This window comes from Pinus tabuliformis, chromosome 2_2 (assembly GCF_031772625.1).
Source record: "Pinus tabuliformis cultivar Carrire ecotype Pingquan chromosome 2_2, CPIR1, whole genome shotgun sequence".
Taxonomy (NCBI): Eukaryota; Viridiplantae; Streptophyta; class Pinopsida; order Pinales; family Pinaceae; genus Pinus; species Pinus tabuliformis.
Window position 1 is genome coordinate 248345141 of NC_142300.1, and position 576716 is coordinate 248921856.

The following is a 576716-nucleotide window of genomic DNA, read 5'->3' on the forward strand; positions in this document are numbered from 1 at the left end:
TAGCAACGCCACTCCATGCCATAACAGAAAGTGGCAAGAGTTTCTAGTGGGAAAAGGGTCATCAAAGTGCCTTTGAGGAGCTAAAGAAGAAGATTATTAAAGCACTAGTTTTGACACTACCAAACTTCCAACAACCCTTCGAAGTGGCGACATATTGATCTGAAATTAAAAATTGAAGGTTTCCTGAAAATGTTTGCAATTTAGTTTATGTCTTATGGCCAATGGATCGAAATTGCAAAAGCACATAAACTTATTAAAATTAGTTAAGTTTTGCAGAATTGAATAGAGAAAAATAAACAACAAACAACATCACAAGAATGCTGGAAATTGCATCGGCAACTTCATCCAAAGAAGGGCAAGCAAGACATGTAAGCACCTGAAGAGGAAGCGGCAAAGGAAAAAGTGGTGCAAGTTGTGACCATCCATGAAGCGACTCAAGAATAAGAACAAGTTCAAGTAGAGGGTTCATTCACTTGGTTGGGTAATAAATGGATGGACTACTTGTCCAGTTGAATATTATAAATATCTGTGTAAAGCACATGTCATTTTCCTCACAATTGGGAATTTTGAAAAGTGATGCATGTATAAATCACTATTTTGCAACATATTGTTTCTTTTGATTGTAGATAAATCAAATAAAGTTTGGGGAATTTCTATAATGAGTCTGAATTCTGTCTATAAGACTTTTGGAGACCAAAAGTCCTTTTTGTGGGGAGGTGTGATCCAAATGGATCCCAAAAGGCTCAAAATTAAAAGTTGTCGGATCGGTGTGGAACTTGAACGACCGAGTAGTGCACGTTTTCCTGAATTCGGCACAACTCGTTTCGCGTGAAACAAACTTCGTATGCTCCCATAAACGCGTTCTGTCCATTTCTCAAACAAGCAAATTTTGCAAAAAAAAATGTAGCATTTCACAGTTAGTAGTCTGAAATTCTGATGTGGCGTGCTAACTGGGCATGGTTGACTTCGTTGACTAGTTTGACGAACCAATCGGGTTGTGCCACTTGGAAGGATTTTATTGGTTTGGTTGTTGTTGACATGGCAAAGTTTTATTAGTGGCATGGTGGCCACCCACGGCCCATCCGGAGGCTGCCACGTGGCAGCATGGGAGGCCACCAAAAATATGTCTAAGGGCTGAGCGAATTGGGTGGGGGTTGAACACCAAACCTTCGTCCAACAAGCACCACTGCATACTACTACACCAACGAGTTTCTCATTAAACCATTGTTCAAATGTCATATTTAAAGATTATATGGTACTCATTTGGTGAAAAGGGGGGCTAGGGCTAGCAAACGACCCCGGTGACCACGCCCAAATGGACGAGGGGCAGGACCAGGCATTGGGCTAGCCCCGACACCCCTTAAACTATAACCATAATATTTTATGCCCAACGGTGAACATGTGAACAGTACAACAGTGGCCCGTTAGTTAACCACGCGGGTAATGGTTTGGGTGCAAAGTGTAAAGCCATGTCCCCATGGGCATATGGTGAGCATAGGACCGCAAGAAGCGGAGTGGGGGCCTGGTCGACGGGGGTGGGCAGTTAGCCTTACTCCCGGGCACGTGGCTTCTACATGACCCAAAAATTTCAAAGTTAAGGCCTTAGTGGCCAAATTGGAACGCCCACTAAATGCATCGATGATCCGCCAAAATGGCGCTCGGTTAGCACAATTTTGGGAGAAATTGTAGGACCAGTGTCGGATTTTGGGGAATTTACAGAACGAATAGCAACCAAGCTAGTGAAACTCATAACTTGTTGAGTTTGTGGTCTTTTCAGGAGCAAGAAGTCGCTAAACAAGCATTTTCCGGTCTTCTGAAGCTATTGGAACAGGTTTTACAACCACTGGAGCACTTCTCAAGAGTCTTTTGCATGTTTGATTTTATGGGTGCTAGGATCAGTCAGTGGGTTGAATCATTTTTTGAGGGATTTTGAAAATGGAGAGCACCTTATAAGGGTTTTCTAGCCTTCATATGTTTTCTGCAACAGCTGTGACATCTATGGTGTAGCTCATGTTTCTCTTTTCTCGTTATCTCTTGTTGAGGAATTTTCTCTTTTAGTACTTCAAGTGAATTGTTGTACTTGTTATGCTCATAGTCAGATGGAGTATGGGGTCTTGATTTGAGAGCCCTTTTCTTGTTGATTGTCTCATGACTAACTGTAGGTTGTCTTGTTTTTAGAGTGAGAGTTCTTTGCAAGAGAATGTTTCCTTGAAGGGGAAACTAGCCACTCTTTATGTCAGCACACTACTCTTTATCATTGAACTCTTTTGAGCATAATGAGATTGGGTCAATCCATTGGAAGTTGGACCAAGGAGACGTAGCCCAAGAGGGGTGAAGTCCTTCATCATGTGTTGTTGTATTATTGTTTATGGTGATGTTTTGTCTGTTGTTCAGTGTTTTAATTCATGTTTTAAGCTAATGAATTACATATAAAGACATAAAATTCCATGGTTAACTTGTAATTTACCTCATAATCCTCAAGCACTTTGTTTATATTCTGAATTGGAATTTAGCACAACCAACACTAACTTTTCGATTCAGATCTGAAATCCACATGGAGACCCTGAGGTTGGAGGGAGAACCTTTAGTGAATAAGTGGAAGGACTTCAAAACCCTCATAAAGTCAAAATTTTACCCTATCGGGTATGTAGAGGAGCAGTGGATCCAGTGGCACTACTTCAGGCAAAAGCAAGGGTAGAGCTTACAAGAGTACACAACAAAGTTCAAACATGGCCATAATGTTGCGTATCTCCCCAAATAACCCAGATGTAGTCCTCAAATAAATGAGGGTATACACAACCATATATGAAAGCAAGTGATCAAGTTTAATCTTACATTAGTGGATGAGGCTTGTGTATAAGCACAATACCTAGAGAACATAGGCCTGAATAAAGGGAAATCAAGTGGATCCAAGCAGAATGAGCAACAAGATGCTTCTAAGGAGGGGAAGAAGAAGTGGAAAAGGGGAAAAGATAAAAGGACGTAAAATATCTCAACAACCGCTGCAACATTGGCAACCATATAGAGGAGACGTGTTGGAAGTTGCATCGAGAGCTTAACCTAATGAAAATAAAGAAAAACAATAAAAAGAAGAACCTCATGGCCATTGATTGGAGCATACAATTTGAAAACACCTCAAACGTGGATAAGAATATTTTCTATACGTTAGTGTAGAAGGAGGTGAATTTTAGTAGCCTTTGGTGACAAGAAGATAAGGTAATGACCAAACTCTTACACATAAAGAGACATGTCAAGAAGACAAAGATTGATACTCTCTTTGACTCAAGATCATAGGGGAATCTCATTGTAGCAGAGCTAGACGATAAATTGGGATCAGAAGTTCATGATAATCCAATCCCATATCCATTGGGATGGGTAAATAAGGAAGCATAGTTAAAGGTAACAAAATAATGCAAAATTATATTCGATATTAGTGTTGATTTTATTGATGAAGTAGAACTAGATGTGGTTCCCCTTCATTTATTTGGAGTGGTGTTTCAAAGTCCCTACATGTACATATGAGATGCAAAATTCATGTCAAGAGCCAACCAATATTGACTGGTCAAGGATGGAAAACCATTTACCATCAACATGGACAAAGGTAAGTCAAAATTTTCACTCATAAGTGCCAACCAAGCCAATAAATTGATTAGTTCCAACAAGAAGCATGTTTTATTGTTTTTAAGAGAAATTCAATCTATAGAAGAGTATGCAAGAGGTAAGGCATCCCTGGAATTATAAGATAGAAACAACAATTGGAAGAGTTGATATAATTGTATTGGTATGTGCTCTAGGAGCTTAAAGGGTTGCTACCAAAGAGGGAATTGGAGCACGATATCTAGCTATTGTGAGACTCCCCATTGCCAAATATTGGGATGTACAATAAGTCTATTAATAAATCAAGTGCGGTGAATAAATAGTTATAGCAGCTATTGGAACATGGTGTCATTTGACCAAGTACATCACCATATGGGTCATCCATCATCATTGTGCAAAAAAAGGATGGGACTTGTCATATGTGTATGGATTGCAGGGCATTGAATAAAATCACGCTCAAGAACAGGTACCCCCTACCTATGATAGATGATCTATTGGATTAGTTGCAGTGAATGAATTACTTCACCAAGTTTGACTTCTGGATATCACCAGGTTCAAGTCAAAGAAGAAGATAGCTGGAAAAACACCTTCAAAACCAGGCAAGGTTTGTAGGAGTGGTTAGTCGTGTCATTCAAACTATACAATGCACCAACTACATTTATGAGGTTAATGAATGATATATTGCACCCTTTTATATATTCATTTGTTATTATCTATTTGGATGATATATTGGTATACAATGCTACCTGGGAGGAGCACATCTCACATTTGACGCAAGTGTTGGAGACATTAAAAAAGCACCAACTATTAGCAAATGTCAAGAAGCTAGAGTTTACATAGTAGTATTTGGTATATCTAGGGTATGTGATAGGTGGAGGAGAGTTGAAGATAGATCTTGTCAAGATGGAGGCCATTATTAAATCATCGATCGCTACTAATATTTTAGGGTTAGGAGTTTTGTATGGGAAACATAGTGCTTGAGGAAGTTCATAGCCTCATTTTAAGTGGTAGCAACGCCACTCCATGCCATAATAGAAAGTGGCAAGAGTTTCAATTTGGAAAAGGGTCAGCAAAGTGCCTTTGAGGAGCTAAAGAAGAAGATTAGTAAACACTAGTTATGACACTACCAAACTTGCAACAATCCTTCGAAGTGGCAACATATTGATCTGAAATTAAAAATTGAAGGTTTCCTGAAAACATTTCCAAGCTAGTTTATGTCTTATGGGCAATGGATCGAAATCACAAAAGCACATAAACTTATTAAACTTAGTTAAGTTTTGCATAATTGAACAGAGAAAAATAGGCAACAAACAACATCACAAGAAGTGCTGGAAATTGCATTGGCAACTTCATCCTAAGAAGGGCAAGCAAGACATGCAAGCACCTGAAGTGGAAGCGACAAAGGAAAAAGTGGCACAAGTTACGACCATCCATGAAGCGACTCAAGAATAAGAACAAGTTCAAGTATAGGGTTCATTCACCTAGTTGGGTAATAAATGGACTAACAGCTTGTCCAATTGAATATTATAAATATCTTTGTAAAGCACATGTCATTTTCCCCATAGTTGGGCATTTTGCAAGGTGATGCATGTATAAATCACTATTTTGCAACATATTGTTTCTTTTGACTTTAGATAAGTCAAATAAAGTTTGAGGAATTTCTGTAATGAGTCTAAATTCTATCTATAACACTTTGGAGACCAAAAGTCCTTTTTGTGTGGAGGTGTGATCCAAATGGATCTTAAAAGGCTCAAAATTAAAATTTGTCGAATCGGTGTGGAACCTCAACGACCACGTAGTGCTCGTCGTCCTGAATTCGGCGCAACTTGTTTCATGTGAAACCAACTCTGTATGCTCCCATAAACACGTTCTATCCATTTTCTCAAATAGGCAAATTTGGTGAAAAAAACACAACAGTGCACAGTTAGTAGTCCATACTACTAATGTGGCCTACTAACTAGGCATGGTTGACTGGTTTGACGAACCAATCCGGTCATGCCACTTGGCAGGATTTTATTAGTTTGTTTAGTGCTGACGTGGCAGTGTTTTATTGGTGGCATGGTGGCCAACCACATGCTGCCACGTGGCCCAATCGAAGGTTGCCACGTAGTAGCACGAGAGACCACCAAAAATTTGTGGAAGGGTCGAGTGAACTAAACGGGGGTCGAACACCAAACCTTCGTCCAACAGGCACCTCCGTATACTACTACACCAACGAGTTTCTCATTAAACCATTTTTCGAATGTCATATTTAAAGATTATATGGCAGTGATTTGGTGAAAAGGGGGTCTAGGGCTAGCCGCAGGCCCCTGTCACCACGCCCAAATGGACAAGGGGCTGGATCAGTGTTCGAGCAAGCCTTGACACCCCCCCAACCATAACCATAATATGTTACCCCCAACGGCAGACATGTGAACACTTCGATGATGAGCCGTTAGTTAACTACGCGAGTAATGGTTTGGGTAAGAAGTGTAAAGCCCTGGCCCCGTGGGCGTATGGCAAGCATGGGACCGCAAGAAGCGAAGTGGGGGAATGGTTGAAGGGGGCGGCCGTTGGCCTTAGCCCCGAGCACGTGGCTTCCACATGACTCAAAAATTTCAGAGTTAAGGCCTTAGTGGCCAAATTAGCGCTCCCACTAAATGCACCGACAATCCTTCAAAATGGCGCTCAGTAGCACAATTTGGGGGAAATTGTAGGACCGGTGAGAGATTTTAGGAAATTTGTAGAGCGAATAGCAACCAAGCTAGGGAAACTCATAACTTGTTGAGTTTTTGGTCTTTTCAGGAGCAAAAATAGGCTAAACAGACATTTTTGGGTCTTCAGAAGGTAATGTACATGTTTTACAGCCACTGGAGCACTTTTGAAGAGACTTTTGAAGTTTTGGGTCTATGGGTGCTAGGATCAATCAATGGGTTGAAACAGTTTTTGAAGGCTTTTGAAAATGGAGAGGACCTTATAGGGGTTTTCTAGACTTCATATGTTTTCTGTAATAGCTGTGACATCTATGGTGTAGCTCATGTTTCTCTTTTCTCATTATGTCTTGTTGAGGAAATTTATCTTTTAGTACTTCAAGTGAATTGTTGTACTTGTTATGCTCATAATCAGATGGAGTATGGGGTCTTGATTTGAGAGCCCTTTTCTTGTTGATTGTTTCATGACTATTTGTATGTTGTCATGTTTTTAGAGTGAGAGTTATTTGCAGGAGAATGTTTCCTTGAAGGGGAAATTATCCACTCTTTATGTTAACACACTTCATGTACCCTTTGTCACTGGAGTATTTTGAGCATAATGAGATTAGGTTAAGCCATTAGAAGCTGGGCCAAGGAGACGTATCCCAGGAAGGGTGAACTCCTTCATCATGTGTTGTTGTATTACTGTTTATGGTGATGTTTTGTCTGTTGTTATGTTGTTTTTCAGTGTTTTAATTCATGTTTTAAGCTCATGAATTACATAGAAAGACATAGAAATCCATCTTTAACTTGCAATTTACCTCATAATCCTAAACCACTTTGTTTATATTCTGAATTTGAATTTAGCACAACAAACACTAACTTTTCGATTCAGATCAGAAAGCCACACGGAGACCCTGAGGTTGGAGAGAGAACCTTTAGTGAATAAGTGGAAGGACTTCAAAACCCTCATAAAGTCAAAAATTTACCCTATTGGGTTTGTAGAGGAGCAATGGATCCAGTGGCACTAATTCAAGCAAAAGAAAGGGTAGAGCATACATGACTACACCACAAAGTTCAAACATGGCCATAATACTGGGTATCTCCCCAAATAACCTAGATGTACTCCTGAAATATATGAAGGTATACACAACCATATATGAAAGAAGGTGATGAAGTTTAAGCTTAAATTAGTGGATGAGGCTTGTGTATAAGCACAAAACCTAGAGAACATAAGCCTAAAGAAAGGCAAATCAAGTGGATCCAAGCTGAAGGAGCAACAAGACGATTCTAAGGAGGGGAGGAAGAAGTGGAAAGGGGGAAAAGATAAAAGGACAGAAAATATCTTAACAACCACTGCAACATTGACAACCATATGGACGAGAAGTGTTGGAAGTTGCATCTAGAGTTTAACCTAATGAAAAGAAAGAAAGACAATATAAAGAAGAACCTCATGGCCATCGATTCGAACAACCAAGTTGAAAACACCTCAGACGTGGATAAGAAGATTTTCTATACTTTAGTGTAGAAGGAGGTGAATTTGAGTAGCCTTTGGCAACAAGAAGATAAAGAATTGACCAAACTCTTACACATAAAGATACATGTCAATAAGACAAAGATTGATACTCTCTTTGACTCAAGATCATAGGGGAATATCATTGTAGCAGAGTTGAACAATAAATTGGGATTTGAAGTTCGTGATCATCCAACCCCATATCCATTGGGATGGGTAAATGAGGATGTAGAGTTAAAGGTAACAAAACAATGCAAAATTAGATTTGGTATAAGTGTTGATTTTATTGATGAAGTAGAACTAGATGTGGTTCCCCTTAATTTATGGGGAGTGATGTTTCGAAGTCCCTACATGTACATGTGAGATGCAATATTCATGCGAAGAACCAACCAATATCGACTGGTCAAGGATGGAAAACCGTTAACCATCAACATGCACAAAGGTAAGTTAAATTTTTCACTTCTAAGTGCCAAACAAGCCAATAAATTGATCGATTCCAACAAGAAGCATGTTTTATTGTTTTGTTGTAGCGGCTATAACCACCCTCCAAAATTTTTCCTTAGCTTCATTCTGGAGCTTCCGTACCAAGTTTTCGCAGGAGCTTGTCTTGCTTCGTCAAGTTCACAAGCTTCAGTGTTTTTCTTGCACAAAGGCAGCCTATCGATCACAGCTCCATGTATTCCCCCCACAGGCTGATCACCGGGACTTGGTCTAGCTGCAGGTTGAGAAGCTCCCCCAAGAAATTGCACAATTCTAGAGGGCAACCAATCTTCCCTCTAGAAATTGTGCAATCGTGACTGGCAGCCTGCTGGGCTCTAGAATTGCGCAATTCTAGAAGTCAACACTCACAGTGAAAATTGCGCAATTTTCCCCAGCAGGGCTGCTCAGCCCAAAATTTGCACAAATCTGGGTAGCAGAAACTTGCTATGCCTAGAAATTGCATGAATCCCCTAGGCAGCCAGCCCAGCTCCCAGCTAGAAATGTGCATTTCCTCCTAGTAGTTCAGCAACCTCTTGCATGTGCAATTGAGTTGACCGGTTCCTTCCAGGATCGAGCAAAACTAACTTGCGTGCATGAGATGCTTCTCCCAAAGCAGCATGCAAAGGGATCCCTTGACTCAAGGATCTATTTTTGGCAATTGGAGGTTACATGCAAAGATCATTTCAGAAACCTCTCACCAAGTGTCGCTTCCCCTAGATTTGTGGCATGCGCGTCACAACCTTGATGTTATCAAAACTCATCAACCGGACGCTGTAGAGCTCATTCCTCACATCAACCTTGCATCTCTGACATCCCACATCACATCTAGGAGCTGTCGGCACATTCATCTCAACTGTTTTGGGGTAAGCCCGCTTTCCATGCCTTATGTTGCATTTCTGTCGCTTTTTGTGCTTTCACTTGTATGAGTATTGTTTGCTTGATTTCTTTGAACGCTTGATGTCGTTTACATGTATACTAGCTTGTCCTAGAACTATTTTATTTTTGTTGACATCTCACTACTGTCACATGCATCAAAATGTTTGATCCAGGTGGATATTGGTGGCCACCTGCCAGGTCCACCTGGACCCCCACCATTGTCTTTCTCAGCATTTTCAGTTTCCTTAATTGTAGCACAGTTTACTATTTTTAGCAGTTTTTTTCGGGTCCTGAACTTCCGGAGCCGTTTTGAGGCCCTAAACGACGTTTTTTTTGGAATTCTGGGGCGACCGAGCCATATGTTGCCCCCCAAAGTGGTAGTACTCGGATAGATCTTTCTAACGAGCTATCGTACGCGTCAAACGGAGATCGTATGCCAAAGTTACGACCCCGGGAAATTGATGTACCAATTTACCCAAACGGGGCCCACAATTTGGCGTTTCATCTTCTAGGGTTAGGTTTCGGTATGTGAAGGGTTTTCCATTGTTTCTCAACAATAAATAGGCCTTCAAGCCTCATTGTAATACAGTTCGGAACAGTTCAGAGGCATGTAGCCGCCACATCTCTTCTCAAAGATAAGCTACCATCGCCCTAGCTGGTTTCTTTCCATTTCTGTTTGTAAGCATATTTCAATATTTTACAGTAATGAAATGAAGTATTATTTCCGCTGCATCTCTATTTTTATGGTTATCGCATCTCTGTATTTATGGTTATCTCTGTAATTTGTTGCGTTCCTGTTTAAAATCCGGATCAATGTTTTTCACGAACGGTCGTTGATTCGGCGACTCGCCTCACCCATAGGCATGTTGTTCTATTTTCTGAATATGTCATTCACCATTTTCCTGCATGATCATTCACTTATGCTTACACTCAGTATCACCATGCATTCGCACTCACATTCGCGTTCAGTTTCCTGTCGATGAGTTTGGGCAACCTTGGCCCGGACTCTGTCTTTACTAAGACATCATTACGCAATCCGGGGAAGGAAGACTTAGTCTTTCTCTCCATAAATGTGCATCTCTACCCAGTGACTGTCCTTTAGGACAATTTTGTGCATTTATGAGGGACAATGACTGTTGCCCCAGAAAATTGCGCGATGCAGTCACTGAGCCTACAGCCATTGCCAGCTGAGAATGCACATTACGCAATTCCAGCCTCCAACAGCGAGACTGGATTGTGCATTGCATAGTTCCAGCAGTCAGTCAGTCTCCCAGTAGCCCAGACTGTGCCTTGTGCATTCTTGGCAGTCAATCTCCTGACCTCCCGGTCGAAATTGTGCAACCTTCATGATCAGTCACACATGTATGTTGCAAGTTAGTTCTCAAGTTAATTTTGGTTTTCGACTGGCAGATTGCTTGCCATGAGTGTTTTCATGTCTCCAAGTATAGCAGGTGTCCATCTGCCCCTCAGTAGTGTAGGTATAATGGTTTCCAAGAGGGCGGAGTCGATGACACTGTTCAGAGCACACCTGGAGATGCAGTTGATCAAATGTCTATGAGCTTGCCTACTCACGAAGATATCAAGTTGTTCGTAGACGAGGACATCAAGATATGACAGCAACAACATCACAACGAGTAGCATCATGAACAACAGCTGAAGGCAGCATACCGAATGCAACGAATGCAAGAGGAAGGTTGTTGACAACACAGAGGCAGAACAAAGTTGCAAGCTCAAGCAGATCAATAGATGATGAAAACAACTTTGGACAATAAGGCTATGAGGTGACGACGCGACATGAAGATTGCGCAAAGATAGAGAATGGAACAAAGAAGGAGTTGCATGTCCTGAAGCAACAACTCAAGGAAGAACATGAAGCTGCACAAATAAACGAATGAGTTGCAGCATGAACATGAACAACAGTGGGCGCAACATGCACTCTCAGATGAAACTACGCCCGTACAAGTTATATATCTAGCCCAGCAACTGGCATGCAACAGGCATGGTGAGCAGTGTTGTTGAGCACATGTAAGGGATTCATGGCATTGTGCGCACGCATGCGATCCAACCCATTCAACGCACTCACAAAGGCGAAGACAAGAAGCAAGTCCAACTGGAGATGAACATGTACTTCAGCAAGTTGATGCGCATGACCATCAACGCACACTTGAAGATCAGCACGAACACTATGCATCAGCGTGTTGCTGGTTTAGCCGCACCAAAGAAGACCATGCGCATGCTGGCAGACGATTTGGATGAAGGAGTCGAATCAATGCACTAGTTGCAATGGAGGTGAGAGTTTGCTTTAGCAAGATGTCATCATGGGGTGCATGCACACCATCACGGACGACCAAGCTTGGCATCAGCTCACCACCTTCGCCATCACAAGCATGTCAAAGAGTTGGTCTCATCACAAAGGACCGAGTGTCAGTGATTTCTTGCATGGCTTGCTCAAACCGTGTTGTCTCACATAAGTACATGTGCATTGTAATGTAACGTCATGTCAAGTGTAAGTCAAGTGTCAATAGTTGGATTTAACAGTCATAGAGTAGGTGAAGAGTCATGAGGGTAGTTGAACTGTCATAAAGGGGAATGTCAAGGGTCTCCCCACCCTTTGCTATAAATAGTCCCTCACAAGTCATTGTAGAGGCTTTTGGTCAGCCAAGCTTTCGATAAGACTATCTTGGAGAGAGATTGGACAGTATTGTAACGCAACTTGGCTTGTCCACTGCACGGAGCTAGTACATCTCTTTGGAGGAGCAGGTGGCTGTAACGTTCCACTATTGGGGTTAGCGGGTTTACATGGGTGGATTGTATGACTGGAACTTACACTTCTTTATATAATAAGAGCCAACACGTTTTCATGCATATGTTGTTATTGTAGTTTGACTATTCTGGTTGTTGTAGCAATGTATGTTGTTTAACTTATGTAGTTGTGTATGAACTGTTTTGTATGCAATTATATGAATCTTGTTGCAAATGTGTTGTTGGTTTAAACATCTCTCTGGATTGTCAGTTGACTTTCTTTCCAGCTTGTGATGCATTTCCGCTCGTGTGTTCCCTTCCCATCTGAGTACTGTTATAGGTTGCCAAGGGGCACACTCATCTCAACCCACTCGTGTTAGAACCTCTCATGCACCTTCCTTGACTCATTGCAGTGGTAACACCCTTTCTAATTGATCTTATAATCACCCTATGAGTGAACTCAGTTAAGAATTATTAAATGGAGGTATTGCAAACTCATGTGTTGGTGTGTCTCTAGGTTATTTAAGCAACGGATCGATCAGATTGCAAATACATAGACACTTGAAATGGAAGACAACAGAGTAACACAGTAAGCAAATATAAGAACACAAGAAATTAATAAGGAGTTCACCCTATCCTCCAGGGCTACATCTCCGGTCCGGCTCTCAGTGGTGGCCTTCTTTATTTGTGTCTTAAAGCAAAGATTTACAAAGGAGGAGCTCAATATGAGTCTCCTGTCACAGGATAGCTTGGCAGGGTGGCTCTTGGATTTCCCAAGCCACTAGAGTACACAGACTCTTGGCCTTACCAGTTTTTTGACCTCTCAGGTCTACAATGGAAGGAGTCCAATATGGTGCTCCGTCCCGACAAATCCCCTTCACAGATGGCTCAAATTTCTCAAGCCCTCTGGTGCTCGACACTGCCTTTGGTCAACTTCGCCCTCTGTCTTTTTACTGCTTATTGCTCTCTTTGTCTGCTTTCTCTGTTCTTCTGTGTGTATGTGCGTGGGTGTCCCTTCTGCTGGTCTGTGCATGGCTTTAAAGCCACTCGAGCTCATGGTTGTTCGATTCCTCTTCCAACTCCATCAGATCACCTGCTACAGCTTCGCTTGGAGTTCCCTGTCTCGGCGTCATCATCAGACTTACAGGGAGTGGCCACTTGTCCTCCTACGACCTTGCGCCAGCTTGCTTCGTCGGTTCGATTCTTCAGTTACGTCGTGGAATGAGTCATCTGCCACCTTGGCGGTCATAGCGGACCTCAAATTCTTTTAAATAACGGCTTAATCCCTCATTACATCCGGTCTTACCATCAGGCGCGATATCGACCATTAGATCTGGATCCCCCAGATCCAACTCCATCCACTCATTTCGCGCGGTTGACTTGCTCGACCATTAGCGCGCGATGAGCAACGGTTTTCTCTCTCCTCCGCTTGCCACGCGTCAGGCGCTGAGTGGAATCACTCCGTTTTCACCAAATATGCTTACCACCCAGGGGTGCCCCCGATGAATATCACCGGTTTTTGGAGCGCAGGTCCCACCTTAGCCTTTAGCCTTTTTCCCCACGGTTTTCTTGGCTCTCATGCGACCAAGCACTCGAGGCCCCTCCATTTCGAGTGTTTTTTCCCAGCGATGCGCGATTACCGCTAATCGTGCATCAAAAACTCCCTCCGTTTCCAAATCCGGGCTCGCCAAGGGCTAGTTTGTCCTCCTGCGCAGTCTCCATGGGCCTCGGTTAGTGTGCTTTGACCGAGGTCCTCGTCGTTCCACGCTGGCTGCCAACTACCACTATTTCAGAGGTGTTTTTGATCGCTACTCTCAATTATTTGAAGTCTGTACCGACTTGGTATAGCCATGGTTCTTCCATTATCCTTTATGGATCCAATTCGGATCATAGCCTTCCCACTGAAAGATTTTGGACCACCAAAAGTTGGTTTTCCAAGAATCGACTAAGTGAGGGTACTGTTATCTCACTTGCCCAATCTCAATCCACTTTGCACTGCTCGGCTTCGAACCTTTGAGTCCAATTCTGAGGTACTCAACATCTCCTCTGCACATTGTCCTCACCTTCCTATCCAAGACTGTGTCTTCCTGCAATTCATTCAGATATTCAGGTAGCAGGTCATCAATAGAAGGCAATTGACTTTGCTTTTCAGGATCCTCAATCATTGAAGGTTCAAACAATCTCAAGCAATCTGCATTTATGACTGAGTATATGTGCATGTAAGCTGGTAGATCAAGGCGACAAGCATTCTCACTGATCCCCTCAAGTATCTTGAAGGGTCCATACCTGATAGGCTTTAGCTTTTTACCTTCACCTTGCATCCTATCCTTGCTGATATACAGCCAGATCTGGTCACCAACTTGGAAACTATGCTCCACCTGATGCTTGTCATGCCTTGCCTTGTATTTGGCTTGGATCCTTTCCAACTATTCCTGTACTGCCTGGTGGATCTCCTGGATCTGTTCAATGAACTTAGTTGCCTTATACAAGTCACTGTGTCCATCAACGGTGGTATCTTTACCAAAGACAAAATCCAAAGGAGACCTTGGTGTGAAACCAAAACAGGTTTCAAAAGGAGATCTTTGTGGAGAAGAATGTTTTGCTCTGTTGTAAGCATGCTGCACATAACACAAGTGTTCATCGCAAAGCTTATGATGTTTGCTGCAATATCCTCTGTGTAGCTGGATCACTGTCTTGTTAACTACTTCTGTCTGGCCATCGGTTTGTGGATGAAAAGTTGTGCTTTTCTTCAGTTGAGTGTCCATCAGCTCCCACAGACTTGACTAAAACTTCCCCACAAATCGGGTGTCTCGATCAGATACAATAGAAGTGGGTAACCCAAAATGAACCCATACATGTTCAAAGAATAGTTTTGCAGTTTGTTCAGCTGTAATCTGCTTATTACAAGGTATCAAAATGCACATTTTTCTAAAACTATCCACAACCACATACAGATAATCATGACCTTTCCTGGACTTAGGTAGTCCCACAACAAAATCCATGGAAACACTTTCCCAAGGGTGAGAAGGAACTGGTAATGGAGTGTACAAACCTAATTTTCTATTGTTGGGCTTGCTTTTGGCATACATAGTACACCCTCTCACATATCTAGAAATTGTCTCATTCTTTTTTGGCCAATAACAAAATCTTTGCAACGTGCAACTGTTTTACTTACCCCAAAGTGACCTGATATCAGAGAAGTGTGTGCCTCTCTGATTATCTTTACCCTCTCTGTTTGTGGAATGCAGAGTTTCCCACAATGATATAAGAGTCAGTCCTTCACATGATAATCCAATTCTTCCACCCTTTTGCCTTGACTCAAAGTTGCATATACATCTTTAAAGTCTATATCTTGAGCATATTGTTCAATGTAGCTTTCATGTAGTATAGAATTATGCTTAAGTATAGTACATGCATTTATAATAGGTCTAGATAACATGTCTGCAACTTTGTTATGTATGCCCTTTTTATATCTGATGACTAAACGAAACTGTTGTAGAAAACCCATCCACCTGTAATGTCTTGATTGTTGCAACTTAGTTTGGGAGTGTAGATATTGAAGTGGTTGACGATCAGTATGTATTATTGTCTCTTTGCCCATTAAGTAATGTTTCCACTTTTTCACACTCTGAACTAATGCATACAATTCTTTATCATATGTAGGATAGTTAACTACTGCAGGATTAAAAGTCTCAGAATGATAACATATGGGTTTACCGTGCTATGTCAACACTGCTTCCATGGCATATTCACTGGCATCTATTTGGATCTCAAATGGTCTTTGTAGATCAGGTTGTGCTAGTACAGGTGCTATACTAATGTTTTGTTTCAAGGTGTCGAAGGCTTTCTGATGTTTGCCTCCCCACTGAAACACCTTGTTCAATCCTGTCAATGCATGTAAGGGAGCTATAATTGAGGAAAAGTTAGAGATGAACTTCCTCCAATATTGTGTTTCTCTTAAGAAGCTTCTAACTTCTGTAGCAGACTTGGGTTTAGGCCAGTTTACAATGACTGCCACTTTAGAGGGATCTATTTTCAATTCACCACCCCTACTATATGACCTAAATAATTTAGAGATGTTTTTCCAAATTCACATTTGGAGAGTTTAACATAAATTTTTTCTCTTTTCAAAACATCTAAGGTCTGCTTAACATTCCTTAAGTGTTCCTCCCACATTTCACTAAAAATCAGAATGTCATCCAGATATACAATAACAAAATCCTCAAGAAAAGGTTTGAGTACATCATTCATTAATCTCATGAAAGTAGCAGGGGCATTGGTCAACCCAAAAGGCATAACCAGCCACTCATACAATCCCTGCTTTGTTTTGAAAGAAGTCTTCCATGCATCTTGCTCTGCAACTCTGACCTGATGGTATCCACTGTGTAAGTCCAGCTTGGTGAAATAAACAACTTCCTTCAATTGATCTAAAAGATCATCTATGCGAGGAAGGGGATAACGATTTTTGATTGTTATCTTATTCAGTGCTCGGTAGTCAATGCACATTCTCCACGAGCCATCTTTCTTTCTCACCAAAACGATTGGTGACCCACATGGTGATGTGTTAGGCCTGGTGAACCCCTTCTCGAGCAAATCCTGCACCTGCTTCTTGATTTCAGCATTCTCTAAAGCAGACAACCTGTACATTCCAATGTTAGGCAATGGAACATCTTGCTGCAAAATAATATCATGTACTATTTCCTTTTTGGGTAGCAGACCTTTAGGTTCTTGAAACAGGACATCATACTTTGAAACAATCTTTTCTATATCAGCTAGCTGCTTAGCATTGCAACCCTCAAATACATTGGTTTTATCAGGTTTATTTTCCTTTACAACCATTAGTAATAATTGTTTGCACGAATTTATCATTCTTTTCATCTCCGTTGAGTTTATGAGAGTATAATTATTCTTGAGCTTATGAGCTCCTACAAAGTATTTGATTCCATCTTTAACAAGCAGATACTTGTTCTCAGCTCTATAGAAAGTGGCTTTTCTATCATACAAGTAAAGACTCCCTAAAACAATTCCACATATATCCAAAGGAATTATGTCTAACTCAACCTCATCTACAAATGTTGATCCAAAAGAAAACTTGAGTTTACACTGTCTAGTCACTTGTAGTTGTGCTTTATCATTCAACCATCCTAATGGGTATGGTTTCTTGTGAGGTGTAGTTGCTAATCCCAATTTCTTTACAATTGCTTCAGAAATCAAATTTACTTGTGAGCCACTATCAAACAAAGTATCAATCTTTTGATGTTTGGAAACAACTCGAATATGGAAAAGCTCATGTCCTTTTTCTCATGTTCTTCATCAATAATAGATTGAGCAGAATTACTAGTAGATGCTTTAGAACTCTTACCTTTTATACCTGTGGCTGCAATGATTGTTTCATCTCCCGAGATCTTTCTAAATAGCTGCAGCAGTCTTCTTCTTCTTGCCCTCGGACTTCTTAGTTCTTAGCTCTGGATGCAGAATCCAACAGTGCTCATCATCATGCCCATCCTTTTTACAATGAGTGCATGAAGCTTTGCCTTTCTGTGCAGTGTTAGCCTTCCTTGCTTTTCACTTCTGCTTTCTTTTCTCCTTGCTCTTGCTTACAGTGGGTTGGGATGGTCCCCCAACTTCTGGATTTCCATTCTTTCCTCTAGCCTCTAGATGAGTAGCTTGTATAGATACCTCATCTATACTAGTGGGATTAAACATGAGGATGGTATGCCTCATGTAGCTATGTAGACCACCAATGTACTTCTAAATATTATCTGGTGAGTCTAATGAGATCCCTAGAATCAATGCTCTCTTTCTAAATTCTTGAGTGTACCCTTGCACACTTTGCCCTTTCAACTGCCGAAGAGTTTGCTAACTCATCATGGCTTGTTGCATGTAGGCCAATGGATAGAATTGCTTTTTGATGGCAAAAACAAATTCACTCCAGACAGAGATAGTCTTACCATGTCTTTTCATGTCAGCTTGGGTTCTGCCTTCCCACCAAACCAAGGCAGTGCCTCCTAGGCGTAGGCTTGCCAGCTGAATTTTTCTCTTGTCTGAGTCGATGTTCTGCACTCTGCAATACACATCAATTTGTCTAATCCAATTGTCCAACTTTTCAGCATTTAGCTCTCCATCATATATAGGCAAGTCAAATTTAACATCTAGCTTGATCAAAGATGCTTTCTTATTATGCACAGGGCTATTAGGAGGTGTGAGAAAGTTTTCCTCTTTCCCTTTTCCTTTTGAGTGGTCATGGGAATGAGATTCATCTTCTTCTTTATCTTGTTTAGAGCCTGATGAATCTTCATCCTTATGCTTTCTAAAGTCCCTATACATTTCTTCTACCATAGACTTTATAGCTAGGAAACTCTCTATGAATTGAGGGTCTGGCCCCACAGAACCTTCCTCTGACATGGTCTTCCGAGGATAGACTCTCCCAATCTCAGGATTAGTTTCGACCAACTCTCCTTCTCCTAATTTGAGCTTTGATATAGTGAGCATTCAACAGCTAAACAACCATAAGCTTGTCTAACCTTACAGCCTAAAGCTCTGATACCACTTGATCTGATAATCACCCTATGAGTGATCTCAGTTAAGAATTATTGAACGGGGGTATTACAAACTCATGTGCTGGTGTGTGTCTAGGTTATTAAGCAACGGATCGATCAGATTGCAAATACATAGACACTTGAAATGGAAGACAACAGAGTAACACAGTAAGCAAATATAAGAACACAAGAAATTAATAAGGAGTTCACCCTATCCTCCAGGGCTACATCTCCGATCTAGCTCTCAGTGGTGGCCTTCTTTATTTGTGTCTTAAAGTAGAGATTTACAAAGGAGGAGCTTAATATGAGTCTCCTGTCACAGGATAGCTTGGCAGGGTGGCTCTTGGATTTCCCAAGCCACTAGAGTACACAGACTCTTGGCCTTACCAGTTTTTTGACCTCTCGGGTTTACAATGGAAGGAGCCCAATATGGTGCTCAGTATCGACAGATCCCCTTCAGAGATGGCTCAAATTTCTCAAGCGCTCTGGTGTTCGACACTGCCTTTGGTCAACTCGGCCCTCTGTCTTCTTACTGCTTTTTGCTCTCTCTGTCTGCTTTCTCTGTTCTTCCGTGCGTATGTGCATGGGTGTCCCTTCTGCTGGTTTGTGCATGGCTTTAAAGCCACTCGAGCTCATGGCTGTTCGATTCCTCTTCCAACTCCGTCAGATCGCCTGCTACAGCTTCGCTTGGAGTTCCCTGTCTCGGCGTCATCATCAGACTCACAGGGAGTAGCCACTTGTCCTCCTGCGAACTGTGCCAGCTTGCTTCGTCGGTTCGGTTCTTCAGTTACGTCGTGGAATGAGTCATCTGCCACCTTGGCAGTCAAAGCAGACCTCAAATTCTTTTAAATCACGGCTTAATCCCTCGTTACATCCGGTCTTACCGTCGGGCGCGATATCAATCGTTAGATCTGGATCCCCCAGATCCAACGCCATCCGCTCATTTCGCGCGGTTGACTTGCTCGACCATTAGCGCACGATGAGCGGTGGTTTTCTCTCTCCTCCGCTTGCCACGCGTCGGGCGCTAAGTGGAATCCCTTCGTTTTCACCAAATCTGCTTACCACCCAAGGGTGCCCCCGATGAATACCGCCAGTTTTTAGAGCGCGGGTCCCGCCTTAGCCTTTAGCCTTTTTCCCCACGGTTTTCCCGGCTCCCATGCGACCAAGCGCTTGGGGCCCCTCCATTTCGAGGTTTTTTGCCCAGCAATCAAAAACTCCCTTCGTTTCCTGATCCGAGCTCCCCCGGGGCTAGTTTGTCCTCCTACGCAGTGTCCATGGGCCTTGGTCAACGTGCTTTAACTGAGGTCCTCGTCGTTCCACGCTGGCTGCCAACTGCCATTGTTTCAGAGATGTTTTCGATCATTGCTCTCAATTCTTTGAAGTCTGTCCCGACCTGGTACAGCCATGATTCTTTTGATTATTCTTTATGGATCTAATTCAGATCACTAACAACAGAGTTATCTTACTTGCATCTATGCGAAATTGTGGTCAAGGCATTACCATATGACCCACTACTGGGACTGCACCAAACGGTCTAAGGTCTATTTGGGACTTCTTACCTAGGAGATCCCCTTGACATGTTGGCGGGTCCAACACTGTCAACATTTTTGGCACTAGAAGGAGGGCGTGATGACAAGCAATGTCCTCTCATCCAGTTTTGAACCTTTGCATACCTTTCATGGATTCGTGCACTCTTCTCCCTCCACGATGTTTCTCAAATCGTGAAGATGTCTCCATGACGGGGGAGTTTTTCGATCTCTTGTCCACTTACAAATATGATGGTGAAGGGCAAAGTGGCCTAGCCTGAGTACTTACATGACTTTATTTCCATGCTTCATGAGGAAGATGGTTGTTCTGACCAACAGACGAACTTGCTGCTTGCACACACACTTCATGAATCTCCACGTTGATGGTTGCTCAGCCTACTATCTGACAATGTGCACTCACTTGAGCACTTTTGTGATCTTATTGAAGACACTTTCTATCATTTTGATCCAGACTATCTTGACAAAAAACTGTTACAACAACGGAAGGCTCCGCATGAATCGGTTATGGATTTTTGGCAATGCTTCCGTGACTTGCAGTTTCAAGCTCTGAGAAGCCAGATGAAATTTGCCTATATTTGGAACCGTTTGAGTATTGCCTTAAGAAATCTTCCCGTCCCTAGAAGAAGCTTGAGATCAAGCCTCGCTCAACATTATTTAGTGAGGGAGCTACGCAGTCTCATGTGGATGCGCTCACTGTCTCGACTGACTATCTGCCTTCCCCTCATTCAATATCTCCACCACTTCCAAGTGATGTTGAGGATCATGCTCACACACTTGTTCAACTTTCACATCCTCCCAACATCAATTCACTCAATTTTTGCGTAGATTTGGTTGTGAGTCCTTCGAGTTCTCATATGCATTTTGTTCTATGACCTCTGTCTTCGCACTTAGCTGTTCCTCCGGATGATATTGTCTTGCGTTCGTCCATTCCAAACTCTTCACTTGTTGTGAACGAGGAACAAGTCACTGACAGATTTGGTGTTGCACAACCAACATGTGTTATTATTCACGAAGAGTATGAGTGGGAGCTTGAGCATAAACACTCCGCGAAGGATGACTTCCTTCAGTTCGAGCCCCCTCTGTTCTTTCCTAACATCGTTGGTGAACCTGTCATCCATGATTTTGCATGTGTGTCTTCATTCACGGATGCACCCATTGTTGATCACTTGCAAGACTCACCGGATGTTGGTCCATCATTCAATAACAGAGAGGATAAGTTATTCATTGAAAATTCACTTGATCTTTCATCTGTCTTTTCCGGAAATGCAGAGGATGAGTTTGTTCGCTTTTCATCTACCCCTTTGTTTGATTCATCTAATCATGAGGATGGCGATGAAATCATTGATTTTCTGATCATGGCGGTCGTGATCCATTCATTCCCATATTTGATCACAATCATGGCTTTATCACAATTGATCTTTTGAGGCCACCGGTTTATGATGATCTATCTGATGAAGAAGTTGAAACACCCAAGACTATCGAGGTACTTCAACCCAAGCTAATGGTTATGTCAAGCCCTCGCTCTCTTGGGGTTAGCCTCACTTCCGATCATGAAACTATCCAATCACCTCAGGCTCCTCATCACTCATCGATATGCATTGAAGATCAATCTCACGCACAGATCATAATTCCTCCACTCAAACTGCACGATCCCATCGCCCATGCATTGGAGGAATCTTACATTGCAAGCACACGTGTATGATGTAAGTTATATTTGTTTCTTTCATTTTCTTGCATGTCTCAGTCAAGAGTATGCTTATGCTTCAAAGTTGCAAGTAGTGTCACACACCACTATGACAAGTCCACGGACTGCTCGTTATGTACTTGCACCGACTTATGTCCTGTGGGCACTGTCAAACACGAAGTGTGGTTGTCTTCATTGTTATATATTTCTTGCTTGTTGGTTCGCACAATTGGGTTGCTCGCGGACCTAGCCTTCAACAACGTGGATCAACCAATGCACCAGTGTCTGCACTGGAAATATCACTTCACGTGATCAAGTGCATGCACCGTTAGTGTAGGAGTAGGACTAGTGTTTTCTTTTAGTTAGTTTTCTTACTCGCTTTGATTGTTTGTTTGAATGCTTGCTTGTTTGCTTACTTTCTTTACTTTCACTTTTTCTTCTGCTCTTGCTTTGCTTTGTTGTTAGCTAGTTCGCTTGTTTCGTTCGTAGGTTAGTTTCGCATGAAACCATATATGACTCTTGAAACGAGATGGGTGAAGTACAAGAGGGCTTGTACATCTGTCACTACTTGGTTATCTATCATCTTGCCTCCATATGAAGAACTTGTTACTTTTAGTTTGTGATACGTCAAAGGAAAATACGTATTGTTCAAAGTGAACTTTGGTGAAAACACAATGCTTGTGCGCTAATGAGGTCATCTTCTCTAGTCGGTTGTTTTTGGGTCAACCCTTGTCAGCTCAGTCAAGTAGAGTAAGGTGAGGGGGAAAACCTTAACATGCACGTCAGACATATAATAAACTACTTCTTTGGTGGAACAACTTCTTTTTCTCTCAATAATTCAGGATCCCCCTTCCGCCTCTGAAATGAATAAGTGTTATGCACAGTTGAAAAAAAAAAATAATGAAAAAATGAAAAGTCAAAAAATTCAAAATGAAAAATGAATAAGGCGAAAGAAGAGAAAGGCTTCCTGCGCAGGGAGGTGATGCAAGTAACTCCACCAGGGTATTGACTAGGGTTGCTGGCAGCGGAGCCATGCTTGTGTTCCTATGTGACTCTGTTGGGGTACTGTCCAGGCCTGCTGGTAGCGGAGCAACACCAGAGATGAAATTAAGACTCTGACGACTATACTGCTTGTGCAACAATATACCCCTCAACCCCAATCGAAACAACTGTGGTTGTTTGGCTTGGAATATGTGTCAATCGACCAAGACTTTGGCAGATGCTACATCCTACAATCAAGCTAGTGTGAAACCAAGATGAGATGAGAACTGAACAATACTTCCGGAGGTGTTAGACTTGCTTTTCACAAACAAGGTCCATTCAAAGAGTTGGAGTTCTACCAGTGTTTCGCTAAGTGTTGTAGTGGCTACAACCACCCTCCAAAATTTTTCCTTAGCTTCATTTTGGAGCCTCCTACCAACTTTTCGCAGCAGCTTGTCTTGCTTCGTCAAGTTCACAAGCTTCAGTGTTTTGCTTGCACAAAGGCAGCTTACCAATCACAACTCGATGCATTCCCCTCACAGGCTGATCACTCAGACTTGGTCCAGCTGCAGGCTGAGCAACTCCCCCAAGAAATTATGCAATTCTAGAGGGCAACCAGCCTTCCCTCCAAAAATTACGCAATCCTGACTGGAAGTTTGCTAGGCTCCAAAATTGCGCAATTTTCCCCAACAGGGTTGCTCAGCCCAAAATTTGCGCAAATTTGGGCAGCAGACAGCTTCTCTGCCTAGAAATTGTGCAAATCACCTGGAAGCCAACCCAGCTCCCAGCCAGAAATGCACCATCTACTCCCAATAGTTCAGCAACCTCTTGCATGTGCAGTTGAGTTGACCGGTTCCTTCCAGAACCGAGCAAAACTAACTTGCATGCATGAGATGCTTCTCCCTAGGCAGCATGCAAAGGCATCCCTTGACTCAGGGATCTATTTTTGGCTATTGGAGGTTACATGCAAGGATCATTTTAGAAACCTCCCACCAAGTGTCGCTTCCCCTAAATTTGTGGCATGCGCGTCACAACCTTGATGTTATCAAAACTCATCAATCGGACGCTGCAGAGCTCATTCCTCACATCAACCTTGCAGCTCTAACATCCCACATCACATCTAGGAGCCGTCGACACATTCATTTCAGCTATTTTGGAGCAAGTCCACTTTCCATGCCTTCTGTTGCATTTCTGTCGCTTTTTGTGTTTTCGCTTGTATGAGTACAATTTTCTTGATTTCTTTGAATGCTTGTTGTCATTTACATGCATACTATCTTGTCCTATCATTGTTTTAGTTTTCGTTGACATCTCACTATTGTCACATGCATGAAATTGTTTTTCACGAATGGTAGTCGATTCGATGACTCGCCTCACCCACATGCATGTTGTTTCGTTTTTTGAATCTGTCATTCACCGTTTGCATGCATGATCATTCGCTTATGCTTACACTCAGTATCACCATGCATTCGCACTCACATTCGCGTTCAGTTTCCTGTCGACGATTCTGGGAAAGATTAGCCTGGACTCTGCCTTCACTAAGACAACATTGCGCAATCCGGGGAAGGAAGAATCAGTGTTCCTCTCCAGAAATGCACATTTCTACCCAGTGACTGTCCTCCATGACTGTTTTTCGCATTTCTCAGGGACAGTGACTGTTGGCCTAGAAAATTTCGCAATGCAGTCACTGAGCCTACAGCCATTTCCAGCTGAGATTACGCATTGCATAATTCCAGCAGTCAACAGCTAGACTGGACTGTGCATTGCGAAATTCTAGCAGTCGACAGCCAGACTGGACTATGCATTGTGTAGTTCCAATAATCAGTCAGTCTCCCAGCAGCCTAGACTATGCCTTGCACAGTCTTGGAAGTCAGTCTCTCGACCTCCCGGCCAAAACTGTGCAACCTTCATGATCAGTCACACTGATATGTTGTAATTCAGTTCTCAAATTCATTTTGGTTTTCGATTGACAAATTGCTTGCCATGAGTGTTTCCATGTCTCCAGGTATAGTAGGTGTTCATCTGCCTCTCATCAGTGCAGGTACAATGGTTTCTAAGAGAGAAAATTCGAAGACACCATTCAAAGCACACCTGGAGATGAGTCGATCAAATGTCTATGAGCTTGCCTACTCACAAAGATATCAAGTTGTTCGTAGACGAGGACATCAAGATATGACAACAACAACATCACAGTGAGTAGCACCATGAACAATAGCTCAAGGCAGCTTACCGAATGCAACGAATGCAAGAGGAAGGTTGTTGACAACACAGAGGCAGAACAAAGTTGCGAGCTCAAGCAGATCCACAGAGGATGAAAGCAACTTTGGAGACTCAGGCTATGAGGTGATGGCGCGACATGAAGATCACGCGAAGACAGAGAATGGAACAAAGAAGGAGCTGCATGTCTTGAAGCAACAACTCAAGGAATAACATGAAGCTACACAGACAGACGAATGTGTTACAGCAAGAACAAGAACAACAGTGGGCACAACATGCACTCACGGATGAAACTGCGCTTGTACAAGTTATAGATCTATCCCAACAACTAGCATGCAACAGACATAGTCAGCAGTGTTGTTGATTGCATGCAAGGGATTCATGTCATTGTGTGCACGCATTCAATCCAACCCATTCAACAGACTCACCAAGGCGAAGACATGAAGCAAGTCCAATTGGAGCTCAACATGTACTTTGGCAAGTTGATGCGCATGACCACCAGAACACACTTGAAGATCAATACAAACACTATGCATCAGTGTGTTGTTGGTTCAGCGCATACTAGCAGATGAGTTGGATGAAGGGGCCAAATCAATGCACCGGTTGCAACGGAGGCGAGATTTTGCTTCAGCAAGATGTCACCATGAGGTGCATGCACACCATCACGGACAACCAAGCTTGGCATCCCCTCACAACCTTCGCCATCACAAGCATGTCAAAGAGTTGGTCTCATCACAACAGAATGAGTGTTAGTGATGTCTTGCATGGCTTGCTCAAGTCATGTTGTCTCACATGAGTACATGTGCATTGTAATGTAACGTCATGTCAAGTGTAAGTCAAGTGTCAATAGCTGGATGTAACAGTCATAGAGTAGGTGAAGAGTCATGAGGGTAGTTGAACTATCACAAAGGGGAATGTCAAGGGTCACCCTTTGCTATAAATAGTCCCTCACAACTCATTGTAGATGATTTTGGTCAAACAAGCTTCCGATAAGACTCTCTTGGAGAGATCTTGGACAGTATTGTAACGCGCCTTGGCTTCTCGACTGCACGGAGCTAGTACATCTCTTTGGAGGAGCAAGTGGACGTGGCTGTAATGTTCCACTGTTGGGGATAGCGGGTTTACATGGATGTATTGTATGACTGGAACTTACACTTCTTTATATAATAAGAGCCAACACATTTTCATGCATATGTTGTTATTGTAGTTGGACTATTCTGGTTGCTGTAGTAATGTATGTTGTTTACCTTACATAGTTGTGTATGAACTGTATTGTATGCAATTATATGAATCTTGTTGCAGATGTGTTGTTGGTTTAACCATCACTTTGGATTGTTGGCTGACTTGTTTTCCGGCTTGTGATGCATTTTTGCTCGTGTGTTCCCTTCCCATCCAAGTACTATTATAGATTGCAAGGGGGCGCACTAATCTCAACCCACCGGTGTTAGAACCTCTCATGCACGTTCCTTGACTCATTGTAGCGGTCACACCCTTGCTACCAACAGAGTTATCTTACTTGACTTTGTGCGAAATCGCAGTCAAGGCATTACCATATGACCCAATGCTAGGACTCCTACACCAAATGGTCTGAAGTCTAATTAGGACTTCTTACCGGGGAGATCCCCTTGACATGTTGGCAGGTCCAGCACCGTCAATATGTTTTTAAGAGAAATTCAATCTATAGAATAGTATGTAAGAGGTAAGGCATCCCTGGAATTTATAAAATAGAAACAACAATTGGAAGAGTTGATATAATTGTATAGGTATGCACTCTAGGAGCTTAAAGGGTTGCCACCCAAGAGGGAAGTGAAGCACGATATCTAGTTATTATCAGACTCCCCATTGCCAAATATTGGGTTGTACAATAAGTCTATTAAAAAATCAAGTGAGGTGAAGAAACAGTTGTAGCAACTACCGGAACATGGTGTCATTTGACCATGTACATCACCATATGGGTCATCCATCATCCTTGTGCCAAAAAAGGATGGGACTTGGCATATGTGTATGGATTATAGGGAATTGAATAAAATCACGCTCAAGAACAGGTACCCCCTGCCTATGATAAATGATCTATTGGATCAGTTGCAGTGAATGAATTACTTCACCAAGTTGGACTTCTGCATATCACCAGGTTCAAGTCAAAGAAGAATATATCTGGAAAAACACCTTCAAAACTAGGCAAGGTTTGTAGGAGTGGTTAATCGTGTCATTCAAACTATGCAATGCACCAACTACATTTATGAGGTTAATGAATGATATATTGCACCCTTTTATAGATTCATTTGTTATTGTCTATTTGGATGATATATTAGTATACAATGCTACATGGGAGGAGCACATCTCACATTTGATGCAAGTGTTGGAGACATTAAAGAAGCACCAACAACTAGTAAATCTCAAGAAGATAGAGTTTACATAATAGTATATGGTATATCTAGGATATGTGATAGGTGGAGGAGAGTTGAACATAGATCTTGTCAAGATGGAGGCCATTATGAAATGGTCGATGCCTACTAATGTTTTAGGGTTAGGAGTTTTGTAGGGGAAACATAGTTCTTGAGGTAGTTCATAGCCTCATTTTAAGTGGTAGCAACGCCACTCCATGCCATACCAGAAAGTGACAAGAGTTTCTAGTGAGAAAAGGGCCAGCAAAGTGCCTTTGAGGAGTTAAAGAAGAAGATTAGTAAAGCTCTAGTTCTGACACTACCAAACTTGCAACAACCCTTCAAAGTGGCGACATATTGATCTTAAATTAAAAATTGAAGGTTTCCTTAAAACGTTTGCAAGCTAGATTATGTCTTATGGGCAATGGATTGAAATTGCAAAAGCACATAAACTTATTAAACTTAGTTAAGTTTTGCAAAATTGAACAGAGAAAAATATACAACAAACAACATCACAAGAAGTGCTAGAAATTGCATAGGCAACTTCATCCTAAGAAGGGAAAGCAAGACATGCAAGCACTTGAAGAGGAAGCGACAAAGGAAAAAGTGGCGCAAGTTGCAACCATCCATGAAGCGACTCAAGAAGAAGAACAAGTACAAGTAGAGGGTTCATTCACCTGGTTGGGTAATAAATGAACGGACTACTCGTCCAGTTGAATATTATAAATATCTTTGTAAAGCACATGCCAGTTTCCCCATAGTTGGGCATTTTGCAAAGTGATGCATGTATAAATCACTATTTTGCAACATATTGTTTCTTTTTACTATAGATAAGTCAAATAAAGTTTGGCAAATTTCTCTAATGAGTTTGAATTCTATCTATAAGACTTTTGGAGACCAAAAGTCCTTTCTGTGGGGAGGCGTGATCTAAATGGATCCTAAAAGGCTCAAAATTAAAAGTTGTTGGATTGGTGTGGAACCTGAACGACCGCGTAGTGCTCGTCGTCCTGAATTTGGCGCAAATCATTTCATGTGAAACAAACTCCGTATGCTCCCATAAACGTGTTCTGACCATTTTCTCAACCAAGCAAATTTGGCGAAGAAAATACAGCACTGCATAGTTAGCAGTCCATACTACTAATGTGGTGTGCTAACTAGACATGGTTGACTTGGTTGACTGGTTTGATGAACCAATCGGGTCGTGCCACTTGGCAGGATTTTATTGGTTTGGTTGGTGATGACGTGGTAGTGTTTTATTAGTGGCATGGTGGCCAACCACATGCTACCATGTGGCCCAACCGGAGGCTGCCACGTGGCAGCACAGGAGGCCACCAAAAATTTGTGTAAGGGCGAAGCGAACTGGGCGAGGGTCGAACACCAAACCTCCATCCAACAAGCACCACCGTATACTACTAAACCAAGGAGTTTATCATTAAACCATTGTTCGAATGTCATATTTAAATATTTTATGGCTGTCATTTGGTGAAAAGGGGGGCTAGGGATAGCCCCAGGCCCCGATCACCAGGCCCAAATGGACAAGGGGCAGGACCAGGGGTCAGGCTAGCCCCGACACCCCCCAAACCATAACCATAATATGTTACCCCCGACGACAGACATGTGAACAATCTGATAGTGGCCCGTTAGTTAATCACGCAGATAATGGTTTGGGTGTGAAGTGTAAAGCCCCGGCCCCGTGGGTGTATGGCAGGTATGGTACCATGAGAAATGGAGTGGGGACTTGGTTGATGGGGGTAGGCCGTTGGCCATAGCCCCGAGCACGTGGCTTCCACATGACCCAAAAAATTCGGAGTTAACACCTTATTGGAAAAATTAGCGCACCCACTAAATGCACCAGCAATCTGCCAAAATGGTGCTCGGTAGGCACAATTTGGGGCGAAATTGTAGGACTAGTGCCAAATTTTGGGGAATTTGTAGAGCGAATAGCAACCAAGCTAGGGAAAGTCATAACTTGTTGAGTTTTTGGTCTTTTTAGGAGTAGGAAGAGGCTAAACAGGCATTTTTGGGTCTTCTAAAGCTAATGGAACAAAGTTTATAGCCACTGGAAAACTTCTGAAGAGACTTTTTGCAAGTTTGAGTCTATGGGTGCTAGGATCAATTAGTGGGTTGAATCTGTTTTTGAAGGCCTTTGAAAATGGAGAGGACCTTATAGGGAATTTCTAGCCTTCACATGTTTTCTACAACATATGTGACATCTATGGTGTACCTCATGTTTCTCTTTTCTCATTATGTCTTGTTGAGGAAATTTCTCTTTTAGTACTTCAAGTGAATTGTTGTACTTGTTATGCTCATAGTCAGATGGAGTATGGGATCTTGATTTGGGAGCCCTTTTCTTGTTGATTATTTCATGACTAATTGTAGGTTATCATGCTTTTAGAGTGAGAGTTCTTTGCAAGAGAATGTTTCCTTGAAGGGAAAACTAGCCACTCTTTATGTCAACACACTTTATGTACTCTTTATCACTGAAGTATTTTCAGCATAATGAGATTGGGTCAAGCCATTAGACGCTGGACCAAGTAGATGCAGCCTAAGAGGGGTGAAGTCCTTCATCATGTGTTGTTGTATTACTATTTATGGTGATGTTTTGTCTGTTGTTCTGTTGTTCAACGTTTTAATTCATGTTTTAAGCTCATGAATTACATATAAAGAAATAAAAAATCCATGGTTAACTTCCAATTTACCTCATAATCCTCAAGCACTTTGTTTATATTCTGAATTGAAATTTAGCACAACAAACACTAACTTTTCCATTCAGATCAAAAGTTACACGAAGACCCTGAGGTTGGAGGGAGAACCTTTAGTGAATAAGTGGAAGGACTTCAAAACCCTCATAAATTCAATTTTTAACCCTATTGGGTATGTAGAGGAGCAGTGGATCCAATGGCACTACTTTAGGCAAAAGCAAGGGTATAGCATACATGAGTACACCACAAAGTTCAAACATGGCCATAATGTTGGGTATCTCCCCAAATAACCCAGATGTACTCCTCAAATATATGAGGGTATACACAACCATATACAAAAGCAAGTGATGAAGTTTAAGCTTAGATTAGTGGATAAGGCTTGTGTATAAGCACGATACTTAGAGAACACATGCATGAAGAAAGGGAAATCAAGTCGATCAAAGCAGAAGGAGCAACAAGACACTTCTAAGGAGGGGAAGAAGAAGTGGAAAGGGGGAAAATATAAAAGAAAGGAAAACATCTCAACAACCACTGCAACGTTGACAACCATATAGAGGAGAAGTGTTGGAAGTTGCATCCAGAGCCTAACCTAATGAAAATAAAGAAAGACAATAATTCGAGCAACCAAGTTGAAAACACCTCAGACGTGGATAAGAAGATTTTCTATACATTAGTGTAGAAGGAGGTGAATTTGAGTAGCCTTTGGCAACAAGAAGATAATGAATTAACCAAACTCTTACACATAAAGAGACATGTCAAGAAGACAAAGATTGACACTCTCTTTGACTTAGGATCATAGGGGAATATCATTGTAGCAGAGCTAGACAATAAATTGGGATTGGAAGTTCGTGATCATCCAACCCCATATCCATTGGGATGGGTAAATAAGGATGCAGAGTTAAAGGGAACAAAACAATGCAAAATTAGATTTGATATTAGTGTTGATTTTATTGATGAAGTAGAACTAGATGTGGTTCCCCTTAATTTATGGGGAGTGGTGTTTCACAGTCCCTACATGTAGATGTGAGATACAATATTCATGCGAGGAGCCAACCAATATCAACTGGTCAAGGATGGAAAACCATTTACCATCAACATGCACCAAGCTAAGTCAAAATTTTCACTCGTAAGTGCCAACCAAGTCAATAAATTGATGAGTTCCAATAATAAGTATGTTTTATTGTTTTTAAGATAAATTCAATCTATAAAAGAGTATGTAAGAGGTAAGGCATCCCTGGAATTATAAAATAGAAACAAAAATTAGAAGAGTTGATATAAGTTTATAGGTATGTGCTCTAAGAGCTTAAAGGAATGCCACCCAAGAGGGAAGTGGAGCACGATATCTAGCAATTTTCAGACTCCCCATTGCCAAATATTGGGTTGTACAGTAAGTGTATTGAAAAATCAAGCGAGGTCAAGAAATAGTTGTAGTAGCTACTGGAATATGTTGTCATTTGACCAAGTACATCACCATATGGGTCATCCATCATCATTGTGCCAAAAAAGGATGGGACTTGGCATATGTGTATGGATTACTGGGCATTGAAAATCACACTCAAGAACATGTACCCCCTGCCCATGATAGATGATCTATTGATCATTTGCAGTGAATGAATTACTTCACCAAGTTGGACTTCTAGATATCACTAGGTTCAAGTCAAAGAAGAAGATAGCTGGAAAAACACTTTCAAAACCAGGCAAGGTTTGTAGGAGTGGTTAGTCGTGTCATTCGAACTATGCAATGCACCAACTACATTTATGAGGTTAATGAATGATATTTTGCACCCTTTTATAGATTCATTTGGTATTGTCTATTTTGATGATATATTGGTATACAATGCTACATGGGAGGAGCACATCTCACATTTGACGCAAGTGTTGGAGATATTAAAGAAGCATCAACTGCTAGAAATCTCAAGAAGCTAGAGTTTACATAGTAGTATTTGGTATATCTAGGGTATGTGATAGGTGGAGGAGAGTTCAAGATAGATCTTGTCAAGATGGAGGCCATTATGAAATGGTCGATGCCTACTAATGTTTTAGGGTTAGGATTTTTGTAGGGGAAACATAGTGCTTGAGGAAGTTCATAGCCTCATTTTAAGTGGTAGCAATGCCACTCCATGCCATAACAGAAAGTGGCAAGAGTTTCTAGTGGGAAAAGGGTCAGCGAAGTGCCTTTGAGGAGCTAAAGAAGAAGATTAGTAAAGCACTAGTTCTGAAACTACCAAACTTGCAACAACCCTTCGAAGTGGCGACATATTGATCTGAAATTATAAATTGAAGGTTTCCTCGAAACATTTGAAAGCTAATTTATGTCTTATGGGCAATGGATCAAAATTGAAAAAGCACATAAACTTATTTAAGTTTTGCAGAATTGAACAAAGAAAAATAGACAACAAACAACATCACAAGAAGTGCTAGAAATTGCATCCGCAACTTCATCGTAAGAAGGGTAAGTAAGACATGTAAGCACCTGAAGAGGAAGCAACAAAGGAAAAAGTGGCGCAAGTTGCAACCATCCTTGAAGCGACTCAAGAAGAAGAACAAGTTCAAGTAGAGGGTTCTTTCACCTGGTTGGGTAATAAATGGACAGACTACTTGTCCAGTTGAATATTATAAATATCTTTGTAAATCACATGTCATTTTCCCCACAGTTGGGAATTTTGCAAAGTGATGCATGTATAAATCACTATTTTGCAACATATTGTTTCTTTTGAATGTAGATAAGTCAAATAAAGTTTGGGGAATTTCTGTAATGAGTCTGAATTATGTCTATAAGACTTTTGGAGACCAAAAGTCCTTTTTGTCGGGAGGCGTGATCCAAATGGATCCTAAAAGGCTCAAAATTAAAAGTTGTCGGATATGTGTGGAACTTGAACGACTACGTAATGCTCGTCGTCTTGAATTTGGCACAACTCGTTTCGTGTGAAACAAACTCCATATGCTCCCATAAACATGTTTTGTCCATTTTCTCAAATAGGAAAATTTGGCAAAAAAATGAAGCATTGCACATTTAGCATTCCATACTACTAATGTGGCCTGCTAACTGGGCATGGTTGACTTGGTTGGCTGGTTTGACAAACCAATCGGGTCATGCCACTTGGAAAGATTTTATTGGTTTGGTTGGTGCTGACGTGACAGTGTTTTATTGGTGTCATAGTGGCCAACCACATGCTGCCACATGGCCCAACCAGAGGCTGCCATGTGGCAGCACGGAAGGCCACCAAAAATTTGTGTAAGGGCTGACCGAACCGGGTGGTGGTCAAACACCAGACCTTCGTTCAACAAGCACCATTTTATACTACTACACCAACGAGTTTCTCATTAAACCATTGATTGAATGCCATATTTAAAGATTATATTCAGTGATTTGGTGAAAAGGGGGGCTAGGGCTAGCCCAAGCCCCAGTCACCACACACAAACAGACGAGGGGAGAGACCAGGGGTCGAGCTAGCCCTGACACTCCCCCAACCATACCCATAATATGTTACCCCCGACGGCAGACATGTGAACACTCCGACGGTGGCCCATTAGTTAACCTCGCGGGTAATGGTTTGGGTGCGAAGTGTAAAGCCCCAGCCCTGTGGGCGTATGGCGAGCATGGGACCACGGGAAGTGGAGTGGGGGCCTGGTCGACGGGGGCGGGCTGTTGGCCTTAGCCCTGGGCATGTGGCTTCCACAGGACCCAAAAATTTCGGAGTTAAGGCCTCAATGGCCAAATTAGTGTGCCCACTAAATGCACCTGCCATCCGCCAAAATGGCACTCAGTTAGCACAATTTGGGGCAAAAATTGTAGGACTGGTGCCAGATTTTGGGGAATTTGTAGAGCGAATAGCAAACAAGCTAGAGAAACTCACAACTTGTTGAGTTTTTGGTCTTTTCAGGAGTAGAAAGAGGCTAAACAGGGATTTTTGGGTCTTATGAAGCTAATGGAATAGGTTTTATAGCCACTGGAGCGCTTATGAAGAGACTTTTTGCAGGTTTGAGTCTATGGGTGCTAGGATCAATTAGTGGGTTGAATCAGTTTTTGAAGGCTTTTGAAAATGGAGAGGACCTTATAGGGGTTTTCTAGCCTTCATATGTTTTCTGCAACAGGCGTGACATCTATGGTGTAGCTCATGTTTTTCTTTTCTCATTATGTCTTGTTGAGGAAATTTCTCTTTTAGTACTTCAAGCGAATTGTTGTACTTGTTATGCTCATAGTTAGATGGAGTATGGGGTCTCGATTTGAGAGCCCTTTTCTTGTTGATTGTTTCATGACTAACTGTAGGTTTTCATGTTTTTAGAGTGAGAGTTATTTGCAAGAGAATGTTTCCTTGAAGGGGAAACTAGCCACTCTTTATGTCAGCACACTTTATGTACTATTTATCACTAAAGTCTTTTGAGCATAATGAGATTGGGTCAAGCCATTAGAAGCTAGACCAATTAGACATAGCCCTAGAGGGGTGAACTTCTTCATCATGTGTTGTTGTATTACTGTTTATGGTGATGTTTTGTCTGTTGTTACGCTGATGTTTAGTGTTTTAATTCATGTTTTAAGCTCGTGAATTACATATAAAGACATAAAAATCCATGGTTAACTTGCAATTTACCTCATAATCCTCAAGCACTTTGTTTATATTTGGAATTGGAATTTAGCACAACAAACACTAACTTTCCCATTCAGAGCAGAAAGCCACAGGGAGACCCTGAGATTGGAGGGATAACCTTTAGTGAATAAGTGGAAGTACTTCAAAACCCTCATAAAGTCAAAATTTTACCCTATTGGGTATGTAGAGGAGAAGTGGATCCAGTGGCACTACTTCATGCAAAAGGAAGGGTAGAGCTAACATGAGTACACCACAAAGTTCAAACATGGCCATAATGCTAGGTATCTCCCCAAATAACCTAGATGTACTCCTCAAATATATGAGGGATGTACTCCTCAAATATATGAGGGTATACATAACCATATACGAAAGCAAGTGATGAAGTTTAAGCTTGGATTAGTGGATGAGCCTTGTGTATAAGCACAATACCTAGAGAACATAGGCTTGAAGAAAGGGAAATCAAGTGGATCCAAGCAAAAGGAGCAACAAGACGCTTCTAAGGAGGGGAAGAAGAAGTGGAAATGGGGAAAATATAAAAGGACAAAAAATATCTCAACAACCACTGCAACATTGACAACCATATAGAGGAGAAGTGTTGGAAGTTCCATCCAGAGCTTAACCTAATGAAAAGAAAGAAAGACAATAAAAAGAAGAACCTCATGGCCATCGATTTGAGCAACCATGTTGAAAACACCTCATACGTGGATAAGAATATTTTCTATACGTTAGTGTAGAAGGAGGTGAATTTGAGTAGCCTTTGGAAACAAGAAGATAAAGAATTGACCAAACTCTCACACATAAAGATACATGTCAAGAAGACAAAGATTGATAACTCTTTGACTCAGGATCATAGGGGAATCTCATTGTAGCAGAGCTGGACAATAAATTGGGATTGGAAGTTCGTGATCATCCAACCCCATATCCATTGGGATGGGTAAATAAGGATGCAGAGTTAAAGGTAACAAAACTATGCAAAATTAGATTTGATATTAGTGTTGATTTTATTGATGAAGTAGAGCTAGATGTGGTTCCCCTTAATTTATGGGGAGTGGTGTTTCGAAGTCCCTACATGTACATGTGAGATGCAATATTCATGCGAAGAGCCAACTAATATCCACTGGTCAAGGATGGAAAATCGTTTACCATCAACATGCACAAAGGTAAGTCAAAAATTTCACTCGTAAGTGCCAACCAAGCCAATAAATTGATCAGTTCCATCAAGAAGTATGTTTTATTGATTTTAAGAGAAATTCAATCTATAGAAGAGTATGTAAGAGGTAAGGCATCCCTGGAATTATAAAATAGAAACAACAATTGGAAGAGTTGATATAAGTGTATAGGTATGTGCTCTAGGAGCTTAAAGGGTTTCCACCCCAGAGGGAAGTGGAGCACGATATCTAGCTATCGTTAGACTCCCCATTGACAAATATTGGGTTGCATAATCAGTCTATTAAAAAATCAAGTGAGGTGAAGAAATAGTTGTAATAGCTACTGGAACATGGTGTCATTCGACCAAGTACATCACCATATGGGTCATCCATCATCATTGTGCCAAAAAAGGATGGGACTTGGCATATGTGTATGGATTACAGGGCATTGAATAAAATCACGCTCAAGAACAGGTACCCACTGTCTATGATAGATGATCTATTGGATCAGTTGCAATGAATGAATTACTTCACCAAGTTGGACTTTTGTATATCACCAGGTTCAAGTCAAAGAAGAAGATATCTGGAAAAACACCTTCAAAACCAAGCAAGGTTTGTAGGAGTGGTTAGTAGTTTCATACGAACTATGTAATGCACCAACTACATTTATGAGGTTAATGAATGATATATTGCACCCTTTTATAGATTTGTTTGTTATTGTCTATTTGGATGATATATTAGTATACAATGCTACATGGGAGGAGCACATCTCACATTTGATGCAAGTGTTGGAGACATTAAAGAAGCACCATCTGTTATCAAATCTCAAGAAGCTAGAGTTTACATAGTAGTATTTGGTATATCTAGGGTATGTGATAGGTGGAGGAGAGTTGAAGATAGATCTTGTCAAGATGGAGGTCATTATGAAATGTTCGATGCCTACTAATGTTTTAGGGTTAGGAGTTTTGTAGGGGAAACATAGTGCTTGAGGTAGTTCATAGCCTCATTTTAAGTGGTAGCAACGCCACTCCATGCCATACCAGAAAGTGGAAAGAGTTTATAGTGGGAAAAGGGTCAACAAAGTGCCTTTGAGGAGCTAAAGAAGAAGATTAGTAAAGCACTAGTTCTGACACTACTTGCAACAACCCTTCAAAGTGGTGACATATTGATATGAAATTATAAATTGAAGGTTTCCTGAAAACGTTTGCAAGCTAGTTTATGTCTTATGAGCAATGGATCGAAATTGCAAAAGCACGTAAACTTATTAAACTTAGTTAAGTTTTGCAGAATTGAACTGAGAAAAATAGACAACAAACAACATCACAAGAAGTGTTGTAAATTGCATCTACAACTTCATCCTAAGAAGGGCAAGCAAGACATGCAAGCACCTGAAGAGGAAGCGACAAAGGAAAAAGTGGCGCACATTGCGACCATCCATGAAGCGACTCAAGAAGAAGAACAAGTTCAAGTAGAGGGTTCATTCACTTGGTTGGGTAATAAATGGATGGACTACTTTTCCAGTTGAATATTATAAATATCTTTGTAAAGCACATGTCATTTTCCCCATAGTTGGGCATTTTGCAAAGTGATGCATGTATAAATCATTATTTTGCAACATATTGTTTCTTTTGACTGTAGATAAGTCAAATAAAGTTTGGGAAATTTATGTAATGAGTCTGAATTCTGTCTACGAGACTTTTGGAGACCAAAAGTCCTTTTTGTCGGGAGGCGTGATCCAAATGGATCCTAAAGGGCTCAAAATTAAAAGTTGCAGGACCGGTGTGGAATCTGAATGACTGCGTAGTGCTCTTTGTCCTGAATTCAACACAACTCGTTTCGTGTGAAACACACTCCGTATGCTCCCATAAACACGTTCTGTCCATTTTCTCAAACATTCAAATTTGACAAAAAAGACGCAGCACTCCACAGTTAGCAGTCTGTACTACTGATGTGGCCTGTTCACTGGACATGGTTGACTTGGCTGACTGGTTTCACAAACCAATCGGGTCGCGTCACTTGGCAGCATTTAATTGGTTTGGTTGGTGTTGACGTGGCATTTTTTTTTTATTGGTGGCATGGCGGCCAACCACATGTGGCCCATCCAGAGGCTGCCACGTGGCAGCACGAGAGTCCATCGAAAATTTGTTTAAGGGCTGAGCGAACCGGGCAGGGATCGAACACCAAACCTCCGTCCAACAAGCATCACCGTATACTACTACACCAACGAGTTTCTCATTAAACCATTGTTCAAATGTCACATTTAAATATTATATGACAACCATTTGGTGAAATGGGGGGCTATGGCTAGCCCCAGGCCCCAGTCGCCGCACCTAAACGAACGAGGGGGTGACCAGCAGTCAGGCTAGCCCCGAAACCCCCCCAACCATAACCATAATATGTTACGCTGACGGCAGACATGTGAACACTTCGACAGTGGCCTGTTAGTTAACTGCGCGGGTAATGGTTTGGGTGCTAAGTGTAAAGTGCCGACCCTGTGGGCGTATGGCAAGCATGGGACTGCGAGAAGCGGAGTGGGGGCCTAGTCAACGGGGGAGGGCCATTGGCCTTAGGCCCGAGCATGTGGCTTCCACATGACCCAAAAGTTTTGAAGTTAAGGCCTTAGTGGCCAAATTAGCGTGCCCATGAAATGCAGCGGCAAGTCGCCAAAATGGCATTGGGTTAGCACAATTTGTGGCGAAATTGTAGGATTGGTGCCGAATTTTGGGGAATTTATGGAGTGAATAGCAACCAAGCTAGGGAAACTCATAACTTGTTGAGATTTTGGTCTTTTTAGGAGTAGGAAAGGCTAAACAAACATTTTTGGGTCTTCTGAAGCTAATGGAACAGGTTTTACAGCCACTGGAGCACTTCTGAAGAGACTTTTTGCAGGTTTGAGTCTGTGGGTGCTATGACCAATCAGTGGGCTGAATCAATTTTTGAAAGCTTTTGAAAATGGAGAGGACCTTATAGGGGTTTTTTAGCGTTTATATGTTTTCTACAACAACTGTGACATCTATGGTGTAGCTCATGTTTCTCTTTTCTCTTTATGTCTTGTTGAGGAAAGTTCTCTTTTATTAGTTCAAGTGAATTGTTGTACTTGTTATGCTCATACTCAGATGGAGTATGGGGTCTTGATTTGAGAGCCCTTTTCTTGATGATTGTTTCATGACTGACTGTAGGTTGTCATGTTTTTAGAGTGAGAGTTCTTTGCAGGAGAATGTTTCCTTGAAGGGGAAACAAACCGCTCTTTATGTCAGCACACTTTATGCACTCTTTATCACTGAAGTCTTTTGAGCATAATGAGATTGGGTCAAGCCATTGAAAGCTGGAACAAGGAGATGTAGCCCAGGAGGGGTGAACTCCTTGTTCATTTGTTGTTGTATTACTGTATATGGTGATGTTTTGTCTGTTGTTATGCTGCTGTTCAGTGTTTTAATTCATGTTTTAAGCTCATGAATTACATATAAAGACATAAAAATCCATGGTTAACTTGGAATTTTCCTCATAATCCTCAAGCACTTTGTTTATATTCTAAATTGGAATTTAGCACAACGAACACTAACTTTCCCGTTCAGGTCAGAGAAAGCCACACGGAGACCCTGAGGTTGGAGGGAGAACCTTTAGTGAATAAGTGGAAGGACTTCAAAACCCTCATAAAGTCAAAATTTTACCCTATTGGGTATGTAGAGGAGCAGTGGATCTAGTGGCACTACTTCAGGCAAAAGCAAGGGTAGAGCATACATGAGTACACAACAAAGTTCAAACATGGCCATAATGCTGGGTATCTCCCCAAATATCCCAGATGTACTCCAATATATGAGGGTATACACAACCATATATGAAAGCAAGTGATGAAGTTTAAGCTTAGATTAGTGGATGAGGCTTGAGTATAAGCACAATACCTAGAGAACACATGCCTAAAGAAAGGGAAATCAAGTGGATCCAAGTAGAAGGAGCAACAAGACGCTTCTAAAGAGGGGAAGAAGAAGTGGAAAGGGGGAAAAGATAAGAAGATGGAAAATATCTCAACAACCACTGCAACATTGAAAACCATATAGAGGAGAAGTGTTGGAAGTTGCATCCAAAGCTTAACCTAAAGAAAAGAAAGAAAGACAATAAAAAGAAGAACCTCATGGCCATCGATTCGAGCAACCAAGTTGAAAGCACCTCAGATGTGGATAAGAAGATTTTCTATATGTTAGTGTAGAAGGAGGCGAATTTGAGTAGCCTTTGGCAACAAGAAGATAAAGAATTGACCAAACTCTTACACATAAAGATACATGTCAAGGAGACAAAGATTGATACTCTCTTTGACTCAGGATCATAGGCGAATCTCATTGTAGCAGAGTTGGACAATAAGTTGGGATTGGAAGTTCGTGATCATCCAACCCCATATTCGTTGGGATGGGTAACTAAGGATGCAGAGTTAAAGGTAGCAAAACAATGCAAAATTAGATTTGATATTAGTGTTGATTTTATTGATGAAGTAGAACTAGATGTTGTTCCCCCTAATTTATGGGGAGTGGTGTTTTGAAGTCCCTACATGTACATGTGAGATGCAATATTGATGCGAAGAGCCAACCAATATCGACTGGTCAAGGATGGAAAATCGTTTACCATCAACATGCACAAATGTAAGTAAATTTTTTCACTCGTAAGTGCCAACCAAGCCAAAAAATTGATCAATTCCAACAAGAAGTATGTTTTATTGATTTTAAGAGAAATTCAATCTATAGAAGAGTATGTAAGAGGTAAGGCATCCTTGGAATTATAAAATAGAAACAACAATTGAAAGAGTTGATAGAATTGTATAGGTATGTGCTCTAGGAGCTTAAAGGGTTGCCAACCAAGAGGGAAGTGGAGCATGATATCTAGCTATTGTCAGACTCCCCATTGCCAAATATTGGGTTGTATAGTAAGTCTATTAAAAAATCAAGTGAGGTGAAGAAATAGTTGTAGCAACTATTGGAACATGGTGTCATTTGACCAAGTACATCACCATATGGCGACATTGCTTTTCTAATTATTATTATTATTTTTTTTTAGGTGACATTGCGTTTCTATTTAGAATTTTTTTTTTTTTTTTTTTAAGAGGGGTGGACATACTTACATATCGCCTTCACATTGGGCTGTAAAATGAGCCTCTGGGCTCATTAAAAAAGGTAATGAATACTTATTTATGTTAATGAGTTATTAATGAAATTATAAAATGATTGTTTTTTATTAGTTAATAAAAAATAAAAAAAGTATTAAACTCTATTAGTACTTGATTGCATTGAAAGGTGCTTTACAGTTTAGTATGAGGGAAATGTTGTCATCAATCACAACAAGAAGACAAATAAATATATACATATAAACATGAATATAGATTTATCTTAAACACTGATATATATCAAACATCTAGGGGGATCAAACTTCATCATGTGTAATTTTTTTTATCATTTAACATGAAGAGATTAATATATGACATGAAATTACACCTTATGAAATTTGATCCTGGGTTGGAAGTTGGGTTGATTATGTGCCCTTGTGGACAAGTTGAATTAACCTTTTCATGGAGTCTTGGGCAAGGCAACAACAACTAAGCATAGACTTATGCTCTATTTTCGGGGTTCGCTCCAATCCATCTCACTCAATCTCTGTAATTTGATAATACCAAGGGACTCCAAGATTATAATTTGACGCCTTCATCTCGGTTTCTCTCCTACAAATTTCAAGCTCAACATCCTACTTCAAAGTATTTGATTATGTTTGAAAATTTTAATAAGTTCATAGTGGTCCATGTTTCAAAAAGGGGATATTCCCCTGGGAAGAAGCATTATATTACATCATAGATTACATCATCCTTACAAACGTTGTGTCAACCGACAATAACCCATCATGTATAATCGTGATTCGAACCTGGGTGGGGAGGGCATTTGTGCACTGTCCAAACCACCCGGGATAACATCCACCCGGAATAAGTTCATAGTGGTCCATGTTATGCATCATAACGAGTCTATAGTGAATCTACTAGCAAACAATATGACATCATTAAAAATTGAGACCCTTTATGTATACAAGAGGGTGAGTCACTTGCTAATTTCATAATATTATGACACGTGCAAGCGAGTGTTGGAGTTGGCACGCTATTGAGGAAATGACATTTGTATATATGTGGACAATTCCTTCAACAAAGCCAATAAATCTCCCAATAGAACAATACCAAAATACTTAGACTTAACACTATATAAAAATTAAATTTATTTAATATCAAAATCTTATTGGAGAATTTACACTAATGAAATTTATGATATCAAAATCTTTTTGATACATCTTTTTAAATAATTAAATAGCTGAACTTTTACTTTCTATATCTTAATATAATGTCGAGCTTCCAAAATATTTCATTTGCCATAATTTTTTTTATCCCTTTAAATGCAACTTTTGTTTAAATCTAATTTAAACTATTTTAAATACATTTTTAAAACATAATTGTATGATGTAAAAATAAAAATATTAATATTTACTACTCCTATTTTTATTTTCATATTTAATTATTATGAAACTGGATTATTTTTTATTTTATTTTTAATTAAAATTCAATTTCATAAAATATAAGAAAGAAATTATTAAATTAAGATAACAACTGAATTACTATTTAAAAAAGGAAATATGTAATATTCTTCATAAATTCAACACGTGAGTTAGATATTAAAAGGAAAATAGGCTCAAATCTTTTGAAATAACTTGCAGATGACAGTCCCATTCATTCACGCGATCAAGAGTTAAGTTATAATAGATTTAACAACCTTTAAAAAGAATAAAAAGGAAATTAGGCTCATATCTTTTGAAATAACTTGCAGGTGACAAGCAGATTCATTCTTAATGCAAGCATATCCATTAAGAATGCGTTGTCCATGACGGCTGAGCCATTTTGATATCTTCCTCAGCTTATAATTTGCAGCAAGGAGGCCATCCCATAATTATTAATCCAAGCACTGGTATTTGCTCTCTGTTGCCCATGTCCCCTGTTTCTCTGCCCTCCTAACTGCAATTGAAATTGAAATTCAATCAGAAGTGAGAGATGGAGAGCCACTCGGGGATTTTGGGATTCGGGCAGGGCTTCTCCAGGAGCTCTCAGTCTCCAAACCCTTCACCTTCACCGTCGCACTCTGCTTCGGCCTCAGTGACGAGCTCGGGCCACAAGCGCAAGCGCAACGAAGGTGTGCACGCAGGGTTGGCTTCTAATTCCATGGGAATGTTAGGAGTGCCCCCTTCCCACCTGTATTCCCACCTGCATCCCATGCCTATGTCGATGCCCATGCAAATCTCGCACCCATCCTCGCTCTCCGAAAGTCGAGACGGTGCGCTCACCTCCAACGAGGACGACGACAACCTCACTGGGGGTAACCAGTCACAGCTGGACAGCATGAGCGCCGGCAACACCGACGGCAGAGAGGATTTCGACGATGACGACGACGACGACGATGAAGAAGACGACGACGAAGTAGAAGGAGACGAAGAGGATCAAGACCACGACCCTGATGCCGACGACGACTCGGACGATGGCCACGATTCCATGCACACCTTCACTGCCGCTCGCTTGGACAACGGCGCTGCTAATTCCCGCAATCTTAAACCCAAGGTTGATGCTGCTGGAGCTGCACTTGCCACCACTGTTAAAACTGAACCGATTCTTGACACAGTTAAAGAAGAGAAGATTAGCTGTAACAACAACAACAGTAATGTCTCAGCCAACAATGCTCAAGTTGCTCCTTCCGGTTCTGCTCTTTTACCCAGTTCCGTGAAAGAGGAAGCTAATAAGCTTACTTCCACTGATAACATTCAAACCAGTGGAGCCTATTGTTCTAGAGAAGAATCCCTCAAGAGAGAGGTGAGTCAAATTTTTACAATTGGGGGTTTTATTAAGCGTTATATTAAAACCATCCAAATTACTTGACTTTTGTGCTCATTGATAATGAAGTATTAGCTTCTGTTCTATATTCATTCATAGATGAAATTTTCGGGTCTGATTGCCAAATTTTGTATCTTTATATTTCACATTGATATCTTTAGAGGTACTAAAACGGTACATTGTACCCGGGTAGACAATCACTTGTATAGAGTTTGTCATCTCTAAAAACAGAACCCTTATGATTGCCAAATTTTGTATCTATATATTTCACATTGATATCTTTAGAGGTATTAAAAAGATACATTGTACCCGGGTAGACAATCACTTGTATCAAGTTATCATCTCTAAAAACAGACCCTTTTTTGGTCAAAGGGGAAGTGGTTTATTGCTGAGATTGATGGAGTATTAAGCCAACGAGGTTCCAAAGAATACTAGTGTCAAGAGGGCGGGGGAAGTGGTTTACTGCAGAGATTGATGGAGTATTAATCCATTCACCAGGTTCCAGCGAATACTAAGTTCAAGAGGGTTGGTGCAAGTCTTGGGTAATTTTGGTTGCAATTTGATACCCCTCAGACCTGGCACTTAGGCAAATGAAGTCCGCACTATGTGGTCCAACCCCCTGTAGTGTGTTTGTGAAACACCTAAAAGGAAGTAAAAAACAAAAAAGATGACACTTTGTCTTCTTGAATATCATGCCAAAATTCTTAAAAGCTTTTCCACTTGGAATATGTGCTTTTGCACTCAACTCTTTGGTGTATATAAACAACCTACACTAGATGATCATGCTACAGTGATGTTTCCAGGGCTGGTCATACTTGAGTGGGTGCAGTTGCTCCTTATGCATGTATTTTAAACTGAAACTGGAATGGATGATGTCACATGGCCTTGTTAAGGCTTTGAAAGGGCTGCGGGCTGCGGTGTTGTGTTCTAGCTTTGAATGGCTGCATGCCAAGTCAACCCTCCATCTCCTTATCTCCTTGGGAATTTTGAACAGAGCAAAGTCAACCTTCCATCTCCTTATTAACCCCTAGGTAATGAAGAGATATCACTTTGACGTCAAGCCTCCATCTCCTTACTATCCTTTAGCTAACAAAGCAAAGAAGTCAACGATCCATCTCCTTATGAAACCCTTACTCAACAAAGCGAAGAAGTCAACCCTCCATCTCAGCGACAGACTGTACTATACCAGTCAAGTGGCACTTGATATTGTGACAATGGACTAGATGATGAACTAAACTCATGTTTGCTCCCTGAGATAGAGAAATAGGGTGAGCTTGTGGACATGCAATTGATGGTTAAGTCTCATAACTATCTTGGTTGAAGATGTCAATGCTATTTCTAGACTATATCCTTTCCACCACCTTAAATGGTGCTACAGCTAGGTCTGTGGGAAGATTAATGACCAGACTTGGAAGAACAATGCAGAGTATCTGTAATCTGTGAATTGAGATTAGCTTTGGTGTAGGCTGTGAAATCTCTGAGCTAGTCCTCCCAACAGGCTTTTGGTGTCATGTATGTTATCACATAGTGATAGAGCACCCCACTGCAAAATACTGTGGCAACAAATGGTTGGACCATATGCAATAACAAAACCCAATGTTGTTGTACTTTATCATTGTCTTTTAATTATTGGGCATGGATTATCAGCAATTTTCATAACCCGTTCTGTTACAAGTTAAAAATTGACGTTTTAATTGGACTTTTACTAAGCCTCCTTGAAAAGTTTGGACTCAGGATACGCAAGTATTAGGTACAGCTGTATAATTCTTTTGCGCATTTGACCTATTTTTATGCGAATAATTTTTTAGTACATCTTCAATTAAACTGTTTGCCAAGGAGATAACCCATTGGTCACACTAGCAATTTCAGTATTGATAACCAACCAGTTATAGAATTCTTAGAGGAAACATGCTTTCTCTGTTATTCTTCATTGGCCATTTGATTTCTTTTGTGATGAATATCCTTAGAGAGATAATGAAACAGTATCTGTCAACATATTCTGGCATCTATGCAGGCTAATGATTTTGGAAAGAACATTGGAAGTTAAGCCAACCCTTAATTGTGATTTAGTATACTTATTTCATACCAAAACAATTGTTCAAATTCCATAGTTTGTTCCTTTGGACATTTCTAAAGCAGAAAATTTAGGCCATGTTCTGGATTTGAGTATCTTATAAGTTATAATATTGATCATGCTGTGAAAAGCTCCCTTCTGTTCCGTACTTGTTTTTAGCCTTTATAATTGTTCCACAGCTTGTTCAGATCTGTCCTTATTGTCTAAGTGCTCAGTTTGCTAGGAACTGCATTATATGCTTGACTATGATTGAGCATCTCCTAACTAGTTTGTAACTCTGAGTTATGACATCCTAACTCACAACTTGTAAACTTTCTTTTGGTTCGCTGATATCAATCTATCTTCATTACAGCCTGTAATTTGTGAGCTTTTCTTTACCAACGGGCTGAAAGAACTGGACCTTTTTTGGTTGTATAGGAAGTCTATTAAAGGGCAACATGGGAGGGTGTTAAATTTGGCAATGAGGGGCAAACTCCACCATGGACAGCTCATATGATGGAGATGATATTTTTATTGGATTCCTCTTTCCGAGAGGTGTAGGATTGATCTACAGATCATCTCATTCTGACATGTATAAATGGAATTATGAATTTATTTCTTCTATGGACAAATTGTCAAGGTCGGCTAGCAATCTAATGTAGGCTCAGAAGCCCCAAAGTCATGTCTCTTCGCCCTCAATGTTGCATATAAATAGAAGGAGCATCTACCTCATTTGGACAATCATCATCTCACACATATTTCTCTCTCTCTTCATCTGATTGGGTTGTACGCATTTCAGGGCAACCTTTTTCTTCTCCACAAGTGTGAAAGTTTGACTGGGTTTTCTGATGTCTGCGTCGACCAAGTTGCAGCCAGCTTTGACCAGCGTTGACTGGGCAGGTTTGACTTTGTTTGACTGCGATTTTTGTGGGAATATCTCTGTTTGGGCAGGCCGCATATTTGGGCACAGAAACTGAGATTTTCTGGGCTGTTTGACCAGCGTTGACTGCAACAAGTTTGACTGAAGATTTGACTGTGCGCTGACCAAGTTTGACCTATTTCTTCAGAATTGTTTTGGGCTGATTTGGACTATTTTTGGAGGCCGAGTTGATTGGGTTTGACTGAGCTGATTTGGAGGAGTAATTCTGCTGATTTGACCAATGTTGACTTTCTGGTTAGGGCATCCTGTTGACTGCAGTTTGACTGGACAGATTTGACTGTGTTTGGGCAAGTGAATTTTGTATATTGTACTCTCTCTCTCTGCTGAACTTTTGAAGAATAATAAGAAGACTTGATCAAAGGGTTTCCCCACATTGGGGTTTTTCCCTGGCATCCGCCAAATATTGTGTTCTCTTGTCTTGGCTTGTTTTCTGTTTATTATTTATGTTCTATCTGCTTTTACTATTATGTTAATGTGATTGCTATTCTGGAAATTGATATTGGGCTAATAAGAAAAATTGAAGTAAATTGCTCTTAAGCATAGAGCATACCATTGTTATATAAAATTAACATGGTATCAGAGATGAGGTGAAGACAAAGCCCAAGCAAGAGTGAAAAATAGCAATCACTGAGAAGAGTTGGACAAGTACAAGATTCAATGGCCTCCGCATCTTACTTCAAACCTGATGACAAGCTCATTGATAAGTCTGATTGTCATGCATGGAAGATGTCTCTTGATTTGACTTTGGAAGCGCAGGACATTATGGACTATGTGCAGGGAAGGACCATTGAACCTCCTTCAAATGCACTGGTTGCTGCTAAGACAAAGTACAAGAAAGGTGAAGTCAAAGCTAAGAAGATCATTAGGGATTCTATTAACAAGCATTTGGTTGCATACATCTCTGATTTGAACACATCTAAGGAGATGTATGACAGGTTGGTTGGCATGTTCAAAGTTAGCAACTCAAACCAAGTCCTCTTTTTCAAAAACAAGTTGAAGGACATAAAGAAAGGAAGAGGTGAAGATATCCAATCCTACTTCATGAGGATTACCGAGATAAAAATGGTCTTCTTTCAATTGGAGAAGTTATTGCTGATAGGGATCTCACTCTTATTGCCCTTGGAGTTCTCCCTCGTGAATGGCATGTGTTCAACACTACTATCCTCAACAATGACAGGATTCCAGGTTTTGATGAATTGTTGACTAGATGTACTCAAAAAGAAACAAAATGGAGAGAGACATGCCTTCAAATATGAATGATCCTACTGCATTCTCTTCTCATGCTAAAAAGAAGAACAATGCAGGTTCAAAGAAGCAATGTCAAGGAAGACTGGGATTCAAAGATGGAAGGAAGGGAAGATGCTTCATTTGTAATAGGTTTGGCCACTATGCCAGAGAGTGTCCTAATAGAAGGGATACACCTCAGGATGATGACAACAACAACCACAACAATTTCAGGGGCAACAACAATCAAAGGAATGGCAGATTCAACAACAAAAGAAAAAGGAATGCTCTCGCTACTCAACATGGAAATGGTCAACCTCCCAAAAGATCAAGAAACTCCAGGTATGATGAATTTAATGTTGTAGATAACAAGCAGAAATAATTTTATCTTATATCTACCCTCTACACTGCCTCTCCTCCGGATACCTTGGGAAATTAGTTGATTGATAGTGGTGCCTCAAGGCATTTCACTGGGTATAAGGAAGCTCTTTCAAATCTGATAGAAAATGATACAAATTTGGAAATCATTCTTGGAGACAATGCCACCTATTCCGTGAAAGGAGTTGGGAGTGTTACTCTTCAATTGAATCAAGGTAACACCATTCATCTATAAGAAGTACTTTATGTACCCAATCTAAAGAAGAACCTGGTATCTATCTCAGTGATGGAGGACAAAGGATTCAAGGTGGCATTCATCGATGGAAAGGTATGTGTTTGGAAAAGAAATTTCAAAGAAGCATTTAATCTTGGATTCAGGGTTGATAGCCTATATCAAGTTGGAGGAAGCCCATTGGGAGTTATGTCTTGCGACACATCTCTTCAATCCAAATTATGGCATCAGAGGTTTGCTCATCTACATTATAAGGCTCTACCTGATGCAAGGAAGATGGTGACAGGTATGCCCGAATTTAAAGTAGAACATGAAGGTGTTCATCAAGGATGTGCAGAAGGAAAACATACAAGGGGACCATTCCCCTCTAGTGATAGCAAGATTACCGATATTTTGCAATTGGTTCATTCTGATCTATCTGGTATATTGCCCGTGACATCTTTGGGAGGATGTTTATATTATGCTATCTTTGTGGATGACTTCTACCGCAAAACTTGGATTTATTTCTTGAAGAAGAAGGACGAAGTGTTCACATGGTTATGCTCTTTCAAAGCGTTGGTTGAAAATGAAACAGTGAAGAAGATCAAAATATTGAGGACCGATAATGGAACCGAATATGAATCAAGTGAGTTCGAGGACTATTGTAGAGAAGCTGGCATTAAGAGGGAGACTACTACCGCATATACTCCTGAGCAAAATGGTGTTGCTGAAAGGAAGAATCGTTCTATTATAGAAGCCACTCGTGCCATGCTTCATGATCAAAGCCTTCCGAAGTTCCTATGGGCAGAAGCTGCCAACACTGCCGTGTATGTTCAAAATAGATGCCCTCATCAAGCATTGGACTCCAAAACTCTCGAAGAAGTTTTCACCGGTAAGAAACCTGATGTTTCTCACTTTAGAATTTTTGGTAGCCCTGTGTATTTTCATGTGCCGAAAGAAAAGAGAAGCAAATTGGATGCATTTGGGAAGAAAGGAACATTTGTGGGCTACAGTGAAACTTCTAAGGCATATAGAATTTATATGCTTGGTCAAAGAGAAGTGGAGATAAGTCATGATGTCACCATCGATGAAGATGTTGTCCTTGGAAAGATTAGTAACCTTCCTATTCATAGGAAGGACAAAGAAGCAGATATAGGAAAGTAGGGAGAATCGCAGGATGAGCCGATGCCCGATGTTGAAGGACCAATGGATCGCATTGATCCACCTCCTCATGAGCCCTCCTAAAAAAGGAGACCCTCATGGCTTGGGGAAACTCTCAAAGATGTCGAGAATCATATTGCTCCAAGGGGAACTTTTTGTGAAAGTAAGAAGTCGAATAGGTATCAAGGGTACTTAGCTGCCATGAGCACCATTTTTCAATCTGAGCCTTGCACATTCGAAGAAGCTGTGAAGCACCAAGTTTGGAAGGATGTTATGAACGAAGAGTATGAGTCAATTATGAAGAATGATGTCTAGGATGTGGTCCCTAGACCCAAGGACAATTCCGTTGTCACCTCGAAATGGCTCTACAAGATCAAACATGGAGCTAATGGAAGTGCTGAAAAGTTTAGGGCCATGTTTGTTGCTCGAGGCTTCTCTCAAAAGGAAGGTGTGGACTATGATGAGATATTTGCACTAGTTGCTTGATATACCACCATTCGTTTGATTATAGGCTATAGCCCTTGCTGCCTCGCAAGGATGGAACCTACACCAGATGGATGTCAAAACCGCCTTCTTGCATGGTTCAATTAAGGAGGAAGTTTATGTAGAACAACTTGAGGGGTTCGAAGTTCAAGATCGTAAGACACATGTATGCAGGTTGAAGAAAACTCTCTATGGGTTGAAACAAGCTCCCTGGGCTTGGTATGAGAGGATTGACAACTATTTGATGAAGCTGGGTTTTACAAGAAGTGAAGTTGATCCGAGCCTTTACTTTAAGGTTGGGAATGATAGACCTCTCCTCTTTGGTAATTTATGTGGACGATCTCTTTCTGACAGGTGCAGACCCTCTCATTCATCAATGCAAGAGGGAGTTGGCTTTCAAATTCGAGATGAAGGACCAGGATTGGTGCATTATTTCCATGGCTTGGAGGTCTGGCAAAAGCCAGGTGAGATTTTCCTTTCTCAAGGAAAATACATTGTGAAGCTACTTGAAAGATTTGGGATGGTGGATTGTAAGTCCGTGACTACTTCGATGGAACTTAATTTCAAGAAGTTATGCGAAAGTGCTGCTGGGCCTGAATTGGGAAATCCTTCTGAGTATCATCAACTCGTGGGGGCCTTGATGTTCTTAGTGAACTCCTGTCCGGACATATGCTTTGCAGTGAATACATTGAGTCAATTTATGGTCGAGCCTCATCACACATATTGGATTGCTGCTAAGAATCCTTTGAGATATCTTCAGGGCACAATCACCTATGGATTGAGATACATTGTCGGGAATGTGAGGCTCCATGGTTATTTTGATGCTGACTGGGTTGGCAGTGTGGTGGATCGTAAGAGCACATCGAGATGTTGCTTCTCATTAGGTTCTGCTTCGATATGTTAGATGAGCAGGGAGCAGAAATCAGTTGCTTTAACCACCGCTGAGGTTGAATATATTGCTGCTAGTATGGCCTCTTGTGAAGTTGTTTGGTTGAGGAAGCTCTTTAGAGATCTGTTTGTACATGTGCTAGATACCACCGTGATCTTCTGCGACAACCAAAGTGGGATTCATCTTTTTGGGAATCTCGTGTTTCATGACTGCTCCAAGCATATTGATATTAGGTACCACTTTATCTGGGATATGGTACAACGGGGAGCAATAAGGCTCCGTCACACTAGGATTGATGATTAGGTCGTAGATATTCTTACGAAGCCCCTGGGCAAGGTCAAATTCTTAACCTTTTGTGAACGACTTGGAATCATGGAGAGACCCTCTTGTGAGGGTCCTGCTTGAGTTGGATATTGAGCTTTCAGAGCTCCGAGGGGCTTGGGGTACTTCTTGGAGCGACAATAGGGTGAGTGGTTCACCTTCCCCTAGTGGTGTGTTGTGTATAGGGGGAGTGGTTCACCTTCCCCTGTGATACCCCATGGTGGTTAAGATATGCATAGGATGAGTGGTTCACCTTCTCCCATGGCATATGAGCAAGATGAGTGGTTTACCTTCTCCTGCCGATACATCTTACCCATGTAGTGGGGGACTCATGGGCAGTACCTCTCATCTAGCCAATGAATAGGGAAATGAGGATAGGGACCATAGTACTACCGATGGACGCATCGTGTACTACCGTATTCCCTATCCTAAGATATTTGATATTGATCTGGGATCAATGGACACTGACTTCAGGTCAGTGGAGAGTGATATGATACACTCTCGATCATTTCTTCTTCATTATTTCTTCATAGTTTAATAGAGCAGAGCAGAGATGACAGGGATGGTACAGATTGTCAGGTGGTTTGGCAGGTGGAGTTCTCCCTAGTTGAGAGGGAGTGTTAAATTTGGCAACTAGGGGCAAACTCCACCTTGGACAACTCATATGATGGAGATGATATTTTTATTGGATTCATCTTTCCGAGAGGTGTAGGATTGATCTAAAGATCATCTCATTCTAACATGTATAAATGGAATTATGAATTTATTTCTTCTATGGACAAATTGTCAAGGTCGCCAGCAATCTAATGTAGGCCCAGAAGCCCAAAAGTCATGTCTCTTCACCCTCAACGTTGCATATAAATAGGATCATCTACCTCATTTGGACAATCATCATCTCACACATATCTCTCTCTCTTCATCTGATTGGGTCGTACGAATTTCAGGGCAGCCTTCTTCTCCTCCACACGTGCGAAAGTTTGACTGGGTATTCTGATTTCTGCGTTGACCAAGTTGCATCCAACTTTGACTAGCGTTGGTTGGGTAGTGTTTGACTGCAATTTTTGTGGGAATACCTCTGTTTGGGCAGGCCGCATATTTGGGCACAGAAACTGAGTTTTTCTGGGCTGTTTGACCAATGTTGATTGCAACAAGTTTGATCGTAGATTTGACTGTGCGTTGACCAAGTTTGACTGATTTCTTCAAGGCTGTTTTAGGCTGATTTAGACTGTTTTTGGTGGCCGAGTTGACTGGGTTTGACCGAGCTGATTTGGAGGAGTAATTCTGTTGATTTGACCAACATTGACTTTCTAGTTAGGGCATCCTGTTGACTGCAGTTTGACTGGACAGATTTGACTGTGTTTGGGCAAGTGAATTTTGTGTATTGTACTCTATCTCTGCTGAACTTTTTAAGAATAATAAGAAGACTTGATCAAAGGGTTTCCCCACATTGGGGTTTTTCCCTGGCATCCGCCAAATATTGTGTCCTCTTGTCTTGGCTTGTCTTCTGTTTATTATTTATGTTCTATCTGCATTTACTATAATGTTAATGTGATTGCTAATCTGGGAATTGATATTGGGCTAATAAGAAAAATTGAAGTAAATTGCTCTTAAGCATAGAACATACCATTGTTATCTAAAATTAATAGAGGGTCAAATGCAAACTTTGCCCAAAGGTTTTATCCAGAGAGATTTACTGTGTTAAATTCCCTGTGGCAAGACTCTTTGGGAGAGATACTGAGCCTTGACCAAATGTCACCCAAGACATTTGGGCATAAGCTAATGTTGCTGTTGAAGTACTTTACATTAAGGGAATTTTGAGGTAAAAGATGGACCTAAAAATGAAAAATGGATTAACAAAATCAACTTTAAAATAACCAATAGCATTCAAGATGATGATGTCATCCCCAAGGGGTAAATATTTTTGGAGGGAAAAGAAGAAAGTTACTTTTCTTTTTTAATATTATTTTCGACTTATCTCTTTACAAGTTTACACAAATTTGAAATGTGCACACTAGTTGGTTTGGAAAAGTGTTACTAGGTTCGGTCTTCATAATGACATGTGTAATTATGATTTTATGTAATTGATGTGAAGAAGAAAATAAAATTATCTTTGTAATGCTTGAATCATCAAGTCATAGAGTCTAGAAAGTCAATGTCATGTATTAAAGACATGTTACATATTGTGAAAGGCATTTTTGATTGTGTAAATAACCCTCCAAGACCTTGTCACAAACTACTTCTCAATCGGCCTAAGGAGTATTCTAGAAAGGCATGTCGGCCTTGTCACAAGGAGAAGTTGGCTTACCTATATATATATATGGCAACTCGGGTTCACTATATATAGGGCAGTTCAGCCTCACCTTAGAATAAAATTTGAATCAAGCAATCTTGTTAAAATTGGCAACTAGGGCCAAATTCTACTTTGGTCTGCTTCTTTGAGGAAGATTATTGTGGCATAGAATTCCTCTTTTCAAGAGGTCCAAAATCGACCTAAAGATCACTAAATTTGGATAAGGAAAGATATTTATTCATTCAAAAGAAATTTCATAAGGCATGACCTTATGAAGGCGGGAAAAATTGAAAATCGAAAATTTAAATTTGCCTCCTATAGAGACCAAGTTGGCCTACCCATGAAGGATATAAATAGTCTATTCAAAGCACATCGATATATGATTCTTCTCCTCTCTAAAGTAGCTGCTGAAGAAGAAGATCTCCAATGAAGGAGATGAGGGCAAGGTTGGCCTCATTCTAGTCCATCTTCAAGGGCTGAGCTCCACAGGCTGGAGGCCGAGATTGGTCTGGGCACATTTGTGAATTGTTTTGGGCACTTTTATCTTCATCACAGGTCCAAGTTTGAGCAGAGAGGAGTCGCACCTGTTAAGGGTTGTTTTGATGATGGTTTGGGACTGTTTGAGGTGGAGTCCTTCTCCTAGAAGCAGGCCGCATTATTCAGGAACACTTCCAGGAGGGCCGCAGGCCTTATCTTCCTTCTGCTTTGAGGCCGTAAGGAATATTGGAGGGCTGGAAATATCCCTGGACAGTAGAGGAATGAGGACAATCTAGTTTGAAGGGAGGCCGCAACCAAAGAATCCAAGTGTTGTGGAAAAGGGTTGTACCTGCTTATCATCAAACTCTAACTAGATAATCAGAAAGCAGAAGCTTCTACAACAGTATGACACGAACCCTGGAGGGTACTATTTGTATACTCCAGATTTGCAGCCATCTATTTATCTAAGAAGCAGTGATATTGATCTTCAAAATTGGCAAGTCAAATTTTGACCTTGAATTATTGTACTCTCTCTCTGCTGAGCATTTGATATTAATAATAAGAAGAATTGATCAAGGGTTTCCCCATCTTGGGGTTTTTCCCTGGCTTGTGCCATATCCTCGTGTTCTCTTGTCTTGGCTTGCCTTCTTCATTTATCATTTGTGTTCTTTCTTCAGTTACTGTCAATATGATGATGATTTATGTGATTGTCAATAAAATAAATTGATAAATGGGCTATATGAAATGTTGAAGTAACTATCCTAAGCAAAGAGCATGTTAACCAAAATTTAACATGGTATCAGAGCTAGGTAAGGACAAGCCCAAGCAAGAGAAGGAATGCAATCACAAGGAAAGTTATCAAGTTTCCATCAAGCAAGGGACTGTTAGAATTCAAGTTTGGGAATATGTCAGAGCTGGGCTCAATAGCTCATGAGGGCCACAAATCAAATTTGAAAATGCAAACCATGATTGCAAAGTCCTCCTTCAGCATTTAATGGAAGCAGCCAGCAAGGAGGCTTGGAGAGCTAATTCAAGACTGTTTAGGGCAGCATCTCACTTGCTAGATCAGGCCACAGGTCAAGAGGTAAGTATTGATGGTTTTTCTGTGCTATTTTGTGGAGGGTTTGTCTCTGTTTACAAGGCTGCAGGAAGGTGCTGCTACAGCTGTATGAGGAGGAGGATTTGAGAGGGCCTAGAAGGGACCTCCTGCCCTAGCCGCAGTCATCTCAAGAAACAACGCAGGTAAACAGGGGTGGTTCCTTGTCCTAGAAGGAGATTCTCATTCTGCTCTGGGCCACAGAGAAGGGTTGTTTCTACAACAGCTTGGGAGGTCTGTTTTGAGGGTATAAAGGCCTAGTTTAGGTCCTCTACCCAGGCCACAGTCATCCTGAGGAACAGTGCAGTTAGAACGAAGTATATTTTTGTGTATATGAAGACCTAGAACTTGCTGTAGCAAAATCGTGAATTGTAGGAGGCTTGAGGAGGAGCCTTAAGCCCTACCAGCAGTGCTTTGAGTGCCTAGTAGAACACCATAGGTGGAAGCATAGTTGGACATGAGATCACAGTGATTTGAAGTAGGGTAAGGGCAGCAAACTACATCAGCAAGAATTGCAGACTTTACAATGAACTCTCTCAGATCTACTCTCACACAGTGTATTGATACTGCACCTCTGGAATAATTGGACGTTCATTATATGGCCATGCTCTTGCTCCTGGTATGATTTACCTATAATGTCATACGATCATTGGCATATGCTTCAGTATGATTCTTTGCATTATGACGTTTATTCATGACATCAATTCAATATCGACATGTCACTTGCTTCAGTCATAGATATGTTATCGTTTCTCATATAGTTCAACATTGGTATGACTTCCCAATATTGGAAATGATGGGTATCAACCTATACGCACAAACTTCTTCATTCTTATATGCACTAAGCATTATGTATGTATGTCAATGCACAAATAGCTCCAGTATGGTATTGCTATGTTCTAATTACAGCAGTATATGCATGACGTCGATCAATCTCACACAAATATGTATGGCACAATATATGAATATATAGAAGTGCATCCATCAGTTCAGTAGATATATGTATGGCTTCTCTGCTTTATATGTATGGTACCTCTGCACTGTTTTTCAATGTATATTCATTGAGTTGGCATTGTATTCAGAGTGGTAAGATCCCCTAAGACTGTATATTCAGGCTACGAAGCCCAACTTATATGGTATCAAGAATCCTATACAAGAATGATGTCACAGTGATGTAGCTGCAGTATCCTCCATCTAAGATATCAATGCTTTTGCTATTATTGATCACTGTATTGTATGGGCAGTATTGATTTTGTTCACAATCATGTTCCTTCAACAGTGTTAGCACATATATAGAGACACAGTTTGAACTTCTTAGTTAAACCGACCTATGAAATTTTACAAGCATCAAGCAGTATCAATCCTTATTCAGTTTTGAGAAGAATCAGTCATTTACCTTGAAGACCTATAGTAGCATCATTAAAAGAAGCAATTCTGAAGGTGTATAAATCTGAAGATCAGACCTCCTTTGTGACAGAAATCACTACACACATTATATATCCGATAATCTTAAGAAGTCAGGTTGGACCCTCCATTAGCCTGCAAAATAAGTCAAGGATGCAACAAGTATTCACAGTCTTTAATGACAAGCATCAGAACCTGGAGGGCAGAAGTCAGTTCTTCTTCAACAGTTTAAAGTGCATTAACTATTTGCCACATTCTTTTGCAATAATACTGAACCTTGGAAGAAATTCAGTACATCAGATAAAGTATTTGTGGCTGAGAAGTAACTTGGCATAATTTGGAATTTCCTTGGTCTATCTAGAAGATGTTAAGATCAGGCTAGAAGCCTGGATCCATGGCATAATCAGACTTGGAAATCATTCCAAGGCTAAATTCAGAGTAATTCCCTTGGTATCTTTATAATGTCAGTCATTCTTATAATATCAGTAATAAGGTTCTATTGATATACTGCTATTGAGATCTGTCAGTTGAACAGGCAGAGCATGTGAGAGAGTTCACCTATGTATTGCTGAGGTTTCGTATGCTAACGTATCATCTTAAAGATAAGGACCAGATTGATAAAAGGCTGAAGCAAGAATTCAGAGGGAGCTATATGGATGACTTTGGCACATGGACCAAAGGAATAATGACAGGAAAAGTAGCAGGTTGCAGATAGCTCTATGACTATGATTTTGGCAAGGTCACTTTCCTTATATTTAGAGGGAGTTATGGACAAGCCATGATGATTGGATTGTAAGGATGCAGCTATTGACGATATCTGATTGATGACACTCTCGTTTATCAACGTAAGAGGGAGTTGACTTTTGAAGACAAGATGGAAAACCTAGCCTTGATGCATTATTCCCTACACTTAAGGATTGATGGAAAAGCTGATGGTCTGCATATGTATATATTGTGGGATCCTTGGTGTTCTTGATCAACACTCTATCAGTCATATGTCTCGCTATGAAAACTCTGAAGTCGATTTATGGATGAGCCTCATATATTGGACAACTGCTTATTGAGATATCTCAGTGATTCTATTATCTATAATTTGAGGTACACTGCTGGAATCTAAGATTCCATGAATATTTTGATGATAACTCGGTTGACAGTGTGATGGATGGAAAGAGCACATCTAGTGCTATATCTCTTGATTCGGTTGTTCTGGAAGCACTATTGAGGCTGAATGTATATAGCAGCAAGTATGGCTTATTATGAAGCAAATTGCTCAATGAGCCATTTGAGCATGTGCTGGTAACACCGTTGTATATTGCGATATTGTTTGAGTGGACAGATCTCATGATGAGCATGTTGTCTGATGGACACTGTGCACTTTGGAAAAACAAGTTTAAGTTGTGGTCTCCCTGAGTAAGAGGGAGCAGTTAAATATTATCTTCATCAAAATATGCAAGAAACAAAGAATTGTTAAGTGTTGTCGAGATCTTTTGCTGTAAATCAATATGTTTACTATGTATACATCTATATGCTGCTAAATGAAGCTATGAGGCTTCCCTTGATCTAGTCTTGACTTTCAGAAAGCAACTTGGCACTATTCCCTACATGAAGAGATCCTTGATTAAAATTGAACATTGAGCTCTAGGAGCTCCTGGGGGCTTGGGGCAATCATTGAGCTATGAGCGACCATAGGGTGAGTGGTTCACCTTCCCCTGTTGGTGCGCTGTGTATAGGGTGAGTGGTTCACTTTCCCCTATTGGTGCACTGTGTACAAGGTGAGTGGTTCACCTTTCCCTATTGGTGCACCGTGTATAGGGTGAGTGGTTCACCTTCCCTTGTCATACCCCATGGTGGTTGACATGTGTGTAGGGTTAGTGGTTCACCTTCCCCTACGATTGCAGACACATGTATGTAGGGTGAGTGGTTCACCTTCCCCTACTTATGACATATGCATAGGATGAGTGGTTCACCTTCTCCCGTGGATACCCCAGTGAGAGATGCATATAGGCATCTGTTGACATGATAGTGGGACGCTGTTCATCCTTTCCCCACATGTAGGATGCTCATTCCCTACGATTATTGGTTGACATGCCGGTAGGATGCGGTTCATCCTTTCCCCACGATTGATTGTTGTGCCTTGTGCTTGTAGGATGTGGTTCATCCTTTCCCTACTGTCGGTGATTTGCATATGTAGGATGTGGTTTGTCCTTTCCCTACGTGTGATTGTGATGTGTGATTGTAAGATGTGGTTCGTCCTTTCCCTATGTATGGTTGTGAGCAGGATATGATACATTCTTTCCCCGCTATTGATTCAGTATCATCCTACCCATGTAGTCCGGGACACATGGGAAGTACCTCTCATCTGGCCAATGAGTTGGGAAAAATGGTTAGGGACCATAGCACTACCGATGGACACATCGGGTACCGACATACTCCCTATGACTAGGATGCATGGTGTTCTTCAACTTGATTTGGGATCAAGTCTGATTGGGGTTTTACCTTTGGATTGAATTTTGTCAGTAGAAAGTGGTAAAGTCTTGTAGTCCTCACTCTCGATCAATTCTTCTTCATTATTACATCAGTGTTCAGCAGAGCAGAGTAGAGACGAGATTCAAAGATGGTTCATGGTGACTGAGGCTGATGGTTTGACAAGTGGAATTCTCCCTAGTTGAGAGGGAGTGTTAAAATTGGCAACTAGGGCCAAATTCCACTTTGGTCTGCTTCTTTGAGGAAGATTATTGTGGCATTGAATTCCTCTTTTCGAGAGGTCCAAAATCGACCTAAAGATCACTAAATTTGGATAAGGAAAAATATTTATTCATTCAAAAGAAATTTCATAAGGCATGACCTTATCAAGGTGGGAAAAATTGAAAATTGAAAATTTAAATTTCCCTCCTAAAGTGACCAAGTCGGCCTACCCATGAAGGATATAAATAGTCTATTCAAAGCACATCGATATATCATTCTTCTCCTCTCTGAAGTAGCCGCAAAGAAGAAGATCTCCAACGAAGGAGATGAGGGCAAGGTTGGCTTCATTCTAGTCATCTTCAAGGGCCGAGTTCCACAGGTTGGAGGCCGAGATTGGTCTGGGCACATTTGTGAATTGTTTTGGGCACTTTTATCTTCATCACAGGTCCAAGTTTGAGCAGAGAGGAGTCGCACCTGTTGAGGGTTGTTTTGATGATGGTTTGGGACTGTTTGAGGTGGAGTCTTTCTCCTAGAAGCAGGCCGCATTATTCAGGAGCACTTCCAGGAGGGTTGCAGGCCTTATCTTCCTTCTGCTTTGAGGCCGTAAGGAATATTGGAGGGCTGGAAATAGCCCTGGACAATAGAGGAATGAGGATAGTCTAGCTTGAAGGGAGGCCGCAACCAAAGAAGGAATCCAAGTGTTGTGGAAAAGGGTTGTAGTAGCTTATCATCAAGTCCTAACCAGATAATCATAAAGCATAAGCCTCTACAACAGTATGACACGAACCTTGGAGGGTACTATTTGTATACTCTAGATTTGCAACCATCTATTTATCTAAGAAGCAGTGATATTAATCTTCAAAATTGGCAAGTCAATTTTTGACCTTGAATTATTGTACTCTCTCTCTCTACTGAGCATTTGATATTAATAATAAAAAGAATTGATCAAGGGTTTCCCCATCTTGGGGTTTTTCCCTGGCTTGTGCCATATCCTCATGTTCTCTTGTCTTGGCTTATCTTCTTCATTTATCGTTTGTGTTTTTTCTTCAGTTACTATCAATATGATGACGATTTATGTGATTGTCAATAAAATAAATTGATAAATGGGCTATATGAAATGTTGAAGTAACTATCCTAAGCAAAGAGCATGTTAACCAAAATTTAACAAATCTGAATTAAGAAAAGAAGTTCGAGAATCACATTAGAAGAGCCTCTCTCCAAGCAAAGAAGGAAGGACTAGAAGAGGAGTTGTTTTGGGCTGTTTTAGGGCTAATATCTAACACACGTGCGTGGAGTATCATCTGTTGCAGGAGAAGCCGAGATTATTTCAGTCCGAATCAAGGGTGAAGACAAGTCAAGAATGCAAGCCGAGTTGAAGTAAAAGAAGTATACATCCTAAGCGAAGGGAACAAGGGCACAAAATTGGTGGAGATACTTCCCATGTACTACAACTAGGGTTTTTGAAGAGGCTGAGAATTACAGGTCTAAAACAAGAAGCCGAAAATCTGAAGGATAACCAAGATCCAAAGGAGAGCAAGCAGTTTGAGTAGTGTTGACTTGGTCAAGAAGAAGAAGTTGGAAAGAAGGGTTTGTGACTTGGTCTTGGAGAGGTTGTGTCAAGGGTCTTGGTCTTGGTATTCGTCAATTGAAGTCTCTATAAGAAGAAGAATTCGTTTGGGTTTTCCTCTCAAGTTGGAGAGGTTTTGGCCCTGGCTGATCGCCTATATTCTCTGTCTCTTGTCTCTTTATTGTTTAGGCTTTGGTAGCTGTTTGATGAAAAAGAACACTATAATAATCTAAGTAAAGAGAAGATTTTAATCTAAAGAAGTAAAGAACATTAGCAAACAGTTAACATTAGAAGAGAAATTACCTAATTACTATGTCCAAGATTTCTCAACAGTTGGTTACACATCCAATGAGTAGACACTCTACATATTTCTAGTAGATCCATACTGAGAAAAAATGAAAATGCATGAAAAAACATTTTTCTTTCAAGTATTTTCAATTTTTCCCAGTGTGGGTCTACACAAAAGTGTGCAGAGTGGGTACTTGTTGGATAGGGAATTTAATTCTGCATCGAACTCTTGAAATTTGAGTAAACATACAAGGAGATAAGTTGAAAATATGATAAAAAAAAGTTTTCGTTTTTTCTTTTAAAAATTCATAATTCTTATTTTATCATTTTTACTATTATTTTATTGTTTTCTTTAGGGACCCATTTTAAGCTTCAAAATTCCCCTGATGGAAGAAAAAGAAAAACAAGCCCTGTTGGCTCAACTTGTAGTAGGTGTAATAGTAAGGAAATGTTGAAATTGTAACTAGTGTTGGTCTTTATAATGTATTGTAATTTTATCATCAAAAATATTTATTATATTCATTATTATTATTATTTTATTTTTGGTCAAAGCATGCTCTTCATGCTTATATAGTCAAAATAAATTATTTTGTGTCAAAGAAAATGTAATTGAGTTATGTCCCATTTGGACATTTGTAAGAAAAAGAATTTTGAATTTTATATTGAGTCAAAGTCCACCAAAATTGTCAATTCTGTTGATTTTTGAGTAGATTGGGAGGTACTCCAAGCCCTAGGGTTCAGGGTTTTGAGAGCGAAGCGCCATAAGAGTCACTTGTGGGCTTGGAACCCAAGGTTGAGGTTTTGCATCCGTCGTGATTTGGACCAAAACGATGGACACATTTTGACATGTGATGGATGAGGATGATAGTACTCGTCGAGATGAATTTGACGCATCGAAAATCATCCGATTCTGAGTTGTAGAAATGGAGTTATGAATTTTTGAAGTATATGGGTGGGCATGATGGCACAAGGTCAAGGTCGACTTGATGATAATAAGCCTTTTGACAGGTTGACTAACCCTATGATGATGTTTGAGGAGCCCTTGTATGTGGTATAAATACAAGGTGAGTGTGAGATCATTTCACACATCCAAAAGTGCAACACAAGCACAAGAGAACAACTCGTTGAAGGAGGAGATGATTTCTGTCTAGGCTGCAGGCAAGAGGAGAGAGACCAACGTGGAGGAGAAGACTGTTTTGGCTTCTGTTGGTGACCAAATTGCTATGCAGGAGGGCTGAGGGAGTAGAGCTGAGTTCTAGGTCTACGTTGAGGATGTTTGTGGGTGGATAACCCTTGGAATATGCAACCGCAGCCTTGAGAAGGCTACTGTGGGTTGGCCGCAGTCCTTACCAACCTATTATAGAGTTGTATAGGGCAGTTTGAGGGCTGGTTTATGCCCAAAACAACAGTGTAGGAGGTGAGGAGACATCCAAGGGAAGGCCGCAACAACGGAAGGAACTGCGTGGGTATTTTGTTAGGGTTGTTGCAGCATGCTTGGTGCCCTAACCAGGTATAGTCAGGGACAACAATGACATAACAGACTTGGAGCAAAATTTGTCTTGTGTTGGGTCATAGTATTGATCAGTTTTGGATTGGTTTTATGAAAAACCTATAAGTGCCATGTGTTGAGGTTGATTGGGCAGTTGGAACCTCAACTAGGAGTAGAACTTATAATGAAGAGTTGGGAGCCATTGGACTGGTGGAGGGCAGCATGTTGGCTACCCAAAGTAGCCTGTGACTAGCAGTCCTAAAGGAGGTGTGACAATTGAAGTGAGGGTGAAGTTTGGAGCCTAATGTGTAGCACTTTGATGGACAAAAGTGATTGATAGATTGGCAGATTGGAGCTCAAGTATTGGCCAGCCTAGAGCAGATTGGATCAACCCGTGTTCATTGCAGCAGAAGCAACTTGCAGCAGTGTTAGGTGGCAACCCTCCTAGAGACTCTATGTGTTGCCCTTTGATGGAGTAAGGGGCAGCTAGAGAGTAGAACGAGAGCGAAGGACTGACAAGACAAGATACGACATAACGGTTGCAGCGAGATTGTCGTTGTATCTTGTATTCCATAGGCTGTTGTATTATTCAGATTGGTTTAATATAACAAAGGTTGGGTTGTACATTATTGTACAATATTTGGTTAAAAATTGTGTATACTTGTGCATATGTGATTTACTGCTTTATATTTTCCGCTGTGTAAAGTAGTTCTTCTTGAGATTCTTGGTTTGGTAGCGTCAGAGATTCTAAGATTCTATCCTAGACCCAAGATCGTGGAAATTCAACAAAGTCGACACTCCTTGGGAACAAGTCGGCCTAGGCGTCCAAGAGCCACCCATTCGACCTCTTGGACAAATCATTCTAGCACAATTCAAGTAGTATATTTTTGAACTAGCGAAAGGAGAAAGGTAACCAAATTGAAGGAGTAATAGACCAAGAAGAAGGAGCTCGCACACGTGGAATAATTTCAGTAAGAGAAGGCCGGATTTACGAGCTTGTTGCAGGCCGAAATTTCAGGAGCAAGATTTCAAGAAAGTGACTAGTTTGACCTATGTTGACATTGCATGTGGAGGTGACTTGGAGGAGGGCTGGACATTATGTTTGGTTGCAGTTCTGGTCTTGGTCTTGGTCTCGGATATCTCATTTTGACCTGATTCTGTAAGAGAAGGATTGCTGTTGGGTTTTCCCCTTTCTAGGGTTTTTCCTTGGCTTGGAGTCTAATTTCTAGTGTTTCTTGTCTTTTTATGATCTTTATGTTTTGAACATTTGTATAATTGCTTGATGAAGAACACTTAAGAAGTAATAAGAAGACATTAATCATTCACAAGTAATTATCAAGACAGAGAAATCAAAGCTAATTCTACTTCACTTGATTTCTCAACATGGTATCATAGCTATGGTGAAGGCAGGAGCACCTTTGAAGAAGCCCTAATCACGATCAATTCTAGTGTGCAAAGAAGACCAAAGGACATCCAAATTTATTGTGATTTTATACTTCTGCAACTTGTGACCAAAATTATGTGACACCATTTCAAAATTTTGTGGCTTGATCTAGGTACAAGACACAAATCTGAATCCTTTGATGACTTGAATGAAGTTCTGTGGCATTGATCGAAATTTGCAGCACATATCCAAGCTCAGTAACCTGTGACATTTTGCTTGATCATTTTATTGGACCAAAGACCATGGATGGGACCAAATTAAGGTGGATCATCTATGTAATGAAAAGGCCAAGACCTTGTAGCTGATCTTTGTAGAATTGGTGATGAATTTAGGTACTGTAATATGGAAAAATATCGAGCATAATATCTGTAATAAAACTATATCATTTCAAGGATTAAACAAAGCTTGGAAAAGAGGCTCTCTCATAATCTCTCCAAGATACAAGTTGAGCAATCCGAGTTCTCTCTGAAACTTGGCATCTGAATTAAAGTTGTGACATATCTATCATATCTTTGTGTTACCCGAGCTCACTATGGCAACATATCTTTGTAATATCCATGACATTCGAACACTACATATCAAAGGCATCCTATGCAAAGAAGTATATCTTCGAAAAAGTATCTGAACCTTTTATGGAGGCATCCAAACATTCTATTACTAAAGACATCCGAGCCATCTATGACACCATACTACTGAGATATACAATTCGTCATTGGCAACATTCTCTGTGGCATAAAAGTGAACAAATAGCTCAAGGACATGTTGAGAAATCAAAGTTCATGCAGATTAGGGTTGATTTCTCTGTCATGATAATTACTTGTGAATTTGTTGGCTTCTTTATTAGCTTTTTATGTTTTTCTTCTTTCATCAAGCAATTACCAAGAGTATAAAAACATGAAGATCACAAGAGACAACACAAAGATATAGGCTCCAAGCCAAGGGAAAAAACCCCACAGGGGGAAAACCCAAAAAAATCCTCTTCTTATAGAATCAGATCAAAGTGAGATATCTAAGACCCATGACCATGCTAAGACTCTAACCCTCAAAATTCCAAGTCAAGCCCTTCTTCCACATGGCAACAAATTCATCAACAACAACAAGACCAACGACATGTACAACAATAGGAACAAACTTTCAACAAGAGATGTGTCATGGCAAAACTACCATATTTGCGAGCTCAAGAAAAACCTTTCTTTACATGTGCAAACTTCATATTTCGGCATCCCTTGCTTTCCTTGATTTTTGCTCTCCTTCACTCTATTTCAGAAGAATGATGATAAGATGTGAAATTCTTGTCTACAAATGAGTTCAACTCGTCCTCTATTTATGTTGTCTAGAGGGTTCGAATAGATGTCTCTTCCTGGGCAGGGCTGATTTGTCTTCTTGAGGTGACTTTGAAAATTCTTTTTCTAGGCTATGAATAAGCCTTTGACTTTGACCAATACAAATAATAATGAGCATGAAGAACATGCTTGAAATAAAATAATAATTTGGCTTGAGCATGAAACCCATCCTTAAAAAATAAATAAATCCTAGCATGAATAAAGCATGCTAACAAAATAATCATTTTAGTAACCGACACTAGTTACATTTTCAACACTCCCTCTTAACTAGGGATGTATTCATAATGACACAACAAGATACTATGATACTATCAAATTGAAATATTCTCATAAGAAGAGTTTAGATTGATAAGCATTATGAAGCATTATCATCATAACTAGCATTGCCATTTACAAGATAGCAAGGCCTTGATTAACAAGCTCTAGCACTCCACTAGATTAGAGTACAATGCTGGGAGGCATACATTTGGACACCACCACCACCGCCTCTCAGGGCACATACCCCATTCAAATGTTCACTAGGTATGTCCTTACAGGACTATTCTTATCTTGGATTCCCAATCCTTAAAGAATATTCATAATGACACAACAAGATACTAGGAGACTCTCAAATTGAAATATTCTCATAAGAAGAGTTCAAATTGATAAGCATCATCAAGATTCATCATAATTAGCATTGCCAATTACAAGATAGCAAGGCCTTGACTAACAAGCTCTAACTTTCCACTAGATTAGAGCACAATGCTGGGAGGCATACATTTGGACACACCACCATCACCTCTCAGGGCACATACCCCATTCGGATGTTCACCAGGTGTGTCCTTATAGGAATATTCTTATCTTGGATTCTGTTAATGGTGCTGGACCCACCAACATGTCAGGGGATCTCCCCGATAAGAAGTCCCAACTAGACCTCAGACTGTTTGGAGAGGTAAGTAGGATGTCCTTGTTGGAAGCAAGGGTGTGACCTTGCAACACGTCAAGGATGGTGTATGAAAGGCTCTAACACACGGAAGGGTGGAAGAGTGTGCCCCTTAGAAGCCTGCGATAGCATGCAACTTGGAAGGGAACACACGAGTTGAAAGACATCACGAGATGGAAAGCAGGATAGCTGACGATCCAAAGTGATGGATTATACCAACAACACGCTTCGATAAAATTCATACAAACACATACGGAATAGTCCGTACATACATGCGTAAATTACAGCGATATACATCATTAGAGTAACTAGGATAACCGAACTACAATAACAATATATGCATGAAAAGTGCCGACTCTGTTATATTAAAAGAGTAAAAGATCTAATCATACATACAACCATGACAACCACTAGCCCCGATAGCGGAACATTACAGTCACTGCCGCCTGCTCCTCCAAAGAGATGTACTAGCTCTGCACTGTGGAGAAGCCAAGGCTCGTTACAATACACTCCAAGCTTTCTCTAAGTTATACCTATCAGAAGCTTGGCCCCCAAAAGGCTGTACAATGAGTTATGAGGTTCTATAAATAGCAAAGGGTGGGGTGACACTTGATATTGCCCTTTGTGACTCTTCAACTACCCTCATGACTCTTCAACTGTTACATTCTACTATTGAAACTTGGTCTTTCACTTTACAACAAGTTTACAATACAATCTGCACATGTACCCACGTGAGACAAAATAAGCTTGAGTAAGCCATGCAAGACATCACTAAGACTCGGACCGCTGTGGGAAGACTAACTCTTCGACATCCTCTCGGTGGTCGATGGTGGAAAACTGATGCCAAGTTTGGTAGTCTGTTATGATGTTCGCGTACTCTGTGGTGACATCCTTCTGAAAGTGAACTCTTCCCTATGTTGCATTCAGGTACACTGATTTGGCACCTCTGTCCAACTCGTCGGATAACATGCACATCATGGTCTTGACTGCAGCCGGACTGACGACTTACTGATGTATAGAGTATGCGCTCATTTGCAAGTCTGCGTTAGTGGCTATGCGCATCAATTGATCAAAGTACATGTCTAGCTCCAGTCGGAGTTGGTTCTTTGCTTTTGCCTCGGTGAGTGTGCCAATGGATGGGATTGCATGCGTGCGCACAATGACATCCATTCTCCTGAACACTCGTGTATGTGAAGCCTGTAAGCTGGTGATGAGCTGGGGGAGTTCCTCATAGTTCCGAATCTGACTCCAGATGCGTGCCTTCAACTCCATTGTCTTTGGCTTCATCATCTTTGGCAAGTGTAACAGGGCTCCCTTGTATCTCATTGTCCATATCTGCATGTGATCGACAACAGTGTGTATGTCTGACAAGATGCGTGCTCTCCTAGCACAACGTTGCTGCCAACTGTTAAGATGGACAACTGACTTATGCACGGTGACAAACCTGAAGTACAGCTTCCGCATGACTGTCTCGAGAGACGATACTTCATCAAGTATCGCTTTCTTCAACTCTGCTCTGGCGGATGCTGTAGCTTGCTCTTCTCCCTGCTTGGACACTTGTAGCTCCTTAGCCATGCGCTCGTTCTCAACTATCAAGAATCTAACACTTGAGCTAGTGGCTTCGACATATGCCTTTGTAGAAGGGTGTGAAACTAACCTACGGATGTAAACAAAGAAACAAGCAAAGAGCAAAAGCAAATGCGAAAGCAAAGCAAGTAAAGCAAGCAGGCAGACAAACAAACAAACAAAGCAAGCAAACAAGACATAAAGCAAACACTACTCATACTCCTAAGCTAACGGTGCATGGGTTTGCTCACATGAAGTGATACTTTCAATGCAGCCACCGACACATTGGTTGACCTATGTTGGTGAAGGCATGGTTCAGGAAAAACACACTCAAGCAAACCAACAAACATGAAAGATATAACAATGAAAACAAACACACTCCGAGTTTAAATGCGTCCACATAAAAGAAAAGAGTAAAAGCACACGACAAGCTCTTTGTGGACTTACCATGGTGCTGTGATACACTGCGTGCAGATGATAAGCATATGCACTCTCTTGATTGTGACAGACAAGCAAACATGAGAAAAAGAGACAATTTCCATCTTGCAAGTGTGCTTGCTGTGTAAGCTTCCCCCAATGCATGAGCGATGGGATCATGTGATTTAGGTGGAGGAAGCGCAATCTGTGTGTTGGATTGATCTTCAATGCATACAGATGAGTGATGAGGAGCCTTGGGTAGTTCAACAATTTCCTGATTGGAAGTAAAACTAACCTCAGGCCAGTGAGGGTCTGACATAACCATTAGCTCGGGTTGAAGTGCCTCGGCATCCTACGGGGTTTCGACTTCATTGATAGATAGATCATCATAAACAGGTGCCTTTGAAAGATCAACAATGATAGAATCAACATCGTGATCAAATATGGGAGTAAATAGATCACGACAATTGCGATCAGAAAAATCAATGAGTTCATCGACATCCTCATGGTCTGATGAATCATACAGAGGGGTATATGAGAAGCAAGAATGTTCACCCTTTGCGTTTCCAGAAAAAGTAGATGAAAATTCAAGTGGATTTTCAATGAAGAATTTGTCCTCTTCGCTGTCAAATGATGGACTGACATTAGATTTGTTCCGCGAATGATCGGAAGTAGATGCATCAGTGGATGAAGTTACACAAGGAAAATCAGAGATAGCAGAATCACCAAAGATGTCAGGAAAAAGCGGAGGAGGCGGGGACAGAAGTGAGTCATCCTTCACCGAGGGTTGATGCTCAAGTTCCCAGTCATACTCATCGTAAATGACAGCGCATGTTGGTTGTGCAACATCAACTCTGTCAATAACTTGATCCTTGTTCACAACAGGTGTAGAGTTCGGAATGAAAGAACACAAGACAGTGCAATCTGGAGGATCAACAGAATACGAAGATGGAGGTTGAGGTAACAAGTGCATATGACAACCCATGGGCTTCCCAACCAAATCTGCACAGAAATTAAGAGTAGTGAGGGTGGAAGCATGTACCTGCTGAATAAATGTGTGTGCATGCTTTCCCACATCACTCTGTGGGAGTGGAGTTGTTTGATGAGGGGAAGGCGGACAGTCACTTGTGACCATGACTATGTCCGCTTGTGATTGCGCAACTCCATCACCGAAGTATGCTGAGTGGGGTTTGAGCTTTTTCTTCACTTTGGGATAGATTGATTTGTGATAGACATATTCAAATCTGTCCATGAGATATTGGAATTTCATCTGAATTTTCAAAGCTTCAAACATGAGTAGACGGAAGCGTTTCCAAAAATCTGTAGGCGATTCATGCTGGGCCTTCCGTTGTTTCAACATTTTCTTGTCAAGAGCTTCAGGATCAAAATGGTGAAAAGCAGATTCAATTAGATCACTGAATTGCTTAAATGAGTACACACAATTAGGAGGCAGTTCGCGGCTCCATAGTTCCGGGAACTCGTGAAGTGTGTATGCAAGCACCATGCTGACCTCTACTTCATTGAAACCTTCCTCATTTTCCAAGAATGCAAGGAAGTCATGTAAGTGCTCAAGCCAGGCCACTTCGCCTTCACCATCATACATGAGTTCAGACAAGTGATCAAAGAACTCCCTCATGACTTCAAAGGGATGTGCATTAGACAAACATCACGGAGGGTTAACTACAACAATATCCATGATAGATTTGCGAAGATTCAGAATAGGATGTGAGGACTTAGGTTGTCATCTTGCCCTCCTTTTAGCGCCAGAAATGTTGACGGTGCTAGACTTGCCAACATGTCAGGGGATCTCCACGATAAGAAGTCCCAACTAGACCTCAGACCATTTGGAGTAGGAGTCCCAACAGTGGGTAGTACAGTATCACCTTGACTGCGGTTGCGCGCAGAGGTAAGTAAGATGTCCTTGTTGGAAGCAAGGGTGTGACCTTGCAGCAAGTCAAGGAAGGTGTATGAAAGACTCTAACACATGGAAGGGGGGAATAGTGCGCCCCTTAGAAGCTTGTGATAGCATACAGCTTGAAAGGGAACACACGAGCTGAAAGACATCACGAGATGGAAAGCAGGATAGCTGACGATCCAAAGTGATGGATTATACCAACAACACGCTTCGATAAGATTCATACAAACACATACGGAATAGTCCATACATACATGCGTAAATTACAGCTACATACATCATTAGAGTAACCAGGATAGCCAAACTACAATAACAATATATGCATGAAACATGCTGGCTTTGTTATATTAAAAGAGTGAAAGATCCAATCATACATACAACCATGACAACCACTAGCCCCGATAGCGGAACATTATAGTCACTGTCGCCTGCTCCTCCAAAGAGATGTACTAGCTCTGCACTGTGGAGAAGCCAAGGCTCATTATAATACACTCCAAACTTTCTCTAAGTTATACCTATCAGAAGCTTAGCCCCCAAAAGGCCGTACAATGAGTTATGAGGTTCTATAAATAACAAAGGGTGGGGTGACCCTTGACAGTCTTCTTTGTGACTCTTCAACTACCCTCATGACTCTTCAACTTACACATGGCTGTTACATTCTACTATTGAAACTTGGTCTTTCACTTTACAACAAGTTTACAATACAATTTGCACATGTACCGATGTGAGACAAAATAGGCTTGAGTAAGCCATGCAAGACATCACTAAGACTCGGACAGCTGTGGGAAGGCTAACTCTTCGACATCCTCTCGATGATCGACAGTGGCAAACTGATGCCAAGCTTGGTAGTCTGTTATGGTGTCTGCGTACTCTGTGGTGACATCATTCTGAAAGTGAACTCTTTCCTATGTTGCATCCAGGTACATTGATTTGGCACCTCTGTCCAACTTGTCGAATATCATGCGCATCATGGTCTTGAGTGCAGCCGGACCAACGACATACTGATGTATAGTTCTGCGCTCATCTGCAAGTTTGGGTTGGTGGCTATGTGCATCAATTGATCAAAGTACATGTCCAACTCTAGTTGGACTTGGTTCTTTGCTTTTGCCTCAGTGAGCGTGCCAATGGATGGGATCGCATGCATGCGCACAATGACATCCATGCTCCTGAACACTCGTGCATGTGAAGCCTGTAAGTTGGTGATGAGCTGGGGAGTTCCTCATAGTTCCGGATCTGACTTTGTATGCGTGCCTTCAATTCCACTGCCTTTGGCTTCATCATCTTTGGCAAGTGCAACGGGGCTCCCTTGTATCTAATTGTCCATATCTGCATGTGATCGACAACAGTGTATGCCTGACAAGATGCGTGCTCTCCTAGTACAACACTGCTGCCAACCGTTAAGATGGACAACTGACTTATGCACGGTGACGAACCTGAAGTACAACTTCCGCATGATTGTCTCGAGAGATGATACTTCATCAAGTATTGCTTTCTTCAACTCTGCTTTGGCGGATGCTGTAGCTTGCTCTTCTCCTTGCTTGTAACTCCTTATCCATGTGCTTGTTCTCAACTATTAAGAATCTAACACTTGAGCTGGTGGCTTCGGCATATGCCCTTGTAGCATCGGCTAATGTAGCTAGATGTCTGCGCACATCGGACATGATCACTCCTTCAAACTGCGCAGGAGATACATGAACATCCGGAGTAGGCACTTTGTGCGAATGCATAACTTTGTGTTGTGACTCATCGAAAGATATGTTGTGCACGTTTGCTTCTAGATTGTCCTCAAGGATTTCAGTGTCTCCTTGATCACTTGGGACTTGCTTTGCTTCCGGATTTGGTGAAGTCAGCGGGGTGACCTCTTGGTTCTTAGGCATGAGGTCAATGTCCTGATCTAGCTCGGGCTGAACCATATTCGTGTCCATCTGTTCCAACATTTGTTCAATCTCTTGAGTGAAGTCCTGTTCCTGCGACTGCTCACCCTGTTTGCTATCTGTCAGCTGCTTGGATGAATCGATAACCTGTATCGACGCAATTTCATCAATGTGTGCATGCTACGCCTCCTGTCGTTCATGATCCTGTTGCGCTTCCTTCTCTCTTTTGCGCAACTCTTTTCTTCCCATAACTATTGCTTTAACTCCTGCAACTCCTTTTTTGCCTCTTCCAACTTCTACTTCTCCCTCTGCCTTTGTGCAATCCTTCTGTCGCACTGTTGCCTCTTTGCCTCAATCTCTAAAGCTGCTCTTAACACAAGTGGATCTGCTTTGAACTTGCAGCTTTGCTTCGCCTCTGCGTTGTTGGCAACCTTCCTCTTGCCTTTGTCAAGCGTAGGTCTGCTGCCCTCTGCTGGTGCTGATGTTGCTGCTCTCTGAGATGCTGTTGCCTTCTGCGCTAACCACTCTACAGCCATTCTGACCAGTTCATTGAGCCTTGAGAAGTTATAACAGTATCTCCATGGGTCTTCCTCAGGCCAATGACACGCCCCGTGGATCCAAGGATGATACACTCTCACACAACAGTCTTCTACTAAGCGATGCGGGTCATATGGATTGAAACTTCTAATGCCGAAGATGAATCTCTTGAATTCTTCCATCTTGGCCTCAACATGCTTGAGATTCTGGATCTCATACAACCCGATCCACAGAGGAAGAGCAGGCCAAGATGCCTTCTTCTTCTTGTGCAGTCTTACTGACAACCCTGTCGAGATGTGGTATGCAACCTCTTGCATGACCAACTTGTGTTAAGTTTTGGTATGTTCTATGCTTAGCGCAATTTACTTCAATTTTTCCGTATTAGCCAATGACAATATTCAAATTAGCAATCACATCAGCATGATAGTAAAGTGCAGATAGAACATGAACATAAATCGCAGAAAACAAGCCAAGACAAGAGGACACAAGATGTGGCGCCAGCCAGGGACAAATCCCAATGTGGGGAAACCCTTGATCAATTCTTCTTATATTCTTCAATAGTTCAACAGAGAGATAGTACATATACATCAGGAGTCAACACTGTGACTTGACAAAATAAGAGCAAAGATCTTCACCATGAAGATGACATAATGAGGTTACAAATGCGAGGACATGGACTGTAGTTCTGGACTTGGATGAAGGCAAACATTCTTCCAAGGTGATTCCATCACCATGCTGCATCCAACATCATGCTACATCTCATCATGCTGCATTCTTCATCACGCTGCATCTCATCATGCTACATCCTTCATCATGCTGCATCAAGCTGTTAGGTAACTAAGCCCTTCAAGGGCTGCAAACCACCTAGGAGAGCCCCTCCTAATCCATGCTGCCACCTACACTCAATGCATATTGCAATACTACCTTGGAACAACCTTAGCTACTTGCTATGGCTTGCAGCCTAGCAAAGCAGCTGGCTGTAGTAGCAGACTCCTTCGTCATATCGAAACAAGATCCTAGATAGCAGCTTAGCTCTCTGTCTTCTAATATAGTGACTACTGCTCCCAGATGTACCTCATCCATGCCTTAGAACAACAATATTAACATGATGTTACAGGGGTTTCGATGCTGCTCCTTTACGTTGATATATGTCTCCTTTATGCTGCGGCTAGGCTTCCTTTGCAACGTATAGAGGCTCCCTTAAATAGCTGTGAGTGAGTGCCTTCTTGCTGGATATACAATCCTCTTTGACTATGACCAGAATGTGTCTAGATGTTCCTCCCTTCAACTGTGTCTAGGGTACTCTCCCTGATTGTAATTTAGGGCTCTCCATGGCAGTGTATAAGAAGCCTTCTCTTGCTGCATAGATCCCTCATTGACTGCGGATTGTATCAACTTGGAGGACTGTGGTTGGGGCAACATAGAGTCCTTCTTTTGCTGCGGAATGAGGCCAACATTTAGGGTGCATTGTGACTGTGACTAGGGCACACACAGAACTGTGACTAGGTCTCTTTTGAACAACGTGTAGACCTCTCCTTAGGACAACAGATTGAGGACCCTTTGAACAACGTATTGAGGACCCTTTGAACAACGGATTGAGTAACCTTTGCACAACGTATAAGAGCCAACTCTTATGACTGCGGTTAGGGCTTGTACTGATTGCAATTAGGGCACATAAAACCCTTCTTAAACTATAGCCTAGTCTCTTCAAAGATTGTAGATAGAAGACTGCGTCTAGGGCCAGGACAACTATCATATTTCAGTGGTTAAGACACTTCCTTACTGTGGCTAGGATATTGATAGATCCTCCTTTTAGGACAACATATGGGAGCCTTTCTAGAACAACAAATAGGTCTCTTCTAGACCAACATTGAGGCTTCTCCTTGCTGTGTGGTGGAAGCCTCCTTCATGAAAACATTAAGATCTAGGGCATTTCCTCTAGGGAAACGTATCCTCTTTAGATCTCTCCTCCCACCAAAACCCAAAGACAAGTGGAGAGAGATCACGAGAGATGATTCCAAATGACTAGAAGGCCACCTCCATTTACACTAAAACGTAGAGGAGAAGTGGGGGCAATTTGGTCGCTGGCCGACCTTGACGAATTGACCCATAACACAAATAAATTCATATATTCATAAATACATGTCGGAATTGGATGATCTTTAGATCAATCCTACACCTTTCGATGAGAGGAATCCAAGAAAAATATCAGCCGCCATAAATAAGTAGACCCACATGGAGTTTGGCTCTAGTTGCCAATTTTAACACTCCCTCTCAACTAAGGAGAACTCCATCTGCTAATACATCTGCCAGTCCGTACTATCTCTGCTATTAGTGCCTTGCACTGCACTGCTTTGTTCTGCTGTACTATGAAGAAGAAGTAATCGAGAATGTATCATACCATTCTTTACTGACCCGAAGTTAGTGCCATAAAGAGAGTGTCTCATACCACTCTTATAGGCCCGAAGTCAGTTCCAATAAAGAGAGTGTGTCATACCACTTTTACTGATCTAAAATTAGTTCCAATAAAGAGAGTGTGTCATACCACTCTCACTGATCCGAAATCAGTTCCAATAAAGAGAGTACGTCAAACTACTCTTACTGATCCGAAATTAGTTCCAATAAAGAGTGTGTCAAAACACTCTTACTGACCTGAAGTCAGTTCCAGTTGATCCCAAATCAATATCATCCTAGCATAGGGAGTACAGTAGTACACGATGCATCCATCGGTACTACTATGGTCCCTATCCTCATTTCCCTACTCATTGGCCAGATGAGAGGTACTTCCCATGAGTCCCAGACTATATGGGTAGGATGTCTCAGCAGGAGAAGGATGAACCACTCTTCCTGCCTACATGTCGCCACGGGGTATCATAGGGGAAGGCTGAATCATTTACCCTGTACATAGCGCACCACTAGAGGAGGGTGAGTCACCCTATGGTCGCTCGTCGCTCCAAGAAGTACCCCAAGCCCTCCAGAGCTCCCAGAGCTCAATGTATGTATCATACAGGACCCTTAGGAGAGGGTCTCTCCATGACTCCTAGTCGTTCTCGGAAAGTCAAGAATTTGACCTTTCCCAGGGGCTTCATCTGAGTATTGGCGACCTGCACATCAGTGCCAGAGTGATGGAGCCTTCTTGCTCCTCGTTGTACCATATCCTAGATAAAGTGGTACCTGATGTCTATATGCTTGGAGCGATCATAGAACATGGGATTCTTCAACAATCGAATCCCCCTCTGGTTGTCACAGAAGATCACGATGGTATCTAGCACGTGTCCAAACAACTCACAGAAGAGCTTCCACAACCAGACAACTTCACAGGAGGCCATACTCACAGCTATGTATTCGGCCTCATCGGTGCTCAAAACAATCGACTTCTACTTCCTGCTCATCCAGGATATCGAAGCAGAACCCAAAGAGAACCAACACCCATAAGTGCTCTTGCGATCCTCCACATTCCCTGCCCAATCAACATCAGGATAATCATGTAGCTTCACATTTCCGATAGTGTATCTCAATTCATTAGAGATTGTGCCCCAAAGATATCTCAAATGATTCTTTGCACCAATCCAGTGAGGCTCAACCACATATGAGCTCAACATGCTAACTGCAAAACATATATCCGGACGAGAGTTCACCAAGAACATCAATGCTAGTATGAGTTTATGAAACTCAAAGGCATTTCCCAAATCAGGTCCGACATCACTACTGCATAACTTCTTAAAGTTAGGCTTCATCGAGGTAGTCATGGGCTTGCAGTTCACTATTCCAAATCCGGAATCCAACTCCCTCTTACTTTTGCAAATGAGAGGGTCTGCACCTGTCAGAAAGAGGTTGTCCTCATAAGGTACTAGTATGAGAGGTCTATCATCCACAACCTTAAAGCAATGGTTTGGATTGGCTTCACTCCTAGTGAATCTCAGCTTCATCAGATAGCTATCAATCCTCTCTTACCAAACCTGGGGTGCTTGCTTCAAGCCATAGAGAGCTTTCTTCACCTTGCATACATGAGATTCCCGAACATGAAGCTCAAAACCCCTTGGGTTGTTTCATATTAGTGGTCTTGCTATTATATGAGGGGAATGGTCCCCTTGTAATATTTCCTTCGGTACATCTCAGACATGTACCTTCATGCTCTTCCTTGAATTCAGGCATCCCTGTCACCATCCGACTCACATCGGAAGGGCCTTACAATGAAGATGGGCAAACCTATGGTGCCATAGAAGTCACATGACATGGTCCCCAATGGACTTCCTGCAACTTGATACAAATTGTCAACCCTGAACCCATGAGTAAAAGAATCTTGAAAATTCCTTTTTCAAACACGTACCTTTCCATCGATGAATGCCACCTTGAAGCCTTTGACTTCCATTGCCAAAATGGACACCAGGTTCTTCTTGAGATCGTGTTACCTTTATTCACTTAAAGGGTAGCATTCCCTACACCCTTTCCAGGATAGGTGACATCGTCTCCAAGAATAATCTCCACGATTGTCTCCTTCTCTATCAAATTAGAGAGCGCTTCCCTGTATTCGATGAAGTGCCTTGAAGCACTACTATCAATAAGCCAGATTCCAAAAAAACAATTCGGAGGAGAAGTAGTGGAGAGGGCCGATATAAGTTAATGCTCCTTTTTCTTATCAGAAACAATATTTGATTCTTCATACCAGGAGTTCCTTGCTTTCTTTGAAGAGTCGACCATTTCCTTGATAACCTGCATTCCCTTTTCCTTTGCCATTGTACCTTCATTCCTTCAATCATTGAAGATGCCCCTGGATTGATTGTTATCATCATCAAGTGATGTGTCCCTTCTATTCGGACACTCCTTCGCATAATGGCCAAACTCATTGCAAGCAAGGCATCACCCTTAGTGTACTTGTTCTTTGTAGTAGCTGGTGCATTTGATGTAGTCTTAGGGATTTTACCCTTCACGTAATCCAGCACTTCTTGCTCTTCCAATGTTAGATTCAGAGACATCTTCCATCCTGTGAAGAGAGATGAGGAACCCATTGAGCCTTTGCCCTTTCCAACTGTCTTTGGTGATTGCTTTTTCACTCTTGCTTGGGCTTTGTCTTCACCTCAGCTTCGATACCATGTTAAGTTTTGGTATGTTCTATTCTTAGCGCAATTTACTTCAATTTTTCCATGTTAGCGCAATGACATTATTCGGATTAGCAATCACATCAACATGATAGTAAAGTGCAGATAGAACATAAACATAAATTGCAGAAAACAATCCAAGACAAGAGGACACAAGATGTGGCGCCAGCTAGGGACAAACCCCAGTGTGGGGAAACCATTGATCAATTCTTCTTATATTCTTCAATAGTTCAGCAGAGAGAGATAGTACATATACATTAGAAGTCAACACTTTGACTTGACAAAATAAGAGCGGAGATCTTCACCATGAAGACGACATAATGAGGTTACAGATCTGAGGACATGGATTGTAGTTTTGAGCTCAGATGAAGGCAAACATTCTTCCAAGGTGATTCCATCACCATGCTGCATCCAACATCATGCTGCATCCTTCATCATGTTGCATCAAGCTGTTTGGTAACCAAGCTCTTCAAGGGCTACAAATCACCTAGGAGAGTCCCTCCTAATCCATGCTGCCAGCTACACTCGATGTATACTGCAATACTACCTTGGAACATCCTTAACTTCTTGCAGCCTAGCAAAGCAGCTAGCTGTAGTAGTAGACTCCTTCATCAGATCCAAACAAGATCCTAGATAGTAGCTTAGCTCTTTGTCATCTAATCTAGTGACTGCTGCTCCCAAACGTACCTCATCCATGCCTTAGAACAACAGTATTTAACATGCTGTTACAGGGGTTTCCATGCTGCTCCTTTATGCTGATATATGTCTCCTTTATGCTGCGGCTAGGCTTCCTTTGCAATGTATAAAGGCTCCCTTAGATAGCTGTGAGTGAGTGCCTTCTTGCTGCATATACAATCCTCTTTGACTGTGACCAGAATGTGTATAGATGTTCCTCCCTTAACTGTGTCTAGGGTACTCTCCGTGACTGTAATTTAGGGCTCCCCATAGCAGCGTATAAGAAGCCTTCTCTTGCTGCATAGAACCCTCATTGACTACGGATTATATCACCTTTGAGGACTGTGGTTGGGGCAACATAGAGTCCTTCTTTTGCTACGGAATGAGGCCAACATTTAGGGTGCATTGTGACTGTGACTAGGGCACACACAAAACTGCGACTAGGTTTTTTTTGAACAGCGTGTAGACCTCTCCTTAGGACAACGAATTGAGGACCCTTTGAACATCGTATTGAGGACCCTTTGAACAACGAATTGAGGACCCTTTGGACAGCGTATAAGAGCCAACTCTTGTGACTGCAGTTAGGGCACATAAAAGCTCTCCTTAAACTGTGGCCTAGTCTCTTCAAAGATTGTGGATAGAAGATTGCGTCTAGGGCCAGGAGTCAGGACAGCGGCTAGATTTCAGTGGTTAAGACACTTCTTTACTGCGGCTAGGGTAAGGATAGATCCTCCTTTTAGGACTGCGTATGAGAGCCTTTCTAGAACATCGAATAGGTCTCTTCTAGACCAACGTTGAGGCTTCTCCTTGTTGCATGGTGGAAGCCTCCTTCATGACAACGTTAAGATCTAGGGCAACGTATCCTCTTTAGATCTCTCCTCCCACCAAAGCCCAAAGACAAGTGGAGAGAGATCACGAGAGATGATTCCAAATGACTAGAAGGCCACCTCTGCACTAAAATGTAGAGCACAAGTGGGGACAATTTGGTTGTTGGCCGACCTTGACGAATTGACCCATAACACAAATAAATTCATATCTTCATAAATACATGTCGGAATCGGATGATCTTTGGATCAATCCTACACCTCTCAATAGAGGAATCCAAGAAAAGTATCAGCTGCCATAAATGATTAGACCCACATGGAGTGTGGCCCTAGTTGCCAATTTTAACAACTTGTCCATGACAAATTTTGGTAAAACATGCGGAGACTTCTCCGCGCTGTACATCCAGATGAAGGTGCCAAGGGGTGAGGCATACCAATCTGCTATGTTAACCAATGCCTCCATCGTTGCCTGCGACATGCAAGGCGGATCCTGTTCAAAGATCATCCTGTACACCTGGGTGAGAAATTGGTCTGATAGCTGTATTATAACTCCACGGAAACTGCACTTGGAGAACAAATTGCAATAGGTGTGCATAGAGGTTTCTGAAGGTGTCCATGCCCAACCCAAGCCAGGGAACTGTTGATGGGCACAAATTGCGTCAAGTATGTACGCGGACATGAAAAGCTTTTCTTCTTGACCCTCGGGAGGATGTCGGGCATCTTTTACTTGTCCCTTCAGCTGGAAACCCAACATGTCAGAACAAATGAAAGGTCTTCCTTCGTTCACCAGCTGATCCAACACAATCACCCAACTCTGCGGGAATGTTTCTGTACTCTCTTGGTTGTATAAGCGGCATGCGAAGATGACCAAGAGCTGATAAGCCTTCCGCAATATCTTTGTCTTGTAAACTTGGTTGGGTGTTGTCCTGAACTTAGATGGCTCTTTCACCCAGCTCTTCAAGATGTCTCTTGAGTTTGCACTACTGCTGGGCCTAGTGAAGGGTGCATCCATTGTGACCACCGGCTGCGGCAAGTGATACATCGCCTGAAAGTCCTTTGCCCTGAAGGTAGCAAGTTCTGTTCCAATAACATTGCTCAACACCATTGTTTCTAGATCAATATGCGAGACAATCCAGTGGATCATGTCTGCGTATGGAAACGCGGGATACCTGCATGCAATCCAGTACAAGCCAGACTTGTGTATGTTGACATAGACTCTGTGGTCCTCCATATTCTCCTCAAAGGTGCCTGAAAAGATGTCATTGATGTCCTGCCATTTGATATTGATCTCCTTGTCTATGAACAACTTAGTGTCTTCATAGATGGGCAAGCTCATAGACACTTGCTCGACCACATCTCCAGTTGCACTCTCAATGGTGTCCTTTGATCTTGCTCTCTTAGAAGCCATTGTACTTGTACTGCTGAGAGACTGATGAACACTTGTGATACCTGGAGACAAAGCAACACTCATGGCAAGCAAACTGTCAGTTGAAAACCAAAAGCAACTTGAGGACTGACATGCAACACACCTAGGTGACTCACTGGAAGATTTGCGTAATTTTCACTGGGAGGCTGGGAGACTGACTGCGAGAACTGCACAGAGCATAGTCCGGACTGTCGGTGAGCTGACTCACTAACGGGGCACTGCCTCTCAGAATTGTGCAGAGCAAGCTTGGGATGCCAGTGTGAGGCAAGCTCTGTGCAATTCTTGGGAGGAAGGCAAGGCCTTCCATCCCAAAAATGCGTAGTGCACGCCGGGCAAGGCAAGGTTCGGGCCAAGGCAGCTTAGACCCATCGACGGGCGACTGAAAACAGTAAGGACTAAATGCATGTGCGAAAATGGGTGCAGACATGAGTGAATGAACATGCATGCAATCAGTGAGTGCAGGATTCAGTAAAACGGGAAAAGCAACTAAGTGTGTGAAGTGAGTCGCCACAACGACGACCGTCAATGCAGAAACAATGTCATGCATGCGACAACAAGGAGATGCAATGGAAAACTTGAAATTATGCTTCTACAAGCTAACATGCATTAAAACGACAACAAGCGTTCAACAAAACCAAGCAAACAACACTCACACAAACCGAAATACAAAAAGCGACAGAAAAGCAGCAAAAGACATGAAAAGCGGACTTACACGGAAAAGCTGAGTTGAGTGTGCCGAAGGCTCCTAGATGCGGTGGGGAAAGCTTGAGCACTAAGATCGATGTGAAGAATGAGCTTTGAAGCGTTGAATAAATAGTTTTGACAAGATTGAGGCTTATGACGCGCATGCCACAACTCTAGGAAAAAGTGACACTTGGCGGGAGGCTTCTAAAACGACTTTTGCATGTAACCTCCAATTGCTAAAACTAGATCCCTAAAATCTAGGGATGCTTTTTTGATTTTTCGGGAAACACTGCCCATGCATGCAAAGCAAGATTGCTTAGTCCTGGAGGGGACCGTCAACTTGGGAGTACATGCCACAAACTGCAAGCCCTGGAGTGACTTCTGCACAGTTTCTGGGCTGAGTGGCTCTCTCTGCCCCTCAAGCTCTGCGCAATTTCTGGACTGAAGCCAAGGCTGTCAGAGAGATCTGTGCAAATTTTGAGAGCAAGCCCAGTGATGGGTTGCTTTGCGCAATTTTTAGGGGGAAGGCAGTCTACTTGCTTTGCGCATTTCTGGAGAGCAACAGGCTGCCTTGATGCTCTGCGCAATTCTGGAGAGCAACAGGCTGCCTTGATGCTCTGCGCAATTCTGGAGAGCAAGGTTGGTTGCCCTCCAATTCTGCACAATTCTGCAAGTGAGCACAAGAGCCAATTAAAAACCAAGTCTCGGGATGTCAGCTTGCGGGTGCATGACAAACAAGTTAGCAAACACAAGTTGATAAGCCAAAGAAACTCAACTGAAACTTGAAAGCATATGTACCTAGGCAGTGCAAGACACGCTGCTAAGGATGGTTGGTAGGGAGGCTCCAAAACAAAGCTAAGGAAAAATTTTGGAGGATGGTTGTAACCGCTACAATAGATTCCCAATCCTCAAAGAATGTCGGTCCTCCTTAGGAATACTCTTATCTTGGATACCTTATCCTATCCTCAAAGAGTATTGGTCTTCGGGACTACTCCTATCTTGGATTCCCAATCCTCAAGTAGTATTGGTCCCAGATGCTTATCCAATCCTCCATTCTCCCTACTAGTGCCTTCATTAGACTTACGACTGTTGGTCATGGCCTAGTGAATGACACATGGAGAATATGGTGTCCACCATCTCTCCCTCTCGAACAAGGAGGAGATCCTTTCTCCCTCTCATACTAGGGAGATATAACAACAAGCATCAACTTGTCTCATTCATCAGCTACTTGTTCTTCTATTGGAGATCGAGTTGTAGCTGCAAGGCTCCTATATTGATCACAACATATCGAGCTTCGACCGTCCTAGATGTTAATCTTCACATAACTCTTAACAAGTCATCAGGTCAAACATATTATGGAACCAAACTCTTTCACAATCTATTTTCATGACAGGGTTTTTGCCTTCACCCTTTTAAGAGATTATATCACTTTTCACTAACTATCAGTAGTATCTCTATCAACAATAGTATCTGTCAAACCAATCAATGTAGAGCCAATTATAGCTCCCTCTATCCATTTGAGGAAAATGAACTTCTTCTAGATCCGTATCAAATCCATCATACCATTAAGTTATCAACAAACTATCTCATGACTTCTTGTATTAATTTGCTCTCTTTCCTGCATTTATAGTGTACACACTTCAACTATATATTCTTCTTGGAAGTTGTGAGATATCCCAAACTTCTTTCCTCATCATCAAAATTGCCAAAACAAGTGATGCTACTTCAAATTTCAAATTGCAAGATCCTTCAATCCACTTCGTGCTTATAGCTCCCTTTGAGTTTGTCATTACTCTCTTCCTTATGTTCTTCAAGAGACCATATTTAATGTTGATCAGCATGTGTTCTGCCTATTACGCACCATTTTGTGGGTAATACCGCTAGGAGATTTTTTTTTCTCCAAGATGGTCCTTAGTCGACAGCCATTAGCCCCTTGCAGCCACCAACTAGCTCATTGTGCCATTTCTCTACCACTTGAGCCAGCTATGTGGTCCCTCGCCCATCTGCCATAATCGTATGTTTGAATGTGGGCCTCCCAAACCTAGAGGTATGCCTTGTCATTTGGAAATTGATTATTGTAGTTTTCTTATCATGAACACTTATGGGCATGGATTAATGGGGGGATTCGACGGAATGAATGGGCTAGGTTTGTGCTTTTGTCCCCTAGACCCTTTTTAGGCATTAACCTTGGGTTCTAGTCCCGTGGGATATCTTTTACTGACCATTTGGCTCTAGGGATGGTATTTCATGAGAAACCCCGATTTTGGTTGTGTGGTCCTTCCCTTATTCGTTTATGTTACCCTCTTTCCATTCATTATTACCCCATTCATCATTTCTCCCACTTGGGTCCACATTCCTCCACTGGGTCCACATAGGGTTAGCATGCCCCTTCCCCTTGCCCACATCTTGGGTCATGGCCTGGAATGAAGCCCAAAGGTTGATGCAGCTAAAAAGAAAGATAAAAGCATATATGGCCACATTCAACAGGGAAATGTACCACAAAATGGAAAAGATGGCCGAGGCAAACACATTTAGCATGTGGGCAAAAGCCAATACATGAGCTCTACCCCATCATCATGGCCATCACTCTGGTTCCTACAGGTTCTATGAACCTCCTTCATCATATAGGAACCCGTGATTGTCCCAACCTCTGGTGGGCAATGAACCGCCCCACCTTAAAAGGGGGTATTCGCTGCTATATCTTATACATCATGCTCTTACCCCTTGAGCCTCGAGTAGTTAATCAAAGAAAATCATAAAAAGACACAAGGCATATAAAGAAGGGTGGAAAAATCAAGGTCGGGGCACCACATCTACCACGATTGCTCCCTCTTATACATTATAAACCCAAAGTGTGGGCTTCCCTTTTATTAGCTACCCTTGTACCCCAACATGTGGCCTAGGGGTGCCCCTTTTCATCCCATACTTCATTCACCTATTTGTCACATGCCACCACCTTTTGAAGGATGTACCTTGAATATATTATCCCCTTTAGAAGTAGAAACCACCTAATATGATACTTGGTTAACCCCATTTGGAGTTTAGGAGACATTGGCACATCCCGAAGCCCATTATGGAAGGGTAGAATATTATGAAGTCCCCACCTGTGTTCCATGATTGGTAGGCTCATTTACTCGATTTATCTAATGGCTTGTTGTACTGGAAGGCTAGGGGACACATTGGATCTTATGCAGGATTGCAGATGGTCTCCTTTTTGGGTTTGGTCTTCCTATACGGGGTCTTAATCCTCCAGAGGGCTACATTGGCACATGTAGGGTGTGTGTCGAGAGCCATGGGCCTCCACAACAGTAGACAACATTCCATGGATCCTCGAGGATGGTCAGAGATGCTCGAGATACTCTTATTGGACGAGGAAGATGCACCTGGTTCACCTTTGCTCAACCGACCCCACAAATGTACCATGCACTTGGCAGCTGACCCAGGACTTGTAGGATGATGTGACATCCCCTACACCATCATTAGAGCCCTTGCAGACGATCTACAAGCATCTTCGACTCATTTGGAGACCCATGAGGTTATTATTGTGCCCCCACACCCATTGGGAGCACCACAGGTTTATTGTTTGGAGAACAGGGGGCCAACCCCTTGTCCATCACTTGTGAGGGTCCTACTCTTCATTATGGCACCCATTGACCTCATCAGATCTTTTGAAGGGCCCTACAATATGTATTATTCATCATCTGATCTCTTAAGAGGCTTATTCTTTCATTTGTGAGCTAGTTTGGTGGGCTTGTCACCAAAAGTTAGAATATTAACACATTTTATTTTTGGGGCTTATGTAGGCCAAGGAGTCTAATTCGAATTCCTAATTTGTGTATAAATATAAGTGAAATGAGTTCATTTTCTCATCATCACTTTGGTTTGGATCTCTTCTCTCTCTTGAGATTTTCACCCTTGGATGAATTGGAGCTTTATGGATGAGTTCTGATGTGTGGATATTGGTCTATCTTCTCTTGGAGCTTCTCTTTTGTCAATTGTAAATGGTTGGATATACTCTGTTACATGTAAGTACATGCTTTTTAATGTTTTCTTGTTTACTTTTGTCATATACATTGGACTGGGATTTTTGCTGTTCTAAGGCTAATTGCTGCATGTATTTATTGCTTAAAATTGTGGAATTTGTCTTTATTATAGCATCTCTCAATGTATGGGCGATGTAGTATGAACGAAATCTCCTAGGGGTAATTCTATCAAAGAATTTGACCTCGATAAGCCATTTCCTTTGCACATCGAAGTATAAAAGCTACAAGGTTGCTTCTTCTTGACCTAGAGGGATAGCCAAGTGATCAAGGTCTCTTTGACTGGGAACCAAGAAATCCTACTGATATTCATCATAGACTCCATTCTCCCAAAGATTAAGGCACTGATCTACCAAGGGTGGTCACTAAAAATCATAATTCTTTCACCTCCTTCCAGGTCTATCCAGGTTGGGGTACCTAGGGCATCAATTGCCCAACAAGCTAACCCTCCAAAAAATTCCATCTCCTAGAGTCTCTTGCGCTAGCCTTTCCTCAAGCTCTCCCCCAATTTTGAAGCCATTCCGATGGTAGAGTTGGGAGTGTTGACCATTACGTGTCAACGACCCATAGCAGTACACCCTCTTTTTTTGCAAAAAGGATAGCCCCTGATCGGTTTGTTCATGCCGTACAACTATCATTATCAATTTCACCTTCAAGATGTTATGTAAACCCTTTCATAATGTAAATAATTTCAACAGATCCATGTCGTGTATGTAATTGCCTAGGTAAACCTACTTTTCTGGTGACTATTTACATTCTGGGATGTTTTTTGTTTCACCGATCCATTCTCGGATGTTTTTTGTTTCACCGATCCATTTTCAGATGGTCAACAGAGTTTTCCTTTAGTCTTACCCAGAGCCGGAATGGATTTTGTCACTGGGATCTTAGGCAAGTCTTAGTGTTCTAGATCGAGTCTAATGTAAAAGTGATTTGGGAATAATCCTAACTATTTGGTTAGGCTTTTTTATTATAAATTGCTTGGTCTGCTGGATTATATTTGTGTCGCATAAATGGGTAGTCTGTGAGGGTCTTTTACAAATGGGTTTTTCCCCTTGAGATGTAAAAAGTATGAAAATCATGAAAGAAAGTGTTTAGTCTGTGAGGGTCTTTTACAAATGGGTTTTTCCCCTTGAGATATTAAAAGTATGAAAATCATGAAGAAAAGTGTTTTGAGGGTTGGAAAAATAATTTATCCACTCAGGTTAATTAATTAAATTTTCTGGCAAAAAATCAATTAAAATCCTAAGCCAGAAATTTAATTAATTCTAGGTCCTAGGTAAATTTAAATTCTCTAAAGGCAAAATTCGTCAGTCTTAAAAAATTAAATTTTAAGAGGTCTAGGGACTAAGGTAAATTAAATATTTTGATAAATTTTAAGTCTTTGATCCCTGGGGTTAAGTCAAAGTCAAAATTTTGAGGAAATTAATTCAAAAATTTAATTTTTGAATTAATTAAAATACATTTAATTCAAAAATTCGAATTTTCTCAAGAATTTAAAGTTTCGACGGATGAGATTAAAAGAAATTTTGATCCTCATTAGTGGTCGAGATTGCTTTGATGAGGATCACTCGAACTAGCCATTGGAGGATTTATCTTTAAATAAGAAGTCATTCGTCAGTCAATTATTTAACCTTTGAGTCATGTGCTAAGCGAAAAGCTCGTGTAATTTTTTCGAATAATAAAGAAAGACTTTGGGATTAATTTTTGGCGGTGTTACTCTTCATAGAAATACTGTAAGATGTGTCATTTTCATGCGTAATTTTTTTTAGCCATTGATGATAGCGCCTGAAGAGTGATTTGAGTATAGGGACCTTGCTTAGTCGCTGGAGTTTAAGTGATAATTTAAATTTTGAATGTAATAGCAGGTATCTCTATTTATCTGAATTTTATTATCATTTTCTCACTCTATTTTGATGGCTGGATTGAGTTTTGCAGGAAAATCTTGATTTTTAGATCATCGGGCGTTCGGGGAAGTTTTCAGTTGGACCAGCCAACTCCCGATCCATGTTTTCTGAAGAGCCCAACTTAATTTGATCCCGGGCTTATCATAAGATTTTTTTATTGGTGATGCATGAAGGGTTTTGAGCTAAGCACCTCCTTTAAAATTTAAAAATTTAATTTTTTATGTGCGAAATTGATGAATCTCGCTGTTGAGAGCCTTAGATTATCAGATCTGGGAGCGGAGTTGGACTCACACTCCTCAAATCTGATAGATCTACCATTCTTGTACATAGATCTGTAAATTATTTTTGGTTTTCTGACTTGGGTTTTTCTGGGTTTTAGTTTTATCATTGTATATATCGTTTGGGTGTTTTTTGTTGTCTTGCAACTACAGATCTGAGGAAGAAATCTGTGTAGAGTCCAGATCTAGGCCCTGGAGGGTAAGATCTGGATCTCTGGGGTTCATCAACATCATTTTGTAGGAATATTATTCAAATTAATTTTGCAGTCTAAGGGTTTAAAGAGTTTTAAATATGGAAAATTTTATAACGGTTCCAAAATTCTTAGATCTGGAAAATTTCATGAGGGTTTTAGGGTTAGATCTGAAGCAAGTGGATTCAACATTTTAATTAAGATTTCCGGAAAGTTTTCAAAGGGTTTCTGGGCTACCATTTTGCTGATTGGTTTGCTGCCTAGGTTTTTGGGTTCACTGTGCAATTTTGAAATTTTTGTTTTAAAACCCTTGCTGCCATATATCAAATCTGCATTTTCCTCCTTCAAACTGTCGTTGCTAAACCTGTGTCTTAGCCTCAAACGCGTCCCTCTTCTGCTTACAGCCCTCGATTCTCCCTCATTCCATCTACCTATCCCCTTGCAGCTCCATCTTCTGCATCTCAACGGAGCTCCATCTTCTGCATCTCATCGCTGCTCGGATCCTTTCCGCCCACTCTCCTCATCGCTGCTAACCCACAACTGCAGCTCATCCACTCATACCCATCTCGCTCTGTCTGCGGCTCCAAGCTTGCAACCCTTCGAAGCTCCTTGCTGCTCCGTCCATCTCACGGTCCCAAACCTGTATCCACCATCCGCCCCACTCCTCGACCTGTGTCGAACCTCGTTGCCTGCCATTGAACCTGCGGCTCTATGTCCGCCATTGAGTAGAGCTCCTCTCCATGCACTGTCTACCGCCGTCTTGCAAAAACAAAACAAACGATTTCTTCCCTTTTTTTTGTTTGATTTCTTATGCATTGACTTTTTAGGGTTAGCGTAGTTTTTCCTTTTATTTTGAAATTTGGGTTTGATTCTTATTTAGTTTAGTTAGTTTCTGTATTTTATGATTTTGATTGTGATTCAAAAATATAAAAATTTCTAAAATCTAAAAAATCCTAAAAATAAAAAAATCTATTTTTTTAAAATTCTGGTGGCTAAGGAATTAAATTAAAAAAGGATTTGCACTTTCACATTAAAATTTTTAATGTGGCTTATGGCCCATTAAAATTTGAATTTATTAATCCTTTTGATTTACTTTGTCATATTACAAATTTAATTTCGTCATTCACCACATTAAATTAATGCTCTAAGGAACAATTGAATTGATTACATAAATTTCCTTGGTGTCATTTTGTGGTAATATTTCTCTATTGTCAAGTGCGATTAATGTTTCAAAAAATTATATTGGCGATAGGAGGAAGTTAATTAATTCTAGATCTGGGTCATTAATGAAAATTATTTTAAATCTAGAATCTCTTGCATATTGCAGTTTTGGGCGTTTACATTGATCATTCATGATTGTCACTATTCGTCACATATTGGAAAATTGTTCTGGATAACTTGTTTTTACTTAATCTACGGTTAATTGAACATAAAGGCACTGGTCTATAATCATTTCTATCTTGTGGTCGTGTCTTGGTTACATTAGCGTTTAATCTATTCATCTGAGTTAATCAAGACTCATTTACATTCGTCAAGTTGTCCATCTTTAAGTCTCCTAGAGCCTGTGTTCCACAGGCTTTTCTCATTCATTCACCTTAGGGACTACCCCCCTTGACTTGTCTAGGAGAGAGTCTAAACAGAGTGAGTAAGGATTAGAGTGACAACCCTTACTCTGAGCGTTGTTGCGGTGCCTAGACACTTTTGCGACAACATTTTTTGGCGCTATTGCCAGGGATATTTTATTCTTGGCGTTTCATCGACATTTCCTCATCATTCTTCTCATTTCTCATCTCTCATTTGAGCTGGCAATGACAACACTTCTTGGCATTGCCACCAAGGACCAATTTATTGGGCCTTGGCTCTATGAAATTCATCTTTCATCTTTCAATCATTCATTTTAGCCGGCAACGCCAACATTTTTTGGTGCCATTGACGGGGATAGAGTTTTTTTGTCCTTGGTCCTCACGATAATTTTCTAATCATCTACTCTTTCATCATTTCTTATCCCATCCGCACAACATTTCTTGGCGTCATTTGATCTTTTCATCGCCTTATCTTTCGTCATCTTATTAATCGTTTCATCTGCACTTTTAGCACCTGGACATTTCGGTTCGTTTCTTGTTTGGGTGGCGACTCCAACTCTTTCATCCATTATTTCTCAAACAATAAGCCCTTCCTTATATCCAACTGTTTTTTCCTTTTGGATCTTAGAGTTAGATTCGTGTTCAAGTGGCGACTCCTCTTTCATTTCTTACAAGAATTTCTACTAGAAGCTCGCTTCTTGTGGATCTCTTGATTTTCTTGAGCAGGGGTCTCTCTCTAGCATCCATTTGGTCCCTCCTTATCCCTTTAAGCAAGTCATCATGGATGACTTGTTTGCCCCGTGTCATTTTACTAACTTTCTCCATGATATGCCGGAAGAGGCCATTCATAAATTACCTTTGTTCTCGGGTGGTGATTCAACCGTTGCTAGAAAACATCTATCCAGGGTTACTCATATAATAATCAGATATTGTAGTTCTTCCCAATATAAACATGAAGATGTCAAGATGCGTCTATTTGCCTTTTCTTTAGAGGGTGATGCTTTGAATTGGTTTCATAATTGTCCTGGAGATTCTTTCCCTTCTTTACAAGACATCATCAATACTTTTGAAGATAGATATGGAGATCAAGGTGGGTCGCCTTGTGCCCCTAAATACTATGCAATAGGATGAAAGTGATCTTGTAAAGGATCCAACTGTCAATGAAAGATTTCAAGACAATTCTCCATATCAGAATGTGCCATCCACTTGTATCGTTGCAAGACGAATCCATGATAGTGGAAAAACATGAACAAGTTGTCAAATCAGTGTTGACAATGAAAGGGAAAATGATAAGCATCTTATAGAAGAACTAAACTCCTTCCTCTTTCTTAATCTTCATGCCTTCTCATGTTTTCTTAATTCTTTCATTTGCTGATCAAGCTCAGATAGATCACTGTTACATACTCAGAGCATTATCATATCAGTCTCCTAGTGTGAGTTATCTTTGGAAAAGGACAAGCAAGTGAGCCTCAATTTCTATTTGAGGCAGGATGAGTTACATGAGTCAGTTAGGCTCAGTTAACTTAGCAATCACAAGTTCGAGTTCCCAAAATAAACTTGCTAGATTTAGCTAATGCGAATTGCTTATAAGGAGGATGAAGGCACATAATTGGATCATTGTTTTTGTGAGCACAAGGTTGTGAGACAAGACAATAGTTAGCACGAGTTTTGTGTGTGAGCTAAGGGGGTGCACTGGGATTAGAAGGGATAATGTCAGGGAAAAATACATATGGTGATCAACCTTACAAGGCTTTATTGATGCAAGTGCTCTCTTAAACCATGATTCCTAGCAATACCTATTCCGTGATACCCGCACACCATCCTAGGGTATAAGAATATCCATCAAGGCAGGGAGTTACTGCCCACCAGGGAGAAGTCAACAATGCCATAGAGGTAGTCATATCATGAAACAAACAAATAGCCATAGCCGTCCACACCAGTGGGGATCTAAGAGTCACTTTCACAAGATAACACACACCCACATGGCTTTACAGGGTTATAAGACACATTCTTTGGGCTTATATGGCATGGCCAAAAAGTTATGGAGTACCCCTGCTGAAAGAGGGGTAACAGGTAACATGGTTGTTAATTGTTAGTGTTTAGGTTATATACAATATTGAAAACTATTACAGTTATAAAGTTAGATCTTACTCTTGAAGGTCAGAAGTTATGAACCTTGTTCGATTCATTGTTCTATGTAACTATATAATGTACTTTGACAACAAACTTGAAAACTCCTTGAGAGTGTAGTGCTCCTTTGATGTGAGGGGTGGAGTAATGAAAAAATTATATAGCTATAAACTTAAACTAATGTGTGATCTTTGGGGTTTGGGAAAAACTCAAATTTCTACCATGCGGGCATATGTCCCAGTTGAGTAGAGGATTGTTGATGAATGGCAAAGAGTAGTTTTAGGTGGTTTGGGGCTGATTCTGGACTTTGACATCAATCTATATGCTAGGAAAAATAATGTGATCTTCATAGAATCAAAACATAGAATTTGTTATGGTAATTGATCTATAGTCTATGGTGACAAAATTTTCTATTTGGATTCAAGATTCCATAGAGTCCTGATGTAACTGTGATTTTGTATAATAAGTCAAGATCTCTATTGAAATCAATTAATGTTGCAATTGGTAAGGTTTGGTAACTCCATTTAATTTTTAAAATTGTCAGCTCAGAGATGAATTTCTCGTAGAAGAAATCATATCTTTCAGTTCTGTTTGAACCACCTATAATTTTCATTTCTGACAATTCTGATATGACTTTCCAAAAATAGTAAGTCATGTCTCAATTTGGAAGCGACTTTCCAAAAATAGAAAGTCATGTCTAAATGATCAAAGATGATCTCGACATATGTAATCCACATTAGAATCAAATCAATCATGATTATACAAGTCAAGAATTAATATTTTTATCGTTACTAGTATTTTTTTTTTTTTTTTTTCCACAGAAAAATTCCAACCTTTTATTGATAAAAAGGGTTACATAGAGTATGTAAGTATGACGCCCAGCCTGAAACCGCCAACAAAATAGGCGAGACTCAGCAATCAAAAACGCTCTCTGACAGAGATCCCGTCACAGGAGGGAAGAACCTCCCAGGCCACTCAAAACAATTGAGCACCGTCCTATCGCCCCGCAGCAAAATCGTGAAGAGCCACCGCAAGGGGATAGAACCTAACCACCAGCAAAGATGAATACGCTGATCCACAACAAAAACCATCCACAGTATTTTGGAGGAAAAGGAAAACCGGTATGAGAAAATTGGAACCACTGCCCGGGCATCCACAGATAGGGAAGACAACCCAAGAAAAAGGCAGAGGAGAAAAATGAGAGAAGGAGACATGGAAAAAAGAAACGAAAACACACACAAGTATATACAGGGACAGAGGAAGCGAGAAGAGAGATTAAGCGAAAATGGGTTGTTCAATAGGCCGAACAGACCCATTATCAACCTCCGAGACAGTCCACGACCCCATCTCACGAGCTACTCCTTCTTTAGAAAGACGATCCGCTTCAGAATTCCTTTCTCGGTATATATGACTTAGAGAAATCTCCGTAAAACAATTTTTGAGCCGAGAAACTTCTTTAAACAGAGGAAGCAGAGTAAGATTATGGCAGCGATGAGCCCCGTTGAACCATTGAACCACATTCATGGAATCCCCAAAAAGCTGAACTTCTCGCACATCACGGAGGATAAGCCAGCAGAGGAGTAGATGAAGGGCTTTCAATTCGGCAAAATTATTTGAACCCTGTCCCAGACCTACTGAGGCTTTAAGAATCTTCATTTCTGAAAGATGTATGATCAAGCCAGCCCCACACCGACCATTAATATCCGACGGCCCATCAAAATAAGCCCACGGCCTAGATTGTCTAATGACTTCTTGACAAACAGCTCTGGAGGAAATAGGAGCTTGAGGAATAGGAATGCTTTCATATATTCGTTACTAGTATTATTGTTATTATGATACTATTATTTATAAAATAGTCTAAAGTCATTCACCTTTAATAGGTTAATGAAAACAATTTTTCTCATGGAATAAGTAAATTGAGAATCTCTTACTTGGAAAATCAAACCTTTCTCTTGGAATAAATAGTAACTCCACACTTAAAGAATGTAACTCTCCCTCACTAATTCAATGTGTGGCAAAAGGGTAACTCCTCCTTATTAAATGCACTTGTAACTCCCTCATTCAATTCGATTTGTAACTCTCACCAAATATCCTCTCATGTCTAAGTGTAACTCTCTCTCTCCCTAATTCGAATTGTAACTCCTCAAGACAAGCGTACCCACTCTTTATTCTTAAGATGAGTTACACTTCTCCTCAAGTAACTCCTCCCTCATGGAATTCAATTCTCCTATTATTGGCTCAAGGCATGAATTCATTTTGTAACTCTTCCTTTCTCATCTATTTAAGCAAGAGCAAGTGAGAGTTGAGAGTAACATGTTCATTGTGAAGGAGAGCTAGTGTTGAGAGTGTGCAAGAGAAGTGTGAGAGCAAGTGAAGAGAAAGGGCAAGGAAAGAGCTGGAGCAAGGGAAGATGACAAGATCTCATCAAGAGAAGGAGGAGATCTTCAAGCAAAAAGCAAGAACACTTCAGCTGCAAGTTGATCAGACATTTGTGACTTTATTCATTCTCATTCTCTCTCTCTCTCTCTCTCTGTACTCTGCTGAACAATTGAAGAAATCTAATAGAAGAAGAATCATTTGGGTTTCCCCTTGTGGGTTTTGCCCTGGTTATTGGACTTAACTCTCAGTGTCTCATATTTGTGCTTGGCTGTCTTCATATGATCCTTAAGTTTATTTTCTATCTACAACTGCTGATCTGAAAAGTTGTGAAGAAGAAATCTGCATTCTAAGTAATTGTAACAACATAAAATATTCAATTTTCTGCAAAGTACATTCAACTTTCTGCAAAGTACATTCAGTTCCATTCAATTTTCTACAAAGCACATTCAATTTTATGCAAGTACATTCAGTTTTCTGCATAGAACTTTCAAGTTTTTGCAAATATTTTTTAAATTTTTGCATAGAACTTTCAGATTTTTAACATTAATTAGTGCACTTGCATTGAATCCGCTAAAGTGTATTTGTAAAAGTGAGAATAGATTATTCTTTATGGTAGCAATGGTCTGCTAATATTGCTGAAACTATGGCTTTCTTTGCAGGAAGATGCAGGCCGTCTTCAATTCGTGTGTTTTAGTAATGATGGAATTGATCAACATATGATCTGGTTTTCCCTTAACCCACTTCAAAATTTTCAAGTGCTGTGGATTTTCTAAATTTGGATCTCTTACCACTTTCTGTGATATGATGATTTATTTTCTGATACAAACATAAAACTGATGGATTGCATTAATGGTAATAACACGATTCAGTTGTTTCTTTGAAAATGTCTTGTGTGCTATCTAAGAAACTGTCTTGTAAATTATACAGGCTTATTGGATTAAAGAATATATTTGCAAGGCAACTTCCCAATATGCCAAAGGCGTACATTGTTAGACTTGTAATGGACAGGTATTCTCTCTTGATACTTTCTGAGATTCAACTGAAATATTGTTAAATTGGTGAGGTATTGTGAAAGTGTATCAGACTTTTGTCTATCTACCATTTTTTCAACTATCTGATATAATTAGGCAGTTTTAACAATTAGAAATACAAAAAATCTCTCTTTGTAATTCCCAAAATATCTGATGAATGATATTATCGAAAGCATGATTACATCCCTGTTTACGGGCAATCTAGACATGAAAGATTTAACTTGGCCATTGTGAAAATGTGAGTGTTTCTGTTTATTACTAAAACTAAGCACAAGGGGGAAGTGAATAATGATTGTCTTCTTACTGATTTTGCTATGTCTCACTACAGTGGTGGTCTAGAAGGTACAGCTCATGTACTTTCATAGTTTTGGTCAGTTTGGATTTGCTTGTTTGCTGTTTATCAGTTATACCTTGATATGGATTAAGTTTAACAGTCTAAGGCCATAGATGCCTAGAAGAAGGCTGCCTTGTATAGGCCAGTCCTGTTTTGATCTCTGTCTCGTACTCATTCCTAAGATTGCATTCTTTTATAGAATATAGTTCAGTTCCTGCAAGTGTGGTGGTTGGTTTGTGAATATAGACAACAGGAGTCTAAAATCAAATATTTTGGAATTGATAAATGACAGATCTCTTCTTATCATTGCATTTGACATATTTCTTCCTACGAACTTAGTGTTGGCATTCAGTCATAATGAATCCTAATGTCACTACAACAGCTTTGGATATTTTGGAACATGTATGCTTAAGTTTATATATATATATATACATCTGAATGTTGAATCAGATTGAATGGACCCCAAATATAAATATAGCCTAAGGAAGTGCCTTTGTGCCTTTTTAATGATTGGTTGTGTCTTTTTACTTATTTATTATTATGTTATTTATTTATTTCTATTAATTGCTTATTGATATTTATTATTATATTTATCTATTAGCTAACTTTATTTTATGTATATAACTTTCCCTATAGGCCTTAGAGAGAACAATTTTACATGCAATAATGAAGCAAAATTTCAGTAATGATGAAGCATTTAGTCATGGCATAATATAAACCCTACTTTAAACATAAAGCATGCAAAATATCAATAATAAGACAATAAACTTACAGAGTCCTCCATAAAATCACTTCTTTCAATCCCAAAACAATGTCTCCATGCAAAAGTCACATGCACAAGAAAGTTGCATCCATAAAGATCACATCTTGCCCATTGTAGTGAAAAAGACTAGTTGGCACTCTCTTGAAGAGGAAAAGTATGTAATGTGTTATGATGAATAAATGAAATGAGGGGAGGCTCTATTTATATGAGATTTATCCCACTCATTTTTACGATAATACAACTAAGTAGCCCTATTGATAAGTTTACTTTAAGTGTTCCACAACATAGAGGCTACAAGCCAACCTTATAGTTCAAAAACATACATAACTAAAATGCCATAAATGCCCACACGCGTGGGAGAAAATCCTCGTCAAGCATGACCTCATCCTCCAAATGAGCTCTAAGTGCCACAAATAGGTGTCATATGTGCTAATGTGTTTTCCATACTCCAAGATGAATCTCCTAGATCACGTGCAAGCCTCCAAAGTGACTTTATGCCAACACATCATCTCCATGGTGCCCAATGTCACCCTCCAAAGGGCAAGAGGGGTGACATGGCACTCTCTGACTCAAGTCTTGAGTTTCAAAAGTGCAAGCCCTCCCTTGTCATCATAGGGATGGCCATCATCATCCGAGCTCCAGAACAAGTGATGCCCATCAAAGAGTGTTAGGGCCAACTTGGTGGCATCATGTTCGAAATATTGAGGGGGGGGGGGTGAATCAGTATTTCTTTACAATTGTTAAATTATGCCAGATAAGATCATTAATTAAATCAGAACACAAGATGTACAATAAGAAAAATATTTTTTTAATGAAAAACAATGAGAACTACGATACTCTTATACAAAACAAGCTCCAACTTGTACAACAAATTCTTTTGCTTCTCCAAGGCTCCAACCTTGGGCGAGGACTCCAATCCTTACTTCAAATCCAAGGTCCACCTAAGGACTCCAATTCCTTAATCTCAATCTAGGCTCCAATCTGGGTATTCACAAGGCTCCAACCCTGTGTGAGGACTCCAATCCTCTAGGGCTCCAACCCTCTCTGCTTGCTTCAATCCTTTAAGGTAATTTCAATGTAGCTTCAAGTCTTCCAAAGGTTGCTACAATAAGACTTGAAAGAACTCTTAAACAATACTTCAACGATTTTTCAAGGGTGCCTGCTCCAACAATGCTTCACATACACCTCCAAGATCTCGTCAATGACTGTTCAACATCATGCTTCAAATTCAGCTACACAAGATCTTCAATGGTCGGCTTAGAAAGTATCTCCAAGGCTCTTCATGTCTGCACAGGGATACTTCACATGTCTTCAATGATTGCTACAGTATCAGCTCCTAGTATAGACAAGGATGTCAGCTCAACAAGTTCTTCAACCAGACTCTAGTAGCGCACTCCAATAATGCCTTAAAGATGCTCCAATTATAGTTTCCAAGATTGTCTTCAAATTTAACTCAAGAACGAATCCCAAACTCTATTATAGCTGCAATAAGATTCACAAAAATCTGCTTCAACCAATCTTCCAAACAACCCTAATATCTTCCTTGGAAATCGGCTTCAGGAGGTGACAAGATCCGCTTTCAAAAAAAATGCTTATCAATGCGTCAAGGAACTATATCCAACCTCTGCTTGTAGAAGACCCTCAAATCAAATCTGATCTGCTTCACAATTCTAAGTCTCCACTTCTATTCTCCACAGGTCTGAATCATTTCACATGCCCCAAGTCTAAGCTGTCAAACAAGCCAAAGGTCTGACCTGTCTTCAAACCACAGGTCCGAGCTTCCACAAGCAAAACACAGGTCCAAGCTTCCACAACAAATCACAGGCCCGAGCTTCCACAGGCAGATCACAGGTCGGAGGTTCTAGGTGCAACGAAAATCACAAATTTTTTGTCCTTTTTAGAACATAGATAGACCTCTGATTTTTGCACTTTTCAACAGAGAAATGAGCTTAGACTTTAGCAAAGTTTCTTGGAGAGACAAACCTCAGATTTGTGCTTTAAATTGGTGAACCTTCATTGTATATCACAAAGCGATTATGTTACTGACAGATGTCCAGGTCTTGACCTCCTTTTAGTTCTAGAGCGAGGGAGTATTTCTTCTTTTGTTTTCATTGTAACCCCTTCTTCCTTCGCACTCCTGTTCAGGTTCTAATCCTTGTTTTTCACTGAGTTCAGTGTCGAATAGGCAGAAGAATGTGACACACGCACACACACATGCACTAATTTGGGTCTTGTTTTGAACTGACATGTCCTTGTTGGGGGTCGACATGATTAGGCTGACTTAATTATTTTTAATTGTAGAGCGGTCTTGTGGCGTTAAAAATAAACAAACTTCTGGCAAAAAATAAACAATCTTTGCAAAATATTAGATCAACATTGAAATGAGATTGAATAGGATCCAGAATGGGTCTTTGACAACCTTGAAGTTAGCGATACTCATGCCAAAGCATCCTCAGATTGAGTTTCCAAAATATTTTAGCTTCCCAATCAATTCCTCTTTAATATTTTCACATTTCTCTGCAGCCAATGCCTCTAACCGAATGATAGTCCTCCCTATTTGCTTATTAGAAGGCTCCAAGTCGAGTACCCTATTCATATTTGCAATAGTTTCCTCAAACTGTTCAAGTCTTTCATGGGCCTTTGCCCTTTTAATTAATGTCTTTATGTATGCTGGGTTTACCTCAAGTGCTTTTGTATTCTCTTTCACTGTTTCATCATATTTTCTCAGTTTGTAGCAGCAAACAACACGATTGGCAAAACACATTGAACATATTTCATTCGCCAGAATCCATTATTTAATATTGTATCAGTGAACTCTTATTCCAAGAGATCATGGTATTCACTTAAATAGAGATCATGTGTTAAATTCTTAATGCTATCAACACATATGCAAAATCCTTTGTACTGAGACCTAACACGATGATGAGATATAGGGTTGCATTTATAATAAACAAAATCTCATATCCATCTTCCTTCTAAGACATCGTTGCAACAGTCCTTTAATGGGAGACACCTTTTGCTTGAGCCATCAGTGACAATAATGACGACATCTCAACACATCCTGGGTCCACTGCGCACGTCATCAATATCTCCAACACCATGCTTCATGGGATCAACATTTTGGAATTTGGGGTTACCTTGAAGTGCCAAACATCATGTGAGATCATCAAGTAGCCCAAAGCTTTGCTCTGGATTGGCAATGTTGCATCAATAAGGTCATACTCTTGCTTTGAGATGGGTAAAACAGCCTCTCCTTTGCCGCTGATAAAGCGGGGCAATCATCTCAAGAGACATCTGCTGCTGTGATGAAAACCATCTGACAAGTGAAAATCAACAATCATTAGGTACAATAACCATAGATTCATCATAGTGGAACATACCTAATGTTGGGAGCACAATAATACTTCACACAAAGATCACCTTCAAATATCTAACTAGATTGAGTCCCGTAAACGAGTTACTTGCTTATGTTAGGGATGGTTAGATGGATAACCCTATTGGGTGTTTCCAACCCCCAAGAGGAAATAACAGGTCCCAAGTTAGCCCATCAATCCATAGGTGTGTGTGAAGATGGTGGCATTGTAGTGGGAATGGCTTTAGGGCAGGGTGTGATAGCCAAGTGACTAGCTAATGGTGGAGGCAATCATGGAGGCATGTGTTACCCCTTTCCTCAGCCTACTTTTTCCACCCCTCTAGTGAGTTGTGCGTTGTTTACACATAAAATAAGGTAAATGCATCACCACTATGTTAGAGGAAACTCATGGTCTAACCATGCAACACAAAATGAAAGTGACTAGGGTGTGATTGTGTGATCACCATGATGAAGAAACGATCATGTGTATTTACGGCACATGAGGAGGATAATTGACACTCAGATTTTACCTTTGCATGAGCTAGAAAATGGAGGAAGATGACATGTGGCACTACACTCATCAAAAACATTGTATTTAGTAGTTTTATGGGCCTTTTTTACATAATTTGCACACTTATGTTGTTATTGAAAAGATTTCAGTATTTTGAGAGCCTCATGAGGAAAATAATATTTTAATGTAGAGGAATTGGAGCCCAAACCTCTATAAGGGTTTTCTTTCTCCATTTGCAGTTTGGGAATTATTGAATGGAAGAAGTTGTGAGCAAGCTAGCTCCAAGCATTGGAGTAAGGTAACATTGTTGTTTAAGTCATGGTTTCTATTGTTTGTAATATCTAAATTTGTGGCATGTGTTCTAGGTGCACCTTTGGTAGGCTTGTTATTGTAGGTTAGACTATCAAAGCTAAAGCTAGGTGCACCTTGTCTTAAGGAGAAGAATCAAAGCACTAGATCTCCTATTGTGACAACATGCTTATGCCATGTCCAAGAGAGAAGGGGTTTTAATCCCTAAACCTCCTAAGTTGAGTGTGCTTAACCGCTCCTATGTTTGGTTTGTTTGTCGAGCTCCTATTGTGAGTCCCTTCCATTATATAATTTGTTGTCTCTTGCTTACTAATCCTTAGTAGAATTCCCTCTTAGATTGCATCGATGGCTCCATAACACAAGTAATAAGGCACTGGATCCCTTTCATCCATCATCCTCAATCATTAAAAGGGAAATCAACCCTCCATATGAGAAAATCCACATTCTCTTTATCAATGGTGGCTTCACTCATTGCGAGGTTGAGCATGATATGTATATTCGTCATCAAGATGGATAATCTACAATTATTGTGCTATATATGTATGATCTCTTCCTAATTGGTTACTCCACATCTATGATAAATGATTTTAAGCAACAACTGAAGGATTCCTTTCAGATGACTAATTTAGGGTCATTTGATTGCTTTTTGGGTCTTTAAATTTTTTAGAGTTTTAGGATTTCCTTTCTCAGCCTTAGTACGCCTTAGATCTCTTGCAACACTTTGGTATGATTACTTCTAACTTTCGGGATGAAGTTTTAGGTTTAGTGTTCTTCATCCTTATTTGATGTGATTATTTCCCTCTTTTGCAATCAGTGTGTGCTCTTGCTACATCCAGGAATTGTTACCTCTCATGTCTTCAAGGTTACACATTTTTGTAGCACATTTCACATTGTTGTAGGCCTAAGGTCACAAGTTAAAGTCTTGTAGCAACCATGTGAGGCCTTGTATTAGGTGTCCTAGACCTTGTTTTTGGTTGAACCATGGTTGATCCCTTTAGGTTCATCTTTGGCTTCTTTTGTCCTGGATAGGATGGAGGGACTTGGATGGGCATACTTGAGGACTCATGGGTTTAGAGGAGCTTACTTTTGTAGGGTTGATCACTAGTGTATGGGCCAGTCCAACCCATGTCAAGGTGCACCTATCTCGTACCACATGGTTATGAGTCTATTGAGTCTATAGGTGGCCTTGGCTTTGGTGTAGTATCCCTTAGATGGTTCTCAACATGGAAGTCTCACAGTTATCAACTTTTCATGCTTCCTAAGGTAGTTCACTCTTCTCAATGCAAGTGGTCTAGAAGAAAAAAAGTCAAATTGGTTCCAACTGATGCAGTTTGATGAGAGGATGACATGCCACATGGAATTTTTCCAATCAGTTAAGGCACGATCAAGTTATGGTTAGTCAAAGTTGGTCAATAGGTATTACAGGTTTTCATGTCGCAACATTGGTCAATTTTTGACTTGCATTACATAAAAAACGGTCTATAGGAGAGGGAGAAAAAAGCCCATGTTTTAGATTTCACAAATCCTGAAGGGCATTAGAGATCCACTGTTTGGGCGTGATAAGGTGGCATTGACTAGGGTAATTGTTAATTCTAGGCAACAACAGTATGTTCTATGCTTTAGAGCAATTTTACTTCAATTTCTTTATGAGCCCAATATCAATTTGAGTTCAGCAATCACATAAACATGTAAGTAAAATGATGATAGAACATAAACATAAACAATAGAAGACAAGCCAAGACAAGAGGACACAAGATGTGGCACCAGCGAGGGACAAACCCCAACGTGAGGAAACCCTTGATCAAATCTTCTTTTAGTCTTCAATTGTTCAGCAAAGAGAGATGGTACAATTTACAAATTTTGATAATTTATAACAACAACAAAAGAGCCCTAACTAGAAAAGTCAATGCTGGTCAACAGGGCAGATCTGACCCTCAAAGATTCGGTCAACTTCAGTCAACTTTGGCCTCCAAATAGCAGGATGAAACAACCCTCAAAATAGTCGAATTCTTCCCAGTCAAATTTTGGTCAAACAATCAACCTGCGGTCAGCCCTAACCACGGGCAACATTGGTCAAAACTCCTTGATTTTCGTGCCCAGAATTGCGGCTTGCTTATATAGAGATTCCTCACCCAAACTGAAGTCAAACAGGTCAACGCAGTCAAACAGCCTCCCAACAACTCGGTCAACATTGGTCAACGCAAGAAACAGAAACCCTAGTTCACACGTGTGGAGAGAGAGAAGACTGCCTCAGATAGTGTGCCTAATCACAAGAGGAGAGAGAGATATGTGTGATGAGCTAAGTCACTTGACATGGGGATTCGGGATTCGTAGGATACGGGGATTCGAGTGTCGGATTCAGACACGTTGACCCCCTGGAACAGGACACGTAGGATTCGTTATCTATATATATATATATTAAAAATTAGATATTTCTTACACAAATTCTCATTAATGATACAAATTCATTGATTTCAAACATAGATCTTCATCTAGATGTTAGTTTTATTGTTTACAAAGTAAGTTAGTAACATTATAGCATGCATAGTACATACAAAATTCAAATATCTGCATAAACCCTCACAAACCTCATAAACCCTCATAAACCTCATAAACGCTCATAAACCCTCACAAACCCTCACAAACCTCATAAACCCTCCCTCATAAACCCTCACAAACCTCATAAACCCTCATAAACCGTCCCTCATAAACCCTCACAAACCTCATAAACCCTCATAAACCCTCCCTCATAAACCTCATAAACCCTCACTTTTTTGGGATTCGAATCCCAAAATCGGGACACGATGTGTCCTAACGGGACACGACCAGGATTCGATGGTGTCCCGTTAGGACACGTGGTGTCCTATTTTTGGATTCGAATTCCCATCGAATTGTGTTGGATTCGTGGGATTCGGACACGTGGCTTGTTTTGGACGAATCTGGTTTCATAGGTGATGAGATGATGGTCAAAATGACTTGAGGTCTCCTTCTTTTTATATGCTACGTTGAGGATGAATTGGGGGCTTGTGTTCCTGTTTTGCTTGCTGGCCGACGTTGAAAATTTGTCCATAATATAAACAAATTCATATCTTCATTTGTACATGTCAGAATCGGATGATCTTTAGATCAATCCTACACCTCTCCGAGAGAGGAATCTAATAAAAATATCAGCTATCATAAATAAGATGACCCATGTGGATTTTGGCCCTACTTGCCAATTTTAACACTCCCTCTCAACTAGGGAGAACTCCACCTGCTAATCTATCTGCCAATCTGTACCATCTCTGCCATCCATGCACTGCTCTGCACTGCTCTGCTTTGCTGAACTATGAAGAAGAAGAAGTGATCGAAAATGTATCATACCATTCTCTACTGACTCGAAGTCAGTCCCAATTAAATGAGAGTGTCTCATACCACTCTTACGAACCCGAAGTCAGTTCCCATTGGTCCCAGATCAATATCAGACATCCTAGCATAGGGAGTACACGATGCGTCCATCGGTAGTACTATGGTCCCTATCCTCATTTCCCTACTCATTGGCCAGATGAGAGGTACTTCCCATGAGTCCCAGACTGCATGGGTAGGATGTCTTGGCAGGGGAAGGATGAACTACTCGTCCTACTCACATGTCGCCAAGGTGTATCAAAGGGGAAGGATGAACCTCTTACCCTGTACACAACAGACCACTGGGGGAAGGCTGAACCACTCACACTATGGTTGCTCATTGCTCCAAGAAGTACCCCAAGCCCCCAAGAACTCCCAGAGCTCAATGTCCATCTCATATAGGACCCTCATAAGAGGGTCTCTCCACGACTCCAAGTCGTTCTCGGAAGGCCAAGAATTTGGCCTTCCCCACGAGCTTTGTCAGAATATCGACGACCTGCTCATCAGTCCCAATGTGATGGAGCCTTATTGCTCCTCGTTGTACCATATCCCAATTAAAGTGGTACTTGATATCTATATACTTGGAGTGATCATGAAACACAAGATTCTCTGATAATTAGATCCCACTCTAGTTGTCATAGAAGATCACAGTGGTATCCAACACATGTCCAAACAGCGCACTGAAGAGCTTCCTCAACCAGACAACTTCACAGGAGGCCATACTAGCAGCTATGGATTCAACCTCAGTGGTGCTCAAGGCAACTGATTTCTGCTTCCTTCTCATCCAGGATATCAAAGCAGAACGCAAAGAAAAACAACATCCAAATTTGCTCTTGCGATCCACCACCCTGCCAACCCAATCAACATTAGAATAACCACGCAACCTCACATTGCCGACAGTGTATCTCAGTCCATGAGTGATTGTGCCCCGAAGGTATCTCAGAAGATTCTTGGTAGCAATCCAATGTATATGATGAGGCTCAACCATGTATTGGTTCAATGTGTTAACTACAAAACATATGTGTGGATGGGAGTTCACCAAGAACATCAGTTATCCTATGAGTTGACGATACTTAGAAGCATTTCCCAATTCAGGTGCAGCAACACTACCACATAACTTTTTAAAGTTAAGTTCCATCGGAGTAGTCACAGGCTTGCAGTCCACCATCCCAAATCTTTCCAATATCTTCACAACATATTTTCCCGAGGGGAAAATTTCACCTAGCTTTTTGCCAGACCTCCAACCCTCGGAAATAGTGCATTGGGCCTAGGTCCTTCATCTCAAATCCAGAAGCCAACTCCCGCTTACATTTGTGAATGAGAGGGTCTACACCTGTCAGAAAGAGGTCGTCCACATAAAGTACCAGAATGAGAGGTTTATCATTTTCAACCTTAAAGTAAAGGTTCAGATCGGCTTCACTTCTAGTGAATCCAAGCTTCATCAGATAGCTATCGATCCTCTCATACCAAGCCCAGGGTTCTTGCTTCAATCTATGGAGAGCTTTCTTCAACTTGCATACATGAGATTCCCTATCATGAACTTAAAACCCCTTGGGTTGTTCCACATACACTTCCTCTCTGAGTGAACCATGCAAGAAAGTGGCCTTGACATCCATCTGATGTAGGTTCCATCCTTGCAAGGCAGGAAGGGCTATGATCGAGCGGATGGTGGTGTATCGGGCAACAGGTGCAAATAACTCATTATAATCTAGACCTTCCTTTTGGGAGAAGCCTCAAGCAACAAAGCGAGCCTTGAACTTTTCTGCACTTCCATCAACTCCATGCTTGATTTTGTAGAGCCACTTAGAAGTGACAACTGATTTGTTCTGGGGTCTAGGGACCACATCCTAGATATCATTCTTCATAATTGACTCGTATTCTTCATTCATAGCATCCTTCCATACTTGTTGCTTCACGACTTCTTCGAATGATGAAGGCTCATTTTGAATGATAGTGCTCATGGCGGTCAAATATCCTTGGTACCTGTTCGGCTTCTTGCTTTCACGGAAAGTCCCCCTTGGTGCAATGTGCCTCTTAACATCTTTGAGAGTCTCCCTAAGCCATGAGGGTCTCCTCTTGGAGGAGTAAGGCTCATGAGGGAGTGGATCAATAGGATCCATAGGTTCATCAGTATCAGGAATCGTTTCGTCCTCTTTTCACCTTGATTTCCTGTGTCAGCTTCTTTGTCCTTCCTTAGGATAGGAAGGTTGTTGATCTTCCTGAGGGCCATATCTTCGTCGAAGGTGACATCATGACTTATCTCAACTTCCTTTTGACTAGCCACATAAATTCTATATCCCTTAGAATTTTCACTATAGCCCATAAAGATTCCTTTCTTCCCAGATGCACCCAATTTGCTTCTTTTCTCTTTCGGCACATGAAAATATATGGGGCTTCCAAAAATTCTAAAATGAGAGACATCGGGTTTCTTACCAGTGAACATTTCTTCGGGAGTCTTGGAGTCGAGTGCTTGATGAGGGCATTGGTTTTGAACTTACACAGTGGTATTTACATTTTCACCCCATAGAAAACTTCGGAAGGCCTTGATATGAAGCATGATCAACTTCTACAATAGAGCGATTCTTCCTTTCAACCACACCATTCTGCTTGGGAGTGTATGGCGTTGTAGTCTCCCTCTTAATGCCAACTTCTCTGCAATAATCTTGGAATTCATTGGATTCATACTCGGTCCCATTGTCAGTCCTCAATATCTTGATTTTCTTCTCGGATTGGTTTTCGATCAAGGCTTTGAAATGTCGGAACCAGGTGAACACTTCATCCATCTTCTTCAAGAAGTAGATCTAGGTCTTACGAGAATAATCATCCACAAAGGTGAGATAATCCCAAGGAGTTTATGGGCATCATGTTAGAGTGGATCAATTGCAATATGTATGTGGTCTTGCTATTACTTGAGGGGAATGGTGCCCTTGTAAGTTTTCTTTCGGCACATCCCGGACATACACCTTCATGCTCTACTTTGAACTCGGGCATACCTGTCACCATTTGTCTCACATCAGGTAGGGCCTTATAATGAACATGGGTGACCCTCTTGTGCCATAGTTCAGATTGTAGAGATGTGTCACAAGACATGGCTCCCAATGGACTTCCTACAACTTGATACAAACCTTGAACCCAAGAGTAAAAGCATCCTTGAAATTTCTTTTCCAAACACGTACCTTTTCATCGATAAAAGCTACCTTGAATCCTTTATCTTCCATTGCTGAAATAGACACCAGGTTCTTCTTGAGATCGAGTAAATATAGTACTTCTTGCAAATGAATAGTGTTACCTTGATTCAATTGAAGGGTAACATTCCCTACTCCCTTCACGGGATAGGTGGCATTGTCTCCAAGGATGATCTCCAAGTTTGTCTCCTTTTCTATCACATTAGAGAGGGCTTCCTTGTATCTGATGAAGTGCCTTGAGGCACCACTATCAATCAGCCAGTTTCCCAAAGTGTTCGGAGGAGAGGCAGTAGAGAGGGCCTATATAAGATAATACTCTTTTTTCTTATTGTTAACAACATTGGATTCATCATACCTGGAGTTCCTTGATTTTTTGGAGGTTTGGCCATTTCCTTGATGTCCTGCATTCCTTTTACCTTTGCCATTGGACCTACCATTCCTTTGATCATTGTTGTTGTTGTTGAAGTTGCCCCTGGAGTTGTTATGATAGTGGCTAAACTTATTGCAAACAAAGCACCTGCCCTTCCTTCCTTAGATCCAGGCTTTCCATGGAAATGACCTTTAGTCCTTGCATTATTCCTCCTTTAGGCATGAGCGGCGAATGCAGTGGGGTTGCTTCTTTTAGAAGGCATTTCTTGCTCCACCATTCTTGTTTCTTCTTGAATGCATCTCGACATCAATTCTTCAAACACTGAAATTCGATCATTGTTGAGTATAGTGGTTCTAAATTCATACCACTTAGGTGGGAGTCCTCCAAGGGTGGTGAGAGTAAGTTCCTTGTCAGGAATGACTTCTCCAATCGAGAGTAGATCATTCTTGATCTTAGTAATCCTCAAGAAATAGGATTGAATGTCCTCGTCCTTGCCCTTCTTAATATCCTTCAACTTATTCTTGAGAAAGAGAATTTGATTAGCGCTATGTTGCAGGAAACGTAGGGCAAGGGGGTGTTTCTGTATGGAAAAAGTATGAAACGCTGAAACGCATGTGGTACAGCCCTGAAACGCGTTTCAGGCCGTATTGCCATGTTTCACGAAACTGAAACGTGGCCAGTACGTTTCAGGGCCGTACGACTCACGTTTCAGCTTTTTACTTGTGTTTTTTAAATTTTTTTTTTTTGGGTTTGTTTTCTAATTTATTTTTAGGTTATCCTAGTGACTCCTAGTTGCTTCTAGATGCCTATCTAATGTTATGAAAGTGAACTTTTGCCCTAGTTTTGATATGCAGTTCATGGTAATGTTAAATTCTTAAAGTAAAAGTGATATTCTCCTTTATTTTTCATTTTCATCCTTTTACTTAAATTTTTAACATTACCATGAAATGACTCAGGATATTTGAAAGTGGTTTCGCCCTCATTGGATTTCATATGGAGAAAGTAGAATTTTAAATCTCACTCAAAATCCAACAGACTTATCTGTTTTTCAGGATTTCAGGATTGGGGGGATTGCAATATTTCCATTGGATTTTATCATGTACTAGGGTATGGAACTTGTATTTAATCAAGAGAATCAAGCCCTCTATGCAGGGGAGACTCCCAATAATGAAGAGCATGTAGGGTACTAGGGTATGAAACTTGTATTTAATCAAGAGCACTAAGGTCGTTCGACTATGTAGGAGGAGACTCCCAATCAAGCACGAGACAAGAAATTAGAAATTTCTCGTGCCTGATTTTGGATATTTCAATTTTCATTATGTGATCATTCATGAGTAAATGTGATGTAAATTTAGAGACTTATAGTTTATGCATTGACAATTGACAATTTTATCATAATGTAATAAATTAGAATGTATCATATATGCTTTATGATTGCACATATTTCTTAAATGTCCTAATATATATATATATATTCGCGTTTCCCCGTTTCCAAAATTTGGGGAGGTCGCGTTTCGTATCGGTTCCCGTTTCGGAAACTCGTACCCGTTTCCCTGTTTCGTGCAACCTAGGATTAGCGTTACTAACCTTGAACATGCCGACCAACTTGTCATATATCTCCTTTGGAGGTCTTCAATTCAGAGATATAGGCCACTAGATGCTTGTCAATGGAATCCCTGATAATCTTCTTCGCTTTGACTTCACCCTTATTGTACTTGGTTTTCGCAGCAGCCGGTGCATTTGAAGGAGGCTCATGGATTTTACCCTGCACATAATCCATCACTTCCTTCTCTTCCAAGGTCAAGCCAAGAGACATCTTCCATCCATGATATTTAGATTTATCATGGAGCTTGTCTTCAGCTGGGAAGCAGGACGAGGAACTCATTGAGTCTTTTGTCCTTTTCCAACTGTCTTTGGTGATTGCTCTTTCACTCTTGCTTGGGCTTTGTCTTCACCTCAACTTCGATACCATGTTAATTTTAGGCAACAGTGGTATGTTCTATGCTTTAGAGCAATTTTACTTCAATTTATTTATGAGCCCAATATCAATTTCAGTTTAGTAATCACATAAACATGTAAGTAAAATGTTGACAGAACATAAACATAAACAATAGAAGACAAGCCAAGACGAGGACACAAGATGTGGCACCAGCCAGGGACAAACCCCAATGTGGGGAAACCCTTGATCAAATCTTCTTTTAATCTTCAATAGTTCAGCAGAGAGAGATAGTACAATTTACAAATTATGATAATTTATAACAGCAGCAAAAGAGCCCTAACTAGAAAAGTCAACGCTGGTCAACAGTGCAGATTTTACCCTCAAAGATTCGGTCAACTTTTGCCTCCAAGTAGCAAGATGAAACAACCCTCCAAACAGTCGAAGTTTTCCCAGTCAAAGTCTGGTCAAACAGTCAACTTTCGGTCAGCCCTAACCACAGGCAACATTAGTCAAATCTCCTCGATTTTCATGCCTAGAATTGCAGCCTGCTTAGACAGAGATTCCTCACCCTAACCGAAGGCAAAACAGGTCAACACAGTCAAACAACCTTGCAGCAGCTTGGTCAACGCAACAAACAAAAACCCTAGTTCACACGTGTGGAGAGAGAAGCTTGCCTCGGATAGTGTGCCCAATCACAAGGGGAGAGAGAGATATGTGTGATGAGATGATGGTGAAAATGACTTGAGGTCTCCTTTTTATATGCAATGTTGAGGATGAATTGGGGGCTTGTGTGTTTGTTTTGCTTGTTGGCCGACCTTGACAATTTGTCCATAATATAAATAAATTCATATCTTCATTTGTACACGTTAGAATCAGATGATCTTTAGATCAATCCTACACCTCTCTAAGAGAGGAATCTAATAAAAATATCAGTTGTCATAAATAAGATGACCCATGTGGAGTTTGGCCCTGGTTGCCAATTTTAACAGTAATGTTGCAACACAATGGACTTTTGAGTTGACATGGCTTATCACAGGTGACAACAAGGCAAATAGTAACCAAAATAGGTGGAATGTTTGGCCTAGTCATCGTGGCGTTGGAGCTAGAAGGAAAAGGTGGCAATTTGAGTTACTATTCAATGTTGCAGTTTTTTCAAATCCTTAAGGGCATTAGAGATCTACTGCTTGGGCGTGATGAGGTGGCATTGACTAAGTTAATGTGGTAGCACAATGGACTTTTTTAGCCGACCAAGCTTATTACAAGTGACAATAAGGCAAATAATATCCAAAATAGGTGGAACGTTTGGTCTAGTCATCATGGCGTTGGAGCTAGAAGAAAGAGTTGGCAATTCGAGTTACTATTCATGAGAAAGTTAAGTCAAGTCGCTGTTAAATGGATAAGGTATCCGTTTGAAGGGTCAAATCTTGGACCAAGGAGTAAATTATGGACAAATTTATAGCTGTTATAAGTCAAAGTTAGGTCATCTTCAAATAAGTTAAGTTCCAAGAGGACCAAGTTGAATTCTAAGGACCTGTTCGAATTGTGAAGTGGAACATTGGGGTAGTAAAGGATCAAGAGCTAGTGAAATGTTGAACAACTTAGGTAGTGGTGAAGTTAAGTTAATACCTTCATTGGGAAAATACCATGTAAAGAATTATTTTTATACAAGTTGACTTAGTCTCCAACTTGTATATGACAAGTCTAGAAATAATATTTTAATGGAAGGAGGAATCTATCCATTAACAGATAAAGTTATAAATTACTAGCTCCTCCTATTTGAGGTTGTTGATTGTTAGATCATTTTATGCCATTCAGTAAAGAAACCATTTTGCAAACTCTACTATTATTGTGTTGATTCTTCTATGCCTTCTTTTCTTAGCTTTAGCCTATAATTTGTGTTTAATGGAAAAATTTGTAGGTATTGTTTGGTCACTACAAGGCTACTATAACGATCCATTGAGGGACAAACGATCACGTGGGAGGGGAAATCAAGGCCTGAAGCCTTCACCTCACCCTTAGCTACCATCATGAAGACACAATCGAGTGTTGGACAAACCCTCTAAGGGGAATCTTCAACAAGAGTGTGAGGTATTGTTGTCACTGTCGAGCGTCTACCTTTTGAGAATCTATATTCTATAAATTATAAACAAAATTACAAAATTTTGAGCCATATAATAGACAATAGACCATTAACTTATGGAATGAAATAGGTTGTCTAGCAACTGTCAACAATAACATGACCAAATAGTTATGTTTACAAAAGTGGTCATCTAAACAACAAATTACGAAGTGTGAAAGGTCCAAAACGATAAACTGAGTTAGTTGCTAAACACCTCTCTACAGAATAAGTGTTCATCAATTGTGAAAGCACCCATGTTGCCAAATGTTGTAGATGAGGGGTAGCATCACAATGCATGTTACACCACCACTTGAAAAGCAATGTTCCACCGTTGCTTATATCAAGATCCCCATCATCCTTCATTCGTTTCCTCTTGTTTAGCCTTTGCCTCTACCGTGATCCTCTAAGGACATCAATTGACACCACTGAATTTTGATGAAATTGCTTGATTCCAGCTTTAAAATATGGTAGTAAAAGCATAACATGCATGATGAATGATTTCGGTTTGAGTGAAGGGTACATTTTTGCCAAGGCCATGACAAAGGAGTTCAACTATCAAGACCACCAACATTGGGGTACATGTAGGGCTTGGTGCTCTTGATTAAATGCTAAACACATACCCTCATATGTGATTCAATCCAATGAAAATGCTGCAAACCAATGATCCTAAAATCTTGAAAACTGTTAAGTATGTAGAATTTTGAATGGGATATGAAATTTTGTTTTCTCCATATGAAGTCCGATGTGTTAGAAAATCAGAAAGGCAGAAAAATTCTCTTATGTTGATAATTACTTGTCGTATTCTTGTAGTCTTATTAACTTTCTTTATGTTCTTCTTTTATCTTCTTTTAATCATGTTGAGAAATCTAGGGGCAACAGATTAGATGATTTCTCTTACTTTGATAACTGCTTGTGATGTATTTTTACTTAACTTGATTAGCTTCTTCTATCACTTGATTGAGCCGAGAGGCTCATTCTACAACCCAGTGTGATGTGTAACTCTCTCAGTCCGTCATCAAAGTTGAAATTTTGCTATGTTGGCCCAAATATAAATTTAAAAAAATAAAAAAATCTAAATAGATATTCAAAATATTTAAATAATGTCGGTTCATAAAAAAATTTGCACGTGAAGAAATTGGATCCCTCTCGGCTCATGTTAGATCCGTATTTAAGATGGATCTATGTTGGTTATAATTAGTGTTCTTATCATCAACAACTACCAAACAATAAAGAATAATGAGACAAGTGTTGGAAATAGTACCAAGGAGAGGTTTTACTAGGCATTTATCCCTTTTAGCATAGTAGACACATTAATGACTTTTGTCTTTGTCACATTTATGTGTTATATTATGTCATGGGTGAAAGAAGTACTTAAAAGTGTTGTACCATGTACTTTTCTAATATTAAAGTCACTTGTACTTTATAAAACGACTTTATGTGTAAAGTACTAAGTGTATTTTTCTAATATTAAAGTGAGTTGAAAAATCACTTTATGAGAAAAATATAAAAATGTACACAACTTGAAAAAGGTACTAGGAGGCTTTTAAGTAATGGGGCCAATGTATGAGGGGGTCAATTGTGAGAGTTAATCACAACCATACATATTGGGATTTGGAGATTAAATCTCATCCATTGGATCCTAGGGTTAGTGATTCAATCTTTTCTAAGAGACAAAAGGAGAAAAGAGAGGCTCATTCTTCACTTCACACTCGAGAGAGCATGAGGAGAAGAGGAGAGGAGAAACTTAAAGGAGAGAAGGAGAGTTTGCTAAGGAGAATTTGCAGCTAAGATTAGAGGCCCGAATTCCTAGGAGTAGCATCTTCAACACGATTTTCAAGGAGAGTGAGGCTCGAAAATTGAGGAGAAAAGTTACACGAATTTTGAGGGACAACAACACAGAAATCAAGGAGCTGGGCACATTTTTCGAGGAGGGTTTGAGCACGAAAATCAAGGAGGAAGGAGTTCAGATCTGGCCCAAAATTTGAGGCATGAATTTCAAGATAATCACTCAATGTCAGTGCATTTTTTGAGGCTGCAGGCAGGCACAAAAGTCGAGGCAGTCTGCCTCACCTTTAGCACAGATTTCGAGGCTGCTTCAAAGGCTGCTTCAACATGAATTTCGAGGCTGATTTATGGGCACAGAAATCGAGGAACTGAGCTCTGGGAAAGTGCAGAAAATTTCTGGGCATGAAAAATTTGTAAATCTGAAAATTATCAGTGGGCACAAATTTCCAGAAATTGCATTTAATGCTTCAGCTGAAGGGAGATAAGTACTGTGTTTAATTTTATGTACTTAGACTAATTTCTCAAGCAATAAAATCCTCCTTTGAAGACTAGTTTTCCCCAAGAGGCTGTGGGGTTTTTCGGGGTCACCTTGACCAAAAACTAGTGTCTCACATGCTTGAATGCTTGCCTAAATTTTGTATTAATTTCAACTGATAGGAAAAGTGAAAAATAGTAGAAGTACTCTTTGAATGTTTACAATTAATGCATTCTGAAATTTATATCAGCATGACAAAAGATGTGGGTTGGGCCAAATAAACACATGTAAACTTGTAAAATGGGGTAAAGGGTGCAAATCATTTATTTTCTACATGGTATCAGAGCATAGTCCAGCCAAGTTGAGGCTTAAATCTTCATTTTCAGTCAGCTGATAAAGAGGGAAACAAGCTACCAAAGTCTTCAAATAATGAACCATACCTTTGAAACTTTGCCAGAAACCCAAGGACTTTAGCGGTTCAAAGGGAGGTTGGTTCTAGCTTCCAAATTTGCTTCATTTTGTTGGTTGTGGGGTCATGGCTACTGGGTTGAGAGTAGAGAATAGATTGATGGAGGCTGAAAACTTTGGCCCATTGAAGGAGAGGATCATGCTTTTACTGGAGGAGGTGGAAGTGTGGGTTGTTGTTGAAGCAACTGTGCAAGCACCCATTGATCCAACGTATTCAACAAGAAGAATGCGAAGGCAAAGAGGATCCTTCTAGATGCCATCAAGGACCATTTGTTCCCTCATGTTTCAGGGATGAGATATGAATATCAGATGTGGGAGTCCTTGGTCTCTTTGCACCAGAGTTCTAATAAGAACAGGAAGATGGTGTTGAGACAAAAACTACGATGTCACTTCTTTCCTCACCAGAGTCTCACAGGTGAGGGATGGGTTAGTTGCTATTGGAGAGACTATTCTAGAGGAGCAGTTGGTTCGAATTGCTTTTGAGGGGTTCACCGAGAAATGGGATAGTTTTATCTACAAATTGGTGGCTAGAGAGCACTTTCTTGGTTGGAGGAGGATGTGGAACGATTTCCTCTAGGAGGAGATCAGGAGGAGTATGAAAAGTGGCAACAAGAGTGGTGGGGGAGGTGAAGAGGAGAATGTTGCTCTTGCGGCAAAGGGCAAGAAGGGCAAGAAGATCAAGAAGGGGTCTTCTAGTGGAGCAAAGCAGGATAAGGGGAAGCAAAAGGCTAAGGAGAAGGACATGAGCAAAGTGAAATGCTTTGCTTGTGGGAAGATGGGTCACTATGCTGTTCAATGTCCCAACAAGAAGGGTAAGAAGAAACAGGGAGTTGCAGCTTCAGCAGATGTGGATGATTTTGCGGCTATGTTTGATTCAGAGTGTGCTTTGGTGGTGAGTTTAGCCACTCATGTCACTTCCTGTGCATGGTTCATAGACAGTGGAGAATCTTGCCATATGACCAGAGTTAGAGAGCACTTCACAAACCTTTTGGAGGATGACATTGACTTGGAGGTTGTGCTTAGCGACAACTCCAAAGTCAAGGCGGCAGGTATGGGGACAATTTCATTTCAGAGGGAGTCATCACCTCCTTTGAAGGTGAAAAATGTTCTTTATGTTCCAGGGTTGAAGAAGAGTTTGATATTAGTTTCTAGCTTGGAGGATAGGGGGTATGAGGTACTATTGTGGAAGGGACAAGTGTTGATTTATTCTAGAGGATCCAATATCGAGTCTGCTTGTGTGATTGGATCTTGCAGTGGGAGATTATACAAAGTCATGTTTCAACCTCTTCGATGTTGATTTACGGTAGCATCGGATGTGCTCTAGGCCTCAAATATTGCAGGGAGGCTTGGGTACATGTATTCCAAAGAACCCAGAAAGCGTTTTGGGAATTTCAACCCATAAACAATGTTATTAAAATAATTAATATTTTTTAATGGGCCCCTAAGTCTAAATTTAGGAAATTAAAAATATTAATGGTTATTAATCTAATTGTGGGTGTAACTTTTAGAAGAAGACGAGGATCAAGCTAAAATGATCTTAGCCATTAATTAGCTTTTAATCCGGGCCATTGAATATCAACGAAAATATTATTTAAGGAAGCTTGAGGGTCATTTGGAAAACACACGAAGAGATCAAGAGATCAAAATTTTGAAGTGAGAAGTTCGCAAGAGGAAATTTTGATAGAGTAGATTTCTTGCAGTTTAGGGGCAGAGATAACATCCACAGAGAGAGATTTTCTCAGCTAGAGAATCATCAACATAGAGAGGCAGAGAGTGATCCAGCAGCTCTCACGCAGAGGCTGGAGCAAGGCCACACAGAGGTAGCATAAAGGGTGAGAGAGAGTCTGAGATTTTGCAGCAGAGTCAGTGTCAGAAGCCGGGAGCGGAGGTGCGAGACCGGGAGGCTGAGAGCAGTGACTTCGGGTAGTAAATCGATTAGTTGGCTGGGTGACGCAGTGTCTAGAGGGGCTGATGCAAGGACTGCGTAGAGGCAGCGCAGGGCCTGCAAGAGGCACCTCATCCAGTGACCGGATCAGCTGGGATTTTTCTCAGTGATTATGTGAGGTAATCTCACAAATATTTTTGCTAGTATTTCTCTCTCTGTAACTGAATAACCCTTGAGGTATTCAGAGATGTATTTAGAATTTGCTATTGCTTAAAAATAATAAACCCTCAGATCTGCTGCACCGGTTTCCCGCATTGGGTTTTTCCAGGGACATTTGTCCAAAAATAACGATGTTATTGTGTTGTATTTTCTTTCTTGCTCAGTCTTTTGTTTTCTCATATAAATTAATTAAGTGAAGGTTGCAGTGTATGTATTTCAATATTTGTCGTAGGAAACTACAAATAACTTGTTCTTGTAAATCTAACAAGTAGGAGAAATATCATCAGTTGTTGCAGTAGGGATTCCGGTTTAGGAATTTTCACATGGTATCAAAGCTGCAGGTGGAACAAGAAGAGCAATGCTAGAGAACCTAGCGCTGAGTAGAAGAGGGAGATCGAAAAACTGCAGGAGGCAGTAGTTCAAAGCCCCAGAGGGTTTGCGCAGTTCTTAGCTGGAGGGTTGAAATTTCGCGACAGTCTCTCTCCAAGTGAGTCGACGGAGAGAAGGGCTTCCAGATCGAGTTTTTGCTGGGGTAGAGGGAGCAGCGCAAAAGCCTCAGTGTGAGGAGAGTTGGTGGGACACAGATTTTTCTGCAGGAAGTTTGCTAGGCAAAAAATCATCAGAAGATGGAGAGAAGCACGGTTGAGGGAATTTCTTCCTTAGAGAATTCCTAGCCAAGGATTTCAAATTCTCTAGAATTGAGCAGCAGCAAGGGGCAACAATTTTACTAGATCCAGCAGGGATTGCGTAAGCTAGCCCAACAACAACATAGAGGAGAGAGGATATTTTTGACATTTGTGGTAGAAATGGCAACCAGTGTGTTAATTTTAGGTATGTTCTATGCTAGAGCAATTTATTTCAATTTCTTTTCCAGATTAGCAATCACATCAGCATAAAGTAAATTGCAGATAGAACATAAATATAAATCGCAGAAGACAAGCCAAGACAAGAGGACACAAGATGTGGCTCCAGCCAGGGACAAACCCCAATGTGGGGAAACTCTTGATCAATTCTTCTTTTATGTTCTTCAAGGTTCAACAGAGAAAGTGAGAGAGATAGTACATTTACAAAAGAAGTCAATATTTTGACTTTTGATATCGCATGAGATCAGTTGAAGACATATTGCTTCAACTGATTCTCTAAGGTGACTCCTTCACCTATCAGAGTGTTGCCTTTCGTCCATTTGCTGCACATAACCGTGTGACACCATGCTGTACCATCATAGTGCTGGTCCTAGATGACTGAGCTGCTCTCATCTGTTCTTATCATCATGTTGCATCATACATCATCATGCTGCTCATTAAGCTGCATCTTCTATCATCATGCAGCTCATTATGCTACATCTTCTATCATCATGCAGCCCTATTCATCATCATGTTGCTCCTTATTGGGATTGCTACAGAGATGGTCTCTACATATTCTTTAAGCCTTGCATTTGCACCTGTTATAGATTCTGTAACATCATGATATTAGACCGTTCATTCTTGCCATCCTTTATTATGACTGAGATCACTATGCCGTGCATTTCTGTGGGATCACTGGAATCCTTCTCATCATAATTATGACGGGACTATGACTGTAGGCCGAGACAAAGAGTGTCACTTCAAGACTCTTGTCTTCACAAGTATGCCTGAGACTGTTATGTCTCCATGACAGCGTATGGATGTCTCCATGACTGTGTATAAGGTGTCTCCATGACAGTGTATAGATGTCTCCATGACCTGCATCGTATAGAGCCTCTATTGACTGCATATAACTGTCTCCATGAATGAGTCTTCATGACTGCGTATAAATATCTCTAAGGAGTCTCTATGCCCTGATCTACGCTGCCAGATCCACTCTACACGGTTTAATCTACGTAGCCTGATCTACGCTGCCAGATCCGAGAACATTACAGGATGCTGAGAGTGTCTCAACATGATTGCACCTAAAACCATGGTGCAGTCAATACCCTACTGCGGATTTTCTCTGCGGCTACCCTTTATGACTGCGGCTTCCTTCATATCAGTGCGGCTTCCTTCATATCACTGCGGCTACCCTTTATGACTGCGTTTAGGGCTGTTTGGACAGCGTATAAGTACCTGCGTTTAGGGCTGCATATGGCTGTAGTTCATCACGGCGTTTTAGAGCTTCACGTGGCTGGGAGCCTCTCCCTTCATCTGCATCTTGATGTTTCCTCCATGACTGGAATTTAGGGCATCACTTGAAGACCAACATATCACTCTTGGTGTCTCTCTCCTTCACCAAAAACCCAGACGTGGAGAGGAGGAGACTACACATGAAGAGGTGTGTATTCCAAATGATTTCAAGTCCTCTATATTTATACTAAAAATGTAGATGATGAATAGACACGACTATTGGGCTTTTGAGCCTACTCAAGTTGCTGGCCGACTTGACAATTTGTCTTATAACATAAATAAATTCATAACTCCATGAATACTTATCGGAATCGGATGATCTTTAGATCAATCCTACACCTCTCGATGAGAGGGATCCAATAAAAATATCACTTACCATAAATAAGATGACCCACATGGAGTTTGGCCCTAGTTGCCAATTTTAACACAATGGCTTGAGGGATCAGGACAAGTTGGATGGGGCATTCAACAAGAATGTCATTCCTTCTAGATGAGCATGTTCTCAAGACACGCGTCGACAACGTGGTGGCTGTCCCTGCAGATGCAGATCCGTTGAAGAAATACAAGGCTGAGATGGCGAAGGCGAAAAGAATGATCCTCGATGGAGTGAAGGATCATGTGGTCTCTCACATCGCTAGCAGAGGGATTGTTAAGGAGATGTGCGACGCCTTATGTACGATATATCAGGGATCTTCCGAGCAGCGGAAGATGTACCTTGAGCAGAAAATGAGATCTGCTCAGATGCAGAAAGGGCAGCATGTGGATCCATTCCTCACGAAGCTTTAGGAGACCCTGTGGGGCATACACCTGAAGATTCAGAGTTGGTTAGACTGGCCCTCAATTCTGTCTCAGATGAGTGCAAGTCTTTGTCCAGAGTATCCTGGGGACAGCAACTTTGCCGAATTGGGATGAGATGTGGGCAACTCTAAAACAAGAGGAGCTGAGGAGAGACTTCGTCAAGGTTAAACTTGACGGAAGCAGCAGCTGTGGGTTGAAGCCCAAGGAGGAGGAGGAGAATGCAGCACTCGCATCAAAGGGACAGCAGGAGCAGCGGAGACGTAAGAAGGACATCTCGAAGATCAAGTATGGTGAGATGGGTCACTACGCTACTTGGTGTCCCCTCAGGAAGAAGGACAAAGATGAGAAACACGATCCGAAGGCTGTGCTCGCAAAGATCGAGGAAGAGGAGTTCGCCATGAAAACCGAGATACCTCCAGGAGGGAGGTGGGCTGATTTAGAGCTGTAGTTCGAAAGAGCTACAGATGGGCAGGATCCTTGAGGAGCCCACCTCTTGGATCAATTCCTTGCTACGGGAGCCTAGATCAGTGGTAGCAGGATGGACTAGTGTCGAATGGTGCCGAGGAGTGTCGGAGAGACAGTTGCAGTGGCTAAGAGCGTTAGAGACTCAACAACGCAGAGCAGAGTTGGCAGCAGTGAAAATTTCACAGAGCAGAAGTCAGCGCAGAGAATAGCAACAGTGAGGTTCCAACATTCACATGGTATCATACTGAACATAGTTAGTTCAGTAATTTGGGATGTTTTCCCGTTGCTGATGGAGTAGTAGCAACAATTTGTAGTGCAGAGGAAGTTGGTAGTGGTAGTGCCAGCAACAACAAAAATGCAAAATTTTAGAGGGAGTTGCAGTACGGATGTAGCATTGACAGTGTGAAAATTCCTACATCTAACAATCTCAGGAATCCTACTGCAACCAACTGAATCTACTTCACCTAGATTGTAAATTACATTACAAGCTTATTTCAAATTTCTTCATGAAACATTGAAGTAAATTATTTAAGCAGCCTATACGAAATTAATAATGATTTTGAAACATAGAAACTGAGCAATGAAAATAGAAACACATAGGACACTATTATTTTTGGATAAAAGTCCCTAGAAAAACCCAATGCGGGAAAACCGATGCAGCAGCTCTGAGGGTTTATTATTATTAAGCAGTAGAAAATTCTGAATACATCACTGAATACCTCACAGGGTTATTCAGTTACAGAGAGAAATACTTGCAGAAGCTTTGTGAGTTTTACCTCACATAATTACTGAGAAATACTTGCTGATCCAACCCCAAACTGACTGACCCCCGACTTTTCTGGCTACCTTTGCGTTGCCTTTGCACAGTGTTTGTTTCAGCCCAACATCAAACTCTCTGGGTGCTGCATCACTTCTCTGGCTAGTCTATCTCTTGCCCAGGAGATTCGATTTCTGCGTCTTGGTCTCACAGCCTTGCTTCCGGCTTCTGAAAATCGAATTCCTCTACAGATTTTAGACTCCTCTCTCTCCCTCTGTGCTGCTTCTGCGTGGCCCTGCATCAGCCTCTGTGTCAAGGCTTCTAGATCACTCATTGCCTCTCTCTGTTGATGTATCTCCGACTGAGAATCTCTCTCTCCGGAAGCTGCAATCCCTGCCCCCCAACTACAAGAGATTTCTTCAATCGATTTTTCCTCCCGAGAACTTCTCGCTTCAGAAAATCGATTTCCTCAATCTCTCTGTGTGCTTTCCAAATGACCCTCAAGCTTCCTTGAATAATCTTCTCGTTGACATTCAACGACCTAGATTAAAAGCTAATCAATAACTAAGTTCATTTTTGCTTGATACTCGTCTTCTTATAGAAGTTACACCCACAATTAGATTAATACCCATTAATATTTTTAATTTCCTAAGTTTAGACTTAGGGTCCTATTAAAAAATATTAATTATTTTAATAAAATCGTCTATGGGTGGAAGTTCCCAAAATGTTTTCTGGGTTCTTTGGAATACATGTGCCCAAGCTTCCCTGCAAAATTTGAGGCCTAGAGCACATCCGATGCTACCCCAAATCAACACTCCCTCTTAGTGAGGAATGTGTTCTAGCAATATATGTTGCTGCATATTGCTTTGACTCTAAAGCATCGTCCTCTGCACTTACCGATGTTTGACATGCTGTCCACTAGCTATTGCGCTGCTGCTGCCATTGTCACTGTCAACACTCTGCATCTGTACTACAACTCCTTCTCAAGTGCTGCTGCTAGCACTGCCACTGCACTGCAGACTGTTGCTGCTACTCTATCAACAACGGAAAAAATCCAAAATGACTGAACTAACTGTGTTCAGTATGATACAACGTGAATGCTAAAGCCTGACTGCTACTGGTCTCTGCACTGACCCTCTGAACCCACTGCGTTGCTGCTGACCTTTGCTCTGTGCCATCTGCACTGCTGCCAACTCTGCGCTGTTCAGTCTCTAGCGCTCCTAGCCACTGCAATTGTCTCCCCGACACTCCTCGACACCATCCGACATTAGTCCATCTTGCTACTCCTGATTTGGGCTCCCATAGCAAGGTATTGATCCGAGAGGTGGACTCCTCAAGGATCCTGCCCATCTGTAGCTCTTTCGAACTACAACTCCAAATTAGCCCACCTCCCTCCTGGAGGTATCTTGGCTGTCATGGCAAACTCCTCCTCCTGCTTGATCTTTGCAGCTGCAACCTTAGGATCATGCTTCTCATCCTTGTCCTTTTTCTTCAAAGAACACTGCGATGCATAGTGGCCCATCTCGCCACATCTGAAGCACTTCACCTTGGAGATGTCCTTCTTTCGTCTCTATTGCCTCAACGGCCCTTTTGATGCAAGGGTTGCGTTATTCTCCTCCTCTACTTCGGGCTTTGACCCGTTGTTGCTACTGCTTTCGTCAAGTTTGACCTTGAGCAGGTCTCTTCTCACTCTTCTTGTTTCAGAGTTGCCCACATCTTGTCCCAATTTGGCAATGCTGCTCTGCCTAGGTTATCGGGACAAAGGTTTGCCACTCATCCGAGACGGAATTTAGTGCCAGTCTCACTAACTCTGAATGTTGAGTTGTATGGGCCGCAGCTGACAGCTCATCACGGGTCTCCTTTAGTTTCGTGAGGAATGAATCCACATGTTCTTCCTTCTGCATCTGAGTAGATCTCAATTTCTGCTCTAAGTACATCTTCTACTGCTTGGAAGATCCTTGATACAATGTGGCCAAGGCATCCCACATCTCTTTAACAGTCCCTTTGCTAGCAACGTGGCACACCATGTGATCCTTGACTCCATCCAGATCATCCTTTTCACCTTAGCCATCTCAACTCTTTAGTTCTTTAGTGGATCTGCATCCATCGGGATAGCTACCACATTATCAGCATACATCTTGAGGGCATGCTCATCTAGAAGGAAAGTCATTCTAGCCTTCCAGATGGCATAGTTGGAAGCCCCATCCAACTTGTCCTTATCCCTCAAGCCACCGATTGCCCTATCTTCCGAAAAATGTTGAACAACTCCCTCTTTCTCCCTATTGCATAGCTCCTAGGTTGCCTTACGCACTCCCTGATGAAGCTAGTAAGCTGCTGCTCTTCCTCTGCTGCTCAACAAATGGGAAATACTGATTTCGTCGACCAAAAATCACTGAGGAAGTATTCCCTCAGTATGCAATCTGCTTCTTCCTTTTGACGACTTTTCTGCCCAGCACTGTGTAGCTCCCTCTGCCTTGGCAAGTTTTCGATCTGGCAGTCTTACCTCTCTGTCGGCTCACTCAGAGAGAGACAACCTTGAAAATATAGCCCTCCTGGCTAGAACTGTGGAATCCTTCAGGGGATTCGAACTGCTGCTTGCTACAGCAAGTTGGCCCTTGCGTCAGTTCTAGATCTGCTCTTCCCTATTTCACATCAAACGCTCCAAAACCATGTGAAAATTCCTAGATCTAACAATGTCAGGAATCCTACTGCCACCTAGATTGTAAATTACATAGCTTATTTCAGATTTCTTCATGAAACATTGAAGTAAATTACTGAAGCAACCTACACCAAATTAATTATGATTATGAAACATAGACATTGAGCAAGGAAAATAGAAACACATAGGACAGTTATTTTTGGACAAAAGTCCCCAGAAAAACCCAATGCAAGAAAACCAGTGCAGCAGCTCTGAGGGTTTATTATTATTAAGCAGTAGCAAATTTTGAATATATCACTGAATACCTCACAGGGTTATTTAGTTACAGAGAGAAATACTAGCAGAAGTTTTGTGAGTTTTACCTCACACAATCACTGAGAAATCCTGGCTGATCCAACCCCAAACTGACTGCCCCTCAGCTTTTGTGGCTGTCTCTATGCAGTGTCTGTGTTAGCCTAGTGTCAAGCTCTCTGGGTGCTATGTCACTTCTCTGGTTGGTCTATCTGCTGCCTAGGAGATTCGATTTCTGCCTCCCGGTCTCATAGCCCAGCTTCTGGCTTCTTAAAATCGAATTCCTCTGCAGATTTCGGACTCCTCTCTATCCCTCTGCGCTGCTTCTGCGTGGCCCTTCTGGCCCTGTGTCTGCCTCTGTGTCAAGGCTTTGGATCACTGACTGACTCTCTATGCTGATGTATCATCAGCTGAGAATCTCTCTCTCCGGAAGTTGTTATGCTTTCCCCTCAACTGCAAGAGATTTCTTCAATTGATTTTTCTTCCTGACAACTTCTCACTTCAAAAAATCTCTGTGTGTTTTCCAAATGATCCTTAAGCTTCCTTAAATAATCTTCTCGTTGACATTCAACGACCCAGATTAAAAGCCAATCAATCGCTAATATCATTTTAGCTTGATCCTCTTCTTCTTCTAGAAGTTACACCCACAATTCGATTACCCATTAATATTTTTAATTTCCTAAGTTTAGACTTAGGATCCCATTAAAAAAATTAATTATTTTAATAAAATCGTCTCTAGGTGGAAGTTTCCAAAATGCTTTCTAGGTTCTTTGGAATACATGTGCCCAAGCCTCCCTGCAAAATTTGAGGCCTAGTGCACATCCGATGCTACCCCAAATCAACAAACAGTGGCAGTGTCAGCAACAGTACAGATGTATCATTTGCACAGTAGTTGGTGGACAACATGTCAGACATCAACAACGCAGAGGACGATGCTTTAGAGTCAGAGCAGTATGCAGCAATGTATATTGCTAGAGAACATTACTCGCTAAGAAGGAGTGTTGATTTGGGGTAGAATCAGATATGCTCTAGGCCTCAAATTTTGCAGGGAGGCTTGGGCACATGTATTCCAAAGAACCCATAAAGCTTTTGGGAAATTCCACCCAGAAACAATATTATTAAAATAATTAATATTTTTAATGGGCCCCTAAGTCTAAACTTAGGAAATTAAAAATATTAATGGGTATTAATCTAATTGTGGGTGTAACTTCTAGAAGAAGACGAGGATCAAGCTAAAATGATCTTAGCCATTTATTAGCTTTTAATCTGGGCCATTGAATGTCAACGAGAAGATTATTTAAGGAAGTTTGAGGGTCATTTGGAAAACATACCGGGAAATCAAGAGATCGAATTTCTGAAGTGAGAAGTTTGCAGGAGGAAATTCTGATCGAGTAGATTTCTTGTAGTTGAGGGGCAGAGATAGCATCCGGAGAGAGAGATTTTCTCAGCCGGAGAATCATCAACAGTGAGAGGCACAGAGTGATCTAACAGCTCTCATGCAGAGGCAGACACAAGGCTACACAGAGGCAGCGCAGAGGGTGAGAGAGAGTCTGAAATTTTGCAGCAGAGTCAGTTTCAGAAGCCGAGAGCCGGGGTGTGAGATCGGGAGGCTGAGAGCAGTGACTCCGGGCAACAAATTGATCAGCTGGCTGGGTGATGCAGTGTTTAGAGGGGCTGACGCAGGGGCTGCGCATGGAAGAGAAGCTTGGCAGGACAAAGCCGGTGGTTAGGCAGACGCCCCATTGTTCGGGGTGTTGCTATGAATCTGGTGGATCATCCCCATGGAGGAGGTGAAGGACGCACGAAAGGAGGTAGACCTTCGGTGTTACCTTGGGGAAAGCCCACCAAAGCTGGATTTCGAACAGTAGTGGGTGAGGACTGGGCAGGGCCTGCCAGAGGCACCTCATCCAGTGACTAGATCAACTGGGATTTTTCTCAGTGTTTGTATGAGGTAATCTCACAAATCTTTCTGCCAATATTTCTCTCTCTATAATTGAATAACCCTTGATGTATTCAGAATTTGTTACTGCTTAATAATAATAAACCCTCTGATCTGCTGCACTGGTTTACCGCATTGGGTTTTTCTGGGGACATCTGTCCAAAAATAACGATGTTATTATGTTGTATTTTCTTTCTTGCCCAGTCTCTTGTTTCCGCATATAAATTAATTAAGTGAAGGATGTAGTGTATGTATTTCAATATTTGTCGTAGAAAACTACAAATAACTTGTTCATGTAAATTTAACAAGTAGGAGAAATATCATCAGTTTATGCATTAGGGATTCCGGGTTTAGGAATTTTCACATTCGATCTATGCTAGCGCAGACCAGTAGCAGTGATTTATGCGAGCTGTGGCACAGGAGGATGGCCCACTTGCATTATGGGGCTTTCAGGATGTTGAGGGAGATGGTTACTGGGTTGCCAGATTTCATCACTGAGCATGATGATGTGTGCAGGGGGTGTGTTTTTGGAAAGTACCAATACACCTTTCTAGAGTAGTGACAATAGAGTTGCAAGTATTCTTGATTTGATTCATTCTTATGTATGTGGTCCTATGTCCCATGTCTCATTGAGTGGATATGAGTACTATGTGACATTCATTGATGACCACTCTAGGAGGACCTAGATTTACTTCTTGAAGACCAAGGATGAGGTCTTCCAGCGATTCCAAGAGTTTAAGGCTCTTGTGGAGAACCAGACAAGGAGGAAGATCAGGTTGTTGAGATCAGACAATGGGGGTGAGTACACTTTGGCAAAGATGAGAGATTTTTGTGGGAGTGTTGGCATCAAGAGGGAGCTCATTGTGCCTTATAACCCTCAGTAGAATGGGGTGGCAGAGAGGAAGAACATGACCATTGTGGGTGCAACTAGAGCGATGTTGCATGATCAGAGTTTACCTTTCTTCTTGTGGGTTGAGGCGTGTAACACTGCTGTATATTTGCAGAACATGAGCCCACACAGAGTCTTGGGGAGCAAGACTCCTGAGGAGGTATATACCGACAAGAAGCCGAAAGTTGGGCACATCAGGATATTTGGGTGCCTTACATATTCACACGTCCCTGAGGAGAAGAGGACGAAGTTGGAACCCACAACAGAGAGGGGTATCCTAATGGGTTACAGTGAGACCAGCAGAGCCTACCGCATATATCTTCCTGCATAGAGGAAGATTGTCCTAAGGAGGGATGTGACATTTGAGGAGGAGAGGGCTTTGAGGAGGTCTCGGGAGGTTGATCAAGTAGAGCAACAGGCTCCTTAGCAGGGGGCCACACCACAGGTTTCAGGTGCATCAGGTGGTACATTAGGATCAAGAGGTTCACCTTCTTCAGGGGTGACAGGTTCATAGGGTACAGTTTCGCCTAGCATAGGCTCACCTAGTGCAGGTTCATCAGGCACAATATCTCAGAGTTTAGGATCTCCTTTGGTTATTTCAGAGCCTTCCTTGCTAGGAGGAGAGGCACCAGTTGAGGATTTTCCCATACCACCACAGGAGACTACTACAGGGAGGAGGAAGCCAAGATGGCTTCGGGAGACTCCGAAGGAGGCTCAAGAGATAGTGGGGAGACCCAATTGGTCAGTGAGGGAGAGTAGACTGCTAGAGAGTTTGGGTGGTTTTGTGGCAGATGTTGTGGAGACAGAGCCAACTAGTTTTGAGGAGGCCGCTAGACAACAAATCTGGAGGGATGCCATGGTGGAGTATGTCTCTATCATGAAAAATGATGTCTGGGTGGTAGTGCCACGATCAGATGGGAATTCAGTTATGAATTCCAGGGGGCTCTACAAGGTCAAACATGCTGTAGATGGCAGTGTTGAGAAGTTCAAAGCTCGGTTTGTGGCACGGGGGTTCTCACAGGTAGAGGGAGTTGCCTATGAGGAGACCTTTGCACCAATTGCTCATTATACTTCCATTAGAGCAGTGATATCTATAACAATTGAGATGGGATGGAGGATTCACTAGATGGATGTGAAGATCACCTTTCTCAATGGGGTTATACAAGATGAGTCATACATTGAGTAGCCTGAGGGCTTTGAGTTGCATGGGAGGGAGTCTCATGTGTGTAGGCTGAAGAAAGCCTTGTATGGGCTGAAGCAAGCACCAAGGGCATGGTACGAGAGGATAAATGCCTACTTGCTTCAGACGGGTTTCCAGAAGAGTGATGCAGATCTTAATCTATACTGTCTTGGTAGGTGACCATTCACTCATTTTGGTACTGTACGTGGATGACTTGTTTATCACAGGGGAGGACAGTCTCATCCAACACTGCAAGAGAGATCTTGCTTTAGAGTTTGATATCACTGATATGGGGCTGATGCATTACTTTTTAGGGTTGGAGGTTTGGTGGGAGGATGGGCATATCTTTGTGGGCCAGGGCAAGTATGCAAGAGATATCTAGATGATATTTTGTATGGATGGTTGCAGGTCTATGGATAATCATATGATCGCCAACTGGAAGACGCTGCATGATGCTGATTCCGAGTTGGTGGATCCCACCTTGTATCGTCAATTGATTGGGTCCTATGTTGCGGGGGAGCCACCCCCCCCCCCCCCCCCCGAACCCGCTCCCGAATCGCGCTCCGGGCCGAATCGCGCTCCCAAAATCGCTCTTGGACGGGAGCGATTTTCGGGAGCGCGCTCCCTCAAAAAAATTTGCGCTCCCTGGTCTGTTCAGAATCGACTTAGGGAGCGATCGCTCCGGCGCTCCCGGAGCGATTTTTAACGCCCGGGAGTGATCGGGGAGTGATCGCTCCCCGATCGCTCCCGGGCATTAAAAATCGCTCCGGGAGCGGGTCGGCGGAAAAAAATTCCGCGGACCCAAAAAAAATTAAATTTTTAAATTTTTTTTTTTTGGTTTTAAAAGGCCAATGGGCCAAAAAAATATTCATTGTTACTTCATTGAGCTTGAGTTTGGAGCTGGAGCAAGAGCAAAGGAGCGAGGAGCAAGTGCTGAGGAGCGAGGAGCAAGCCTGCAGAGGTAAGTAACTTAGTAATTTAGTTAGTTTAGCTGGTTAGGTAGTAATTTAGTTAATTTAATTTAGCTTATTGAGTTTAAAAATCATGTATTTAAATTAAATTAATAAATTAAATTAATTAATCCCAATAAATTAAATTAATTTGCAGATTCAAGAATCAAAACCCTACAAACATCAAACACCATGGACCTGGCTATATTTCTTGGCATTTTCCTCTTCCTGGTCCCTTTTATGGTTATTATGGTGCTGGAGAGTAGGAAACGGAGGGGCCAGCCTCAAACTGAAGAGGGGGATGAAGAAGCCGGAGAAAGTCAAATGGGTGAAAACCCCGGTGAGGAGGAGCTGGAGGAGGGTGAACATGACCCTCAAAAAACTAAACAAGACCAAACTCCATTGTGGAAATATGTTAACAGGGCTGAAACAGGGAGAGAGAGCCAAATACATAAGGGAAGAGGAGGAAGCCCAATACAGAACAAAAAAATCAAGGGGTTTCTTTGAACCAAGCTCACAATCACAAAGAACTCCTTCAGCATCCTCCCAAGGCAGTGGATATGGACATGGAGGCACAGGGTCATCATCTTTAAGGCGTAGAACCATATCAGATTTCCTTGATGAGGGGTGTAGGAATGATGTGGATTCAAAAGTTTACAGGTTTCTCTATGCATGTGGGATACCATTCAATGTTCTTCGCTCACCTTATTGGCACGAAATGGTTTCTGCCATAAATGATGCCCCTAAAGGATACAAGAGCCCTGGGTATGACAAGGTAAGAACCATTGGCCTTGATCATGAAAAAGCAAAAATATTACATTCTTTGAATAAAATGACAAGTTCTTGGACTGACCATGGGGTGTCCATTGTATCTGATGGATGGACAAATGTAAAAGGCAAGCCATTGATAAGTGTTCTTGCTGTGTCTGTTAGTGGTCCCATCTTTCTAGCTGCACATGATTACTCAGACAAGTTCAAGACCGCCATCAACATTGCAGAAGCATTACTTGAAACAATTGAGCGTATTGGCCCATACAATGTCATCCAAGTCATCACTGATAATGCTCCTAATTGTAAGGCAGCGGGAGCAATTATTGAGGATAAATACCCCAACATATTTTGGTCTGGATGTTTGGTTCACACATTGAACCTTCTGTTGCATGATATTGTCAAAAACAAAAATGAACAATACCAATGGATTGGTAATTTGTACAAGAAAGGCAAACAAATGATAAAATTTATTACAAATCATAGCAATACCCATGGCCTTTTCCGCAGTCACTCGAGATTGGAGTTGCTGAAGATTGCGAAGACTAGATTTGGTAGCTATTACCTCACCTTCAGGTGCCTTTTGAAGGTAAGAGAGGCATTAGCTAGCATGGTATCAAGTCCACATTGGCAGGTGTTAAAGGAAAGGGCTACAAATGTAGCTGACATGGCAGGTTTTGAAATGGTGGAGGAGGCCGCTCTTGATGGGCAGTTTTGGACAAGTGTGAGGCAGGTATTAGATTTCACCAAGCCAATTTATCACATGATTCGGTTTGCAGATACAGACAAACCAGTGATTGGCGAGGTGTATGAGCAAATGGATACCATGTTGGGGGAAATAAAAGACATTGTTCATAATAGAGATCCCAACTTGTACAAACTGATTCATGATTGTGTGTGTGAATGGTGGAATAGGCTTAACCTTCCACTACATTGCTTGGCGTATATCCTTACGCCAAAATACTACTCTACATCTTGGTTGGGCCAACCTGCAACAGGGGGTGGGGTTAGGACCAAACCCCATTTAGATCCAGAGGTAACTAAAGGATATTTGGAAGCATTAGAAAAGTCGGTACCTGACAGGGAGGAATGTGCAGCTGTGCGCCTTGAAATAGGCAGATACTTCAGTGGCATTGGTTTGTATGGTAACTTCCATGCAATGGACGACAAAGATAAATTTGAATCTCTCACATGGTGGGAAACATATGGCGACCACGGACTTTTGCCAAAATTGGCAAAAATGGTTCTTTCACAGGTTGTAAATTCTTCTTCTGCAGAGAGGTGTTGGAGCACCTACAGCTATATACATAATGTGAAAAGAAACAGACTCAATGAAAACCGAGCAGAAAGCTTGGTTTATTTGCACTACAACTTGAGGTTGTTGAGTCATTACTGTGATCGGGCTAATGAGGATCCCACATATAAAACTTGGGACAATCACCCAGAGGATGACAATTTGGAGGATGGCATTGTACATATTGAAGAACTAGAAGAGGAACTTGTAAGGGATGAAAATGAAGCAGTTGCAGCAGACATGCCACCTCCACCTCCACCTCCACCATCCAGTAGCAGTGCTCGAGGTCCGAGTCTTGTTCCTTTGCTGTCGCCACCTCCATCTACACCCTTGCGTGGAGGTTCTAGTTCTGGTCGTCGGTCTATGCGGGAGACTCCTAGAAGACCACCACGACCTGCTTATACTCCTGGAGACTCTCGTGGCAAGGGCCACATGTAGATTTACAATTTACTTGTCGTTTTTAGTTTCTATTAGACTTTAGTTTTCATAACTGTTGAGTTTTGAGTCCTTGACTCTTGACTCTTGACTCTTTCATATCATAATGATATTTTTTGTAGACATTATATCACTGTGACAATGAAAATTTGAAGTTTGAAGTTGGGCCTTGGCAATTATAACTCATTGGTAATGATTGTGAATTATGAATATGATGCTTTGTGAAAGACTAAAGTTGTTTCATTTCATCTCATTATTCATGTTTCATTTTATAATTTTTTAACATTTCATATCATGTTAACAGTGAGAAGTTAGGACTTAGAAATATCTTCGATATTACTTCATGTAAGGGTTAAACTTAGCTTACAAGTACAACTTTGGTGATCAATGATGATAAATGTTATTGAATTTTCAATTCTGAAAGCTTGAAGTTGAAACTTTAAGATTGAATTTGATGAATCATGATTTATAAGACTCAATATGTTGCAGTTGTAATATGTATTTTACTAACTTGTGGACATGGTTGATGATGATTATAATTTCTAGATGATTGATGTGATATGGTTCAATGATCAATCTATGTTTTTTTTATGTTTTTTATGTCTAATTCATCATTCTACATGTTTTTGTTGACATATATGTATCAAAAATTAAAAAATATAAAATATATATATATTTTTAAAAAATTGCTTCCGGATTCGCTCCCAAACCGGGAGCTTCTGAAAATGGTCGCTCCCGCTCCCGCTCCCAAGTAACATTGATTGGGTCATTGATGTATCTGGTCAACACTAGACCGGATATTTGTTTTATAGTCAACTCATTGAGTACACTGGGTGGCTACAAAACATGTATTGAGGTACTTATAGGGCACAATGGATTATGGGTTGCACTATGTCAGATGTGATGGGGTCAGATTGATTGGTTACACACACTTAGATTGGGCTAGCAGCGTCAGTGACTAGAAGAGCACTTCTGGATGTTGTTTCTCATTGGGCTCGATAGTTGTGTCATGGTTCAGCAGGAAACAAAAGTCAATGGCATTGAGCAGCGCAGCGGCATAATACATGGCAGCTAGTCAGGCAGGGTGTGAGGCATCTTGCGAAGCCAATATTAAACTCTAGATACTTCATGGATACTTGCGAAGCCATAATGCCCCTAGCGAGGAATGTGATCTAGCAATATACGCAAGATGCTTCATGGATACTTGTATTAAACTCTCGGAGAATCTAGTATTTCATGATCGGTCAAAGCATATAGAGATCAAATACCACTTCGTCAGAGGCTAGGTTCAGCTAGGGGCAGTGAAGCTTGAGTATATATCCACTGATGAGCAGGTAGCAGACATTCTCATGAAGTCTTTGCCAAGAGGCAAGCATGTTTTCTTCAGACACAGGATGGAGTGGTGAGCAAACACCTTCCTCGGTAAGAGGGAGTGTTGGAAATAGTACCAAGGAGAGGTGTTATTAGGCATTTATCCCTTTTAGCCTAGTATACACATTAATGAATTTTGTCTCGGTGACATTTATGTGTTATATTAATGTCATGGGTGGAAAAGGTACTTAAAATTTGTTGTACCATGTACTTTTCTAATATTAAAGTCACTTGTACTTTATAAAGTGACTTTATGTGTAAAGTACTAAGTGTACTTTTCTAATATTAAAGTGAGTTGAAAAATCACTTTATGAAAAAAATAGAAAAAGGTACACAACTTGAAAAAGGTACTAGGAGGCTTTTAAGTAATGGGGCCAATGTGTGAGGGAGGTCAATTGGGAGAATTAATCTCAACCACACATTTTGAGATTTGGAGATTAAATCTCATCCATTGGATCTTAGGTTTAGGGATTCAATCTTTTCTAAGAGACAAAAGGAGAAAAGGGAGGCTCATTCTTCACTTCACACTTGAGAGAGCATGAGGAGAAAAGGAGAGGAGAAACTTCAAGGAGAGTAGGAGAGTTTGCTACGGAGAATTTGCAGCTGAGATTGGAGGCTTGAATTCCTAGGAGGAGCAATGTCTTCAGCGCGATTTTCAAGGAGAGTGAGGTTCGAAAATCGAGGAAAGATGCATGAATTTCAAGGGACAACAACACATAAATCGAGCAGCTATGCACATTTTTTGAGGAAGGTTTGAACACGAAAATCGAGGAAGGAGTTCAGATCTGGCCTAAAATTTGAGGCACGAATTTTGGGACAATCACTCACTACCATCGCTTTTTTCGAGGCTGCTTCATCATGAATTTCAAGGCTGATTTATGGGCACAGAAATCGAGGAACTGAGCTCTGGGAAAATGCAAAGAATTTCTGGGCTTGAAAAAATTGTAAATCTGAAATTTATCAGTGGGCACAGATTTCCAGAAATTGCATTTAATGCTCTAGCTGAAGGGAGATAAGTATTGTGTTTAATTTTATGTACTTACACTAATTTCTCAAGCAATAAAATCCTCCTTTGAAGACCGGTTTTCCCCAAGAGGTTGTGGGGTTTTTCCGATGTCACATTGACCAAAAATTAGTGTCTCACATGCTTGAATGCTTGCCTAAATTTTGTATTAATTTCAACTAATATGAAAAATGAAAAATAGTAGAGGTACTCTTTGAATGTTTACAATTAATACATTATGAAATTTACATCAGCATGACAAAACATGTGGGTTGGGCCAAATAAACACATGCAAACTTGTAAACTGGGGTAAGGGTGCAAATCATTAATTTTCTACAACAAGAACACAAAATATAAGTGATATGCTAGGGCCAAAACCTCTCCACTTGAGGGGAAAACCCATAAGAACTCTTCTCTTCTTATAGAATTTCAAATGATGAATTCCAAGACCTATGACCCTTGACCAAAAACCCCTCCGAGACCAAGTCAAATCACTCCTTTGATAAACTCTTCTTTCACAAAGTCAACAATGGCCATACTTGCTGCAACACTTTAGATTTCGGCTTCTCTTCAAGAATTCGACTTCTTTCACAAGCCTTCAATTCTTGGCCTGCCTAGAATCTTTGCGGTTTCACACGTGTGGACAATTTGGAGTAGATTTGAAAGCCTCTCTTCTTTGCTTGGATAGGATCTTACTTCTTGGGAACTCGACTTGCAAAGAGAGTCTTCTTAGCACCCAAAATTCAGCTTCTTTTGCAATTCGCTCATACTGCAATAAAAGTGATGCCCAAGATCTCACACGTGTGAAGAGATTCAGCCCAAAACAGATCATAAATACTTCGATTTATTTCTTCCCTTAGATCTCCTTTTCTTCGCTCTTCTTTAGGTGTTGTTCTTGCTCTTGATCGAACTGATTGTGAGTTGCTTGGATGTTCTTTGCAAATGAGGTCGAGTCCTTTATATAGGCTTCTTGTCACATCTTGTGGGCCGAATTGTCACTGTCCTTAGGCTGACTTGTCACTTGATAAGGCCGAGTTGTTGTTTGCACATTTTACAAGGCCTTGGAAGGTCTTTGACTCTATTTTCGACTCAACTAAATTTTCCTTTACAATATGTAACATGCCCAAGAGGGTCTTCCATACATGACAATGACTCAATTGACTTTTAGACTCAATGACAAGCCTTAAAAGCACTCAATGGGTGCTTGACCTATAAAATTAAATTTCCCTTGAGCATGAAACCCATGCCTCAAGAATGGCAATAGTAAATTTATTATTATTTTTACAAAAAATACATAAAATCATGATTACATATGTCATTATGAAGATTAATCCTAGTTACATATTTCAACATTCCCTCTTAACTATGGGGGTATTCATAATCCATACAAGGTCCCTGGACATTCTCAAACTGAAGAATTCTCATAAGAAGAGTTGGATTGGTAATCCAGATTCCATCTGATAAACTACTTAGCTTATGGCAGAGCATATTATCATACCAGGCAACATTGTCACATAGCAAGGCCTTGACTAACAACTCTATCTCTCCACATGATCAGAGCATAATGCTAGCGAGACCAATGACTAATAGACACCATCATCATTGTCTCTCAAGGCACATACCCCACCCGGGTGTTCACAGGGTATGTCCTTTTAGGACAATTCCTATCTTGGAATAACACATCCTGAATAAATTTCCTCTTCGACTACTCTTGCCTATTGGATGCCCTACCACATCCTCAAAGAGTATCAAAATCAATTTCAGATGCTTACACAATCCTCCATTCTTTCTTCACAATATGAAGACAAGAATGATGTGTCTATATCTCCCTCTCAACTAGAGAAGATATACTCATTCCTATAAAAGTAATATACCTAATCTCCCTCTTATCCAGGGACTTGTCCAAGCTCCCTCTTAACTAGGGACTTGTTTCCAGCAACAACTCTTTGCTACTAGAAAACTTGATCCGAGATCCTTCAGCTACCAGAATTATCCAAGATCTTTTACTTCTGTGATGTTAATAGAATTGCATTTAAAAGAGCATAAAAGAACCACATGTGCATGCTTAAACAAGAGGAAACATGACAACGATCAACAAATCAAGAACACGATACATTTGATAATGGAGTTCACCTAGTGTGGGCTACATCTTCGGGCCCGGTGTCAAGATGGTGGAGGTCGCTTCATATAATGTTGGAAATGATGATGATGTACATGGACTATTCTTTGTCATAACAAGGTCATATGCCCTCAACAAGAGTGGCTTGTCTCTCCACGAGACGTTCTCCCTACAGGAATTCTCACTCAAAATGGGCTTCCTTCAGCATGACAAACTAACAAGATCTCACATAATGTGGCAACGAGTATCCCCTCAACATAGTTACACAGGGATCTCAACAACAATACATAACATGAAAAGCTAATGAAATCTCACATAATGTGGCAATAATGATCCCTCGACATAGTATCAAACAGGGATCTCAAGAATAATACATCATCTCAACAATAATGAAAGGAAACATAACATGACTGCTTCATGTACCTTCACTTCTGAAGTTGGCCAAAAAATGAAAGGCTTAGCTGCAAAAACTGATTGCACCACTGAATTTTTGGCATCGAGTAGTGTAAAATCAACTATCCATTTGTCAAATTCTAACACTGTCAAAATCTGGGCCTTCGGGAATCTTTTAGATTCCCCATGATTCTCCAAAGATTCTGCTCCATGGGCTGACTGGAGATTTTCTCCTCAAATGGCAAATCTGATCTCACCATTGTGATCCTTGTGGAATTTTGAGACTTTTGAGTATAAAGTTGGCTGCATTCTGACTCTGGCGAATTTCAGCCTCCAAGGGAATCTAAAGATTCCTCAAGATTCTTTAGAGATTCTCAGCTACTGGGCACCTGCAATTCTGCTGCTCAGATGGTGAATCTGGATTCACCATCGTGCTCCCTGCGAAAATCTGAGAAAAATGACTATAAACTTGATAACATTCTAACACTGTAAAATTTTACCCCCCAAGAATCTTTTCAGCATCAAAGAATATTCCTAGTCGTCTCGAAAAGCGTGCTGACATAGTTCCGCTCCGCTCTACAAATCATGGTTCCACCATCAATTTCGTCGCTCAACGTTCTGCGCCCCGAACTTGGCCTCCAATCTGCCTCCGTTTTGCTCATGGCTCCATTGGTCAAACGTTGAGCAATTGAACTGGGTTTATATAAAACATGTTTGGCAGCGCTTTCAACATTGTGCTCGTTAGCATGTTGGTGGCAAGACCAAATGAGGCCCTGGTGGTTACAGGGTCAAACCTTGTAGCACCCCAGAATTGGCGCATTATAGTTTTAGCATAATATTTTTGACACTGCCCTTTAAACAATTTTGGTTATAACAAAACGTTAATGCAGTTAATGTTGATTTGTTATGATAATATATTGTTTGTTGGTTTTATGTGAGATCGTCCGGTGGGGGCCGACCACATGGGTCGGGCGGGTTGAGCGCCACTAGTCTCGGCCCTTTGTCTATGCTGAGTAGTTATATGGTACCTTCAACGACTTGTAGAGCTCCTCCTTTCGATGTCATGAATTTCATTATTATGGAGCCTTCATCTTTTAGGTTTTTCTTTATAGGGCATCGACTGTCCATCACTTTCCTTCACGAACCATGCCAGTCATGTCATCCTTCTTTTCATTTGAAAGTGATCTTCTAGTCCGTGCCTGGATTTTCTTCATCCAACTATCTTTTCCAAGTTATGTTACTTTCAGGATCTTCCATCCATTCTTGGTTGTAGGTGATATCTACAACTTTCTTTTGTTAGCCTTGTTTTAACCCAGATGTTATTCAAAAATCAAAATGAACATCAAATCAAAGTTATTTTAAGACGGCCTTTCATCATGACATCTGATTGCTTGCAACGTCAACATCCTGCACATTCATAAACACATCTCCAAGACATTTAATGTCAAGGGTCTCCTTCCTTTACAGATTTTATCAGAGTCTTCATACCTTCTCCATGGAGATGTCTTAGCCAATTCTTTTAGTCATCGGATGTTGATCACTTATCTTATGTGACCATAGTTGCATTTTTCACAAACTCTTCTTCCTTTCTTCAGATATTGCTTCCCAGGAACTTCTAGACATAGTTCCTTCATCTTTGTCAACCACCTCATATTCCATATGAGGACATATTATGTTGATTTCATCTTGTAAATATGTGGACTGGCTTAAGACATATGCCTTCATGCATCTTACCAAAGGAAGAGATCCTTCTTCTTAGAGCATTAACCTACGCTATCAACAACTATATGATGACATGACTTAATCTATCAAATATATACATGCCTCTTTTCTCCTTTTGGTCATCTAGACTTCCTTCGGTAGCTTCCTTTCCTTTCTTGAAAGTTCTTCAACCATTTTGACATGCTGCACTCCTTTGTCACCATACCATCATTCTTCTAAACAATGGATCCCACACAAGGTGGAATGATCAGCGAGACACTTCTTCCAAGTAGAGGTGAACCTTGAAGATTCTAATGAAGGATCTTGGTTATCCTCATCCTGTAAATGCTCCTTTCTAATGATGATGATGTATTATGAATTCATTTTGTCTTCAATCATGCTAGATGACTTTCTTTCAACCATATATACTACCTACGCTTTCAATGAGGTTACCAAGAGCTACTTCCTTTCTATGACTGCTTCATCCTTGTAAACTTCTACTTCAACTATCCTTTCAAGCTTCTATAATGATGTCATGAGCTCTTGCTTCAATCGTATTCTTCTAATATGATCCATCTCCTAATATGATGCATCCTATCATACTTACAATGCTTTCTACCATGATAGCTATCTTTCACAAAAACTGAAAAGAACCAAGTGAAGGAGATTATCTCAGTCATAGTAGAGATCTTTCACTTCCTCCTCCTTTGATTTCTTCTTCTCAGGTTCTTCCACTTCTTTGTTGACATGGGTTTCGTTCCTTTCTTTCCTTTTCTTGTTGCCCTTCTTGAGTTTTGGACATTTCAAGACAATCTCTCTTGAAATGCCCATATTCTTGATAGCCATAGCATTGGATCTTTGACATATCGATGTTCTTCTTTTTCTGAGGACCAAACTTTCCTTTTCTCCTAGCCATGGCAACAAATGCTTGAACTTGTTCGCTTGGTCCTACATCATTTTTTGCCTTAAACCTGGTTTCTTCAATCTTACACAATGACCAGAGTTCACTGAATGGGGTGGCTTCCTTCTTTCGATATATGATTAATACAAAGTTGCCCCATTCATTAGGTGGTGCATTGAGTACCACGGTGGTCATCTCTTTGTTGAACATTATTTTCCCCAACTCTTGCAGTTGGTCTCGTATTTGTGACACCTTCATAAGATATGAGGTTATCCTTTCTTCCTTCGATACCTTTATCTCATATAGCTCGGTTCTCAAAGATATTACAGAGAATAATTCTACCAATTTGTCATAGATGTCTTTTGAATTCTCCAATTTTGCTACACAAGGGATGAGAGAATCCTTGATTGATTCAAAAATCATGAGAAATTAGTCAGTTACGACTACCTCTCATGGAAATGGTCATACGTTAATGACTTACTTAACGCAGTTGAATCCCAAAAACGATATCTAATATAATGCACTGCGTAAACCCCTAATACTTAAATCCTTGATTGATTCGATAAGGATTCTTTGAGCCCTTATTTCCCCCTTCATATATTTTGTTAGAGTTTGAGTTTCTTCTTTTGGTGGTTCGACAATTGAACCCTTAACATGTGCAATGAATTCATTTTCTATGAGGATCGAATCTTTCCTCTTCTTCCATGCAAGGAAATTTGATGACCCAACCAACTTATTGCTCTCCTTGTAGAATGAAGTCATTTTGATAGTAGATTCAGCTATAGATATAAGGATACTTGTCAAGTGAAGATGTTCCTTTGATGGTGATATCTTCAACTTGATGCCTTATTGATTTTGATGATGATGTTTGCTTCCTTGAAGATGACATTGCTTCTTCTAGAAATGTCCTTCTTCGAATATGCTTGTGATGTGATCCTTTCTTTAGAGAAAGAGAGATGACCTTGATTGATGATGATGGCAATGCTTCTTCTTTGATGTAGATACTAGAGACTTCAAGATGCTTTAATGTGTAGTCGTTCTTTCATTGAGTGGAAGTGGGGTCCTTGAGATCTTCTTCTCCTCGAGATGATGATTGTAAAATGTGTGAGCTTCCCAAGAACGCTTCAAGTGTGGAACCCTTCTTTTGATGAGCTAGGGTTTTGAGGTCTTCTATGATATTCCTTAGTTCCTTCCTTGATACTCCTTAGATTGCTTGACCCTTATGAAGCCCTCCTTGATGGGTCGATATCCTCTTTAATGCCTTGACCTCTCTTGATATTCCTTTTGATGGTCAAAGATCCATATTTCACCATGTTGAGAAATCTAGGGGCAACAGATTAGATGATTTCTCTTACTTTGATAACTGCTTATGATGTATTTTTACTTAATTTGATTAGCTTCTTCCGTCAATTGATTATAATTAGTGTTCTTATCATCAAGCTACCAAACAATAAAGAACAATGAGACAAGAGGACACAAGATATAATTGATCAGCCATGGCCAAAACCTCTCCACTTGAGAGGAAAATCCACAAGAACTCTTCTCTTCTTACAGAACTTCAAATGACGAATTCCAATACCTATGACCCTTGACCAAAAGCCCCTCGAAGACCAAGTCAATCACTCCTTTGATTAGCTCTTCTTTCACAAAGTCAACGATGATCAAACTTGTTGGAAAAAGTAACTATGTTTGGTCTTCAATAATGTACTTGAGTCATTAGAACATCGATATGTCAAATATCCATATTTCACCATGTTGAGAAATCTAGGGGCAACAGATTAGATGATTTCTCTTATTTTGATAACTGCTTATGATGTATTTTTACTTAATTTGATTAGCTTCTTCCGTCACTTGATTATAATTAGTGTTCTTATCATCAAGCTACCAAACAATAAAGAACAATGAGACAAGAGGACACAAGATATAAGTGATCAACCATGGCCAAAACCTCTCCACTTGAGAGGAAAACCCACAAGAACTCTTCTCTTCTTATAGAACTTCAAATGACGAATTCCAAGACCTATGACCCTTGACCAAAAACCCCTCAAAGACCAAGTCAATCACTCCTTTGATTAGCTCTCTTTTCACAAAGTCAACGATGGTCAAACTTGTTGGAAAAAGTAACTATGTTTGGTCTTCAATAATGTACTTGAGTCATTATCTAATGTACTTTTCAAAAGAATAAAGAAAGTAATTTATTATTATTATTATTGTGACTTATTAAAGCATGGGTTTCATGCTTGGGTCACCATGTTTTAGGTCAAAGTCCCCATTGAGGACTTCTAGGATTTATTCTGAGTCTATAGAATTATTGTACATTTAAAGAGACCCTTCATGGGCTTTTGAATCATGTAAAAAGGTGTAGTATTGAGTCAAATATGAATTATGGAACCTCGACACCATGTCGGCCTAAGAGAAGATCAAGTCGGCCTAAGGATCCATTCGACCCCACAAGAAGCCTATAAAAGGAAGGACATCGAATTCATTTGGAGCATCACATCTCATCTTCTCTCTACTGGGCAAAAGTGCGAAAATTGTGTTGCTGCGTAGAAGTGCGAAGTGGATAGAGTGGAAAATTTGTTTTCGAGAAGCCGAAGTGAATGCGAGTTTGGGTGAGTCTAAGGAGTCAAGGAAAATTGAAATTTTGGTGGTGGTCTCTCTCTGTTTCATGCTTTGGATTGGGAGATCGAAGTCTTCCAAGTTGGGTTGCTGTTGGAAGTTGCTGCATAGTCGAAGTTGCTGGGATGAGTTCAATCTTTTGGAGGCTGACTTGGTGTGGAAGGAAGGTCTGGTCTTGGTCTAGGGTGAAGAGTCTCAAAGAATACTATTGAAAGGAAGAATTACTTTGACTGGGTTTTCCCCTCGAGGGGGGTTTTGCCCTGGCATGTGCCTACATCTTGTGTCCATTGTTTTATGTACTGTTGCTTTTGGTAATTGCTTGATGAACTAAAGAAAGAAGATATAAAGAATCGTAATAATAAGAAACATCACAAGTAATTATCAAGATCGAGAAAATCTTTACTGCCTTTTTGATTTTCCAACATGGTATCAGAGCTTTGGTGAAGAAAGAAGAAAAAGGCAGATCCATTCATAGGCACTATCTCAGGGAAGGAGTCTATCATATTCAAGGAAGATGTCTAACTCTATCAAGGGGGAGAACAAGCTTGAAGGAGCATCTAACTTTAGATCCTGGAAGAAGAGGATTGACCTAATCCTTGAGAAGAACAAGGTGCTAGACTTGGTTAAAGGAAATGTAAAGAAGCCAGTGATACCGACGAAGAAAAATTCAGGGATTTAGAATTGGTGGCTATGACTCTGATGGTAGAAGGGATAAAAGACAATCTTGTCCCATTCATAGCTAACATCGATCATTCTCAGGAGATGTATGAAGCCTTGTTGAAGTTGTTCACTATTAAGAACATTGGTCAAGTAGCAAGTTTGAAGAATGAGCCGAGAACTACGAAGATGACTAAAGAAGATATTGTGGCAACCTTCTTTGTGAAGATATCTACACTCAGGGACGATCTCTTGGCCATCGATGAGATTGTTCTGGACAAAGAACTGGTGATCACCGCTCTATTAGGATTGCCACCTTCTTGGGGTGCATTCGCTGCAAGTGCTAACAATTAGAAGTTTGTAGGTTTCCCTCAAGCTTTGGAGGGAGCTCCAACTACTCTCAAAGATAAGTATTTCATGTCTTTTCTTTTTTAGGTTCATGTACTCATTCAATTTTGATTATATTGAATACTAATCACTTTTCTCTCTCTATTGTTTTCATTAGGGAAAACATCCACAAGAAGAAGGATCTCTCAAGACAAGGTTAGTCAAGAAACAAAGGTATGCTTTGAATACATTGATTGAAAGGATTATTTATTTGATGATCTGTTACTAACCTTGTTATGACTAGCTATATTGAATCTTTGTGATTCTTGTTTGGGTGATTCATCTCTTGATAAATCTACCCACCCCGCTCTTATTCTTGGCTGACTATATAGAACCCTAGATAGGTTCTGGAAAACCCTAACCGAAGGGTATGCTAATGTGAATGTCTGAAATCCTAAGTTGCTTAGGGTGATTGTGAAATGCTAGTTGAAGTTTTTATTGATGATGTCTTGTTTGGGATTTTGGCGTGATCTGGAAATCCTAACTTGTTAGGGTTGATCAATGAGGTCTAAAATCTTGAACCTTTGAAGTTTTGGTAATATAGGTTTTTGTTGTGTTTCCACATTGGAACCCTAGCTCATTAGGGTTTGGTGGAATAGGTGAGTAAGACCCTTATATTGTCTTAGAAATGTTTCCTTTGGTATGTGTATGTTTGTTTGATCAAAACTTAAGTGTAATCAAGATGATTGTGTGTCTAACTCTTATTGTTATTTGTGAAGTAGGGTTTGACTAACACATGATATGAAATGTATTTAAAAGGTGATGAAATCTTAGGCATATATAGATATGTCCATTTGGTTGAAGTCCTAGGTTGGTCTAGGTCAAATGTATTCATGTTATTGGACATATGATATGTTGATGTATGGTTGTGAATTCCTAGATATGTGTGTTGACCTAGTTATAGATGGTCATAAGTCTTGGGACTTAATGGAAGTCCTTGTTTTAAGATTTAATGGAAGTCCTTGTTTGAGATTCTAGTTTGATGATATTTGGAACTCTACGGTTGTTGTGGCTAAAACCTTAGAGAAGTTAAAATATCTAGTATGTGTGATATAACAATCTAAAATCTATGATTGTTGAAAATGGAAATCTAGGGTTTTGCAGTTAAATCCTAGCATGCTAAGTAACTAGATTCGTCCAAATGGCCTAGCGAACCCGAATCTGGCGTGTCGGGTTCGATTCGGTCAAAAAACGAATCCTAAAATCAGATTCGTCGAATTCTATTAGGATTCTTCAAATCCTAAACGAATCCCGATTTTTGCCAGTGTGTCCCAATTTCCAGGATTCGTGTCGCAGAAAAGGGACTCCCGCGGGTTAAAAAAGGCCGCATTTCTTCATTTCATTCATGCTGTTTGTCATTTGGGTCTGCATTGTTTGAGTTGTTTGCAAAGAGAGAGCTGGCATTTTCTTCAGGTGATCAATCTACTGTTTTCATGAAGATAAGTATTGCACAAATGGTGTGAATTTTATGTGTTGATGCTTTTAAACCTTTAGATTTAAAGTTACGTAAACTGATTTTACATTCTCTGGTTTCATCCATTATGCTGTGTTAAAGAAAGAATTTAGAGTTTAATTCTGTCGCTGGGCTTTAGCATAGGAAATCAAATCTACATCCGTTACTCAAGGAAGGTTAACAGATGGCTGGGTCACATGGTTTGAAGATTGAACCTTGTGACTTTCCATATTGACACACTTAGTTGCATGAAAACTTGATGTCTAACACTGAACAATGTATGATAAAAAATATTATGACAGAAAGTGCCTCTGCACATCATTTGGAAAAAAATTCATGCATTCTGTGGGTTTTGAATGATAACTAATAATGTTACCAAGTTAATGGACATGGCTGGTGTCATGTCAAACAGTAATTCTTCATAGGGAAGAACAAACAATCCATGTTTGGAATGCCAATATCTTCTGACAGGGACTCCCAAACTGGTCATATTCGCATTTTGATTTGATGACTTAATGAGAAAACTACAGTTGTCAGTGTGTTTATCTTACTATCTTGTAGTTGTAAGTTGTCTTTCATTTATGAATTATGAATCATGATTTATGTGACCACTGACATGTATTTGAATTTTGTATGTACTATGCATGCTATAGATCTATGTTTGAAATCAATAAATTTGTATCATTAATTAAAATTTGTGTAAGAAATATCTAATTTTTAATATGTATATATATATATATATAGTTAAATATATATATATATATATATATTTTTAATAAAATAATATATAACGAATCCTACGTGTTCTGTTCCGGGCGGGTCAACGTGTCCGAATCCGATACTACGAATCCCGAATCCTCGTGTCAGGTGACTTAGCTAGCGTGTGGCATTGTCTTGTGTTAAATATAACAATCTTAAGATCTATGCATGTAATGATTGTTGAGATTGTTGAAATTGGAATTTTGGGGTTTTGGAGTTAAACCTTAGTTGAAGTAGAAATCTCTGATGAATATTGAATGTATAATAAATTTTCGATTTGTGAAGAGATTTTAATTTTTTGGTTGAGTCTGATGATTGGTTGGAAATCTAGGGTTACTAACCCTAGTGATCGTTGGTCATGACAGTGATTGAAAAATCTAGGGGTTTGGCACTAACCCTAGTGGAAGCTGGTCATGTTAATGACTACGCTGCAATTGACTTTGATTAATTCTTTTGTATGAAATCTAGGATTTGTATGAATCCCTAGTGAGAAGTCTAACATATATGTTTTGAAAGGCTGTTAGATACTTTGAAGATCTATATTTGTATGAATGGTGTCTAGGGTTTGCTATATGTTGTAGTAAGGTATGTCATACCTTTGGAAGACATATTGAATCCCTAGATGGAATGGATGTTGTTATGAAGTAGTCTAGGGTGTATAAAGTCCCTAGCAAGATGTCGAAGAGTATATGTCTCTGTTTATAATTGAGTCTGGGTATCTGAAATGTATAAGTTGAAATGCTTCTGTGGTTTTGATATGGCTAACATCATGCTTCTATAGATTTGTTTGTACTTGCTATCTAAGCTATGCAGGTACACAATCTTCAACTTGGTGAAGATGCTCGATGGGACAAGCATGATGAGGTTGATGATAACTCTGATGAAATTGTTGGAAGCCACGAAAATATTCTCCTATGTCGAAAAAGAAGAAGCTGATCTCCCAGAGGAAGCATGAATAAGAGAGATCTCCCTAAGACTAAGAGGGAGTCTGGATATGCTTTCTGGTTGAGAGGGAGTGACTGATATGGTTATTTGCTTCATGTGTCATGCACTAGACCAGGACTAACAGTCGTAAGTCTGAGTGAAGGCCATGAACAAGAAAAGGAAATTGGAGAATGTATTTTGAAGTGCTGTTGGAAAATAGGATCCAATTGAAGAATATGTTGCTGCATATGAAGTAGGAAGAAAAATGTATGATTGAGGAATCTTCTGTCAAAGATTTGGTTGATAGTCCTACTATGGAAAGTTGAGAAGCAACATCTGTTGCCTGGAAGACCCCAGAGGTTTGTATTTGATTATGTACATGTGAAAGTATATTTTTTTATTGGGGTTGTGTTTGTATAGGTGAATCTCTCGAAGGATTTGATAGCACGCTGGTTACCAATCAGTTTGATTGGGAGAGATTCATTATTCTTGATCTACTGGATCAAGGGGTGTTGAGGCTTTGTGAGTGAAGCATTGTCTCGGAGGACATCTGGCTGACACATTGTGTTGATGTCTAGAAGTTGGAAAGGTGGTGTTGATCAAAGAGCTCTGTTTTGGATACACACCTGTATGTTTGGGTTGGTGGTTAGCAAGTAAGCCTGATGGTACCTAGAGGGGCTGAAAGCTTGAGTCCATCTTAGTCCCACTTGGATAGATTGCCTTGGTCAAGAATCTAGTCCATGGCATTGCGGTGCCTAAATTGTTGAGTGACTGGTTGGATAGATTGCCCTGGTCAGGAATCTAGTCCATGGCATTGCGGTGCCTAAACTGTTGAGTGACTAGTTGGATAGATTGCCCTGGTCAGGAATCTAGTCCATGGCATTGTGATGCCTAAAGTTCTTCATGGTTCATATAGTTTGAGATCTTCCATTGTATATGTACATTATGAATACCTCCCTAGTTAAGAGGGAGCATTGGAAAAAGTAACTATGTTCGGTCTTCAATAATGTACTTGAGTCATTATGTAATGTACTTGTCAAAAGAATTTAAAAAGAATTATTATTATTATTATTGTGACTTATTAAAGCATGGGTTTCATGCTTGGGTCACCATGGTTTAGGTCAAAGTACCCATTGAGGACTTCTAGGATTTATTTTGAGTATATAGAATTATTGTACATTTAAAGAGACCCTTCTTGGGCTTTTGAATCATGTAAAAAGCTTTAGTATTGAGTTAAATATGAATTATGGAACCTCCACATCATGTCGGCCTAAGAGACCCATTCGACCCCACAAGAAGCCTATAAAAGGAAGGACATCTAATTCATTTGGAGCATCACATATCATCTTCTCTCTACTGGGTAGAAGTGCGAAAACCCTGTTGCTGGGAAAAAGTGCGAAGTGGATAGTTGGGAAAGTCTGTTGTCGGGAAGCCAAAGTGAATGCAAGTTTGGGTGAGTCTAAGGAGTCAAGGAAAATTGAAATTTTGGTGGTGGTCTCTCTCTGTTTCATGCTCTGGATTGGGAGATCGAAGTCTTCCAAGTTGGACTGTTGTCAGAAACTGTTAGCTGCTGCATGGTCGAAGTTGTTGGGAAGAGGTCAATCTTCTGGAGGCTGACTTGGTGTGGAGGGAAGGTCTGGTCTTGGTCTAGGGTGAAGAGTCTCAAAGAATACTATTGAAAGGAAGAATTACTTTGACTTGGTTTTCCCCTCGAGGGGGGTTTTTCCCTGGCATGTGCCTACATCTTGTGTCCATTGTTTTATGTACTGTTGCTTTTGGTAATTGCTTGATGAACCAAAGAAAGAACTTTGAACAAAAGGCCCTCAGGTCATTTCCATACACCCCTGCTGAATGGAAAAGGTTTGTAGACGACATATTTGCCAAGTGGAGTCATGGAAAAGAAATACTTGACCTATTCCTCAATCATCTAAATAGCCTATCTGACCATATAAAATTCACTATTGAAATTGAAAATAACAACCAGCTTCCCTTTCTTGATATCCTTCTAACTAAAAGAGATGGGTCTCTTGGTTTCCAAGTCTATAGAAAGAAAACCCATATAGAAAAATATCTTCATGCAAATTCCCATCACCACCCTAAACAGAAGATTGGCATCATTAGAACCCTAACTACCAGGGCGACTAGAATATGTGATCATGACCATTTAAATGATGAACTCAACCATCTACAAAAAGTGTTTGAACTAAATGGCTACAATAGAAATACCATTAAGAAATTCATGCACCTATCTCTAAACAAGAATAAGGACATGAAAAATCAAAATTTATCAACCCCTAAGGTCTCCCTTCCATACATAAAAGGCACCACTGATAAAATTACTAAAATTCTAAATAAACATAACATCAATGTAACATTCACCCCTCCTAACACCATCAGACAATTATTCAACTCAGTCAAAGATCCCATTAACCCTAAACTTCAAAAAGGTGTTTATGTGATTCCTTGCTCATGCGGTAAGGAATATATAGGTGAAACAGGTAGGTCTCTTAATACTAGAATTAAAGAACACACTGCTGACTTAAGAAGAGATAGGACCTCTAAATCGGCCTTAGCAGAACATGTTCACTCTTCCTCTCATTACATCTGCATGGAAGATGTCAAACTGATTAGAAAAGAAGACCACTGTCTCAAAAGGAAAATTAAAGAAGCCATAGAAATAGAAAAAAGGAAGAACAATTTGAACCGGGATGATGGATTAAAACTAAGCAACACATGGAAACCTTTACTTGAAACTCTTAAAAATCAATAATTAGCCCTTATCCCTTAAATTAACCTATTCCCTTCTCTCTTAAAAGCATCATTATAATAATTAACTAAAACATCATTCATATAACATCCTCCTTAAACATTCAACATCATAATCATAAATTAGTAAGTGTTTACTTCACACAATCAGTTGATAACATTAAACAAATTAAATTATTTCTAGGATTGATAGATAACATTATAAGAAATCTATAAGGATTTATTAATCAATTAAAAATTGAATAAATTAATCAATTAATTAAAATTAATAAATAATTAAACATAAAATAAAAACAAAAATAAAATTAAAAATTAATTATAGACATATTAACAAATAATAAATAATAAATTAATAAATTTAATTTAATTAATTTATCAATATTCTTTTAATTAATTAATTAAACCAATTAATTTATAATAAGTAATAAATCAATCAAAAATAAAAAATAAAAAATAAAAATAAAAATAAAAAATTAATTAAAACATTAAAGCAAATTTAATAAACATAATTAGGAATTATATAAATAATAAAATTAATTAAGTTATCCCTTTAACCTATTAATCAATTAATTTATCCTTTAAATAATAATAATAATAATTAATTAATAATGATAATAATAATTATATTAATTAATTAATTAATTAATTAAATAAAGTAGAAACCAGTAAAATAATAGCGACCTATTTTATTACATATTTTCTTTAATATGCTATATATATAACCTAAGTTCTAGCTCTTGGATACATCATTAAGATCTGAAAATATCTATTGACACATCCCCTGATGATGGACTCACTTGGTAGTCCGAAATGTTGGGTTCACAAAACTCTATAACAGGTCATTCCTCCTCTACTAAAGAAAGAAGATATAAAGAATCATAATAATAAGAAACATCATAAGTAGTTATCAAGATTGATAAAATCTTTACTGCCTTTTTGATTTTCCAACAAAACTTACTACAACACTTCAAATTTTGGCTTCTTTCACAAGTCTGCAATTCTCGGCCTACCTGAAATCTCTGCAGTTTTACATGTGTGGATAGTTTGGAGTAGATTTGAAAGCCTTCTCCTCTTTGCTTGGATAGGATCTTCCTTCTTGGGAACTCGGCTTATAAAGAGAGTCTTCTTAGCACCAAAAATTCAGCTTCTTCTGCAATTCATTTGTACTGCAACAAAAGTAATGCCCTAGATCTCGCACGTGTGAGGAGATTCAACCCAAAAAAGATTAGAAATACTTTGATTTATTTCTTCCTTTAGATCTCCTTTTCTTCGCTCTTCTTTAGGTCTTCTTCTTGCTCTTGATCAAACTGATTGTGAATTGCTTGGATGATCTTTGCAAATGAGGTAGAGTCCTTTATATAGGCTTCTTGTCACATCTTGTAGGCCGACTTGTCACTGTCCCTAGGTTGACTTGTCACTTGATAAGGCCGACTTATTGTTTGTACGTTTGACAAGGTCTTGGAGGGTCTTTGACTCTATTTTAGACTCAATTAAATTTTCCTTTACAATATGTAACATGCCCAAGAGGGTATTCCATACATGACAATGACTTTGTTGAATTGTAGACTCAATGACAAGCCCTAGAAGCACTCAATGGGTGCTTAACCTATAAAAATAAATTTCCCTTGAGCATGAAACCCATGCCTCAAGAATGACAATAATAAATTTATTTTTCTTTTTACAGTAAATACATAAAATCATGATTACATATGTCAATATGAAGACCGAACCTAGTTACATATTTCAACACATCAAGCAATCATCAAATCAAAACATGAAGATCAACGACAAAAAATGTAGGCACCCAACAAGGGATAAAACCCCTCTATAGGGGAAAATCCAGTCAAACTCTTCCTCTAATAGATTCAATTCAAATTGAGACAAACCAAGACCTTAGACCTGACCAAAAGACCTTCCCCCTCCACCAAGTCAGCCTTCCAAGATGATTTTGCAAACTTCAGTAGTCTCTTGTTGCCTCCCAGCTTCAACCCAACAACACAGAATTTTTGGCCCCCAACTTCTAGAATTTCGGCCGTAATGTAGATCTGAAATTTTGGCCTTCCCAATAGCTTCATAATTTCACATGTGTGATTCAGAGAGAGAAAAACAACTTCTTCTTGCTTGACACATTTCTCCTTCTCCTTTGCTAGGGTTTTCTCCTTCTTCAAAATTTCGCTCTTCTTTTCTGCTTCCAGCTACTGTAGATCAAACTTCTTGGTTGGTGCTTCAAATGAGGTTGAATAGCTGCCAATATATATTGACTCTGTCAGGTTGAATTCCCTTGATGAGGCCAAATTGTCCTTCTTTGAGGCCGACTTAGTGGAGGAGGCCTAAATGAAATATTTGACACAAAAACAAATTTCTTTCTTGACTTAAGAAGCCCAAGAAGGATCTATTACAAGATGACAAGGACAAGAACTCTTGACGTAAACCCTAGAAGCATACAATGGAGGCTTTGACCTATTAATCATTGACCCAAGTGTGAAACCCATGCTTTAATGAGTCAATTTCTTTTACAATAAAATTTGTTTTTCTGTCTTTTGACAAATACATTACATTATGACTCAAATACAAATATGAAGGCCGACACTAGTTACATTCTTCAACACGATGAGGTTGGAACCACTCTCAAACATCCTGAAATAATTAGTGGTAATGTTAACAATTTAAGTAAAAGTCTACATTTCTTTTATCTTTTCTTTTTATCCGTAAAAAGTAAAGATAGATGAAATGTAAATTTTTACTTTAAGAAGTTAACATTACCTTCAACAAGTGCTCAGGGAATGTCCAAGGAGTGCCTTCACTTCCGACACCCTACTTTTCTCAAGTTGAAACAAAATTGGTCCAACTCCTTTTACTACATACTTGACATCATTACCAACCTCCACATTTACTCCAGAGTCTTGCTCCGTTAGACTGGTAAACAACTCTTGTGCTGATGTCATATGGTGAGATGCACGACTATCCATGTACCATGCACTCTTAGAAACTATGCTTGTAGAAAGGCAGGAAACCAATGATAAATTCTTCTCAATTTCAAAATAGACCCTCTCATATGAGTTTCTGCTAAGGCTGCTACCTTTTGCTCCTACGTCTTCCCTTCGCTCTTCTTCTCTGGACATTGTGATGCATAATGACCATGCTTATGTCACAAAAAACACTTGATTTTATTGAATTTCTTCTTCCGTGGCTGTGAGGTTAACTCCTCACCTTTATTCTTAATGGAACCCTTTCCTTTTCCCTTCCTTATCTGATTGCAAGGGCCAGTTCTCATCACTTTCTTGCCTGCTTGCTTTAGACTCCTCCCAAGTCTCTTCCTTGACACAATCATCTTAAAGGCTCTCAAAAGTGGGAAGGTTTCCTGTGCACAAATACCCTTGGAAAATGGTTCCTGTTACCGCAACTTCTAACACCCGAGTGCTAGGCCTTAGTGGATCCCCAACAATAATGGGATCCACCACAACTTCGACTTTAGTAACAAATTTACTTGCTATTTTGTGGGCATATGTTATCCATGTTGCCACAAAATCTAGCAGGTCCAGTGAGAGGAATCATTGGGCAATGGCTAGAGCTTATGGCAACAATGAGAAAGGGTTGCCACTGTCACCTCAACAACCTTCCCCTTGTTGTTTAGTGGGATTTCAACCACAAGGAGGCTTCCCTATGCCACTGACAAGGTATTCTAATGCTATGGTTCAAGGTGACTTGTTTTGGAGGTCTAAAGATAGGAAAGAGGGCTTGGCAAGGCCTAAGATGACCAAGCTATTCAAGGCTAGGGTTCAAGCTCTCTAAGGATAGACCTACGACAATGTTGCTATAAGTTAGGGTTTGATTGATTTTCAATGCTGGGGCATGCAATGGCATATATTAGCCTTAAAAAAACCCTTTAAATGATGTTCATCAAGAAGGGAAACAAGGGTTTCCATTAAGGGAATTTTGAGTTCTAAAATGGGCCTCTTAAGAAAAATAATAAAATATAAGTTATGATATTTTAAGGAAAAAAAGGGAAACTACTTTTTTTATTTATTGTATTTTCAGCTTATCTTCTCACATCTTTACTCAAATGCCGAGTGTAGAAACTCATTGGATGCGGAATTAAATTCCACATCCAACAAGCATTCACTTGGCATAATTTTGAGTAGACCCACATTGAAAAAAATCGAAAATACATGAAAAAAGCGTGTTGAATACAATATTTTCATGTATTTTCATTTTTTTCAATGTGGGTTTACTCAAAAGTATGCAAAGTGGGTACTTGTTGGATGTGGAATTTAATTAGACATCGAACGAGTGTCAACACTCCTCATTTGAATCAACCAATAAGGAGATAAGCCAAAAATGCAATTAGAAAAAGTAGTTTTATTCTTTTCCATCCAAAATATTTTCGGTTGGGGATGACATCATCATGTTAAATCCTGTTCATTTTTTTAAAGTTAATTTTGTTAGTCCATTTTTTGTTTGGAGGCCCATTTTTGACCTAAAAATTTCCCTAGTGCAGTAGAGACTAGGGCTAATGCAAGCAAGAGGGTTTTAGGGCTGTTAGATATGTCAACAATAATAAATAGAGATAACATTAACCCTTTTAGGGCATTCAATACAATTAATGATGCTAGATTTTGCTTTTATATTGTTTGTGTGAATTATCCTACAATTAAGAGGCACTTTCATGCAATAAAATTACACTTTACACAGAAATCTGCCTTTAAAACCCTAGCGGCTACCCTAGCCATCTAGAAGAGATAGGTTTAAGGGAAACTTTATTTGACTTTAAGATGATCAACATGCTTATAGACCAGTGGCTTAAACTACAATGGGAAAATGGAGCCTTAAAGGAATTAAATGCTAAGGAAAGACCTTGATCGAGTAAGGGGGAATGCACTAGGGCATCCACTTGTAAAACCCTAGTTACTATTCTTGTGAGGGGAGAAATTAATTATAAGGTCTGCACACTAGGAGTTCCCTTATAGGCTATGAAGAAGACAACTCTACATGCAATAATGAAGCAAAGTTTCACCAATAACAAGCATTTAGACATGAAGCAATGCAAGCCCTACTTAAAACATTTAAAGCATGCAAAATATTAAAAATCAACAATAAACTTACAAAATATTCCATAAAAGCTCTTCTTTCAATCCCCAAATAGTGTTTCCAAGCCAAAAATCACATCCAATAATTGGATCCATGAAAGATCACATTATGCTCATGTTGTGAATAAGGAATCAAGTCACACTCTTTCTAGAGAGGCTCTATTTATATGGGCCTTCCTCCACTCACTTCACAAATAAAATGATCTAAAAGCCCTAAAGACAAGTTCACTTTTGAGTGTTCTACAAGAAAGAGGTTACAACCAACCTCACAGCGCAAAAACAAGACAAAAATGCCATAAAAGCCCACACTTGTGGGATTGAATGCTCCAATCAGCCTCCAAATGAGCTGAATAAGTCCTCAAAATGTGAGGCAATGTCTAAAAGGTGCTCCATACTTCAAGAAGCACTAACGGATCATGTACAAACCATCAAAAGTATCTCAATGCCAAGTTGTCATGCCCAAAAGTGCCCTTCATCACCCCCAATAGAGAAGAAGGGGTGACATGGCATCAAATATCTCAAGCATTGGGGTTCCATGGTGATGTGCAAGCCTTCCCTTTGTCATATTGGGGATGACCATTGTCATCTAGGCTTTGGATCGAGTGATGCCCATCAAATAGTGTCAAGGTCAGCTTGGGGGCGTCCTGGGTCTATTGGATGTTGAATTTTGTAGCTATGGTCAGTGTTCATAATCTTATTTTTGCACTCCAAATATATGAAAAATGGTAAATACAAATTGAATTTCAAGTTGCCTTCAAAATGAGGGAAAAATAATTTTTTGGCTCCACAAGTTTAAGTTGGCCTGCCTTAAAGGCCCACCTATTCGGCTCATTTGGTAAATATATAAACTTTAAAAGCAACTTGTCTCACTCATTTGTACAATAATTTGGAGCATACAACATATATTCTTCTGTGCGAAGAAGAGAAAGACTAAGGAGGATAAGTTGACCATATCAAGCTATCTCATCTCTATTTTATCTTAGTTTGACTTCGCACATGTGGCAAACATATCTAGTCTCTGAGGTAGAAGGCCAAATCTCTGTGGCAAAGCTATTCTCTGAGCCATAATGCCAAATCTTTGAGACAAAAGGCCAAATCTTTGGGAAAACTGCTGAAGTTCTGGGCAGCAAGTCGAATCTCTGGGCAACAACAAGAGCCCGAAATTCAGCTTATTCCTTGGCAGATTGACCACAAATGACTAGGGCTATTTGCAAGTAGTTTGACTAGGTTTGACCTGGGTTTTATTGCTGGATAGTTTGACTTTACTTTGACTGAAAGAATCAGATTGTATCTCTTGTTGAATTGAATTAGTTCTCTAAGAAAAGGTTGTTGGGGTTTTCCCTAAAAGAGGGTTTTCCTAGGGTAAAACTTGTGTCTTTGTGCATCATTATTCTATTGTGATCTACTGTCCTACTACTTTTATGGTTGAATTTATGAAGTATAATTGCTTAATGATAAGCTAGAAGTGCTCAAGATAATATCATTATCATTAGAAGTAATTATTAACTTTAGGAATTTATGCTCATGTTTATTACACTTGAAAAATCAACATGGTATTAGAGCGTGGGTGAAAAAGCAACCTTGAAGAAAGTCATTTTGTTTCAAGTTCTGCCATGAAGCCTTAGAGGGACCGAGACCTTGTTCTATGGAGAGTCGAAGCATCTAAGATCTGTATGTCAATGTATCTGTTGTGTCATAGGAAGCCGAAGCTCACAATATGTCAACGAAGTTCTAGATTATAAGAAGAAGGCCGAAAAGGCCTTAGTTTGTCTCTTGTAGGTCGAAAGCCTCAGGACTAGGCTGCAACCTGTCTGAGGAAGATTGTAGGAAGAAGGAGATTGAGAAGACCTGTGGGGTTGATTAAAAGAAGCCGAGAGGCCTCAGAAATTAGGCCCGAGATTTCTTAAGCCAATGTAGAGGCCAACGAAGTTGTCATCTGTGTAAGAAGTCTATGACAATTTGCAAAGGAGGTTTTAAATATGCATGATTTGATAATTCCTTGAATTATAATCCTTAGAATGTGAAGTACATACCATTGTTCAATTCATAGTGATTTTATTTGGGATCAAAATTCTTGTGACAACATTATTGTTGATTCAAGATGCTCACTTGCCAACATTCATATTGTCAATGCAGGGATAAAATTGTGAGTTGAGTTGCAGGACCATGTATAAGACTAGTTGAAAGGCATGTATCAAAGTTTTCTTTAAATTTGTTGCTAATCCCTTGTAAGGAAGTGATCTCAGGATGTAAATTCAGTATCTAAGTATTTGAAAATTCTTGCAAGATGTATCCTAGAAGATTGCACAAGATTGTGAACTGCTCCTTAGTTAGCTGAATTGCACATCAAGTTTGGACTTGGTTGAAAGGATTGTGTCAAAAATTCAAGAATTGTTACCTTACAAGAAGTAGAAAGTGTGGACTGTAGGAGTCCTTGAAGAAACCCTTGAATAAGCATTGAAGAACAATTATGAAACTAAATAGTATGGGATGTTGGGAATTGCTCCCTTCAAACTAAGCACCCAGATTTAGCAAAAATCAATAAAAGGCAGAAGGCATATGAAGAAGGGTGGAAAAAAAAGGCCGAAGTAACTCATGTGCCATGATTGCTCCCTCCTACATCTATACATCGAAGTAACTCATGTACCACGATTGCTCCCTCCTACATCTATACACCGAAGTAACTCATATACCACGATTGCTTCCTCCTACATCTATACATCCAATGTGTGGGCTTCCCTCATTATAACTACCCTTGTACCATGGCATGTGGCTTGGAGCCTTCCCTGTTGCCCCATTCCGTTCCAACATCATTTCACATGACACCTGCCATTTGACAGATGTAGCATGGACCTGTTGTTCCCTTAGAAGTTGAAACCACCTATTAGGGTCCTTTATTAACCTTTCTTGTTGAGCTTGGTGACACCTATACACTCTAAAGCCTATTTGGGAGGGCATGCCACTATGGAGTGTCCACTTTTGCCCCTGACTAGCAAGCATATTTACTCAATTGCACTAATGGATTGTTGTACTCGAAGGTGAGGAGACGCATCTTATACAAGATTGTAGGTGGGTCTCCATTTCGACTTGGTCTCCCTATACGAGGTCTAATGCCGCAAAAGGTGAATAAGGATATGAAATCCCTTGCTTTGGAAACTCAATTTTCGCTGGATGTCTTATGAGACTGGATACAGAAGAGGAAATGGTGTAAGGCATCTGGGAAAGGGGCTCACTAAAAAGAGTAGTGGCTTTGTATGAGTTTGTAGAAGGTTTCTTTTTGAGTGAATCAACAGAATTAGAAACATTCAAGACTTGTCTCTTGATTATATCAAGACTAGAATTAACCTTAACAATTTCCCTTCCATGCACAATCGTTACATCCTGAATTTTCTTTTCTGTGGATAACTTAAGTTTATCCAAATTTTCAGCTATGTGTTTGTCATTTTCTGCAAGAGTTTTAACATTCTCATTCAAACACACAATAGCATAGTCTTGTTTTTGAAGCATTCTAATCATCATTTCTTTCAGAATGCTATTCATTTCTTCAATAGACTTATGCTGTGATCTCAAAAATCTTTCTAAACTGGAAAGAGCAAGATTTGTCCAGTTTGTAGCTAGAACAGATTCTTTGGTAGAATCTTCTGTCTGGATTGGAAAAAGTTTATAAATTTTTCCATCTTGTTGTCTGATAACAAAATTTTTCCATGGGGAAAAATCATTATCTGTTTGATAGATCTGTCCATCAAAAAGTTCCCATTTATGTTTTGGAGGGGACTCAGATCTTATCATATTTACCTGCAGACCGTTGCAGATTTCTTTTACCAATTTTTCTCCTTTTATCCTTATAACCTGCAGATTTTTGGACAGGTTAGGTTTAGACAACATTTTCTGTATTTTTGGAGAAAAATCAGGGATTACTAAGGGAGATGGAATGATGACAGTATTAGATTCCATCTTTTCTTCAATAAAATTGTCAACATCAAGAATCCTTTTCTGTCTTGCCTGATTCTTGAACTATTTTCTCAAGGATTCTTCAATCTGATTTGAGGAAGGGTAATACCACTCATAAAAAGAAATCCATTGATTATTGGATTTCATCCAATTTTTCCATTCCTCATTCTTTTGGTTGTTGAAGCTTTTCTTCTCAGATTTGGGAATAAGCTTTAGCTCTTCAACATACCTGTTTTCTAACTTGTGTGTGAAAATGTCCCAATTAAACATTTTCTTCTTCCATATGTCTTCTGGATCATATGGACTAATTCCTTTGAAGATTTTCAGGAAAGCAATGATCTCACTGTCCGAAGGAATTTCCACATTTTTTGGAATCTTATTCTTAGGATTTCTTCTGTATGATGGAATTTCAGATCCATCATTAAATCCTAGACCTTTATGAGTGTTCTGCTGTGTTGATTGTATGATTATCTCTTCATGAATATTGAAGAGACGAGTTTTGGTATAATCCTCTTCTGACTTACTTTTATCAGGTATAAAAGTAATCATATTTATTCTATTTCTGTCATCCTGATTATCACCATGTGGGGTAGGTGGTTGTGAAGAAAACTGACAGTAAGTTTTGGAACAATGAGGATGATCACAAACAACAGCTAAAGGGTTGTTGGAGGAAGCAACATGATTGATAAACAAATTTTTAAATGTTTCTAAAAATGTAGGGTCTACTGAGTAGGTAGGAGGAGAAGTATTCACAGAGGTAGAAATAGATATAGAAGGTCCACCACGCTCAGCTCGTGACTCTGGAAAGATGGTATGAACATTTCCATCTTTGGAAGTAAAAATAGTGGAGGAATTGACAGGTGATGGCCTTATAGGTTTTCTGATAGATTCCCATTTAGTAACCCATTCTGCAGGGGGTTTTAGTTCTGCTCTAGGGATCATTTGAGGTGCTATAAGGTTCATTCCATAATCATGGGTGATCAGTGTAGTAAATTCAGACTGTGATGAAACTGATTTAACTACTGAGGGAGTAGTTTTCTTGTAAAATTTTACTACAGAGGACCACCAGATAGCAATATTTTTGCTATCGTCATCAAAGTCATCGTATCCATGTGTCTGTAATCCAAGCATTAAAGAATTTATTGCATTAGGATCTGTTAGAGCTATAGAAAAGTCAGGGACACAAGACCATGATGCAGGGCCATAGGCAAGAGTGCCTTGGCAACCACCGATGAGAGCTTTGGGAAAATCTCTCCATCTTCTATCAAATATACAAGAGAAAAATGCAACATCTTGTCCTTTCCTGTGTAGGGGCTGAATGCCTACTTGGACATGTTCAAAAGGTCATAATGGCTAGGGACTAAATTAGGCTAATATTGATTAGGGGCTAAATTAGGCTAATTAGACCAAATTGAACGTCTAAAGGCTCATATAAATAGAAGGAGAGTCTCGTTTGTAACTCATCATCACTTGGATTTGGGATTTTTCTCTCCAAAGAATTTAGGCTTGCAATTGTGGAATGATTTGGGTTAATAAATGCATTTTAATGTGTGGAAGAATTTTGCTATCTCCCTTGGAGCTTCTTGTTGGCAAAATTTTGGATGGATATACTCCTCTTTGTCTTGTAAGTGCAATGTAATGCTATATTTATGTCTTAATGGATGTCTAATGCATGGAGTTATTTTCTCATGGTGAAATAATGTACCTAATTAATTCAAATTAGTGGAACCATTTGAAAATATTGGAGATTTTTGCATGTGTTACTCATTGGACAAAGAATGAATGAATGTTCCTAGGGGATAATTTGCATTTCCATTCTTGAAACTCAATAATAGCCATCGAATTGTAAAAAACTGAGGTTTTCATGTAGTTGCTTCCATAGATAGTGAAGCTGCATCTTTAGGCCTCCTTGAAGAGCGAAGTTCCCAAATCTTGATCATTTTGACTTCAATCTTCCCAATAGCCAGGCACTGGTTCTAGATCTTTGGTGATCACATTAACTCAATGAAATATAATTCTTTCACCTCTTTTCTTTGTCCCTCTAAGGATAAGGAGATTTTCTAGGGCTTGGTGCGAAATTTTAGGGAGGAGGAATTTTGGGATTCTGTCCTGATAAATTTCTTCATTTGTGTCTCCTCTAGGCATCCTCCAGTTTTGAACGAATTCTGATGGTGGAATTTTAAATAAATTGATGCCCTAGCTATCACACCAAGTGGGAACCCTTGAAGCTGCGTTGACTTGGGGATTTCTTGAAGGTTTGCAAGTTATAGCCTATCATTCAAAACCTTTTCTCTTGACTATATTGACCTTGGATGAACTTCTATCCCATCACATATTTCAACCCTAGGTCTAATATAGTCCTCCTCCCAAGGGGTTTTTTGTGGAAAACCATTCATAGCTTCTCCCAAAGCTCATGCCTCAATTGAGCCTTTCCATTGAATGAGCCATCCTTGCCTCACTTAAAACCTATCCTAGGAACACCTATCACAATTGGGAGATATTGGGACTCTGCTCTTCAGTGAAAATCCGAGAAGAGAAGGGGACATAGGCTGTGATGACAGTGGGCCTCTGTCCCTTTTGTTGCTGTGCCCTAGTAGTTGTCCTTTTAGGTCCCCCCTTCTAGGACCCTTGCTAGTTTGTGCAATAACAGTATCGACACCGCTTTTCAGATGGCTTCGAGCTTGTCTACAGTCTACATCGATGGCTTTTGTTGCCTCTTGGCTTCGCAATCTTATAGACGCTGTTGTGGGCCCTTCGGTGGGCTTTTCCGACAACTTACTGAGTGGTTGTGGCTGAATTTTATTGTGGCCCTATGACTCATTTTGGGTCTAATCGCAACCTTGCAACTCCTTTTTCCCCCTCTGTGCCGCTGAATTTTCTGGGTGACTCCCTTTGCGTGTATTCTTTGCACATGCATCTCGCGAATTATGTATTGGTCTGTTGCCCGAATTGTTTGTTACCCACTATCCCTGTGACTATGCCATTCACATCGTGGCCTTATTCTCTTGAAGTCCCCCTAAGCTCGAATATTTTTGTGCGATCTTCTCCTGACCAAACCCCTTGACTCGTGTCTCAATCCTATGTTTGCTATGACTTGTTCTTGCATTCTTGTTGCTGCCATTAGACCCTATTACCCAACCCCTGTGGGTAGTGTATATAGGAGAATTTTTTTCTCCTAGATGGTCCTCAGCCGACAACCAACAACCCCTTGCAACCACCAGATAGCTCGATGTGCCATTATCTCCACCACCTGAGCCAACCATGTGGTCCCTCGCCCACTTGTTATGATTGTATGTTTGAAGGTGGGCCTCCCAACCCCGAAGGTATGGCTTTTCATTGGTATAGTTGAGTAATTTTTCTTACTTGTCATGGGCACTTTTGGGCATGGATTGGTGGGTATTTAGCGGAAAGAGTGGGCTAGGTTTGTACTCTTGTCTTTATTGCTCTATTTTGTGGTTAGCCTTGTGTCCTGGTCCCGTGGGATCTCTTTCACTGGCCATTAGCTTTAGGGTTGACACTACATTGGAAATCCCGATTTTGGTTGTGTGGTCCCGCCTTCTCGACACCATATACATCACTCCCTTTCACTTATTTTAGCCCTATTCATCTCTTTTCCCATTCGGTTCCACATGTTTCCACTAGTTTTGTTACCGCTCAAAATAGCTGGGGACCTAAAGGGCAAATGCTAGGCCAAGGGAAACAATTGGAGACTTAGCCCACTGTCACCTCAGTTAAGGCTCCCTTCAATTTATGGACTTTCACCGATGGGAGGAGACCTGGTATATTATGGAGTCACTGATGAAGGATAAGTCAATGAAATGATATGGAGTGACCCAAACAATCTCTTTCCTGGAAGAGTGAGAAGGATAAGGCTTGCTTGCTTCCTGAGCAAAGTAAAAAGTCTTCTAGGGAAAGGAAAGGAGGATTCAAGGGTTAGGTTTATGGGATATGACTTATGATGGAACTTCCCAATCCCTAAAATCCTTATTGTAATTAATATCCCGGATGGTTTTTGAAGAATTGTCCTTTCAAAGAAAGGGACCACATGGGACCAAGTGGGCCCGGCCTAGGATAGGGGGAATGAATATAGAAACCAAAGATATTTTTACCCTAGACAAGGTGGGGAAAGGATCAAGGAAATAATTTTCACTTGAAGGTGTTGATTTGATCTTATGAGCTACTAGCCTTGGGGATGTTAAAGCAAAGTTTGATCCCGAAGCTAAGGCTTGGCTTTTCTCCCAACTCCATTGTTGGAATGCCTTCAAAACTGGAGGAGACCTTGAGGAAACACCGGCGCAGGAGAGCCTAGGAGATCAAAATTTTTGGACGGCTAGCTTGTCGGGAAATTGATGCCCTAGGTGCCCGAACTTAGACCTGAAAGAAGGTTAAAGAATGTGATTTTTGGTGACCACCTTTGGTAAACTAGTGCCTTAGTCTTTGGGAGAATGGAGTCTATGATGAATATGAGTAGGATTTCTTGGTTCCCAGTCAAGGAGGCCTCAAGACCACTTTGCTAGCCTTCTAGGTCAAGGAGAAGCAATCTTGCAACTTTTATACTTCGATGCACAAAGAGAATGGCTTATCAAGGTCAAATTCTTTGATAGAATTACCCCTAGGAGATTTCGTTCATATTACATGGCCCATACATTGAGAGATGCTATAATAGAGACAAAATTCCACAATTTTAAGCAGTAAATGCATGCAACAATTAGCCCTAGAACAGCGAAAATCCCAGTCCAATGTATATGACAAAGTAAAACAAGAATAACATTAAAAGCATGTACTTACATGTAACAAAGGATATCCAACCATTCACAATTGACAAGAGAGAAGCTCCAAGAGAAGCTAGACCAATATCCGCACATCAAAATTCATCCATAAAACTCCAATTCATCCTCTAGAAAAAGTGCAAAAATCTCAAGAGAGAGAAAAGATCCAATCGAAAGTGATGATGCACAAATGAGTTCATCTCACTTGTATTTATACACAACTTAGGAGTTCGAATTAGCCTCCTTGGCCTACATAAGCCCAAAAAGTAAAATAATGTTCTAATAATTCAATTTTTTGTGACAAGCCCACCAAACTAGCTCATAAATGAAAAAGTAAGCCTCTCAAGAAGTCAAATAATAATCTATGTATGTCGTAGGGCCCTCTGAGAGGCCTAATGAGGTCCATGGGTGCCACAACTAAAAATATGACGCTAAAAAACAGTGGACAAGGGGTTGGCCCCTTCTAATACTCTGTGGTGCTCCAAATGACATGTGGGGGCACACGCGTGTCCTCATGGGTCTTCAAACAATTCGAAGATGCCTGTAGATCGCCTGCAAGGGCTAAGATGATGGTGTGCGTGATGCCACATCATCGTGCAAGTCTTGGATCATCTACCAAGTGTATGGTGTAGATCTGGGGCCAACCATGATGGATCAAGTGCTTCTTCCTTGTCCAATAAGTGAACCACGATCAATCTCTGAATGGTTGTGGGGATCCATGGAGTGTTTCTTATTGTTGTGGAGGCCAATGGCTCTCAACGCAAACCCTACAAGTGCCAATGTAGCCCTCTTAAGGATTAAGACTCTGTAGAGGGAGACCAAACCCAAAATGGAGACCAGATGCGATCCTGCATTGTGTCCCCTAGCCTTCCAACACAACAAGTTGTTAGAGAAATTCAGTAAATGAGCTTACCAAATCATGGACCATAGATGGGGACTTCATAATGGTCTGCCCTTCCATAATGGGCTTCGGGATGTGCCAATGTCTCCTAAACTCCAAATGGGGTTAACCAATAATCCTATTACGTGGTTTCTACTTCTAAAGGGGATAATATAGTTAAGTACATCCTTCAAAAGGTGGTGGCATGTCACAGATAGGTGAATGAAGTAGAGAATGAGAAGGGGCAGCCTTGAGTCACATGCTGGGGTACAAGGGTAGCTAATAAGAGGGAAGCCCACACTTGGGTTTATAATGTACAAGAGGGAGCAATCGTGGTACATGAGGTGTCGTGACTAAATGTGTTTGTCTCGGCCATCTTTTGCATTTTGTGGTACATTTTCCTGTTAAATGTGACCATATATGCTTTTATCTTTCTTTTTAGTTGCATCAACCTCCAGGCTTCATTCCTGGCCATGACCCAAGGTGTGGGCAAGGGGAAGGGGCATGCTAACCCTATGTGGACCCAGGTGGGAGAAATGATGAATGGGGTAATAATGAATGGAAAGAGGGTAATGTAAGCAGATAAGGGAGCGAGACCACTCAACCAAAAAATCGGGGTTTCCCATGAAATACCATCCCTAGAGCCAAATGGTCAGTAAAAGAGATCCCACAGCATTAGAATCCAAGGTAAATAACTAAAAGGGGTCTAGGGGACAAGGGTACAAACTTAGCCCATTCTTTCTGCCGAATCCCCCCATTAATCCATGCCCAGAAGTGTCCATGATAAGCAAACTACAATTCTCAATTACCAAATGACAAGGCATACTATTATGTTCGGGAGGCCCACCTTCAAACATACGATCATGGAAGATGGGCGAGGGACCACATGGCTGGCTCAGGTGGCGGAGAAATAACACAATGAGCTAGCTGGTAGCTGCTGGTTGCCGACTGAGGACCATCTTGGAGAATTTGGAGAATCTTCACCCACAAAATGGTGGGTAACATCTCGCTTCAACTTGGACGTGATCTCTCGAAGAAGTGGATGAAGCTACTCGAACGGGAGGTCACGAGAACTCCAACAATCTCTCTGTTACTGTAGACATGTCACATACACATATAATAGATGGAAAAACACGGGGCAACATGCTTTCGCGGCGTCTCATGATTGCACATGCTATATGTCGGGCCATAAAATCAACAGAAAATAAAATATGCAAATATGCATCTATCTCCCATGAGGAAATATCATATGAAGTTAGTTCTAATGCAGAAATGAGCATGCAATGCATCCTACTCCAACGTGCATATAATAAGGCTAATACTGAGTGTAATCATAATGCCAGTGCAACCTGTTATCCTGTACAATGTCTGAGGCTGAGGAGGAGATCGAAAGAGGTAAGACCTCAAACCTCTTGCAATTCAGCAGCTAGCCGTGCTAAACTAGAGAGGGATCTCTCTAAGGATTTCATAGTCAATCACTGGAAGAAAAATGGATTTTAGGTTAGATATAATAGTTTTAGATGAGTTTTTGGAAATTTAGAGTTTTTTGGATTGCTGGATTAGGGATGAGAAAGAGCAGCTAGGTCAAGGCCTCAAAGGGTTGCAGTGGCAGGCATAAGGAGGAGCAAGATAACAATGTCTTGTGATGGATTTGAGAGTTTGGTCAATGTAGTGTAGGGTCTGAGAAGTTTAGAAGGTCATAATGAGCATGTGTGCCATGAATTCATTAATCTAGAAGAAGGAAACATAGAAATGATTTTCCACATAAACAAAGCTTTAAATATAAAGAATTTTGCCTACATAACTGTAAGGAAAATCACTCAGGAAAGTAAAACATGTTAAGAAAGATGGATTCATTCATAAGAAACTGGCATAGAAAGAAAACAACACCACAAACTCACTGCACATGAATTTCTGAAAAATAGTTGTAACTGCTCCTTTGATTAGCTGAGTGAAAGCATAAGATACACATTCTCTCCTCTGAAGTCCAACCCTTCTCTCTAAATGTGAAAAGATACATATAGACTAAGATAAACAGTTTCCCCACCTTCAGGGGTCGAATCCCTAAGTGGTGGAACAGTTTGCAAGAATATCTCAACCAACAAGTGAGAGTGAGAAGGTCGAAAACAAACTCTTCTCATGGACTCTGATTTGGGTTTTGCTTCATTTATGAGGCCTATCATGCTAATTTATTTCATGATTACATCATCAAGACTTCAAAATACTAAAATTACATCATCAAACAAAGCTCTGGCGAAGACATGTCGAGAAACACTGTTACAGGCAAAAGCGCAGCGCACTCAGGCATTTCCGCAGCGCCATCTTGCAAGAGGATATTGGAGGCCTTCCCGTGCTCCAAATTGAGAACTTGATAGCTCGTTGGAAAGCTATGAGTGTCTAGTTGTCATTTGACTACTCAAGCAAATGATTTGGACACTCTAGCTAGGAGAAAAACTGTTTTTCCCAAGACTACTCCTATTTGCGCAGCGCTTGCTTCAAAATAGTGGCAGAAAGTGATTTTTTGACCTATTTTTGAGCATTTTCTCCCAATCTGTCCGCTGATGAACTCGCAAAAGTAGATAGTTGACATGTAGGAATGATTATCTATCAAAATTTTGGCATTTGGATGGTTGTAGAGAAAGTGCAGGCAAATCGCTGCCACTGTGCTTTTAAAATAGGCCAAAAGCCATCAAAATTTTCAAAATGACAAAAATTTCTCAAAATCTTCTCAAAATTGCCAAGTGAAGCTATAATATGATATGTTATGCCATGAGGGAGGCCTCAGCAAGTAGATCAAGCTTTTCTTTGTCCTTTTGGCTTGTTAGGGTTTCCTTGAGCTTCTTCTTCAAATGTTTGATTCTGACTTGGGATACCTTGTTTCTTGTGTAGTAATGCATAGCCATATGCCTTTGCAAGTTATTGTCCCTACTTGCCTTCTTGAGGAGCTTCTCCAGGTGTCCATTGACCTTATCAAGCCAATATACTCTGTCTTCATTGATTTCTCTAGTGATTAGGTCATCTACAGTGATCAGACCTCTAGGTGGAGAAACTTCCCTTTGTAGCTCAAGGGCTCTCTTGGAGGCTCTTGTTCTTGGTCTCCCTGATGTGCTTTGCTTTCCTTTGCCTTTTGACACTTTCAACTGAGCCACTACTTTTCCCTTTACATCTTCTTTCTTTGAATAGGCTGCTTGTTGGTCTTGGATCATTTGGTTTACTTTCAATTGCATATTCTCTTGTTGTAAGCATGCTATTAAAGCCTTTGCCTCTATCAACTTGTCTTCCAACCTTTTGATCTCAGCCTCCTTATCCCTTATGATTTGATTTTCAACTCTGTCCTCATGGCCTTTCTCTGACACATTTGTACCTGGATGAGTGAATTCCTCATGCTGTGAGGATGCTCTCCGTTCACTTGCTACAGGCTTGGCCCTTTCAACAATCTTTGGAGAAAACACAAGCCTATCACCTCTGGAGTATGTCTTAATCACTTTTGCCATGTATTTCCTCTTGGTAGGTTTGCTTGAAGAAGCAACCTCTTGCTGCATTGGTGAGTTTGGAGGTGTTGATTCATCACTAGACATAGTTGGAGAAGATGGAGGAAAAGCTGAACTTGAAAAGTCATCCCAAGACAAATTTACCTATGCTAATTGATGACAAACTAGCACTTTCACCAAACCATGATGAAATAGACTATTATGGTGATTTTCTCCCAGCCTTTGTACCTTTTCTGTCATTTTAATCAGACTTTTGTACAGATAGTGAGACAAATTGAGTTGCTGAACACTGGTGAAATGCATCAAAAGCTTCATGTGGTACTTATACAACCTTGAATACCTGCCCTCACATGTGAAGTACTTCATGATCAATTTCATGAGAGGGGTATATCTTTCCAGCAAATGTCTGAATGGAAAAACATGTTTTGGAGCTGCCTTATATGGTGCTTTTAGGTACATTTTTAAATTCTGAATGTCAATGTCTTCTTTCTTGAACCAAATTTCTCCAGTGTTTGGAATCCCTATGGCTGTGGAGATAAGTTGCCTTGAAACAATGAATTCAACTCCTGCTATGGTCACTTTCTCCTTTCTTAGTTTGGTGGCAAAAGCACTGGTCAATTGATCATGAAACTTCAGTTGCTCAATTTCCTAGCAAAAGGTAAGACATTCTGCATCTTCAAATGATTTTCTGATGAAGGGAGATGACAAGATCTCAGGAGTTGAGGTGGGTTCATATCTGATGATCTGTCCTCCTCTATGCCTCTTTTGTTTAGAGGTTTCAGATTCCATGACAATGCCTAGCTCTTAGGATAGAAACTAGGGTTTTGCTTGTAGGAAAAACAGGGGATTTTTGATAGTTGCGAGGAAATCTAGGGAAATGAGGGGGGTAGAGAAATGGAAAAATTCTAGGAAAATTTGGAGGGATAGGGAGGTTAGGGAGCTAGGGAAAGTGGAAATTTAGAATTTGGGTGAGGGGAAGGGTTTCAAACAAGAGAAATACGGTCCTATGGTTTAGAAGGTGTGCTCTGTCTAGGGTTTAGGTGAAAATGATGAAATTTGAGGGTGGGTTTGATGGAGGGTATTTAGGAAGGTGTGGTTAGGATAGATGAAGGTGTATAAACAGTTGGATACAAGTTTTAACAACAATTCAACATGGAAATCATGAAATCTTTGAAGACTATTTTCAAAACCCTAGGAGAGGGAAATGAAGCATAGCAATCACATTTAAGAGTACTAAGAGATAATTGAGCTTCATGATAGACCACCAACCTGTATTTGCTGCAACACACTCTGAAAATGGTGGAAGAAATCACTGTAAGAAGCTTACAACCTTGGAATGAAAATGGAGTAGTTGTTAGGCATTTGCGTAGCACAACAGAGGTATTTGCGCAACACAAAAGAAGAACTTGACTTTAGCATGCAGAAACCTATTCTTGCCTGACAATTTTGACCTGATTGGATGGAGTGGAGTGTTGGAAAATGGAATGGGCAAATAGAGAGTCAACGAAAGTCTTTTATAACTTGAGGAAATTGTTTTTTCTTTACAAGTGGTAATGGACGCACCATAACATTTGTAACTTGATTTTGACACTTTGTATCTTTATGACCTTTATGAAATTATTTCGTTTAAGAAAATGAAATAAAAGCATGATTTAAAACCTTGATTGCCAACTTAACCTCTACTATTCCTTATAAAATGGATTTTAATGGTAAAAAGACCAGTTTTCAGAAATTAACCTATTGACCTAGTGGTGACCTAGCATGGGCTTATTAGGTGAATTATGACCATAATGACTATGGGACTCTTCTAACAATGATTTGACTTGACCTAGATGGTGTTCTTTGACCATGGAACTGAAAGGAATAGTAGAGATTGACCTTCCTAATCGGTGACCAATTTTTTTAATGAAAATTTCTTTTAAACTATAAAAATTTGACCTGAAACCCTAATAAAAAAAACTATGTAAGAGCACATTTGATCGCCGGTGACTGACATGACTGACAGGCACTAACACAACCAACATATCATCACATCAATATACATATGCCTCCCAGTATGCTTACTCATGTAGCAATTCCGAAATCGAATGTGGACATAGTCACATGGCATATGAAGTGGGTGGGAGCCGGGGAAATATGATCTCGATCTGAGGTAAAGGGAAGTCCTAGGAAAAAGAAAATAGGTCAATCTAGAGGCCCAGGGCTTTCCTTCTAGGTACACAATGGTGGAATTAATGATCATTTTCAAGAACTCCTTATCACAATCATTGCCTATAATATCATGCCTTGTAGATGCCACAAGGTTGTGATGAGAGGGGAACAAAAGGTTAGGGAGAAAAGGAGTGCAACAAATGGGTCTCTCAAGGTGATGGACACATTGGGGAGGGGAGGTTGCGAAGTGATCACAACCCCGAGGATGAGTCAAAGGTGGAATAAAGTATATTCAATGAAGGATTCTTCCTTGACACGATATTCAGAAAGGGGAAAAGGGGCATTGTCACTTGAGGTTATATCAAAATGGGCAAGGGAATTACTTGACAAAGACTCAAAGTGATGAACAAGAGGAAAAGGCAAATGGGGGCGAAGTATCATATTCAACAATTTTTCCTTCCCCACAATCTAAAGGCTCAAGTGATTTGAATACATAGTCATAAGGTGGGCAGGTGGGAGCCTCATTGCTTTCCTCATTATAAGCATCAAAGATTGGGCTTTCATTAAAAAGAGAATCAATCAATTCCAACTGTCCTTCTTCATGCAAGGGAAAATAATAATTCTCCTTCCCAAAGGTATCGATGGTTATGTCATCACAAGTAATGCCCGGGATAAAGGAAAAACCAATATCAATATCATCTTCCTTGTTAGTATCATAAATGGGAGCATAATCAAATTGGGGCCCAACAATCTCCCGTTTCTCCTTTTCAATGCGGAAATAATCTCCTATGTCATTTTCCAAGGAGCTCAGGGGAACACCTTCCTTAAGGTTTTCAAAAGGAGAGTCATCGGGAGTGACTCTCCTTGAGAAAGGTAAGGTCAGTCTCGACCTTACTTTCCATAACTTCATTCTCCTCGACACATGTGCTCTCAAAATCATCCTTTCAGTCTTGCAGCCCCAACAAGGACTCATCTTTCTGATCATCACCGAGATCCACAAGGTCATCTTCATCTTGGTTGGTTGACAAGCGGGACCTCTCTTCTTCTCTCTTCTCTTGAAGAACAATGGCCATCGTATTTGCTATATGATTCTGGTAGTATGCTTCTACGAGGAGAGCATTAGTAGGGTTCTCTTTATATTCACATTTCATCTTATGAAGCTTCACCTCTTCATCAGATAAACAGGAGAAAACTTCATTAGAATTATATTCCCTTGCTACCTCCCTGCATGGCCTACTATATTCGTCCATTTTTTCTTGTGTGATTTGGAGGCTCGCAGGATCCAACTCTTCATCATCCACAGAGGAGGTATTCCCTTTCCCATTGTTATTGATAAGATTATCCAGAATATTCACATCACAAGTTATGTGAGCAAGGTCAAGGAGACTACTAGGATCCTTTTCATAAGCACACCTTACTATGTCGAGTTGTACTTCTTGCGACCTATAAAACCTGAGCATGAATTCCATATCCATGCCCTCCAACATATTTTGAAAATATTTTGCATATTCCATCGTTTCCTTTTGCACTTCTCGAATCTCTTGGTTATTAAGTTTTTCAAATATAGGACCAAGAGAAATGTCCATTTTCTGTGATTTTGCATATTAAGATTATAATGGAGTTGCCAGGGTGAATTAAAGTGCCTTGATAGATGCTTGCTTCACCCTACAAGCATTAACTTTAAAGCTTAGTGAAGAATTAGGGCTTTGTTCTTCTAGTGGAGTTGACAATAATGATATGTTGATATGTCCCCAACAACGATGCCAAAATGTTACCGCTCAAACTAGCAGGGGACCTAAGGGGTGATCCCTAAGGGGAAAATGTTAGGCCAAGGGCAACAATTGGAGACTTAGCCCACTGTCCTTAGCTAAGGCTCCCTTCTATTTACGGACTTTCACCGATGGGAGGAGACCCGATATATTTTGGAGTCACCAATGAAGGATAAGTCAATGAAATGATATGGAGTGACCTAAACAATCTCTTTCCCGGAAGAGTGAGAAGCATAAGGCTTGCTTGCTTCCTAAGCAAAGTACAAAGTTTTTCTAGGGAAAGGAAAGGAGGATTCACGGGTTAGGTTTAGGGGATGTCTTATGAAGGAAATTTCCAATCCCTAAAATCCTTTTTGTAATTGGTATCCTGGATGGTTCTTGAAGAATTGTCCTTTTGAAGGAACGAGACCACACGGGATCAAGTGGACCTGGTCTAGGATAGGGGGAATGAGTATAACAACCAATGATATTCTTACCCTAGACAAGGTGGGGAAAGGATCAAAAAAAGAATTTTCACTTGAAGGTGTTGATTTGATCCTATGAGGTACTAGCCTTGGGGATGCTAAGGCAAAGTTTGATCCCGGAGCTAGGGCTTGGCTTTTCTCCCAACTCCACCGTCGGAATGGCTTCAAAACTAAAGGAGACCTTAAGGAAACACCAACACAGGAGAACCTAGGAGATCAAACTTTTTGGAGGGCTAGCTTGTCGGGAAATTGATGCCCTAGGTGCCCCAACTTGGCTAGACATGGAAGAAGGTGAAAGAATGTGATTTTTGGTGAACACCTTTGGTAAACCAGTGCCTTAGTCTTTGGGAGAATGGAGTCTATGATGAATATGAGTAGGATTTCTTGGTTCCTAGTCACTCAAGACCACTTCGCTAGCCTTCTGGGTCAAGGAGAAGCAATCTTGCAACTTTTATACTTCGATGCACAAAGGGAATGACTTATCAAGGTCAAATTCTTTGATAGAATTACCCCTAGGAGATTTTGTTCATATTACATGGCCCATACATTGAGAGATGCTATAATAGAGACAAAAATTCACAATTTTAAGCAGTAAATGCATGCAACAATTAACCCTAGAACAACGAAAATCCTAGTCCAATGTATATGACAAAGTAAAACAAGGGTAAAATTAAAAGCATGTACTTATATGTAACAAAATATATGAAATTATTCACAATTGACAAGAGAGAAACTCCAAGAGATCATAGACCAATATCCACACATCAAAATTCATCCATAAAGCTCCAATTCATCTTCTACAAAAAGTACGAAAATTTCAAGAGAGAAAAGATCCAATCCAAAGTGATGATTAGCAAATTAGTTCATCTCACTTGTATTTATACACAACTTGGGAGTTTGAATTAGCCTCCTCTACAGAAGCCCCAAAAATAAAATAATGTTCTAATAATTCAACTTTTCGTGACAAGGCCACCAAACTAGCTCATAAATGAAAAAATAAACCTCTCAAGACGTCAAATAATAATCTATGCATGTTGTAGGGCCCTCTAAGAAGCCTAATGAGGTCCATGGGTGCCACAATGAAAAATATGACCCTCAAAAATAGTGGGCAAGGGGTTGGCCCCTTGTAATAACCTGTGGTGCTCCAAATGACATGTGGGGGCACACAAGTGTCCTCATGGGTCTCCAAACAAATCGAAGATGCTTGTAGATAGCCTGCAAGGGCTAGGATGATGGTGTAGGTGATGCCACATCATCATGCAAGGTTTGGATCATCTGCTAAGTCTATGGTGTAGATCTGGGGCCAGCTGGGCATGATGGATCAAGTGCATCTTCCTTGCCCAATAAGTGAACCACGAGTAATCTCTGAATGGCTGTGGGGATCCCTGGAGTGCTGCCTAGTCCTGTGGAGGCTCATGGCTCTCAATGCACACCATACAAATGCCAATGTAGCCCTCTGAAGGATTAGGACCATGTATAGGGAGACTGAACCCAAAATGGAGACCATCTGCGATCCTGCATAAGATCCAATGCGTCCCCTAACCTTCCAGTACAACAATTCATTAGAGAAATTGAGTAGATGAGCTTACCAAATCATGGACCATCGGTGGGGACTTCCTAATGGCATGCCCCTCCATAATGGGCTTTGGGATGTACCAATGTCTCCTAAACTCCAAATGGGGTTAACCAATAATCTTATTAGGGGGTTTCTACTTCTTAAGGGGATAATATAGTGAAGGTACATCCCTTCAAAAGGTGGTGGCATGTGGCATATGGGTGAATGAAGTAGGGAATGAGAAGGGGCAACCCTGGGTCACATGCTAGGGTACAAGGGTAGTTAATAAGAGGGAAGCCTACACTTGGGTTTATAATGTATGGGAGGGAGCAATCGTGGTACATGAGGTGTCCTGACCTTGATTTTTTCACTGTTCTTTATATGCCTTTAGCCTTTTTATGATTTTATTTGATTAATTGCTTGGGGCTTAGGGGGAAAGAGCATGATGCATAAGATATAGCCGTGAATAGCCCCCTTTAAGGTGGGGCAATTAATTGCGCACCAAAGGTTGGGACAATCATGGGTTCCTGTATGATGAAGGAGGTTCATAGAACTTGTAGGAACCAGGGTGATGGCCATGATGATGGGGTAAAGATCATGTATTGGCTTTTGTCCATGTGCTAAATGTGTTTGTCCCGACTGTCTTTTGCATTTTATGGTACATTTTCCTGTTGAATGTGGCCATATATGCTTTTATCTTTTTTTTTAGCTGCATCAACCTCTGGGTTTCATTCCAGGCCATGAACCAAGGTGTGGGCAAGGGGAAGGGTCATGCTAACCTTATGTGGACCCAGGTGGGAGAAATGATGAATGGGGTAACAATGAATGGAAAGAGGGTAATGTAAGTGGATAAGGGTGCGGGACCACGCAACCACAATCAGTTTCCCATGAAATACCATCCCTAAAATGGTCAGTAAAAGAGATCCCATGAGACTAGAATCCAAGGTTAATACCTAAAAGGGGTTTAGGGAACAAGGGCACAGACCTAGCCTATTCTTTCCGCCAAATCCCCCCATTAATGCATGCCTAGAAGTGTCTATGATAAGCAAACTACAATACTCAATTACTAAATGACAAGGCATTCCTTTAGGTTTGGGAGGCCCACCTTCAAACATACGATCATGGTAGATGGGCGAGGTACCACATGGTTGGCTCAGGTGGCGGATAAATAACACAATGAGCTAGCTAGTGGCTACAAGGGGCTGTCGGCTGAGGACCATCTTGGAGAAAAAAGTTTCTCCTAGTGATATCACCCACAAAATGTTGGGTAACAAGGTCTACATAAGGTCAACCTCCCCTTCCCCTTGTCCACACCTTGGTTCAGGCTTGGAATGATGCCCAAAGGTTGATGCAACTAAAAAGAAAAGAAAAAGCATAATTTGGCCACTCTCAACAGGGAATGTACCACAAAATGCAAAAGATGGCTAGGACATACAAATTTAGCACGTGGGTAAAAGCCAAAGCGCTTATCCATGGCGATCATCCTGGTTCCTATGGGCCCTAGATGATCCCCCTCCATCGTTAAGGAACCCATGATTGTCCCAACCCCTGATGGGCGATGAATTGCCCGATCTTAAAGAGGTATCCACTGCTATATATTACACAACATGCTCTCATTCCCTGGAGACCCAAGCATTTATGAAGAAAAATCAATGAAAGGTAAAGGGGATATGAAGAAGGGTTGAAAAACAAAGACTGAGGTAACTCATTTACCACTATTTTCTCCCTCCTACACTCATATACCCAGCTGTGGGCTTCCCTTATTATAGCCACCCTTGTACGATGACATGTTGTCTGGATGATTCCCCTGATCCCCACTCTGTTCCATTTCTTTATCGTTTGCCACCTACCACTGGAGGGATGTACCATGGTCATGTCACCCCCTTTAAAGGTTGAAATCACTTAATAGGGTCCTTGATTAACCCCCTTTTGAGCTTGGGGACACTTGTACATGCCAAGGCCCATTACGGAAGGGCATGCTACAATGAAGTGCCCCATTGGTTCCATGACTTGTAAGCTCTTTTACTTGATTATTCTGATGATTTGTTGTATTGGAGGGCAAGGGGACGCATTAGATCTTATGCAGAATTGCAGGTGGGTCTCCATTTGGGGCTTGGTCTCCCTGTATGGGGTCTTGGCCCTGCAGAGGGCCACATTGGCTCTTGTAGTGTGAGTGTTGAGAGCCATGGGGCTCCACCATAGCAGAGAGCACTTCATGGATCCCCAACATCACTCATTGATTACTCGTGTTCCACCTTTTGGATGAGGATGATGCACTTGGTTCCCCATGCCTAACCGACTCCACACATGCACCATACACTTGACAGATGATCCAGGGTCCAGATGAGGGATTATGTCATCATCCTAGCCCTTAGAGATGGTTTACAGGCGTTTTCGATCCACTTGGAGACCCATGAGGATGTCTTTGTGCCGCTCACACCCACTTGGGGGCACCAGGTGAAGATTTTGAAGCCCCAAATTTCTACTGCAACAACTAATTAAGTTCCTTCTATCTGTTAATTATTGACAAATTATTTATTGTTCCCTACAATAAACATCGAAACTAATACACTGCAGCCTTCGCCATTTAAATAAAATGCGGAAACAAGAAACTGAACAAGAAAGAAATGCACAACACATCTACACTGTTATTTTTGGACAAATGTCCTCTGAAAAACCCAATGCAGGGAAACCGATGTAGCAACTGAGGGTTTTATTATCATGCAATGGTAATTTCAGAATACAATCTTTGGATGCCTTTCTGGCTATCCAGTATAGAGAATATCACTGACAAAGAGATAAGTGAGATTACGTCACACTATCACTGGAGATCTGATTGATCTAGCCACAAAATGACTTGCCCCTTGCTGCCTCTGCACTGCTTCTGTGCATTCACTGTGTCAGCCCAATGTCATAGCGTCACTCCCTCTGCTGATCGATTTGCCTCCCAGGAACTTTGATTTTCACCTCTCGCTCTCACACCCCGGCTTCTGGCTTCTGATATTGATTCCTCTAGCAAATTTTCGGACGTCCTCAAGGCTTCTGTGCTGCGTCTGCGTTAGCCTACGCTGGCCAACTTAGCCACTGCGCTGCCTCTCCCAGATCTCTCCTTGCCTTCTCTGCTGAGTATTCCCTGATTAGGAGAAATCTCCAACCAGAACTATCCCTGCCCCTCATTGCAAAAGATCACGTCGAAATTCTTTCCGGTAGCTGCTCTGCTTTAGAAAATTGATCTTCTAATCTTCACTCGATGTGTTCTCCATGTGCCCATCGATGTCCTTATAATCCTCCAGTTCAGAACCAACGGCCCAGATTCGATTCTAATCATTGGCTTAGATCATTTGAACTCGTTCTCCGTCTTCTTCTAGAAGTTTCACCCACAGTTAGATTAATACCCTTTAAAACTTAATTAATTATTTTAATAAAACTGTCTCCGGGTGGAATTTCACAAAACGATTTTTGGTATTGGAGAATGCATGTGTCTAAGCCTCCTTGCAAATTTTGAGACTTAGAGCACATCCAATGATACCAAAAATAAATACCCCCTCTTAGCGAGGAATGTGCTCTAGTAATGCAACCTGCTGAAGCATTACTCTAACTTTGAAACATCTCCCTTTGCGCTGCTGATGTCTGACATCGTTGCCCATCAACTACTGCGGAAATGTTGCATTTGTACTACTGTTGGCCCTGCCATTGCCAACGCTGAATCTGTACTACAACTCCCTCTTAAATTCTACATTTGTGTTGCTGCTAGCACTGCCACTGCCAACACTGCATCTGCACTGCAACCTTCTCCAACTGCTGCTACTACTGCACCAGCAATGGAAAAGCATCCCAAAATACTGAACAAGTGTTCAGTATGATGCATCTCGTTGCTGGAGTATATAGATCTCAAGTAGCTGCTCTCATGCCCTAATGCCATGTGAAGTTGTTTGAAGACCTCCATGATTGGGTAAACCTCTCCCAAACCATAAATTCTCCATGACTCCATCTCCCTAGAGGTTAAGGCACTAGTCCTTCCATAGGTGGTCACCTTTAACGAATATTTCTCTCATCTCTCCTTGTCTTTCTAGGCCTAACCTCCATAGGTCACCTAGGGCTAATTTTTCTCTCATTGCAACCATAAAAAAGTTCAATCTCTTGCCCATAATTGCGCTAGGGTTTTCTCTAGAGGCCCTCCAAATTTTAGGAAATTCTTACAGTGGGATCTTAAGATAAAGCAAGCCCTAGCTCAAGGATCATTCCTTGCCCTAGGTTTACATTTGCTAGTGTCCTCATTTGATCATTGTATTCTATTTCTAAGAATATTTGTCCTTTGATCCTCTTCCCTTCCACAATTAGATCAACTCCACTTCCTTGATCTAATTTTGGGTCTACTTGGTCCTGTGTGGTCCCACAACTTTACTACCCCAACTCCACAAAGATCACATAAAGAACAATTCTCCATAAGGATTTCTTGGCCTATGAATCATCTTTACAAGATATATTCCCAAACCCTAGCCTCAAGAATCCTATTAGCCCTTCCTAGAGAGCCTATCACTTTGCTTTCCATGCAAGAAAGCCATATAACTGAGTCTCTCTCGTGAATAGGCCTTCGACATTATCCTTCATCTTTTCATTGACATATTCATTGTGATTCCTCTTAAACCGGGTCTCCTCCAATTGGTGAAAGTCTGGAAAGATCAGGGAGCCTTAGCTAAGGTGACAATGGGCTATCGCTCCATTGTTGCCCTTGACCTAGTAGTTGTTATATAGGATCCCCTCCTAGGACCCCTGCTAGTTTGAGCGGTAACAGACCCCACAACGTTGTGACTACATCCTTTAACAATCCCTTCTGTGCTACTGGCCCATTGCATTATTCTCTCATCGGCTCCCTTACACCTAATTCGACTCCCACGTGTGCTGCCATTCACCTGAATTATGTCGACCGATCAATTGTCCACTCTTGCAACGACTGGGTGGCTGACAAGCCTATTGGCCAACCACTCAACCTGTCCCATTTTTTTATTTTTTATTTAACCTTTAAATTCAACTGTCAACCATATATTATTTTCAGGAAGGGATTTTTTTTCTTTTTGCCGTCGTACATCATATGACCTTTTGATTCTTGGCCTGAAAATTTTTAAATGTGCATCTCGTACAATCATTATTGAAGATGGTGTTGACGATATTTATATGAACTTGGCACCCAAAAGATTCTTGAGACTAGTTTCTCAAAGTTTACCATGTTAAATCTTGATCCTAGCACATGACAATTAGTTCCTACTAGTTTATTATTGATTTTCTGAATAAAAGGACAACTAGATTCTTAACACAATTATTCAGTGGAAGCAAAGATATTAACCAGTCTCAATCACATGTGACATACAAACTCCAATCAACAATTCTTCATTAACTTCATACTCTGAACCTACTCGGGCTTCTCTCTTCGGATAATGGCCCAATTGAAGAAAATACATTTACAACATACCTTAGATCTAATCTAGCTGATTAGGCCCTAGATCTATCGTTGATCCATTTGGCTAATCGGGATCTCCAATGTTGTACCCTTGCACTTTCTTCAGATCCGACACACTTGAGGATCTCACTCCTTAGTTGAGAAAATCTCTCTCTCCATGGCTTGTGCCATTGTATTGTTTGTCTTTCTCCTCTCCATAGCCTTGCTTTTATAATTTTTTGTTGAACTAAATCGCTAGCCCTAATCTCCAGAGTGATGGGTGGCTAAGATTAGATCTCATCTCATTTGAGATTAAAACATAATCATTAAAGTAAATACTTTACTTTTCCTAAGTTTCTTTAGCTCAATAGGCAACATAATTAATTATGTGCTTTTCCTAAATTAACTTAGGCTAAGTTACAATAGCGACTTACTCAATACTTGAGCAAGTGTCCTAAGGAGATTTTGGGCATCTTTTGCACATGTAGACACTCTTAGGCCTGAGTAGAAGTTCCTGCCCGAGCTGCAAACATCAACATGCCTAAGGGCACCTACAAAGAATTTGCTCCTTTTGTTTTGATTTTTGCTATTGGTTATAGTTGATCTAATAGTCGAGATTAAAACATAATCATTAAAATAAATACTTGACTTTTCCTAAGTTTCTTTAGTTCAATAGTTGACATAATTAATTATGTGCTTTTCCTAAATTAACTTAGGCTAAGTTACAATAGCAACTTACTCAATACTTGAGCAAGTGTCCTAAGGAGACTTTGGGTAACTTTTGTACACGTAGACACTTAGGCCTGAGTAGAAGTTCTTGCCTAAGCTACAAACATCAACATGCCTAAGGGCACCGACAAAGAATTTGCTCCTTTTGTTTTGATTTTTGCTATTGGTTATGGTTGATCTAACTTGGTGAATTTATGGTATGTGAGCATCTTGTTTATCATTTTAAGTGCTGCTATAAAACTACAACTTTCTTTATTTGAATTAAGGTTTGGTAAAGAGATCAACATAGATCTACCTCTTATGACATCAACATGAGGGACATCCTAAAGACTTTTGGGAGGGATGCCTCGTTCCCCTAATGAAAGTTGCATAAAGATGACCATAAATTCATTTTCCCAATTTTTTTTATAATTCATTTCTTTCTTGGTGACTCCCAGGCTTGATTCAACTGCACAAATAGGGTTTTCAAATCCTGAACTCCTCTATTGCATCTTTTTGGATCGACAGACACAATATTGTATTTATAATTTTATTGTTTTTAATTGGCAAGTCCTAGGGATTTGTTATTTGTATTCCCAACTCTATGTTTATGTGAGCTTCAAAGATCTAAAATGTTAAGATTTGTATTTATTTTTAGAATATATTTCTATGGTGCCATCCCTTGTGCTGTATTTGGGGGTATGTCTAACCGACTATGAAACTCATTCCCCATTCCAATTCCAATACTAGTGTGAATATATCCTATTTCAGATCCAAGTTGCTAGAATTATGTTGAAATTGTCATGCAGAACCAGCTTGGTTGGTTGGTTCCAACACAATTGTGTTGATTTCCTTGGTAGTGCATTGATTGCCAAATAGGCGTTGAGGAAAAGTAATTTCTCTAAATGCATATGTCATGTGTGATATTGTTTCTTATTTTTGTGTACAAATCTCGTCTCTTTAAATTTCAAATTTGGAGTTGTTTTAGTTGATGATGGACAATTGACATAAAATTGATTATGGGATCATGGATGTTTCAATGTACAAGTGAATCATATTGAATTTCTATTATTTGATGGATGGTCTGTTCTATAAGCCATAAATTAAAATAAATTTCATCATTCATTGTTTTCTATTTTTTCTATCCAATTTATTGCGTGTTTCTTGAAATTTGAAAAAGATACTACTTTGTGTACTTCATGTAACTTAATTTTGGTTTCTAAGTTGATTTAAAGTGATCTTTACTAATATTGTAGGAGCCACAAGTCAATGATGATCATCAAGCAAAATCAAGTTGTTGGGGGCATTTCTTATCGCCCTTATCCTAGGTATGACGTGTTTTTCTCCCTAATTTATCTCAATCGTGTAGTGGTTTTCTCATATGAACTAATAATTTGCCTATACAAGGAGCTATTTCGTGACATATAAAGATATTTGTTCACAGGCTAGTGGCCATTAGCGTGCAGGTAGTTAATCACATTTGAGATTTATCACCTGTGGTTTGATTGCTAACTATGATTATGCGATGAGACCCAATAAGCCATATGATTGTGTGATGGTGGTGAGGTTGTTGGAACAAGAGTTACATTGGTATAATCCTAGTTTGAATTTTGATCATTACGGAAGCAAAACACGCAAAACAACACAACAAACATTGATTATGCTAAAAGGAAGCGGATCGCCCATGTACAATAATGATGATGAGTTGGGCAACAACTCCAAAGAAATGGGCAAGTATAGATATAATAAATATATTATTATTTTTTAATTGTATAAATATATAATATATAAGTTCTTCATCATCATATATATGAAGACACACAATTGTTTTTATGTAATAAGCAGTAGCACACAACGAATTCTTTTAGACGATGCTAGTACCTCTTGTTATCTCATATTCTCCCTAGAGAAAAAGTCCCAACCTCACAAGGGGGAGAACCTAAGGATACAAACAGGCAAAGCCACCCATTGTCACCTGGACGGCCTTGCTTCTCACTTCTAGGTTTCAGATGTGCAATTTTCCTAGCCTAAGGTGGGGTTTCCCTACGTTTGATTCCAATTCCAATTCTAAGTTTGTTGTTGTGTATGAATGATGACGTGACTTAGATTAGATGTGATGCTTTCTTAAAATGATAACTTGTTCAATGATTTATTTCAGCAAAACATTAATCAGATATATCAATCAATTGCAATAATATACTTTCATTCAACTCCATGATTTTAAGCAAGTGCTTCAAACAGCCCAGAAATATGATTATGCCTTAATAGTGTGATTGCTTGAATTAGATCAATTTAATGATGAGTGCTCAGGCATGGATATTATATTACAACATCAAAATGCTAGCAAAAAATTGTCCAATTAATCATTTATACCATCTCAACAATAGAGGTATGCACCTTTCCCAAAATTTGTTTAAACCATATTTGAACGGTGTAAATTTAGGAACCATCCCATAAATTCATGCACTAGGTTATTGACCGTGTGGAGCATCCTTGTTCAAGCCTATTCGACCATGTAAGATTATTTTATCATTGCACTGCAATTCATTCACTTCCTTTAAAGATAAACAATATTTGCCGAATAGCCATACACTAGTGTGAGACTGTAGTTCATGATAGAAGGATAAAATATCCTCATAGTTTATCAAACATTTGTTTTATCACATCTCACAGAGTTATTGAATTCCCATACTTGGCAAAAATTAAGTATCAACCAGTCATAATATTAGATGGGATAATTGTCATGAATGCATTTTCAATGCATTAAAATTTGCAGTGTAAGAAACAATTTGATGATATCACATTTGAAAAGCTGATAGATTTAATCCTTGCAAGAGCATAACATATGCGAGTGTGGAATCCATATATCAGAAAATTATGTACAATGTGTAGAAACCATAATGAAACATGAAACATGAGCAAATGCGTAAACTGGTGATCTTAAATCAACCTCATATAATTAAATTTATGTCCAAGCATGGGTTTGTGTTTGCGTTGTATAGTTAGGGTTAGTATCCTTTTTAGGAGTAATCTGCTCTTTGTTTGTACATTGAATTTTCAGTGGCAATTGCATTGGAAGAATTTCAGGTTTCCCGTCTGAGCGGGATATTGCAGAGTCTGCGATTTAATTAGGGAAAACCACGGAGCCAAGCATATCAATGTCAGATAAATTCAGGGTTTGATAAAAAATTCGATTAACCACGCCCATACCACATATTTTTTAATTCACTTATCTTACGCAGCAACAGCTAAAAAAAAAAAATCGGACTTGAAGAATCAAGTGGAACAAAGAACAGGCTGACGGGAAATACTATTTTCGAAAGGTGTCCATTCAAAGCCGTCATCCAATACTTCGGCTTAACTTTCCCTGTGTTCTTTGCAGAGTAAACAAAAATACGGTGAGCTCCAAACTTAGCATGGGCAGGGACGAAAAGTGTAAAAAATCTGCAAAGACTGCTTGAGTCGGGTTGCTGCATGAGCAAGGCTTAGTTTCTGCTTATGGCTGGCTATATCACCAAATGAAAATTGACCCTAAAAAAAATTGCAGGTTGCCTGAGTCGAGGATTGGCTGCGGGTTGTGGTGCTGTGGGGCAACTCTGACAAAGTCGAATTCGTTTCGTGGCTGTGTGGAGGTGAGGCCTGGCAGCGAATGAGGAATGTCGCCGGTGCGCTGGAGCATGGGCGTGGAGAGCCAAATAACCACGAGATCGAAAGCTTGTGATTGCACTCGTGGGGTTTCGGCTTTGATAGCAGAAATGGCCATGTGGAGGTGGATCAGTCAGACTGCGTGGAGGTATCACTCGGAAGGAGCTGGCCGAGAGAGGTTCAGCGCTAAGGCTGGAGTGCATGGCCGTGGAGTTTAGATGGTCTGAGGATCTGACGTCGACGGGTGGTTCGATGGCCCATTTTCCATTGTTTTCCATTTTTTTGTGCTTTATTTTTAAAATTTTTAACCTAAATAAATTTAAACCTAACTTTTAATTATTATTATTATAATTTTTTTATTAATTCAAATTTAAGTCAATCCTAATTTAAACTATAAAAAATTAAGTCTGTTTATTTATCTATTAATTTTTTTTTTTTCCTTAATTTCTCAATTTTAGATTAATGTCCCATGAAAAGAACTGTAATTAAATTAAAATGAATAAAATAAAGCTTTAAAACGAAATCCTAACTATGGAATTGCGGAAATGAAAATACTCTTGAAAAAATATAAATAACTCGAATATAAATTTGATTTTTCTATTTAATTTTATTTAAATAGAAAAATACCGAAATCCTACAACATATAAAAATGAGAGATTTGCATACCACATTCAGGAGATTTAATCGAAATTGTTTACTGGAATCACTATTTATGCCTTTGCACTCTGCTAATGATGGAGCTGCGAATTCCTTCCACTCGAAGTATAGAAGAAAAATCATGTACCCCTGCAAAACATGACAAAACCACTACCTTTTAAGGGGTTAAATCTATAACAAGTATTTAACTAGATCAGAAATAAACACATATATGTGAAAACAAATAACATGAAAAAATTTCAAAAATGATTCCTCTTAGATATTTTGTATGATGTAACAAAAAATATCACCTGCAAAATGTTTATAATGACCACAACGCTTGAAAAATAAGTTGCCCTATAGTATCTTGATAAATATATATAAAAAAAGGTCTAAGGGAAAATTGTAATCACTGGCGGATTTTTTTTACTCGTCTCCAAATATCTTCTTTATTCGCAAAGCCTTGTGAGAGGGAACTTTGCTACTTCAGCCTACACACACTTCCACTTTATTTTTTATTTTTATTTTCATTTGGTTTTTTCTAGGTCCTCTTTCTTTGGATAGGCATTCTACTCTTGAGTTTCTTTGTGAGGAGCGCGTGGGGGGGGGGGGGGCTGTGGTGTGTGGGTATGATGAAATAGTTTCTTTTCTTGAGTTTATTTTGCTCTTCACCTTTTTAGCCCTTTTTTTGGCTGGATTTGACTTTTTTGAGGCTGTTTTTTTCTTATGATCCTTTTTAGATGATCTTTTGTGAGTTAGCCATAGGTTAGGGGGATTTTGTCTCTTATGGATGGGATGGAAAATGAAAAATGTTTAATGAAATGTGTTTATGCTACCCAACATGATTCCCTTGTAGTACCTAGTGGTCTAGCTTAATGGCACACTTATCCAAAATTAATTATGTCCTAGTGGTTAGAAATAGTAACATGATAACATATTTCCTAAGTTAAAAGTGATAAAGAATCCATCTGCTGAAATATATACAATAAGGCGAAACCTTAACATCATTTTTAGATGAGGAGGTTAAGCAATGAAACCATACCAACCACTAATGAAAGCAACATGAAATATCATCTAGCACATTTGAGATCAGGGGCATGGGGAAATGATACACCATTGTGAATCACTGATGAGCACAAAAATGTAATTGATGAGCGGAGAATAGTCGATCCAGGCTCAGTGGAAAATCTCATCCAACTAAGTGTGTCTCTATTTCAGGCAACACCTCTCTTTCCCTTGGGTCTATCGAGATGAACTTTTGAAAACTTTATAAAGGCTTCTTCTTTGTTCTATTGTTGAACTTGACGAATTCATCTTACAATGCACTCTACATATGGGTCCTTCCTCTCCATTTATCGACAACTGCAAAATCAAGAGAATATGATCATTTGGTCAAAACGATGGGTTATAAAAGCAATAGAGGATGGTTTTAAAGTTGTTGCCTTAGGTAATTGTGATGCAAGACATGCTTCTCAATCTCAAGTTGTTTCATAGTGACATCTATGGGCCTCCCACAACTCAATTTTTTAGGGGAGCTAAGCACTTCCTCACCTTATTTGACGAAATTCCTACACATGCCACCATAGTATCCTTTTCACTGTTTCTCACAGATGATTCTCTTACAAGTCATTCTCAACATGTTTTAGTAGATCTATCTCTTTCTCGTCGTGATGTTGATGACAAAGACCTTAATGATGACTCATTCAGATTCTATCCTTCAAAAGTATTTTCTTCTATGCCTATGCTAGAGACCATTTTCATTAGCTTATGGAATTCAACTAATAAGGGGGATGTGGTGTTCAAGGGGGGATATAATGTCATGTCCTCTCTATGTAGCTCCTATTTGACATTAAGGGGGGTTGTGAATCTTGTGATGTAATGCTTCTCTGTTAAGGGGAATGATGAAAATAAGGGTGTAATTGGTATTATATTGAGCCATAATTGACATTATATTGAGTTAGGTATATATACCTACTCTCATTCGTATTTTGACCACAATCGACCTTATGTTGAGTTGGGTATCTATACATCTAATCTCATATGTATATCGGCCAAGATAGACTTTATATTGAGTTGGGTATCCATATAATCATACAATCACTCTCATATTTATTTTAACCATGACCAACTTTATATTGAGTTGGGTATCCATATAATCACTCTCATATTTATTTTAACCATGACCAACTTTATATTGAGTTGGGTATTTACCCGATTTCATTTGTATTTCGGCCACGATTGTGCATATTGAATTGGGTATCTATTAATGTTATTGGAACCAGATTGGAACTAGTGGAATTGGCTTGTTTGATTGGTTTGGAGGCAAAACGGATCTGATCGATTGCCTTGAATAGGTTGGTCCTATACGAAATTGGCTGGTTTCTTACGACTTTGCATGACATGTCTAAGGACCCAGAAAACTCAAATTTGTTTAAAAAGAACAATAATTTATGAGTGGGTAGCCTAATACTCATCCCTAGGGCCTTGTTACCCATCAAAATGGGTAACCCTATAGGAGAAAACTTTATCCCATTCTTCATATCCAACCGGCCAACCATCCAACCCTTTGCAACAACCACTAGCTGATGACGTGCCATTATATCTCCGCCACCTGCATCAACTATATGCTTCTCACCCATCTGGCAAGAGCACATGGACGAAGGTGGGCTTTCAATCAAAAGGTACTTTATTCATTTTGTAATTGGGTGCTTATGCTTGTTTGTATTTGAGCATTTGATATGGATTATGGGGTGACCTGGAAGAAAGAGGGGTTTTGAATGTGATCTTGTTCCCTCACCTTAAATGGGGGGTGAATCTTTGATTCTAGTATAGTCGGACCTCCCCTAATGGCCCAATGGGTATAGGAGGGGCACTACTTGGGAAGCCTTGATTGAGATAGCGTAGTTCCATCTATCCTTATTCCATACTTACCACTTTCCATCATACATTACAAGCCCATATCTCACATCCATTTTTGGGGTTCAATTGACCATTGGTTCTCTAGGATTTGGCATCCATACATCCTCATACCTGGGTAGGACCCGAAACTTTGCCCTAGGAAGTTGATGCAGCTAAAAGAAAAGAAAAGAGCATATCATGGCTAGAAAAATAAAATAAAAAGAATATCAAAATGCAAAAGATGGTTGGGATATACATGTTAACACGTAGGCAAAATCCTAGCACAAGCTCTACTTCACTCATTGTGCCCATCCCTCAGTTGTTGAGCACATGTTGCTCTATTACATCATAAAAGGAACCCTTGCATGTCCCAACCTCGATGAGCAATGAAATGACTCATCTTTAAGGGGTAATGCAACTACTATACATCATTCAAAGCAAGCTCTAACCCTTTGAGCTATGAGCAATAATACAAAGAAAAATCAAGCAAAAGTAAAAGGCACACAAGAGGGGTGGAAAAGAAAAGGCTGACTTGATAACTCTTGCATCCACGATTGCTCCCTCCTCACATCTATACACTCAGGATGTGGATCCCCATGATGCTGGTACCTTTAACCATGTAACTTGGCCGTGGAGTCTTCTCCCCTCCGTACCATCATTATTCACTAACACGTTTCAATTGAAGGATGTGTTACTGCTCAAACTAGCAAGGGTCATAGGAGAGATCCTATGGAGCAACTACTAGGTTAAGGAGCAACAATGGAGCGATAGCCCACTGTCACCTCAGCTAAGGTTCCTTGCTCTTTATGGACTTTCACCGATGGGAGTATACTCGGTAGGAGGAACCACAATGATGAATATGTCACTAGAAAGGTAAAAAGGTGATTTGTAAGGCCCATTCACAAGATAGGCTCAAATTTATAACTTTCTTGCTTGAAAAGCAAGGTGATGGGCTCTCTAGGAAGTGCTAAGAGGGATTTTGAGGTTAGGGTTTGAGAATATGTCTTACCAAGGAAGCCCATAGACTCAAAATGCCTTGTGAATGCTTGGCTTCTAAGTGATCTTTGTGGAATTGGAGCCGACAGGTTGCAGGACCACAAAGGGCCAAGTGGACCCAAAATTAGGTCAACGATATGGAGTTAATCAACCAAGGATGTACTTGACCTATTTAGGAAGGTAAGAGGATCAAAGAAAAAATATTCTTTTGATGATTTGATGCTATGATCCTAATGAGGTCACTAGCCAATGGGAAACCAAGGGTAAGAGTTGATCTTTGAGCTAGGGCTTGGAATATCTCAAGATCCCACCGTCAGAATTTCGTGAAATTTGGAGGGCTTCTAGAGGACACACCAGCACAGTTGTGGGCAAGAGATCAAATTCTTTTGATGGCTAAATCATGAGAAAAGTGATTCCCTAGGTGAACTATGGAGGCTAGGCCTAGAAAAAGAGGGGAAGGTGAGAGAAATAAGCTTTGAAAGTGATCACCTATGGAGGATTAGTGCCTTGTCCTTTGGGAGAGATGGAGTCAAGGAGAATTTATGGTTTGGAAAGAGTTTACCCAATCAAGGAGGCCTTCAAACAACTTCGCATGGCATTAGGGCATGAGAGCAGCTGCTTCAAGGTCTTTATACTTCGATTTGCAATAAATGATGACTTTTCGAGATGCATTTAACATAAATTATCTCTAGGAACATTCACCCATTCATACATGGCCCATGACATGATGCAACGCTATAAAAGATCACAATTTCCACCAATTCGTATAGAAAAAAAGTAAATTTCAGACTTGTATAGCGAAAATCCCAACAACATTCATGTGGAAAAAGTAAATAACAAGAATAAGCATGAAAATAACACTTACATGTAAAAAAGAGTACATCCAACCATCATATTATGCAAATAATGAAGCTCCAACATAAGAGAGAGAAATCCAAACATGAAAATTCATCCATATCATCCAAACTCATCCTCCAAAAGGGGTAGCGAAAATCTCGCAAGAGCTAATAACCCAATCCAAGTGATGATGATGAAAATGAATCATCTCACTTCTATTTATACAATCCTCTAAGGGATTCAAATGGCTTAATTTGGACTAATAATGTCCCTAAAATAAAATAATGTGACAAGCCCACCAAAATAGCTCAATTATACAAGAATAAGCCTCTCAAGAGGATAGAATGATCAATATAATGAGTCGTTGGGCCTTTGAGGAGGCCTAGTCAAATCCAAGGGGTGCCATGATGCAGAACTGGGCTCCAAACATAGTGGACATGGGGTTGGCCCCTTGTTTTCCAAACAAGAACTTGTGGTGCTCCCTAGTGGTTGTGGGTGCACAAGGACATCCTCATGGGTCTCCAAGTGGATCGAAAATGCCTCTAGACCATCTGTAGGGCTAGGATGATGACATAAGCCCTCCCTCTACAATGGGAGACATTCTCTCGACCCTGGAACATTTGCCAAGTGTATGTTGCATGTGTGGAGCCGGTTGGGAATGGTGAACCAGCGACATCATCCTCATCCAAAAGGTGGAACATGAGTAATCAACGAGTGGTGTTGGGGATCCATGAAGTACTCTCTATTATGGTGGAGGCCCATGGCTCTCAACATTCACCCAACAAGTATCAATGTGGCCCTCTGGAGGGCTAGGACCCCGTATAGGGAGACCAAGCCCCAAATGGAGACCCACCTACAATCCTGCATAAGATCGAATTCATCCCCTTGCCCTCCAATAGAACAAATCATCAGAATAATCAAGTAAAAGAGCTTACAAGTCATGGAACCAATAGGGCATTTCATGGTGGCATGCCCTTCCATAGTGGGCGTTGGCACGTACAAATGTCTTAAAGCTCAATAGGGGGTTAATCAAGGACCCTATTAGGTTGTTTCGACCTTTAAAGGGGGTGACATGTCCATGTGTTGTAGCAGCTACAACCACCCTCCAAAATTTTGGCTCGCATGCAAATTTCGGAGCCTACCTTGGATCTTGCGATTGATTATCCTTGGTTGCTTGTTGGTATGTTGATGATTTCAAGCCCCCCCCCCCCCCCCCCCCTTGATCTTAAGAGTTTTCCGTGTTCTCATCTTCATGCAGCATGTGTCATATTTGGGCATAGGGGTTGTTGTTTGTCATACAAAGGGAATGTTGTCTTGCTTCAAGGGAATTGTATGTGTATGAGAGGTTGTCATTACATATACATGTTTCATACTCACCTCACGCATTCACGTCGCGGAGGTTGTTGCATTAAGCAAAGGATGTCTTATGTATTCTATATGGTCTACGTTGTGTCACAAAGTGTCCATGTGTGATCATAGTCGATTCCTACCAATGTTTGCATATGTTTCACTGATCTCACACTTAGCCATTTTCCCAAGCAACCTAGCCTCATCCAGCTTCCCGAAACTGTGCACTTTGCTTTTGCAACCATCAAGCTTCCTCCCTTGCTTGCTGAAACTCCGTAGTGCACAAAGATACCAACCTCCCTTGCATGCTGAAACCTCGTAGCCCACAGAGGCCCCAGCTAGCACTGCTCTCCAGAAATGCGCAAAGCAGTCCAATTGCACTGCACTCAGAAATTGTGCAGAGGTGTCTTCCCAGGATCCCCGTCTCGCAGCAGTGCTTTGAGCCTTAAAATTGTGCAGTGGTGTCCAAGTTGTCTGGTCGGTCTTGCAGGCAAAAACTGCGTAGACAGGCCTCTCGGGGCCTCATTCCGGTAGCAGTCACTGTCCGCTGAAATTGCGCGGATCTACCTCTCAATGACTACAAGAAAAGGTGACACGCTGAAATTGCTTCCAAGGAGTTGAGGAGAAGGACCAAGGAATCGAGTAATGGAAAAGATCAGGACCGCATGCAAACTCTGTCGGATGCATGATCATCTTGAGGGTAAGTATGGTAAGTAAAGAACATCTTCCGAAGTACACCTCTTAGTTGAGTTTGCAGGACTACTTGTCATTTTCATATCATCCAGTCCTCAGTAACATGCATGTGCGCAAACACGAAAAGTCATCTCATGTGTTTCTTCTACATGTCTTGCTTCTTTTTCACTTGTTCGACCAACTGTCATCTTCCACATGTTGATTGCTATGTCATGCTTGCGACCTCGTTCTAGTGATGTTGAAGGTTGTGTTTGAGTTGTGTTCGCCATGTACACATCTATCGCACTCACACACAATGTTGTATGCACTGTTGTGCAAGTGTCGTCGCGGTCGTTCAACGATCTATCACAAGCGTCGCGCTTGTCGCTTGCACCGTTGGTCAGTCATGTTGAATATATGTTGTCTTGGTGGTCTAAGGCGTCTTGTCGTCGAGTTATGTTGAGTGCGTGTTTGCAAGGTCGCATATGCACAAATTCACTCACTCACACACTTAGTCATTTTGCTGAAGTTGTGACGGCCGGTTCACCCTTTAACAGTCGGACCTCCATCCTAGAATCGACTCGATCGATTGTCATCCAGAACTACGCAGAAGTGTCCAACAAGCCATTTAAATCTACATTGCCCGCACGCTGATCAACTAACCCTCTTGTTGGTCAACCAGAGAGTTTGCCCGGGCAGTGACCCTGAGACTCGTTCCCCTCAAAAATTGCGTAGAAGCTGCAGACCTTGCACGCTCCGCTGACTGAGGAAACTGCGTAGACATGCCGGACAGACACCAAGTGCCAGTCCCTGTTTCCCTCCAGGAATTGCGCAGTTTTTCTAGCTAGCTACCCAGTCAGCCGACCCGCTGCTCAACTAGAAAACTGCGCAAATTTTTGAGCAAGCCCCTCAGTGGCCCAACATCCCGCTCATCTCAAAAACTGCACAAAGGTGTTCAACAGGTCAATCTCCTAGTAGTTGCACAGTTTTTGTCTCCAGGAACCTCGCTGCCAGCTCCCTTCAGGAATTGTGCAGTTTTTGCTGCCAAGCCATCCCGTAGCTCTCTGCTAGCTCCCTCCAGGAATTGCGCAGTTTTTGCTGCCAAGCCTCTTGAAGCCCGCAACCAGCTCCCTCCAGAAATTGCGTAGATCTGCCCTCCAATGGAGCCAGATCCCACGGACAATCATTGCTGATCTAGATTGCCCATGTTAGTCTCCAAGTGAGCTCTGCACAATTTTCACTAGCAGTGCCGGGAGCTCGCATCCAACCTTGAAACTCGCCTCGTTCAGTTTCACAGCCTTGTCCTCTCTCTAAATCACCTGCATCCGAAAAACGAACGATCATGCATCATGGTATATTAGGAGGTTTATGGATTTGATGTCATCTCATTATGAGTGATTGCAAATATAGGTAAATGATAGACATGACGCGACAATGGATGACATGAATAAGGAGAGTACATGCAAAATGATGTGTTCGTGAATGGACGAACAAACGATGCATGCAAAGAGATGTGTTCGTGAATGGATGATCATGGAAATATGTGTTCACGAACGAACGAATGGATGAACATGCGAAGAGTTATTTTAGCGAATGGACAGACATGTCAAGCATGCCAAAGTACAAGCAAGGAACAACGCGCACATGCAACATCAAGCGAACCCAATGACCATCGAGGACTCTACACGCCTTCCCATACAGAGATGATGCTATGATACACCAAGAGCACATCCATCACTTAGCAGCACTACAACTCAGCATGGACACCAGCAACAACATGAACATACTAGCATTGTCGTGTAAAGTCGTATAATGAGTCATCTCCGCCACATCACTACTGTGAGCCATACTGATGTAATCAATGTAATGTAACGTGGAAGTCCAAGAGACCCACATGTAAAGTTGAAGAGTCATGTAAGTCAAACAGTCATGAGGGAAGTTGAACAGTGACAAGGGTCAGCTTCACCCTTGCCTATAAATACCCCTCATTTGTACATGCAAAGGACTTTTTCACCTTGGCTCCTTCCACATAGCCTTGAGAGTCTGTAATCTTTTCTTTGAGGAGCGAGCAGTGGCTCCAACGCCCACCTACAGGGTTAGTGATGTATGGTGTACCGATGTGTCTCAGAACTTTCGCTTAATTCAGAAGCCTGTTAACAGGCCAACACGTTTTCACACGTGTTGTAATTGTTTGTAAGATTCACCTTGAACACTTGTAATACATGTTGCTTTAACATGTGTTAAACAATTGAACTCATTCAGCTAATCTAATACATATATTTATGAAAATGTGTTGTATAAGTTGTTAACGCTGTCTTCCCGTGTTGGTTACCTCCCCAGACATCAGACATAACCTTTCACGTAAGCTTGTTATAATGACCGTTGCACTCGCGCGGACTGTCCCGTTGGGTGTTGTACGTGCTATCTTCCCTTATGTGTTGTGACTGCCGCATCTGTGTGGACTGCTCCTCTGGACACTGTGCATGTCCTGTTGTGTTGTGTGTCTCTGAAAGAGTTGGGACTTCCTCCCTTTCGACTGGAGACTCACTTCCACCCTCTCTTTGCGGTGAAAGAACCTCGACACAAGTAACACTAGCCCTCACCAGGCACGCGAACCTCACTGTTCTTAGACAAAGCAAACCACTCTCATGAGCTGACAAGCAATTGCTAAGGCATATCTTTAAGATAATGGCAACCGGGCCATCGTACCGAATGGGACTCCTACACCAAACGGTGTGAGGTCTAGTTGGGACTTCATACTAGGGAGATCCCCTGAATGTTGGCGAGGCCAGCACCGTCAACATTTTGGCTCTAGGAGGGCCAGATGACAATATGAGTCCTCACAATCTGGGTTGAATCTTCGTACATCTGTCATGGAGTTTGTTACAGTTCACCCTTCGAAATGTTTGTCCAACGGACATATCTTTCATGTCGAGAGGGAGTTCTGGGATGACTTGTCACAAATCACATATGACGATGAAGGCGAAGTGGCTTGGCCTAAGCACTTAGATGACTTCCATGCACTCAATCGAGAACGTGGAAGGTTTTAATGAAACAGAGGTCTATTCATTGCTCACGCACACACTCACGACCACCCATTGCAATGGTGTAGCATACTGCCTCATAACTCCGTGCACTCATTCAAGCAATTTAGTGATCTAATTGAATATGTTTTTCACCATTTTGATCCTGAACCACTTGATAAAAAATTGTTAAAACCATGGAAGGCCCCACATGAATCGCCTATGGATTTTTCACGACGCTTCCGTTTATTCATGGTTGAAGCTCTGAAAAGTCAAATGAAATTCCAATATCTCATGGATAGATTTGAATATTGCTTTACCAAATCACTCTGTCCCAAGATGAAGTTGAACTTCAAACCCTGCTCGGCATACTTCGGTGATGGAGCTGCGCAATTACAAGTGGACACAATCACTGTCACAAGTCACTGTTTGCCTTCCCCTCATCAAACAGCTCCACCACCGCAAAATGATGTGGGAGAACATGTGCACACGCCTGTTCAACTGTCACATCCTCCCACCCTCACTATTCTCAATATCTGCTCAGATTTGGTTGGGAAGCCCATGGGTTGTCATACACACTTGTTACCTCAACCTCCGTCTCCGCGTTCTACTGATCCTCCGAATTGCATTGTCTTGTGTTTTTCTGTTCCAGATTCTACACCTGTTGTGAATGAGGATCAAGCCATCAATGGAGTTGATGTTGCACAACCAACTTGCGTTGTCATTGACAGAGAGTATGACCGAGCATCTGAGCACGAACCCGCGATGAAGGATGACCTCCTTCTGTCCGTGCCTCCTCCGCTTTTTCCTGACATCGTTGGTGATTTTGTTATCTCTAATTGTCCTTGTGTTAATCTATGCACAGATGCATCTACTTCTGATCATTCGCAGAACGCATCGGATGTCAGTACATCATTTGACAGCGGAAAGGACAAATTCTTCATTAAAAATCCACTTGATCTTTCATCTGCTTTTTTCGGAAATGCAGAGGGTGAACATTCTTGCTTCTCATCTACCCCTCTGTATGATTCATCAAATCATGAGGATGCCGACAAACATCCTGGATTTTCTGATCATGGTTGTCGTGATCTCTGTACTTCTTCATCTAATCAGGATGTTGATTCACTAGTTGTTACTCTGTCTAAGGCATTGGTCTCTGATGATTTATCTATTGACGAAGTGGAAACCCCCTAGGTTGTCGAGGCACTTCAGCCTGAGCTGATGGTTATGTTCTCTTGGCTGTCCTGAGGTTAGTTCCACTTCTGATCAGAAAATTTGCGAAACACCCGAGGCTCCTCATCACTCATCTGTATGCATTGAAGATCAATCCAACACAGATTTTGCTTCCTCCACCGGAATCACATGATCCCATCGCTTGCGCACTGGAGGAATCATTATCAACAAGCACACTTGAAAGGCATAAGTTGTCTATTTTTCTCATGTTTGCTTGTTTGTCACAGTGAAGAGAGTGCATATGTGTTGGAAATACTGACCGGGGGGGGGGGGGTGAATCAATATTCCTTTTCAATTGTTACTTTTACCAGTGAAATCAATTATATTTAGAACACAAAATGAGCAATAGGAATAAATGCTTTTATTAATATAATCTTTATGATGAATCAAGTACAATATATATAGGGCTCCAACCCTTGATGAAGACACTGATCTTCAATCTCCCAGGCTCCAACTTGTTTCCAAGCACCAACTTGGTCTTTTGTGAGGCTCCAACCTCTAGGGCACTGACCCTATCTTCTTAAGGCAACGATCTTGTGTTTAGAGGCTCCAACCCCTAGGGCACCAACCCTTCTCTGGTACAGACTCCGACCTGGTTTCTTGAGGACACTGATCCTTTAGGGCTCCAACCCCTAGGGCACCAACCCTTCTCTGGTACAGGCTCCGACTTGCTTTCTTGAGGACACTGATCCTTTAGGGCTCCAACCCTATCCTTCAAGGCACCCACCTTGTTTGTTTGAGGCTCCAACCTTCAGGGCACCAACCCTCTGGGCTTCATCCCACTGCTATACTTTGTCTAGATATGTTTATAGTAATTCATGGCTCCAAAAATCTACAGCTTCACTTTTGTCTCTATGCTACATTATCAATGACAACCTGTCTTCATATGAAGGAGTCTTCACAATTCTTCATATTGCCCAATAGGGTCTGCAAAGTTTACCTCATGATGATTTCAACAATGCATCATGATCTTCAATAAAGTCTCCAAGATCTGCTGATGCTTATCAACAAGATATATGCGGCAGGCCTCAATGTCTTTACAAAACAAGTCTCTGTTTCAACCCTTTGTTCTTATTGTCGCGGTAACTGCTTCAGGAGTGGCGCTTCAGGAGTAATTCCTTCAGAGGAGTGATTATTGCGGCTATAGGTTGTGTATTCAATTAAAACGACCCTGTCTATGCAGTCTTCTTAACAGATTGCGGGCTACGCTTCTATGGATTCATTCTAGGTCCGATCCTTTCAATGAATAACCCAGTCCATAGAATGCTCGACCTTTTGCTTCCTTCTTCTACTGCTGGACCTTCGGCTTCCTTCTGCGCTTGCTCGATCTTTGGCTTCCTCTTTCACTCACTCAACCTTTTTGTGTTCCTTCATGTTCACGAGTTGTGAACTGTCCTTCTGCTATTTGTTCGATGCTCAAGATTCAATTTCCAGAAATGAGGCGTCTTAACTTGTATTTATATGAGTTTCACCAATGACTGAAAAGACACATTTATTGGAGGGAGGCCGACTTGTATATTAAAATATATCGAAGAGTCTTCCATCCAATTATATCATAGACTTGATTATTCACGGAAACCACATAAAGAAGAGGCTATACCCACAGAGAGGTCCCACATGCCACGTCACTGCTTAAATCCCGCAATCACAACTTTATGAAAATCCTGCAATCGCAACCCTTTTGGCTTCACGATATAACATAGCCGATGCCCCTATTTTCGACGGAGCGGATGCGATGTGATATTAAACAGTTGTTAATAAATCCGTCGGGTCCACAACTTTATCGCAATCGGCAGTCCGCAATAATATCGCAATCAACGGTTTTAAGTGACATCCCTTTTAAGACTTGCGGTACATGACTTCCGACGAGGCGGACGCGATATTACATTAGGGCGTGTTCTATTGGAACAGTCGGGTCTGCATTATTATCACAATCAGAGGTTTTTAAGTGACAAGCCTATATAACTTGCGACGCGAAGGTTCTGGTATGGCGGATGCGATATTGATTAGGGCGTATTGTGATGGAACTATCAGGTCCACAATACTCATGTCGCAATCGGGGAATTCGAGTGGTAACGCATAATAAAGCCGCTGATATATTAACTCTGATGCGCTGTGGAATTTTGTTAAAAAGGTTTTATTACATGCATTGTGAACTTTAAAGAGTTTCCATGGTTTAATATTTGGATGTTTCTTAACTCCTCCGATATGTTAACTTCTCTGATATGTTAACTCCTCCGATTATGTTAACTCCTCTGATATGTTAACTCCTCTGATATTACTTCGATATTTCATGCGATATCTCTGATATGGCTCTTATTCTTGGTACTTGCGATATTTCAATAAAAACAGATTGTAATAGACTCTTACTCTTGGCTTGGCTTTCTTGTGGCTTCTCTGTGATTTCCGATGGCTACTCTTTGATGGCTTCCAATAAACTCTTTCGATAGCTCTTCTTTGATAGCTCTTGTTCTTGTCTTCCAATGGCTTCCCTGATGGCTTTCCTCCTTGGCTTCTTGCTCCTGTTACTTCACAGATCTGCTCTGCTTCTCCTTGGCTTCATATCATCATTTAGTATCCTAGAATATTGCCATATTGACATCAATGACAATCTAGATCAACAATATGTTTATCATCTGTATGTAGTGTGTCACAGCACCATTTTAAGTCCGCAGAATGTCTGTCTTGTGTATTCACTCTTTTCTTTTCTATGGATGTTTTAGAACTCGAAGCGTGTTGGTGTTCATTGTTATATGTTTTGTGTTCACTGGTTCGCTTGACTGTGCTTCTCGCGAACCATGCCTTCAACACCATGGGCCAGCCAATGCATTGGTGGTTGCATTGGAAATATCACTTCACGTGCATATGCCCATACACTGTTTAGCATAGGAGTAGGTGTAGTCTTTGCTTCTTGCTTTGCTTTGCCTTCTGGTTCACATGTTTGTTTGCTTGCTTGCTTGGATTGGTTTTCTTGCTTGCTTGCTTTGCTTGTTTTGCTTTCGCTTTACTTCTGCTTTTTGCTTTCTTTGTTTGCTTGTACTCGTAGGTCAGACTCTTGTGAAACCGTGTTTTGCTCTCGAGACAAGCCAGGCGAATCTAAGAGGATTTGTACAACTATCAACATCTGGTTATCTATTGTCCTCTCTCTTTATGACAAATTTGTTGTCTTCAGTTGATGATGCCTTGATGGAAAATACGTTATGGTCAGAGTGAGTCTTGGTGAAAACACAACGCTTGCGCTCTAACTAGCACCACCTACTCTTGTCGGTTGTTTTGGGTTAACCCTTGTCGGCTCAGTCAAGTAGAGTAAGGGGAGGGGGAAAACCTTAACAAGTATGGCAAAGGTATACATAACATACTTCTCTGAAGGAACAACCTCTTTTGCTCTAAATAAGTCGAGATCCCTCTTCTGCCTCTGAAATAAATAAGTGTCTACGCACAGTGCTTAAAAAAGAAAAATAAAAAATGAATAAAGAGAAAGAAGAGAAAGGCTTCCTGCGCAGAGAGGTGATGCAAGTAACTTCGCTGGGGTACTGACCAGGCTCGCTGGCAGCAGAGCGATGCTTGTGTTCCTGCGTGACTCTGTCGAGGTACTGTCCAGGCCTACTGGCAGCGGAACAATACCAGAGATGAAACTTAAACTCTGACTGTCATATTACTTGTGCACCAATATACCCCTCATCCCCAATCAAAACAACTAAGTTGACTTGGCTTGGAATGTGTGCTGACCGATCAAGAGAATGGTAGGGACTACATCTTTCAATCAAGCTAGTGTGGAAACCACGATGATCAAAGAATCGAACAATACTTCCGGAAGGGTTAGACTCGCTTTTCACGAACCAAGGTCCATACAGAGAGCTGGAGCTCTACCAGTGTGTCACCAAGTGTTGTAGCGGCTACAACCACCCTCCTGTTGACATGGCTAATGTGCACTATGCCAACAAGGGGAACCAACCCGATCGCAAGCCCCAATTAGACCTGTTTTCGTTTGGATTGGCTAGCTCCGACGGGTTTTAAGGGACCCCGTAAACCGCTTGAACATGTCGAAAGATTGCTTCCGGGAGGAAGACTTCAATTAAATCAACAAAATGAAACAACTAACCTCTATGTATTAAATCCTATCTATACTACTTCTAACTACTCTAATCTAGTCCTAGCTACTCTAATCTATCCTGCAAGAGCATGATATAGAGGTTTAAACATCATATATATGTTCAGCAGGAGCGTGATAAAGAAGGTTAAACATCATGCATAGGTTCAAATCCAAATGAATCAATCACTAAATTCACAGCTGGACAAGACTGTATTAAAGTTAAATTGCAATCCAATCACTCATATAGGAATCCACATTCTTCTATGGAATTAAAATTGCAATTGATGTTTAATTTAGTTTCAAATCAGAGACCATTCACAAGTTAACAATGAAACTGAATCACATTCAATTTAACAAGACTAATAGTGAACTGTAAGTCATCAATATGCATAAATGTAAATCACATTTATATTCATGCCAGTAACAACACACTGATCCAAAACAATACAACGAGTTTGAAACTAATGGCTCCTTCTTCCCTAAAAAATAGTCCTCCTCATTCACAATAAAGCAACACTGTTCTCGAAAATCAAAAGCCATTTTTCCTCTTCAGAGGCAATATTTATGCAAAAGCTCTTGACTCTAGGTCTACCCCGCCTCTTCATCTTCCCTACTTCTTTTGATATGCAGATCGAGTATACAGAGATAAAACCGTCAGCGTAACTGCTGCCGCGTAGGAAGCATATTTGCTGGAGCGATTAGTTTCATGAAGAAGTGAACAGATGCGGGCAAAAGGGGTGGCTGTGTGTCGCTTCCTCATGATGAAAACCGGGCCAGCTTTGCTCTCGCACTGTACAACCAACGCGTAGGGCTCCAACTCGGAATGCGGGCAAAAGGGGTGGCTGTGTGTCGCTTCCTCATGATGAAAACCGGGCCAGCTTTGCTCTCGGACTGTACAACCAATGCGTGGGGCTCCGACTCGGAACGCTTGAGACCAGACCTTCAAACCCAACGCTTCTACACATATGGCTCTTCGAATCCACTCCTGCGTCTTTTGCTTCTCACCTGCGGAGATAGCCATCATTAGCTTCATGATTATGAACAATATAACAAAAATATTCATATAAAGCACAAGCGTTGCCTTCTACATTGAAAACCCAATCCCTTTGTTATTTCGAAAAATTTGGAAAACACTGGAAAACAAGGAAAACCCCGCCCTGATCACTCAAACTGGACCTCAAATGTTATATATCGACGCTTATAAATATCGTTGGGTCCGGCATATCGCATATCACAATATGCATGAGCCTGAGGCTCCGTCGATATGCGATATGGCCGCAGACCCAAAAACATATATATATATATATACATTAATACTGCTGGCGGGTCCGCAATATAGGCTTGCCTTTGAAAACTGAGATTTCAATATTTTTGAGAAACAAAGGAATATACGGGGAAAACCATGTCCAGCCATAATGCCAGACTTGAAATGTTATATGCTCAAGTTCATAGAAATCGGCAGATCCGCCACATCGCCGCGCACACTGTGTATAAGGCCCATGCTCTGCTGATATGTGATATGCGATGCGGCCCCGGACTCGACAATGTATATAATGCGGTTAATAATGTCATCGGGTCCGAGGGCCAGTGGCGCGCCATATATATATGCATAAACCTTGGACTTAGGCCGATTGCGATGTGCGACGGGGCTTTCAGACCTGAAAATATATATATATATATATATATATATATATATATATATATATATATATAGATATATCATATTTGATAGGTCGGCGGGTCCTCTATGTCGCTGCACGTAATATGTATAAGGGCCGGGGCTCCGCTGATATGTGATATGTGATATGCGATGGGCTCCGGACCCGAAATGCATACATTTGAGTTAATAAAACCCGTCGGGTCCAGAAGCCATGAATGCCTTGTGTTATTGCGATAGGCCCCGAAAAGGGTTTATGCATGCTTTGTGAAGGATTTCTGCTATAAGGCATTGTGGTGGGAATAATAATGCGATGAGGGTTTTGAGGGGTTAAACAAATCCCGATAAACATAGGAATGAAGGGCTTAAGCGAGGGATTGGTCAAAGGGCTTTACCCATTTGTGAATGGAAGATTGGGCCCTCCATAGAGTTAAAATTACTGGGATGAAAAGGATCATTCAGAGAGATGATATATCAGACTTATAGGGGGCCCATTTAAAATTTGCTATCAGGGCATGTTTTAATAGGGTGGTAGTTGTGGCCACAACACCTCCAAAATTTTGACTCACATGCAAATTTCGGAGCTTACCTCGGATCCTGCGATCAATTATCCTTGGTCACTTGCTAGTAAGCTGATCATTTCAAGTCCCCCTCCTTGATCTTAAGAGTTGTCCGTATTCTCATCTTCATGCAGCATGTGTCATATTTGGGCATCAGGGGTTGTTGTTTGTCATACAAAGGGAATTATATGCGTATGAGAGGTTGTCATCACATAGAAATGTTTCACACTTAACTCACGCACTCACGTCACGAAGGTTGTTGCATCAAGCAAAGGATGTCTTATGTATTCTGGATGGTCTATGTTGTGTCACAAAGTGTCTGTGTGCATCTTGTCGTCAAGTTATGTTGAGTGTGTGTTTGCAAGGTTGCGTATGCACAAATTCACTCGTTCACACACTTAGCTGTTTTGCTGAAGTTCTAACGACTGGATCACTCTCTAACAGTTGGACCTCCACCCTAGAATAGACTTGACCAAATGTCACCCAGAACATTGCAGAAGTGTCCAACAAGCCATTTCAATTTGTGCTACCTGCAAGCTGATCAACGAACCCTCCTGCTGGTCAACCGGAGAGGTTGACCGGGCAGTGACCCCGGGACACACTCCCCTCGAAAATTGCGTAGACTCTGCAGACCTTGCCCGCTTCGCTGACTGAGGAAACTGCGCAAACAGGCCGGATAGACACCAAGTGCCCGTCCTTGTCTCCCTCTAGGAATTGCGCAGGTTTTCCAGCCAGCCACCCAGTGAGCCAGCCGACTGCTCACCCAGAAAATTGCGTAGATTTTTGAGCAAGCCCCTTAGCAGCCCAACATCCTGCTTTGCTCAGAAATTGCGAAGATGTGTTCAGCAGGTCAGCTTCTCAGCAATTGCGCAGTTTTTGTCTCCAGCAACCCCGCAACCCGCTGCCAGCTCCCTCCAGGAATTGCATAGTTTTTGCTGCCAAGCCATCCCGCAGCCCGTTGCCAGCTCCCTCTAGCAATTGCCTAGTTTTTGTTGCCAAGCCTCCTAAAGTCTGCAACCAGCTCTCTCCATAAATTGCGCAGATCTACCCTCCAGCTGAGCCAGATCCCGCGGACAGTCATTGCTGATCGAGATTGTCCATGTCAGTCTCCAAGTGACCTCTGCGCAATTTTCACCAGCAGTGCCCGAAGCTCGCATCCCAACTTGAAACTCGCCCTGTGCAGTTTCACAACCTTGTCCTCTCTCCTAGTGATCCTCATCTGAAAAATGAACGATCATGCGTCATGGTAGGCTAGGAGGTTTATGGATTTGATGTCGTCTCGTCATGAGTGATTGCAGATACAGGTACATGAATAGACATGATGTGATGACGGATGGGATGAACAAGGAGAGTACATGCAAAAAGATGTGTTCGTGAACAGACAAACAAATGATGCATGTGAGGAGATGTGTTCGCAAACAAACGGACATATCAAGCATGCGAAAGTACAAGCAAGGTACAATGCGCACATGTAGCATCAAGCGAACCCAATGACCATCGAGGACTCTGCACACTTTCACATATGGAGACGAAGCTGTGATACACCAAGAGCACATCCATCAGTGAGCAACATTGCAGCTCGACATGGACACCACTAGCAGCGTGAACATACCAGCATTGTTGTGTCAAGTCGTATCATGAGTCATCTCGGCCACATCACTACTGTGGGCCATACTATTGTAATTAATGTAATGTAACATGGAACTCCAAGAGACCCACATCTAAAGTTGAAAAGTCATGTAAGTCAAACAATCATGAGGGAAGTTGAACAGTCACAAAGGTCAGTTTCACCCTTGGCTATAAATACCCCTTATTTGTACATACAAAGGACTTTTTCACCTTGGCTCCTCCCACATAGCCTTGAGAGTTTGTAATCTTTTCTTTGAGGAGCGAGCAGTGGCTCCAACGCCCCACCTACGCGGTTGGTGATGTATGGTGTACAAATGTGTCTTGGAACTTTCGCTTAATTCAAAAGCCTGATAACAGGCCATCACGTTTTCACACGTGTTGTAAGTGTTTGTAAGATTCATCTTGAACACTTGTAATACATGTTGCTTTAACTTGTGTTAAACAATTGAACTCATTCAACTGTTCTAATACATATATTTATGAAAATGTGTTGTATAAGTTGTTAACGCTGTCCTGCCTGTGTTGGTTACCTCCCCGGACATTAGACATAACCTTTCATGTAAACTTGTTATAATGACTGCCACACTCGCGGGGACTGTCCCGCTGGGTGTTGTACGTGCTATCTTCCCTTGTGTGTTGTGACTGTCGCATCCGTGTGGACTGCTCCTTTGGAAGCTGTGCATGTCCTGTTGTGTTGTGTGTCTCTGACAGAGTTGGGACTTCCTCCCTTTCGACTGGAGACTCACTTCCACCCTCTCTCTCTGCAGTGAAATAACCTCGACACAAGTAATATTAGCACTCACCAGGCACGCGAACCTCACTGTTCTTAGACAAAGCAGACCACTCTCATGTGCTGATAAGCAAGAGCTAAGGCATATCTTTAAGATAATGGCAACTGGGCCATCGTACCGGATGGGACTCCTACACCAAATGATGTGAGGTCTAGTTGGGACTTCATACCGGGGAGATCCCCTGAATGTTGGCGGGTCCAACATCGTCAACACCATGGTACATCCCTTAAGTGGCAGGTGGCAAATGATATAATAATGGAACGGAGTGGGGATCGGGGGAATCATCTAGACCACATGTCATTGTACAACGATAGCTATAATAATGAAAGCGAACACTTGGGTATATGATTGTAGGAGGGAGCAAATCATGGTACATGAGTTACCTTGGCCTTTGTTTTTCCACCCTTCTTCATATGCCTTTTGTCTTTGATTGATTTTTCTTCATAATTGCTCGGGGCTCCAGGGGATGAGAGCATGATGTGTAGTATATAGAAGTGGATACCCCCTTAAGGTGGGGTGGCTTATTGCCCACTAGGGGTTGGGACAATCATGGATTCCTTAATGATGGGGGGGGCTCATCTAAGGGCCCATAGGAACCTGGGTGATGGCCATGGATAAGGGGTAGAGCTCATGTTTGGCTTTTGCTCACGTGCTAAATTTGTATGTCCCGGCCATATTTTGCATTTTGTGATACATTTCTTGTTCAGAGTGGCCAAATTATGTTTTTTCTTTTGGTTTTAGCTGCACCAACCTCTGGGGCATCATTCTAGGTTCGACCTAAGGTGTGGACAAGGGGGGTGGGAAGGATAACCCTATGTGAAACCAGTCGACACATGTGGACCCGGATGGGAAAAGAGATGGACGGGGATAAAATGAGTGGAAGGGAGTGATGGATATGGTGTCGGGAAGCGGAACCATGCAACCAAAATCGGGATTTCCCATGTAGTGCCAACCCTAAAGTTAATGGTCAGTAAAAGAGATCCCATGGCACTAGGGTACAAGGGTAACCACGAAATCGGGCAATGGAGACAAGAATACGGACCTAGCCCACTGTTTCTGCTGAATCACCCCACCAATCCATGCCCAAAAGTGCCCATGACAAGTAACGAAATTTACTCAACTATACCAATGAAAAGCCATACCTTTGGGGTTGGGAGGCCCACCTTCAAACATTCAATCATAACAAGTGGGCGAGGGACCACATGGTTGGCTCAAGTGGCGTAGAAAATGACACATCGAGCTATCTGGTGGCTGCAAGGGGTTGCTGGCTGCCCGCTGAGGACCATCTAGGAGAAATTTTTTCTCCTATATACACTACCTGTAGGTGGTGGGTAACATGTCCAATAATTCAAGTTATCCTTTAGAACACTTAGATAAGAATGCAAACAGTGAATGCTTATACAAAAGTGCAATGGATGCAAGAGATGGCAACCAAGAAATGATCACAAGTTACAACACACCCTTCTAAAGAAAAGATATACCAAGAAAACAAAATAGCCCAACAATGCAAATGCCTTATTAATGAGATGGGATGATGGTTGATTAATTTTTTCACCACTGTTATGCTTATGATCAGACCTTATGATGCATATGACAGTCCTTCAAAAATGCAAAAGAAGCTAAGAAATGCAAGCCCAACCAATGCAAAATATTTATCAATGATGAAATATGAATGCAAGTTAATTGTTATGCCACTGTCATGAATTTTTGCCACTGCTGTAGGTGACTTTTGGTGGTTGTAGGTGATTATATCAGACTTGAATTTTGACTACAGTCTTCCACAATTTCACTTATATGGAACCAATGAACCACAAGATCAATGTTTGTAGCCTTAAATGAAATGTTAATGAGTTTAGGACTATTTGAGATGTGTTTATGTCATTAACATACCACTGTCATAACATGCTTCAGAATTATATATGAAAACAATGATGAGAATGAGGGATAGAGAGGCAAACCAAGTGGCCAAATGGCCTTGTAGATGAGTGACTAGGCTTCGAATGAGAATGCCTTCTTGCAAACACAAATTTAGCTCCCCCAAAATACTTGAAACACCTGCAAAACCAATTATTAGAAACAAATACCAATGCCAACAAAGAGATGACAAATATGAGGGCTAGAGAAGGGCTAATAAGGCCAACGATGAGGCTTGAAGGGTAGGAAAGGGGAATGCTAAGGCTAGAAAGGAAAGTGATGGAGGGAAAGAATGTAGATTAGGGTCACGCCTAGGGCTTCAAGGCCTAAAGAGGCTGCGAATAGGCAAAAGAGAGCCCAAGAAGGGTTGTCATCAAGGGATAGAGGCCCTAAAAGGGCTGCCGAGAGGGAAAGGAGACCTTTTAAGGCCACGGCAAGGAGAGTGTTGACAACTAATAATTGGGATTGGGTGAATATATGTAAAATAGTGTAAATAGAAAATAAGGAGAATAAGAATATGAAGAGACACTGGGAGATGAAGCCCAAGAGTCTCTCCCTCCATGATCAACCTTAATGGAAAACAACTCTACCAATTTGTCATATATTGCTTTTGAAGTGTCTAATTTTGATTCATATGGGATGAGAGAGTCTTTCATGGATTCTATGAGAATCCTATGGGTCCTCACTTCCCCTTTCATGAATTTAGCAAGTGCTTGAGTATCTTCTTTTGGAGGTTTAGTTATTGACCCCTTGATGTGATCCATGACTTCATTCTCAATAAGGTTTAGGTCGGTTCTTTTCTTCCATGCAAGAAAATTTGAAGCTCCAACTAATTTGTTGCTTTCCTTGCAAAAAGACATTTTGATAGATTCAGATGAAGTCATATACTTACTTGAGTAGATGATGCTTTCTCCACTTATTTCCTCCTTAATCTTGACAGTGATGTAGATAGTAGAAGATTACTCGTTGACAGATTCTTTGCTTGCTTTACATACCCTTTTTGAGATGATGACAATGTTCTTTGATCTAGCCTTCCTTAGTCTTTGAAAAGCTTCCACTCCTTGGATGATGGATGCATGATGATCTCAAAAATTCTTCTAGGGTTTTGATATTTCTTTGTGCTTGTTCTTTGATGATGATTCTTGCTGAAGCAGATTTCTTCGATCTAGGGTTTCGGTATGACGAAGATCTTGATCTCTTTCTTGGTATCCTTTGTCTAGCTTTGATCCCTTCTTTGAAACTCGATCCTTGTGTGTCTCCTTGATTAGATGCCCTTTCTTGACTTTAACACCTTAGCTCTGAAACCATGTTGAGAAATCTAGGGCATCAATTGATATTTGATTTCTCTGCTTAAGATAATTGCTTGTGATAGTCTTTTACTTGTTAATTACGATCTTCTCTTCTTTAGTTATTATTATGTTCCTTTCATCAAGACAATTACCAAATCATGAACAATAAGGAGACAATAGACACAGTATATAGGCTTGTCAGCCAGGGCCAAAACCTCTCACTCTTTGAGAGGAAAACCCAAACGAAATGCTTCTTATAGTTCTTCAATTGACGAATACCAAGACCATGACAAAGACCCTTGACATTAGATTCCTCCCAAGACCAAGTCACTAGCCTCCTCTTCAATGCTGCTCTTCCTTTGTTCCTTCTTGACTTCCTCGGAGTTTTAGCCTCTCCTTGTGTTTTGCATTTCCTTTTCTTGACAATAGAAACCCTAGATCAGATTTGTCCCTTGAATAGTCTCTTCAAGAGGGAGACTCCTTCTCTATCTTACACGGCTTGCTTCAACGAAGATTTCTACCCAACAAGAATACTTCTAGGTGATTGCAATCTTCGTTCTTCCCTTACCTGCTCCAGACCTGCAACCTTCGCACATGTGGGGATACTCTATGCTCAAAACAGTGCTTAATGATGCCTCTTTCCTTCGCTAGGCTTCCTTCGTTTTTCGTTGGCTTGGAGGCTTCTTCTAAGATGTATTGTGCACTTCTTTATGGAGACTTGCTTCACCGAATTGCTTTCCTCCAAATGAGGCCGAGCACTGCTATATATACTTGTTTGCCCATGTCCTTTAGGCCGACATGATCTCAGGAGTAGGCCGACTTTACCTTTCTAAAATTCTCCCTTCGTTGTAGGCTGACTAGATGAGGGCTAGTGACAAGGTCTTGGAGGATGACTTTACATACACAAGTATGAGTCTTTACAATGTGTAACATGTCTTCATTACATGACAATGACTCTTTTAGACTTTTATGACTAGATGACAATATCCCTAACGGCTCTCAATGGGAGCCTTTACTAAAATAAAATCACTTGCTCATGAAACCCATGATGCAAGTATTACATTAAATTCTTTTTTTCTTCTTTACACCTCTTTACATAAAATCACAATTACATGTCATTATGAAGACCGAACCTAGTTACACTTTTCAACATATATCACATGCCACCTACTTGTTGATGGATGTACCATGGACATGTCACCCCCTTTAGAGGTAGAAACCACTTAATGGGGTCCTTGGTTAACACCCTTATTGAGCTTGGAGACACCTGTACATGCTAGAGCCCACTATGGAAGGGCATGCCACTATGAAGTGTCCATTTGATTCCATGATTTGTAAGCTCTTTTACTCGATTACTCTAATGATTGTTTGTATTGGAAGGCAAGTGGACGCATTGAATCTTATGCAGGATTGCAGGTGGATCTCCCTTTGGGGTGTGGTGTCGTTGTATGGGGTCCAAGCCCTCTAGAGGGCCATATTAACACTTGTAAGGTGAACGTTGAGAGCCATGGGCCTCCACCGTAGTAGAGAGCAGATTGCCACTTCATGGATCCATCAACACCATTAGTTGATTGCTCGTGTTCCACCTTCTGGATGAGGATGATGCACCTAGACCACAATACTCAACCGACTTCACACTTGCAGCTTGGCAAATGTTCCAGGGACTAGATGAGGAGGATGTATCTCACCATGGGAGAGAGGGGGAGGGCTTATGTCATCATTGTAGCCCTTACAGATGGTATACATGTGTTATTAATCCACTTGGAGACCCATGAGAATGTCATTGTGCCCCCACACCCATTTGGGGACACCACATTAGATTTGCTTGAATATGAAGGGGCCACCCGCTTGATCACTATGTTTGGAGCCTATTCTCTCACATTGGCACACTTTGGACTCCACTTGGCCTTCTCAATGGCCCAACGACTCATTATAGCTATTATTTTGCCCTTTTGAGAGGCTTATTTTCGTATCATGGAGCTATCTTGTTGGGCTTGTCACCAATGTTTGTTATTCTTGCACATTATTTTATTATTGGGCATTATTAGACTAATAAGCTATTCGAACCCCCTTATGGATTGTATAAATTGATGAGAGGCTCATTCATTTCTCTCATCACATTTTTGGATTGGACTATCTCTTCTTGAGAATTTCGGCTAGCCTCTTTGATGGATGAATTGGAGATCTAATGCATTTCGATGTTTGGAAAAGCTTAATTTCTTGTCTTGGAGCTTCGATTTCTTTGCATCTTGATGATTGGAATAATTTCGCTATACTTGTGAGTACCTTTTCATGCTTATTTGTAATTTTTGTCTCATAAAATTGTCTATGGAATATTTTTGTTCATGAAGCTAGTGTAGTTGCTCTTATGTGAAGTTGTTGGGCTTGTCTTTGTGAGGGATTTTTCATATGATCATTTGAAGTATGGTGAATTATTGTCCTAGAGGTACATGAATGTTCATGAATTGCCTTGATAAGTCATCATTTGCAATATAAAGAAGTATAAATTTCCCTTTGTAACCTAGTTGCTACTTGGGCGATACGAAGTTGCTCAGTAACTCTCTGGTTGGAATTAAGCCTATCTAAACGTTGATTTCATTTGATTGCATTCTCCCAATTTGCTAGGCACTGGTCTAGTCCTAAGGTGATCATGAAAGAATACTCTTCTCACTTTCTCTTCCTCTTTCTAGGCCCCAACTTAGTAGGTTTCCTACGACATCATCTTAAAATCAATTTAAACCATTGAAAATATGTGAAAATTGGTCCACCACTGTGTTGGGGTTTTCTTGAGAGGTCCTCCAAATTTGAGGTTGATCCCATAGTGGAATCTCAAGATATTCCAAGCCCTAGCTTGAAGACCATTCTCTCCCCTAATTTCCTTTGGTTGGTGGCTTCGTTAGGATCATTGCACTCAAATTCCAAGAGAAATTCAATTTCTTTGATCCTATTCTCCTCCCTAACTTGATCAAGATCATCTATTGGTTTCTTCATTCCAAATCGTTGACCTTGTCTGGGCCCACTTGGTGTTCTTTGTGGTCCCACTACCCTATAACTTCAATTTCACAAAGATCACCTAGAAACCCTATTCTTCAAGATTGCTTGATCTTGGGCACCTCGTTTCAAGTAATACTCTCCAACCCTAGGTCTTGGTAATCCCTTAGCCCTCCTAAGACAACCATTCATCTTGCTTCTATAGCAAGTAAGCCCATTATCTGAGCCTCTCTTGTGAGTAGGCTTTAGGAATCACCTCATATCCTATTATTGGATCATCTATTCTAGTGATTCCTCTCCTACCGGGACTCCTCCCATCTATGAAAGTCCGTAAAGAGCGGGGAGCTTTAGCTGAGGTGACAGTGGGCTATTACTCTTGCAACTTGAACTAGTAGTTGCTATGTAGGATCCCCTCCTAGGACCCTTGCTAGTTTGAGCGGTAATAGGGTTTCCACCTAAAAATTTTTGGTCTACCGTCTTGATGTCACCTCAGAATTGTTGCACCAGTTTTCTCACATTGGGTTTTTCTGAGGACGAGTTGTCCAAAAATAACAATTTCACTTGTGTGTTTGTTTTCTTTCCGCTGTTGATCTGCAAATGTTGAGACTGTATTGTGTTTATTTCGTTATTTATATGTTTTAAATAACTTGTTCGAAATTAACGAGTAGAAGAAATAAACCAGAAAAATACAGATTAAATTTCTAACGAATAGACTTAGAAATTTCAACACTAACCACCTCGCCATGTAATCCAAAATTTGGGGACATTATAACTCGTGTCCTTGTAATGGTTCTCACCAGACTCTAGCAAGGATCCATTGGCCCAGGCAGAGTCATGTACTCATTTGCTGCTCCAGAACTAGACTTCCTTGCTGTCGTAGGGTTTAGTTTCAGTTTGCTTTTATGCCTTAGGATACCCACAAGAATGGCCTTCACTGCTTAGAACAGATATTTGTTGGCCAAGTAAACAACAAAAAATGGCCTTTGCTTCCTTGTGTAAGTGCTTCTTTGGCCTCCGTTAGACTTTGGTGCCTCAGAGAGGACCTCCCGTACCACAAGAAACCATAGAGTACCTTGCTGCCTCAGAATCTCTTCAATCAAACTTTTGAGTCTAGACATTCCACAGAAAAGACCTCTGCTGCCCTTGAAACAAGACATATTGACCAAGAAAATAACCACAGAGAATTGGTTCCTTGCTTGCCAAAACAGACCCAAGATGCTCCAATAAAAGCTGTAACAGGACAGAGGAAAGAGGAGACTAGCTAGGGTGGGATCATCTCCACCAAAACTAATCAAGGGAAAAAGGGTCTTAAAACCATGAAAGCCTCAGCTAAAAAAAAACGGAGATATTCCAATCTTAATGATGTTAAAACAATTCTATCTCTCTTATTTATAGATTCCTTATGGGGGCTTTTGTCCTTATTTTATTGTGGGGGGTTACAAGTTTAGCCCTAGTTTTGGCTTTTTGTCCCAGATACACCAAATTTTCCCATGTTTCCCCAAAACATTGGATAGTGGGTTTCCCCCTAAGTTGCACGAAATGGGGAAATGGGTTTGAGTTTCCGAAACGGGCACGGGTACAAAATGTGACCCCCCAAATTTTGGAAACAGGGAAACACAATAATATATATATATATAGATATTAGGACATTTAAGAAATATGTGCAATCATAAAGCATACATGATACATTCTAATTTATTACATTATGATTAAATTGTCAATTGTCAATGCATAAACTATAAGTCTCTAAATTTACATCACATTTACTCATGAATGATCACATAATGAAAATAGCAATATCCAAAATCAGCCACAAGAAATTTCTAATTTCTTGTCTCGTGCTTGATTTGGAGTCTCCTCGTACATAGTCGAACGACTTTAGTGCTCTTGATTAAGTACAAGTTCCATACCCTAGTACCCTACATGCTCTTGGTTATTGGGAGTCTCCCCTGCATAGAGGGCTTGGTTCTCTTGATTAAATACAAGTTCCATACCCTAGTAGTAGTACATGACAAAATCCAATGGAAACATTGCAATCCCTCCAATCCTGAAATCCTGAAAAACAGATAAGTCTGTTGGATTTTGAGTGAGATCTAAAATTCTACTTTCTCCATATGAAATCCAATGAGGGCGAAACCACTCTCAAACATCCTGAGTCATTTCATGGTAATGTTAAAAATTTAAGTAAAAGGATGAAAATGAAAAACCCTGACTTTACTTGTCCTCAAGCAATTACAAGTTCGGGTGCTGCAAAATTTTTCCTCCTATTTTCAAAAATTAGAGCCTCCCTTCAATCCTTGCAGTTTCCTTTGCAACTTCCAAAGCAAGAGCACCAACACCTGTCTTCATTTCTTGCAACCCATTAGCCATAATGCTGGTTTCTGATGCTGAAGATGCCATCATGCAGTAATCACTGTTTTCATTCACCAGATCATAAGGTCAATTGAGTCAAGAGTACAAATATGTGCTACTGCCGAAGCAATTTCTGCTTTCAGCCATGCATTCCCAACCTTCATTTTTCTTGTTCCAACAATTTTATCACTATCACATCCTTCATCAATTATCTGGTGTTCATATTCTTTACTAGCATTTATAGAATCCCCTTTATTTGGGACTGAATTTTAGTGACTGTGATTATGATCCTCATTAGGCAGTGGCCATATTAAAACCCCCTGTAGCCAAGCACTTCAGATCTCCAACATCAATGTCAGTCAAGTTGGTGTCGAATGGTACTATATGTGCAACACATTGAATTGGTTTGTCGGAGAACCGCATGGCTGCTAGGACATCCTGAGGAATATATGCAAGCAGATGTTTTAAAAGCTGTTCTGGGCTGATTATTTCAGTCTCTCTTATTCTAGCCACCTTTTCTGCCCCCTGGCCTGCCTGTCTTATATGCAGTTTCTTCAAAGACCTCCTCCTAACCAGTTCTGTAAGGCAGTTGTGATATGCTGCACCAATTCTACGAGCCAATTCAGCAAATATCGCATCCTCCTGGCTTTTTGGAGCCTTGAATGCTTCTTGCCAAAGAGAATCTGCATCAATCCATTGACCTTGTAATTGCCTTAAACCAAAGTTCAAGGTACCAAATTCCTTTTCAATGGCCTGCACATTTCTTTCTGCTTGAAGGATCTGCTTTTTCAGGGAATCCAACACTTGATCCATAAATTTACTATGTTCTTGAATTCTATCGATATGGCCAAATGACTCTTTCATAACACGCAGAAATTGTCTTTCTTCCTGTAAACTCATACCCTCGTGCTCAATTCTACTTTGTGTCTGGGAAATCTTCCCATCAATTTCTTCTAATCTTCGTCTTTGTCCAACATTACTCACTGGGGTAGCAGTATCGCTCTTGGACTGTATGGACAAGTTGGATGAATTTTTCTTGTCTCCCCATCCAATCTCTCTAAGAGTATTTTTGTTTTCATCTAAAGATTTGCCTGGAGCCTAGGATGTAGGCACTGTTTTTGGTGATCCACTAGATGTTCTATCATTCAGATGCAGGGTAGAACTTCCTTCAGGTTCCTTCTCAGAGGGCTTGGGTTCCAAACAGCGTCCTTCGCTTGATCTGATGCTTTCATCTGATTGTCCAAGATCAGAATTCGGTGCTGCAGTCATTTCCAAATTCATGGTTATGCTAGCTATAGGGTTTGGAGAGCTTGAATTGCATCAGTACTGTGATAAAGCTGTGGTATGTACTTTTACTTTATTTCATGTATATATGTGTGTGTGTGTGTGTGTGTATCCAATAATTGTGTACTTGCAGATTTGATTTTTAGCTTGTGTTATCTTCTTGATTGTGTAATTGTCAGTGTTTGCTGTTCATACTGAGTTGACATGACATATGGCTGAAATTGTTAAATGATTCAATATATATCTTGAAGATAAGGGGGCAGATTCACTGCTGTAAATTGCACTGAAAAAAAATTATTTCAAATCTGTTATATGCATGAAAAAGTGTGCCCTAAGCGCTATAACTTCTTGGATTGAAGTGCACTTGTTTGGCATACTTTCTCTTGAACTTCCTAGTGATTTGTACTGAAGTATTTCATGTTGTTCATTGCTGTAAGATTTTATTTCAGATCAGCCCTAAGGCTGAAAGCTCATAGGGATTAGATCCAGGAAACTTCTAGTGAGAGGTGAAATTACAGTTTTGTATTAATTGCTTTATATCTAAAATTTCTACAATTATGATTTTTTCCTTTCTGCTGCAATCTCAACCTGTACAACATACTGCAATAATCTGTTTGCACCCAATAAGACCCCACTCATAGTCATTGTAGAATCAGTCTAGTAAATGGTTGTCTAGAATAGGTTCATGATTTGGTTGTAAATTCTCTCTTTGTTGGTGTTGATTTGTTGGAGACTCTTCTTCTAGTTGATTGATGTGGACTTTAGATTGAATGTGAACTGCAAAAGCTATGCAATCATAGATTTTTGTTATGTTATAACAGAAATGAAAGAAATATAGAAAATAAATAATGTCCTTAATTGGCCAAATATTCCAATTAGTCAATGGATCAGAAGTTACAACAAAAAACAGAAGTCCGAAGTATCTGGAAGTGGTCATAAAAGCTAAAAGAATGTCTAGAATAAAATAGGTTTGGGCGTTGAGAGGTGTATTTCTCTTACCACACTACTAAAGATAAATTGGAATTGATATAATTTTGTGGAGCTACTTTGCATTGGTTTAAGCTGATTTGAAGGAGTTGATTTGAAATACTTGCTATGCTGTCACATATTCAATTGTTCATCTTTTCCACAAAATATCTGTTTTATTGTAATGGTTGATGGTTTCCTTTCAAAATACTAGGCCTATGGATAGATGCTAAAATCATGAAATGGTCTTCTAATTCACACGTTAATTATATATTTAGATAAAGTTCTTCAGTAAAATCTAATTCCAGGTAGCAAAGCGTTTTTTATTCATTAATTGGAACTGTTGGTTCACTGACCATACCAGCATTGGAAAATTGCTACATTCCAGAAGATACCAGTGATATCTCTTGAAAGTAGTTGTTTCCTTTACATGCTCATTGTGATTATTTTATGCTTTCTTTCTGTATGTGACTTGATGGAACAGTCAGAGATTTGGAGAAATAGCTTTCTGTGCTATTACTGCGGATGAACAAGTAAAAGGCTATGGGACAAGGCTCATGAATCATTTGAAGCAACATGCTCGTGATGTGGATGGGCTAACACACTTTCTAACATATGCTGACAATCACGCGGTTGGCTACTTCATTAAACAGGTACTGTATATAGTATGTCGTTTTATCTGTGGTTATGTCTGATGCCTATTTTTTTAAAGCTGCTAATGTTGTAGGATCCAGTAATGAAACCTATCTGAAGGAAGAAAGTCATTGCAGTCTGTGATTATTGATGCAAGTTAGGGATCCTAGTCTAAAGGTGACTACCTAGTTTATTAAAGTCTTGTGGTTTGGGTTAATGCAAAATATTCATTGACATGGGTCTATCGACTGAAGGTTATATGTTGGATATTACCAACCAGTTACTCTAGTGTGATTGAATACTAGGATATTGCCAGTATCACATTGTCTCTATGTGTCCTAACATGTCTTCATAAGTATTAGGTTGTTGAAGGCTCTGCTGATGAAAGGAAGTATTGTAGTGTGACAACATAATTGAGATACAACCCTTACCCCAACCTTGGCTGAATTTAACCATCCTTCTTTAGTGGGAGTTTTGTCTTATATGCATTGTAACGTGCCACCCCACATTTATCCACATTTACAAGCTTGCCAAGGTAAACATGAGACGAATGTCACTATGATATGACTTGACCTCCAAGTTCTAGTTATGGAAGTGGGGCCGACAAACCGACGACAAACGGACATCCCTCAGAGACCACAAACCACTCAGGAGGCTGCAAACCACCCTAGGTGGTTAATCCTTGAGTTGGAACTTTGTTTCATTAGTGACTAGGGAAACCCCCCAACTGCATGCCTAACATAGCATCAATGCGGTTATGAGGTCCCAACCGCACGCATAGGCCTGCCTCCATGTGGTTATGACCGAAATTATTGAGTTCAGTGAAAACAATTCCGAGATTTAAGCCACTTTTCAGGTTAGCCTCTAGACCACTGCCCAAAACTGCCTGTAACTTTCCAGAATGCAATCAAAGGTAATGACAATGTTAATCAATGAAAACTCAAGCAAGAGCTTGACCTATGTTGATTTCTAGTAGCATCGGATGTACTCTAAGTCTCAAATTTTGCAAGGAGGCTTGGGCACATGTATTCCAAAGAACCCAGAAAGCGTTTTGGGAAATTCCACTCGGAGACAATTTTATTAAAATAATTAATTATTTTTAATGGGTCCCTAAGTCTAAACTTAAGAAATTAAAATAATTAATAGGTATTAATCTAACTGTGGGTATAACTTCTAGAAGAAGATGAGGATCAAGCATAAATGATCTTAACCATTGATTAACTTCTAATCTGGGCTGTTGAATGTCAACGAGAAGATTATTTAAGAAGGCTTGAGGGTCATTTGGAAGACACACAGAGAGTTCAGAGAATCGATTTTCTGAAGCAGAGCAGAGGAGCTGTCGGGAGAATTTTGATAGTGAGTTGTTGCAGTGAGGGGCAGGGATAGTTGGGTTGGAGTATCTTCTCCAGGACCCAGGATAAGCAGCAAAGAGAGGCAGAGAGACACCAAAAGGGTTGACGTTGGGCTAGAAGGGCCCATGCAGAGCTTGACGCTGAGCCAGAAGGGCTCACGCAGAGACAACACAATCATCCAGAGCAGAAGTCCGAGTTTTGCAGAGGAGCTGACATTTTTGAGTCGGGAGGGCTGGAAACTGCTCCAGAAGGCAAGACGTTTCCCAGTTGAGCTGACGCAGAGCCTTTTGAGGCTGACGTAGGGCCTACGCATAGGCAATGCAGAGATAGTTGGGGGCAGTTGGTTCAGCTGTCGGAATAGCCGGGAATTGCCAAGTAGAGTGAGGTAATCTCACTATGTTTTTCTGCCACTTTATTTTCCCTGTAATTGGATTGCCAGAAGGGTATCCCGAGTTGTATCCAAAAACTACTGCTTAATAATATAAAGTTATAAACCCCTCAGAGCTGTTGCACTGGTTTTCCCGCATTGGGTTTTTTTGGGGACATTTGTCCAAAAAATACTGTCACTTGTGTGGATTTTTCTCTATTGTTCTGTTCTTGTTTTGGGAAAATTAATTAATTAAGTGAAGGCTGCAGTTGTATTAGTTTCGATATTTGTTGTAGGAAGTAGATAATTTGTTTCGGTAATTAACAACGAGGAGAAGTTTAATTAGTTGCTGCAGTAGTTGATTCGGGTGGGATTCTCGAATTTTCACATGGTATTGGAGTAGTGTAGGTTGTGAAAATTCCTGAATCTAACACATCAGAAACCCCTATTGCAATTACTGGTTTACAATCTCATACTTGTTCTTTACATTAACAAGTTATTTAATTGCATAAACATTGAAGTAAACACTATTGTAGCCTTCAGAGATATACAGATCATGCACTGAAGTAAACAGAAACAATAACACAAGGGACACCATTATTTTTGGACAATTGTGCCCAGAAAAACCCAATTTCGGAAAACTGGTGAAACATATAGAGGGTTTGTATTATTAAGCAGATTTCGTGAATACAACTAGGGTGCTAGAGATGGCTCACGCAACAGAGAATTTCCTCGGCAGTAGTACCTCTATCTGGAGACAAATATTCTGGCAAATAAGCAATCAGATGATCAAACCCCACAAAGACTCCATCTGTTCCCTATGCTAGATAGCAAAAGCTGCTCCAAGCACTGCTCAGGAACTGCGTCACTTCTCCAAGAGTTGAGTCACCCTATCCCGGCTTAGAATCTGCTGATCTGTTCCCAGTCTACCCCACAATTTCCTAATGTTGCCTCTGAAGCCCTTTATGACTTTTGTGTCAGCCTCTACGAGCCTCTGCGTCCTCTGGGTTAGCTCTTACAGTCTCTGCGTCAACCTTTTTAGGGCCTGCGCTGTCTCTCCCAACACTTCACTACCTCTCTGCTATGTATTCTTCAACCTTGGATGGAAATCCCTTGCTGAACTGCCCCTCACTGCAACTCTGATTACTAACTCGATTTCCTTAGCAAACCTGGCCCCAAAAAATCGAATTCTTGATCTCTCTTGGTGTATCTCCAACTGACCCTCAAGCCTCCTCTTATACTTTTCCTGTTGACGCATCAATGGTTGAGATTAAGTCCCTAATCAATGGCTAAGATTAGAATTAGCTTGATCCTTGTCACTTAGAACTTGCTCACCCATATTTTATTAATATACATAAATTTTTTATTTTCCTAAGTTTAGACTTAGGAACCCATTAAAAATATTAATTATTTTAATAACTCCTCATCCAGGTGGAGTTTCTCCAAACGATTTCTGGGTCTTGGAGACCTCATGTGCCTTAGCCTCTCCACCAAATTCATGGCTAGAGCACATCCGATGCTACCAGAAATCGACACTCTCTCTTAGCGAGGAATGTGCTCTAGCAATGCTTCACCATAGAAGCATCACATTGATCCTCCGCATCATTCCTCTGTGCTGATGCTTGGCCTGCTGCCTCACATCCACTGCACTGCTACTTCCTGTACTGTTGCCCATGATACTGCCACTGCCACTGCTACATCTTTGCTGCAACTCCCTCTCAAGATGCTGCATCATGCTGCCCATAGCACTGTCACTGCTAACTGTTGCACTGCAACCTAGTTACCGAGAAGTAAGTAACTGACTTCACCCAGACAGTGAAATCCTGGTCAGTCTGGAAGCCTCGTGATGCTGAAGCTACCTTTGCTGCTATCCTATGCTCCCTCTGCTGCCACTGCGCTGCTGCATCCTGCACTGCGGCAACCTCCACTGCGTTGCTAGAGATTTTTGCACTCTAGCATTGCCTTGTTGTTCCATCACACCTTGCTCCACCCGACACCTATCAGCATGCTACTATCGTTAAGGGCTCTCGTAGCCGGATGTGATCCAAGAGTTTGGGCACCTCAAGGATCCTGCCCCTGCTTCTGTAGTCTCCCCACCTCTTCTCTAGAGGCGCATGAGCACTCATGGCACAATTGTCATCAGTCTTGACATCCCTCCGCCTTTACTGGAGCAACCTTTGAGTCAGAAGCTTCCCCCTTGCCTTTCTTCCTGGGGCACTGAGAGGCATAATGTCCCAGCTCCCCACATTTGCAGCACTTGACCTTGGAGATGTCTTTCTTCTTCCTCTTTTGTACTTACTACTGTCCCGCTAATGCGAGAGATGCATCCTCCTCCTCCTCTTTCTTGATTCGAACTCCCTTACCGCTACTCCCTGCCTTGGTCAATCTCTTGATCTCTTCCTGTCGAAGAGCTGCCCACATCTCCTCCCAACTAGGGAGAGTCGCTCTGCCCAAAATGCTTTAGACAAATGTCTCCCATTCCTCGGAGACTGCATTTAGGGCAGTCCTGACCATGAACTCTGGATCCGGTGTAGACCCCACGGAAGTAAGCTAGTTGCGAATCCCTTGCAATCTGAGAAGGAACGAATCTATCTCCTCTCCTTTCTGCATCTGATATGACCTCCGCTGATTCTCCACTAACATCTTCTGCTGCGAAGAGCCTTGGTATAAGGTGGTGCTGCTCATTTACCACATCTCCCTTGCTGTGTTCTTTTCAGCAATATGTGGTATGACATGATCCTTGACCCTGTCTAGAATCATGTATTTCGCCTTCCCCTCGGCCTCCTCAGACTTCTCATTTGCATTAGGGTCAACTGGGACAACTACTATTTTCAAGGCATAGTCCTTGATGCGATTTTATCTAGGATTGCCAAGATCCTGGCCTTCCAGATGACAAAATTGGAAGCCCTGTCCAATCTGTCCTAATCCCTTAATCCGTTCACTGCCATCTCTGCTCTTCTTCTCTAGACTCCCTCTAAGTCTTGATTTCCCTCTCGGAAATCCCCCGGCCAACTGTCGAATCACTCCTCTCCAATCCTCCTTTGTCGTTGCAACCCGAATCTAGATATCTTGGCTAGAAATTTGTCGAGGTAGTGCTTCCCTCTACCTTGGTTCAGTCTCCTTAGACACTGTTCTGCACTCATAAAAACAACATCCCACCAGCTCCATAAATCAAAATTTGCACAGCTCCCTTAGCCTCGGCAACTCGAAGAATCTGAGCCCTTCAGGCTTTGTGCAATCTTTGCGTGGGCTCAATCTGCTCTTCCCGGCCAACTACGTCAATCTTTCCTGGCTTAGAAAGATAACTTGGCTCTGCGTGAGCCTGATCTGCCCTCCTCTGCCTCTGCGCTAGCCCTGATGGTTGACGCAGCTACTGCGTGAGCTCCTCCCAGCTACTGCGCTTCCTCTCCGGGCTCAGAATGCTGATGCAGGGACTGCGTGAGCCTTTGCATCACACTTTATGCACTGTGTCACTCCTCTTGCCTCTTCAGCTCTGGAACGACGCTGTCTCTCGGGACAACTGCTTCTTTGCTGCAAATTGTCAGATTTTCTCGGCTGGTGTCATCAGTCACCTCCGATCTGCAATCGCTTTGATAACATGTGAAAATTCTTGAATCTGACACATCAGAAACCCCTACTGCCATTACTGGCTTACAATCTCTTGCTTGTTCTTTACATTAACAAATTATTTAATTGCATAAACATCGAAGTAAACACTATTACAGCCTTCAGAGATATAAAGATCATGCACTGGAGTAAACAGAAACAATAACACAAGGGACACTGTTATTTTTGGACAATCGTCCCTGGAAAAACTCAATTCGGGAAAACCGATGCAACATATAGAGGGTTTGTATTATTAAGAAGATTTCATGAATACAACTAGGGTGCCAGAAATGGCTCACCCAACAAAGAATTTTCTCGGCAGTAGTACCTCTATCTAGAGACAGATATTCCGGCAAATCAGTAACTAGATGATCAAACCCCACAACGACTTCGATTGTTCCCTATGCTAGACAGGGAAAGCTGCTCCAAGCACTGCTCAGGAACTGCATCACTCCTTCAGGAGCTATGTCATCCTATCCCGGCTCAGAATTTGTTGATCTGCTCCCAGTCTGCCCCATAGAATCTCCCAGTGCTGCCTCTGAAGCCCTCTACGACTTCGGCGTCAGCCTCTACGGCTTCTACGTCAGCCTCAACAACCCTCTGCATCCTTTGCGTCAACTCCTACAACCTCTGCGTCAGCCCTTCGAGGGCCCGCGCTGTCTCTCTCGGCACTTCACTGCCTCTTGCTATGTATTCTTCAGCCTTGGATGGAAATCCCTTGCTGAACTGCCCCTCACTACAACTCTGATCACTAACTCGATTTCCTTAGCAAACCTCGCCCCAGAAAATCGAATTCTTGATCTCTCTTGGTGTATCTCCAACTGACCCTTAAGCCGCCTCTTATAGTTTTTCTGTTGACGAATCAACGACCGAGATTAAGTCCCTAATCAACGGACTAGCTTGATCCTCGTCACTTAGAACTTTCTCACCCATATTTTATTAATACATTAATATTTTTATTTTCCTAAGTTTAGACTTAGGAACCCATTAAAAATATTAATTATTTTAATAACTCCTCATCCGGGTGGAATTTCTTCAAAGGATTTCTGGGTCTTGGAGATCTCATTTACCTTAGCCTCTCCACCAAATTTCATGGCTAGAGCACATCTTATGCTACCAAAAATCAGCACAGGTGAGACAAGAACAGTGCCAGAGAACCCATCATTGAGTAGAGAAGGAGGTCGAATAGCTGCGTTAACTCCTACGGCCTCTACGTGAGCCCTTCTAGGGCTTGCGCTGTCTCTCTCGACACTTCACTGCCTCTCTGCTATGTATTCTTTAGCCTTGGATGGAAATCCCTTGCTGAACTGCCCCTCACTGCAACTCTGATCACTAACTCGATTTCCTCAGCAGACCCTGCCCCAAAAAATCGAATTCTTGATCTCTCTTAGTGTATCTCTAACTGACCTTTAAGCCTCCTCTTATACTTTTCCTGTTGACGAATCAACGACCGAGATTAGAACTCGCTTGATCCTCGTCACTTAGAACTTTCTCACCCATATTTTATTAATACATTAATATTTTTATTTTCCTAAGTTTAGACTTAGGAACCCATTAAAAATATTAATTATTTTAATAACTCCTCATTCAGGTGGAATTTCTCCAAAGGATTTTTGGGTCTTGGAGATCTCATGTGCCTTACTCTCTCCAGCAAATTTCATGGCTAGAGCACATCCAATGCTACCAGTACTCAACACAGGTGAGACAAGAAGAACAATGCCAGAGAACCCATCGTTGAGCAGAGAAGGAGGTCGAATAGCTACAGGAGGCAACAGTTCGAATCCCTAGAGGGATTGCACAGTCCAAGCCACACGGATGAATTTTGGAGGAAAGTCTCTCTTTGAGTGAGTCGACAGAGAGGAAGGGCTTCCAGATCCAAATCTTGTGAAGCCAGAGGAAGTAGCGCAGAGCCTCAGCATGAAGAAAGAGCTGGTGGGACATAGTTTTCAACAGGCAGATTACTGAGCTGAAAGATGTTAGAAAAGAGAGAAGAAGCACAACGAGGGAATTTTTCCTCAGTAGACTTCCCATCAAGAAGTCCGTTTTCTTATTGTCTGAGCAGCAACAGTAAGAGACAGAGAGGAGTAGTTCGACATTTTCGTGGCAAAGATGGCAACTAGCGGGTTGAGAGATTATGATAGGCTGGATGGGGCATCCAACTATGTGATCTGGAAGGCAAGGATGTCGTGCCTTCTAGATGAGCATTTTCTCAAGGCCTATGTTGATAGCGTGGTGGCTATGCCTGCAGATGCAGATCTGTTGAAGAAGTATAGGGGAGAAATGACGAAGGCCAAGAGGATGATCCTTGATGGAGTAAAGGATCACGTGGTATGTCACATCACTAGTAGAGGGACTGCTAAGGAGATGCGGGATGCCTTGGCAACGGTGTATCAAGGATCTTTCGAGCAACAAAAGATGTACTTAGTGTAGAACTGAGGTTTGCATAGATGTTGAAGGTGGAGAGCATTGATCCGTTCTTCACGAAGTTTCAGGAGACCCTGGACGAGTTAGCAGTTGTGGGGTCTACATCTCAAGGTTCCGAGATAGTGAGACTGGCCCTAAACTTAGTCTCAGAAGAGTAGCAAGTCTTTGTCCAGAGCATCCTGGGCAGGGCATCTTTGCTAGACTGGGATAGTATGTGGGCAACTCTCAAGCAGGAAGAGTTGAGGAGAGATCTAGTCAAGTGTAAGCTTGATGGAAAAACCAGCATTGGGTCGAAGCCCAAGGAGGACGAAGAGAATTCAGCCCTTGCATCTAAGGGGCAGTAGGAGCAGCAGAGGCGGCAAAAGGACGTCTCGAAGATCAAATGCTTGAGGTGTGGTGAAATGGGTCACTACGCAACACAGTGTCCTCTCAAGAAGAAGGACAAAGATGGGAAGCACGATCCGAAGGCTGCACCTGCAAAGATCGAGGAGGAGTTTGCCATGACAGCCGAGATACCTCCAAGAGAGAGGTGGGCTGATTTAGAGCTGTAGTTCAGAAAGAGCTACAGATGGGCAGGATCCTTGAGGAGCCCACCTCTCGGATCGATTCCTTGCTATGGGAGCCAAGATTAGAAGTAGCAGGGTGGACCAGTGTCAGTTAGTGCAGAGGAGTGTTGGAGCGACAGATGCAGTGCCTAGAACGCCAAAAGTCTGAGCAGCGTGGTGCAGAGTTGCAGCATTGTAGGGAGGCACAATGGAGTAGCAACAACAACACAATGGCTTCAGAAGGATAGCCTGGGACTAGTAGTAGTCAGATCTTGAGCATCGAGATGCATCTATGTTGAACACTTGTTTAGATTTTGGGATGTTTTTCAGTTGAAGTGCAGATGAAGTGTTAGCAGTGGCAGTGCTATCAGCAACACAGATGCAACACTTGAGAGGGAGTTGTTGTACGAATGCAGTGTTGAGATTGGCAATGTCAGCAACAGTACAGTTGCAGCAATAGCGCAGTAGTTGATGGACAACATGTCAAACATCAACAACGCAGAGGATGATGTTATGAAGTTAGGGTGATGCAGTGGGAGGCATTGCTAGAGCACATTCTTCGCTAAGAGGGAGTGTTGATTTCTGGTAGCATCAGATGTGTTCTAAGTCTCAAATTTTGCAAGGAGGCTTGGGCACATGTATTCCAAAGAACCCAGAAAGCGTTTTGGGAAATTCCACTTGGAGATAGTTTTAATAAAATAATTAATTATTTTTAATGGGTCTCTAAGTCTAAACTTAGGAACTTAAAATAATTAATGGGTATTAATCTCACTGTGGGTGTAACTTTTAGAAGAAGACGAGGATCAAGCAGAAATGATCTTAGCCATTGATTAGCTTCTAATCTGGGCGTTGAATGTCAACGAGAAGATTATTTAAGGAGGCTTGAGGGTCATTTGGAAGACACACAGAGAGTTGAGAGAATCGATTTTCTGAAGCAGAGGAGAGGAACTACTGGGAGAATTTCGATAGTGAGCTGTTGCTGTGAGGGGCAGGGATAGTTGGGTTGGAGTATCTTCTCCAACACCCAGGATAAGCAGCAAAGAGAGGCAAAGAGACACCAAATGGGTTGACGTTGGGCCAGAAGGACCCACACAGAGCTTGATGCTGAGCCAGAAGGTCTCACGTAGAGACAACACAGTCATCTAGAGTAAAAGTCTGAGTTTTGTAGAGGAGTTGACATTTTTGAGCCAGGAGGGATGGAAACTGTTCCAGAAGGCAAGACGTTTCCCATTTGAGTTGATGTAGGGCCAACGCAGAGATAACCGAGGACAGTTGGTTTAGCTGCTGGAATAGCTGGGAATTGCCGGGTAGAGTTAGGGTATCTCACTAAGTTTTTCTACCAGTTTATTTTCTCTGTAAGTGGATTGCCGGAAGGGCATCCAAAGTTGTATTCAAAAACCACTGCTTAATAATATAAAACCCTCAGAGGTGCTACACTGGTTTTCCCGCATTGAGTTTTTCCAGGGACATTTGTCCAAAAAATACTAGGTCACTTGTGTGGATTTTTCTCTATTGTTATGTTCTTATTTTGGGCAAATTAATTAATTAAGTGAATGCTGCAGTTGTATAAGATTCGATATTTGCCGTAGGAAGCAGTAGATAATTTGTTTCGGTAATTAACAAATGGGAGAAGTTTAATCAATTGTTGCAGTGGTTGATTTGGGTGGGATTCTTGAATTTTCACAACCTAGACATGCTTGATCCATGGTAGACATTTCGTCAAACATATGGTAAACATATAAGCTACAAGTCATCAATTCATATTTGCTCATAAACTAATAATCTTCATTTGAGAGTCACCAAGAAAGATCCAAGTCCTCTCTAACTAGCTGCAACAATAATTGTTAGTCCATGCATTCATCAACCATTCAATAACTTATCAAAACATGTCAAGAGCCATAAATAGAATACATCATATAACCAGAATGGAAACCATGGAAAGTCAGTCATAAAATCACCAACATAATCACTACAAATGCTCATAGATCACGATAGGAATATATCTCATATTAACATATGAAAATATTAACGTAGTCAGGGACATCCACATACCACTCGACCATAGATTGGGCATATTGTCACTCAGTTTGTACAGGCACTGCGACAACGACTCAGGTCAGGGGCTGTCACCCTGATACCCGAACTCTCCGTTCTAGCTATCTCCCAACAATAGAGTAGGGGTGTAGTCCCTATGGAAATGAGAAGATAAAGGACAAGTTGGCAACCAACGAGTCAGGGAGACACGATTGAGTGGCCTAGCTACTTGGTTAATTTAAGAAAGATATAAAGATTAGATTAGATTCAATATTGAGACTAGTGCCTTATGGAGTCAATTTCTCACTTATTTACAAATTAGATGCCAAGTAACCGGATGGACAATCGTTGCTTGAAATGATCAACTAACTTATATGCTATGCAAATCCTAAGACCTGGGTGTGATGCAAGGATCTAGGTTACTTTTAATTAAATGCCTAATCTAAGTAAAACCTTCCTCTTAACTGTTTTGGAACAAGTCTTTAGAGTAGGTTGTGGGATGGAAGCCAATGGGAAACAAGCAGAGGCTTGATTAACGATACCTCTCACTTTGTTCCAACCACTTGGTGCCTCCGACGTTGCAGAGATCGTGGCTCTGACGACTACAAGGTCACCGTGTTATCCACTAGAAGGGTGATGAATTCCTTAAGCTAAATTAAGCAAGGGTGGCCCTGACAGTCTGTCAACCAAGCTTTTGCTTGGAGGTAAATTGTTAATGCAATGAGACCTAGAATGCTTATGCAAGATAGATGAGTGATTCTTGGTTTAAGATTTGTTTTAAGTACTTAAGTTATGATTAGTCTTTAACTATGCCAATGAGTACTTAGAAATGAAAAGACAATCTTATTACCAAGAACGTGCCAATTTTAAGTGCCAATGCTAAACAATAGACCAATCCACAAGATGCTTAACCAATGATAGCAAATGAATCCAATTTTGACAATGATAATTACTTGAGACGGTTAAATGATAAAATTATGCCAATGACCAAGAGATAGCTAGTGAAACTCAAGATGTTAAATGATAAAATTATCCGATCTTCTCAAGATTATGAAACAATTTCTTAACTATGCTGAACACAATTATGGCTATCACAATTACTCAAGATATTCCAATGATGATTTTACAACATGATTATCAATGATCTTATGCCAATATTATTAAATGTCAACCAGATCAAGATGCCTCAAGAAACTTGAAATATTCAATACCATGTGATTTGAGATTAGAGTGCTTTAGTGAGTGTTATTATTAGATGTGAACTTGCGAATTCTTAGTCAACTCATAACAACCAACATGTTAGTGCACTTGAAACATTTAGAAACCACTTTGCTATAAAACCATGAAACAAATTATGATCTATAGAGCATGAGCAAAGAGAGATCTTATGTTGCTTATATCCCAATTACACTTAAATGGGCAAGTATTAAACCTTTACGACAGCAGCAAGAAAATCACTTAGGATCAAGCAATGACAAGCGTGTAAGAACCCAATATTATCATTGAGACACCCGATGACTTGTCTAATGAAAATTTGAGCCAATCAACCTTCTTATGATGAATTATTCAAAGATATATCAAACTTGGAAACACTTATAACAGCAGTAAGAAAAATGTGCAATCAGTGAGCTACCAATGTGAAAGTGTGTGCCAAATTGTGCCCAACAATTGCCAAGTGCTAGAACAAATTTTCCAAATTAAAAAATTAGATTTTTATGCACTTTAAGATATGATCTTCAGATTTATGTCAGATCTGATCAGACCCTTATGCAGAGATATTTCAGTCACCAAATAAGTTAGATCTATGCTCAAAAATCAATTTCCCAATTTACCAAACAACTAGTAAAATTTTACCATAAAACTTTTTGTGTGTTTAGGCAATTTATGAGTGAATTTTAGAGCATTTAAACATGAATTTTGCCACTGTTATGAATGGTTCAGAGAGCTGTAGCAAACAATGATGAAGATGGAGGGTTTAGATATCAAACCCCTATGCCCAAGGCCTTGTAGACTACTTGCCCAAGTTGCCAATATTTTTCCAATAGGCTTGTGTTAAATTTGGCAACTAGGGCCAAATTCCACCTTGGCACAACTCATTTGATGGAGATGATGATTACATTGGATTCCTCTTTCCGAGATGTCCAAGATTGATATAAAGATCATCTCATTCGGACAAGCAGAAGTGTGATTTTGAATTTATAACTTCATGTGCAAATTGTTCAGGTCGGCCTCAGCCTAATGTAGGCTCAAGAAGCCCAATGGATGTGTCTCTTCACCCACAACGAAGTGTATAAATAGAAGAGACCTCACACCTCATTTGGACATGTTCACTCCCACATTCTTCTCTCTCTTCATCAGATTGGTTCGTACAGCTTGGGCATCTTCTCTCTCTCTCTCACATGTGCAGCTAGAAGGACAAAATTTCTGGGCTAAAACAGAACCGAATTTCAGACTGTTTGACCAGCGTTGACGGAGGCTGTTTGACCTGCGTTGACCGCAAGCTTGTTTGACCATAGGGCTGACTGCTGTTTGACCAAGTTTGACTAGAGTTATTGGGACTGTTTTGGGTTGACTTTGACCTTTGCTGGAGGCTGACTTGGACAGTCTCTGACCGAGCTTCAAAGGAGGTGTTTTGCTGTTGTTTTGATCAGTGTTGACTTTCTGGTTAGGGTTGAAGTTTCACTGCGGAATTTGACAAGGCTGATTTGACTTTGTATTGGGCTAGTCTATTAGACTTTTGTACTCCCTCTCTCTGCTGAACTATTGAATAATAGTAAGATTTGATCAAAAGGTTTTCCCCACATTGGGGTTTTTCCCTGGCCGCTGCTAAATTTGGTGTCCTCTTGTCTTGGCTTGTCTTTTGCATTTGGTTTTATGTTTTATCTGCATTTTCCGTCAATGTGATTAATGGTTGATGTGTTTGCTGCTAGAAATAATTGGATTTTGCTATTGGGCTACTAAAGAACATTGAAATAAATTGTGCTAAGCATAGAACATCCCGTTGTTAACTAAAATTAACATGGTATCAGAGTTCAAGTGAAGACAAATCCCAAGCAAGAGTGAGAAGAGAAATCACTAAGGAATGCTGTTGGACAAGAATTTGAAGCTAGCCTCAATGATGACTACATCATACTTCAAATCCGAGGACAAGCTTAAGGACAATTCCAACTATCATGCATGGAAGATGTCTCTAGATTTGACTTTGGAAGAGAATGATGCTATGGACTATGTCAAAGGAAAAATGGTGGAGCCTCCTTCAAATGCACCTGCTGCTACCAAAACAAAGTACAGAAAAGGTGAGGTCAAAGCTAAGAAAATTATTGTTGATTCCATTCACAAGCCTTTGGTTGCCTATATTTATGATTTGTAAACATCTAAGAAGATGTATGACAAGCTGATTGGGATGTTCAAAGTAAACAATGCAAATCAAGTTTTTTTTCTCAAGAAGAAGTTGAAAGACATCAAGATGGATGGAGGAGAGTCCATTCGATCCTACTTCACGAGGATTACCGAAATCAAGAATGACCTCCTATCTATTGGAGAAGTTGTTGGTGATAGGGAGCTCACCCTTATTGCACTTGGAGGCCTTACAAGAGAATGTAATTTGTTTAACACTACCATCCTCAACAATGACATGATTCTGGGATTTGATGAATTATTGGCTAGATGCACTTAGGAAGAAATAAGGATGATGGAAAGAGATAAGCCCTCAAATGGAAATAATCCTACTGCTTTCTCTGCTCATGCTAAAGGAAGAACAATGTTGGTCCAAGAAGGCAAGGTCAAGGGTTTAAGTTGGATTCAAAGATGGAAGAAAATGAAGATGCTTCAAGTGCAACAAGTTTGGCCACTTTGCTGGAGAGTGTCACTCACAAGAAGGATACTCCAAGGGATGATGACAATAACAACCACAACAATTACAAAGGCAATGACAATCAAACAAAGGAAAGAGGAATGCTCCCGCTGCTCGATATGGAAATGGTCGTCTTTCCAAAAGGTCAAGAAACTTCGGTATGAGGAAACTAGTGTTGTAGATAAGCAGAAAGAATTTTATCTTATTTCTGCTCTCACCATTGCCTCTCCTCCAGATACATTGGATCATTGGTTGATTGATAGTGGTACCTCAAGTCATTTCACTAGGTACAAGGAGGCCCTCTCAAACTTGCTTGAAAAAAAGACAAATTTGGAGATCATACTTGGAGACAATGCCACCTACCCCGTGAAAGGGATTGGGACTGTCACTCTTCACTTAAATCAAGGTCAAACCCTTTATCTATAAGAAGTATTACATGTACCAAATGTGAAAAAGATCCTAGTGTCTATTTTTGCAATGGAAGATAGAGGTTTCAAGGTGACATTCGTTGATGGGAAGGTACGTGTTTGGAAAAGGAACCCGAAAGATGCATTTACACTTGGATTTAGGGTTGAAGGTCTCTATCAAGTTGGAGGAAGTCCTTTGGGAGCTATGACTTGTGATACTTCTCTTCAATCCGAATTATGGCATCGAAGATTTGCTCACCTTCATTACAAAGCCTTCCTTGATGTAAGGAAGATGGTCACAGGTATGCCCGAATTCAACATAGATCATGAAGGAGTTTGTCAAGGTTGTGCAGTTGGAAAACATACAAGGGGACCATTCCCTTAGAGTGAAAGTCAAACTACTGACATTCTTCAATTCGTCCATTCTAATCTATTAGGTATGTTGCCCGTAACATCTTTAGGAGGATACTTGTACTATGCAATTTTTGTGGATGACTTCTCTGCAAAACATAAATCTAATTTTTGAAGAAAAAGGATGAAGTATTCAAATGGTTCCTCTCTTTCAAAGCCTTGGTCAAGAATCAAACAGGGAAGAAGATCAAAATATTGAGGACCAATAATGGAACGAATATGAGTTGAAGGAATTCAATGACTATTGTAGAGAAGATGACATTAAGAGGGAGACCACTATTGCATATACTCTTGAGCAAAATGGAGTTACCGAAAGGAAGAATCAAACAATCATAGAAGCTATCCATGCTATGCTTCCTGACTAAGGCCTACTGAAGTTCTTATGGGGAGAAGTGGCCAACACCGTGGTATATATTGAAAATAGATCCCTGCATCAAGCATTGGACTGCAAGACACCTAAAGGAGTTTTCACCAGTAAGAAACCTAATGTTTCTTATTTTAGAATTTTTGGTTGTCCTGTATATTTTCATGTGCCGAAAGAGAAAATAAACAAGCTAGATGCATCTGGGAAGAAAGGAACTTTTGTGGCCTACAATGAAACCTCAAAGGCATATAGAATCTATGTCCCTGGTCAAAGAGAAGTGGAAATAAGCCATGATGTCACCTTCGATGAAGATTCTGCCCTCGGAAAAGTCAGAGATCTTCCTATCCCTTGGAAGGACAATGATGATGATGCAAGAAAGAAGGGTGAATCTTCGACTGATGAGTCGGTGCTCGATGTTGAAGGACCGATGGATCCCATTGATCCACCTCCTAATGACCCCTCTACCTCTAGAAAAAGACCACCTTGGCTTAAAGATACTCTTGAAGATGCCGAAAGACATGTTGCACCAAGGGGGACAGTTCGTGAAAGCAAGAAACCGAATAGGTACCAAGGGTACTTAGCTGCTATGAGTACCATTGTTCAATCTAAGCCATGTATGTTCGAAGAAGCCGAGAAGCACCAAGTTTTGAAGGATGCAATGAATGAGGAATATGAATCGGTCATGAAGAATGATGTTCGGGATGTGGTTCCTAGACCCAAGGACAAGTCAGTGGTAACTTCAAAATGGCTTTACAAAATCAAACATGGAGTTGATGGGAGTGCTGAAAAGTTCAAGGCCAGGTTCGCTGCTTGAGGCTTCTCTCAAAAGGAAGGAGTGTACTATGGTGAGATATTTGTACCGGTTGCTCGATATACCTCTATTCGTTTGATTATAGCTCTTGCTGCCTCTCAAGGATGGAGCCTACACCAAATGGATGTCAAAACTGCTTTCTTGCATGGCTCGCTTAAGGAGGAAGTATATGTAGAACAACCAGAGGGGTTCGAAGTTCAAAATTGTAAGACAAACGTATGCAGGTTAAAAAAAGTCCTCTATGGGTTGAAGCAAGCCCCTAGTGCTTGGTATGAGAGGATAGACAACTATCTTATGAAGCTGGGCTTTACAAGGAGTGAAGCTGGCCCGAACCTATACTTCAAGGTTGAAAAGTACAGGCCTGTCATTTTGGTCGTTTATGTGGATGATCTCTTTCTGACCGGTAATGACCCTCTCATTTATCAATGCAAGAGGGAGTTGGCTTCCAAATTCGAGATGAAGGACCTAGGATAGAGGCACTACTTCCTAGGGCTGGAGGTCTGGTAAAAGCCAGGTGTGATTTTCCTTTCTCAAGGAAAATACATTGTGAAGCTACTTGATAGATGTGGGATGGTGTATTGCAAGTCCGTGTCTATTCCGATGGAACTCAACATCAAGAAGCTCTGTGGAAGTGCTGCTAGGCTTGCATTGGCGATTCCTTCCGAGTATCGAAAACTTGTGGGGACCATGATGTTCTTGGTAAACTCCTGTCCTGACATATTCTTTGTTGTGAATATGTTGAGTCAATTTATGGTCGAGCCTCATCACATTCATTGGATTGCTGCTAAGAATCTCTTGAGATATCTCGGGGGCACAATCCACTATGACTTGAAATACACTGCCGAGAATTTGAGGCTACATGGATATTCTAATGGGAATTGGGTTGGTAGTGTGGTGGATTGTAAGAGCATGTTTGGGTGTTGCTTCTCTTTGGGGTCTGCTTCAATATCTTTAATCCAAAAATGGATCCTGGATAAACCTCTAAGTCTAAAAGACTGCATGTAAGAGGTAAAAGGTGCCAAATGACACAAATCCTTTGTAAATTAGAGGAAAATCAAAATTGCAGGCTGCTTTCAGAAATAGTCTCATTTCAGAGATCTCTTCATTCTGAATGCAACGCAATTTGAATGGGCGAAAACAGACTCCGGATGGAGTTATTGTAAAATGAAAATTGACCAATTTCCTTAGAAAAGGAGGCAATTTCATTTTTTGAACTATATTGAAAATTTTGATTTTTAGTATAGGCTCACGGGCCAATCCACAGCTGACACATGGCAGGCCGGGATTGAGCCACGTGGCCCTGTTTGATTGGTCAAAGAAGAAATATAACATCGCAAATGTGCCAAAGGGAAGGACTTAACCACAAGCATGAGGACTTGCAATATGCGATTGCACTTTATCGCAACGCTTAAATCCAAAGGAAAAGGACCAAGACCCGTGACGAGGTGACTTGCCGATGTGCGATGGGCCGATCAAGCAGAGATCGCAATCGGCGTGGGCATAGACCCTATTATGTGAAGAGGCCTCAGACTTGTGCGATATGTGATTGTGACTTGTCGCATCGCAATATCGTGTCAGCAGAACACATTGAAGTGGGGCCACATATGTTATATATATGCGATGCAATGGCCGGACCCGACAGGGCTCTAGGCGGTAATCGATATATTTTGAAGTCCGTCCGAAGGCAGTTTTACATGCATTTTTGCCATTTCAAAGTATTTTAAAATACAGAGGGAAAACCATTGAGCAGGCCAATTGCGATATGCGATAGCGATCCCCAGGCGAACCCGATGGCGCTATAAAGCGGGATTATGAATATTTGAAGTCCGGGAACTGTGTTTTCTGTGGACTTTCCCATGTTTTCACAACGTTCTCTGTGTAAACAAAGAACGACTGTTATTAAGGATTCCAAGCGCCAATTGCCCCTTACGTTATAGAAATGGTGGCCAACTCCCCTTTTGGCGTTAAGCAATGATTGTATAACGCCTGGAAGAGGGATTCGAAGCGGACAGAGGCTGGGGAGACCGAGAGACAAGAATCTGAAATGAACAGACAATGCAGCTTTGGCTTTAAAGCCACAGAACAACAGAACGAGAAGATGGTTGGTTGCTGTTGAATTGTTGGTGGCCAAGTTGTTGTTGAAGATTGCTGTTGGGGTTTTGCTGTGAAGCAGAAGCCAAAGAGGCAGCGCTGAGACAACAACGCAGAAGTAAAAGAGCAGCCTACGGGGTCACTTGGAAGCCAAGTGAAAGGCCAAGAGCACTGTTTTTCTGATAGAAGGTAGAAAGAAGCTAGAGCGAAGAGCGAAGAGCCGAGAGCTAGAGCCAAAGAGCCAGAGTCAGAGCCAAGAGGTAGAACCAAGCGCCAAAGAGCCAAAGCCAAGAGCTAGAGCTAGGAGCCAGAGCTTTAAGAGCCAAAGCCAAGAGCCAGAGCCAGGAGCCAGAGCTTCAAGAGCCAAAGGGGATTAAATGGTGTCTGAACCCGCTGTTTTTGTGCAAAACAGCAGGAGTTGGGCCAAGAGCTTGTAAAAAAGACTTACACCATAATCCTAGAGAGCCTAGTTGAGTTGACTAGAGCTCACGGAGATGTAGCCCAAGAGTTGTGGGTGAACTCCAAATTAATATTGTTGTTCATGTGTCTGTTTTACTGGTGCATTGTCTCTGTTGCTTTATTTATTGTTATATGCATTTATATATCAGTTTCAACACATTAATTTACAACACATAATCAGTTTAAAAGAAATACAAGCATACACCTATATTTTCAAGCATTTCTTAATTCCGCATTGGTTAATCGTTAAGACTTGGGAAAATTTAAAGCTTTGGAAGTGGGAGAGGTTCTTGTAGATTAGACAAGAAGCCTAAGAGCCCCATTTTCAGATCAGGTGGTATCAGAGCTTAAGATTGATTAACCACACCTTCAAGGAAGGATTATATCAGAATGCTTGATTGACAGAGCAAACACTGCTTGTCTGAAAGGTATTTGAATAGCAAGAGGCTAATTGTATGCTTGTTTTGCAAACTGACTATTTTCTGAGTTTGCAGAGGTGAAGGGAAAGCTATTGATAGCTCAGTCCAAGAAGGACAAATAGGAAGAAGGGCTGAGGCATTCTTCTATCCCAAGGACCTCAAGGCAAGAGGTTGCCTAAATAAACTCTTTATTTATCTTGTTGAAGTTTTTTTGTTCATTTGCATAATGACAACTTCTACAAGTGGGTCTTCAAATTCTGCGTTCTCCACAAGATTCCTTGATGAAGACATGAAGCAAGAATTGTCCACCATGATGGATATGGTGAGAGAAATGTATGAGGATGGAAAGAAGAGCAACATGCTTAGAAAGCAGCTGAATTCCATGAAGGAAGAGAAGCAGTTGCTTGCTGACAAATTGCAGGAAATGGAGAGGCAACTTCATATTGCAAATATGAACCTAAAGAGGATGCATGAGTTGGAAACACAACTCTTTATTGCCCAAGAAGCCTTAGTCAAGTACCAGCTTGAAGAAGAGGTAAGCCATCCCAGTTTGTCTTCAAATTTTTCTGAGAATGCTTGTATTGGTTCTTTTGAGAAACATACTAAAGGCATAGGTTCCAAGCTAATGTCCAAGATGGGCTTTGAAGGAAAGGGCTTGGGAAAGCATGCACAAGGTATTGTTGAACCAATAATGGTTGAGGAAAGGCCTAAATATTTGGGTCTTGGCTTATGGACAGTCTTATGGAGAGAATTCCAAAGCTGCCATGAAAGCCCTTGAAACAGTCCCAAGAAGGAGTTTCATTTCATGTCCTCTACCTTAGAAGTGTGAAGGTTGTATCCAAGAGGAATACAATTGCTTGAAACATCAATTGCAGGATGCAGGTGTTCAGAAGCACACACTTGAACCAAAGAGTTGGGGAGACTCTAACAGCCTTGAAGAGTTTGATGGTGTTCCAAAGGGAGCCACTTCTTCATTTGCTTCACCTCCTCATGAAGGCAATAAAGGTGAAAGAGGCAGGTATAAATCTGGTCCTAAACATTTTCCTTTTGACTTTGCAAAGCATGATGAATTTCCACATATGTAAAGGAAAAGAATTGCATGTTCCTTTTGTGGTTTGGATAACCATGATGTTTCTAGATGTTGGAAGAGAATGGCCACATACAGGAAGCAGAAGAAGGAAAAGAAGCAAGAACCCAAAGGTCCATTGGACAAGGCAAATCATGCTATCAAGAGGATGTACATGCAGTGCACTTACTGCCATAAGCAAGGACATCTTGCTACAAAGTGTTGGACATTGAATCCAAAAATGCTTCCACCAAAGCTGAAGAAAGTGGAAAGAGAAGATGGCAGAAATGGAAGTGAAGATTGCATGAATGATGTGTCTCAAAATGATTCACATGTTGACGTTGATGTGCAAGCAAGGGTAGTACCTTTGAAAGGGATTGGTAAGGAATAGTTAAAGTTCTTATCCGATTGATATTGCATGTCTATTGATGCATCTATATTATATTTCATTACAACTTCGAAAGTACAGTGTGCTTAAGTGAAAGTTGAAGGATGAAATGCATGCATGAGCATGAGATGCATGAGCACAGGGATGTTGATGATTTCCTTGTTTTTGAACATGTATGTGTAATTAACTTGCAGGGTTGAGTGCTTTGACATGCATGTGATGCCATGTTGGCTTGAAAGAAGTTAACTTGGTCTCCAAATGGAGATAATGATGAAGTGTTTCATCTTTTGAAAAGAGTTCTAATGGCCTTTTCTACATGCTTGACTTGAAGAGTCATTTGGTTTAAAGGCATGTTTTGTGGGCTTGTTATCTAGTCCATCATTTGTATGCAGATGAAAGACATGGAGGTGTTCACAAGATGTGAAATCTGTTTCTTTTGTTGAAGCAGGAGTTAGTCCATCCAGTTGTTTTCTGTATGCATGTTGTTGTTAACAGTTGTTGTTGGCAGTTTGTCAAACAGGTACAAATGAAACTTTTTGGAGTAGATGTACTTCACATTTGTTGAGCCACCTTGGGTCAATGATCAAGGCAAAGAAGCTCAAACTACCTTCTATGACCATTTCAGAAGAAGTTCTGCAGGAAGGCAAGGAGGAAGACAGTTCTTCCCAAGAAGACCAACCCATCCAGAGAAGGGAAGTGGTCAGAAACTCTGGTTCAGAGGCACTATGCAAAGGGAAGTGTAGCGAGGCTGAAAGAAGAGGGTGATTCACTCTCATTTATTGTTCAGATCAGTATATCAGTCTTTTGGAGACCAAAAGTTCTTTTAGTGGGAAGGCGTGATCCAAAAATGGATCTTGGATAAACCTCTAAGTTTAAAAGACTTCATGCAAGAGGTAAAAGGTGCCAAATGGCACAAATCCTTTGTAAATCAGAGGAAAATCAAAATTGCAGGCTGCTCTCAGAAATAGTCTCATTTCAGAGATCTCTTCATTCTGAATCCAACGCAATTTGAATGGGCGAAAATGGACTCCGGATGAAGGAGTTATTGTAAAATGAAAATTGCCCAATGTCCTTAGAAAAGGAGGCAATTTCATTAAATTTTGAACTATATTGAAAATTTTGATTTTTAGTATAGGCTCACGGGCCAATCCACAGTTGTCAGATGGCAGGCCGGGATTGAGCCATGTGGCCCTGTTTGATTGGTCAAAGAGGAAATATCGCATTGCAAATGTGCCAAAGGGAAGGACTTAACCACAGGCATGAGGACTTGCGATATGCGATTGCGCTTTATCGCATCGCTTAAATCCAAAGGAAAAGGACCAAGACCCATGACCAGGTGACTTGCCGATGTGCGATGGGCCGATCAAGCGGAGATCGCAATCGGCACGAGCATAGACCCTATTATATGAAGAGGCCTCAGACTTGTGCGATTTGCGATTGCGACTTGTCACATCGCAGTATCGCGTCGGCACAACACAATGGAGCGGGGCCACATATGTTATATATGCGATGCAATGGCCAGACCTGACAGGGCTCTAGGCGGTAATCGATATATTTTGAAGTCCGTCTGAAGGCAGTTTTACATGCATTTTTGCCGTTTCAAAGTATTTTAAAATACAAAGGGAAAACCATGGAGTAGGCCAATTGCGATATGCGATAGCGATCCCCAGGCGGACCCGATGGCGCTATAAAGCGGGATTATGAATATTTGAATTTCGGGAACTGTGTTTTCTGCGGACTTTCCCGTATTTTCACAACATTCTCTGTGTAAACAGAGAACGACTGTTACTAAGCATTCCAAGTGCCAATTGCACCTTACGTTACAGAAATGGTGGCCAACTCCCCTTTTGGTGTTAAGCAATGATTGTATAACGCCTGGAAGAGGGATTCGAAGTGGACGGAGGTCGGGGAGACCGAGAGACGAGAATCTGAAATGAACAGATAATGCAGATTTGGCTTTAAAGCCACAGAACAACAGAACAAGAAGATGGTTGGTTGCTGTTGATTGTTGGTGGCCGAGTTGCTGTTGAAGATTGCTGTTGGGGTTTTGCTGTGAAGCAGTAGCCAAAGAGGCAGCGTAGAAGCCAAGGAGGCAGCGTTGAGACAGCAGCGCATAAGTAAAATAGTAGCCTACGGGGTCACTTGGAAGCCAAGTGAAAAGCCAAGAGGACTGTTTTTCTGATAGAAGGCAAAAAGAAGCCAGAGCGAAGAGCCGAGAGCCAGAGTCGTAGAGCTAGAGTCAGAGCCAAGAGCCAGAACCAAGAGCCAAAGAGCCAGAGCCAAGAGCCAGAGCTAGGAGCCGGAGCTTCAAGAGCCAGAGGGGATTAAATGGTGTCTGAACCCGCTGTTTTTGTGCAAAACAATAGGAGTTGGGCCAATAGCTTATAAAAAAGACTTACACCATAATCCCAGAGAGCCTAGTTGAGTTGACTAGAGCTCACGGAGATGTAACCAAAGAGTTGTGGGTGAAATCCAAATTAATATTGTTGTTCATGTGTTTGTTTTACTGTTGCATTGTCTCTGCTGCTTTATTGTTAAGTTATGGTATGTTCTATGCTTATAACAGTTTACTTCTTTTTCTTATTATATTCCACCGATTAGCAATCACATGTACATAAAGTAAAGTGCAGATAGAACATTAAATGATCGACAGAAAACAAGCCAAGACAAGAGACACAAGATGTGGCGGCTAGCCAGGGACAAACCCCACAATGTGTGGGGAAACCCTTTGATCAAATCTTCTTTTATCTTCAATAATTCAGCAGAGAGAAATAGTACAATAAATCTGATTCATATCAGCAGTAGCAAATCCTAGATCAGTAGCATCAGCATTAACAGCTTCATTTTCAAACTAGGGCAGACCATATCTCACAAACCGACAGTCGGATTGACTTCATTCCACCACCAAAAGTTTCGGCTTCCAGAGGAGGTTCAGATGAACCTACAACGTAGTTCAGATGAGGAGATCTTCTAGGCCACGCAAGTCAATCTTTACTTCTGCAGTTGCAGCTTCAGTTTCAGCAGTTTCCGGCTTCAAACTAGGGCAGTCGATATTTTGCAAACCGTTCGTCGGATTGACTTCATTCCACCACCAAAAGTTGCGGCTTTCAAAGGAGGTTCAGATGAACCTACAACACAGTTCCAAAGAGGAGATCTTCTAGGCCACGCAAGTCAATCTTTACTTCTGCAGTTGCAGCTTCAGTTTCAGCAGTTTCCGGCTTCAAACTAGGGCAGTCGATATCTTGCAAACCGTTCGTCGGATTGATTTCATTCCACCACCAAAAGTTGCGGCTTTCAAAGGAGGTTCAGATGAACCTACAGCGCAGTTCCAAAGAGGAGATGTTCTAGGCCACGCAAGTCAATCTTTACTTCTGCAGTTGCAGCTTCAGATTCAACAGCTTCCGGCTTCACATGTGTGAGAGAGAGAGACCCATTTCAGCGCAGTAGAGAAGAGACTCATATCTGCGTCGTAGAGAGAGAGAGATGTGATGAGATGAGTGAGTCTAAATGAGGAAAAGTCCTCTTATATTTATACACAACGTTGGTGGGTGAATAGATGCGACTGTTGGGCTTCTGAGCCTACATGAGTTGTAGGTCGGCTTGATAATAATTCCATAATCAAAATAAATTCATATCTCCATGAATACTTATCGGAATTGGATGATCTTTATATCAATCCTACACCTTTCGACGAGAGGAATCTAATAAAAATATTATTAGCCATGAATAAGATGACCCACATGAAGTTTTTTCCTGGTTGCCAATTTTAACACTCCCTCTCAACCATGGAGAACTTCATCTGCAATCTGTCTATCGGTCGTTACTATTCATCCATCAAATGCACTGCCTTGTACAGCCTGACCCTTGCCCTGCTCTGCTCTATTTTGCTTGTTCTGCTTTGTCTTGTTCTGCCCTGCACTGATCTGTACTGTTTTGTTTTGTTCTGCTCTGCTCTTGCATTGTTCTGTTCTACTCTGCTTTTGTCCGAATTATGAAGAAGAAGAAATGATCGAGGATGTATCATACTGACTCAAAGTCAGTCTCAGAGTATGTACCACTGGTCCCAGACCAGTCTCAACCAACCCAAAGTCAGCGTCATAGTGAGTACAACTCCAATGGTCCCAGACCAATATCATCCTCCACTGACTCAAAGTCAGTCTCAGAGTATGTACCACTGATCCCAGACCAGTCTCAACCGACCCGAAGTCAGCGTCATAGTATGTGTTAGCGCTTGAATTTGGCCTCAGGCTGAAAAAGACAAAATCCAAGGCAACATCAAACCACTTAGCCTCGTAGCTAGCCCTACGGGGCAGGAGAGGGCTCTCTCTGGTCTATCTCGGCAAAAGGTCGTCAAAGGGCGAAGATGACCAATAAAGAACACTGATTTTAGGCTAGTAAACTGATAGGAAAAGTTTGATTTTAAATTTTTAGAGTTTTGGTGGGAAACTGAGCACAACAATTTTGGGTGCGGGGATGAGACACAATGTTTGCAGAGGTCTTTTTGGGGCAAGGTAGGAGATTGTCTTGATGCCTTTGAATTAAGTGAATGGATAGAAATGACTGGTGAGGAGCTAAAGAGAGCAAGAAACTTTCGAGAATTCTCTTTAGACAGAGGAAAACATAGATATTAAGCAAACTTAAAGGCAGAGCATATAAATTATGAATTCTACCTTAACACTTCATTTACTTAATGTGCAGAAAAGAGAAGTAGGAAAATGATACACATAACACACTTACAAGTACATGAGAGAAGCACACCATCAACACAAATAACCACAGGAATCCCAAATAGTGCTGCAAAACCTTGGTCTTTCCTTTGCCAAAATTGCAGAGATACAAAGTATAAAATAGTCTAAGCTTATCCCTCAAGAGTCCAACCATGAAAATGACTAAGAAAATACATAATATAGGCAAGCTAACACACTTCCTTGCCTCTAGGGGTCGAGCTCATCATCCTAGGAGCTGTTTCAACCAATTCTAAACTGAGCACTACAATCTAGGCAATCAAAACAACTTGCCTCTATAAGTTAGGAAATCAATTCATTCATTAATTTTTTGCCATTTTATGCATGAATCTTGTAGAATAGGTAAAAAGTGTCATGTCAATCATGAAATTACATCAAATACATCAAGGGGGATGAAAAATCCAACCAAAAAGTCAAAACTAGTCACTGTTGCGTTTTCCTGTGCTGAAGATGCAAAACTGGCCAATTTCCCCAACGCGTAGCGCGCCATTTCCCAACGCGTAGCGCGCCTTTCAGGCCACTTTTGAGGCACTTCCCGGCATCCAAATGAGGCACAAGTGGGCTTGTTGGAAAGGTTTGGATGTCTACTCTCCAGCCCAAGTGGAATTTCTCAATTTGGTGGCCATTTGCCCCTCCAAAATTGCAATCTCCCAAGACTGCTTCCTGTGTGTCCAAAAAGTGGCAGAAGGTCATTTTTTGCTTGTTTTTTGACCTTTTAGGGGCTCAAATCTTCATGAAACTTCTTGGCAGTGGCTGAGCAAGTGTATTTTTTCATGACAAATCCAAAAATGCTGAGTTTTCCTGAAATGGACCTCCCCAACTTAAGGGTAGCGCGCGGCGCGCTACGCGTTGAGGGCAAAAACCTGTGTTTGGCACAAAAAAGTCAAAATTGACCAAAATTGCTCAAAATTTTCTGAAATTTAAGCTGGAGGTGTGTCATTGAGCACAATGCTCCCTCAAGGTGGCTTCAGCCAAAATTTGAAGCGGATCGGATCGTTTCCTCCGTTTTAGTGCCTTGGCCATGCGTGCTTTAAGTACCTTCATTTTTGCTTTGCATACATGCATGCGGGCCCAATAATGGTTCTTCATGTGGCGGAGCATGTCTTTGTCCCTGTTTGCCTTTGCTATCAACCTCTCTAAATGTGTGTTCACTTGAATGAGCATAGAGCTTTGCTCCTTAGGTGTCAAATCACCGGGTCTCTTGCGAGCCAAGTTCCGGTCTTCTCGGATCCTCCGCAACTCATCAAGAGAGTGTTCATCCTCTAATTGCTTGTTGCGCTGCTCTAAATATGTAATTGTCCAGTTTGCCATCTCCAACTTTTGCTGCAACAAGTCATTTTCAGCCCTTAGTTGCTGGATGATCTCCTTTGACTCTAGGCTAGGAGAAATGATATCAAGGTCAACAACATCTATGCCTGGAACACCTGATGGCCCCTCATCAATCTTGGGCTGCTTGCCTCTCTCTTGTACCTGTGCTGCTGTCGAAAGCGAGGCCCCTTCCACCTGATGTGGAGATAACACTCGCTGTGCTGATGAAGAAGGCGAGACCCCTTCCACCTGATGTGGAGATAATACTCGCCGTGCAGATGCAAATAAGGCCCTGTGGCCTCTCTGATATGTAACATAAGGAGGAGTGCTGACATGCTCTGGCTCAGGAACATCAAACTGCTGTGAAGGCCCTCCCTCATCATGGACAACCTCGGGAGGTGGCTGTGGCACCGTGAAGAAGTCGCGAGAAATGAAATCCTCCCAAGCAATACCCTGCTGTGCCAACTGATGCATCACTATGATCTCGATCAGTGCATAATGATATATACTTTTGAGCTGCTGTGCGGGAATCTTCTTTTGCACCACGGGCACCATCTTCTCTATATTTCGGCACATGAAAAAATAGAATGTTCATCATTCGTACCCGGGTGAAATGCATCAACAAACGGATATGGTACGAATATAAACGTGAAAATTTGCCCTCACAAGTGAAATAACGCATGATGAGCCTCATCAAGGGTGCATACTCATCCCTTAAGAATCTGAAAGGAAAAACAACAGTAAGGTGCCTCAAGCATCCGGGTTTGATGTATGGTTGATAATGAAATTTGTCTAGTAGCTTGCGCTTGGTCCACTCTTCCCCAACATTTGGTATCCCGGTGGCTTGAGTAACCATTTCAGGTGATAAGGTGAAATCTACTCCTGCAAGGTTCACATGGCCATTGTGCAAATGTAGGACAAACAGGCGGACCAACTCTCTATGGTGCTGAATTTGTGAGATCCTCTCACAATACCCAAAGCATGACTGATATCGAAAACATGACATTGCAAGTGGACAAGCTTGCAAATGAGCCAATGAAGTGGGCTCCTCTCTGACATGCCGACCACCCTTACCACCCTTATGATGCCTCCTTGGCACTTCTACCTCTGGTGATGAATCACTGTCATAGCTCTGCTCATAATCTGACTCTGTTTCTGACATGGTTATGAAGGCAAGATGACTGAAATATATTGCTGACTTGGCACCCAATTAACTGCTCTTTGACTTTTCAAATGCTGTCACCAAGGGGACATAAATACAAGGGAACTTGTTAGGGATAGGGGAACATGTGGGAATTAGGGAGAATAAACACAAAGGAGGAATTTAGGGAAAACAAACATGGGAAATTGCCAAATTATGGGATTTTAAAGTGAAGTAGGGTTTTAGGAATTAAATATGCTTTTAGGAATTTTAAAGAGGAGAATGATGAAATTACAAGGGAAAATTTGAGGGAGAAAAGTGATGAAAATGAGGGAAAAAGGAATTTACAAAGGGCAACCTTGGACAACAAGAGAAATTCAAAACCATAGTGCCATTGAAACTTTAAATTTTCCATAACAAGAGAGGGTTTTGATTTGTCATTTACATAGCATTTGAACACATTAATTCTCTTTTTCATTGTGCAAAACCAAATTTAGGCATAGAGGAGAAGCCTACCTGCACTTTGCCTAAGAGAAAAGTCGTTTTGATGACTTGCTGGCAGGTTTTTGAGTTGAATCCCCAACGCGTAGCGCGCCTCCTACGCGTAGCGCACTTGTAAATTAACACTGGAAAAGTCTGCCTGACGCGTAGCGCGCCTCTCCTGACGCGTAGCGCGCCCCTGAAACTGCTCGACTTGCTCAAGAACTCCTAAAATCGCCTTTGCAAGATTACACTTAGCTTGTGAGAGGCAAATGAGTTTGCAAATGAGGAGTGACATGCTTTTATAGGCTTCCTTTTAATTTTTACTTGCCCAAAACCCACTTTGTAATGTTTTGAATGTTGACACTTTTTTGATTTAATTGGCTCTGACCTTTAATTTCATTTCTTTGAAAAATTGGTTGAAATGATGCTTTCTTCTGAAAATTTTTGCAGGGATAGCTTCTGGGATGCTCTGGCAAAGGAGACCAAGGCTACACTTCGACATTTGAAGAATTTGAAATTTTGAGAATTTTTACAAAAATGAGATAATGACCTTTGTTTTCAAAAACAGAGTTTTTGAGAACAAAGTGAAAATTTAGCTGTACAATGATGGGAATCTTTGAAAAAATATTTAAGGAAGAACATCCCTCTGGCCTGCTGGTCCTTTATGACCTCTCAAGACAAAAATGGACTCAACCCTAGACCTAAGACCTTAAAACTTAAAGCAAGATGAATGACCCTTTAAGGACTTTATTTACTTGAACAAACCTGAGCCAGCAGTACCAAACAAGAGGGGAATAAAGACACAAACCCCCTCCACCAGGATTATGGCATGCCTAACGGAATGCAACATGATCACACTGATGGGACACCTAATCATGAAATGCAAAGAGCTTTGATCTCTGGAGGAAGGCTACTAGACCGACTCTAACAGTATGGTACAACTCCTACCACTGGTCCCAGACCAGTATCATTGATCCCAGATCAATGGAGGTCATCCTAGCGTAGGGAGTACGGTAGTTACAACGATGTGTCCATCGGTACTACTATGGTCCCTAACTTCATTTCCCTGCTCATTGATCAGATGGGAGGTACTTCCCATGAGTTCCAGACTGCATGGGTAGGATGCCTCGACAGGAGAACTAATCAATCCTGTCCTCACAGGAGAACACATCAATCCTGCTACAATTGCCATGGAGAACACATCAATCCAGGCCGCCATGGAGAACACGTTAATCCAGGCTTCACAGGAGAACACATCAATCCTGCTACAATCGCCATGGAGAACACATCAATCCAGGCCTCAAAGGAGAACACATCAATCCAGGCCTCAAAGGAGAACACATCAATCCTGCTACAATCGCCATGGAGAACACATCAATCCAGGCCTCACAGGAGAACACATCAATCCTGCTACAATCGCCATGGAGAACACATCAATCCAGGCCTCACAGGAGAACTAGTCATCCTGCTACACAGGAGAGCGAATCATCCTGTTCCACAAGAGAGGGAATCATCTTGTCCCACAAGAGAGCGCATCATCTTGTTCCAGTGTGCATCACCAGGGGAGGGTGAGTCACCCTGTGGTCGTATGTTGCTCCAGTAATAACCGCAAGCCCTCAGAGCTCCCAGAGCTCAATGTATGCAACATGCAGGACCCTTGTACAAGGGTTTCTTACCGACTCCAATTCGTTTGGGAAAATCACAGATTAGATCTTTCCTCGGGGCTTTGACAAGGTGTATCAACCTGTACATCATCTTAATGCGATGGAGCCTCCTTGCTCATCAACTTACCATATCCAAGATGATGTCTATCTGCTGGAGCAATCGACGAATACAGGATTCCTCAATAATCGAATCCCACCTCTGGTTGTTATAGAGAATCACAGTGGTATCCAATGTAAATCCAAATAGCTCACTGAAGAGCTTTCGCAACTAGACTACCTCACACGAGGTTATGCTAGCAACCATATATCCTGCTTCGGCGGTGCTCAAAGCCACCGACTTCTGCTTCCTGCTCGTCCAGGATATCGAAGCAGATCCCAAGGTGAAACAGCACCCGGAAGTGCTCTTACGGTCCACCACACTGCCTGCCCAATCAACATCAGTATATCCAAGTAGTCTCACATCTTCGGCAGTGTATCTTAATCCATGAGAGATTGTGTCCTGAAGACATCTCAGAAGATTCTTGGCATCAATCCAGTGAGGCTCAACCAAATATGAGCTCACAATGCTAACTGCAAAAAATATGTTTGGACGGAGGTTCACCAAGAACATCAATGCGAATGAGTTATGAAACTCAGAGGCATTTCCCAAATCTGGTCCGACATCACTACCATATAACTTCTAAAAGTTAAGATCCTCGAGGTAGTCACAGGCTTGCAGTCCATCATACCAAATCTTTCCAATATCTTTACCACATATTTCCCTTGAGATAAAAAAATTTCCCTTGGCTTCTGCCATACTTCAAGTCCTAGGAAGTAGTGGATCAGTCCTAGGTCTTTCATTTCAAATTCAGAGGCCAGCTCCCTCTTACATTTGTGAATGAGAGGGTCTGCACCTGTTAGAAAGAGGTCATCCACATACAATACCAGTATGAGAGGCTTGTCATCTTCAACCTTAAAGTAAAGGTTAGGATCGGCTTCACTCCTAGTGAATCCCAGCTTCATCAAGTAGCTATCGATCCTCTGATACCATGCTCGGGGTGCTTGCTTCAGCCCATAGAGAGCTTTCTTCAACTTGCATACATGAGATTTTCGATCATAAATCTCAAATCCTTCGGGTTGCTCCACGTAGACCTCTTCTTTGATCGAGCCATTCAAGAACGCAGTCTTGACATCCATCTGATGTAGGTTCCATCCTTGTGAAGCGGCAAGGGCTATGATCGAGCGGATGGTCGTATATCTGGCAACAGGTGCAAATATCTCATCATAGTCTATACCTTCCTTTTGGGAGAAACCTCGAGCAACAAAACGAGCCTTATACTTTTCCGTGCTTCCATCTGCTGCATGCTTTATCTTGTAAAGCCATTTTGAAGTAACAATTGTCTTGTCCAGGGTCTGGGAACTACTTCCCAGACATCATTCTCCATAATAGACTCATATTCTACGGTCATAGCATCCTTCCATACTTGATGCTTGACGACATCTGAGAATGACGAAGGCTCATTTTGTATGATCGTGCTCATGATGGTCAGGTATCCTTGATACCTATTAAGTTTCTTACTTTGACGGAAGGTTCCTCAGGGTGCAGCATGTCCTTTAGCATCATCAAGTATCCCCCGAAGCCATGAAGGCCTCTTCCTAGAAGAGGAAGGCTCATGTGGATGAGAATCTATCAGATCCATGGGTTCTTCTACATCACGCATTGATTCATCATCCTTTTCTTTCGGTTCCCTGGTGTTGGCTTCTTGAGAGCTCCTCAAAGTCGAAAGATTGTTCACCTTGCGGTGAACTTTTCTTTAGGAGTCTTGGAACCCAATGCTTGATGAGGGCATCAATTTTGTACATATACGATGGTGATTGTAGTTTCAGCCCATAGAAACATCAGAAGCCTTTGATCATGTAGCATGACCCAGACAGCTTCCATCATCGTGCGGTGTTTCAGCCCATAGAAACATCAGAAGCCTTTGATCATGTAGCATGACCCAGACAGCTTCCATCATCGTGGTGTAGTAGTCTCCCTCTTAATGCCAACCTCAGGTATGCCTGAGTGAACCAATTGTAATATATCAGAGGTCTTGCTTTGGCTTGAGGGGAATGGTCCCCTTTTTGAGCTTTCCTTCAGCACATCCTGGACATACACCTTCATTCTCTATTCAGAATTCGGGCATCCCTATCACCATTTGTCTTACACCGAGTATAGCTTTATAATGAAGGGGGGAAAACCTCTAATGCCAAAGTTCGGACTGAAGAGATGTGTCATAAGACATGACACCTAGCAGACTTCCATCGACTTGATATAATGAATCACTAAACCCAAGAGTAAAGGCATCTTTAACATTATTTTTCCATATACATACTTTGCCATCGCTGAAGGTTACCTTGTAGCCTTTGTCTTTCGTTCCCGAGATGGACACTAGGTTCTTTTTGAGGTCAGGTGCATTTAATACATCCTGGAATTTCTGGCCTTCTTGAATGCTTGTCCTCTTCCTTGATTCCCAGCTCTCCTCTTACCTTTGCTGTTGAATTTGTCATTCCTTTGATTGCCATCAGAGGGATTTTGATCATCGTCCTAGAGTGAGTCCTTTCTATCAGGGCACTCCCTTGCATAGTGACTTGCTTTATCGCAAATGTAACATCGTCATTTTCTTCTAGCCTTAGGTCCAGCCTTTCCTTTTGATTTAGTCCCGGAATTATTTCTTTTCTTTGTATGAAAAGAAAAGGCAGCAGGAGGACCTTTAGGCATGGGCATTTCTTACACTTCTTCCCTTGTTTCTTCTTGAAGGCATCTAGCCATTAATTCCTCGAAACGAGGAATTACATTATAGTTCAGAAGAGTAGTCCTGAACACATACCATTCAGATGGTAATCCTTCAAGAGTTGTGAGTGCCATTTCTCTGTCAGTAATAGTTTCCCCAATTGATAGGAGATCGTTCTTGATCTCGGTGATTCTTAAGAAGTATGCTTGCATACTTTCATCTTTACCCTTCTTAATTTCCCTCAGTTTATTTCTAAGAAACAAAACTTGATTTGCATCATTAACTTTAAATAAACTCACCAGTCTATCGTAGATTTCCTTGGAGGTGTCTAGATCAGAGATGTAGGCCACCAAGCGCTTGTCGATAGAGTCCTGGATGATCTTCTTTGTTTTGACTTCTCCATTTTTCCATTTGTTCCAGGCAGCAGCAGATGCATTTGATGAAGGCTCAATAATATTGCCTCTTACATGGTCCAGCACTCCTTGATCTTCAAGGGTTAGATCGATAGACATCTTTCATCTGTGATAGTTAGCTTTCTCACGGAGCTTGTCTTCGGCAGGAAAGAGTGTTGAGGACCCCATAGTTCTTTTAGGATAGCCTTGCCAATCTTCTCTTCAATGATTGCTCTTGCTATTGCTCGGGCTTTGTCTTCACCTCAGCTCTGATACCATGTTAAGTTATGGTATGTTCTATGCTTATAACAGTTTACTTCTTTTTCTTATTATATTCCACCGATTAGCAATCACATGTACATAAAGTAAAGCGCAGATAGAACATTAAATGATCGACAGAAAACAAGCCAAGACAAGAGACACAAGATGTGGCGGCTAGCCAGGGACAAACCCCACAATGTGTGGGGAAACCCTTTGATCAAATCTTCTTTTATCTTCAATAATTCAGCAGAGAGAAATAGTACAATAAATCTGATTCATATCAGCAGTAGCAAACCCTAGATCAGTAGCATCAGCATTAGCGGCTTCATTATCAAACTAGGGCAGACCATATCTCACAAACCGACAGTCGGATTGACTTCATTCCACCACCAAAAGTTTCGGCTTCCAGAGGAGGTTCAGATGAACCTACAGCGCAGTTCAGATGAGAAGATCTTCTAGGCCACGCAAGTCAATCTTTACTTCTGCAGTTGCAGCTTCAGTTTCAGCAGTTTCCGGCTTCAAACTAGGGCAGTTGATATCTTGCAAACCGTTCGTCGGATTGACTTCATTCCACCACCAAAAGTTGCAGCTTTCAAAGGAGGTTCAGATGAACCTACAGCGCAGTTCCAAAGAGGAGATCTTCTAGGCCACACAAGTCAATCTTTACTTCTGCAGTTACAACAGTTTCCGGCTTCAAACTAGGGCAGTCGATATCTTGCAAACCGTTCGTCGGATTGATTTCATTCCACCACCAAAAGTTGCGGCTTTCAAAGGAGGTTCAGATGAACCTACAACGCAGTTCCAAAGAGGAGATGTTCTAGGCCACGCAAGTCAATCTCTACTTCTGCAGTTGCAACTTCAGATTCAACAGCTTCCGGCTTCACATGTGTGAGAGAGAGAGACCCATTTCAGCGCAGTAGAGAAGAGACTCATATCTGCGCCGTAGAGAGAGAGAGATGTGATGAGATGAGTGAGTTTAAATGAGGAAAAGTCCTCTTATATTTATACACAACGTTGGTGGGTGAATAGATGCGACTGTTGGGCTTCTGAGCCTACATGAGTTGTAGGTCGGCTTGATAATAATTCCATAATCAAAATAAATTCATATCTCCATGAATACTTATCGGAATTGGATGATCTTTATATCAATCCTACACCTTTCGACGAGAGGAATCTAATAAAAATATTATTAGCCATGAATAAGATGACCCACATGAAGTTTTGCCCTGGTTGCCAATTTTAACATTTATTTACTGTTATATGCATTTATATATCAGTTTCAACACATTAATTTACAACACATAATTAGTTTAAAACAAATACAAGCATACACCCATATTTTCAAGCATTTCTTAATTCCGCATTGGTTAATCATTAAGACTTGTGAAAATTTAAAGCTTAGGAAGTGGGAGAGGTTCTTGTAGATTAGACAAGAGGCCTAAGAGCCCCATTTTCAGATCAATCTTGGATGAGCAGGAAGCAGAAATCGATTGCTTTAAGCACTACCAAGTCTGAATACATTGCTCCGAGTATGGCCTGTTCTGAATCTGTTTGGTTGAGGAAGGTCTTCAGTGAGCTATTTGAACACGTGCTGGATACCACTGTGATCTTCTGCAACAATCAAAGTGTGGGATTCACCTTTCAGAGAATCCTGTGTTCCACGACTGCTCCAAGCACATTGAGATTAGGTACCACTTTATCCGGGATATGGTTGAATGGGGAGCAATAAGGTTCCATCACATCAGGATGGATGAGCAGGTCACAGATATTCTCACGAAGCCCTTGAGCAAGGTCAAATTCTTAACCTTCTGAGAGACTTGAAGTCGTGGAAAGACCCTCCTATGAGGGTCCTGCATGAGTTGGACACTAAGCTCTGGGGGCTTGGGGTACTTCTTGGAGCTATGAGCGACCATAGGGTGAGTGGTTCACCTTCCCCTATGTGGTGCGCTATCTACAGTGTCCATGGTTCACCTTCCTAGTGATACCCCATGGTGACTTGTGTGTAGGGTGAGTGGTTCACCTTCCCCTACTAGACACGTGTGTAGGGTGAGTTGTTCACTTTCCCCTACGATTGACATATGCATAGGATGAGTGGTTCAACTTTTCCTATGGCATATAAGCAGTATGAGTGGTTCACCTTCTCTTGTTGATGCCCTAACGTAGATCCTACCCATCTAGTCCGGGACTCATTGGAAGTATCTCTCATCTGGCCAATGAGTTGGTAAATGTGGATAGGGACCATAGCACTACCGATCAATGTTTTAAAACTTCGACTTCGACACCGACACCGACTCGGACAAGGGTCGACTCTGACTCCGACTCCGACTCGGTATCGACTTGGTCGGCTCGATTTCAATGACTTGGTCGTTGTAAAAAATACATTAAATATTTTTTTTCTATAAAAAAACATAATTTTAATGATTTTCATTCATGTTTCCAAACACACAGCATTAGAATATAGATGGAAGACAACATATGATCAAAGTAGGCTCATGAATATATCCATTATATCAAAATGGCACGCAGTGCACTGTCCAATACATACATGATCAAAACAAAAGCACATAACCAAGGAGGCTAGAAATGGCCTCTACAACAAAAGTAAACTATGATTAGTACTACTGGCTAGTAGCTACTACCAGAGGAGCCAAGATCATGTGGATCAATCTCTGGATCATCATCAGAGTCAGATAGGGGCCCCCATGGCTCCTCCTCATGATCATCTGCAACTGCAACTGTAGAAGTGGTAGCACTAGCAGGCTGTGCAACAGATGCAAGCTGAGATAGACGAGATATGTGGCTGTGCTTCTGTCATGGCTGAGCAGAGGAAGCGCTTGCAACTGGAGGACTTGTTGGCTGTGAGGCTGAGGCTAGTACAAGTGGATTAGGATCTGCATTCAACTAAACATCATGTTCGAGTGATGCTATCGACTGTAATTCAGAATCCATATCCTCATCGGAAGCAAACTCTGTTGGATGACTCTCCACTACCCAATCTGATGTTGGATCAATGTCTTCCAACACAATGGGATCTGAATCAGGTCTTTTGTTCAACAATTGGTTGCGTCTGAGCCGGAGGTTGTATTGGACATAGACTAGATCATTTAACCGTTTTTGATCCAAACGGTTTCTCTTCTTTGTGTGAATCCTCTCAAAGACAGACCAATTGTGCTCACACCCAGTAGCACTGCAAGTTTGACTCAAAATACGAATTGCAAACTTCTGCAATTCAGGACAATGGCTACCAAAAGCCTCCCACCATTGTGCTGCAAAAAACATAGGAGTGTAATGAGTTAGCTCAATAAAATTACAAATTATATCCAACTTTCAAATTATAAATGATTTAACAAAAAAACTATTAAGAATTTGAAAATTGAAATTTTTGTTTACCTGGCTCATCTGCTTCTCTTGCAATCTTTGCTAGGTTCTTCCCAAAGGTACTCGGGGCATTGGTGAAGGTTGTGACCTGTCAGTGTATCTCCAGCTGATTAGACTCCAATGGGATCATGTGATCAATGCAGTCAATCAGTCATCTCTAACCTCCCCCCTCAAAGCTCCTGCCTCCTTAGCTTTATAATGATACCGTGGGTTCAAAAAATACCCAGCTGCATGTATAGGGCGGTGGAGTTGATTGTTCCATCTTTCATCAATGATTGCCCAAATGGGCCCATACTTAGCCACTTTATCCTTGTATGCCCTCTTATTTGCTCCTTTGCTTGATCCATAGCCTCATAAATGAAGCCCATAGCCAATCTTTCCCCATCCACCAACTGCAACACCTTAACCAGTACCTCAGCAAGCTTCACAATCTCTGCTGCCTTTCTCCAAAATATTTCTTCATTAACTTTCTTTTTCAATTCTTTGCCTTCCAGTTTGTGAGACCATTGGCTTAGATTCCATTCTTCACTAGAAAACATCTTTTGCAAGTTTCTATGTTGTGAAAGCATAGAATGCAATGTCAAAAAATGAGTAGCAAATCTAGTGATGGTAGGCCTAATAATATCCCTGCCCCTAGTGTGTTTCCTCATGAGGCTCAAAATCCATGAATGATTGTAGATAAATTTTGTGATGCTTTTGGCATGATCTATAGTGTTTTTGACCCAATCTAATTTTCCAATATCCTCAAGCATGAGGTCTACGCAATGTGCAGCACATGGGGTCCAAAAGATGGTCTTGTGTTTTTCCTTTAACAGTTTACCAGCAAGAACATAGTTAGAGGCATTCTCTGTGATGACTTGAACAACATTAGCCACCCCCACCTCCTCAACAACCTCATCCAATAGCTGAAACAACAATTGCCCATCTTTTACCTTATCAGATACATCAACTGATTTTAAAAACATGGTTCCTCGTGGGTAGAAGATAAGAAAGTTTATGATGGTACAGTTTCTTTGATCAGTCCATCCATCTGACTGATGGTACATCTTGTTCTTGCCCATGAGTCCTTGAAATCTTTCAAATAGTCACTAATGGATGAAATTTCTTTCTGCAAACGATACCCCCTTGGCTCATGCATAGTAGGGCCTTTGAAGCCTTTTCCAGCAGCATGTATGGCATCAAACATAGGCTCATAATATGGTGAACGGGAAGCATTGAAGGGGATATCAGCGTCATACCACCATCTAGCTATGTAATCACAAGTAGTCTCCCTCAATTTTTTTTCCAATGGTCATCTAAAGTGGGCTGCATTTGACTTCTACTAGCTTGAGGATCATGTGTATCTGATGGAGAGGAGGGAGTGAAATAAATTTTGATATTCATATCACACTTTTTCATTCTACCCTTTCCCTTTTCTTGAATAGACTCAAAAGAGGGAGGAACATATCGGAAGGGGTTGGATGCATCAGTACAAGGGATAGAGGAAGAACCCTCAAATTCAAAATGGGGGTTGGTAGCCATCATTTTTTGTACATTCCTCTTCCTCCCAATTTCAACCTCTAACTCTTTTTGCCTAGCCTTATCTTCTTTAAACTTCTCAAAGCTGGCTAACAATTCCTTCCTAATCTCCCTAATTTCTGGTGAGGTACATGGAGTAATTTGGCCTCTAATCCACGCCAAGTGTTGTTTCAGCCTATTAATGTCCCCAGGACCTTAATTTTCCTATGGCAAAATTTGCAATGCATTTGACTTTCAACCATTTCAACATATGCGCAAGTAGCATCTTTCACTCTAGGTGCCACTTTTTGACTTGGAAATGAAAGCAAACAATCTGCAAAAAAAGAAAAAGAAAAAAGAAAAAAGAAACATTGATTCAATGTTCATTTCTTTCACAAAAAACACTCTTTAGGATTTCTAGATTTGCACATAAAATTTAATAAGCAAAAACAGATTTGTACAAGTGAAAGAAAATACCTCCAAGCACAAACTGCCTCCTCAAGCTTGCCCGAAGAAACCAACTCCTCAATGCTGTTCCAAATGGCTGCCCAAGAAGCTCCTCACTCCAGCTACAATGCTTGCCCAAGACTCCTCACTGCTTCTCCAAAAACCAACTCAACAACTCCTCACAAATTCTCACTGAAATTTTCACTCAAATGCATGAGATGGCTGTGAGAGAATGAGAGGGGTTGAGTGGGTTAAATAGGGTTTGGAAGAGGGGAATGGACCCCAAAGACCAACAAAACAAAAACTAAATTGCTTTGGAGTCCCCCACACTCAGCAAATAATAAAAAAATTTAAAAATCCACATTTTTTTAAGTGACTGGGCTGCTGTACATAACTCGACCGGGTTGATACGGACTCGGCCGAGCCAACCGAGTTGTGTACAACTTGGTCGGCTAGTATTAACCCGGTCGGCCGAACTAGTTACTTGGCCGGGTTGATTTTTCCAACCGCTTTTTAAAACGTTGCTACCGGTGGACACATCGTGTACTTTCGTACTCCGTATGTCTAGGATGCAAGGTGTTCAACGACTTGATTTGGGATCATTTGAGGTTCTACCTTTTGACTGAATTTTGTCAGTGAAGAGTGGTAAGGTCTTGTGACTCACTCTCGATCACTTCTTCTTCATTATTACTTCATGGTTCAACAGAGCAGAGTAAAGATGAAAAAGATGGTACATGATGACAGGATTGCATAATGATGATAGATGGATTGGTAGGTGGAATTGTCCCTAGTTGAGAGGGAGTGTTAAAATTGGCAACTAGGTTCAAATTCCACCTTGGGACAACTCATTTGATGGAGATGATGATTGCATTGGATTCCTCTTTTCTAGAGGTCCAAGATTGATATAAAGATCATCTCATTCAGACAAGCAGAAGTGTGATTTTGAATTTATTCCCTCACATTTGCAAATTGTTTTGGTTAGACTCAACCTAATGTTGGCTCAAGAAGCCCAATGGATGTCTCTTCATCCACAATAAAGTGTATAAATAATAGAGACCTCACACCTCATTTGGACATCATTCATTCAAAGTTCAAACATATTTCTCTCTCTTCATCAGATTGGTTCGTACAACTTGGGCATCTTCACTCTCTCACACATGCGGCTAGGAGGACAAAATTTCTAGGCTGAAACAAAACCGAATTTCAAACTTTTTGACAAGCGTTGACTGAGGCTGTTTTGACCGAATTTGACTATGGTTTTGAGGGAAAAATTTCAGTTTCTCTAGGCTGCATTTTCTTGCATAAAAATCGAGGATTTTGGGGCTGTTTGACCTGTGTAGACCGCAAGCTTGTTTGACCACAGGGTTGTCTGCTGTTTGACTGAGTTTGACCAGAGTTGTTGGGACTGTTTTGGGTTTAATTTGACCTTTGCTGGAGGCCGAATTGCAATGCCTTTGATCGAGATTCAAAGGAGGTGTTTTGTTGTTGTTTTGACCAGTGTTGACTTTCTGGTTAGGGTTGAAGTTTGATTGCGGAATTTGACAGGACTGATTTGAATTTGTATTGGGCTAGTCTATTTGAATTTTGTACTCTTTCTCTCTGCTGAACTATTGAATAATAATAAAAAGATTTGATCAAAGGGTTTTCCCCCCACATTTGGGTTTTACCCTGACATCCACCGAATCTGGTGTCCTCTTGTCTTGGCTTGTATTCTGCATTTTTTTCTATGTTGTATCTGCATTTACTATCAATGTGATTAATGGTTGATGTGATTGCTGATAGAAATAATTGGATTTTGTTATTGGGCTACTAAAGAACATTGAAGTAAATTGTGCTAAGCAATATAACATACCACTGTTAACTAAAATTAGCAACTTGGCATCTGAAAACACCAAACTTGAACTAATTTTTCCCCGTAAAACCCACCAATATTCAGTCCAAAAGATCATTTATGTATAGAGGTAAAACTAGGGCTAATAAAAGGGCTAGAGGGTCAAGGAAGAGGCAAAGGCACACAAGGGAGGCCTAATAGGGCTGATACAAGGGGCATAAGAGGAGGACGAAGGAGGGAGGAGGCCGAAATGGTCTGCGACCAGGTCTTAGAGGCCTTAACGACCCACAAAAAACCCCAAGGGGTTGCCATCTAGGGCTTGGAAGGAGGACCGAAGCCTTTAAGGCTTGTGGCCAGGCCAAAATTGGTGCTAAAAGCCAATGGTAAGGGTTGGGAAGAAGGCTGAGGCCCTCTAGGGCTTATGACAAGCTTCAAAGAGGCTAAAGCGGATGACGCAGGGCCATAGAAGGTTGACGCAAGAGGGAAGGAGGCTAACGCTGGGCTTGGAGGAGGACGTTGTGCCTAGAAGCCCTGAAAACTTTATAAGCCTTCGCTTGAAAAAATTATTTTGCTCCAGATCTTCAATTCTTGCAAAATTTCTTGAATAGTTGGCCCTACAAAATATTTGGAGACTAGATCTTGCCCTCAAGGACCTAGATCTAGCTCTAATCCAACTATTTGCCTTTGATTTCGCTTGCACAAATGAATTTACAATAGCCCAAAACCCCAATCTATATATATATATAATAATTCAAAACCTCGAAAACCCCAACTGCAAAACCAAGATTAGAAATTTAAAATAATTTACAAGTATATTGTACAAATTGATTTTACAAAATATACATGTGAAATGCGTGAAGGAATTTGGATAGATTAAATTTTTATATATCTTTGATAATGGCTAAATGTATTTTGAAAGATAAATCTAGAAATTACAACCTTAATGAATTTAGAGAACCATAAAAATTAATTAGGACCCAAACAAAGTCAGCCTCTATCCACAGTTTGTGATTTGGAATCCAAGGGCTGGGGAACCTGCAAACACTATATATTTTTCAAAAAATAACTGTTAGAACACACAGTGAATCAAATTACCTAGGATAAGCCCACAACTTACCAATAGAATGTTCTTATCACCTACAATGAAATAACGATTAATAACAATTACAAAGCACAATATAGAAATGCTCGTTCCCAACACATACCACAAATCAATAGATCAAAGACACCATGAACTGCACCGAAAAGTCTTTATTATGATTATTCCAACGTTCCCAGCAGAACAATTATTGACATCAACTTTTCAGAGTTACATTAGCCAAACATCAGATGGCTTGAGACACAAATGACTCCTAATTTATAGAGAAATCCTCCAAGTGGAAAATAACATCTAGTTGGCTTGATCCCAATCAAAATGATCGCCGCTGTTGTTAAAAATTTGATGATCTTTTAATCTTTGCCATTGAAATAAAAATTTTTGAGGAATTTTCGAATTTCTCATTTAACCCATTTTTTATTAGTTCAAAAATAGTTATTTTGAGCTAATTTCCTCAAAAAATTGACTTTGACTTAACCACCAAGGCCACCAAAAATTAATTCCTTTAAGACCTACAAATTTTTCCACTTGGAGAATTTAATTTGTCTAGGACTCTAAATTTGACTCTAATTAATTAATTTTCTGGCTTAGGATTAATTTTAGTTCCAGAAAAATTAATTAATCGACACTTTAGGGGATTAAATATTTTTTCCACCCTTTAATATTTTAGTCATGGTGTCCAAGTATGAGAGACTATGCACTCAAATATTTTTTACATAAGATATTACATTTACAACCCTCAAAGGGGGAACACCTATTTGTTATAGACCCTCAAATAACTTACCCAATTATGCGACACAATATGATCTAGTAGACCAAATGATTTGTAATAAAATAATTTAGCTAATTAGGGAGCTCTTCAAATTTATTTATCTTTCAAGTTAAGGAAAAATACATTTGCAGATAAAACAAAACAACAAAATACAACTTATCTCTTCAACTCAAAACTCCTTGAAAACAGTGCCCACTTTGCCTCGATTTCCATGCCCACTTGAAGTTGAAAAGATGTATTGTACGGATACGACTGTACAAACTGTACAGTTTTCCATACTGTTGTATAGACTCTATGTTTTTTTTTCAATTTCTTATTTTTTTATTTATATTTATATTTTGTTTATTTTTATAAACTTTTCTTGAACGACGTGCAACTCACAACATTCAATTATGTTCGTACTGTACCTTTTGCTGTCTTCTAAACCTTGATTTCCATGCCCACCTTTGCCCAGATATCACTCCTTCAATTTGCTGCAACAAATTTCTCCTTCAAAACTTTTCTTCGGCATTCAGCCTCCTTTCTCCAATCTCCTCATGTGCATTTAATTTTCACTTTTTATTTTTTAACTCACCCATTAAATAAAGTACCCACATTGTACTTTATGGCTAAAGTCACTTTTCACTTTATAATTTAACATTGACTTCAACACTTATAAAGTCACTTTCACTTTATAAAGTCACACTTAGTAAAACAATTATTTTGGACACTTTTCCCTAGGTAGAGTCTAACCCATGGGAAACCACTTGTCCAAGGTACATTAAAAATCAACAAGTGAAATTTAGACCAACCTTACCTTTCTCAAGGATATTACTCCCGATGAATTTTCTTTTGATAACCTTGAGAAAGATGATCCCATTAGCCCCTTGGAAGATGAAATTGAAGATTATTTCCACATTGAAAAGGAGACATGGGAAATTGCTGGTCCTCAATTTGATTGTGCTCCCATTTACGACACCGATAAGGAGGATGAGGATGAGATTGGTCTTCCCTCCCCCTCGGGCATTATTTATGATGACATAACCCATTGATAGCCTTGGGAAAGTGAATCTTCATTTTCCTTTGCAAGAAGAGTGGCAGTTGGAAGTGATCAATTTTCCCTTTAGGTCAGGTCCAATCTTTGATACTAAGGAGATTGATAAGGCTCCCACTTCTCTTGAGTATGATTCTATGTTCAAATCACTTGAGCCTTTAGATTATGATTTTGGGAAAGCACAACCCGTTGAATACAATACTTCATTTTCCCTTTTTCCAATTGCTCATCATCTTGAGTATTCATCAAGTAATTCCCTCACCCCTGGTCATATGATCTCAAGTAACTATGAGCCCTTCCCTGCTCCCGAGTATAGTGTCAAGGAGAAGCCCTTCATTGATTATACTTTTCCTCCTTGGATGCACCCTCAGGGTTTTGATCACTCCATGGTCTTCCCTCTCCAGTGTAATCATCATGTGCAACCTACTTATGTTTCTCCATCTTGTCGGCCTCCCTTTCCTACTAATCATAACCCAATGAAGGCCATAAGCCATGACGTAAATAATAAGGACAATGGTGGAAGTGATATGCCAGAGGTTGCCATCCATCAACAGTTTATGAGCTTGGTTGTTGACATCTCTATATTTTGGTTGCAAGAGAAGATCTCATGGACTAGATTACATACTTTTCTTACATCTTCTCACATAATCATCCATGTGAGGGCATCATATTTTCCCACCTCCTGCCCAAAACATCCTCCATGTGTTTGGGTTTGCATTCGATTTGGGATTTGTTGCATGAGTAATCATATAGGCATGCATATTTATATTGACTTGGTGATATGTTGGTTGCACTGGATTTATGATTACACTTAATAATAGCTTCGTCATATGCATGTTAGGGTAGGATGCATTGCATGATGAGTTTTGCATTAGAATCAACATGATATGATATTTCTCATGATAGATAGATGCATATTTTCATTTTTTATTTTTTGTTGATTTTATGACCTAACAATAGCATGTGCGATCATGAGACGCCACGAAAACATGTTGCCCTGTGTTTTTTTCATCTATTATATGTGTAGATGATAGGTCTACAGTAACCGAGGGATTGTTGGAGTTCTCTTGGATCCTGTAGTTTCTCCCACTTCTTTGAGAGATCACGTCCTAGTTGGAGCTAGATGTTACCCACCATTTTGTGGGTGATATTGCTAGAAATATTTTTTTTTCTCTCCAAGATGGTCCTTAACTGACAACCAACAACCCCTTGCAGCCACATGCTAGCTCATTATGCCATTTCTCCACCACTTGAGCCAACCATATGGTCCCTCGCCCATCTGCCATGATCGTATGTTTGAAGGTGGGCCTCCTGAACCTAAAGGTATGCCTTGTCATTTGCCATTTGAGTATTGTAGTTTGCTTGTCATGGACACTTCTGGTCATAGATTAATGGGGGGATTCGACAGAAAGAATGGGTTAGGTCTATGCCCTTGTTCCCTAGACCCCTTTTGGAAATTAACCTTGCATTCTAGTCCCATTGGATCTCTTTTATTGACCATTTGGCCATATTCAATAGGAAAATGTATCACAAAATGCAGAAGATGGCCAGGACAAACACATTTAGCACGTGGGAAAAATCCAATACATGAGCTCTACCCCATCATCATGGCCATCACTCTGGTTCCTACAGATTCTATGAACCTCCTTCATCATATAGGAACCCATGATTATCCCAATCCTTGGTGGGCAATGAACCACCCTACGTTTAAAGGGGGTATTTACTGCTATATCTTATACATCATGCTCATACCCCTTGAGCCTCGAGCAGTTAATCAAAGAAAATCATAAAAGGGAAAAAGGAATATAAAGAAGGGTGGAAAATCAAGGCCGGGGCACTTCATTTACCACGGTTACTCCCTCTTATACATTATAAACCCAAATGTGTGCTTCCCTTTTATTAGCCACCCTTATACCCCAACGTATGACCTAAGGCTGCATCTTCTCATCCCCTACTTCATTCACCTTTCTATCACATGCCACCACCTTTTAGAAGTAGAAACCACCTAATAGGATTCTTGGTTAACCCCTCTTGGAGTTTAGGAGACATTAGCACATCCCTTAGCCCATTACGGAAGGGCAGGCCATTATGAAGTCCCCACTTGTGGTCCATGATTGGTAAGTTCATTTACTCGATTTTTCTAATATTTGTTGTGCTAGAAGGCTAGGGGACGCATTGGATCTTATGCAGGATTGCTTATGGTCTCTGTCTTGGGTTTGGTCTCTCTATACACGGTCCTAACCCTCCAAAGGTCTACATTTGCACATGTAGGGTGTGTGTTGAGAGCCATGGGCCTCTACATCAGCAAACAACATTCCATGGATTCCCACAGCCATTCAGAGATTGCTCGTGCTTCAATTATTGGACGAGAAAGATGCACCTGGTCCATCATGTACAACTGACCCCATATGTGCACCATACACTTCCAGGACTTGCAGGATGATGTGGCATCACCTACACCATCATCCTAGCCCTTACAGGTGATCTACAACTATCTTCGATTTGTTTGGAGACCCATGAGGAGACTTGTGTGCCCCCTCACATGTCATTTGAAGCACTACATATTATTACAAGGGGCCAACCCCTTGTCCATCACTTTTGAGGGACCTATTCTTCATTATGGCACCTATGGACCTCATTAGGCCTCTTAGAGGGCCTTACGATATGCATAGATTATTATATGACCTTTTAAGAGACTTATTCTTTTATTTATGAGCTAGTTTGGTGGGATTGTCACCAAAAGTTGAATTATTAGAACATTATTTTATTTTCGGGGCTTATGTAGGCCAAGGAGACTAATTGGAACTCCTTATTACTGTATAGATACAAGTGAGATGAGTTCATTTGCTCATCATCACTTTGGATTGGATCTTTTCTCTCTCTTGAGAATTTCACACATTTTCTAGAGGATGAATTTGAGCTTTATGGATGAATATTGGTGTGTGGATATTGGTGTATCTTATCTTGGAGCTTCTCTTTTGTCAATTGTGGATGGTTGGATATATTCTGTTACATGTAAGTACATGCTTTTAATGTTATTCTTGCTTTACTTTGTCATATACATTGGACTGGGATTTTCGCTATTTTTAGGGCTAATTGCTGAATGTATTTACTGCTTTAAATTGTGGAATTGTCTCTATTATAGCATCTTTCAATATATGAGCCATGTAATATGAACGAAATCTCCTTCTTGACCAAGAACCAAATGTCCTCACTCATGTTCATCATAGACTCAATTCTCCCAAGATTAAGGCACTAATCTACCAAGATGTGGTCACCTAAAATCACTTCTTTTTCACTCTTTCCCAGGTCTAGCCACGTTGGGTCACCTAGGGTATCATTTTCCTGAAAAACTATCCCTCCAAAAAGTTCAATAGGGTATCCTGCGCGGGTTTCCCCTCAAGGCCTTCTTCAATTTTTAAACCATTCCGACGGTGGAGTTGGGAGAAAAGCCACACTTTAACTCCGAGATCAAACTTTTCCCTAGCATCCCCAAGGCTAGTACCTCATAGGATCAATTCAACACCTTCAATTGAAAATCCTTCTTTGATCCTTTCCTCCACCTTGTCTAGGGTAAGAACATCATTAGTTGCCATACTCTTTCCCCAAACCTAGACTGGGTTTGCTTGGCCCCATGCGGTCCCGTTCCTTTGAAAAGACAATTTTTTAAGAACCATCTGGGATACCAATTTCAACAAGGATTTTAGGGATTGAGAAACTCATTCATAAGTCATATCCCCTAAACCTAAACCCTCAAATCCTCCCTTCCTTTCCCTAGAATACATTGTACCTTGCTCAGAAAGCAAGCAAGCTCCATCCTTCAAGCTCTTCTAGGAAAGGGATTATTTGGGCCACTCATATCCATTCATTGATTTATCCTTTGTCGGTTACTCCATAACACACGAGTATCCTTTGAAGCAACTTATACCAACCACAAGATCAAAGAATTAGAGCTTATGTGCAGGAGTACTTTTAGTGCAAAATTTAGAATTTTTTTTTAAAACTTAGAAATGAGACAAGTGTTAGATCTCAATAATCAAATCAGCAGTAACTTAAGAAAATTTAAGCACTTTATTAGAGTTATGACAACAACAAGAAAGTGACTTTAGATTCCCCAACCTATGAACCATAAAATATTCTAATGACTAGAAAATTTGAATTTACGTGTTTAGCCCACTTTATGATGATGTATTCCGTGATATATTATATCTGAAACAAGTTATTACAACAGTGAATAAACTAACAGATCAACAAGCTAATGATGCCACAACCAATGCCCTAAATGCCCAATAATAGGAAAAAATTGCCAAAGTTGAAAAATTCAACTTTTGAGGCCCTCTTTATATGTGTGATTCAGAAAATTGCAGATTTGATTCAGTAATTTATGTAGTAATTTCAGCAAACAGAAAATCAGATTTACGCTGGATTTACGTTGCCCAAGTGGCCAAAATTCATGAAAACTTAGATTTTGCAATTTAGGGTGATTTTGACCTAGTTATATGTGATTTTAGGGCCTAATTATCACTGTTGTCACTACTGTAATAAAAAAGAGACAAAATAAGGATTTAGAGATCAAACGCTAGGCCCAAGGCATTGAAGATCAACTTGCCCAAGTAGCCCAAAATTTATCCAATGATCTTGCATCTAAAAAAACACAAGTCTTTTCAGCAACTTTCTTGTGCAAATCTACCAAAGAATTAGTCTTGAAAATTTTAAATATGGATCTAGGGAAAACTAGGGTAAAATGGCCAAAGAAAGTCAACATTACACCTGCCAAGGCCAACGTTGGAGGGAGAGAGGCTCAAAAGGCTAGACACTTGGGGAGAAGAGGTAAACGGCTAGGGTTCAGGGGCTAAAGAGCCCATGACTTTCCCTAAGGAAACTGTCTAGGGTCTCAGAGGGAGGTCGAGGCTCCTCAAGCCTACGACGAGGCCACTTAAGGCCTTAAACCTTCTGTGTAGGGGCTAGGAAGGGAGGCCGAGGCCTTTAGGGCTTATGACCTACCCAAAAAGGGCCGAAAAGGGTGACGTTGGCTCTCTGGAGGCTAACACAGGTCAAGGGGGGAAGATGGTGGCCCTAGGAGGGGTGGATCTAGGTCTAGAAGGTTTGAAAAGTGAAACCTTTGTCTCAAAAAATTATTTCTCTTCCAGATCTGAATTTTGCTGCTAAACCTTCAGTGGATAGCCCTGCAAAATTTTCTAGAGACTTGATCTTACCTTGAAGGGCTTAGATGTAACTCTACTTTAGCTTGATCTCTTGATTCAACCTACAATAATGAAAATAAAACACCCAAACCCCAAATATATATAAAAATTCTTAAAAGCTCAAAACCCAAGTTAGAAAAAATAATTTGCAAATTATATTTACAAAATTACAAAATATACAAGTGTTTTGAAAAGTTAAAGTTTTGAGAAAAATATTTTTATGCCTTTTTTTTCTTTCCTTGATAAATTGCTGAGAATGCTTTAGAAACCCCATGCATTGTATAGTCTTAGCGAAGATTTAATCCACCATGTAAATACTTAGGATCTAAGCAAAATGATCCTTGCCCATAGTTTGTGAACTTAGAGATCAAGAACTGAAGTACCTGCAAACACTATGTGTTTATGTCAAAATAATCATTTATAAGCACAACATAGGAAGCCTATAGTCAGTGCATACCACAAATCAGCGAACAAGTACACCTCGAGTTGCACTCCAAAGTCTTTATAATGATAGAAAAAATAGTACCCAGGGGGACAATAGTTTACACAAATGCTTCAACAACAATTGCTTAACCAAAATTCAGATGGCTAGAGACTTAAATGACTCTAATTTATAGATAAATCCTCCAAGTGGAAAAATAACAATTAATTTGTTTGATCCTTGTCAAAATAATCTCGGCTGTTGAAAAATACTTTATCATCTTTTAATCTTTGCCATTGAATTTTTTTCTTTTGAGGAATTTTAGAATTTATCATTTAATTCCATTTTTATTATCTCAAAATTAATTATTTTGAGCTAATTTATTCAAAAATTTGACTTTGACTTAACCACCAAGGTCCAATGGTCCAATTTTTCTTGGAATATCCAATATTCCCTTGGTGGAAGACCTCCAAAAATTAATTCTTTTAAGACCCACGAATTTTTCCACTTACATAATTTAATTTTTCTAGACATTTGATTTTGACATTAATTAATTAAATTTGTTGCTTGGGATTTTAATTTAATTTTTCCAGAAAATTTAATTAATTGACACATGAGGGGATTAATTATTTTTCCACCCTCTAATATTTTAACCAGTGTCTAGGTATGAGGGACCATGCATTAAAATATTTTTTACATAATATTTACAATTTCAATCCTCAAAGGGGGAATACCTGTTCGGCTTAGACCCTGAAATTACATACCTAATCTGCGGCACAATATGATCTAGTAGACCAAGTAATTTGTAATAAAATAATTTAGCCAATTAGGTTAAATTATTCTCAAATCATTTTTACATAAGACTCGACTAAAACACTAGGACTCACCTAAGACTTTGACGAAGAATTACACCCTAGCTTTGGGGTGAGGTTAGAGGGAAAAACTATGCGAACCATCTGTGTTTAGAAACACAAATGAATCAGTGAGACCAAAAACCTTTTAGGATGAAACTCTCGCCAAAATAATAGGCTTACCTAGGTTGTTACATAAATTCACGGTCTTACTAGTATCATTTACATTACATAACTTGTAGAATGGGTTTACGCACGTAGACTACTGATAGATGATCCGATTTTGTTGAAAAAATTTGGCACTTCCGTTTCCTTGAAACTTTGACAAATCGAGTGCAACAGGGCTTATAAAGGTTTGCGGCAAGGGGAAACAAGGGCAACGACTCACACAAATGAGGAAAAGGGTTTCGGCTAGGGTTTATAGGCCCCTAAAACACTTCAAATATATGCAACTCCAAAAAAATTAACCAAAAGTGCCAAAAATCATGACAAAATGCCAAAATTCATGTCTTTAAGGCCAACATCTTCCTTTCTTGCTTGAGCGTTGAGGTTGGAGGGCTAGATGCTAGATCTTGCCTTCCTAGGCCTAGATTTACTTCAATAAAACCAACGATTTTCGTCAAAGAGGTTGGATGTCTTGTTGGGAAGTGAAAACCACAAAAAATTCGATTCTCTTTGGTGGCTTAAGGATTCACTTTTTTTTTCAGAGAGAAATCCTCATATGGCCGAAGCCTACAGATATTTTTTACAATCAATATGGCCGAAGCCAGCAGAATTTACGGCCAAAGCCAGCAGAATTAATGGCCGAAGCCAGCAGAATACGGCTTAGCCGTTACAAATCGCCCAGCGAGGGGCCGCCGCAGGACTCGAACACGGCTGGGGGGTGCGAAAGCCAACTGCCCCAGCCGTCGTATCATGCACGTAATGTGCAGGCTTAAGGATTCACTTGCACAAATGAATAGAAAGAATTCCCAAAACCCCAATATATACAAAAAATCCAAAAAATCCCAAAACCCCAAGTGCTACAAAATTAAAACAAGGGTTAGATTAATTTATAAATATTTACAATATTTACAAAATTTGATATTAGCGCTCATTAGCAAACTAAACCTTTGTAGCCTAGGATCAAATAAATTTTTTGAGAAATTTTTAAATAAATTCCCTAGCCAAAACCCTGCTGCAAAATAACTCGTCACAATGAAAGCCTAAAGCTCAAACAAGGTCGACCCTTCTCCACAATCTCTGAACTTGGAGCCCAAGGGCTAGTGTACCTGTAAATCTCTATTCAATTTTAAAGAAAACTGTTAGATCATATAGTGAATCAGATCACCTAAGATAACTTGTACCAATAGAATGTTCTTATCGCTGACAAATGAAATAACTGTTGTAATATTTAGCACAATATAGAGTATAAACAAATAAACTAGCACATACCACAAATCAATAGATAGAAGAACACCATGAATTGAAACCCCAAAGTCTTTCTATAATGAGAAAAAGAATTCCAGTATAGACTTAACTCATAATATAAATAGAACATTACTTCACCCAAGATCAGATGATCCAATAGAAGCATGATAGCTTCTTTATATAGAGAAAACCCCTCCAAGTGGAAAATAACATCTAGTTGGCTTGATCCTTGTGAAAATAATCTTGACCGTCGAAAATAATTTGATCTTTTAATTTCCACTGGCAAGTTTTTATTTTTGAGGAAAAATTCGAATTTCTCTCAAAAACCAGTTTTTATTAATCCAAAAATTAATATTGTGGATTAATTTCCTCAAAAAATTGACTTTGACTTGACCATCAAGGTCGAAGGGCTCAAATATTCTTAAAATATCCATTTTTCTCTTAGTGGAGGACTTCCAAAAATTGATTCCTTTTTGACCCACGAATTCTTGATTATTTTCCTATGTTGCATGAATTTCTGGAACGTGAGAACGTTGGGAACTTGGGTACGGGTTTCTAGAACGGCTAGAGGTTTCCCCAAAATTTACAGGAAACGGCTAATCGGGAGCGGTAATATTATATAATAAAAAAATTAAAAATTAAAATATTTTTTTAATTATATAATTTATATAATAATCAAAATTAATATTGATTCAAAATACTCAAATATTAAAATCAATTTAAATATATAAATAATAAATATATAATCTCTCTTATATATAAATATATTCTCTGGGTGCCTCTCTCCCAGAGTCTCTCCCTTTTATATATATAAAATGTCAAGTTCATTATCAGTTCTCTGACATGTTTCTCTAGTTATTCTTACAAGAAAAAACAACTCTAATGTTTAAGCATTGATTGCCACATACAATATGCACACACAATCTTCTGTGATATATATACATAAACAACAAAAGAAATACTCATCAGCTTGACATCCTAGATATCGCCCTTACATTGAGGTGCCACACGCTTCCTTAACCCATCAAGAGATTGCTCCATTTTCTCAATTAACGATATTGGTGTTAAACATGTCTTTGGCCTTTCTTCCTGCGAAGGTTTCAACATAGGCTCATGTTTTGTAGGCAGTTCAACATATTTCTCTACAGGCTTTGTATTCCTCGACCCTAGGGAACGCCATAACTCCAAAAAAAACAGTTTTCAAAGCTCTCGGAACTTCCCCGCTGAAAAGGTAACGTTCCCATACAGTTCCAAAGCTCCCGGGAGTGCGGGAACCATTAGAACGGGTTTCCCACCTCTCGAGAGTGGTTCCCGTGTAACAGAGTTATTTTCCATTAGGAGAGATTTTGATTTCTCTATAATTTTTTTTCTTGACTCAAAATTAATTAATTTTTTGGCTTAGGATTTTTATTTAACTTTGCCAGAAAAATTAATTAATTGGCTCTATAGGGGATTACTTATTTTTCCCACTCTCAAATATTTTAGCCATGGTGTCTAACTATGAGCGACCATGCACTAAAATATTTTTACATCAAGATATTACAATTTAATTCAACCATTAGAAGCGGAAATACACAGTTAGACTAGACTCTCAAGACATTACCCAATTCTGCGACACTGTGTGATTTAGTATGAAACCAAGTGTGCTTATAATAAAATAATTTAGCCATGGTGTTCTAATTATGAGGGACTATGTCCTAAAATTATTCCTAAACACACTTTTACATCGACTCGATAAACACTAGGACTCACTTAAGACCTTGTCAACGAATTCCACCCTAGCTTTGGGGTTTAAGCTGGAAGAAAAACTCTGTCGATTATCCGTGTTTACAAACACACATAATTCGGAGAGGTTAAAAACTTCCTAGGATAAAATCCTTTGACAAAATCATAGGCTTACCTAGGTGCAATTACATGATTCAATGGTCATACTAGCATCATTTACAATAAACTTTGCAGAAATTGGGTTTACAATGATATAACTGGAAGCTGAATGATGACATTGATTGATCTGCTGCTTTGTACTCTGATTCTTGAACTGTTGACTAATTGTGGTCAACAGACCCAATCTACAGTGGGCAAGTGTACTAAATTGTTTGCATCAAAACGAATTTTGGCTTGCATAAGAAATCGAAATTGTTCAACAAAGCAATTTACAACTTGAGGTTGAAATGAGTGAGATAAACACACCTGTTTATCACTGAACTTGCAAATTCTCTGCAAATATATGGAAGGTATATATATTATAGAGTAATAAATGATTGATAAGAATGATGGGTTACAGTGGGCTTTGTGACAGTCTACTTAGATGCATTGACTGATCAGAAGGTGAAGGGGGATGCGCCCTTTGAATTTTCAATAAACTAATTAAATTGTTATCATTTATTATATATTTTTTGATTATTATGTTTATGACAGACGATCTCACCAAGTGTGAGTAAAAGATTGGATTGAACTGACCTCATGGGAGTGCAAGTTTGCTTGAACTTGCTGGACATACGTTCAAGTGCTGTTAATAAATTATTTGGGGATAGGTTCAGTGGGTATATTGCCATTAAGAATGTTCAAATGATCTAATTAGTGATCTTGATTAGACCTTTATATATATGAAATCACTTTGCTGGCTTTCTACATTAGTTAATAACTTAATAAGCATTTTACATTTTCTTAGACTATATTTTTCTTCAGGTAGTGTAATGCTCTGTTCATATTCTTGCCAAGCCAAAAATCTAAATCTTGAATTAAAAATTAAGGCCTAAAACAGGTTAGATACCATTGAAATTTTTTCTGTTCTGGATCTCATATCTTCTCCTGATTTGAAGCATAATGATCAAAGTGATAACATCCATATCTTTTTATGTAAGTGCAGGGTTTTACAAAGGAGATCGATTTGGAGAAAGAGAGATGGCATGGGTATTCTGCTTATCTAACTTGAAGTTTTCTTAATTAATTATGATGAATAGGCAACAGAAAAGTATTCAAGTGACACTATGGCTTATCTATATAGATGTTTATTATAATACCAGCATTCATCAGGGATGTTAAGTATGATTTTGAACTTTGAAGCATGCAAAGATGACTTTCTGGACTCGAAGAATATGTTGGTTCTATAAAATGGAATCACAAATAGTATTATTCTTTATCACAAAAGGTGGATAGAAGCCCCTCATTCTAGTATATGGTTAGAGTAGGGTCCACTAAAACTTTACCTTATGTATTTTCAGTTTGTTCGAAGGCATGTCTTAGACTGGTTTTCTTTTGTCAGTTTACATTACTTATTAGAGTTGTAACACATGTTATGGATATGCTCCAGGTACATTAAGGACTATGATGGAGTAATCCTCATGGAATGCAAAATTGACACTAAGTTGCCTTACACAGATCTACCAGCTATGATCCGGCAGCAGCGGCAGGTGAAACCCATAGTTATTTTTATTGCAACAGTTGGTTGTAGCTGAAAGTTTTGGGCCTTGATTCTAAAACTTACATGGTAATTTTTTTGATATTTACAAACAGAATCCATTCTAGCTCAGCGATGGGCAATAAAGAACTTACTTTTTGGTCCATCTAGGTATTGGGTTAATTTGGAATTATTTTTAGTGCTTTCTGAGCATATAACCAATTTTTTTTGTCAAGCAGGATATATAGTGTGAAATCGGGTGTACTATGGATCTAAAGGTCCTAGCAGCGGTTGTTCATAAATACAAGTTTAAGAAGGAAAATGGAAACCAATGTGCATACATGGCTGCAACAGCATGAAATAAAGACCATGATGCATTGTGTTTTCCAACTTTCAAAGGAGATGCTATCGTCAAAATTACAGTTGATGACTGTGTGATACAATTATATTCAACTTGAGGTTGGGCTTGTTATTGTTCAATCTAGCAAGGGTCCTAGGAGGGGTTCCAAAGGGACTACTAGACCAAGTGACAACAATGGGACAAGGACCCACTGTCACTTCAATCAATGTCCCCTGCGCTTTATGGACTTTCACTAATGGGAGGAGTCCCGGTATGGAGGAAATCAATTGAATGATAGGATCAATGGCAAGGTCTAACATGATTTCCTAGGCCCATTCAAAGGAGAGGCCCAATTAATGGTTCAAATACTTAAAGAATAGCTGAAAGGCTCCCCAAGAAAGACCTATGAAGGATGTTGTCAGGCTTAGGAATATTAAAAAATGATGAACGCTGAAGATCAAAACTTCCAAAATCCCTCACTTGTGATTGATGTGTTTATTCAATGGAAAGATTCAATTAAAGTGTGAGCTTTGGGAGAAGCTAGGGTGACTTTCCACAAAAAGCCCCTTGAGAGAAATATTATAAGAGACCAAGGGTTGAGAGATATACCACGGTAAAGGGTCATCCAATGATCACCTATAGTTAAGAGAAAAGGTTTTGAATGATGAACTATAAAGTGCAAACCTTCAAGAAATCCCAAAGTCAAAGCAACTTCAAGGGTTCCCTCTTGGTGTGATAGGTAGGGCATCAATTTATTTGAAATTCCATCGTCGAAATTCGTTCAAAACTGGAGGATGCCTAGAGGAGACATAAATGAAAAAACTTGTTAGGACAGAATCCTAAAATTCCTCCTCCCTAAAATTTCGCACCAAGCCCTAGAAAATCTCCTTATCCTTAGGGGATGACGAAAAGCAGAAAAAAGGTGAAAGAATGATATTTTGTTAAGTTAATGTGATCACCAAGGATCTAGGGCCAGTGCTTGGCTATTGGGATGTTTGGAGTCAAAATGATCAAGATTTAGGAACTTTGCTCTTCAAGGAGGCCTAAAGAAGCAGCTATGCTCTCTGTGTATGCAACTTCACAACAACTTTAGACTTTTATACTGCAATATGCAAGATTTGATGGAGTTTCAGGGTAAAAGGTGCACAACCTACCCCTAGGAAAATTCCTTCTTCTTGCCAATAAGAATAACATATGCAGCGAGCCAGCCAAGATTACAAGTGTTTCATAAATTCACATTAGTTTTTTGGGTACAAGTAAAGTCATGACATAACATTCCATACATTAGACATGAAACATTATGAAATTTGCATGAAAAGAGCACTTACATGACAAAAAGAGTATATCCATGCATAAACTTGCCAAATAGAAGCTCCAAGAGAGATAACAAAATATTCCACACATCAAAATGCATTTAATCATTCAAATCATTGCACAAATTGTAGGTCCAAAATCTTTAGAAAGATATATCCCAAATCCAAGTGATGATGAGAGGTCAAATGAACCTCTCTCATATTTATATGATCCTCCAAGGGATTCAAATGGCCTAATTATGCCTAATAATTCCCCTACAATAAAAATGTGCAAAATAACATCCTTTTGGTGAAAAGCCCACCAAATAGCTCCATAATAAGAATGATTAGCCTCTCAAGAGGGACGAAATGATAGATAAGTAGCTAAGAGGGTTGTTGGAAGGTCAAATGAAGTCCAAGATGTGCCAAAATGAGTAGAAGGGCTCCAAAAATAGTGATGAAGGGGGTGGCCCCTTGATCTCCAGAAAATGACCTATGGTGCCCCTAAGTGGCTGTGGGCGAACAAAATCATCCTCGTGGGTCTCCAACTGAATCGAAAAAGCATGTATCCCATCTGCAAGGGATAGAACAATGATGCTATCCCTCGCTTTGTCTTCCATGGTGAGACACAACCCCATCTGGGCCCTGGATCAACTGCCAAGTGTGTGGTGCAAGAGTGTAACTGGCTGGGCAAGGTGTCTTGGTGCATCATCATCATGAAATATGTGGGTCAGGAGCGAGCAATGGATGGTGTTGAAGGATCCCATGGCATGGCTATCTTCTCTTTGCTATAGTGGAGGCCCATGGCTTTCAACACACACCCTATAAATGCCAATATGACCCTCTAGAGGGCTTGGACCCTGTATAGGGAGACCAAACCCCACGATACAAACCCACTTGCAATCTTGCCTCACCTTCTAATACAACAAATCATTAGTGTAATTGAACAAATGAACTTACAAGTCACGAAACCAAGTGGACAGTTCATAGTGGCATGCCCTTCCATAATGGGGTTTAGAGTGTATAGGTGTCTCCAAGTTCAAGAAGGAGGTTAATCAAGGACCTTATTAGGTGGTTTCAACTTCTAAGGGAGTGACAGGTCCATGGTACATCCGTCAAATGACAAGTGTCGTGAAATAATGGAGCAGGCTGGGGTAACAGGGGAGGCCCCAAGCCACATGCCATGGTACAAGGGTAGGTATAACGAGGGACGCCCACACTTGGGTGTATAAATGTAGAAGTGAGCAATCGTCGTACATGAGTTACCCCGACCTTTGTTTTTCCACCCTTTTTCATATGTCTTTTGCCTTGTATTGATTTTTCTTTGCATAACTACTCACGGCTCCAAGAATGAAAGCATGATGTGAATGATATAGCAGTGAATACCCACTTAAGGTTGGGTAGTTCATTGCCCACCCTGGTTTGGGACATCATGGTTTCTTAATTGTGAAAATTTTATTTATTGTAGCAACTGGAATGTATTGTCCTAACTGTAAATTTAATTGTATAGTTTATTTGCTAAGACAAACAATGAATAAAATCACAACTGCAATTTTCACCATAAAAATGTTGTGGAAAATAACATGCTGGAAACTGAGATTTTCTAGCGCACAAATTTTGGAACCATTATTTTTAGACAATTTTCCCCAGAAAAACCCAATATGGGAAAACCGGTGCAACATAGGTTTTATTATTATTCTTAAGCAGCGAATCTGAGTACAATAATTTAATGCCAAACTGGCAATCCAATCTATAAGAGAATCACTGGCAAAATTATTGTGAGGATTTTTCCTCACCCCACCACTCATTTTAGTTCCTGAAATTGCCCCCCAGCAATTCACACTTCCTTTTGTGTCAACTTTAGCGCAGTGCTTGCACATGCTTTGTTGCTGCTGCCTCTGGAATCTCCTGAAATCTACAACTCTGCTTCTCTCTCGATTTGGAATTGATTCACCGGTCCTCCTGATCAAAATCTCGACCACCAACTACTGAATTGACTGCTCCTCCAGCTAGATCGAACTCCTTTGCTGTTGCTGCGTGTGTAGTCCCTCTGGGCAAACTCGTACTCCCTCAATCTGACTCTTTCGACACTGGAAACCTCCACCCGAATACTGTCTTTCTCCTTTGCCACCTGTTACTCGATTGTTGGGTTGTGTTATATTCTTTCCACGTAGTTAACAAGGGGTTTGAGGGGTACCCGTAACCCCACTTTATGGGGTCCAAAATTTTGATTTTATTGGACCCTATGTTAGGTTGGGCGGACCCACCTATGGTTTTGTGCATGATTTTTGCACATGTTTTTTGGACGCGATGGTTTTTCTGTCCATGGTATTGGACACGATGGTTTTCGGTCCATGGTGTTGGATGTGATGGCTTTCGGTCCATGGTATTGGATGCTTCGGCATGTTTAAATATGTATTATAACATTGAAAGGAACATAATGAAAAATCAAGCTGGTAGTCCCGGTTTTGGGATCCAGTGGGAAAATCTCTGTGTATATGTGTTTTATGTGTTATGCTCTCGCATTGTTTATTTTTCTATGTTTTAGAATTCGTATGCAGGTAATTTCTCTACGGGGTTAAAACCTACATTTGGTATCAGAGCCAAGTTTGGCTTCAAGGGGACGCCTTTGTTGCTGAGGGGTTTCACTCGGCCCTGTAGTAAAGCTTGTTCAGCAGGAGATCTGTGAGATCGATTCTGGCGGTGAAAGAAGATGGCGAGCAGTTAGAGTTTTGAGTTGTGGAAACTCAAGATCGGAGGATCTGTTGGTGGATAAAGATCAGTGGATCGCGGTAGATCCAGGTACTAAACCAACGGGAGTGACCGATGAAGAATGGAAGAAGTTGGATCGGAAGGCAAAGAGCACAATACGATTGTGTGTCTCAGATTCAGTATTGCTGAATGTATTAGGGGAAGCTACGACAAAGGCTTTGTGGGTAAAGTTAGGGACTTTGTACCAATCCAAGTTTCTGGTGAACAAACTATTCCTACAGAAAAAGCTGTATAACTTGAGGATGAAAGATGGAGACTCGGTGATAGAGCATCTGAATGCATTTAATACCGTGGTAAGTCAGTTAGCATCTGTTGATATTAAAATTTCAGATGAAGATAAGTGCATCAATTTGTTGTGTTCTCTACAAGATTCGTGGGATAGTCTGGTTATTGCAATAGGTAGCAATGCAAACAAGGGTCCCAATTCTGCCAGCGGCTAGAGGAGCTAGTGGAAATAGGGTTGAATTTTTGAAGTCAAGCATTGGCCGAATCCTTTGTGGGTTATTCTAGGTATTTGGTGGAGAGGCTGGGATTAATTTCCCAGAATTTCCTGAGTACCAGAGAGGACCCTAGCAGCAGATCCATTCAGCGAGCAATGTATTTCTGGGCATTTTCACCACAGAGCTTGACCAACATAGCAACATTTTGGTGGAGGGTGTCTTATTTGTCATTTTGGGGGTTTGCTAGCTTGTCTTGAGCAAGCCCAGGTGCATTCTTTCCAGCACCTCATTGTGCCCTCTTCTTATCGTAATAAAATGGGTCAGCAACACAGATTTTGATGGACTGATTCATGTGTTTGATTTTCGTGGTTTTATGTCCATGTTTGCTTTGTTTATCATTTTGTATATTTCTATTAGGAATATTACCGTGGTATTAGAGCCATAATCTTGGCTCAGCCTGTGGGAAAGATTAGAATCAAGCAACATGGCGGTAACCTTGAATGAGGTGATTAGTATGCAACAAATGATGATTGATGTGGGGGAGAAGTTGATTCATTCTACAATTGGGAATCCGGACATGATTACTGTTGGAAATAATACTGAGAGGGGGGGTGAATCAGTATTATCAAGTCAATTATTTCCTTTTTTCAAATCCAGATCATATACGCTACTTCAGTTAGTGAAAACCGCGTATATATCCAACTACGTATAAGGAAACCTACGTATACCATGCAAACTTATAATTTACTTTATCTTACAGATGTTGATCATCAATCTGTGTATCAGAATCAAATAAACAATAACCAGAAACAGTGAAACAGAGCAGAAGACAATCACACACAAGAACACAAGATATAAGGTGGAAACCCAATGTGGGTGAAAACCACTTGCTGCAATTCGTCTCTATCTTCTTCTAATTAGAAACTTCTTTTTACAATGATTTTGTACTGGTGCAGTCCTTTACCAGTACGTAGGCTGCAATCTGCAGAGAGCTACAACCCTCTCTCGTTCTCCAGCTTCTCTTGGAAGGGAGCTACAACCCCCTTAGCTCTTGCACTAGCCAAGATACTAGTATGTAGGTGCTGGCCTAGAAGGCTACAACCTTCTCTTTCTTCCAGGGACCACGTTTCATAAATTTTCAGACTGGATCCATGAATATCAATCAATCATCAAGAATTTTTGCATCAATCAATCTCCTTTTCACCAGTTAGAACTGAATCAAGTAGACACTTCTCTGATAGCTGTACCCAAAACACTGTAACAATAACCACACACCAAATTCTGAACCCAGAACACTGCAGCAATAAACAGAAGCAGCTAGAACACAACTCAAGAGATGTACGCTACTTCAATAACCAGACACCTGCGTGCATACGCTTCTGTGTTTGGACCAACCTGCGTATACGCTGTTTTTACTCACAGAAGCAACGTGTATACGCACATTTGCTTCACTGAACCTGCGTACAGATCTGTAAAGGATAATTCACTCTTTCAAATATTCAGTCATTAATTAACCCAGATTACCAGATTTATAGATCAAGCATGCGCCACATATAACGGATCAAAATCATACAAAGATACTATTATTCAAGCCTTGAGATTATGACCCATCAATAGAACTTATCCTTCTCTTTGCGCTCAGGTTCCTCCTTCATTCAGATCTAGATCTGTACCATAACCCAATCACCAATATTCCAACACTTTTTCAGATATTCTATTAATTCAGATGATCCTTTGCCAAATGATCTCCTTCCTCTTTTATAGTCTTAGGCCTTTCACAATACCACGGTCCAAAACCATAATAAAACAATACCATGGACCCAATACTTGGGATCAACACTTCTGACGAGATACCATGGCCCAAAACCATAGGTTCAATTACCAAGGACTAAATACCACAGACCAAAAGTAAGTTCTCCAACATGTACGCGCTTTTCCTTGCGTGAAAGTGCGTGTATACGCATACGCGCTTTTGTAACGTATAACCCGCGTGTATACGCGTCTTCGTCTAGGTGAACCTGCGTATATATCTTTTCCTTCATTCTGAAAGCCTGAACTGAGATCTGTCACCAGAGTGAGTTGCCATCAAGGACAACACCTGTGCCATAGCTCCAAACTTGTGCCATAATGCCAACAATTACAATTGATATGGAGTTATTGGGAGCAAACTGGAGGGCATACCAATCATTGGGTCATGGCATTCAGGCATTCCTCTCTTTTTGGGAATTCCGTGAACTAAGAGGCATGCATGAACCAATGGAGGTTCAGTGGAATTTTGCAGCCGATGATGAGGAGGATTAAGGAAGAAGACGAGAGAGTAGATCAAGGAGCCATGGTTGGCAAGGAGACTGTTGAACATATGCCTGTTGATGAGATGCCATTCGTTGTTGAGGGATCCATTGATGAGGTGTCGGGAGACATCTCCACTGTTGATGAGGAGCTAATAGGTATAGGGGCATCTAAATTTATGACAGAGTTGTCGGATGATAGTCACCTACAGCTGACTGGTGAGCATGTCTTGCATGTTGGGTTGTCTATGGAGGAGCAATTGGAGGCTCATGTCGAGCCCATGATGGAGGAGGATGTGTAACCATCCTTTGGGCTAGACATTGATGAGGGGCAACATAGAGACCACACGTTGGGATTTCGGCACAGTTTGCTTCAGAGGCGCACTGATAGGATCCACAACATTATCGACCCACCCCTACGCATTGGATTGAGAGAGGCAGAGTTGTTTAGGCATACCAGAGGGGATGACTAGGTTAGCAGCACTGTTGGGTCACCTTTGCCCATTGGAGAGATAGAGATAGAGCTACCTAGTCAGATCTCATGTGTTGACTACCTAGTCAGATCTCATGTGTTGACCTGGGTAATGGGATGAGATGATCGAAGTTGCATAGGGTGCAACATCCGTATGTTGGGGTTGTTCTATGTGCAGGAGTTTGTGCATTCTATCCCTCTCTTGGGGTTGGATGGCGAGAGATTCTAAGTTGGTACCCTGTGGAGTGGGCTATGGAAATGATGGTGGACTTGGGTGTAGCTTAACAGGAACATCCAAGCGCTGGGGATACCGGCAACACTGACTGGCATTGGGTTTTGGGTGGGACTGCCTATCATTTCCTAGGTATGCCGGTTGGCTACGACATGTATGGTACAGTTGACCTATCAGTTGAGCGTGCACATTCGCTAGGGGAGTTTCAGGCAGCACCAGTGGCCAACCAATACACACTCCTTTGGTTGTCTGGTATGACGTCTGTACTCTAGGGTGATCAACATACTTTGGTAGGAGTTTGTCAAAGGAGGTGGCATTAGTAGGCCATCGGACGGTGCCTTGTATGGAGCTGGGGACTCTTCACTTTTGTGTTGGGCACAGAGGACACAGAGGAGCAGCACAGTGGTAGCATCACCACTGACACATAGGGAGATTCCCTTCTCGGATCCCTCAAGGGATTTATGGATTGAAGATCCATTCATTGACGAGTATAGTGATGCAATGGTGGAGGTGATGATACCGATCAGGTGTGGCCCGACACGTAGAGACACAACTCTAGGCCATCACATCCAGGGATGTGTGGGAGCATCTAGCATTGAGCATTGGACTACTGGTGGACATGGAGGTGCATGGTGGAGTACCGTAGTGTCTTGGATTGCATTGTGGGGTAGAAGTGTCTCACATCACATTGAGTACATGTAGGGAGTGACTGGTGCCTTGACACAGATAAGGAACGGGACGGTACAGGGTGGTATAGCAGTAGTCGGGGATATCCTGTGGTTTACAAAGACAGGGCTTCACCTGGTTTAATAGTACCCCAATAGATTCTTGATCCTACCCTTGGGAACCTCCCCAACCATGATTCTCTAGTTGAGACGTTTGGTGGAGGCACGGGCTGACGGATGCAGGCTTAGGTACGACTTTGTTTATTGCCAAGGTAGCATAGGTTCCACTCCTGGGCTCACACAGGGGGAGTCAATTGTGAGGGAATTGCATGATGCACTTTGGGCGAGACAATCTGAGGTGTCACAGGAGCATGAGGGACGTTGGATGGTAGACTTCGTCTACGGGAGGGCACCCATACTTCGAGCAGTATCCACATGTATAGTTAGGAGTTGGGATAGTGGACTACACTGCGTGGGTTGGCAGGAACATACATACAACGATTACAGATGAGGGCTAGATGGTTTCTATAGGTAGTAGCACTATGCAGCCATATTCCGCGACGAGTGGGAGTTATGAGATCCCAGTATGGTTGGGGGATGTAGGGATCTGGTTGGTGGGTGGATCACTCCCCTTGGTGATGAGCAAGGTCATGACAGAGGGTGATCTGATTCACCTTGGGCTTGACACCTGGGGGATCACTGAAACCTCCACTAAATGGCAAGGCAAACTTATCTTGTTGTTGTTCAGGGTCGAGATTGGCAATAGAGGCGTAGATATTGACATCATGGAGATGCTTAGACAGGATGAGCTTGGCTCTCACAATTTTTTCGCCACTAGGCCTCAGGAGAGGAAGATACAGTCCTCACACAGTGGGCAGTATGAGCACGTTGCATTGTTGTTTTGACTAGAGAGCCGCAACGTCAGCATCGCAGTTTTCTTTTACGATCAACACGGGATCTCAGCGTCTCAAGGTTTGGAAGTTCAGCCACATTCATGGATGTGCTGGTTTCTCTAGGGGATGATCGTACAGGTCTTCCATTGGGTTTCGGTTGCACGATGAGTAGTTTGCCCCCAAGAGATTCATTGATGCCTTGGGGCACTACGCTAGCATGGCAGGATGATTGGCTCGTATGGGTTTTGGCGGTCATTGGCACTAATCAATGGTAGCCACTACGAATTGGGAGCGATGGGCCTTCAATCTGGTTGTAGTATCCAGGGATCCATTGGGTTAGAGGACTACTTTGTTTTGGGAGGATCATGGGGATGACAGAGATAGGATTGCATCGTCCTCCAGATGATAGGTCAGAGTCCATCAGGATAATCACTATGCAGCGAGGAAGGCCATTCTCACTATTATTTCGAAAGGAGTCTGGGCATGCAACGGTGGATGGTAACCTTGGCAGGATAGACCTGCGCGCAGTGGAGTTTTCCCATATTGGGTGTGTAGCGAAGGTTTACCAGAATGGATGACTTTGCAGGAGCACGAGTGGGTTGTAGTTATGACCAGGACGGGGCCTCATCCACTTGACAGACTCACTTTGAGATTACTTTGGGACCCAAGAGCTATAGGGTTGAGTAGTTGGGTTACAGCTTAGGGAGAGTGGGTTCCCACAGGGGGAGGTCACCCATATTTGCCATTGGGACTCCTTTATGACAGGTCAACACAGGGATCGAGAGTGGCTTAGTGGCATAATTGGGACCCCAGTATTGCTCGCAGTGGTAATTGGGTCAGCATGGAGAGAGTGCTTGTTCAGCAGTTGCTTGAGGACAAGCAATGTTTTGGCGGGGAGGACTGTGATATTCCCGCTTAGCAATATTGCGAAGGGAAATATCAATCTTGACCAATTTTGTTTTATTTCATGTTTGCACTTAGGCGATGTGGGTTTAGACTCTAGAGGTCCCACATGAATTTTGGGATTAAGTGGGGGCCCAAACATTTGGGAGGAAGGGAAATATTGCGGCTCTAGTGGAGCGTGGGGGCCACCCCATGGAGAATTACGGCCCACATATGCAGTACGTTCTCGTTGGAGCGAAGATGGTGGGGGAAAGTCGAGCTGGGGCCACATGGGCATCTTGGAGGCTCTTTGTAAATAGAGCAAGAGACACTCATTTTGGTCATTCATTCATCTATTCAGAAATCTTGCCTTTGACATAACATGCTTGAGCTGAAGCCAAGTTTGCAAGTGTTGTTTAGCACACGAGTATCTTCGAGTAGTGATCTCAACCCTCACTTTGGTGGACTTCGAGTGCCAGCCCAAGGAGGGAGTTCCATCCAGTTTCGATTGTTCCTGCAGTGGGAGTGCAAGTTTGTGGGGAGGAGACACTAGCAGCGACACAGGGACTGCGCAGTGCTAGGAGGAGGCACACTTGGGAGTTGAGGAGTGAAGGGAGTTTGGGCTTGAGATTTGAGGAGTTTGGGAGAGCCCTCGCTTGGAGTTTGTAACTATTTTGGGGAATTTTCTAGCGCTTGGAGGAGCAGCAAACACAAAATCTGTTGCAGGTTACGTCTTTTGCTTGTGGAGGAGGGGCCCAACATTTGGGGTCAATTTTGGAGCGTCAAAACTAGGACAAACACTTTCTGTGTTTTTCTGGGTTTTTGACAAGGACCTCAAAAATAATTTGGCATAATTTTTTGGGCAGATTTGAGGGGTCAAACAGGGGTCCCAATTCAACCAGCTGCTAGAGGAGCTAGGGGAAATAGGGTTGAATTTCTGAAGTCAAGCATTGGCCAAATCCTTTGTGGGTTATTCTGGTTATTTGGTGGAGAGGACGAGATTAATTTCCCAGAATTTTCTGAGCACCGGAGAGGGCCCTAACAATAGATCCATTCAATGAGCAACGTATTTCTGGGCATCTTCAACGCAGAGCTTGAGCAGCATTTTGGTGGAGGGTGTCTTATTTGTCATTTGGGGCTTTGCTAGCTTGCCTTGGGCAAGCCTAGGTGCACTCTTTCCAACACCTCATTGTACCCTCTTCTTATCATAATAAAATGGCTCAACAACGCAGATTTTGGTGAAATTTCATGGACTGATTCTTGTGTTTGATTTTTGTGTTTTTATGTCTATGTTTGCTTTGGTTATCATTGTATATTTCCATTAGGAATATTACATTCAGGAACAAATCTGAGTACAATAATTTGGATGCCAAACTAGCAATCCAATATGAGAGAATCACTAGCAAAATTATTGTGAGGATTTTTCCTCGCCCCACGGTTGATTTCATCTCTTGAAGTTGGCCTTTCAGCAATTCACACTTCCTTCTGCGTCAGGACTCAGGCTCAATGCAGTGCTTGCACAAACTTTGCTACTACTGCCTCTGGAAACTCTTGAAATCTGCAGCTCTGCTTCTCTCTGGATCTGGAACTGATTCATTGGTCCTCCTGATCAAAATCCTGACCACCAGCTACTGAATCGACTGCTCCTCCAGCTAGATCGAACTGCTCTGCTGTTGCTGCCTGTGCAGTCCTTGCGTAGTCCCTCTAGGCAAACTCAAACTCCCTCAGTTTGACTCTTCCGGCACTGGAAGCCTCCACTGGAATACTACTACTCTCCTCTGCCACCTGCTACTCGATCTCTGGCTTGAATCCTCTTGTTGAATCACTCTGCTACTGGAAAATCGATTTGCCTCGATCATTGAGAGTCTGCACTGGTGTGTTCTCCATCTACCCATCGACCTTGTCTTATAATCTCTCGCTGGGACTCCAATGGCCAAGATTAAAACATAATCGATGGCTAAGATTATTTCTGGATCAATCCGTGTGAGTTTCTAACTTTCTAGATGATTCTCCCCTTTCTCAATTAATATTGATTAATTAACCACTTTTCATAAGTTTAGGCTTAGGAAATACTTAAAAATAGGCTAATAATCTAATTGAGACACTTCTAGCTGGAATTTCCAAAAACAATTTCTATATTGTGGAGAACTCCTGTGTTTTAGCCTCTCCATAAAGTTTCGAGACTATAACACCTTCGATGATACAAAAACTAACATTAAGATATAGGGGGCTCTTGTAGGGGCCTTAGGAACCAGGGTGATGGCCATGATAAGGGGTAGAGCTCAGGTTTGGCCTTTTCCCGCGTGCTAAATTTTTATGGCGTGGTCATCTTTTGCATTTTATGGTACATTTCCTGTTGTAAGGGGCCAAATTATGCTTTTAACTTGCTTTTAGCTTCATCAACCTTCGGGGCATTGTTCCAGGCCCAACTGAAAGTGTTGACAAGGGGAGGGGAAGGCTAACTCCTTGTGGACCCAATGGACAAATGTGGACCCAGATGGGAAATATGTGAAAAGGGGTTATAATGAGTGGAGGAGAGTGATGTACGTGATCTCGGGAAGTGGTACCATGCAACCAAAATCGGGGTTTCCAATCTAGTGCCACTCCTAAAGCTAGTATCCAATAGAGGGGATCCCACAAGACTAGAATACAAGGTTAACCACCAAGTCAGACAACGAGACAAGAGTACAGACCAAGCCCATCGTTTTTGCTGAATCCCCCCACTAATCCATGCCCAAAAGTGTCCATGATAAGTAAGCAAATATACCCAAATACATAATGAAAGTCATACTTTCGAGGTTGGAAGGACCACCTTCAAACATATGATCATGATAGATGAACAAGGGTGCATAATGGTTGACTCAGGTGGCAGAGATGATGGCACATTGAGCTATCTGGTGGCTGCAAGGGGTTGTTCGCTGTCGGCTAAAGATAATCTAGGAGAAAAAATTCTCCTATGGGTGTCACCCATGAGTGGTGGGTAACATCTAGCTCTAATTGGGATATCATCTCTCAGTAGAGTGCACAAACATACTCGAACGGGGAGGTCATGAGAACACCAACAATCTCTTGGGATCGCAAACCTATTATGTACACATCAAAGACTAAGCACATGGGGCAACATGTTTTTGCGATGTCTTATGATTGCCCATGCTTATATTAGGCCATAAAAATCAACAAGAGATCAAATTTAATCTTAATTGCAATGCTAATCTAAATGCACCTAATATAGCACGATAAAGAATATGATATTAGTTCTAATGCGAAAATCAACATGCAATGCATCCTACTCTAATATGCATATTACATCACACAAATACCAAGTTTAATCATAGACCCAATGCAACGAACCTATCATCTAGTCAATATGAAAAGAATTGCCTCTATACTTATGCAATAGATCCAAAGGTAAGGGCAGGAATGGCTATATGGAAGGTCACAAGGGCGGGAGGTGGGAAAATAGAATGACCACACATGGAGTATCACGAGGGAAGAGGGAAGAAAGGGATGCAATCTACTACACAAGATCCTCTCTTCCAACCAAAAGATAGAGATATCAACAATCAAGTTGATAAACCTTTGATGGATGGCAACCTCAGGCATATCATCTCCATCATGGTCCTCCTTATTCATATCGCGCTTTATGGCCACCCTAGGGTCATGATTCGACGGAAAGGGAGACTGATGACATGGAGTGACACAACAAATGGGTTGCTCATGATGATCATATTCAGGCGAGAGAAAGGATTCTTTATTACAAGAGGGGTTGAGAAGAGGTTCTACATGCAATACAACTACAACCCTAGGATTGCGAAGAGAGACAAGGGTCCTATTGGTATTCTCATCATCAGTGTCATAGATAGGCACCTTGTCAAAACGATTCCCATGAACCTCCCGTTCCCCTTCTTCTATATACAAGTGATCTTTGATATCAATGTCTGAAGGGGTTATAGGATCACCTTCTCCAAGGTCTTTAGAGAGGGTATTATCAAAAATAGTGTCTTCGGGAAAGGTAGGGCTAATCTCAACTTCACTATCCATAGACTCATCCTCCCTATCACACATGTTCTGAAAATCACCTTTTTCATCATGTGGACACCCTCCTTGCTCATCATCTAGATTCCCAAGGTCATCATGATGCTTAATGAAGGCTTCCTCTTGAATGTTTAGTTCAGGGCGTACTTGAAAATGTAAGGCATCAAAGAATTCCTCAATAGATGAGACACTCCTAGGTTTGTGATTATGCAACCATGAATTATGACCATGGAGGGATCTCATGAACAATAGTATAAGGACATCTTGGTGGGCCACTTTCATCTTTGAAGTATGCACAGTAAATCTTTCCACATGATTAGTTGCAGAGTGGATCACCATCAAACATGGGCACCCCACGTACCATCCTCCCTGTGACATGATTAGCGTGCCCAAGGATGCTGGTGATGTCAAAAGCGGGAAAACGATCAAAGAAAGACATCTTATAGAGATATACATGTAAATTATGTAGGAGTCGTAGGGTGAATTTAGTGATGCCTAGAGAAATGCTTGCTCCACCCTACGAGCATTGACCTTAAAGTTTAATGAGGAACTAGGGCTTAGTTCTTCCAATGGAGTCGCCAAGAGTGATATATCAATGATGTTGTAAGGGAAACAAGACACACATCTCATGTCCCCGACAATGACGACAAAATTGTTATCGCTCAATCTAGCAGGGGTCCTAGGAGGGATTCCAAAGGGACTACTACTAGACCAAGTGACAACAATGGGACAATGACCCACTATCACGTCAGTTGATGTCCCCTGCTCTTTACGAACTTTCATTGATGGGAGGAGTCCTGGTATGGAGGAAATCACTTGAATGATAGGATCAATGGCAAGGTATAACATGATTTCCTAGGCCCATTCAAAGGAGAGGCTCAATTAATGGTTCAAATACTTAAAGAAAAGCTGAAAGGATCCCCAAGAAAGACCTATGAAGGATGACCTCAGGCTTAGGAATATTCAAAAATGATGAATGCCTAAGATCAAAACTTCCAAATCCCTCACTTGTGATTGATGTGTTTATACTAGGGTTCTATGTGAGGCAAGGATGGATCTTTCAATGGAAAGATTCAATTAAAGTGTGAGCTTTGGGAGAAGCTAGGGTGACTTTCCATGAAAATCCCCCTGCGAGAAATACTATAAGAGACCAAGGGTTGAGAGTTATACCACGGTAAAGGCTCATCCAATGATGACCTATAGTTAAGAGAAAAGGTTTTGAATGATGAACTACATAGTCTAAACCGTCAATAAATCCCCAAGTCAAAGCAGCTTCAAGTGTTCCCTCTTGGTGTGATAGCTAGGGCATCAATTTATTTGAAATTCCATTGTTGGAATTCGTTCAAAATAGGAGGATAGCTAGAGGAGACATAAATGAAGAAACTTGTTCGGACGAAATCCTAAAATTCCTCCTTCCTAAAATTTCGTACCAAGCCCTAGAAAATCTCCTTATCCTTGGGGGACGAAGAAAAGAGGAAAAAAATGGTGAAAGAACGATATTTCGTTTAGTTAATGTGATCACCAAGGATCTAGGACTAGTGCCTGACTATTGGGAATATTGGAGTCAAAATGATCAAGATTTAGGAACTTCGCTCTTCAAGGAGGCCTAAAGAAGCAACTACATTCTCTATGTATGCAATTTTACAACAACTTTAGACTCTTATACTTTGATATGCAATATTTGATGGAGTTTCAGGGTAAAAGGTGGACAACCTATCCCCAGGAAAATTCATTGCTCTTGCCAATAAGAATAACATATACAACGAGCCAAGATTACAAGTGTTTCATAAATTCACATTAGCTTTTAGGGCACAAGTAAAGTCATGACATAGCATTCCATACATTAGACATGAAACATTATGAAATTTGGATTAAAAGAGCACTTGCATGACAAAAGAGTATATCCATCCATAAACTTGCCAAATAGAAGCTCCAAGAGAGATAGAGAAAATATTCCACACATCAAAATGCATTCAATCATCCAAGTCATTCCACAAATTGCAAGTTCGAAATCTTTAGAAAGATATATCCCAAATCCAAGTGATGATGAGAGATCAAATGAACCTCTCTCATATTTATATGATCCTCCAAGGGATTCAATGGCCTAATTATGCCTAATAATGCCCCTACAATAAAAATAATGTGCAAAATAACATCCTTTTGGTGAAAAGCCCACCAAAGAGCTCCATAATAAGAATAATTACCCTCTCAAGAGGGTCGAGATGATAGATTAGTAGCTAAGAGGGCTCTTGGAAGGCCAAATGAAGTCCTAGATGTGCCAAAATGAGTAGAAGGGCTCCAAAAATAGTGATGAAGGGGGTGGCCACTTGCTCTCCAAGCAAATGACATGTTTTGCCCCTAAGTGGCTGTGGGGGCACAAAATCATCCTCATGGGTCTCTAACTGAATCAAACAAGCATGTATCCCATCTGCAAAGGCTGGAATAATGATGCAAGCCCTTGCTTTGGCTCCCATGTTGAGACATAGCCCCATCTGGGCCCTAGATCAACTGCCAAGTGTGTGGTGCAAGAGTGTAGCCGGCTAGGCAAGGTGTCCAGGTGCATCATCATCATCAAATAAGTGGGATATGAGCGAACAATGAATGGTGTTGAAGGATCCCATGGTATGCCTATCTGCTCTTAGCTATAGTGGAGGTCCATGGCTCTCAACACACACCCTGTAAATGCCAATATGAACCTTTGGAGGGCTTGGACCTCATATAGCGAGACCAAACTCCGAGATGAAGATCCACCTGCAATCCTGCATAGGATCCAATGCATCTCCTCACCTTCTAGTACAACAAATCATTATTGTAATTGAGCAAATGAGCTTACAAGTCATGGAACCAAGTGGGCACTTCATGGTGGCATGCCCTTCAGACTTCCATAATGGGCTTTAGAGTGTACAGGTGTTTCCAAGTTCAAGAAGGATGTTAATAAAGGACCCTATTAGGTGGTTTCAACTTCTAAGGGAGTGACAATTCCATCAAATGGCAAGTGTAATGTGAAATAATGGTGGAGTGGAGCGAGGTAACAGGGGAGGCTCCAAGCCACATGCCATTGTACAAAGGTAGCTATAATGAGGGAAGCCCACACTTGGGTTTATAGATGTAGGAAGGAGCAATTGTGGTATGTTAGCTACCCGACCTTTGTTTTTCCACCTTTCTTCATGTGCCTTTTGACTTCTGTTGATTTTTCATTTTACAACTGCTCGGGGCTTTAGAGAATGAGAGCATGATGCGAATGATATAGCAGTGAATACCTCGTTAAGGTTGGGTAGTTCATCGCCCACCATGGTTTGCGACAATCGTGGGTTCCTTAATGATGTAGGGGGGCTCATATAAGGGCCCCAGGAACTAGGGTGATGGCCATGATAAGGGGCAAAGCTCATGTTTGGCTTTTGCCCACATGGTAAATTTTTATGTCTCGACCATCTTTTGTATTTTATGGTACATTTCCTGTTGTAAGTTGCGAAATTATGCTTTCAACTTTCTTTTTAGCTGCATCAACCTCTAGGGCATCATTCCAAGCCCGACCCAGGGTGTGGACAAGAGGAGGGGGAGGTTAACTCCTTGTGGACCCAATGGACAAATGTGGACCCAGATGGGAAATATGTGGAAAAGGGTTATAATAAGTGGAGGGGAGTGATGTATGTGATGTCGGGAAGTGGGACCATGCAACCAAAATCGGGGTTTCCCATCTAGTGCCACTCCTAAAGCTAGTAGCCAATAGAGGGGATCCCACGAGACTAGGATATAAGGTTAACAACCAAGTCGGACAAGGGAACAAGAGCATAGACCAAGCCTATTCTTTTCGCTGAATTCGCCCACTAATCCATGCTTAGAAATGTCCTTGATAAGTAAGCAAAAATACCCAACTACATAATGAAAGCCATACCTTCGGGGTTGGAAGGAGCACGTTCAAACATACGATCATGATAGATGAACAAGGTTGCATAATGGCTGACTTGGGTGGTGGAGATGATGGCACATCGAGCTATCTGGTGGCTGCTATCTGTCGGTTGAGATAATCCAGGAGAATGTTTTTTCTTATGTGTCACCTACAGGTGGTGGGCACCAAGGCTTTTATCAATCTAAGGGTTAGGGAAGCCTCTTTTAATATTGATTCTTGAGAGAATGAAAAATATTTGTTAACCAACATAATATTGTAGGATAAAACAAAGGCTTTGCAAAAATTGCATGGGGGAGGAGGGTAGAGGATGTTGAAGAACAAAACGAAACAAATGCTGGAGATTGTTGAAACATGAAACTATCTTTGGGATCTTTTTGTTTGGTAACTTTCAGGGGCCTCATTTGTCATCACAACTTCCCATGATATTTCACATACATGTCCTTTTCATAATTTTATTTTGATTTCACGTATCCCATCGATGTTGGTTACGTTCCACAAAGTCTAGTTAACTTTATTTCTTGACACAAACATGCTTAGCTTTATGAACTTTGTTAGATTTTGTTACTTTCTAGCACACATCAATTAGTATGACAGCGTTGCAATCAGAGCTTTCGAAATTTTGAAGTTCTTGATCTACCTTGGAATTTCCTTCCAAATTTTGCCTTGGGTTACCATCTCTAGTTCCTCCAGGGTTGCTTCTTAATTCTCATCCAGAGTTTCAACATTGAATTATTTTCTGATTGCTCAAGTGTTTCGTGGTTGTTAGTGCATTCCCCACTGTCTTTGCTCGTTGGTGGTGAGCTCTGCTGTTTCATTGCTTTCATTTTGCCCATGTTTTGTGAAAAATTTCACTAGTGTGGATCTTTTCAAGCAATATTGGTTCCCCTACATTTCTATTAACTTTTCTCATGATTTTGCGATATTTCCACAGATTTTGCTATTATTTGCTGTGGTTGCAAAACATCTGTTAGTGACACTTATTTTATAACTCGTGTATCATCTTTGCAAGCCAAAACATCTTGTTTGCAATCTTCATTATTGTTGGAAATGAAACTAGTTTCAGCCTTCATAATTGTTATTGTACTCATTTCAATATGTATCTTATGTAACAAACAAAAGAATAAAAGAAAAAGTTATTATTTTAAAGCATGGGTTTCATGGTCCTCATTGGTGGTCTTCTAGGTAAAAGCATGTTCTTCATGCTTCTAGGGTTTGTTAGGTCATAGGATATATTGTCATGAGTCCAAAGTACAAGTCGGTCCTGGCAGCTACAAGTCGGCCTAAAGGAGGGAATTCGACCCCTTGGAAAGGCTATATAAAGAAGGAAATTCGATGCCTTGGAAAGGCTATATAAAGAAGCAAATTCGACCTCATTTGGCACTCACTCACTCACAAGCTTGATCTATCAAGAAGAAGTTCTATTTGTCGCTAGGAAGCAAGAAGAAAAGCAAAGCGAAGGTCTAGAAGGAAAGAAGAAGCAAGAAGATATGCTTTTTGGCTCTATCTCTCTCACAGAGTGTTCCACGGGGACGCGCCTGTGAAAATTCAGAATCACGAATCACTACTACAACAACTGATTACGTTTCTCCTATTTGTTTATCACTGAACCAAATTATTATTGTTTCTTACAGTGAACACTGAAACGAATACACTGCAGCCTACACCATTTAAATTTATAAGCGGAAACAAGAAACTGAACAAGAAAGAAATACAACACATCTACACAATTATTTTTGGACAAATGTCCTCGGAAAACCCAATGCGGGAAAACCAATGCAGCAACTTTGAGGGTTTTATTATTATGCAGTAGTAATTTCTGAATACGATCTCTGGATGCCTTCTAGGCAATCCTGTTACAGAGAATATCACTGACAAAAAGATAAGTGAGATTACCTCACACTATCACTGGAGATCTTGGCTGATCCAACCACGGAGTGAGCTGCCCCTGGCTGCCTCTGCATTTCCTCTGCGCAGTGACTGCGTTAGCCCAGTGTCTCACCCTTTGGGTACAACGTCACCCCTTCAGCTGATCAATTTTCCTCTGTGATTTTGACTTCTGCTCTCCCGGTCTCACACCCTGACTTCTAGCTACAGAAATTGATCTCCCCAGTAAATTTTCGAACTTCCTCAAGGCTTTGCGTTGCCTCCACGTCAGCCTACACTGCCTCTGCGTGGCCCTGTGTCAGCGTCTTTTGGCACTGCACTACCTCTTCTAGATCTCTCCCTGCCTCCTCTGCTAAATATTCTCCGACCGAGAAGGATTTCCCTTTAGGTACTATCCCTGTCCCTCACTGCAAAAGATCACTATCGAAAATCTCTTTGGCAGCTGCTTTGCTTCAGAAAATCGAACTTCTGATCTCCCCTCTTTGTGTTCTCCAAGTGCCCCTCATGCCTCTTCTTATATCTTTTTGTTGGACAACCAATGACCCAAATTAACTTATACTCGATGGCTTAAATCATTTTGACTTGATCCTCATCTTCTTCTAAAAGTTACACCCACAGTTTAGATTAATACCCATTAATTATTTTAATTTCCTAAGTTTAGACTTAGGGTCCCATTGAAAATAATTAATTATTTTAATAAAACCATCTCTGGGTGGAATTTCCCAAAACGATTTTCGGGTATTGGAGAATGCATGTGTCTAAGCCTCCCTGCAAATTTTGAGACTTAGAGCACATCCGATGCTACCAGAAATGAGCACTCCCTCTTAGCGAGGAATGCGCTCTAGCAATGCATCCTATTGAAGCATCACCCTGTTCTGTAACATCTCCTTCTGTGCAGTTGATGTCTGACATCCTATCCACCAACTACTGTGCAAATGTTGCATTTGTATTGCTGCTGACCGTGCCACTGTCAACACTGCATCCGTACTGGAACTCCCACTTAATTCTGCATCAATGCTGCTATTGACCTTGCCACTGCCAACTTTGCATCTGCACTGCGACCTTCTCCAACTGTTGCTGCTACTCCATCAACAACATAAAAGCATCCCAAATTACTAAATTGGTGTTCAATATGATGCATCTCGTTGTTGGAGTCTGACTGCTGCTAGTCTCTACGCTGACCCTCTGAAGCCTTTGTGCTATTGCTGACCTCTGCTCTGTGCCATCTGCACTGCTGCCAACTCTGCTCTGTGCTGCTCAGTCTCTGATGCTTTTAGTCGCTGCAACTATCACTCTAACATTCCTCTGCACCAACTAACATTGGTCCATCCTACTACTACTAATCTGGGCTCCAGTAGCAAGGAATTGATCCGAGAGGTGGGCTCCTCAAGCATCTTGCCCATCTGCAGTCGTTTCAAACTACAACTCTAAATCACCCCACCTCCCTCTTGAAGATGCCTCTTTGTTTTGCCGAACTCCTCCTCGATCTTCGCCGCTGCAACCTTCAGATCATGCTTGTCATCTTTGTCCTTCTTCCTGAGAGGAAATTGTGTTGCACAGTGACCAAATTCACCACGCCTGAAGCATTTGATCTTCGAAATATCTTTCTTCTTCTTTCGTTGCTCCCGCTGCCCCTTGGATGCGAGCGCTGTATTCTCTTCCTCCTCCTTGGGCTTCGACCCACTATTGCTGCTGCCGTCAAGTTTACACTTGACCAAGTCTCTCCTCAGCTCCTCTTGCTTAAGTGTTGCCGACATTCCATCCTAGTCTGGCAAAGTGGCCTTGCCCTGGATGCTCTGGACAAAAACATGCCGCTCCTCAGATAGTGAATCTAGGGCTAGTCTTACCATCTCGAAGCCTTGAGGTGTTGACCCCACAACTGTTAGCTCATCTCGGGTCTCCTGAAGCTTAGTGAGGAACGGATCAATGCGTTCCCCCTTCTACATCTGTAAAGAATCTAAATCTCATCTTTTGCTCCAAGTACATCTTCCATTGCTCGGAAGATCCTTGATACAACGTCAACAATGCATCCCATATCTCCTTGGCAGTCCATTTGCCAACAATGTGACAGACTGCATGATCCTTCACTCTGTCGAGGATCATTCTCTTCATCTTTGCCATATCTCCCTTGCACTTTTTGAGCAGATTTGGATCCGCGAGTACAACTACCACGCTGTCGACGTATGTCTTGAGAAAATGCTCATCCAAAAGGCACGACATCCTTGCCTTCTAGATCACATAATTGGATGCCCCATCCAACATATCCTGATCTCTCAATCCACTGGCTGCCATCAGTGTCAAACAAAAATGTCAAATAGCCTCCTCTCTCATTTGGGTAGCACTAGAATGGCCTATGCACTCCCTGTTGGATTTTGTAGATCTTCCCCTCTCCACTGTTGCTTAGCAAGTGAGAATTTGGATTCCTTGGCTGCAATTCCTTCGAGGAAGAATTCCCTCAACCATGTCTCTTTCTTCCTTCTGACGTCTTTCTGCCCAACAACTACTTGCAGAAAACTGCATTCCATTAGAAACTGCCTCTTCGCTGAGGCTGTTGCGCTGCTCCCTCTGACACTAGCAAAATCTCGATCTGGAAATCGTTCTCTTTGTCGATTCACTTAGAGAGAGATTTTCCCTCGAAAATTTTGCTCTCTTGGCCTGAACTGCGCAAACCCTTTGGGGATTTGAATCGTTGCGTCTGCAGGAATTTCGAACTCCCTTCTTCCTTCAGTGCTGGGCTCTTCTGGTACTATTCTCTTGTTTCACCTACACCTCTGATACCATGTGAAAATTTGGAATCCCGAATAACTACTGCAGTGACTGATTACGTTTCTCCTATTTTTTTAATTACTGAACCACGTTATTTACTGTTTCGTATAGTAAACACTGCATCCTACACCATTTAAATTTATAATAGGAAACAAGAAACTGAACAAGAAAGAAATACAACACATCTACACAGTTATTTTTTGACAAATGTCCCCGAAGGAACCCAATGGGGAAAACCAGTGCAATAACTTTGTGGGTTTTATTATTATGCAGTAGTAATTTTTTAATACAATCTCCCGATGCCTTCTCGATAATCCAGTTACAAAGAATATCATTGACAGAAAGATAAGTGAGGTTACCTCACACTATCACTAGAAATCCTGGGTGATCCAGCCGCTAAATGAGCTGCCCTTGGTTACCTCTGCATTGTCTCTGTGCAGTCACTTTGTCAGCCTACTGTCTCACCCTCTAGGTACAACATCACCCCTTCAACTGATCAATTTGCCTCTAAGATTCTGACTTTTGCTCTCTTGGTCTCACACCTCAGCTTCCAGCTACAGAAATTGATCTCCCCAACAAATTTTCAGACTTCCTCAAGGCTTAGTGCTGCCTCTACGTCAGCCTACGCTGCCTTTGCGTGGCCTTGCGTCAGCCTCTTCTGGCTCTGTGCTGCCTCTCCCAGATCTCTCTCTGCCTCCTGCACTGAGTATTCTCCGACCGAGAAAGATTTCCCTTCGGATACTTCCCTGCCCCTCACTGTAAAAGATCACTATCGAAAATCTCTCTGGTAGTTGTTTTGCTTTAGAAAATCGAACTTTTGATCTCCCCTCTTTGTGTTTGCAAGTGCCCCTCAAGCCTCTTCTTATATCTATTGATTTTTGGTAGCTCGGATGTGCTCTAGCCATGAAAATTGGTGGAGAGGCTAAGGCACATGAGATCTCCAAGACCAAGAAATTGTGTGGGGAAATTCCCCCTGGATGGAGAGATATATGAATAATTAATATTTTTAATGAGATCGTAAGTCTTAACTTAGGAAAATTAAAATATTAATGCGTATTAATATAATATGGGTGAGAATGTTCTAAAGAACGAGGATCCAGCCAGATCTAATCTTAGCCATTGATTAGGGATTTAATCTCGGCCATTGAATCGTCAACAGGAAAAGTATAAAGGAGGCCTGAGGGTCAGTGGGAGACACACTAAGTTGATCAAGAATTCAATTTTCTGGGGCAGTGTTTGCTGAGAAGTCGAGTTAGTGATCTGTTGCAGTGAGGGGCAATTTGACGGAAGGTTGAGAATACATAGCAGAGAGGTAGAGATAGTGTCAGAAAGACAGTGTAGTGGCAGCGTGGGTTGATGCAGAGGCAGCTTGGGCTGACGCAGAGGCAGCCAGAGCTAGCGCAGAGGCTTGGAGGGCCAACGCTGAGGACGCAGGAGGCCGAGAAGCTGATGCAAAGTTGACGCAGGCAGATGCAGAGGCTAGCAGAGCTGATGCTGGGCAGAAAGCTTTGCGCTGTGGTGTTTTCGTGGGGCAAACTGAGAGCTGAGAGGCAGACACAGAGCCGTAGAGGGTGATGTAGTCCCTAGAGGGTGACGTAGTTCCGAAAGGAACCCTGGAGCAGCTTTCGCTGTCCAGCTAAGGAACAGTGGAAGTCACTATGGGGCTCATCATCTGGTTGCTAATCAGCCAGAATATTTGTCTCCGAAGCAAGGTACTTATGCCAAGGAAAATCTCTGAAGGGTGAGCCATGTTTGGCACCCTAGTTGTATTAAGAAAACTGCATAATAATAAAACCCTCATATCTGCTGCACTGGTTTTCCCGCATTGGGTTTTTCCGGGGCCAGTTGTCCAAAAATAACGGTGTCCCTTGTGTTATCTCAGTTATTTCAGTTGTTGATTTGTATATGTGTGAAGGCTGTATTTGTGTTTATTTTGGTATTTATATTGATAAATAACTTGTTAATTGAAAGAACAAGTAGGAGATAATAAACCAGATAATGCAATAGGGATTTATGATGTGTTAGATTCAAAAATTTTCACATGGTATCAGAGCGATTGTAGATCACATGAGGATTGAAGACAACAATAGAAATCTGAAAATTTGCAGCAGAAGCAGCTGTCTCGAGAGACAACGTTGTTCCAGAGTAGAAGCAGTAAGAGAAGAAGTGACGCAGAGCCTGCGTCATCATTTCAAACCAAGGGAAGGGCTAGTGCAGAGGCAAAGAGAGGCAAAAGAGGCTCACGAAGAGCCATGTCATCCTACTTAGCCAGGTAGGATTGACGCAGTTGGCCAGAGGAGATTCAGCCTTTGCCGGGATTGCGCAGACCCTAAAAGGCTCAGTTTCTTTAGTTGCCGGGGCTTGGGGAGTTGTGGGCAGATTGTGATTTGAGGAGCTGGTGGGACACTATTTCTGTCGATACAGAACAATGGCTAAGGAGATGGAACCAAGGTAGAGGGAATCACTACCTCAACAGATTTCTAGCCAAGGAATCCAAATCCGAGTTGCAGTTGCAAGGAGGATTGGAGAGGAGCGGTTCGACAGCTGGCCAGAGGATTTCCAGGAGGGAAATCAGGACTTAGAGGGAGATTTCCAAGAGGGGATTCGAGACTCAGAGGGAGTCCAGAAGAGGAGCTAAAATGGCAGTGAACAGACCGAGAGATTGGGATAGGTTGGACTGGGCTTTCAACTTTGTCATTTGGAAGGCCAGGATCCTGGCTTTCCTGGATCGACATCGCTTCAAGGACTTTGCCTTGAAAGTAGTGGCTATCCCAGTTGACCCAGCTGAGAATGAGAAGTATGGGGAGGCAACGACGAGGGCGAAGTGCATGATCCTAGACGAGGTCAAAGATCATGTCATACCAGATATTGCTGAGAAGAACACAACAAAGGAGATGTGGGACACCTTGACCACCTTATACCAGGGCTCTTCCATGCAGCAGAAGATGCTATTGGAGAATCAACTGAGGTCATATCAGATGCATAAGGGAGAGCAGATAGATCCATTCCTTCTCAGGTTGCAGGAGATTCGTGACTAGCTTACTTCCGTGGGGTCCACACCGGATCTAGAATTTATGGTCAAGATTGCCTGAATGTAGTCTCTGAGGAGTGGGAGACATTTTTCCAAAGTATTTTGGGCAGGGCTACTCTTCCTGGTTGGGAGGAGATGTGGGCAACTCTTCGACAAGAAGAGATCAGGAAGATAACTAAAGTGAGGAGTAGTGGTAAGGGAGTTCGAGTCAAGAAAGAGGAGGAGAAGGATGCGGCTCTAGCATTTGTAGGACAACAAGGGAAGTGGAAGGAGGATATCTCCAAGGTCAAGTGCTTCAATTGTGGGGAGCTGGGTCATTATGCATCCCAGTGTCCCAGGAAGAAAGGGAAAGGAGAAGCTTCCGATTCAAAGGCAGCTCCAGCTAAGGCGGAGAAAGAGGTCGAGACTGATGATGATTGTGCCATGAGTTCTCATGCAACTCTAGAGAAGAGGTGGGGAGACATCGAGTTGTAGTCAAGAGGACTTCATGCTAGGGCAGGATCCTTGAGGTGCCCAAACTCTTGGATCACATCCAGTTACGGGAGCCCTTAACGATAGTAGCATGATGACAAGTGTCGGGTGAAGCAAGGTGTGGTGGAGCAGCAATGCAGTGCTAGGTCTGTAGCAGCGTAATAGAGGTTGCAGCAGTGCGAAAGGCACAGAAGAGGTTGTAGTAGCGTAGTGGTAGCAGAGGGAGCACGGGTTAGCAATAAAGGCAGCTTTAGCATCATAAGGCTTCCAGATTGACTGGGATGTCAGTGTTTGGGGAAGTCAGTGACCTACTTCTCGGTAACTGGGTTGCAGTGCAATAATTAGTAGTGGCAATGCTAGGGGCAGCATGTTGAGAGGGAGCTGTAGTACAGATGTAGCAGTGGCAGTGGCAGTGTCATGGGCAGCAGTACAAAATGCAGCAGTGCAGGGGATGTGAGGCAGCAGGCCAAGCATCAACGCAAGTACCAGTGCGGAGGGTCAATGTAATGTTTCTATGATGAAGCATTACTAGAGCACATTCCTCGCTAAGAGGGAGTGTTGATTTTTGGTAGCATCAAATGTGCTCTAGCCATGAAAATTGGTGGAGAGGCTAGGGCACATGAGATCTCCAAGACCCAGAAATCGTTTGGAGAATTTCCACCTGGATGGAGAGATATTAAAATAATTAATATTTTTAATGAGACCCTAGGTCTAAAGTTAGGAAAATTAAAATACTAATGTGTATTAATATAATATGGGTGAGAAAGTTCTAAATAACGAGGATCAAGCCAAATCTAATCTTAGTCGTTGATTAGGGACTTAGTCTTGGCCGTTGAATCATCAGGAAATGTATAAGAGGAGGCTTGAGTGTCAGTTGGAGACACACCAAGTTGATCAAGAATTCGATTCTCTGGGGCGGGGTTTGCTGAGAAATTGTGTTAGTGATCTGTTGCAGCAAGGGGCAGTTCTGCAGAAGGCCGAGAATACATATCAAAGAGGCAGAGATAGTGCTAGAAAGACAGCGCAGTGGCAACCTGGGTTGACGCAGAGACAACCAAAGTTGACGCCGAGGCTTGGAGGGCTAGCGCTGAGGATGCAAGAGGCTAAGACGCTGACGCGGAGGCTAGCAGAGATGACGTTGGGCAGAAAGAGTTGGGCTGTGGTGTTTTTGTGGGGCAAACTGAGAGCTGAGAGGCAAATGCAGAGCCGTAGAGGGTGACGTAGTTCCGGAAGGAAGCTTGGAGCAACTTTCACTGTCCAACTAAGGAATAGTCGAAGTCACTGTGGGGCTCATCGTCCGGTTGCTGATGAATGAGAATATTTGTCTCCAGAGCAAGGTACTTCTGCCAAGGAAAATCTCTGAAGGGTGAGCCATTTCTGGCACCCTAGTTGTATTCAGAAAACTTCATGATAATAAAACCCTCATATTTGCTACACCGGTTTCCCCGCATTGGGGCTTTTTGGGGACGATTGTCCAAAAATAACGGTGTCCATTATGTTGTCTCAGTTATTTTAGTTGTTGATCTGTATATGTGTGAAGGATGCATTTGTGTTTATTTTGGTATTTATATTGATAAATAACTTGTTAATTGAAAGACAAGTAGGAGATAATAAACCAGATAATGCAGTAGGGATTTCTGATGTGTCTTAGATTCAGAAATTTTCACAATATCTTTCTATTGGACAACCAACGACCTAGATTAACTTTTAGTCAATGGCTTAGATCATTTTGGCTTGATCCTCGTCTTCTTCCAGAAGTTCACCCACAATTTAGATTAATACCCATTAATTATTTTAATTTCCTAACTTTAGACTTAGGGTCCCATTAAAAATAATTAATTATTTTAATAAAACTAAATAATTAATTATTTTAATAAAACTATCTCTGAGTGGAATTTCCCATAATGATTTCTGGGTATTGGAGAATGCATGTGTCTAAGCTAATGTTTTAAAACTCCGACTCTGACACCAACTCGGCCAAGGGTCGACTTTGACTCCGACTCGGTATCGACTTGGTCGGCTCGATTTCAATGACTCAGTTGTTGTAAAAAATACATTATATATATATATATATATATATATATATATTTTAATAAAAAAAACATAATTTTAAAGATTTTCATTCATGTTTCCAAACACATAGCATTAGAATATAGATGGAAGACAACATATGATCAAAGGAGGCTTATGAATATATCCATTATATCAAAATGGCACCCAGCGCACTGTCCAACACATACATGATCAAAACAAAAACACATAACCAAGGAGGCTAGAAATGGCCTCTACAACAAAAGTAAAATGTGACCAGTACTACTAGCTAGTAGCTACTGCCAGAGGAGCCAAGATCATGTGGATCATTTTTTGGATCATCATCAGAGTCAGACAGGGGGCCCAATGGCTCCTCCTCATCATCATCTCTAACTGCAACTATAGAAGTGATAGCACTAGCAGGGTATGCAACAGATGCAAGCTAAGATAGACGAGATATGCGACTGCGCTTTTGTCGTGGCTAAGCAGAGAAAGCGCCTGCAACAGAAGGACTTGCTGGCTGTGAGGCTGAGGCTGGTACAAGTGGATCAGGATTTGCGTTCAACTGAACATTATGTTCGAGTGATGCTATCGTCTGTAATTCAAAATCCATATCCTCATCAGGAGCAAACTCTGTTGTATGACTCTCCACTACCCAATCTGATGTTGGATCAATGTCTTCCAACACAATGGGATCTGAATTAGGTATTTTGTTCAGCAATTGGTTGCATCTGAGACGGAGGTTGTATTGGACATAGACTAGATCATTTAATCGTTTTTGATCCAAACGGTTTCTCTTCTTTGTGTGAATCCTCTCAAAGACGGACCAATTGCGCTCACACCCAGTAGCACCGCAAGTTTGACTCAAAATATGAATTGCAAACTTCTGCAATTCAGGACAATGGCTACCAAAAGCCTCCCACGATTGTGTTGCAAAAAACATAGGAGTGTAATGAGTTAGCTCAATAAAATTACAAATTATATCCAACTTTCAAATTATAAATGATTTAACAAAAAAACTATTAAGAATTTGAAAATTGAAATTTTTGTTTACCTGGCTCATCTGCTTCTCTTGCAATCTTTGCTAGGTTCTTCCCAAAGGTACCTGAGGCATTGGTGAAGGTCGTGATTTGTTGGTGTATCTCTAGCTGATCACACTCCAGTGGGATCATGCGATCAATGCAGTCAATCAGTTCGTCTCTATCCTCCCCCTTCAAAGCTCCTATCTCCTTAGCTTTGTAATGATACCGCGGGTTCAAAAAATACCCAGTTGCACATATAGGGCGATGGAGTTGATTGTTCCATCTTTCATCAATGATTTCCCAAATGGGCCCATACTTAGCCACTTTATCCTTGTATGCCCTCTTTATTTGCTCCTTTGCTTGATCCATAGCCTCATAAATGAAGCCCATAGTCAATCTTTCCCCATCCACCAATTGCAACGCCTTAACCAGTGGCTCAGCAAGCTTCACAATCTCTGTTGCCTTTCTCCAAAATATTTCTTCATTAACTTTCTTTTTCAATTCTTTGCCTTCCAGTTTGTGAGACCACTGGCTTTGATTCCATTCTACATTGGAAAACATCTTTTGCAAGTTTCGATGTTGTGAAAGCATAGATTGCAATGTCAAAAAATGAGTAGCAAATCTAGTGATGGCAGGGCTAATAATATCTTTGCCCCCAGTGTGTTTCCTCATGAGGCTCAAAATCCATGAATGATTGTAGATAAATTTTGTTATGCTTTTGGCATGATCTACAGTGTTTTTGATCCATTCTAATTTTCCAATATCCTCAAGCATGAGGTCTATGCAATGTGCAACACATGGGGTCCAAAAGATGCTCTTGTGTTTTTCCTCCAACAGTTTACCAACAAGAGCATAGTTAGAGGCATTATCTGTGATGACTTGAACAACATCAGCCACCGAACAACATCAGCCACCCCGACCTCCTCAACAACCTCATCCAATAGCTGAAACAACAATTGCCCATCTTTTACCTTATCAGATGCATCCAATGATTTTAAAAACATGGTTCCCCGTGGGTAGAAGATAAGAAAGTTTATGATGGTATGGTTTCTTTGATCAGTCCATCCATCTGACATGATGGTACAACCCATTCTTGCCCTTGAGTCCTTGAAATCTTTCAAATAGTCATTAGTGGATAAAATTTCTTTCTGCAAACGATACCCCCTTAGCTCATGCATAGTAGGGCCTTTGAAGCCTTTTCCAACAGCATGTATGGCATCAAACATAGGCTCATAATATGGTAAACGGGAAGCATTGAAGGGGATATCAGCATCATACCACCATCTAGCTATGTCATCGCAAGCAGTCTCCCTCAATTTTTTTTTTCAATGGTCATCTAAAGTGGGTTGCATTTGACTTCTACTAGCTTGAGGACCATGTGCATCTCTGATGGAGAGGAGGGAGTGAAATAACTTTTGATATTCATATCACCCTTTTTCATTCTACCCTTTCCCTTTTCTTGAATAGACTCAAAAGAGGGAGGAACATATCGGAAGGGGTTGAATGCATCAATACAAGGGATAGAGGAAGAACCCCCAAAATCAAAATGGGGGTTGGTAGCCATCATTTTTTGTATATTCCTCTTCCTCCCAATTTCAGTCTAACTCTTTTTGTCTAGCGTTATCTTCTTTAAACTTCTCAAATTTGGCTAAGAATTCCTTCCTAATCTCCCCAATTTTGGTGAGGTACATGGAGTAATTTGGCCTCTAATCCCCACCAAGTGTTGTTTCAGCCTATTAATGACCCCAGGACCTTCCTTAATTTTCTATGGCAAAATTTGCAATGCATTTGACTTTCAACCATTTCAACATATGCCCAAGCAGCATCTTTCACTCTAGGTGCCATTTTTTGACTTGGAAATGAAAGCAAACAATCTGAAAATGAAAAAAAAAACATTGATTCAATGTTCATTTCTTTCACAAAAAACATTCTTTAGGATTTCTAGATTTGCACATAAAATTTAATAAGCAAAAACAGATTTGTACAAGTGAACAAAGATACCTCTAGGCACAAACTGCCTCCTCAAGCTTGCTCCAAGAAATCAACTCTTCAATGCTGCTCCGAATGGCTGCCCAAGAAGCTCCTCACTCCAGCTACACTGCTTGCCCAAGACTCTTCACTGCTGCTCCAAAAACAAACTGAACAACTCCTCACAAACTCTCATTGAAATTCTCACTCAAATGCATGAGATGACTGTGAGAGAATGAGAGAGGTTGAGTGGGTTAAATAGGGTTTGGGAGAGGGGAATGGACCCCAAAAACCAACTAAACAAAAACTAAAGTGCTTTGGAGTCCCCCACACTAAGAATTAATAAAAGAAATTTAAAAATCGTTGTTTTTTTATGCGTCTGGGCCGCTGTACGTAACCCAGCCAGGTTAATATGGACTCGGCCGAACCAGCTCCGTATTAACTCGGCTAGTTGAACTGAATACTTGGCCGAGTCAAATTTTTGAGGCCTGTTTCGGACGAACTTTGCCAAGTCGGTTCCGTGTCGACCATTTTTTAAAACACTAGTCTAAGCCTCCCTGCAAATTTTGAGATTTAGAGCACATCTGATGCTACTAGAAATCAATAATACCCCTAGGGTGGGGATGCGCTTCCTCGCTCCCCCACGCTCCTGAGACAGGGAAACTCTTTGGGAAACGTTTCTCCATGCCCCCATTTTTGGGGAAACTCGGGGAAACTCCTAGTGGACTTTTTTCTAGTGACGAAAAACGCCCCCCAAATTTTTTTGCTAATAACAATTAAAAACATAAAAAATTAGAAATTTTAATGTAGTTAAAAAAATGAAAATAAAAACTAAAGGATAAATTAAATGTTTGAAACATAATCATTCACATTTCTCATTCATTTCTCATTAACTCTACAATTTTACCTTGTTGCCTGACATTTTCCTTCTATTGCTGCCCTATATTTTCTTTCTACTGCCACTCGACATTTTGCATTTGTAATTTGCTGTGATTCATATTTACCGTTGACCAGGGGGCCTGAGACATTTGGAGCTGCAATTTTGATTTTGTGACTTGGAGTTGTGATTTTCATGTTGTGACTCAGAGCCACCAGATTGGAGCTGTGATTTATTATTTAGTATTTTTGGAGAAATTTACTAGTGTTTCACTGCCTTCTATGTTTAATTTTAGTTTAGTATTCTATGGCCATTTTCGACTTCAACATAATGTCATTGTGATATGATGAATTTACTTTTGATGTGCATTGTGTAATTTCAATTGTCAAATGGTTAATTTAATTTAGATGTACCTCGCATAATATTAATGCCCATTGCCAAATGATGAATTTAGATGGAACATTGCATAATTTCAAATGATGGATTCAATTTAGTAATTTACTTTCAGATTTACAATTTTCCATTGATGATTGCAAAAATGTCAAATGATAATTTTGATTCATAATAGTATAATAAAAAATGATTATCATATTTAGATGTAGATTTCATAATTATTAAGATTTACTATTTACTAACTTATTGACATATCGTTGCAATTTTAATTTTAATTTTTATATATTACATTTTTATTAATTTTATAATTTTTATGACTTTGACGTCCCTCGTTTCCCTAAGTTTTGGGGTTGCTTATATATGTCCCCCTTGTGCGTATTCTTGCTCCCACGTTTCCCCATCCCAGAAACTCGGTGGAACATTGCTCTCACATTTGTGGAGAATTTGGGTTTCTACAGCGTCCATGAAGGGCGAAATTATTGCAGGTCTGAATTGCAGGAGAGCGAGTTGCAGTATCAAGTTGCTAGAAAGGCATATACTCTGTGTTGACCTTGGGAGGATCTCTTTTGCTCAAAGAAGGATCTCTTGAAAATATGGATTAGGGTTTCTGTAGCAGCTGAAGTTGCAGGGTCGAAGTTGTAGGTAGAAGCTAGTTGAAGCAGGATCAAGCCTTGTTGACCTAATCTACTTGAAATGGTTTCTTGACCGACTGACTTCGTACTTGGTCTAGGTTTTGGGTCTTTGTTGTCTCATTTGAAGCAAATTCTATAAGAAGTGATGAGTTTTTCTGGGTTTTCCCCTTGGAGGGGTTTTGCCTTGGCTTGGAGCCTAAATCTATGTCCATTGTCTTTACTATTTTGATCTTGATATTTGCTTGATGAAAAGATCTAATAAGTATACTGTACATTGATCTTAACTGTCTTCTACTATACATTGCATTTATTGTTGTTAAGTTATGGTATATTCTATGCTTATAACAATTTACTTCTTTTTCTTATTATATTCCACAGATTAACAATCACATGTACATAAAGTAAACTATAGATAGAACATTAAACGGTTGACAGAAAACAAGCCAAGACAAGAGACACAAGATATGGCGGCTAGCCAGGGACAAACCCCACAATGTGTGGGGAAACCCTTTGATCAAATCTTCTTTTATGTTCAATAATTCAACAGAGAGAAATAGTACAATAAATCCGATTTATATCAGCAGTAGCCAACCCTAGATCAACAGCATCAGCATTAGCGGCTTCATCGTCATACTAGGGCAGTGGATATCTCACAAACCATCCGTCGGATCAGCTTGATTCCACAACCAAAAGTTGCAGCCTTCAGAGGAGGTTCAGATGAACGTACAATGCAGTTCAGATGAGGAGATCTTTTGGTCCACGCAGGTCAAACTTCACTTCTGCAGTTGCAGCTTCAGTTTCAGCAGCTTCATTCAAACTAGGGCAGTGGATATGTTGCAAACCGTCTGTCGGATTGACTTGATTCCACCACCAAAAGTTGCGGCTTTCAGAGGAGGTTCAGATGAACCTACAACGCAATTCATATGAGGAGATCTTCTGGTCCACGCAGGTCAAACTTTACTTCTGCAGTTGCAGCTTTAGTTTCAGCAGCTTCCTTCAAACTAGGGCAGTCGATATCTTGCAAACCGTTTGTCGGATTGACTTGATTCCACCACCAAAAGTTGCAGTGTTCAGAGGAGGTTCAGATGCACCTATAGCGCAGATCAGAAGAGGAGATCTTCTGGTCCACGCAGGTCAAACTTTACTTCTGCAGTTGTAGCTTCAGTTTCAACAGCTTCTAGCTTCACATGTGTGAGAGAGAGACTCTTTTCTGTGCAGTAGAGAAGAGACTCTTTTCTGCGCAGTAGAGAGAGAGATGTGATGAGATGAGTGAATGCAAATGAGGAAAAGTCCTCTTGTATTTATACACAAATGATGATGTTTGAATAGATGCGACTGTTGGGCTTCTGAGCCTACATGAGTTGTAGGTCGGCTTGATAATAATTCTCTCCATGAATACTTATCGAAATCGTATGATCTTTGTATCAATCTTACACCTCTCGACAACAGGAATCTAATAAAAATATTATCAGCCATGAATAAGATGACCCACATGAAGTTTGGCCCTAGTTGCCAATTTTAACAATTGTTCTATTTACAATTGCTATGAATCATTGGAAGATTGAATTGTTTTTGAAAGATTGATAATAGAAGATAAGAATTGGGCTAAAGTGATTGTAATAACATAGAACAATGGAAAATTAATGTTCGTAGGGTAGTAATGATACATATGGCACGACTCTTATGATACAATGACAGTGTTATCTTGATACATGATTATGATAATAATCTTGTTGCAAAACAATGATCTTGGTTTAAAAATGATACTATAAGGCAGTGACCATGATATATGATGGCAATGATCCTACATGGCAATAACTAGGGTATGACAATGACTTTGATGACAGTAACTATGATACATGATGGCAGTGACCCTATTTGTTATGACAATGATTACATGATGGATGAAAGATGTGATATTGTAGCAACTCTCTTGAACTTGTACGATTCAGTTCACAAACGAAGTTGTGAATTGACTTGGGTTGGCCCTGGGAGGCACGATGTGATTTTTATATCTCATTCTCATTGTACTTTGTATCTTAGCTGAGCATTTGATGAATATCTAATAGAAGAAAAATCTGGTTGGGTTTTCTCCTTTTTGGGGTTTTGCCCTGGTCTTTGACCTAAATTCTGGTGTCTCTGTTGCATACAATTTTCTTTTGTTATACTTTACTGTTCCGCTGCATTGTTGATGTTATTGTTCTCTCTACATAATTGCTAATGATGATGGGGTGAATGTTACATGTATATGATGAAAAGGTTTGAAATTGCAATTATCTTCAACAGAGAACAATTCAGCCCTAAAAATTAACATCTTTTTGTGACATTCTGAAACGCAACGCCAGCAAATTGAATATTCACTCAATAATGTAGATGTTCCAGACATGTTATAATCATAACTAAGTGAGAAATGTACTTTCTTGTATGTAAATTGAATTCGGGGCAACAAGAAGGTGTAGTTATTTAAGACAAGTACGTTCTATTGATCCTTTTGAGCGTTGGAGCATGTGGTATGCTCTGTAAGTCAAAAACTCACTCTTCAGTAAAGATCGATGCAATAATAAGTTTAATGACATAATTGGTGATCGTAACGCCACTTAATCTCCTTACCGCTAGAGGGTTTTAGATATTGTTTTCATTACATAGATGTGACAACGTTTTTAATTCCCCATTCCATGTATATATATTGCATCACTGTTTTATCGTAGTAATTCATCTTGATGCAGATATATGTTGATCACAAATATTGCGTAGTGTCTATACACTTTAACACAAAAAAAATAGAAGCCCTGTAATTGTTTTTATCATTGTTTTTGGTCAGATTATTGAATACATGTGCGCTGCTATCAGGTTATAGACTGAGTGAGTATTGAGTTAGAGCACTTACTAGAGTATGTGCTGTTGCATGTATGAGTCTACTGCTTATGTAAGTGATGTATGTATGTTGTTGAGTGAGAATATGACAATAGAGCTTGATTTATGTTGTTGAGAATGTTGAGCAGAGCTGTTGAGGTTGTACAAGTACAAGCAAAGGATGAAGAGTCATGTTGTGGCTTGTTGCTACTAGGGATTGATAGAGATATATATGTCTTGGGCAACACTGTTGAGATAGGTTTTGTATTTGGTAGTTGTTGAGCTAGAGTTTGAACTTTTGAGCAACTCAGTGCAAAGATGCTAGGGTTCTCTCATTGATATAGAGTTGTTGTGGGATTGTTGAGGACTATTGGATCGATCAACTAGAGTTTGTTCCTTGTGCAACGAGAGTTGGTGTTCTTGCGAACATCCTTATGTCAATACTGCATATTAACAAAGGTAGCATGTTGTTTTGTGTGCGGTTTATATTGAATAGAAGTGGATCTAGTTTGAAAATTGTGAAACGTGGCCCGCTGTGGTGAATTGAAGGTCAGAGTCTTCAGGGCAAGTGGTGGCTAGATTAGCAGGGTGCTAGGGTGGTGCAAGGCGGAGAGTGGAGTCTCCTTTAGATTGGAGCTTGAGTGAACTTCAGGGTGGTAGATTGGTGCTAGGGTATGTTGGAGCCTGTGCAGGGTGTTGGAGGGTCCTTCCTATTTGAGCTAGTGAATCAGGGTGTTGGACCATCCTTTCAGTTGGATATGATAAATCAAGGTGTTGGAGCCACCTTTCAGTTGTTGCCCGAGAACCTTGGAAGTTGGAGCTTCCCATTGATGTGATATTGAAAAGACCTATACTAAGAAGCATTTAGTGGTTTTTGTCCTAGAAGGGTTTCTACCTAAAAATGTCGTGTATTGTCTTTGATGTTGTGCATTGTTGAATGGTGTTAGTGATTTATGTTTTTGATCCTATGGTGAAGAAAATTAATGCTCTCTGAAGTTAAAATTGACTAATTGAAGGATAATACTGATTCAGCCCCCTCTCAATATTTCCAACACGAATCAGGATGGTCAGATGATGTTATAGTTCGACAATTCTGCTCAGTGCTTAGAAGTTCATATTGTATAGTATCATCAACTATGACAACTTCAAGATCATGTAAAGACATTACAAGCGAAATTATGGATATAAACGTCTTTTCATCAATATGCTTTGAGGATAAAGCATTTCTAAAGGGGAGGGAAATATTATGAACATAAATATGAATAAAATATATATAAATAATGATGATAATAATAATAATGATTAATACAATATAATTAATAATTATGATAGGACATGTCCTAAAGGACATGACTCTTTATGAATGGGAACTCCCACTTAGGTATATATACGGAACCCTAATTGTACTCTCATCATCATAATTTCTATTATCAATTACTATTTATATATTGTCCACATGGATTTCTTTATATTCCAGACATTTTGAATATTTTGTGTGATAACAAAATTTGTTTGTATCATTTGGAAGCTAGGCGAAAGAAATAATATCACACAAGTCAAAGACTGTCGAAACCTCGCCAACATGTGCTATTGGCAATTGATGCCATAATAACACTTGCTAAGGACCAATCCCCTCCAAATGGAAAAGTGACCATTAGTTGTGTCGATACTCCCTTGGATGACCACATCAATCATTGTTATTCCTTTCCAATCCTTTAGCTTGAGACACATGTCCCAGTGGGCCTTTGGAAGACTTCGCTCTCCACCCTCCTTCGTCCATAAGTAGTATTGCAAGTTTTGGTTCAAATTATGAAACTGAGCTTGACTTTGCAACCAAGGAGGGACATAGTAGATGTGAGAGGCTTGAATTTTCCTCCTAACCACCACTAGTTTCCCAACAAATGCAAGGTCTTTACATTGCTAGATATGAAGCTTAGTTTGAAGCCATAAAGACCTCAATCCCACTGTAGGCGAAAGCCCCACTCCAAAAAGTATGCCATGACAACACACAATCACCCCTAGCATAACATCGGTGTAAGTTACAAGAAGCCATCTAGGTGTGATATCCAAATTGACCAATAAAAAATTATCTTATGCTGACTAGCCACTGCACTTGATGCTAAACATAATAGATCTAGACATGATCAAGTAGCATCTACAAAGTTCTTTTCTTCTTGAATAGAAATGAGAGATTCATCTGCAAAGTGATTGTTAACCATCTTTGGCACATTAGGAAGCAAGATGCCATGCACTTCCCTTGAAAAGATAACCCAACGATTCAATTGTCAAGACATATAAGTAAGGAGCACCCTTGTCGAATGGAATGATGAAACAAAGTCCTAATAGATAGAGAATTACTAACCAAAACACCTTTTGCATCAAAGAAGAGAGTATTCATGATGGCCACACAGCATGTTTGAAAGCCCAAACAAGTCAACATCTATGTGATAAAGGACTTGTTTCCATGTGGAGCTTTTGATGCACACATATAGAGAATGACCTTGTTTGTATGAGCTAACCCTAGGGGATAGTGCTCTCATTTGTTGGTTCACTTGTGCATGGCTAGAGGTTTTTCAGTTGTTGGTTTGCTTGTGCACATATCATAGCTATGTATTTTCTTTGACTGTAATAATTTACATTTATGAAGTTTGTATAAGAAAGTTTTGAGTTTTCGTTTCAATACTTTTCTTTGTTATCATAGAAGATAGTGATAGTTGCTGAAGTTTTGAGCCCCATTTGGCAGTGTTTCAACATTGTTTACAAAATGAATTTTTGACATAATAATATCGCATGTAATTATATTTACTTTTTTATTTATATGATGGCAGACATTAGACGAAAAGATAAGGGAGCTTTCTAATTGCCATATTGTCTATTCAGGCATTGACATTCCAAAGGTACCTGGGTATTTCTTTGACTTGTTAACTTGCTTTTGAATGTGTTTCATATGTTTAGATTTACTAGATCATTTTCATGGGATATGGTTGAACTATGTATGTAGTATAAGATGGATGATTCATGTCAATGGTAATGCAAAAGCTTTAGATATGTTTATGTGCAAGCATGATAAGGTTGTGTACTATAAGATGGAGGATTCATACTGATGGTAATTTTAAAGAATTACATTTGTACTAAACTTGTCATGTGATGATAATTAAAGTACAAATATGTTTATATGCAAACAAGATATGAATGACAATGAAATTATAGATTAATGTTAGTAGCATCGTGAATTCCTGAAATGTGTATAGACAATATGTTGAATATTAGTTTACTATACAAATGGTCAAACTCTATCCTTGAAAGAGTGAATTGAAATCTTTGTTATTGTCCACTAGATACCAAACTAGGCCAAAGGGATTAGAGATTACATTTAGCACTAGAAGGCCAGCCAAAAATAGGGGGTACAAGGGAGCCCCAAAACGTGAAATTAAGTTAATATTAAGTCAATAACAAGTGGTATGGGTAATTTATGCATGCTCATGCTTAGTCATTAAATCATATAGTTGAAACTATATGCCTAAAAGATTGAATGAGTCAATTGAGCATGTTGGTTTTTTAGTCGTCGAGTCACATTTTTAGTGTAGTCTATTTTGTCTTTAATAGCATGTTCAATGAAGTGTTGTTGTGAAGTTGTACAGGCATTATGTAATATTAAGTCAATAACAAGTGGTATGGGTAATTTATGCATGCTCATGCTTAGTCATTAAATCATATAGTCGAAACTATATGCCTAAAAGATTGAATGAGTCAATTAAGCATGTTGGTTTTTTAGTCGTAGAGTCACATTTTTAGTGTAGTCTATTTTGTCTTTAATAGCATGTTCAATGAAGTGTTGTTGTGAAGTTGTACATGCATTATGTAATGACGTAGTATGCAAACCTTCCATCTCCTCGCCATGAAGATCAAAGTTGCCTTTGTAGGAAAATGCGGGGTTGAGGAAAAGTGTTGTTTGCATGAATGGGTTGATGGAGCATCCCAGTCGATTGATGATCAATCAAATCTCGCAATATCATCTGTTTATCAAACCCAATGGTACGCTTGTCCACATAATAATATTTGATAGTTTCTTTGGCCTTATCCATGGCCTCACATAGATAGCCAATTGTAGGCTTGTTGCCATCAACAATTCTCATACTTTTACTAAAGGTTCACTAATGAAGCACACTTCTTCCATTCCTTCCTAGAAGAAGTCAATGTAAACCAATTTAGCAATGGATCTACCATTATCTTTCCTACTATATGTACATGTATGCCACTCATCACAAATAAACATTTGCTTCAACTCAAACTAACCTTGAAGCAAAGACTGAAGAGTAACAAAGTTGGTTGCAAAGCGTGTGATTGCAGGATGTCACAACTCCCTGTTTCTGGTGCATTTCCTCATGAGGCTAAGAACGATAGCATGCTTATATATGAACTTGGGGATGCTCCTAGCCTGATCAATCACCTCATTCATGAAGGAAGGTTTCACTATATCCTCAAGCATCAAATCTATACAATGTGCAGCTCATGGAGTCCAAAATATTGAACGATGTCTATCCACAAGCATCCTGCTAGTAGCCTCATAATTTTTTTTAATATCTAGAGGAATTGACAATTAGGCTAGTCTCATACTTGCTTGACATAGGGTCGATTCCAGCTGCTATCATTATAACCTCTAGGTTCCTATGTATGCCCCTTTCGTAGGCACCGACGAATCATATGGATTTGAACATCGAACCTCCTCACACATAACACTTCATTTTCACAGTCATCGCCAATTGAGCTACCGCTCGAGGACTACGAGTAGCCACATAATTAACTAAATCATTAGTTATGGTTTGCACCATATTGGGCAATTCGATCTCCTAGAGAAACCCATCCATAACTCACATAGTAATGTTACATTTTTTACATGTGCTGTTGTATCCACTGATTTGATAAACATAGTATCCTTGGGACAATGTACCAAGAAATTTAGAAGGGTCCTACCGTTCCTATCCATCTAGCTATCAAACATGACTATGCATCCAATGACCTCCCATGACTGCTTCAACTCCGCCAATCCAGAGTTGATGTCCTTTTCTGCTTGAAGAATTGCCCCCCCACAAGTCATCATATGTAGCACTTCTATACGTTGGGCCAACAACAACAATGACCTCACACATCGAGTACAAAAATGGATTGTTTTTTTGTAATGCTGAGAGGTGTCTTCACTCTAGAAAAGACGCCTGTCCATAACCCTGTCTGCTTCTTGCTTCTTGCTTTTTTTATCATTGATTTGATGGAAGGTTGTGCTCCAACTCCAGTTCGTGGAACAAAATAAGATGAGCGCCTCTTGACAGGTGTAGCCGTGGAGCCCCTCCCACTACCCTCAGTGCTAGATAGCCCTGAAGCTTAGCTTCTTGTTTGGCCTTATTTGCAGCTGACTCTACTTTCTTTATTTCATTTGCATTAATTTTATCATGCGCAACTCTCATAATCTCTGGGCTAGATTCTTTACAAATCCCAACTTCTCTGCCAGGGATTTTAGCTAGATGGAATTTCAACTTGAAAAGCCCTCCTGTCATGTATTGGCCATGTAATTCTCAATACAGTTTTTGTTGGCTGTCACGTACAGGTTCCCCATACTTCCAAATGTTGATTTTTCAAAATCTTCTTTGTTGGTGATTACTTCGTATGATTTGTTATGTTAATCTTTTCTTGTATTCACATTCATTATAAAGCAATTACATAGAAGATCTCAACAGTAGAAACAAAAATGCCAGTAGGATCTTAAATAGACAGCTAAACAAGAGACACAAGAATTTTACCCTGGGAAAACCCACTTGGGGGAAATACCCAACAACCCTTTTTTTTGAGAAATTATTCAGTTCATCAAGAAATACATCTAATTCTTGTTGTCAAAGCAAGGTCAAGCTGACCGGTAATATTCCCAAGTCCAACTTGGTCAATCTGTCCATAAGATGAGATAAGATGATGCTTGCAGATTCAGTCAAGACTCAAGACCAGTCAAGCAGGCTGAAATTCGGACTTGCTCCTTCCACAGAAAAAGTCAAACTGTTACCAGTGAAGATGCCCAAAAAATCTAAACCTGTTTTGTCACACGTGTGAGGTCAAATGGTGAGAGAGAGAGAGCTCGGTCTTTTTCTAGTCAACTTCTGCCTTCTTTTCCCTTGTCCCCTTTGCATGGATGAGCAGAAGATGCTTTGTTGTGTCTGTGATCCAAACTGGCCATGAGGAGGAAGTCAAATGTTATATATATAGTGATCCTGGGTGGCTGAATTGGTGTGACGCTTCACTAGGGCCGACTCGAGGCTGACCTTACATTTGGAGGCAAAAATTCTATATTTGAAAATTCAAAATTCCCTCTTTTTGAAGCCAACATGAAAAAATGTCTTGAATTTATTATTACATATATTTGGAGGGCTAAAATATAAGTTATGAATACGGACCATAGCTACAAAAGTTCAACACCAAAATGGGTCCAAAGCCTTTGGCATATTTGCAATGGAAGTGCATAACTTTAAAATTCAGTCCTCCTGCACAACAAAGTTACAAACGCAAGAAAATAACATTAAACCCCTACTAGAAGAAAAATAGCAGCCTGCTGATTTAATAAATCAATTAGCAAAGATTTTACAAAATTATATTATATCACTAGCAAATAAAAATGACAATAGGAATATGGAAACAAATTGATTCAAAAGATAGCTATCCCATTTCTAAAAAAGTTTTAAAACCTTTACATTGTTTTATGGGCATGAAAATCATGGCAAAATGTTAAGAAATAGAGGCAAAATGTAGCATGCAAATACGCGAGCAAACAAAAATCTATGAAAAAAAGGAGCATTAAGATACTGGGGTTTAGATACAGACCTGTCAATGGAAACTTCACGATAGTGTTGGCAAATGAGGCTTACCCCTTGCAAAAAATCTTGATGGTGGGTTGCTGATGGCTGCTTAGATTCTTCCACAAGTAACAAAGATGCCCACACACCTTTCTCCTCCCTTCTCCAACAGCTTAGAAAAAAATGAGTGAAGAAAAAGACAAGTCGGTCAGGGTTGAAGAGATCTTTTAACTGTCATTAACAGAATTTTGTTGATTAAGGGTGCCATGCTGTTAGACTATGACACTATTCTGATTTCATAGCTGTTACTAGTTGCCTTAAGGAAGAGGATGTAATTTTAATTGTATATACCCTTCCACTTTCCCTTTTATTTTCTTGCTAATGAAGATATTTTTCTGTGAATATAAGAAATATCTTTTGCAATAAAAAAAAAATTCCCTTGAATCCCAAAATGTAACTGATTTTCTACCTAGCAAGTTCACATTATGGCTCTAAATCAATTATACTCTAAATATAATCTTTCTTCTCCACCTCTCATCTGTTATTATAACTCATCAACTCATTCCTCAGCTATGATTTACATATGAAAGAAGGTGCATTCACCATATTTTATCTATTACAACAATATGTTAAATATGTCCCTTTCATACATTTTCAGAAATTTGTGTTACTGTAGTCATTGAAGCACATGCCCGCACCCCACTATCGACCCACTCCCCTCCCACTTTTTGTGATGACCTTTCACGAAGTGTTTACGTTTATGTATGTGTTTTTGCCATGCTTATCATTCTGTTTGTAAAGTGTAAATTGTAATGTGTGCATTAGGGTTAATCTGTTTGCATTGATACTTTAGCTCCTTATTTATGTGCACTTTTATTTCTACTTGTGTTGAAGAAAGAAGCAGGCGTTCCTAGGAAACCCATCAAGGTTGAGGACATTCCTGGTCTGAGTAAGTTTTCTATTATTAGTTTTGTAATTTTCTGTTTTAATTATTTCTTTGAGACATTCGTATTTATATACACGTATGCAAGAAATTGCTCACAATGGTTCATTTGGTTAGAAAATGAGTTTAGGATCGAGTCTTGACAATACATAGTTAAGGATGTTTGGCAATACCTAACATAATGATGAATATTCAAGATATTATTTCCTTTTTATTTAAACTCATGGTGTATAGTCATGTGTGTTGGAAAATCAATAGAGGTGGCAGTTAAAATGATTTTCCCTTATTATGACATTAAGTTGTGATGTTTTCATTATCAAGATTAATGCCAAACAACAAAAGAAGAGAACACGAGATATAGGCACGCTGCCATGGCAAAACCCCACTTGAGGGGAAAACCTAGTCATAAATTCTTCCTTCAATAGATTCAAAGATGACACGACCAAGACCATTACATTCAAGACTACCTCCATCAAGTCACCCTTCTTCCTTTCACTGTGTTACCATCAAATACATCATCACTGCAATATCTCTGAGGTGATAGGATTTAATTTTGTGGTGGCACCGAGCCCACCATGCTGTAGTTACACCAAGGCACCGAATTGTGGTAGATTGAACAATCCACATCCCTTAATTGTGACAACAACGAGGATATGTCTCACTGAGACCCGAACTCCTCACTGTAATCAACACCAAAACTCCCTCTGAGATATCACCGAAACTCCAACAATCTGCACCCCTTAACTGTGACAACAACGAGGATATGTATCACTAATAGCCGAACTCCTCGCTGTTATCAACACCGAAACTCCCTCTGAGATATCATTGAAACTCCAATTGAGATATACCGAAAAAACCCTCTCTGTGATCACCAAAATTTCTATGTGATTTCGAGCTTTGAAATTGGTGAAATGCGAAGATCCTACATGGGTATATATAGTGGTTTGTCTGTCCTAAAATGAGCTGACATGTAATATGAAGAGATGTGCCCTTTAATTGAGCCGACATGAATTCTTTTGATTATAATTCTCTTGAGGACATTGAAGAGGTCGAGAAAAATACTCTGCTGAAGGGGATGAATTGATGGAGGAGTCAAACAATAAATGACTTTGAAAAATAACCTAAAGCCTACAATGGAGGCTTGAGCTAATACAAATGACCCAAGCATGAAACCCATGCTTTAATAAGTCAATTTCAATAATAATAATAAAATTCCCTGTGACAAATATATTACGTTTTGACTCAAGTACATTATTGAAGATCAAACACAGCTACATTTTCCAACACTCCCTTTACGGAGGCATTCATAATGTAAAAATACAATGGAAGATCTCAAACTATATGAACAATGAAGAACTTTAGGCACACAACAATGCTATGGACTAGATTCCTAACCAGGGCAATCTATCCAATCAATCACTCAACAATTTAGGCACCGCAATGCCATGAACTAGATTCTTAACCAAGGTAATCTATCTAGATAGGACTAAGATGGACTCAAGCTTTCAACCCCTTTAGGTACCTTTAGGCTCACTTGCTAACCATCAACCCAAAAATCCAGGTGTGTATCCAAAATAGAGCTCAATAACGAACATCTTTCCAACTTCAGGTCTCAGACATCAACACAAAGTGTCAGCGAGATGTCTCCCCAGGCAATGCTTCACTCGCAAAGACTTAACACCCCTTGACCCAACAGATCAAGAGTGTTCAATCTCTCCCAATCAAATTTATTGGTGACCAACATGCTGTTGATTTCGGGTAGCATCGGATGTGCTCTAGGCCACAAATTTTGCAGGGAGGCTTGGGCACATGTATTCCAAAGAACCCAGAAAGCGTTTTGGAAAATTCCACACAGAAACAATTTTATTAAAATAATTAATATTTTTTAATGGGACCCTAAGTCTAAATTTAGGAAATTAAAAATATTAATGGCTATTAATATAACTGTGGATGTAGCTTCTAGAAGAAGACGAGGATCAAGCTAAAATGATCTTTGCCATTGATTAGCTTTTAATCTGGGCCGTTGAATGTCAATGAGAAGATTATTTAAGGGAGCTTCAGGGTCATTTGGAAGACACACTGAGAGATCAAGACATCAAATTTCTGAAGTGAGAAGTTCTCAGGAGGAAATTCTGAACGAGGTGATTTCTTGTAGTTGAGGGCAAGGATAGCATCTGGAGAGAGAGAGATTTTCTTAGCCGGAGTATCATCAACAAAGAGAGGTAGAAAGTGATCCAACAACTTTCACGCGAAGGCTGACGCAGGGCCATGAAAGGCCACGTAGAGGCAGCATAGAGGGTGAGAGAGAGTCTAAGATTTTGCTGGATAGAGTCAGTTTCAGAAGCCGGGAGCCAGGGTGTAAGATTGGGAGGCTGAGATCAGTGAATCTGGGCAGTAAATCGATCAGTAGGCTGGGTGACAGAGTGCCTAGAGGCATCACAGGGCGTACTAGAGGCACCTCATGTAGTGACCGGATTAGTGGGATTTTTCTCAGTGATTGTGTGAGGTAATCTCAAAAATATTTCTGCCAATATTCCTCTCTGTAATTGAATAACCCATGAGGTATTCAAAATTTGCTACTACTTTATAATATAAAACCCTTAGAGTTGATGCACCAATTTTCCCTCATTGGGTTTTCTGGGGACATTTGTCCGAAAATAACGGTGTCATTTGTGTTGTATTTTCTTTCTTGCTTAGTCTCTTGTTTCTACATATAAATTAATTAAGTGAAGGCTGTAGTGTATGTATTACGACATTTGCTGTAGGAAACTACTAGTAATTTGTTTAAAGGAATTTAACAAATAGGAGTAATATCATCACTTGCTGCAGTAGGGATTTCGGTTTAGGAATTTTCACATGGTATCAGGGGGTGCAGGTGAAGCAAGAAGAGTAGAGCCGATAGATCCAGCATTGAGCAAGAGAGGGAGTTCGAAAAAGCTATAGGAGGCAGCAGTTCGAAACCCTAGAGGGTTTGCGCAGTTCCTAGCCGGAGGGCTGATTTTCGAGGCAGTCTCTCTTTTGAGTGTGTCGACAGAGAGGAAGGAATCCTAGTTCAAAAGTTTGCCGGGGCAGAGGGAGCAACGTTGAAGCCTCAGTGTGAGGAGAGCTGGTGGGACACAGATTTTCTTACAGGCAGTTTGCTGAGCAGAAAATTGACAAAAGGAAGAGAAGAAGCACGACTGAGGGAATTTATTCCTCAGCGAATTCCTAGCCAAGGAATTCAAATTCTCTAGAGTTGAGCAACAACAAGGGGCAACAGTTTTACTAGCTCTAGCAGGGAGTGCGTAGGCTAGGCCAACAACAACACAGAGAAGAGAGGAGGTCATTCGACTTTCTATTTTTTGGCACAAATGGCATCCAGTGGCTTGAGGGATCAGGATAGGTTGGACAGAGCATCCAACTATGTCTTCTGGAAGGCAAGGATGTCATCGTTCTAGATGAGCATGCTCTCAAGACATACGTCGACAGCGTGGTGGCTGTCCCTGCAGATCCAGATTTGCTGTAGAAATACCGAGCTGAGATGGCGAAGGCCAAGACGATGATCCTGGATGGAGTCAAGGATCACGTCGTGTGTCACGTTGCTAGCAGAGGGATTGCTAAGGAGATGTGGGATGCCTTGGCCTCGTTATATTAGGGATCTTCTGAGCAACGTAAGCTATACTTGGAGCAGAAGCTGAGATTTGGTTAGATGCAAAAGGGGGAGCATGTGGATCCATTCCTCACAAAGCTAAAGGAAACTTGTGATGAGTTGTCTGCTACGAGGCATACACCTCAAGATTCAAAATTGGTTAGACTAGCCCTCAATTCTTTCTCAGATGAGTGGCAAGTCTTTGTCCAGAGTATCTTGGGCAGAGCAGCATTGCCAAATTGGAATGAGATGTGGGCAACTCTAAAACAAGAGGAGTTGAGGAGAGACTTATTCAAGGTCAAACTTGACAAAAGTAGCAACAACAGTGGGTTGAAGCCCAAGGAGGAGGAGGATAATGCAACCCTTGCATCGAAGGGACAACAGGAGCAGCGGAGACATAAGAAACACGTCTCAAAGATCAAGTGTTTTAGGTGTGGTGAGATGGGTCACTATGCTAGTTAGTGTCCTCTTAGGAAGAAGGACAAGGATGAGAAACACGATTCGAAGGTTGCACTCGCGAAGATCGAAGAAGAGGAGTTCATCATGACAGCGGAGATACCTCTAGGAGGGAGGTGGGCTGATTTGGAGCTGTAGTTCGAACGAGCTACAGATGGGCAGGACCCTTGAGGAGTCCATCTCATGGATCAATACCTTGCTACGGGAGCCCTGTTTTTTTAGTAGCAGGATGGACTAGTGTCGGATGGTGCCGAGGAGTGCCAGGGAAATAATTGCAGTAGGTAGGAGCACCAGAGACTAAACAACGCAGAGCAAAATTGGCAGTAGTGCAGATGGCATAGAGTAGAGGTCAGCATCAACGTAGTAGATTTAGAGGGTTAGTGCAGAGACTAGCAACAGTCAGGCTCTAACATTCAAGTGGTATCATACTAAACATAGTTAGTTTAGTAATTTTGGATGTTTTTCCGTTGCTAGCAGCAATAGTTTGCAGTGCAGTGGCAGTTGGCAGTGGCAATGCAAGCAACAACACATATGCAACACTTGAGAGGGAGCTGTAGTACTGATGCAATGTTGACAGCGGCAGTGTTAGCGCAGTACAGTTACAACTTACAACAACAATGCAGTAGTTGGTGGACAACATGTCAGACATCAATAGTGTAGAGGATGATGCTTCAGAGTCAAAGTACTATGCAACAACTTATATTGCTAGAGCACATTCCTTGCTAAGAGGGAGTGTTGATTTGGGGTAGCATCAGATGTGCTCTAGGCCTCAAATTTTGCAGGGAGGCTTGGGTACATGTATTCCAAAAAAACCCGAAAGAATTTTGGGAAATTCCACCCAGAAACAATTTTATTAAAATAATTAATATTTTTTGATGGGACCCTAAGTCTAAACTTAGGAAATTAAAAATATTAATGGGTATTAATCTAATTGTGGGTGTAACTTCTAGAAGAAGACGAGGATCAAGCTAAAATGATCTTAGTCATTGATTAGCTTTTAATCTGGCCCGTTGAATGTCAACGAGAAGATTATTTAAGGGAGCTTGATGGCCATTTGGAAGACACACCGAGAGCTCAAGAGATCGAATTTTTGAAGTGAGAAGTTCTTAGGAGGAAATTCTGATCGAGGGGATTTCTTGCAGTTGAGGGACAAGGATAGCATTCGGAGAGAGAGAGAGAGATTTTCTTAGCCGAAGAATCATCAGTAGAGAGAGGCAGAGAGTGATCCAGCAACTCTCACGCAGAGGCTGATGCAAGGCCACAAAGGGCCACACAGAGGCAGCATAGAGGGTGAGAGAGAGTCCGAGAGTTCACTGGACAGAGTCCATTTCAGAAGCTGGGAGCCGAGGTGTGAGACCAGGAGGCTAAGAGCAGTGACTCCTGGCAGCAAATCGATCAGTAGGATGGGTGACGCAGTGCTTAGAGGGATTGATGCAAGGATTGCGTGAGTACTGCGCAAAGGCAGTGTAGGGCCTACCAAAGGCACCTCATCCAGTGATCGGATCAGCAGAGATTTTTCTCAGTGATTGTGTGAGGTAATCTCACAAATCTTTCTGCCAGGATTTCTCTCTGTAACTGTATAACCTATGAGGTATTCATAGATGTATTCAAAATTTGCTAATGCTTAATAATATAAAACCGTCAGAGCCACTGCATCGGTTTTCCCGCATTAGGTTTTTCCGGAGACATTTGTCCAAAAATAACGGTGGCATTTGTGTTGTATTTTGTTTCTTGTTCAGTCTCTTGTTTCCGCATATAAATTAATTAAGTGAAGGCTGCAGTGTATGTATTACAATATTTGTTGTAGGAAACTGCAAGTCATTTGTTGAAAGGAATTTAACAAATAGGAGTAATATCATCAATTGCTGCAGTAGGGATCTGGTTTAGGAATTTTCACACATGCCATCAAAACCTTCGAGAGATTCACATGTACGAACACAACCCCAATCAATAATATACATTCATATGTACATAGTCAAATACCTTCTGGGGTCTTTCAGACAAGTTGATGTTACTTCTCATGTTTTCATAGTAGGACTATCAACCGAATCTTTGACAGAAGATTCCTCAATTATACACTCATCCTACTTCCCATGTAGCAACATATCCTCCGAAATTCATTTTTCAATTTAACATCAAGCTATGCCCAACCTCTCAACCATAAAGCTTCTCTTCATCTTGACTCCCTCTTAATCTTAGGGAGATCTCTTCTATTCAAGCTTCCTCCTAATTCAAGGAGATCAACTTCTTTTTTTCGTCATCGGAGAATCATCAGAGTTGTCATTGTTCCCATCATGCTTGTCACATCAATGAGCATCTTCACCATATTGAAGATTGTGTACCTGCACAACTTAAATAGCAAGTACAACCAAATCTATAGAAACATTAAGTTAGCCATATCAGAATCACGAAATCATTTCAACTTTATACATATTAGATACCCAAACTCAATTACAAATAAGAGACATATACTCTTCATCATCTAGTTAGGGACTTTATCATAAACCCTAGACTACTTCATAACACTTTTCATTCCATCTAGGGTTTCAATGCTTCATCCAAGGGTATGACATACCTTTCATATAGCAAACCCTATAAACAATTCACACAAATATAGATCTACAAGGCATCTTAACAACCTTTCAAAATTCATATATTAGAATTCTCACTAGGGACTCATACAAATCCTAGATTTCACACAACATAATCAATCGAGGTCAATCACAGCTTAGTCATTAACCTAACCAGCTTTTACAAGGGTTAGTTCCATCCCCTAGATTTTCAATCAACCATCAATTAGTCACTAACATGACTAGCTACCACTAGGGTTAGTTGCAAACCCTAGATATCTGATCAATCATCAATCCATCCAAAACTCAAATTTCAACAATCCCAAATTATCATATAGTCATCACACATCATAGATTTCTACTTCGACTAAGGTTCAACTCCAAAACCCTAGAATTCCATTTTCAAAATTTCAACAATCTTACACAAATCTCAAATTATCATATTTCAGAGATTTTACTTTGACTAAGTTTCAACTCCAAAAACCTTGAATTCCATATTCATAGACTCAACAATCATTAAATACATAGATCTCAGATTGTTATGTTACACATACTAGACAACTTAACTTCACTAGGGTTTAGCTACAAAACCCTAGATTTTCAAATATCATCATCCTAGAATCTCAGACAAGGACTTCCATTAAATCCTAAAACTTATGACCATCAATGACTAGGTAAACACACATATCTAGGAATTCATAATCAAACATAAGCATATCATATGTCCAACCACATTAATACAATTTGACCTAGACCAAGCTAGGGTTTCAATCAAAAGGACATATCTATATATGCCTATATTTCATCATCATGCAAATACATTTCATATCATGTGTTAGTCAAACCCATCTTCACAATAATATCAAATAAGAGTTAGACACACAACAATCTTGATTGCACTAGGGTTTGATCAGACAAACACACACATACCAAGGAAAACATTTCTAAGATAATATAAGGTTATTTCTTACACATTCCACCAAACCCTAATGGACTAGGGTTTCAATGTAGAAACATATCAAAGCCAACAATCACCAAGACTGCAAAGGTTCGGGATTTTAGACCTCTTCACTCAACCCTACCAAGTTAGGTTTTTCTGTTCATACCAAAATCACAAACATGACATAATCAATAAGAACTTCAAATTGCTTTTCACAATCACCCTAAGTAGTTTAGGGATTTCAGATATTCAAATTAGTGTACCCTTCGGTTAGGGTTTTTCCAGAACCCGTTTAAGGCTCTACATAGTCATTCAAGAATATGAGACAGGTGGGTAGATTTATCAAGAGATGAATCTCTCGAAACAAGAATCACTATGATTCAATATAGCTAAACAAAACAAGGTTAGTAATAAATCATCAAATGAATAATCCTTTCAATCATTGTATTTAAAGCGTACCTTTGTTTCTTGACAAACCTTGTCGCAAGTGTATCTTGTAGAATATGGAGTACTTGTTTTTCTTACGCTGGTACGTTGTGTTCTTCAAACTGAATACTTCTTGTAGGCACCTCATATCATAGGCAGATAATTTGAGACATCTTTCCTTCAATGACTTGTAGATCAAATGAACTACTTCACTGTATATATCACTGCTTCTATATTATCGTGTTTCAATCATAATGAGCTTGAATTCTTCTTCATGATTGCGACTTTACTCTATCTCTGAAGCTGTTTTGTCACCGAGTACTTTGTGGAAGCACCAAACTTTTTTGTTGAGGTGTATCACTGAGATCTTCTCATGATTTTATCACTGAAAAGATTCTGAGATCACTGAAGTTATGCCGAGACCTGTGATAATAATAGTATCAAAAATTTGACTGACATATCACCGAGACTATGGCATTGTGGTGATCCTTCATCACTGAAATAAGATAGCAGCGAGATTGTGATGGCATCGAAGACAATAGCTTGTATATTTTGTCACTATAAAGATATCGAAAATAAGTGTCTCTGAAAACTTTATCCGAACTATTTTGAGGTCACCAAAATGTTCGACAGAGACCACCGAAATTGTCTTTGTTGTTTTTCAATGTTACTTATAAACAATTTATAGTGAAGTCACTTCTTTGATATATTGAGTATTCTCAGAAATGATCCGACTTCTTTCTCTTTCATTCTTTAATATGCTCATTGTAATTTTATTAGCCCAGAAGTACCCTTCTTCAAACTGCCTTGACCATGACCATAGCTCTGATACCATGTTGGAAAATCAATAGAGGTGGCAGTTAAAATGATTTTCCCTTATTATGACATTAACTTGTGATGTTTTCATTATTAGTATTAGATTTCTTAATTATCCTTTCTTATCATCGAGATTAATGCCAAACAACAAAGAAGAGAACACGAGATATAGGCACGTTGCCAAGGCAAAACCCCCCTTGAGGGGAAAACCCTGTCATAAGTTCTTCCTTTAGTAGATTCGAAGATGAGACGACCAAGACCCTTACATTCGAGACTACCTCCATCAAGAAACCCTTCTTCCTTTCATTGTGTTACCATCAAATACATCATCACTGCAATATCTCTGAGGTGATTGGCTTTAATTCTGTGGTGGCATCGAGCCCACCATGCTATAGTTACACAAAGGCACCGAATTGTGGTAGACTGAACTATCCACATCCCTTAACTGTGACAATGAGGATATGTCTCACTGAGACCCGGACTCCTCATTGTAATCAACACTGAAACTCCCTCTGAGATATCACCGAAACTCCAACAATCCACATCCCTTAACTGTGACAACAACGAGGATTTGTCTCACAGAGACCCGAACTCCTCACTGTAATAAGCACCGAAACTCCCTCTGAGATATCACCGAAACTCCAATTGAGATATACCGAAAAAATCGTCTCTATGATCACATAAATTTCTTTGTGATTGCGAGCTCTGAAATCGGTGAAATGCGAAGATTCTACACAGGTATTATATAATTTTTTGTCTATCCTAAAATGAGCTGACATGTAATATGAAGAGATGCGTCCTTTAATTGAGTTGGCATGAATTGTTTTGATTATAATTCTCTTGAGGCTGACATGAAGACTTTGATGAAGACTTTCTTGAGGACATTGAAGAGGTTGAGAAGAATACTTCGCTGAAGGAGATGACTTGATGGAGGAGTCAAACAAGAAATGACTTTGACAATTAACCTAAAGCCTATTGAGGCTTGAGGTAATACAAATGACCCAAGCATGAAACCCATGCTTTAATAAGTCAATTTCAATAATAATAATAAAATTCCTTTTGACAAATATATTACATTTTGACTCAAGTACATTATTGAAGACTGAACATGGTTACATTTTCCAACAAAATATGTTCTCTTCAATTTCTCGACACATTATCAACTTTGGAAATGGTGAACATCATGTCTTATTTTATTACAAAACGGACAAAAGAATTAAAGTATCTCTTCTTGCATATCAATAAAAAATTGATGAAATGTCTCTGCTGAGGTAATTTTCTTGCTATTCTGTTAAATAAAATTATTGTTGAGACTAACAACTCACATTTAAGATGAGAGAATTTTATCAATCTCTAAACTTGATCTAATGATCAAATATTTTTTTAGAGTATATGTTTCTTTTTGAAATAGATTTTTCATTTTAACACTTGCCAATCTTTGAGCCTATATATCTACATGATACTTTCCCAGCGATTTTAAAAGTATTACAATAAACTTGAATAGATGCAAGAAATCACAGTATGGCAACGTTACCCATCACTATGTGGGTAACCCCATAGGAGATTTTTTTTCTCCTTCTTCGAACAGCTAGCGAACCGATAACCCTACTTTGCTCAGTTATGATATTATACCATGATCATCCACCATTTGCATAGGTCACGAACCTCTTACCATCCAACATTCCTCTTGAAGGAAGGTGAGTCATCATTTGACAAGTACTTTGAACATCTTGCAATCACATGCTTTGACGCAATGTTTTGGGCATTCTAATATGGATTAAGGGTTGATTTGGATGATTGACAGATCTTGACTATAAGCTTGTTCTCTCACTTCAACAGGGAGGTTAGTTTTTGACCTAGTCTAGTGGGACCTCCTCTGAGGCCCTAGGGTAGAGGAGGTGTTAATTTTCCAGTGTTCTATGCTAGCACAATCATCTAGCCCAATTCTTTCTTCAATTAGCAATCAATTTAAAAAAAATTGAATCTTACAATGACAATGAGCAATTGTATATAGAACAATAAATCCAATACACAATAGAAGACAACCAAGAGCAATAACAAGCAGCACAAGATTTGGTCAAGGACCAGGGAAAATCCCCACAAGGGGGAAAACCCTTTCGAATTCTTCTTCTATTAGGTTGTCATCAAATGTTTAGTAGAGAGATACAATGTCCCAATTTCATCAACAAAAGAGTCAAAGTCAATCCTTTGACTATCCAAGAGACCAATCAATCAATATACAAAAGATGAGCTTCAAGTCATATCTAGTCAAGAAGTCAAATCTGTAAATTCTGTCAAAGTCAACAACAACAAATGATACCCTAACCAGTGCACAAGTCAATGATCATGCTTCCTCCAAAAGAGTTTGGTCAACAATCAAACAATTCAACCTTCTTTGTTGATCAAACTTCAGTGTAAACAGTCCCAAAAAACTTGGTCAAAAGGAGAGAGAAACCTTGTGGTCAAAATTCAGAATTATGCAGTGGAACTTCAGTCAACAGGCCTATGGTCAACCCAAGTCAACCTGCCTAGAAAAGTTTGGTTCCTTCACCAAGAAATTCGGCCTCCAAAAATCAGATTTTTGTAAGTGAAACCAAGTCAAAATGGCAAGTCAAAACTAATCAATGGCTAGTCAAACTATCCAACCAAAAAAGTCAATGCAAAAATCAGAATTAGCCTCCTTCCTTTCGCATGTGTGAGCTTGAACTTCCAAATTACAGACCTGAATGATCCAATCAAGATAGGAGAGAGAAGAAGAGATGTGTGATCATGATGTCCAAATGAGGTGACCTTGATGTGTAGTTATATGTGGTTTTGGAGACCCAATTTTGACTTTAGGCCGACTTGTACTTTTATGTACTTGTGGGTTTTCCGTTGGCCGAATTAAATTCTTCCAAGGGCAAAGAGGGGCTTGTGTGGATGAGGAAGGTTGTCCAAAGGAGGGAATTTCTCCTTGAGCTGCCAAATTAATATTTGGGGTACTATTTGGGAGGCATGGTTTCAAGTAGCATGGTGATGATGTTCCATACTTGCCACTTTCCATCATTTCCTAGATTTAATCTCTATTGTTTGGGCTTATTATCATTGGTTCATTGGGATTGACATCCTCTTATCCTCATCCTTTAGTTTTCATTGAAAGCTTTGCCCTGGAGGTTGATGCAGCCAAAAGAATGTTAAAAGCATAAAATGGCAAGAATGAAAGAAAAAGAAATGATAAAATGCCAAAGATGGCCAGCAGATTAATTAGCGCGTGGGAAAATACCTAGAATGAGTGCTGCTCCCCATTATCTCTCACCTCGTGGCTTGACCACTTGATGCTCCATCACGTAATAAATGAAATCTTGCATGTCCCTTTATCCTTTACCTCCCTCTTTTCCTATTTTCGGCCTTTCAAGGCAAGATGCTAAGGAAAGGGCCAAATTCAACTAGGGCTTTCTATAAGATAGTGTTGGAGCTAATTTGGCTGATATCGACATTGCTTGACCTTTCTGACTCAAAATCTAGCCTCTTCCTTAGTGGAAATCGCCTAATTAGGGTTGATGTCATCAACCATAGGCAATTTAGGTCTCTTTTAAACCCTAATTCTAGCAAAAGGCTTCAACTTAGGGCTTGTTGTCGCTCAATTGTACAGTGATGGGGTGAGAACGACTCAGGGCGGGGGCTATCACTCTGATCCCAGCTCCCTCCATTCTAGCTGTCTCCCAATAGCAGGCGATGGGGGGTAGTTCCTATGGGAATATGAAGATAAAGGACAAGTTGACAACCAACAAATTCGGGAGACACGATTGAGTGACCTAGCTGCTTGGTTAATTTTAGCAAGATTAATAGATTAAATTAGATTGAATTGTGAGACCAGTGCCTTATGGAGTCAACTTCTTGCTTATTATCAATTAAAAGCCAAGTAACCAGATGGATAATCACTGCTTGAATGAATAACTATCCTATATGAGGTGCAGATCCTACAAGCTAGGTGAAATGCAAAAGCTAGGTTGATTTTAAGTTAAATGCCTATTCTGAGTTTAACCTTCATCTTAACTGTTTTGGAACTAGTCCCTACAGTAGGTTGTGGGATGGAAGCCAATGGGAAGCAAGCAAATGCTTGATTAACGATAACTCCCCCTGTGTTCCAACCACCCGATGCCTCTGACGCTGCAGAGACTATGGCTTTGACGACTGCAAGGTCACCGTGTTAACCACTAAAAAGGATCTGAGTTCCTCAAGCTAAATTGAGAAAGCGTGCCCTTAAATGTCTATCAACGAAGCTTATGCTTGGAAGTTATTAGTGCAACTAGACTTAGGATGCTTGTACAAGGGGTATGTGTGATTCTTAGGTTAAGATTGCTTAATGTTTAAGTACTTCAGTTATGATTGGACTTAAATTATGATAATGACGACTTATTAATGAAAATCAAGAGACAATTTTTTAATCACAAGAAGAATGTGTCAACAAGATACAACAATGCCCACAATTATTCAACAACTACCGGATGTGCTAAAATCCCGTAATAACTTGTTCAATGGTTAACCAATACTTAACAAGATACCAATGACCGATATTACAAGATTATCCATGCTCTTACTTCAAGACAATTCCACAATGATTATTAGAGATCTCCAAGGACATTTTAACAAGATAAATGCCAATTTTTTTTTATCTCCATTTGCCAATAGCTATTTAATTAGATTATTACTTAGATGCCCAAAATATTGCAAAGATTGCTCAATGAAAATTTGAAATAAGATACTCCAATGCTTAAACCAAGAACACTTAGATCTTTAGATTCAATTCACTTAGGCAACCAAGATCATTAGATTATGATGTTAATGTGCTTTAGAGAGTGAGCCAATTAGTGCAAACTTGACAAGATTATGAGTAAGCTCACAAAGGACAAACAAGTGTTAGTTTTCTTATCCAATATTACCAATGTCAACAAGCACATTAAATAATGAAAACAAAATCTTTCTTACAACAAGGCATGAATCATTGAAAGCACTTCAAGTTACTTATGATCTTATGGTACCAAGTGACATAAACAAGCAATTATAACAACAGTAAGATGATGTATGATAGCAGTAGATTACTTGTGTTTAAAGCACTTGTAGATGCAAACTTGAGATGCCAATATGCAAGTAAAACAAGCTACTATCAAACCAATTTTCAAAATGCCAATTTCTTAATGTATTAGGCCCTTTAATGATGCAAATGCCATTGTTAGAAATCAGACTTCTATGCAGAGATGACAGTCATGAAAACTTGAAGCTTTATGCCAAATAACAAATGCCCAAAATGCTTAAGTGACTTGTCAATATGTTATAGCATGTGTAAGTTAATTTTATGTCACTTAGATTGACTTTTACCACTGTTATGAATGATTTATCCTTGCTGTAGCAAAACAGCGAGAAAAATGAGGGTTTAGAGATCAAACCCTTAGGCCTAAAGGCCTTGGAGAACTTGCCCACTTGCCCCGAAAATTTTCCAATAGTTATGGCACCTGAAAACACAATTTTTATCTAGTTCTCCTGCAAAACCACCAAGGATCAACTTCAAAAAATTTAGAGACTAATTGCAGTGACGAATGAGGGCAAGAGGGTTAAAGAAGAGGCTTCTAGCTTTGATGTCAAGGGCTAGAAGTGGTAGTGACTTGAAAGAAAGGGCCTTAAAGGCCACAGCTAGACTGCAAGGGCTAGAGAAAGGGGAAATGAGGGCTGAGGTGGGCCGGACGAAGGGCCAGGAGGCCTAACAAGGTTGCGGCAAGCCTAAATGAAGGGGACGAGGGACTAAAGGAGGCAACAGAGGGATAAGGAGGGAAGGAAAGGCAGGACTAAGGGAAGAGAAGGAGGGTTGAGAGGCTAGGAAGGTCTGCAACAGTCCTAGGAGGGGAGTCGAGAGGGTTTCAAGGGGACCTAAGCCCACGACTAGGCCTGAAAGGCCTCAAAATGCCAACGGCTAGAGGTGAAAGGGTAGGACGAGGCGTCTAGGGGCCTACGACTAAGCCTTGGAGGCTAGAAAAGGTTGACGTAGGGGCTAGGAAGGCTGGACGACTAGGCTAGATGAGGACGCTCGGCCTAGAGGCCCTAAAAAATTCACGAACCCCTGCCAACATTCATAATTGCTTTAGATCTTCAATGTCACTGCAAAATCTTCAATTACAGGCCTTACAAAAAATTCTAGAGACTAGATCTTACCTTCAAGGGCCTAGATCTAGCTCTAATCCAACAAGTTTCCTTGGATCTCACCTGCACAAATAAATTCACAAGTGCCCAAAACCCTAATATATACAAAAATTTCAAAAAATCTCAAAAGCACAAACCCCAGCTACAAACAAGGGTTAGAAAATAAAATTATTTACAAACATCTATTTGACAAATATATATTTACAAAATATACAAGTGTACAATGCTTGAAAAGATTTTGAGGAATAATTTAAAAAAAAAAATTTGATGATGGCTAGATGTATTTCAAAAAATAAATGCTCAACCACAACCTTAAAGAAGTTAGAAAATTATATAAAATATTCAAAATCCAAAGATGGTCAGTGTGTGCCCATAGTCGGTGAACTTGGACCCGAGGGCCGGAGAACCTGCAAACTCTATATATTTTCTTAAGCTGAAACTGCTAGAACACAGAGTGAATTAGATCACCTAAGATAAGCCCAAATATTACGAATATAATGTTCCTAGCATCTACAATGAAATAACGGTTAATTATTATCCAAAGCACAATATAGGAATGCACATGCCCAACACATACAACAAATCAATGAGACAAAGACACCATGAACTGCACCCCAAAGTCTTTTTTTATGATGATCAAAATGTTTCCAGCAGTACAGTGGCTTTACACCAGCTTTTAGAAGGTTACATCAGACCTAACTTATCAAAAGATGCCAGAATAGAAGCAAAATGCCTTCTATTTATAGAGAAAATGCTCCAAGAGGAAAATAACGGATAATTGGCTTGATCCCCTTGAAAATAATCTCGACTGTTGATAATTCCTTTATCAACTTTTAATCTTTGTGTGTCGAAGATATTATTTTTGAGGAATTTTCTTATTTCTCATTAAAACCTTTTTTTTTAGCTCAAAAATAATTATTTTGAGTTAATTTCTTTAAAATTTGACTTTGACTTAACAACCAAGATGCAAGAGTCCAATTTTTCTCGAAATTCCAATATTCCCTTGGTGGGGGACCTCAAAAAATTAATTTCTTTTAGACCCATGAATTTTTCCACTTAGAGAATTTAATTTCTCTATCAATTTAATTTTTTACTTTAATTAACTAATTTTCTGGCTTAGAATTTTATTTTAATTTGCTAGAAAAATTTATTAATTGACTTATGAGGGGATTAATTATTTTTCCACCCTCAACATAGTTACCGATCAAACGATAAAATCACTTAGTACCCATTTTTTTGAGGTAGCAAAAAATCACTCGATTTTGAAAAATGGTGATTCTGAATACTCCGTTTTTTCGAAGCATATTTTTGGCACTTTAAATTTTTTTATCTATCAACTATGAACATTTTTTTGTAAATGTTAGTGATTTTCATGCTGATCTTGAAAAGTGTTGATGCAACATTAACACATTTTTTAGAGGGCTTATTTTTGACACATAACTTTTTTTATTTATCAAGTGCAAACATTTTTTTTTGTTAGTGATTTTCATCTTGATTTTGGAAAGTGCTGATGAGCATCAAACCTTTTTGTTTAGAGGGCTTATTTTTTACACTTTAAATTTTCTAATGAATTAAGTGTGGATAATTTTTTTAAATGTTGGTGATTTCCTTGTTGGTAATAAAACATAAAAAATAAAATAAAAAAAACATCACAAAAAAACCAAACAAAAAAAACCCATAAAAAAAACCAAAATTAACTCATAAAAATAAAAAATTTGAAAAAAAAATTAACAAAAAAGAAAAATGAAAAATTTTCAAGGAAAAAAATATAATGTAAGGTAAAACAAATTAAACCAAAAAGAAAAAATTTAAACCATTTTTTTAAGTTAAAAAAAATTAAAAGATGAAAACCTCATTAAAAAAAGTTAAAATAATTTATTAATTACAAAAAAAAAAAAAAAAGTTTTAGAAAAAAAATTAAAAAATAGTTAAATTAAATAATTTAAATAAAAAAATAAAAATTAAAATAGAATAAAAATTTAGGATTTTATATATATATATTATATATATATATATATTTTTTTTTTAAATTATAAAAATCTAAAAAAAACAAATAAACATTAAAAAAGAGAAATTTAAAAACATTAACAAAAAAATATTAAAAAAAAAAATTCCTGCCACCGCCGCCCTCCCTCGGCCCCACCCCACCGCCGCCCTCCCTCGCTCCCCCTCCCCACCCAACACCACCCCCCTCGCCCCCCATCCCCTCCTCCCTCCTCACAGCCACCGCACCCCCCCTTCCCTCGCTCCCCGCCTGCGCACTCACCCCCATGCCGCCTCCCTCGCTCCTCGCCTAACCGCTGCCTCCCCCTCCCCACTTCGCCCTCCTTGCCATCCCAAGCCCTCGGCCAGTGATTAAAGGGATCGACCATTTGGTCGCTGGCGGGGGGCTTGGGCGGGCGGGGAGGGCAGAGTGGGGAAGGGGGGGGTACGGGGGGGAGAGAGGGAGTGGGCGGGCATCGAGGGGGGTGAGGGGTGGGGGAAGAAGGGGGAGCGAGGGAGGACGGTGATGGGTGGGGCGGAGGGAGGGAGAGGGGGGTGTGGCAGGTGGTCAGATTTTTTTTTTCTTCCTTTTTTTGTTCTTTTTTTGGTTTTTGTTGTTGTTTTTATAATTTAAATTTTTAAATTTAAATATTTTATAATTTATAATTTATAATATTTTTTTAATTATTATTATTATTATTTTTTTTTTTAAATTTTAAATTTTAATTGTTTTGATTTTTTTGTTTTAAGTTTTAACCTTTTTTTGGTAATTATTATTATTTTTTTTAATTGAGGTTTTTATTTTTTATTTTTATTTTTAACTTTAAAAAAATGGTTTTTATTTTTTATTTTATTAAACTATATGTTTTGATATTTTATTTATTTATTTTTTATTTAAAATTTTCATTTTTACAAGTTAATTTTGGTTTTTTTTTTGTTTACATTTTTACATTTCTATGGGCTTTTTTTTATTATATATATATATATATTTTATATTTGATTTATTTTTTCTCATGAATCGTCCCCTTACCACCCTCGGCTGATTGGCCCTCGGGGTGGCCGAGATTTTTTTTTTTTCTTTGGTTCTAAGTTTTTAATTATTATTATTATTATTTTTTTAATGTTTTATTTTATTTTTGTAACCTTTTTTTTCTTATCTTTTAATTTTTAATTTTAATTTTTTTATTTGGTTTTTATTTTATTTATTTATTTTTTAACTTAAAAAGAAATTTTGTTTTTGATTTTTTTCGTTAATCTTTAACTTTTTTTTTTCTTAATTATGTCTATTTTTGAAATATTTTCCCCTTTTATTTACATGGTATGGTTAATTTTTTTTTACATGGTTTAGAAAGTCCTGGAATCTCCAAGAGTACAAGTCGACCCTTGGATCATCAAGTCGGCCTAAAGGAGGGAATTTGACCCCTTGAGAAGGCTATATTAGGAGTAGTTCAACTTCATTTGGAGAGACACTAACTCACAAGTTCGATCTACAAGAAAGAGTTTGATCTGTAGCTGGGAAGTTGCAGGAAATAGAGCGAAAGTCAAGGAAGAGGAAGAGGACGATTTTTCTTAGATTTTGGGCTCTATCTCTGTCACACGTGCAAAATTGTAGGGTTTCTGGACTGCAGGAAGAGGTCGAAGTTACAGGACCAAGTGGTAGTAGGACGAAGTGCAACATCTTGTAGCTGGGAGGAAGAAAACTCTGTCTAGACTTGGCTGACCTTAGGAGGCCGAGTTAGGGTATCTTCAGGAGCTACAAGGCCGAAATTGCAGGGTCGAAGTTGTAGGTCGAGTAGTAGTAATGTAGTTGGTAGGACGAAGTTATAGTGTGTGGCATTTTTGTGTAGATCCAAGGAAGGACTTGAGGAAGGGCTGACTTGGTATCGGGAGAAGGACTTGTTCTAGGGATTGGGTCTTTGTATCTCATTTAAAGTAGATTCTAAGAAGAGAAGAGTTTTCAGGTTTTCTCTTGGATGGGTTTTGCCCTGGTTGAGAGCCTATATCTATATCCGCTTTTTGTTACTGTTATTGTTCTTGATATTATTTGATGAAATATCTAACTAAAGAATATAAAGAAGATAACTAAACATTCACAAGCACTATCAAGGTTAAGGAAAATAGGATAAAATAACTACCGCTTGACATTGTCTAACATGGTATTAGTGCTAAGGTGAGCAAAGAAGGCAACTGAAAGGACACAAGGAGGATTGACTTGTCAAGGGAAAAGGAAAAAAGAAACTCTCAAAGCTAGAAAAAGGAAGACTGCAACAAAATTGTCTCTTGAAGGAATCTAGTTGAAGACTCGTTGGTAGAAGACCTCTTGATCTAGGGTTTCTACATTGAAGAAGATCAAGGACTACATCAATCTCGCAAGAAGGGTGTTGATCTCACAAGAGGAAGTCTACTTGGAAGGCTCGTAGGGAACATCTTTCAAGGAAGTCTCCTAAAAAGATCTTGAAGGCATCAAGTAGGTTGGCGACATCGTCAAGAAGAATCTTGGTCATCAAGTATCATACTATTACATTATGGCTGAATCTTCAAGTCATGTCAGTTCTTTCTACAAGGATAGCAATAAGCTCATTGGGGCATCGAACTATCTAGCATGGAAGAAGAGGATTGACTTGATACTGACAAAAGTGATGGAATATGTCACTGGGCAAATTACTGAACCTAGCAAAGAAAAGACACAAGAACTAGCATAGTACAAGAAAGCGGAAGTAAGGGCACAAAGCATCATTATCGAATCAATAAAGGATTCTCTTGTTCCTTTTGTGGAAAATTTGAAGACTTCCAAAGCAATATATGACAAGCTGGTGAATTTATACTTTGTAAGTACAATAGGTCAAAGGATGTCTTTGCAGAACAAGCTATATGGAATGAAGAAATCAAAGGATGAAGATATGGCATCCTTCCTCATGAGAGTCTCTCCGTTAAGAGGCCATTTGCAAGGTCTTAGGGAACCAATTACTTATTCAGAAGTAACCATATGTGTTTTAAATGTATTGCCACCAGAATGGAGCAACTTCGCAACAAGTATCTACCCCAAAAAAGATTTAACTCCCATTGATGAGTTGTGGGCACAATGCGTTCTAGAAGCGTCAAGGATCTGTTGATTTGTGGTAGCATCGAATGTGCTCTAGCCATGAAAATTGGTGGAGAGGCTAAAGCACATGAGATGTCCAAGACCGAAAAATGGTTTGGGGAAATTCCACCCGGTTAGAGAGATATTAAAATAATTAATAGTTTTAATGGAATTCCTAAGTCTAAACTTAGGAAAATTAAAATATTAATGGGTATTGATATAAAACTAGGTGAGAATGTTCTAAATGACATGGATCAAGCCAAATCTAATCTTAGCCGTTGATTAGAGACTTAATCTTAGCTATTGAAAACTCAACAAAAAAATTATAAGAGGAGGCTTGAGGATCAGTTGGAGACACACCAAGATTGATCAGTCAGTTTGATTTTCTGGAACGACTCTTGCTGAGAAAATTCGAACAAGTGATCTGTTGCAGCGTGGGGCAGTGAGTACATAGCAGAGAGGCAGAGATAGTGCCGGAGGGTCAGCAGAATGACTGAGGAGGCTACGCAAAGGCAACTAGAGATTGCGCAGAGGATGAGGGGCCTGCGTGGGTGACGCAGAAGGCCAGAGAGCTGATGCAAAGAGGCAGAAGGCTAACGCAGAGGGTTCAGGAGCTACGCTGAGGCTAGCAAGGCTGACGTAGAGCCTAGGAGAAGCGTCGAAAGGATTTTCGTGGGGCAGACTAGTGCTGAGAAGTTGAATATCTGTCTCTGAGAACAGGTATTACTGTTGTGTAACAATCTCTGTTGGGTGAGCCAGTTCGGCACCCTAGTTGTACTCAAGAAATCTGCATAATAATAAAACCCTCAGAACTGTTGCACCGGAATTGTTGCACCAGTTCTCCCACATTGGGTTTTTCCGGGGACGCTTGTCCAAAAATAACGATGTCCCTTGTGTGCTTGTCTAGTGTTTCAGTTGCTGATCTGTATATGAGTTAAGGCTGCATCTATGTTTATTTTCAGTATTTATATTTATAAATAACTTGTTATGTAATAAAAAAGTAGGAGAATTTAAACCAGAGGATGCAGTAGGGATTTCTAATGGGTTAGACTTAGAAATTTCAACAGGATCAACGTCAAGGATGGCATTTGATCTGATGAGCAAACTCAAGCCTTTCTAGCCCGAGCCAAGAAGATGAAGAAGGGAAAATTTGGCAAGTCAAAGAAGAAAGATATGTGCAAGATTCAATGCTTCAAGTGCCACGAGTTTGGACATTACAAGAGCGTCTGCTTGTGAAAATTTCACCATTGAAATCCTATTGCAGCAACACGAGTTTATTTTTCTAATTGTTAATTAATTTTAACAATTTTTCTGCTATGACAAATACCAAAAAAATCACACTGCAATCTCCACAAATAAAACTGCGGAAATAAGAGCGCTACAAACTGAGAAATGCTAGCATGCACACATAAAAATTAACACAATTATTTTTGGACAAATATCCCCGGAAAAATCCAATGCAGGAAAACCGTTGCAACAACTGAGGGTTTTATATTATTATGCAACGGTCAGAAATTCTGAGTACAATTGGATGTCGAAATATGGCAATCCTACAGAGAAAAGTACTAGCAAAAATCTATTGAGGAATTTTTCTCACCCCAAAGGCAAATCCAGGCTCTGACTGTAACTCCAAGTGAGTTGTCCAAACTACCTTTGCGCGGGCTTGCATCACTGTAGCATAGTCCCTTCCATGCTCAACCTGAATCTACTACTATTGAAGTTGTCTTGTCTGCCATTGACTGAGAAATTGTCTCTCCGACCCTTTGGAACACTTTCCCAGCCTCTGGAACTGAAACTCGAATTTTGTCCAGCAAAATTGAATTGCCTCTAAAGGCTTCTGCGTAACCCCTGCATCAGTCTCACTGTGGTTCTTCTGCCTCTCTATAATGCACTTCACTAGATCTGGAAAACTTCCTTTGGCCTCACGGTCCCTGCCCCACTTTGTCTTTGCTTCCTCTCTGAAGCTCAAACAATTCCGACAACTGCCTCTGGAAAATCGAACTCTCCAAGGAAATCAAACTCTGTTTGGTTCTCACAAGTGTATTCTCCATCTACCTATTTACTTCTTCTTATAATTCTCTGTTGGACCTCCAACGACCAAGATTAAAACTTAATCAAGGGCCCAAATAATTTCCTTGTTGATCCTTGTGAGTTTCTAGATGATTCACACCTTATCTCAGTTAATATTGATTAATTAATCCCTTTCCCTAAGTTTAGACTTAGGAAATAATTAAAAATGGATTAATAATCTAATTGAGACACTTCTAGGTGGAGTTACGAGAAACGATCTCTGGGTTATGGAGAACTCATGTTTTTTAGCCTCTCCACGAAGTTTCAAGACTAGAACACATTTGATGCTACAAAAACTAACACTCCCTCTTAGCGAGGAAGGCGTTCTCTCTCTAGTGCTACACATCCTGCCACAACACACTGTCTCTATACCACCCTCTGTCACGTTGCTGATGTGTAGTTGCTTCCCACCAACTATTGCGTAACTCTGATGCTGCATTTATGCTGGTTCTGACATTGCCATACTGCTGCCAACTCTGCATCTCCACTACAACTGCAACAACTCTGCATCTCCACTGCAACTGCAACAACTGCAATTGAGAAGCATCCAAAATACTGAATCATTTGTGTTTAGTATGATGCATCTCTCTCGTGAGTCCTGACCACTACTTGCTTCTTTACTGTCACTGAAGAATTTGCATTGCTGTTGACTCTGCACTGCTACCAACTTTGCACGCGCTCCTCAGCACCTGATTGCTACTACTCTGCTACTGTCACTCGAGAATCTGACTCAATTAATTGCCACTGTTCCATCCGACTACTGAATACTATGGGCCACGTTAGCAAGGTAATGATCCATGAGGTGGACTCCTCAATGGACCCTGCCCATGTCCGCAACTCTCTAGGACAACAACTCCATGTCGCCCCACCTCTCTCCCAGAGGTATTGCTAGAAACATTACAAAGTCTTCCTCCAACTTGGAGGATAACTTGTCTATCTCTGCAGACGCTGCAACCTGCTCTTGCTTCTGTTTCTTGTCCTTCTTCTTGAGAGGACACTGCGTACTGTAGTGGCCAAGCTCACCGCATCTGAAGCACTTGACCTTTGACAGGTCCTTCTTCTTCTTCTTCTCCCCTTGCCCTTGACTGGGACCCTTGGATGCTAGGGCCACATTTTCTTCTTCCTTCTCTCCCTTCATGCCCTTGTTGTTGCTGCCATTGATGGTACTCTTTACTAGAGCCCGCCTCAACTCTTGCTGTAGATCGAACCACATCCTGTCCCACTTAGGCAAGGTGTCTTTGCCCGAGATAATCTAAAAAAATACCTACCAATCATCTGAGACACTATTCAATGCCAATCATACAAGTTCTGTGGGCTGGGGTGCCTCCCCATCGACTGATAGTTGATCTCGAACCTCTTGAATCGTGGTGTGGAAGCCATCTATGCTCTCACCCTTCTGCATCCTTATGCTCCTCAACTTCTCTTGGAGAAACATCTTCCGCTGCTCGGAAGAACTCTGAAATAGCTCAGAAAGAGCATCCCACATCTCCTTGGTTGTACCTTTGTCTGCCACATGTGAGACTAGATGGTCTCAGACTCCACCCAAGATCATCCTCTTTGCCTTCGCCATTTCCCTTCTGTACTCCTTGAGATGATCAACATCTTGAGGTACTACTACCACATTGTCCACATAGGTCTTCAAGCCAAATTCATCTAAAAGGAATGTCATCCTACCCTTCCAGATGATATAGTTGGAGGCTCCCTCCAACCTATCCTGATCTCTAAGTCCTGCTTGTGGCCATCTCGATTCTGTCAAAAGTTCCCTCTTTCCCTCAAGACTTCAATACTAATGCTCCTTTGGCATAACGTAAAGGCTTAGGGAAACTGATAGAGGTGCAAATAAGTTCACATATGTTGAGAAACCAACATGCTAGTAGATTATGTTTGATTTCTCTTAACTTGATAATTACTTGTGAATGCTTGTTGGCTTTATCAAGCAATTACTAAAAAGTACAAAACATGAAGATCATAGGAGACAAGACACAAGAAATTAGTCTCTAAGTTGTTGAGAAATGTAACTAGTTTCAGTCTTCATAATTGTTGTACTCATTTCAATATGTATCCTATGTAACAAGCAAGAAAAGAAGAAAGGAAATTATTATTATTAAAGCATGGGTTTCATGCTCATTATTGATGGTCTTATAGGTAAAAGCATGTTGTTTGTGCTTCTAGGGTTTGTTAGGTATTATTATTTATTTCCATGAGTCAATGGAGTAAACATCATGTTTATAAGACCCTTCGGGGCAATTTGTAAATGTAAAAAGAAATATTTTTGAGTCTAGATAGTCCTGGAATCTCCAAGAGTACAAGTTGGCCTTGGGATCATCAAGTCAGCTTAAAGGAGGGAATTTGACCCCCTGAGAAGGCTATATAAAGAGCAGTTCAACTTCTTTTGGAGAGACACTCATTCACAAGTTCGATCTACAAGAAAGAGTTCGATCTGTAGCTGGAAAGCTGCAAGAAAGAGAGTGAAAGTCAAGGAGGAGGAAGAGGACACATTTTATTAGTTTTTGGGCTCTATCTCTCTCACACGTGCAAAATTATAGGGCTTCTGGACTGCAGGAAGAGGCCGACATTGGAGGACCACGTTGCAGTAGGACGAAGTGCAACATCTTGTAGCTGGGAGGAAGGAAACTCTGTTTAGACTTGGCTGACCTTAGGAAGAGTCATTTTGCTTTGGGAAGGTCCTAGAAGGAGGCTGAGTTAGGGTATCTTAAGGAGCTACAAGGCCGAAATTGCTGGGTCGAAGTTGTAGGTCGAGTAGCAATAATGTAGTTGGCGGGATGAAGTTGCAGTGTGTGGCATTTTTGCGTAGATTCAAGGAAGGACTTGAGAAAGGGCTGATTTGGTACTAGGAGAAGGACTTGTTCTAGGGATTGGGTATTTGTATCTCATTTGAAGCAGATTCTAAGAAGAGAAGAGTTTTCGGGTTTTCCCTTGGAGGGGTTTTTCCCTGGTTGAGAGCCTATATCTATACCATGTGAAAATTTTACCATTGAAATCCTACTGCAGCAACTGGAATGTATTTTTCTAATTGTTAATTAATTTTAACAATTTATCTGCTACGATAAATACCAAATAAATCACACTACAACCTTCAGAAATAAAATCGCGAAAATAATAGCGCTGGAAACTGAGAAATGTTAGCACACACACATAAAAATTAACACAATTATTTTTGGACAAATGTTCTCGGAAAAACCCAATACGGGAAAACTGGTGCAACAACTGAGGGTTTTATATTATCATGCAGCAGTGAGAAATTTTGAGTACAACTGGATGCCAAAATATGGAAAACCTATAGAGAAAAACACTGGCAAAACTCTAGTGAGGAATTTTCCTCACCCCACAAGCAAATCCGGGCTTTGACTGCAACTCCAAGTGAGCTGTCCAAATTGCCTCTACACAGGCCTGCATCACCTTAGCGCAGTCCCTTCCACGCTCAGCCTGAATCAGCTGCTACTGAAGCGATCAAGTCTGCCACTGATTGAGAAACCATCTCTCTAGCCTCTGGAACACTTTCCTGGCCTATGGAACTGAAACGCGACTTCTCTCCAGCAAAATGGAATTGCCTCTAGAGGCTTTTGCACAACCTCTTGTCAGCCTGATTGTGGTTCTTTTGCCTCTTTGCAATGCACTTCACCGAATCTGGAAAACTTCCTCCGGCCTCATTGTCCCTCCCCCTCTCTATCTCTGCTTCCTCTCTGAAGCTCGAACTCTTCCAGCATTTGCCTTTAGAAAATCGAACTCTCCAAGGAAATCTAACTCTTTGTGGTTCTCACAAGTGTACTCTTCATCTACCCATCGACTTCTTATAATCCTCCGTTGGACCTCCAATGACCAAGATTAAAACTTAATCCAAGGCCCAAATTTTTTCTTTATTGATTTGTGTCAGTTTCTAGATGATTCACACCTTATTTCAATTAATTCTGATTAGTTAACCCCTTTCCCTAAGTTTAGACTTAGGAAATAATTAAAATTGGGCTAATAATCTAATTGAGACACTTTTAGGTGGAATTTACAGAAACGATTTCTGGGTTATGGAGAGCTCGTGTTTTAGCCTCTTCACAAAGTTTTGAGACTAGAGCACCTCCAATGCTACAGAAACTAACACTGCCCAAATCAACAAAACAATAAGAGAAAGGATAGGAGTGAAGCTCATTTTGCCGGAGCAATGGGTAAACCTGAGAAGAAGGCAAAGAAGGAAGAAGTGAAGGATCTCTACTACTAAAGAAGGTTCACTATCTTCTAGGTTCTATATGAATTTTCTCTTTTAAATGATATGTTTTGCATAAGCATCATATGATAGAAACATATGATGATAGCATGTTTGAAATTTATATGATTAAGTTGCTTAGTAGAGATCATCTAGGATAGAATGTTAGACCATTTTGCATAGTGTTCATCCATATATTATCTAGCATTATGTTAGAGGTTGTCATCTTGCTTAAATGGATCATTATGATCTAAGAAGGACCATCATCTTGGAAAGTCCTTGGGAAGAGCATCATGACAGGAATAGTATGTATTCTATGTAATGTGGAAACATGCTAGTAAAAACGAATGAAGGATTGCAATGGGTCAGGATACAAACTTTTTTGTGAAATATATGCATAGCTAGATGATTGGATGAAAGCATGGGAATGCATGTTTTTGATATCAAAACTTCATTCAAACCCTTGTCAACTATCAAACAAAGAATGAAATCGGTAAAGGACAGCCAGGAACAACTACAGCAGAAAGGTGTTTATATCATCAAATGCTCTTGTGGAGAACAATATATAGGGGAAACAGGCAGGTCTGTGAGGATTAGGCTCAAAGAGCATAGTGCAGATATCTGTAAAGAAAGAACACGCTCTTTAGCTTTAGCTGAGCATGCAGGTAAAACAAACCATCATATATGCCTTGAAGACACTAAAGTCATTGCTAATGAAAAACACCATTTCAAGTGGAAAGTTCGTGAGGCTATTGAAATCATAAAACACCCTCGTAACCTTAATAGGGATGGAGGCTTGGAAATTAGTAAAAATTGGAACTCTCTGCTTACCCCCCTTGAATAAGTTATCCCTCCCTTCCTCATACCCCTTCCTCCCCTCATCTTTCCCAGTCAAAGCAAGTCCCTCGCTTAACCTAAAACTTCCTATAGAACTATAAGATATAGGGCCTTTGTGTCAAAATGCATCAACAATAATCCTTTAGCTCGAACTCTTAAGAACTTTGAATCTAGTTTAAAATATAGCTTATAAATTAATTAAATAAGCAATATAAAACTAATCTCACATTTTTAATTTTAATTATTGGTTAAATTTATCAATATTAAAAACTTATTACATTGATAATAATAAAACCTTATTAACATAGAGAACATAATCCTATAACCTATGTACATTAACAAAGATTAAACTAGGTTGAACAATTGTTTACTTAAAAAAATTTGATACAATTATAAAAATCAAAACTAATCCTCAAACTCTTAAAGAACTTTGAATCTAGTTTAAAATAGAGCTTATAAATTAATTAAATTAATTAAATAAAACAATATAAACTAATCTCACATTTTTAATTTTAATTAATAAATTAACAATATTAAAAAACTCATTATATTAATAATAATAAAAACCTTATTAACATATAAAACATAATCCTTTTACCTTTGTACACTAACAAAGATTAGACTGGTTAAGCAGTTATTTACAAAAAATAAATAAATAAAATTAAATAATAAAATAAAATTAATACAATTATAAAAATCAAACCTAATTAACATTGCACAAAATCAACAAACATTAACCTGAAAAATTATAAATATAATAAAATAAAATAAGTAAAATAAAATTAGTAACAATAATAATCATATTTAATTAGTATCTCTTTAAAAAAAAAAATAGCACATAGATAGTAATACATTCAATAAACATAATATGATAATATTACAATAATTAATTAAAATAAGATTAAAATATTATTAAATAATCAATTGGTCGGCTTAATAGCTTAACAACCCACCTACACCATATTTATCACACACTTTTCTCTTCTCTATAAACCAGTCCTGATGATGAGTCCTGGTCTAGGCTGAAAACGTCGACTAATGAAAAGATGAACACTGTGGAATATCCGAATTCAGTCTCCCAGAAGATTCATGTGTATGAGAGTCTTGTAAAGCTAGTTAGAAAAGATGTCCTCAAGTATTTATGATGCTAGAAAAGAATATAACTTGACTTACTTGAGAATGTATAAAAGATTAGGACCTTCTCTAGAATATGTATTTGATTTTGATCACCATCTAGTATAATTTCTGAAAGAAAAGTCGTAACTTGGTAGTCAAGTTTGATCCTTTGGCACTCTAATGCAAGAAGGAAAATTCAAGTGGAGATGGTCGACGAGGATGTTGATGGAACGAGAAGGTTGTTGAGAAATGCAACTAGTTTATGTTTTTATACTCATTTCATTATGTATCCTATGTAACAAATAAGAAAAGAAGAAAGAAAATTATTATTATTAAAGCATGGGTTTCATGCTCATTATTGATTGTCTTTTATGTAAAAGCATGTTCTTCGTGCTTCTAGGGTTCGTTAGGTTTTAGGATTTATTGTCATGAGTCAAAGAAGTCAACATCATGTTTATAAGACTCTTCTGGGCAATTTGTAATTATAAAAAGAATTGTTTTTGAGTCTAGAATGTCTTGGAACCTCCAAGAGTACAAGTCGGCCCTGAGATCCTCAAGTCGGCCTAAAGGAGGGAATTCGACCCCTTGAGAAGGCTATATAAAGGAGCAATTAGACTTCATTTGGAGACACATTCACACACAAGATTAATCTACAAGAAAGAGTTTGATCTATAGTTGGGTAGCGACAAGAAGGGGAGAAAAGATCAAGAAGAAGGAATAAAGATGAAATTTCTTGGTTTTTGGCAGTGTTGCACTAATTGCCAAATAATCGCGATAAAATCGTTTTATCGTGATTTAAAAAAAAAAGAAAAGATAAAAGCGAGTTTTTTTTTTTTTTTTTTTTTCTTTCTTTAATAGCTGATTTTTTTGAAAAAATCGCGATTTTTATCCAAAAAATTGTGGCACCGTTCGGCAGCGCGTGTTTTAAAGGGAAAAACACGATTTTGTTTGTCATTTGGACAACAGACAGGCGCGCGACTGGGGTTTGGAGACTTGGAGACTTGGTAATTTTGGAGCTGAATCAACTAACTGGAGGAGAAAAACGAAGTGTGAGCTAAGGAGGAGACACATTTTCTCCATAAAACCGGTATGGGCACCAACTTTTTGTGTTTTCATTGTTTTGTAACTTTGTTTTTGTTTTTTTCCTATGTTTTTGGTTGGGTTTGGAATGGGGTTTTTGACATTTGTCCAATGTAATTTTTTTTTAGTTTTTTTGGTTGGGTTTGGAATGGGGTTTTTGACATTTGTCCAATGTATTTTTTTTTAGTTTTTTTGGTTGGGTTTGGAATGGGGTTTCTTAAATTGTATGTAATTTTTTTTAGTTTTTGTACAATGTAAATAGTAAAATACTAAATTGTAAGTTTGTAACTTGTAAATTGTAATCCTTATTTTGCCATAGGTTCACCGAAACATCATTCAAGTTTTCAACTTCAAAGTTCAAAGTAAAACATGCCAAGGAAATTGGACCCTTTGTGGGAATTTGGTGAACCTGATGCTCCGAATGATAGACTAAACTTGACTTGCAAGTTGTGTGGGCAACATATGTCCGGGGGGATGTACAAATTGAAGTATCACCTTGCACAAATCCCTGGATTTGATGTAGGGCCTTGCACAAAGACAAATCCTGAAATCATCCGAAGAGCCATGAGAGCATTGGAAACTTTAGACCACACTAGAGAGGCCAATGCAGAAATGAAGAGGCAAATAAAAAAGTCAGCTGAACAAGGAAGTGCCAGTGGTTCTACTGCAGTATCAACCAACCCGGTAGCTGCCTCATCATTTTTTGTTCCTCGAATTACACTTGGTTCACAACCATCTATCAGTTCAATGCTTAAAAAAACTGAGAAAGAACAAGATGACAAGTTGGTGGCCAAATTTCTCCTTTGGAGTGGTATTCCTTGCAGCATTGTAAGGAATAATCCATTTTTCTAACTTGATGTTGATACTATTGCCACTGTTGGCCCAGGGTACAAAATCCCTTCTTATCATGACATTAGAGGCCAGATTCTTCAAAACGAAAAGCTTGATTGCACCAAAAGATTGGAGGATTTTAGGGAATCATGGGCACAAACAGGATGCACTGTGATGTCAGATGGTTGGACTGACCAAAAGGGGAGAACCCTTATAAACTTCTTGGTTAGTTGTCCCAAGGGGCTATGTTTATCAAATTTGTTGATGCATATGCACAAATCAAAGATGCAAGAATTTTATGTGATTTGCTGGATGTGTTTATTTTGGAGGTGGGTGCAGAAATGTTGTCCAAGTCATAATAGACATATTAGAATATTTCTAATATTTCTATTTAGTATTTAATGCTCAGTCTTTTAGCTGTTGCTATTTTTATTCTTTTAGCAGTTTCTTAGATGAAACTGTTTGTTATTAATTTATTCGATATTCTTTTATGGTATCGGAGCACAGGGATTTTTTTTTCGAAATAATTTTTCATAGTTTGAAAAATTCAGTAGTTCATTTCGAAACTGCTCTCAGGATCTGTAGATTTCTTGATTAGCTATCCTCTTCGTATCCTAATCTCTTGAGTTCCTTCATTCCTTTCTAAGGTCGAGCCCTCTGTAAGCCAGGTAGCCTTCACTGAGTCTTAGCCTCGGCTTTGCTCACTGTGATAAAAGCTTACAGTCGTCAATCTCGATACAGAAAGGGATTCTTCTCCTGCATTATCACTTTATGAGGAATTAACTTTGTGGCGGTGCTCGGAATCGTAAAATTGCTTTGAAAGGAACAGTTTATTTGTTTGAAGCTGTGTTGTCTCATGGTTCTCGTGGCCCTTGAAGCCTAGCCACTGAAGAGGAAGAATACGCGCAAGTTCAAAGTCTCGGTATTTTTTTGTTGTCGAAATTGACGGGGATGAGCACAATCTGTAAAACCCGTATCCGGTTTCCACCCTCGCTGTAATAGCCAGTAGCCAGCTTCTGCGCTTTCTGTCGCCTTCCCTTAGTAGCTTATTCTCCGGCTTCAAAGGCTTCTTTTCTGTTGAAGGCGAATTCCCCACCACCGGCTTTTTCCCAGCCGCGGGCCTCTTCTCTGCCCTCGGGGCCATTGATGCCACTATCGTGACTCGAACCTCAAGACCACACAAAAGGCTCGGGGTCACTATATCTGTGAAAAGGAAAAGCGTCAGTGGAAATCGCGTTCGTGCTCATTTTCTGAGCCATCCTCTGTAATTCCATTGCACAATTCAAGGGATATGTCGAACTGAGATAAACGCTGCTCAAGGTATCGTGTGGCTCCGTCACGATATTTGGAATCGCATGCCCGAAATGTCTAAGCCTGAATCGCACGCCCGAAACATCCGTCTAAGCCTGAATCAGAACCGGAAGCGGTAGCGGAAACCGAAGTTGACGTTAAAGTTAAACCGTATTTTGGCTCACGTATTCGACAGATCGAAATTCTCCAGAGATCTTGCACCACGTGACGACATTTTTTTTGGTGACGGTATTAAAAATATCAAGCATTTTTCAGTGAAGGCATTTTCCAGATCACAGCCAAGCATCTGATATATACACAGTAAAACTTGTTCAGGCTTTCGCAAGGGTCTTTCTGAGCTCCGTTATTTTAATTTTCTTTGAAGCGGTGGGACCAGAACAACAAATATAATCGTGGACAGCTTCAGTCTACGTATTTTTTTCTCTCTCTCTTCAAATCAGCTTTAATTTTATGAAGATACATGCGACCTCTTGTCATGGTTTTGGTCTGGTGTTTTGATCTGGTACAGATCTGAGTTATTTTTTTTTGTGCAAGCCTATTTCTTTCAAAGCAGAATTTGTTAAGGTTTGGTACAGTCATCTTGAAAGAGGAATTTTAAGCAGGCAGCTACATTTTTTTTTGTGTCAGACTTCTGTATTGTCTTTGGAAAAATGGCCTCGCTCACCAATCTGATGTTAGAAGGAAATCAACGTTTTAATGGCAGCAACTATAACATTTGGAAACAAAGAATGCTGACCATTTTCGAATACAGGCGTCTTGATCATCGCATTTTGGGCAAAGAGCCTCGTCTCGGTACAGCTGGTACCGATCAAGATAAATTTGATGATCGAAATCGAGAGGCTGTTATGCTTCTCAAGCTCTCTGTCGCTGATGATCAGTTACCACAGATTCCTTCTGGCAAGACCGCTGCCGAAATCTGGCAACAATTGAAAGAACTGCACGAGACATCTGACAAAAGCAGAGCATTTTTTCTCAAAAATCAGTTGTTCTCCATCATGATGGATGAACATATGTCTTTACAGGAACATCTCAACAAAATTAAAGACATTCGAGATCAGCTCGAAGCCATTGGTCGGACCATGGAGGAAGAAGATATGGTAGTCATTACTCTGAAAAGTCTACTGAAATCTTATGAACACTTCATAGAAACACTCAACATTACGACCACAAATGTTGATCTGAAGTTTCCAGATTTATGTACCAAACTTCTGCAGCAGGATCGGTGGAAACAGCAGTTTGGTAGTGGTGCTTCATCAGTGTCCTTGGAAAATGCATTTGCTGCAAAATACCAGTCCTCTCAGTCCTTTCAGCAGAAAGGCTCTTCTCAGCCTTTTGATCCTGCTAGGAAGAAAAGTGTGCAGCGTAATTACTGTCACAGGTTCGGTCACATGAAGAAAGATTGCCGACAGAGGATTGCTTCTGAACAGAAGAAACAGGGAGGGCCACATCAGACAGCAAATATTGCAGAACATTCCGAGCAGACAGATTCTGCCTTTTACGCCTTTATGGCTAAAAGGTCTTCAGAACATGTTCCTTCCTCTGCATGGTACATTGATTCCGGTGCATCACGCCACTTCTCTCACAGGCGTGACTGGTTTATTGACTTCTCACCTTTCAGTGATTCCGTGGTATTTGGTGGAGGTGAAAAGTACACTGTAGATGGCAGTGGTACAGTTCAAATTCAGTCTGGTGGACGCACACTCATATTTCTGAATGTATACTATGTTCCTGGTATGGAGATTAATCTGCTATCTGTCAGCCAGATTATGAGGAATTCTCCTCAGCTTGATGTTGTGTTCAGTGCACACAAGTGCTCCATCATTGACAGGGAGACTAGTCTAACAGTTGCTGTTGGGCTAGAGGACCATGGTCTATACAGGCTACTTGACACCGGTGACTCTCCAGAAGTAGCTCTAGCAGCACGTGTCTCTCCCATCAGCACTCTATGGCATCAGCGATATGGGCATCTAAATATGCAGTATCTCTCTCAGCTCTCTCGGGAAGGACTTGTGTCAGGATTACCTGATATTCAGACTCAGCAGTTGGGGGTATGCAGCGCCTGTCAAGCAGGAAAGCAATATCGGTCTTCATTCAAAAATGGAGAATCTTGGCGCGCATCTAAGGTACTTCAGTTACTTCATGCTGATATTTGTGGTCCTATGAATACAACTTCTATTACTGCTTGCAAATATTTTTTACTTATTGTAGATGACTTCAGTAGAAAGATGTGGGTGTATTTTTTAAAAAATAAATCTGATGCTCTTAGTACCTTTCAGAAGTTTAAAACCTTAGTTGAAAAAGAATCTGGTTGTAATATCATGACCCTTAGGACCGACAATGGGGGGGAATTTTGTTCCTCAGCTTTTGCCAACTTCTGTGATATTCATGGCATCAAACGTCAATTAACCACACCTTACACTCCCCAGCAGAACAGTGTTGTCGAGCGTCGCAACCGCACGGTTGTTGAAATGGCTCGTTCCATGTTACAACACAGGAGTGTTCCAAACAAATTCTGGGCTGAAGCAGTATTTACTGCTGTTTACCTTCTTAACCGATCACCTACTCAGGCTGTTAAAGGGAAGACTCCTGAAGAAGTTTGGTCTGGTCGTAAGCCTAAGATCAGTCACCTCAAAGTATTTGGCTCAGTTGCATATGTTTGGATTCCATCTGCCAAGCGCTCTAAGTTGGATTCCAAAAGCCAGAAACTCATGATGACAGGTTACAGTGATCATCACAAGGCCTATAGGCTGATAGATATAGTCACTGGTCGTCTTAGCTTCAGTCGAGATGTAGTATTTGATGAAGACAGAGGATTCTTTCAGTCTTCTTCTTCTGAGCAGCGTTCTGAGGATCAGTCTCACAGTGTTCTTCTTCCGGTCGGTCCACCTGATGGGAGGGATGATGTAGCATCAGTATTTGATAATACTCTATCTGAGCTTCCTCCAGAAGCTAACCCTCCCCTTGCTGCCCCTATTGCTCTTGAGTCTTCTCCACCTCCTCCTGATATTGGTTCCTCTACTCCTGATATTGGTTCTTCTTCTCTTCGGCCTAAATGGTGGGCTAAAACCATTGGTGATCTCCGGGATGATGAGCTCCTTGAAGGTAGAACTTCTAGACAGAAGAACAGACAACAGTCTACAGTCAATTTTGCTCTTATGGCTAACCTACACAGTATTTTTGAGCCTCAAACCTATTCAGAGGCTAAGGGTACATCTGAGTGGGAACAGGCTATGGAAGCCGAATTCCAGAGTCTTCAGAAGAATCACACCTGGACACTTTCTGATCTTCCTGCCGACAAAAAGCCCATAGGCTGCAAATGGGTGTATAAAGTGAAATACAAAGTTGATGGAACCATAGACAAGTATAAAGCTCGTCTTGTGGCTCGAGGGTTCTCACAGAAGGAAGGCATCGATTATGAGGAGACTTTTGCTCCTACAGCCAAGATGAGTACCATAAGGCTTGTTCTTGCCCTAGCAGCTCAGTTCAATTGGAAACTTCATCAGATGGATGTAAAGAGTGCTTTCCTAAATGGTGATCTCCAAGAAGAAGTCTACATGACGCAGCCTCCAGAATTCAAGGTTGCTGGTCAAGAACAGAAAGTGTGTCGGTTAGCTAAAGCAATCTATGGATTGAAACAAGCTCCTCGGGCTTGGTACATGAAAATTGATCAGTACCTGACAGATCAGGGTTTTCAGCGGAGCCCATCTGACGCAAACCTGTATATCAAGCATACTGGTGATGATATCTTGTTTGTGGTTGTCTATGTGGATGACCTTATCATTACTGGTAGTTCTGCACATTTGATCCATGGGATCAAACAAGATCTATGCAGAACTTTTGAGATGACAGACTTGGGACTTCTTCATTACTGTCTGGGGGTTGAAGTTTGGCAGACTGAAAATCAGATCTTTCTCTCTCAGTCCAAGTATGCCAAAAATCTTGTGGAAAGGTTCAGAATGCAGGACTGCAAACTAGCCACGACTCCTATGGAACCAGGGCTCAAACTTTCAGCACAGTCATCCTCTCCCCTTGTGGATGAAACTTTATTCAGGCAATTAGTGGGCAGTCTCATCTATCTTACTGCTACTAGACCTGACATCAGTTTTGCAGTAAGCTACATTTCCCGCTTTATGTCAGCTCCTAAAGCTGATCATTGGATAGCAGCAAAGCGGGTGCTACGATATGTGCGTGGTACTTCTGATTATGGCCTATTATATACTCGCAGTTCCAATCCTATTCTCAGTGGCTACACTGACTTTGACTGGGCCGGTTCGGTTGATGACCGTAAATCTACAGCTGGGTATGTGTTTAGTCTAGGATCTGGTGCTGTTACTTGGACTAGTAAGAAGCAACAGGCAGTGGCTCTCTCCTCAACAGAAGCAGAGTATCGGGGAGCAGTTAAGGCATCCTGTGAGGCAGTTTGGCTTCGACGTATGCTTGCAGATATGCATGTTTTCCAGACAGGGCCTACTTCTTTGTTTTGTGATAATCAGGGAGTGCTCAAACTTGCTAAGAATCCAGTCTTTCATGAACGAACAAAGCATGTGGAAACTCATTGCCACTACATTCGCCAGCTGGTTGAAGACGGCTCAGTTCAGTTGCAATATGTTCCCACAACAGAGTAGCCCGCCGACATTTTCACCAAGCCTCTTGGTCCTGATAAATTTGTAAAATTCCGAGGGTCTATTGGTGTTGTAAATAGATTGAGCATTAAGGGAGGGTATTAGAATATTTCTAATATTTCTATTTAGTATTTAATGCTCAGTCTTTTAGCAGTTTCTTAGATGAAACTGTTTGTTATTAATTTATTCGATATTCTTTTAAGACAATGCTGCAAATTATGTTGTTGTTGGCAAGATGCTTATGGACAGACATCCTACTTTATTTTGGACACCTTGTGGTGCACACTGTATTGATTTGATGTTGGAGGACATATGGAAAATTTCCTTTGTCAAAGATATTGTTGAGTCATCCAAAAGAATTACAAAATTTAGATATAATCATACATCTGTGCTTAGCTTAATGAGAAAATTCACCCACAACAAAGAGTTGGTGCGCCTCGCCATTACACTATTTGCCGCCAGTTTCATATCTTTTCAATCCCCCTTGAATTCTATGTGGGATGTGAAGAGAATGTTTCTTTTAGAGGAGTGGCGTGCTTTGGCAATGAGCTGCAAACTAGAGGGAGAGGCCATATGCAGACTAGTTTCATACTAGGAAAACTTCTGGGCGGGAGTGCAGGAGGTGTGCGCCATTACTGAACCTTTGGTAAAGGTTCTTCGATTAGTTGATGGTGAGAAGCCCGCAATGGGCTATTTGTATGAGGCCATGGTCAAGGCGAAAGAATCCATTTGGGCCTACTATGATGATAAGGGAGATGAGGGGTTTCAGAGACAACTCCTATGGGGAGTGATTGATGAACGATGGAACAACACACTCCATCGTCCCATTCATGCTGCAGGGATCTACATGAACCTCGCATTTTCTTACGCATGTGGGTTTGTATTTGATGCTGAGATCATGGATGGATTCTTAACCTGTGTCTAGAGGATGGTGCAATACCCAGCAGAACGTATAGGAATCTCTAAAGAAATTGAGACATATAGGATGGCAGGTGGCACATTTGGCTTTGACATGGCTGCGACTGATAAGACGATTAAAATGCCAGGTATTTTTTAGTTTGTTTCAAATTTCATTGTCTCTTCAAATTCCATTCTTTTTCTTATGTTTATTTAAAATTTTATTTCTAATTTTGTTGTAGATGCATGGTGGAGAATGTATGGTGCCAGGGTACGCCTTCTGCAAAAGCTTGCCGTTCGAATCCTCAACCAAACATGTAGCTCCTTAGGATGTCAGCGCAACTGGAGTGTATTTGAAAAAATACATAACAAGAAGCGCAATAGGTTAACACTTAAAAATTTAAAATATTGCAAATTTCCAAATAATTTTTTGAATTCATTAAACAATATTTTTTTTATAATTATTATTTCATGATCTTTGTACAAGTTGGAGTCCTAGCGACTTAATGACATGGTTTACGTCTACTACAATCTTCGATTGTGGGTGAGGCTAACTTGAGAGGATACCTGATATGGAGGCCATCTCATTGGATGGGATTGACACCACTACTGCATGGAGGGTTGAGGCCGAGAGGCCTCTCATGGAGTCTGCTGATGATTGGTTAGTGCAGTATGTAGTGGTGGAGGTGGAGGAGGAGGAGGAGGAGGAGGAGGAGTTGGAGCAATAGGAGGAGGAGGTGACACCACCTGCCCAGGCTACCCCTGCCACCAGTAGAGGACGTGGTCTAGCTCCTATAGCTCCTACTTCTAGTTCTTCAGCTTCTAGAGCACAACAAACTCCACTGCCAGCTCCACCAGCGCTGACATCTACATCTAGAGGGAAAGGGAAAGCTATGGCATTTTCTCGCAAGAGGGGTAGAGGAAATCAATAGTATTAGACTTCAGTTATTTTGTTCATTTCATTGTATATGACATTATGACTCATGATATGACTCATGAGATACATTATTATAATTTTTGTTGATATTTTGAGGCTGAGTTGGGACTCAGGAGTCAGGACTTACTATTCAGGACATGATTCACTGTCATGTGTGATGTAGCACTAGAAATGATATTAAACATCTTATGTATTAGTTCTTTTATCATATTTATGTGTCAATGTATTTATTTTATGTTGTAGATGGTTTAGATATTAAAAAAATTGAAAAAAATGAATATTTTTGTATGTTACGATTTTTTTCCCGATTATTACCGATTTTTTCCCGATTTTTACGATTTTTTACGATTTTTTCCTCGTGCCGAAATTATCCCAATAATGATTAGTGCAACATTGGTTTTTGGGCTCTATCTCTCACATGGGTGAAATTCTAGGGTTTCTGAGTTGCAAGAAGAGGGCGAAGTTGTACGACTGAGTTGCAGTAGGACAACGTGCAAAAACTAGTAATTGGAAGGAAGGAAACTCTATCTTGAAGTCATTGAGCTTCGGAAGGGTTGTCTTGCTCTTAGAAGGTTCTAGAAGGAGGTCGAATTAGGGAGGGCTGAAGTTGCAGGTCAAGCAACAGTGCTATAACTGGTAGATCAAAGATGCAGTATGTAGCAGTTTTGTGTAGATTCAAAGACTTGAGGAAGGGATAACTTGGTACTAGGAGAAGGACTCGGTTTATGGATTGGGTCTTTGTATCTCATTTGAAGTAGATTCTAAGAAGAGAAGAGTTTTTGGGATTTCCCCTTGGAGGGGTTTTTCCCTGACTGAGAGCCCACATCTATGTCCTCTTTTGTTGTTATTGCTTCTTGATATTGTTTGATGAAACAAATCTAACTAAAAGAACATAAAGAAGATACCTAAGATTCACAAGCAAGTATCAAGGTTGAAGAAAATAAGTTTAATAAGCTACCACTTTATCATTTTCTAACAAAGGTCACCATGGTGAGGTAAGTCTATTTCATTTTTGGTTTGGTTATTCGGTTACAAATTATTTTGCTACTTGGTAGAATGTTGTAGGAATACATGATGACAGTTGAGGCAAGGTCAATTGTATGGATGAAAAGTATTGAGCGAAGCTTAATACCTGGCACCTGGCATCTATGAAGTCAAGATATGTTCATCTTGGAATATAGCTGTGCGAGAAGATTAATTAAAGGTTTAGGAAGATCACTTTCATAAGGAAGACACGATCATAGGATTTAATAAGTGATTTAATGCATGCATTTCTCTTTGAGGGATTGGGTGAATGTTCCTAGAGGCACCTCTTAGGTTGAAAGACCTCGAAATTTCATCTCTTTGGCAAATTGGAAGTAGAAATCCCTATTAACCTAGTTGTTGCCCTTGGAGAGGCTAGCAAAGATCAATTAGGGCTCCTTAGCTCATGAAAATTCTCGATCTATGTTTATCTTGACTCGATTAAGCCCAAGCAATAAGGCATTGATCCTTGTCTCCCTTTGGTGGTCAAATTTACCTCTCTTTTCTTCACTTTTCCAAATTCTAGGCCTAACCCTAGAGGGTCACCTAGGTCATCAAACGCAATCTTTTATAGCCATCCAAACACATTGAAAATTGGTCCACAACTGCGTTGGGGTCTTCTCATGGAGTTCAAATTTGAACGCAATCTGACGATGGAATCTCAAGATATCGCAAGCCCTAGCTCGAGGAACATTTCTCTCCCTAGTCTGATCTTGGTTAGTGTCCTCATTTGGATGATTTCATTCAAATTTCAAAAGAAAATTAGTCCTTTGATCCTATTCTCTTCCCTAATTAGGTCAAGTCTCTCCTTGAGTGATCAAATCCATACTCTTGACCTAGTTTGGGTCCACTTGGCTTCTTTGTGGTCCCACAAATGTACAACTCAAATTCCGCAAGGACTACTTGGAAGCCATTTCTTCATTGGGAGCCTTGAGTCTAGGAACCTTCTTGTCAAAGCATATTCCTAAAACCTAAACTCAAAAATTCCCGTAGCCATTCCTAAAGAACCTATCACCTTCCTTTTTAAGCAAGTAAGCCATTTGTTTGAGCCTCTCTTGAGAATAGGCTTTGAGAATCACTCGTTATCCTATTACTGTTTCATTCATCTAGTGATCCCCCATATACCGAGTCTCCTCACATCGGTGGAAGTCTGTAAAGAGCAGGGAGCTTTAGTTGAGGTGACAATGGGCTATTGCTCCATTGTTTCCCCTTGACCTAATAGTTGCTCTACAGCCCCCCCCCCAACCCTAGTTTGAGCGGTAACAAGCTAGGAACCCAAGATGTGGGCTTTGTACCCAAGCTTGTGGGTGTGAAACCAAGAAGATATTTGATGATTTGACCCTTAGAGATGGTAGAGCACCCTTAAAGGAGCAAGGCGTTGCCATGAACACCAAGAGAGGATTTATGGTTTGAGAGAAATTAATTTATTTGTGTTTTGGTGTGGGATTGTGGCATGGATAGCCAATTGACCTTAGACTTAGGACATGCCCTTAAGGGGTAGACCTTGTGAGAAGAGATTTGTATAAATAGGAGATGAGGAGGAGCCTCATTCTTACATCCAAGTGCAATGAAGCGTAAGGAGAACATCATCTGAAGTGATCGTAGACCATTGGAGCTTAACGAAGGAGGAAGAGTGTTAAAATTGGCAACTAGGGCCAAACTCCATATGGGTCATCTTATATATGGCAGCTGATATTTTTCTTGGATTCCTCTCTCAGAGAGGTGTAGGATTGATCTAAAGATCATCCGATTCCAACATGTATTTATGGAGATATGTATTTATTTGTATTATTTGACAATTTGTCAAGGTCAATCAGAAAGCAAATAACCCCAGCTCAACCTCAACATTGCATTACAAATAGAGAAGATCTCAAGTCATTTGTGACACACATCTCTTGTGATCTCTATTCACTCGTTTGGGTTTGGTGGAAAGAGAGGTCTAGAGGGAGAGCCCTAGCCACAATCCTAAAGGAAGGAGATCTAGCCACAATCCTGGAGAAGAGGCCATGCCTTAGACGCAATCATAAAGAGCCCTAAAAGCAGTCTTGTGAGAAGGTCTGGACGCAATTAAAAGGAGACATCTATACACAGTCAGGGGAGACATCCATATGAAATCAAGGAGGAAGCCTAGCCGCTGTACTAAAGGAGATCTAGCCGCAGTGAAGAGAGGCTCCTATCCGCAGGCCAAAGGTGCCCTAGCCACAGATCAAAGGAGCCCTTAATACGCACTTAAAAGAGGCCCTAAATCCGCAGTCACAAAGAAGCCTTAGCCGCTGTCACAAGAGGGCCCTAGCCGCAGTCTAGAGAGACCTAGCCACAACAAATAAAGACCTTTAATCCACAACAAGAAGGAGCCTAGACAACATGGGAATTGACAACGTTTAATAAGGTTGATCTAGTGCATGAACCAAGGTCTGGTGTAGCCTCAAAGAGAAGGTCAAAACAAGTTTGTTTAGGGTGATCTCTTTGGATAAGACTGGAAGTCGTGTTGTTGTTCAAGGGTCAAGATTGTAGGGTTGTCAGCGTTGCCAATTGGAGGTTGTTGGGTGCTATGTGTAGGCCTAACTTGCTGTTGGGCTAGGCCGTAGGCCATAGGCAGCAACAAAGATTGTTCTAAGGGTTGCACAAGTCAGACTTGAAAGTGTGGCAGTGGTGGATGGAGCACCGCAGCCTTTGAAGGCCTGTATTGTTGATTGTGTGAAGGATGAGGACTGAAGGTTGATGCCCTAACTCATGAAGCAGTGACAACTAGTGCAGCTAGAAGACAACAACGTTTTGGGAGATATATTGGGTCAAGATTTGACTATGTTTGGCTCAGTTTGATGAGCATCCTGTTGATGCCACTTGGATGAAAGATTCAATCCTGTTTGACTAGCATTGACCTCTCTGGTCAAGGGTTTACTACTGCTGTCATAAAATATTAGATTTGTATATTTGTACTATCTCTCTCTGCTGAACTGTTGAAGATTAAAGAAGATTTGATCAAGTGTTTCCCCACGTTGGGGTTTGTCCCTCGCTGGTGCGACATCTTGTGTCCTCTTGTCTTGGCTTGTCTTCTTCTGTTTATGTTTATGTTCTATATGCATTTTACTATCACACTAATGTGATTGCTAAAATGGACATTAATATTGGGCTAATAAGAAAAATTGAAGTAAATTGCTCTTAAGCAAAGAACATACCTAAATTTAGCATGGTATCAGAGCTGAGGTGAAGACAAAGCCCAATCAAAAGTGAAAGAGCAATCACCGAAGACAGTTGGAAAGGACAAAAGGCTCAATGGGTTCCTCATCCCACTTATCGGCTGAAGACAAGCTCTGTGAAAAGTATGACTATCACGGATGGAAGATGTCTCTTGATCTGACATTGAAAGAACAAGAAGTGTTGGATTATGTGAAGGGTAAAATCCCTGAGCCTTCATCAAATGCACCAGATGCTACAAAGAACAAGTATACCAAGGGTGAAGTCAAAGCAAAGAAGATTATCAGAGATTCCATTGACAAGCGTCTGGTGGCCTACATCTCCGATCTAAACACCTCCAAGGAGATCTACGACAGATTGGTAAGCATGTTCAAGGTTAGTGATGCAAATCAAATTTTGTTCCTCAAAAATAAGTTGAAGGATATTAAGAAGGCAAGGACGTGGATATTCAATCCTACTTCTTAAGGATCACCGAGATCAAGAATGATCTTCTATTGATTGGAGAAATCATATATGACAAGGAACTTACTATCACTATCCTTGGAGAATTCCCACCCAAGTGGTATATATTTAGAACCACTATTCTCAATAATGATCGAATTTCGAGATTCGAGGAATTGATGTCAAGATGCATTAAGGAAGAAACAAGAATGATGGAGCAAGAAATGCCTTCTAATAAAGGCAACCCCACTGCTTTCTCCGCTCATGCCAAAAGGAGAAATAATGCAGGGTCTAAAGGTCACTTCAATGGAAAGCCCGGATCTAAGGGTGGAAGAAAAGGCAGATGCTTTGTTTGCAATAAAATTGGCCACTATGCAAGGGAGTGTCCAAATAGAAGGGACACATCACATGATGATGATCACAATCATTCCAGGGGCAACTTCAATAACAATGATCCAAGGAATGACAGGTACAATGGTAAAGGAGAAAGGAATGTGGGACATCCAGGAAATGGTCGACCCTCCAAGAAAGCAAGGAACTCCAAATATGAAGAATCTTATGTTGTGAACAATAAGCAAAAGGAGTATTATCTTATATCGGCCCTCTCCACTACCTCTACTCTGGACACTTTGGGGAATTGGCTTATTGATAGTGGTGCTTCAAGGCACTTCACTGGATACAAGGAAACTCTCTCTAATCTGATAGAGAAGGAAACAAACTTGGAGATTAGTCTTGGAGACAATTCCACCTATCTCGGAAAGGGTGTAGGGAATGTTACTCCTCAATTGGATCAGAGTAACTCGATTCATTTACAAGAAGTTCTTTATGTACCTGATTTCAAGAGGAACCTGGTATCCATTTTGGAAATGGAAGACAAAGGTTACAAGGTGGCATTCATTGATGGAAACGTACGTGTTTGGAAAAGAAATTTTAAAGATGCTATTACTCTTGGGTTCAGGGTTGGCACTTTGTATCAAGTTGCAGGAAGTCCATTGGGGGCCATGTCGTGCGACACATCTCTACAATCTGAACTATGGCACTAGAGGTTTGACCATCTTCAGGCCCGATCCGATATGAGTCAGATGGTGACAGGGATGTTTGAGTTCAAAGTAGAGCATGAAGGTATATGTCCATGATGTACCGAGGGAAAGCTTACAAGGGGACTATTCCCCTCAAGTAATAGCAAGACCACAGATGTGGAACAACCCGAGGGGTTTGAGGTTCATGACCAGGAATCTCATATATGCAGGTTGAAGAAATCTCTCTGTGGATTGAAGCAAGCAGCTCGGGCTTGGTATGAGAAGATTGACAACTATCTGATGAAGCTGGGATTCACTAGGAGTGAAGCCGATCCAAACCTTTGATTTAAGGTTGTGGATGATAGACCTCTTATACTGGTAGTTTATGTGGACGACCTCTTTCTGACAGATGTAGACCCTCTCATTTACAAACGTAAGAGGGAGTTGGATTCCAAGTTTGGAATGGTGGAGTGCAAGCTAGTGACTACCTTGATGATGCTTAACTTTAAGAAGTTATGCGGTAGTGCTGCCAGACCTGAATTGGGTAATGCTTCCGAGTATCGTCAACTCAGAGGAGCATTGATGTTCTTGGTGAACTCCCATCCGGATATATGTTGTGTAGTTAACATGTTGAGCCAATATATGGTTACGCCTTATCACTCACATTGGATTGGTGCCAAGAATCTTCTGAGATATCTTCGGGGCACAATTACTCATGTATTGAGATACACTGCTGGAGCTGTGAGGCTGCATGGTTATTCTAATACTGATTGGGCAGGCAGTATGGTGGATTGCAAAAGCACTTCTGAGTGCTGTTTCTCTTTGGGTTCCGCTTCGATATCCTAGATGAGCGGGAAGCAGAAGTCTGTTGCTTTGAGCATCGCTGAGGCCGGATACATAGCTGCGAGTATGGCCTCGTGTGAACCTGTCTAGTTGGAGAAGCCCTCTAGTGAGCTGTCTGGACATGTACTGGATACCACCGTGATCCTCTATGACAACTAGAGTGGGATTTGATTATCAAAGAACCCCGTATTTCATGATCGCTCTCAGCACATAGACATCAGGTACCATTTTATCCAGGATATGGTACAAGAGAAATAAGGCTCCATCACATTGGAATTGATGCGCAGGTCGCCAATATTTTGACGAAGTCCCTGGGAAAGGTGTTGGGCTAATTTATTAACACAAATTAACACAAAGTATTTCATTATCAATCCAGGTTTGTAAAACTTGGAGGCATGTCCAAAATGTATCGATATCAGATGTAGTCAAGATTAGAAGATAAAATATGAAGAACTAAGGAAATACATTTTATAAATATAAATCTAATTAAATAATTTCTAATTCACTGATGCAATATATGTGAGATGAAGTGGCTCCTAACTTAGGAGATCCATTTGTGTCCTTTTTCTACAATATTACTTGATGAATAGAAATCAAAAACCATTAATTGACAACAGCTTAAGATGCACAAATAAATAATGAAAGAGGCTCCTAACTTAGGAGATCCTTGATATTCCTCATCACAAATTCATTCATCATAATGCTATTGTTAGAAAATTGGAATTGCATAAAACTACTTGAAAGCAAGAAAGATGAACTCTAGTTTTTATTCATTAATCCAATAGAAGGAGGGTTCAACTTGAACACTGGATTGTCCCTTCATATAAAGATGATAAATAAACCAAGATTCATCAGCAAACATAAATCATCATACATCAAATCAAGTAAGCAAATCTGAAGCAAAACAAGTAAACAAATCTGAAGCAACTAGTTTATGAAAATAAAGCTAGTTTAACAATGAAGTGTACTTAGCTTGGAGTGGGGGCCCTCCACCCTTGCTTTGCACACTTGAAGAGATTATCAACTACTGCAACTTCAGTCAATCATCCACACCATTGAACAACAAAATGAAGGTAGAATAGGTTCCTCAAATTAACTTCAAATATTCAGATGTCTCAACATAAAATTATACAAAGTCTACATACATAAGCCTTCAAAGTTTTGGCTTAAATAGAATATTATGAAACAAACTGATCTAAAGTATCTCTAACAACTATATCTATCCATATCCACCTATCCAAGTCGAACTCATCCAACCTATCACTAAAAGTATGGAAATTCCCATGAAATCATAAAACTGCCCTATTTCTTAGGGATTTTCTGAATGACTGGTCCTGTTTGACCAGCATTGACCGGGTTTGATTAAGCTTGGTTTGACCGAACCAATAGGAGTTAGTTTTGTCCTAGTTCCCAGGCTTTCCATAAATGTATCAAGCTCGTGCCTAGATGTCCTGCAAATATGACATCCATATACTATTACGAGAATTTCTAATTCTGTCCAAAAATGCACTTAATATTCAATTTTCATAAAAATTTCTAAAAATTGCAAAATTAAATTTAAATACCTGAATATGCATAAATACATCAAAATGAGGTGGATGTGATGGTAAATGGATGGAAAATATAGAAACTAAGTATGTTTTCTTAAGCAAAACTGGACAAAAAATGAGGGCCAACAAAATGTCAAATTCTTGACTTTTCGAGAACGACTAAGAGTCGTGGAGAGACCCTCTCCTGAGGTTCCTGTATAATATGGATATTGAGCTCTGGGAGCTCCGGGTGGGCATGGGGTATTTCTTGGAGCAATGAGCAACAATAGGGTGAGTGGTTCAGCTTTCCCGTAGTGGTTTGCTATGTAGGCAGGATGAGTGGTTCATCCTTGTCCTGCAGAGACACAATCATAGGGTGAGTGGTTCAACCTTCCCCTAGTGATTTGTTGTGTACAAGGTGAGTGGTTCAACCTTCCCTTGGGATACCCCATAGCGACATGTAGGTAGGATGAGTGGTTCATCCTTCTCCTGCAGAGACAACCTACCCCAACAGTCTGGGACTCATGGGAAGTACCTCTCATCTGGCCAATCAGTAGGGAAATGAGGATAGGGACCATAGTACTACTGATTGATGCGTCGTGTACTATCGTACTCCCTATACTAGGATGATGACTTCAGGTTAGTAAGAGTGGTATGAGACACTCTCTTTATTTGGAATTGATTTCGGATCAGTAAGAGTGGTATGAGACACTCTCTTTATTTGGAACTGATTTCGGATTAGTAAGCATTGTATGAGACACTCTCTTTATATGGGACTAACTTCGGGTTAGTAGGGAATTGTATGATACATTCTTGATCAGTTCTTCTTCTTCATAGTTCAACAGAGCAGAGCAGAGCAGTGCAGGGCACTGCATTGATGGCAGAGATGGTACAAACTGGCAGATGGATTAGCAGATGGAGTTCTCCCTAGTTGAGAGGAAGTGTTAAAATTGACAACTTCGGCCAAACTCCATGTGAGTCATCTTATATATGGCAACTGATATTTTTCTTGGATTCCTCTCTCCGAGAGGTGTAGGATTGATCTAAAGATCATCCAATTTCGACATGTATTTATGGAGATATGAATTTATTTGTATTATTTGAAATATGGAGATATGGAGATATGATTTTTTTGTATTATTTGAAATATGTGACTAGGTTTGGTCTTCATAATGACATGTAATCATGATTTTATGTAATTGATGAAAAGATGAAAAATAAAATTATTTTGTTATGCTTGAGGCATGGGTTTCATGCTCAAGGAATTTTATTTTGTAGATCAAGCTCCCATTGTGAGATATTAGGTTTGGTCATTAAGTCATAAAGTCAAATGAGTCAATGTCATGTATTGAAGACCCATTTGGGCATGTTGCATACGTATTTGAGTCATTATAAAAAGTCTAAAGATCCTCCAAGACCAAGCCAAAGTTGTTGGAATATCTAAGTCTAATATTAGAAACCTTTCATGTACTTTACTGATTTATTCCTACCTACTTATTTCAATTAACAAGTTATTTACCATGTAAATACTGAAAATAAATACAAGTACATGCTCAACGCATTACAAATCATCAATTGAAGGAAATAGAAACAAACACACAAGTGACAACATTGTTTTGGACTGATGTCCCCGAAAAAACCCAATGTGGGAAAACAGGTGCAGCTATCTGAGGGTTTGATTTATTAAGCAGTTTCGGAATACAATCTGGGTGCCAAATCCGGCTTACCCAACAGAGAATAATTTCGGTAATAGTACCTCTCTATTTAGAAGCAAATATTTTAGCTGAAACCTCGGATAAACACTCCGGCAGCTTCACATCTCCAATCTGCCCCACGAAACCCCAACGTCAGCCTCTAGGGACAACGTTAGCCCTTTTTGGCCCAGCATTTGCCCAACGTCACTCCGGCTTGGCCTGTGTCAGCCTCTGGAGGCACTGCGTCAGCCCTTTGGCCCTCTGCGTCACCCACGCTAGCCCTCTGAGGCACTGTGCAGCTCCTGGCTGCCTCTGCGTGAGCCTTGGCTGTCTCTCCGTGAACCCTTGGCTGGTTCTGCGTCCCTCACTCTCGGCTACTGCGCTGATCCTCCCGGTGCTATCTCTGCCTCGCTGCTTTTATATTCACTGCCCCTCCGCTGCAACTCTGATCACCCTCTCGACTTTCTCAGCAAACCCAAGCCCAGAAAGTCGAAATCTTGATCAACTCGATGTTGTTCTCCAAGTGACCCTCAAGCCTCCTCTTATACTTTTCTTGTTGACAAATCAACGACCGAGATTAAGTCCCTAATCAATAGCTAAGATTAGATCTGGCTTGATCCATGACTTTTGGACCATTCTAACACAGTTTTATATTAATTCACATTAATATTCTATTTACCCTAAGTTTAGACTTAGGGACTCCATTAAAAATATTAATTATTTTAATATCTCCCAAACTGTTTAGAATCTGCCTAAACCATTTATGGGTATTGGAGATCTCATGTGCCTTAGCCTTTCCACCAGTTTTCGCGGCTAGAGCACATTCGATGCTACCCCAAATCAACACTCGCTCTTAGTGAGGACTTTGCTCTAGTAATACTCCTCTCTAAGTATCACCCTGATCATCTGGCATCGGTCCCTGTGCTGATGCTAGGCTTGCTGCCCAACATCCTCCGCACTGCTGCATCCTGTACTGCTACACATGGCTTTGCCACTGCTCCCTGTGCATCCGTGCTGCTGCCCATGGCCCTGCCACTGCGACTGCTGCATCTGCACTGCAAACCCCTCTCATCTTGTTGCATTGTGCTGCCCATAGCACTGTCACTGCTAACTGTTGCACTGCAACCCAGTTACTGAGAAGTAAGTAACTGATCTCTGAAGTTTGACATCTTTGTTAGGCTAGAGACACCCTCGATGTTGAAACTTCCTCTGTCGCTGATTGGTGCTCCCTCTCTGACATCTGCGCTGCTGCAACAACTCCATGCATCTCGCACCGTTGCACACCTCTCTGTGTCATCTTGCATTGGTGCAACACTCTCGTGCTTCTCGCACTGCTGCCTGTCATGGGAATCCTGCACTATAGCTTCCTCTGTCGCTCCATCAACATCTGTCTCTACTGACATCTGCTAGTACTGCTACTCCTCTTCAGGGCTCCTGTAGCAAGGTCTAATCCAAGAGGCTGGGTACCTCGAGGATCTTGCCCCTCATCTCCTATAGTCCATTTGACTACAACTCTATGTCTCCCCACTTCTGCTCAAGTGGTGTGTGTGCACTCATGGCACAATCATCGTCTGTCTCCACTTCCTTCTCTGCCCTTGCTGGTGCAGCCTTGGTCTAGGCCTCTCCCTTGCTCTTCTTCCTTGGACACTGTGTCGCACAATGACCCGGCTCCCCACACTAGAAGCATTTGACCTTAGAGAGGTCCTCCTTTTTCTGTTTCTCCTGCTTTCCCTCATATGCTAGGGTAGGTTCCACCTCCTCCTCCTTCTTGATTCTGATCCCCTTGCAGCTACTTCTCGCCTTGCTCAGCCTTTTGATCTCTTCTTGGTGAAGAGCAGCCCACATTTCCTCCCAATTTGGAAGGGTCGCCCTGGCCAATATGCTCTGGACAAACACCTCCCAGTCTTTTGAGACTGCGTTCAACGCTGTTCTCACCATCAATTCTTGATCTGGCTCGACCCCTATGGAAGTCAACTGATCTTGGATCTTCTTCAATCGACCGAGGAAGGGGTCGATCTGTTCTCCCTTCTACATCTGGTATGATCACAGTTGATTTTCTAGTAACATCCTTCTCTGCACAGAAGTATGCTGGTACAATTTCTTTAGGGCCTCCCACATCACATTTGCCATGTCCTTTTCGACAATATGTTGTACTAATTGCCCTTGACCCCGTCAAGAATGATGCTCTTGGCCCTCACCATTGCCTCCTCGTACTTGTCATTATCAGCTGGGTCAGTTGGGATAGCTATCATCCTCAAGGCGAAGTGCTTGACACAATTCCTTTCTAGAATGGATAGGATTCTAGCCTTCCAGACTGCGAAGTTTGAAGCTCCGTCCAATATCCTAGTCTCTTACCCCATTCATTGCCATCTCGTTGCTCCTCTACTTCCCTTCTATAAGTTCCTGGTGTGACTCCCTCTGAGCCTCGTTTTCCCTTCTGGAAACCCTTCTGCCAATGTCGAGATGCCCCCACTCCAATCGTTAGTGCAGCTGCACCAATGATCTGGATTTCTCGGCTAGAAATCCTCGGTAGCAACTCCCTCCTCCTTGGCCTTGCCCTGTTAGGTATTGTTCTGACTACAGTACCCCACCAGCTCCACTCTACAACTTACCCACAGCCTCCTAAACCCTAGCAAATTGAAGGTTAGAGCTCCTAGGCTCTTCGCAATCCCGACAACGACAAATCAGCTTCCTCAGCCAACTTCGTCAACCCTCCTGGCCTCTGTGTGGCTCTGCGTGAGCCTGTCTTTGCATCCCTTAGGCTCTACGCTGCCTCTTCTTGGCTCGAACTTGATGATGCAGGCACTGCATCACTTCTTCCTTGCTGCTTCTTTGCTAGGAACAACTTCTGTCACTCAGGACAACTGTTTTCTGTTGTTGCTGCTCTGCTTAGCTGATGTCCTCAGTTCTCTTGTGATCTGCAACCACCCTTTGATACCATGTTGGAATTTCTAAGTCAAATTATTAGAAACCCTTCATGTTGTTTACTGATTTATTCCTACGTACTTGTTCTGTCAATTAACAAGTTATTTACCATGTAAATACTGGAAATAAATACAAGTACATGCTCAACACATTACAAATCATCAACTGAAGGAAACAGAAACAAGCACACAAGTGACATTGTTGTTTTTGGACTAATGGCCCCACAAAAACCCAATGCGGGAAAATCGGTGCAGCTATCTGAGGGTTTGATTTATTAAGTAGTTTCAGAATACAATCTTGGTGCCAAATCCGGCTCACCCAACAAAGAATAATCTCGGCAGTAGTACCTCTCTATTCGGAAGCAGATATTCTGGCTGAAACCCCGGATAAACACTCCGACAGCTTGACAGCTCCAATTTTCCCCACGAAACCCCAGCGTCAGCCTCTAGGGACAGTGTCAGCCCTTTTTGGCCCAATATTTGCCCAGCGTCACTCTGGCTTGGCTTGTGTCAGCCTCTGGAGGCACTGTGTCAACCCTTTGGCCCTCTGTGTCACCCACGCTGGCCCTTTGAGGTATTGCGCAACTCCTCGTTGCATTTGCGTGAGCTCTGGCTGGCTTTGCATGAGCCCTTGGCTAGTTCTGCGTCCCTCACTCTCGGCTACTGCGCTGATCCTCCCGATGCTATCTCTGCCTCTCTGCTTCTGTATTCACTACCCCTCAACTGCAACTCTGATCACCCTCTCGACTTCCTCAGCAAACCGAGCCCCAGAAAAGTCGAAATCTTGGTCAACTCGGTGTTGTTCTCCAAGTGACCCTCAAGCCTCCTCTTATACTTTTCTTGTTGACAAATCAACGACCAAGATTAAGTCCCTAATCAACGGTTAAGATTAGATCTGGCTTGATCCATGACTTTTGGACCATTCTAACACAGTTTTATATTAATTCACATTAATATTCTATTTACCCTAAGTTTAGACTTAGGGACTCCATTAAAAATATTAATTATTTTAATATCTCTCAAACTGTTTAGAATTTGCCTAAACCATTTCTGGGTATTGGAGATCTCAGGTGCTTTAGCCTCTCCACTAGTTTTCGCGGCTAGAGCACATTTGATGCTACCCCAAATCAACACTCTCTCTTAGCGAGGATTGTGCTCTAGTAATACTCCTCATTGAGTATCACCTTGATCATTCGGCATTGGTCCCTATGCTGATGCTAGGCCTACTGTCCAACATCCTCTGCACTGCTGCATCCTGTACTGCTACCATGGCTTTGCCACTGCCACTGCCACTACTGCATCTGTACAACAACTCCCTCTGCATTCGTGCTGCTACCCATGGCCTTACCATTGCCATGACTGCATCTGCACTGCAACCTCTCTCATCCTGTTGCATCGTGCTGCCCATAGCACTGTCATTGCTAACTACTGCACTGCAACCCAGTTACTTAGAAGTAAGTAACTGATCTCCCAACTTTGACATCTCTGTTAGGCTAGAGACACCCTTGATGCTGAAACACCCTTTGCCGCTGACAGGGGCTCCCTCTCTGACCTCTGTGATGCGGCAACAACTCCATGCATCTCACACTGTTGCACACCTCTCTGTGCCATCTTGCACTATTGCACCACTCTCATGCTTCTTGCACTGCTGGCTCATGATGTCTTGGGAACCCTGCACTATAGCTCCTTTTGTCGCTCCATCTGCATCCGTCTCTACTGACATTTGCCAGTACTGCTAGTCCTCTTTGGGGCTCCCGTAGCAAGGTCTAATCCAAGAGGCTGGGTACCTCGAGGATCCTAACCCTCATCACCTGTAGTCCGTTTGACTACAACTCGATGTCTCCCCATTTCTGCTCAAGTGGTGTGTGTGCACTCATGGCATATTCATCGTTTGTCTCCACTTCCTTCCCTACCCTTGCTAGCATAGCCTTGGTCTTTGTGGCCTCTCCCTTGCTCTTCTTCCTTGGACACTGGGTCGTATAATGACCCAACTCCCCATAGTGGAAGCATTTGACCTTGGAGAGGTCCTTTTTCTTCCGTTTCTGCTGCTTTCCCTCATATGCTAGGGCAGCATCCACCTCCTCCTCCTCCTTGTTCTGATCCCCTTTTCGTTGCTTCCCTCCTTGCTCAACCTTTTGATCTCTTCTTAGCGAAGAGCAACCCACATTTCCTCCCAATCTAGAAGGCTTGCCCTGCCCAGTATGGTCTGGAAAAACACCTCCCAGTCTTCTGAGACTACGTTCAGGGCTGTTCTCACCATCAATTCTTGATCCGGCGTGGCCCCTATGGAAGTCAGCAGATCCCGGATCTTCTTCAATCGACCAAGGAAGGGGTCGATTTGTTCTCCCTTCTGCATCTGGTATGATTGCAGTTGATTTTCTAGTAACATCCTTCTCTGCACAGAAGTATGCTGGTACAATTGATTTAGGGCCTCCTACTTGTCATTTGCCGTGTCCTTTTCGGCAATATGTGGTACTACATGGTCCTTAACCCTGTCAAGAATGATGCTCTTGGCCCTCACTATTGCCTCCTTGTACTTGTTGTTATCAGCTGGGTCAACTGGGATAGCTATCGTCCTCAAGGCAAAGTTCTTGTCATGATTCTTGTCTAGAACGGATAGGATTCTGGCCTTCCAGACTACGAAGTTTGAAGCTTCGTCCAATTTGTCCTGGTCTCTTACCCCGTTCACTGCCATCTCGCTGCTCCTCTATTTCCCTTATGGATATTCTTGGTGTGACTCCCTCTGAGCCTCGATTTCGCTCCTGAAAACCCTTGTGCTAGTGTCAAGATGCCGCACTCCGATCATTAGTGTAGCTGCACCGCTGATCCGAATTTCTCGGCTAGAAATCCTTAGTAGCAACTCCCTCCTCCTTGGCCTTGCCTTGTTAGGTATTGTTCTGACTACAGTACCCACCGATTCCACTTTGCAACTTACCCACAACCTCCTAAACCCTATCAAACTGAAGGTTAGAGCTCCTAGGCTCCGCGCAATGCTGGCACTGGTAAATCAGCTTCCTCAGTGAACTGCGTCAGCCCTCCTGGCCTCTACGTGGCTCTACGTGAGCCTGTCTTTGCCTCCCTCAGCCTCTGTGCTACCTCTTCTTGGCTCGAACTTGATGACGCAAGCACTACATCACCCCTTCCTTGTTGCTTCTTTGCTAGGAACAACTTTTGTCACTCGGGACAGCTGTTTTCAGCTGTTGCTGCTCTGCTCGGCTGATGTCCTTAGTTCTCCTGTGATTTGCAACCACCCTCTGATACCATGTTGGAATGTCTAAGTCTAACAGTTAGGAACCCTTCATGTACTTTACTGATTTATTCCTACGTACTTGTTCTGTCAATTAACAAGTTATTTACCATGTAAATACTGGAAATAAATACAAGTACATGCTTAACACATTACAAATCATCAACTGAAGGAAACATAAACAAGCACACAAGTGACACCGTTGGTTTTGGACTAATGTCCCCAGAAAAACCCAATGTGGGAAAATTGGTGCATCTATATGAGGGTTTGATTTATTAAGCAGTTTCAGAATACAATCTGGGTGCCAAATTTGGCTCACCCAACAGAGAATAATCTCATCAGTAGTACCTCTCTATTCGGAAGCAGATATTCCAGCTGAAACCCGGATAAACACTCCAGCAACTTCACAGCTCCAATCTGCCCCACAAAACCCCAACGTCAGCCTCTAGGGACAGCGTCAACCCTTTCTGGCCCAGCGTTTGCCTAGCATCACTTTGACTTGGCCTGCGTCAGCCTCTGGAGGCACTACATCAGCCGTCTGGGCCTCTACGTCACCCACGCTGGTCCTCTGAGTCACTGTGCAGCTCCTGGTTGCCTCTGCGTGAGCCCTGGCTAGCTTTGGGTGAACACCTGGCTGGTTTTGTATCCCTCACTCTCCGCTACTACGTTGATCCTCTCGGTGCTATCTCTACCTCTCTGCTTCTCTATTCACTGCCCCTCAACTGCAACTCTGATCACCCTTTGAACTTCCTCAGCAAACCTAGCTCTAGAAAGTCGAAATCTTGATCAACTCGGTGTTGTTCTCCAAGTGACCCTCAAGCTTCCTCTTATACTTTCTTGTTGACAAATCAACGATCGAGATTAAGTCCCTAATCAACGGCTAAGATTAGATTTGGCTTGATCCATGAGTTTTGGACCATTCTAACACAGTCTTATATTAATTCACATTAATATTTTATTTTCTCTAAGTTTAGACATAGGGACTCCATTAAAAATATTAATTATTTTAATATCTCCCAAATTGTTTAGAATCTGCCCAAACCATTTCTAGGTATTGGAGATCTCATGTGGCTTAGCCTCTCGACCAGTTTTCGCGGCTAGAGCACATCCAATGCTACCCAAATCAACAAAAGTACCTCCAACAAGTCGGCCTTCAATAAAGCAATCAACCATCACTAAGAACAAGTCGGCCTAGAAGCAATATCAAGTCGGCCTCAAGTCATCATCAAGAAACCTATATAAGGAGGCACTCGGGCTCTCTCAAGGAGACAATTACTCACTTGTCATTCGATCACAAATAAGAGGAAAATGTGTGAGATAAAGGACGAAAGAAGACAAGAAGATCGAAGTTTTGGGATCAGTTGTGGGTTACTTTTCTCCACATGTGCGAAGAGATCTAGGGTTTCAATATGCTGTAGAAAGGCTGAGTTGTAGTCACATTAAAGTGTGAAAGATTGGTGTAAACAAGGTCTAGTTTGAAGGTCGAGTTCATTAGGAAAGAGGAGGCATAACGAAGGCAAAGGAAGATAGATCTCTCGATTATTGTCTCTCTCATATGATCTAGGGTTTCTGAAGCTAGGGCCAAAAAGTTGCAGAAACTGCAGGTAAGTCGAAGTTGCAGTAAGGAAGGACAATGCTGTAGTAAGAGTGTTGCTGAGGTCGAAGTTGAAAGTCAAGGAAGAAGCTGCTTAGACTTAAAGATTCACTTGGTCTTGGAGGATTCTTGGTCAAGGGTCTAGGTCTTGGAATTTGTCAATTGAAGATTCTATAAGAAGAAGAAGTTGTTTGGGTTTTCCTCTCAATATTGGAGAGGTTTTGGCCCTGGATGATTACCTACATCTTGTGTCCTTTGTCTCATTGTTCTTTATGATTTTGTATTTGTTTGATGAAGAAGAATACATAATAATAATCAAGTTAAGAAGAGCAAAAGTAAAAAGTCTTCACAAGCAGTTATCATTACTAGAGATATCACCTCTTGTCTCTGCCTTAGATTTCTCAACATGGTGTCAGAGCTAAGGGGACAAGTTAAGGAAGGGTAGGTCCATAAGGGACACTCAAGCATCAAGGACTAAAGTTCTAGAAGTGCATCAAAGCATCTAGAAGATCATCTCATCCTCGAGGCATTTGAAGTCAAGGTCTACATCATCTTCTTGAAGGAAGTGTCAAAACCCTATATTGATGAAAGAAAAAGTCCACACTACAAGCATTCTTGGGATCCTCGCTCAAGTCATGATCAAGGAAAGAGAACACAAAACCCTACCTTTACTCAAGTTGAAGAGTCTTGAAGTCTACTCATCCAAGAGAAGCAAGATCAAGAAGGTTGTCATCGTTGTCAAAAGATCTAAGGTGATCTCCCTCTCTTTGGAGTCAAGGATCACTTTTGAAGAAAAAAAATCTTCACTAAGAAGAAGTTTTTCTATTACCTATATCATCATCATATTTGTTAAGGCTGCAGGTCGAAGGAGCATCTTCACAAGTAAGTACATTTATGTTGACATCTGAATCTGTCAAAATGTCTTTTTGCAAGAAAAAAACGAGTTGACTGGGGCTTCAAACTTTCTAGCATGGAAGAAGAGGACAAATCTAAACCTCATAGAAAGTGAGGTCATGTAACATGTCAAGTGCTCATTCACCAAACCTCCAAAAGAAGATGCTCAAGCACTTGCAAGGTATATGAAAGGGGAAGTAAGGGCTCGAAGGATTCCATAGAATCCATCAAGGATCCCGTCATTCCCTATGTATCTAAACTTGAAACGTCAAAATAAATATATGACAAACTCGTAGAGCTTTTTCCCGCAAGCTCTGCAGTAGAAGTTATCTCATTAATGAAAGAACTCTACAAGCTAAGGATATCAAAAGAAGAAGGAATAGCTTCATACTTTATGAGGATATCTGAAATAAGGGATCAACTTCAAGATCTGGGAGAATAATGTCTGACAAAGAGATGACTACCATAGTACTAAATGCACTACCATAGGAATGAGTTAACTTTACATTAAGCGTTTATGGGAAGAAGAAGGCTACTACATTCAAAGATCTATGGTCACTTTGCAAAATTGAAGAAACCAGGTTAAAAGCATAATCTGATGTAGGATCAAATGAGAAAACTCGATCGTATGCTACTATGGCAAAGAGAAAAGGGAAACTTGGGAGATTTGGTCCTCAGAAAAGAAAGAAGAATATGACAAAGGTTCAATGCTATGGATGTCAAGAATATGGGCACTACAAGAGAGATTGTCCTAAGCTCAAGAAGGACAACAATAAAAGAGGAAGAGAAGAAGCCCATATCACTGAAGAAGTGGAGGAAGCCGAAAAGAAGAAATCCAAGAAAGAGGAAGTAAAAGATCTCTACTATGATTGAGATAGTCTTCCTCACCTAGTTCTTTTCAAGTTTTCTGTTGTATAGCTATCATGGTAGGAATCACTAAGAAGCATGATAGGATGCATCATGGCATCATAAAAGCATACGATTGAAAGCAAGAGCTCGTGACATCATCATAGAGAAGCATGAAAGATAGCTGAAATAGAAGTCTATGGCAGTCACCTATAGAAGGATGTAGCTCTTGGTAACCTCATTAGAAGCATAAGTAGTACTTATGAGAAGAAGAAAAAGTCATCATACATCATTCAAGAAGAGCATTTGCTGGATAAGGATGTTCAAGATCCTTTGTTGGAATCTTCATTGAAAGGTTCACCTACTAGAAGAAGCAAGTGTGTCACCGATAATTCCACCTTTTATGGGATTCATGGGATGAAGGTATGATGTCATAAGAAGTGAAGTAGGTCAAGGTGATTGAAGTTCTTTCAATCAAGGAAGCTGCTGAAGGAAGTCTAGATGACCTAACAGAAGAGATGAGGTATGTATGCATATATTTAATTGAGTCATGTCATATGGTTGCAGATATCATGGATGAATTCTCTACCTCAAGAGCATGATCAAAAGAAAGGATTTCCTCCTTTGAAAGGATACATGAAGGCAGATGAAATCAACATAACATGTGCTCACATGAGATATGAGGTGGTTGATAAAATTGAAGCAACTATGATTGGAAGTTCTTGGGAGGAAATGTGTGAATAAAGAAAGGAAAAGATCATGAAAAATGAAACCATGGAGAAGGAAATCAACATCCAAGGACTAAAATATTTGGCTATGATATCTCCATGGGAAAGATATGACGATCTTGATAAAGTCTGAAAAAGAAAGAGACCCTTGACATTGTATATCTTTTTGGAGATGTGTCAATATATATGCATGACGCTGATGCAAACAAGTAGATCTCATGATAAAGGACGATCACAAAGGTATTTTTGATTTAATATTCATTTTCTATTTTTTAACAATATTTGGATTGGCTAATGTAGGGCTACCAAAGGAAGTGCTGTAGATGTCATTGATAACTGACACTCATGTGGTAGGATGAAAGATATTGAAGGAAACATGATACGAAGAAGTTAGCAAGGTATGAAGGAAAGGCTAGATATGGACTAATGGATCACTTTCCAATGAAAGAGAGGATGGCATGACTGACATGATTCATGAATGAAAGTGATGGATGGTCGATTCCCTACGAAGAAGTCACAAAAGGATGAATACTCCTGAATAAAGAAAAAGAAGTTCATGACATTGAAAGGAGGAGCTCTTCAAGTAGTTGGTTGTCCCATGATCTCCACCTAAAGAGTTGTTGGAAGCAAGTCCCTGGTCAAGAGAGAGCTTGGACAAGTCCCTGATTAAGAGGGACGTTGGGTACATTCCTTTTTATGGAATGAGTTGGTTATCCTGGGTTAAGAGGGAGTGGCAGATATGGTTCTCTACTTCATGTGTCATGTACTAGACCAGGACTAACAATCGTACGTCTTAGTGAAGGCAATGAGGAGAGATAGACACATCATTCTTTTCTTCACCTGGGAAGATAGAATGGAGGATTGGGTAAGCATTTAACATCCGATAGTCTTTGAGGATGTGCTAGGGTATCCAAGATAAGAGTAGTCATAGAGGATTAATATTCTTTGAGGACTGGGATTCGAGATAAGAATAGTCCTCATGGAACATACTCTGAGAGAACTCGGGTGGGGTATGTTTTGAGAGACACAATGATGAGGGTGTCTATAAATCATTGGTCTCGCCAACATTGTGCTTTGATCTTGTGGAGAGAGAGAGTTGGTAGTCAAGGCCTTGCTAGGTGACAATGTTGGATGATATGATGCTATACAGATGGGTTACCAATCCGACTCTTCTTATGAGAATTCTTTAGATTGAGAATGTCCAAGTACCTTGTATGGATTATGAATACCACCCTAGTTAAGAGGGGGTGTTGAAATATGTAACTAGGTTCAGTCATCATAATGATGTGTAATCATGATTTTATGTAATTAATGAAAAGAAGAAAAATAAAATTATTTTGTTATGCTTGAGGCATGGGTTTCGTGCTCAAGGAATTTTATTTTGTATATCAAGCTCCCATTGTGAGCTATTAGGTTTGGTCATTAGGTCATGATGTCGAATGAGCCGATGCCATGTATTAAAGACCCATTTGGGCATGTTAGATATGTATTTGAGTCATTGTAAAAAGTCTAAAGATCCTCCAAGACCAAGCCAAAGCACCTCCAACAAGTCGACCTTCAATAAAGCAATCAACCATCACTAAGAACAAGTTGACCTAGAAGAAATATCAAGTCGGCCTCAAGTCATGGTCAAGAAGCCTATATAAGGAGGCACTCGACCTCTCTCAAGGACACAATTACTTACTTGTCATTTAATCACAAATAAGAGGAAAAGGTGCGAGATAAAGGAGGATGAAAGAAGACAAGAAGATCAAAGTTCTGGTAAAATTTTTGGGTTACTTCTCTCCACACGTGCGAAGAGATCTAGGGTTCAATTTGCTGTAGAAATGTCGAGTTGTAGTCACATCAAAGTGTCAAAGATTGGTGTCAACAAGGTCTAGTTTGAAGGTCAAATTCACCAAGAAAGAGAAGGAGGCATAGCAAAGGCAAAGGAAGATAGATCTCTCCATTATCTTCTCTCTCATGTGATCTAGGTTTTTGAAGCTAGGGCCAACAAGTTGCAAAAATTGTAGGTAAGCTGAAGTTGCAGTAAGAATGTTGCTCGAGTCGAAGTTGAAGTCAAGGAAGAAGCTGCTTTGACTTAAGGATTGACTTGGTCTTGGAGGATTCTTGGTCAAGGGTTTAGGTCTTGGAATTCGTCAATTGAAGATTCTATAAGAAGAAGAATTCGTTTGGGTTTTCCTCTCAAGATTGGAGAGGTTTTGGCCCTGGCTGATCACCTACATCTTGTGTCCTTTGTCTCATTGTTCTTTATGATTTTGGTAGTTGTTTGATGAAGAAGAACACATAATAATAATCAAGTTAAGAAGAACATAATTAAGAAAAGTAAAAAGACTTCACAAGCAGTTATCATTACTAGAGAAATCACCTCTTGTCTCTGCCCTAGATTTCTCAACAGGGTCCAACGTAGTTTTGGAGAAGATTTGAGGCAGGATGAACGGTTGTCGCAATGCCCTAACTGAGGTCAAACATACCTCAGACTAGTACATGTGCAGAGTCAAGCAAGTGGCAGTTTCCAAGGTATGTTATTGATGTTTTCAAGTTGATGGTTTGCTAGTGGATGAGGTGTCCTAGTTTAGGGCAGATTGTTGGACATCTTGTGGTTGTTAGGAGGGCAACAAGTAGGTGTTCAAAAATGCCCTAAGTGCAGACCTTGAAGGACTATAGGTCTCCTAGGAGAGGCAGGGATTCAGAGGTCAATGGTTGACTCTTTGAAGGAAAAAAGAAGGCAGCCAAGTGGACCAGTCATTGAGCCCATGTTCGCTGAACAAAAGGACATCTTGCAATGATAGAGGGAAGCCCCCCATGCCCTAATTTTGTCTTCATTAGAGCATCACGAGAAGGCAATAATGGGGAAAAGTCCCAAAGAGCTGAGGAGCAACAGCGGGCAATCTAGCAATTGTTCACAAACGGAGTTGTGAATAACTTGCAAGAAGACCCTAGGATTTGGATTCATTGATGGACTAATGAGTAACTAGAGGGCAGGTCGGTGAGTCGTGTTCAATGACCTAAATGAGCAGGATTCATTTATAGATGCAGATTGGGAGCAGAAGGACTAGCAATTGTGTTCAAGGTATGACCAAGTCGAGATGTGAAGTGCACTACATCAACTAATAGGTCAGTTTGTATGTTGTTCAGGGTAGATTGGTTGCCATAGTTGTTGACACCAAACCCTACTTGTATTTCTTGTATTAGTGATTTTATGAGGGCCATGATTGAGGGCTGTGATCCTTGGTATAGGAGCCCTAGATAGTTGTATTACAATTTGTTAATACAACGGGGTTGGGTTATTGAAAAATTGTAAAAAGTTGTATATTTGTGCACTTGTTGATTTACCACTGTGTTTATTCTGCTGTGCAAAGTAGTTTCTTGTTGCATTTGAGTTGGTTGTGTCAGAGATTCTAAGACTCTAAACTAGGTTCTTGAATGCCATGGAAAAACAACATGGGATCAAAGCAACTTTGAAGGGCTAGTGAATCAGAGTGTGCACAGTGAAGCAACTCATAGGGAGTTGAGATTGTTTAGATCATGGAGCAGAGAATTCATCTGAAGACATGGAGATGTGGTCTTGATTGGCTTGGCAATGAGATAGGCTAGGAGTTCTGGTGGATTGGCGGTGAACCTGGTAAACAACAATTTGTTGTAGGGTAGGTTGTTGATCATGGACTTCCTTTGACTTGCCATGGACTGTCGGGTCAGTTCGAGGATTGCTTTGGCATATATGGGATTGACATTGTTGAGATTGCTTCTTGTGACGAATAGGATTTTTGTAGGCTAGCTTCTTCATTGTGATGTGATGTTGCACATTTGAGATTGGAGGCATGTGCACGTGTTGTATTTGACAAAAGAGTATGAGTGCTTGTAGGACTGGGTTGCGGTGATGATGACCTGTGTTCAACCGTAACTCAAACTGACCTTGTGGAACCCAAGATCAGTAGCAGGTTGAGCCAATGGAGATCATGTAGAATTAGAGGGTGTAGCTTTGGAGGGAGCACCCGTATGTAAGTATTGAATATCTTCAAGTTCAGATGAGTTGAGGCAGAGGAACTACCAAGATAGCGTGGTTTATTCTAAAAAGTATGTTGCAATGGTGGATGCCAGATGGGCTAGTGTTGGAAGCCTTGTTGCACGACTCTTATAAGACCCGCGAGTAACCGTGGGTCTCGACGATTCTATAGCGAGACGAGTCACTCGCATAGAAGCCGCAGTCTCTACCTGTACTCGTCCAAACCTGCATAGAACCCGTCTACTAGTATTGAACCCGTGAAAAACTGCTCGTGACCCGCATAAGCCCCATGGACGCACTCAAAATTCATATTTTTATTGGATATCGTATCTTTTTATGTTTTTTATATATTTTGTTGAGTTTTATATGAGTCTTATACGGTCGTCGAATCAATAGCCAAATGAGTCTTATACGAGTACGAGTCATGGAACATTGGTTGGAGGTACCTCCCTCGCTAAGACACAGTGTTGAGATTGGTAGCTTGGGAGGTACTCCAAACCCTAGGGTACAAGGTAATGGAAGAAATGTCAGCACAAATGGGCCTTGTGGGCTAAGAACCAAAGATGTGGGATTTGCACCCAAGCTTGTGGGTGTGAAACCTGTTAGTTTTTGTAGAAACGAAGGTGTTCTAGTCTCGAAACTTGGTGGAGAGACTAAAACACATGAGATCTCCATAACCGTGAAAAAGTTTATTGAAATTCCACCTAGACGTGTCTCTATTAGATTATTAGCCGATTTTTAAATATTTCCTAAAGTCTAAACTTAAGGAATATGGTTAATTAATCAGTATTAATTGAGATAAGGTGAGAATTCTCTAGAAACTCAAACGGGTCGACACAAAATTAATCTGGGCCCTTGATTAAGTTCTAATCTTGGCCATTGGTGCTCCAACAGAGGATTATAAGAAGTTGATGGGCAAATGGAGAAACCACTTGTGAGAACCATAGAGAGTTTGATTTCCTTAGAGGGTTCGATTTTCATTGAGCCAACAACGCTAGAAGAATTCGAGCTTCAGTAGGGAAGAAGAGACAGTGGGGCAGGGACAGTGAGGCTAGAGGAAGATTTCTAGATCCAACAAGTGCATTTGCAGAGATGCCGAATTTTCTAAAGGAGGCTGCGCAAAGGCACACAGAAGCCTCAAAGGGCAGTTCAATTTACTGAGGAAGGAAGACATTTTCATTTCTAGAGGCCGGACAGAGCTTCCAAAGTGCAACTCAATTTACTGAGGAAGGAAGACGTTTTTAGTTCCAGAGGCCGGAAAAAGGTTCCAAAGTGCCAGAGAAGTGTTTTCCCAGCCAACATCAGGCAAGATAGCTTGATTAGAAAATGATTTGGGCAACATGTGTGGCAAGGAACTTCAGGTTGACATAGAGTCTGTGCAGGCCCAGTTGGACGACTTTCTTTTCAAAGGTAGTCCAGTGTCCAAATTGCTTGGAGTGAGGGTAATTACCCTCTAGTCATTTTTGCCAGTGTTTTCTTTGCAGGATAGCTAGATTTCGGCATCTAGATTATTGTACTCAGTTTCTCACTATTGCATAATAATAAAACCCTCAGCTGCGGCATTGGTTTTCCCAAGTTGGGTTTTTCTGGGGACTGTGAAAATTTCATCTATCACAGCAATTGGAAATTATTTTCATAATTGTTAATTAATTTAACAATTTATTTGTTGTCTGCTACGACAAATACCAAATAATTCACACTGTGATTTTCACAAATAAAATTGCAGAAGAAAATAGCGTTGGAAACTGAGAAAATACTAGTGTGCACACACAATAATTTACATAATTATTTTTGGACAAATGTCCCCAGAAAAAACCCAACTTGGGAAAACCGGTGCAGCAGCTGAGGGTTTTATTATTATGCAACAGTGAAATCTGTACAATCTATGGATGCCCAACTTGCAATCCAAACAACAAGTATCTGATAGAAATAATTAGAGAAAATTTTCTCTTCCCACAAGCAATCCCGACATTGGCTCCTCCAAAAAAACTAGTCTTCCGAATCCTAGCGTAGGCCCTCTGTGCAATCCTTGCGTTGTCTCTTAGATGTGTGGTTCGAATCAGCCTCTGAGAAAGCTGGCTAGCTTGTCTTTGCTGCTAGAAGAGACTCTCCGACCCTCTAGAATAATTTCTCGGACTCTGGATGCTAAATCAACATCCTCCCCAGCTAAATCAAACTGCTCTGCTTCAGCTACTGCGTAGTCCCTGTGCTGCGACTGCGTGAATCACTTCTGTCACTTGCTGCTGCCTCTCCAGATCATTGTCTCTACCCCTCATTGTCTTTGCTTCGATCTTTGGCTCTCCGACAACTGTTGCTACTTTCTGGAAATTGATCTGCCAAGGAAATCAAAATGCTCTGATATATTCTCCAACTGCCCTATTATCTCCTTTCAAGGTAGTCCCTGGGTGGGACCCTTGCTTTTTTTGCAACTTGCACTTCCTCCAAGACTTATTTCTAACTGCTGCCCAGATCTGCGTTATGGCTAACTCGCACAACTTGCGCTGGCAATCTCATACGGTTATCCCTGCAAAGTTGCAAACTCTGTGAAACTCAAAACTAGAGAAAATAAACTCGAAAATCTCCCTCTTTCCCCTTGCCGGCTGCTGGATCTGCTACCCGCAATCCCTTATGGAGTGAGAAGATTTGCTCACAACTATTGCCAATCTCTAACTAGAAAAACTAGATCTCTAAATCTTGAGATCCCCTGAGAGAAATTTTCCCTCTGCTGTGTGTACTTTTCTCTTCAACCCGACGTTGATTCTGCTGATGCAAAACCCTCTGCGTCTAACCAAGGAATTTACTCAGCGAAAATTTGAGTTGATGCTGCTCCCTTTGACTGCTACAATCATTATCCTGGGCAAGTCGACTTTTCTGCCAACTTGCAACTGAAAATCGAACCATTGCCCTAGTAATTTAAGCTCCCTGGCTGGGTATTGCTCAACCTCTTAGAATTTCACCTTGCTGCTCCCTTTGAACAACGAAATTCCCTTGTCTGTTTCTGAGCTTCCCGACTAATCGCTCACGCTTTGACACCATGTGAAAATTTCATCTATCATAGCAACTGGAAGTTATTTTCCTAATTGTTAATTAATTTAAAAAAAATTTGCTGTCGCTACGACAAATACCAAATTATTCACAGTGTGATTTTCACAAATAAAACTACAGAAGGAAATAGCTCTAGAAACTGAGAAAATACTAGCGCACAATAATTTACACAGTTATTTTTGGACAAATGTCTGCAAAAAAACCCAACTTGGGAAAACCAATGCAATAACTGAGGGTTTTGTTATTATGCATCAGTGAAATATGAGTACAATCTATGGATCAATGTGGAAAAAGTCGAAGTTGGGATTAAATCGGCAGTAGAGGCTAACTCAAAGGGTCCAGGAGGACGAGTTTTCTGAAGAGAAGTTGCGTCAGGATTGCTTGTGGAAGAAGGGTAATCCCTTAAATAATTTTTGCCAGATTTACTTGATGTTTGGATTGCCAGTTGGGCATCTATAGATTGTACTCAGATTTCACTGCTGCATAATATTTTAAAACCCTCATCTGTTGCACTGGTTTCCCTGCATTGGTTTTTTCTGGGGACTCTTATCCAAAAACAACAATGTCATTTTTTTGTGTGTGGGTGTTAGATTTTTCTCATATTCCTGTGCTATTTATTTTCCACAAAGTTTTATTTGTGGAGGTTGTAGTGTGATATATTTGATACTTGCCGTAGTAGATAAATTGTTAAAATAATTAGCAATTAGAAAAATAAATTCCAGTTGCTGTAATAGGATTCTAGTAGATGAAATTTTCACATGGTATCAGAGCGTGAGTGATTAGCCAGGAAGCTCAGTAGGGGAGAATGAATTTCACTACTCAGAGGGAGTAGTAGGCCGAAATTCTTGAGGCAGCGTAGTGCTCAGATTGGCAGGCCAAATCACTGGGCCAATAGTCCAATTTTCAGTTGGAAGGGTGCAGAAAATTTGACTTGCCCAAGAGAGTGATTCTAGCAGTCAGAGGGAGCAACTACAACTCAGATTTTTGCTGAGCAGATTTCTGGTTGGACGTAGAGGGTTTTTGCAGCAGCGGAATCAGTGTCGGGTGGAAGAGAAAAGCACACACAATAGAGGGAAAATTTCTCTCAGGGAACTTCAATTCTCAGAAATTCGATTATTCCTTGTAGATTGGCAGTAGTTGTGAGCAGATCTTCTCACTCTAGAAGGGTGTGCGAGTAGCAAAACAATAGCTAAGCGGAAGGAAAGAGTGGATTTCGATAGTTTCAAGATGGCCAATGCAGGGCTTAGAGATCAGGATAGGTTGGATGGGTCATCCAACTATGTCATTGGAAGGCTAGGATATCCTTCCTTTTAGATGAATATGGCATGAAAGCCTACATTGATAATGTAGTGACAGTTCCTCAAGACGTTGTCCAACTCAAGGAATATAGGAAGGAGATGGCGTGAGCGAAGTGTTTGATCCTAGATGGAGTCCGGGACCATATAGTCTCACATATCGTGGCCAAGGGAACGACCAATGAAATGGGGGATGCTCTCTCCACGCTATACTAGGGTACTTCTGAGCAACAGAAGTTGTCACTGGAGGAGAAGGCATAGATCCCTTCCTCACCAGGATTCAAGAGGTCTGAGACGAGCTTTTCGCTGTTGGGGCAGCGCCTCAACCTTCAGAGCTAGTACGATTGGCACTTAGCAGTGTCTCAGAGGATTGGCAGGTCTTTGTCCAAAGTATATTGGGCAGAGGCATACTACCAGGATGGGACAAAATGTGGGCCGATTTGCAGTAGGAGGAATTGAGACGAGCTTTGTTGAAGAGCTCCATCAGTGGCTGCAGACAAAAGGTGGTGAAGGAGGAGGAGAATGTGACCTCGCATCAAAGGGTCCCATTCAAGGTAAGGGGGAGCAGAAGAAGAAGAAGGACCTATCTAAGGTCAAGTGCTTCAGGTGTGGCGAGTTTGGCCACTACTGTACCATGTGTCCTCTCAGAAAGAAGGACAAGTAGGAGAAGCAAGACAAAGCATCAACACATGCTGAGATAGGTAGGCTGTCCTCCAGGGTGGAGGAAGACTTCGCGATGATGGCAACCATACCTCCAGGAGTGAGGTGGGGTGACTTGGAATTATATCCCTAGAGAGCTACAGAGGTTGGGAAGGGTCCTTGTGAAGTCCACCTCATGGATCATTACCTAGCTACGAGGGCCCACAGTATTCAGTAGCAGGATGGATCAGTTGCAGTTGATGTAGTTAGTACTAGAGTGACAGTTGCAGAGTAGTAGCAGTCAGATGCTGAAGAGCGCAGAGTAGTGTTGACAATAGAGTAGGTGGCTCAGTGCAAAGTTGACAACAATGCAGATTCTTCAGTGACAGTGCAGAGGCTAGTAGCAGTCGGGACTTGGGAGGCAGATGCATCATACTGAACTCAGTTGATTCAGTATTTTGGATGCTTCTCAGTTGTAGTAGTTGCAAATGCAGCGACAACAGATGAGTGGGAGTTGCAGTGCAGATGCAGAGTTGGCAGCAATATGGTAATGTCAGCAACAACAGAAATGCAACATGAGAGTTGCGTAGTGGTTGGTGGGCAATATGGCCAGACATCACGAGCGTGACAGGAGGTGATACAGGGACATGTTGTTGTGGCAGGATGTGCAACACTAGAGAGAGAACAAAGTCCTCGCTAAGAGGGAGTGTTAGTTTCGGTAGCATCAGATGTGTTCTAGCCACGAAATTTGGTGGAGAGGCTAGAATACATGAGATATCCAAAACTCAGAAATCGTTTCTGGAAATTCTGCCTAGAAGTGAATTAATTAGATTATTAACCAATTTTTTAATGTTTCCTAAGTTTAAACTTAGGAAAACTGGTTAATTAATTAGAATTAATTAAGTCAAGGTGAGAATCATCTAGAAACTTACACGGATCAACTTCAAGATGATCCTAGCCATTGATTAAGTTTTAGTCTTGGCCGTTGGTGCTCCAATAGTGGATTATAAGAGGAAGTCGATCGGCGCTTGGAGAAAACACTTATGTAGTTCGATTTTCTTGGCAGATAGACTTCCAGAGAGTAGCAACAGTTGCTGGAGAGCCAAAGATCAAAGCAGGGTTAGTGAGGGACAAAGACAGTGATCCGGAGGAAGTTTTCCTGATTCAGAGAGGCAACAACAAAGGGCCAAGTTATGCCCAGTGAGGTAGCGCAAAGGACTGTGTAGTTACTTCAGAAGCAATTCGATTTTGTTAGAGAGAAATTTGTTTTCAGTTCCAGAGGCTGAGCAGAGGGTCCAGAGTGTCAAGAAGTGATTTACTTAGTAGAGATAGGCAGAACAACTTCATTAGAGGTAGTTCAGAGGCTAGATGTCATAGGGTCTTTGCAGAGAAGTGCAGAGGCTGACTTAGAGGGTCTAAGAGGACGAGTTTTTTGAAGAGTTGTGTCGAGATTGCTTGTGGAAGAAGGGTGATTCGCTTAAATAATTTTGGCCAAATTTACTCCCTGTTTGGATTGCCAGTTGGGCATCCATAGATTGTACTCAGGTTTCACTACTACGTAATAAAACAAAACCCTCATCTGCTACACCAGTTTTCCTGCATTGGTTTTTTTGGGGACTTTTTTCCAAAAACAACGGTGTCATTTTTATGTGCGCTATATATTTATTAGATTCCAATGCAATTTTTTTCTGCACAATTTTATTTGTGAATGTTGTGGTGTGATTTATTTGATATTTTCCATAGCAGATAAAATTTTAAAATAATTAACAATTAGAAAAAATAAATTCCAGTTGCTGCAATAGGATTCTAGTAGATGAAATTTTCACAATCCCGCCATTGGCTCCTCTAGAAAAACTAGTCATTCGAATCCCAACGTAGGCCCTTTGCACAATCCTTGCGTTGTCTCTCACACGTGTGGCTTGAATCAGCCTTTGAGCAAGCCGTCTAGCCTCTCTCTGCGGTTGGAAGTGACTCTCCGACCCTTTAAAGCCTGAATTGACTTCCTCCCATGGAAAATTTTAGGGGCGAATGTACGCCCTTAGGTGAAATTAAGGGGTTTTAAATTTTTAGTGGGCGAATATTTTGTATCATAGTACATTTTTACAAATCGCCTCAAATAGCCCACCTTATTTTAACGGAGATGGTAAAAAAGGTAAATTTAGCCTTTGAAATTAGGAGTTACAACCTTCCATTCGCCCTAATTTTCAAGAATAGGTTTTATTTAAGTGAATCCTATGGGCCAAATACCATATTTATAAAAGAGGTATGGTAAATAAATAAAACATTTTTTATATTTACTCTATAAGTCACCTTATATACATGCAATGGCGTGAACAAATAAAAATATAAATAAAGTGGAGGTATGGTAAATAAATAAAACCTCTTTTTATACTTACTCAAAAGGTATGGTAAATAAATAAAACTATAAATAAAGTGGAGGTATGGTAAATAAATAAAACCTCTTTTTATACTTACTCAAAAGGTATGGTAAATAAATAAAACTATAAATAAAGTGGAGGTATGGTAAATAAATAAAACCTCTTTTTATATTTAGTCCATAACCCTCTTTCTATTTCTGAAGGCTCAAAAAAGAGGTTTTATTTAAGTGAATCCTATGGGCCAAATACCATATTTGTAAAAGAGGTATGGTAAACTAATAAAAATATAAATAAACGAGAGGTATGGTAAACAAATAAAACATTTTTTTATATTTACTCCATAAGTCACCTTATATTTACGAACACTCAAAAAATGAGTTATATTTAGGTGAAACCTATGGGCAAAATACTATGGGCCAAATACCACAGGCTAGATTATTATTAATACCATGCAAAAAAACATTATTAACCCTAATATTAGTATTAATAAAAATAAAAATGGCACATGGTATTGACCCATGGTATTCACGTGGAATGTAGCCTATTTAAATGGGGGATTTAAACCACCATAGATCATCTTTACTTTGGATCTACTAAGCCCCGAGAGGGATCAAATATCATGATATGCAAACTAGCATAGAGTGAAAAAATATTTGATCCCTCTCAGGGCTTGGTGGATCAAGAGTAAAAATGGATGTTGTAATTTAATGTATGTTAAACATTTTAACTTGGTTAAAATAAAAAATAAAATAAAAATCAATGATTAATTTTATTAATTTTTATAAATTACTAATAGTAATTTTTAAGCTCCAGGTTTATGATAACCCATGGTATTGACCCATGGTATTCATGTGAGCATAGACTATTTAAGGGGAAATTCTATCATCTTAGATCCATCTTAATTCTGGGTCTACCAAGTGCTCAGAGGGATAAATAGATTTCATCCCCCTAAGAGTGGTAGATGTGGAGTTAAGATGGATATAGGTTGGTTTTTATGATAATGAAGATATTAAATAGACTTAGGAAATTATATTGTAAACACATCTTAAGGTGAATGGTTAAAGCTACATTTAGTCACTTCACAAAATTTAGTAAAAAATACCAGTATCTCCATTAATATTGGTTTTTAACTTTTTCTGATTTAACAAAAAAAATTCAAAACAATGAAACCTTATCACTCTTTCCGCATCAACCTCACAGAAGATTTCTCACCATTTTTCAAACATTCTCAATATGATATCTTCAGGTACTGATGTTGGATTAGTTGTTTGAAAAATAAACTGGTTTGTACAACCTTTCATCTTCTGTGCTATTCTTAGTTTGTCCTAATGATCTGTAGGGGTTGGAGCCACTGCACCATATTTTCCTAAAAGGTGGAGATTGTTCACCAAAAAGGAAATTAATCTACATGTTACAACGCTGTTAAAAAATGTGAGACCTATGAGGGTAGTGAATTATGCTAATAAGCAATTTAGATTGGGAGAGACATAATTAAATTTTATTATTTAATTGAAGATTTGCAATTAAAATAATAATAAATCTACATTTATATATTCATATATTGATTGGAAGGATTCTCAAAATGGTCATTTGTTTCAATTAGATCCCCTTCAAGCCTTTGGGATACCTAATACTTTCTTATATAATATAGTTGGGGCTTGCTACTTGTTTGTGTGTTGGGGTAAACAAACTTGATGTGTTTTTTTTTTTTTTGTTTAATCTCGAAGTTGGAGTCTATGGAATAAGAAAGAAATCTGATAACTTGAAAAAAGTGGTAGCTTGACAAAAGTTGTAGAGAAAAGATTAATCTCTCCCACCTTGACAGAACTTGTTGTCAATATCAACACCTACAAGAACTTTGTTGTGGAATATTATCAAAACAAATAGAAGGATATGAAAGAGTGTATTGTAAGAATCTTGACAAACACGTCCACTGAAACTTGGAACATTGTTTGTAGGAAGAGAAAATTATGTTTCTTTTTTCCAAACATGTATGTTAGTATATTACAGTTTAATGAATATGTTTTCTTGTTATCATATATGGTTTCGTACTTTAACAAAACATTCACCAAGACTTCACAATGTTTTATTATTCAGTAAAAGATTTGCCAAGATCTTACAAGATTTTATAATTCAGTGAAAGATTCTCCATCACTGTACAAGATAATATAATCTGGTGAGAGATTTGCCAAAAACATTATATATACATATTATATTATTGATAAAATCGCCTCCCATTTTTCCTATGTATCATGGGGATTAGCCCATTTATTATACATACAAATTTAGGGTGGTTCTTAAAATTTTTCCTGCTTCCTCCCAGCTAAATCGTACTGGTTTGCTTCAGCTACTGTGTAGTCACTGCGCTGCTTCAACATGGATCACTTCTCTCACTTGCTGCTGCCTCTCCAGTTCTGGAAAAATTCCTTCGGATCACTATCCCCGCCCCTCACTGTCTCTACTTCAATCTCTGGCTCTCCAGCAACTGCGACTGCTCTCTGAAATCGATCTGCTAAGGAAATGAAACTGCTCTGATATATTCTCCAAGTGCCCATCGACTTCTTCATATAAGCTTGTATTGAAGCACCAACGACCAAGATTAAAACTTAATCAAGGGCCAAGATCATATTGGAGTCGATCCATGTGAGTTTCTAGAGAAATATCATCTTGATTTAATTAATTTTGATTAATTAACCAATTTTCCTAAGTTTAGACTTAGGAAACATTAAAAAATAGGTTAATAATTTAATTAAGTCATCTCTAGGTGGAATTTCCAGAAACGATTTTTGGGTTTTCTAGATTTCATGTATTCTGGTCTCTCCACCAAGTTTCATGACTATAACACATCTGATGCTACAAAAACTAACAGGGACATTTGTACAAAAATAACTATTATATTTTTATGTGTGTGCTAGGTTTTCTCAATTTCTAGTGCTATTTTCTTCCGCAGTTTATTTGTGAAGATCACATTGTGAATTATTTGATATTTGTCATAGCAGATAAATTGTTAAATAAATTAACAATTAGGAAAATAATTTCCAGTTGCTGTGATAGATGAAATTTTCACATGGTTTGAGAGCGTGAGTGATCAGCTGGGAAGCTCAAAAGCAGCAGGGAGAATTTCATTGTTCAGAGGGAGCAGTAGGCCGAAATTCTTAGAGGCTGCACAATACCTAGATATTTAGATCGAATTGCTGGGCAAGGGTTCGATTTTTCAGTTGTCGGTTTGCAGAAAATTCGAGTTGCCTGAAATAGTGATTCCAGCAGGCAGAGGGAGCAACAATACCTCAAATTTTCCCTAAGCAAATTCCTTGGTTGGAAGCAGAGGGTTTTGCAGCAGCAGAATCAACGTCGGATGGAGGAGAAATTGTACACAGAGAGGGAGATTAGAGGGAGATTTGTCTCAGAGGGTTTCTAGCCAAGAAATTTGATTTTCCTAGTTGCAGGTGGCAGTACTGGCTAGCAGAACTGTGCATTCTAGGAGGCAGTTTAAGTAGCAAAGCAACAATTGAGCAAAAGAAGAGGAAGCTTCAAGACGAGATTCGAGATGGCCACAACTGGGCTCAATGACCAAGACAGATTGGAGGGAGCCTCCAACTATGTCATCTGGAACGCTAGGATGTCTTTCCTTCTAGATGAGCATGGTCTAAAGACCTATGCAGAAAATGTGGTAGCAGTTCCCTAGGACCTAGATCAGCAGAAGGAGTACAAGAAATAAAAGGCAAAGGCAAAGAGGATAATTTTGGATGGTTTCCGAGATCATCTAGTCTCACATGTGGTAGACAAAGGGATGACCAAGGAGACGTGGGATGCTCTGTCTGAGCTATTTTAGAGATCTTTCGAGTAGCGGAAGATGTACCTCCAGGAGAAGTTGAGGAACACTAGGATGCAGAAGGGCGAGAGCATAGATGCGTTTCTCACTCGGATATAGGAAGTCTGAGATCAACTTGCAGCTGTTGGGACATCGTCTTAACCCACAGAGCTTGTACGATTGGCACTAAATAATGTCTCGGAGGATTGGCATGTATTTGTCCAAAGTATCTTGGGTAGATATACCTTGCCAAGGTGGGAGAAGATGTGGTCTGATCTACAACAGGAGGAATTGAGGTGGGCTCTGTTACAAAGTACCATCAACGACAACAACAACAAGGGGCAGAAGAGTGAGGAGGAGAATGTGGCCTTAGCATCTATGGGTCCCAATCGGGGGCAGGGGGAGCAGAAGAAGAAGAAGAAGGGCCTGTCTAAGTTCAAGTGCTTCAGGTGTGGCTAGTTTGGCCACTATAGTACCCAGTGTCCTCTCAGAAAGAAGGACAAACAAGAGAGGCAGGACCAGGCGGAAACACATGCTAAGATAGATAGGTTGTCCTCCAGGTTGGAGGGAGATTTTGCAATGATGGCAGCCATACCTCCAGGACAGAGGTGGGGCAATTTGGAGTTGTAGTCCTAGAGACCACAGAGATTAGGCAGGGTCCATTGAGGTGTCCACCTCATAGATCATTAATTGGCTACGGGGGCCCACAATATTCAGTAGCATGATGGATCAATGTTAGAGATGCAATCGGATTCCACAGAGATCTCTGTATATTAGTAGCAGTTAGGTGCTAGGGAGCATAGTGTAGAGTTTGCTGCAACGCAAATTCTTCAGTGACAATGCAAAGGCTAGTAGTAGTCAAGGCTCGGAAGATAAATGCAACATAGTTGATTTAGTATGTTGGATGCTTCTCAGTTGCAGTTGCAGAAGCAACATATGAGAGGGAGTTGCAGTGTAGATGCAGAGTTGGCAGTAGTATAGCAGTGTCAGCAACAACACAAATGCAACATCAGAGTTGCACAGTGGTTGGTGGGTAGTTGCCAGACATTAGCAGCTTGATAGAGGGTGGTACAGAAACAGGGTGTTATAGTAGCGATAATGCATCACTAGAACACCTTCCTCGCTATAAGAGGGAGTCCTAGTTTTTGTAGCATCGAAGGTGTTCTAGTCTCGAAACCTGGTGGAGAGGCTAAAACACATGATATCTCCATAACCCATAAATCATTTATGGAAATTCCACCTAGAAGTGTCTCAATTAGATTATTATTCGGTTTTTAAATATTTCATAAGTTTAAACTTAGGGAATATCGTTAATTAATCAATATTAATTGAGATAAGGTGATAATTCTCGAGAAACTCACACGAATCGACAGAGAATTAATATGGGCCCTTGATTAAGTTCTAGTCTTGGCCGTTGGTGCTCCAACATAGGATTATAAGAAGAAGTCGATGGGTAGATCGAGAAAACACTTGTGAGAACCACCAAAAGTTCGATTTTGTTAGAGGGTTCGATTTTCAGAGAGCCAACAGCGCTGGAAGAATTCGAGCTTTAGTAGGGAAGCAAAAATAGTGAGGGGCAGGGATAGTGAGGCTAGAGGAAGATTTCTAGATCCAGTGAGTGCATTTGTAGAGAGGCCGAAGTTTCCACAGGAGGTTGTGAGAGGCAGCGTAAAAGCCTCAAAGGGTAGTTTGGTTTGCTAAGGAAGAAAGACGTTTTCAGTTCCAAAGGTGGGTTAGAGGTTCCAGATTGCCAGAGAAGCATTTTCCCAGCCAACATCAGGCATGACGGCTTGATTAGCAAATGATTTAGGCAACACATGTGGTAGACAACTTTAGGTTGAGGCATAGCTTGCGTAGGCCCAGTTGGACGGCTTGCTTTTCAGAGGCAGTCCAATGCCGGAATTGCCTGGAGTGAGGGTAATTTCCCTCTAGTCATTTTTGCCAGTGTTTTCTTTGCAGGATAGCCAAATTTCAACATCCAGATTATTGTACTCAGAATTTCTCACTACTGCATAATAATAAAACCCTTAGCTGCTGCACCAATTTTCCCAAGTTGGGTTTTTCTGGGGACATTTGTCCAAAAATAACTGTCATATTTTTATGTGTGTGTGCTAGATTTTCTCAGTTTCCAACGCTATTTTCTTCCGCCATTTATTTGTGAAGATCACAGAGTGAATTATTTGTTAAATAAATTAACAATTAGGAAAATAATTTCCAGTTGTTGTGATAGATGAAATTTTCACAAAACCAAGAAGAGATTTGATGATTCGACTCTTGGAGATGGTAGAGCACCCTTAGGGGAGCAAGGGGCGGCCAAGAGCACCAAGAGAGGATTTATGTTTTGAGAGAAATTAATTTATTTGTGTTTTTGTGTGTGCTTGTGGCATAAAAAGCAAGTCGACTTAGACTTAGGACATGCCCTTATGGGCTAAACGTTGCCACAAGAGATTTGTATGAATAGGAGATGAGGATGATACTCATTCATACATCCAAGTGCAACGAATCATATGGAGAACATCATCTGAAGTGACCACAGACCGTTGGAGCTAAACGAATGAGGAAAATAAATTTGTTTTGGGTAATTTCCATGACTGTTATGAGCTGAGTTTGGTAGGAGTGCTCGTCGAGTAGGAAAGGATCATTTCTGGGCATGTTTTGGGCTTGAACTCTTCAAGGAACAGGGACCGAGATTTCTATTTGATTGCAGGTAGGGCCGAAGCCTTGTAGTGGCTTGTTGGAGGTCGAAAGGTTTGTTTGAAGGCACAAAACAACCAAGCAAGCAACTGTGGGAAGGATGAGTATGAAGGCAGATAAGCTAGGATGTTAGGGAAGGTTCTAATGCCGTTTTGGAGGAGATTTGAGGTAGGACGGAGGGCTGTTGTAGTGCCCCAACCAGGGCCAAAAATATGTCAGACTAGTACATGTGTAAAGCCAAGCAAGTGGTAGTTTCCAAGGTATGTTGTTGATGTTTTCAAGTTGATGGTTTGCTAGTGGATGAGGTGTCCTAGTTTTGGACAGATTTGTTGGACATCTTGTGACTGTTAGGAGGGCATGAAGTAGGTGTTCAAAAGTGTCGTAAGTGCAAACCTTGAAGGACTATAGGTCTAATAGGAAAGGCAGGGATTTGGAGGTCAAGAGTTGACTTTTTGAAGGACAAAAGAATGCAACCAAGTGGACTAGTCATTGAACCCAAGTTTGTTGAAGAGAAGGACATTTTGTAGTTATCTAGCAAAATGGTGTTCTAGTCTCTACAATTGTCAAAGAGGCTAAGAAACACTAGGATCTCAAGACCCAGAAAAGGTTTAAGGAAAATCCACCTAGAAATGCCTTAATTAAGTTAATCAGTAATTAAATTTTTCCTTAAGTCTAACTTAGGAAAAATGATGAATTAATAGGAATTAATTGAGGAAGGTGAGATTTCTCTAGAAACTCACAAAGATTGACTAGGAAATAATCACAGCCATTGATCAATATTTAATTTTGGTCGTTGGAGTCCCAACTGGAGATTATAAGAAGAGGTCGATGGGTAGATGGAGACCAGTTGCGGATACTCAGTGATTTGGATAGTTCGATTTTCTAATGCAGGTGATTCAATAGGAGATTGAGTAGCAGGTGTCAGAGGGGCAACACATGCATTATCTGGAGGAGTTTCCAGTTCCGGAGGAATCAGGAGAGAAGGCCAATTTTTTTCTCGAAGAGGTCACACAGGGGTTTGTACAGAGCCTCAAAGAGGGCATTCGATTTAGCTGGAGCAGTGGCAATTTCAGGTACTAATGCCCGGGAAAATTTCTAGACGCCCAAGCCAAAGGCTTCAAGACTAGCAACAACTAGTCAGTAGCTTATTCGGTGCAGTTTCGAGCTAGCGAGATTCAAGCCTGCACAGAGGTGACGCAGAGGCAGAGGGAAAGCTAGTTCATGTGGCTAAATTGAGCTGAGATTATTCATGGAGGGTAAATTCCGTTAGATATTTTTGCCAATATTTCTCTCAAATAGAAATGCCAGATTGACATCATTTTATTGTACTCTAAATTTCTATTTGTTGCATAATGATATAAACTCTCACTGCTACATTGGTTTTCCCGCATTGGGTTTTTCTGGGGACTCTTGTCCAAAAATAACGGTGTCATTTTTATTTGTGCACTAGCATTTCTCAGCTCATATTTTTTGCTTTCGTAGTATTTTATTTGGTGAGGAAATTGCATTGTGAATATTTCATTATTTTGTCGTAAACAAAATAAACTGCATAATTAATTTATTAGTTAGAAGAAATATTTCCGGTTGTTGCATTCCAAGGAATTTTCACATGGTATGTGAGCGTATTTCTAAAACAGGAAGCTCAGAGGCGGAAGAGAGAAAATTTCAATGTTCAGAGGGAGTAGGAGGCCGAAATTTTCAGAGGCCGCACGAGTGCAGGAACCAGAGTGTAGGAATGCGAGAGTGCACGAATGCAAGTACAAAGAGAGCGAACGTAGGCTCAGTGTTTTCACATAGCAGATTTATTGTCTGGGCATAGAGGGTTTTATAGTAGTTTGCTAGAGCATAATTTGTGCCAGGTGGAAGAGAAAGTGCACACAGGGGGGAATTTCTCTCAGAGGATTTCTAGTTCAGAAATCCAATATTTCTAGTTGCAACAAGCAAATTTTCTCAATCAAGGAAGGAGTGTGAATAACAAGAGCTAGCAGCCGAGTAGAAAGGAGGAGATTCCTGCTTATTTTCCCAATTTTTGAGTTTCGTAGATTTTGCAGCTTGATGCTGATGGCCATACAAGATTGCCAAAGGAGGCCATGCGAGTTAGCCAGAATGTAGATCTGGACATCAGATCAACTTCCAGTTGCCAGAGATAGGTTCCGAAGGAAGTGCAAATTGTCTAGTGTGAGTTGTAAAGTGAAGAAAGGTCCCAGTAAGAGACAAGGCTCGAAAGGAGGTAGTGGGGCACTAGATCTAGGTGGAGTATGAGACTCTAGTGTGCCATATGGGTAGGATCTAGCGCAACTGCAACAAGGAGATTAGTTAGATCAGTTCCAGATTGTTGCAGTAGGACCATCTCTTTTACTACAAGGGCCCACAGTATATAGTAGTAGATTTGGTGTCAACAAACGTTGTCAATTATTTAAATGACATTTGCAAATCTAGTTGTAGTCTGTACACGTGAGACAATTGCAAAGATAGATGTAGTGACACAGGTTGTACGAATTGTCGAGTTGTAGTTTGCAGGTGCAGTTCCAGCTAGAAAATTCCCAACGTAGAGCTTTACAGTCCAGTTCAAGTGCAGGAGGATAGTGTGAGTTGCCAAGAGGGAGCAGATAGATTTCACATAGGGAGATTGAGACTCAGAAGGAGTGTAGCTTCAGATGGAGAAACCCTATGGAAGCTAGTACTTCAGGATTTGGGGAGATTAGACTCATTATTACAGTAGTTGTAGTAGCAGAGCCGTAGCAACAATAGTATGAGTAGATCAAAGTTTTCCATGTTTGCAGCTTTACCTCTAGGAGTGAGGTGGGGCAATATGGGGCTATAGTCCATAGTTGCACAAATTTGGGCAGTGTCCGTTGAGGTGTCTTCCTCACAGATCTCTACCTTGCTATAGGGGCCCATAATATCCAGTAGCAGGATGGATCAGTGTCAGTTGATGCAGTCAATTCTAAAGTGACAGTCGCAGATTAGTAGTAGTCAGGTGCTGAGGAGCAGAGCAGTGTTGATAGCAGAGCAGGAGGCCTAGTAGTAGAGTCAATAACAATGCAGATTCCCAGTAGACAATGCATTGGCTAGTAGCAGTCAAATGCTCAAGAGACAGATGCAGCAAAAAGACAATTGATTTAGTACTTTGGATGCTTCTCAGTTGTAGTCGTTGTAGCAGCAACAAAAACAATTCAGAGGGACTTGCAGTGCAGACACAGAGTTGGCAATAGCATGGTAGTGTCAACAACAGCACAAATGCAGCATCAGAGTTGCGTAGTGGCAATCAGTCACAATGCCCAGACATCAATAGTGTATGCAAGATGATGCAAAGATAAGGTGTTGGAGCAGTTTAGTAGTAGAACACCTTCCTCGCTAAGAGGGAGTGTTAGTTTTTGTAGAATCAGATGGTGTTCTAGTCTCAACAACTTTCAAAGAGCCTAAGAAATACTAGGACTCCAAGACCCATAAAAGGTTTCAGGAATATCCACCTAAAAATGCCTTAATTAAGTTAATTAATTAGTAATTAAATGTTGATTTGGGGTAGCATCGGATGTGCTCTAGCCACGAAAATTGGTGGAGAGGCTAAAGCATCTCAGATCTCCAATACTCAGAAATTGTTTGGGCAGATTCTAAACAATTTGGGAGATATTAAAATAATTAATATTTTTAATGGAGCCCCCAAGTCTAAACTTAGGGAAAATAAAATATTAATGTGTATTGATATAACACTGTGTTAGAATGGTCCAAAAGTCATGGATCAAGCTAGAATTAATCTTAGCCGTTGATTAGGAACTTAATCTCGGCCGTTGAATTGTTAACGAGAAAAGTATAATAGGAGGCTTGAGGGTCACTTGGAGAACACACCGAGTTGACCAAGATTTCGATTTTCTGGGGCAGGGTTTGTTGAGGAAGTCAAAAGAGTGATCATAGTTGTAGCTGAGGGGCAGTGAATACAGAAGCAGAGAGGCAGAGATAGTACCGGGAGGATCAGCGCAAAAGCTGGGAGAGAATGGATGCAGAGGCAGCTAGGAGCTGCGCAATGCCTCAGAGAGCCAGCGTGGGTGACGCTGAGGCTCTAACGGCTGACAGAGTGCCTCCAGAGGCTGGCGCAAGGCGAGCTAGGGTGACGCTGGGCTAGAAAGGGCTGACACAGTCCTTAGAGGCTGACGCTGGGGTTTTCGTGGGGTAGATTGGAGCAGGGAGCTGTCGGAGTGTTTAGTCGGGGTTTCAACCGGAACATCTCTCTCCTATTGAGAGGTACTACTGCCGAGATTATTCTCTATTTGGTGAGCTGGTTTTGGCACCTAGATTGTATTCTGAAACTGCTTAATAATTAAAACCCTCGAATAGCTGCACTGGTTTTCCCGCATGGGGTTTTTTCGAGGACATTGGTCCAAAAATAATGGTGTCACTTGTGTGCTTGTTTTGTTTCCTTCAGTTGATGATCTGTAATGTGTTGAGCATGTACTTGTATTTATTTTCAATGTTTACATGGTAAATAACTTGTTAATTAATAAGAACAAGTAGGCAATAATAAATCAGAAAAGTACATGAAGGGTTTCTAACAGTTAGACTTAGAAATTCCAACATGCTATCAGAGCGTGGTTGCAGATCACAGGAGAATTGAGGATATCGACCGAGCAGAGCAGCAATAGCAGAAAACAATTGTCCCGAGTGACAAAAGTTGTTCCTAGGAGAGAAGCATCACAGAAGGGGTGATGCAGTGCTTGCATCATCAAGTTTGAGCCAGGAAGAGGATCAATGCAGTGGCAGAGGGAAGCAGACTTGATCTGCGCACTGCCCAGTCATCTTTCTAAGTCAGGAAGGATTGACGCCCGTGGCCAAGAGGTGCGAATCTTGCTGGTGTCGGGATTGCACAGAGCCTAGAAGCTCTAACCTTCAGTTTGCTGGAGCTTAGGAGGCTATGGGTAAGTTGCAGAATGAAGCTAGTGGGGTACTGTAGTTAGAACAATACCTAACCGGGCAAGACCAAGGAGGAGGGGGTTGCTACTAAGGATTTCTAGCGAAGAAATCCGGATCAGTGTTGCGACTACACTAAGGATCGAAGTGGGGGCATCTCGACATTGGGAGAGGGGTTTCCAGGAGGGAAATCAAGGCTCAGAGGGAGTCACACCAAGAACTTCCAGAAGGGAAGTAGAGGAGCAGCGAGATCGCAGTGAACGGGGTAAGAGACCAGGACAAACTGCACGGAGCCTCAAACTTTGTAGTCTGAAAGGCCAAAATCTTATCCGTTCTAGACAGGAACCGTCTCAAGCACTTCGCCTTGAGAACAATAGCGGTCCCAGTTGACCCGGCTGATAATGATAAGTACAAGGATGCAATGGCGAGGGCCAAGAGCATCATTCTTGACGGGGTCAAGGACAATGTAGTACCACACATTGCCGAGAAGAATACGACAAATGAGATGTGGGAGGCCCTAAAGAAGTTGTATCAGCATACTTTCGTGTAGAGGAAGATGCTACTAGAAAATCAGCTTTGGTCATACCAAATGTAGAAGGGAGAATAGATCGACACCTTCCTCGGTTGATTGAAGGAGATTCGAGATCAACTGACTTCCATAGGGACCATGCTGGATCAAGAATTGATGGTGAGAACAACCTTGAACGCAGTCTCTGAATACTGGGAGGTGTTTGTCCAGAGCATACTGGGTAGGGCGGCCCTTCCAGATTGGGAGGAAATGTGGGCGGCTCTTCACCAAGAAGAGATTGGAAGGCTAAGCAAGGCGTGAAGCAACGGTAAGGGGTCAGAATCAAGAAGGAGGAAGAGGAGGATGCTGCCCTAGCATCTAAGCGAAAGTAGGAGAAACGAAAGAAGAAGGACCTCTCCAAGGTCAAATGCTTCCACTGTGGGGAAACAAATTACTATACAAGTTAGTGTCCAAGGAAGAAGAGTAAAGGAGAGGCTTCCGAGACCAAGGCTGCGCCAGCAAGGGCAGAAAAGGAAGTGGAGAGAAATGATGACTGTGCCATCAGTGCTCACACGGCACTTGAGCAGAAGTGGGGAGACATTGAGCTATAGTCAGATGGACTACAGGCAATGAGGGGCAGGATCCTTGAGGTACCCAACCTCTTTGATTATACCTGGCTATGGGAGCCCCAAAGAGGAGTAGTAGTGTTGACGGATGTCGGTAGAGATGGATGCAGATGGAGCGACAAAGAGAGCTACAATGCAGGAGTCCTAGGACAGTGTGAGGCAGCAGTGCGAGATGCACAGAGTTAATGCAGCAGTGCAGAGGTCAGAAAGGGAACACTTGTCAGTGACAGAGGGAGCTTCAGCATCGAGGGTGTCTCTAGCCTGATAGAGATGCCAGAGTTGGGAGATCAGTTACTTACTTCTCAATAACTGAGTTGCAGTGCAGCAGTTAGCAGTGGTAGTGCTATGGGCAGCACGATGCAGCATGATGAGAGGGGTTGCCGTACAGATGTAGCAGTGGCAGTGGCAGGGCCATGGGTAGCAGTACATGATGCAGCAGTGCAGAGGATGGTGGGTAGCAGGCCTAACATCAGCACAGGGATCGATGCCGGATGATCAGGGTGATGCTCAGTGAGGAGTATTACTAGAGCACAGTGCTCGCTAAGAGGGAGTGTTAATTTGGGGTAGCATCGGATGTGCTCTAGCTACAAAAATTGGTGGAGAGGCTAAAGCACATGAGATCTCCAATGCCCAGAAATGGTTTGGGCAGATTCTAAACAGTTTAGGAGATATTAAAATAATTAATATTTTTAATGGTGTCCCTAAGTCTATACTTAGGGAAAATAAAATATTAATGTGTATTATTATAAAACTATTTTATAATGGTCCAAAAGTCATGGATCAAGCCAAGATTAATCTTAGTTGTTGATTAGGGACTTAATCTCGATCGTTGAATTGTCAACGAGAAAAGTATATGAGGAGGCTTGAGGGTCACTTGGAGAATACACCGAGTTAATCAAGATTTCGATTTTCTAGGGCAAGGTTTGCTGAGGAAGTCGAAAGAGTGATCAGAGTTGCAGCTGAGGGGCAATATGAATACAAAAGAGAGAGACAGAGATAGTACTGGGAGGATCAGTGCAAAATCCGGGAGATAAGGGACGCAGAACCAACCAGAGGTTCACGCAAAGCCAGCCAGGGCTCACGCAGTGGCAACCAGGAGCTGTGCAGTGCCTCAGAGAGCCAACGCGGGTGACACAAAGGCTTTAAGGGCTGACGCAGTGCCTCCAAAGGTTGACACAGGGCGAGCTAGAATGACACTGGGCCAGAAAGGGCTGACGTAGTCCCTAGAGTCTGACAATGGGGTTTTCGTGGGGCAGATTGGAGCAAGGAGCTGTTGAGTGTTTAGCCGGTGTTTCAACTGTCTTCGACTGAGAGGTACTACTGCCGAGATTATTCTCTGTTGGGTGAGCCGGTTTTGGCACCCAGATTGTATTCTGAAACTGCTTAATAATTAAAAACCTCAGATAGCTGCACCAGTTTTCCCGCATTGGGTTTTTTTGGGGATATTGGTCGAAAAACAATGGTGTCATTTGTGTGCTTGTTTTGTTTCCTTCAGTTGATGATTTGTAATGTGTTAAGCATGTACCTGTATTTATTTTAAGTATTTACATGGTAAATAACTTGTTAATTAATAAGAACAAGTAGGCAGAAATAAATCAAAAAAGTACATGAAGGGTTTCTAACAATTAGACTTAGAAATTCCAACATTAAAATTTTCCTAAGTCTCAACATAGGAAAAATGATTAATGAACAAGAATTAATTGAGGATGGTGAGATTTCTCTAGAAACTCACATAGATCGAGTAGGAAATAATCTCAGCCATTGATTAAGATTTAATCTTGGTCGTTGGAGTCCCAACTAGAGATTATAAGAAGAGATCGATGGGTAAATGGAGAATACACTAGTTGCAAATACTCAGTGATCTCGACAATTCAATTTTCTAGTGCATGTGATTCAACAGGAGATGGAGTAGTAGGTGTCAGAGGGGTAGCATAGAGATTATCTAGAGGAGCTTCTAGTTCCAGAGGAGTTAGGAGAGGAGGTTGAAATTTTTCTCCAGGAAGCTAGACAGGTATTTGTACGGAGCCTCAAAGAGGGCATTCAATTTAGTTGGAGCAGTGGCAGTTTCAAGTGCTAGTGGCTGCAAAAATTTCCGGAGGGCCAAGCCACAGGCTTCCAGACTAGTAGCAGTCAATCAATAGCTGATTCGAGGTAGTTCTGATCTAGCAAGATTCATTCTTGCACAAAGGTGACATAGAGGCCTGTGTAGAGGCAGAAGGAAAGCCAATTCGAGTGGCTAGATTGAGCTGAGATTGCTCGTGGAGGAGGGTAAATTCCCTCAGATATTTTTGCCAGTATTTCTCTCAGATAGAAATGCCAGATTGGCGTCATTTGATTGTAATTAGAATTTCTACTGCTACGTAATAATATAAGCCCTCATTGTTGCATTGGTTTTCCCGCATTGGGTTTTCCTGGGGAGTTTTGTCCAAAAATATCGGTGTTATTTTTATGTGTGTACTAGCATTTCTCAACTCTTATTTTTTTCTTCCGTAGTATTTTATTTGGTGAAGAAATTGCAGTGTGAATATTTTGTTATTTTGTCGTAAACAAAATAAACTGCATAATTAATTTATTAGTTAGACGCTAAGTAACCTGACACGGGGATTCAGGATTCGTTGAATATGGGGATTCGAGTGTCGGATTCGGACACATTGACCCCCTGGAACAAGACACATTCGGATACTTTATATATTATTTTATTATATATATATATATTAAAAATTAGATATTTCTTACACAAATTCTCATTAATGATACAAATTCATTGATTGCAAACATAGATCTTCATCTAGATGTAAGTTTTACTGTTTACAAAGTAAGTTAGTAACATTTTAGCATGCATAGTACATACAAAATTCAAATACATGTCACATATATGATAAATCAATGAATAATAAATTCTAAATTCATAAATGATAAATCATAATACATATTCAATTCATCAATGATCCTATAGGAGAAAGACAAGATAGTAAGATAAAGACACTGACAGCTATAGTTTTCTCATTAAGTCATCAAAATGAAAATGTGTTACATAGGTAGTGCAATGCCAATGGAAAATAGAAATAGAAAATACAAAACAACTACAGGTATACAAACCTCAAGGCAGTAGGTAGGCTATGACTCATGAGTCATCAATCCTCATAGTCATCATCAGAATCAGCATCACTGTCCTCATCATCATGGTCACCACTACTCTCTTCTGCATCCTCCTCCTCCCCTATATCCATTGTCATCTCTGCATCTGCTGGTGTAGTAGATGACCCCTCTACAATGTCACCATCATCAAATCTAACAGGCTCTAGCACTGGACCATTGAGATCCATGTTGGCCAATGCCAACTCAACACTATTGTCTAGACCGATATCATTAGGAAAGACATCCCACATCTTTGTCTTTCCCTTCAACCACTCTTCCCTTTGCTTGTAAATAAAACAAAGGTTGGTGTGTACATACACCATTGTCTCTGCCATGGACTGCTCAAGCTTGCTCTTCTTAACACTGTACAAATTCCCATAAGTGCTCCAATTCCTCTCGCAACAAGAGGATGAAGTCACTTGAGAGAGGAGCCTCATGGCTAACTGCTGTAGAGGAGGGCTTGTTGCCCCATGATTTTCCCACCAAGAATAGGGCTTCGTAGCCCCCCTGTCTCTAATCACATCATATTCTGCAAATCGACCAGTGCTAGTGGAAAATCTGCAAAGGCATTCTCCACCTCATCAAGCAATGCTCTATCCTGAAAAACCCGCTTGAATGCATCTTTCCTCCCCTGTGACATTTCACCATCCATGTGAGGAGGGAATCTGCAGGAAGTTCCACCATTCAGCCACTCATGGCTGTAGTATTTTGGGTTCAATGAGTGAGCCAAACATTGTAAAGGTGTGCAATTTTTGTCCCATCTGTTGACAAGAATATTCTGTATAGTACCACAGAAGGCCTTTGGTGATGTCTCATACTCGGGGCACTCACTCTGTAGAATAATGCTCCTCATAGACTCAATCATGGAATCCCATCCCTCATAAACCTCTCCTAGGATGGGTTTGTCTGTATCTACAAATCGAAGCATAGAAATGATAAGGTCCATGATCTGAATAATTAGATCTACCCTCTGCCACCAAGCATCATGTAGCACTGTGTCCCTCACTCTTTTAGAGGCTAGTTGATTTGTCTTTCTCCAAAAAGACCAAAACTCCAAAATAACCATGGCCCCAAGATCGGTCTTGACCTCCCTCAACCTCTTCGACATGATGAATGAAGAGGCAAACCGTGTATCCACAATCTTCAACAATGATATATTGTTGTACTCCTTGTAGATAGTGAGGGCATTTGTATGATTTTGTACAAAGTTACGGATATGCTTTGCATCCTCAATAATGTTACCAATCCAAAGCACATCAGAAGCAATGGATTTCAGTGCTAAGTTCAATGAATGGACAATGCAAGGTGTCCAAAACACTCGTGGGTATTTAGCTTCCACAATCATGCCAACAACCTTGCAAACAGGTGCATTATCTATAGTGATTTGCACACAAGAATCAACAACTACATATTCAATAACTTTAATAAACAACTCACGCATATATTGAGCATCCTTGTATTCTCCAAGTGTATCCACTGCTTTCAAGAAAACTAGACCATTCAAGGAAGAGACCATGAAGTTGATGAGTGGGTTCATGCTGGATCTGTCCATCCGTAAGAAACAATGTTAACACCAGATGTTGGCCATGATGCTTTAATATGTTCAACCATTTTTTGCACCTCTTTTTTTGCCTTCGTCAACAATGTGGTTCTAAGCTTCTCTGAACTAGGAGACACATACCATGATGGAGACCTGTGAGTTAGAGCTCGGCACATCTCAATAAATAGAGGTGAGCGTGCAACATTAAAGGATATGAAGTTTTGATAAGAAAAAAGGCAATGGTGAGATCAAGCTCTTCCCATTTCTCTTTTTGAAAAATCTTGTCTATTGGACCAAGTGAAATTGCCTTTCTTTTCGCTGCTTGTCCCCCATTAGAACTCTCAAATGGAAATTTGTTGGTGCCTTTCCTAAAAAATGGAAGGGGGTCATCATTCTTGGTTTTTTTTATTTTGCAGCCACATTTTCCATACCAATAGTGAACTCTTTTTCCATTTCTTTCCTCTTTTGTAAAGGAACTTGTGTACAAGCTCCAAGTCCACAACCTGGTAAAGCCAACAAATGGCATTTGATACGAAAATATGTGCTTGTGAAAGTATTGTGGCAAAAGTTGCATCTCCAATTCACATTGCCTCCTCCCTTCCCCTTGTTGCTTGGCCCATCCTCTCTTGTGACATATTTCCACAAGGGATATTTCTCCATGTTACCTTTAGGACGAAGTCTTCCTCAACATTACTTGCAACAGACTCTGATGAAATTGGGGGAGGAGGGGCATCTCCAATGGGGACATTCTTCCCCTTCTTTTGCCCCCTACCTGTTGCCCTTGATTGAGCCATGAATACTGTAAAAAAAGAAAACAAAACATGCAGAAAAGAAATGCATATGCAAATTGTTGTAATACAAATGCAAACAAATAGAGAGGAAATGCACTTACTTGTTGCTTGAATCTCCTTGAAAATGCTCCAAACCCTTGGCTCCTTGCTCCAAACTCCTAACAACAAACCCACAACTCACCTCTTGCGAAAGGAAGCATTTTTACCCAAAACAGAAGCATTTTTGCCCTTTTATTGCCGTGCAGGTCCCGGATTGCCGGATTCGTGTCTGGATTTCGTGACACATTGTGTCTGAACGAGACACGATCCGAATTCAATCGTGTCCCATTTGGACACGACGTGTCACGAAATCCAGACACGAATTAGGTCGAATCGAATCCGATTCGCTGGATTCAGATACATGGCCCTCAAACAATGAATCCAGTTTCAAAGGTTAGAAGAAATATTTCTAGTTGTTGCATTCCAAGGAATTTTCACAGTGTTCAGTGACCTAGAGGAGCAAGATTCATTGATAGAGGCATATTGGTGTTGCTGCTAATTGGGAGTAGAAGGACCAGTAGTTGTGTTTAGGGTATGACCAAGTGGAGTTGTGAAGTGCACTACTTTAGCGAGTAGGTCAGTTGGTATCTTGTTTAGGGTAGTTTGGTTGTCATAGTTGTTGACACCAAACCCTAGTTGTATTTCTTGTATTAGTGATTGTATGAGGGCCATGATCCCTGGTATAGGAACTCTAGACAATTGTGTTACAATTTGTTAATATAATGAAGTTGGGTTATTGAAAAATTGTAAAATGTTGTATATTTGTGCACGTGTTGATTTACTGATGTGTTTATTCCACTGTGCAAAGTAGTTTGGTGTGGCATTTGAGTTGGTTACATAAAAAATTCTAAGACTCTAACCTAGATTCTTCAGTGTTGTGGAAAAACAACAGGGAAGGGAGGACTTTAATGTCCCTCTTCGAGAACAAAAGAAGGGAGTGAATTAATTTAATTATTTAATGTCATCTTAAAGGTGATAGTGAATAATCAAATTAAAAAAGGGGATATTAAATGACTTTTGAATTAATTAAGAAATAAAAGTTGTAAAGTCACTTTATTATTAAGGTGACCCATGGTATTTCAACAATCCATGGCATATGTCCCAATCTATTTTGAAGGGGAAAATTATAAAAAGAAAAGGAGATTTCATTCAGGGCATGATTGTATATTTGATAAATTGTTATTTAAGCTCTCATAGCTTATCGTGTGAGGGGAAACCCTTGTAGGGTTCCCAGTTTCAGTGTTAAGATATACACCCTAGTTGGTGGTAGTCTGTTTCGATGGTTGTAAAGCCACAGTAGTTGATCATTTACTTTTGTAGAAGGCACCAAAATCCCTGAGAAACAACGCAGTGATTTACAGCTGGGTGGAGGCCAAATTCATTCTAAGAGGTCGAATTGCATATTTGCCAAGAACAAATTTGTGGGCCATGTTGTCAAGAATATCAGGTGCAAGCAGTGGAGAAGTCAGTTCTCTTGAGAAATCATGTTGTATGCATATTAGCGTAGATTTCTCCTTTGATAATTGGTTGTGAAAGTTGTTGTCTTCTTATTAAACTTTATTATGTTCTTTTCGTCAAAAAATTACCAAACATAACCAAGTAGATCACCAAAAGATAATGAACACAAGATATAAGCTCCAAGCTAGAGCAAAAAGCCCCGCAAGGGGGAAAACCCAGAAAAATTCTTTTCTTATAGAATCATATCAATGTGAGATATCCAAGGCCCATGACTATGACAAGTTTCCAACTCTCAATGTTGTTTTTCTGTGGTATTGGAATCTAGGTTAGGGTCTTAGAATCACTAACACTACTAATCCAAATATCACAACAAACTACTTTGCACAGTAGAACAAAATACAACAGTAAATCTTCTAGTGCACGAAATATAGACAACACTTCACAATTTTCAACACCCAACTTCGTTATATTAACAAACTTTAATATTACTGTGTAGGGCTCTCATACCAGGGATAATGGCCCTCATACATCCACTGATACAAGAATACAAACTAGGGCTTTGTTGTCAACAACTATGACAACCAAATTGGCCTAAACAAGATACATTGTTGGTCTAGATGATGTAGTGCACAATCACAACTCTTGTCATACGCTAAACACAATTGATGGTTCGTTTGCTCCCAATTTGCAACTCTGCCTCTATCAAAGGTTCTGCTCCTTTAGGTCACTGAACACGACATACAGATCTACCCTCTAGCTGATCATTCGTCCATCAATGTAGCAACACTTAGGGTCTTCTGTTGAGTTGTTCACAACTCCATTTGTGAACAACTCTCAATTGCTCGTTGCTACTCCTCAGCTCCTTTGGAACTTCTTCTCTCTAATGCCTTCCTGCGTTGCTTCAGTGAAGACAAGCTTTGGGCCGAAGGCCTACCAACTATCTTTGCAAGCTGTCCTTCTCCAAGAATAAACTTGGGCTAACTCACTTAGTTGTCCTTTGTCCTTCAAGGTGTCAACACTAGAGCTTCCAACCTTCACCCTCCTTACAGTTGTTAATGTCCTTTTTGGCAACTGATCTAGGGCTACTTTGAGCACCTACTTGTTGCCCTCCAACAACCTTAAGATGCCCAAACACAAACCATCCAAACTGATCCCAAGCTTGGATCCAACACTTAGCAACAATAGAAAAATAACATACCTTAAAAACTCTTGTGCTTATCTCTCAAGTTCAGCTCACTAGTTAGGGCACACCTGTAGCCCACATCAGTCCTCCGACTGTGGTCTAATCACCTTCAAAAGTATGCGGTCTTCTTCCCTTTAGAAGTCGCTGCAATCCTTTGCCTTAGAAGATTGCTACAACCACTTGTTTAGGTCTTTGGCCCTCCCAAACAATAGTACAGGGGCTCGACCCTCTCTCCTCATGTCACTGTGCTTCTCGACTTGTACAAGCAAAAAAAATCCCCCACAAACAATGCACATAATGCTCCCTTCTCCTCGGCCTGATCCCCTGCCTAACTCGGCTTCGATCGTCATGAGGAATAAGCCCTAAAACAGTTCCTTTCCTCTCCTTCGCTAAGCTCCAAGTTCCTGTGGCCAAAACAAAGATATGCTTCCTATCCGAGTTGCTCTTGTGTTACTTGGATGTGCTTTTCTAGCCTCAACATCACCCTTTATTTATATGCTTCTCTTTGGGCTCCAACGAATTGTCCTTAAGGGCTTATTCTATCTCAACCTACTTGACTTTTCTTGTGCAAGCCCAACTAACAGACAAATTATTTAATATCTCACAAAATAGACCTCCTTACTTGGTGTTCTTTACATCCCCTAGCTCCATTTAGGGTCCTCTACAATCTCCAAGGGTTAGGTCATCAAAACTTCTTATGGTTTCACACCCACAAGCATGGGTGCAAAGCCCACACCTTGGGTTCTAAGCCCACAAAGCACTTTTGTGGTGCCCATTCTTCCAAAACCCCGAACCTTAGGGCTTGGAGTACCTTCCAAGCTACAAATCTCAACATTCTCTCTCAGTGAGGGAGGTACTTTCAAGAATAGGAAGTAACTCGTCATTGCTGGCAACACTAGCCCAAATCTTGGCACCGTTAACTTTAGCAAACTTTGAAGCATGGACTACGCCCTTCTTAGAAGTGTCACTGCCACTAGAAGCCTCCTGATTCTTCTTCTCCTGAAATGATTTTAGGCCATTCCATGATTCCTTCTTGCCAGTTGTAGAAGCACCCTTGCTCCCCACTGACCACACTCTTCTTCTTGGGCTACACATTCTCCCTCTGAACCTACGAACCTCCGTCAGAACTCAACACCTTCTGAACCTTTGGGACTTGGACCTTTTCTTCCTTCTTCTTCTCATTATCTATAGTCTTTCCCATCATCAATGCTCTCTAACTCCAATCACAACACCAACGAAGCTAGAGCCTCTGGGTCTAAGTCTCACCTTTCCACCCTGGAACAACTGGGTTGAGTCCATCCTAAATGGCATGACCACTGATCCTTTGATCTCTTTTTGACTCTTGACGCCTCACACCATTTTCAACTTTGAGTCCCACTCAGCTAGAGTCTTGAATACAACTTACGAACCTATCATATGCTTCGACACACCACTGTCCACATACCATGCAACCTCGTCAATGTTACCCTGAGAGAAATGAGAAATCAAAGCAAAGTCCTCACTCTCTAATCTCATGGAGAGTTCATTAATCTCGGTAGAAGTGTTGACACCTTCAACTTGCTTCCCCATATTTTTCTCATCATCTCCTTGCTTGTTCCTCTGACACTTTGTCGAATAATGATTAAACTCCTCGCAGTTGAAACACTTAATCTTTCTCAAGTCCTTCTTTTGCTTTCCCTTCATTATTGCTGCAAGTGCCACGTCATCATCAAAAGTCTTCTTCTTCAGATGAAGATCTTCGTCTCACAACTCTTCCTTAATGAAGTCATCCCACAACCTATTCCAGTTTGGTAGCTTCTCTCTGGCAACGATCCCTTTGATGAACGACTTCCATTCTGGAGTGAACCCCTTCAAAACGATCCTTACCATCTTAGAATTTGTAATAAGCACATCGATGGCATCAAACTCATCTCAAACCTCAGACAATCTCGTTAGATATGAATTCACCCCTTCACCCTTTGTCATCTTGGTGGCCTTCAACTTATCCTGGAATACCAACTACTGGTTCTCGTTCTTATTCTGGAGAAAATCTTGAAGAGCTTTCCTCATCTCATGGGAAGTGTTCTTCTCGGACAAATGAGGTATTAGAGGATCCTTGACACCATCTTAGATGATGAACTTGGCCCTCGTATCCATCTCCTCGTACACTTCCAACTGCTTAGTGTTAGTCGGTTTCTTCATCTCTTTCTCGGCGAAATCCCAAATCCTATTCACCATCAGAACCAACTTGATCCTTTCCTTCCAAGGGCTATAGTTGGACAACCCTTCCAACCTGCCCACAAATTGCAGACCCACCGACTTCTTCGACATTGCCATTGGTCCTTCAACAACAATGTAACCAACTCCCTCTTAAGTTGGACTTCGTTGTGCATACTTTGATTCACTAGCTCTTTAAAGTAGCTCTAATACCATGTTGTTTTCCAACAGTATTGGAATCTATGTTAGGGTCTTAGAATCACTAACACTACCAATCCAAATACCACAACAAACTACATTGTATAGCAGAAAAAAAATACATCAGTCAATTTACTAGTGCACAAAATATAATACAACTTTCAACAACGCAACTTCGTTATATTAACAAATTGTAATAAACTGTCTAGGGCTCTTGTACTAGGGATACTGGCCCTCATACATCCACTGATACAAGAATACAAACTAGGGCTTTGTTGTCAACAACTTGAGAACCAACTGCCCTGAACAAGATACACTGATGGTCTAGCTCATGCGGTGCACAATCACGCTTGCTCATCGTACCCTGAACACAACTGCTTGTCCATTTGCTCCCAATCTGCAGCTCTTCCTCTTTTAATGGTCCTGCTCATTTAGGTCACTGAACATGGCTTATAGATCTGCCCTCTAGCTAATCATTCGTCCATCAATATATCAACACTTAGGGTCTTCTGTTGAGTTGTTCACAGTTCCATTTGTGAACAACTCTCAACTGCCCACTGCTGCTCCTCAACCCCTTTGGGACTTCTTCCCTCTAATCCCTTCCTAGGCTGCTGCAGTGAAGACAAACTTTGGGCCAGAGGGCTGTCACCTATCACTGTAAGATGTCCTTCTCTCACAATGAACTTGGGCTGACTCACTTAGCTGTCCTTTGTCTTTCAAGGTGTCAACACTAGAGCCTCCAACCTTCACCCTCCTTACAGCTGTCAATGTCCTTCTTGGCAACTGATCTAGGGCTACTTTGAGCACCTAATTGTTTCCCTCCAACAACCTTAATATGCCCAACCACAAACCATTCAAATTGATCCCAACACCTAGCAACAATACAAGAATAACATGCCTTGCAAACTCCTGCTCACTGGTTAGGGCACACCTGTAGCCCACGTCAGTCCTCTAACTGTGATCTAATCACCTTCAAAAGTCTGCAGTCTCCTTCCCTTTACAGGCCTCTGCAATCCGCTGCCTTAGAAGACTGCTACAACCACCTGTTTAGAACTTTTCGACCCTCCCAAACAACACTACAGGGCCTCGGCCCTCACTCGTGTCATTGTGCTTCTCTGCCTGTAGAAGCAGAAAAATCCTCCACAAACAATGCACAGAATGCTCCCTTCTCCTCGGCCTGGTCTCCTACCCAACTCAGCTTAGACTGTCATGAGGAATAAGCCCTAAAACAGATCCTTTCCTCCTTCACTAAGCTCCAAGGTCCTGTGGCCAAAACAAAGATATTCTTCCTATCCAAGTTGCTCTTGTGCTGCTTGGATGTGTTCCTCTAGCCTCAACATCACCCTTTACTTATATGCTTCTCTTTGGGCTCCAACAAACTGTCCTTGAGGGCTTATTCTAACCCAGCCGAATTGACTTTTCTTGTGCAAGCCCAACTAACATACAAATAAATTAATATCTCACAAACTAGACCTCCTTATTTTGTGTTCTTTGCATCCCCTAGCTCCTTTTAGGGTCCTCTACAATCTCCAAGGTTTAGGTCATCAATACTTCTTGTGGTTTCACACCCACAAGCCTGGGTGCAAAGCCCACACCTTGGCTTCTAAGCCCACAAAGCACTTTTGTGGTGCCCATTCCTCCAAAACCCCAAACACTAGGGCTTGGAATACCCCCCAAGCTACAAATCTCAACACAAAAGATGCCAAGTCAAGCCCTCCCAAATAGCAACAAGTTCATATTAGCAAAACCAGCATCATGTACAGTAATAGAAACAACCTTTCAAAAAGAGATGTGTCGCAATAGAACTTCCATAAATCCGAGCTCAAGAAAACCCTTCTTTACATGTGCAAACTTCAGATTTCGGCGTCCCTTGACTTTGCTATCCTTCTATGCTTTATTTTAGAACAGATCATGCGAAAATCTTGTCCCCAAACGAATCCAACTTATCCTCTATTTATACTGTCCAGAGGGGTTTGAACAGATGTCTCTTCCTTGGCAGGACCAACTTGACATCTTGAGGTAGCTTTGACTCAAATTACATATTTAAAAAATTCTTTTTCTTGGCTATAAATAAGCCTTTGACTAATACAAATAATAATGAGCATGAAGAATATGCTTGAATAAAATAATAATTTGAGTTGAGCATGAAACCCATGCTTGAAAAAATAAGAATTTCTTTTCTTCTTTTTGTTTTTACATGAAATATACAATGACACGAGTACAATGATAATTATGAAGACTGAACCTAGTTACTCTTTTCAACAAATTCCCCCAGGTTTTGCTTTAAATAGTTATGTAAATTTCATCCTGAAATTTCATTAATAAAATATTGCCGGAGTTGCAGCAGTTCATTTCATTTCTGGGTTTTATACTGCATATTTTATTAATTTGCCAGCAGTATCTATTGTGTAAAATTGTGCACAACTTATGGTGTTTTTAGAATAGGAATGCATGTAATAATTTTCTGTAGTAAATTCCCTATTAATCTTTAATTAAATTAAAAAAGGGTATTACAACATCTTATACATCTTATATATCTGTAGCAATGTTTGTTTGATGTCATTGTTGCTTTAGATGTTTAAAAAATTGAATATTTTTGTATATTTGAAAGTTTTCTGATATTTTCCAATATTTTTGATATTTTCCCCAACATTGCTGATAATTGATATTCCAGGCCCTCAGCAATATATTTGCCAACATGATAAATGTAACACTAGTTGGCAGTATGATACGATATCTTTGTGGTTATTGTATAAAAGCTGAGAATCCTCTTTGGTGGGAATCATCACTAAAAGAGATAAAATTACATATATTTCTTGAACGTTATGCTGGTCCTCTTTTATCACAAATATGAAATCCTTATTATTAAAAAATTGGTTTAAACTTTAAAGCTTTCTGAGATTAATTTTATCTGGATATCTAGAGATACATAATCAATGAATAATGGGGGTGATTTCCCTGCATCAGAGGAGGCAGGCTGGACACCAGATCAATGGGGTTGCTCGCGTTTTCGTTTATTGAATACCCCATCGGAGGGCCTTCCAAATCGCCAGGCCCTTCATGCCTTTATGCGTTCGCTATGTAAGGTAGATTCTCTGATTTGTAATCTACATGCTTGCATATTTCCAAGTTTATATTTAATTCTATGAGTTACCTATGTTTTTTGCATTCTGTGAGGTTTGAATTTCAGAATCTTTTGCCATGTTGTCTTATTTACGTGATCACTGATTTGTGGACATATATATTAGCCACTGAACTCAGCTTGCATGTAACTACGGTATGATCACTAAATAATAAAATAATAAGAAATAAGTTTGGCTGATTCTATGATCATTTCATCAAATTGCAGGCCTTTTTCAAGTACTTCTGTATAAGTTTGTTTGCTATATTGCTCCTATTGCTTCACTTTCAAAGGAGTTTCAAATCACAAAATCTTTGTGTCAATTTATATTTATGTACATGCTCAACTAGACAGAGATAGGTTAGTGGCTTCAGAGGGTGGCAGAGGGGGAGAGACAATTTTGGTGCCTGTAGCTGGGCAAATTTAGGGGCTACTGCTTGGTATGGTTGTTACTCTTGAAAAGGATGGTGAACAGTTATCTAATCAAATTCTAATAAATTATTATGTAATCTAAATGTAAAATGAGGTCAAGATAATGCAAAAACAACTTTCAAATTAGATTTGTCACTTGTATCAGAAGGATACATTTCCAGAATAGCAACATGAATATCGTTTAATGCCCCATCTGGTGGGTCAGAGAAACATTTTGGTTGATGTCTATTCTAATATATCTACCATTCTTGTCGGTATGTCATTGCGATAATTCTCTGTGACTGTGTTGGATTATTATATTGTCAGTCAAAGATTGTCTGTTCATTTAATCTTTAAGGTAGAGAATAATATAGTGAGCTCATATTGAACAAGAGTAACATACCATTAGCAAAACAAAATCATGTTCCAATTTATGAAATTTATTATTACCTCAATAACAGTATTTATTTTCTCTTGTAAAATGCCTCCCTCATTGAATTAATTTGATATTCTTTTGAACAGGCTATGACTGAACATGCTGATTCTTGGCCATTCAAGGACCCAGTAGATCCTCATGATGTGCCTGACTACTATGATATCATAAAAGATCCAATGGGTAAATCTGTCAGCATCTGGATTCTGATTCCTTCCTTAATTGTTCATATTTGTTGCTAATCTCAAAAATTACGAACAATTAAAAATGATATAAACATGCAGGAAGCTTCATTTACACATATATGAAAATATTCCTACCTTGTAGACCTTGATATACAATGAAATGAACTCCTCGTTGATTAAACACTTGATTAAAGATAAAAACATTAACAGTAATATCAAGAGTAATTTGAGTGTCCATTAATTAGGATGTCATTGTAAAGGAATGAGACAAAAAGGCAGCCTGGGATGTAATATATTATATACCCAAGCAAAATTCGAAGCAAAATTTTCCACATTTTTTGAACCTTTTCTTTGACATCTTTCTACAAACAATTGGCATGCAAAATATGGAAATTATCTTCAGCAAATAGCTCAGAACTTTCATCAAACATTTCAAGAACAAACTCAGGTAAATAACATCATCAAAAATTCTGAGGCAAAATCTGAACTTTATTGACTTTGATTCTTCTATGATTACAAATGCAAACTGAAGACAAAAACTGTGACTTGCTTCAGCTGACTAGAAGGAGGTGTTGCTATTAAACATCTGATATTCCAACGCCTGGAGATCATGCTCAGTGCATAACTCGGCCTCCTGGATAAATTATCTCGACCTCTAATGCATAAATGCTAGAGCACTTGAATTTGTGTCTCAAATGTGCCAAAACATCACAAGAAAATGTCAAAGTAAGAGAAATCATTAAAGAAAACCCTAAGTTGCTGCCCTAATGGATTTCTCCGCATGGTATCAGAGGTAAGGTCAAGGTTAAAGGCAGCTGGAAGATCACTGTTGCTTGAAGGGGTTCCCAAGACAAGAAAATAAATCTTTTAAAGTACCAAATTCTGTAAGTATCCACAGGACTGAAAACCCGTAGATAACCGTGTAAAAATCAAGTCATTTCAGGATTGCTATAAGGACTCTTTCACTTAGAAAAATGCGGGCTATTAGGCCGAAAATATTCCTGTGGAAAGCGAGGTAATTAATGGAGTATTGAGGACTCTTGTGGACATACGAAGGCAGACACTACCTCAGGTTCAGGTCTGTAGTTTCATAAAAAATTCAAAGAGGCTGAAAATTAGTCTTCAAAGTAACCCAAGGAAAGACCTATTATATGTTTCAAGGTCAGTCTTCCTTGACAGGAAGAACGAGATCTGTGGTCTTAAATTTGGAAGGCCTACAATGGACTAGAACGCCAGTGAATCTTGCTTTGAAGAAAAACAGAAGGATTGAAATTATAAGAATCGTTATAGGCCTGTCTGGAATATCATTTCTGTGACATGACAAGTCCTATCCAAGAGAAGCCGAAACTGCAGAATGATGGCATTGTAAAGATTAAAGTGACCTCTATATCCTTCAGATATCTGTGATATACATTTAAGGTTCAAAAGGTAGAAATAGTCATTACCTAGTAAATGAAACTTAACCGACTTATGTGGAAAGAAGCAGACTATAACAAGAGATAACTCAGGACCTTGAAATCTTCTACGACAGTCAAAAGAAAGCATCTAATATTGAGACCAGCCTGGACTCTGGAGTACTCATCTGATTTAAGTATTAATATTACTCTTTTCGTTTCTTTGTCATCAAACAATATGTCTTCAGATTGCAAGAAAAAGCCACAAACTCAAATGGATTGTCAATCCTTCTATTGTGAAAGACAAGGTATGGACTCTGAAGGTATATATACTGTTCATTTGTTAAAAGGAAATAGTTGCTTATACTATGTTAAAAAGTATAACAACATCATTCACTTGTTTCCTCTCAATAATCCTAACATCGAGGGCTTATAAGATATATAGAATTCCTTGGCAAGAATGAGATTGAATAATGTCTAAATTTTTGACATATTACTCTTTAGAAATAGCTAGGGTTTGTACTCTAAATCCCTAGGAATTCATTCTCTCAGAGGTAATGAAAAACCCAGATAAATATTACGTTATTGTACTTGTATATTTTGGTTGTGCTTGTCAACAAATATTGCAGGTACGATGACTTGGTAAATCAAATTGGATCCTTGAACAAAAGATGACTCTTATGAAAATAAACCATGAAAAAGGCTGTCATAATTCAGAGGGAGCTTGCAACAAAGATTATGGCTTGATACAAAAAGGAGAAAGAAGCCTTGTTGCAGAAAGAACTCTTCAATGAAGAAACCCTATAAGATTTGTAAAAAGAGCAACTCAAGGTATGTCTAAGATCACCTTATTCGTATCTAATCCTCTTTACATTAAAAAGGTACGATCATTTTGAAAATTTGGTTGGTATTTCTCACTCTCTCATGTCTAGGTCTTTGAATCATCAAGATACTTGTTTAGGTTTACTCAATCTCAAGAGTAAGTCAACCCTCTCTTTACTATTTTTGTTTAGTTTGGTAAAACCCTAACCTTTAGGGTTCACTATAAAGCCCTAGCCGTTTGATGCTTAGAGTATGTTGACAATATTGATGAAACCCTAGTCTACTTAGGGTTTGTTGATAAAATATAAAACATATATTGATACCCTACTCTCTTAATATTTAGGATTTTGGTAATGTTATGAAGAAACCCTAGCCCTTTTGGGTTTGTCATTGATATCTAGGTTATATGATGAAACCCTAGATCTTTAGGGTTTGTTAAATTAGGGTTTATGATGAATCCCTTGAATCAATTAATGAAAGATCCTAGGAAATGAAATTCGAAGTGTATGGGCTTCTGTTGATTGAAACCCTAGCTTGGGCAAGTTGTTGTATATCTAATGTTAAAATTTTGATGTTTATATCTGGGTTTTGACAAAACCCTAGTAGAGTTTGATATAAATTTCTAGGGCATGATAATAAAAACCTAGATATAGAAATTCTTTCATTATGATTGAAATGCTAACTCGGTATAGTTGTTGACATCTAAGGCTTTTGTCTTAAAGATGAAATCTAGGGTTTGTGACAAAAACCCTAACATAGATGGATGTGAAAGTCTAGGGTATGAAAGATGTAACCCTTGTTGATTGTGGACCTAACTAAGTTTAGGTTTCGAATGTCTAAAGTTTAATTTCTTGTTCAAAGTTGTAATAATCCTAGATGCTCCCATAATGATAATATGCTAACATTGATAAAATTGATTTCATGCTCCTGTTTGTACTTGGTGTAATTGTTGTTGAAGATTTGCAGGTACGTAATCTTCAAGATATTGAAGATGCTTACCTCATACTTGATGATGAATTGGTGATGTTGAGCATGATGGAAAATGGAACTGTAAGAATGTTGATGACATTAAAAGTAAATAGATGACCTTGTGTGAAAATTCCTAGATCTAACAATCTCAGGAATCCTACTGCAACCATCTAAATCTACTTCACCTAGATCGTAAATTACATTACAAACTTATTTTAGATTTCTTCTTGAAACATTGAAGTAAATTACTGAAGCAGCCTACACCAGATTAAATATGATTATGAAACATAGAAACTGAGCAAAGAAATACAAACACATAGGACACCGTTATTTTTCGAATATGTCCCTGGAAAATCCCAATGCGGTAAAACTGGTGTAGTAGTGAGGGTTTTATTTTATTATGCAGCAGTGAAATCTGAGTACATCTATGCATGTCCAACTGGAAATCCAAACAATAAGAAAATCTGGCAAAGATATTCCCTAAGCAACTCCGACACTCGTGTTGCCTGCACTCGTGTTCCTACACTTGCGCGTTCCTACACTCGCGTTCCTGCACTCGCATTCTTGCACTCGCGCATTCTTGCACTCGCGCATTCCTGCACTCACAATAACTCAGCCTCTTGTTACTGCCTCTCTGGATCTGGAAATCTTCCTCCGGATCACTGTCCCTGCCTCTCTACTGCAAAAGATCTCTTCGATCATAATTTCCTCCTGAGAACTTCTCACTTCAAAAATTCTATCTCTTGATCTCTCGGTGTATTTTCCAAATGACCCTCAAGCCCTTTCTTATATCTTCTTGTTGGAAAACCAATGGCCTAGATTAACTCCTAATCAAAGGCTCAAATCGTTTTGACTTGATCTCTGTCTTTTTCTAGAAGTTTCAACCACAATTAGATTAATACCCCTTAATATTTTAATTTTCCTAAGTTCAGACTTATGAACTCCATTAAAAATATTAATTATTTTATTAAAATCGTCTTTGGGTGGAATTTCCTTTCTGGGTTCTTTGGAATGCATGTGCCCAAGCCTCCTTGCAAATTTTGAGGCCTAGAGCACATCCGATGCTACCCCAAATCAACACTCCTTCTTAGTGAGGAATGTGCTCTAGCAATATACTGCTATTGCATACTGCTCCGACTCTGAAGCATCATCCTCTGTGCTACTGATATCTGACATGCTGTACACCAACTTCTTCACTATTGTTGCAATTGTACTGTTGCCTTTGACACTGGCACTGGCACTGCTACATCTATACTACAACTCCCTCTAAAACGTTGCATCTTCTATGCTGCTAGCACTGCCACCGCTAACACTGCATTCATATTGCAACTCAGTTGCTGAGAGAAGCAACTGAAAAAATCTGAACTTCAAGCACATGTGATTTGCTCAACTATTCCTGGTCAATAAGCCTCAAAACGAAAAATGCTCAAGATCAATCGTTGAAATTGCCCTTTGTGAAGAGAAAGGATATGTTTATTGTCATGTCCCTTCCTAAATCATTTTGGAACAAGATTAATTTTTGTATTATGGGGCCAATTTTGGAGTTAGTGGACCTGATTCGATTTTATTAGGAGATTAGACTAGGAGAAGATGTTTTGTTTTGTAGTTACGTTACACATGGGGGAGACCCTCACTAGGGAATTATGCACTCCCTAATTCGATTTGCATGAAGGGGGATAACTTTTGCATGGTGTTGGTTAAGTGAGGGCCCACGATGGAGGACGAAATGGAGGGAAAAGTGCTCCATGAAAACTATATAAGGAGGGCAACTCTTTTCTTCTCATTCATTCATGAGAGTATATAGATTTCTCTTTGGTTGCACGAGCTGCTTAGTCGAGTCACAGGCTGTTTAGCACAAGTTCTTTAGGTGAAGATCTCACCCTTTCTTCGGGGGACTTCGAGTGACACCCTAGGAAGGTTTTCATCATTTCTCAAGGAGGAGGATCACATTGTGATTTCAAGCAGTGGCATTTCCTTCCAAGTGGTGCGTATTACTAGAGGATGTAGGGGAAAGTAGATCGAGTTGTTGGTGGTCCTAAGAAGTGGAGTTTTGATGTGAGATTTTTAGGAGAGGAGGCTAGGGAGGATTGTCAACATTTGGGAGAGTTTGAGAGTTGATTGAGCTTCTGGTTTCGCACTACCTGGGCCAGTGCAAAGGCAGTGTTTGGGAGCTCATTTTGGTGGGTAGAGTATCAGCCCTTGAGGCTAATCTTTGTCGTGGAGGTTGGAGGAGTTATTTGGAGGGTAGTTTGCTCCCTTTTTTAGAGCTTGTAGGAGCACTTTGTGGCCATTTCTTGCAAGCCATATTGTTGGAGCTATTTGGAGGTCGTAGGCCATAGAGGAGGTCGAATTTGGGAGGTTGGATTCTAGCCAAACCCTTTACGGGATTTTGTGGGTTTTGGCCAAGGAGCTTGTGGCTAAAGTTTCATCATTTTTCTGAGCAACGGAGACAAGGTTTCTTACAACTCCTTTCCAACCAGCAGTTGTAGTTACTAGGAGACAACGCAAAGCATTAAAGGAGCAGTTGCTTTTTAGCGTTTGAGATTACTGTTTGACACTTGGCTTCTGTCAAGCTTGCCCTTGAGGCAAGCCTAGGTGCATTTTCCACACTATTGTACTTGCTCCATTCCATAAATAAAATGGCTCAGTTGGTTCTCATTTCTGTTGTGTATTGAGTTTTTGTTGATTGTTTAATTTTTGTGTATGAATGGAACTTGCTTTTTTATATCACTGTTTGTGTAAGTTTGGAACATTACAGTGGTATAAGAGCTTAGATTCTGGCTCAGTTGTGGGGAAATTTTTCTATGAGTGAGGTAGACCGACAGATGTTAAATTATGGTATGTTCTATGCTTAGAGCACTTTACTTATTTTTCTTCTTATTAGCCACAGATTAGCAATCACATATACATTAAGTAAAGTGCAGATAGAACATTCAATGATCAACAGAAAACAAGCCAAGACAAGAGACACGAGATGTGGCGGCTAGCCAGGGACAAACCCCAATGTGGGGAAACCCTTTGATCAAATCTTCTTTTATCTTCAATAGTTCAGCAGAGAGAAATAGTGCAAAATCTGAATTCTGTAATTTTATATCAGCAGCAACAAACCCTAGATCAGCAAAGTCAAACTTGGTCAAACTAGCTGAAATTGACCTCTAAAATACTTGGTCAAATTCTGGTCAACTTGTCCTCAAACAGCCTGAAGAATCAGCCATAGAACAGTCCCAAAAGTTCAGTCAAAGTGCAGATTTCTGAAGTCAACTGCAGCCCTAAACTAGGGTAGTCAATACCGGTCAAACTAGAGGTCAGATCACCTCGATTTTTATGCCAAAAATTGCGGCCTACCTAGGAGAGGCAACCACACCCAATCCACACTTCTTGGAAGGTCAATGCTGGTCAACGTTGGTCAAATATGACCTGCTGTCCTTTTTCTGCGCCCTCTTTGCCCTAGGACATCTTCCTTTCAGCCACACGTGTGAGAGAGAGAGACTCTTTTCTGCGCAGGAGAGAGAGAGATGTGTGTGAGAGTGAAGTGTCCAAATGAGGAGAATGCTCTTTGTATTTATATGCAAAACGTTGAGGTTGAATAGACATGACTGTTGGGCTTCTGAGCCTACATAAGTTATTGGCCAACCTTGACAATATGTCCATAATCAAAATAAATTCATATCTTCATAAATACTTATCGGAATCCGATGATCTTTAGATCAATCCTACACCTCTCGACGAGAGAATCGAGGAAAAATATCAACCATAAATAAGGTGACCCACATGGAGTTTTGCCCTAGTTGCCAATTTTAACACTCCCTCTCAACTAGGGAGAACTTCATCTGCAATCTGTCAGACCGTCATTGCTATCCATCCATGAAATGCACTGCCCTGTACAACTTGACTCTACTCTGCTCGAACTATGAAGAAGAAGAAATGATCGAGGATGTATCATACCATCCTCCACTGACCCGAAGTCAGTGTTAGAGTGTGTACCACTCTCACTGATCCCAGATCAATGGAGGTCATCCTAGCATAGGGAGTACGGTAGATACAACGATGCTTCCATCGATAGAACTACTATGGTCCCTATCCTCATTTCCCTTCTCATTGATCAGATGAGAGGTACTTCCCATGAGTCCCAGACTTCATGGGTAAGATGCATTGATAGGAGAACTAATCATCCTGTCCATAGGAGAACGAATCATCCTATCCAGTGGATGCCACAGAGAACTAATCATCCTGGCCTACAGGAGAAGTAATCATCCTGTTCCACAGTCGCCACGGAGAACAATCATCCTAGCCCACAGGAGAACTAATCATCCTGTTCTACAGTCGCCACGGGGTGTCACAGGGGAAGGTTGAACCTTTTACCCCGTACATAGTGCACCACCAGGGGATGGTGAGTTGCAATGTGGTCACATGTTGCTCCAAGAAGTACCCTGCGCCCCCCTAGAGCTCCTAGAGCTCAATACATCATACTCAACCCTCATAAGAGGGTCTGTGAATGACACCAAGTCGTTCTCGGAAAGTTAGGAATTTTACCTTTTCTAGGGGCTTGGTCAGAATGTCAGCGACCTGTTCACCTGTACCGATATGTTGGAGCCTTATTGCTCCTCGTTGCACCATATCTCGAATATAGTGGTACCTGATATCGATATGCTTGGAGCGATCATGAAATACGAGATTTTCTGATAAACAGATCCCGCTTTGGTTGTCACATAGAATCACGGTGGTATCCAATGTAAATCCAAACAGCTCACTGAAGAGCTTTCGCAACCAGACTGCCTCACAGAAGGCCATGCTAGCAGCAATGTACTCTGCCTCGGCGATGATACAAGATTTTCTGATAAACGGATCCCGCTTTGGTTGTCACATAGAATCACGGTGGTATCCAATGTAAATCCAAACAGCTCACTGAAGAGCTTTCGCAACCAGACTGCCTCACAGGAGGCCATGCTAGCAGCAATGTACTCTGCCTCGGCGATGCTCAAAGCCACCGACTTCTGCTTCCTGCTCATCCAGGATATTGAGGCAGATCCCAAAGAGAAACAACACCCGAAAGTGCTCTTTCAGTCCACCACACTGCCTGCCCAATCAGCATCAGTATATCCAAGTAGTCTCACATCTTCGACAGTGTATCTCAACCCATGAATTATTGTGCCACGAAGATATCTCAACAGATTCTTGGCACCAATCCAATGTGAGTGGCGAGGTTCAACCATATGTTGACTCAAAGTGTTGACCGCAAAGCATATATCCAGACGGGAGTTCACCAAGAACATTAATGCTCCGACAAGTTGTCGATACTTAGTAGCGTTTCGTAAAACGGGTACGGCAGCACTACTGCTTAACTTCTTGAAGTCAAGCTCCATCGGGGTAGTTATGGGCTTGCAGTCCACCATGCCGAATCTTTCCAATATCTTCACCACATATTTTCCTTGAGATAGGAAAATCTCCCCTGGTTTCTGCCAGACTTCTAGTCCTAGGAAATAGTGCATGAGTCCTAGGTCTTTCATCTCGAACTCAGAAGCCAGCTCCCTCTTACATTCGTGAATGAGAGGGTCTACACCTGTTAGAAAGAGGTTGTCAACACAAAGCACCAGTATGAGAGGCTTGTCATCTATAACCTTAAAGTAAAGGTTAGAGTTGGCTTCACTTCTAGTGAATCCGAGCTTCATTAAGTAGCTATCGATTCTCTCATACCATGCTCGGGGTGCTTGCTTTAGCCCATAGAGGGCCTTGTTCAACCTGCACACATGGGATTCTCGATCATAAATCTCAAATCCTTCGGGTTGCTCCAAAAAGACCTCCTCTTTGATCGAACCATGTAAGAACGCAGCCTTGACATCCATCTGATGTAGGTTCCATCCTTGGAAGCAGCAAGGGCTATGAGTGAGCGGATGGTGGTATATCGGGCAACAGGTGCAAATATTTCTTCATAGTCTATACCCTCTTTCTGGGAGAAGCCACGAGCAACAAAACGAGCCTTATACTTTTCCGCATTTCCATCAACTGAATGCTTTATCTTGTAAAGCCATTTAGAAGTGACAACGACTTTGTCCTGGGGTCTGGGGACCACATCCCAGACATTGTTTTTCATAATGGACTCATATTCCTCAGTCATAGCATCCTTCCATACTTGATGCTTGACGACATCTGTGAATGATGAGGCTCATTTTGGATGATCGTGCTCATGATGGTCAGGTATCCCTGATACATGTTCTCGCTCTTCCATCCTTGTTTCTTCTTGAATGCATGTTCCCATTAATTCCTCAAATCCAGGAATTACATTATTGTTGAGAAGAGTAGTCCTGAATATATACCATTCAGATGGTAGTCCTCCAAGAGTTGTGAGTGTCATTTCCCTATCAAAAATTACTTCCCCAATAGATAGGAGATTGTTCTTGATCTCGGTGATCCTTAAGAAATATGCTTGCATACTTTCATCTTTGCCCTTAATTTCCTTCAGCTTATTTCTAAGAAACAAGACTTGATTTGCATCATTAACTTTAGATAAACTCACCAGTCTATCGTAGATTTCCTTGGAGGTGTTCAGTTCGGAAACATAGGCCACCAAGCGTTTGTTGATAGAGTCCCGGATGATCTTCCTTGCTTTGACTTCTCCCTTGGTCCATTTGTTCCTAGCAACAGCGGATGCATTTGATGGAGGCTCAACAATTCTGCCTCTCACATGGTCCAATACTTCTTGCTCTTCTAATGTTAGATCGAGAGACATCTTCCATCCGTGATAGTCAGACTTCTCACGGAGTTTGTCTTCAGCAGGGAAGTGTGTTGAGGACCCCATGTTTTAAGACTGTCTGCCAATCCTTCTCTTCGGTGATTGCTCTTGCTCTTGCTTGGGCTTTGTCTTCACCTCAGCTCTGATACCATGTTAAATTATGGTATGTTCTATGCTTAGAGCAGTTTACTTATTTTTCTTCTTATTAGCCACAGATTAGCAAATCACATATACATTAAGTAAAGTGCAGATAGAACATTAAATGATCAACAGAAAACAAGTCAAGACAAGAGACACAAGATGTGGCGGCTAGCCAGGGACAAACCCTAATGCGGGGAAACCCTTTGATCAAATCTTCTTTTATCTTCAATAGTTCAGCAGAGAGAATAGTACAAAATCTGAATTCTATAATTTTATATCAGCAGCAGCAAACCTTATATCAGCGAAGTTAAACTTGGTCAAACTAGCTGAAATCAGTTAAACAGGAATTGCTGATTTTTCCGATTAATCGCGATTCATACTCTGCTCGATTGTGAAGAGTTTGATCCAAAACTCTGCGAGTCAAATCGCATTGACCGAGTTTGACTCATGGTCAACGCGAGTTTGACTCGTGAGTCTGCCGATTTTTCTGATTTACGCGAGTTTGCCGATTTCTCGAGTCTTGCCAGATTTTGGTTTAGGTTTTATTGGGGTTCAGGTTGTTGTTTTATCGGACCACAGTCGACGTGCAGAGCCATTCCACTACGCCGCATAGCTTCCACCATCGACGCCACAGAGTTTCCACTGTCCACGACTCGAAGACTGGTAGACACACTGAAGCTTCAACCTTCAGGTAACGATTGTCCACGACTCCACGGACCACAACATAGTCTTTCACAACTCTGATAACGTTGATTGCTGACTCGATAATGCGTGACACTGGACAGTCTTGTTCTCGTCAATCTTCAGCCTTCTCTCATTTCCCTTTCTGTAATAAGCATTGAACTTTGAATGACCTCTAATGGATGGTTGTTGGCTCAGGAAGCATTCGGAGCTACCCTGTTATCTTTAAGCAGCTTCAGGTTCGCTGTTACAGAATACATGTTCGGCCCTGCGGTCTGCAGAATACTCAAACGCCTCACTGCCCCTCTTAGACCTCGGAACCTTTGACGTCAGCTTCACAGGGAATTTTGGTAGGCTTTCCTCAGGGATAAACCTTTACTGGGCTTGAAACAAGTTGTAGACCAATACGATAGTCACAGAAAGCTTCTTCCTTACTTAACGAGAATAGAACCGAGCTACTCCAAGTGAAAATGACGTAACTGGACAGAGAATTGATATGCCTAGCTAGGGTGTGACCGTAGAACTGTGTTATTTTGGACTAGAAATGTTGTTGAAGAAAATTGTCTACACAGTTATACAAGATTACTATAGGCCCTAGGGTACTTCTGCAAGTCCTCTCTTACTTCTCTGTGCCATTCATGAAAATCGCTTTTTGATCTTCATTCCCTATAGAATTGTCCCTATTTTAACTTTTAGACACCTTTTGATAACAATGATCCCTGTCTTTAGAATTGTCCCTGTTTTTATAACAGTGATCCTCACAGAGTCACACCTATCTATCTCCTAGACTCCTAGTACATTAGAATACTGCTCCATAACAGTGATCCTCACTCGCCTTTTGCATAGTCTCTATAATATATATGTTTAGTTGTTTACTGACATCTATCTTCATTTAATTTTTTAGATTTCTAGCATATTTTAAATTTTTGGATCATTTTTAAATTTGATTTTTTATTGTCTTTCACAGGAGCCACAAATTAAATAGAAGCCACGACTCCAAATCTTAACAAAAGCCACAAATTAAACACAAGTTCAAAGCAACAACAATGCCGAGGGAGAAGGACTTTGCTTGGGCTTATTGTGACAAGATTCTTGGAGAACCTAGGCTCCTTTGTAAATTTTGCAAAACGAAATGTAGTGGAGGCATTTATAGATTCAAGTTCCACCTTGCACAAATACCTGGCCATGATATAGGTCTTTGCAGCAAGGTTGACGATAATGTCAAACACCAAGCAACCTTGGCCCTTGATATGTTGAGTCAGCATAATGCCAAGAAAGCAAAGCAAAATACTGAAATAGGAACTCTTGGAGTTGATGGTTTTTCTACCACTAGCCCCATGTCACCTCACTCTGTTGAATCCTCAATGCCATTCCCAAGTTTCCCACACATGCCTCCAAGGCCAAGTCAAACTCAAGGCCAAACGAGTCCTTCCTTCAACACTGGAGGTGGAAACATAAACACCTTTTTTGCTCCCCGCACAAAACCCAGTTCCCAACCTACCTTGGATGCCACTGGTTGGAAAAAAAATATCCATAGTCAGGCAAGGAAGGCCATTGCTAACTTTTGGTACTATTCTGACATACCTTTCCACTATGCCAGAAGTCCTTATTGGCAAGCTATGATTGATGCAATTGCTATTGCAGGTCCAGGGTTCAAAGCCCCTACATCAGAGAGCCTTAGGACAGATATGTTGTTAGAGAGTGTTGAAGATGTCATGCTTGTGCTAGCTAAGTTTCGTGCATCATGGGTAGAAACAGGGTGCACCATCATGAGTGATGGATGGACAGATCAGAGGAATAGAACTTTAATAAATTTCCTTGTATCTTGTCCCGTAGGCACATTGTTTCTCAAATCAGTGGATGCTTCAGACAAGGTTAAGACTGCCCAACTTATCTGTGAAATGATGGAGGAAGTCGTTCAAGAAGTGAGAGAAGAACATGTTGTACAAATTGTCACCGATAATGCAGCTAATTAATCACTACTGGTAGACTTTTTGAGATTAGGCACCCCACTATTTTTTGGACCTCTTGTGCTGCCCATTGCATAGATTTAATGCCTGAGGACATTGGTAAGCTTCATTGGATACATGAGGTTGTGGAGAAGGCAAAATCCATAACCAAATACCTATACAACCACACTATTGTCCCAAACACTATGAGAAAATACACTAAAGGTAAAGAAATTGTTCGACTTGCAATGACTAGATTTGCAACAAATTTCATATCTTTGCAATCTGTGGTTGAACAAAAGATAGATCTGAAGAGGATGTTCTTGGGACCTGAGTGGATGGGATCTAAACATTCCAAGACCCTTGAAGGCATCGAAATTGCTGCACTTGTGTTTAATGATGGTTTCTGGAAAGATGCCGAAGAGATTATTGCTGTGACAGAGTCCCTTGTTAGAGTTCTCAGGTACTTCAAGTCTTTTAACTTTTTCATTTTTTAAATTTCATTTCAAGCTTCTTTTTATTTACAATGTTTCATATTTCTTTAAATTTGAATGCTTGAACTTTCAGGATGATTGATGGTGACAAACCCGCTATGGGTTACGTTTATGAGGCAATGGATCTCGCAAAGGTGGCCATCAAAAGAAGATATGGGGATGATGAGACAAAGTATATGCCTCGTTGGGACATTATAGATGCACGTTGGGATTGGTAATTGCATTCCCCCTTACATGCTGTTGGGTACTTCTTAAACCCACAATATTTTTATGATAAGAGCAAATTTAATGAGGATGGGGAGGTTGGCAGAGGACTTATGACATGCATGGGAAGGTGTTTCCCTGATCCAGAACATCAAAGTCGTGTCTTTTCCCAACTACAAGATTATAGGGCGCCATCTAAATTGTTTGCCTATACCAGTGCTATAAGAGAAAGGTCTAAGATGTTGCCAGGTACCTAGCTTGAAGGCTTCATGAATTCATTAAATTTGTTTAAACTTTATTTTGTATGTTAAATGTTTTATTAAATTTTCTTTTCTTTTTAAGTTTTTACTATTTAGTACTTCTACTCACAAGCCCTTACCACTTGCTAGGTCTTTGGTGTCAAAACTTTGGTAGTGATACGCCAGATTTGAAGAGATTTGCCATTCGAATCTTAAACCAAGCATGCAGTGCTTCAGGTTGTGAATGCAACTGGAGCATGTTTGAGAAAATACATTCGAAGAAGGGCAACCGATTGACACAAAAATGCTTGAATGACCTTGTATTTGTCCATTACAATCTACGACTTCGCAACAAACAAATACTAGGTGAGACTCGAGAGCTTGAATTTGAAGGTTTCATAATCTAGTTCGTACTTTAAAGTTCAAACTTCAAACTTCAAAGTGAAACTTTAATTCACATTTCAATGTCTCATGATAATGACAGGTATGGATCATTCACCAATCGACCTTGAAGAGATAGATTTGCAAACTACAAATGCAGCAGACTGGGTTCAATTAGAGGAGCCTCCTCTTTTAAGCCTTCATGACTTGGAGAACTTTGAGAGTCAAGCAAGCGAAGGAGTGGAAGGAATCACTTCTAGTTCTCACTCTTAAGAGTCTTAGACTCTTTGTTGCTGATTTTTTTCTGATTAGTATGCAGTTTTTTGTAAACTTTTAGAAGCATATGCTTCTAAGTTCTGGTTCTATGTACTATGTAGTCACTGGTTAGAACTTAGGACTCAGGAGTCAAGACTCAGTGCTTTGGATCATGTTTGGACTCATAACATATATGAGATACTTATTCATTCATGATATTTTGGACATCTATTGATATTATGCATTGTTTGAACATGCCTTTACCGAATATTAATGAAAAATGTTTTTTTTTTTAATTCAATATATGTGTATATTTTTTTTTAATAAATTCAGCGATTTTTGCCGATTTTTTCCCGATCCGATTAAAACTCTTCGCTCTTTTGCCTCGCCGATTTATTGCCGATTCCGAGTCTGGTAACATTGGCTGAAATTGGCCTCTAAAATACTTGGCCAATTTCTGGTCAACTTGTCCTCGAACAACCTGAAGAATCAACCCTAGAACAACCCCAAAAGTTCAGTCAAAGTGCAGATTTCTGAAGTCAACTACAGCCCTAAACTAGGGCAGTCAATACTGGTCAAACCAGAGGTCAGATCACCTCGATTTTCGTGCCAAAAATTGCAGCCTACCTAGGAGAGGCAACCACACCCAATCTGCACTTCTTGGAAGGTCAACGCTGGTCAACATTGGTCAAATATGACTTGCTGTCCTTTTTCTGTGTCCTCTTTGCCCTAGGACGTCTTCCTTTCAGCCACACGTGTGAGAGAGAGAGAGACTCTTTTCTGCGCAGGAGAGAGAGAGAGATGTGTGTGAGAGTGAAGTGTCCAAATGAGGAGAATGCTCCTTGTATTTATATGCAAAACGTTGAGGTTGAATAGACATGACTGTTGGGCTTCTGAGCCTACATAAGTTGTTGGCCGACCTTGACAATTTGTCCATAATCAAAATAAATTCATATCTTCATAAATACTTATCGGAATCGGATGATCTTTAGATCAATCCTACACCTCTCGACGAGAGGAATCTAGGAAAAATATCAGCAGCCATAAATAAGGTGACCCACATGGAGTTTGGCCCTAGTTGCCAATTTTAACACTCCCTCTCAACTATGGAGAACTTCATTTGCAATCTGTCGGACTGTCACTGCTATCCATCCATGAAATGCACTGCCTTGTACAACTTGACCCTACTCTGCTCGAACTATGAAGAAGAAGAAATGATCGAGGATGTATCATACCATCCTCCACTGACCCGAAGTCAGTGTTAGAGTGTGTACCACTCTCACTGATCCCAGATCAGTATCACTGTCCCAGATCAATGGAGGTCATCCTAGCATAGGGAGTACGGTAGATACAACGATGCTTCCATCGATAGAACTACTATGGTCCCTATCCTCATTTCCCTTCTCATTGATCAGATGAGAGGTACTTCCCATGAGTCCCAGACTTCATGGGTAGGATGCATCGACAGGAGAACTAATCATCCTATCCACAAGAGAACGAATCATCTTGTCCAGTGGATGCCACAGAGAACTAATCATCCTGGCCTACAGAAGAACTAATCATCCTGTTCCACAGTCGCCATGGAGAATGAATCATCCTGGACCACAGGAGAACTAATCATCCTGTTCCACAGTCGCCACGAGGTGTCACAGGGGAAGGTTGAACCTTTTACCCTGTACATAGTGCACCACCAAGGGATGGTGAGTCGCAATTTGGTCACATGTTGCTCCAAGAAGTACCCCGCGCCCCCCTAGAGCTCCTAGAGCTCAATACAGCATACTCAACCCTCATAAGAGGGTCTGTGAACGACACCAAGTCGTTCTCGGAAAGTTAGGAATTTTACCTTTCCTAGGGGCTTGGTCAAAATGTCGGTGACTTGTTCATCTGTACCGATATGTTGGAGCCTTATTGCTCCTCGCTGCACCATATCTCGAATATAGTGGTACCTGATATTGATATGCTTGGAGTGATCATGAAATACGAGATTTTCTAATAAACGGATCCCGCTCTGGTTGTCACATAGAATAACGGTGGTATCCAATGTAAATCCAAATAGCTCACTGAAGAGCTTTCGCAACCAAACTGCCTCACAGGAGGCCATGCTAGCAACAATGTATACTCTGCCTCGGCGGTGCTCAAAGCCACCGACTTCTCCTTCCTACTCATCCAGGATATCAAGGCAGATCCCAAAGAGAAATAACACCTGGAAGTGCTCTGTCAGTCCACCACATTGCCTGCCCAATCAACATCAGTATACCCAAGTAGTCTCACATCTTTGGCAGTGTATCTCAACCCATGAATGATTGTGCCACAAAGATATCTCAGCAGATTCTTGGCACCAATCCAATGTGAGTGGCGAGGTTCAACCATATGTTGACTCAAAGTGTTGACTGCAAAGCATATATCTAGACGGAGTTCACCAAGAACATTAATGCTCCGGCAAGTTGTCGGTACTCGGTAGCATTTCGTAAAATAGGTCCGGCAGCACTACTGCTTAACTTCTTGAAGTCAAGCTCCATCGGGGTAGTTACGGGCTTGCAGTCCACCATGCCGAATCTTTCCAATATCTTCACCACATATTTTCCTTGAGATAGGAAAATCTCCCCTAGTTTCTGTCAGACTTCTAGTCCTAGGAAATAGTGCATGCGTCTTAGGTCTTTCATCTTGAACTCAGAAGCCAACTCCCTCTTACATTCGTGAATGAGAGGGTTTGCACCTGTTAGAAAGAGGTCGTCAGCATAAAGCACTAGTATGAGAGGCTTGTCATCTATAACCTTAAAATAAGGGTTAGGGTCGGCTTCACTTCTAGTGAATCCGAGCTTCATTAAGTAGCTATCGATTCTCTCATACCATGCTCGGGGTGCTTGCTTTAGCCCATAGAAGGCCTTGTTCAACCTGCACACATGGGATTCTCAATCATAAATCTCAAATCCTTCGGGTTGCTCCACATAGACCTCCTCTTTGATCCAACCATGTAAGAATGCAGCTTTGACATCCATCTGATGTAGGTTCCATCCTTGCAAAGCAGCAAAGGCTATGATTGAGTGGATGGTGGTATATCGGGCAATAGGTGCAAATATTTCGTCATAGTTTATACCCTCTTTCTGGGAGAATCCACGAGCGACAAAATGAGCCTTATACTTTTCTGCATTTCCATCAACTGCATGCTTTATCTTGTAAAGCCATTTAGAAGTGACAACGACTTTGTCCTGGGGTCTGGGGACCACATCCCAGACATCGTTTTTCATAATGGACTCATATTCCTCGGTCATAGCATCCTTCCATACGTGATGCTTGACGGCATCTGTGAATGATGAAGGCTCATTTTGGATGATCGTGCTCATGATGGTCAGGTATCCCTGATACCTGTTCTTGCTCTTCCATCCTTGTTTCTTCTTGAATGCATCTTCCCATTAATTCCTCAAATCCAGGAATTACATTATTGTTGAGAAGAGTAGTCCTGAATATATACCATTCAGATGGTAGTCCTCCAAGAGTTGTGAGTGTCATTTCCCTGTCAGAAATTACTTCCCCAATAGATAGGAGATCGTTCTTGATCTCGGTGATCCTTAAGAAATATGCTTGCATACTTTCATCTTTGCCCTTCTTAATTTCCTTCATCTTATTTCTAAGAAACAAGACTTGATTTGCATCATTAACTTTAAATAAACTCACCAGTCTATCGTAGATTTCCTTGGAGGTGTTCAGTTCGGAAACATAGGCCACCAAGCGTTTGTCGATAGAGTCCCGGATGATCTTCCTTGCTTTGACTTCTCCCTTGGTCCATTTGTTCCTAGCAACAACGGATGCATTTGATGGAGGCTCAACAATTCTGCCTCTCACATTGTCCAATACTTCCTGCTCTTCTAATGTTAGATCAAGAGACATCTTCCATCTGTGATAGTCAGACTTCTCACGACGTTTGTCTTCAGTAGGGAAGTGTGTTGAGGACCCCATGTTTTAAGACTGTCTGCCAATCCTTCTCTTCGGTGATTGCTCTTGCTATTGCTTGGGCTTTGTCTTCACCTCAGCTCTTATACCGTGTCAAATTATGTTATGTTCTATGCTTAGAGCAGTTTACTTATTTTTCTTCTTATTAGCCACAGATTAGCAATCACATATACATTAAGTAAAGTGCAGATAGAACATTAAATGATCAACAGAAAACAAGTCAAGACAAGAGACACACGATGTGGCGGCTAGCCAGGGACAAACCCCGATGCGGGGAAACCCTTTGATCAAATCTTCTTTTATCTTCAATAGTTCAGCAGAGAGAATAGTACAAAATCTAAATTCTATAATTTTATATCAACAGCAGCAAACCCTATATCAGCAAAGTCAAACTTGGTCAAACTAGCTGAAATTGACCTCTAAAACACTTGGTCAATTTCTGGTCAACTTGTCCTCGAACAGCCTGAAGAATCAGCCCTAGAACAGCGCCAAAAGTTTAGTCAAAGTGCAGATATCTGAAGTCAACTGCAGCCCTAAACTAGGGCAGTCAATACCGGTCAAACCAGAGGTCAGATCACCTCGATTTTGTGCCAAAAATTGTGGCCTGCCTAGGAGAGACAACCACACCCAATCCACACTTCTTGGAAGGTCAACGCTGGAAAACGTTGGTCAAATATGACTTGCTATCCTTTTTTTGCATCCCCTTTGCCCTAGGATGTTTTCCTTTCAGCCACATGTGTGTGAGAGAGAGAAACTCTTTTCTACGTAGGAGAGAGAGAGAGAGAGATGTATGTGAGAGTGAAGTGTCCAAATGAGGAGAATGCTCCTTGTATTTATATGCAAAACGTTGAGGTTGAATAGACATGACTGTTGGGCTTCTGAGCCTACATAAGCTGCTGGCCGACCTTGACAATTTGTCCATAATCAAAATAAATTCATATATTCATAAATACTTATCAGAATCGGATGATCTTTAGATCAATCCTACACCTCTCGACGAGATGAATCTAGGAAAAATATCAGCAGCCATAAATAAGGTGACCCACATGGAGTTTAGGCCTATTTGCCAATTTTAACAACAAAAGATTACTTACAAAAGACAGAGGTATCGGAGCAGGGAAAGGGAGTTGGAGATTACTCCAAACATGGAGGATCGTGGAAAGACTGCAATAGCGGAAGATATGGGTGAGCCCAAGAGTAGGGAAGAGATGACCTTCGATAGCCTCTTGAAGGCTTTGAGTGATTTAGCAAAAGGGTAGAAGGAAATGCTGGACGAGATCAAAATGTAGAACCCAGAACAAAGCACTCACCAAGAGTTCGTAGTTGGAGAGACTTCAGGGGTCTCTGAACAGTTCGATTAGCTTTCACCCTCTGCGCAACGGCCATCCTCGAGTGAACCAACTTGAGCTACTTTACCCTCCTTTATACCTTTGGCGCTGGGAGAGACTGGTGGAGTTGAGGATCCATAGTTGATGGGGGAGCATTTCCGGGAGTGGCAGTCCATGGGGGTAGACTTCAAAGAGGCTTTGACCTTCAGAGACTTTTGCAAGCTCACGCAGAATGAGAAGGGGAAAGGTTATGGTACACAAAACTATGAGGTACATCGTTCTATTGGGAAAATGTATTTCCCTACATATGATGGCACTTCCAAGTGCAAAACACGTGCTTGGGTAGAGAAGTTGGACACATACTTCCAGCTGAATCGGATGACAGAAGTAGAAGCCATCAAGATGGCCACATTGCACCTGGAGGGGGGGCAGATGATTGGTCGTTTCATGGTTTGTCCACTCTAGGGCATGCTAGCGTGACCTCCTATGAGGATTTCACACAGAGAATAGTGGAGCACTTTGATCGGAAGGATCTGGAGGCTCACTTTAAAGAGTTGACCCAGCTTTGACAGACAGGGCATCCAAAGCATTATATCTCGAGTTTTTGAGGGTCTCAGTCATGATGCTTGATTTTTCAAATGCGAGGAGAGTATACACATTTGTGGAAGGATTGATAGAGCCATTGTGAGGACTGGTGAAGTCTTGCAAACCATCTACTCTTTTGGAGGCAGTGTCTTGCACTCAAATTTGCAGGGGGTTATCCCCAAGACTCGAGCTCCATTTCCTGCATGCACTCCCTTTCCTCAAAAGGGAGGTGACACTAGAGCACCCATAACACAGAGAGCAGCTCAAGGGCATGGGTAGTTGGATGTCGAGACAAGGAGAGACCTTAGGAAGAGGAAGCTATGTTTACATGCCGAGAGGCTTGGGCACCTGGTCATCAGTGCACAATAGGCAATGCCCATTACATCGAGGTCTTCTCAGACAGTGATCAAGAGGATGATGAGGAGTTGGAGTTTGGTGGCAAAGACAGCGAGGAGCCAGTAGGGAGAGGACCACCACCAACACCTCAAGGAGGAGCATCCTTCGCTCCAACAAGGGGAGTCCTAGCTTCTTTGTGCAGGATTCCCAAATTTTTGACTATGAGGATCAGAGGTACGGTGCAGGGGCAACGTGTCTTAGTATTGGTAGACACTGGGGCCACCCACAATTTTATTGATGCTCAGATTGTCCAGAGGAGGGGCATCACCACTATACAGTTTTAGGGGTTTTAAGTCCTAATACTAGGGGACAAGAAGACGCTGAAGAACAGGTATCCCATTCTGTGCATTGATGAGCTGATGGGCGAGCTTAGAGGGGCCAAGTACTTCTCTAAGATAGATCTACGGTCAGGGTTGTTAATCAAGGTTGTCATTGATGTCAATATGGCATTGTTTGTGATGGCAAATTTTTGTGATCATAATGTTGCCCATGAAGGACCCAAGCACTGAATACAACATATGGAATGAATATATATATACAAACAGAATAGAAGCAGTAGACCCAAGTAGGAAAGCCAAGAAGTAGATCCGTGAAGTAACAAGAGCAAGAAGCCAAGGAGGAAAGCCATCAGGGAAGCCATTGGAGGACAAGAACAGGGGCCATCAAAGAGTAGCCATCGGAAATCACGAGAAGCCACAGGAAGGCCAAGCCAAGAGTAAGAGTCTGTTACAATCTGTTTTTATTCATATATCACAAGTACCAAGAGTAAGAGCCATATCAGAGATATCGCATGAAATATCGGTGTAATATCGGAGGAGTTAACATATTGGAGAAGTTAACATAATCAGAGGAGTTAACATATCAGAGGAGTCAACATATCAGAGGAGTTAAGGAACATCCAAGTATTAAACCATGGAAACTCTTTAAAGTTCACAACACATGTAATAAAACCTTTTTAACAAAAGTCCACAGCGCATCAGAGTTAATATATCGGTGGCTTTATCAGCGATTTTATTATGCATTACCACTCGAATTTCCTGATTGCAACATGAGTATCACGGACCCGCTAGACCATTATAATACACCTTAATGAAACATAGCATTCGCTGCATCGGAAGTTATGTATCGCAAAGTCTTAAAGATATGTCACACAAAAAACGATCGATTGCAATATAATATTGCGGACCCACTGCACCATTATAATATGCTCTAAAAGAAATATCACATCCATTGCATATCGCAACCATAAAAGGATGCTACATTCAAAACTGCCGATTGTGATAGAGTTGTGGACCTGATGGATTTATTAACAACTGTTCAATATCGTATCACATCCACTCCATCGGTAGTAGGGGATTGGCAATGTTATGTGCAGAGCTCCGAAGTTGCGATTGCGGGAGTTTTATGAAGTTTTGATTGCGATTTAAGCAGTGACATGGCATGTGGGACTACCAGACATCTATTATAATATGGATTTTTGTAAATAAACAGGTTTATGATAATATTGTAATGTGCGACCCTATACACAAGTTGGCCTCTCCAATGATCATGTCTTTTGGGTATTGATGAGATTCATATATATATAAAGTTAAACGATTCACCTCGAGTATGGAATTGAATCTCGGACATCTATTACAGAGTAGAAGGACAGTTCACAACTCGTGAACATGAAGGAACAGAAGAAAGAAAAGCCGAAGTTTGAGCGAGCGAAAGAGGAAGCTGAAGGACAAGCAAGCGTAGAAGGACACCGAAGGTCTAGCGGAAGAAGAAGGAAGCCAAAGGTCGAGCATTCTGTTGACTGGGTTATTCATTGAAAGGATTGGACCTAGAGTGAATCTGTAGAAGCATAGCCTGCAATCTGTTAAAATGATTGCATAGACAGGGTCGTTTTAATTGAATACACAACCTGTAGCGCAATAGTCACTCCTTTGAAGGAATTACTGCTGAAGTGCCACTCTTGAAGCAGTTACCGCGACAGTAAGAACAGAGGGTTGAAACAAAGAGTTTTTTTGAAAAGACATTGAGGCCTAGCGCAGATATCTTGTTGATAAGCATCAACAGATCTTGAAGATCATGATGCATTGTTGAAATCATCATGAGGTAAACTTTGCAGACTTTGTTGGGCAATATGAAGAATTGTGAAGACTCCTTCATATGAAGACGGGTTGTCATTGATCAAGTAGCATGGATACTACAGTGAAGCTGTAGATTGACAAGAACTCAGTGAAGAAGATATTTGGAGTCGTGAATTACTATAAAACATATCTAGACAAAGTCTAGTAGTGGGTTGGAGCTCAGAGGGTTGGTTTCCTGAAGGTTGGAGCCTCGAACAAACAAGGTAGGTGCCTTGAAGGATAGGGTTGGAGCCCTAGAGGATTGATGTCCTCAAGAAACTAGGTCGGAGCCTGTACCAAAGAAGGGTTGGTTCCCTAAGGGTTGGAGCCTCTAAACTCAAGGTGGGTGCCTTGAGAAGATAGGGTCGGTGCCCTAGAGGTTGGAGCCTCACAAAAGACCAAGTTGGTGCTTGGCAACAAGTTGGAGCCTGGGGAATTGAAGATCGGTGTCTTCATCAAAGGTTGGAGCCCTAAATAGTGTACTTGATTCATTATAGAGATTATATTAACAAAAAGCATTTATTCCTATTGCTTATTTTGTGTTCTAAATATAATTGATTTCACTGGTAAAAATAACAATTGAAAAGGAATACTGATTCCCCCCCCTTCCTCGATATTTCCAACAATTGGTATCAGAGCCAGTACCTTCAGAGAAAGCCTAACAGCTTGAAGGTTGATCAATTAGAACACAAATGGTGAAGCCAAGGAAGAAATTCTCTAATCCTCCTAAAGATGTGTCTCCCTCAATCACCGAAGTTGAAATCAATCAATTTGTGAAGGCTCCATTGTTCAATGGAAACTTTGATATATGGGAAGCAAGAATGAGGAATTTCTTAAAGACTCAAGGCATTGAAGTCTGGAAATTAGTGATTGCTAATAACATGATGGATGAAGAATCCAAGGAGTACAATGCAAAAGAGAGGAAGGCCATCTTGAATGGGCTACCAGAGTCTATAAAGGACAATTTAGAAAAGTGTTCTTCAACAAAGGGTATATGGGACAAACTTCATGACCTTCACTCAAATGGAGCATTGACCATGACCACTAGTCAAGAAGATGATGGAAAGCAAGAAGGAAATCTAGGACCCATCATGGAAGCTGAAAATAAGAATGATGACATCACGGCTAAAGAAGACCTAGAAGATGAAGAGAATGAAAAATATTTTGAAGAATATCTCCTCACTAAACTTATGGCTGCCATGGAAGAGATTATCAGTTTGGAAAAGGAAAACGAGGAACTTAAGAAGAAAGCACTCGCTAGTGACCAAGACCAAACAAGGAAGAAGTTGACCTTGTCAAGCTTCAAGTACAAGAAAGGGATGAAGAGCTTGCCAACCTTAAGGAGGAATTTCATCAAAACAAAAGAAAGCACCATGAAGAAGTCATATCCATGACAAATCAATTGGATAAGGCAAAGAAACAGGAAGATAACTTGTCAAGCCACCTTGAACAAAGGCACAAAAGCTTGAACAAACTTGAAGCAAAGATTTGTCAATATAAGGAAGAGGTCTCCTCTCTTAAATCTCAGCTAGAAGAAGCAAGAAAACTAGGACAAGGAGCTAAGAAGACGATGGAAGCATTGGCAATCATAGAAGGACAGGGTGATGAAGCAAAAAAGGAAAGAAACACCATGATATGTCAACTAAAAGAAAAAAATGAAGAAATCTTCAAACTAAAATCTGGCATCAACCTTTTCAAGGCTGAAACATGTAAAGCTACAAGGATCAAGGAAGAAATGGAGAGCAGTCTAGCAAAAGAAAATGAAGAAATCTTCAAAATGAAGTCAGATAACATCTCCCTTAAAATAGAAACAAATGAAGCAACTTGTATCAAGGAAGAGATTGAGAAACAACTTGCTAAGAAGAATAATGATTGCGAATGATTGGATGAAGAGATTGTCTCCCTCAGGAAAAAGGTTGAAGAATGGACAAAATCTTGAAGAGCTCTCAAGCCTTGGATGACATGCTCAGCCATCAAAGATCTCCATTTGATAAATCAGGTCTTGGCTATATAGGTGAATCCTCAAGCAAGAATGATAATGCTTCAAACAACAAGAATGTGAGGAAGCCAGAAAGAAATGTTGATGCTCCCAGTTCCAGCAAAGGCAAGGAGAAGAGTCAAGACAACTATGGAAGAAATCTTACTCCAAGAAGACTTGCAGATGGTGTCAAGAATACAAAAGACAATGAATATCATCAAAGAATCTCAAGGCAGAAAGACTTCAGAAGTACATCAAGGAAATCTCCATCTCCTAGGTACCAAAGTTTATTTCTTGGTTATTGTTATGCTTGTACAAACTTTGGACACATGGAAAAAGATTGTAGGGCATATCACAAAGATAGATATTATGGTCCCCAACAATCTTCGAGAAGCAATTTTGTAGGAAGAAATCATGAATTCTTATTCTTGAACAACATAGAATGCTTCACTAAACTTATGGCTACCATGGAAGAGATTATCAGTTTGAAAAAGGAAAACGAGGAACTTAAGAAGAAAGCACTAGCTGGTGACCAAGACCAAACAAGGAAGGAAGTTGACCTTGTCAAGATTCAAGTACAAGAAAGGGATGAAAAGCTTGCCAAGCTTAAGGAGGAATTTCATCAAAACAAAAGAAAGCATCATGAAGAAGTCATATCCATGACAAATCAATTAGATAAGGCAAAGAAACAGGAAGATAACTTGTCAATCCACCTTGAACAAAGGCACAAAAACTTGAACAAACTTGAAACGAAGATTTGTCAATACAAGGAAGAGGTCTCCTCTCTTAAATCTCAACTAGAAGAAGCAAGAAAACTAGGACAAGGAGCTGAGAAGACGATGGAAGCATTGGCAATCATAGAAGGACAGGTTGAAGAAGCAGAAAGGAAAAAAACACCATGATATGTCAACTAAAAGCAAAGGATGAAGAAATCTTCAAACTAAAATCTGGGATCAACCTTTTCAAGGCCGAAACATGTAAAGCTACAAGGATCAAGGAAGAAATGGAGAGCAGTCTAACAAGAGAAAATTAAGAAATCTTCAAAATGAAGTCAGATATCATCTCCCTTAAAATAGAAGCAAATGAAGCAACTTGTATCAAGGAAGAGATTGAGAAACAACTTGCTAAGAAGAATAATGATTGCGAAAGATTGGAAGAAGACATTTGTCCTTCAGGAAAAAGGTTGAAGGAATGGACAAAATCCTAAAGAGCTCTCAAGCCTTGGATGACATGCTCAGCCATCAAAGATCTCCATTTGATAAATCAGGTCTTGGCTATACAGGTGAATCCTCAAGCGAGAATGGTAATGCTTCAAACAACAAGAATTTGAGGAAGCCAGAAAGAAATGTTGATGCTCCCAGTTCCAACAAAGGCAAGGAGAAGAATCAAGACAACTTTGGAAGAAATCTTACTCCAAGAAGACTTGCAGATGGCATCAAGAATACGAAAGACAATGAATATCATCAAAGAATCTCAAGGCAGAAAGACTTCAGAAGTATATCAAGGAAATCTCCATCTCCTAGGTACCAAAGTTTATTTCTTGGTTATTGTTATGCTTGTACAAACTTTGGACACATGGAAAACGATTGTAGGGCATATCACAAAGATAGATATTATGGTCCCCGACAATCTTCGGAAAACAATTTTGTAGGAAGAAATCATGAATTCTTATTCATGAACAACATAGAATGCTTCAAGTGTCATAACATTGGTCATATGGCACGTGATTGTAACTTGACTTGGGCTCCTACACAAGCTAGAACCATGCCAGAGAAGAAAGTCACACAAGTATGGAGAAGAAAGCAAATACAATCCGAAAATCTCCTGAACTCTCCAGCCAACAACACATGTTGTTGACTTGATGAAGATATCCTTGATATTTCGAGTGTTTGATGATGGGATTCTGCCAAAAGGAGACCATGCATACAGTTAGGGGGAGCTTGTGATTCTTGATCATTATTGCAGAAGCTATCCATGAAAGGGTCCTTATGAAATCCTTGATGAGCTATATTAACAATCATTCTTTGATAGATCATTTCTCAGGAACACTCCATTGAAGAACATGATCTCTTATCTATCCAATGGACTGTTGTTGAAGATATTTTTCTACTTGATTACTAAGTAGAAATTGGAGCAGCAGAGAAGGCCATCTAATGCTAAAGAAATGGGGCAAAGAACTATGTTGCTATTATTACAAGTTGAATGTCTCGACTCAGGGATATGATGTAAGAACATGTAAATTATGGACACAAATAGAGGCAACCTTCAAACAAACAGATACATTTGGGAATGGAGCTTGAAGCAAGAGCAATTGTCAATTAGTAGAAAGAATTTAAAAGACAGTCACAGATTGGATATCAAAATCTGCTAGTGGAGATAACTTGCAAGAATACAAAAAGAAGGCTCATCAAAAGCACTGTAGAAAGGAGAATGTTGTGCAATCGAATATAGCTTAGGTTGATACTGGTCACTTACAAAAATAGCAACAGTGAGGCACAACCTCTCACCATTTCATCCAAATGCAATGATGTTGAAATGTTGGATGGCAGTGACTTAAGGAGAAACACAGAGATACAGAGGAACTCAGATCTGAAGAGAGATAGCAAGAAAGACAATTTCAGTGACATTTTCTCTTGATTCGGACTATGAAGACCTCTTAATTCTCATTGTGGAGACAATAGAATATGGATTGAAGCATAAAAACTTGGACTTGAACATTTGGTGTGTGGCTATTTGGAATTTGTTTGGAAGCATTGAAGAGGAGCATCTTTAAGCATTGTTGAAGCCATGATAAAGTAGTTTTTTTGAGACATGAAGAAGGGATAATGTGCTAGCTAATGATAAGGCAGCAATCCTTGTATCTTGAGTAAAAAGAAGAGCACTATGACAGGGGGAGTAACATACCCATGAAGATCTACTATTCATGAAGAAGAGTAGCAGCTTGACAAGGGGAGTGCTCGAGCACCCCGTTTGCCATCGATGTCAACAGGGGAGAGAATGTTGAAAGGGAAAGAATATTACCATCAATGACAAAGGGGGAGATTGTTAATCAAGGTTGTCATTGATGTCAATATGGTAGCGTTTGTGATGGCAAATTCTTGTGATCATAATGTTGCCCATGATGGACCCAAGGACTGAATACAACATATGGAATGATATATATATATATATATATATATATATATATATACAGAATAGAAGCAATAGACCCAAGGAGGAAAGCCAAGGAGAAGCAGATCCGTGAAGTAACAAGAGCAAGAAGCCAAGGAGGAAAGCCATCAAGGAAGCCATTGGAAGACAAGAACAAGAGCCATCAAAGAGTAGCCATCGGAAATCACAGAGAAGCCACAGGAAAGCCAAGCCAAGAGTAAGAGTCTATTACAATCTGTTTTTATTGAAATATCGCAAGTACCAAGAGTAAGAGCCATATCGAAGATATCGCATGAAATATCGGAGTAATATCGGAGGAGTTAACATATCGGAGAAGTTAACATAATCGGAGGAGTTAACATATCGGAGGAGTCAACATATCGGAGGAGTTAAGGAACATCTGAGTATTAAACCATGGAAACTTTTTAAAGTTCACAACACATGTAATAAAACCTTTTTAACAAAAGTCCACAGCGCATCAAAGTTAATGTTGGAATTTCTAAGTCTAACCCATTAGAAACCCTTCATGTACTTTATGACTTATTCCTACCTACTTGTTCTGTTAATTAACAAGTTATTTACCATGTAATACTGGAAATAAATACAAGTACATGCTCAACACATTACAGATCATCAACTTAAGGAAACAAAACAAGCACACAAGTGACATCATTGTTTTTGGACCACTATCTTCGGAAAAACCCAATGCGGGAAAACCAGTGCAGCTATCTGAGGGTCTTATTATTATATAGTTTCTGAATACAATTTAGGTGCCAAAACCGGCTCATGCAACTGAGAATAATCTCGGCAGTATTACCTCTCCTTCGAAGATAGATGCTCTGGCTGAAACCCCGGATAAACACTCCGGCAACTCCTCAGCTCCAATCTGCCCCACGAAAAACCCCAGCATCAACCTCTAGGGACTGCGTCAGCATCTTTTGCCCTCTGCCTCAGCTTTCCCGGTAGTTCTGTCTTCTGCCCTCTGCGTTAGCTTTCCTGGCTATTCCGGTAGTCCCGACTGTTCCCGACAGTTCCGGCTTCTGCCCTCTGTGTTAGCTTTCTTGGCTGTTCCGGCAATTCCAGCAGTTCCGACTTCTGCCCTTTGCGTCAGCTTTCCCGGCTATTCCCGGTAGTTCCGGCTTCTGCGTCAGCTTTTTCAACTGTTTCGGCTATTCCCGATAGTTTCGACATCTGCCCTCTGTGTCAGCTTTCCCGGCTGTTCCTGGCAGTTTCGGATTCTGCCCTTTGCGTCATCTTTCTCGGCTATTGTGCTGATCCTCCGGCACTATCTGTGCCTCTCTTCTTTTGTATTCACTGACCCTCAACTGCAGCTCTGATCACTCTCTCGACTTCCTCTGCAAACCTTGCCCCAGAAAGTCGAAATCTTGATCAACTCGGTGTGTTCTCCAAGTGACCATCAAGCCTCCTCTTATGCTTTTCTCGTTGACAAATCAACGGTCGAGATTAAGTCCCTAATGAGCGGCTAAGATTAGATCTGGCTTGATCCATGACTTTTGGACCATTCTAACACAGTCTTATATTAATTCACGTTAATATTTTATTTTCCCTATGTTTAGACTTAGGGACTCCATTAAAAATATTAATTATTTTAATATCTCCCAAACTGTTTAGAATCTGCCCAAACCCTTTCTGGGTATTGGAGATCTCATGTGCCTTAGTCTCTCCACCAAATTTCGTGGCTAGAGCACATCCGATGCTACCCCAAATCAACAATTAATATATCAACGACTTTATTATGCGTTACCACTCGAATTCCCCAATTGCGACATGAGTATTGAGGACCCGCTAGACCATTATAGTACACCTTAATGAAACATTGCGTCCGCCACATCGGAAGTTATGTATCGCAAAGTCTTAAAGATATGTCACACAAAAAACCGCCGATTGCGATATAATATTGCGGACCCGCTGCACCATTATAATACACTCCAAAGGAAATATCGCATTCGTCGCATATCAGAAGCCATAAAAGGATGCTACATTCAAAACTGCCGATTGCGATAGAGTTGTGGGCTCGACGGATTTATTAACAACTGTTCAATATCATATCGCATCCGCTTTGTCGGTAGTAAGGGATTGGCAATGTTATTGGAAGACCTCCTAAGTTGCGATTGCGGGAGTTTTATGAAGTTGCAATTGCGATTTAAGCAGTGAAGTGGCATGTGGGACCACCAAACATCTATTATAATATGGATTTTTGTAAATAAACAAGTTTATGATATAATTGTAATGTACGATTGCATACACAAGTCGGCCTCTCCTCCAATGATCATGTCTTTTGGGTATTGATGAGATTCATATATATATAAAGTTAAACGCTTCACCTCAAGTATGGAATTGAATATCAGAGATCCATTACAGAGCAGAAGGACAATTCACAACTCGTGAACGTGAAGGAACAAAAGAAAGAAAAGCGAAAGTTTGAGCGAGCGAAAGAGGAAGCTGAAGGATGAACGAGTGTAGAAGGAAGCCGAAGGTCTAGCAGAAGAAGGAAGAAAAAGGTCGAGCATTCTATTGACTGGGTTATTCATTGAAAGGATCAGACCTAGAGTGAATTCGTAGAAGCGCATCACGTGATTTGTTAAAAAGACTTCATAGACAAGGTCGTTTTAATTGAATACACAACCTATAGCTGCAACAATCACTCCTCTGAAGGAATTACTCCTGAAGCACCACTCCTGAAGCAATTATCGCGACATTAAGAATAGAGGGTCGAAACAGAGGGTTGTTTTGAAAATACATTGAGACCTAGTGCAACTATCTTATTGATAAGCATCAATAGATCTTGAAGATCATGATGCATTGTTGAAATCATCATGAGGTAAACTTTGCAGACTTTGTTGGGCAATATGAAGAATTGTGAAGACTCCATATGAAGACATGTTATCATTGATAAAGGAGCATGGAGACTACAGTGAAGTTGTAGATTGACAAGAACTCAGTGAAGAAGATTTTGGAAGCCGTGAATTACTATAAAACATATCTAGACAAAGTATAGTAGTGGGTTGGAGCCCAGAGGGTTGGTTCCCTGAAGGTTGGAGCCTCGAACAAACAAGGTAGGTGCCTTGAAGGATAGGTTGGAGCCCTAGAGGATCGGTGTCGTCAAGAAACCAGGTCAGAGCCTGCACCAAAGAAGGGGTCGTGCCCTAGGGGTTAGAGCCTCTAAACTCAAGGTTGGTGCCTTGAGAAGATAGGGTCGGTGCCCTAGAGGTTGGAGCCTCACGAAAGACCAAGTTGGTGCTTGGCAACAGGTTGGAGCCTGGGAAATTGAAGCTCAATGTCTTCATCAAGGGTTGTAGCCCTATATATTGTACTTAATTCATTATAAAGATTATATTAATAAAAGCATTTATTCCTAAGTTGCACGAAATGGGGAAACGGGTACGAGTTTTCGAAACGGGCACGGGCACAAAACGTGACCCCCCCCCAAATTTTGGAAACGGGGAAACGCGAATATATATATATATATATATATATATATATATATATTAGGACATTTAAGAAATATGTGCAATCATAAAGCATATATGATACATTCTAATTTATTACATTGTGATAAAATTGTCAATTGTCAATGCATAAACTATAAGTCTCTAAATTTACATCACATTTACTCATGAATGATCACATAACGAAAATATAAATATCCAAAATCAGCCACGAGAAATTTCTAATTTCTTGTCTCGTGCTTGATTGGGAGTCTCCTCCTACATAGTCGAACGACCTTAGTGCTCTTGATTAAATACAAGTTTCATACCCTAGTACCCTACATGCTCTTGATTATTGGGAGTCTACCCTGCATAGAGGGCTTGGTTCTCTTGTTTAAATACAAGTTCCATACCCTAGTACATGATAAAATCCAATGGAAACATTGCAATCCCCCCAATCCTGAAATCCTGAAAAACAAATAAGTCCGTTGGATTTTGAGTGAGATCTAAAATTCTACTTTCTCCATATGAAATCCAATGAGGGCGAAACCACTCTCAAACATCCTGAGTCATTTCATGGTAATGTTAAAAATTTAAGTAAAAGGATGAAAATGAAAAATAAAAGAGAATATCACTTAAAGCATATCAACACTAGGGCCATAGGCTTGAACATTCGGCTGCCCCACTTTAAAAAGTCCTTTTTTTTATAACTTGAGAGACATCTAGAAGCATCTAGAGGATATTTGAGTCACCCAATAAAAAATTAGAAGTGAAAAAATAAAAATAAAAATACAAGAAAAAGTCAAGTTACAAGAGGAAATTCGACGTACGGCTCGGAAATGCATTTCTGGCCATACTGGCCACGTTTCCTCCTCAAGAAACGGGCCAATACAGCCAGAAACACGTTTCTGGGCCGTACCGTACGGGTTTCCGCATTTCCGTTTCGTTTCCGTACGGAAACGAACCCTCTACCCATGTTTCCCGCAACTTAGATTTATTCCTATTGCTTATTTTGTGTTCAAAATATAATTGATTTAACTGGTAAAAAAGTAACAACTGAAAAGGAATATTGATTCCCCACCCGCCCCCCCAGTTTTTCCAACAAGGGTATCATCAGATTCGGGTGAGAGAGCAGGACATTCGAAAGACAACCTTCAGGTGTCGTTATGGGCATTTCGAGTTCCTGGTCATGCCTTTTGGGTTGACGAATGCACTGGCTACTTTCCAGTCATGCATGAACCATGTGTTCCGAGGTCAACTGAGGAGGTTTGTACTGGTATTCTTTGACGACATCTTGATCTACAACAGGACATGGGAGGAGCACCTGCAACACTTAGAGACAGTCTTGCGTATATTGGAGGAGCAACAGTTCTACGCTAAGATGTCTAAGTGCAAGTTTGGGTTGACAGAGATGCTTTACTTGGGACACATCATTGGTGTAGATGGGGTCAAGATGCATGAGGAGAAGATTTAGGCCATTTGAGATTGGCGAGAGCCCCAAGATGTGATGGCTTTGAGAGGTTTTTTGGGCATCTGTACTCTTTTTCGGAAGTTCATGAAGGGCTTCTTATAGTTGGCAGCAACCCTTACTGATCTGACTAAGAAAGGGGCTTTGTGTGGACGGAGGGAGCTCAAGCAATATTTGATTGCCTCAAGGAGGTGATGAGTTGTTGTCCGATCTTAGCACTCCCATATTTTTCTCAGCCTTTCACATTGGAGTGTGATGCATCAGGTGTAGGGATCGGGGTAGTCTTGTCCCAAGGTGGGCACCCCATTGCTTTCGAGAGTAGGAAGCTTCTACCTCATGAGTTGTCGTATTCCATTTACGACAAGGAGATGTTGGCCATAATGCATGCATTGGCCAAATTTAGACAGTATTTGGTGGGGAATCGATTTCGGGTGAAGACGGATCACAACAGTCTTCGCCATTTCATGGGGTAACAGGGCCTCAATGACAGACAACAGAGATGGGTCAGCAAAGTGCAGGCCTACGATTTTGATATTGAGTATGTGCAGGGGAAGCACAATGTAGTGGCGGATGCACTATCCAGTGGACCAGCTGGCCTTTCACTCATGAGCATTTATCATGACTAGAAGGCTTCGTTATTGGTAGAGTACTCCAAGGATCGTCAGGCATGCGAGATCTTGGAGGGTAGCTATGTAGATGAGCACTACATGGTAATGGATGAGGTCATTTATTGTAAGGGGTGCATTTTGGATCACAATTGAGGGAGCACGTCCTTCGAGCAACTCATGATTCTCCTTTATTCAGGCACCAGGGGTTTAGGAAGACATATATGGCAGTGAGAAAGTGCTTCACTTGGAAGGGCCTCAAGGGAGATGTGTTGAGGCATGTGCAGGAGTGCGAAGCTTGCCAGAGGAATAAGGGGGAGCTGACCCATCCAGCAGGATTGTTGCAGAGTCTTCCCATCCCTGAGGGGAAATGGGAGAGCATCTCGATGGACTTCATTACTGGACTTCCCTCGATGCAAGGGAAGGATTGTATTTTTGTAGTGGTCGACCGACTGACCCGGTTTGCACACTTCTTTGCCATATCGACACGATATTCAGCCTCACAGGTGGCAGAGTTGTTCTTCAAGGAGGTCTTTCAGCTGCACGGACTTTCTAAGACCATAGTCAATGATAGAGATAAGCGATTCATGGGAGGATTTTGGCAGGGGCTCTTCACACTAGTTGGCACTGAGCTCACCCCAAGCACCAGCTATCATCCGTAGACCGATAGTCAAACAAAGAGGGTGAACTAGTGGTTAGATGGCTATCTCAGGAATTATGTGACAGGGCAGCAGAGGGCTTGGATTCAATGGTTGCACCTGGGACAGTATTGTTACAACACCACCCATCATATGTCCATTGGTATTACTCCTTTCTGTGCTTTTTATGGTTATGATGCTTTATCTTTTGCTGATATTGTTTTTGGAGACAACAGGACCCCAAAGGCCAAGGATTGGATCCTAGAGAGCCAAGATATCCTCAAGGATCTTAAAGATATTTTACAAGCAACCCAGAACCAACATAAGATGTATGCTAATCGACATCGAGTAGAGAGGCATTTTGAGGAGGGGGGCTTGATCTACCTTCGATTGTAGTCGTACCGACAGTGCACACTCAAGCAGAAGGGGGCCGAAAAGCTGCAACCACGATTCTTTGGGCTGTACATCATGAGCAGGAGGGTTGGAGTGGTGGCTTATGAGTTGGAGCTACCGCCGGGGAGCAGGATTCATAACATATTTCATGTGTCATGCCTCAAGAGGGTATTGGGGCAGCAGGTTACAACAGTCATGGAGTAATCTCTGCTTGATGATGAGGGGCATTTGATCCTAGAGCCAGAAGACATCTTGGAGACCAGGGAAAGAAAGCTCAGAAGTAGGATTATCAGAGAATATTTGGTGCGATAGATGAATCTACCAGATGAGCATGCCACTTGAGAGGGAGAGCACATTCTTGAGCATTCGACATTAAAGTTGCTTGGGGACAAGCAACATTTGGGAGGGGAGGACTGTCATGTCCCTTCCTAAATCATTTTGGAACATGATTAAATTTTGTATTATGGGGCCAATTTTGGAGTTAGTGGACCCCATTCGATTTTATTAGGAGATTAGACTAGGAGAAGATGTTTTGTTTTAGTTAAGTTACATATGGGGGCCACCCTCATTAGGGAATTACGCACTCCCTAGTTCGATTTGCATGAGGGGGATAACTTTTGCATGGTGTTGGTTAAGCGAGGGCCCAAGATATAGGAGGAAATGGAGGGAAAAGTGCTCCACGAAAACTATATAAGGAGGGCAACTCTCCTCTTCCCATTCATTCATGAGAGCATATCGATTTCCCTTTGGTTGCTCGAGCTGCTTAGCCTAGTCACTGGCTGTTTAGCACGAGTTCTTCAGGTGAAGAGCTCACCCTTTCTTCGGGGGAGTTCGAGTGCCACCCTAGGAAGGTTTTCGTCATTTCTTCAGAAGGAGGATCACGTTGTGATTTCCAACAGTGGCATTTCCTTCCAGACGGTGCGTATTACTGGAGGACGCGGGGGAGAGGAGGCCGAGTTGTTGGTAGTGCTGAGCAGTGGAGTTTTTATGTGAGATTTTTTGGAGAGGAGGCTAGAGAGGATTGTCAACATTTGGGAGAGTTTGAGAGCTGATCGAGCTTCTGGTTTGGTAATGTGACTTTTGCACTACCTGGGCTAGCGCAGAGGCAGTGTTTGGGAGCTCATTTCGGTGGGTAGAGTATCAGCCATTAAGGTTGAGCTTTGTTGTGGAGGTTGGAGGAGTTATTTGGAGTGGAGTTTGCTCCCTTTTACAGAGCTTGGAGGAGGACTTTGTGGCCATTTCTTGCAGGCTGTATTGCTGGAGCTGTTTGGAGTGCGTAGGCCATAGAGGAGGTCGAATTTGGGAGGTTTGATTCTGGCCAAACCCTTTCTGGGTTTTTGTGGGTTTTGGCCAAGAAGCATGAGACGAGGATCGGAGACGGGGTTTCTTGTAGCTCCTTTCTGGCCAACAGTTGCAGTTACTAAGAGACAGTGCAAAGCATTAGAGGAGCAGTTGCTTTTTAGCGTTTGAGATTACTATTTGACACTTGGGTTCTGTCAAGCTTGCCTTTGAAGCAAGCCCAGGTGCATTTTCCACACTATTGTACTTGCTCCATTCCATAAATAAAATGGCTCAGTTGGTTCTCACTTCTGTTATGTATTGAGTTTTTGTTGATCGTTTAATTTTTGTGTATGAATCGAATTTTCTTTTTTATATCATTGTTTGTGTAAGTATGGAACATTACAGTTGTATAAGAGCTTAGATCCTAGCTCAGCCGTGGGGAAACTTTTCTATGAGTGATGAAGACCGACAGAGTATTACTTACAAAAGGCAGAGGTACTGGAGCAGGGAAAGGGAGTTGGAGATTACTCCAAACACGAAGGATCGTGGGAAGACTGCAGTAGCAGAAGATATGGGTGAGCCCAAGAGCAGGGAAGAGATGGCCTTCGATAGCCTCTTGAAGGCTTTGAGTGATTTAGCAAAGGGGTAGAAGGAGATGCTGGACGAGATCAAAATGCAGAACCAGGAGCGAAGCACTCACCGGGAGTTCGTAGTTGGAGAGACTTCAGGGGCCTCTCAACAGTTCGATCATCTTTCACCCACTGCACAACGGCCATCCTCGAGTGAACCAACTCGAGCTACTTTACCCTCCTTTATACCTTTGGCGGAGGGAGAGACTAGTGGAGGTGAGGATCCATCGTTGATGGGGGTGCATTTTCGAGAGTGGCAGTCCATGGGGGTAGACTTCAGAGAGGCTCTGACCTTCAAAGACTTTTGCAAGATCAAGCAGAACGACAAGGGAAAAGGTTATGGTACACAAAACTATAAGCTACATCGTTCTATTGGGAAAATGTATTTCCCTACATATGATGGCACTTCCAAGTGCACAACACGTGCTTGGGTAGAGAAGATGGACACATACTTCCAGCTGAATCGGATGACAGAAGTAGAAGCCATCGAGATGGCCACATTGCACCTGGACGGGGAGGCACACAATTGGTGGTTTCATGGTTTTTCCACTCTGGGGCATGCCAGCTTGACCTCCTATGAGGATTTCACATGGAGAATAGTAGAGCGCTTTGATCGGAAGGATCCAAAGGCTCACTTCAGAGAGTTGACCCAACTTCGACAGACAGGGCATCCAAAGCATTATATCTCAGAGTTTTTGAGGGTCTCAGTCATGGTGCCTGATTTGTCAGATGCGAGGAGAGTATACACATTTGTGGAGGGATTGATAGAGCCATTGCAAGGACTGGTGAAGTCTCACAGACCATCTACTCTTCTAGAGGTAGTGTCTTGCACTCAGGATTTGCGGGGGGGCATCCCCAAGACTTGAGCTCCATTTCCAGCATGCACTCCCTATCCTTAGAAGGGAGGTGACACTAGAGCACCCACATCACAAAGAGCAGCTCAAGGGCATGGTCAATTGGATAAAATGACCAGGAGAGACCTCGGGAAGAGGAAGCTATGTTTTACATGCTGAGAGCCTTGGGCACCTGGTCATCGGTGCATAGCAGGAAAGGCCCATTACATCGAGGTCTTCTCAGACAATGATCAGGAGGATGAGGAGGAGTTGGAGGTTGGTGGCGGAGACAACGAGGAGCCAACAAGGAGAGGACCACCACCACCACCTCAGGGAGGAGCATCCTTCGCTTTAGCAAGGGGAGTCTTAGCTTCTTTGTGCGAGATTCCAAAATTTTTTACTATGAGGATTAGAGGTACGGTGCAAGTGTAGAGTGTCTCAGTATTGGTAGACAGTGGGGCCACCCACAATTTTATTGATGCTCAAATGGTCTAGAGGAGAGGCATCACCACTACAAAGTTTGAGGGTTTTTCAGTCCTAATACCAAGGGACAAGAATATGAAGTGCACTCGATATGTTCCCGCTTTGATAGTGACTATGGGGGACTATTCGATGACACTAGAGCACCCACATCACAAAGAGCAGCTCAAGGGCATGGTCAATTGGATAAAATGACCAGGAGAGACCTCAGGAAGAGGAAGCTATGTTTTACATGTTGAGAGCCTTGGGCACCTGGTCATCGGTGCATAGCAGGAAAGGCCCATTACATCGAGGTCTTCTCAGACAATGATCAGGAGGATGAGGAGGAGTTGGAGGTTGGTGGCGGAGACAACGAGGAGCCAACAAGGAGAGGACCACCACCACCACCTCAGGGAGGAGCATCCTTCGCTTTAGCAGGGGGAGTCTTAGCTTCTTTGTGCGAGATTCCAAAATTTTTTACTATGAGGATTAGAGGTACGGTGCAAGTGTAGAGTGTCTCAGTATTGGTAGACAGTGGGGCCACCCACAATTTTATTGATGCTCAAATGGTCTAGAGGAGAGGCATCACCACTACAAAGTTTGAGGGTTTTTCAGTCCTAATACCAAGGGACAAGAATATGAAGTGCACTCGATATGTTCCCGCTTTGATAGTGACTATGGGGGACTATTCGATGACAGACCACTTTTTCATGGTGGATGTATCGGACACCAATGTGGTGTTGGGTGTCCAATGGTTATACTCCCTTGGTCGGATTACCACCGATTGGAAACAGTTGGTGATGGAGTTTGTTGAACCTGATGACAAGCTGGTGGTTCTTAGGGGCATGTATTCATACCCCCCTCAGACAGTTTCGGCCCACTAGATGGAGGCCGATTCGAGGCATGGAGACATAGCATGGGTAGGAGCGCTGAGGATTTCAGAGCCTGGGGGAAAGACCACATCACCACATCCAGACATAAATGTAGTATTGTATATATATCTGGTAGTTTTTGGAGATATACCACCGGGGCAACCCCCTGACAAAGGATTTGAGCACACTATAGAGTTGGAGCCTGGTGTGCAGACGGTCATCACCACACTCTATTGGCATCCTAAGGCCTATAAGGACAAGATCGAGAGAGCCATCAAGGAGTTGTTGGCATTGGGTCACATCAGACTGAGTTCTAGTCTGTTTACTTCTTCGGTTGTGTTGGTGAAGAAGAAGGATGGGACTCTCCGCATGTGTATTGACTACAGGGCCCTCAACAAGAAGACGCTAAAGAACAGGTATCCCATTCCTCGCATTGATGAGTTGATGGATGAGCTTAGAGGGGCCAAGTACTTCTCTAAGATAGATCCGTGGTTAGGGTATCATCAGATTCAGGTGAGAGAGCAGGAAATTTCGAAAACATCCTTCAGGTGTCATTATGGACATTTCAAGTTCTTGGTCATGCCTTTTGGGTTGACCAATGCACTGGCTACTTTCCAATCATGCATGAACCATCTATTTCGAGGCCAACTGAGGAGGTTTGTACTGGTATTTACTATTCTTTGATGACATCTTGATCTACAGCAGGACATGGGAGGAGCACTTGCAACACATAGAGACAGTCTTGTGTATATTGGAGAAGCAACAGTTCTACACTAAGATGTCTAAGTGCGAGTTTGGGTTGACAGAGATGCTTTACTTGGGACACATCATTAATGTAGATGGGGTCAAGGTGCATGAGGAGAAGACTTGGGCCATTCGAGATTGACCAAAGCCTCGAGATGTGACAACTTTGAGAGGATTTTTGGGCATCTGTACTTATTATCGGAAGTTCATGAAGGGCTTTTCACAGTTGGCAGCACCCCTTACTGATCTGACTAATAAAGGGGCCTTTTTGTGGATGGAGGGAGCTCAGGCAACATTTGATTGCCTCAAGGAGGTGATGAGTTGTTGTCCGGTCTTAACACTCCCATATTTTTCTTAGTCTTTCACATTGGAGTGCGATGCATCAGGTGTAGGGATCTGGGCAGTCTTGTCCCAAGGCGGGCACCCCATTGCTTTAAGAAGCAAATGATGCCATGCACTTTGACAATGATGGTGTTATCGTCGATCTACAAATCTCCACATGGACAAGCTCCAATAACTTTGCTTGCACATATGTCAACACCTTCCTTGTGTTGTTCTCCTGCCAAACATGATGTGCATCTCCTTTGTGTCTTTTGAATACCAGGCCAGCCATTAGCCATCTCTAACTTAGAAGAGAAAGATGTCAAAAATTCAAATACCCGTACCTTTCATGTCAAAGTTTGGCATGGATATTGTTGAATTTTCTAAGTCTATCCGTTAGAAAATTAATCTGTATTCTGGTAGTTTATTTCTTCTACTTGCCTAAAATCGAACAAGTTATTTAATACATTTAAATACTGAAATAAACACAATACAGTCACAACATCTACAGATCAACAATTGAAAGAAAACAAGCACACAAGTGACACCGTTATTTTTGGACAAATGTCCTCGAAAAAACCCATTGCGGGAAAACCGATGCAACTATTTTGAGGGTTATATTATTATGCAGTCTTTCTGAGTACAACTGGGTGCCTAACCGGCTCACCCGACAGAGAAAAATACACGACAGCAATAACTCTATATTCAGAAACAAATATTTAGAAAACCTGTCCCATGAAACCCTCTCCAGCACAACTAAAACTCAACGCTAGCCCTTCTGGCCACTGCGTCAGCCTCCTGTTGACTTGCATCAACCCCAAGACTGTCTGCGTCAGCCCTCTGAGGCACTGCGCAACCTCTGGGACCCTCTGCGTCACTCCCTCTGCCCTGTGTGGATGTCACAGTCCCTATGGGCTCTGTGGTGCCTCTGTTGGGCTCTACGTAGCCTGGACTGGCTATTGCTCTCACTCTCTCTGCTTCTGCGCTAATCTCCCAGTATTGTCCTTGCCTCTATCTCGTACTCACTGCCCCTCGTTGTTGATCACTGATTTAACTTTGCTTAGCAACCCCACTCTAGCAAAATGAATGAATGATCACTTTGGTGTATTCTCCAACTGACCCTCAAGCCTCTTCTTATACTTTTCTCATTGGTCCATCAACGACTAAGATTACACCTCTCATCCATGGCTAAGATTAGATTTGGCTTGATCCATGACTTTTGGAACCTTCTAACCCAGTTTTATATTAATACCCATTAATATTGTATTTTTCCTAAGTTTAGACTTAGGAACTCAAAATAATATTAATTATTTTAATATTTCCCAAACCGGGTACAATTTGTCCAAACCATTTCTGGGTCTTGGAGATCTCATGTGCTTTAGCCTCTTCACCAATTTTCATGGCTAGAGCACATCCGATGCTACCCCAAATCAACACTCCCTCTTAGCGAGGACTGTGCTCTAGTAATACTCCACACTGAGTATTACCCTGATCATCCGGCACCGGTCCCTGTGCTAATGCTAGGCCTCCTCGCCCAACATCCTCTGCACTATTGCATCTTGTACTGTTGCCCACTGCTGCATCCTTACGACAGCTCCCTCTTCATCCGTGTTATTGCTGGTCCATCTTCCCAGCACTACATCTGCACTACATCCCCTCTCATCACGCTGCACCGTGTTACTGCATACTGCTACTATATTGCAACTCAATTACTGAGAAGTAAGTAACTGATCCACCCAACTTCTGACATCCCTGTCAAGTTATAAACACTCCTGACGCTGAAGCTCCCTCTGCCGCCAACAATTGCTCCCTCTACTGACCTCTATGCTGCTGCAACAACTCCCTGCATTTCGCACCATTTCACACCTCTCTGTGCCATCCTACACTGGTGCAACACTCCCATGCCTCTTGCACTATTGCGGCCTGCTAGCTTCGTGTTGTCTGGGGACTCCTACACTGTAGCAGTCTCTGGCGCTTCATCTGCATCCGTTGATCTAGGTCCAAGTGTGACAAAGGACCCTTTCAAGACCTTTTACTTTCGTGATGTGTTAAATTGCATTTTTAAAAGAACATAAGTGAATATATCTACATGCTATAAAGAAGAGGAACATGACAATCATCAGCACATGAGAACACAAGTCGTTGATAACGAAGTTCATCCAGGAGGGACTACGTCTCCTGGCCCCGATGTCAAGATGGTGTAGGCCGCTGCATTAAGTGTTGTCAATAGTGATGATGTACATGGAGGTGATGTCGCTATCATACAAATAAAATGCCCTCACGCAGGGGTGGCTCCAAGAGATGTTCCACTACAGGAACTCTCAGTCAAAAGACTCCTATCAGTATGACACAAAACTCATGCATGATGATCATCCCGCCAACATGGCATAAAAGGGATCTCAATGCAAACATGCATGACGACAACATGAGTATCCTATCAACATACAACAAAGTGATCTCAAAACATAACAGGACGAATAATGACAACAAGTACATCACATAGACGATTCCGCGTCACATCAAGCAGGAATCATGAAAACGAGTAATAAGCAAGATCCCACATCAAGCATCAACAGGGATTTGTGCAGTAAAATGCATATCAAAAGAAGTACATGAACACACTACATATACCTCACCACCAAGGGCCATCTGAAGAAGCGGATGTGAAACTGTTGAAGCTGTTCGTGCCATCGATCTCACGGCATCAATTGCATGGAGATGGCTGCTCGCACATGAATGCTGGCACCTGCATTCCAACTAGAAATTGGCTGAAGAATAGAACGAGAGAATGAGAAATCTGAATGCACCATCAAATTTGCGGCGTCAAATAGTGCAAAATCAACTGTCCAATTTCTGAATTCTGAGAAATTGAGAATCTGGGGCTCAAGGAATCTTTTAGATTCCCCTTAGATTCCTCAAAGATTCTACTCCATGGGTGGACTAGAAATCTACAATTCAAAAGGTGAATCTGCCTTCGCCATTGCAATCCCTGTAGAAAACCATGAAAAACGACTATAAGCTTGACTATATTCCAACATGGAGAAAAGTTACCTCCTTGGAAAAATTTCAAGGATCATGGTTTCGCTCCGTGTTTTTGTAGCAGTCATGGTTCCACCCTCATACTGAAAATGGCCGAAAAATGCAGAACTCTGATGGAGACACGAACAACGCCATTGCGTTTGTGGCGTCGAGAAGTGCTGAAACCATATAAAATTTGTCAAAATCTGACAAAGTGAAAATTCGGCCCTCCTGCAAAATCCTGCCTCAAACTCCGTGCATTGCTTCCTCTGCCTGAATGCACTGAAAACTGCATTTTAAATAAGACTTGGCCGGCGGATTTTCCCAAGTGGTGGTTGGCTGAGTTGGTTAAGGATCCTTCTTAATAGGGAGGAGGTCGGTCGGTCAAACCCCGCCCCCTCCTTTTTGCATAACAGAATTTATTTACAAAAATTCACCGTACCCTGCTGTCATGCTGTTGCGTTTCTATTTTGGGAGTGGTTGGGTCCGTGCCCCAAGGGCCGGCCCACCACCCACATTGAATTAATTGTCATTGGATGTGTTATTTTATGGGCCCCGTTTAATGGTGGTTTTTGTGGGAGTTCCGTGGTGTGGGGTGGCGGGGTCATGGCCGCCCACCCTGGTTGGTTTACACAGTTTCGTGGGAGGGGTCGGGGGTCGTGGCCCACCCCTCCACCACATGTTTTTTTTATGCGATTATGAGTTGGGGGTGGCAGGGTTGGTGGCCCACTGCCTTTTTTTTAATATTTTTTTGGTTGTATAAAACAAATTGCATTTTTTTCGAAACTCGGGTTTGGACGGAAGGAGTCTTTTTAATGAGGCCACAATTTTGCCTGGAATTTGGCCGAAGTTGGCTAGATTCCGTCCGCCAGAAAAAGTCCAAATTGCGCCTTCATTAATCCTCCCCAATCATCAAAAAGTCAACCCAACTTTGACTGCCTCTATCTCCTTCATCCGGACTCGGATTGACAAACCGTTCGCACTACCACGATCAGGACAACGAGACCTACGCTCTGGTCCTAGTTCGAGCATAATCCAAACACTTTGATTTTTGAGCTTTCCTGAGTCCTCTTTGTCCTGTGTGTGTCTCTGGAGCCACCTGGATCATCCGTCTCTACCGACATGCTCCGGTATTGCTACTACTCTTCGGGGCTCCTGTAGCAAGGTATAGTCCAAGAGGTTGGGTACGTCAAGGATCCTGCCCCTCATTGCCTGTAGTCGTCCTGACTACAGCTCGATGTCTCCCCACTTCTTCCCAAGTGGCACATGAGCACTCATGGCACAATCGTCATCCTCCTCGACTTCTTTCTCCGACTTCGTTGGCAGCGCCTTCGAGTGAGAAGCCTCTCCCTTACCTAGGACACTGGTTCACAAAATGACCCAGTTCCCCACAATGGAAGCACTTGACCTTGGAGAGATCCTTCTTCTTCCTCTTCTCCTGCTTACCCGCAGATGCCAAAGCCGCATCCTCTTCTTCCTCCTTCTTGGTCCTGACCTCTTTGCCGCTACTCCCCACCTTGGTCAGCCGTCTAATCTCTTCTTGACGTAGAGCCACCCACAATTCTTCCCAATTCAGAAGACTCATCTTGCCTAGTATGCTATGGAAAAATACCTCCAAATCCTCAGAGACTGCGTTAAGTGCGGTCTTCGCCATCAATTCCTTATCCGGTGTGGCCCCTATGAAAGTTAGCTGGTCACGGATCTCCTTCAGCTGACCGAGGAAGACATCTATCTACTCTCCCTTCTGCATCTGGTATGCCCTTAGCTGATTCTTTAGGAGCATCTTCCTCTTCACGGAAGTATGTTGGTACAATGTCTTCAAAGCGCCCCACATCTCCTTTGCCATTTCCTTCTCGGCAATATGTGGTACCACATGATCCTTGATGACAAGACCCCATCAAGGATGATGCACTTTGCCTTAGCCATTTCCTCCTCGTACCATTCATTAGCTTCCGGGTCAACTGGGATAGCTATCACTCTCGAGACGAAGCCCTTGATGTGATGTCTATCTAGAATGGACAAGATCTTGGCCTTCCAGACCACAAAGTTGGACGCTTCATCTAACCTATCCTGATCTCTCAGCCCATTCACGGCCATCTCGCTGCTCTTTTGTCGACTCCTCCGAGTCTCTCTACTTCCCTCCTGGAAGTCCTTTGTTCGACTGCTTCTGAGTCTTGATTTCCCTTCTGGAAATCCTTTTGCCAATGTCAAGTTGCCCCACTCCGATCGTCTGTGCAACTGCAACACTGATTCAGATTCCTTGGCTAGAAATCCGCCACGACAACAACTCCCTCCACCTTGGTTTTGCCCTGTTAGGTATTGTTCTGACCACAGTACCCCACCAGCTTCGCTCTGCAAACTACCCACAGCTTCCTATGCCCCAACAATTGAAGGATTGAGCCACTTGGCTCTGCACAATCCCGGCACCGGCAAATCAGCTCCCTTAGCCAACTGCGTCAGTGCTCCCGGCCTCTACGTGGCTCTACATGAGCCTGATTCTGCCTCCCTCAGCCTCTGCGCTGGCCTTTCTCTAGCCCAAACTGATGACACAGTCCCTCTTTGTCACTCCTTCCTTTGTCGCCTTCTACAAGGATCAGCTTTGTCACTCAGGACAACTAAATCTACTGCAATGCTCTGCTCGGCTGATGCCTTCAGTTTTCTTGTGATCTACAACCACGCTTTGATACCATGTTGAATTTTCTAAGTCTATCCGTTAGAAAATTAATCTGTATTCTGCTGGTTTATTTCTTCTACTTGTCTAAAATCAAACAAGTTATTTAATACATTTAAATACCGAAATAAACACAATACAGTCACAACATCTATGGATCAACCACTGAAAGAAAACAAGCACACAAGTGACACCGTTATTTTTGGACAAATGTCCCCGGAAAAACCCAATGCGGGAAAACCATTGCAGCTATTCTGAAGGTTATATTATTATGCAATCTTTCTGAGTACAACTGGGTGCCTAACCAGCTCACCTGACAGAGAAAAATACACGACAACAATACCTCTATATTCAGAAATAGGTATTCAAAAAACGTGTCCCACAAAACCCTCTCTAGCACCACTGAAGCTCAGCGCTAGCCCTTCTGGCCACTGCATCAGCCCTCTGAGGCACTGTGCAGCGTCTGGGACCCTCTGCATCACTCCCTCTGCCCTTTGCGTGGATGACGCAGCCCCTCTGGGCTCTGCGTAGCCTGGATTGGTTGTTGCTCTCGCTCTCTCTGCTTCTGCGCTGGTCTCCTAGTATTGTCCTTGCGTCTCTGTCTTGTACTTACTGCCCCTCGTTGCTGATCATTGATTCAACTTTGCTTAGCAAACCCGCTCTAGCAAAATGAATGACTGATCACTATGGTGTATTCTCCAACTAACCCTCAAGCCTCGTCTTATACTTTTCTCATTAGTCCATCAACGACCGATATTACATCTCTAATCAACGGCTAAGATTAGATTTGGCTTGATCCATGACTTTTGGAACCTTCTAACCCAGTTTTATATTAATACCCATTAATATTTTATTTTTCCTAAGTTTAGACTTAGGAACTCCAAAAAATATTAATTATTTTAATATCTCCCAAACCGGAGACAATCTGTCCAAACCATTTCTGGATCTTGGAGATCTCATGTGCTTTAGCCTCTCCACCAATTTTCATGGCTAGAGCACAACCGATGCTACCCCAAATCAACAAATATATTTATTGTAATCCTTTTCCTATGAATTTACCACATCCACTGATTTCTTGACTACCACATTCTTTGAATTCTGCACTATCGTATTTTCAACCATGTACATCCATGCTCTTCTACTCCTAAAGCTATAGTCTTCTCTCTTATCCTTCACTAGGGTTTTGCATGTGGTGTACACAACTTCTATGTGTGAACTTCACTTTCTAGTTTGTTTAACTAACAACAATGTCCTACTTATTCCAAGAATGTAAAGATTGTTCTTAAGAAATTAATGATTGTAGTTGCACATCCCCATTCCCTTCATCCAGATGGGTCTTGCTTTTAACTTAACCAAAGTTTCAAACATGTATGTCATAGACTTTAGCTTGCACAAAGGACACATACCAGTTCTTCTTATTGTCATATATTGAGAGATGCTGGTGTCAAAGTACAACGTCTGTCTCGCTTCCAGAAACATCTACATGCTTCCATCTACCGTGCTGTTGAGAATTTCTATGCAGGCCTGCCACTTTGAACGACCCTAAAAGTGGAAGAAAATACCTCTAAAAATCGAATCCCACAACAAGAAGAACATACCCCTTCTAGCGAATATTAACCAACGCTGTGCTTGCCTTTTGGAGTGTCTTCATACTTCCAATTGTGGTTTCTCTCATCTTGCACTTTTTCCTTGTCTTTTGGTCTTCCAACCAAAGCAGCAACCCGTGCTTGCCAGTTTTGGCTTGTGTGGTCCACTTAATATCTCCAACACAATATTCCAAACGTGAATCTTAGATTTAAAATTTCTGTCAAAGGAAGGATTCAATCTTTCAGATATGACTTAAAATTAACAATGACATGTGACTTATTTAACTTAACTCACTTTATTACAGGATAACCTTATTGAACTCATCATAAAGTATGTGACCGTTATTAGAATAAAATAACAATAGGATACAAACTCTATTCAATTAGTTTTTCTGCGTAGAGCTAGCCTTTTGTCTGAGATGTGTCACACGAGTCTCACAAGAGTTTTTTTCTGGTTAATTGACTCTTTTACTAAATGCCTTCCATCCAGATTTGAAAACAATGTCAAAGCGCCTGGACAGTGAGCAGTACTATGTAACACTGGACATGTTCATTGCGGATGTAAAGAGGATGTTTACGAATGCACGTAAATATAATGCCCCCGAAACTATTTATTATAAATGTGCAAACAGGTAAGGAAAATGTATGCTTAAGGACCTTGTACAGAGCCAATTCTTATGTTGAGAGTAATGAAGTAATAATGATTAAGGTGATTTATCTTGCAGGTTGGATTCTTACTTTTTAGCCAAACTTCAAGCTGGAACCCAGGTTAATAACAGGAATCAGCAGTGATGGAATTGTGGTTATAATTCCCTCTCAAATCAAACAAGCACTGCTGTGCCTGTGGTGCTCCCCATGCTTTTGCACGGTCTTGCTATAAAACGTACGAATTTGCATTTTTAGGTATAATTTAATGAATTAAACTCAAATCGCAAGGTTGCTGGCTTTTAACTATAACTGTCAGACTTCCTCTATTGGCATGGAAGCAATTGATGTTACCACAGAAGAAGCCGGATTTTCCTATATATTTTTATGCAAGTTGTGTTTTTTAATTCTTCTTGTTAGCCTGAAATAATGTCTATAATTTGATCTTTCTTGAATTGTTGGGAATACCGGATATTTTGTTTGGCAGAGCTACTTTCTATTGCAATAAATGGATCAATTGGGTTTCTCTTTGTCAGTCTCAAATCTAACTTATCTTGGCCAGATCTTAAAATCGTATATCCTTAATTTGGATTTTTGCATGGGCAAAGGGCTTTATTACAAAATTGTTGTCCCACACATTTGGAAAATATAGGAACTGATGTCACTCTATGTAATAATAACTTGTTGGTCAAATAGTGTGTTCATTCTTACTTGATCAATGCTACGTATGTAATAATAACTTGTTATAATTGTGTGGTGTTATTCAGCCAAAGTTGTGACATCATCTTTTATAGCTCTCAGTAGAGAATAGCTTATTGAAATGTTCCAATGCATTTTTGCATGAATGTCTACAAAAGAAAGTCACTTCGATAAAAACATTTGGGCCATCCACATCTAGATGGATTTAACTGTATGATCTGAATGTATGTGCACAACTAAAACACAGTCATTTGCACAACAGTTTGGAGTAGCAGTGGAATATAAAAGGATTCTATGGATTGTCTATGCCAATTTAGTAAGTGTGACCTTCATTAAAAACAATTCAGACTTTATTTTACATCACATTTGCATCCTGACATAAAGCACCCTTTTCCTTCAATCCTTCTTTGTAATTAATGAGTTTTTGGATGAGAAGCAAGTAGCCATGGCCTTGTTGGTAAAAATCATGCTATTTAATTTAAATATCACTTCTTGCATGTTTCTACCTCGATTGTTAATTTGACAAAGTAGATGTCATATGAAAAAGAAAACTGACCCTCATTTGTGACCATACAGTGTCTCCTAAACAACAGTGCATGCCAAACCTATTCCTAATGTACGGCTGCCCAACTTAACCTTGGTAAGAGAATGAAAGTGCTTCCCATTGGAAACATGTAAGACAGTCAACCTTGGCAAATCACTGAAGTGTCCTTCCAAACCGAACTCTAATCACTACTTTGTACTGCTGATTTGAGAGTGTGTGTAATGCTTTCTGTTTATATGGAAAGTTACATCTTCTCCATCTTTCAAACATGTAAGACAGTCAACCTTGGCAAATCACAGTGTCCTTCCAAACCGAACTCTAATCACTACTTTGTACTGCTGATCTTGAGAGTGTGTGTAATGCTTTCTGTTTATATGGAAAGTTACATCTTCTCCATCTTTCAAATGCAGGTGTTTGTTGAATTGTGTGGCTTGGGAGGTACTCCACAAGCGAAGATCTGGGTTTGTGAAGTTTGGTCACAAAAGGGTTTGTGGGCAAAGAACCCAAGTTGGGGTTTAAAATCTAAGAGAAAATTAAAATTTCCAGAGTTCTGAGTGGACGAAACCCCTAAGATCTAGAGGGTTCCTAAGAGGCCTATGGGAAGGCTAGAGACAATCAAGTGAGAAGGAGATCATTTGATCATTGAGCTGCTAGAGATGTAGCTCCAAGGAGAGGCTAAGATAGTAGGCTGAGTAGGGCTGCTAGGGAAGGTCGTGATCTGATCCATCCTAGTGCAACCTCTCAAGAAGACTTTAGCCAAGGAAGATCAAGTTCTCAAGGAGCAAGTTGGGGTTTGTGTTCTGTGGTCTAGCTGTGCTCATGGATAACTTGTCCTAGCCGTAAAGCAGTCGTGTTTGAAAGAAGACGTCTCTGTGGTTAGCAACCAAGTTCTCATTAGAGAAGAGGCCTAGAACAAGCCTAACTTATCTTTTTTCTGCGCAATGATAATGGCCGAGATATCCCAGCTGTATGAGAAGGATTGAGGGTCCTAGTTGAATGCTACAGGAAGGCCGAGAGGCTTATGTCATTGCAGATTGGAGGCCCGAGTAGCCTCAGGGAAGATTGAAAGGTAAGGTGGTCTGTTGGCCGTGAATAAGGGTTGCTACAAGTTGAGGCTAGGGATAGTGCACGCTGTAATATGGCCGAAGTTTGAGGGGAGGCCGAGGCATGAAGTGGGTCTGTGGTAGGGTTGCAGTTGGACTAAATCTTGTGGATGAAGGTTGCTAAATGGAGGATCCGTCTTGAAGGGTTTGGGGCAGAATTTATGTGCCTTAGATGAGGGCAGTGTCCTGCATGTACAGTGTAACGAACAAGGTTCATATTCGCAACGAAGTAATCTTCAAAATAATTGGAAGACATAAACATCCATAGTAGGATAAGTAAATGTATATTGAATATTATATAAAAGAATTGATGAGATATATGAGATGTTACAATGAGGGTGAGGGCTTGCTTATCTACCCTAGGCAGATACCTCTTCACTAACAGTGATGTCCTTAGGGACATACCTTTTCATTAATTAGTTACTAATTTAACCATTATATATTATTATTATAGTTTTACATCATTTATATTATTTTATATATATTTTTATTCATAATTTTGCCTTCCTCTTCAAAAAACTTTGTCCTCGAAGCCTACTAATGAAAGGGCTTGATCGTTTTTCATGTTTTGAGTGTCTTCTCGTCGCGGAATTGTCATCCTAGTTGACACAAGACGATAGGATCCTTCAAGTGATAGATAAAATTGTTAGGCTAAGAATGGATCTGACCATCCTAGATTAATCTTTTGTGTAATGTTTTGATCACTGAAAATTGGTAATGAATTTTTATCATAGGACTGGATTCTGCAAACTCCAGTACTTCTTGGAACATAAATATGTTGCTTCTATTCTAATTAGTTCAAAAATGTACACTGACTTAGTTGTTTGCTTTTGTGATTTGGACGTCGATAAGGAGTTCTTTTGGTTGGAATTTCCCTTAATTTGTGTGGCAGTTTCTTGATTTACTTCAGGTATTATTGTAGTTGAATTGGCTACTGAATCATCACTTGGAATTTCCACTGTTTGAACTGCAACTTCTAAATATGTTTTAATCTCTATTGGTCTCTCATCTTCTTGAGTTGTGATATTGACTAGATCTGTATTTGTTTCTCTTTCTTCCACTTGCACTGAAGACTTCGACACTTTTTTCATGATAATTTCTTCTAATTTGTTTTTCAATGATTTCTTATTATCCTTAAGTTTCTTAATTTAAGTTAATAGACTTTGATTATGATTTCTAAGATGTATGAGTTCCTCGTTTTCTGAATCAATTTTATTTTGGTCTTGAAGATTTTCATCTTTTAAACACTTGATTTGTTCTAATAACCTTTGGTTAAGGTTCTTTGTCAAGCATAGTTACGACACATAATTGAGATATGTACTCATAATGGTCAATTTTCACTTGTAAATTATTAATTTCATATTCTTTTTTGCCAAAAAGACATTTTCGTTCGCCTATATTTGGCTCTAGAACTAATAATTGATATGCTAAATTAATATTGATGTAATTATCATCAGTGTTTGGATTAATAGCGATTCTAATATCTTTCCTTTGGATATGCCGATTTAATGTAAATAATCTAAAATCTACAATTGGGATACCTTTATAGGAGAAACCCCTTCCTTTATTTTCGAATTAGGCTCCATTGTTTTCTTTTTTCACAGATTGACTCTATTTGTATTAGTCATTAATTTGGTTTTTCTTCTCCATTTACTCTTGAAAAATGCTTCCATAATTTTGATTTATTTTAATTACTCCTTTTGTAATTGAATTGGAATTTCCCCCTTCCTTCTTCTTACTTCCACTCTTTCTCTTCTTTTTAATTTTTTTTTTTTTTAACCTCCCTTTTTTTTTGTTATCTAATTTGTATATATATATATATATATATAATAAAAAAATTCTTTTTGAAAATTTACCAGTGGCTATTTACCTCTTTGGGGTATAATATAAAATATATGTGCCTTTGACTCGGTGAATTTTCTCCACGTAAAAAGTAAAACTTACCATTCACATAAAGAGATTTTGTATTTCTGTTGTTCTTCTTTTACTTTGAAAACACCATGGACAATTACCATGGGTTATTAAAGCTACGAGCTTGTAAATCACTTAATGGAGAATCAAGATAATCATATCTACTCTTTTTTCTCTTACGTATGGTTTTAAAGATATTTGGAAAGATTCCCTTTTGACTTTATCATGTACTTTTTATCAATAATGTAGAACATTTTTATATACATGAATGTTTTCCTTCAAAATTTACTTCAGAGTAATTTCTTTTACTAGAATCATTCAAATGTCAATAGACAAAGGCCTTATTTTTATGTTTCCTTACTTAAATAATTTTTATTTCTTTTACTTTTTTTTTGAAGTGGCCAAGGGTCTGACCGAAAATGGAGAAACTCGAACTCGTGTAGCGAAATGCTTTAGTTGTGACGAAAAGTTGATGGCCAAAGGTCGGGATCTGCCAACGTGGCTCTGATACCAATATAACGAACAAAGTTCGTATACACAACAAAGTAATCTTCAAAATACATGGAAGACGTAAACATCCATAGTAGGATAAGTAAATGTATATTGAATATTATATAAAAGAATTGATGAGATATATGAGATTTTACATTGAGGGTGAGGGCCGTCTTATATACTTTAGGCATGTGCCTCTTCACCTCTTCACTAATAGTCATGTCTTTAGGGACATACCTTTCCATTAACTAGTTACTAATTTAACTATTATTTGTTATTATTATAGTTTTGCATTATTAATATTATTTTATATATATTTTTATTCATAACATACAGTGTGCCCTTATTACTGTTAGATTAGCATAAAAAATAAGGAGGTCAAGACCCTAATTGAGGGTTAGATTGATCTTCAATTGGGTAGCATTCTGCCTAAGAAAATGTATAGGTGGACAATAAGAAAAGGGACGTACAGTGAAGGCAACGTAAGGTTGTTCATAGGAGTGATGAACAATGGTATGTGCAAGCCCTTGATTAGTCAGAGGAAGACTATAAGTGGGAAATTTTGTAAGCCCTAGTACAGTGAGCAAGTGGGCAGTTTTGTAAGCCCTAGTACATTGAGCAAGTGGGAAAACTTGTCACTATTATTGGGCAGATTGGGTTGACTACCCTAGATCAAAAAATATAGGAGGCGTTTCAGAGATCTAGAAGGGCAATTTTGGAGGCCCAAGTTTCAACGTTCTGGAGCAACCAGAATAATGACTAGTGGGCAGATCTACAAGAGAGAGCATTGCTCACAAATGGAGTTGTGAATAATGAAGTATGCAATGTAGGAAGTAATGCAAGAAGGCAATATGATGGAGCTCTAGATCAATCAAAGAGCTCACTGTGGTTGGGCATATCTATGGAGCAACCAAAGTGCAGAAGGTTAGAGGATTGTAGTGGTTTGTTTCCAGTCGTAAGTACAGTCCCTAATGAAGGACAATATGATTGTTGGAGGGTAGATACTTTGAAGCGCTGGGGGCTGATCCTTGAAGGAAGTAGAGTGGCCAAGTGGGTTGGATTCCAACCCTAGGATCAGTGAGTTGCAGGAGGGCAACTTCAGTGGTAAGAGGGAAGCCTCTATGCCCTAAGTATGACCATCATTGGAGTAGCAGAATGGTAGAAGTGGGCAGAATAGGAAGACCCTATGTGTTTGGATCTGTTATGACTAAAGACTAGCTAGAGGGAAGATTACATTGAGCCTAAGATCAGTCACCTAAAGGAGTTGTGTTCACTAATATAGGCATATTGAGGAGATGCAAATTGGGAGGCAAGAGGAACCACCAGATGTGTGCAGGGCATGTGGATTGAAAGGGCTGAGTGTGGCCACCATCAGCAAATAGGTCAAGTGTTGTCTTGTCCGGCTGACACCAAGCCCTAGTTGTATCTTTATATCAAGGTTGTATGCAAGGGCCAAGATCCTTGGTACGGGAGCCATAAGAACTAGTTGATTCATTGATGTGTTTTTATTTCGTTGTGCAAAGTAGTTTGTTGTGCCATTTGAGTGAGTTTGTGTCATAGATTCCAAGACCCAAACCATATTCTTGAGTGTCGTGGAAAATCAACATGGTATTAGAGCTACTTTGAAAGGCTAGTGGATCAGAGTGTGCACAGTGGAAGCATGTTGAGCTAGTGGAGATCATGTTGATTCAGAGGGAGCAGCCCAATAGAAGTTCGAGATCTTCAGTCTCTGATGAGGTAGAGGTAGTGTGGTCCATCCTACAAGGTATGTTGTAGTGATGGATGCCAGAAGGGCTAGTGTTGTCGGTGATGATGATGGAAACTTCCAAGTAGTGGAAATATCTCCCTCGCTAAGAGGGAGTGTTGAATTGTATAGCTTGGGAAGTACTCGACAAGCCAAGATCTAGGTTTGTGAAGTTTGGTCACAAAAGGGTTTGTGGGAAAAGAACCCAAGTAGAAGGGTTTTAGACACAAGTTGGGGTTTAAAATATAAAAGAAAATTAAAATTTCCTAAGGTCTATGGACAAAACCCCTAAGATCTAGAGGGTTCCTAAGAGGCCTATTACCCACCATTTTGTGGGTGATATCCTTAGGAGATTTTTTTCTCCAAGATGGTCCTCATCCAACAGCCCCTTGCAGCCACCAACTAGTTCGTTGTGCCACTTCTTTGCCCCCTGAGCCAGCGATCTGTCACCTCACCCATTTGTCATGATCGTATGTTTGAAGGTGAGCCTCCCGAACCTAAAGGTATGCATTGTCATTTGGTAATTAAGTAGTGTAGTTTGCTTATTATGGACAGTTCTAGGCATGGGTTAATGGGGGGATTCGTCGGAAAGAATGAGCTAGGTTTGTGCCTTTGTCTCCTAGACCCATTTTTGGATATTAACCTTGGATTCTAGTCCTATGGGATCTCTTTTACTCAAAATTTGGCTTCAGGGATGGTATTTCACAGGAAACCTTGATTTTGGTTTCGTGGTCCCACTTCCTCATCCACATATATTACCCCGTTTCTGCTCATTATTACCCCATTCATCAGTTTCTTGCACCTAGGTCCACATTCCTCCACTAGGTCCACATAGGGTTAGCTCTCCCCTTCCCCTTGCCCACACCTTGGGTCAGGCCTAGAATGATGCCCCGAAGGCTGATGCAATTAAAAAGAAAGGTAAAAGCATAATTGGCCACATTCAACAAGAAAATGTACCACAAAATGCAAAATATGGTCAGGACAAACACATTTAGCACATGGGCAAAAGGCAATACATGAGCTCTACCCCATCATCATGGCCATCACCCTGGTTCCTATAGGGCCTATGAGCCTCCTTCATCATATAGGAACCCATGATTGTCCCAACCCTTGGTGGGCAATGAACCGCCCTACCTTAGAAGGGGGTATCCACTGCTACATCTCGCACATCATGCTCTTACCCCTTGAGCCTTGAATAATTAACTAAAGAAAAATCATAAAAGGAAAAAGGCATATAAAGAAGGGAGGAAAAATCAAGGTCGAGGCACTTCATGTACCACAATTTCTCCCTCCTATGCATTATATACCCAAGTATGGGCTTCCCTTTTATTAGCTGCCCTTGTACCTCAACATGTGGCCCAGGGTTGCCTTTTCTCATCCCTACTCCTTTTACCTATTTATCACATACAACCACCTTTTAAAAGATGTACCTTGGACAAATTATCCCCTTTAGAAGTAGAAACCACTTAATAGGATACTTTGTTAACCCCATTTGGAGTTTGGAGACATTAGCACATCTTGAAGCCCATTATGGCAGGCCAGGCCATTATGAAGTCCCCACCTGTGGTCCATGGTTTGTAAGCTCTTTTACTCTATTTCTTTGATGACTTGTTGTACTGGAAGGCTAGGGGACGCATTGATTCTTATGCAGGATTGCAAATGGTCTCAATCTTGGGTTTGGTTTCCTATATTGGGTCATAACCCTCCATAGGACTACATTGACACATGTAGGGTGTGTTGAGTGCCACGAGCCTCCACAACAGTACATAATATTCCATGGATCCAGTAGACAATACTCCATGGATCCCGAGGATGTTCATAGATTGCTCGAGATTCACCTATTGGACGAAGAAGATGCACCTAGTTCACCTCTGCCCAGCTAGCTCCACAGATGCACCATGCACTTAGCAACTGACCCAAGACTTGTAGGATGATGTGGCATCACCTACACCATCATCAGAGCCCTTAGAGATTATCTACATGTATCTTCGGCTCATTTGGAGACCCATGAGGTTATTATTGTGCCCCCACACCCACTAGGAGCACCACAGGTTTATTGTTTGGAGAACAAGTGCTCAACCCCTTGTCCATCACTTTTGAGGGTGATATTCTTCATTATGGCACCTATGGACCTCACCAGGCCTGTTGAAGGGCCCTACGACATGTATTATTTATCATTTGACCTCTTAAGAGGCTTATTGTTTCATTTGTGAGCTAGTTTGGTGGGCTTGTCACCAAAAGTTAGGTTATTAACACATTATTTTATTTTTGGGGCTTATGTAGGTCTAAGAGACTAATTCGAACTCCTCATTAGTGTATAAATACAAGTGAGATGAGTTCATTTTCTCATCATCACTTTGGATTGGATCTCTCTTCTCTTTAGAGAATTTGACACTTTTTCTAGGATCAAGAATGGGAGCATGGATGAATTTTGATGTTTGGATTGGAGTATTTTTATCTTGGAGCTTCTTTATTATCAAATGTTGATGGTTGGATATGTTTTATTACATGTAAGTACACAATTTTAATGCTATTTTTGTTTTACTTTTGTCACATGCATTGAATGAGATTTTTGCTATAATAGGGCTAATTGTTGTATTGCATAATTGCAAATTTGTGGGATTATTGTTTCTTTATAGCATCTCTCAATGTTTGGGCCATGTATGTGAATGAAATCTCCTAGGGATAGTTCCATAAGGCAATTGATCTTGATAAGTCATCTCCTTTTCCAAGCGAATTATAAAAGTTTTGAGGTCTCTTCCTCTTGCCCTAAAGGTTGAGCGAAGAAGTCCTTAAGAACTCCTTGACTGAAATACAAGGTCCTTTCTCATCACTATATTAGACTCCATTCTCCCCAAGGGTTATGGCATTGATCCTCCAATAGGTGGTCACTCAAAGAATATCTTTCTTCACCTTCCTCTCTCTTCTAGGTCTAGCCAAGTTGAGTCACCTAGGGCATCATTTTCCCGACAAAGTAGCCCAAGAAAAAGTTCAATCTCCTAGCCTCTCCTGTGCTGGTGTGTCCTCAAGGCCTCCTCCAATTTTGAAGCTATTCTGACGGTGGAGTTGTGAGATAACCCAAGCCCTAGCTCTGAGATCAAACTTTTCCCTAGTGCTCCCAAGGCTAGTGCCTCATAGGATCAATTTGACACCTTCAAGTAAAATTTCTTATTTTGATCCTTTCGCCCTCCTTGTCTGGGTTAAGAACATCATTGGTTGCTAGATTCTTCCCCTTTGACCTAGGCTGGGTCCACTTGGTCTCATGTGGTCCCACACTTTTGAAAAGTCAAATCTTCAAGAACCATTTGGGAAGTCAAGTCCAATAAAGATTTTAGGATTGGGAAACTCCTTCATAAGGTATATTCCTCTAACGTAATCCTCATCTCCTCACCCTAGAAATCTTTGTACCTTGCTTAACAAGCAAGTGAGCTCTATTCTTAAAACCCTTCTAGAAAAAGGATTATTAGGGTCACTTCATATCCATTGGTTGATTCATCCTTCACAAATGACCTTCTATATAACGAGTATCCTCCCATCGATGAAATTTCGTAAAGAGTAGAGAACCTTAACTGAGGTGATAGTGGGCTAAGCCTCCATTGTTGCCCTTTGATTTAGCAGTTGTCCCTTTAGGAGTCCCTTTTATACCCCCTTCTATTTTGAGCGGTAACAAGGCCTAGGAAGGGATATTTAAAGACACCTAAGGGAAGGCTAGAGATAATCAAGTGAGAAGGAGATCATTTGATCATTGAGTTGCTAGAGATGTAGCTCCAAGGAGAGGTCGAGCTAGTAGGTCGAGTAGGGATACTAGGGAAGGTCGTGATTTGATCCATCCTAGTGCAACCTCTCAAGAAGACTTCAACCAAGGAAGATTGAGTTATTGTTGAGTCTTGAAAATGTCATTCATTTCCATTACACTTTTACTATTATGTCCATTATATCACCTCCATTTTACTACTATGTCACCACATTCACCCCACTTTCATTATCATTGGGCCACCTTTATGTTTTTCCAATCTTTATTATTTCTAAGCCTTTTAAGTGACTTTGTCGTTAAACATTAGAAAATAATGTGCATATACTTATACCTAACAAATGGGTTGAGTTTGTTGACATGTGTAGGTTGAAAGGAGACTTCTAGAAGACCCTTATGTGGCACTCTAAGGCCAAATTCGAATTTGGTTGGAAAGAATCATGGGATCATGAGGATATGTGTCACATCTCCTAATTGTATTGTAACTCTAAGAAGACATGTGTCTTATCAGTTCCTATTTTGATTAGGACTCTAGAGGTAGAGGGAGAGATTCATGGATTCTCATTAATGAGATGGCTCTCATCTTTTTGTATAAATAGGAGATCTCTCTCCTTCATTAGTTAGTCCTTTTTAGTCTTTTAGTTTCTAGTTCTCAAAGTTTGTAGTTCTTCCTTAATGGCTTTTGAAAGCTTTTGTACTTTGTACTTTTGAAGAAATTGAATAAAGCTTTGATGTTCTCAACATGGAAGGAGATGTGAAGTAGATGTATGTGGCACTCTAAGGCCAAATTCGAATTTGGTTGGAAAGAATCATGGGATCATGAGGATATGTGTCACATCTCCTAATTGTATTGTAACTCTAAGAAGACATGTGTCTTATCAGTTCTTATTTTGATTAGAACTCTAGAGGTAGAGGGAGAGATTCATGGATTCTCATTAATGAGATGGCTCTCATCTTTTTGTATAAATAGGAGATCTCTCTCCTTCATTAGTTAGTCCTTTTTAGTCTTTTAGTTTCTAGTTCTCAAAGTTTGTAGTTCTTCCTTGATGGCTTTTGAAAGCTTTTGTACTTTGTACTTTTGAAGAAATTGAATAAAGCTTTGATGTTCTCAACATGGAAGGAGATGTGAAGTAGATGTATGTGGCACTCTAAGGCCAAATTCGAATTTGGTTGGAAAGAATCATGGGATCATGAGGATATGTGTCACATCTCCTAATTGTATTGTAACTCTAAGAAGACATGTGTCTTATCAGTTCTTATTTTGATTAGAACTCTAGAGGTAGAGGGAGAGATTCATGGACTATCATTAATGAGATGGCTCTCATCTTTTTGTATAAATAGGAGATCTCTCTCCTTCATTTGTTAGTCCTTTTTAGTCTTTTAGTTTCTAGTTCTCAAAGTTTGTAGTTCTTCCTTGATGGCTTTTGAAAGCTTTTGTACTTTGTACTTTTGAAGAAATTGAATAAAGCTTTGATGTTCTCAACATGGAAGGAGATGTGAAGTAGATGTCATGGAGCATATTAGGATGTAAGGTAGAGTAGATTTCATTTTGTAAATATTGCTTTGTAGAATGTAAGGTAGATTAGATTTTTCATTCATGCAATTTTAATTCATGCAAGTGTGTTTAATTTTGCTTTGATTTCATGACTAGTGGCATGTGTGATCATCTTGTCTATGTTGCTGACCTTTATTTTTCTGTAGTTTGATTTTCATTAGTATCATTTCTTTAACTTGCACTTTACTTTCTGCTCTTAGATATCAAGTTGTTCATCTATTGATGGTTCTTTTTCCATAATCAAATAACTTTATTGGAGCCAAAATATCACTTAGTACAGCTTGGTTTAGTTTGCTTTAAGACTCACATTGCTGACTTGTTCATAACTGTTCTCACATGATAAATCTAGCTGAAAGGCAAAAAGGTTAAGAAAAGGTTAAAGTAGTGTGATTTGTCTCCTTTATGTAGTGTCACTTAGATTTCACATTGCTTAGATTAAGTTGATTTCATTTTCATTTTAAATCAGCAGCAGAGATACTGGGCCGATGTCATTAGTCCTTTATTTGATGTCTTTATTTTCCTTTAAGCATTTGATTTCATAGGTGGTAGGGGGCCCCTGCCTTGTATAGTTGTCATTTTATTTTTGCATTTTATTTCACCATGTATATTAGCTGTACATAAATTGCTTTCAAGCTGATTGTAGATTAGTGATGCACATAGCCTTTTAATGATCTAATGACGTGATAGAATCATCTTGTCATTTTGCTGAAGCAGCAAAGATACTGGGTCTCATAGTCATTCTCTCATTATTTGATTATTGCATTTTATTTCAATTGAACTAGTTGCATTAAACACTTTAGAAAAGCAACAAGAACAAAACCCCAAAAACAACATAAACTATAAAACAACGAAGTAAGAAAAAGGTTAACTAAGCACATATAGTGCACCACACTTCATCAGTTTACGATACCCGGATTGATAATTTATGTAGAGCAATTTAAGACATTAAATTGACTAGACATTTTTGATAAAGACATCAAATAAAGGACTAATGACATCGGCCCAGTATCTCTGCTGCTGATTTAAAATGAATGTCTAGTCAATTTAACGTCTTAAATTGCTCTACATAAATTATCAATCCGGGTATCGTAAACTGATGAAGTGAGGTGCACCATATGTGCTTAGTTAACCTTTCTCTTACTTCATTGTTTTATAGTTTATGTTGTTTTTGGGGTTTTGTTCTTGTTGCTTTTCTAAAGTGTTTAATGCAACTAGTTCAATTGAAATAAAATGCAATAATCAAATAATGAGAGAATGACTATGAGACCCAGTATCCTTGCTGCTTCAGCAAAAGGACAAGATGATTCTATCACGTCATTAGTTCATTAAAAGGCTATGTGCATCACTAATCTACAATCAACTTGAAAGCAATTTATGTACAGCTAATATACATGGTGAAATAAAATGCAAAAATAAAATGACAACTATACAAGGCAGGGGCCCCCTACCACCTATGAAATCAAATGCTTAAAGGAAAATAAAGGACTAATGACATCGGCCCAGTGTCTCTGCTGCTGATTTAAAATGAAAATGAAATGTGAAATCTAAGTGACACTACATAAAGGAGACAAATCACACTACTTTAACCTTTTCTTAACCTTTTTGCCTTTCCGCTAGATTTATCATGTGAGAACAGTTATGAACAAGTCAGCAATGTGAGTCTTAAATCAAACTAAACCAAGCTGTACTAAGTGATATTTTGGCTCCAATAAAGTTATTTGATTATGGAAAAAGGACCATCAATAGATGAACAACTTGATATCTAAGAGCAGAAAGTAAAGTGCAAGTTAAAGAAATGATACTAATGAAAATCAAACTGCAGAAAAATAAAGGTCAGCAACATAGACAAGATGATCACACATGCCACTAGTCATGAAATCAAAGCAAAATTGAACACACTTGCATGAATTAAAATCGCATGAATGAAAAATCTAATCTACCTTACATTCTACAAAGCAATATTTACAAAATGAAATCTACTCTACCTTACATTCTAATATGCTCCATGACATCTACTTCACATCTCCTTCCATGTTGAGAACATCAAAGCTTTATTCAATTTCTTCAAAAGTACAAAGTACAACAAAAGCTTTCAAAAGCCATCAAGGAAGAACTACAAACTTTGAGAACTAGAAACTAAAAGACTAAAAGGGACTAACTAATGAAGGAGAGAGATCTCCTATTTATACAAAAAGATGAGAGCGATCTCATTAATGAGAATCCATGAATCTCTCCCTCTACCTCTAGAGTCCTAATCAAAATAGGAACTGATAAGACACATGTCTTCTTAGAGTTACAATACAATTAGGAGATGTGACACATATCCTTATGATCCCATGATTCTTTCCAACCAAATTCGAATTTGGCCTTAGAGTGCCACATAAGGGTCTTCTAGAAGTCTCCTTTCAACCTACACATGTCAACAAACTCAACCCATTTGTTAGGTATAAGAATATGCACATTATTTTCTAATGTTTAACCACAATTCACTTAAAAGGCTTAGAAATAATAAAGATTGGAAAAACATAAAGGTGGCCCAATGATAATGAAAGTGGGATGAATGTGGTGACATAGTAGTAAAATGGAGGTGATATAATGAACATAATAGTGAAAATGTAATGGAAATGAATGAAATTTTCAAGACTCAACATACCCCCCAACTGAAGCTATTGCATGTCCTTATGCAATATATATTACATTAACTCTTTTGATCCTTGAGCTTTGACTTAATTTTGCATGATATCATTTGATAACTTCATATTTCTGCAAAGTGTTTTTCTTGAATTGCAACATGGTTGGTTCTTGTGTTACAACCATTTTTTGTTGTTGCCTTCTATTTTGATCTTTGAACTTTGCATAATGATATTTTGATTATTGTTGCAAAGTATATCTTTATTGGATTGCATGATGGTTGGTTCTTGTGTGACAACCATGATTTTGTTTGTATCCAATTTATCCTTTAAGCACTTTTTCAAAAGCCAGTATATGCTCATAATAGCAATGTAATAATTAATATATGTTGGAAGTATGTGAGCTCTTGAATATGATATGGACATGGCAAGATATGAATATGAATGTATCCCCCCCTAACTGATGGTATTGGCAATTTTATGAAATGAGGAAGAGAAATGTTTTTCCAACAATTATTATTCTAGCTTTTATTGAATTCTATGGTCAAAAGTTAGAAAATGACGTACCTTCACTTACCCTTTGGAATGGATGAGTTGTATGTGTGGTGGCTGAAAAATTCTGATCATATTCTTCTTCAAGTGGCTGAACAAGAGGAGTCATGGATAGAGAGATAAGATGACTTTTTATTGCTTCTACTAAAACTTGCTGAATCTGCTGCAAAATGCTGAAAATAATAGTCTTCATGTCTTCAAAACTCATTGGCACAATTCCTACTATGTGAAAAGATGTTCTGATGTCGAACATAGTAGGAAATTGTTGGTTTAGTGGTCATTAATGGATACCACTAGTCAACACGAGAACTCTCACCATTGATGACAATGAGAGTCAAGATGCCCAAACACATCTTGCTAGGTACGAATGAATTTGCTGAAGTCGAGTCACCTAGAAGATCTGACGAACAAGGGACATTAATGTATTCCCATTGTTTGTCAGCATGAGGACTTGCCATTAAGGCATGCAAGTCTCAAGGTGTTTTTACAAAGAACTTAGACTCAAAGGACTATGGACTCAATAATTTGCATTGAAGCAGGGCTTATTTGCGGAATGAAAATGACAAGGAATGGAAGATGAAAATGGAAAATGGCAATGGAGAACAGAAATGGCAATGGGCAATAAGCATGTGAATGAGCCTCTTGCTTTTATTTGTGGGTTATGAATGGACAAAAAGAGATGGAAAGTGTATGTGAATGTAAGTGAAAAGTATGGAGTGGAATGAGGTGAATGGTTTATTATGAAGTATGGATGTGATAGATGGATGTGATGGAGACAATAGTATCTGAAAGTTTTTCAAGTGTTTGGATCTGATTTTACATCAGCATATTTCCTCTTTGTTGCTGATCATCCTCTTATAAAACAAATTGATCTCTTAGAGAGACACCATTCTCTTGTAGTCATTTGTCCTTCCTCCTGAAACCTGCAAAAAAAACTAATACTTCTTCTGCAATGGAATGTAAGATTATCAAAGGAGAGAGGTGATCAATCTCTCTAGTTATGATATTTACACACAAAACTAAGAATTTGTATTAATGAAACAAGTTCTCAAAGGAAAAATCAAAAGAATTTATACCTGCTTTGGAATTAGTGCCCAAGTTGAATGTTGCTTCTTTTCAGCAATTTATTTCATTATTTGCCATTTCAAACTCTAATGATAGATTTCTCATTGTATAGATCTTGTTGAGATCTTTCCAATGATAGTTAAATCATCAAAATCTGATTTTGTATGAGAAAGATAGGCTGATTTGAACAATGAGGTTTCTCTGGCTGCGGAATTGGACTTTAGCTGCGGAATGTGCACAGTTCTGTAGCTAAAAATCTTGGATACAAAGTTAGCCATTCATTTTTCATCATCAATCCAAAATTAATCAATACCTTCAGAAAAGTGAGAAAATAACTTGTTCATTTCATTGATTCAAAATTATTATTTTTTCTTGACATGCAGTGACTCAGTGTGGCGACTTTGTGATAACACACAATTTGACTTCCCTTTGACCGGGATCTTTTTTATCAAATTTGATCGAATGAATAGGACACCATCCATGTACCAACATTCCCCCAGCTACCCATGTGACTTGTTTTGCTTGATGACACCTGCAACCTAGAGTTTAACAAAACAGCTGCGAAATCCGGGATTGGCTGCGGAAACCCTGTGTGAGCTGCGGAAACGCTATGTGAGCTGCGGAAAGTGGGGCTGACTGCGGAAAGTGGCTAAAACAGTTTGATCATCAATTTTGAATTTTTTTTTTCATTGTCTGCATGTAGGAACTCTGTGAATGGAGCAAAACAGTTTTAAAGATGGAAATAGATCAGAGTAATTCCTATGCATGCTGTAACAGAAACACCCAAATCAATCTCAAAATAATTGGGAAGTTTAACATGCATGTGCATATTACAGGCGCGATTCAAAATTTTTAGCAGCAACGGGTGCACTCAGGGGAATGCCTCTTACAGCTCATTCTTCCAAATAAGCAAATGGTTTGAAAAGTCCACCATAGGATTCAGACCACTTCTTAAGACTAGAGTATATATGCCTTGCACCAACAGAATCTCCCCAAAAAAACTATCCCGCCTCTGTATGCAGGGAAACCCATTCCTAGGACAGATGAAACATCAAGATCTGATGCTTTAATCGCAATCCCTTCATCCAGGATCCGGCATGTTCCTTTCTTTACACGACTTTCAGGTTTGCTGAAATTCTATTGATACCTTGCTGAAGAAAACCAGCATTTACCTCCTTCAGAACGACTGGAATATTAATGAGAACAAGAGATGTAGCTATACCTGAACCCATTAATCCTCCACCAAATATAACAAAGTTATTTAAAAAGGTAATAAATGGTTTGATTTTCCAATTCTTCCCTTTACTTTGGCCGTATATCTCATCACAATAAACACCACTGCCGTAGAATTTTTTTTGGACACGTCTTGCTGTGAGTCGTGAAACTGAGCACAGTGACGCGTTGCATGAGACTATCAGTCATTAAAGACGTGTAATTAAGCTTGAATACCAGCACATAATTGATTCCTAATTAGGTTTCTCTTCTTCAGGCACGCGGAATTAAATCAGCATTCAAACTACCAGTTAATTAACTCAATTTCTTCACGCGGCGGCAAAAAAGAGGCTCCAAAGAACTGAAGATTTCTCCCAAACCGCCACAAATTTCTTCAAACGGTTGCTAGGTTATCTAATTAACCCACCTGGAAAAAAAACCCATGTTTTAGTTTTTTAAAATTCGTCTCCATTTGGGCAAATCGAATGTTTGAAGTTTGACGTTTTTTCTGTGTTTACGTTTTTCCTGAGTTAACTGTTCTCTGTTCTGCATTTTTTCTGAGTTGATGTTTTTATTGCTGCATTCATTTTTCTTGCTTGATCTACTGTTTTGCAGGTGTATTACACAGGTTCAATCATTGTCCCTAGTCATTGGTTTTTCTCCATTGTCGATAGTACCTAGTCGTAGTTACCGTTGGAAGTATTAGCTAGAAGGTAGATGCAGCTAGGCAGTGCATTAAGTTCTTGTCAATCAGGAATTAGGTCTAGTCCATGGAAAGACTCATTGGACACTCAGTTAAGTGCGTGAACCTCTGGTCAACATGAATGAAGCTCTGGTCTGCCCGTGAATGAAAGAATGAAGCTCCTTTCAGTGCAGCAATTAGCTCTTGTCGGTGCAGCTAGAAGTTATTGCCTTGAGACAGAGAACATCATTCCAATAAGAAGAGACAGTATTTGCTATGATCTTAGAGGGTATGGTATCTAGATAGGATGCATACAGATGACTTATATGAGCTGACCTAGAGCATAGAGAGACAGTGGTTTTTAACTGCAGAAAATGAAGTGCTTATCTATTCCATTGTTGCAATGGTTATGAGCACATTTTAGTGAAACCTCTTCTCTTATTTGCTGAAGATGAATTATTTGATTAATCTGACGCTAAATATCATCTTCCTCACTGTCGGCTTCCTACAATAATCTCATGACCAGGACTACAAGGGATGTGTTAAACACTATATCAATACCATAAGTAAGACAGTATGCCATTGTTTGATGGTGGTAGTTTCACACTGTTGACCCTTATCAGAGATCTATGTGGGAGACAAGAAATTCCAATCCAACCACAGGAAAGACACATCAATAAAGAACACACTATTTGAAGAGTCACGAAGCCACAGCGAAAACTAGGAATGGAGATAGCCATAGATTGTTTTTATTTTTTTTCTTTTTTCTTGAATCAATTGAAGTGATGAAGTTTATTTTGTCTCCTATTTTTTTCTTAACAATTCTTTTTCTGATCCTCCAGATCACACAGAGTGCAGGAGGAAAGCATACTCAAGAATTATTATTTTTCTTTTTTTTTTACTTAACAATCCTTTTTCTGATCCTCTAGATCACACAAAGTGCAAGAGGAGAGCATACTCAAGAATTATTAACCTTTTTTTTCCAGATGTAAGAAATAAGGTCTCCTAATTACACTTCCCCGGCAACGGCACCAAAATGTCTAGTCATTTTAACGTCTTAAATTGCTCTACATAAATTATCAATCTGAGTATCGTAAACTGATGAAGTGTGGTGCACCATATGTGCTTAGTTAACCTTTCTCTTACTTCGTTGTTTTATAGTTTATGTTGTTTTTGGGGTTTTGTTCTTGTTGCTTTTCTAAAGTTTTTAATGCAACTAGTTCAATCGATATAAAATGCAATAATCAAATAATGAGAGAATGACTATGAGACCCAGTATCCTTGCTGCTTCAGCAAAAGGACAAGATGATTCTATCACGTCATTAGTTCATTAAAAGGCTATGTGCATCACTAATCTACAATCAACTTGAAAGCAATTTATGTACAGCTAATATACATGGTGAAATAAAATGCAAAAATAAAATGACAACTATACAAGGCAGGGGCCCCCTACCACCTATGAAATCAAATGCTTAAAGGAAAATAAAGACATCAAATAAAGGATTAATGACATCGGCCCAGTATCTCTGCTGCTGATTTAAAATGAAAATGAAATGTGAAATCTAAGTGACACTATATAAAGGAGACAAATCACACTACTTTAACCTTTTCTTAACCTTTTTGCCTTTCAGCTAGATTTATCATGTGAGAACAGTTATGAACAAGTCAGCAATGTGAGTCTTAAAGCAAACTAAACCAAGCTGTACTAAGTGATATTTTGGCTCCAATAAAGTTATTTGATTATGGAAAAAGGACCATCAATAGATGAACAACTTGATATCTAAGAGCAGAAAGTAAAGTGCAAGTTAAAGAAATGATACTAATGAAAATCAAACTGCAGAAAAATAAAGGTCAGCAACATAGACAAGATGATCACACATGCCATTAGTCATGAAATCAAAGCAAAATTGAACACACTTGCATGAATTAAAATTGCATGAATGAAAAATCTAATCTACCTTACATTCTACAAAGCAATATTTACAAAATGAAATCTACTCTACCTTACATTCTAATATGCTCCATGACATCTACTTCACATCTCCTTCCACGTTGAGAACATCAAAGCTTTATTCAATTTCTTCAAAAGTACAAAGTACAACAAAAGCTTTCAAAAGCCATCAAGGAAGAACTACAAACTTTGAGAACTAGAAACTAAAAGACTAAAAGGGACTAACTAATGAAGGAGAGAGATCTCCTATTTATACAAAAAGATGAGAGCCATCTCATTAATGAGAATCCATGAATCTCTCCCTCTACCTCTAGAGTCATAATCAAAATAGGAACTGATAAGACACATGTCTTCTTAGAGTTACAATACAATTAGGAGATGTGACACATATCCTCATGATCCCATGATTCTTTCCAACCAAATTCGAATTTGGCCTTAGAGTGCCACATAAGGGTCTTCTAGAAGTCTCCTTTCAACCTACACATGTCAACAAACTCAACTCATTTGTTAGGTATAAGCATATGCACATTATTTTCTAATGTTTAACCACAAATTCACTTAAAAGGCTTAGAAATAATAAAGATTGGAAAAACATAAAGGTGGCCCAATGATAATGAAAGTGGGATGAATGTGGTGACATAGTAGTAAAATGGAGGTGAAATGGAGGTGATATAATGGACATAATAGTGAAAGTGTAATGGAAATGAATGACATTTTCAAGACTCAACAGTTATCAAAGAGAAAGTTGGGGTTTGTGTTCTATGGTTTAGTCATGCTCATGGAGGACTTGTTCAAGCAATAAAGCAGTCAATTTTGAGAGAAGAGGTCTTTGTGGTTAATAGTCAATTTCTCATTGGAGAAGAGGCATAGAACAGGCCTAACTTTGTATCTCTTATTTGTGCAATGATAATGGACGAGATATCCCAGTTGTAGCAGAAGGATCGAGGGCCCTGGTTGAATGCTACAATAGGGTTGAGAGGCATATGTCATTGCAAATCGAAGGCCCAAGTAGCCTCAGGGAACAACAAAGGGTAAGAGGGTTTGTTGGTCATGAATAAGGGTTGCTACAAGTTGAGGTTAGGGTTTCCACGGGCCTGTAATATGGTTGAAGTTTGAGGGAAGGGGAAGGCATGAAGTGGGTTTGTGGTAGTGTTGCGGTTGGACTAAATTTTGTCAATGAAGGTTGCTAAGTGGAGGATCTATCCTGAAGGGTTTGCGATAGATATGTACCCTAGATGAGGATAGCATCTTGCATGTATAGTGTGACCTTATGACTATTAGATCTGTAGAAAAGATAAGGAGGCCAAGACCTTAATTGAGGTTTATATTGATCTTCAATTGGGTATCATTTTGCCTCAAAAAATGTACAAGTGGACAACAAGAAAAAGGACATACACTGAAGGAAAAGTAAGGTTCTTCATAGGAGTGATGAAAAACAGTATGTGTAGGCCCTAGATTAGTCGGAGGGAGATTGTAAGCCCTAGTACAATGAGCAAGTGGGCAGATTGAGTTGAGTGTCGGAGATCAGAAAATACAGGAGGCGTTTCAGAGATCTGGAAGGGCAGTCTTGGAGGCCCAAGGTTCAGCGTTCTGGAGCAGCCAAAACAATGACTGGTGGGCAAATTTGCAAGAGAGAGCATTGTTCTCAAACAAAGTTGTGAACAATGCAAAATGCAGTGAAGGAAGGAATGCAAGAAGGCAACATGTTGGAGCTCTAGATTAGTTAAAGAGTTAATTGTGGTTGGGTAGATCTATGGAGCAGCCAAAGTGTAGAAAGTTGGTTGACTGTAGTTGTTTGTTTCAAGCCCCAAGTACAAACCCTAGTGAATGACAACATGACTGTTAGAGAGCAGATACTTTGAAGCCTCGATGATTGATCCTTAGAGGAAGTAGGGCAGCCAAGTGGCCTAGATTCCAAGCCCTAGATCTGTGAGTTGTAGGAGGGAAACTTCAGTGGTAAGATCGCAGGCTCCATGCCATAAGTCTAACCATCATTGGAGCATCAGAATGGAAAAAGTGGGAAGAATAAGAAGACCTTGTGTGTTGGGATCCTTGATGGACTAAAGACCAACTAGAGGGAAGATTACATTGAGCCTAAGATCAATGGCCTAGAGGAGTTGTGTTCATTGATAGAGGCAAATTGAGGAGCTGCAAATTGGGAGGCAAGAGGATTGCCCAGATGTGTTCAGGGCACATGGACTGAAAGGGTTGTGTGTGGCCACCATTAGCAAGTAGGTCAAGTGTTGTCTTGTTCAGGGTAGATTGGTTGTCAAAGTGACTGACACCAAGCCTTAGTTGTATCCTTGTATTAGGGTTGTATGTAAGGGCCAAGATCTCTAGTACAAGAGCCCTAAGATTATTGTATTATAGTTTGTAATATAACAAGTAGTGGGTTTGAAAAAGTTAAAAATGGTCATGTGCACTAGTTGATTCATTGACGTGTGTTTATTTTGTTGTACAAAGTAGTTTGTTGTGGTATTTGAGTGAGTTTATGTTAGAAATTCTGAGACCCAAACCATATTCTTGAGTGTTGTGGATAATCAACAGCGTTTAGGGTGTATATGCCCAAATATTTCACTTGAGATTTTATTTTCTTGAACTAAATGAAAGTTTTGAGTAAACTATATTGTCTCTAGAAATGATGGCTCTTAAATTACATATAAGACTATTGAACCACTGTAGATTTTCCAATCTGGGTCTCGCAATATATTGGCATGAAAACATTTTCATTCTACATGTTTGTTTGATCTAAAAGATGTTATCCATCAATGTGTCTTAGTGATTGGGACAAGGTGTTTCCCTGTAAACAACCCATGTTCAAACCCCAGTGGGTGTAGAGCCTTGTGCGTGTGTGCATGTGCACACATTTGTGAGGGAAGGTGTTTGACCTTTTGGATTTGGTTTCCCTTCTAGCAAAGGATCTTAACATATGTCTGACAATGAAATTGGTCTAAGTGGATGTTAATAGGATACTCTTCTTTTTTATTATCCACAACAAAAAAGAAATTATAAACTAAAATGGCCAAGTAGTTTTAACACAAGTTGTCCATGTCAAGATTGTAAATGTTACTTTTATTACATGGTTGAATACGTAAGGTGATGATTTGTGTGGAAGAATAAATGCCTTTACACAAATAAGTTTGTTTACTTGATACTAATTAATTTGTATGAGATTCAAAATTTGTGCCAAATTGTCACTTAGTAATTGCAAGATGGATGTTTGAATGCTTATTGCAATCAATTGTAAATGAAGGCTTGAACAATATTGTTAAAGTCTTCCAAGTTTGACCACGAGCCCGAGTTGTGTCTAAAATTTCACTATGTTCTTAGACGACTATGAGTCAAATCAATGCTTCTTAGTGTAACACTTACACATTCGAGCATGACCTAGACCTAGAAGTCAATTGCAAGTCAAAGTCGCTTGATTATTTTGACACTTAATTCTTGTGAGCCAAAGTTGGTCGTCTACTTATAAAAGATGGGCAAAAAAGAAGAGAAGAAAGCTCTCATATGGTTTGTTCCCTTAAGCTAATTTCATGGTGGTTAACCAACATAAACATCAATTGTCTAGAATCCATGATATCTTATCATATCAAATGTCAAATATTTAGTTTGAAATGAGTTATTAAGATGTGTAATATGCAGACATTGTTGGCATGTGTGCGCAAACACATACGCACATAGAAAATGAAATTGTGGTCCCAAGGGTTAGCTCAATTTATTGAACTTTCAATTGAAGATATGTTGTTAGTGGGTAGACCATAGGTTAGAAGTTCAAATTTTGTTGTGTCACCTAGGTTTACCAATAGCTATTATCATTGGCAATTGAACCACCCTACATTTGGATATGCAATGGAAGAGAAGAGCCATCACCTTCCCTTTGGGTGGAATAAGGATTTAAACAAGGAAGAATATAGCATGGTGAGTCCTCCCCTTCCACTCTTAATGGGTGGATTAAGTCATGGCAAGAATAAGGTGGAGTAAGGCATATCTATATGCCTTACTCCACCCTTTTCTTGCCATGAATTATTCCACCCATTAAGATTGGAAGGGAAGGACCCAACTATTATATTCTTGTTTGAATCCTTACGTATTCCTCCTGAAAGGAGAGTGACTCCTCCCCTATTCCTCAGAGTATCCAAATGTAGGGTGATTCAATTGCCAATGACAATAGCTATTTGTAACCCTATGTGAGTCAATCAAGCATAGGGACAAACTAGTAAGACAACAATAGCTACAAATACGGACATGGTTGTTTCTTCACGAGCTCTCTCCCCACTCTATAACACTTCCCCATGGGGATACTTTCTTGTAGTCCCAGGTTTTTCAACATATTCACCTATGGAGAAGTGTTGATTCAAACTCTAGAAAAGTGAGAGTGTTAACTCAAATAATTAAAAAAATAAAAGAAAATATATTATGTTTATTATATGCATACTGACACATACTAAGAGTTCATTGAGTCACATAGGTTTACCAATGACTATTGTTATTTGCAATTGAACCACCTTACATTTGGATATTCCAAGGAAGAGGGGAGGACTCACTCTCCCTTTGAGTGGAATAAGGATTAAAATAAGAATACAAAATGTGGGTCATTCTCCTTCCACGCTTAATGGGTGGAAGGTGGACTAACGCATGTTGTTCATATATATATATATATATATAAGGAAGGAGAGAATTGATTCAAAATCTCGAAAAGCTTGAGTTTTAAGTTAGGGAATTATAAAAATAAAAGAAAATATTAAGTTTTATTATATGAATATGAATATGTATTAAGAGTTGATTTAGAATCTACTGTGGAAAAGCCTCGATTGTAACTCAAGGAATTGAAAATTAAAAAAAACACGAGGGTTAATTTGAGGAATTAAACAAATAACAGAAAGTATATCAATTTTTTTATACGAGGTAACTCAAGATATTAAACAAATAAAATGTGACACACACACACATACTTTTTTATTTGTTTAATCCCATGAGGTAACCCTCGAGCTTTTCTAAAGCTTGTATTTGGACTCCTAATGTTATTCTCCATGTTTTATTCGTAACATTGGCCCCAAAGACTTGAATGGTGTTTAGGGAAGTGTAATCTAAGCATTTCCTTGAACTAGTTGTTAAATTGGATTGTGCATATTGGACTAGTCCCACCCCTTGAGCAATGGTATTGAGTGGATTGGCCACCACTCAATTGATAAAAAATAAGAAAATGACTATCTTCCCTAAGAATTCATGTAGATAGAAAGGTTTGGAAAGTTGACATTAAATCTTTGCCACCTAGCCTGTAAGTATATTCCAAGAGTTAAGAATTGCAAGCAAAGTTTCGGGTGGAAATTCATTGTAGAGGCTGAATGTTTTGCGTTCACACACATTGTTATATACAAGATAACACTACCTAGCTTGCTACCACTGCAAAAATTCATTTCAATGATTTTGTAATATGGTTGTAACTAATTAAAATGTGAAATTTAAGACAACCTTCAAAAAAATAATCTTATAAAATTCATCCAACATCGTATTTTTGCATTGAAAAAAAAAGTATGGGATAGGGCAAAAAAACCCAAATTTTATGAGAAGATTAGTTCTATAGTGTAAAATTCTTAGAAATTTAAATAATGCAACTTTTAATAAGTTGTTTAGATTTTTGCACTATGCCTCTTAAAAAAGAATGATACTAATAACCAGTGATTTGTCATATTAGTGAATGACATAAAGTAGTATATTGTCCAACAAGGTTCACGTCTTACCAATGATATGTGCATACTTTAGATCTATGCCACAACATGTAATAGACATTGAGGTCAAAGTGCAAGCCATAGATGACTTAGGTGAAATAGATGTCCCTCACTTGAACCCTTCTAACTCTAAGATGATTGATTTTAATGTTACTAGTAGTTTCCTTGTATTAGTAAATATAGGTGTGCTAACCTCATCATTATAAGAGGAAGATAGTTCAAAACAAAAATAATAGCACATGAAAGAAAATTTTGAAGACGTTATGTGATCTATATACTACCCTTGGATATTCCAATGGAGAATGTGCTATAAGAAATATTAAATGTTATTGTTATTACAATGAAAGTATACTTGACTACACCATGATTTTTAATGATTAGGTTATAATATTATAATTATATCATTTTCTTGAAGGAAAATAATTGAGAATATAAAAATATAACTATAGTATAAAATAGAGCACATGAATATTGCATTGATTGCAAGATGTGCCCTAAAGATGTTATAATTGTGGATGTAATTTGTGTATGTTCACAACACACTCATATTTTCAAGATCCATCTTAACTCTAGATCTACCAAGCATTGAGAGAGATCAAATCTCTTTTCACTTTAAAATTTGTTTCGATCTCAAGAAATTTGATCCCTCTTGTGACTTGGTAGATCCAGAGTTAAGATTGATCTAGGTTGGTTTAATTATTAATTATGATTATAAATATAAATATAATTATTAATTTTATAGTTTTTATTTTATTAATTTTATATTTTTATTTTTATTTTTATTTTTACAGTGTCAAAATGTTAAAGATTGCAACATCTATACCATACTGGGATCAAATGTTTACATAGGAGTTAAGTTTATTTATGAACCTCAAATATAAAGAATTTTTTTAATAAAAAGTGGATCAGGTGAGGGGAACTCTCAGATAAAATACAATATTATTGTATTATATGTTACCCAATATTTATTACCACCTCCACCCAATAAGAAGTGGCCAACGGTGGGGGGAAATACTAATTAAAATGTAATGTTATTGCATTTTACCTAATATTTTTCATCACCCCATAACTTAAATATTACATTTTACTCAATATTTCCCCTCGCCCCTGCTAATTTTAGAGTTGAGTTTGTTTACTTTTAAACTTCAAATCTAAATAAAAATTACAATAAGAAGTAGACTAGTTGCAGAGAACTATTGGGTAAAATGTAATATTATAGTATTATATTTTACCCAATATAACCTAGTAAAGAGTGGATGGAGGTAAGTAGAACTATTAGATAAAATGTAATAAATACATTTTACCTAATATTTCACCCACCTCCTCCCCTCACCCCAACGCACTTTCATAGTTAAGTTTATTCACTTCTAATCTTACCATCCTAGATCCATCAAAGCTCTATAGAATCATTATTACACATAAATTAAGAGAATATATTACATATATTAGATTAAAGTGATTATCAAAGAATCCATTAGAATGAAGAAGCATTTATTGTTCTATACACTGCAATCCTGTTTAACCTTACTCTTCCTAAAAACACCTTCAAAAATCACCGAATAGCCTCTAGGAGCGTGATGAGTAAGTCAAACCATTTTTGACAGGCCACATGCATCTACAGCCCTCGGTCTTCTCTTCGCTCGCCATAGTCATGTGGGCAATAAGGGAGTTGACTCCAAATCCTGTCCATGCAGTAGTTGAATCAAATGATGTACAAACTACTCACTTTCTCATGGACAGCATAGGGACACAAAATAACATAAATGCACTCATAAATTATATACTATTTTCTCCCCATATTCCTGGTTTGCTAGTGAATCGCCTCCATAAAATTGGAGGGTACATTTTATTAAAAACATTTGAATCACCTTGAATGAAACCCCAACAATACAACAATGTAAACTCTAGTTTTGAACTACACTTGTGTTTCTCTCATCCAAGGAAAGGACAAGCCTTGTGAGGATGTTTGATGTATTCTCTTGTCTCGGGCCTCATCTGCTACTCAGGACCTTGCATATCTTAAAATAATGAATCCAACTAAGAATTTGAGGTTGTAACCTCGAACCCTAAGATATGTGACATAATTAATACCATTAGGGAAGGCATAGAACTATAAGCAATAGGTTCCCAAGGTTGGGTGAAGGGTCCTGACCAACAAATGTAATTCAGAGCTTTGAATCTTCTATGCATATATACACATTATGTATTCATCCATTCAATGACATAAACAAAGCAATGAAAAAGACATAGGGCCACCAAATAGATCCATACAAATGCCCAATGCAAACATATCCATAATTTTTCTTACCTTTACAAGCTTCATGGATTCAACTCCATCATTTTCTACAACTAATTATGTATTTAAATATAACATCAAACTAAAATGGATCTAGGGCAGTTTAATTCCCCCCTTAAACAGATTATATTCCACATGAATACCAAGGGTCGTTTTTATTTTTTTATTATTTAATTTTTATTGGGCTATTTTTTTTTTTTTTATTTTGTTATTTTTATTTTATTTTCACCAAGTTAAAATGTTTACATTACATTACGTTACATTAAGTTACACATCTCTACCATATTTTAATTTTAATTTTATTTTCACTAAGTCAAAATGTTTACATTACGTTACGTTCCACATCTCTAGCATATTGGGCTTAAGAGAACCTCTCAACCCAATAAAAAATGAATACTTTTATTAAAAAAATAAAAACTATTTATTATATTTTAAAATTAAAATATTATATGCAAAATCTAGCATCCAAAAATTGTCAATGTTAAATTAACTATTTTAATTTAATTATTAGTTTATTTTATTTTATTTTTTATTTTGATGTAATTTGACCAAGTCAAAATATTAAACAGGACAAGACATTACAACATCTCTAACATACTTGGCTGGAAAGCGGCTCTCGACATAATAAATGTATTTATAATAATGACTAGGGCCATCGTTTAATAAGATATTATCATTTATTATAATACTAGGGAATAGTTAAGGTTATCCTGATCAAACTTGTACATTGGTTTTGTAATCCCTCTTAGAGCAACACCTTGTTTCAATTGTGTATAAATACACAACTCTCATTTGTATATCATTCTATTGTAATTGTATTTATCTCTTATAAAATATTTTATGCCCAAGGGTGTCTATATCTTTGTGGTTGTCTTGTAATTGGCATTTCTTTATTTGACGAGCTACTTGTGCATATCGTGTAGCGAACTGGGGCTTAGGTATTTTTCCATCTTTAACACATCAAAATTTTGTTTCTCCAACACTCATGAAAGGGTTATTGCATAAATTGGGTTTCCTTTAGTTCCATTCCATTATCTTGCTTTCACTTGTGAATCTTAACATGGTATCAAAATACATGTGAATTGTACTATCTCAAGTCAACTATTTAATATAAATTTTTGGTTAATGAAATTTCCTTAAGGGTTATAGAACTGAAGCTCTCAAATCATTTTTTTATTAGGTTTCTGAATATTGTCTATTTGGGTATTTTCTATGGGTTCTTGAAGAATAGACCTTACTTTAAGCACACCATCTCACTTTTAGGGTTTTCTAGGGTAATTATAAGGTCTTTCATCCTTCTTAAGACCACCAACTCCTTTTCCCTAAGGTTACCTAAGGCTTTTGTGTTCCATAAAGATGTTATTAATTGATCAATATTATATTGCACTAGTATTTGTGCACTTTGTATATTGATCTTTCTCCACTTCATAGGAATGGATTGCTAGCTCTAGAGCTACTAAGTATATCACGAAGCACTAACACGTTCTCTTTACTTATAGGCAACGACATAGTGGTGCGAAGATGATTATCGGTAAGGACTAAACCCTTAAATTTTTAGGTGGTTGTGATGTTATTATTGAGACTACCAAATTTTGAGTAGTTCTTGACATCCCAAGGTTTGGCCCCAACCTATTTCTATTTACCACATCACTCACACTATTAGGTCCCTATAATACTAGTGTATTTCCCTTATTGTTATTGTTAGTGTAGCCCCTTATTGTTGTTGTTATGCCCATGTATCCACCATGTTTTTATTGTTATGCCCCATAGAAGCCCACTATTGTTATTCTTGTGTCCTTACATTATTATTGTTATATAGGCTCTAATTATATTGTGACCCCTTTGACTCATATATATACCAAGGAGGTCTTATCATTTGCATCATCTAAAAATTGTTCATTTAAGTCATTGATCTATCTTTTCTTCTTTTCTTTGAGTTGGTTGCATAACATTTGGTATCAGAGCTTTGGATTTTAGGGTTTTTCTTATTCAACCAGGCCATCTTGGCATTTTCACTATAATTGTTTTTTTACGAGGTTTCAAAAGTTGAAATTCCAACCACGTGAAGCTAAAATATTCTTGAACTTTGTGTACGAATTTCAAATCTCGGTTCGCTATATTTTCGAAGATATTATCCGAGGAAGTTAGGGTTTTTGCAGGTTCTAGAATTCCACCTCAAACAAGTGACCTAGGGAAACTCATCATAACTTTTTCTCCAAGTATTGTATTTGAATTTCGTAAAAATTGAATGAAAGTGTATAGACTGTAGTTTTTCATATATCATTTTTAGGGCCAAGGTCGAAATAGTGACATGTGGCACTTCGTACAAGTTTGCTCCACTAAACTAGTCTATAATCAGGCCATCATGGGAGATTGGGCATAACGTTTTCTTGAAGAATCTAATATTGGTCATAATTTTGGCGTTGAAAAGAAGACTCAGAGGGCTACCACAAAACAAAACTTCAGACCTTGGAAATCCAAAATTACAGAGATACTACAATTTCAATATTGAGCTCCAAAAAAAAAAAAGTGTGTATTTTTCAAAAAATTGTTTAACTTTTGTTTGGAAAATCAGTTTGAAGTGCTTCAAAGGGCATAGTGAAGCATAGATATCGTTTTTTTATTATGGAATGTCTCAAAAAAAAAAAATGGATGTACCTATTAAGAAACTAGAAAGCTCTACTATGACGCATGAAGAAAAGGAGGAAATGCAACATGATATATCAAAATATCGAGACCAAGTGCAACAAATTTCGCTTTCACAAAGAGTAACCAAAAATGAATTGGAAGCGATGATGAATGTTAAGATGGATGGTTTAGAAGTAAAAGTAAAAAGGGACATGGAAGGTTTGAAGGATGGTTTAAAAGAAAACATGGGAGTTTTTAAAATAGACATGGACGCAATGAATGCCAAATTGGAAGGGTTGACATAGTTGTTGCAAGAAAGGCTTCCCGGTGGTGACAAGGTAATCCATGAAAATCATGATGAGGACAAAAATAGTATGAATATGATTTTAAAGACTCCAATGTTGGGTTTATACCCACCAGATTCCAAAAGTCGATATGAGGAAGTTTGATGGTAAGTATTCGATAACATGGATACTGCAGATGGAGCATTTTGATCTTCGTGATGTGCAACACACACAAAAGGTACGCATTGCATCTTTATATTTAAAAATCAATCAATTTGTATGGTATCAATGGTTTTGTTCTCATAAAACACTTGTCACTTGCTCAATTTTTACGGAGGAAATGATAGCATATTATGAGGATACAAAGAGCAACACCTTCTTTAGCCAATTCATAAATCTTAAACAAAAGGGTTCAATGGCATAACACATTAAGAACTTCCAAAAGTTAAATATTAGGGTAACTGATATTCCAATGGAGCCTAAGATTGATTTCTTCATAAGGACTTTAAAGGATAACATCCATCATGAGGTTCACCTTTGGGAACCTGATTCATTGGAGAATGCATTCAAGGTGGCAAAAAAAGTTGAAAGAAAAATTATGGAAACAAGTCTACCACTCACAACTATAAAGATGGAAGTGTTTTTTCTCCTAGCCTTCCACAACCTATAAGGTTGACACCACAACAATTGGAGGAAAAAGGAGTGAAAGGGCTCTGTTATAATTGTGATAGAAAATGCACTAAAGGTCATAAGTGTGCTAAGAAGAAATTATTTTACATAGATTTTGAAGATGAGGAAACACATCAAAAGAGTAGGATATACACCATGCAAACAAATGTCCCTCTATCGCTAAGAAGGATAATAAATTATCACCCAAGTATTATGGTCTTTACAAGGTGTTGCAAAAGATTGGTACTATGGCATACAAACTAGAGCTACCTCCATCTTCCTGAGTACACCTAGTTTTCCATGTTTCATGCTTAGAAAAGGATATCGGTGACAAGCTCCCAGTTCAAACAGTGTTGTCAGAACTTGACGAAGAAGGAAAAATCATATTTGAGCATGAAGCAGCCACGGAAGCAAGAACTCGACAACTATGGAATCGATTAATTTTAGAGTATCTCATTAAGTGTGTTATCACTGGACTGGAAAGGGTTGGGTTGTGTCAACCTTCAACCCAGTGTAACTATTTCAAACCAACTTTTGACTGGAAGTTATCCCTTCCAATCTGAGAGGGCTCTCTCAATATACTTAAAAATTTGACTATGATAAGCTCAAAAATACAGATATCTAACTCTGATTTTCATGTGATTTTGTGAGTGAAAGAGTGTGAGGATAGCCACCATTAGGCATGGAGTCAATTAAAGAAAATCAATTACAAACAATATTGTTTTGTGGAAGCTGAGGCATTTTTTGGTTTACTAATGTGAATATGGACATTTACAGTAATCACAACAAAATTGAAGGAAGTTGGAGCAATATAACATTGAATTCCAAGTAATCAAATAAGCTATGAAAACTGATAACAACATAAGAGCATGATAGGATGGAACTGAAACCAAAAATGAATCTCAGGTTAAAACAAAGTATTGCTACAAACTGTGTTTTTATTAATTGAAAAATATACAAAATGTGGTCTTCTCACATCATCCATCCCTTTGTTTAAAGTCAAGAAACCACACATATATAGAGTGAGATATCCTTTACAAAATCTGCCACCTGGGCTAGATTCGATCAACAGCTAAGAGATCTAATCCTATTTGATTAATAAAACATTGAGCCTTCATAGGGATTTTCTGTTTTAACAGAGTTTGAAGACAAATAGGAGTCACCTAAACAAAACCTATCTAACTGTTGCAATAATTTAGGAAAACTACTTGAAGTGTTGGCACTGTATTTGTGGAAATTCAAAACATTTGGCCCTTCAAATCCCGTTGTGTTGTTTGTAGATTAAAACATGCTAAAAGTGTCTCGATGTCCTTTGTTTCTCGTTGTCTCACTGTCTCTCGCTGTCCCACTGAGCAGAATCGAAATGGATGTTTTGATGCTCATTGATTCGGGCCGATTCAATCTGGGATGTTGATTTGTGCCTGTTGGTATCGCAATCGCAATACAGGGGAGGGCCTTTTTACCATGTTTCATAGTGTTCATTGACTGTTCGAACATGAAACTTTAATACAACATGTCACTTATATTATCGCATCTGTAAGGGTGGTTTGCCGTATCACTATCGCAAAGAAGAGGAGAGGCCTTTAGCACTTATTTATGGTAATTTCTGATTTCTTGAACGTGACGGTTTATAGAATGCATCACATAAAATATTGCATCTGGGAGGGTTCTCGCACATCGAAATCGCAATTTGGAAGGGACTTTGGTGGAGGAGGGACTTTGGTGGAGGAGGGACTTGGACTTTGACTTGTGCGATCCCTAATTGTGATATTGCAATCCGCAGGGGAAGGAATTATTGCGATCAACGGGGAGGACTTTATCGCAATCAACAAGCTTTATCACAATCCACAATCAGAGAAGGGACTTACGATATCGAAATCGGTAGGCGGAACTTGCGATATCAATGGAGGAGTGGTGGTAGGACTTATGCGATATCACAATCGACGAGGAGGACTTGCGATATCGACGGAGGAGAGACTTTGCAATTTGCGATATCGTAATCATAATAGGAAAAGGGAGATGGGAGGATATTGTATTGTAAAAGGGAAGGGGTCGATAGCGATATGGTTTTGTGGGTCCCAGCCGTTTAAAAGGACTGCGACATGATTTCTTAGTGATAAATGGGTTAATGCGGCTAGAGTTGGAAATGGGTTAATGCGGCTAGAGTTGGGATACTAATAATGAATGGAAATGGTTAGAGTTTTAAAAACAAATGATGAAATGGGATGGGTTTTAGAGAATATGAGAGTTTCTCCAAAACAGTTTAAATTGGACCTGTTCTTCCTCCTTTAATCTCCAAATATAAAAACAACAACCTCTTTCAGAAAAAACATAGTTACGAAAGAAACGAGAACTATTACCTCAAAATAGATACTCGAGCCAAAAACCCAAAAAAAACATGAAAAAACTACTCAAAAATGAAAATTGTTTATTCCATAACAATGTTTTTTTTAGGGTAAATTTCAACATTTTTGTTTAAATGGGAGTAAAAACCATTTTTTTTTTTTAAATGGATGAAAAAAACACCCTTAAAAAAATTGTTTATTCTGAAATAACAAAAAAAAAATTGGGTTACAATTTTGACATTTTTTAGCAATGGAGTTAAAGAGAAAATATCTGGACTTTGAACAAATGTAAAATTCCAACAATTCTTAGACATGATGTTAAAGATAAAATATCATGTCTCGAATTTTGATTATTTCCATCCATGTTGTTAAAGATAAAATATTTGGACTCTAAAAAACCTTGAAATTGTAATTGTTTTCGACCATAGCATTAAAGATAAAATATCATGACTTACAAAAACAATAAACTATTGACAATTTTTCAACCATGCAATTAAAACCAAAGATTATGACTACAAGAGAATCTCAAGTTTTCAAAATATTTCAAGCATGACATTATGATAAAATTTTATGACAAAAAAACTTCAAAAATGAACACTGTAATTTATTTTTTAAATGCGAAATATATAGCGATTTTAAAATCTTAGCCGAAGACAACTCGATACATTGCAAAAAAAAATATAAATCAACCATCAAATTGACATGCTGTGTAGGTGAAATCGACCCGTTGTAATGAAAACTTAAAGACCAACCATGAAATTGATACATTGTGGGGACAGACTCGATTCATTATAACAAAAATTTTAAAATCAACTATCAAATTGCCCATAATGAGATCAGGTTGTTAGATTAGCATTGACAATGACCCTATAGAAAAAAATGAAAATAAAAACCAAAAAACAAAAAACAAAACAAAAAACAAAAATTTAGATATTGAAAAAGAATAAAAACAATAAAAAAAACACAAAAAATAATACAAAAGATATATATATATATATATATTTTTAATATTGATAAAAAGAAAAAACAATGAAAAAGACACAAAGTAATAAAAAAAAAAACAAATTTTAAATATTGGAAAAAAAAAATAAAAACAATAAGAAACACAAAAAATAATTAAAAAAAAAACAAAATTCAGATATTGAGAAAAAAAACACGAAAAATAATAAAAATAAAATAAAAAATTATATATATATATATAAAGAATTAAAAACAGTGAAAAAAAAAAAACAAAACAAAAACAAAAAGACAAAAACATCAACTATAAAAAAAGAAAGACAAAAATACTAAAAAAAAAAAACATAAAATTAACTTATAAATATAAAATATTAGACCCAAAAAAAATCATAAAAAAAAGAGTAAAAAATAAATACAATTTAACAAAAAAAAAAATTAACAAAATAAAAATAAAAAGATTTGTTTTTTAAATAAAAAACAATCAATATATATAGTTAACACAAATTTTTTTTCTTTGAATAAAAAAAATACATAACTAAAAAATTAAATTGAGTTTAAAAAAAAAAAAAAAAAAAATTTAAAAAAATAAAAATAAAAAACAATTAAAAACTAAAAAAAAACAATTAAAAAAAAACAACAACAACAACATTTAAATTAAATTAAATTAAAAAATAATAATAATAAAACAAAAAAAAACAATTAAAAAAACTAAAATTAAAAAAATATTAAATTCCGCCACCCGTCGGCGGGGTTGGTCGCGTGTGTGGGTGGAGAGGTGGTTGTGTGTAGACCTCCTCCCCGCTCACACCTACGGCCAGCCCCCCTCGATGGGTGGAGAGGTGGTTGTGTGTAGACCTCCTCCTCGCTCACACCTGTAGCCAACCCCCCTCGATGGGTGGCTAGCTGAATCCGGGAATCGGTCAGCCACCCCTTGGGTAGGGTTGGTCGTGCCGCGCCCACGGCCAACCCCACCTGGGGGTGGTGGATTTTTTTTTTTATTTTTTTTATTTTTTTATTTTTTTTTTAACTAATTTAGATATTTTAATTTTTTGTATTTATTTTATTTTTTTGTATTTTTAGTTTTTCAAATTTTTTTTTTTGTAATGATTTTTTTTAGTTTTTAAATATAATTTTTTCCTAATTTATATATATATATATATATATATATATTTTATTTTTTTTAATTTTTTTTATTTTTTTTTTATTATCATGTGGTTGTAATTTTTTATTTTTTATTTTTATTTTTTTTAACTTAAAAAAATTGTTATGGATGCAATTTCAAATTTTATCTTTAAATTTTATGTTTTTTCGAAATATTTTCATTTTTTTTAAATATTTATTTTTATTATTTGAGTTTTTTGTCATGTTTTTTAAATTTATTTATTTATTATTATCTTTTTTTTTTTTTTACGAACATGAAAATCACAAACATTTAAAAAAAATCCACTCTTAATACATTACAAAATTTAAAGTGTAAAAAATAAGCCCTCTAAACAAAAAGGGTTGATGCAACATCAACCCTTTTCAAAATCAAAATGAAAATCACTAACATTTATATAAAAAGTATAAATAAATAAATAAAATAAAATAAAATAAAAAATTAAAGATTAAAAAATCAACCCTCTAAAAAAAATGGGTTGATGTTGCATCAACACTTTTCAAAATCAGCATGGAAATCACTAACATTGAAAAAAAATGTTCATACTTGATACATGAGAAAATTTAAAGTGCCAAAAATATGCTAAAAAACAAATTATTCTGGCATCACCACTTTTCAAAATCGGGTGATTTTTTGCTACTTCAAAAAAACGGGTACCAGTTCACTTTCTCGTTTGACCGGTAACTATGTTAAAAGCAACTGATAGATGCAAAGAACAGTGGTGAAAAAACTTATCCCAAATAACTAATCAAACTAAAAATTATTTCTAGGAGTTATCATGGATAACAAAGTGGAAGAACTTATCTATTGAATATTCCACATAGGAGAATGAAAATTTTATACAGAATCATCCAGAATTACTCAAGCATTGAGGACGACACTGTTTTGAAGGAAATGGGCATGTTAGGTCCCTATAATACTAGTGTATTTCCCTTATTTTTATTGTTAGTGTAGTCCTTCTGTTGTTATTGTTGTACCCATGTATCCCCCATGTTGTTATTGTTATGCCCCCATAGAATCCCATTATTGTTATTGTTGTGCCCTTACATTATTATTGTTATGTAGGCTTTGATTATATTGTGACCCCTTAGACTCCTATATATACCACAGAGGTCTTATCATTTGTATCGTCCAAGAATTGTTTATTTACGTAATGTAAAGGAGACTTGCCCCTTGAAGAGGACAATTTTTAAGTAGTTGATCTATCTTTTCTTCTTTTCTTTGAGTTGGTTGCATAACACACGCCAGCCAAAAGATGAAATTATAGTGAAATCAATGGATAATCAAAGACATAGATGATGGTTTTAAAGTGATTTCTTGGGACATTGTGATGAATCTAACCATGTTTACAAGTTGGAGAATCATACTCCTTTCTCGAAACAAAAAGGATATATCTCCATGGTGTCTAATGGTGACAACATTGAGAAATTATGGCATCCACATTTTTGTATTAGAATTAAATATATAAACATTAATAACTAATAATAACAATAATATATAATAATAATAACAATAATATATAATAATGATTGAAATGACACATCATATCTAAAACATGTGACCTAAGAAAGGAACATGACCTTTTAATCATTATGACTAGTCAATGTTATAACTACATTTTCACATTACATTGTATTATCATCGTCTCTCATATTTGTTCAACATGATGTTCTAGTCCATATAGATTCTTTCATTTTTTTTCCATTTATTTTGGATATTGAATTTATGAACCAAGTTGTCCATGTCATATTCAGGAAATGACTTTTGTTCATTTTATTTGATAACCAAAATGCGCTTTGATGTAGCCCATGGACACACTTTATTCAAATCATCTTTACCTTTGGCCACATTTGTTTTTTACTAAGACTTTCGTCAAAATTCTATTTCCCTTAATAACACATATATTGGTTTCTTGTTACAAATATTTTCAAAAAAAAATATCCATAAATCTTTAACCACAATAAGCCTTTGGCCACTAAAAGTTCAAAATTTTATTAAAAAAATATAACTTCCCAGCATATTTATTAAATCATCTCTACCTTTGGCCACATTTGTTTTTTACTAAAACTTTCATCAAAATTCTATTTCTCTTAGTAACACATATATTGGTTTTTTGCCACCGATATTTAAAAAATTACATATATATATAACTTTAACCACAATAAGCCTTTGGCCATAAAAGTTCAAAATTTTGTTGAATAAATATAACTTCCCAACATAAGGCCATAAAAGTTCAAAATTTTGTTGAATAAATATAACTTCCCAACATAATTGAAAAAAAAATTCCATACAAATTCCAAATTTATTAAAAACATTTTTTTTGGAAAGAAACTACCTAAACCCATATTTGTGATTCTATGAAAGCCAAAGAGAGGGGATGGTTTGGTAGTTTCTATAAATCTTGATCTGCATTCCCGCGGCCATTACTACCGTCCAAGAGTTTTTTATTTTTTTCTTTAAACAAAATCACAAACTATAGAAAGGGACACAGAGGATACGATTTGATTGAAATAGTCATGGCTACCATAAAAATTGGCATCGAACTCTTGTGGTGATGTTATGGTGATACGACATAGTTGTAAGGTGTTATAACATAACCTTCCAGGATTAATCAAATTTGTATTAAGTGGTCATACACTATCGTCAACGTGTTTATTTATGGATTAGGATTAGGCAAATTACTATGATGTTATTAAATGATGGTATAAATTATATTAAATTATTTTTTATTTGAGTAAAAAAGTATAACAAAGAAAAACATATAAGGTAATGCAATGTGTGTACCTTAGTGATATAGTATAATTAAAATAGCATATTATATAAGAGAATGGCATAATTAAAATAGCATATTATATAAGAGAATAGCATAAATTATAAGGGAAAATGACAAAGTTGTATTTAGTGAAATAAAAAAGGTGTAAATTTAAGATTGTTAAAATTTTGATATTTGATGAAAATATGTATAATTAAAAGAGTGAATCTATGGACGCTATTCAAGGTTTCTAAAATATTTAATTATCACATGAAGAGTTAAAGATAGAAGGGAGCTATTATACCTTCAATAAAGGACAAATATTAAAGTATTATTTTTAAGTAAATGTGTATTAAAAAATAAAGTTTAATAAAGAGCTTTTTTCTTCTCAATTTCGTGGAAATATTTACAAGTTGATATTGATCATGATTTTCACAAATGAGCCAACCTTTTGGAATAAACGCCATTTTCATATAATGTTGTTTGAATTTCTCTTCACCTTTTAAAATAAAAATATTTTTTTGTGACAATTAACAAAGATTATGGACTACAAAAGAATTTGCATGCAATATGTAAATGCATGAATTGAAGTTGTGATTAAGAAACTAGAGAATGAACTACCAGAATTTCAGCAAAATGACAAAGTACTATAACAACAAATTAAAAATATCAAGAATAAATTTGACAAGAAATTACTAGAAAAAATTGATGAAATTATTTGCCTAAAAGATCATAGTCAAAAATTGTTTGCACAAATAAAGAAGTCAAAGGATAGAAAGCAGCGAGTTCAAAAGTTGAAACAAGAGAATAAAAGATCTTGAGAAGAAATCATAAGAGAAAGAAGAATAAGATTATTTTCTAAGGAAAATTAATCAATGGTTGTTTGACAAATAAAAAAACTAAAAGATTAGTAGCCAAAATTTTAAAATTGTGAGTGGCACAATTGACAACCAAGAGAACAATGAAGAACTTGCATGTTTAAGGTATCATAGTCAAAGCTCACTTATGCAAATTAAGAAGTTAAAGAATGTGTTGATAGATAGATAAATTTCTTCCTGCAATGGGTGAGTATTGGCCTAGTCAGGGTCCTAATTAGACCCCTATTCATTTGGTTTAGTTGTATACTCTTTAGAAAAAAGGCTTGGCTGCCACTCTATTATAAAACTAAATAAATGCTAAAATTAAAACTAAATCAGGGAAAATATATGGCGCAAACTAATATTTACAATTTACTAAAAAGAAAATATACAAAAAGTTGTGTGTGTGGAAAAATAAGTTGAGCAATTTGACAGTAGGAGGGGTGGGGGGATGGGGAATCATCCAAACAAAATACTTGGATAAATATTATGGGTGTTTGATCCTAACTAAAATATGGGTCCAGACATCCACACAAAATGATTTTTTGGGCTTTGTTTTAAAGAGCTTATGAAAAATTGGGTTTTCTTTCTATATATTTTATATTTTTACTACATGCAATTTACTGAATTCAAATAACACAAAGTAAATCTATCTCGTAAGAGAGAGCCAATCATACAACTATAGTTTGAATATCAGAGATTAATGTCGATGAATGAAAAACATATAATAAATCTGAAATACTAAACAATTTTGACAATAAAATTTGTTGAATTGTTTCAAAAGAAATAATCACGAGCACATATTAAAATTCCACAAAATTTGATATGTAAATGAGTAAAGAAGACAAATACCAGTAGTGTCTATTACATAATTAAATAGATCACATTAAATCAAGCTCATAACTCCATAAACACATCAAATTCTGAAATGGAATTCAAAAACTTGGATTTCAAAATATCGATTACAAAATCAAAGTCTTAAGTTTCAATAATTTCAAACCCGTACATCAACATAAAGGATTGTATAAATAAGAAATGTAAAATAGGATACGATTTGCTTTCAGCAAAATCTTTAAAAAAATATTCAATAAAGAATACTAAAAATACAGATCCTATCCAATCATCAAATATTCTCCTATAACTGGGTAGGTTGTTTTAATCTTCTTCCTAGATTTGACAGGTCGAAGTTGAGTCAATTGGCATACTTTTAGGAGCGTTTGTTTGGATGTGTGCATCCCATTCCAAATACCTTTTAGAAATATGTTGAAGATAGATCAATACAAAATTTTTAATATTGAGTTAACACCTAGATAACATATTCCCAATATACCTCTTTTTGTGGTTATATTTTGTTGAAAACTTAGATATAAATTCATTTGTTCAAAAGGAATTTGCAAAATTTTATGAAAAACATGTTCATCCCATGTACCAATATCTTTAAATTTGTTTTTCATTTGACAATCTTTTATCTTCAACTTCTTGTTGATTAAGTCTCAATGGAACTCCTTCCTTCAGGGATTTTGGTTGAGCCATATCAAACTCTTTTGTAATATCCAATCCTGAATCTCAAACATAATCACAAAGCTTACCTGCATCTTCAATCCACTCTTTAATTCCCTTGTTGTTATAATCTCTCTAGTAAGCTTTCTATCCTTTTTAGAGAATTTTACAATATTCTCAAGACTAAATTATTTTTCTCAATCAACAATATAACCAAATTTGTTATTTATCATTTTGTCCTCCACCATTATTAATTCAATTATGTCAGTAATGGACAGTAGCTCTAGGAAAAATCTGTATATTTTATCCATTTGTTTGATAACTTTAAGTTGAAACTTCTTTAACTATTGATTTACCTTTAAGGCCTATTCTTTCACAAATTAATAATTGCAACAATTTCTTGGCTTTGCATTAGTTGTTGTTGCAAGGATTCAAATTCTTTCTTAAAAACTAAATTTTGGTTCTCTTGAGATGACTTCAAATCTTCAACTTCATTAGTATGTTGATTAGTCAAATTGGCCAATTTTGTTTGCCACAATTGTTCTAGATTTGAATTATTAAGATTATGCTTTTGCTCCATCTATTGAATATTTAAATAAAAACCTTCTCTAAGCACTGTGGAATGTCTCTATCATTCTTCTTCATTGAAAAATATGCTCCTTTCCAGTTGTGCTTCAAGTTCTTTGATTTTATTCAAACTTTGAATGTATTCATCAGATAGATTATGGAATGTATGTTGTGTATAATTCATGAAAGATCTGAGGACCCGAGTTGACTCTTTAGATTTTTCTTTGTGATCACTTTAGGCTTGCCAGCTTAGTTTTGTAAAAATTTCAGTAGAATCATGCTTCCTCTTAACCATTGATTTGGTATGAGAATTGAAATACTAATCACTCAAAGAAGGAATTGTCTCAGTAACTAGTTCAACATCATATTTGTAAAAGAAAATATTTATTGATTTTTATATTCAAAAGAAAAGTATGAAAGGCATGTTCTTCATGATCTTTGCAAAAGAAAATTTTAATTTTGAATTTATAGTTTTGCCTCCACTGTTGACCAAGTCATCCCTACCATCTATCATGTTGACTTTCCTATAAATACACCCATTCACATCACCTAAAGGCTATAAGTAGCCTATTTTCTCTCCTCTAAAGACTTCAAATCATCATACATATCTATGTTCTAAGCAAAGAAATAGAAGGAATACAAGGTTTAAATCATAAGGAATAGATATTTTTCATTTTCCCTTGGTCTAGTAAACAAAGAAGGTTGAGTTATGGGCAATTTTTAGTGGTACATTTTTTGTGGCATAATGAAAATTCTGAGGCAGGATTGTGGGATGAATTTCGACCCTCTTGGGGAGATTGTTTCTATGGTATATTTCTATGGCATAGTGTGAAGTCTAAGGAAAAGTTGTAGGATGAATTTCGGCTCTCTTGGAGACCTTGTTGCAGAGCTTTTGTGGACAAAATTGTGGACATTAGTCTTGGATTTTGTGGGGTGTTGGATTGGCTCTTAGTGGATGATAATCTTGTTGGTTAGTTGACTTTGATGTATCTCTTGTTGCATTAATTCACTAAGGAGAAGGTTGGTTGGGTTTTCCCACTTAGTGGGTTTTCCTAGGGTAAAATGTTCTTGTATCTTTGTGCATTTGTGATCTTTATTATTCTACTTTATATGGTGTTAAATTTATGAATTATAATTAATTTATGATTATATTGTTATGCTAAACAACATATATATCATCAAACTAATTATCACAATTTAGAAATAAATTACTTGCAACTATTGTACCGAAAAAATCAACATGGTATTAGAGCTTTGGTGAAGAAAAGAGCACAGAGATCATTGTTCAAAAGAACTATCGTAAGATCACTTTAAAGAAACCTTGGATCTACAATCAAGTTTCAACCATGGTTTCTACTATGAAATTAAAGGATAGGTTAGAGGGGGATACTAACTTTAGGGGTTGGAAGACAAGAATTGACCTAATTCTCGCAAGGGAAGATATTTTGGAAATTGTGCAAGGCAAGGTGACTGAACCTATAGATGGACTAGGAAAGAAGTATAAGAAAGATGACATCACTACCATGAGAATTGTTTTGGAATCCATTAAGAATAATCTAAATTAACTCCATACATCTCAAATATTAACACTTCAAAGATGTGTGATTCCTTAAATGGTTTATATACTATCAACAATATTGGCCAAGTCATGAGTTTAAGAAATGAGCTTCATGTTTATTTTTCAGTACAATAGATGCAAGTACTTTATTTATGAACTACGATAATTAATTCCAATGATATGTATGATTTTTAGTGCAACACAAAGATCATTAAGTAAGTACACTTTAGAAATTGAACTAAATAAACAATAGTGCAATAGAGATCAAAATGCACAAAGCAACAAGAAGATTTTACCCTAGGAAAGCCCATAATGGGGGAAAAACCTAGCCAACCTTTTCCTTATAGAATCAATGCAACAAGAGATAAATCAAATTCAACTAACCAATAAGATGACCAACCACCAAGGACCGAGTCAACCCTCCACAATTTATCCAAAGAAGTTCTACAACAAGGTGAAGAAAAATGTCCTCCAAATCTTCCTCGGAACTCGCGTTATGCCATTCAGATCATCCTATAAATGCGTACTATATCCAAGAGATATATAATAGAGATAAAGTCTTCAAGAGTAGTGAAAATAGAACTGCAATTCAGCCTCAACATGCATACTTAATCATAGAGATATACCTTAGAGATGATGTCTCCAAAGGGGCTGAAATACCACAAAATATATGCCTCAAATTTGCACACTGATGAGCCTAATCATTGGGTAATTATATGGGTCTTAATTCACCTCCTAGCTTAGTCAAACCAACTTTTTTCACAACTTATTACATGTTTTTGATTATATTTTGTTTATGAGATGAGTAAGAGTTGGATATTATGCCTAGTGGACTAATATGCATCGAATGCAGGATTGAAGGAGAAAATCAAGGAATTTTTGCAAATATTAAGGTTAAAACTCGAATGGGACAAGGGAGAGGGATTGTAGGAGGTAAATTTTCCTCATTTACTTATTCCCCATTTGAATATTCCTCCATCCATCACACCAGATCGGAGTGCAAGAAGCCAAGCCATGAGGATTAGAAGGTAGTCGGGCAAGTGAGAGACAAAGAGCTAGTTTATCTCGAGTTCGGGAGTCGAGCCTCCTTGATTTTAAGGAAGTTTTTGGGGACTTCAGTTGTATAAGTAGAAAGGCCTAGAGCCTCATTAGGATTCAAATTTTTGTTGTAAAACTCTAAGCTATTTTCAAGTTCCAAACTTGTGAAAGTGTTATTGATGTAATTTTCTGTGTTGGTAATAAGAATGAGTTTTGTTTTGAGACAGTACTGAGTTAACTCAGAGGGCTAAAGCTTTTGGGTTAGGTCCCAACACTAGCAGCCAAGGCTCCTCTTTCTTGTGTATGTATTTTTAGTTTATTTTCATAGCTTCATTGTTAATTTGCTTTTAGATGCATTTCCATTGCAAGTAGGGTAGATTGGATTGGTTGTTTATTAATTTGCTTCCATTTGTGCCTTACTTCAGTATCAGGTTAGCAGGGATAAAAGGATCACCACAAGGTTGTCAGCAGATGTCTCGGCCTCACTTCCTCCCACTAGGATCATGACTTGAGGAAGGGACCCTTATGCAGCCCCAAAAACACATATTTCTATTTCTTTTATAAGTGTTGGAGTTTGTTGTCTTTAAATTAGCACTTGATGAGTTTTTCAAAGTAGGACTTCATTGTCATCTTTTTCATCTTCATTTTTGCAATAGATCTCATCCATTCTTTCATTCCTTTCAGCAACTTTCCTCATGCATAATGTAGGCAGTTAGTTCATTAATTCTGCTTTTCTAGTTTATGAGAATGTTTCTTGTTTACATAGCTTTTTGGAAAATATACATGTTTTATGCAGAGCAGGTGCTTCAGGAGGAGACAAAGAATTCATAGCCAGCAACCACCTTCCACTCCATCCACCATAGCCATCCCTTGTTTTCACCATCACCTTCACTAGTTTTCATCATTTTTCATAGAAATTCTTCCAAGCACATTGAGCGAATCCAACCATCTCCTATCTTTGTTGTTGACTTCTGAGTGATCCTAGACCTTCTCCCACTCCATTCCACCCATCAACCACCTTTCCTAAGCCTTCCATCACCTCCAACACCTCACATTTTTCTCTCGGCTGTATCTTGTAGGTTTACAGGGAATCCTATAGGTTTCTAGTACATCCTATAGGTTTTCCTGAAATGGCCTGTTTTGAGGCCGAATTGAGGGAAAACCTCTAGGAAGTCACCAAAATCCTCCCAAGGGTCTCCCACACCATCGAACCATCTCCTAACCCTTCCATCCATCCTCAAACATCCTTAATTCACCTTCCACATCACCAAAAACAAATAGTTTGCATACTTGATTTTGCATGAAAAGACAAAAAGACAAAAACAGATTTATTTCAGTCCCTTTACTTGCACATTAGTGATGTTTTATGCTTCTTACTTCTATACTTAGATAGTAGCATTTGGTTCATGTTAATTTAGCATTTTTGCAAAGCATAGTTTCCTAGCAGTTAATTAGGAAATGGTGAGATTTAGCATTGAATTTCAGTCCTTTCCATTATTGCAGTAGAGTAGCTCTCTCTTAGAGTATATTTACCTTTCTTCCATCAAGAAATCAAGCTTCTTTTGACTCCATAGAAGTCTAGCTTGAAAAACCCAGTGGTCTCTCGCCATTTGAACAATGAAAACAGGCAAAACCATCACTTTTACTTGTGTATACAACACTGTCACCTCCAAGTTTGTACGAACCCCGGGTTGATAAAGTCAAGCTGGTAGCCCAAGTGTTGCAGCATTCTTGTTGCAACACTGGCACTCATCACTTTTTGGCATTGTTGTCGGGGAGGTGTCTGAGTAAAATGTGATTACTGCCTTCTTTTCTTCTATTTCTTGTCTCCAATATTCTACCATTAGTTTATTTCTACAAAAGTAATTTTGTTTCCTTTTTTTCTGCTTTCCTTTCCATTTTGTAAGCAATATTTCAATTCAACAAGTAGTTTTTCAATTTAGTCATTAGTTTTCATCCAATCATCAATTCAAATTCTGCAAAGTACTTTCCAAGTTTGAAAAAAACACAAAACCAAACCAAAAACATTTCCTTTCATGCCTCATATGAATAGGGATAACTTAGGGAAATTTTTGCCAAATACCCCCACTGCATCAAACAACCAACCTTCCCTCTTCTTTGGTGGTTGTGAACTGGAGGAACCCTTAGGTGAGAAACTTGACATATTTGAAGAACCTACAGGGGAAGAAGAGGAAGAAGAACCCATTCTTACTGAACCAATGGCTGAAAAAAGAAATGACAGAGGGAATAGAGAGAGAGTTGAGGGTGCCTTCCCCATCAAGGAAACCAATGGGGACACTGAGATGAAAAATATCAGCCCCTCCGCCTTACCTCATTTCCATGGCTTGATCACAGAAGACGCTGACACTTTCCTATTTTAGTTTGTTGTTATATGTCGAACCTATGACTATACAGATAATGAGAAGAAGTTAAAAATATTTCCATCTACCCTCAATGATGCCGCATTGCACTGGTTCATGGGTTTACCTAGGGACAGCATCACAACTTGGGCTCAGATGTAGCAAGCCTTTAACAACAAGTATCGAGACTACTGTCGGTCAAAGGATACTAAAGAGGAAATTTTTAGGATGACCATAGGCAATGTTGAATCCCTGGAGGATTACGAAGAAAGATTCAAACTTAGTTATGAAAGGGCCAGGTGCACACTTGACCCTGTCACTAAAGTTGGTCCTGCTTAGGGGAGTAAGGGAAGATCTTCTGGATACCCTATACTTGTTAGTAGGAGGATATATCTACCAATTACCCTATGAGGATATCAATACTGTCTTTAGAAACCATTCTAGGGCAGCTAGGAAAAAGGGTAGGGGTAGTCAACCTATGGTCAGTACATCTTCTTCCAACTCATCCATCAAGGGTGAAATTGGAAACATGCTGGAAGATTTCAAAACTAAGATGTTGCAAACCCTGGCCTTTCAAATGGACACTATGCACATTAAGAGAAATTAGGAGGAAGCAAAGAGAGCCTTGGCCATTTTTTGTCCTAGATGCACTAGGAGGCATCCTAGGAATGAATGTCCATTGAATTCTATTGAAATTTTCTCAGTCTGTGAAGAAAACCACTCCATAGACAAGTGCCCTTCTTTGCCTGGACTCAAAGTTGTATATCAAGGAGATGAAGGAGTGTCTGAGTAGCTCTGCTACATAAACCAAAGGAGACCTCATGCGCCTATACCATACCAGCAGGGCATGTAAGGTTCATCCCATGCATATTACAACCCCAACCAAACCACAAACATACCTTCTTAGGGACCCCCTGCTCATCCTTCCTGGTCTACACCCCCTCCTTGATCCTTTTCATCTCAGTATCACTCCTAGCCAGCCAGCCAGTCATTTCAACCATATGCTCCGCCACAACCTCAGTGGAATGCACTGCCCCAGAGGTGGAGACCCCAATACAACAATGCTCCAACTTTATTGCCTCCACCACCTACCCAACCATAGCTGCTACACTCTGCTCCACCCAAGCAACCCTATATGCCTGCCTAGCCAAATCCAAACCCGAACAATAGACAAGCTCAACAAGTATACAATGGAGAGACATCATATCCAGCTTATGTTGTGGAAATCTAGGAGATTAACCTGAGATGTGGGAGAGTTCTCCTAGATAAACAACCTCCACCTCCACCTAGGGAGGTTGAGGAAGAAAGAGAGGAAAGCATTCTTAAAGTGAATCCACCCTTTCCTGAGAGATTAACCTAACCACTCCAGCCTACCCCAGAAGATACTGAACTTCCGGGAGAATTGAAATATCTATTTGTAACGATTCCACTTCTCCAAGCAATAAAAGATGTTCCTATTTACAATAATTTGATTAAGGAGAAGTTCTTCAATCATTCAGGGAGGCGAAGAAGGGATGCCCCTACCATTAATGTTATTGGACAACTTTCCAACTTAATGTTGGGGTAGGTAATCTGTCCAAAGTATTTGGACCCTGGAAGCCTTGTAGTAGATGTGCACATCAATGAAACCATTGTCCCACACACTTTGATCGATCTTGAAGCTACCATTAATGTGATGACCAAGGACACCATGCTCAAGCTCAACCTCCAAGGTTCATTGAGGAAGACCACAATAGTTCTGCAACTTGCAGACCGCTCCACAGTAACCCCTAAGGGGATTGTGGAGGATGTGATGGTCTCCATTGACTCTTGGGAGTACCCTGCAGATTTCCTAGTTCTCTAGCCTAAGGCTAAGCTTACTGGTTACCCTCTCATCCTTGGGAGACCATGGTTGGCCACTGTCGATGCTTACATTAGCTATAGAGCTGGGAATATGACCATCAAGAATGGACATATGTCCAAGCAGTTAGTCCTATACCCTCTTGCTCAGCCATCTCTAGAGCATGATTTACCTTTATGGTTGGAGGAGGAGGAAGAAGATGAATTTTATTCCACCCAACTTTATACTTTAGAAACAACCATGGGAGGAGGACAACAGGATGAAGATGATTTGATTGAACACCTACTCCAAAGTCCAACTCCCAGTACATTTCCCTTAGAAGATGTAGTAAAGGAAACCCAGAACAATCATCCAATTGACCTATTCTTGGCTGATTCCAACCCCCTCCGTGTCAAAACCATAGAATTTTTCCCTAAGAGAACCTTGAAAAGCAATCCATCTCTTTCTGCTCTCCAAGAAGAGAAGTTATGCAGCATGCTAAAGGAACGTCTAGAAGCATTTGCTTGGAGTTAGAAAGAAATGAATGGAGTACACCCCTCAGTGTGTACTCACCGCATATACATCAAAGAGGGTTGCAAGCCAGTCCGGCAGCCCCAAAGGAGGATGAATCTAGCTCTTAAAGATATAGTCAAAGAAGAACTACAAAAACTGCTAGATGCAGGATTCATTTACCCTATCTCCGACAGTGAGTGGGTCTCTCATTTGGTGTTAGTTCCAAATAAAAATGTTGTGGAGGATTTGTGTCGATTACAGGGAGTTGAACAAAGCCACAAAGAAGGAAAATTTCCCTCTACCCTTCATTGACCAAGTGTTAGATGGCCTAGCAAGGAAAAAGTTTTTCTCTTTCCTAGATGGATTCAGCGGGTACAACCAAATCTAGTTCAGCCCAAAAAACCAAGATAAAACCACATTCACTTGTCCTTGGGTAATTTTGCCTATAGGGTCCTTCCTTTTGGCCTATGCAATGCTCCTACCACTTTCCAGAGAGTAGTCCTGGTTATTTTCACCGAGTTAGTCCATGATGCGTGGAAATGTAATGGATTATTTTACACCTTATGGCTGTGATTTTCAAGAGGCTTTGTCCAACCTAGGCAAAGTAATGCAAAAATGCATTGAAATGAACCTATCTCTCGGTCCCGAAAAATGTGAATTCTTGATGACTGCAGGGATCATGCTAGGTCATTCAATATCTTAGCAAGGACTGCAGGTGGACCCAAACAAAATAGCTATCATCCAAAGGGTCCCACCTCCTCAAAAGCAGAGAGATGTCAGAAGTTTCCTAGGGTTATCTGGATATTATCGAAGGTTCATAAAGGACTTCAACAAGTTGGCCTCTCCTTTATTTGGTTTGTTGGCCAAGGACTCTGAGTTTATACGGTTAAAAAGCTGTCAAGAGGCTTTAGACACCCTAAAGGAAAAGTTAACCACTGCACCAATTCTCCAAGGCCCAAATTGGGCCCTCCCCTTTCATATTCATGTTGATGCCTCACACAAAGCCATAGGAGCAGCCCTAGGTCAGATAGATGAAAAATTGCCTTATGTTATCTACTTTATCAATAAGAATCTGTCAAAGGCTGAACTAAATTACACAATGACCGAAAAGGAACTCCTGGTTGTTATGCATTCATTGAACAAATTTAGGCATTATATTATAGGCTATCAAACATTTGTGCATACTGACCATGCTACAATAAAATATTTAATGAATAAACTAGATGTGAATGCTCGGATTATAAGATGGTTACTTTTATTACAGCAGTTTGATCTAACTATTGTTGATAAGCCTGGTAAGGAAAATGTTGTTGCAGACTTTTTGTCCAGATTAATTTTCCTGCAGGTGAAGAAGGAATGGTTGATGACCAGTTACCGGATGAGCACTTATTTTCTATTTCAGTTCTCTCTCCATGATTTGTTGATATAGCAACTATTTGGTATCTGCACAGTTCCCACCAAACTTGTCCTCCAAAGAGAAGAGCAAGATAGTGAGGAAGAGTGCCCCCTTCACTTGGATTAGGGGCAATCTCTTCAAAGTTGGCCCAAATGAAATCTTGAGAAGGTGTGTCAGGGAGGAGGAAGTCTTTGACATCCTTCTGACCTGTCATGATGGGTGATCTAAAATTGATCTAAGACAAACAATAAGCTATTACAGACTCATGTGCATGGATGTGCCTATGTTGTTTTATGCAACGTATCGATAAGATTGTGAAATACATAGGCAATGAAGTAGTTAAAGAAAACATAAAAGGTAATACATATAAGCACAACAAGTTTAATAAGGAGTTCACCCAATACTCCTGGGCTACGTCTCCTGGTCCAGCCTTCAATGGTGGCCTCTCTATTATGTTTTCAAAGCAGAGTTTTTACAACAGTGAGCTCAATTTGAGTCTCACTCAGCAGATACAAATAAGTAAGACTGCACTTGTATTCCCCAAGTCTCTGGAGTACACAGACTCTCCTCATTGAACTCTTGACCTCTATTGGTCACAGTAGTACGAGCCCAATCTGAGACTCATACATGATAGTCATTATAGAGGAGTGCACTTGAATCTCTCAAGCCTTCTCTGGAGTACACAGACTCTCTGACTCTCTCTGTCTCTGTCTTGAATCTGGCTTGATGTTGCCTTTGCTTCTGCAGGTCAGCTCAGCTTCTCACCTCTGCTTCTACTTGCTTGCTGCTTCTTCTGCTTACTTCTCTCTCTATCAGTTTGTGGCTTTAAAGCCAATCTGCTTCTTCATTGGCTTCCCGGCTTTCTGGTTCCCTTGCCTCTATCCGTTCGAATCCCTCTGTCCTGCGTAATTAGTCACTATATAATGCCTCACAAGGAGGTGGCCACCTATTTCATAATGGATAAGTGTCAGTTCTCTTGGTCATATTCGAAACAACTATTTATTCTGTTAACTCCAAGAATTCCCGCAAAACATGACCTTTTGCCAACGCATCGTCCATATCAGACTTCAAATCCTATACAACTCTGCCTGTTGACCCCGTCAAATCCGGTCATTCATTGAAACGCGTCTCCACCGTTGATCTGGAGCCTCCAAATCCTATGGTCATCGTCCATATTGGGCGGATAAGTAACATGATGTTTACCTGTCTGATGTGAGTGGTTTTCTCTCTCATTCGTCGGACGCGTGGCACTCGATGTATGGCATTGGGCGGAACTCGGTTGAAACCACTTACCACTCGAAGCCCCTCCGATATTCTGTCGATTTTGTGGAATCCCGCTTCCATGGAATCAAAACGATATCCGTTGCATTTTATATTTTTTTGGGTCTGGGTGGTTGCAACCTTTCCTTCTTTGAGGGGTTTTCCCTGTGATATGCAATTAGCAACTTGTTGATAATCGCATATCAGAAACTATCCCCGTTTCTCGAAATGGCCTCTGGATTTTGCTAATTTGTGATAGCGTGTGTTATCATGGGTCGACGGTTTGCGCGCTTGACCGATGGTCCTCGTTGCTCTGCGCTGATCACCAATTGCAACTATTATGAAGATACCTCCGATAGCTTGATCTTTATAAGACTTGTAGCCTTTGGCATAATTTTTAAAGAGTTCATGAAAACCTAGAGAGTGTTCTAGGATCCAATTTGGATCACAACCTTCCCACTGAAAAAGATTTTGGACCACCAAAAGTTGGTTTTTAAGCATCAATCAAGTGAGGATATAGATTCCTTTCTTGCCCAATTTCTATCCATCTTGCACTGCTTGGTTTTGAACCTTTGAGTCCAATCCTGAGGTACTCAACATCTCCTATGCGCGTAGTTCTCACCTTCTTGTCCAAAACTATATCTTCCTGCAATTCTTTGAGATATTTAGGCAACAGATCATCAATAGAAGGAAATTGACTCTGCTCTTCGGGATCTTCAATCAATGAAGGTTCATAGAGTCTCAAGCTTTCTGCATTAACTACTGAATAGATGTGCATGTAAGCTAGAAAATCAAGGTGAAAAGCATTCTCACTGATTTTCTCAAGTATCTTGAAAGGTCCATACCTTATCGGCTTCAGCTTCTTACCTTCACCTTGCATTCTGTCTTTGTTGATATACAACCAAACTTGATCACCAACTTGGAAACTATGCTCAATCCGATGCTTATCATGCCTTGCCTTGTACTTGGCTTGGCTCTTTTCCAGATGTTCCTGTACTGCCTAGTAAATCTCTTGGATTTGTTCGATGAACTTGGCCACATCACTGTTTCCATCAACCGCTATGTCTTTACCAAAGACAAAATCCAAGGGAGACCTTGGTATGAAAAAAAACAGGTCTCAAAAGGAGATCTTTGTGTAGAAGAATGTTTAGTCTGGTTGTAAGCATGTTGCACATAACACAAATGTTCATCCCAAAGCTTGGGGTGCTTGCTACAATAGCCTCTGAGAAATTGGATCACTGTCCTGTTGACCACCTTTGTTTGGCCATCTGTATGTGGATGAAAGGCTGTGCTGTTCTTTAGTCTGGTGTCCATCAATTCCCACAAACTAGACCAAAATTTCCCAACAAATCGGGAACCTCGATCAGATACAATGGAAGTGGGTAATCCAAAATGAACCCATACATGCTAAAAGAACAACTTTGCTATTTGTTCAGCTGTAATCTATTTGTTACAAGGTATTAAAATACACATTTTGCTAAACCTATCCATAATAACATATAAATAATCATGACCTTTTCTAGATTTAGATAGTCCCCCAACAAAGTCCATGGAAATACTTTCCCAAGGATGAGAAGGAACTGGTAGTGGAGTGTACAAGCCTAGTTTTCTATTGTTGGGCTTGCTTTTAGCACACATGGTACACCGTCTTATATATCTAGAAACTGTCTTATTCATTTTGGGCCAATAACAAAATCTTTGCAGCTGTGCAACTGTTTTACTTACACCAAAGTGACCTGATATTAGAGAAGTGTGTGCTTCTCGAATTATCTTTACTCTTTTGGTTTGAGGAATGCATAACTTTCCCAAATGATACAAGAGTTGGTCCTTAACATGATAATCCAATTCTTCTACTTTTTTTCCATGACTTAAAGTTGCATATACATCTTTGAAATCTATATCTTGAGCATATTGTTCAATGTAGATTTCATGCAATACTGAATTATGCTTAAGTATAGTAGATGCATTTATGATTGGTCTAGACAACATATCTGCAACTTTATTGTGTACACCCTTTTTATATCTAATGACAAGATGAAACTATTGTAGAAAACCCATCCACCTATAGTGTCTTGATTGCTGCAGCTTAGTTTGTGAGTGTAAATATTGAAGTGGTTGATGATCAATATGTATAACTGTCTCTTTGCCCATTAGATAATGTTTCCACTTTTTCACACTCTGTACTAATGCATACAATTCTTTAACATATGTGGGATAATTAACTACTGCAGAATTAAATGTTTCAGAATGATAACATATGGGTTTACCGTGTTACATCAACACTGCTCCCATGGCATAATCACTGGCATCCGTTTCAGTCTCAAAGGGTCTTTGAAGATCGGGCAGTGTTAGTACTGGTGTTGTACTAATATTTTCTTTTAAGGTGTCGAAGGATTTCTGTTGTTTTCCGCCCCACTAAAACACCTTGTTCAATCATGTTAAAGCATGTAAGGGAGCTACAATCAAGGAAAAGTTAGCAATAAACTTTCTCCAATATTGTGCTGCTCCTAGGAAGCTTCTAACTTCTGTAGCAGATTTGGGTTTAGGCCAGTTTACAATGACTGCAACCTTAGAGGGATCTATCTTCAATTCACCGCCCCCTACAATATGACCCAAATAATTCAAAGATGTTTTGCCAAATTCACATTTTGATAGCTTAACATAAATATTTTCTCTTTTCAAAACATCTAGAGTCTTCTTTACATGCTACAAATGTTCTTCCCATGTTCTACTAAATATAAGAATGTCATCTAGATATACAATGACAAAATCATCAATAAAAGGCCTGAGTACATCATTCATTACTCTCATGAAAGTAGCAGGAGCATTAGTTAAGCCAAAAGGCATAACCAACCACTCATACAATCCCTACTTTGTTTTGAAAGCAGTCTTCCATGAATCTTTCTCTGCAACTCTGACCTAATGGTAACCACTATGCAATTCCAACTTGGAAAAGTAAACAGCCTCTTTCAACTGATCTAATAGATCATCTATGCGAGGAAGGGGATAATGATTTTTTATTGTTATCTTATTCAGTGCTCGGTAATCAATGCACATTCTCCATGAGCCATCTTTCTTTCTCACCAAGACAATTGGAGACCCACATGGTGATGTGCTAGGTCTTATGAACCCTTTCTCGAGTAGCTCCTATACTTGCTTCTTGATTTCTGCATTCTCTAAAGCGGACAACCTGTACATTCTGATGTTAGGCAATGGAGCATCTTGCTGCAAATTAATATCATGTACTATTTCCTTTTTGGGTGGCAGACCTTTAGGTTCTTGAAATAGCATATCATATTCTGAAACAACTTTTTCTAAATCAGCTTGTTGTTTAGCATTACAGCCTTCAAATACATTGGTTTTATCAGGTTTCTTTTCCTTTACAACCATCAGTAAAAATTGTTTGCATGAATTTACAATTCTTTTCATCTGCCCTGAGTTTATGAGAATATAATTATCCTTGAGTTTATGAGCTCTTACAATATATTCGATTCCATCTTTAATGAGTTGATACTTATTTTCAGCTCTATAGAAAATGACTTTTCTATCATACAAGTAAGGACCTCCTAAAACAATTCCACATATATCCAAGGGAACAATATCTAGCTCAACCTCATCTACAAATGTTGACCCAAAAGAAAACCTAACTCTGCATTGTCTAGTCACTTGTAGCTTTGCTTTATCACATAACCAACCCAATGGATATGGCTTCTTGTGAGGTGTGGTTAGTAATCCCAGTTTCTTTACAATTTCTTCAGAAATTAAGTTTACTTGTGAGCCACTATCAAACAAAGTATCAATCTTTTGATTCTTGGAAATAACTCTAATATGAAAAAACTCATGTCTTTTCCTCTCATTTTCTTCATTATCAGTAGATTGTGCAGAATTACTAGTAGATGCTTCAGAATTTTTACCTTTTATACCTGTGGCTATGATTTTTGTTTCATCCCCTGAGTCTAACCCCAAATCCTTCTGAATAGTTGCAGTAGTATTATTCTTTTTGCCATCGTACTTCTTGGGTTTCAGCTCCGGATGCAGAATCCAGCAATGTTCATCATCATGCCCATCTTTCTTGCAGTGAGTGCACAAAGGTTTGGTCTTTTGTACAACATTTATCTTCCTCTCTCTCCATTTCTGCTTTCTCTTTTCCTTGTTCTTGCTTGCAGTGGGTTTTGATGATCCCCCAACTTTTGGGTTCACATTCTTGCCTCTAGCCTCTTGATGTGCAGCTTGAACAGATACCTCATCTATGCTAGTGGGATTAAATATGAGAATGGTATGTCTCAAATAACTATGTAGACCACCTATATACTTCAGCAAAGTTTCAGGTGAGTCTAAAGAAATGTCTAGAATCAAAGCTCTTTTTCGAAATTCTTGAGTGTAACTTTGTACACTTTTCCCTTTCAATTGGCGAAGAGTTTGCCAACTCATCATAGCTTGCTGCATATAGGCTAGTGGATAGAATTGTTTTTTAATTGCAGAAACAAATTCATTCCAAGTAGAAAGAATTTTACCATGCTTCTTCAAATCAGCGTGTATCCTACCTTCCCACCATACCAGGGCGGTGCCTCCAAGGCATATGCTAGCCAGCTGAATCTTTCTCTTTTTTGAATTGATGTTCTGCACTCTGCAATATACATCAATCTGTCTAATCCAGTTATCTAGCTTTTCTGCATTCAATTCTCCATCATAAATGGGCAAATCAAACTTCACATCTAATTTAATCAAAGAAGGTTTCTTCTTTTTCTTTTCAGGGTTTTCTTTATGGAAGAAGATGATGATGAAGGTGATGATGGGGGATATGGTGGAGAGGGCTTCTCTTCTTTTCCTTTGCCTTATGGGTGGGCAACTAGAAGAGGTTCTTCTATTCCTTTATCTTGTTTGGAGGTTGATGACTCTCCACCTCTACCTCTCTTAAATTCTCTATACATTTCTTCTACCATGGCTCTCATGGTCATGAAACTGTCCATGAACTGGGAGTCTGATTCCAAGGGATTTTCTTCTGACATTTTCCTCTTAGGATAGACTCTTCCAATTTCTGGGTTAGCTTGAACCAACTCCTAATTTAAGCTTTGATATAGTTATCATTCAACAAAAAGAATCTAGCACAATCTTGTCTAACCTTAGCAACCTAGAGCTCTTATACCACTTGATCTAAAATTGATCTAAGACAAACAATAAGGTATTACAAACTCATGTGCATGGATGTTACTATGTTATTTTATGCAATGGATCGATAAAATTGCGAAATACATAGGAAATGAAGCATTTAAAGAAAACATAACAGGCAACACATATAAACGCAACAAGTTTAATAAGGAGTTCACCCAATACTCCTGGGCTACGTCTCTTGGTCCAGCCTCTAGTGGTGGCCTCTCTATTATGTTTTCAAAGCAGTTTTTTTACAACAATGAGCTCAATTTGAGTCTCACTCAGCAGATACAAATCAGTAAGACTGCACTTGGATTCCCCAAGTCTTTGGAGTACACAGACTCTCCTCACTAAACTCTTGACCTCTATTGGTCACAGTAGTACGAGCCCAATCTGAGACTCATACATGATAAGCATTACAGAGGAGTGTGCTTGAATCTCTCAAGCCTTCTCTGGAGTACACAGACTCTCTAACTCTCTCTATCTCTGTCTTGACTCTGGCTCGATGTTGCCTCTACTTCTACAGGTCAGCTCAGCTTCTCGTCTCTGCTTCTAACTTGCTTGCTGCTTCTTCTGCTTACTTCTCTCTATGTCAGTTTGTGGCTTTAAAACCAATCTGCTTCCTAATTGTTTGTTTCCACTTCCCAAATTTCCGGTTCCCTTGCCTCTGTCTGTTCGAATCCCTTTGTCCTACGTAATCAGTCACTGTATAATGCCTCACAGGGAGGTGGCCACCTATTTCATAATAGATGAGTGTCAATTCTCTTGGTCATATTCAAAATGACCTTTTATTCTGTTAACTCCAAGAATGCCGCGAAACACGACCTTCTACCAACGCATCATCCATATCGGACTTCAAATCCTATAAAACTCTGCCTGTTGACCCTGTCAACTTCGTTCATCCATCGAAACGCATCTCCACCATTGATTTGGAGCCTCCAAATCCTACGGTCATCGTCCATATCGGGCGGATAAGTAACATGATGTTTACCCGTCTGATGTGAGCGGTTTTCTCTCTCTTCCACCGGACACGTGGCACTCGTTGTATGGCATCGGGCGGAACTGGTTTTGTGGAATCCAGCTTCCATGGAATCGAAACGATATCCATTGCATTTTATAATTTTTCGAGTATGGGTGCTTGCGGCCTTTCCTTCTTTGAGGGTTTTTCCTTGCGATATGCGATTAGCGACTTGTGATTGCGCATGTTACCATGGTCCTACGGTCTGCGCGCTTGATCGATGGTCCTCGTTGCTCCGCGCTGATCACCAATTTCAACTGTTACGAGGATACCTCCAATAGCTTTATCTTTATAAGACTTGTAGCCTTTGGCATAATTTTTAAAGAGTTCTTGAAAACTTAGAGAGTGTTTTAGGATCCAATTTGGATCAATGGGCCTTGTGGAGGTCACTTTGCAGCAAAGAGGAAAACATTCAAAGTGTTATAAGTAGGCTATTATTGGCCCACTCTTCATCAAGATGTGAAAAGATAGACCAACCAGTGTGATCGGTACCAAAGGATGGGAAGGTCTACTCCAAGAGATGAAATGCCTCTATAGCCTCAAGTGACTTTCAAGCCATGTGACAAGTGTGGCATGGACTTCATTGGGTCTATTGACCCTCCTTCCAAGCAAAAATAGTACATCATTGTGTGCACTGACTATTTGACTAAGTGGGCTGAAACCAAGGTAAGGAAACAACAGAGGAGAAGGTAGTTGAGTTCCTAAGGGAGAATGTATTCTACAAATTTGGGTACCCTATAGAGCTGGTCACAGACCAAGGCAGCCAGTTTACCTCCAACATGATTGAAGAATTTCTCAGCCAGCACAAGATCAAGCATATAACTTCCACTCCCTATCATCCAAAATATAATAGGAAAGTGGAGGTGACTAATAGAGTGATGGAGGGCATCTTGACCAAAGTGGTAAGCAGCAGCAGGAAGGATTGAGTAGATAGACTAGTTGTGGCCACCACTGGATTCACACCCTATGAGCTAGTCTATGGGAAAAAGGCCTTGTTTTCCATTGAATTTGAGTATAACACATTAAGGATGGCAGCCCAACTAGATCTAGATCTTAGTAGTGCACAAAAAGAGAGATTGTTCCAGTTGAATGGTTTGGATGAGTTCAGAATGTAGACCCTCCTACATACAGAGGTAATTCAACTTCATAGGAAGGTTTGGCATGATAAGAACATCAAGGAAAAGAAATTTCAAGAAGGTGATTGGGCTTTGTTATATGATTCTAGGTATAAAGACTTCAAGGGAAAGTTGACGAAAAGATGGCTATGACCTTATGTTGTAGAAATATTCCATGATAATGGTTCAGTGTAGATCAGAACCATAGATGAAGAGGCCGTTCCTTTACTTGTTAATGGACATCAATTGAAAATTTACAAGATCCTTTGTCAAAACAAGAGTTCATTGATGATATCAATAAAACAATGATGATAGTGGAGCAAGTTTCAGTTCCTGCCTCATCAAATCACTGAGAAAAAAAAAGGAGAAAAAATAAGGACTCAGGTGAAAACCTCCATGAGGTGCCTGAGTCCCACTATTGGGTTGAAAAGTTCTTGGGGCGGCCTAGTGGTGTCAATATAAAAAAAAAGAGAGAGAGAAAAAATGAGAATAAAAATATCCCTAGTTGAAAACCTCTCTTGAGGCGCCTAGGGAAAACAACAAGGATGAAAACTTCTCAGAGGCAGCCTAGTTGTTAAAAAAAAAAAGAGAGAGAGAGAAAAATCATGAAAATTTATATTTTTGCAGGTCAGCAAGAAGGACGATCAGAGAGCAAAGAAGGATCACCAAGAGGCCTATTTCACTCACAATTTATTTTTCCACTCATTTTCATTCATTACTCTACCATTTCTCTCATTTTTTCTACTTCTTTCCTTCAGTTTACAAGGGGACTGTGTTTTCTATACGATCCCCTGTAAACCTACAAGATCCCCTAAAAACCTACAGGATGATCCTGTAGGAATCACAGTGACCCAGAAATCCTACAGCAAGTGACCCTAAAGGAAGGCTCTGTAATTACATTCCTCTTTCCAAGTAAATTGATAAAAAAAACCTCTAGTTTGAGTGAATTTAGCAGCTTGGCAAGAGAGTTGTCCACACAATCATCTCAGTTTTTTTACTTCTGCATTTGAAAATTGTATCAACCATCTCATCTCCTCAAAACCTCACCAACCAAGATGACGGGAGGGTTTAATATGAGGGAGCCCACAAACACTGTGAGAATCCAACAACACCCTCAGGTACTAGAAATCTTCACAAGGCATAATTGGATGGGGTTTTTTGAAAACTTCAGGGGGTATGATGATGAGGTGGCCTGAGATTTTTCTCTCTCCCTAATTCCACTCACCAGAGTCCATGCAACTGTTGTGATAAGAGGCCTCTCCATAGAACTCACCCCTGAACTCATTAGCAGAGTTACCACACTTCCCATAAGAGTACCATGGAGGAAGTAAAACAAAGGAGATAGCTAAGTTTCCAAAAGGAAATTCGATTTAGAAGGTGAGGAACCCACTGAGGACAAAAATGGAGTAAGGAGAGCAAGTCTGCCATATCCCTGGAATGAGGTAAGCTACCAACTGATCAAATAAATTTCATGTGAGGGTAGGTATAGTGTGGTCTATGGCTATCATTTTAGGCTTCTTGAAGAATTCATATTTGGAGCAGAAACACCCCCTCACCACAGGCTTCGCATACCATACTTGCTACTGCAATCACTAATAGACTCAAGCATCAAAGTGCAAGAGGGAAATTCTCAACAGTTAGCTCACCATGGGTTAATTAGAATCCTTATAGAAGATGCCCTCCAAAACCTCAGAATTCCTATACAATGGTCAATTTTTAGAGACATGCAGGCAGAGGAAAACATCAAAGCTCTCACATATGATGTTAGTCCTACTATCAGTGAAGAGGAAGAGGAAGAGACTGAAGCAGAGGAAGAAGAAGAAACAGAAGGAGATGAAGATGAGATGGATGAAGAAGAAGATGAAACATAAGAAAATGAGGAAGATGAAGAAGAAGAGGATAAAGAGAAGGAGGATTATGAAGAAACAGAGGAGGACGTTAAGGAGGAAGTTGATAAAGATGATGAGGATCTACAAGAGGAAGGAGAAAGGAAGGACATAGGTGAAGAAAGAAATGGAAAAGAGGGGGAAAAAAACAAGAAGGAGTTACCTAGGGTGTCTCCAAAACCCACTGAGAGAGAGGTAGCAACTGTCCTCACTGCTCTTAGCACCCCCATCAAGCAAAAAGGCAAAAGATAGAGGCATACCCCCTTATATTTCAGGACAAGGAAAAGCACAAGAATGAGGCAGGGGAAACCCCAAACACCAACCAAAACTCTCATTGTGATTGAAGAATTACCTAAAAAAAAGGATAAAATGCCTTCCCCTAAGTCTCCTATCACCTATGTGAGAAGTTCTATGACTAGATTAATCTCCTCCAAGGGAAAAGCAATCCTACAGGATACACAACAAAATCTACAGGAAGTAGAAGCAGTCCTACAAGATACTCTGTTGAACCTACAGAAGACACGAAAATTGGAAAAGGAGGTAGGCCAACAACATGGAACTAAAGAAGAGGACCTAGAGTCAAAAGAACCTAGCCCCCAACCTAACCTTGACTCCTACTATAGGTTTATTGAAGGAGGCAGGGTCATACCTCAAAAATTTTCTATTCCATTGTTCTTTGAGCTTGTGAAGGAGAGAGGTAGAACTCATCGATGGATGTAGATCACCAAATCCAAGGGGGTGGAACACATTGGGCACATGAAGGAGAAGCTCAAGGAGATGGGCAAAGAGCTAAGTTTCTTGAGAGACAGAGAGGCCATAGTGAAAAATAAACTAGAGACAGACAATGCATGGTTGAGAGGATAAATGCAAGAAAGAGAGAATCAATTGGCATGTATGGCCAGTCTCTCTTTGGAAGCAATCCAGTGTAGGATTCCAGCTAAATATTATGCCCTATACCTCAAGGAACAGTGGCTGCAGTTCCAAATCAAGACCCTGGAAGAGAGAGGCACCATGCCATTTCAAGACTACAGGAAGTTCAGTGATCTTTGTGATCATAGCACACTAGAAGATAGGGCCAAGATGTCTGAGTTTTATTTGCACAACATGGCCTTAACAGACATGAATGTATGGGACCCTAGTGCCAAGCTAGGAGATTTACAGCATCATGGGTGAACCATGAGGAATCAAGGGCTACATAGATGAAGAAGATATTATCAAGAGAGAAAACTGAACCTCTTATGATCAAAGCTGAATAGTGAGATCCCATGGCCCTCATCAATACCCATAATTTGATTGAATACGATCCTCATCTTGCACCTAGATATCTTGTTGCCCAAGAGCAGGAAATTTCACATTTTGAGGACATGTTCAGGCTATTAGGGGATGACATCATACATGCTTGCTTGAGGAGATGGAACACATTGCCATACAGCTTAAAGATAAGAGAGTACCACTCTCCTCAAAGATTAAGAGAAGCACTAAACATGATACCCATGTACAAGAAATCTATGAAAATGCTGAAAGTCAATTGGATTGGCCTGAAACTCAGTCCACCACTACTCTTAGGAATGTTAGAAGGAAGGAAGGAAGAAGAAGAAAAGAGGCAGTGGGAGGAGGTAAAAAGGAAAGCAGGCTTCTATGAACAAGAAGAGGAAACCACAACAGAGGCATGGGATGTCAGGGAGGCCACTAGATCTATGAAGGATATGGATATTGATTGAGTTGCTCAGAGGATGAGAAACACTTTCAGTAGGGGGGTGATGATGAGCCTCATCATTGGGTAATTATATGGGCCTTAATTCACCTCCTAGCTTAGTCAAACCAACTTTTCTCACAACTTATTACATTTTTTTATTATATTTTGTTTATGAGATGAGTTAGAGTTGGATATTATGCCTAGTGGACTAATATGCATTGGATGTAGGATTGAAGGTGAAAATCAAGGAATTTTTGAAAATACTAAGGTTAAAACTCAAATGGAACAAGGGAGAGGGATTGTAGGAGGTAAATCCTCCTCATTTACTTATCCCCCATTCAAATATTCCTCCATCCATCACACCTGCTCGGAGTGCAAGCAACCAATCCATGAGGATTAGAAGGCAGTCGAGCAAGTGAGAGACAAAGAGCTAGTTTATCTCGATTTCGGGAGACAAGCCTCCCTGATTTTAAGGAATTCATTGGGGACTTCATTTGTATAAGTATAGAGGCCTAGAGCCTCATTAGGATTTGGATTTTTTTTGTACAACTCTAAGCTATTTTCGAGTTCCAGACTTGTGAAAGTGTTATTGATGTAATTTTCTGTTTTGGTAATAAGAATGAGTTTTGTTTTGAGCCAGCACTAAATTAACTCAGAGGGCTGAAGCTGTTTGGTTAGGGCCCAACCCTAGCATCCAAGGATCCTCTTTCTTGTATATGTATGTTTATTTTAGTTTCATAGCTTCATTGTTAATTTGCTTGTAGCATTTGGTTCATGTTAATTTATCATTTTTGCAAAGCATAGTTTCTTAGCAGTTAATTAGGAAATGGTGTGATTTAGCATTGAATTTCGGTCTTCTCCATTATTGCAGTAGAGTATCTCTCTCTTATAGTAGATTTAGCTTTCTTCCACCAAGAAACCAAGCTTCTTCTAACTCCATAGAAATCTGGCTTGAAAACCCCAGTGGTCCCTCGCCAGCTAAACAATGACTACAGGCAGAACCATCACTTTTACTTGCGTATACAGCACTGTCGCCTCCAAGTTTGTACGAACCCTAGGTTGATAAAGTAAAGCTGGTAGCCCAGGAGTTACAACATTCTTACTGCAATACTAGCGCTCATCGCACACCTAAACCAAGGAGCTTTCGCACTTTATCACAGAATGATGCCACAAATGTTGTGCCTCAGACTTGCGCAATATGCCACAGAAATTTTGCATTGTTCAACAAAGATATACGTCAGGAAACTGTCCAAAACTTGACCTCTCTTAGTCACTAGATCGAGGGCTATAGAATGATGTTTCTCCTTATGTTTTCGTCCTTCAAATACTCCTTTCTACTTTTCTTGAATAAAGATATATGTGTGATCTGAAGTGTGTCTTGGGGGAGAGTGAATAAGATCTATTTATATTGATTCGTCCATGCGAAGGGGTGCAACTTTTAGGCAGGCCAACCTAATATTGGAGGGGACGACTTGGTCACTTGTGGAGGTAAAATACAAATTCAAAATTTTATTTTTCCCTCTCTTGATGAGCCTTATAATATTTTTTCTTTTGAATACAAAATAAATATTTTCCCTTTTCTTGCAAGCATGAAGAACATACCTCAAATAATTTTCCTTTTACAAATATAATTCATAATTCACAATTACAAATACAAATGAAGATATTATGAAGACCAACCATAGCTACAAAATTCAACACTCCCTCTTAGCTAGGGAGGTATTCATAAAGACTATCCATATGTTATATGTATACATGATCTCTCTAAGAAAAGGTTCAATTCATCAGTAACATCATTATCTAGGTCAATACCCTTGACCTAAATCAAAACCATTATCAATATACACCACAATTTATGGTACTCACTCAACTAGTCTCCATGATCCGGTGGGCGCCTCACCTCGTGGTACTCTGACTAGTTCAAGGTTTCCATCATCCATGTTAAAATTTTAGGGAAACCCATGTCCCAAATCCAAAAGCCTCTCTCTAGGCCATGATGCTAAAGAGGCACCCACTCCAAGATTATTTGGGTCTAAAGTACCATTCTCTCTAGAATTCATGTCCCTCATGCTATCTTATCAAGGAACCCAATCTATTGAGTGTTTGGGCCTCAGGGACCATTATCTCTAGAATGATTGTCCCTCATGCTATCTCAACAATAGTCTGGGTCATGCTCTTGTTGTCATCAACAGTATGAGAAATACCCCTATTTTTTCACCCATTAACAGTCTGGGCCATGCTCTTATTGATGTCACATCAATGCTCCCTCTCATTGATAGAGGGGTTCTCCACAAATCCAAGCTTGTCTCTAAAGTATACAAACTTTGCCTGAGACAAAGGCTTTGTGAGAATTTCAGTTGTTTACTCATTAGTGGAGATATATTGGAGCCTCATTGCTCCCTTTTGCACCATATCATGAATGAAGTGGTACTTAATATCAATATGCTTCTACCTATCATGAAACATTATAATTTTTTTAGCTTCATACAACTTTGATTTTAACAAAACAATGTGGTCGGTTCCAACATCTGGTCAAACAATAAGAGAGTATTTTACGAAGCTATACTCCCTCACAACATGCCAAATAAGCTACAATATACTTTGCTTTTGTAGTACTGAGTGCGATAGAGGTATGCTTCCTGCTCATCTAGGATATCATAGTAGAACCCAAACTTAAACATACACCATAAAGTCATCCACATTCCCTGTCTTGTTAGAGTCTATATATTCCTGCAATTGTGTCTCAACATTTGAAACATATTTCAAACAATAGTCAACAGTACCACGTAATTATCTCAATATATGCTTTGCTACAATCCAATGCTTATGTCTCGGTTCCATCTGGAACTAGATGAAGGTGTTCATTGCAAAGAAAATATCTGGTCTAGTATTTAACAAATACATCAATGATCCAATCAACTTTTGGTACATGGATGGATCCACCAGGTCAAACTTAGACTCTATCATATTTAGTGTGTTCTTCACCATAGGAGTTGGTATAAACTTGCATTCCATCATGCCAAACTTCTGAAGGATCTTGATGACATAACTTCCTTGCTTAAAAAGGATTTCACCGTATTTCTAACAGACTTCGCACCCCAAATAGTAATGCATCGAGCCAAGATCCTTCATGTCGGATTTAGAGACCCATTCCATATTACAATGAGAAATAAGATGTTCTACACCTGTCAAGAACAAATCATCAACATATAGCAGCAACATCATAGGCTCACCCTTCATAAGATTGATATAAAGGTTTGGATCAACAATATTCTTCAAGAGATCCAGTCTCATCATATATCCATCAATTCTAGAATACCAAGATTTTGAAGCCTACTTGAGTCCATATAAGGCATTCCTCGGTCTTCACTCGTGAGATTCTCTATCATGAACCTGAAAACCTTGAGGTTGCTCTGTGAAATTTTCACTCTATTGCAACAACTGGAAATTATCCTTCTAAATGATTAATATTAAGTGCATTTTTATTTTCTACAACAAACAAGAAATAAAATCACAACTGCAATTTTCACCATAAAACGTTGTGGAAAATAAAATCTTCGAACTCGGAAAATAATAGAGAACACACAATAAAATTGATAGTTATTTTCAGACAAATGTCCCTGGAAAAACCCAATGTGGGAAAACTGGTGCAGTAGATGAGGGTTTTATTATTATTATGCAGAAATGAAATTTTAAGTATAATTTAGATGCCAAACTGGATATCCTCAACAAATTATCCAGAAAAAATATTGTAGATAAATTTCTCTCGCTCCACAAGAAGTATTGGCACAACCTGCTTTAGAAATTTGGCCCTTGAGAACCCTTGCGCAGGCAGTGCTTATGTAGACCCTCACACACACAAGCTAAATATGCCTATGATAAAATCATCTTCTTGCTACTTCTGATAAATTCATTCTTCCTACTACTGCTACTAGAAGTGATCCTTCAACCAATTGGAATTTTTTTCCATCCTTTGACAACTGAATCGACCCCCTGCTTAGCCAAATCGAAATGCCTCACTAAAGTGTCATACATAGTCCCTGTGCACCCTTTGGTGGAGTAACTCGGCCTATTTGTTGGTACCTCTTTGGAACTATAAAATCCTCAGGAATCACTTTCTTTTCTCCCTCCTTGTCTCTACATCCCTTCTAGCTCAAACTATTCTTCCCTACTTGACCCCTGCAATTGGATAATTTGATCTATCAAGGAACTCTACCTCTCAATGGTGTTATCCATCTACCCATCAAGTTGATCATATAGTCTATCGTTGGTGAAATAATGACCATGATTATATCCCCATCAACATCTAAGATCATCTCAAACTCAATCCATGTGAGTTTCTAGAGAATTATCACCTTTATCAATTAATTACTGTTAATTGATAACTTTTCCTAAGTTAGTCTTAGGAAAATTTTAATTATTAATCAATTAACTTAATTGAGCCATCTCTAGGTGTTTTTCGTGGAACATTTTCTGGGTTTTGGAGATATAGTGTTTCTTAACCTCTCTAACCAAACTCAAGACTAGAACAAATGTCTGGTGCTACAGAACTAACACTCCCTCTTAGCGAGAAAGGTGTTCTCTTGTTGTCACATAACATCCTCCCATACACAATGTTGATGTCCGATAACTGTGGCAACCTTCCACTATTGACCAGGCCACTGCACAACTCTAATTCATCTTCCACTCTAAGTTGAACCAACCTGCATCTGCATTGCTACTAACACTGCACTGTGCCATCTCGCAATGCTTCCAACTTTGCTCTGCCAACTCTACTCTGCAACTACTACAACTGAGAACTATAAATTTTAATCAATTGTGTCCCTAAACTACAATTGAATCGTGAGTCAATGACTACTACAAGTCTTTGCACTATCTACTAAGTTTGTCTGTGTTGTAACTGCTTTGCACCCCTCCTCAGGATCTGGCTACAACTAGTACTACAACTATCCCTCAAGATCTGACTGCACCATCTGACACTAATCCATCTACTAATAAAAATTTGTGGGCCCCTATAGCAAGGGTAATGATTCAAGAAGAAACACATGTCCAATGCTATCCTCCTTGGACCTTGCCCAAGACTCTACAACTCTGGTGACTAAATTTCAGTGTCACCCCACTTCTCCCCTAGAGGTATAGTTGCATATAGTGTGAATTCATCCTCCAACCTGGAAGAGAAATTTTCAATCTCTACTAAATCTATTACCTGCTCCTGATTATCCTTCATGTCCTTCTTCCTCTTTAGACATTGGGTAATGTAGTGACCAAACTCACCACATCTGAAGCACTTGAACTTCGACAGATCCTTCTTTTTCTTTTCTCCTTCCTATAAGCCTTGTCCTTGACTAGGACCTTTCTTTGCCTTCCCCTTTGATGCAAGGGCTACATTCTCCTCTTCCTTCACACCCTTCGGTCCTTTTTTAATGATGGCACTGGTATTGCTCTAAACTAGATCAAGCCTTATCTCCTCCTGCATAAAATTTTCCCACAATCGATCCCATCCTGGTAGATTATCTCGTTGAATGATACCTTGGATGAAGGTAGCCCACTCCAGGGTGAAACCATTGAGAGTTGTATGCAACATCTCACTCTCTTGAGGTGCTTCTCCAACTATGGCAATATTGTCACAGACATTCTAAATCCTGGTGAGATCAGGATTGACTCCTTCACCCTTATGCATCCTGGTAGTTCTTAACTTCTCCTTGAAGAACATCTTCCTATTCTCGGAAGGATTCTAGAAATGCTTGGAAACTACATCCCACATTTCTTTGGTTGTATTCTTGGCTGCTAAGTGTGAGGCTATATGATCTTGAATGTCATCAAGGATAAATTGATTTCCCTAGGCCATCTCCTTATTATAGTTCTCTAGCTACTGTGGTTTTTTCGACACAGCTACAACTCCAAATGTCTTCCGACCATGCTCATCTAGCAAGAAATACATTTTGCCTTTCCATATACAATAATTTGAGGCTTCATCTAGCCTATCCCGATCTTGAAGTCTCGTTGAGGCCATTTTCTACAAAACTCACAACTAGGAAATAAATAGGAATATCACCCCTTTACTGCTTGACTTCTTGCTCTACTACTCGCACTCCCTCCTATAATCCACAGTTCTACTAGTTGTTACTTCCACCTGCAAATAGAAATCACAAAATTCCTCTAGAAAAATGAATCTAGAAACCATCTAAGAAATTCTAGAAATTCCTTTTACTCTGTGTGATTTTCTCTTCCACTGAGCATTGATTCTACTATTGCAAAATCACCGCATCTAGATCTGCTCAACGAAATATATAATCTACTCATCGGAACTGGTTTCTAGAAAAACCATTGTTTGTTGGAACTACTATTGAGCTTATTCAATCTTTTCCCGCGCTTACAATTAGAAATCGAACCCTTCTCCCAAAAATTCGCACTACATGATGGACCTCTGTGTAGACTTAGAAATTGTGTTGCAGAACTCCCTCTGAACCTACACAAATTTCTTCTTCGCTTCCTCTCTTCTAATCTATCTTCAACACTACTCTGATACCATGTGAAATTTTATTTCTATTGCAGCAACTGGAAATTATTCTTCTAACTGATTAATATTAAAAGTGTTTTTATTTTCTATCGCAAACAACAAATAAAATGAAAACTGCAATTTTCACCATAAAAAAGTTGCGGAAAATAAAATGTTGGAACTAAGAAAATAATAGAGAAAACACAATCAAATTCACAATTATTTTCAGACAAATATCCCCGAAAAAACCTAATGTGGGAAATTCGGTGCAACAGATGGGGGTTTTATTATTATTATGCAGTAGTGAAAATTTGAGTACAATCTAGATGCCAAACTGGCTATCCTCAACAAATTATCTGGCCAAAAATATTAGAATTTTCTCTCTCCACAAGCGATCCCGACACAACCTTCTTCAGAATTATCACCCTCAAGAACCCTTGCGCAAACCCTCACATGAAAAACCTAAATCTGCCTTTGATCAAGTCATTCTTCCTGTTGCTGCTACTTGAATCGATCCTTCGACCCTTTAGAAAAATTCTTCGTCCTTCAGAAACTAAATCGACGCCTTTATCAGCCAAATTAAACTACCTCACTAAAGTTTCATGTGTAGTCCCTGCATGACCTCTAGTGGAATAACTCAACATTTTTGTTGTTGCCTCTCTGGAACTGGAAACTCCTCTAGAATCATTGTCTTTTGTCCCTCTTTGTCTCTTCGTCACTTCTGGCTCGACCTCTGTAGCTGGATAACTCAATTTGCCAAGGAACTCAACCTCTCAAGTGTGTTCTCCATATACCCATTTAGTTGCTCTTATAATCTCTCATTGGTGAACCAATGACCTTGATTAGATCCCTACCAATGACTAAGATAATCTCAAACTCAATTCGTGTGAGTTTCTAGAGAATTCTCACCTTTCTCAATTAATTACTATTAATTAATCACTTTTCCTAAGTTAAACTTGGGAAAAGTTTAATTATTGATCAACTAACTTAATTGAGCCATCTCTAGGTGTTTTCTCTTGTAACCTTTTCAGGGTTTTGGAGATCTAGTGTTTTTTAGCCTCTTCGACCAAAGTGAAGACTAGAACACTTGTCCGATGCTACAAAACTAAAATTATCTAGGTAAACTTCTTCCTCAATCATGCCATTGAGGAAGGTGGTCTTCACATCCATCTGATGTAGCTTCCATTCCATAAATTAAGCAAGAGAAATAAGAGATGTAATTGTGGTTTATATGGAAACTAGTGCAAAGAATTCATCATAGTTTTCTCCTTCTTTCTGAGAGAAACCTCTAGCCAAAAATATTTCCTTGCATTTGTTAATGTTCCTGTTAGCTCCATGTTTGATTTTATAAATCCGATTTGAGGTTACCATGGATTTTTCTTCAGTTCTTGGAACAATTTCCCAAACATCATTCTTCATAATAGATTGGTATTCCTCCATCATTTCATCTTTCCACACTTTTTGAGTAGTTGCTTCCTCAAATTTGGAAGGTTTAGAATCAATTGTCTTAGTAATCAATGCTGCATAAGGAGAAAATCTCTTGGGACATCTATAGAATGCATTTCCCAATGAGAAACCCAACTACCTCAAAGGAATCCCATCTTTCCCCAAGAAATAATTAAATTTGGTTAAAGGAAAAATGTTATTATTAATTTTTTATTGGCACTCCTCTTTAATGTGACAACTTTACTTGGGCAAGCAATCTTCAATGTAAGTGGAAAATTTATTTTAATATATTTAAGTATGAGTTGAAAGGGTTTTCATCAATTCGACTTTAAGGATTTTCATGGGCACTAAAGGCACCCTTTGGCACCTCATCGATTGGTATAAATAAAGATCCTTTGAGAACTCATCCACCATCTAAGACACATCAAAATTTTGGAGAAAGGTATTCTAATCTAGCCGCAGGATAGAGGAACAATCTCAAGAGAAACAAATGATGAAAAGTTTGATGTACCTTCTCTTTGATTCCAAGGTTGAGCTTAGGAAGGATGTTGGAAATATTCGAAGATCAATTATGTGCACAATTTGGTGTGATAATTCTCTACTCAATAGGCCAAAATTTTCTTTCTTTTGGAAGCAGGGTTGAGCCCTAGTATGAGGCGATTCCTGGACATATTTGAAATCAACTTCAGTCATTTGGCCACATGATATTGGAGGGATAAGACTCTGATAATAGGACTACTATTTGTATGTCAAAAGGTTTGGTAGAGTGTTCGGACCAGGCCACATTTCTTAATAGATCGATGTGACTGTTTGAGGAGGCTACAACACCTAGAAGAGGACTTTACGGGTGCCCTAAACAGGGTCGAGATTACCTCAGGGATAAATCATAGATATGATCCCTAATCAAGCACAAAATAGAGGTTGTATATATGTTGAGATACCTTGTAGACCTGGAATGAGTACTAAAAGGAAAAGGGTCAGTGTAGTGTTTGATGGAATTTGTTTCCGCACTGAAATCAGATCTATACATAAATTTAGTGCATAGGTGACGTTCCTTGTAGAGGTATGTATAATGTTCTTCATGTTAATGTTTTGTTCTAGATTGGGAAATAATTGTATGATAACTTGTATTGTAGGGAGGGAAACTAATTAGTTGTTAGAATAAACACTTGTACCGTCACTTGTGAAGGATACTATGAGCTATTAATGGGTTGTACTAAGATGCCATAAGAATTGACTTATGAGGATCCCTACTTGCAATGCATCTTATAGTTATATATGGCAAAATGACTTGTGCTCATAAGAATGATGTGACAGTGACCTAATGTCAATGTATGACAATGACATGATAGTCATGTATTCCAGTTATTTGATATTTACTTATGACAATGACCTACATGATAGTGACCTATGGTGTATGATAATGGTCTTATGATAAGTGATGTATGGGAGTAACACTTGCTCTTATGGATGGAAATGATACTTGGAAGTGATATTTGCTCTCTTGATCTTGATGAATGGAAATGATACCTTCTCTTGTGGAAGAGATAGATATTTGGGTTGTGGTTCTTGTTCTTACAATAGTGATGTCTATGATAGTGATATGAAAAAATGCTTCTATGACATACATTGATAGTGCCTTTATGACAATGATGTGTGAGAATGTATCTGTGACAGATGTGACAATGCCTCTATGATAGAGAATTGAGTTTGTGCTTTATTACCATGATGTGTATAATAGTAATATGGAGGCAACTTTGAAGAGGACCTATAACTTCCTCTTTGATGTATTTTTATACTGTCATCTCATAATGATCTTCCATGATCCAGGGTTAGCCCTAGGTGGCCTAATGTGATTAATGATGAAATACTTATGTCTCATGATATTTGTACATTATGTCTCAGCTGAAAATTTGATGAATATCTACGAAGAAGAATTTGGTTAGGTTTTCCCCCTTGTGGGGTTTTGCTATGGTCTCTTACCTAAATCTTGGTGTCTCTATCGTGTATGTTTTTCTTATATTGTTCCTTACTATTCCATTGGTTTTGTTATGTTATTGTTCTCTCTACATAATTCGCAATGGTGATATGATGTTATGGGGTGAATGTATGTATAAATTGTTGAAAAAGTTAAAAAATGCAATTATCTACAACAAAGAATAATATAGTCCTAAAAATTAACATGGGACAAGAGTTGGGTTGAAGAAAATTCATTAAGATCAACCCCATGCATACATCTCTAATGGAGTTGTTAATCAAAAGTGAAAGAGATTAATATGTTGGAGACCTAAAAGAATGCTAGGGTTTGAAGGAAACCCTAGGGAGCCTTTTTCCTTACAAATAAATGATAGGGTTTGGGAGAAACCCTTGGAGTGGTCTTAGATATGGTAAAGGAATGGGTTCTATAGCATTGGAACCCTAGTATGATTCACACTTTTTCATGACATGATGTGATTAGTGAGAAGATAGATTCAGAGTAACCCTAGATGGGCCTGTATGATTGTACGAGATGGTGTGGTGCAAATCTAGTGGTCATCTTGAACATTGATAATTGGGCTTAGATGTTGATAAAGGAGATTAAGGATACAAGTGGTGTTCAAGAGGATTCATTTATTTTTAAGGCGACATTGACATATGGTTGATGGATAGGGGTGACTCATGGAGGTAGGATCAAGAGGGAGCTGATAGCTTCCTGAAAATATTCATTAAAGAGTAATGTGGGAAGAGTTAGATCCCAGAGGGAGTCGGTGTAGTAAAATGAAGGAGCCCCTCTCATATCTAGAGAAGAAAGAAAACCCTACCTCATCATCAAGTACACTTTCATTATATTTATTTTATTTTCTATTGTTTCTCTTGATCTTGTTCTAGGGTCAACGAGTACATGAGATGGATGTAAGGATCTAGTCCTCAATATTGTGATTGAAGAGGATGCATATCCATCCCATGATTAGAATGGTGCTTGAAAATGGACAAGAGATTAGGACTTGAAGAAAGGATTGCAGTCTCCCAGGTTGATGACTATGACTAAAAGAGGCTTCCTATTAAAAGAGAGTAGACTGTCAGATTGAGTGCAACATTCTGATGAGATGATGGGAGAAATATGTCCTTCATGCAAGGAAATTTCTAAATAACAAATATGTATCAAACCTCATATGTTTCTTGATGCATTATTATCATATATATGTGGAGTGAGATTCCTCCATGATGTACTTAAGGAGACTCATGATTATGGATTTAAGCAAGTCCCTTGGGCTTGTTATGCTAGGATTGATGGACATCTAATGCAGACCTCGACCTCTCTTCATGGTTGAAGTGATGTCTTTGATATTTAGTTTTATATGCTAATAATATATTTTAGATAGGATAAATCATCTCATCTTTCAAAGCCAGAGGGAGTTGACCTCTGAGCCCAAAGGGATTCACTTCTTAAGACTAGAAGTGTAACATTGAGATACTTAGGACTTCCTTGTTAAGGGAAGTATGTTGTCAGAGACTTGGCATGATGGATTACACTGAAGTAGTTGAGAGAATCCTCTTCAGATATAGATTTGATGGATTCCATGATGAGTAGGTATTCAAATGGATCCTTGTTTTACATCGTGTACCCTAAGCTAGATAGATCATGGACATGTATATCGGGGTGCTACAAAGATAGTATTGAGATATCCTTATGGATTGATACACTTCTATGACTGAAAATACATGCCAATGTTGGTTAGGCTGGAAATATTATTAACAAGAAGAGACAATCTAGTTGTTGCTTTAGCTTGGGGTCTACCATGATTTCCTAGATGAGCCAAAAGCATAGGTCTATTGCATTGAGTACACTAGAGGCATAGTACATTATTGCTAGCATGGCTAGTTGTGAGGTAGTCTTGTTAAGAAATATCTTTGGAGAGTTATTTAAGCATGTGCTCGACATGAATGTGATATATGCGAAAATCAAAGTGGGATCTGAGTTTTAGAGGATCTTGTGTTCCATAATAGGTCAAAGCACATTGAGATTAGCTATCACTATATCTAGGATATGATGCAGAGAGGAGCAGTGAGGCTCCAACACATCTTGTTTGTTGAGCAGGTTGCTGACATTCTCACCAAGCCTTTGCTGAAAAGGACATTATAAAATTTTGAGGTCTAAAATGGGCCTCCTAAATAATTTTATAAAATAATAGCGGAAATAATAAAATAAGATTATATTACATCATCAAATTTTAGAGGGAAAAAAGAAAAAAAACTACTTTTTTCAACTCATATTTTCCACTTACCTCCCTGCGGTTTGACTCAAATTTTGAGCAGGAGCACTTGGATGCATAATTTAATTCCTCATCCAAGGAGTACCCATGTTGCATACTTTTGATGGACCCTACTACACAAAAAATGAGAAATACATGAAAAATGTGATTACAATCATTTTTTTCATGTATTTCTCATTTTTCATGTAGCAGGGTCCATCAAAAGTATGAAACACGAGTACTCCTTGGATGAGGAATTAAATTCTGCATCCAACGAGTGCTCCTATTTTAAATTTGAGTAAAACTGTAGGGAGATATTGAAAATATGAGTTGAAAATTTAGTTTTTTTTTACTCCAAAAATGGTGAATCATCACCCATGGTTAAAATCGTCATCTTGAATCCTATTATTTTTTATAAAGTTGATTTTGGTTGTACATTTTTGCTTTGAGGCCCATTTTTTACCTCAAAATTTCTCTAGTGAAGTTCTTGGTCTTTAGAGACCAACTCGAAATTATGGAGAAATTATCCCTTTTGCGAAGGGATCATGGCTGATCATGAACATTGAGCTCATGAAGCTACTATGGTTGAGGATGCTCCTTGTGAGCCATGGAAAATAGGATATGTCTGATACTTACCAAGAATGGTAAGTGTGTATCTCCCCTATTGTTAATGTAGGGATGTGTTTGATCCTTATCGCTTGTGGTAAGTGTGTATCTCCTCCAATTGTCAAGTCTAGGACTTGACTAAGTATACCCCAACATGCATTCTACCCACAACCTAGGCTTCTCAGGATTTCCACTCATCTAGCCTATGAGTGAGGAGACTTAGGTATGGAGGATATTTACCTATGGTGGATGCGTCTAGTAAATTGATCTCTCTAAGTCTGGGATGCATGGTGTTCAACCAATTGATCACAAAGGATCATGTTGGATATGACATAGGGTATGGAGGATCTTTACCACTTGTGGTAAATTTATCTCCCCTATGGTCGATGAGGATCAATCGATGGACATAGGGTATGGAGGATCTTTACCAAGGAGTGGTAAATCGATCTCCCCTATTATCTTTAATATACCTAAGGAAAATTAACAATAATAAACAAAGCATGCATAGAAAAACAACACAAAATTTCCACACAATATTAAACACCGAGAAAGACACCAAAATTTGCATAGAATTGAGCCATTTTATTATAATAAGAAAAGGGTACAATATAATCTTAGAATGTATGCACCTAGGATTTCTCAAGGTGAGCTAACAAGACCCAAGTGATGAAATCAACTGCTCATCCACTAGGAAGATGTCCCCATCAAATTCTCTATGGTTGCCCCAAAAACTACATTGTTGGCTGCATGAAACTACTGCTAGGTCCACCTCTGGTGCTCATAAAATTTCAGAAAATTAACCCCGGTATCCCACAAATAACCCACAAAAATGCAGAAATGGTTTTTCCAAATGTTGACCTCCGAAATTCAACCCAATTTCGATGCTCTCCTCAAACTGCTGGGAAAATCGACCCTCCAGAAATAACAATTTTTGAGGCCCCCAAAATGGCTGAAAAGCCCAGCAAAATTCCTTCCTGGAACTCCCCACAAGATTTAGCTCGTTTGAACACTTGAATTGGCATCCTCAAAACTCCCACGCATGGCACAAAATCCCCTTTGCGCAGGCCCATATAGTCCCTGGTGTTGGCTCGATGTGCACAACAAATTCCCTCAAATTCGAGCCAAATTAGCACTCCAAAACTCCAACAAATAATGGCCCAAATTACTCCCGGAAAACTCCATGAATTCTCTGCTCTACAACCAGCTCTTCCAAGGGATGTGTACTTCTCTCTCTACACCCAACCTGCCAGAAAAACTCCACGAATTACTCACCAATCTCTCGTGCAGCTCCCAAACAAAGTGTAGATCACCTCCTTGGGTTGGCACTCGAAGTACACCAAAGGTAGGGTGAGATTATCACATGAAAATCTTGTGTGCTCCACAACGCTTGCAGACTTGGTTCTCAACTCAAGCGTGTTATGTAAGAGAGAATGTGAAATGATCAAAAAGTGTGAAAATGATTAATGCACCTCCAATTTAGACTTGAGCCTCCAATTCTCCATGTGGTTCCCATCCATCAATTCCTTCATTTCTCTTCCCTCCATGAGTGTGTATTATCCAAGGGGAGTGTATTTCCCTTTGGGGTGGGCCACACCATCCACTAGCAATTCAATTTTCCTTTTTCCCCTATGTTGGAGCCTTATTTCACCTCACAATTGCAAGTGGATCCCTACAATCCACTTTTTCGTAAGTTGCAACCCAAAATTGAAAAAATTGATATTTCACTTAGAAACCTTGCTAAGTGGGAACATCACAGTCCTCCCAGCCAATATGTTTCTTATCCTCAAGCAACTACAATGTTGGATGTTGTAGCATCCGCTCACCCTCCCAAGTGGCATCCTCATCTGGAAGGTTCTTCCATCTGATTAGTAACTCCTCAATCTTCTCTCCCTGCTCTCCAAGATAGCCTCAAGCTCAAGAAATATATGCCCATCATCATCTTGTGGAGGTAACTTAGTGGCAGTTGTCACATGTTGTCCTAGTACCTTCTTGAGGCACGAAATGTGGAAGACATTATGCACCTTGCTCCCATGCGGAAGCTCTAACTCATATGCCACTTCACCAACTCTCCTTGTCACCTAGTATGGACCATAAAATTGTGGTTGTAGCTTCTTGGCCCCCTTCTATTTTAGCATAGAATATCTGTAAGGTTGAAGGAACAAGGAAAATAGGTCCCCCACCTCGAAATGTCTCTCAACCTTGTGTCTATCTACATACATGTTCTACTAATTTTGGGTTGTTTGCAAGTTATCCTTGAGAGTTTTAAGGATAGATTTTCTCTCTTGTATCAAATATTTGGTCCTTAGGGCCCAACACTCTCCAAAAACAAGGTCAACAAGAGATAAAGCATCATTTCCATATAAATATCAGAAATGTGGCATATCGATGGACATGTGATAAGTAGTATTGTAGAAATACTCCTCCAAGTGAAGCCACCTTGCCCAAGCACGTTGTTGCCCAGTCGTGTATTTTAAAAAATAACCCTATACCCATTTGTTAACTATCTCGGTATGCCCATCGGTCTTGGGGTGGTAGTCGGTACATGTGAGCTTTGTGCTGACCAACCTAAAAAGATCCTGCCAGAAATACCCCATAAAACGGTTGTCCCTGTCACTCACTATGGTATTGGGGAGACCATGCAATCGGAAGACCTCCCTGAAAATAAATTCTACAACCTGTGAAGTAGAGTACCTGGTTGGAATGGTGAAGAAATGGGAATACTTCATCAATCTGTCCACCACTACATATATACAATCACGTCCCTACACCATGGGAAGCCCTGTGATGAAGTCCATCGAGATGCTCTCCCACTTCCCCTCGGGAATAGGGAGTGGATGTAATAACCCAGTTGGATGAGTTAAGTCCCCTTTGTTCCTTTGGCAAGCCTTTCACTCTTGTACATGCCTCAGCACATCCCCTTTGAGGCCCTTCCACGTGAAGTTCTCTCTAACTATCTTGTAGGTCTATAGGAACCCCTAGTGTCTTGATAGTGGTGAATCATGTGTTTCATGAAGGATTCTCTCCCTCAACTGTGAACCATGAACCAAATAGATTTTCCCCTTGTATTAAATTACATCTTCCATCACACGGTAGCACTCATCCCCATGGGTACCCTACAAGATCTCAGACGCCTGTCAATCTTGGAGTACTCTACCAACAACTGTGCTTTACAATCATGGTAGATGCTCATGAGGGAAAGTGTCACGAGCCTCCTAGATAGGGCATCTGCCACCACATTATGCTTGCCCTTGACATGTTCTATGTCAAAACCACAAGCCTGAATCCTGCTGACCCACTTATGTTGCCTATCATTGAGGTCCTTCTACCCCAAAAAGTGGTGAAGACTATTGTGATTTATCTTCACTCTTACCCTGTTACCAACCAAATATTATCGGAAGTTGGCCAAAGCATGCATGATGGCCATCATCTCCTTTTCATAGATTGAGTACAACCTCTCATGACTAAGGAGCTTCCAACTCTCGAAGGCTATAGGATGACTTCCCTGTGTGACAATACTACATTAATTCCCCCACTTGATGCATCACACTACAAGGTGAATGGATGTGTGAAATCGAGTAGAGCCAATACTAGGCAACTGCTGATCACCTCCTTGAGGTGCTCAAATGTATCTTGTGCCTTGTCAGTTTATGTGAATGCCCCCTTCTTGGTCAGATATGTGAGGGGTACTGCTAGATGTGATAATCCCTTTATGAACTTCATGTAATAGGTAAAAATGCCTACAAACCCCCTCAACTTAGTCACATTTCAGGGATTGGCCAATCTCGGATGGCTATAATCTTCTCCTCATGCAAATGCACTGCATCCTCCCATATGATATGCCCTAAGTATAATATCTCGACCAACCCAAATTCACACTTGGACAGTTTCGCATAGAACTTTTGTCCCTCCAAAATACGAAGCACCTCCTCGAGATGTTGTAGGTGCTCCTCCCACATCCTGTTGTAGATAAATATGTCATCAAGGAACACTAGCACAAATATGTGCAATTGCTTGGTTAATGCAAGACTGGAAAGTGGTCAGAGTTTTGGTCAACCGAAAGGGCATAACCAAGAACTCAAAATGTCGTAGTGGCATCTAAACGTTGTCTTGGGGATATCTTGATCCCTGACCTGAATTTGATGGTACCTTGAATGCAGATCTATCTTATAGAAGTACTTGGCTCCTCTAATATCATCCATAAGCTCATCTATGTGAGGAATGGGGTATCGGTTCTTCAATATCTTATTGTTGAGGGCTCTATAGTCGATGTACATCCTTAGCGTGTCATCCTTCTTCACCAATATAACTGATGAAGCGAAGGGAATGGAACTGGGCCTAGTGTGCCCCAAAGCCAATAACACGTGAATATCTCGCTCAATCTCATCTCAGTAAACCTTGGGATGTCGGTAGGGGGTTGTGATTACTTCCTACACCCTTGGCTATAGATCAATAGTGTGCTCAAACCCTCTATCAGGTGGTCGTCCTGGTAGAATGTCTCCAAACACTACTGGGTACCTATCTAGAATGGCCTATATGTCCAGGTGTGGTTGTTGGATTCCCCCCCTACATTGAATATCCTCAACTCCATGAACCAATCTATATCACCATGCCTCAAATCTGCCTCCATCCTATGTGCTAACACTGTCTATGGGGGGTATGAGTGCATGCCTCTCAATAGAACTGTCTTCCTGTCAGGCCCTGCGAACTCCATCTCCATCTTATGCCAGTCAGTAGTAACGTGCCCAAGAGAGTACAACCACTTCACACCAAGCACCATGTTGGTGTCTAGAACATCAACCACAAAGAAGTGGTCTGTCATAGTGTAGTTACCCATCACCACTATCATCCTGGGGATGTATCTAGTTCACTACATGGTATAGTCTCCCGGCACCAAAACTAAGAATCCCTCAAAGGAATTTGTGTGTATGCCTCTCCTCTCCACCATCTAGGCATCTACGAAATTGTGGGTCGCCCCACTATCTACTAGAACTGAAACACATTGCCCCTGCATCGTACCCCTAATCCTCAAAGTGAGGTACTTCGACACTCCCTGAAGTGAAGCAATGACTCCTGCTGGTGGTGAGAAAGGTTCTCTCCCCGGTGGGGTTGGTGGGCCTCCATCTCCTCCTTTAGCCAGTAGTGGCTCATCATCTCCAACACTTATCTCTTGCTCCACATCATCCTCCATCTCACTGTCAGAAAATACCTCTATGAAATGTGCCTTACCATTGGTACACTGACATCCTAGTGCACATGGCTCCTGGCAAGTGAAGCAAAAATTCATACAGTGTAGATCTCTCTTGGCCTCGTCATCCAACTGCCATACCCTTGAATGTCTCGTTGTGGTGGGGGTTTAGTGTCCCTTCCTCTCTGCTAGAGTACAATTCTGGTGGGTATCTATGCTCTAGCCTTGGGTAGAGCATCCTGCAAGTCCCGGGCTCTACCAAATGCATCCTACAAAGTGGTGGGCCTATTGGACCTCACCTAGCCCCTCCAAAAATGAAGAAAATTCTCTTGGTCTCTGATAGATCTGGTACCATCACTGATACTCTCAGAAACTCATAGATGTATTCCTCTACACTACTGGTCTACTTGAGCTGCGTCAACTCGCTAAAGTGCTCCTCTCAGTCTCTCCTCTCAAAATACTTAAATACCCTCTATGTGAAATCCTCATAGGTTGTGAGGTCATTCATGCCACATTATGGTCAACCCATGGAACCACCAATCATGGGCTTCTCCCTCCAAGTGTAAAGTGGCAATCTTGATTGTCTCCACCTTCGTCATCTGATTAAGCTGGAAATAGACATCTAGCTTCTCAGCCCACATCTTGGCTTAGCTCTTAGGCGAGCCATCAAAATTTGGAAGGAATAACCTTCCCACTATGCGTTGCAAATTGGTGCCATGCGTGTAACCTCCTCCACTCTCCCCTTGCTCCTATTGTTGCCCTTCAGTTGGTAGAAGTCTTTTAAGGTGATGGCATCTCTAAAATCAGCCCCATAGGACTGGTACTCCACATAATAGTCTCCCATGGGCATGTCCTCCTACCCCCGTGGCCCTCCAACACCCGATGTTAGAAACGTAGGGATGGTTGATCTGAGTGGGGTTCTAGAGACATGAGGCACATTGCGCGGGTTTTCTTCCTGGTGGTGTGAGGTACTTGAGCCCTCACTCAAGTGTACATCTCCTTGAACACCCTTTCCCTTCTTGTTATTATTGTTTTGCTACCTCAACTCATCAATACCCCTATATAAGTCATGGATAGCATTTACGAGATGTTGGGAAAACTCCTCTTCTATACTCACTCTATCATTTAGGTTGTCCCCCATATCTGGCCTCTCAACCTCTGGCTCAAGGGTCTCTATATAAGAAGTAATATGTAGCCTCCTTTCCTTGCTTCTGTACCTCTACCTCCTATACGTGATGTTCTGCCTATCCTCTCATGTCATAGATTGATGGTTGTTCCCACAGGTTGAGCCAATATTATGAGCTCTAATACCACTGTAGTATCCCTAAGGAAAATTAACAATGATAAATAAAGCACGCATAGAAAAAAAGCACAAATTCCACACAATATTAAACACCTGGAAAGACACCAAAATCTATGCAGAATTGAGCCATTTTATTCTAATAAGAAGGGGGTATAACATAAGCTCGAAATGTATGCACCTGGGCTTTCTCAAGGCAAGCTAACAAGATCCATGTGATGAAATCAATTGCTCAACCACTAGGAAGATGTCCCCTCAAATGCTCTACCTTGGCCCTAGAAACTACACTGTTGGCTGTAAGAAACTACACTGTTGGCCCTAGAAAATTTCAGAAAATTAACTACAGTCTCCCCACAAATAACCCATCAAAACCTAGAAAGGTTTTTCCCAAATGTTGACCTCCAAAATTTGGCCCAATTTCCATGCTCTCCTCCAACTATTGGGAAAATCGGCCTTCCAAAAAAAAACATTGTTTGAGGCCCCAAAAATGGTTGTAAAGCCTGGTAAAATTCCTTCCCAGAACTCTCCACAAGATTCAGCTCATCCCAAAACTCAAATTGGCATCCTCTAGAGAACCACGTGTGGCATGAAATCTCCTCTATGTAGACCCACATAGTCCCTGGTGTTAGGTCGATGTGCACAACAAATTCCCTCAAATTCAAGCCCAACTAGCACTCCAAAACTACAGCAAATAATGGCCCAAATTACTACTAGAAAGCTCCATGAATTCTCTTCTCTACAGCCAACTCTTCCAAGGGATGTGTACTTCCTTCTATGTGCCCAACCTGCTAGAAAAAATCCACAAATTACTCACCAATCTCTCGAGCATCTCCCAAACAAAGTGTAGATCACCTCCTTGGGTTGGCACTTGAAGTCCACTGAATGTAGGGTGAGATTCTCACATGAAAATATCACGTGCTCCACAACACTTGCAAACATGTCGCTCAGCTCAAGTGTGTTATGTAAGAGTGTATGTATAATGATCAAAAAGTGCCAAAATGATGAATGCACCTCCTATTTAGCCTCGAGCCTCCAATTATCCATGTGGGTCCCATCCATTGATTCCTTGGTCTCTCTTCTCTCCATGAGTGTGTTATCCAAGGGGAGCGCATTTCCCTTTGGGGTGGCCCCCACCATCCACTAGCAATTCAATTTTCCTTTTTCCCCTATGTTGGAGCCTTATTTCACCTCACAATTGCAAGTGGGACCCCACAACCCACTTTTTCCTAAGTTGCAACCCAAAATTAAAAATTGGTCAAAACTGATATTTCACTTAGAAACCTTGATAAATGGGAATATCACATTGTCATTGGATATAGGATTTGGAGGATCTTTACCCTAGTGATAAATTGATCTCCCTTATTATGATTCTTCTTCTTTAGATCAACACATCATTTTTTAGCTAAGATGAGATGAGATGAGCTTCTCTTATGTTGATACATGTACATCCAAGATGAGACACATGGTACATCTAGAAATTCCTCCCTAGCTGAGAGGGAGTGTTGAAATTTGGGGTAGCTATGGAATGGATTTCCCCAAGAGAAAACAAACTACCCCAAAGAAAGAAAATCTTTCCCTAAGAAGGAATTTAATTTGGTTAAAGGAAATATGCACAATTTTTTGTGATAATTCTCTACTCAACAGGCCAAAATTTTCTGTATTTTTGAAGGAGGGTCGAGCCCTAGTCTGAGATGATTTCTTGAAATATTTGAAGTCAAATTTAGTTATCTAGCCATAGAATATTCGAGGGCTAACACACTAAGAATATGACTATTCTTGATATTCAAGATGTCTGGTAGAGTGTTGGGACTACCCTGCATTTCTTAAGTTATCAATGCAACTATTTGAGGAGGCTACAACACCTAGAATAGGGTTGTATAGGTGCCCTAACCAAGGAAAAGATTACCTCAAGGATAAATCACAGATTCGAGCCCTAATCAAGTGTAAAACAAAGGTTGTATAAATGTCAAGATACCTTGTAGATCAATATTGGAATGAGTACTAAAAGGAAAATGATTAGCATAATGTTTGATGGAATTTGTTGTTGCATTGATATCATATCTATACATAAATTTAGTGCACATGAGATGTTCCTTGTAGAGGTATGTATATTGTTCTTCATGATAATTTTTTGTTCCAGTTTGGGAAAGAATTGTATGATAACTTGTATTGTATGGAGGGAAGTGGGTTAGTTGTTAGAATAAACCTTTGTACCATCCCTTGTGAAGGATATTATGTGTTATTAGTGGGAAATCCTAAGATGCCCTAAGGATTGACTTGTGAGGAGCCCTAATTTATATGGTAGGTAGGATGTAATTCCTCTTCAAATCCAAAATGGAAGGTTCATAGAGTTTAAAATTCTCTGCAGTCACTACCAAGTAAATATGCATATATGGGGGTAGATTGAGTTTGTAGGCATTATCTCCCGTCTTATCCATTATTCAAAAGGGATATATGATAAAACCTTGATCTTCTTACTAGGAACCTATAATATTTACTTGTTAAGTTGTAGATAAACTTTGTCTCCCACTTTAAATGAATTATTAGTTTTGTGTTGATCATGCCTTTCCTTATAATTTTCCTATGACTTCTTTAATGTCTCCTCTACTTGCACATGAATTTGTCTAATATTTTCTATGAATTTCTCCTCTCAATTCTTCTCTTGTGATGTCTTCCCTCACTTCTCTTGTTGTCCATAAGAAACATCCAAGGGTGAAGGTGATAAATACACAAAGAAACTTGCAAAAAAAGACTTACCAATAGAAGTGTGGATTGTTGATATATTATAAGAATGTTGAATATATATTGGATTTTCATCCCAAATTTTTAAAGTCTTCTAATTGTAACCCCTCCAAAGCTACACCAAAGTCCTATTGACTACTTCTCTCTATTGATCTATTTATGAATGAAATTTTGTTGATCTCTTCAACTTAATGTACATATTCTCTCAAAGTGTAGTCCAAAAGGCAATAATAAATCTAGTATCCCTATTTGAGATGATGCTCCTTGGTAACCCAAAGTGCACCCAAACTTCTTCAAAGAACATTTTTATTTCTTCTTATCCTTTGATGGTATTTTCAAGGCATAAGAATGCACATCTTGCCATACCTATCATCTACCACAAATAAATAGTCATGCCTCTTCCTATTTGTTGGTGAAACACCCATAAAATCAATGAAAATGTTTTCCTAAGGTTGAGTGGGTACATGTAAGGGATGGTTACATAAATATTTCTTTATATCATTGGTCTTATTGGTACAACAAATTATGCATTTTTAAATATACTTTGATACATATTCTTGCATTCTAGGCTATTACATATACCTTTGTAAGTTAGGAACTATTTTGGAACACCAAAATTTCCTACAACCATGGAGGTGTAAGTCTTTATGATAAGTTACAATCTATCACCTTTAGGAACATAGAGCTTGTCTAACTTGTAGAGTAACCCATTATGGAGATGATAGTCAACCTTATAGCCACCTTTGTCTACATGACTTTGGCCTATAGCTATTGAAACACATCCTCGAAATCTTCATCTTTCATGTGTGCCTCTTTGTATGCATCATGGGTAAAAGGCTCCATATGTGAGTGTAATATTGGATGTGAGTGGCTTTGAAATCATGTCTACAACCTTATTAATATTGTCCTTCATAAAATTTATAATTATAGATGGAATTCTTACAAAAATCCCTATCCAATTGTAATGTTTAGTTTATTGAATCTTACTTTGGGCTTGCAAATATTGCAATGGTTGGTGATTTGAGTGGAAAATGGTTTCCTTTACCATTAGATAGTTCTTCCACTTCTTAATAATTTAAATTATGGCATAGAGTTCATTATCATAGGTAGGGTAGTTTAAGACACCCACATGCAACATTTCATAATTATAGAATACCAACTTCCCTACCTGCATCTAAATTATTCCCATAACATACATGCTTGCATCTCCCTCCACTTCAAGAGGTTTCTGAAAGTTTGGCAATGTGATAAATATAACTTCACTAATATTTCATTCCAAATCATAAAATTTCTATGGGAATAATTTGGAATGAGTGTGCATGTTATGGGAACGCGTATTATAGAATATTTATTTGTGGGATTTATCTTGCATTCCCTTCCACTGTTCACATACTCCAAATACACCAATGGATACTGAGAAAACTCACATTTCTTTAGGTTATCTAACAATTGGTTCCTTTTCAAAGTATTTAACACTTGTATGAGATGTGATATGTGCTCCTCCCAAGTAGATCTATAAACCAATATATCCTCCAAATACACTAAAACAAATGAATCTATATATGGGCACAATAAATCATTCATCAGCCTCTTAAATGTAATTGGTGCATTATATAATTAAATGGAATTACCAACAATTCATACAAACATTTACTTGTCTTGAAAGTGTTCTTCTAGGCGTCTTATTCTTTGACACGTACTTGGTGGTATCTTGTTTTTAGATCCAACTTGGTGAAGTAATTTGCATGTTGCAGCTAGTCTAAAAAATTGTCAGTCTTGGGAAGAGTGTACCAATTCTTGTGTTTAATTTTTTTCAAAGAAATTTAGTTGATACATGTATAACAAGTCCCATCCTTTTGAATATGATTATAGGTGACCCGAAAGGTTAGGTTCTTGGACACCAATCCTTACTCTAGTAGTTGTTGCAACCAATACTTCACTTAATTTTCTTCTAGAGTAGACTATCCATGCAACCCAATATTTGGTAATGGGTATTCAAGAAACCATTGTATCTCATACTCTACTTTCCTCTTAGGTGGTATCCCTTTATGTCCCTAGAACACTCCTTTGCATGTGTATGGAAATTCCTCCAATCAATTTTTTTTTTTCTCTTTGGTACATCTCTCCAAGAATACCTTTGTGCTTATTGATTCATTACACATATTATTCTCTCATAAGAAAAACAACACATATTTCTTAATGGAACTATTTAATTTTTTGGCTTGGTTGACACTTAATAGTGAGATATTTAATTTACGTTTGTGCGTATTGATGTAGTAGGACTTCCCATCCTTTATCAAGAGGTATTGGTTTTCTCTCAACATGAAAATAACACCCCTCTTACAAACATGTAGGAGCTTCTAATCACTGCACTACATATGTCAAGGAATGCTACATATAACTCCACTCCATCAATAAAAGTTGCACTTACAACAAATTCGATATTATATTATTTCTCAAATTTAATTTATTCATGCTTGTTGACCCACCCTAATGGGTATATGCTTCGATGATTAAAAACCTCCAACCCAATTAACTAGATCAATTGCTATGAGGTTTGTTTATGAACTTGAATCGAATGGAGCATCTGCCTTGGTATTTTTGACATGGATTTTGATATGGAAAAAATTTATTATTTCCTTCTCTTCCTTTCGATAAAGGATACTCAATTTAACCTCCTTTTGCATTGAAGTGTAAGAAATATTCTCATTCACATCTTAATTTCTCTCTACTTGATTGCTTAAATCCATGGGTAGAATGATCTTCCTCTTGGAATCCTTCTTACAGTTCTTAGAGTTTAGCTCTAGATGTACTTTCTAACACTTTTCTTTAGACCATCTATATTGTAGTGGTTACTTGGATCCTTTCATTAATGTTTAATGGATGCCATCTTCTTCTCTTTCCTTTCCACTTCTTTCCTTTCTTGAAAGCATCTTGGTCCTCTCTCTGTTTGGAACCACTTGGATATCCCTTTTTGGGCCTATATATTCTAGGTACTATGCTTGAACACATGCCTCATTACATAACTTTGTCTTAAAGAGAATCATTTTATTTCACAAATGATTGTGTTTACCCCCAAAATACTTCAGCACATCTAAATTATTGGGAGGAATACCTAACATGATAGCCATTTTTCTGAAATTTGGTTGTGTACTCTTGCATGCTCTACCCTTGCCTTTTCCAGAATTAATGGTAATGGATCCATTCATCCTCTACATATTGAATAAGGTAGAACTGGGACAAAATAAGGGGTTTGAAATCCTCCCACTTAGTTACTAGTAGATCAACCTTTGGACTAAGTGTCTTTGTGTGAATTAAACACCAAGTTAAGGCATGGCCCTCTAACTTTAATTTGGAAAACAAAATATTTTTCTTGTCTTCAGTATGGTGGACATTAAAACAAAATTTAACTATTTCAACAAATAATTCAAATTTACTATATCGATCTCACCTTGGTGAAGCTTAATATCCACTTTCACTTCCACTTTGAATAAAGACTATGGAGGGGTAATAAAAATGGAACTTGAATCTTTCTCAAGTTCTTTTCACCTTTTTTGGGTCTTCATTTTATCTTGGTTTCCCTTATGATACAATGTCTTAGTTAAAGCTTCCAACCTTCTTGAATGGTTGGTGCTTGCTAGATAAATCTGCCATGAGGAGGTACGTATTGTGAGAGATATCAATGACTTGCACTCCCAACCTAAAAAATCTCTCTTCTACTAGATCTCAAGGTTTTATGTGAATAAATCCATCTACCATGGCTAGGGTTTCATGACATTTTCTTAAGCCAATTCCTATATCCTACAATTTTCTTGCAAATACCCCAAATAAAATTGCTCTCATACCATTAAGATCTATAAATTGTTGTGGATATTCCATTAGAATAGTTTTTCACAACAAATCTTATAATATTTTTAAATATAGATTACACAAGTTGATTTCCTTAGGTCTCATATTTGTTCTCTAACTTATGGCTCAGATTTAAGAAATAACTAAAATATGAAAATAAAAGAACATGCACAAAATACATTCTATCCATACAAATGAACTCAAGATTTACCCTAGGAAACCTAATAAGGGAGAAAACCTAGCTAGAAGGTGAGGCCTAAGCTTTCCTCTCTTTGTTTTAGTTATCAAAATGCACATAAAAAGGAATGGAAACTCATTACGAAGTTAACCTTTGGCACTGCAACCAGAATGATTATTATAGAATCTCCCTCCTCTTTGTTACGGTCTCAAAGTACCACCACTAGGTGCATTTTTTGCTTATGGAACAAGTACAATGAAAAGAGTGGAACCACTTCTCCTCTTAATGACCTAGTATTTAACATATCCCAGTAGCCATCTAAAGTTAGATTTTTGAATCCCTTAGACCCCAATTACTGATAAGGTTTTGGACTTTCTATAATCTTATTGAAATTCCACATGTGGCTAGCCCCGCATGTGTCAGTAATGGGGGTTGATTTGGTATCCACTTATATCATGGTGCTTAACAAGGTATATCAACTTGTGGAAGGCATAACTTTCAGATATGACCTCTAGTCGAGGTGACTCTTACACAATTGGAAAGGTATCAATGTATATAATATTGTATCATCATTTAAGTAATCTTTTACACCAAAAAATATACCATTAATGACTAAAAAATGGCTATTGAATATTTCATATGGTTTTTTACTCTAATTTTCCAAACTAGGTCATGCTACTAAAATGGCCTTGCGAGCTCATCCCTCCAATTTTTCTCCACTTAGAAAGTAATGAGATAAATAAAAAATTGTATGTTTATCCAATCTAGATTGGAAAATTCAATCTTATTTAGATTGTTATGATCTATAACAGATAGCTAAAAGGTCATCCTCTATTTGATTTCTTTTGCTTGTGTTTATAAGATAAAACCTTTGTTTCCTTCATCTATTTGTAATGCATTTTTTGAAGGCAATTTCAACCTATATACAAGTGGATTGTGTATGATTTTTATGGTCAATTACCCAACACTTAAGTGGCATGTTATTAGCAATGAATGTGCATGAAATTGTATGTAAAGAATGGTGAATTTCTACATTTAATGGTGAAGATGGGGGCCATGATGGTTAAAACATTAGTATTGTTCACAGATTTTGAATGCATGCCTAAATCTTGTTGAAAGGTCTATATGGCAGCATTGAATAGTTTGAAACCCTAAGTACATATGGAAACTTTCAAACTTGTTAATAAAAGTATAATGCTAGTATTGATATTGTTGTTTGTGATGTTTGAATATATACTTAGTTTCGTTGTAAAGATTGATATCACATCCTTTTGGGGAGGTTGAAACTCAACTCAAAGCATGCATTCATTTTGTTAAGAAAGGATATATAGGCCAAATATTAATAGATGATGTTCATGATATTTGAATGTATATCCAGTGTTGTTGTAAGTATGACATAACATCCTCTTGGGTGGGTCAAACTCTAGCTAGAAGCATGTATACATTTTGCTAATAAAAGATATAAAAAAGTTACCAACTTAATAAGAACATTATTGAGTTCTCGTTTTTTTAGAGGTCACATGTACTAGCTATTTTTACCTTGAATCAAAGGGTGATGCTACTAGTGACACATTTTTTTATTGGTTGGATAAAATTGGCACTTGTTTGACCCCTAAATGGAAAAATTATGCTACTAGTATGACCATTTTTATTTTTGCAGTTAAAATTATGAATTAATTTAAAATTTGGCCTGGACAGCTAGTACCATGAAAAATAAAAAACTTAAAATCAACTTTGTATTCAAAGTGGTTAATATTTTTAATTGATTATTTTTTTTTTAATAATTTACATTAAAAAATAAATAAATTTAGAGATATATATATATATATATATATATTCATGGAGGGGAGAAAGACACCTAAAACAAATTTGAAAATAAACAAAATTTTAACTTTAAAAAAACCCAAAAAATTAAATAAAACTTAACTAAAACTTCAAAATAAATAAATAAATAACAAAAAATGGAAAAAATAATATATATATATATATCTATATATATATATATATATATATATATATATATATATATATATATATATATATATATATATAAACTAGAAACATAGATTGCCCACCGGAGGCTTTGGATTGATGGTGAATGGATATATTGTTAAGGCACCCTTTACAAAAATTCATTGATTCATATATATATATATATCCAAGAAATACCATGTGAGATGGTGAAAAAGGAAGAGTCATGCTTTATTTTAGCTTTTCCCTACCATGATTTGTTTTTCCAATCATGGGGGAAGGGGAAGGACTTGCCATGCCATATTTCCCCCCTACTTGATTCATTACTTAACCCATCAGAAGGGATAGTGAATCCACTCCTCTCTAGTAGAGTATCCGAATGTAGGGTAGCTTAATCCCCAACCTCAATTGTTGTTGATAAACCTAAGGGACTCAAGCGCATTTAAATTTGTCACTTGTCACCTCCTCATCAATAACATGGTGAATGATTCAAATAATTGAGCTAATCCTTAAGACTAAAATTCCATAATAATTGTAGCTTCCCCATTGAGAACATGCCATGTTAAGTGGAATTTTAGTCATGAAATTTTATCCACAAGGAGTAGCTCAATCAATTACACCATCCACTTGACACATCATGTTTTTAATGGGGACGCAACAATTATTATGGATTTTCATCCTTAAGGATTAGTTCAATTAGTTGAATCATCCACCATGTTATTAATGAGATTAAAAAAATGACAATTTCAAATTTGGTTAATTCCCTTGAGTTTATCAACAAAAATTGTGGTGGGGATTAAGCTTCCCTACATTTGAATAATTTGCCAAATAAGAGTGGAGTCACTATCCATTTTGATGGATTATGTAATGAATCTAGCAAGGGGAAAATGTTGGAAATACTGGTGGTGGGGGGGAAGGGGGGCGGTGAATCAATGTTTAATTTTTTCTTACAATTTAGTATCAAAACCATTAACTAATAACATCGCATCGAAGGAACACAAGATATATATGAACAATATATTTATATTACAAGGGAAGCTACAACTTCCAGTTTACCAGCTAGAATTAGAAGGGCTACAACCCCAAGATACTTACTAGACGTTACTAGAAGGAGATACAACCCATGGTTTACTAGCATCCACTAGAAGGAGGAAACAACCTCTTGAAGGAAGCTACAACTTCCTCCTTAGCACTAGCTTGCCACCCTATAGAATAAAATATAAAAAAATAACTTCTCGGGTTTTCGTACCAAGGACAATGACCCAGTTACAATGCATTCAACTACCACGAAAGTAACTTCATACCTAAGGTCATCAATATGAAAAATGACCTTACTCTATCCTTAACTCAACAAATTTAACACAAATTGCTCCAAGACTTCAACAAGGGTTGCTCAAGACTTCAAATATTTTCTCCAAAATAAGCACCAAAGGTCTACTACAAATATCAAAGTTTTCTCCAAGAAATATTCTGCTACAAATTCAAGACATACTCCAAGATAAAGTCTGCTATAAATTGCTAATTTCAAATCTTAGTGACAAATTCCAACCATGGGACGAGATTCAACTTTTCGAGAGGACCAATTTTGACTATTGAAGTGCTCAATTTGGATAAGCGAAAGTGTATTTTTGAATTAAAATCCCACATGTGCATATTTGATTAGGTCAGCCCTAAAGCAAATTGGACACCCTTGGAAGGCTATAAATAGAAGTGACCTCAACCTCATTTGGATATCATATTGGATCATTCTTCTATTTCTCTTTATTGTTTTGGGTTCACACAGGTATGAGGCAAGGTTACGGAGGAATGAGTTCGCACGAGGGTGAAATTGTAGGGTCTGAAGCTTGTATCTTTATTTTAGGGATTTGGGTCTCAACCGTAGGCATGCCACAAAGAAATATTGGTTGCAGCCACATGTTGGCCTGCTCATATGTGAATATGAATCCTTTCAGTCGCACACACAACACGTCCTCCCTGTGGATGGAAACTAGGGTTTGGTTTTTCAGTTGACTGCAAATTTCATTCATTGATTGTAGGGTTTGGAAGTTTACTGCAAATAGTGACAGTTGATCATGTGCTTTTGAATCAGGGTTTTGAGTATTAGCATGTAGGAATTTACAGGGTAAGTTCCTCTAATATAACACCAAAGGACACCACTCACAAACAGATCATAGATCAGTACACCAATATTCTTGATGTGGTTAAAACCCTCAAAGAGGGAAACAATCCACAATCTGAGCCAAAGTAGCCACTTCAGGAAATTTATTAATGTGAAAGAAAGAAAATTTACATAATCTTATCTCATGAAAGGTCACTCTACAAATGACTCTCCATGCACTTTAAATAGAGATCATGGACCAATCAGGTGTTAAGCCATGGATCAAGTGTAGGTAATACCGAGGAGAGAATGAACCGTCAAATCATTTCTTGTCTAGAACATATCATGGCTGTCGGATTCTAAGTTACAAAAGTACATAGTAAAGAAACACACTTTACCTAACTCTACACTAAAACAAGCTATACTTAACTATTCCCTATGTGTCAGAATATCCTAACATCCCCCCTTAAGAAAAACTTGGGATAGGATTGAAGGATGTACAAGTATGACATAATAGGAGAAGGAAGGGGGCATTAGAGCCTATCCCCCCTTAGTGACAACTTCCTGAACTCCAACCATAAATCAAAGTTTAGTAAACTTCGCCTCTATGAGAGCCTTTGTAAAGATGTCTGCAACTTGATCATCGGTTGAACAATATTTCACTTCAAGAACATGGTCATGAATGAGCTTTCTGATGAAGTGCATGTGTAGTTCAATGTGTTTTTTGCACTGATGTTGGATTGGATCTTTGCATAGTTGAATGGCACTTTGATTATCACACCAAAGTGTAGTCAGATGTTGCTGCTGAAAGCCAAACTCTAACAGGATCTGACGAAGCCACAAGGCTTCCTTACTAGCTTCTACGGTGCCACGATACTCTGCTTCTGCTGAAGAAAGAGAAATGGCACTTTGCTTCTTGCAAGCCCATGTAATAGGCCCAAAACCAAGAGTGAAGACATAACCTGTAGTAGACTTCCGATCATCTGGGTCACCAACCCAATTGGAATCAGTGAAACCAACCAATAGAGGAGATGCTTCTACACTGTAATGAATCCCAAACTAAATTGCACCTCAAACATAATGAAGTATTATTTTAGCTTCTTTCCAATGAATTTCATGTGTGTTTTTCATAAACTGAGCAATAAGGCCAACAACAAAGGAAAGGTCAGGACGGGTATGGGTCAGATACAAAAGTTTTCCTACAAGATGATGGTATAAGGTAGCATCAACTTCAGGGGAAGTACAAGTGACTGAAATTTTGGCTCCAGACTGAAGGGAGAAGGGGTTGGCTTACAGTCTTACATGTGAAAGTGGTGTAGAATATCACAGGCATACTTGGACTGGGAAAGGGAAATACCTTCCTTGGATTGCAAGACTTGAAGACCAAAAAAATAATGCAAGTATCCTAAGTTTGTCATTTCAAACTGCTTTTTAAGGCTAGAATTCACATTGTTTATAAGGTTGGGATCACTACCAGTAAGGATAAGATCATCAACATAAAGAACAAGAATGATAAGAGACTTACCCACTTTCTTGGTGTAGAGAGTATTATCAGAATGACACCTAGAAAAGTTAGTACCTAAAAGAAAACTATCCATTTTGGCATTACAAGCCTGAGGGGCTTGCTTGAGACCATAAAGGGATTTCTTAAGCTGACATACAAGGATGGAGTCTGTTTGTATATAGCCAGGAGGTTGTTCCATATAGATTTCTTCATGCAAGTCCCCATGCAAGAAGGTAGATTTAACATCCATTTGATGGACTTCCCATTTGAAAGAGGTAGCAAGGGAAAGAACAAGGCGGATAGAGTTAATTTTGGCAACAGGGGAGAAGATTTTAGTATAGTCAATGCCTTCAACTTGTGAAAAACCATTAGAAACAAGATGAGCTTTATGTTTATCAACTTTTCCATCTGGTCCAAACTTGGTTCTATAAACCCATTTGCATCTAACAAGTTTTCATCCCTTTGGAGGAGGAACAAGATCCCATGTATCATTTGCCAATAATGAACGATATTCTTTATTCATAGTTGCATCCCAATCTGGATGGACTGAAGCTTTTGTAAAGGTGTCAGGGCCATAATTCATTGAAACTTGAGCCAGTAAAGAAGAGGCTCTATCAAACTGAGAATGTGTACATCGCTGATCTGTAGGATCACCTGCAAAAGAACTTGCTGCATCCTGAGTAGAACAGACCCATTTTGGAAGCTGAGGAGCTGAAGGAGGATCCTGAGAAGGTGGGGGAGGATTTTCATCCTCGTTGTCATCATCTGAAGAAGAAATATTTTTAGAAGTAGAAGGGATAGAGAGAGGTGGCACATCCACCGAAGTAAGCTCGTAGGCCGATATATTTTCAGCAAACTTTACATCTCTACTAATGATAACATTTTTGGACTTAAGTCTCTTTGGAGACATCCGATAAAATTGGAATGATACAAAGAAGATTAGCATGGCCCCTGCATAAGGATGACATGCACAAATTGAGAAATGGTCCAAATTTTTAAATTTATCCATAAATATAATCTATAAGAGGATAAGAACTAATCTAGAAGGTTCAGGAATGGTTACTTTCAAGCACGTTCTAAGAGAACACAATAAAATGGCTGACAATTATGCAAACAAAGCAACTGAAAGAACTGAAGGAACCACCAAGGAAAATGAAGAGATATATTACAATTCAGTTCCATAGACCAAATCAATTGTCATGAGAAAATATTTACTCATTAAAAAAAAGAATGAAAACTACCAAAATATCCTCAAAAGGACAACAACAAATCATCGGGAAGATATTTCAAAGTAACTCTCAGATGGAAATCACGGGCTCCCCATCAAAAAATCTGGAGAAAATCAACATCCAACTCTAGCCCGAAGACCAAGGAGGATCGTGATCCTATTTGAATGAATGGCACAGTAAACTGTCTCATCCTTGACAAACACCGATGCAACTCTCCTCCTTTAAAGCGTAAGCATTTCAACACTCCTCTCCGCTGTATTAGTGTTAAAATTATCTCAATCTCTCTGTTTTAGTTATCGCGCAGTGCCATCAAAATCCCTCCCGTGACACCCCTCACCTGATCCTCCATCTGAACTCTTCACTCAGCACTCTCTTCCCATATAATCTTCATCCTGAGCCTTACAAAAGCTCTCATCCTCTGTTGGCAAAGAAGCCCAAGAAGCGCTCGTCCTATCCTCTCCTCCACCATTCTCCCTCACACCATTTCGACCTCTCCACTTCATTACTCGCAGACACCAATAAGCTCACTGCAGGCTCTCCATCCAAGTGGTCCCAGCGCTCCTCTTGTCCCACAAATCGTGCATCCCTGAGCTCCTCACCCAATAATACTTTGTCAGCCAGCTTCTGCTCTGTTTCCTCCTATGATTCAAAGAAAGGGCAACATATCTAAAAAACAGCAGCCCCTCTAAATCCAGAAATCAACAGACCAGTGCAATACAAAGATAGCAGAGGGAACATTCTAGGCAACAGAAATCACAGGAATAGCATTCGCAAAAGGAACAACAACTACATCAAAATCACAGAGAAGGAGTTGACAAAGATGGAATTCAATCCAATTGAGAAAGAAACAAGGAATGACGGATGTGCAACATGTAAGGAAAACAAGTTTATGATCAGCAGGTTCCAAGATGCTCTTCAAGACCTTAAGTCAGAAATGAAAATGGAATTCAGTTATCAAAAGAGAAATATGGAAAGCCAGAAAGCAGAGATAATTGCACTCAAGAACAAATGTGTGCACTTGGAGGAAGTGGTAGCCTACATCAAATCCTCCAACCTGAGCCAGGAGGGAGAAAACTCAGTCCACCAAGGCAAGAAGCAACATTCCTCCCAGGAACAGTCAGTCCATAAACCCTGAAAAACAACAAGTAATACAATGTTTTGTAAATTTATATTACTTGCAGGTCAATATGTAAGGCAATATGCCAGGATAGATATAGGAATAAGTAGAATTTTGGAATTCAAGCATAGAAACAGGGACTGCGTTCCCTTTATACTTCTACAGCTTGAATTTAATCTGCATCAAATGTAACAGAAGCATGCTCCTTTTCACCCTTTTTTTGGTAATGCAATCCATATCCGACATTGTAAAAAAAAAAAACATTTTTTGACTTAAGTGGAATAAGTCTATATCCTTTGACATCTTCAGAATATCCAACAAAAACACATTTTTTCACTCTTAGGTTCTAAAGCTTTATGTTTCTCATCTGGAATATGGGCCCATGCTTCACTTCCAAAAACACGAAAGTGACTTACACCTCATTTAATTGAGCTCCATGCTTCTTCTGGAGTGATACTTTTTAAAACCTTAATAGGAGTGTGATTTACTATGTAATTTGCACAATTAATTGCTTCTACCCAAAAATTAAGACTAAGTCCTTTAGATTGAAGCATACAATTAGCCATTTCCTTTAAGGTGCGATTCTTCCTTTCAGCTACACCATTTTATTATGGAGTATATGGAACAGTATGTTGCATTTGAATTCCATGCTCCGTGCAAAAGTTGATGAATTTGTTGTTAACATATTCTCTACCATTATCAGATCTTAACTTAAGAATTTGATGTCAAGATTGTTTCTCAACAAAGGCCTTAAAGGTCAAGAACATGTTAAATACTTCACTCTTTAGTTTTAAGAAGTATACCCAAGTGCGTCTGGAGAAATTATCAATGAAATTTAAGAAATACTTGTAGCCATAGAATGAAACAACTGGAAGTGGACCACATAAATCACTATTCACAGCTATCAAGGGGTTGAGGCGTGCCAAGAGGCACATTTTTCCAAACTATCCCAATGATGTTTTTAGACTACACATATGGAACAAACACCATCTCTCCAAGATACCATAGGAAGACTTGTCACCATATTTTCTTTACATAGATTTTGAAGGGAGTGATAGTTTAAGTGACCAAATCACTCATGCCAAATTTTTCTCACTTCATCATTATGAGCAAAAAATACCAAGGGAAGATTTGATGACCCAAAGTTGTTAAACTTATACAACCTTGTAGAATCATCAACAATGACAATAGCTAAAATCTGTTTAGGATCTCTTGGGTCCTTAATTACAACATCGTGAGGTGAAAATTCAATGGTTTTTACCTTCACTTAAATGAGTTATTTGATATACAGATAGAAGGTTGTAGGATAATGTTGGAACACATAATACATCATTAAATTTACCATTGTCTAGGTGAACAGTTCCAATCCCTACAACACTAAGAGATTTATCATCATCAAGATATATATCTTTGGTGTTACAATCATTTAAAGAAGAAAACATGGCTTTGTTTTTGGCCATGTGATAAGAAGCTCTAGAATCAATGAGCCATTCATGAGAATGAGAAGAAGAAGATACATTTAGTGCATAACCAAACCGAGATGATTGACAACCACATGCAGAAAGTGTTATTCCCGAAGATGAAGTTGAAGTTGAAGAGTGCTCCAAATAAATGTTATGCTTCTTCATTGCTGCTTCCAAGGCTTCCATCTTCTTAAAGAATTTGGATTCTAAGTAGCCATCTTGATTACAAAAGTTGCAATGTCTATTAGTCTTCTTCCATTTGTTTTTATTTTCCTTATCATTTTGTTGAATTGATTTTTCATTTTGAGACTGAAAATGCTTAGGACCCTTGTTTGGTTTAGAACCATTCTTTTTAGGATACTGCTTCTTAGGATTCTTTGAATTTGTTTGTTGCTGGGTAGTTAAGGCTTTCTTAGAAGAGTTTCCAAGATTAAGAAGACCAATATGTAAGAGTTTTTCTTGTTCTCTTATTAAAGAATCACAAAAGACATCAAAAGAGGGGGACTTGTAGTCTTGTCCATGAGAAATAAAGGCTTCTCTAGTAGAATGGAAGGTGGAAACAAACACATAGTAGGTTGGTCCCAACTTAGTAAGAATGGAATAGATAAGGCTACCATATTCTTTCTTAACCTTAACACCTTCCAAGAGAATTCTAAAGGACTTGAACTTGGACAATAAATCTTCAATGGAAGAAAAATTATTGGGGTTCAACGTAAGTAACTCATTTTCGATTTGATGAGCTCTAATTCATTTTTAATTCCAAAAAAATTAGTGAGATGTTTCATTGCTTCATTAGGAGTATCAAGTTCTGCGATATGGAATCTAAGGTCTAGAGAAATAGACATCCCTATCAACCCATGTGTTTGATATTGCCTATTTTCCCATTTGACTACCTTACCTTCATCTTTAGGTTTAGTTTCTTGGCTTGAGGCTATTCTGTAAAGACCTTTACTTCTAAGTAAATCCACAATGTAGGACCACCATTGGAGGGAATTGGTGTTGTTAAGAATAACTTAGCATGGACTTTCCATTGTAATAGAAGTTGAAGCTGTAGACACTGAAACTAAGCGTTTCAATGGAAAGATCTTGAAAAATTAGGCTCATTAAAAAAAATGACTCTGAAAACGGCTTCCGGATGAAGAAGTTATGGCTTTTTGAAGAAAAGTTGATGAAGATGTTGACGAAGTGCGTGAATGTGCAGAAGTGAATGATACTGTTATATTTTTAAAAAAATCCCCCCGATTTCCAAACTTAATATAATTAGCCAACTTTGAAAAAAACAAATTATGTGACCCACTAAATTGTAACTTAAATAAAAGATAAAGAGGCTTTAGAATTATAAGTGACTCACTTTTTATAATAGGTGAGAACACTTTCACATAAACTTTAAAACATAAGTTACATGTGCTTTTTGAAAAAGTAACTCAACAAAAAGAAAGACTTGAACTCAAGACCTCTATTCTCATAAAGTAACTTTGGACCAAGTGAGTTAGTTTAAAAGGTTAGTAATTTTTGGAAAAGAGGAAAAGTTGTTTTTTTTAGTCATTGAAGCTATGGGGTGTGTGCTTACTTGAAAAATCCCTTTTTGCCTAAAAAACAAAAACCACACAACCCACGGACATACAAAAAAAAAAACCAAACCTTATGGCTTGAAGTTAGCTTTCATCGGAAATTAAATATTTTCCTCAATCTTTCTGATTTTCCGAGATCACACTAAGGCATGGCGAAAAAGAGCATACGCATGAGAAAAATCATTCCTTTCTGTTTTTTATTTTCCCAGATTGCACAGAGTCACGGAGCAATGAGAATACACAGAAATGAAAGGTATAGATCTGGTAATAAAAAAAACAGAAAGCTAAATAAACCGAAATAAATAGAGAGATGAATAGCTAGAACTGCAAATAAAGACTGTATACCTCCAGATCTTAAAAATGACATAGCTAGGGCTACCAGAAACCTTTTTGCGTGAAACAAAAGGGGTTCCTCACTAGAACAGATGTTCCTAACGCAATAGAGCAATCCTCTTGGACCAAAATCAGCCAAAAAATAGTAGATCTAGGAAACAAAAGTCGGATGCAGTTGTACCAGCTTCAGATTTGGATCACCAACAGATGCGGCCCTCAAATAGCTCTGATACCATGTAGGAATTTACAGGGTAAGTTCCTCAGACAGAACACCAAAGGACACCACTCACAAATAGATCACAGATCAATACACCAGTATTCTTGACGTGGTTAAAACCCTCAAAGAGGGAAATAGTCCATGGTGTGAGCCAACGCGGCCACTTCAGGCAATTTATTAATAAAAGAAATAAAATTTACATAAGATTCTCCCATGAACGGTCACCCTACAAATGACCCTCCATGCTCTTTAAATAGATATCATGGACCCATTGGGTGTTAAGCCACAGATCAAGTGTCGGTAATATCGAGGAGAGAATGAACCGTCAGATCACTTCATGTCTAGAACATATCGTGACCATCAGATTGTAAGTTACAAAAGTACATAGTAAAGAAACACACTTTAGCTAACTCTACACTATACCAGATTATATTTAACTATTTCCTATGTGTCGGAATATCCTAACATAACATTGTTGGGTTCATTTCATGAATATTGTTTAGTTGATGTTGCTGGATAGTTGTATGGATGAAGATATGGATCATTGTACTCTCTTTTGTTAAATCATTCAATGACAATATAATAAGAATAATTTGAAAGGGTTTTCCCCATAGTGAGTTTTTCCCTGCTCTTCAACCAATCCTCATGTCTCTATGTGTGAATTTTTAGGAATTTACAGGGTAAGTTCCGCAGACAAAACACCAAAGGACACTGCTCACAAACAAATCACAGATCAATAGACCAGTATTCTTGACGTGGTTAAAACCCTCAATGAGGGAAACAATCCATGGCCTGAGCCAACGTGGCCACTTCAAGCAATTTATTAATAAAAGAAACAGAATTGACATAAGCTTCTCTCATCAACGAGCACCCTACAAATGACCCTCCATGCTCTTTAAATAGAGATCATGGACCAATCGAGTGTTAAGCCACGGATCAAGTGTCGGTAATACCAAGGATAGAATGAACTATTAGATCACTTCATGTCTAGAACATATCATGACTGTCGGATTGTAAGTGATAAATATACATAGTAAAGAAACACACTTTACCTAACTCTACACTAGACCAAGTTATACTTAACTATTTCATATGTGTCGGAATCTCCTAACATCTCCCCTTAAGAAAAACTTTGGATAGGATTGAAGGATGTACAAATATGACACAATAGGAGAAGGAAGGAGGCATTAGAGCCTATCCCACCCTAGTGAAAACTTCTTGAACTCCAACCATAAATCAAAGTTTAGTAAACTTCGCCTCTATGAGAGCCTTTATAAAGATGTCTGCAACTTGATCATCGATTGAACAATATTGCACTTCAAGAACATGGTAATGAATGAGCTTTATGATGAAGTGGATGTGTAGTTCAATGTGTTTTCTGTGCTAATGTTGGATTGGATCTTTGCATATTTGAATGGCATTTTGATTATCACACCAAAGTGTAGTCGGATGCTGCTACTAAAAACCAAACTCTGACAGGACATGACGAAGCCATAGGGCTTCCTTACTAGCTTCTACAGCACCACAATACTCTGCTTCTGCTGAAGAAAGAGAAATGGCACTTTGTTTCTTGAAAACCCATGTAATAGGTCCCGAACTAAGAGTGAACACATAACCTGTAGTAGACTTCCGATCATCAGGGTCAACAACCCAATTGGAATCCATGAAACCAACCAATAGAGAAGATGCTTCTGCACTGTAATGAATCCCAAACTGAACTGTACCTTGAACATAAAGAAGTATTCTTTTAGCTGCTTTCCAATGACTTTCATGTGGGTTTTGCATAAACTGAGAAATAAGGCCAACAACAAAGGAAAGGTCAGGACGAGTATGGGTTAGATACAAAAGTTTTCCTACAAGTTGACGGTGTAAGGTAGCATCAACTTCAGGGGAAGCACAAGTGATTGAAATTTTGGCTCTAGACTGAAAGGGAAAAGGGGTTGGCTTACAGTCTTCCATGTGAAAATGGCATAGAAGATCATAGGCATACTTGGACTAGGAAAGAGAAATACCTTCCTTGGATTGCAAGACTTAATGACCAAGAAAATAATGCAAGTGTCCTAAGTCTGTGGTGGGCCCTAGTATTGCAGCAATAATGCGCAACTCCTGGAACTCCCTTATTTAATTTTATCAACCTGGTAGTTCGTAACAAACTTGGAAGTGACAATGTTGTATGCACAAGTACTAGCTCTTGCTGCGGCTGTCACTTGATCAGCTGGCACAAGTCCGCTAGGAGCTTAAGCCAACTTCTATGAGCTCTTAGAAGAAGCTTTTTAACTGATGGACGAAAGCTAACTCAAAGGAGGCTAATCTACTTGCAGAAAGAAACTGAAAAGTTGAAAGAAAACGTAAACCATAGCAAACCCTAATTTTACCAGCTAGCCCTATTGATGCAAGAAAGAGGATGCAAGCTACTGAAAGAGATGCCATTGAATTCTAGAAAGGTAAAATGCATGTGACTAAGCTACTTCTGAAGTGAAATCTGAAAAGAAACATCTTTTTGTATTTTTGAGTAAGTTGGCAGAATTATTGTGCATGTGCTTTAACTGTTTTTTGACTATGCAGAGGTGGATTGGAGAGATGAAATGCTTGTAGGAGGTTTGGAAGGTTATAAGAGGGCCTAAGGAGTCCCTAGCACCCTTCCAGAGAGTTTCACAATGATCGGATCTCAAGAAGCTGCTTTCGTGAGCTTCTACAGGAAGTCTACAAGGGTTCTACAGGATGTTCTGGAATTTTCTACAGGATGTTCTGTAATATTCTATAGGATGTTCCGAAAGGGAGTTTTGGAGGGTTGATGGAGGAAGAAAGGCGGATAAGTGGGTATGGAGGTGAGATAAGGTTGTGAGGAGGTCCAGGACTTGGCGCATGAGGCTAAGGAGCGATTGGATTTGGTTCAAGGATGGAGGGAGCAATGATGCACAAAAATGTAGAAATTAGGGCAAAGTGGGAAAAGTATGGCAAATGAAGGGTAGGAATCATGGATTAAGGGTTGGAGCTGGTTATCTAATGGAGGAAAGGTAGATAGAGAGGTAATACAGGTGCTCTGCAAGTTATTTGTCAAACTGAACAAACAAAGACTCAGAAAATCAAGGACCTAGCTACTTTAACCTAATCTGACCTAAATAACAGCAAAGAAAATGAACATCAGTTTATTTGCAATGAAATCATGTGAAATAGCTATGCAAACTAAGCAATCATGAACCTGAGCATGTAACCACAACTGGTATCAACTTCTGCAAATGAGAATCTAACACTAATAATTGCATGATGAAGCAAAGACAGTGTTTTGGGTGGCAGCAAGGACACCTTGGTCCCAGCTCATGGTCCCACTGAGGGAGAGGTGATATCAGAGGTGCTTGATAGCCCTTTTCTGAAGATCTTCTCTGTTATTAACCTATCAAATCAATCTGAACATGAAAAGCCTTTTTTAATCATCAAAAGCAACTTGAATAACAAAACAAGATTTAAATCTAAATAGCAGATTTTATTCTAAGAATGCAGCAAAAACACATAAAGGTAAACAAAGGAGGTACTGGGCACTTGAGTTGGGCCCAACCCCAAGAGCTACAGCCTCCTAAGAGAGATTAGAGCTCGTGCAAAGCTGGATTCATCTTTATTGAGAAAGAAATAATAGTTACATCAAAAACTTTCCACAAGGGAAAGCTTGAAAGTGTGCTGAAATGCAGAGCTAATAAACTGCCTAAAAAATGACTAAAAGAATGACTAAAATCGAATTACAAACTTGCTAACTTCTGCCTACAAAGTGACTAATTGAAATGAGGCCCTAAGCCTTCTTATTTATACAAATTGAGGACCCCAACAACCCTCCTAAACTTTAGGAACTCGGCTGCCAAAACTTGTAGTTAACAACACCTTTACTAGCCCTTGTGATAATCGATTTGGTGGCCCTTGAACTCTGAGATGATGGTGGAGAATTCGAGTTAAGGGCCCATAAATGAAGGGGACACATTCCTACAAATTCTCTCCCTTGTTCTTCCACGAATTTGGCTGCCAAGTGCTCATTAAAACCTTTGATTTTGTCTCAAAATTGACTAAAAATCTGCACAAAGAACCCATTAGACTTGTTGGCATAATGACTAACCCAATTCACTTTATTAGCATAAATATAATAAAAAACATGCAATAAACTAATGAGAATGGTGGATTAAGTCGAATTAGGAGGTTGAATGAGCCCATATAATTATCCATTTTTGGCGCTCATCATCACCCCCCTACTGAAAGTGTTGCTCATCCTCTAAGCAACTAATCTATCTCCTCATCTTTGATGTCCCTGGTGGCCTCCCTGTCATGCCAAGATTTTGAAGTGATGTCCTCTTCTCAGTCATGAAACCATGCTTTTCTCTCTACTTCTTCCCACTGCCTGTGTTCCTTTTCTTGTAGCAGTTTTGTTAGCGCCTCAACCTCAGCCTGCAACTTGTCCTCTCTTTGTCGTTCATCAGATGTTTCCTTGTCTTTCCTTCTTCTTGTGATTGTTTGGCCGCTTTTTCCTCCAATTTCTCGGTCTCTCTTAGCTTGGCCCGAGTTTCCTGTAGAGAATTCTCAGCTTCCTGTAGAACTGCCTCAGCTTCCTGTAGAGCTGTCTTTGAGTCCATCATCTGAATTCTCTCTCTTCAAGTGAAGGTTTTTGGCTTCCTCATTCATAGGTGATGGTTATCTTTGAATGAGACTCTTCCTTTTGTTTAGTTGTGGCGTCCTCAATAGTAATTGGCTCTTTTGACTATGGTTTGGGTCTGCCCACTTTTATCCATGTGCTCCTTTTTGCCTTAAAGTACATGGAGGTTTGCCTCTTTCTCTTCCCTTTTTTTCTTGGGGGATGTGCTTAAGGAAGTAAGCACAGCTGCTACCTCCCTAGCCAATATCTCGGGTGATTTCTCCGTTTGCTACTCTGTTTCCATGCTTCTTGTAGAAAGTCTTGTGTCGACTGTTCTCATGCTTCCTGTAGAAACTATTTTCAATTGTTTCGGTCTGCTTGGCTAGATGTGTCTTTCCTTTTAATTTTTGTGTGGTTGCCTTGGTCGTGATAACTTTCATTTGGGCTTCCTTGGTCTTTTTCTTCCCAACCTTTTTCCTTTTTTGCCCTCTCTGTTTTTTTTGTTGTCTCCTTTTCTATCTCATGCTCAACGGTCATGTCAAATTCCTCTTTTTCCTTCTATTCTTCCTCTGTTTTTCCCTCTACTTGAATGTCTTGTGCTCCCTCATCAATGTTCTTCTCAATTTCTTCAGTTGGCATGGTGTTGAGTTTGTGTTTTAACCAAAAAAAAAGAAAATTGTTCAGGGAAACAGTCATTTCACTGTGACAGAGGATAGTTGAATTTTCTTCTTTTTCTGAGACCAAGTAAGGAATTCTTCATGTGCTCCTTACAACATCAAATGGCAATAATTCCCTTGTGTTAAAACTACTGTCACTTAGAATTGGTCTATTTATTTATGAAAAAAAAAAATTACAGAGCAGAGCATAAGGACATTGGTTTTTTCAACACATTGATAGATATGTAAATTCAAGTTTTTCCACACACACAGGTTGGTCTCTATTTCTGCATGTCTTTCCTTGCAAGGGAATTTTTTTATTTTCTTTTTTAAAACCGATGAGGAGATTTCAGATGCAGAAGAAAAAAAAATGGGCAAACTTGGTGAATCATGCAGGCAGCCTTCCACTGTTCTCAATGCACAGGCAAACTTTTTTTACTCTCATTTTTCAATTTAATGTTGTGTTAAATTCACCATTTTGCACCAACAAATCATGCACAAAGAAGTTTCCCCGATCATACCTTGTTTTGAGCTTGAAATTCGCTGAAAATCCCAAGTTTTCTTTCTGCATGGCCGTTTTCTGCGTTTCCTGTAGAAGCCTTCCTGTAGAACGAAACTACGCTTCCTGTAGAGCCTGATAGGTGGGAGATTTTTTTAAAAAGGCATAAATCTCGAGAAATTAGGCAGGAATCTTGCAGAGGACCACTGGTTAACTGATTTGGAAGTGGTGGACGCGTGTTTCAGTTGTGACAGTAGTTGAACAAAGAGTGGTGAGAGTTTCAGCCGAGCATCATTTAATTTCGGCGTGATTCGTGGTGAGGGAGTGAGGTGGCCAGGTGTACGTGGCCACATGTAGACTGCAGTGCTATGATGAACTGTATGTTATATTCTTGTTAATCAGTTGCACTGGAGTTCAAACGGCCAAGACTACCTATTTTTTTTTTATTTCACGTAAGTTTTCTATACACGTATGCTGCATGATTTCTGGCTGAGCGCTAGAGAACTGGACAAGGCACTGTTGGCTTAATCCCACCACTTCATTCGTTTATGCACTTTCGAATCATATTGATGCAAATAGAGGAACTGGTTTAGACACATACCTGTAAGTCGACGTGCTGCTGGGTCCTTTTTTGCTGCTCTAGATCATTCTTCATGTCACCTTCTATCATGACCTTCTCATCTTCCTCTTTTTGCTGATTTTTCTCTTGACTACATGGAGGATTTGATGGTAACCATGAGGGAGCTTTCTCGATCTCTGATTCTGATGTCTTCTCTTCATCAAGTGCAGCCCATGGTGCTTTGATCTCCTCTTTTGAATCTTCTTTTGCCTTTGGTCCTTCAATGTTGTCAATATAATCTCTGTTTTGCAACACTCTTCCTGAGCTATGGTGAAGATCATTGAGCTCAAGAGGAGTCATTTGGACATGTTGTGCCTCAGCTTTGCAATTGGGTTGAGCTACTTCAATGTGTAGATTTGGAAATGGTGGTACGGGTAGTTGAGTGGGGGTGTATATTTGAGATGGATGTGGATGGGGTTGTGGTTGGGTAGGCATTTGGGGCTGCCTTGGTGGAGGAGGAGGCGATGGTTGCGGTTGAGCAGGTGGTGGAGGCAAAGGAGTGGGAGGAGAGTTGTACTAGGGCCTCCACCCTTGATGAGGTGCATTCCACTGAGGCTGTGGCTGAGCATAAGAGTGAAATGAATGAGCAGTTGGTTGGGCATAATATGGAGATGGATCCGACCAAGGAGGGGGTGTGGACCAGGAAGGATGAGAAGGGGGACCCCAAGAAGGCATGGAAGTGGCTTGATAGGGGTTATAATAGGTTTGGGATGTCCCTTGCATTCCCTGTTGGTAAGGTATGGGTCCATGTGGCCTCCTTTGAATCATATAATAGAGTGGTTCAGTGACTCCTTTGGCCCTCTGATATGCAGCTTTAATTCCGGGCAAGGAGGGGCATTGATTCGTAGGATGGTCTCTTTCACAAACAAAACACACTTCTATGGAGTGCAATGGACATTCATTCCTAGGATGCTTTCTAGTGCACCTGGGACAAAATATGTCCAAAGCCCTCTTGGCTTCCTCTTGCTTCCTTTGGATCTGCAAGGTATCCAGTTGCATGGCAAGAAACTGCCTCATCTCGCTCTTGAAATCTTCCATCTGATTTGAAAATTCGTTTTTGGATATGGTACTACTCCCAACATTTCTATTTGTAGCCATTTGCTCTAGAGGAATGTTTTCTTCTTCTTCTCCCTTTGAGGTTCTTCAAATATGTCTTGATGTCCACCTAAGGGTTCTTTAATCACAGCCATCAAAGAAGAGAGAAGGTTGGCTGTGTGAAGCAGTGGGGGTGTTGTGCAATCATTTTTCTGAATTATCTCTACTCCTACAAGGCATGAAAGGAAATCTTTTTGGTTGATTTTTGCTTTTTTCTGCTTGTACCTACAAAAATAAAATAGATTGAACTGCAACTAACTATCTTGCTGAAATGAAAATGCAGAATTGAAATGAAAGCAAGAAAGTACTAATCTATTTTTCTCAAATGAAATTGCAGGAATGAAATGCTAAGCTACGCTTGCAGAATGGAAATTGTGGAATTGAAATGCTAATCTACGTTACAGAATTGAAATTGCGGAATTGAAATGCTAATCTATGAAAGCGGGAAATATCTAATTCTATGCTTGCTGAAAAGAAATGAAAGCAGGAAATATCTAATCTAATTTTGCAGAAATGAAATAAACTACTTAGCAGAAGGTTGTAGTAGAAAATAGAAGAAAAGCAGCAATCACCAATACTCTGACGCTTCCCCGGCAACAGCGCAAAAAAGAATGGTGGGCCCCAGTATTGCAGAAATAATGCTGCAACTCCTGGAACTCCCTTCTTTAATTTTATCAACCCGGTAGTTCGTAACAAACTTGGAAGCGACAGTGCTGTATGCACAAGTACTAGCTCTTGCTGCGACTATCACTTGATCAGCTGGCACAAGTCTGCTAGGAGCTTAAGCCAACTTCTATGAGCTCTTAGAAGAAGCTTTTTAACTGATGGACGAAAGCTAACTCAAAGGAGGCTAATCTACTTGCAGAAAGAAACTGAAAAGCTGAAAGGAAACGTAAACCCTAGCAAACCCTAATTTTACCAGCTAGCCCTACTGATGCAAAAAAGAGGATGCAAGCTACTGAAAGAGATGCCATTGACTTCTAGAAAGGTAAAATGCATGTGACTAAGCTACTTCTGAAGTGAAATCTGAAAAGAAACATCTTTTTGTATTTTTGAGTAAGTTGGCAGAATTATTGTGCATGTGCTTTAACTGTTTTTTGATTGTGCAGAGGTGGATTGGCGAGATGAAATGCTTGCAGGAGGTTTGGAAGATTAGAAGAGGGCCTAAGGGGTCCCTAGCACCCTTCCAGAGAGTTTCACAGTGATCGGATCTCAAGAAACCGCTTTCGTGAGCTTCTACAGGAAGTTTGCAGCATTCTACAGGATGTTCTGGAATTTTCTACAGGATGTTCTATAATTTTCTACAGGATGTTCCGAAAGGGAGTTTTGGAGGGTTGATGGAGGAAGAAAGGTGGATAAGTGGGTATGGAGGTGAGATAATGGTGTGAGGAGGTCCAGGACTTGGCGCATGAGGCTAAGGAGCGATTGGATTTGGTTCAAGGATGGAGGGAGCAATGATGCACAAGAATGTAGAAATTAGGGCAAAGTGGGAAAAGTATGGCAAATGAAGGGTAGGAATCATGGATTAAGGGTTGGAGCAAGTTATCTGATGGAGGAAAGGTAGATAGAGAGGTAATACAGTTGCTCTGCAAGTTATTTCTCAAACTGAACAAACAAAGACTCGGAAAATCAAGGACCTAGCTACTTTAACCTAATCTGACCTAAATAACAGCAAAGAAAATGAACAACAGTTTATTTGCAACAAAATCATGTGAAATAGCTATGCAAACTAAGCAATCATGAACCTGAGCATGTAACCACAACTGGTATCAACTTCTACAAATGAGAATCTAACACTAATAATTGCATGATGAAGCAAAGATAGTGTTTTGGGTGGCAACAAGGACACCTTGGTCCCAGCTCATGGTCCCACTGCGAGAGAGGTGAGATCAAAGGTGCTTGATAGCTTTTTTCTGAAGATCTTCTCTGTTATTAACCTATCAAATCAATCTGAACATGAAAAGCCTTTTTTAATCATCAAAAGAAACTTGAATAACAAAACAAGATTTAAATCTAAATAGCAGATTTTATTCTAAGAATGCAGCAAAAACACATAAAGGTAAACAAAGGAGGTACTGGGCACTTGATTTGGGCCCAACCCCAAGAGATACAGCCTCTTAAGAGAGATTAGAGCTGGTGCAAAGCTGGATTCATCTTTATTGAGCAAGAAATAATAGTTACATCAAAAACTGTCCACAAGGGAAAGCTTGAAAGTGTGCTGAAATGCAAAGCTAATCTACTGCCTAAAAAATGACTAAAATAATGACTAAAATCGAATTACAAACTAGCTAAATTTTTCCTACAAAGTGACTAATTGAAATGAGGCCCTAAGCCTTCTTATTTATACAAATTGAGGACCCAAACAACCCTCCTAAACTTTAGGAACTCGGCTGCCAAAACTTGTAGTTAACAACACCTTTACTAGCCCTTGCTCGGCTGCCCTTGTGATAATCGATTTGGTGGCCCTTGAACTCCGAGATGATGGTGGAGAATTCAAGGTAAGGGCCCATAAATAAAGGGGACACCTTCCTACAAATCCTCTCCCTTATTCTTCTACGAATTTGGCTACCAAGTGCTCATTAAAACCTTTGATTTTGTCTCAAAATTGACTAAAAATCTGCACAAAGCACCCATTAGACTTGTTGGCATAATGACTAACCCAATTCACTCTATTAGCATAAATATAATAAAAAACATGCAATAAACTAATGAGAATGGTGGATTAAGTCGAATTAGGAGGTTGAATGAGCCCATATAATTATCCATTTTTGGGGCTCATCAGTCTGTCATTTCAAACTTATTTTTAAGGCTGGACTTCACATGGATTATAAGGTTGGTATCACTACCAGTAAGGATAATATCATCAACATAAAGAACAATAATGATAAGAGACTTGCCCACTTTCTTGGTGTAGACAGTATTGTCAGAATGACACCTAGAAAATCCAATTTCGAAAAGAAAGCTATCCATTTTGGTATACCAAGCTTAAGGGGCTTGCTTGAGACCATAAAGGGTTTTCTTAAGCTGACATACAAGACTAGACTCTGTTTGTATAAAGCCAGTAGGTTGTTCCATATATATTTCTTCATGTAAGTCCCCATGCAAGAAGACAAATTTAACATCCATCTGATGGACTTCCCATTTGAAAGAGGCAGCAAGGGAAAGAGCAAGGCAGATAGAGTTCATTTTGGCAACAAGGGAGAAGGTTTCAGTATATTCAATGCCTTAAACTTGTGAAAAACCCTTAGCAACAAGACGAGTTTTATGTTTATCAACTTTTCCATCTTTTCCATACTTGGTTCTGTAAACCCATTTGCATCTAACAAGTTTTCATCTCTTTGGAAGGGGAACAATATCCCATGTATCATTTTCCAATAACGAACGATATTCTTCATTCATATTTTCTTCCCAATCTAGATTGCCTGAAGCTTCCGCAAAGGTGTCAGGATCATAATTCGCTGAAGCTTGAGCCAGTAAAGAAGAGGCTCTATCGAACTGAGAATGTCTACATCGCTGATCTGTAGGATCATTGGCAAGAGCACCTGCTGCATCCCGAGTAGCACGGACCCATTTTGGAAGATGAGGAGATGAAGGAGGATCCTAAGAAGGTGGGGGAGGATTGTCATCCTCGCTGTCATCATCTGAAGAAGAAATATTTTCAGAAGTAGAAGGGATAGAGAGAGGTGGCACATCTGACAAACTAGGCTCGTAGGTTGATATATTTTCAACAAACTTTACATCTCTTCTAATGATAACATTTTTGGACTTAAGTGGAATAAGTCTATATCCTTTGACATCTTCAGAAGATCCAACAAAAATACATTTTTCACTCTTAGGTTCTAACGCTTTATGTTTGTCATCTAGAATATGGGTCCATGCTTCACTTCCACAAACACGAAAGTGACTTACATCTGGTTTAATTGAGCTCCATGCTTCTTCTAGAGTGATATTCTTTAAAACTTTAGTAGGAGTGCGATTTACTATGTAATTTTCATAGTTAATTGCTTCTGCCCAAAAAATAAGGCTAAGTCCTTTAGATTGGAGCATACAATTAGCCATTTCCTTTAAGGTGTGATTCTTCCTTTTAGCTACACCATTTTGTTGTGGAGTATATGGAACAATATGTTTCATTTGAATTCCATTCTCAGTACAAAAGTTGATGAATTTGTTGTTAGCATATTCTCCGCCATTATCATATCTTAACTTAAGAATTTGATGTCCATATTGTTTTTCAACAAAGGCCTTAAAGGCCAAGAACATGTTAAATACTTCACTCTTGAGTTTTAAGAAGAATACCCAAGTGTGTCTGGAGAAATCTTCAATGAAAGTTAAGAAATACTTATAGCTAGAGAATGAAACAACTGGAAGTGGACCACATAAATCACTATGCACAAGCTGTAAAGGGGCTGAGGTGTGCCAAGATTAACGTTTTTCAAAATTATCCCAATGATGTTTTTCGAGTACACATCTAGAACAAACATCATCTCTACAAGATACCATTCAAAGACCTGTCACCATATTTTATTTACATAGATTCTGAAGGGAGCGATAGTTTAAGTGACCAAATCAATCACGCCAAAGTTTGCTCACTTCATCATTATGAGCAACAAATACCGAGGGAGTATTTGATGACCCAAAGTTGTTAAACTTATACAACCTTGTAGAATCATCAACAATGCCAGTAGCTAAAATCTGTCTAGGATCTCTTAGGTCCTTAATTAACATCGTGAGGTGAAAATTCAACGATTTTACCTTCACCTGAATGAGTTATCTGATATACAGATATAAGGTTGTAGGATAAGCTTGGAACACATAATACATCATTAAATTGACCATTTTTTAGATGAACAGTTCTAGTCCCTACAACACTAAGAGATCTATCATCACAAACATATATATTTTTGGTGTTACAATCATTTGAAGAAGAAAACATGGCTTTGCTTTTGGCCATGTGATAAGAAGCTCCAGAATCAATGAGCCACTCATGAGAATGAGAATGAGAAGAAGAAGATACATTTAGTGCATAACCAGACTGAGATGCTTGACAACCACATGCAGAAAGTGCTATTCCTAAAGTTGAAGTTGAAGTTGAAGAGTGCTCCAAATGGATGTTATGCTTCTTCATTGCTGCTTCCAAGGCTTCCATCTTCTTAAAGCATTTGGATTCTAAGTGGCCATCTCGATTACAAAAGTGGTAATGTCTATCAATTTTCTTCCCTTTGTTTTTATTTGCATTATCATTTTGTTGAAATGATTTTTCATTTTGAGACTGAAATTGCTTAGGACTCTTGTTTGGTTTAGGACCATTATTTTTAGGACACTTCTTAGGATTCTTTGAATTTGGTTGCTGCTAGGTGGTTAAGGCTTTCTTAGAAGAGTTTCCAAGATTAAGAAGACCAAGATATAAGAGTTTTTCTTGTTCTCTTATTAAAGAATCACAAAAGGAATCAAAAGTGGGGGACTTGTAGTCTTATCCTTGAGAAATAAAGGCTTCTCTGGTAGAATGGAAGGTGGAAACAAACACAGAGTAGGCTGGTCCCAACTTAGTAAGAATGGAATAGATAAGGCTACCATCTTCTTTCTTAACCTTAACACCTTCCAAGAGAAGTCTAAGGGTCTTGAACTTAGACAAAAAATCTTCAATGGAAGAAAAATTATTGGGGTCCAATGTAAGCAACTCAATTTCAAGTTGATGAGCTCTAATTTCATTTTTAATTCCAAAAACTTTAGTGAGCTATTTCATTGCTTCATTAGGAGTATCAAGTTCTGCGATATGGAATCTAAGGTCTGGAGAAATAGACATCCTTATCAACCCATGTGCTTGATCTTGCCTATTTCCCATTTGGCTACCTTATCTTCATTTTGAGGTTTGGTTTCTTGGCTTGAGGCTATTCTATAAAGACCTTTACTTCTAACTAAATCCACAATGTAGGACCAACATTGGAAGTAGTTGGTTCTCTCAAGAATAACTTGGCATGGACTTTCCATTTTAATAGAAACTGAAGTTGTAGATGTTGAAACTAAGTGTTCCAATGGAAAGATCTCGAAAACTTAACCTGATTAAAAAAAATGGCTCTGAAAATAGCTTTCGGATAAAGAAGTTATGGGTTTTTGAAGAAAAGTTGTTGAAGATGCTGACGAAGTGCATGAATGTGTGGAAATGAGTGATAATGTTATATTTAAAAAAAATCCCAACCCCCCCCCCCCCCCCTTCCAAACTTAATCTAATTAACTCACTTTAAAAATAATATTTTATGTGACTCACTTTTATAAATAAGTGAGTCACTTTTACAATGGTACTTTATGAGCTACCCACTAAATTGTAACTTAAATAAAAGATAAAGAGATTTTAGAATTATAAGTGACTCACTTTTTATAATGGGTGAGAACACTTTTACATAAATTAACTTTAAAACATAAGTTACATGTACTTTTTGAAAAAGTAATTCAACAAAAAGAAATACTTGAACTCAAGACTTCTATTCTCATAAAGTAACTTTGGACTAAGTGAGCTAGTTTAAAAGGTTAGTAATTTTTGGAAAAGAGGAAGTTTTTTTTTTTTTTTTCGTCATTGAAGCTTTGGGGTGCGTGCTTGCTTGAAAAAGCTCTTTTTTGCCTACAAAACAAAAAACAAAAACCCAACACGGACATACAAAAAAAAAAACCTTACGGCTTGAAGTTAGCTTTAGACAGAAACTAAATATTTTCCTCAATGTTTCTGATTTTCAGAGATCACACTAACGCGCGACAGAAAAGAGCATACGCACGAGAAAAATCCTTCTTTTTTGTTTCTGATTTTCCAAGATCGCACAGATTCGTGGGGCAAAGAGAATACACATAAATGAAAGGTATAGATCCAGTAATAAAAAACAGAGAGCTAAATAAACCGAAATAAACAGAGAGATGAATAGCTAGAACTGCGAATAAAGACTGTATACCTCCAAATCTTAAAAATGACATAGCTAGGGCTACCGAAAACCTTTTCGCGTGAAACGAAGGGGGTTCCTCACTAGAACAGATGCTCCTAACACAATAGAGTAGTCCTCTCAGCTCGAAAACAGTGAAAAATAATAGATCTAGGAAATGATAGTCGGATGCAGTTGTATCGACTTCAGATTTGGATCACCAATGGATGCGGCCCTCAAATAGCTCTGATACCATGTAGGAATTTACAGGGTAAGTTCCTTAGATAGAACACCAAAGGAAATCGCTCATAAATAGATCACAGATCAATACACCAGTATTCTTGACGTGGTTAAAACCCTCAAAGAGGGAAACAGTCCACGACCTGAGCCAATGCAACTACTTCAGACAATTTATTAATAAAAGAAATAAAATTCACATAGGATTCTCTCATCAATGGTCACCCTACAAATGACCCTCCATGCTCTTTAAATAGAGATCATGGACCAATCAAGTGTTAAGCCACGGATCAAGTGTCGGTAATACCGAGGAGAGAATGAATCATCGGATCAATTTATGTCTAGAACATATCATGACCATCGGATTGTAAGTTACAAATGTACATAGTAAAGAAACACACTTTACCTAACTCTACACTAGACCAAGTTATACTTAACTATTTCCTATGTGTCGAAATATCATAACATAATTTTTTTGTTCTATTGTTCCTTTATGTTCCACTGCATTGATGATGATATTTTTCTTTCTATGTTGTTGCATATGTTGTTGAATAATGATGTAAATTTGAATATTGTTATGATGCTATTGGGTGAATTTAATATGGAAATAATGAAATTCAATTATTAAAGAAAAGAAAAATATAGCCCTAAGAAAAATTAACATGGTATGAGAGCTGGGTTGAATAAAAGTCATTTAGATCACCCCTATGAAGACACCTTTGATGGAAGCAAGAGAACATGGAGGAGGCCTAAAAGGATACTATGTTGGGCTAATTTATTAATACAAATTAAAACAAGTATTTCATTATCAATCCAGGTTTGTAAAACTTGGAGGCATGTCCACAATATATGGATATCAGATGTAGTCAAGCTTAGAAGATAAAATATGAAGAATTAAGGAAGTGCATATTACAAATATAAATCTAATTAAATAATTTCTAATTCACTTCTGCAATATATGTGAGATGAAGTGGCTCTTAACTTAAGAGATCCATTTGTGTCATTCTTCTACAATATTACGTGATGAATAGAAATAAAAAACCATTAGCTGACAACAGCTTAAGATGCATAAATAAACAATGAAAGAGGCTCCTAATTTAGGAGATCCTTGATATTCCTCATCTCAAATTCATTCATTATTATGCTATTGTTAGAAAACTAGAATTGCATAAAATTGCTTGAAAACAAGAAAGATGAACTCTAGTTTTTATTCATTAATGCAATAGAAAGGGGGTTCAACTTGAACACTGTGTTGTCCTTTCATATCAAAATGATAAATAGACTGAGATTTATCAGCAAACATAAATCATCACACATCAATTTAAGTAATCAAATCTAAAGTAAAATAAGTAAACAAATATGAAGCAACTAGTTCATGAAAGTCAAACTAGTTTAACAATGAAGTGTACTAAGCTTGGAGTGGGGGCCCTCCACCCTTGTCTTGCACACTTCAAGAGGTTATCAACTACTGCAACTTCAGTGAATCATCCACACTTTGAACAGAAAAATGAAAGTAGGACAGGTTCTTCAAATTAACTTCAAATATTCAAATGTCTCCACATAAATTATTCAAATTCTACTTGCATAAGCCTTCAAAGTTTTGGCTTAAATAGAAGATCATGAAACAAATTGATCAAAAGTATCTCTAACAACTATATCTATCCATATCCACCTATCTAAGTTGAATCTATCCAACCTATCACTAAAAATATGGAAAATCCCATGAAATCATAAAACTGCTCTATTTCCTAGGGATTTTTTGGATGACTTGTCCTGTTTGACTAGCTTTGACCGGACCTGATTTAGCTTGTTTTGACCGAACCAATTGGAGTTAGTTCAGTCCTAGTTCCCAATATTTTCATAAATGTATCCATATCGTATCCAAGAGTCCTTCAAATATGACATCCATATAGCTATTATGGGAATTTCTGATTCTATCCAAAAATTGCACTTGAAATTCAATTTTCATAAAAACTTCTAGAAATTGCAAAATTAAAATTAAATATCTGAATATGCATAAAATACATCAAAATGAGGTGGATGTGATGGAAAATGGATGGAAAATATAAGAATTAAGTATGTTTTCTTAAGCAAAACTGGACCAAAAATGAGGGCCAACATCTCCCCCTTGCTGATTCACAAGCATGTCCTCATGCTTGTTTCTTCCTCTTGGATCTCCTGACCTCTGCTGTGAATCCTGTGCCTGACCCTAATGCTTCCTGTTGTGCTACCTCTAATAGATAATCTATCCCCATGTTGTGTTCTTCTTTATACATAGTAGCTTTGACCTTCTGTTTCTCATATTTGTTCTTCCACATGTTCTTATCTTTAAGCCACTTGAATGCTTGTTTGCAAAGTATATCATTCTTTCTTTTTAGTTTGCCTACCTCTTTAGTTAATTTTTCATTCTCGCTTACCAACTTTGAATTATTTTTCTTGCATGTTTTATTTTCTTTCTTCAAGTGCTTTTCTAGGATCTTGTTTATTTCCAGATGATTTATCAATTCTTTGATTTTGCTCAAATGCAACTCTTTTTCTAGTTCCTATGTATCTTTTGAAAATAATGTGGCTCCCACATCATCAAAATATGAGTCTTTTTCTAGAGCTTCTTTCTCTAATATTTCGATTATATCTTCTACTTGTTTCTCTGTGGAACATGTTTCTACAATTTTTACTTTGTGGTCCTTTCTACTTGTTTCTATTGGGCTCTTTCTCCAATGCCTCCTAGGAGTGGATATGATGGATATTTTCTTTTCAACCATAACAGTGTTGTTTTGCTTCTTAGACTTGGTTTTGGGATAAAGTGGTGAATTCATGGTTCCCCTGGTTTCTTGCTCTGTTTTGTATTGTTCTTCAATGCCCTGTTTTTCATGTTGGTTTTGTACTAAAACTTCTCTCCAAATTATTCCCTGAGTTTTTACTTGATGCTCTACAAGAATTTTTATTAGTCCCTGATGATAAACTTGAGCTTCTCTTGGTTTGTTCTCATTTCTCACTGACTTTATCATCTTAATGAGACTTCGAGAGAAGAAATATGACAATTTTATTTTGACTTATCCCTTAATGTGTTGGAGTAGCTTGACATGATACAAATGTGCCACATTATGCCCCTATCACATGTGATTTTTTTTTGAATGATCAAGACTAGATCTCCCCATGGCTCATTGAACCACTCCCTAGGTATGCCTTTAGCTCTGTCAAAGGCTCCCTTCCTATTTTTTTCTAAGAAGAAAGTCCATGCTTTCTCCTTGAAATGTAGACCTTTATGATAGTTTTCCCCTGTCAATGGAAGATCTAATGCTTGGGAGATGTATTCCGGAGTCAATGGAATGCTTAAGTTTCCTACCATTGTTTGATCCTGGGTATAGTTATTCACAAACTCCCTGGTTATACCCTCACTGTGACCATTAAACCTCTGTAGAAACCCTATAAGCCCTGCTTGATATAATTTTTCTACTGTTTCCTTCTTCCATTGCTCAATTTGAAATTTCGGTTCTATTCTGGTGGTCATATTTTCTGAAAACCAGTGGATATACCCTTCTACTATCATTAACTTCATTTTGAAAATGAAAATAACAATCATTCATGCATAAAAATCTTTTTGATTCAGTTTGTAGTAGGGCTTACCTTTCTCTTGATACTCTTTAGAAACAATAAAGTCAGGCTTGTTTTAGTCTCTGTCTCACTGCAACAATGAATCACTATTTTTTTTCAAAACATTAACCTTTGTGAATGAAAAACAAAAACAAACATCCTGCTTATTCTGATGTAAAATCCATTCTTGGTTCTGTTCCTCTTTCACCAAAACTCTGCTTTGTCCATATAAATGAAGTATTCTTCTTTATGCATATCACTGTTTATAAGAAAAGAAATTGGAAATCGAACTCTGTTTTGATTTTTTTTTTTTTTTTTTTAATATAAAAACAAAATCATACCATAGCTCCTCTTTTCGATTTTCATTCTTCTTATAACTTTCCTATGGTTATCAAACTCATTTTTATGTCATACTGGAGTCATTCTCTCATTCACTATTTGTACAATTAAGGCCACTATTTATGCAATCAAACCCACTGTTTATGCAATCAACCATAAATATTTCATTGTGTATTCAACGAAATCATAACAAACTATAAGTTTAACACTCTGTTTCATTGACCAATTTGATGAAAACAGGTGTTTATGCAACCAGACTTCAACTTAACATTCTGTCTCATTACCCAATCTTCAGTGAAAACACGTGTTTATGTAATCAAAACTACAACTAAACACTTTGTTTTAACTCGGTGAAAACATTTACTTATGCAATCAAATCTTTAACTAACATTTTGTTTATCAATCAATTTGGCGATTTCATGAGTGAACGTGGAGGATCCAAGTTGATTTACCTGTCTGCAATGAATTTCCCTGATTCTCTCTATGTCGTGGCTCAACCAACCTGCGTTTCATAATGGTTGCCACTGTTAAACTCCGTTTCAAAAACCTTATTTCTTGACTAATGGCAGAGACAACATTTAACAAATAATAAATTGTGGTTGGAGTGCTTCTTATATCCTAGAGTCTAACTTGTGTTTTATTTTAAAAATCCCGAGATTTCCTCATAAAACATCTACTGCATTTATTGAGGGAGATCAAGTTTTGGTCTTACCTTGTTTCTCATGAGATCTTCTTTAACTAACTCTGCTTTCTCTGCTAGTTTCCTCGGCTTATCCCTCAATCTACTCCGCATTTTCTTCTTATCACTCTGATTTCCAACTGCTATATCTCTTGCCTTCTCCCTCTCGGTTTGATTTCCTTTGTTTCCGTGTTTTCTCTCTCAAACCACTCACCTCAGGCTCACAAATGTGTGCTAATGGCTTATGCAACACTTCATTGTTCTCCCTGAGCCTGCAAAACGGCTATGATGGTGGAGAGAAAGTGATTTTTACAACGCTCTGTGTGTAAAAATGGCAGAGGTATATTGCATGAGCTCTGTTAAATGCAAAAATCACAATGTTGTTTTCCACTTGATGCATCTTCTAACTGCTTCCCTCGTGGCTATCCTTCATTTCATTGTGGTCATCCTGCATACCAACCCACAATACTTACCTCCACGTCTCGGTGTTTATTACTTGACCTTTGACTGATATATCACTCATTTCATCGTATAGTCTGCATACCATACGTTTCATTACCACTGGCTCGTATTGTTATTCATTTCATGGTGCATTGTGATTTGATCACCGCTTTGAATTTCATTATAGTTTGATTGCATGGTTTATAGTTTTAATACATGGTCTTATCTCCGTTTAACTGTCATCATACCCCCTCTTCATATCCATTACCTCCGAAACATTTCATAATGTTTGTTTGCATTGTATAGTCATCACATGATTTGTATTATGATAACCCTTTCACTCAATAGCATCATTCTTATGCGCTTTAATTATAACTTGTCGAAATAAATTATTTCGATTTCCTTCACTTTGTATTACTTCATAATGCGCATGTTTCAATATATATATTTCAATATATGTCTTTTAATTTTAAAATGACCATGTTTAGGTCATATTTAAAATTAATTTCATGATACTAATCTTGTGTATGGTTTTGTAGGTTCTAGGGTTTCAACTATTGGACCCTCTATTTGAATCCCTTTTGTTTTTCAAAAGAAAATTACTTAGGGTTATGAAATGAAATGAATATGGAATATGTAAATGGAATATGGAATATGGAATATGAATATAGAATATGAAATGAATATTTGGAAGACGTTTATGGGATTAAATGTAGGATAATGGGTATGAATATATGAATAGGATAATATGATGAGGGTAGTGAAATGAATATGTAAGTAAAATATGCATGTTAGGTACTTTAACAATTTCTTATAAAATTCTAAACAATTTGAAATTTCAAGAGTAAAACTTTGTACTCACTGTACTTTCACTCCCTGATAGTATTTGATGATGTCTTCTGGTCAAACGTCTTTGATGAATTGTCTAGAATAGATTGAAATGTAGACTTTATTTCTGCTTCATGTTCTTGCATCCATCATTGATTCAAGTTCATTGATTGTTGATGTCGTTCAGGTCCCTTTTGCAATTGGTACTTGATCGTTCATGTCCCTACTGTCATGTATATTTTTATGTAGTATGATACACATTTTTTTAATATTTCAGGTCTCTTCTGCACAATGTTTCCAATAATGTTTCAGGTCCCTTCTGCGATACAATTCAAGTTCCTTCTTCAATTCAGCTACTCAAACTTTCAGCTGCTCAACTGAGTTTCTTTTGCAACTTCCCCCTTGCTTATCTGAAGACTTGTCCTCAAGTCTTGTTTTGTTTTGGAGGTTCATTCTACAAAAATCAAAC

At 39.9% G+C, this 576716-nt stretch overlaps 1 protein-coding gene and 1 non-coding gene across 2 annotated transcripts; both read left to right on the forward strand.

Annotated features, from left to right (window-relative positions):
- The first annotated feature begins 42449 nt into the window (after positions 1–42449).
- Positions 42450–456282, forward strand: LOC149192223 (histone acetyltransferase GCN5-like). The gene is made up of 13 exons (XM_089404505.1): positions 42450–43541; positions 94409–94473; positions 94677–94757; positions 179013–179084; positions 213054–213222; positions 267356–267399; positions 267800–267899; positions 306864–306932; positions 311763–311817; positions 407201–407319; positions 408288–408381; positions 455602–455743; positions 455837–456282. The coding sequence occupies exons 1-13, from the start codon at positions 42732–42734 to the stop codon at positions 455901–455903; spliced, it is 1887 nt and encodes a 628-aa protein (XP_089260631.1). The 5' UTR covers positions 42450–42731; the 3' UTR covers positions 455904–456282.
- A 94425-nt stretch (positions 456283–550707) lies between these two features.
- LOC149192224 (U6 spliceosomal RNA) lies at positions 550708–550810 on the forward strand. Its single transcript, XR_016255361.1, has one exon. It is a non-coding gene; the product is annotated as a U6 spliceosomal RNA (small nuclear RNA).
- Positions 550811–576716: the final 25906 nt, after the last annotated feature.

Coding starts and splice junctions, on each gene's coding strand:
- LOC149192223 (XM_089404505.1), top strand. CDS start 42,732: ATGGAGAGCCACTCGGGGATTTTGGGATTCGGGCAGGGCTTCTCCAGG. Junction 213,223..267,355: donor TTGGCTACTTCATTAAACAG/GTACTGTATATA, acceptor ATGTAAGTGCAG/GGTTTTACAAAGGAGATCGA. Junction 267,900..306,863: donor TGATCCGGCAGCAGCGGCAG/GTGAAACCCATA, acceptor ATATGATGGCAG/ACATTAGACGAAAAGATAAG.